Here is a 443678-nt window from a genome sequence, read left to right on the forward strand (position 1 = left end):
GTCTTGAGGAATTCCCACAATATAGGGTGAAAGAGGAGTCAGTAGGCACAAACATGAAAAAAATACATCCCAAAGAAGAACCAAGCTATGTGACTGATACCTAATAAAAGAGATAGATGCTCTGGCACAGATTTATTTCTCATGAGTCTTGGGCCAGAAATCTTACAACCAGAAGCAGAAATACTTACACGTCTAATGTTATGTTTCTAACACTGCCCAAGCTAACTGTTCATAAATCTTCCCCACGAGATTAAGCAACCTGGGAACATATGTGGTTTCATTCTCTACATCCCTGACCCCTAGCACCGTCTCTAAGACATGGTAGGTAGTCAGGTATCTGTTGAATTTTATTTTGCTATTGTATATAGAAGCTGAAAGATACATTTTTGGACACTAGAGAAGAGGAGTGAGGAGATACACATGGTGTCAAAAAATCACTTGTAGCTAAAATACTGTCCTAGGAAAACTAGCTATGCACTTAATGGATTTTTGGCCAGGTTACTGGTCCACTGAATGCTACTCACTTGTGTTTCCTTTGAGCCAAGGAGGGTGGGAACTCTGACTCCTTGCTTTCGTGCTGTTGGGACTCGTGCACTTATATGCTTGTCAGCCTTGCACTGCAAGGGAACAGATAACTAATAAATATCCCTGAAACACATTTCTTAAATGTCTTAGATGAAATTAGCAATGTAGGTTTAAATTCCAGACACGTATATAATTTTTTCTTCCAAGGTCTCCCACCAAAGACCTTTTCCAAAAAGCAAAATTCTTAACGCCGTCCACCCTTTCCTGAAATCCTAACCTGGGCTATGCAAGCTGGTATGGTTACACTTTGAAGACACAAAAACATTAAAAAGAAAAAAAGCACAAGGTTTCCTCTGACTTTAGTGAGTAGCCTTCCAGCTCATTTCCTTTAAAACACTGCCCCTGAATTGCAAATTACTTCATGGTCTTTTTTTAAGTGCACTCTCTTCCTAGACTGACAGAGCCAGCTGCAGCATTGTACTGTCTATGGATATATCATCAGCACTCTGTCCTTGAGTAAGACCACAATCATTACATGTGGCTCCTTTTCACACAGCAGGAACGGAATATATGCTTGTTTACAGCAACGGTACCAGAAAGTCATCACGTTGGCACTCTTGTCGGCAGCTTAAAATCAAAAGAAAGTTTAGCATGAATTACCTGAATCCTCTTTTAAAGTAAGAGTCATTTTACTTTTAATACATTATTAATGTTTAAAGTGTTAGCTTGTTTTCTAATATTCAAATTCAGCACATTAATTATAATTAATTTTGATAAGTCAGCTGAAAATTATAATTTATTTGCTTACAGTCATTATTCACTAGATATATTTATATTTCTTATATTTCTCTGTTCCAACTGTATATCAAAAGTATAACATACTGTTTAATTGTAATTAATTTGATACTAATTACAAAAATTTAATCTAATAATTAAATTATTAAATAAAAAATAAAAGAATAGTTACAACTAAGTCATTTTTATACCTTCCCACAATCCCATTCCTTACAGAGAGCCACTGTTACCCATTTGGTATAACTCCCTTATATATCAACTTTGCTTTTTCATGGATGGGCTATTAAATGTATTCATTTTAAGGGGTAGCAAATAATTTTGTCTGCATCAAATGAATTTGTTCTTTAATCCAATGATAATATAAAAATAAAACATTTGAGAGCCATAGTCACCATGAAAAATGTTGTATAAACATCTTTTATTCAAGTAATGTTCTCACCTGGCAGATATTAGTGAAGCAATCCATTAAACTATAAATAATTTTAATTTGGCTCTCATTTATCAAGTACAAAAAACAAGCAGGCAACTTAATAATCTGAAAAAAATTTTATATTTTCTTAAAAAATGACTACCACTCTCTCTCAAATACATCCTATTTTGATTAAAATGAAGCCAAAATGTTAACACTATTTATATGTACAAAAAGACCATTAAACATTTAAAATTTATTTCTATCTTTAGTAAATCAATCTTTCCCATTTTTTGTCAATTATTATTTTCCTATTTTCAAAAAGTGAACACATTTTTAAAAATTCTAAACAAATGTAAATTTTTAATTAAATTTGATACTAATTAATTAAATTTTAATTATACTGCTCCCCCTTTTTTTCACCCAGTAAATGTGGGAACTTACAGAAAATGGACAGAAATAAAACACCAATTTTTTTTGTTTTTGTTTTACATGGGGTTTCACAGAATATCACTTAAGAAAAGAGGGTTTTGAAAATGAGGAAGTTGAGGTCTTAAAGCACTGGGAGTGCGTACACGGCAGATCTAAGTTTATCACTCAGGTTGTCTCCCAGCCTAGTGTTTGGTTTACTATACCAGCCTGCTTATATGAAGACTTCTTAAACCCCGCACAGGAAATAATACCTCTTTTTTCTAACTCTCACTGCATTTTGCTTGTATCTTTTGAAAAATAACCATTTGAATGGATCTTATCCATGGTCAAGAATCCTTCAAAAGCAGTAAAATATCAACAATAAGCTAAAAGAGTAGTTCATATCTTTATATCCACAATGATTGATGGGAATTCTATCAAAATTAATCAACCCTGCAACTGGAGTTTGCAAATGGTATTGTATCAGTGAATTAATATTTACTAATCACCTTGGTCTCTCTTCATAATGCCCCAAATGCAGTTAGACGAAGATAAAACAAACAAAAAAACAGAGTTGCATCTCATTTACTTATAAATTAGAAACTTTTTTGTATTTTTCCTACCCCATTAAGATGATTCTTTAAAAACAAACAAAAATGATCCAACACTGGTTTCTAAGTATTAACATAACGTGCTCAAAACAGAATATCTGGCATGTACAAAAGCATAAAGAATCAGAAAAATATCAACCATAATGCTGTCATCTTACAACAACCTGTAATATATACTGTTAGGATACATTTTCTTCCTTTTTTCTATGTTTTTTTCCTAAACATAGTTGAGATCATACTAGATGTAAATGTTTGTATCCTTTTTTCCCCACTTACCTGTCACATCAATTATTTCCCCACATTGTTAAAACCTCCTTGTAAAGAAAATTTAATGGCAGCATGTTTTACCTTATAATTTAACAAATGCCTTAATATGTTGGACATTAATGGATGGACACTGGATATATATTTTGAATGAATTAACACAGGACTTTCAACACTTTTTACCTTTGAATTGTATTCAATATATGGCTTAAGTAGGGTCCTACAAAAAAGGCAAAATCTTAAAAACAAAGAAAATGTAGGACATATATTCCAGTAGATAAAAAGCCAATCATGTCCTCTTTACTGATCCTATCACATTAACTAGAAACAGTTTACTGGGGGAAAAAAGGAATAAATATAAAGTCATTATCATCCACTCAGGGTACAAAAAAAATATCCTACAACCATTAGGTATAGTTATTTTCCATCTTCTCCATCACAAAAATTTTGAACAACAGACAAACCATAAAGAAAGCCTAATATATCCAATTAAAATTATTAATTCTTCTGAGACCAACTTAAGATACTGCACACACACACACACACACACACACACACACACACACACAAGGTAAAAAGATTAATGACACATGGCAAAAGATCATTGTACTTTAAAACAACGTTCACAAAGCAGGAGCAAAATGTACAAAGCAGGTAGAAAATTTATATAATACAAATGACCAAAAATCTATGAAGATGTTCAATCTCATACCTCAAACATACCCAGAGAGTAGCTAAGAATTTAAAAGAATGAAACAGTAAGTGTTTGAAATATACAAAGATGTATTCCTGCAACTTAAAAACTTGTTCATCAAAAGCAATTGTCTTGCAAGAGATAACGGTAAGATGGGACTTTCAGTCACACTGGGAAAGAGTACAATCTCTATTATTAAAATGAATGTAAACTTCCTACAAAACAAAGAACCTTTAAAAGAAAAGTAAAAGGACTAGCATTAAAGGCTGACAGTTGTAGACTGACACATTTGCAGGAAAGCATCACCAAGGCAGAAGACCAGTCATCTCTGTTAGATGATAAAGTGTTAGAGATTACTCTTCCCCCACATTAAAAAAACATGAGCTGAGAGTGTCTTTTTTAGGTTTTTTCCCTTCTATTCTTCCAAAAAAATTCAATGATTAGCACAGGATGGATACATTACAAGTGGATTAACAAGTAAACTTTGCACAATAATTAAAGGCTAAAGATCACAGAAAAGTCGAGGGTAGAGAGAAGCTCTGTGCTGCCCTTTGCTAAGTGAGGGAGAACTAGTGAATGTACAGCACAACCTGAAAATGCCTGGAGAGCAGTGATGGCCTGTGAGGAGCGATGAACAGGTCAACAAATCTTACTATAATATAAAATGTCTTGGGACTTCCCTGGTGGCGCAGTGGTTAAGAATCCGCCTGCCATAGCAGGGGACACGGGTTCGAACCCTGGTCCGGGAAGATCCTACTTGCTGTGAAGCAACTAAGCCCATGCGCCACAACCACTGAGCCTGCACTCTAGAGCCCGCGAGCCACAACTACTGAAGCCCGCGTGCCTAGAGCCCGTGCTCCACAACAGAAGCCACTGCAATAAGAAGCCTGCGCACCGCAACGAAGAGTAGCAGCCAAAAATAAATAAATAGATTTATTTCAAAAAAAAGTCTTAATATAGAGATGGCCATGTGCTTGAGTGAAGAATTGACCAGGATGTGGGTACTCTTTGGGTAAGACAATTGGGCAACATGTCAATAACACCTTTTAAAAATTCAAACACGTTTACACAGCAATTTGTAATTTGAATAAAAAATAAATTCAAGTATTAATTGTATTATTTTTAAAGGTGAGAAATAAGGAACAATTTAACAACAGAAGACTGGTTAGATAAATTATGATAATCCAAACAGGCAAACACAATACATCCAGTAAAATAATGTTTCATGTGTAAAAGATGTTTATAGTATATTGTGGAAAAATTACAGGGTTTTTTAGAATTCTGTATTCAAAATATTGACTCAAATATATACCCATTCCAAAGTGTTGATACTGGTTTTATTAGAATGATGAGACAATGAATGATTTTAATTTTCTTTTTGCTTATTATGTCTCTTTTCTGGTTTTCACTCAAAGAAATCATGCATTTCTTATGTAATTTTTTTATATTCATAAACAGTTTTATATGCTAAAAAGATAATTATAGGGACTTCCCTGGTGGCGCTGTGGATAAGAATCTGCCTGCCAATGCAGGGGACACAGGTTCGAGCCCTGGTCCGGGAAGATCCCACATGCCGTGGAGCAACTAAGCCTGTGCGCCACAACTACTGAGCCTGCACTCTAGAGCCCACAAGCCACAACTAATGAGCCCGCGCACCTAGAGCCCGTGCGCCGCAATAAGAGAAGCCACCACAATGAGAAGCCCGTGCACCACAACGAAGAGTAGCCCTCGCTCGCCACAACTAGAGAAAGCCCGTGTGCAGCAACGAAGACCCAATGCAGCCAAAAATAAATAAAATTAAATCTTTAAAAAGAAAAAAAAAAGATAATTATTAAAATTAAAGGGACAAATGGGGAAGTTTAATGATCAAGGACTAATATATTTAGTATTTAAAGAACTTATTCCATTTACATGAAAAACACTAAGATTCTAGCAATAAATGAACAAAAGGATAATTAAGAGGACATTGAAGCATATAAGAAAAATAGTCTCAATAATCAAGTATATGCAAAATAAGACAACATGCTTATCCTTTTATTAGAGTGGAAATTCCCCCACCCAAAATATAAAATATTAATAAAATATGGAATAATAGGCATTCTCAAATCCCATCAAACCATTTTCTCTTCTGGGATTCTAGCCAAAAGAAATACTCCCAACTACGAAAACAACTTTCACTGGAAGATGTCAATCACAATGTTCCTTGTAAAATAAAATAATGGAAATATAGTAGAAGATTACTTGGGGATTTGAATACTAGAATTCAAACACTGGATCTGTTTCAAAAAGATTTTATCCATTTTGATGTAGAATGATTTGCTAGAATGTAAGGCATGTAGTGATGTGAATACCTGGTCACTTAGGCAGCCCAACTCATGGAATCCCCCAAAAGTTGGTTCCAGTCATTAGGAACACATTCAAAAGGATTGCCGGAGGCTATTTTACATTGTGAAAATATTCTTTTCATGGGATAAAGTTTATTTAGCACCAAAAAGAGGATATTCCAGATGTGAAAACTAAAAAAAGGAAGGGCATAAAAGATCAAGAAGATGATGACACAGATCTTTTCCCAAAAGAGCTGTTGTACCATTTACTATTTCAATGTCCACAGATGGTAAACCACAAACTCTGCTGCATTCCTGACATTCCTAGATGCCGATTCACACAGATCTCAAAGTAATAAAATTTGTATATATTTATTTGCACTGCATGATGCTTTTAGGCCATTTTTAAGGAAATATGTCTTATTTCTACTAGAAGAACTAGTCAGAAAAATAGTCACCCTGAATTCCTTTTGAAATAAGGCAGAATTAAATAAAACTTGAGATAAAAATTAAATTGAAATAATTAAATGAGGTAGTATGTTACAATCACAGACGTAAGAAAAACCCATTCATGGTGGGGGGCGGGACACAAAAATATTAATAGTTCATTAATTCGTTTGTCAACACGTATAAACTGAACACCTGTCACATACTAGGCACCGTGTTTGGCGCTGAGAGATGTAAACTGGTAAACAGAGCAATCGCGGTCACTGTGGTCCTGCAGCTTACATTCCAGAGGGGAGAAAGACCGCTACTCAACAAGCATGCGTGTGGAGGTGCTGTCCCCAGGCATCCGCAATGTTTTTCCTCCTTTTTCTCCTGTTTACTGTCAACCATTCTCATGACTGTTCACTTTAAAAATATTCATTTTAAATGACTGGACCTTCCTCACATTTTAAGACAAATTAATCACACAAACTGGTCACACTGTTTATCAGGTTCATGTCCAATTCAAATACCCAGAAGTAAAAGATAGAATGCTATTAATTGACGAAGTTCCATAAAAAGGTTCCTAGAGAAGATGAGGACAATCGTTTCATTTGCATAATGCAACCGTCATACCTTTTCAATTGCCCTGGCCATCCCAGCCCTGGATAGTTAATAGAGCTACCATCACCAAGTCTGCACACATTAAGACAATAAACCAGAATGAAAACACTGACAACATGGATGTGTGAATAGTAATTATAATTAACCTTTTCTAAAAGAAAAGGTATATGTAATAGTACATAATATGGTAACAATTTAACTTGTCTTTTTTTTGCTGTTCTTTTTACTCAAAGCATAAAGCAGAGACAATACTTTTTATCAGGTTAACATGCAACTTAAAAAAAAGTTAATATACATATTAAACATGGAAATTTACCAGTAAAATCATATTTGTTATCTCCCCTCAAACATACCTTAACATTATTCCTTTACTGCATTATAAACAAGGTCCTACTACTGGTCACCTGACCCAATGCCTTACATTTCTGGAACTTGACATTTCAGTCAGTTACGGACACAGGAATGATGTTACAAGTATAATGAAGTAACACACCTGCAAAGAAGCTGATTGCACTGCTTTACCAATGGAGAGGTCCCTTTACCATCTGCCACTCCATCCCAACATGAGCACAAACATAAATATCCCCCAGCCACCCACGAAGTTGTCTTGTCAAGAAGGCCCTGAAGCATTATTTCCCTAGGTACCTAACGTATCAGCACTGATGAAATACAAAAGCACCCAAGTGCTCTAAGATTATCACTCTTTGGAATATTCCTTGAATGTACAATTTTCCTAGGATACAGAGAAATACAAGTTAATAAATGATAAAGAGATAAGAAAAAATTTTCACCTCTTCTTGCATACAAAGCTTGAGTCAAAACCTTGTATCATATTAGAAATTCCAATACAACAAACCTAAAAATTTTCAAAAGGTTTCTAATTAGTTGTATTAAATGCAGCTTCAATTATGTCAATATACATAGAGCACATATGTCAATATATAGAGACTAGTTGGAACACATTTTCATCTAGTTTCTCTAGGAAAATACAATAAGCAAGGAAGATTAATATCTACAAGATAAATCTGTCATATTTAAAAATCAATAGTTAGTAAAATATATTTTAAGCACAAATTAAAATTAATATTCATTTTTCTCATCTCTAGCAACCAAAAGAGCCCTCATTAGACATAATTATAGCTTCCTTTTCAATGTGTTATCTTGAACATTAACCCAGAAAATATCTTTAAAAGTGCTCTGCAGGTATCACTTCCTCTTAAGGAACCATAGAGGGACATAATGTAACAAAAGGCTACTCTAATCTAAAGGACAATTTCAAGCAAAAATAATTAGAGGACTTCTTTACATCACCAATGTAAGAAGTTTTGGAAGAGAACAGTATATATTATAATAATTAAAATCATATATACATTTCACTTTTCATGCAAGATTGTTTAAAATATAAACAAAATGTAATTGTGAATCACTGAAAATACAGTCTTTGCCCCCAGAGTTTACAGTCAAAAAAGAAAGAAAGAAAGAGAGAAAGAGAAAGGAAGGAAGGAGGGGAGGAAGGGAGGGGAAAGGAAGAAAGAAGGAATGAAGGGAGGGAGGGAGGGGAAAGGAAGAAAGAAGGAATGAAGGGAGGGAGGGAAGGAGGGAGGGGAAAGGAAGAAAGAAGGAATGAAGGCAGGGAGGGAGGAAGGGAGGGAGGGAGGGGAAAGGAAGAAGGAATGAAGGGAGGGAGGGAGGAAGGAAGGAAGGAAGAATGAACATGAGAAACATAGTAGAGTTCTATCAAATATTTCATTTTATAAGGAGAATCTAAAGAGGAAGGATTCTGGTGTGCACACACATGAAATGGCTCAAGATCTAAACAATACGACTCAAAATTACTAACCACTAAGTATGAGAATTAAGAGGCTACTCTTACACAAGCAACAAACTTTTACTAAGATTTTAAAACACAATATAATTTTCTGTGTGTTAAAATTATTTTAAAAAAACAGAAAGAGAGTCTATTTTTCTAGTCTCTGCATTAACTAACACCAGGGTCATGGAATATTTGTATTAGGAAAGAGAAAAAATGATTTTGCTCCTGCTTCCTTAACCTATGGTTTACTCAGGGTTAAGATGGGTATTTTCAGTTTCAAGGCTTTTTAGTCAAACCAAGCAAAAATTATGACTTAAAAACCCTCAAGGCTGTATCATCAGTAAGCCAAGCACATATAATACCATAGAAAACATGTATAATTTATTAGATGGACTTAAAAAATCAACACAAATCAGTTTTAGGCACTTGTTGAGTACAGACTATGGGAATTTTCTACCAAAGAACACAATATCTAGCAGGCAAGACCATAAAGATTCAAACTTTAGTTTTCAGAACAATACACAAGGGCTAGACATTCGATAAGAAATATTGCATAATTAATCCAACTGTATCCTGTTACAATTTCTTCACAATCCCACACACGATTTTAGGATTTAATAGAAGCAGTCACTTTTTAGCATCCAAGGTTTTTAAATTCTCTCTTTCCTTTACTCCACCATTCTGGTCTTAAAATTATCATACATTCTTTGAGGGAGCATGATATAGAAGTTTTATTTTTTGTGTAAGTGGAACTTTAAAAAAGTATTGTCTATATTATATCTGCATCTATAGTGTCAATACATGGTGATTGATAATTTTGATGTTTTTTACAGTCCATTTCAACAGGTTTATTTTGTAAAGATAGACTTCTCATTACTAATTCCTTTAGACAGCTAATGTTTACCTTTGTTCTTTAAGTAAACATGAGGGGAAAAAAATGGAATGTGGTCTACGGTTTTGAGGTTGTGGGGATGTCTTCAGGTTAAACACTACATATGAATTTGGTTTGGTGTCTTTTATTCCTCAAAACATAACTCATTTTTGGTAATGGGAAGATAATACACATATAACTTAATCCCTTTCACATCTAACTAGTAGCTCAAGGAGCTGGCAGTCTAGGTAGTTCTCTTATCTTTCTGAATCTACCTTTCAGTGTGAGAAGCTAAAATTAAGAAGTATTAAAATGTTAAATAGAGTATAATTTAAAGGACTCTACTGCTGGTACGTATCTATGTGCTGTGCACACAGCAAGCCAGTCTTGTGAGGTACTCAGCAACTCTGGTAATACTCTCTAATGAGCAAAGTGCAAATCAATGAATCAAGCCAGTGGCGGAGAGCAAAGAACCAGAGAACCAACTCAGAAACTAGTGGTTTGGAGAACAGTGGATATGGGTAAAGTCTAGAATATCTCTAGGACCGAGATAACGTATCTTCGTTGATGGGCAATGAAGATACAGGAGAGCAGGGGATGGCTGAGCTATGGGAAAGCCAATCTTAAAGCAAGAAGTTCCAGATTATATTTGGACAGTGGGAGAGTTCAAAGTTAAGTCATGCAAAGAAACCTTGTCTCTGCCCAGCCTTGAAAGATGGATTGATTCCAGGATACGACTGGGTAACTGAGAGAAGATGACTCCAAAGTCCACAGATAATCTGGGATGTGCTACTACCCCTTATATACAAAGTAGAACACACTACAGATATATTCCCAAAAATGCCTGCAGAGGAAACTAGAAAGCTGTCTACAGTTTTTCTATGTGCACTAATATAAACAAATTTTGAGGTTGTCTGTACTGTATGTGGTTGCCGTAGTCACAGCAAGAGATGTAAAGTGCCTGTGAGAGGGGACAACAGAATCCCATTTCTAGACATCTTAATACTATACACTCAGACAGAAAAGAAAAGAACATCTCAGGGACTTCCGGCCCTTCCTCAGTGCACTGCACTTCTCTCTGATCTCGCTGTCACTACCTACTAGGCACTTCTTGAAGACCAGAAAACAGACACTCTTTTCTATTCCATGCCACGCTTCTAAAAGCACTTTACCTGCATTAAAAATGCCAGACAGCAGTGCTGAAGCACTTTTTTATTCTTAAGGCAAAATGTCATATTCCCTACCCACTTTCCCCTGCCCCCCAAACTACCTGCCTTCAATGTATTCTTTGCCCATCCATGAGGGCCAAAGAAGATAGAACTGAAAAATTTCAAACAAGAATCCTTATTAGACTGTGTAAGATATACTTCCTAAATGCAATATGACAAAATTAAACATTTAAATGCGTATAGCAATATGGTTACTTTTACCAAGATATCAAGAGAAGTTGCACAACTTTCAAAATTAGTATCAAACATAGGCTATTTAAATCCAGACACATGTACAGAGGTATGAAGCTTTGTTCTTTTCAAAGCTGAGCATAATAACCCTAAATAAAATGTTTGTTTACACCCAAAAGTAGCATATTAAAAAACCAAAACCATTGCCCTTTGCTTAATTCCACTTAAAAACTACATATAAGTCACCAATATTCATGAGGCTTTCCATGTTATTTGGAAGTAGTACTGTTACAATGATTTCGATGTATTTTCGTACATAAATTTAAAAAATTTTTTCCCATTGTAATTTTGGTTTTATGCACAAGTATAAAGGTACCACACTTTTTTCTAATGCTTGGCCTGGAGGGTACAATATAACAAAAAAAGCATGTTTCATAAATGTGGTAAAAGATTTCATGCATTCTCATGATGCCATGTCAATCACTAAACCAACTGTAACAAAGCAGTACATGCTTTAAACATCCAATTAAGAATAAATTTTGGCTAACACCTTGATGACAAGGGAATGTGCTGGTATATTGTTGAACTGATGTGGCAGCAATTCAAGGGACTAAACCATGGTTATTCAAATTAAAAGACAAAAAGGATAAAAGGTGTGGATTTGCTGGGCTACTTTACAGAATATCTGTCTCTGATGACACTGCAACATCTACAAAATAGATTTGGGTTTTTAATATACAAGCAATTTCTTACAGTGATTTGAAAAAGTATGAGGACATATGAACAAATAAAGCTTAGTAATTTAGGATTTACTTTTGTAAAAGCAAGTTGACAAATATTAAAATGTTATACTTGCATTTTGAACATTATAATATAAATATAAAACACAAAACATCTAATTTTAAACACTGATTTCCCATGCCTGACTTGGATTTATATAACGAGCATTTTATATTTTATAGAAAGGAACTTTCAAAGTTTTGTCAATACTTATAGTATGTACTATTATTTCTCATCAAAATCTTTGAAATCTAAAAGGTCGGTATCAAAAGTAGTTTTTTTTTTTCTTGAATATTCTAAAACATGCCAGTTTGGGATTAGTCACCAGATATTCAGGGCATGAAAGACATACCAACAGAGTACCCAAGAATATGTTTTAACACATTTAGGATAAGTTTGTTTACATTTATAACAGAAATACTTTAGACTTTCAGATGCTGGAAAAAAAAAAAACCTAGCAAATGTAAAAGGTTTTGGGGCCAAGTCACTTCTTAGTAAAAATAATACATTATGTTGACCAATATTTAAACCAAATTCTTAAAAGCATTAAAAAGGATTCATATTTTGTAATTGTCAAACAATGCACTCATGCGGTTTAAGATGATAGAGGAAAACTTACAGACACAAAAAAAACCCTCAAACTATTCCAACTCCTAAGTTAAGAAATAAGAAACTTTCAAATTAAGAAATTATCTTTGTTGCTTAGAAAATATGCTTTACTTTTCATCTCAAATTGACTTTTAAATGCTTGACATACAATTTAATATCTAAGAAGACTGTAGCTAAATTATTTGATAATATTTATAGTGTGATATTTCTTCTCTGGGTAGACATATTTCATGCAACAGTTTCCAATTAATGCTGAAAAAAATCACTTGATAATTTTAATCACAATTAATGATTGACTGAAAATAGATTAACAATTTACTCAGTAAATTTAGATGGCATAAGGTCCAGTAAAGGGGGCAATCTGGTGATTGCTCAATGTGCAATTCTGCCCATTAGTAATACTAAGTCAAGAATATGACAGATATTTCACTCAGCTGGACTACATGTTTCCATGTATGTGATTTGGTCAACAAAAAATTAGGTACACAATGTCAAGCTTTTTCCTTTCTTTTCTTTTCTTTCTTTTTTAAGAGCAGCTCAATGATTTGGGGGTTGGTTAGTATGATACGGAGAACATAGGGGAAGTACAAAATGGCACTTACCACCAATGCCAGTACTCATCTCACTATGGTTATAACTAAGGATATTATTAATTTTTGTGTTATTTCCTTTTTTTAAGAACATAAATCAAAGCCATTAACTCGAATTTGAGGTATATACACAATACCTACACAACCCTATGCAAAATACTTTTGATAATAAAGCTCTTAAAGTTAAAAATATCCTCCTCTCCCTTTGTACTTACCACAGGCTACACAATGTCCTGAGAGGATTCTTTATGAGAAAAATGTCCATCACAGCTTTAAGACCTTGCTTTGGAAGGAACTAATGAGAAAGCAGATGGAAAGGTGAGACTTCATCTTTGTTTTCAAATAAGTGGTCTTAATTTTTCTTCTTATAGAAAAAGTTTAACTGTTTAAATCAGTTTATTATAAATATATCTAAACCATTAATTTTTGCAGCTTTCAGGTAAAGTCCAGCACTTCATTTATACAAAGTCTATGAGAATACGTCAGTAGAGATCATCTAATCTTAAGTCGTGACATCATCCATTCAAGTCCTTGGCATAATCTATAAAGAAAATAAAATATCTTGATTAACTAAGATATTTTAGTTATGAACTAAAAAGCTATGAACAGCAAACTAAAAGAAGATATCATTTTTCATCTACCTAAACAACAAAGATTAAAAAATCAGTAATATTCAATGTTGGTGCTATTGTGGTGAAGCCATACTTTCACAGAGTGCATCTATATTTTTGGTTCTGTTATGTCTCTAGTGCCTAGAATACTGCCTGACACATACAAGGAGCTCAATAATTACACAGTGAATGCCCACAGAAAGTAATTTAGCAAGAAGTATCAAAAATGTTTAAAATATCAATACTCTACCCCTTTTTCTACTTTCAGAAATGTATCCTAAAAAATAATCAGAGATAAAGACAGGTTTATGTATTTCGACTGTTCATGAAAACATTCTTAATAGGAAAAAGTAAAATTTAAATGTCTGGCAATAGAGGAAAAATTTAACAAATTATGGAACATTCATATGATAAAATATTAAAAACTTCCTTTCAAAGACTATTTTACAATATGATAAAATGCTCATGATATAAATGAAGTAGAAATGACAGGATATTAAATATATAGTAGAGTTGTTAAAACAAAGTGTGCACACAATATTTATGTTACATCTACATATTTTAAAAATCTGAAGGAAATAAAATCTCATATCACTAACACCAGTTACCACTGAACAATGGGTAATTGAGCATAATACAAAATACAGAAAGAGATATTCATTGTAGTAAAAGAATCTAAATGTTTAGTAAGAGAGAAATGGCTGTACATATAATTTTATAAGAAATTGAAGCACTGTTATGAAGCATTAACCGTTATCTACAAGGAGCTTTTACAGATAATGAGAAACTATGCTACTATATTAATATTTAAAAAGCCAGAACTCAGATTTTTGTATAGCAGTCTAACAATGTAAAAGATGATAGAAATAGAAGGGAAAAAAGGGCAATGAGGTAAATAAATGGTTGTTTTGGTGTTGTCCCACACTTTTCTGCTATTACTCGATTCCTTACTTTTAAACTACTCATAGGAAATGATACAAAATAATAAGAATAATAGGTGAGTAAATTATTTAATTCCAAACTGTTAAAAGGTATAGTAGTTACTTAACAGCAAAGTAGAAACTGCGCTAAGCACTTAATATCCATTATCTCCATTAATCTTCACAACACTAAGACCAGAACCCTTCCCATATTACACAGGGAGCCCAGGCTTAGAGAGGTTAGCAAATGGCAGAGATGGGAGTCAAAATGACCAATACTAAAACCAAGAATTTAGACCAAGGTGGTCAGACTGCACAGGGAAACAACAGAACCCCCCAAACCAAACATTTCCACTTGCCAACTGCTGCAAATGCAAGTCTACATAAACCCCAAATTGAAAAGATACCATCATCTGTTGATGTCCCCTTTTAAAAATAAAACTGCCAGAGTTCATATGTATCCTAACTAATGATATATTTTCCACACAATTACTCAAAGTATATAAGTTAAATCTTTTATCAATCCTAGATGATCTCTTTGCTGTCAAATTTAGTATTATAATCCGTGCTTTTGCCTGAAGACCTTTGATAGACAAAGATAATATATAAAGATATACCTATATCTATATATGCATCTTGACATGTATTAAACTATTTGACAAAGAAATATGTAAAAGATATTTTTACTTAAATAAGTATGTGGACAATTGGTATTGTCTGATTTTTTTTTTTAATGAACAGATTTGCTTCTTTGAGGATCTAATTATGCTCTTCCAAATATCTGTAATCAGGTAACAGTAGCTTCTATTTCACTAAGATTCAGTTTCATCTCCAATTTAATTCTTTTTTTTCTCTGCTTTTAAATATATACATGAAGGCTTCTAAATAAAGGTCTTAAATTTGGGGTTGAGGTTCTTCAGGTGTCAGGAAAGGGCAGAAGCTTGTGGCATAGACAGATGAGTTTACCTGAGGTGGCAGAAATTCCCTTCCTTTTAAGACCACAGTGAAGAGTAAACCAAATATTGAATTACTGACACTATCTATCTATGCCACGTATAGATATTATATGTTATATATCTTACATATAACAATGCTAACAACCACTGCCTTCTTGAAATCCTTTCATCTCTGGGCATTAGACATGGGCAAAATTCTACTGCAGGCACCCCCTCCTGCCACACTCTCTCCAATTCTAACTCTTTTATTTTAAGTGCAGCAACTCCCTCTTGACAGCACTGATGGCATATCCGCACACTAGTCCCACATGCAAATCTTCTTCTATTTCAGCTTCTTTATGCATAAAATGTGAATTAAAAACAACTGGTCTACATGATTATTAGGAATAAATGAAACACTCTTTAGAAAGCACTCAAGGCAAGGACACACTCAGCAAGTGTTAGTTCCTTTCTTAGACTGTAAGTCGCACCGCCAGTGCAGGAACTATTTCCTGACTTCTCCAGACTCATGACAAGCCCATTTCTCAGAATTCCTACAGCAACTCTATCATCCATATGCTCACATGCATTAGTTCAGTATGTTTATGTGTATTCTGTGTATGTTGTGTTTAATTCTTTACAGAACCAAGCTAAAAACTCTCTCACTGTAGACATGGACTATGTCTTACATCTCTCCCTTATAAAGTTCTGTACATGGTAACCTTAAATATTTGATTTTAAAAAGAAATACATGTTTCAAAGTTAAATACATGCTATTCATGAAGAAAACATCTTACCCCTCGCCAGTAAGAGCGCAGCATGCCTGTACATGCCACTGGTGATCTTTAATAGAAGTTAGTTTCAAAAACTGGGAGATTTCCGCTACAGTCATGCATTCTTTAACATCTTGTTTATTAGCAAAGATCAGCAATCCAGCTTTCCTTAGGTCCTATAAAAGCAAACAAAACTGTAAGGGCCAGTTCATTTTTTTCATACATTTTCCAATTAACAGATTATATTTGATAATCTTTGTAACCTAGAATTTCTCAACTACTTGACATAAAACTATCTCATAGCTCTTATGATGGAAAGTAAACATCAAACTGAACACATTTAAATAAATCAATCTATACTTGTATGGATTTACATATTTCTTACAGTCCTAGATTACATTTTTATGGTCCTAAGTGCTATATTTAACAGTCACATCTTCCAATTTAATACATATCTAACCCTTTCCCCAACCCAAAACTAGGCTTCTATGGCTACTAAGAACTACTCTTTAGCATGGGACTCAACAGCTTTTCAAAATTCTACCCCAATCTATACTTTAGGTATAGGTATCTATACCTAAAGTTACAACCTTCTTCACAGTTTATTTAGGAAATAAACTAACTCATTATATACAATATACACCTTAGGCCTTAGGACATTTCTCAACTGGAAGGTGCTAACCTAAACCAATCTTATTCATCTTCTGAGATCTAGCTCTTCTATCTTTGTCCATGAAGATGTGTTAGCTTTGAATATTTGATAGGGCCTTCTTAGACTACCATTAAACTTATCAAATTTCCCAATTAGATAGTAAGTTCTACCGCTTCTATGCTTTGACTCTGAGGCAAGTTCTTTAACTTTTCTGAATCTGTTCCTCATAACTAACATTTATTGAGTATCTAATCTGAGCAAGGCACCCATGATACTAACCATTTCCTGAATAAAATCTCTTTAATCCTCACAAGACTGCTACAAGATAGGCTTTACTATTCCCATTTTACAGATGAGGAAACTAAGACTCAGATGTAAGTAACTCATACAGAGTCACATAACTACTCAATAATAGAGCCAGGTTTGAGCTGAGATCTTCCTACTATAGATGCTGCCCCTCATCTGTAAAATGCTGAGACCACCACCTACCTCCTGGGGATGTAGTTTGAATGAACGAATTACTATATTTAAAGCACTCAGTTCAGTACCTGGGTTTGGCGACAGTTCAACAAGTGTTAGTTCACTTATTGCTCTGCAAATGAGGATTAGCTTTACCCTTGTGCATGCCCCCAAATGACTGATGTAACACTCTACTCACAAAGCAGACCAAAGGTTCTACGTCCCCTTTTGCTGTACTCTACCTTCCCCTCTCTCAACCATTTTTAGAGCCAGGAGCTTCCTTGATAACCTATGGAAAGTTATGAACCTTTCCCTCATGAAAATGTATATATGTTTATGCCAAAAAAAATTTATGCATGATTTTAGGGTGCTAATAGATATCCTAAAGTCCATTAGTGGATCCTGGGCTAAGAAACTATGATGGATGCACTCAACAAGTGGATTAAACTCTCATAAAATTCTGCCTATATATTTTAAGAGATATTGAGAAAACTAAGGTTTTGGTGCTATGTCTGCAAGTTTTCCCAGCTGTGTTGAATGCCACCTTCTTCTTAGGGATCTTAGTGGAATATTTTGGTTTCAATCATGTATATGTGTGTTTGAAGCAAGAAAGTGTTCAGTAGGTTTAAACTGACATTGCTCCACATTATTTTACTCTTGTTAGAACAGAGTTTCGATGACTTCTTTGATTCTTTCTGATGCAAATAAAAAATATAAGTAGTAAATTTCTTATTTGGTTCAAAGGAGTTCTGCAATATGCTTTATATAACAAAGGAGGCTGACTTAGTTACAGTGCCCTCTGCAGGATGCAACTACACTACTACAGATAAGGACAGTTACCTGAAGAGCTTGGTCAGAAAGGGATACTCTAGAACATTAAGTTTTAAGAGCTCCTATTCAATTTGTTTCACCTATAGTTCAGTTCATCTGTCTATTTATATAAGGCAAAAACTTGAAGGGATGAACTATAACTAGTGCACATATACATTATCAAGTATATGGATATTTTTTCTCTTATCCTAATCAGAACATGGAACAGTTATCAATAGTTGATATATGGCTGAATCATTGAGTAGATGGACTTTCCATGGGATTTAATTCCTATCTTCCTATCGTCTAGGTTTCACTATCTCTTGCCAGTGTGTGTTGAAATCTTTTATATAGGTCAGGATTGCTAATGCTGGCATGTTCAGAGAACACACTTTAGAAATATCTGACAACAGAAATACCTGGCACAAGTTAGGACACATAGTTTATGCTATTTTATTTACAAGTAACCTATCTTCATCACTTTTAGTAACAGAATTATTTGGAGAAGCCCCTGGACTGAAAATTGGAAAACGTAAGAAATAAAGTCATTTACTGAAAGGTCTAAAAAAAAGAAAAGAAAAAAAATCCATATTGAATGTACTTTTTCTAGATTTCACAGGCTCAAATATTTTTATTTAGGGTTCTTGATTTTTTTTTTAAGCTATATTACCCACTTTTAAATATTTAGTAAGAGAGGAAAGAAAATCTTCCTTTACTTTTTATGAAATAACCTCACAACCAATTATGCATTATGATAATAGTAGAAAAGAGATACATTGGGTTAAGGCTGTTCAACTTGACTTAACAAGAGGTCAAAGTACAAGGTAAACAGCGGTGATCTTTCGTACATCACCCATTTTAAACACTTCGAAAAACTTCTGCTACATATCAACTTCTGTTCTTCAGAGTCTAAAAATATTTTTTAGTTTAGTCAAGAAAATGAATAACAGCACATGCAAGGCATACTTATTTAGCAACTTCTATATGCCATATGTAGTTGTCAGTTTGTTTCGCAAAGCTTCCTTTGTGAAGATAATTCCTAGAAGTTGAGTCATTCTGAATAAAATTCATCTATCCTTTTGTCTTTGGAACTTTTTAAAAATTCATGAGCTTCAAAGTTTTATGCTTCATTTAAGATGAAGCTTTCAGAAATGTATTTAAATGTTTTATAGCTCTGTATTTAGTAATACATAGAAAGAATCATTATTGGTGATGATAATACGACTCTGTTGGTTTTTGTGGTATGCATGAAACATGTGACTAACCATGTCAAAGTTTGTTTTTCACACATTCTCATCCTTGATCCGGATGTCCCTCTCCAGAACTCTGCCTATTTGGCTCTCCCTGACCCTATTAAGTGGCTTACTCTAGCTCCCAAATTCATCTGTAATTCCCTTCTTCTCTGGTAATCTCATCCCTTCTCCTTTCACTTTCCAGCTAGGCCCTATTTCTGGCTTTTACTTTTTTTTCCTAGCAAAGAGCCTGAATGATGTGAATACCTAAATTCAAGTCCCATAAACTACTGGGCCTCAGCGTACTAATCCATAACAGATGAGGTTAATTGATCTATCCAAGTTAATGACCCAACTTATAAAATTCAATGACTTTGTTTGAGCCCTACTATTGGGCTTTGTATAATACTGATCCTCCTACATACTGGCCAGTTAGAGTAAGAATCAAATAGGGAGGCTACCTGTTTACAGAGTAAAAAATATAGTCAAGAGACAAATACATTTTGTGTCTTATTTTTCTTTTTCTAAAGTCTTCATAAAACAACCCTTTGGTATAAAATGAAGAATGATGCATTCCTGTAAAATGCAAAGGGGAAATTTAAAAAAATCCTTAGTCCCCTGCCTCTTTTATTGCTTACTGTTTCTCAAACTAGAACTGAAAGCTGTTAAATACATGTACAAAGGCAAGATGTGTTTTTTTTAAAAAACCCCAAAGGGTTTAGCACAACTGCTAGAATCAGTCCAAAACAGGGGAAGGTGCATCTTGGTGGGTATGATCACCACAAGCAAAACAGAAACTTCAGTTTACATAACCACTTTACTAAGTTTCCTTACGTCTGAAACACACCAAAATTCTTAATGAAAATCTCAAAAGCAAACCATTGAATCAATATTAAAATTAATATAGAACTTCATTACAAAGATGTCCCAGTTTTCTTAAGCTTTATTAAAATTCCACTGAATATTAACTTTTCTATTTCCACCTCTGAGTTGAGAAAGTAACATCTGCAATAAAAGGCATGCAAAAATAATCAATTGCCACTACAGTCAGCCCTCCTTATCCGTGGGTTCTGCATTCACAGATTCAACCAACCTCGGACTGAAAATATTCAGGAAAAAAAAGTTCCAGAAAGTTCGAAAAAGCAAAACTTGAATTTGCTCACGTTTTCATAGCATTTACATTGTATTAGGTATTATAAGTAATCTAGAGATGATTTAAAGTATACCGGAGGATGTGCATACCGGTTATATGCAAATACTATGCCATTTTATACAAGGGACTTGGACATCCTCAGATTTTGGTATCCGTGAGCATCCTAGAACCAAAACTCTGCTGATAGAGAGATACGACTGTTTTATAAATATTATATGATTTTATAGTTACTATTATCATTACTGACTATATTATTCAGTTTATGTAATTTTCAAATTATGCTACCAGTAATATTTCTCAAGGACTAAGAAAATGTGGCTAGTTATAACAGTTTTGTTCAGTTAAAGAAACAATATCAGAGACCTATGAGCAACAAATTTAAATATTAGTCAGATAACTGAGTTACAATCAAGACTTGCTGTGTGTCCCTGACACTGTAAAATCTCATTTCTAATGATAATCGTCTGTATAATTAATCTATTTCACATGCAAAATGAAAGTCAACTTAGGTCTTTTTGCCCAGGAAAACTTCTAGACCAAATTTATCTAAGATAAACGGAATTAAAATACTACAACTGACTCCTCAATCTTTCTGCTGCTTCCAGATATGCTTCCAAGTTGGGAAGTGTCAAAATTATAAAGCAGGCATGGCCAGCAGATAAAGAATTTTTTAAAAAATTTGAAATAGTATGCTCATGAGAAAGTAGAAAGTACAAAGGTGATAGAAATATCCCACCCCCGTACATCTAATGCCAGAATCCTACTTACCTCATGGGCTAACATTTTATAGAGTTCTTCTCTAGTTACAGAAATCCTTTCTCTGTCTGTACTGTCCACAACAACTATTACAAACTAAAATTACAAAAAAAAAAATCATTAGTGATTACATAATTTGATATTTGTAAAATTTATCAAGTGTTTATTTGATTTACAGGCTAACAGCTATCAAGAAATTAGAACCTTATGGTATGGTATTACTGGAAAACCAGAGATACCTGCTATACATGGTGAAGCCTAAAGGTCTGATCCTTAATTCAAACATATTTACTAACTTTTTAAGAGAAAATAAAAAACAATATGATGTTATCATTCTTTTAGAATATTCTGCTAATATTCTAACCAATATGTAACATGTTTGTTTTCTAAATTAATATCTTGAATGCTAATGGGCCTATTTGCACCATAAGTCAATAAGACAAAAATATGATCCTAAATTTAAGTTACTTCCAGACAGATATTATTTATTAATATCAATTTAAAAATCTAAAAGAGGGCTTCCCCGGTGGCACAGTGGTTGGGAATCCGCCTGCTAATGCAGGGGACATGGGTTCCAGCCCTGGTCCGGGAAGATCCGACATGCCCTGGAGCAACTAAGCCCTGGCGCCACAACTACCAAGCCTGTGCTCTAGAGCCCACCAGCCACAACTACTGAGCCTATGTGCCACAACTACTGAAGCCTGCGCGCCTAGAGCCCATGCTCCGCAACAAGAGAAGCCACGACAGTGAGAAGCCCACGCACCGCAACAAAGAGTAGCCCCCGCTCGCCGCAACTAGCGAAACCCCGCGCACAGCAACGACTAGAGAAAGCCCGCGCACAGCAACGAAGACACAACACAGCCAAATATAAAAACAAATAAATTAATTAATAAAAAAACTAAAAGGCCATGCGTATGAGAATAAAGTAGTGTGACAGTTAAAGAAATCAATTTTTAAAAAATCAGCAAATTGAAAGAATAAATCTATATCAAAAACCATGCTCTCTTCCTTATATAAGTGGCACAACTCTTTCCTGAACTGACGATGAGACCAGATGCAATCACAGACTCGAAAGGAGCTGTGCAGGACTGAGCTACAGTGTGCCTCTTCTTCAATTCCATGAACACCAAAAGGCACCAGGGAAACAGGAGCAGATATAGTTGCTTTATGATGGCATTTGTTATGCCCAAGTTAATTCTGACTGCCTATTATTAGTATGTGCTATTTATTGTTTAGAACTAGCTTTTCATTTCCAAATAAACCACAGTAATTTTCAAGATCTTTTCTATTCTTCAGATTTCATCAACCATAATGCAGAAGGATAATAGAACTGCTACTTTCCCTCTTCTCTCACTTGAGACCTTACTGATACATGGTTTTATCACTATAACACCTGTTCTACTCCAAGCCTTCTTAACAAAGCTATTAATTTTCAAGGTGTTGCCATGAACTTGATACCTGCAGCATTTTATATAGGAATACTAATTATATATACTCCTTCTCCAAAAGACATAATCAAATGCTTAATGGAATGTTAGGGGATCAAGTCATTAGTGACACTTAATAGTGTCTTACTGACATAATATTCATCTGTATATACATTTAGAGATTTATTAACTTATAATCAGCACTACAGAAACAACTGTCACAGCCTTTCATCTTATAAGGTCTATACAGTGAAGCTCTCAAATGTCAGACATTTTCTCTTGGCAAATAATATGTAAATAAAATACATGATTATGTCTAAATTGCTTTATAATCAAAAGAAAAAGAATTCTTTAATGTGCAATTGTATTGCAAAAAAGAAAACACATAGTAAAATTCTGGCCAAGAATTCAAACCATCAGAGCCCTCTCATCTAACTAGGATTTCCTCTACGCAGACGCAAATAAATAGTAAGAGAGAAATGAAATTACAAACTGTGAAATGGAATTCTTTATTAAAACAAGTACTTAAGGCAAGCTCTAGGATCAATATAAAATCAGACTAATCAATCACCAATTCTCCCTACAGAGGTTCAATGAGAATGGATATACATAACAATGACCCTGAAAGAGGGAATCAAAGATTCCACTATGTTTAAACTCTACTTATATTTAACATACTGTGATATTTCAAAAAGATGAGCTATAAGAGTTCATATCTGGAAGGTGTTTCCCAGGTATTATATTCATAGAAGACTTAGTATATTAAGAAACATACCTCTGTGTTAGTATAGTAAGTGTTCCACGAAGAACGAAGAGATTCTTGGCCACCAATATCCCACATTAGAAAACGTGTATTATTAATCACTATCTCTTCTACATTACTTCCTATTGTTGGGGACGTATGTACAACTTCATTCATAGAACTGGGAAAAAAAGTTCAAATATATTACAGTTAGCAAGGAAACTAGATTGTTTGAACATTTTTCAATTAAGGGATAAGTCAGCATGACCTCCTTTTATATTTTGTACCCAAATGTCCCCTTTCCACTAGCACATAAGAGTGAATGAAGGGTTTAAACAGAGGTGGAGCTAGGTAGTGGACTATCTGGAATACTCTAGATTCATTCCAGGAAACTATAGAAACAAATATTTCTCTACTCTCCATAAGCAAAACAACTGAACAACATGCTCAATGTCAGATAAATTTCTAGCTCTCTAGAAACAGTTGCCTAAATTTGGCTCCTGGTTCATGGCCAACCTGCCTTCTTACAAAGTAACTTGGATTCCATATAATTTTTTATTGCTTTCATTAATCAAATATCACTCAGGCTGAAAAAGTAACTATAAACAATAAAATAAAAAATTTTAAGTAGTTAGTACTTACAATTGGTAAAGGATGGTAGTTTTTCCCGCATTATCCAGCCCAACAATGATAACTTTGTGCTCTGAAAAAAAGAAAAACACCAGTGATTAATCAAAAACAAAAATTAAAAATTTTCCCATTTCACCCATTCTTTCCAGCTATGGTATAATTCAGTACATGGCACTTTATACCTTCTTGTAACTCAAAAGAACATCACAGCAAGACCAGAAGTACGCCATTGGCCTAACCTCCTTATCCCCCTCATTCTACACAGAGAACTCTCATCTCTCTGAAGGAAGCCAGAAGCACTACATTCTTTCTACTCTATGGAAGCCTACTCTCAGTAAAGTATCCCAAATGTAATCACAACAATTTATGGATGACTTGAGGTGTAAATGTTTCACATTGGACTAAGTCACTTAAGTTCTAAATGTGAATTTTAGGCCTTAACTGGGTATGTATAGGTGAGATGGGGTGAATGGGAAGGGAAAAAAAGGACAGCCTTTTAAAGTTGCTGGCAGAAGGCAACTGTAAGCTATCTGAGTACATTTGAACCATAGGGTCTTTCTAACCAAATTTAAGGACCTATAGCTATGGTAGCAGCAGCTTCCTCTCCCCTTGGCTTCTAAAGCATCACTTTTTCCAAGTTTTCTTATTCTGTCTCTTGATGTTTATTTTTTTCCACTGACTCCTCTTCCTTGGGTCTTCCTTCAAACATTCATGTTTCCCAGAGCTGTCTTCTTGCACTCCTTTCACATTTTAACAAGGCATCTTGGGGCCTATCTATTGCCGCGCTGTCTAAAAACTATTCTGCAAGACGGCAGTGTGTGGAGAAAGCTAATCTCCAAAGATGGCCTCTGGATATTCATGTCCCTATATAGTTCCCCCCTTAAATCCTGGCTGGTCCTATGACTTGCTTTTAACCACAAGAATGCAGCAGAAGTGACGCTGTATGACTTCCACACCTAGATTATCACACACCTTGCAGCTGCTGCCTGGCTCTAGGACAACTTCCCCTGGGGTAAGCCAGACACCATGCAACAAGTCCAACTACCCCAAGACTGCTATGCATGAGTGAGGAAGCTCAGGCTAATCACGTGGACTGATCTTGCGGAGAGAGACACACAGTTGCCCCCAGCTGTTCTAGCCATTCCAGCTGAGACGCCAGACACACAAATAGAGAAGCCACCTTGGTTGGGTATGCAGCCAGGTGGAGCTGGAGATGACTCCAGTTCTAGCTGCCATCCAAATGTAATCAAATGAGCCCCAAGCCAGAACTTCCTAACTGAGCTCAGTGAACTCACAGAACCACGAGGGACAGTAATAAATTATTCCTTTAAGTCATAAAATTTATGATTGGCTTGTTACACAGTAATAGATAACTGAAGCAAGGTGGAAAAATACATGTGGTTATGTGACCCTGAGCAAATGACTTATTTCTCTCTTAGCTTTGTCACTGTAAAACAGGGACAACACTACCTCTCTTTCAGGGTTATGTCATGATTAAGACAGCACATGGGGTGTGCCGACCACCAAGAAAGACAATTCCTAATCCATGTTCCCAAACGTTTCCTAAACTCCAGTCTACCTAGTGGATAGACACAGTGCCACTCAACATAACCAAAAACCCAATATTCAAACCTGTTCCTAATTCTATCTTACTTAATTTGCTTAATGGTATTACCATTAATTCAGATGCCTTTGGAGTCCCTCAACCCGAACATCTAATTTGTCACCAAGTTCTATTCTACCTCAGAAATATATCCCGAACCTGTCTCCTCCCACTGTCCTAGTTGTACTCCTCATCTCTTACTGTACCTAAGCAGACTACCTCCAGTCCATCTTCCTATTGTTTCTAGAGTAATCTTTCTAGAAACAATAAAGCTGATAATGCCACTCTCTTATTTAAACGGTGGCTCTCCAGTGTGACAGGAAAACAAGGTACAAGTTCTCAGCCTTGTAAATAAAGCCAGTCCCAAATGAATAGGCTTCAGCTTTATTATCCCTCACCACTACCGCCAGGTATCTAAGCTGGAGTTCAAGCTGTTCTCCCTACATAAGCTGCCACGTATGTTCACGGCAAACGTTTCTCTACCTCTACTCATGGTTTTTACCTGTGCTGGAATTATCCTCTCCAATTCTCCATTTAAAGAATTCCTACTAATCTTTTAAGGTTTAGCTTCTCAAGAAAAATCACTTTCTCCTGCTCTTCTGCCACACCTCGAATACAGCACTTATAATAATTTACATGTACACTCACTAATCTTCTCAGCTTAATGAGGCACCCTTCAAGTATATAGATCACATGCTAATCATCTTCATATTCCTAGTAACTACAACTTTTTCTGGTACAAGGTAGGTACTCAGTAAATGCTGAATTAATTAATATTCATTCTATAAATAATAAATGCTAAGGATTATAATACCTAAGAGTAAGGAGATCTTTAAGAAAAAGCTTTTGCAGTCAGGTGGTAGATGTTTTCCAGATAGTTGACATTAACCATAGAGGGGAATTCCTAATGCTACATAGGTACCTCCTGTTGTACAAAAATACGAACATCAAGTAAATAGAAAATTTTAATACAATCCATTTTATCCAATCACTCATTTCTGTGAAGGAAGAGCAGGCAGCTTAGAACCACCAGGGTCCTAAACTGACTTCACCATGCTCCCCCCACACAGGTTCTTAAAAGTCATTTTAAAAATGCAGGCCCAGTCTACCATCTTTAGAGATGACTAGGGGGAAGGAACTGAGAAAATGAAACTACCTGACAAGTGCAGTTTCTGCCTAAGGAAAAGTATGTAGGGTGACTGAATTAAAATCAGAAGATTACTTGGGGAGCATGGAATCCCATCAAAGGGAGTGTTAAAGGCTGTGGTGACTGACAAATCCATCTTCACAGGAGGGCCATACCTGCATCAGGGCCAGATTACTGAGTCCCTGGAGCAGGGTATCTTTTTACCTGGGAAGTTTTTAAACGGCATGGCAATTTTGCCTGACTCTATATTTTTCTATGTCCCCAAATTAGGCATTCCCCTTTTGATGACAGATATCCTCTTCAGTTCTAGTAATACAAGCAATGCAAACATTTTAATATAAGCAGAATTCATATTGGGCTATACTCTGACCGCTGACTTGGATGAAAGTTTTTTTAGTTTCTCACTTGAATACCAATTTTTAATAATATAATTCTTAAAAAGTCAACTTATTTTTAAGTTTCAGGAACATCATTTTGTAAACCACTATGTATTAGCTGCAGGACTAAATTTAGACAGACTTGCCAGTACTCAGGAAGAAAATACAATTATTCTGACCAATGAGAGAAATGATATTCTAAAAATAGTACAAAATAGGGGCAAAAGCAAATACAAATTTAGGCAAGGATCTATGATAAATAACTACAGACCGACTAAAAAATGCATCTGTGTGTATGAATTATACACTCAGAGATCACAAATACAAGAGCACTGTCTCGTACAAGGCCCTTAATCACTTAAGGAGGTTAAACACTTATTCTAGCCATGCTACTGTTTTTCAAAATATTTTGCTACTTTTCTCTTGCCATTGCTTTCAGAGCCTGAGATACACTGTCTTGAACACTCTCAATGGTGTTCTGAAGATGAATTTGACTTTAAAGGGGGAGGGGAGCCACGTGGTATCATCTCAGTCATAAGGTAAAAGGCAGCTAAGACGAATGTTACCTTTTTGTTGTTAAATGAGGTGTGATTCCTAAATGATATGATTTTTAAATGTGTCTCTAAAGAAATTCTAAAAGGAGTTTCAAAAGGTATTTTGAGTAATAGTAGGACGTATCAGCAGAAAAACTATCTGGCCTCCTTTGCTTTTAAGGTGAAAACCTTATCTGGTTTTGTTTTTGAAAGTGGTCTCCTTAATTTAGCCATGCCCCACTGGACTTATTTCTTGATTTCAAACACAGTACTCTTCTACCACTTCTGTGAGGAAGGACTAACTAGGCAAAAAAACAAAACAAAACAAAACAAAACCCAACAACTAAAGAAAGATTCTGTATCATACTTGACCACAAGATGAACATGATAAGGTGAAACTACTGTGAACAAACCATTGTGCAATAAACACACACACACTGAGATAAAGCAGATGGCAGAAGAGGCTCACAACGGGATTCCACCTCCTCCTAACACAAGTTAGTTGCCAGCTGAGGACAGAATGGAGGGAACAGTTTCAAGACACATCTTTTACAGCCACTGAATGAATGAATGAACTAGAGAATCAATAAGCTGAAATTAGATAACATAACCTGTGGTAGATAAAGATGTAAAGTCTTGTTAAGTCTTTCTTCACTAGTACCTAGAAATAAAGGAAGCACACTGGGGAGAGAAGGTTTGGTGGACGATACAGGGCGAGAATTCATGTCTGGCATGGTGGAGAGTAAACAGGAGAAAAGAGTGTCAGAGATGTTGACAGGGGAAGTAAAGATGCAACTCAAGCCACTGTCCATACTGGAAACAACCTCCCTCTTCTATTTAATTTTACAAACACAATGAATTCCTGTCACCTACAAATGCATAAATATGCAAACATTCCTCCAAACTCTTAAGACAGAAAGCAGATTTCTAAAGTCAATCAAGTGAATGCAAGCTAACGTATTTGAACTCATGAGGGGTTTGTTTTTAGTGGTTAAAATATTTTAAAAAGAAAAAGAGAAAGAAAGAGTTTCACATCAAACATGTGCAGAACCTAGAAAATCTCCAAGGAGCCACATGTTCTGTGGAGCAGTCTGAGATCTCTTTGGAGGGCATTCCAATGAGGCCATGATCCAGAGGTCCTTCACCTCTTCACCCCACCTAAACTCCTACAAGCCACATTCAATACCAACTTATATCTACTCCCTCCTAAGACTTGTCTCTATTTGAATATTTGTGTGTTTTTACAATAAAGCACCAATGGCTATATAACAGCTTCCTAAGTCTAAGGTATAGCACATGGGTCACAATGAGAACTATAAAATTAAGACATAATTGTGCAATGGGCTCAAAGATAAAGGTGCTGACTCAATGGTGAAGAGCCAGTGTATCCCCAACAACAGTGTTAGATTTTTCCCACTTTCTAATACTAAATCAACTTCCTTTGACTATCCTTAGGTTCTTTCACCACCCCAACCTGTGTCTCTCATTACCAGAACAATGTTCTATGAAAAACACAAATTTGTAGCTAAAAACTGTTATAATGCACTTCAAAACAAACATTCCATAGAATATATAATATGTATACAAAGAGATGTTATTATGGGAAAATGTAATAAAACTTTTGGTTATACCAACTCTTTGATGCATGTGATTCATGACAAGTTTACTGCTTAGTATGGTTCTTCTTCTAGAATATCTATGCCATAGCATTCTTGCAGTTTCTCAGATAAGCCAAAACAACTATACACTGTCACAGTGCCTGGATGGAATTTTGAGTTATCACTTAGGCTTTAGTTTCCCAATCAATACTTTACTGTTTTGTCATGAAAATGCTTGTTTCCCTTCTTCACTTCCTTTTGATATACGCAGGCAGCCTACCAGTTCTGTTTACTGCCAGGTTCTAAGAGTCAATATATATATATATATATATATATCCTACCTACTACCAGTCAGTAAATTAAGCAAAAAGAAATGTCACTGTCATCCTGGAGGACTTCTATCTCTGTGAATCATACCAAAGCCAGAAAACACAAATACTACAAATACTAAGGCAGATAAACTGAGAGTCCTCCTGATTCTTCATTCTCACCTCATATCCAAACTATCACTAAGCCCCGTGCATTCTGTCTCACATGGAGCAGAAAATCCATTTCTGTCAGGTTTACTACAGTTCTCTCAGGCCTTAACACAGAGCCTAGAATAAAGCTTGTGCTTAATAAACTATGAATGAATAAATAAAACAGATTTGGAAGACATAAAGGTTAGAAGGGAGATAACTGATCAAGTCTCTACATACTAAAAATTCAATTTGCAAAATCTAAAAGTATTCATCAATAAAAACAAAGTTTGAAAATAAACTTGTGATTTATAGCAATGGTAGTGAAGTTTCAGGGGGAAAAAACTTTGCTGAATGAAAAGCAACAATTATACACGGCAAAAGTAGAGATCCAATTAGGAAACAGAAACCACATAGCAATTTGAACTTTCAAAGTTTAATTTAAAGAAGATAACTACTACAGAGGATCGGAGTAATGAGGGATTGGCTCACCAGAAGTAACTCTAAAGATTAAAGGAATGACAAATACACGGAGCATTTGCTACCTCTAGGGCTGAGAGTTTCCCCCAATTCCCCAGGACTGAGATGCAGACCTTGCTGAGGGCCGGGCCAGGGCTCACTGAATGTCAAGAGAAGTAGCTATGCAAACTTGCCAGTGGATCTTTCTGGAACTCCTCCCTCTAGGATGCTGGGGAAAACTGTTCATTGGGAGGTATTTCACTGGAGGGCCTCCATTCTGAGACCAACCGAAGTGGGTGCTAGAGGAAGCTGCTGCTGACCACTACATAGTGCAAGAGCCAGCCACTGGGGAAGATGTCCACACTGCATGAGCAGGACAGAGCCTGCTGACCAGCACGCCATATCCAGGAAGAAAAACCCTCTCCTCTTTCAGGGTCCCTCCAACGCCGTCTACCGACAGAGCCTAACACCGTGCCAGCTGGCAAAAGAAAAATACTTAAAGGACCCAGTTCTGTATCCACAGAGCGTGCAAAAAGGGTGAATTTGGAGCTAAAATTTTTAATAGCAGGCACAGTTCACCCCTTTGGCTACTCAGCTTCTATATGTACTCTTCTACACTTCTGAATTCCCACACAATGAAAAAAACAACAGAAGCAGAGGTGGCTTTCCCAGCACCAGGTCTTGCAGCACAGGGAGCTTCTCCAGAACTCATTCGCAACATAGCATTCCTTTTCTAAGAACCAATCTGAAGAATGAAACAAGGCTATCCATGAGGAAACTTCACAACTTCTTTCATAGTTCATAGTTAGTGTCTGAAAGTTCTTCCTTTTATCTAACATGAATCCTTCTTATACAAAGGAAGTTTTGTTTTGTTTTGTTTCAAGAGCACTAACTCAGGCACTAGACTATCTTGGTTAAAATCTCTATCTAAAAGGTCCATCACTTTTAACTGTAGTGCCTGAAGCAAGTTACCTAATGTTTCTTTGCCCCTTTAAAACAGGGGAGAATATCTGCCTCACAGGGTTGTGGTTAAGAGAAAATCAGTTAAGTGAAGACTAAATCAACTGCATAAAACATGTAGAACCTAACCTTGCATGTCAGTATTAACTGCTATTATTTTATCTATAAAGATGAAGTTAGCTTATTTTCTGTCTCCCCACATAAAGGCAGGGGGTCTTGTTTGTTTTGTTCCTTGTCTTTCCCCACCATCTAGAACAGTCCCCCAGCACAAAATAGGTGTTCAAAATACGTGTTTAATAAACAAACCGAGTACTGATCATAAGCCCTTCTATACTAAAAGATACTAATGGCAACTCTTCAAAGTCCTAAAGTTGTAAACACTTATAGTTTAGTAACTGAGAAACACCTTTGGGGGGGGAGGGGATTTCATACAAAAAAATGATGCCAGTCACTTCATTAAGACCAGTGTCAGCAGCATATTTCTGCAGTATTTTAACTCTGGCATTTACCAGTTGCATTGTCTAGGAAACTCATTCCACTGGTACCTCAGTTTCCTCTTTTCAGGAGAAAAGAATAACTACTTCCAAGGACTGTAGAAACTTTTAAAAATGATAATATACAACAACATCTAGGACAAAGTTTGTACCCTACTGATTTAAATATCACCTAAATGGAACCTCTGGTTTTTCAAGTTTGAACAATACACAATTAGGTTTCACTGTGTACTCACATTTTAAGCTTAAACTGAAAAAGTTGTTTTAAAGGGAGCTCAAAAAAAATAAATAAATAAAAAAAGAGAGAGAGAGAGAGAGATGTTACACAGTTTGTTTCATCAGCATAGCAAATTCTGTAATCCCCCAAAACTTCCTTCCAACAGTTTATGTGAAAAGAACATAGGACTGTGTTCCGTATCTTCTGAAGGTAAAATAAAGCATCCAAGATATATCTAACACACATATACATATCCAATTTAATACAGAACTAAAAAGACCAACAAGTACCTGACATTAGATGTAATGCTGAATATTTTTTAAAGTGACCCTGCTGATAAGACAACCACATCATTTAACAGGAGAGAAACAGTTTATTCACATTTTCACAATATTGACATCTAAATTTTTAGAACTTAACTTCATTAATTTCTCTTACTATTAATTCCCAACACTGAAATAAATGTCCAGTCAAAAATTACCACAAAATACAGGTAATAAGAACACTACTCAGCAATTGTTAGTGGTAACAAAGCACACATCATTATTTACTACTGGCAATAGCTGTTGGCAAAGTTCTAATTCATTCTTAAGTTACAGAGACAAATAGTTTTATCATTGACTCAAAATAGAAAGTGGAAATATCTAATTTTTCTTGCAGGACTAGAGCTCAATTAACAAGCAAAGCCTTTCTGAATTTCACAGCAGAGTTGAAATACTAGCTTTGCTAAAAATAATACAAAATTATGGATTTAAAAACTAGAATAGATCTTATCTACTATAAGCACCACCAGTATTACAGTAAGGTTAAGTTTCAATTCTTAAGACCTAGAGATTAAGTTTTCAGGATCTGTGGGCTCCACAGTCATATAGTCAAGATCCCTGCTGTTCTAGGTGAGACCCGGACCCAGAGAGGTTAAGTGACTGGTTCCCACTCACCCTTCTCTCAACAGACACAGCTAGCCAGAGACAGTGTAGATTAGAACTGGCTTTCTCCAGTTCATGAAAATTCTCCGTATCATTTGAAAATCATCTGAAATACTGCTCTTCCATTCAGTATCATGTGATCGACACTATCATCTTTATATTTTTAAAAGATATACTAGAGATCACAAGTTCCAGTTCTGCTCCCTTCCCATCGCCTTCTTACAGCAGCAGCTGGATAACGAAGGAGGAGGCGGGGATGGTTGTACATAATAGATGCCACCATTCATTTAAGTCTTTACTGGAAAACTCTGGGCTGTGACACCACCACCAGCTTACACAAGAGAAAAACACAAACTAAGTTACTGACAGCCAGGATGATGAATCACCTCACCTGAGTTAAAAAGAAACAAAACTACACCAGTAACTATAGTGTATCTAAATGACTATGGAGTTTTTTTGTTAAAACTGTATCTTCTTTCCCCAGTTTTACACTTATTTTGTAACAAATTTCAATAAATCTGATATGCATTTCAAGGCAATGTTTGAATTTAGATGAACTTAAGCATCTCTTTATAATACACTCCATACCTGGTAACTTAGTCATTACCTACAGTTAACAAATGTTTCATATGATATGATTTTTAAGTGCTTTCGGTGAAACACTTTACCATTTTTTAATCCAGCCCCCCAAAACCTCTAAATAAGCAACACGAGTAGGAAAGTGACCTTAAGCTTAACCTTAAACACAGATATCAATACGGCAAAAGGAGAGAGGACCATCACTACTCAGGATGCAGAAGAAATCTCCCCAAAGTGGGGAAGGGCGGGGTGGAGGTGCAGGGCAGACTCAGAAACCTGAATGTACTGGTCAAGCCAAGAGCGATTCCTCAGGTTTTACCGCATTCTGCAATCCTCGGGTGCTCAGTGGTGCGGCTGGGGCCACAACCTGTAACCTTCATCCCAGAGAACCCCAGCATTTCTCAGTGGTGTGCAAACCCAATTACTCAAGGAAAAAGGACTGAAACGTGGACCAAGAGGGGCCACTCAGGGGCGTCGCACGTGAGGCAAGAAACCCTCTCCACTCCCAGTCGAAATCGGAGCAATGGGTGTATTTGAGGCATGGATTTCTTAGGAAGCTCTCCTAAGACAAAGGGCTGCGAGTCGGGACTTTCCCGAGCTGGGAGTGGGCGCGAACAGCTCCAAGGCCCGCAGCCGCAGCAGCCCGCACCCAGCGCAGAGAGCGCGCGCCACCGCGCCGCCCACACTCCGGAAGTATTCGGAGACCCCCACCCACCCGGCCAGGGCTGACGCTCTCCCTAACCCGTACGCGCTCGGCCCGAGCCCCTCACCCTGGTGATTGAACAGTCTCCATATCCTGGTGAAGAGAATTCCCATTCTCGGGCAGCGGACCCCCCTCCAGCCACCCCGGCCGCCTGGCCTCCCCCGGCTCAGGCTCAAGGGGAGGAGAGAGACGCGCCGGAGCCTCCGTCTCTGCCGCTGCTGCTCCCGCGCTGGCCGTCGGCCCGCTTCCTAGGAACCGGAGGGAGGCCGAAGCCCAGGCCGCCCTGCCGTGCGCGAGGACCCGCCGCTGCCGCCGCGGCTCCCGCCTGGCTCGCGGACATCGCCGCCGCGTTGTCTGCGGCGAGCCTCGCGGGCCACCGTCCTCCCCCAGCTCCTCTCGGGCAGCTCAGGCGGCGGCGACCGGGCGGGCGGGGGAGGCGAGGGGCGGGGCGGAGGCCACGGGAAGGCGCAGGCGCGCGGCCGGAGGGGGCGGGGTCTGGGAAAGGGTGCCCGCCTGGCCCTAGCTTCTGTGCCGAGACGGGCGACCTGCAGGCGGCGGGACAGAGCCCCTGGATCCAGGCAATGGGGGCTGCAGGTTGGGGCAGGTGGCTCTGGGCTGCTTGCTTTGGCGTCCCCGCCGAGTTTTGGTTTTTTTCTGCATTTCTTCCACAGAGCCAAAATGTGAACATGTCACTGAGTGCCCAGTGACCATCCCCAACCCTGCACGCACAGTACACCAAAAGTCCCACGTCCTGGCCTTCAAAGACATGGCATTCCATCAGGGGCTCTGAGGGAAGCTGAATACCTTTATCTCTCAAATCTCTTGACCTGGACGCCCTGAAGGGTGGCCTTAGCTAAGCGGTCGCCTTATGGCCGTCCTGCACCTCAAGGCTGTTCCCGCTCCAATCTCCCTTCACTTTCAGATCAGTCTTGCCCGAAACAACTATCTTGATCAGTTCACTCCCGTGTTTAAAAATTTTTAGTGGCCACTAAAGCTGTTTGAGCAGCAGAGGGTTTGTCTCTAAAGTCTTTCTTCGATTCCAGATCATCTGATAACAATGATAATTAGTCTCTATTCTTGTTAGAGGCAAGAGTGAGAAAACAAGAAACTGAGGTTGTTTACTTCTTCCCTTACACAAAGAAACCAGAAACAGCTCCAACCCCTTCTATTCTTTTTAACTTCGGTATAAAGAGAAAGAAAAAGGTGCGGGAGCTGTAAAAGGCATTTTGAACTGCTCTGCCCCCCAGGTGCAAGAGCTAAATGAAATGAAACAAAATCAGCAATAAACTCCACCTTTCCACACCACTTCTCCTAGTCATACACTATCTCATCTCAATACATAGAAAAATAACCCATTTAAGTAAGACCTCAAGACAGTCTACAGTTTTTCGTAGTTGTCTGTAGCAAACTTGTACCTGTGAAACAAAGGGCAGCATTGAGGGCTGCAACATGTCTCTTTTTAAACAACTGTTCAAGAAAGAGTCCTTTGGTTTCTTTTGGGGCTTATCATTATGAAACAAAGTTTAGAGGAGACATATGAAGGGAAAGAAAATTACTATATTAATCCATTTAAATTTATGGATTGTTATGTTTATATTTACATAATAAAGTCCTCTCGGGCTTCCCTGGTGGCGCAGTGGTTAAGAATCTACCTGCCAATGTAGGGGACAAGGGTTCGAGGCCTGGTCCGGGAAGATCCCACATGCCGCGGAGCAACTAAGCCGGTGCGCCACAACTACTGAGCATGGGCTCTAGAGCCTGTGAGCCACAACTACTGAGCCCACGTGCCACAACTGCTGAAGCCCACACGCCTAGAGCCCATGCTCTGCATTAAGAGAAGCCACCGTGATGAGAAGCCCACGCACCGCAACGAAGAGTAGCCCCCACTCGCCGCAACTAGAGAAAGCCCACGTGCAGCAACAAAGACCCAATGCAGCCAAAAATATAAATAAATAAATAAATTCCTAAAAAAATAATAAAGTACTCTCTAGGCTATTTAGAAAAAAACAATTTCCATTCTTGCCCACTGTAGGTAATGCTTTTGGCAGCTCTAAAACTTTTTGCAAACTCCCCACACATCTCTGTCAACTTATTAAATGAGTGTCATATCCATATTAACTTGGGAAGTTAGGACTTCATATTTTATAACCTCCATTATAGGTTGGGAGATGGTCTCCCAGCTTATTTTCTAAGTGTCTCAAAAAAGAAAAAAAAGGGGGGGGGGGATGCGCGGGCGGGAGGAGAAGAAATTTTCCTAATACAATCTTGTCCAACTGTAGGATCCATGGGTGAAATACAAATTTGGAACTACTAAAGAAGTAATTGGGAATGCTTGTTGGGTGGTATGAAGCTATTTGTAAAAACAGACTCCTTATGAGACTTTTTAAAGACTCATTTATTCATGATTATAGTGATATGCAAAATGTCATTGGAGAGAATTTTGCTTCCATGTAGAGTGGGATGGTCTGGAATTACCCTCCTACCACTAATAAATAGGAAACTGTACAAAATATAGAAAACAGCTGTTTTCGGCCCACACCCAGCATAGGACTGTGATCTCTGATAAGAGACACAAATGGGACAAGTTTTATTATTATGTGGATTTTCTGCCTGGAGGCAATTCCAGCCAGCTACAGAGGGAGTGGAAACTCAAATAGAGTCTGGCAATTCCCTTGGAGATGAAGACATAGATCAGCATTCCAAGAGATCAAGGCTACTAGAATTTGTAAAGCAGAGGGATTGAAAGAAGGAAGCTATCCAGAGAAAAGCTCCCGAAACCTACATAGGTTGAGGCATTGAGTCTTTGGCTGCATATCAATCTGTACCTGTGTAGTATAAAACCAGTATGAAACCCCCTGAGGCTAGCCAGTAATGACTTGAGGAAATAAACAAGTACTGGGGAGCTGTAAAACAAGTAATTACCAGAGTTTACAAAGGGCCAGGAATCATTTGAGTTCCCTTCAGCCAGTGTGAAGGGAATACACAGAATATATGGGACATTCAGTAGACACCCCAGAGATCTTAAAAGAGGAGCTAAACTAGCCTAAGGATAAGCCTTACTCTAGACCAGTCCTAAAGGAGCTTAAAAACAAACCTTAAAAGGATCAAACTAACTCACAGTTGTTTATCAAAACAAGGCCAAAGTTCTTTACAGATCAAGAAGACAAGATCAAGTCATTCACAGTGGAAAATCTGCAATATCTTGAATCCAATAAAAAAATTAGTAGACATTCAAAGAAACATGAAAACATGACCCATACCCAAAAGAAAAATCACTCTACCAAAATAGATACAGGCACAGGGAAGTTAAGTGATTGCCCCAAACTCATAGCTAGTTACTGCTGGATCTAGGCTTTGAACCCAGGCAAGGGTTAGAGGCCACAGTCTAACCACTATGCTAATCTGCATGTTGTATGACAGGACAAACAAGATGCTTCTCTCTACAACCTATCTCATTAGTGGAGATACACTGATGATGCAAAAGGTGGCTTCAGGGCCAGGCTGATGGAGTGATTGCAGTGAGCTGCAGTTCTTCCAGTTGGGACTTGCAGATTGTTGGTTGAAATGCCTTGATAGTTGGGGCAGCCTTATATAGTACATCTCCAATAACCAAGGTACCATTCATTCAGTCACTATTTACTGTATTCCAGGCCTTGTTTTGTATGCTTCAGATGACTATCAGCCTAAAAGCATTTAATATATGTATTTTTAGATAACAGTACTTTAGAAAGACTACAATGAGCTTTGGCATCTTCATTTTAGTTGTCTAATAACCTATGCCCCGCCTATTTTCCATTGGGGGGGGGTCAGATGGATCAAATGTGATAATGCTTGTGAAATAATTTGGCTATAATAAATCACTGTATAATCCTAATACATTGGTAATAATCAACACAGTACACATTTCTTTTGAACTGTGCACTGCAATGAGAGAAAAGTCAAATGCGGATCAAGTCATAGCACGGACACTTGACACTGAGCACATGAAATGTCAAGTCATAAGCTGTATGCCATCCATGGAATTCTTACAGGTACAAAATACCTTTGGAAACTTCTGATAATTGTTAAAATAATCATATAGGGGTTTCTTGTGAACAATACGGTTTATCTAGTTTATTTTTCTACATTGTATTCAATCCTATTTCACACATATATTGTAATATATTCTATTTCATGCGCACATGCGTGTATGTGTATGTATTTAACTACAAGCTTTTTCCTAATATAGTACTTCTTTTGCGATCACTTGTAACACCTAGCAGAGTATTCAGGAAGTAGTCATTTATTTGAACCTGTGTTTTGAGGGTAAATGTTTAGACTTTTTTTTTCGTATAAAAGGTACAGGAATATACCTACTGATTTCCGGTATATCTTCAGTATATCTCTAGAATAATATAAAGGAGAGGTATAACGCTGGTTTCAGTGTTTTTTTCATTTATTATATAAAAGAAAAAAAAATTAATGCAGTTGGTTTGTACACATTTAAATTCCATAAAACAAATCCATAGAAATTAGGATACTATATGCATGCACTCTGCATTTTCTTTGTTAAATGTTTTGGTTCACAAAAATAACAACACTTTTTTTTTTTCTTTAAAGCCACTAAAGCAGAGGGAGAACAAAACATGCAGCACTGTACACATTTGCATAGTATATTTTACCCAGCATGCCTTGTAGAATGCTACACATTTACCTATATAAGAAAAATAAAAGGGGGTAAATTATCAAAATAAATAACTAAAATTTAAAGAAAGGAAAAATACTGGATAAAAGCATTTTTTTTCCACTTTGTAGCTGGAGATATAGCAATAGTTTGGGATATCAACAGCTCTCAGAATAGTAGGGAAATCTTTTTACATCAATTTGCCATTTTTATTTTTAGTATTAATAAGTTTATCTGTTTTTCCCTCCCACCACCCTTTCAAAAAAAACAGCTAATGGCTTTTACTTATGTTTCAAAATGGTATTCAGTACAAAACAAATTGAAGAATCCCTAAATACTTTTTTGTTGTTGTTGGGACATCTTTATTTCTCATTCTGACGGTAGGCTGTGAAAAATATAAAACATTTCAAACATGTCCAAAATTCAGAGGAGCCCTATAAGTTCACTTGCTGTTACTTTTTGTACTTGTTACTGAAGGAGAAGAAATAAGAACAGTAAATATAGTATGAGTCTTATCACAAAATAAAATTTAATAAGTTTTATGGAAGGGGATAAAGTAAAATAAATTACATCCACAGATTGCAAGGCTATGAAGTAAATTGCTGGAAAAGTATCAAGCAGCAAGTTAAAAAGATGGTAGATGAAATAAATCTGATAAAACTTAGAACTAAATCTATATACTTTTAAAAAATACAACTGCCAAATTTAACAGTGGATTTTGTTGTAAGTTTGTGCTATAACAAATGTGCTTCTTTCTCCTCAATCTATTTTTATATTATTGGCAAAATATATATCTTTTATAATTTTGTACTATACAATATATGTTTTTGCTACATTATTTTTCTACTGCTAATGCAGATTAGAAATAACAACACAGGTTTATTTTGGCAATAAAATGCTTTCATTTTAATAACATCCCAGAAAATATTGTAAGGCATATGAAAAATAAAAAATAGTATGCAACAATATAGCATTAATGATCCTGCATCTTAAAATACATCCCATATGCATACAGAATTCACACTGATTTCAGTTAAAGATGTGTGAAAGTGGCATGCAAGTAGAGCAAGAGTGGCCCCTACATAAATATAGACATAGCCATTTGTTGAGAAATTTAAGTGTTCAAAACATAACCAAGAACACTTACAAAGTATTGTAAAGCTGGAGGCCTGCCAATTTTGGTTCCTAGATAGTCCTCATTTTAACTCTATAATTTTCAAAGAGGAAGCATCAGTGTATTCCCCAAACACTCTAAATTCATTAATAACATATTCTACCATCTTTCTACAAACATTTTACATACATCAAAAGAAACAAAGGAAAATTTCATATGTAACTATGACTCCCCCAAACTCATGACTATTCACTCTTATTTATGTTTTCACGGTAAGTGGGAGTTACAGCCCTTAGTCAAGATTATCTGATGAAATATTTTCTAGTCCTCTCATAATGTCCCTTAATTACATGAAGCATTTGGTATGAAACCATCCGCAAGTAGAAAGAGATACTTGCTACATGAGGATGAGTTTCATTTGAGAAAGTTCATTTTAACAAAAAAGGAAACCTTTAACAAGTAATTTTTGAATGCTGTAGCTCTGTCTGCTCATATAAACCAATTTTACTATTTTAAGTAACTTGACTGCTTAAGTCAACAACAAAAAAGTTATCCTTGTTGTCTATCTGACAACTATTGTATTGAGTGGTTTGATCATGATTATCATCTAAAAGAAGAGGACTGTTCTCTGCCCTATAGACACAGCTTGAGTAAGTAACTTAATAACAGTTACAGCATTAACAATATTTAAAGTGTTGAGGAACTAATGTTTAAAGGTATGAGGAACTAATGAAACAAATTTTATTACATAATTCCCTATAATGTTTTCATTCATAAAGTTATTCAAAGATGAATTTTATATAATTAACAAAGAAAAGAACATGCAACAGTGTCATGAAAGACAGAAATACAGGCAGAAATATAAAAGAAATAAGGGGTACATTCTCATTTATTTGAAACATTGATATGAAGTTTGTTCCAATGACATGAGTGTCCAAGATGATCCTACTCAGTAAATGGCTAAGTGTCCATAGGAGAAGTCAAGGATCAACAAAATTTGAATTTGCAAACCAACTTCACTTAAACATCAAATCTCTGAATCTACTCTCAGACTTGGAGCTAGATGTTATAACAAATTGCACACAAAAGCAATTTCCTTGCAGTTTGTCTTGTTCCCTATGATTACTGACATATTAAATGTTTACCTTGTCTCCTGATAAACTGTGAACTGATTGAAAGAAAAGTTCACTAACATGGAAGAAATGAAAGGGTGACAAGAGCATTTTGTCAACAGTTGAAAATCTAAGGGGAAAGTATATTTTAACAATTTATGCATTTAGCTTTGCAGCAAGGTTAGCAGTAAGAGTAATAAATTCCCTACTTATTGAAAAGTGTTTTCTCTTTAAAGACAGATTGTCTTCTCTAGAGAAGAGGTAGTATAAATATCAATATATAGGGCAATTTCTGTAGTGGCATTATTTTGTTTTTATTTTTTAGCAAATACCAAAATAAAATTGTGTAATAAGAAAATACACTAGCATGCAAATTAAGGTTGCCTAGAAACATTCTTAACTGACATCCTGGGTCTCAACAACATTTTATGATATGTTCATTCAAGGAGTTTAAATTTGCAAACCGTATTTTGGCATCATTTCCTTCTCTCCCTCCCTTTCACTGCTTTAGCTTCCAATTATGAATTTTAAGGCCCTCACACAAAAGACAAGTTCAAGTATGCAGGTATGTTAAAGAGGTTAACATTCCAAAAATACATTTCGCAAACAACAACAATAATAATTAAAGTAATTAAGAAATTATTCAAAGGGAACAAATAATTTTCTCAGAATTTGTTTTATACTTAAAAAATTCATTTCATTAAGAACTAAGCAATGTCATATTGTCACATAATTAAGACTCTCTTACTAGGAAAGACTATCAGTCTGAATTGTTAATTTCAATTTTCTTTCCAACAGAACTGTATAAAGATAAGCGAGAATCATCAGTCATTTATAAACATTTCTAAGTGTTGCTTTAAATATTGGAGGAAACAAGATAACATGGTTGATTACAATACTGGAGTCACATTACAGCCTTGAGAATTAACATCAGGATTGACAAATTGCATTCCTTTTTTTTCCAAGACTACACTTCCACATTGTCACATGTGTCTACATTGTTACATGTTCGCTGACTGAAATTACAGAATATGTAATTTACATATTCTGAAATTATATATGCTGAAATTACAGAATATGTGGTTTATACTATAAGTTAAAGCAGCCTCAAACATTATAAGACTTGCTTCTCCTGCTTATCATTTGCTAATCTTTAAATGAAATCAGTTAAAAACAAAGTATTTATGGAATATGTATTTTCCAAAGGTGCTTGATGTGTTTGGTAAAAATAAAACTTTTCATTTAGTATATATCTGTATTTTAGTATCATTTACACAATAAACTCTAAGGCTTAAGAAAAAGAAAAAGGAAAATGCATATCCCTTATTCATTTGAAGATGACGTATTACAAAAGGAAGGGGAAAGAATATGCTAAATAAATCAAAGTAAAAATTTAAGTACATCCATCAAGAAAATATACATTATACCCTTTCCAAGATTGTTAGCTTTTGAATAAGAATGCAAAGCAAAACAGGTATGGACACTTGATGGTAAAGGAAAGATTGGTTTTGTGCACAGATATTGAATGGACCTCTCTATCAGCGTGACATAGAGGACGTAGAAACTAGGCTTTGAGAGGCCATTAAAAACAAGAGATTTTTAAAAGTTGAAAGAATATGGTAATCTTGCTGACTAGGAAATATATGTAAATGCTGTTACAGCTACCTGCCATAAAATGTAAATATCTTAAAGTAGTTAAATGGCCAGATTGCTAATGCTACTACAGAAAAAGCTGAACAGCTGTCTAGTCTAAGTTTAACACCTTGGTGCACTCTTTGCAATTAAATACTTTAATGCGCACAAACAAGAAACCAGTAAAGCATATAGAAAAATGTTTTGGCTAGTGTTTTCTTTTTCATGCAAATATGTGCTGTACATGTAATAAATATATTTGTTTGCTGGAAAATGCTCTTCTGTGCTCTAACAAAGTATTCAGTAATGGCAGGTTGTATGTTTAGTAAAGTGCCTAATGGATATAGCTCTTTTAAATGTCTTAACTGAAAATTCTGTAAGCTTCACTAGATGACAAAAGAACCTCACAAGCCAGTATCACATGTTAACTTTTAGAATTCACTGAGCCCACATTTTTTAATTGTATCAAATATTTGCGATAACTTACATGATTATAGGCATCCTCATTATCAGCTAAACAGGTTCATAATGGGGTATGCACAGTGAATAACAGGAGGAGAGGGAATGCGGGGGTTATAATGAGGTTCAAGATATAAATATAACTAATTAAGAATATGGAACCTATTTTCATGGTCAAGAAAATTATTTAACTGGTGCATGCTTTGAGAGCCTAAACATTGAAAGGCTTGGATGGGGGGAAATAAGATAACAGAATATGAATTATTATTGTTTTCCAAAAAAAATAGGCTTCATGACATGTACTAGTAGAAAAGGACTTTTATGCCTGATTCTATGTGAGTTTTAGAAAAATGGACTCTTAGAAACAAGAGTCTTTTCCTAAAGACATTTGTGTATTGTATAAAAGGGTCAATTTCAATAGTTTCTTGGATCATAGTGAATCTAAGGCTTCCTTGATTATTGGAGACATAAGGTCACTGATTCTGTAATTACAGTCACTGGAAAAACTGTGAAGACTTAATAGGTAAAGAGGAGTGTTCATTAGAAATAAAGCAGTTCAATCTTCAAATGCTTTATAATTCTCTGCAATAAAAATGATACAATTTTAGTAAACAAATCTATTCTGAATCTACAAGTTTATTTTTTTACTGCAAGCTCGTAAATTCGTTTTCACAGTTTTTCAATTAATCATTTTGTATAAACGCAGCTTTCAATATCAAAATTCAGTGTGTCCATGTAAAACAAGAAATCCTTAGCATGATTATAAAGAATTTGGTGAAGGGCTAGAACATTCAGATATTCAAAGACAGAGACTGAGTGAAGCAATGGAAAGATACTCAATTGTGCTGGCGGTGAACATGGAACCCGTATTTGTGGTAAGTGGGATAGGTGAAATCCCATCTGGAGATGTTTAGCCTTGCACTCAGGAGGATCTGTGCCCATTCTTACTGTCTGACTTCAGATTCCTGAATGTATGTAGTTGTGCTCAGATTGATTAAAGGGGAAACAACACCCCATTTTCCATCTCACATAACCAGCTATGATTGGGCTTCTCTTTACTATTCTCTCTCACTGCTAAAGAAATTTTGAGTTTTTTTTTTTTGCCAACTTCAAACAAGCTAACAGTTGTGACTAAACAAAAAGCAAAACACTTCGAATACAACAGCTGTGCCAGAAAAGAAATAAAAATATTAAAATCTGAGGAGACTGTAGAATTTCTGCATTAATTTGAGATTTTTTTTTTGCACTATCAATACATTTGGTAAGTTTGAAAAGCCATTCTGGCAACGTTAACATATATTAAAATGTTTATACATTCCAACTTTAAGTGTAAATTTAGTCTCCAGCAAATAAATACCATAGCTGGTTTTGGCTTCTATTGGTATTTTGATTTTATTGATTAGTTTCTTTTTTTTTTTTCAGATTTTTAAATTGATTACAACATGCTCAAATAGACTTTCTAGTCGATTCACCCAAATTCCAACAGGAATTGGTTTATAAATTGGTTCCAACTGGAACTGGTCATTTGGAATTTCCAGCATGGGAAATTATTTTATATGTGCCTTGATAAGTACCTTAAATTACAAATTGATGTGTCTAAACCTAATGAAGAAAACAAAAGGTACTGTTATGTAAATGTTGCACTTAAAAATATCTCTATGATTGGGCATCTAACATCCATCTAGACTTAAGGGCATAATGTACACTTTTTTTTTTTTTTTTTCTTTTTGCCCCTTCTTAGCATCAATGACAGCAGCCCATAAGCACAGTCAATACTGTGCTGTAGTTGCCGAGTTAAGATGATTGGTTGTATCCTAGCAGTGCAATGGCAAATTGTCAACAGATGAATATTTTGTTTGTTTCTGCAGACTCAAAGCCTATGTCGAGAGTCATGGCTATATCCCCCAGGCGATCCTCGGTTCCTATGAGGTTTGTAAGTGTCCTGGTATGAGTCAGGGTAATCTTCTTCCACGAGAGGGTAATGATCTCGGCTATGCTGGGAACTGGAAGACAAGCGGTTCCTACTCTTCCGAGCCCTTTCATTGTGATAATTTTCATCAGAGGTCATTAGACTTCGCCTTTCAATTGGAGAGTTCTCTGTGGAGTGGTTGCTGTACCTCATACGCTGACTCTAAAAATATCAGATGGTTCACTGGTTAAATTACATCAGCTTCATTCATCTAGAACATGCAAATGTATGTACAACAGTAGGATCTGGACAATAAGATGCTAAATATCTGACTCAATAAAACATTCTGATGTACAAATGGTCTGCTCGAAATACCTGGTCTTATGTATTTGGGACACAACATGCAAAGATGCCAAAGTGCTGGTAGTTTATGAATTTAATTACATAATACTGCATAATTATGCTTCCTATTAAAAACATAGAATTTAAAGTTAGCTGCTGAATGGAACTTAATATATTTACGAAGGCCTAATAATTCCACTTCTATTGCAAAATGAGGATTATTTTACTGTTGGGAAATAAGTTAAAGTTCAGAATAGCACCTGTTATTTTATTCCTCTCTTGAACTGATAAAACCTTTCTCCTCCTAAAGTCACACACTTCATCTTTATTAGCTGAATGTTCCTGATACCTTTTAAAAATATTTTAATAAAATTATGATTTGTGCTACCCATAAAATATTTGTTTCTACATCCTACATAAATGTAAGACTCAGCAATATTCTCTCCAAAGAAGTACACAATAATTATAGAGCCAGTGAATTGATATATTTACAATTCTTGCTTCCTCAACTGAAATGTCCTGCAAAAATAATCTTCAGAATATAAACTAAATTCCTCTAATACCATTACTTGAAATTAATATCTTCAGACACTTATTTGAGCGCTCAGAAAAGGCGATTAACGTTTTTCTTCAAATCATGGGAAAACATGTATCATAGCTGTGTCTACCTGCTTAGGTAGGTCGCCTCAGTTAAGAAACAGGAAGCTGATGAAACCAAAGACCCAGATGCATTTCCTCTAAAGGACACTCACCTGCACACAGCAGGAAGCTCATTCAACAGTCACAGCCTGTGCCGGGAGCCCCAACCAGGGGTCTCACAATTAAGTGCCCATGGTTACTAGGAGAAATAGGCCCCAGGATAAAGGGCACCATGGTAACTCAAGTGAAACTGGGAGAAGCACTCTACGTGGATGTCTTGGAGGTGATAAGTCAGGAGTGTTATATTCATAAACAAAGTGCAACATTTCATTTCCACCTACTAGTGTAGGTGGAAGCATATTGCTTCATGAATCCGTTTCTCACCCTACAATGTACAATTCGGAGCCAACCCAAACCAGTCAGTGGAATGCCACACTCGGATCAGCAGGCAGGCAGTGAAACAAGGAGAGAAAGAGTCCCAGTGCACACATATACTCTGCATATTATAATAGCCCGTTTCCCAAGTTCATTTCCAGCCTCGAAAGCTATCCATTTACATGGCAGTTTTTTGCTTACAAAGATGCAATTTTGTAAAAGAGTAATACAGTTAAAATAACATTTGAGAGAGTGCCATTTATCTCAGAGTTAACTCTATATGATCTACAATTATGACTATCATTATAACCCATTAATACAAAACTAGTCATGATGCACGAGAGCTCAATTGACTACCTGTTCCTCAGTCAGCTGGGGGTTTGGCCACATTCCAGCAGCGGCTTGGTAGATGGTACATAATAATTGATGGAGGAAGGCAAGATTCACTTTGTATCATAATGCCTCCGGCTCCCCACATCTAGCCCTGAGTGCAGCACCAGAACAGCAGGAGAGCAAGCCTCCTGCTCCTACACTCATCCCCAGCTTCCCTAAAGGACACTGGCCATAGCCGATGACCGAGGTGGGCCCTGCCCACCCCTAAGAAAACTCAGGGATTCACGACTGTTTCCAAACAAGGTGACTCTACTTGTGTGCATGTTCTGTTTGGGCAAGCTAGGGGACAGGCCCCGCAGCCTGGGGGGTAAGGATTAGGTAATGGTGGCCATAAGGCCCATCTGTCTCACATACCTTACTTAGCTAGCCCTGTGCCTGGCACTGCCACCACTGTATAACCCTTAAGAAGTGACAATGGAGAGGTAATGGACAGTTGCATAGTATGTAGAAAGTTTCTTAGCAGGGTTTAGACATAGGAGGGATGAATTTACCTAGGTAAAAGCCATTATAAATGAACAGAGAACAAAGTTCTAAGGAAAACGCCACTCTCGGGGTAACTTTGTCTAGGGCAGATCATGATTAGGTAACACTTTTTGAGTTTGTAAAAATGTAAAATAGTCTGTATCTGTTAGAATCAATGTAGCCAAAAGATGTGAATCTGAAGAATTCTGTTGCCAAGACTTCAGAGCAAGTATATGAACCAAAGTGATCTGAGTTTGTAAAAATGTAAAATAGTCTACATGATTAGGCAATACTTTAGATTTTTAATATAGTAACGCATGGTTCTCTAGGCCACTCCCAGTCTCCATCTCAATCAAGTTTCCTATAGAACCTTAAACGTAAGGTTGTAAGAGCACAGGTGACACTACCTGTAACCCAGAAATTGCTGTGGGATATGGTGAGAGTGCTGTGGAACCCAAATTCCTTCCAAGCAGTGGGGTCATGGGGGTGCTACTGGTCGTGTGAGTGGCACGCCAGTAGGCCTCAAGGTATTCTCCCAGATGTTCACACGCGTCCTCCAGCTGGTTTTCATCCAGTATAACATCAAACATTTCCTGTAGATGACAAGGAAAATCCATTTTATTTCTACTTCAGGTTTTAGGCAATGAAACCTAAAATTTCACTGCACGCGGATAATATTGTTTCTAATGTCCAGTAGCAAATATCAGACTTGAGGGGCTGTACTGGCAGTTGCTAAAGTTAAAGTCAAGTGAAGAACTGCACAGTTAACCATGCACAAATTTGGACATTCACATAAAAATGGGAAAGCTCATCAAATATTTGGATCTTTCATTATTTAGAAAAAAGAAAGATGAGGTACATGTAAAAGTGTTCTAAGGAGAATAGAGTGAAAACACATATGTATTCACATCTTTATCCATATATTCCTATAGATACTTACTGAATACATTCTTTTATATACTATATAAAAGTTTTGAATTATACTTCAGAATAAGAGAGAAGCAAGTTAATGGTACTGAAAGAGGAGTTCTAGAAATGTTTCGGTAACAAATGTATCACTGGAATAAACATTTCATCTCCCAAAGTAACTATGTTGGAGGAAATAACGTTTACTTAGGTAATTTTTAGAATGTTGGTGAAAATGTTATCTGTTATCTGTTATCCGTCTCGTGGTAAAGCAATACGAAAGGTTTAGGATCAATAGTAGAAAACCACAGTATAGTGACTTCTGCTACCAGAGGATCATTGTGTGAAATGGTTAAAAAAGAACAAGAACGAAAACTTGATTGCAGCGGTGGTAGGCAGGGAGTTGGGGGGTAGTTCACCCAAGAAGTATCTGGGGTCCATGTTTCTGTCAGTAAGGACTTTGTCCAACACCTGTTCTATAATCAGGAAGTTGTTCTTCTGCCCCAAAGAAGAAGAGTGGCCCCTCTGTCACTGCAGTGTGGTCAGGAACACAGAATATAACTGGGACACAGATTCCCTGGAGGGACAGTCAGATAACCGTGGCACCTCATAAAGAGAAAAGCCATTCCATGGGTAAGTGAAAGCACACCCCCAACTTTCAGCCGCTGAATCCACTCCTTCCCTCTTGCACCACTTCCACCTGCTTTTTCAAGCTCATTTTACCAAAGAAGGAGCTCCCAGTAATGAATCAAATACAGGGTTACTGCCATCAACACTTGATGCGGCAGGTGGATTGTAGGTTTGTAACAACTGGATGACTCTGAGTTGGTGGTGGGTCAGCTGACTCACTCTCATCAGCACGAGGGCTCCCTGAAGCAGAAGTCACCATGGAAACAATCTCTCTCCCAACATTTACTCTTTGAATGTTTTCATCACGTTGATCTTTACTGAACAGTTTGACCCTAATTTGCAAAGCAGTTTCAAAGTCCTTGGAGCAGTGAGATACGTTTAGCAACTAGGAAAGGAATAAGGTGGCTTCAGTCTAAACCGACTGGTGTTTGAGAAGACTCAGCCAGTTGAAGTCATGTAGAAACCTTTCCCCCACAAGAACACTTATTAGTGGATTTCAGATGGGTTTTTGCATATTTTATTCATTCATAAAATGTTTACTCGGTACCTATTCTGTGCTAGGCATTGTGGTATACTGTGGCAAAGAAAACAGGCTTCATCCCTATGCTCAAGAAGCATCCAGTCTCGGGGGAGAGACAAGTATTAAAATCCATAATATCCTACATCACACCGGGACTTTAATTCAGAACAACAGAGACTGAGCCAGTGAATGTTCAGAGCTGCAGCTTAAAGTTCTGGATTTAGAAGGAGGCCCAGAGAGATATGTGAAAGTTAAACTTATGAGGGAGAGAAAATTATAAGTCAAAGAATTCTATCTGCAGAGGGAAGAGAATAAAACAGACAAAGAGGGGCAAAGACACAACGGAAGAGACGATAGAGCCCATGAGAGAATAGGAAAACAGCTAGTTCCTACAGTGTCAGTCAACATACATCCTTACAATAAATCCTCTTTCCACTAAAGCAAATCAAGGGAGTGTCTGTCTCCTGCAATTAAAAGCTCCCTCCCCCCATTAATCTGAGCCGTCAACAGTTACAAACATAGACTCTGAGAAATGTCCCTAATGCTCTGATACACACATTGCATCCTCTGATAGCATTGCAGTGCTAACTTGAGTGGAACAAGAACAGCCCCATTCCAAAGGGCGTGCACAGACTCAGACAGATGACACAGGAAGAAGAAAGAGGAAACCGCATGGCACTGGAACAAGGGACCACTCTGTCACCCACTCCAGGCTAAAATCGTCCACAAATTCTAGACTGTATTTGTTCTGGAGTCTGCTGTTTACATAGTGTTATTTATGTTAACTGTATAATTCAATTAGGTAGATCTCATTCTTTAATGTGGGATCTCAACAATGTGTAATCTCAACAAGTCATTTTCTTGCTTTCATAAGGTCCCAAGTTAATGAACCCTCCAGGGACACTTGGACTGAGGGTTCTAACTATTACAGCCAGGATTGCAAAGTCCAGAGAGGGCAAAACAAGGTAAGCAGCCCTCCTTGCAGAGTGTGATTTGAAAGAGATTTCTATCTCCCTGGCTGTTCCACATGTTACATGGTCAGGGATTCAGACACAATTAAACATATACTTAATTACAAGCAGTTTTAATAAAGTACTTCTCTTTGCCAATGGATACAATTTGTATATATCAGCACATGGCTGTTTGCTGAAGCCTCAATCATTTCTAGGAAACTAAGCTTTTGCACTGCTAAAAAGACAGCTATATGATAGAAGATGATCTGAAATTGCTTTTAGGCTTTCAAAATCACAGAGCAAAGCAAATTTCAGCCTCTGAATGAATACTGACATATGCAGCTTATTTCCAACTAAGAGGAATCTCACAGCCTGGATATCTGTAACAATTTTTCTTTTCAACTGTTTAGGAAATAACACAGCTGATTAGACCAGAGTGTTAGGAAATGAGGATAAGGGAGAAAAAAAAATTTTTTTTTAATTATACAAAGAGAAATTCAACGAAAAGCAGCCAAATGAATTATGCAAACCAGCTTCGGCAATTTTTCATAAATTTAAAAGTTTGGGCTTCCCTGGTGGTGCAGTGGTTAAGAATCTGACTGCCAATGCAGGGGACACGGGTTCGGGCCCTGGTCCGGGAAGATCACACATGCCGCGGAGCAATTGAGCCCCTTCGCCATAGCTACTGAGCCTGTGCTCTACAGCCTGTGAGCCACAACTACTGAGCCCGCGTGCCACAACTACTGAGCCCGTGCGCCACAACTACTGAAGCCCATGCACCACAACTACTGAAGCCTGCGTGCCTAGAGCCCGTGCTCTGCAACAGAGAAGCCACCACAATGAGAAGCCCGAGTGCTCCAACGAAGAGTAGACCCCGCTCACCACAACTAGAGAAAGCCCCGGCGCAGCAATGAAGACCCAACGCAGCCAAAAATAAATAAATAAAATAAATAAATTTATTTAAAAAAAAAATGTTCAAGCCTAGCTAGCTCCTTACTGTGTAATACATGGAGCCTCCAGCATGGGATATGGATGCAGAGAGCTATCTAATCAGGAGAAGAGGTTGTGGGTAATGGGACAGTCACGGGCAGTGAACAATTACCCACTCAGTGATACCATGCTCTTGGGACTGCCGGAGATAAGGGTAACACTGAGCTGTTTTCAAAGCACCGACAGACACAGCACACGCCTCTGACATTTTGTGATGGGATATTTTCTTCAGCTGAGGTGGGCAGAAATAATGTGGCTTCCAAAGTAAATAAGGAGTGAACAGAGGAGTCAAAACAAATCACCAGAAAACCAGGCAGAGTAGGTCCCTTTTCTGGACAACCTCTTTCAGAAAAATGAAAAACTAAAGCATTAGAAATAACAAGAGTGAAAAACATACCTCTAGCTTATCCAGTGGTCCAGAGAACAAAAATGACAGGGAAGAAAGGGAAAGATTGAAGCTGAATAAAATGGGAATGAAGAAAATTTGCAATAGTTTAAAAAAATTTTTTTTAAGTATTTAAAGATCTGTCTAGTTCATCATTCACAGAGTATCACAAACGTTCCTAAGGAAGGCACCTGAATTAGAGCAACCAACCATCCTGGTTTGCCGGGGACTGAGTGTTTCTGGGTACTTGGGACTATCAGTGCCAAAATCTGGAAAACTGGGGAGAAATGGAATGGTCAGTCACCCTAGTTTTTAGAAAAAATGGAGCACATTTCAGTTCCTACATTGACAACTGCAACAGGTTTCATTTATTTCTTTTACATTCTCTTGGGAGGGAAGATATAGAGAGAGTGGGCACATCTTTCTTTATGACTGTGAAATATATACTTTCTAGCAAAGAGGGAGAATCTCATTAAAGCAAACATAATTTCTTATATGTTTTATCTAGGAGTTGTTATTAAACATTTTTAAATAAAAAGTTTATAAAACTTAGAAATTAGTTTTGCAGTTTAATCTTAACTTTTTTAGAAAGTTGGTGCATTACTGAATATTAGCTAGCCAGGGGATTAAATATATACAAACTCTCCCATGGTATATGCATTGCTTTACATTTATTTGTTGTGCAGAGATAAAACCTCACATGGGGCATCTTTCCTATTTCTAAGTGGAAAAACGAAATAATAGGGGTGAGCATACTTTTACTTCTTTGTTATTGGAATATAGAGATCCTGAATCTGCCACCATTAAAAAAAAAAAAAAAAAAGACTGGCAAGTACTATTCAGTGAAATAATATGGCTGAATGGCAAATATGCAATGCTAATTATAAAATAACCAACCAATGTTTCTTTCATATCAAAATTGTATTCTTTATATTATTAAAGCTTTTGAATTCCTGAGTACTCAACTCACTGGTCAACTAGTGATAGGAAACTCTAAGTTAAAGGGATTTTGAAAGATTTAGGACATCTCATGGGGATAAAGGAAAGCCTACCAATATCATGGGGCTCTAGCAGTTAGTTTCAGGCACAGTTTCCACTTTAATGAGCCAAAAGGGAAAGACAATCAGAATTCCTGCCACTGATAAGTGGGGAAAACATGAAGGCAAAGAATACAGTGACTTTGATCCCTTCTAGTTCCTCTCTTTTAATGATCCGTGACATTCATTCTGAACCCAACCACATTTTCCTCACCACACCCATCTATCCGGTCCGTTCTTTTTTTTTTTTAAGATGGTCCTGCTTTTTATTTATTTATTTATTTGGTCGCACTGTGTGGCTTGTGGGATCTTAGTTCCCTGACCAGGGATTAAATCTGGGGCCATGGCAGTGAAAGCTCTGAGTCCTAACCACTGGACCACCAGGGAACTCCCATCCTGTCCACTCTTACTCTTCAAAGATTATAACAACATTTACCCATGCTACTGTCTGCAGAAAAGGCACCCAGTGTTTTTGTTAAGTCCATATTAATCCAATGCTTTAAATCATAGTATTGAAGTATCCCTAACTCCGTATATCTAAGTTGGGTGGCTGAAATTCCTGCAAGAGTAGTCGCCTTAGGACTGAGAGAAACTAGATCCCGTGTGGTCTTGTTTCATGAAGGAAACATCTGAAATCAATTATTCTCTTTTTTCAAAAGTAATGTTGTGAATTAAACTATGACCATCCAGAGGCTTTGTAATAATGAATGCACCAATGGGGATGGCGCTTCAGGTAGGTGAATTCACCCAATTCTAAATAATTTAAATAAAATTACTGGAAAAGGGCAGTGGAAAATTACTACCATGATAGCAATACTATTGTGATAGGATACTGAGCACCGTCACTCACTTCAGAGTTCCTGTGTTTAATAAATCTGAGTCCATTCAGCAATGGAAAATGAAGAGTGATAGAAGAGAATGACCATGGTTACTGTAATGTTAGAGGTTTGCAAGACTGTGGAGGAGACACTCCCCTCTAGCAGACAGAGCAATCAATGTCATTTTACAAGCACAGAAAAATTACAGAGCTCAAAGAACCAGGGTCAGCTTTTGGTAACACAAACCAGCTTGTAGCTAAGTAGGATTAAAGGATTACATTTCATTTATATATTCAATTGTCTGCCTATCTGCTTTTCTCACCATGCATTACGTAGCTCTTGTGACCATAGTACTGGGGCAATTTGAACTTTGCGCTTCTTAAAAGGTACTATTTTCAACTTCTCTGAAAAGGAAAAGGGCACCAATACCTGGTAGAAGCAAAATGAAATCCAACACTATAGAGTACAGAAGGCTATTCCAAATGCAAATTCAGGCTGGTCATATAAAAATACATATATGAAAAGGGCTTATGGGTTCTAGTCTCACAAACCCCTTTTCTGTCTGCATCCCAACTTTTCTTCTGTGAATCCAGAGCAGGCAATGAAGGAAAGTTCCTCCCTCTTCCAGAGTAGAATTATTCAGTAGCCCATCCTCCCAGCTCATCTTTCTGTCTGTGGCAGATTAAAAATGGCCACAAGTTCTTTGACACTCCCTGCATAGAGACGGAGGGTTTATGTCCCCTCTCCTTGAATCTGAGCAGCCTCTAGGTTCCCTTGACTAGCAGAAGGCTGTGGAAGGGATACTGAGCCAATATCCAAGCCCAGTATCTAAGTTAAAGGGAGTAGAATACTTGCTCTTGGAGCCCTGGGAGCTGCCATGTAAGAAGCTCATATTCCTGTTGGAAAGATCTCGTGCAAGAGCCCTGAGACCACGCGGAGAGGGAGAGGAGCTGGCTGAGCCCAGCCTTCCAACCATTCCTGCTAAGGGACCAGGTCAGCCACCAGGTGAGTACCACCAAGTGGTTATCATATGAAGTCACTAAGTTTTGGGATAGTTCGTTGCACAGAAATAGGTAACCAGAACCTTGTCCTAGAACAAGGATGGCAGCTTTGGTGGGCTGGCTACATTGGGCCTGCCTCCTGCTTCTATAAACACAATTTGACTGGAACACTTGTATTTGTTTACATACTGTGTGTGGCTGCTTTCCTCCTACCAAGGCAGAGTTGTGTAGTTTTGTGAAGAAGATCACATGGCCCACAGAGCCTAAAATATTTACTATATGGCTCTTTACTGAAAAAGTTTGCTGACCCCACTCTTAGAAGAAGCCTCACCCATGAAACCCATGATTCTCTCTACAGGAGAATGCATAATAGCCCGTCTGTTGCCATTCACTCTCTAAAGTCTTGCTAGATGAGGAGACAGAGATCTTACGCTGGCTTTGCCCAAGGTGCATGACATTTGGAAAGCCAGTTCACCTCTCTTGGTTTCAGTCCCCTCATTTGTAACATGATCAGTCTTTCCTTAGAACTGTGCCATGAAACACTAAAATGGTTCTATAGTCAAAATTCAGGGGAAGCACTGTACATGACCTATCCTAATGGAGAGATGAAATGCTCATTAGCACATTAAGGCTCTTGTTGTAAAGAAACCAGTCTACGTTTGTTTACTTAGGTGTTTTCTCAAACATTTTTGGTACCAAAGTGCTTTCCACCTGTTGACATTGCATATGCAACCTGTAGTGGGAAGAACATGCTCCAGGAAATACTACACAGGGTGCTTTTCAAGTTCCCTTTTTGCCTCAATAGTCCCTGAGTTCATTTTTCTGGCTACAGAGAGTCAACTTTTTTCAGTACTCTTTTAGACTTCCCTTTCTAAAGACTGCCGCCTTTAATTTCTTAGCAATGTGAGATTCCACCAGTGTAATTTGCTGACTTTTCAGATTGGAGACGCAGTGGCCAATTTAGCAAGTTGCAAATTCTCCTAGAGGAACTAAAATGACACAGTGATCACCCGTCTTTGGATGAAAATGATAATTATGGTCTTGAAGTAGGGTAGGGACAAATGCAGATATATTTTGAGACTACTACTGGTTTTTATAATCCGAAGATTCTTTTCGTGAATGCCAAAATAGAGTGTACAATTCCTTCTTAGCATTACAAATGCTATTCAAATAATATTAAATGAACATGTTTAATAATGTAAAGAGTGTTTAGAAAATATTAAATTCAAGGTAACCTTGCTTATCCAGACTGCTTGTTTAGAATTCCAGGTTATCGAACCAATTATATAAAACAAGGAAGTGTTTATCCTGCTGAAATAATGACAGGGTAAAGCTGCCTTCGCAGTGCATGAGGCTGTTGGAGATTCCTGACACGAGGACACATCCTAAGGCAGCTCACAGTATTATGTGCATTTAAGTGCAGGTATCTTTTCTTGGTTCCAGTTATTTCAGATGAAACATGTACTGTATACATACTCAACTATCAACTGTCTCAGCAGCTAAAATACATCAATTTTAATAAGACACAAGTTATTTTCTCTAGTAATTATTAGGAATAAACGTTAATAAACTCATTCTCATAAAAAGATCAAATTAAAAAGGAACAAGTTCAATTCACCTGAAATGCATCTCAAGGAATCACTTACTGAGACTTCTTATAACATTATTAACCAAAACTTGTGTAGATATTCATCTAAACCAGTGGTTCTCAACCAGGAGTGATGTTTTTCCCTAAGGGGCATTTGACAATGTCTAAAGATATTTTCGGTTGCCACAACTTGGGGTTTGTTACTGGCCAGAGATGCTGCTAAAATCCTACAATGTACACGACAGGTCCCTATAATAAAAAATTATCCAACCCACAATGTCAATTGTGGAGAAACCCTGATCTAAATTTCTCTTTTAATCTAAAAAAGATTTATAAAGTAGTATCTGTAAGGATATTTATGACCTAACAAATTGTTTGCCAAGAGTTGACTCAACCAATGGAACCTTTTTAGACTATCTGCTCCTTGAAGGCAGGAACGTGCCTTTGTCTCTCTAGCACCTAGCAAGGCAACAGGCCTAAAGCTTAAATAATGTTTGCTGAGTGTATTTTAGTTCTCGCCAAGAGGGTTGGTTGCAGGTGAGCTACACAGAATTGAAATGACTAAATATTTGAGCTTGTCTGGTTTAACCATATGGAGACATGGATACCACGTCTTCAGACATGCCCACATGTCATTCTGTGAAACATCTTAATCATGTTTTCAAACAATAAGCATATTACTTGACTTGATACATCTTCTGCTTATGTTTATACTCTCCTTTTCCCTGGGTTCTACAACCCTCATGATTTCAATAACATGTCTGTGCTGATCACTTCCAAAATCTAGATAGAATCAGAGTGTCAGAGTTGGGAAGGGATGTTAGCTACCATAGCCTTCAGCCTTCACCAGAGGAGATTCCTTCCACGACACCTGACATCAGGTCCTAGAGCCCACTCCACCCCCATCCCTGCCACCAACTGAACGCAATTAGAGACAAGCTCTCTACTTAGAAAGCCGTCCCATTCCTTTCAGCATTTGCATTTGAGCAGATGTGTGAAATGCCTTCCTCCTGTTGGGTGAGTCTGATCGCTGTGTCAAATGAAATTACACAGGCCTAACTGCCCTCAAGTCCCCCCAGATCTGCTCCCCATACTCCCACAGATCTTAGCGCCACGTCTGGGACCTCACAGAACCAGCGCTGCCCTCACAGTGTGGAGCTCTACATAAGTGAACTCAGACACGGCCAATGAGATCTGAGCTATGAATCAGTGTTTTTCCTTTTGTACCTTCCCTCTTCATTTTCTGCCATTTAAGCAGGTGGCAGGGTCTGTGCTTCCTTGTCTGGTGGGGGAGGGAGGTGTCTGTGGCAGGAAATCACCAGCTCTCCATTTCCCCTTCTGGATTTTGTGTCCCCAAAGCCTAAATTGGTTGGAAACATTTTGTGCTAACTGTCTCCGGAAACAAAAGAAGGTGAGGATGCTTTTAGATACAACAAAAGCAGAGAGTTCCTTTAATAGTAACAAGAGGGGGAAAAAAAGGAAGATATCGCCACTCCCTCAGACAGAGAAGAGAAGGGAGCTCTCTTGCCAATGTCCCAGAGAGGAGGGGCTATGTGTCTCCCAGCCTTGCCAAAGACCCCCTGTTCCTGATAAGGTCTGATGCAGCACAGCCTCCATCCTTAAGGACCACGTGGATTTGGTCAATGAATAGGTTGTCTGCATTGGAACTCTCCCCCTCACTCCCTCAACTTCCCGCCAGCCCCACCCTTTGTCTTTGTTCTGCCCTGGATTAGGGTAAAGGCAGCTGCAAGCGTGGCTAAACATCCTGCCTGCTCAGTGGGCTAAGGGGTCAAAGTAGAAAATGAGCTATTTCTTGCACATTGAAGTTGGGGGTCTACACTACACACCTATGTGTACTAGTGGAGCAGTATGGTGGACAGAGATTGGCTGGAGTCAGACAAAGGGGTTGAATCTTGGGGACCACTTATTTTTTTTTAATTTTTATATTGGAGCACAGTTGATTAACAATTAATTGTGACCTCCAACAAATTTCTTAGTGGGGACTTAGCTTTCTCCTGTAGGAAGTAAGGATAGTATTATCTACTGCGGCGGTCATAGAGGTGCATGCCAAGATTTCCCCTGGAGTGAGGACTTGTTGTGCTGAGTGCAGTCAGCAGACAGCCTTGGGCTGCTGCGCCTTCAGGATCCACTGGGGTACTCAAGCAAGGACCTGCTCTCCCCAGGCTGCTCCCAGCCACCGCCTGAGCACAGCTCGTGGACTAGAGCCTGAACGTTTCTGCCCAACGTGAGGCTCCTCTAGTGCTCTGGGGAGCCCCCAGCTCCGAGTGGCAGATTTTCTCAAGGCTCCATCACAGTCTGAGGCTCCTCCTACCCACTTTTTCCTTCCCCTTTTCCTTTCACACAGTCAGAACTCCATCAGGTCTGAAGGCTGTCCCTGCCAGTTCTGTCCCTGTTCCCTTTCTCCTCTCATAGGCATTTTCCCTAATAAATCTGTACTTCGAATTCCACTTACGTGTCTGCTTCCCAGAAGACCCAAACTGATGTAACTACCCCTAGAAAACTGTTCTAAAAACTGGAAGTAATAGCATAGTTCCTGTCTTTTGGTAGCTGCTAAAAAAAGGTTAGCTTCCTTCAACTGGGACGCATTAGAGTCAGGGACTGGGTAATACATTCTCCTATATTCGCTCAGTGCTTTAATCATACATTCCATTGTGCAAGTGGACTTCAATAGTCAGCAATGTGTCTGTCTAACTACAGTTAGACTTAACATAGGACTCCAGACTCCAGGCTATCCAAATTATCTGCAGGCAGATAACCAGGAGTGTGAGTGTGTGTGTGTGTGTGTGTGTGTGTGTGTGTGTGTGTGTGTGTGAATAGGTGGGTTCGACTGGGGAGAAAATTGGCTTCGGAGCCAGACAGATCTAAATCTAATCCTAATTTGCTGTGTGACCTTAAGGAAATCCCTTAACCTCTCTGTCTTCAGTCACCTCAACTATATAACGGGGATAATACTGCCCTACCTTACTAAGTAACTGTGAAGGTTAGAGATAGTAACTGTGAGGGTTAGAGATAATCTATATAAAGCACCTAGCACAGTGTCTGGCCCATTGTAAGCATCTAATAAGAGAACGCATTGCCTGTATATCCTTATTTTTACCCTGTACTCTTATTGTCTGTACATCCTTTCATTCATTTGATATTTATCGTGGGCCTAGTATGATAGGAACTTGAGACACAACAGTGAACCAGACAGGCACAGATCCTTGCAGAGCCTGACAGGCAGGCATGGCACAGCGCAAAGTACATCCAGTAATTATAACAGAAACACTTAGATGGTGCTTGTTATGTGCTAGGTACTATTCTAAGAGCTCTACTACACGTTCACTCATTGAGATTTTACACCAAACTAACGAGGTAGGTATTTGCTCAAGATTACGTAACTAGGGATGCAATCCTTAGTGTAGATTAGTATGGATTTGAACCCAGGCAGTCTGGATCCAGAGTCTGTACTTTTAAGAGCTACGCTGTGTTGCTTCTCTAAACATTTGAATTGAATTTTATGATTCCACAGAGCATGAATGATCCTTACATAAGCATATAACAAAATCTAGTGAATTAAATCAGTAGGAAAAACAGTTATTTCCTTCAGAGAAACACAGGCACAGAAATAGTAAGTCAGCCGAGCAGGTGTAGACATTGGTGACCCACATGGTAGCAGTTACCACCCCTACCCTCCACCTCCTCGCCATTTGCTCGGCTTCGAACTCAGCAGCTGTTTTCTGGCGATGGCATTAGAAGAAAAGTTGCTATAATATGGTTTTTCATCTTACTTAACCCTGACCTTTTCATCTGCTATAACCACAGGGCTCTTCTAGTTCTAATAAATTCTAAATTTTCAATGTCATAAGCTATTATGCCTCTAGGAACTTTCTGGCAGAAAAGTTAAAGGAGTCAAATCAGTATGTTTTATTTGTTGTTTTCTTTTCATAAAAGTGTCCACATGACTGCATTAAGTAGTTTGCTGACTGTTTGCAAGGCAATCAAGGTGGCAGTAAGGACATCAGACCTTGGACGCCAAGTTCATTTCTTATTACGTGACAGATACCACCCAGCTCTGGATGCCTGGGTAAGCCAACATGACAGCAGCAGTTTGTTCCAAGAAATCCTTTAGATATATGACAACATACCATCATCATGACCGTTCTAGAATACAAATGAGAATGCTAATATGATAAAAACAAAACCCACCAACCTCTCCTAACTAGTCAAGAATGATTAAGACAAAAAAAATGATTGTACTTACAGGGGGACATTGTGCAAGTTTATCAGCTGCCACCAGTTGAACATTTAAGTGTTTACTTTGGGACTTTCCTCTAGATTTAATCAACCGCTGTAAAACCTAATAGAAGAAGACATGAATCTGAGATACTGTCAATGAGCTGAAAGAAAACCAAATAAATCCAGACCTTTTTTCATAGTCTATTTAGCCCGAGTATTAATAGGGAGGAAATACAATATGACAAGTCATATATATATATATATATAAACTCTGTAATGACATTAGCCACTTACACTGGCTTTCAGTTATAGTGGATTTGACATGTTCATCCTATTCTCCCTCCATGTGAGGTCTTGGTGGGATCTGGAGTTCCCACCCTAGATTTTACCCAGAGATTTCAAAGAGAGCCCTGCAAAAGTGGAGGCACTGATCTGTACCAGGTCATTTATGTCCAAATTTAGTTCAGTAATATTTTGGTTCACTATCTCAATGTCAGATAAATATCAGAGTTACATATATTTGACTCTTTGTGTCACTGATAATTAAGGCATTCCAGTCTAATCTTACATTAACAGGACAATGATCGAAATCTAGGCAGAACATTTGTACTGGTGTATTGCTACATATAAACCAGGGATATACCTATGTCTTTTGGGCACTGCTGTAACTGCATTCTTCCATATACTCATCTTTCCCTTAATATTTTTTTTAGCTGAAATAAGACCCTTCCCCCCAACTACTACTAATCTATGAGACTCAATGATATCTCAGCACATATATCCACAGGAGTCCCCGTTCCTGCACTTAAGGACCCCACGGTGACTGGGGCGAGAGGGGTTGAAATCTATTCCACTGCAGTGAAGGGTGCTTGAATCCCCTTCAGTTCTGGGTCAAAGAGACTCCAAGTGCTCAAGGCATTTTCAATCCATTTTAATGATTCCCCAAAGGTCCTGGTTTGGTCAGGATTCCCAAGCTCATCCTGCACAGAACCAGTGCCTGTAGAGATGGAAGGCTGAGGAGCTCAGAAGCATTGGGAAGGGCACATTCTCCACCTGTGAGAGGAGACCCCTGTTCTGGTTGGAAGTTGAATTGGCATTTAAGCAAGAAAATGCACTCCTAGGGCCACTGAAAAGAAACTGATTGTTAAGGTAGTACCTCCCAAGGGTATCCATTTCATATTAACTTTTTAGTACATCATCACTTTTTAAAATTTAATTAATTTTTTATTGGCCATGCCACGTGGCATGAGGGATTTTAGTTCCCCGACCAGTGATTGAACCCATGCCCCCTGCAGTGGAAGTACGGAGTCCTAACCACTGGACCGCCAGGGAATTCCCCATCATCACTTTTTTTTTCTTTCAAATTTTGATATTTATTTTTAAAAGCAATCTCATTGTACTTTTAGTTTTTTAAAATGTGTAATCTATTTTTTTAAATTTATTTATTTATTTTTAATTTTTATTGGAGTATAGTTGATTTACAATGTTCTGTTAGTTTCAGGTGTACAGCAAAGTGAATCGGTTATACATATACATATATCCACTCTTTTTTGGATTCTTTTCCCATATAGGCCATTACACAGTATTGAGTAGAGTTCCCTATGCTATACAGTAGGTCCTTACTAATTATCTATTTTATATATAGTAGTGCGTATCTGTCAATCCCAATCTTCCAATTTATCCCTCCCCCCACTACCACCCTGGCCCATCATCACTTTTTAAAATTAAAGAACACCCAAGTCAAAAGGGACCACTTTGAGGCTGTCTCACTTTTTTTTTAATCTCCCCCATTGGCATAAAGATACATGGCAGATATGCCATTGTGCTCAACCACAGAATAACTATACTCCTTGAAGAACCCAACCTAAGCACAAATGTAAGGGTCTATAAAGTTTCCATGAGAGATTTTATACAGTGATGTTTGACTTATATGATAAATATATATGTACTTCTTTTTTTTTTAACATCTTTATTGGAGTATAATTGCTTTACATATATATGTACTTCTTGAACTATGTACTTTCTCAACTTGGGAGAGAATATAGGTGATACAAGAATCAATATTACCTAAGAGATTTACCAAGATAGAACCTAAAGTCTCTGAAAAGCCAGACTTTACTTTTCCTCACCTTAGTTCTTTTTGTTTTTATTATACTCTTGCATAACTGCCCAATTTGGGAACCACAATAGACAGTGAGCTTCTTGAAGGAATAAACTATTCTTTATGTGCTATCTCGAAATTTCTAGACCTGTACAGAACAGGTGAATTAAAAACTGCTCATTAAAAGGGTCTCAACAAGACATTCTCCTTGCCCACTAACAAAAATGCACAGAGCAAAAAATATTTCAGAAGAAACAAGCTTCTAACCCTTAAGACAGAAATGAGCTGATTACCTTTGGAGATGAGACTTTTACATGAACAATAATTGGTGCTAAGGAGGTCTTTATAAGTTGTGCTGGGTGATTGATGGTGTCTGCATCAAGAACAACCAGTTGCAAAGATCTTGCCAACTCAAAGATTCTTTCAATTTCACTTTGTACTTCCGCTAAAAGGAGAAATAACAAATAACAGGTCATGGTATTTTTATTAATTAGTTCCTATATTTAAAAAATAGTACCTCTTTCAGATGTTAGCCTACATTGCAAAACAGAACATTTTGAATTTTCATAGTCCTATCTAACTTAAGATCTTTTCTAAAGAGAGATGGGTTGAGTTTTACATAAAACCAAACAGTTGGTGGAAAAAATTGAGAAGGCTCTCTTGATTTGCTTCTTATGCTCACCCTAAGGTTTAGCTATTTACATAGCTATGTTGGTTTTGATTGCGGTTTTGTTCTAAAGAATTTTTATTTTAGCTATAGAAGCTGCAACTACATTTTAGGAAGCAATAGAAATACATGTGCAGAGCAACATCACATGGAAAGCAAATTACGCTGAAATATGTCTACCAATCAACAACTTGCATATTACTATTTTATGGATATGTTTTTTAACATCTCACAACTCATCTATTTGGACTGATATGCACATTTTTGTATCCCTGTTAAATGTTCTGGATCTACTCTTACAACTAGCATATTGCTAAGTCTTCATTCAAGTGTTAGGGCCAGTGGACTTGTTCTAAGGCATAATTATCTTCAGTATTAAAATAAAAAACCAAAAAACAACCTAAGATCAATTATATTAAAGTGCCACAATGCATTTAGATGCAAATCTACTTGGCTTGCTGTAATATCCAACTGACCTGAATCTGTGCACGAATCTGGTCAAATGAAAAATCTAGTTATTTTCAATGTCAAAAGCAATCCAGCTATTTTTTAAGCAAAAATTAAGCAGATTATCTATAAAAACATAATATGGCTTTCTGAAATATAAAAAGCTTTTTAATATATATTTTTATAAATCACCTGATTTATTGATCATGTCCACAGTCTGAATTAGTCTATTTAATTTTCAGAGAGACGATCTTGTTTTGCTTTTTGCTTATTTTCATTTTTGGCTATAGGCATGACCTACCAATGTTGTAATCTTATCCAAATTACACAGAGTAGACAAAGCTACCTAATTTAAATTATTTCAAAGATGGCCTAGGAAAAAGCTGATGTTGCTCTAAATATCCTCATTGAAAAGGGTTTGTACCAGAATCCCGTGATTTGTTTTGCTTATTCAGTATAAATTCAAGTTCATGTTACCCACCAAAAATTCTCCCTTCCATAACCAGACAGATTGACAGGGTGTGTGGGATCATGAATGCTCAAAACTATAATGTAACTCTATTTTCTAGGGCTTTGCATAATAGCATAAAATTCTTATTTCCCACAAAATCACTGATGTTTAATGCATGATCTGTATTAGAAGTATGAATTTAAAGAGTCATTAGAACCCAGTAGAGGCTGTTCAGTTCAACTTCTGACTCTCAACATGGTCTCTGATTTCCCTCCTATAATGGGTTGAATTGTATCGTCCCCAAATTCATATGTTGAAGTCTTAACCCCTCAGTACCTCAGAATGTAACCTTATTTTTGAGACAACGTCTTTACAGAGATCATCAAGTTAAAATGAAGTCATTGGGGTGGGCATTACTCCTATATGACTGGTGTCTTTATAAAAAGGGGAAATTTGGAGACAGGCACACACACAGGAGAACACCACGTGAAGATGGATGCAGAGATTGGGGTGATGCTTTTACAAGACAGGAATGCCAAAGATTGCCAGCAAACCACCAGGAACTAGCAGAGAGGCATGGAACACCTTCTTCCTCACATCCCTCAGAAGGAAACAACCCTGTGGGTAACCTCGATCTTAGACTTCTAGCCTCCAGAACTCTGAGACAGTAAATTTCTATTGTTAAGTAAAAAAAAAAAGGCAACATATCTATCATTTTTCATATTATCCAATACCAATAGCCTGAAAAGATTTCATGTTGCTCTGAAAGGTGACTAGCTTTCAATATATTAATGTAAAGAATCTGGACAATTTGGCTTATTTGCAAAATTCTGAAATACTTTCTACATTCATTAGTAACAACAACCTACTTGTCCCTTTTTTCTCATGTCAGAAACAGAAAGATTTTTTTAATGAGAGAAGTTTGGAAAATAAAGTTTATTTTTATTGTAGTAAGTTTCTTTTTTTTTCTTCTTTTTTCATTAAACTGCCACTGGTTTAAGGTAACTCCTGGCCAGGACTGTACTAGAACAAGGCTATCTTGCTTTAAACTTCAAATCTGAATACAATATTTTCTGAAGTAGCAAAAAGGCAGTGACGCAAAGTAGACTGCCCCGATACAAAGAACCCGTGAGGCACTCTGAGTCTCTGGGTAAATAATTCAGAGATACCTGGGCCTTATTTACTTTGCACCAGCCATGAGGCAAGTGTGGTGTTTTTTGGGAGTTTTTTTGGCCACGTCACGCAGCCTGAGGGATCTTAGTCCCTGGACCAGGGGTTGAACCCGAGCCTGGCAGTGAAAGCGCAGTGAAAGCACCAAGGGCAGGCACACCTACAGCTTAACCAAAACAAAACTTGGGCAATGGGTATCAACAGAGAGGTACTCGGGCAGAGCAGGCCAGGAGGCTGCAGAGGTCCACCCTATAAACTGGAGTGGGTCCAATATTTGGATAATATGTATATGGAATACAATAAATAACTTATACGTGTGAGAAAGACATATTTATCTACACAGCTCAGTTTTTTTAAAGAAAAACTTTAACCAAACACAACAATCTTGACTACCCAGGCTGATTCCAATCAAAGCTTTATCATGATCTTATTCCAGACAAATGAACTCTGAGACGTCATGGACCATGAACCTGGAGGGACCTCAGTGAACACTTCTATAACTTGACCACAACTGGTCTGGACCCACCTCCCCCCAGCATCTCTGTCACCTGCGACCTTTCTCGTATATCCAAAGGCTTAAACTACTTCAATGTCTCCCTGTGGCCCAAAGCAACATTTTCCAAGGCAGTACCCTGGATCACTAATCTCATGAGATAGCCTAGGCAAAGAAGGGGTTTTTTTTGCAAGGGAGATAATCACATGCTACAAGTTTCTCTTGCAATTTCAAATGTACATTACCCTCTTTATCTTAATGCCTCTAAGAAGTGTTGCAGTGAAGAAATCTGACAGCTATTTAATCCATAAGTTTCAAATTTATTTGACTGTGGAAAATATACTATTAGTATCCCTTAAAATCAACATTTTGTGGAATCTATTTTGGGGTCTCTTTAGCAAGGCATACTAGAGCCTTAACATACTGGCCTCAAACTGTTTTTTCAGTTTCTTCTGTTGCTCTCAAATCATGCCCCCTACTTCCTTTTTCTAAATATGCTCTGGACAAAACAACTTGTTTCTCAACCACACAGTGTTTATATGTCAATGCTTTTGTACATTCTTGACTGCCCTAAGAACCAGCTCAAAAAGAACTTCTGTGAAGTCTTCTCAGACACCTCTGACTCCCTACCCTTCTTTCTTTATACTTTTAGTGCTTTGCTCATAATTCCATTATCACACAGTATTTTAACCATCACTCCCTTTTTTCTGTTTGCCCGTGGCTAAGATACTTTGCCTTAGTTACGTCTGTACTTCCTAAGTCTGGTACAATGCATGGCAGTAACAAGTGTTCAAGAAACATTTGATGAAAGAATCTACACATGTGCATTAACAAGCAGACAAATGGGCATAAGTGGCTCACATAGTGGTTATTATAATAGGCTGCCATTAAATTATCTCCAATGTTTGTGGGAGTTATGACTTTACAGAGTAAAAAGGAAAACCAGTGAACTGATATCTACCTTGTTTGTTCCTCAATATTTACACCAACCCCACTGCACCCACTCCACTGGCTCTGACAACAGGTGACTACATAGGTGATATGGAATGACCTCACAGAATGCCCATTACACTCTAGGCTGGTGCAAGATGGTTGAAAAAGTCAGGCAACCTAGCTTATGTTTTTAAGTGTCCTTTAGCCTCTCATTATACATCAGAGGAAGGAATGGTTAAGAGTCAAAGGCACTGTGAGGAGTGGAAAGGAGGATGGAAGACAGGAGAACAGAGAACAGATGCTTATTTGAGAAACCTTCAATCTAATTTGGCATCCTTGTCACCCATGATATATTACTTTAGTCAGTTACCTAATCTGATTCATCATCATCAACTCTGCCATCATCATCCCTGAAGGTCAAAATACTGTGCCTTTAAGAGTGTTTCACTCTGTCTGTGGAAGGCTCTAAATACAGAACTAAAGAAGGAACCACCGATGTCTGGGATCCTGCTCTCACAAACGCTGACAACTGTCCCATTTGGTAGGTTCAGCATTCTTTCAAAAAGCAGCCGTCCAACAAACATTTATTGAGCAATTACCATGTGCCAATCCCAGGCCAGGAATACAGACGACACTCGTCTCTTTCCACCTGCACAGTTCTTGGCATAGCCTTCAATGGACACTTGATGGGATATTTGGGCATGCAATCTATCTTAGAAACCCTAATTTTAGAAAAAGTTTTCTATCACCTATAGAGCTCATTTAAGTAGCTTTTTAAAAAAATGTAGTGGCATAGAAAAACCCTGTCTTTCCTACTCTGCCCATGAGGAAGAGGGCAGTAAAGCAAGTTGCCCTCAGAATGTGAATGCAAAAGAGAGTTATAAGTGGACTACACCACTCTGGGCCACCATAGAAACCACAAACAGGCTTTTGAGATGAGTGATATGATTCTCCTGCAGCCTGGACCCACTTCTGTGGTTGGTGAATCCATCCTCCACAGCCTTGCTCCTGCATGGCTTGACGGAACTAATCACACATAGTGCTTTTTCTTCTCCATCGTGGTGAATTTCAGGATGCTTTCTGATTGGTGCACCAGGAAAGACATGTTTAAACTCCCTGAATGGTATTAATGGTGGTTGCTACTTTCACATAAGGATGTGACTACTCTGGGCACCAGCTGGCAGCAGAAACCACACTGAGAACATCATTATCTAGCTTCCTTCTAAGGATCTGGGAAAGGTGGACATCTCATTTCCTTTCATGTCAGCTGTGACTTAGGTATGACAGATATCGTTAGCCTCATTGAGAAGCTCGGGCAAAGCAGGGATGAGTGGTTTAGCATGTTGAGGCAGTAACAGAGGAGGACAACCTGTTGAGGATTCTTCCTGCCAGACTACTAATTAGCTAAGTGACTGGAGCTGAGAAAGAGGAGTCTCAGGCTACTGCAGAACTCTGCTCCCTGCTTTTCCATGGCTAGCCTTCTTGTCAGTTAATCAGCGCTTCCCCCTTCAGAATGGGGAAAATGGGCAAATTGGAAAGACATTCACAAATGCAACATGTGTCACCCCAGTCTGAGAGCGCAGTACCACATTTGAACATCTTACCTAAGCTGGACCGAGTGTTTGAGCGTTCAATTATTGCTCTCTTGCTGGGATTATTTAGGACAGACCTCTTAGCAAGAGAAATGTCAGCTGTCACTCTTGTTATTGATATCCTATGAATAGGAACACAGAACAGAACAAGCCAGTAAAAATGTCGTGGGGCTCTCCAAGAGATTTATAACCACAGTACTTAATAACCGCCTCACATACTATACTGCAACCACAGTATAATAAACATTGGCCACAAGTATTTTTAAATAGGATTTTGCTAGTTAAAATACAGGCAGAGCAGAATGGAGGAAGGTTTTGGCTATTTAACGAAAAAAGACTCCAGGAAAAATGCAGCTCTTCCTCCACTATTGTCTGCCTTGCCGAATTCTCCTTATAATGCACACCATACCAGGAGGGAATCAAAACATATGAATAAACCATGCTCTTTCTAGGAAGCAGCAATACAATTTCCCCACAATTCACAGTTGATTTGCTCTTGAGCAAGACTTTCAGGAACTGCAAATGCTCTGCCCAGGTGCATCAATGCTGCTGGTCAAAGGGGGAAATCCTCTTCATTTCAATCATCAAAGACAATCAGCTGTGTTGCATTCCTGATGCTCAACAGTTAACTCATGGTACATGAAGCATTTCGCCACAGGCCCAAAGGAATGTTTCATTTCTAAGAATATGAAAAATATGATTTCTTTTCTGCAGGCACAAGGATTCTTCAGCATATTTGCATATTGCTTTGAATGCATATTGTGGGCAGTAATAAGACACTATTGCTGAAGGCAACATAAGGATTGTGCCAGGATTTCCATAAGTTAGAAAGTATCCTGCAGTCACGCAAGACAAGAATAAAACCGAGACACTGCAAATGAATGGAGACAGGGATCTATCCGTATATGATGAGAATCTCTGGAATTTATAATTTTAAAATTCTTTATTTTAAGCTGGGATTGCTCAACTTCAGATTATGATCTACCTGCAGAATGCACAGAATGCCTCTCTAAGCCAGCTACTGCCATCATGGGCCCTTCTTCATTCTTATCTCCAAAACGTGGCAGAGTTCCAGGAAGGAGACAAGAAGAGTCCCGCCCCTTCCCTTTTATACTCACTGCACTCATTCTCCCCCACTTTCAAACTCCTCTAGCTGGTGGAGCAGGGAAGAGGGTAGAGTTATCAACAATTATTGAGTCATATGTCATCTCACACCTATTTGGGGACAACACTGTCAGCACTCTCAGGAGACTCTTCACCTGACTTCAGGGACCTGAATCCTTGGGGAGAGTTTAAAATAGTTTTTTTTTTTTTTTAAATAGTCCTTTTCATAAATGGTTGGAAATGATTTCTTTAAAGCAACAGGCTGTGCAAAAGTTCTGGTGCCCTTTTAAAGCAAAGTACTCCTTGTTTGCATTGTTGTATATATAAGCTATAGATGGTCAGGAAGTTTAAAATTTTTTAACTTCTTAGAATTTTTTAGGCTCTAATAAATTATTCGAGGCATCTTCAAATTGTCTTCTGCAGAAATCAAGAATTCTGTGAAATACGTCTCGGGCCACTGAGAATGTTAAATGGGGGCTGAGTAGGCCAGGAGGGCCCCAGCTTTCTGACCCTCAATGCCAGGCAAACACCCCTGCATTTATGTTTTCTACACAGGGGGCTTATCTATGATTTCATTGTAAGAACTTGTTCAACTGCTAAAAGATATTGGAAAACACTGGTCTGTACAACTTCTTCATGTTTTAAAATTAATTAATTAATTTATTTATTTATGTTTGGCTGCGTTGGGTCTTTGTTGCTGCACGTGGGCTTTCTCTAGTTGCGGCGAGCAGGGGCTACTCTTTGTTGTGGTGCGCAGGCTTCTCATTGCGGTGGCTTCTCTTGTTGTGGAGCACGGGCTCTAGGTGTGCGGGCTTCAGTAGTTGTGGCTCGCGGGCTCTAGAGCACAGGCTCAGTAGTTGTGGCGCACGGGATTAGTTGCTCCACGACATGTGGGATCTTCCCGGACCAGGGCTCGAACCCGTGTCCCCTGCATTGGCAGGCGGATTCTTAACCACTGCAGGGAAGTCCCACTTCTTCATTTTATCAAGAAGAAAAGTGAGACACAGAGAGGAAGTTACACATGGTTATTTAGAGTCTAAGAAGGTTTAAAGCACAGGCCCCCAAGCACCAGACCAGTACTTAGTCATCTGACTCATAATTCTCTTACAGTTTCAGTTTTCTTCTCCAGCAACCCTGAATCTCCTGATACCAGCCACATCATCAAGTGCAGATCTTGGCCACATGCTGAGAGATGGTCAAGATCTAAATGAGGTTAAAGTCAGTGAAGCCCACATCTGAGTCTCCATTACTCAGTTGGCTACTGCCCTTGAGGCATGAAATCTCATAGGTAGTCTTTGCAGTCATAGCTCCTTTTACCTACAGAAGAGGATTTGCTTATTTTTGCGTTTCTGGTTTTTTTGTTTGTAGTTTTAAGAATGGAGTTGCTGGTTAGAAACATACAGTTAATTTCCAGAGCAATTCAAATACATGACTGGAGACAAGTGGGTTGGTTTAGGGACAGAATTCAACCTTCTAGAATAATGATTTTTAGAGGGCCCAAAGAGTCTATTCTGCTTCGGTGAAAATCAAATTTGCTAGTTCTGTACTAGCCAAATAGTGACCCTTGGTTCTTAAAACTTGAAAGGATTATCAACAGATGTGCACTCCTATTTTCTCTGGGTTTTAACACACTTTTACCAAGCCATTTTCAGACACATCCAAAGTTTTACCAAAAAAACAAAACAATAACACACATACACAAAAACAGAAAAAATAAACTGCTTCATATATTCCAAAACCGGAAAAGGTGTGGACAATAAAAGGTTCTTTTTCTTCTTTCATTGGTCAATAAAATACCAGCTTATTTGTTAATATAGGTTATTTCTTAATAAAAATACACATTATGAAACAGCTCAGGAGAAGACAGACACAGCTCCAGAAACCCTCTAATAAGACAAAGCAGGAGTTTTTATTTTCCATGCAAAGATGCTTACTATTATCAAACTCAGACACCAAATCCAAACTTTTTTGTTGTTTAAAAGGCTCCCCAGCAATGTAATTACATTCATCATTAAATGCTAGTTTATATACTTTTTTTTTTTTACTTAAAGTTATACCCTTTCTATTTCTTTTCTTGCTATACTCATATCCTCTAGTGTCTTTCAGTACTTCTATGTATCTTATTTGATATACATCTCTAAAAAGTTCCCTTGGAAACTTTTTTGTGACGTAGTGTCAGTAATTACTAGCCCGCGGATAAAAGCCTAACAGAAGTTCAGTTCCCCAGCAGACTGGGTATATATCTCTAAATCTAGTAAATCTGAACCCTAATTGTTGCTTATTTCTGGTTTGGAATTCATAATTTCTGCAGTCCATCATGTGCTATGAGTATTAGTTTTCTGTGATTTTTCTATGGAAAGACATTACTCTTAGGTGATACACACTCATTCAACAATAATTAGTATTTCCATGTTGATAATGGAACAGCTAAAGATCCTTCTATACTCTATCCTTGCCACATCCTATATGCAACCCTGTTAGTATATTAGTTTTTATTAAAATTCTTAGACTTCCTTCACAAAGGAAAAACATTCCAAACATCAGACAGCACATTGTCAGGAGAACAGGAATGGAAGGCATATGTAGACCTCAGTACTCTTCCTGGGTCTTCCTCTTGGCTGGTTGTGTGACCATGGTCAAGTCATGCCATCTTTTGAGCAGCAATATCATAATCAATAAAGTGGTGATAGTGGGTTTGTCAAATTATCTCACAGGATTGTCATTAGGAGCAAACCAGGTAATATATAAAAGTGCTTTCTTAAATAATTATTCATAGTGCCCTATGTTGATAGGCACATATATAATGTATACAAGGTAGTTATTGGAGATTTGAGACTTGAAGGAGACAGTTTCTTTATATTCTATCCTCAAAAGTTAGCAGTCTACCATGAACTCTCCCATTCTTGGAGTCTGTGAAATTTATATACTTTGAGGATGGGAGAATAAGGTCAGACATGTTGCAATCAAAATCTGCTAATTTAAATAATCATATTTGGCATTAAAGTGTTCAATTAATTATCTCTAGTGCTTGAGTGTCCACTGATGAGTCTGCATTTGAATAGAGAGTAGGAGGAGGAGATAATAAGAGGATGATATTGGTTATGAAACAGAAGGCACTGTATTGTTCTTTTCCATTTGTTGACTGCAATTCTTCCATGTCTTGGCTGCTTTGTGAGAGCATCAGCTGTTGCCATTTCCTTTTATAAATAAATACTACTTCTTTGAGTCTCCCTAAATTATATTCTTAGCCTCCGTTCTTCAAATTCTTTCTCAAACCTTGTTTTTTTTTTTTTTTTAAGCATTCCTTGGCTAATAGCTTCAGATCCTATTTGTATGTTCATTTGTGATTTGGGGCCATAATCATGTCGGTTACAAAGTGTCCTATAACTGCCATAGAGCTGATCTGATCCAGTTGTCAAAAAGCCTAAAGTTACAACTTTGTTGGGATTTGAAATGATTAGCATAGGTCAACAAATTGCAATTGGTTTGACTGCTTGCTGTTCAGCCTATGAATGGTAGATTCAACCAGCTGAACAAACCTCATCTGAAAGGATGATCCCCGTTGAATGTTTGTGGTGTTAAATGAAGAGAGAAAAGCTCCATGCCATTGTGCATCCACTGTGTCCCTGCCAGGCTGGTGCCACTGTAGCAGCTCGTTAGGCTCACTTAGTTTATGATCTGTGCACCAGAATTGTCACATGTGACAATTGATGAACTGTCACATGTCACATGAGATCCACAGGTACAGGGGTTCCCTCAGGAAGTATTTAGTATTGTGCTTTCCATTTTTCTTACATAGATTCTAGTTAGGCTCTACAATAGCAATAAAATTGTAAAATAAGTAAGTAGCTTTAAACTGATTCAAATAATTTCTAAGGTATCATAAAAAAAATAAGCATATGATTCTGTAATAGTCAATGTTGGATTTTAATCCAATTTGTTGAAATATTTTTTAGCCAAGATCTGAAAAACTGTATTGAAGAAGCAAGCCTTTTAGCCGTTTGTTTTTTTTTTTTTTCTTTTTTGGCTCTTTCTGAAAAAGAAAAGACTTTATCCTGTTTTGTCTAACCTACTGCATTCATAGCCAACGAAACACTGTGTAGGTTTCCATTAGAACATATTGTTTATGTTGCATTGCTGTGCAAAAGCCCACTGTGTAATTGTTCACTTGGCTGGTTTCAATTAAAGACTATTTGTTGTTTTCTCTCCTTTTATTAATTGGTAAAACATAACACAGCAGATTGTCATGGCTCAGAATGTAAGGATATTCCCCACACAGCAGACATGTCAGAGTCATTGTGTATCCACACTGCACATTTCTTCTTCCTTACCAAAGTCTATATATACTCAACCAATGAATTCATTATTGTTTTTCTGCTGCACTGGCCTCTTCTAATTTGAAAGCAAATCCACTCTCCTACTCCCACTTTTAATACCTAGCTTTCTCCAACTCTGCCATACATCAGATCTATCTAGGGCTGAGTCTCTTTCTCCAGCTATTACTTTTGCTGCTGCTGTATTCTTCCTCATATCTCCAGACCCTCTGCTGTGCCATCAGACCCCATGGAACACTTGGCATTGAAATTTTAATTCTATTTCTACTAAAACCAACTTCAATAGTGTGTACAAGTGCTTGGTGAATCAGGTAACTCTAGCTGGTAAATCTCTGCTCTTACAATTAAATGCATTTCCTCTTTCTGGGTCTGAAGATTGAGGAAGAACCTCAGATTCTTCATTCTTGAAGGCAGTAATTAAGTCACTTACTTTCTCTCTGCTAAATTATAATAATTCCTTTCTTCTTTTCCATAAGTCCTACCTTTCAAACCTTTAATTACACTGCTGCTTACAAGGATGTTAAGTGGGGACCAAAACAATCTAACAGAAGCTTAGATTGCATATAGGATGGCATTTGTTCAGCTCAAGGGTTGTTATGGGGCCACAGGATGAGGCACTTCTCAGAACTTCCTTAAATAAAGGCACTGCAGGTTAGAACCATGTGACTCTAAGCACAGCCGAAGGAAGTGTGATTGACTGAGCCAGGCATGTCAGCTGCGGCCAACCCAGGGAGAGCTGCATGAGGGTAAGGGTGATGGCCTCTGTCATCGGAGGCAAGGACCAACACCAATATTATTAACTTAAAGAGTCAGAGTTCAGCTGTTTCTTTGTAATGCTTTTTTAAGAAGTAATTTCCCAGGAGTCAAAAGTTTTCCAACAGAAGAAGGTTATCCATCTACCTGTGGTTTTGGGACATAAGAGATTAGCCTAAAAGGACTTTTACATTTCCTTCCAACTCCAAGAGTCTAGTACTCAGTGCTTTTCACTTGTTTTCTCTGAAATTACTTCATTCTCTGCCTATTTGTTTAAAAAAAAAAAACAGAAACAAAAACAAAAAAAACAGAGAATAGGATACATCCATGGCTTTCTTATTAAGCCCTTTGTGTCCACTAGATAAATGTGGCAGACTATTATTTGTTCAGCAAAATCCATTTACTCTTCCTCTTGGGCACACAACTATACTGTAATTCCCAGCCTCCTTCGCAATTAGGTGTGGCCACATGACTAAGTTCTAGCCAATGAAATGTGAGAATGATGTGAGTCACTTCCAGGCCAGCTTGCTCCTCTCTCTAAAGCTAATTGGAGAGACCAACCCCAGGTCAAGGGTCCCAAATGACAGGCAGGACAAACTTTTTGCCCAGTCCTTCCCTCCTCCACACTACCCACCTTCCCAGCTGAGGAACACCTGCCTCAGACTATTAAATGAGCAACACTAAGCTTCCATTGTGTTTGATTCATTACACATTTTGGGCTCTACTTATTAAGGCAGCCTGGCCTGTACTAAGATACTTAGCAATTCACATAATGGCACTGAAGCATTCTGCTTTCTTGAACTAAAATCTCAATTATTGGAACTAAAATCTCAGTTTATTTTCTTTGTATATAGTCCCAGAAACTAACAAATATTTCAAACACAATTATCCAGAAGGTTTTTCTTTTGACAAATACATACAATTTGTACTTAAAGCATTATCATGTTTGCTTTTTTCTTTTTTTTTATTAATTTATTTTATTTATGTATTTTTGGCTGTGTTGGGTCTTCGTTGCTGCACACGGGCTTTCTCTAGTTGTGGCTCGCGGGCTCTACAGCGCCGGCTCAGTAGTTGTGACGCACGGGCTTAGCTGCTCCGCGGCATGTGGGATCTTCCCGGACCAGGGCTCGAACCCGTGTCCCCTGCATTGGCAGGCGGATTCTTAACCACTGCGCCATCAGGGAAGTCCCGCTTTTTTCTTAAAATACCATATTTTAAAAAATCTATTTGTGGATATTTTTAAAATGTCTTCAAATACTTAAATATTTGGTAAGCTGGATGCATTTAACCATACTTAGCACACACGAAGTTTTCTTCATTTCTAACAAGTCTTCGGGTATTTGCACATGGTTATTTTTACATGGAGTGCATTCTGAATTGTGAAAGAGCTTGGTACTTAGTATTGAGTCAGTATGGACTTTTTACCATTTCTCTGCAAAATACAGAAACTCTTTCCGGATATTTTTCACAAAACTTAAATGATAAAATTTTCTGACGGTTAAAGACTGAGCCCTGTTGATAATGGGTCATAATGGGATAGGATACATACAAAAGAAACCCATAAAATAGCAAAGAAATTTCTAGTAAAACAAACCCAGAACTGAACATCCAAAGAAGTACTATTCCCTACAAAATAGTCATTTTTGGAGGCTTATGATGAAAACATTTCTTGCGCTCTTCTTTTAAGGAAATTCAGTACTTTATACCTTCATATGATACACACACATACATGCATGCACATGCACAATTCCCAAATGATACTACCCAACTTGACCAGTGAGGCACCATATTTGTCAGAAATATTCTATATTTTCATTATTTTTTATAAACATAAGTTTGGTATGAATTCACTAACAAGTGAGAAAATAAACACTAACACATACATATAAGTAAAACAAATGGATAATTTTCCTTCTCAAGGTCCTTTTTCTTTAAGGGATTCAATGCTATACGTCATAACTTCATATTTTCAGAACACTTTCATTGTACTCTCCCCTGAACACTGAGTTAACTTTTAATTAGAGAACATCTGCAATCACCAGAAACATAGATCCACAAATCAATTTATCATTCATGTTCGGTTAAAGTTAAATAAAGAATACAAAAGCATCTGTATGCCTCACCTCCCATCAAACCTGTGCTTCAGGAAATCAAAGAGGGCTTTCTGCATCATGTCTGTGACCTTTGCAGAGGTGAAAAAAAAAAAAGAATGAGGCAAACACACGCAGAGAGAGAGAGAAGTCAAAAGTGAGAGAGCTGAAAGGGAAGGCATTCTGACGGAGCAAAGATCTGATCACAGCCACTCGTCTGGTGGAGGTGGGACAGGGCAGGTGACCGTGGACAGAGTTTTTCATACTTAACCACTTGCACTTACTCAACTTCCCCCCTTGGTTCTCCTCCAGGGTGTTGAGGAATGAACCAGCAGTGTTCACTAGATCCAAGGCAAACCCTCATCTCCTTTTAGGGGGTGGAACTGCCATCAAGAGTCCACGAGTGGTGCCTGCCTTCAGTGAGGAGCAGCTAGAGCTCCTCAGGCCAGCCTTGGGCTCTGCCTCCTGCTAGCCTGTGCAAGTCGGGGGAAATTCTCCACGCCTAGGGCTGGATTTCTGTACACCGCTTTCCTGCTCTTCCTCTGATGTTCCTCATTGAGAAAGGGAGGGGAGGAGAGGAAGGAGAAGGAGAAAAGGGAGGGTGGGGGAGAAGGAGATGGGATTCTTAAATCTGCCTCCAAGAGACTCATTAATTCACTCAACAAATGTGTACTGAATGCCTACTATGTGCCAGCCACTATGCTAACTCAGTGGGAAGGGTGCCTTGGAGGTTGCCCACCTTCAGATTTTAATGTCCTACCCACTTATTCTTATCCACGCTGGCATAAAGCCAAAATGGCAACATCTGAAATGCAGTGATCTAAGTCTTTACTCTTTTCCTTTTTGCATGGTTTTATTTAATTAATCTCTGAAGGAGTTCACTAATACTTTTAGTGGAGTGTGTTTTTTTTTCTTTTATATGGTCTTTAAAGTAAAGAAGCAGAGAAATGTTTGGTGGAATATGCCATTGTCTTGAGCACCCAGCAAGGTGAGATCGGTTGGTGCTTTGAGGTGAGGTTTGCTGGCATATTGCCTATATGTTCCCTTGTGCTGTTCATACTCTATTATTTCTAATAGCAACGGGAACAGTTGAGACAGAAAAAATTCCTTTCTTTGAACTGCATGCAGAGCAAATTTTTGACCAGAACTTCCCATTATAAATATTTTGAGGGAGCTATTTCTGAACACTGTAATACATGAAAGACAAGAAGTGGGCCAGGGAGGGAAGAAAGAGTGAAGGGCCACGTAAGCCCCACACTGCACCTCCTGCCTTCACGAGCTGAGGGCTGGCCTCTGTTAGGACCCGTGTGAAAGCAGACCCTGAGAAGCAAGCTCCAAATGGCTGTCTCCTAGGTTCTTGATCAAGAACTGAAGCGTAACAGACTGGTATTTGTACCTCATAACCCTTCAGTGACGGCCCCACTAACACCACCGGACGCATGGATGGCACAACATCGTAGGGAGGGATGTGCTCCGTCTGAAAAAGATGATTGGACACTCGTGACAAGGGGAGGGTCAGCACACCTCCTCCACAGCCACAACATTCACAATCCTCAGGTCAAATGAGAAATGATGACCACAGGTCCCACCAAGGAGACTCCTCCCTTATTTTATAGCCATTTGGGTCACTGAAATGGAGCACTGCAGGCATGTATGGATAGAAACCTTCACAGCAGATTTAAAAAGGAAACACAACTTACCACTTTTTGCTTCTGTTTTGCTAAAAGACAACAATGAGAGCCATATCAAAATATGCAATCTCTGTCATTGTTAGCACATGCTTTTAAAAGATGGAAGAATGTACCAATCTCTCCCTGTCATTTTCGTCATTTTCCAATTCACCCACTCTGCAGAGCACCATTCTACTGTTTCATGCTGGTCGGGCCAATTTTGAAGACAAATGCAAAAACAGACAACTTCCTCTCCGTTAGAATGGCCTTATATCCTGATTTCATGTGGGGTGGGGAGCGTGGATTTCATAATAACATTGGCTGGGCCAGTCACAGGCCATGGGTTGTTCCTGTGCTGGACACACCATGCAGTGTGGCTGACAGCAACTTGGACAAATCAAATTTGATAAAAAGAAACTTAGAATAACAATTTGGATAATAATGATCATTACCTCACTCACTAGTTATTTCTGGATTTGCAGTTTTGGTGAACTATCAAAAAATTTTGCAGTTCTTGTTGTGTTCTTAAGTCTTTCTGCTCATTTTCCAGAATACTGACACATTTTTCCTACTATGTTGCTCTTAATTTCAAGTAAATTTATAATCAGTTATTCCTGTTCTTTCTTGTTTGTAATAGTGAAAAGTTGCAATGACCTAAATGTCCAACAAATGGGGATGAGGCAAAATATACTCAATATCTGATTAAAGTGGCTTTGTGGCCACCCAATCAGGTCCAGTCCATTTGCGGACAACCCAGAGACCCAGAGTTTGGTTCAGAGCCATGGAAATCAGGATTCACATGAACAAGGACCCAGATACTCAGATCTGTTCCAGAATCAATCCAGTTTCCTGCAGTTATGATAGACCAGGATAGACCTTGGATCTGTCATTCCGAATTGGTAATCCTGGATGACTTAATGCAGCATCAATTCTGGGCAGAATGAAATGAGCCTATAGGAGTCAGGGAATGTGGTGGAAGAAAAATTCCTGCTTGAATACCTCCACAGTTTCTAAATACACAACTCCTGACTGGGCCACCACTGTCTCTTCATTACCATTAATTCCAGGGCTCAGTTATCTGCTGTACAAACAGAAGTGAAGTCATCTGGGCCCAACCTCATTCTCTGCTTCAACCCTCTCCACCTCCACAGCCCAGGCTGTACCAACACACCCTAAAGTTTTACATGGAGACTTAAACAGAGCATTTTCTTCAGACTTTACAACTTCTTAAAAACTTTTTAATTGGTTGGCCCTCACCATCTTAAAGTCTGCTGGGTTTCTGGGTGGAATAATGAACTTGCTTCTGAATGATTTATAAAATAGAGGGCAAATAAGATTTTACAAAATTATATTACAATGATCTGAATTTCTAGTACCACAAGTACCCTTTAAATCAAATCAAATGACCATAGAAAGCAAATGAACAATGAAAAGTTAAGTAGAAAAATCTTTAAGTCAAGTCTTTAAATTGCTTCCAAATTAGTAAAAATACTTGCATGTATTTTCAAATATTAAGAAAGGAATACATTCCATTAAAAAAAGGTCTAACTGAAACCCTCACCTGTTGATGTGGGGGTTGCTCGAAATGTCCCTGATACCATTTCTCCAAGACTTGAAGAAGAATTTCCACTGGATTTCCTAAGATACAGAAAAGGAACTTAAGACTCATTCCCCAACGATGGCGGAGCAGAAGGACGTGCGCTCACTCCCTCTTGCGAGAGCACTGGAATCACAACTAACTGCTGAACAATCTTCGACAGGGAGACACTGGAACTCACCAAAAAAGATATCCCACATCCAAAGACAAAGGAGAAGCCACAATGAGACGGTAGGAGGGGCGCAATCACAATAAAATCAAATCCCATAACTGCTGGATGGGTGACTCACAAACTGAAGAACACTTATACCACAGAAGTCCACCCACTGGAGTGAAGGTTCTGAGCCCCACATCAGGCTTTCCAACCTGGGGGTCCAGCAACAGGAGGAGGAATTCCTAGAGAATCAGACTTTGAAGGTTAGCAGGATTTGATTGCAGGACTTCAACAGGACTGGGGGAAACAGAGACTCCACTCTTGGAGGACACACACAAAGTAGTGTGCACATTGGGACCCAGGGGAAGGAGCAGTGACCCCATAGGAGACTGAACCAGACCTACCTGCTAGTGTTGGAGGGTCTCCTGCAGAGGGGGGTGGCTGTGGCTCACTGTGGGGACAAGCACACTGGCAGCAGAAGTTCTGGGAAGTACTCCTTGGTGTGAGCCCTCCCAGAGTCTGCCATTAGCCCCACCAAAGAGCCCAAGTAGGCTTCAGTGCTGGGTCGCCTCAGGCCAAACAACCAACAGGGAGGGAACCCAGCCCCACCCATCAGCAGACAAGTGGATCAAAGTTTCACTGAGCTCTGCCCACCAGAGAAACACTGAGCTCTACCCACCACCAGTCCCTACCATCAGGAAGCCTGCACAAGCCTCTTAGATAGCCTCATCCACCAGAGGGCAGACAGCAGAAGCAAGAAGAACAGTTCTGGGCTTCCCTCGTGGCGCAGTGGTTGAGAGTCTGTCTGCCAATGCAGGGGACATGGGTTCGAGCCCTGGTCTGGGAAGATCCCACATGCCGCGGAGCAACTAGGCCCATGAGCCACAGCTACTGAGCCTGCGCGTCTGGAGCTTGTGCTCCACCACAAGAGAGGCCGCGACAGTGAGAGGCCCGCGCACCGCGATGAAGAGTGGCCCCCGCTTGTCGCAACTAGAGGAAGCCCTCGCATAGAAAACAAAGACCCAACACAGCCATAAATAAATAAATAATAAATAAATAAATAAAAGAAGAACAATTCTGCAGCCTGTGGAACGAAAACCACATTCACAGAAAGATAGAAAAAATGAAAGGGCAGAGGACTATGTACCAGATGAAGGAACAAGATAAAACCCCAGAAAAACAACTAAATGAAGTGGAGATAGGCAACCTTCCAGAAAAAGAATTCAGAATAATGAGACTGAAGATGATCCAGGACCTCGGAAAAAGAATGGAGGCAAAGATTGAGAAGATGCAAGAAATGTTTAACAAAGACCTAGAAGAATTAAAGAACAGCCACCTAGAAGAATTAAAGAACAAACAAACAGAGATGACCAATACAATAACTGAAATGAAAACTACACTAGAAGGAATCAATAGCAGAATAACTGAGGCAGAAGAACGGATAAGTGACCTGGAAGACAGAATGGTGGAATTCACTGCTGCAGAACAGACTAAAGAAAAAAGAATGAAAAGAAATGAAGACAGCCTAAGAGACCTCTGGGACAACATTAAACGCAACAACATTCGCATTATAGGGGTCCCAGAAGGAGAAGAGAGAGAGAAAGGACCAGAGAAAATATTTGAAGAGATTATAGTCGAAAACTTCCCTAACATGGGAAAGGAAATAGCCACCCAAGTCCAGGAAGTGCACAGAGTCCCAGGCAGGATAAACCCAAGGAGAAGCACACCGAGACACATAGTAATCAATTTGACAAAAATTAAAGACAAAGAAAAATTATTGAAAGGAACAAGGGAAAAAAGACAAATAACATACAAGGGAACTCCAACAAGGTTAACAGCTGATTGCTCAACAGAAACTCTACAAGCCAAAAGGGAGTGGCACGATATACTTAAAGTTACGAAAGGGAAGAACCTACAACTAAGATTACTCTACCCAGCAAAGATCTCATTCAGATTCGATGGAGAAATCAAAAGCTTTACAGACAAGCAAAAGCTAAGAGAATTCAGCACCACCAAACCAGCTCTACAACAAATGCTAAAGGAACTTCTCTAAGTGGGAAACACAAGAGAAGAAAAGGACCGACAAAACCAAACCCAAAACAAGAAAATGGTAATAGGAACATACATATAAATAATTGCCTTAAACGTGAACGGATTAAATGCTCCAACCAAAAGACACAGGCTCGCTGAATGGATACAAAAAGAAGACCCATATATATGCCGTCTACAAGAGACCCATTTCAGACCTAGGGACACATACAGACTGAAAGTGAGGGGATGGAAAAAGATATTCCATGCAAAGGGAAATCAAAAGAAAGCTAGAGTAGCCATACTCATATCAGATAAAATTGACTTTAAAATAAAGAATATTACAAGAGACAAGGAAGGACACTACATAATGATCAAGGGATCAATCCAAGAAGAAGATATAACAATTATAAATATATATGCACCCAAGATAGGAACACCTCAATACACAAGGCAACTGCTAACAGCTGTAAAAGAGGAAATTGACAGTAACACAGTAATAGTGGGGGACTTCAACACCTCACTTACAACAATGGACAGATCATCCAAACAGAATATTACTAAGGAAACACAAGCCTTAAATGACACAATAGACCAGATAGATATACTTGATATTTATAGGACATTCCATCCCAAAACAGCAGATTACATTTTCTTTTCAAGCGCACACGGAACATTCTCCAGGATAGATCACCTCTTGGGTCACAAATCAAGCCTCAGTAAAGTTAAAAAAATTGAAATCATATCAACCATCTTTTCCAACAACAATGCTATGAGATTAGAAATCAATTACAGGGAAAAAAAACCGTAAAAAACACAAAACACATGGAGGCTAAACAAAATGTTACTAAATAACCAAGAGATCACTGAAGAAATCAAAGAGGAAATCAAAAAATACCTAGAGACAAATTACAACAAAAACACGATGATCCAAAACCTATTGGATGCAGCAAAAGCAGTTCTAAGAGGGAAGTTTATAGCAATACAGGCCTACCTCAAGAAACAAGAAAAATCTCAAAACAAAAACAATCTAACCTTACACCTAAAGGAACTAGAGAAAGAAGAACAAACAAAACCCAAAGTCAGTAGAAGGAAAGAAATCATAAAGATCAGAGCAGAAATAAATGAAATAGAAACAAAGAAAACAATAGCAAAGATCAATAAAACTAAAAGCTGGTTCTTTGAGACGATGAACAAAATTGATAACCCTTTAGCCTGACTCATCAAGAAAAAGAGGGAGAGGACTCAAATCAATAAAATTAGAAATGAAAACGGAGAAGTTACAACGGACACAGCAGAAACACAAAGCATCCTAAGAGACTACCGCAAGCAACTCTATGCCAATAAAATGGACAACCTGGAAGAAATGGACAAATTCTTAGAAAGGTATAACCTTCCAAGACTGAACTGGGAAGAAATAGAAAATATGAACAGACCAATCACAAGTAATGAAATTGAAACTGTGATTAAAAATCTTCCAACAAATAAAAGTCCAGGACCAGATGGCTTCATAGGTGAATTCTATCAAACATTTAGAGAAGAGCTAACACCCATCCTTCTCAAACTCTTCCAAAAAATTGCAGAGGAAGGAACACTCCCAAACTCATTCTATGAGGCCACCATCACCCTGATACCAAAACCAGACAAACATACTATAAAAAAAGAAAATTCCAGACCAATATCACTGATGAATATAGATGCAAAAATCCTCAATACAATACTAGCAAACAGAATCCAACAACACATTAAAAGGATCATACACCATGATCAAGTGGGATTTATCCCTGAGATGCAAGGATTCTTCAATATACGCAAATCAATCAATGTGATACACCATATTAACAAATTGAAGAAGAAAAACCATATGATCATCTCAATAGATGCAGAAAAAGCTTTTGACAAAATTCAACACCATTTATGATAAAAACTCTCAGAAAGTGGGCATAGAAGGAACCTACCTCAACATAATAAAGGCCATATATGACAAACCCACAGCAAACATCATTCTCAATGGTGAAAAACTGAAAGCATTTCCTCTAAGATCAGGAACAAGACAAGGATGCCCGCTCTCACCACTACTATTCAACATAGTTTTGGAAGTCCTAGCCATGGCAATCAGAGAAGAAAAAGAAATAAAAGGAATACAAATTGGAAAAGAAGAAGTTAAACTGTCACTGTTTGCAGATGACATGATACTATACATAGAGAATCCTAAAGATGTCACCTGAAAACTACTAGAGCTAATCAATGAATCTGGTAAAGTTACAGGATACAAAATTAATGCACAGAAATCTCTTGCATTCCTATACACTAACAATGAAAGATCAGAAAGAGAAATTAAGGAAACAATCCCATTCACCATTGCAGCAAAAAGAATAAAATACCTAGGAATAAACCTACCTAAGGAGGTAAAAGACCTGTACTCAGAAGACTGTAAGACACTGATGAAAGAAATCAAAGATGACACAAACAGATAGAGAGATATACCATGCTCTTGGATTGGAAGAATCAATATTGTGAAAATGACTATACTACCCAAAGCAATCTACAGATTCAATGCAATCCCTATCAAATTACCAATGGCATTTTTTACAGAACTAGAACAAAAAATCTTCAAATTTGTATGGAGACACAAAAGACCCCAAATAGCCAAAGCAATCTTGAGGGAAAAAAATGGAGCTGCAGGAATCAGACTCCCTGACTTCAGACTATACTACAGAGCTACAGTAATCAAGACAGTATGGTACTGGCACAAAAACAGAAATATAGATCAATGGAACAGGATAGAAAGCCCAGAGATAAACCCATGCACTATGGTCAACTAATCTATGACAAAGGAGGCAAGGATATACAATGGAGAAAAGACAGTTTCTTCAATAAGTGGTGCTGGGAAAACTGGACAGCTACATGTAAAACAATGAAATTAGAACACTCCCTAACACCATACACAAAAATAAACTCAAAATGGATTAAAGACCTAAATGTAAGACCAGACACTATAAAACTCTTAGGGGAAAACATAGGAAGAACACTCTTTGACGTAAATCACAGCAAGATCTTTTTTGACCCACCCCCTAGAGTAATGGAAATAAAAACAAAAGTAAACAAATGGGACCTCATGAAACTTCACAAAGCTTTTGCAAAGCAAAGGAAACTACAAACATGACGAAAAGACAACCCTCAGAATGGGAGAAAATATTTGCAAATGAATCACCCAACAAAGGATTAATCTCCAAAATATATAAACAGCTCATTCAGCTCAATATTAAAAATACAAACGACCAAATACAAAAATGGGCAGAAGGCCTAAATAAACATTTCTCCAAAGAAGACATACAGATGGCCAAGAAGCACATGAAAAGCTGCTCAACATCACTAATTATTAGAGAATAGCAATTCAAAACTACAATGAGGTATCACCCCACACCAGTTAGAATGGGCATCATCAGAAAATCTACAAACAACAAATGCTGGAGAGGGTGTGGCGAAAAGGGAACCCTCTTGCACTGTTGGTGGGAGTGTAAATTGATACAGCCACTATGGAGAACAGTATGGAGGTTCCTTAAAAAACAAAAAATAGAATTACCATATGACCCAGCAATCCCACTACTGGGCATATACCCTGAGAAAACCGTAATTCAAAAAGGCACATGCACCCCAATGTTCACTGCAGCACTATTTACAATAGCCAGGTCATGGAAGCAAACTAAATGCCCATCGACAGACAAATGGATATAGAAGATGTGGTACCTATATACAATGGACTATTACTCAGACATAAAAAGGAATGAAATTGGGTCATTTGTAGAGACGTGGATGGATCTAGAGACTGTCATACAGAGTGACGTAAGTCAGAAAGAGGAAAACAAATATCTTATATTAATGCATATATGTGGAACATAGAAAAATGGTACAGATGAACCGGTTTGTAGGGCAGAAATAGAGACACAGATGTAGAGAACAAATATGCATGGACACCAAGGGGGGAAAGTGGGTGGGGGGTGGTGGGATGAACTGGGAGATTGGGATTGACATATATACACTAATATGTATAAAATAGATAACTAATAAGAACCTGCTGTATAAAAAAATAAATAAAATAAAATTCAAAGAAAAAAAAGACTCATTCCCCAGATTCCTTGGAAATAGAACTTGCGAGTACAAAGCTTTCTTTGGCCTTAATCCACTAAGTAATTCAAAACACACCAAGTCCTGCTATAGAGTACTTCAAGGATCTGCCCAAATGTTTTCTTTGACCTCCTTTCTCAGAGAAAGTGGGAAACTATCTAGGACCTGGAAATATTTTGCTAAAGTATGTCTCCTAATTATTCAATGCAGAAATGAGGCAAAAGAATCACCAATAGGAATGTTCTTGTGAACTGTCTTTTTAACCAACACTGGTCACCAGTACACTAGCTGGATGTCAAACACAGCTCAAAACAAGCAGTAAGACCTGGAGGAAGCACTTCTTATGTGGGGATCAGAATTAAGAACTGGCAGTAAGGATTTGGTCATGAATAATATTATGGAATGGAATGGAATGGAAGCTCATTGGTATTGGTTCCTGCATGTGGCTTGGGGAGCTTCCCTGGAGCCCACCAGGGCCCTCAGGAGCCCACCTTCCCACTTCTCCAGTGTCCCTTCCTTCAGTGCTTAAGTATGGTCCCTAGAGTTAGGACAATCTGATTTCTCCTCCTGGCTTTGCCCATTACTAGTCGTGGGACCTTGGCACACCATATCATATCTTTGTGCCTGAGTTTCCCCATCTCTAGAAGGAGAAACTATACTTCACAGTTGGTATAAAGATAAAAGAAGATCATGTCTTTGAGCTCTTGGTTTTACTCTTGCGCCTGTGGGCAAAGTAAGCCTTTAGTTCAGAAGTGTAAAATAATTTTATGGAATAATAATAATAATAGTAGAATAACTTTGGAAATGGTGATAATAATTCATTTATTATTTCATTCAAATATCTATTGAGTATTCACTGTCCTAGAAACTAGGAATACAACAGTGGGGGGAAAAACAAAATTCCTTCCCTTTTACAGACAAATTCTAACAGGAAATAACAGATGAATAGGTAAATATATAGTATTTCTGATAGTAATAAATGCAACAGAGAAAACTGAGTCGGGAGAGAGATAGGAAGTAAGGGAAGAAAAGTGGATTCAACTTTAAATATGGTGGCAGGAAAGGGGTCATTGAAAAGGTGATATTTAACTAAGATCTGAAGCAGATGGAGTGATCCAGTGGAAAAGTGAAAAAAGTGTCCAGTAAAAGGAAACAGCAATTGCAAAGGTCCTGAGACAGGAACATGTGTTCCCACATGGAGCGGCATGAGAGACAAAAAGTCTAGAGAAGAAGGAATAAGAGGGATTAATCATTAATAATATTATAGGCATGTTATATACTAAAAAGATTGATAATTAAAAGTGGGGCTAACACTCTACTTTTGTGACCTCCTATCACTGTTTAAGAGGTTCCCATTATGACAAAGGCAAAGGGACCCCTGAAGAACAGAGGAGTTTTTGAAACAGAAAAGGATCTAATAGAAAAAGGAGGTTGAGAGTTAAGAGAAAGAACTGATTCTATTTTAGGACTTTCAAAAAATGGTAACACATACCAAATCAGTGCTTCAATGTAGGCTCACAATATATGCAGGCTCAGTATGATTCTGATTTCTCCTCTCAGGCTTTGCTTGTATCCCTGGGACCTTTAAATACCTGCACTCTGAGATCTTTGTGGCTACTTCATTAGTTCACTAGAGGTTAATTCATCTGAAGCTGGACAGAGTCTTACCCCCAGTACCAAGCGATGGCAGCGGCCACAGAAAACCCTGGAGAAAGTGTTACTAGTCCCGGGATGGTATTGCATGTGCCATGGCATTCTGTGCCCACTTGAAAGAGAGTCTCTGAAAGTTAACCAAGAAGAGCCACGATGCCAGGTCAGGCCAGGCCCCCACTTACTGTACTGAGAAAGGACGCCCTACACGACTCTCACAGAGGAAAGCTTAGGTTCCCAGGAGGGTCTGCTGAAGCCACAGAAAACAGTCTCCACTGTGGAATTCGTGTTGATTCCAGGGGTGTCCAGGCTTCAGCACACAACGGGGAGAGTGAACTATCTGAAACCCCTTTGTGTCAATTTCAGAAACACCTTGCACACAGAAAAGTAGCTTTTACTTTGAAAGCATATATGTTTAACCTAATAAGCAAACTTGAAAATATCACCTAATTTTCCTACTTCCTCCAAAAAAATTTAGAGAAAGGAAGGAGCCTTACCCTCCGTGAAAACGTCCTCTTTTTTGTTCTTGCTGAATCCGTATGTTCTCCAATCTAAGCGGACTTGGGATGAAGCCAATCTCACAGCCTTCTTTCACCAGCCTTCCTATCCACCAATCATTGTTATATTTCTGGAATGCAGGAATAAAACTGCTATCAACAGTAATTCACTGATCTTCACATTTATTAATCTCAGGGGACCAAAAGAATGAAACACTATATTATATAATATTATACTATACTATATTACATATACAAACACTATTTATAGTATATTATACTATATTATACATATCTGGGGTGGAGGAGTCCATAGAAGAAAGCAAACTTTTAATCGAAAGGCCCAGATAGTAAACACTTTAGGGTTTGCAGGCCATATGATCTCTGCTGCAACTACTGTAATCTGCTATTATAGTGTGGAAGCAGCCACAGTCAATACGTAAACAAGTAAGCACGGCTGTGCTTCAACAAATTTTTTCTTTCCAAAAAAGGCAGCAGGCTGGTTTCAGCCTGTGAGCCACAGTTTGCCAATCCCTGGGCTAAAGTCAGGTCTTATAACATTTGGATTCTTTTGGTCCTTGTCAAGAAGCCCTAGCCAATTCTTAAGGAATAGATTTTACAAGGATAAATATGCACCAATGTAATTAGAACTCTGGAAGACAGGATAGACAAGTCTAAGACGAAATACACTGAATAGTCTGTTTTTTGTCAAAAGCTTTGAGGTAAAAATTCCACCATACTATCTGTATTCTACTCTCTCTGGGGAAAAATTATAATCTTCCAAATATAGGTTTGCAAATCAAGGTCCATCTTACTACCTGAAGAAAAACAAGCCCACTCTTACAAAGGCTAAGCATATTATACATAAGTGGAATTTTTGAAATAATCTCCAAATGGCCTGAAGCCCAACAGGAATGAAGGAATTTCCATTTAAATAAAGTTCCATGACACATAAACTTGGGAAACAAACCCACACAAAGACTTCAGCCAATATGGGGTGAACATGGTCCTATTTGATGGGCCAGCAAAACTGCATTTGTAATGATAGATTTGCTGAATCCTAGGGCAGGAGGCATATTTAATAATCCAAGCTACCTGCCTCAAGGGAAGGTTTCTGCTAGGTGATTTCTAGAAAGCAGATATTAGTCCTACTGTTTACATCCTCCAGAGATAATTCCAAAAACTTCCTTTATTGTCTTTAACAGTGTTGGGCAAGGTAACTCTCTCACTGTGATCCAGAAAGCATTTAGTTTTTTCGAAATGTAACTCTCTATGGTATATTTTGCTTAGCTCAGAGAACAGCAGAATTTATATGTATATGACATTGACACGTTGTGAAGGAGGAATGGATGATTCTGTTGAATCATCGCAGCATGAAATTCCAGGTAACTGAGTAATTCTGAGTAACAGCTTCACACTCAAAAGCAAAAAGATATGATTTAGAGATTTGGCCTTTGTTATGCGCACAGCTCCTACACAAGGCCCGCACGGCATGCAGTCTGAGCCTGCACTAAGAAAAGAGTTGACCTAATATAAAATCTTGAACAATCTAGGTCTCAGTTTCTTCCATCTTTCCATCGTTTATTTCAGGATAACAGGCCTGAAATACCAGGCCCGTTTATTTTGGAATTAAAAAAGGCAACGGGGGCCCTTTCAGAATGCTTGGTGCACAGACCCGGAATTTAAATTTTACTGTGGTAGGGACAAAACACACAATGAGTCATAGTTTCCTAGGGCTTAAGTTACTTCCGGAAATCAAGTTAGCCCACCGGAACACTAACTTACTAAGACGTATCCAAATAACCTTAAGGGGTTTCTGAAGTAGTTAACGCAACTTCCCAAGATGTTTTACCTTAGTTCTAAGAAAGTGAGAATCTGACTTAACGTTAATGAAAGTTCTTTGAGCCACTTTGGGGAAAGCTGCGTTGTATGTTCAAAAGCTTAAATCACCGGTCCTTTGGTATATGTGATAAGGAGAGCTGTAGCTTTTCTCTGCATTGAAGCTTTTCGTTACTGAGGCGGTACTTATAACAGAGCATACCAAATGGCCTTCTAGGTGATGGATGAGAGGAAAGGCTACAACTCGATTATAGAAATATGTTCCTTTGTGTTGATATTCTGGGAGCACACGCCAGCTTTCTGGCAAGGTCACCTTAGTGTTGTTCCAATCCTTCTCATTTCCCTAAAACGATGAGCCCTTTCTCTTTCTAAGATGTTTCCTTATCTGCGATTTCAAGATCTGAAAACAAGTGGCTCTAATCCACATAGGATTACCAGCTCAATACCATACATCAAACTGCCAGGCAAGAGAAAGTCACTGATCAAGGAGCACATACATCAAAAAAGCAACCAACTGGACAAATGGAGAAGATCGATGGAATGGAGGAAAACAATAAAATACAGCAAGGTGGGGATAAGGGTGTGAGTAGTGTGCATGGAATATGTGAAAACTTCTCTTACCATTGAAAGTGCTGCTTCTCCTTGGAAACGATGAGTATGAGCAACTAATGAATACGGTTTGGTCATTTTTGACGGGAATGGTGAGACAAAGTCAACGTAACCATTCAGATGCCAGGGTACATGTTTCAGGTCAAGAGTCCTTGTCTTCGAGGCAAATATGGATATCCCCACCACATACACGACTGAGAAAGCAGAAGCCGTCAACTCAGTGATTCCTCAGCTTCTCGTAACCAAGGCTCTGAGCTGTCTGTGCCTGCACTCACCTTTTCCCTGCATGTTATAATGAATTAGTGTTCCCCTTCGTATCAGAGGTCTGTCTCTCCTCTCAGGGTCTGGATCCCACGCTTCCTGACTACCAAAAACTGTACTCCTTTGCCTATCCCTCCTTTCCCATCAATCTCTCCCTCTCTCTCTGGTGGTTAATCGCAGCAGGTACTGGTGCTCTGATAGCTCCCATCTTGAAAGGAAACCTCTTTTGACTTCATAAGCTCTTTAGTCTACTGCCCGGTCAGTGTCAACTCCCTTGAAAGCACCGTCTGTGCTTGCTAAATATACTTCCTAACTCCCCTTCTCTCCTCATCACACTCCATCCAGCTTCCGTCTCTCTGTCTCCACAACTCCAGACAATGGTCCCAGTGACTTCCTTGCTACTGACCACTTTGCCAACCCGATGTCCATTCCTTTCTCCTTGTCTTAGGTGACATGTCGTAACACTGGCCACAGCTGGTTGCTTCCTCCTTTTGGATACGCTCTTCTCTCTTGATGTCCATGCACTGCTCTGTCCTGATTTTCCTCCCAAATCTCATGTTTCTCCTTTTCCTTAATTGTTGAATCTTTTCATGCACCCCACTTTTGCAGGATGGAATTCCTTTGAGTTTGATCCAGGGCTGTTTTCTCTCCTCCCTCTCCTCTCTCGTTAGGTGACTTCAGTCATTACCTCAGCTTTAAATGCCACCTGGATAAACTAATGATCCAAATTTATGTCTTTGGCCCAACCTTCCTCTGAGCTCCAAATTCTTACATCTAACTTCCTCCTTCATATCTCCTTTGAGATGTCTACTCCCTAACCTCCCTTCCCATCTGTCCTCACTCCACCGGGGTCAACTCCATCCTAGTTGCTCAATTCATAAACCTTGATTCCCTTGATCATCTTGGATTTCTCCCTCAATCTTAGTTCCTACATGTGGTCCATCAGCAGCACTGATCATTGAATTTCCACAATATATGTCAAATGTGTCTACTTCTTTCCATCTCACTGACACCAGGCCAGCTCAGTCCCATTATCTCTCATCTAAAATGGTTCTAACAGTCTCCCTGATTCCGTACTTATCCCACTCCAATCCACTGTCTCTACAACAATCAGAATAGCCTTCAAAAAATAAGTTCATTCCACTCCTTTGCTTTTAAAGTCTTCGGTGCCTTCTTATTATACTTAGAATAAAATATGAAGTCTTGCCATCACCTTAAGGTCCTACTTGACCTGTGCCCTGCTTACTTCTACAACTCTGCTTCCTGCTACTGGCTCACTGCGTTCCAGCCATATGACCTTCTTCCAGTTGATTGATTGTGCCAGCTTATTTTTTCCTACCACAGGGCCTTTATACATGCTGTTTCCTCTCCCTAGGAGGCTTCTTCTTTCTTCTTTTTTTTTTTAAGGCTGGCTACCCTGCTTAATGGTCACATACTCAGAAAGGCTTCTCTGATCACCCCTATATTTAAAAGTATATAACCTCCTCATCCCTATATTTTAAGACTCCCAGCATCCAGTTCATTTTTTATACAAAGCATTCACAATTTGTAATGATTTATTTTTTTCATTATCTGTCTCCCCACTAGAATTTAAGTCCATGAGGGAAGGTACTCTGTCTTTGTTTAACAGCTGTCAGACAACATCTGTCAGACAATATCTGCCAACATTAGCACACACTAAATGCTCAAGAACTATATCTTGAATGGAACAAAGGAACAAATGTAGAATTTCACCCAGTTCACATGGGCACAATGCAAAGACAGTGAGACATCTGTAGACATCCCAGTGTTTGACCTACTTGCTATCATATAGTTAAAAAATTTTAAATGTATATGTCTTGGTGTCATTAATGCTATTGTAGACTGCAGAGTTTTGAAAGACAGTGATTTTCAAATTGTTATATATTAACTGTGCACATCTTGTTTTGGACCAGAGGGTAAGTGCTGGTGTCTCAGTGACATTAAGTGACAGGTTTATGTTGATCACATTCCTCAGGCTCCTCAGGGTCAGGTTTCACTTTATTGTTCCACCCTTACACTCTCCTTTTTCTTTTTTTAAAATGTTCGTTAATTAGTAAACTTTATTTTTAAGAGCAGTTCTAGGTTCATAGCAGAATTGTGGGAAAAGTACAGAGAGTTCCCATATACCCCCTGCCTCCACACATGCATAACCTCCCCCACTATTAACATCCCACACTAGAGTGGTACATTTGTTACAATGATGAACCTACAATGACGCATCATTCTCACCAAGAGTCATGTTGTACCTTCTATGGGTTTTGACAAATGTGTAATGACATGTATCCACCATTATATCCACTTTCCGTTTTCTAAGATCCAATTTCTAACGGCTCCTTCCCAGCAGAGCCAATGGACACTATCAAGTAGGAATGTCCTCCAGTGTATGCCTCCAGCCCCACTGGAAAATCCTGTGCAGAACAGGGAAGTTCAAGGAAGGCAAGACTTTCCTCCTGACTCGGCCTACTTCTTGTGCCAATATTCTGGATGCCATCTCCTTCCCTCTACTCCAGCCCCTCATTCTATCAGTTAGGTCTTTTCCTTCCCATATATATCACTGGGTTCAACATCTCAGCATGGAAAACATATTTAAATCTTTCCCATCCTAAAAAAACAACAAAAAAAAAGCAAATAAACTTGTAAAAACACTCCCTCAACTCTATGCTGTCTTCTCCTGGCTAAAACATGTTCTCCTTTTCAACCCAAAGCACTTAGGAAGAGCAAACTGCAATTCCTCTCCTCTGGCCTCCAGATTATGTGGGGAAAGGCCCATTGAGTAACTCCATGGGAGGTTCCCAGTGCCCCAGACACAGTGCACCTAATAGCAAATTTATAATCACATCACCCCTGTCACAAATCTTCTCCCCTCTCGGCCTTCTTTATTTCGATAGCTGACACCACCCTCTGCCCTTACAGGTGAGCTAGAAAAACTGCCCTCCATCCTTCGTTTCTCTTTATCTCACTTTCTCCACTATCCATCCCCCCGCCATGTGAAATCTTCCAATCTGGTCTATTTGCCTCTTAACTCTCTCTCCAAGCTGCTCCCTCTTTCTATCATCTCTGCTTCAGCCACTGTCTAGACTTACCATGTCTCCCCAGCCTCTGCCATACTCCCTCAACCATCAGAGTCACCATGCTAAGATACGAGGCTGGTCACATCCATCCTTTATTTAAAATTCCTCTCCAGCCCACTGCCCGGTGATCGAGTCCAGCCCCCTTGCCATGGCTTACGAGGTCCCTTCTCATCTGGCCCCTGCCTCTCTGACGTGGCCCATCCCCTGTACCACTCCCCGCTTACCGCCCTCCAGCCGCGCTGTGCTCACTGCCCCTGGCTGTCCCTTCCACCTGAAACCACCGCCACCCCTCACCCCAGCCTGAACTCAGGCTTCACCACTTCTGAAGAGCTTTCCAGCCCCCCATCCTCCTCCTCCTGAGCCGGATGGTCCCTCCTGCTCTTTCTTTGGGCTCCCACAATACCCATTCAATTTTACTGTAACAGAACTTCTCAACCCATGCGGAAACTATGCACTAGTCTGTCTACCCCACCAGACTCTGAGCTCCCTGGCCGAGGGGACAGTGGACCTTCATCTCTGATCCCCAAATGCCCAGCACGATGTCTGACATGAAGGAGGATTTCAATACACCCAGGTTGAGTAAATGAAAGTTTTTGATGTCACTATTCCATCTTTCAAGGTGCGAGGACTCAGGTGCTCAATCCCTCAAGGTTTCTGTTTCCCAAAGTCCTCTGCCCTTCTCTTAGCTTTAACAATTTAATTATTATACTCTGTAGTGTTGGTCCGGAGGTCAAGGTCCTACAACATCCCTTGTAAATGGTGCCTTCTGGGTAGGCGCCACGCCACCAAACTCATGTTTCCCTAAGTTGGATCCATTGATCTATGTCAATGGATCTATCATGGTAGGTGATTGAAAGGTGACCAGAGGACCACAGGTCTATCCTAAATCGATTCTCTGATGATTGTGATTCAGTGTTTTAAATGTGTGATAATGCAAGCGATGATCTCAGGCTTTCAAATCTCGGTGAGAAGGAATGGATTTGGAAGGCTTAGCCAATGAAATGAGGTAACACACTGGCAGCTCCCCAGGGCTCCTCTCCATTGAGTTTGGCTCAGAGCTGATTCCTGGCCTTGGCCTTGTAGCAGGTTGGGGGATACAGAGTGCCCTACATTTACCTCTTTAATGTGTAGAAAGTCCTTGGCGTCAAAGGAGATGGCCGTGCTTGGGACAGGCACATCTTCATCCAAGGCACCACAGTAGCTCACATTCGTCTTCACAGCGAATGCTACAGGTTTGGACTGGGAACAGAACCATGGAATAAGGATGGAGGGAGGAAGACAGAGGAGGATTTTTCACACTGAAACGTAGAACCAGATAATGGATAGTACCAGGCAGTAAGGGAAATCACTTTCCAAAGAGGGATCTCAACTGGGTTCCACACTGCCAGGCAGCAGTGAGAAATCTGCAGAAAGGGCTCTGAAGAGGATTCGGTCCCATCAGCCCGACCATGTTCCCCGTCCTGTCGTACTTTCCAACATCCCAAAGAATCGTGCCCTAAAATTTGGGGGGAAGGGATGGAAAGGCGGCAGGGGCAGCCTGCTCTGGTCTCTAGTCATAAAACTCATGTTTATTATTTTAAATGGTGAAAGACGCCTCCACCTTGGCATACAGGAAATGTGTGCTGGGTCTTAAATAAAAAGGTGGTGGAGGGTTAAAATAAATAGTTTTGAAATAGCCTCAGGTCTGAAAACCTGCCGGATCCCACTCAATAGAATATCTTGTCCTGCCAGGGAAAAGAAAGCCCGGTGGGAGTAGACAGGAAGGGCGGAGCTGCTCACGCATCACCTTCTCCCTAGCTAACAAAAGCTGCTTCTGAAACTTTAATCAGACAGATTCCTCCGCAGCAAAGTGCTCTTGGGCTGGTGCAGCTTGGCAGAGGTTAAGTAAGCCACCAGCCTAAGCGAACGGCGCTGCTGCTGACATTTGGGTGACCACAATGGCCACAAAATAGACTCTGAGAGAAACCTAAAACAAAAATTAGCCACAAGTAAGAACACCAGTTTCCAGCAATCCCGGGCTGCTCTGTTATGGGCTCATTTATTCGTGCTGGGACCACGCCTGGGGAGCAAGAGGACTGAGGCAGGATCCGAGTTAGAGTCTCACTGATGTCCTTTCCCCGGGTGCGGCTCCAACCCCCTTCCGCCAGCCAGCACAGGTAGCACAGGCGTGGAAGCAAAGGAAGACACCTCATGAACCTGGCTTATCCTCCTCTTCCCGCTCCTTTAAACATTTTACTGTAAAAATAGAAAAGGGAAGGAGTTCACTTTATCTGAGCTTCCTTTTTTTTTTTTCTCCTAAAAATTAGAAAGACTAGATCAATATGCTTTAGGAGTCTATCGTGAAGGGCAAGGAGGAGAGGCTGACTAGGAACACGTTATATCTGTTACTGTGCATAAAATTTCATTTGACAAAAGGGGTCTGTGCTTAAAAAAAAAAAAAAAGCCTGAAAAAAAAAAAGTCTTTAAGTCATAGCATGGGAGATCTCTAGTGACTCAGTTCTAACATTCAAAAATGCAATTTGTTCTTTGTTGCCTCCCATGGGGGCAGGGATTCCAACGGGGGCCCCTCCCTGTGGAATATCTGAAGCTCTCTTGCGGCAAAGCCTTTCATTGCTCACCTTTGCTGAAATGCTAATCGTTGTTCAAAGCTCTGAACGGTGAACTTGAGGTGGGAGATTGAAACCAAGAGGGAGGAACAGAGACACCAACAGGGAGACCCACTGAGCAATTATGCACGTGTGGCCTGCAGTGAAGGCTGCCGTCATGGAGAACGGGGCAAGCACGCTGGTTCCTTGGGAGGCCCTCTAACAACCCTGGGAGGGGCAAGCTGGATATGGGGCACAATCGCTAAGTTAGAAGATGACCAAGAATTTTCACCACCAAACCAAACACAAAAGGTAGTTGAAGGGGTCCGTGTCTCAGGATATGGCTCCCTGAGAAGGTTACTATCAGGGGTGAACAGATCATGGAGCCTTGCAATCTGGTGCCTTATCAGAATGATCATAAAATGATTACTCCAGAGAGATCTGAGGCAGGGGAAGAGCAGCTGATACCTGCTGAGCAACATGCCACTTTGGAACCCAAGAGGGGCAAGAATGTCACCTTTGCTCTCTCAAGCTGGATGGCCGCCTGCTGTTCTCTCTCTTGCCGAATTGCTTCCCGATCCTCTTCCAGAGAGACATCGGAGTCAGACGGCCTGCTCGTGTAGGAATCCGCTGAACCCTGGAAAGGAAAACCCGGAGTAGCTTTTATGAGGTGATGTGGAGCTTCTTAAATCATCACATCTAACAGCATCCTGGAGTGGGTTCTTCTCATTTGCATAGAATTTGATAAATACGCTCTATGCCGTATTGCAGACATAAATTTAGATGGCAGAATATAGTTAAGCATCTGAGTAATTCGGAAGGTAGCAATGTTATGAAGGGAAATATTTTGACTACATTAAGTGCTAGAAAGTAAACTGCCATGAAAATTATGTGATGCTCAGCCCCAATTCTTCTTGTTTTGTGCTAGCTTTATATTAAGCCCATATAAACTTGTGGAACTGAAATTTCATTCCATTCTCTCTTTTATATACAGATTTAAAGGAGTAAGAGATTTAGCCTATTACAAGAGTAACTCCTACCCATATCTTGGATTACAGATGATCAATTTAAGATTTTAACACAGCAAAGCAAAAACCTGAATTAGTAAAATGATTTTCAGTTCCAGTGTCAACGCCATTGAACAAGGATGTCCTCAACTGAAGCCCATTCCTAGAAGGACTATTTAAACAATAATGAAATCCAGCCTGACTCATGTGGCCGAGGAATTTCGGGCAGTGGCCATCACTTGGTGCTCATGCCGTAAGAAGAGATGAAAACCACAGCAGCTGAAAAGTTAAAAACAAAAACAAACACCCCAGAAGTTTGCTTTCTGCTTGCTAAAAGAGCATCATCCTTACAATTTCCTTAAGCTGGCATTAGAAGTTGATGTTTGTGTAGATGATATTTACACAGCAGACGTATTGATAAGACTGGTGTATTTGGCATGTTTCATAAACCAGGTACAGATTCTAAAAAGCGTATGCTTATCCATATTGCTGAGAATTTGCTACCCACTGCAAAAAAAAGAACTCTAAGAACGGCTGACTGCTGAAACGGGCACTTTGAAAGTTTTTTCTAAACTTGGAAATGTTAGGGTTTGTTTGTTTGTTTATACATTATTTGTGAATTTGCTGCCTGTAAGGGTAGCTTTGTCTCAGTAGAGGGTGTCATTTTAGCTGGGGTAGTCTTTCCCACCATAAAAAAAAATCCCAGCACAGATTTTCCTGGCAGCCTAGAACAATAATTCCTGGTTAGAGTTTTATCAGAATGCCCAGTAGAAGCCCAGTTCTAAATTCTAACTCTGCAACCCATTTTTGAAAACTTGATACAAGTTCCTAGACCACACTAAGACTCAGTCTCCTCTTCTGTAAAATGGGGATGTGGTTTACCTCACAGGATTAAATGGAATAGGATATAATGAATACCTGATTATTGAGCCCTGGCTGTCACACCAGCATGGGGCTAGATGCTTTGCACACCTTATCTCACTGAATCCTTAGAGCAGTGGGTAAGCTGGGATTCAAACACGGGTAATCCAACCGTAGAGCCAGCAGTTTCAAACCCTACATTGAGCTGGACTTGATATTAAAATATTTACTCTAGGACCTAGCACATAGTAGGCACACAATAAATAGACATTCTCATTTCTGTTTCCTAGTGCTGGTATTTCTACCTTGATTTAAAAAAAAAAAAGAGTTAAGAGATTCTAATCATTTTTCAGCTTACTTACATATGCAAGTTAAGTTGCCCATCTTGAAATGTACAGTATCCTTTTTTATTGTATTTGCTGCATAGAAAACAACGGTAAGTTTTTTTCCCCAGCTTTATTGAGATATAATTGACATATAACACTGTGCAAGTTTAAGGTGTACAATGTGTTGATTTGATACATTTATATATTGCAAAATGATTACACTATAAGTTTGATAACTGCAGTGTGTCCAAATCCATGCACTTCATGCAGTGCTTTTGAAAGTGCCCTTTACAGAGGAAATGTATTTGCTAACCAAATTATAACCAAACTCCTCTACGCAAATCGACTGGGGAGAAATCTGGACCTACAAAATAAATAAGTACAGGGTGACTATTTTATAGATGCATTCATTGCTTAAAAAAGAGCTACCTTGAAGTCCTTTAAAACAAGAGAGTTCTATCAGCATAAATCTTTTGTCCAAATTTAGGTGTACCTGCATAAAATCCAGAGTAAGAGAGAAAGGAAACAATGTTTCCAAAAAATATATGAAAACGGTTTTGTGTTAGTTCTAGGCAATGCTTTGCTGAAGTGTGATGTGTGTGGTAGACCATTTTAAGGTGTTAGATGTCTGCGAAGGTGTCTGGACTATAAAGTGATTACAATGCAGGAAGTCAGGAAGGAGGCACTTGTTTTGAAAACACGTGCTGGGGAAGGCTAACGACTGCAGTTCACAAGAAAGCAGGCTGCCCAATGGAGCAGTGAGTCAAACAGCTAAAATACACAATCCACTGTTGACACTAGGAGATGGCTAATTTCCTGAAACTCCGTTAACGATTTTTCAAATCCTGGCATTCAATCATATGCGCACACAAGAAGTGACTCAAGGGCTCCTGCAAATAAACTTTATTTTGAAATGTGAACAAGACTGTTAAGAATTTCGAAATTACTTAGTAAGTTCTACTATTGCCAAGTATGTAAAAGCATACAATATCCTAAGAATACTGTTAGAGGGAAACATAAAGCACTGTGATATTTATTTTCATAATTACAGTGTGAGATTCACAGCATTTACTCTGTTTTTTTTTTCTTTCAATGACATCTACATTTCTCTGAATATGGAAATCATTGCTGCTGTCTCTCAAGGTCCTAGGGATACCAGAGATCCAACATCAAGACCCCAAATTTGGCCCATGGACATGTTCTGCTGGTTTGGCACAGAACTGGTTTCTTGTTTCTATTGATTTTTATTTGATTTGTTTCAACTGGTTGATAGAGAGTACAGACAGGAGAAAGAAAGGAAAAGAAAAAGAACGTAGGTTGTTTACAAAGGCACAGAGAGCAGGAGAGCCACAGAGAGGCAAGAGGAGACTGCCTGGGCCGGACCAGAGGAAGGATGGGGAAGGGAAGTGGGGCTGCAGCAGGCTTAATAGGACTGGAGGGTCGGGGGGACTGCCCAGAGGTCTGGTTAAACCTTTATGATCAGGAAGAGGGAAACTGCAAGAAGGAAATAATGCTAGATGCTAAGAGGACAGAACTAAAGATATAAAGGTTACTAGCTCTGGCCAAAGCTAAAAACTGCAGCCCCATCAGCCTTTTGTTTTCCAAAATTCCACTTCATAAAATGGGCAAAGAGCAAGGCACCCAACTCATCAAGTGAGCCAAACCTGGGCTGTTAATCTATATGTAAGATGCAGGACAGAGGCTAGTCCCTCAAAAGTTCCTAAGCAGAAACCATTGCAAGTCACATCTTTGAGTCTCCAAAGAAACAACTAAATTGGGGGGAAAAAATGGAAACAATTGCTGCAAGTCTTTTTATACATATATAACATTATATATGTATGTATAAAATAATGCATCCTAGTGAATATCAAAAGAAACACATACATGTCTTTCTATGAACATGAGCCCCAGATTTTTTCCCCCTTTTATTCAATATTGAAAACAGATTCCAGCCTCACACCTTTCATAAATCTTGAGTATAAAATACAAACGTTATAGAAACATTGAAAAATCAGTTAGTTTACTGTTGTCCTAGAAGAAGGAAAGTGATCTCAAGTCAAACAATGGAAAAGTTTCTTTTCCTGCCCGGAGAGAGAGGCCATGACATGGACGGAAGAGTGGCCATGGACTTTGGGGTCAGGAAGTATTGGGTTTGACACTTCTGCTAGTTCTTACTGGCTGTGTGTCTTGGGCAACTTATTTTCACTTTCTGAGTCTCAATTTCCTCCCCTTTGAAATGGAGATAATAACACATACCTCACAGAGTTTCCCAGTGTTTGATTTGAGATGGAACATCATTTCGTTTACCATCATGAGGAAAATTCAGGAATTGCCAGCAAATAATATTTGACTCACTCATTAAAGTTTTTGGCAGTTTTTCAACATTCAGTTTTTTGGCTGCCCTAGAGTTGTAGGATTTACATCTTGTTCTTTTTTTAAAAAACAGCTTTATTGAGGTATAATTTACATACCATAAAATTCACATAATTTAAATGTATGATTCAATAAATTTTTAATAAATTTACAGGATACAATTCACACAACAATCTAATATTAGAATATTTCTCCCACTTCAGGAAAAAAAAAAAAAAAACCACCTTTTGCCTATTTGCAGTCACTCTCCAAACCTACCACGAGATCCAGGGATCCACTTACTTATCTTGTCCTTTTAAAACTAAAATATACTTCCTCTTCTTATAAGTAGTTTTAGTATTTAGATATGTCATTAAATTAGAGCAAGGAGAAGGGAGAGTTTATAAATGTTTGATTTTAAAATGCATTAATACTGGAACAGAACCTGGTTATTGTTGGAACTTTTGGGCTTTGTGGTCAGTCCTGTGCCTCTCACTTCCTACCTAGCTTAGCTGTCCATTCACTGGACACTGACCATCTGTCAGTGGCAACAATGTGAGAGGACAGCTGCTTAACTTTTCTGAGATTCTATCCTCATCGGCAAAATAGGAATGAACCCTTCAGGGTTATTTTGGAGAATTACTAAGATGCCATAGTATAGCATAGCATACAAGCATAGTAATCGCACAAACAAAACCAGTGTTGTCCAGGAGAACTTTCTGCAATGATGGATATTCTGTATGGGTGCTGTCCAGTATGGTAGCCACTAGCCACATGTGGTTATGGAGCACTTGAAATGTGCCTGGCCAGACGGAAGAACTGAACTTATCATTTAATTTTTAAATGTTTAAAATTTTATTTCACTTTAATTAATTTAAAGGCAGATACCCACATGTTAACTAGTGGCTACCACATGGGGCTGTGCAGTGGTACGTACTCCAAATGTCAGCCCTTCCAGATCAGACAAGTGAATGTTAAACTTGACGTAAATCTGGTATTTTAATAGTTGCATTAAGTGGACTAAGTGAAAGTGGAATGTCCAGAGACACATATCACTCCCAATGGATGTGAGCTTGTTTCTTTCCACTGAGTTTGCAATGCCTTGACGATGCACTTTTCCACAGTGTAGAAGGAACAAAGCTCTTTCTTGATTACTTTCCCAGATTTCCCAGGGTAGATAGGTAAAGAGCCCCCTCATGAGGCTGCCCTAGGCAAAAAGGTCTCGTAGGCAACATGTATCTTTACAGGATAGCCCCTCACTTTCTTGCAGATGCTTTCTTCTCCTCTACCCCTTTCACCAAACATGTCCAGAGCTCTTTGCAAGGGCACCCACCCAGCCTAGCAGGGTCCAGGCTATGTCTCCAAGTAGATATGCCTGGGAAATGTCTAGAACATAGCAGAACCTCAACTTTGTTGAAAGAAAGACACTCTCGCTCCCATCAAAATCTATTCTTTGGTCCATGATTTCAAGTTCTTCTAGGGTGGTTGGTTAATTGATCAAGGTTTATGCTAAGTGGGTGTGCTGTTGTTAGCAGTCCCACCCCCCATAACATGAGATTTTTTTTTTTTTTTTAGAATTATGGTTTTCAGTGCCCTAATCCAGAGCACTGGATAATGTGTACATTATCAGCACTTTGGCAGAACAAGGAACTTTTGAAATTATGCCTCAGAGATGACAACTTAACTTTACTCTAAGGTACCTTGTACTGTGTCTTGTAAGCAGAAGGTCTTCAAATATGTTGGTTGAAAGAATAAGGCAAGCTCTGCAGCCCACTTTTATTGGACAGAAGACCAGCAATTAATCTGACTAAGCTCCGATTTTAGGCTTCAAAGAGCAGTCAAGGGCAGCAAAGGAATGTGTTCAGAAAAGGCCATAAACGGAAAGGAAAGAGAATGAATGCTTACTCATCCCTTACTTTATGTGAGTCACTAACTTATGAACTTTAGATTATCACATCAACACTACAAAGTAGGTTACGATTATCCCCATTTTATAGATGAGGCATCTGAAGCTCAAACAGGCAATAAGAACTTCCCTCCATGCCACTATCATAGGGCACATTGCAGGGTGCAGGAGTATGGGCAGAATCTTTTTTTTAATTTCCTCCACAAAATCTGGTGCAAACTTACATTAAAAAGTCAAACATTTTAGTCGCCTTCAGTAAAAGAAAACAACATTCTGCAATATATTGTTAACGTAGATCGTACACCAAAATCTCACTCGCTAGGAACGATGGATGCAAGTAAAGAAATGACATTCTTAGATCATGGAAAATAAACTGGAGACTGCTTTTCAAAAGACATGTTTGCTATTTCTAACTTCACATGGTATCTCTAGATTATCAAGCTTTTGGTTTGTGAATTTCATTGAGTTTCTGCTTTAATGACAGGATTTTTACTCAGCATTTTAGTTATTGGTAGGAGATTTTAAGGCCCCCTTGAGTTTTCTTTTTCTCTTACGTGATAACTCCTCCAGTTGTGTTAAACTACTTATTTACAGGTTACTTCTTATAACTAAATTATAATTATATATCAATATATAGTTAAAAACAAAATGCAGGCTTTGTCTAAATTATCTGACTAGTGGAATCCAAATTAATGGGTTCTATTATAACTGTTTTTACATAATTTATTTAAAAGGAAGTAATATTATTTACAAAACTTAGCCAACCTATCCTTCTTGTTATGTTGACTAGTTTGGCAACTGCTGTAATTGCCTGGTTTTGGATAGGTATTTCTTTTCTTTTTTCTTTTTTTTTTTTTGCATTTTTTCTTTGACTTTTATTGAGATATAATTGACATATAGAACTGTATAAATTTAAGGTGTATAGCATAATGATTTGACTTACATATATCACAAAATGATAGATAGGTATTTCTTTCGATTGGTAGTCCAAGGAAACCCATCAGTGGCAATACAATAACAGCAGAAAAGTTTCAATTGGCCTCATAAGTATAAAGAGGGAGGTGACAAAAAGGCCCAGATGAAGATGAAAAGGAAATCTGTGTCAGTCATGGCCATTTAGGAGCTTGTGGGAAAGGAGAAGTTGCAATGTGGGGCTAACAGCAGATCTGCAAGTTAAATCAGTGGTGATGTTGGTAACGGGGGCAGATTCCTCTTATCTTGGGCTACTATAAGGATTGCAGTTTCATATGGTTCAGCCTAATACACTGGGGGAAGAACAAAAGATATAGATTACTTTATATGGATCTTATTTCACCAAACTGCTTTGATAATCAGTGCATGATATCATACAAGATTGTAAGAAGTGCTACATCAATGAACACAATTAGTAATAAATCAAAACCCTCTGTGAGACTAAAGGGCAACAGAAGTTGAAAAAAGTCATGATCATGTTTTGCATACAATAAGAATGTTATTTTAATGGTACGGATGATGAGATTATGGAGCTCCCTCTCCTTCTGGGAAAGGGAAAGTGACTGCCTGCTGGGAGAAGGTGGCCTCAAGCAGTCAAGCTTTACTTTGTACAGGTCACAGAACAACATCATGGGACACCGAGCAGCCACCCCAGGAACCAGCCCTGCCTGGTCAGAACTGAGAGCTTCTGACCAATCCACGTGACACAGGTGAGTGTCTGGGCGGCTACACCTGGCCGATTCCAGCACCGGCACCTGCAAGCAGTAGCCACAGCACAAGGTCCTTCATGCAAGGGCGGCGGCTAAAGCTGCACTAATCTAGTTTCAGCAGAGATGTTAGAAAGGAAATGAATATATTTGCTCAGAAAATCCTGAATGTGCTGCTGGTAGCTGCAGAACTGCATAGTGATAAGGCAACTAATGGTTTCTTGTAAATGTGGGCGTCTGTGACCCTTCTGGAAAAGTGATTGACTGACACTTCACATTCCCCCAGAGTAGTTTACAAAGTAGCCCACAAAACACTACTTTTATGTTGTGGTCTATTTTCTTGAGAGTCATATTAGAGACCTGATAACAGTAAATATGTTTCTCCTAAAAGTAGCTCCAGGCAATTACTTGTATTTAAAAAAAATTTTTTTTAAAGACTTTTCCTTCTGTCATATAAAGGGAGGAATAATATAGGTTGCTTTAGAAGAAAGTAAGGGAAGGACTTGAACCTCTCCTGTATCATTTCTGTAGCCTCAGAAATGGTTTGATGAAAAATTATCCTTCATTCTTTGAAAATATTTTGCATTCATAACGTTTCTCATTAAAGGGATGCATATTGACTGCATCAAGAACAGAAACCCCTCCCCAGAGATGGCTGCAGATGTGACGGAAGCCAAAATGAAGCATCTACTTCATTTCAGGCAGAGATCATGTCTTCCCCACTTTTGTTGTCCTCAGAGCCCAAAGCACAGAGCTTTGCACCTCAGAGGAGTTCAAAACTATTTACTGAATGAAAAAATGAATAAGGAGGTTTCAAGGGGAGGAAAAGAAACACAAATGGACTGCCCGGTAATGCCCAGACTTCACCCAAGGGGAGTATACACTTTGGGTTTCCAGATGTTGCTGGAAACCATGTTGGAAGGAAGAGTGAACACCAGTGTTAACTTGACAAAATGATATGAAAGTGATTTGGAAAACTTAATATTCAAAAATCTCTCAGAAAAAATGTTAAAAAAAAGAATAAAGAAGGAGAATTAACCTTTTTAAAATAGATATTAAAACATTATAAAACTGCAGAAATTAAAAATGTTTGGTTCTAGCACAGATCAAAGAAATTAGAGTCCACAAATCAACCCCTATATATTGATAATTAATATTTAACAGTGGAACTTCCCTGGTAGTGCAGTGGTTAAGAATCCGCCTGCCAATGCAGGGGACACGGGTTCGAGCCCTGGTCCGGGAATATCCCACATGCCATGGAGCAACTAAGCCCATGCATCACAACTACTGAGCCTGTGCTCTAGAGCCCGCGAGCCACAACTACTGAGCTCGCGTGCCACAACTACTGAGCCCACGTGCCACAACTACTGAAGCCCGTGTGCCTAGAGCCCGTGCTCCGCAACAAGAGAAGCCACCGCAATGAGAAGCTCATGCACGGCAACAAAGAGTAGTCCCCGCTCACCACAACTAGAGAAAGCCCACAGGTATCAACAAAGACCCAATGCAGCCAAAAATAAATACATAAATAAATATACATTAAAAAAAAAATATATATATATATATATAACTGGAAACATTTCAAATCAATGGAAAAAGAGTGATTATTCAATAAGCAATGTTGGGAAACTTAGCTGGCCAATTGGGGGAAAAAAGGTAGATCTCTATTTGATTTCTTATACAAAAATAAATTGCAGATGAAGATATTTAAAGGCAAAATTATATAGATATATCATTATGTATTTCTTACATATATACATATATTTATACTAGCACTAGCGGAAACTATGGCTATAGTTTTAATGTAGCATGCCAAAATGTTCAGAAGCTATGAAAAGACTGATTAATCTGACTACATAAAATGTTTAAATATTTATCTGGGAAAAAAAATACAAAAATGCAAATGACAGAAAAAGAAAAAATTGTCACATAAGTGACCTGGGCTTAACGTTCTTCATATTCAAAGACCACTAATGAAGTAATAAGAAAAAGATGAACAACCTACCTCTTCACCCACCAATATGGCAAAAAAATAAAAATAGTTAGGAAACAGAAAAAGGAACAAGAATGTACGCTGAACACGTGAAAAGGGCTTCAGTCTCTTTCCTACATAAATAAATATAACTTAAAATATGATACCACTTTCACTGATTAGATCAAAACATTTGATAATACCCCGTACTACTGAGGGTACATATGTTGGTATGAGTGTAAGTTGGTTTTATATTTCTGGAGGTAATTAGGTAAAAACAATCAAAATAAAACAGACATAAATTTTAACCAAACCATTCTACCTGAAGAAATTTACCCTAGAAATATACCTATATCAGATCTGTATATATAAATGTATATACAAGAATATTCACTGCAATATTGCATATAATAGCAAAAAAATCATAAAAACCTAAATGTTAGCCGTAGAAGACATGTTTTTAAAAGTAGGGTGTATTCACACATAGAATAGTATGTAAACACTAAAAAGCATGGCATAGACCTCTAAGTAAGTATGTGTAAAATTAAGTCACAAGATCAAATGGTAAAATAATCTGGCATGTTGTTTTAAAATTGTGTTAAAATAAATGAGAGTCTCTCTCTATATAATACATATATATGTATGCATACACATACACACACACACACACACACACACACACACACACAGGAGGAGGAAAACAAACTTTCATTTATTACACTTTATATCTTTCTGTACAGTTTGAATATTTACCTTGAGAAATTAAAAAAACTAATATTATGTATATAGATATTCACATTTATATACACAATGTGTACTTTTTTTTACAGAGTTATGTAGCTTGAAAATAAATATGTACTTCTTTTTACAGAGTTATGTAGCTTGAAATTACCTGCCTTAACCTCAAATGATGATTTTGATAGGTGTGGTTAGTGTTAACCACTTTTATTAATTGTGGTCTTTGGAAAAGAATATTCCCTCTGAAAGGGCTAGGGGCCCCAACAAAGGCTAGGTTAGTGTGAGTGTTTCTCTTTGACCACTAATCTCCTAAATTTGTGAAGCTTGTAGGTCTTAAGTTAAAAACAAGATGATGCAACTTAATGTAGTAGTTTAACTTTAGGTATAAATGCTATTTTTGAATTGTAAGACAGTGACTGATTTGAGGGTATATGAGAGGTCTGGTGGGTCCCTTATCCCTTATGTAACTAGCTACCCCTAGTTACCTCCAAAGAAGGAATCCTCCAGCATCTTACTGTCACGAGACCTGTACTCCAGGCTGCTATATTCCTTACAAACTTGCTATCCCTCCTTTGCTCTTTGGGGTCTTGACAGCGACTACACAGTGCCCAGCCCTCCCCATCGGTGTCGATCAACTTTATATGGAATCTGGAGTGGTGAAAGCAATAACCTTCCCTGGGTAGTGTCCTTCCTCCCCAGTGGGTTCAGAAGTGGGGAATGAAAACAAGGCTTGTTTTTTTGACTCCCATCTGATACCTGTGTTGGAGCTTGTTAGATTAGAGGAAATTCTTAGTTCAACCTTTGGAACTAGGAAATGAGGCTTTAATCAGAATAACACAGCACTTTACAGACGTTATCTAAAAGTCACCGTAAAAACGTTAAGACGTGGAGCTCATTATCCTCACTGAAGTAACTAAGATTCAGGAGAAACCAATAATCTGCCCAAGGTCATGCAGCTGGCCAAGTATGGTGAACTCTGATCTCACTGACTCAAAAGCCCTTGCTAATAGCTAATAACTAAGCCCAGTTGAGGTGTTGGTAGACACTGCTGGATGAGCAGATCACTAAGGCTTCAGGCTTAAAAACACTAGAATCTCTCTCTCTGCTTTTAGAATGAACTAACAATTACTAACCATGCTATGTTTTCCCCAGTAAACGATCTTGATTTCTCTCCAAAGCTCTTTTGAGCCCTCATAGATGGGTCAGGCTGCATGCCCTAAGTCACCCAACCATTAGCTAATGAAGCCAAGACTTGCATTACAGGTCAGAGCATCTCTTGAATGATCTCTAAGATTCGTCTGAGATCTGTTCTTAGAGATGTCTTCATAGTGCCAGGAATTAGGTCTTCAAGTACATGGTGATGGAGTATTCACTTGAATTTACAGCAAAATACATGCAATCAACTATTCCTAAGGATGGGACTATCAAACTTTCAGGTTTTCTCTTCCCTTCCTTCAGGCCTATCCATTAGCTCATTATTATATCCAAAGTGGTCAGAGAGGAAATCCACACCTGCTTTTTTTGTTGTTGTTGGAGACTTCTGGACCAAACGAAAAAGAAAAAAGTTGAGGTAAAGTTATTGATTAGAATGAATCTGGGAGAACTCATCAAGAAAAAGAGGGAAAGGACTCAAATCAATAAAATTAGAAATGAAAGAGGAGAAGTTACAACGGACACCGCAGAAATACAAAGCATCATAAGAGACTACTACAAGCAACTCTATGCCAATAAAATGAACAACCTGGAAGAAATGGACGAATTCTTAGAAAGGTATGACCTTCCAAGATTGAACCAGGAAGAAATAGAAGATATGAACAGACCAATCACAAGTAATGAAATTGAAACTGTGATTAAAAATCTTCCAACAAACAGAAGTCCAGGACCAGATGGCTTCACAGGTGAATTCTTTCAAACATTTAGAGAAGAGCTAACACCCATCCTTCTCAAACTCTTCCAAAAAATTGGAGGAAGGAACACTCCCAAACTCATTCTATGAGGCCACCATCACCCTGATACCAAAACCAGACAAAGATACTACAAAAAAAGAAAATTACAGACCAATATCACTGATGAATATAGATGCAAAACCCCTCAACAAAATACTAGCAAACAGAATCCAACAACACATTAAAAGGATCATACACCACGATCAAGTGGGATTTATCCCTGAGATGCAAGGATTCTTCAATATATGCAAATCAATCAATGTGATACACCATGTTAACAAACTGAAGAATAAAAACCATATGATCATCTCAATAGGTGCAGAAAAAGCTTCTGACAAAATTCAACACCCATTTATGATAAACACTCTCCAGAAAGTGGGCATAGAGGGAACCTACCACAACATAATGAAGGCCATATATGACAAACCCACAGCAAACATCATTCTCAATGGTGAAAAACTGAAAGCATTTCCTCTAAGATCAGGAACAAGACAAGGATGCCCACTCTCACCACTACTATTCAACATAGTTTTGGAAGTCCTAGCCAAGGCAATCAGAGAAGAAAAAGAAATGAAAGGAAAACAAATTGGAAAAGAAGAAGTAAAAGTGTCACTGTTTGCAGATGACATGATACTATACATAGAGAATCCTAAAGATGCCAACAGAAAACTACTAGAGCTAATCAATGAATCTGGTAAAGTTACAGGATACAAAATTAATGCACAGAAATCTCTTGCATTCCTATGCACTAACAACGAAAGATCAGAAAGAGAAATTAAGGAAACAATCCCATTCACCATTGCAACAAAAAGAATAAAATACCTAGGAATAAACCTACCTAAGGAGGTAAAAGACCTGTACTCAGAAGACTGTAAGACACTGATGAAAGAAATCAAAGATGACACAAACAGATAGAAAGATATACCATGCTCTTGGATTGGAAGAATCAATATTGTGAAAATGACTATACTACCCAAAGCAATCTACAGATTCAATGCAATCTCTATCAAATTACCAGTGGCATTTTTCACAGAACTAGAACAAAAAATCTTAAAATTTATATGGAGACACAAAAGACCCTGAATAGCCAAAGCAATCTTGAGGGAAAAAAACAGAGCTGGAGGAATCAGACTCCCTAACTTCAGACTATACCACAAAGCTACAGTAATCAAGACAGTATGGTACTGGTACAAAGACAGAAATATAGATCAATGGAACAAAATAGAAAGCCCAGAGATAAACCCACGCACCTATGGTCACCTAATCTATGACAAAGGAGGCCAGAATATACAATGGAGCAAAGATAGCCTCTTCAATAAGTGGTGCTGGGAAAACTGGACAGCTACATGTAAAAGAATGAAATTAGAACACTCCCTAACACCATACACAAAAATAAACTCAAAATGGATTAAAGACCTAAATGTAAGACCAGACACTATAAAATTCTTAGAGGAGAACATAGGAAGAACACTCTTTGACGTAAATCACAGCAAGATCTTTTTTGACCCACCTCCTAGAGTAATGGAAATAAAACCAAAAATAAACAAATGGGACCTAATGAAACCTAAAAGCTTTTGCAAAGCAAAGGAAACTATAAACAAGATGAAAAGACAACCCTCAGAATGGAAGAAAATATTTGCAAACAAATCAATGGACAAAGGGTTAATCTCCAAAATATATAAACAGCTCATGCAGCTCAATATTACAAAAAACAAACAACCCAATCCAAAAATGGGCAGAAGACCTAAATAGACATTTCACCAAAGAAGACATACAGATGGGCAAGAGGCACATGAAAAGATGCTCAACATCACTAATTATTAGAGAAATGCAAATCAAAACTACAATGAGGGAATCACCTCACACCAGATAGAATGGGCATCATCAGAAAATCTATAAACAACAAAGGCTGGAGAGGGTGTGAAGAAAAGGGAACCCTCTTGCACTGTTGGTGGGAATGTAAATTGATACAGCCACTATGGAGAACAGTATGGAGGTTACTTAAAAACTAAAAATAGAATTACCATATAACCCAGTAATCCCACTACTGGGCATATACACAGAGAAAACCATAATTCAAAAGACACATGCACTCCAATGTTCATTGCAGCACTATGGAAGCAACCTAAATGCCTATCAACAGACAAATGGATGAAGAAGATGTGGTACATATATACAGTGGAATATTACTCAGCCTTAAAAAGGAACGAAATTGGGTCATTTGTAGAGATGTGGATGGACCTAGAGATTGTCATACAAAGTGAGGTAAGTCAGAAAGAGAAAAACAAATATCGTATGTTAATGCATATATGTGGAATCTAGAAAAATGGTACAGATGAACTTGTTTGCAAGGCAGAAATAGAGACACAGATGTAGAGAACAAACATATGGACAGCAAGGGAGGAAAGGGGAATGGGGGGTGGGATGAACTGGGAGGTTCGGATTGACATATACACTAATATGTATAAAATAGATAACTAATAAGAGCCTGCTGTATAAAAAATAAAATAAAATTCAAAAAAAATAGAATGACTCTGGGAGAGATACTATGATTTAATTTATTTGAATCACCTTTATTTTTCATTAGGAAACATAAGAAGAGGCAGTGATTATTCGTATGAGAGCTGGAAAAAATAGGCAGTTCAGAGATGGGCTTTGAAACTAGACTTAGGTTGGAATCCTAAGACTACCATTTACTAGGTATTTGCTTTTGGACAAGATACCTAATCTTTCTCTGCTCAGTCTCCTTTCTGAAGAGAAGCATATTAACCTAACCCATAGAAGTGCTGTGAAGATTGTGCAGTCAGAACAGTGTAAGCACTCAGCAAGTATCTCTCCATACTGGTTAGCAAGCACACTTCCGTTGATGGATTTATCTTGGCCCTTTGCTTCTTGGGTGAGCTCATATTTGCTATTTTTAACCCCTCTCTTAAAAAAAAATGCATAGAGATGTAAAGCTTAAATTATTCAAAATGAGGAAGAATTAAAGGCTCTAGTAAGAACTTTGGGACAATTAAAGGTATTGGCTAAAAAGAAATTGAGAAATCAGGTTGGGCTTCCCTGGTGGCGCAGTGGTTGAGAATCTGCCTGCCAATGCAGGGCACACGGGTTCGAGCCCTGGTCCGGGAAGATCCCACAGGCCGCGGAGCAACTAGGCCCGTGAGCCACAACTACTGAGCCTGCGCGTCTGGAGCTTGTGCTCCGCAACAAGAGAGGCCGCGATGGTGAGAGGCCCGTGCACCGTGATGAAGAGTGGCCCCCGCTTGCCGCAACTAGAGAAAGCCCTTGCACAGAAACGAAGACCCAACACAGCCAAAAATAAATAAATAAATAAATAAAAAATAAAAATAAAGGAGAAATCAGGTTGGCTTTAGCTCTCCATATTTTTTCTGCGTGCAAACGCTGTGTTCACTCAGGAGGCATTCCCTCTTCGGGAATAACGCAAAGACAGTCAGTTTTGGGTTTTGGTCAGAGAGCTGCATGAAGAAGACTGCTGTCCTTTGCATGTGGGGATGACGCCCTTGACCCACTCTCTGCTCTGAATTGCATGGCAGCTCTAAGGGAGTTGCCCGCCAACCAAGGCTGATGTGGTAGTCCTCCTCTCTGAGACTCCAGTGCCTTCATCAAGACAGCCGGGGCTAGGGGCAGTCACCAGTCACGAGCACAGGCATGTCCTTTACTAACCCACCCACGCCCTGGGTTTCACGGCCAGTCCTGTCAACAAAACGAGCCAATCCATCAGAAACTTTTAGAACCCTAAACAGGTTCCAAGAGACATGACACTCTTTTCCCTTCCAAAAGCAGAATATGGGCTCTCTGGTCACTGAGTGCGCACTCCTGTCTTTTCAATGAGGAAAATAAGGCAGCAGTTGCTTTACTTAGCTATATTTTGTGGGGGTTTTTTTAGTTTCTTGGTCTTTTTGCCTCCTTGAAATACATGCTTAAAAAATGAAAACACTCCTATTTTAAAGCTCTGGTGAATTTAAAAATAGGTCTTTTGTTATCGCTCTTACTCTGCATCTTGATAGATACAGAAAAAAATTCATGAAACATACACATAGATAATTCAAATGGCTGGGTTTGAAATAAACAAATATTTGAGTACCATAGTCTTATCATCTCTATTGTTAGGTGCTGAAACTAAGCAGGACCCTGTGGGGCCCTCCTGGGTACAAAAGCCTTTCCCATGTGTCCCCTATGTCTCAGTTGTAGGAAAAAGGTTTCAACCTCCTAGACCTTCCCTGAGTTCCAAAGGGCTGATTCAAACAATTACTAATTAAGGAATGCATTACTAGTGAGGGAATGCAGACGCAAAGGAAAGGCAGTCAAGAAACAGCAATGGGGCAAGGTCCTGGTTTCTGGTCAAGGGATATGCATAACAATCTGATACGTATCTCTGAGTTCTTCTACAGCCTAAGGCTCCCACCCAGGTGGAGGACTGTTACTTCAGGCTGAGCATAAGCAGTGGACCCCAGACTGGCTGGAACCAAAAGGCAGATGATTGAGATTCCTGGCACACCACCCTGTTACTTCACCACCAACCAATCAGAGGAAGATCACATGCCTTGCAGCCCTCCCCACAAATTTTGTGTATTAAAACTCTTCCCCGAAAACCATCAAGGAGTTTGGGCTTTTTGAGCATGACCTGCCTGTTCTTCTTGCATGGTTCTTGCAATAAGCCTTTCTCTGCTCCAAATTCTGACATTTTGGTTTGTTTGCCCTCCCTGTATGTCAGGCACATGAACTTGGGTTCGACAACACTGTGATGGTTATAGAGCGAAACCCAAGTCTGGGTGAAGAGCCTGAGAAGAGAAGTAGGCAGTTCATACCAAAACACAAGACACACAACGTTCATTCAGGGGGAAAGCTTTTCTCTCGTTGGGTGCATCCTAAAAGCTCTTCTCCTGCCCCCAGTATTTCAGAGTATATAAAACTCCTTCCACGTTGCCACAGCGAAGCTCAGAGAGACCCACAGTGCGGAAAAGGACGAGCCTGAGAACCACAGGCAGCACCGGGCAGGCTGAGGAGGAGGAGCTTCCACCTTCCCAGCGCTGCGTGTACCGTGTACCTACGCACTAGGCAACTGGAACAGGGGAGACACTCGAGAAATTCAGTTCAGGGAGACTGAGTACCACAATGCAGAATCCAGGGCAAATGCACACACAACACTAAGAGTTCTCTGCCTAAAAAACAGGCAGAGAATAAAAAGGCTTTGGATGGGGAAGGTGGAGGTGGCCTGAGAAACAACAGTACTGGGCCAGTGAACAGCACTGCACGAGGGCCCTGGAAAGAAAGGGCCAGAGACATTCTCCTTCTGTTCTGCAGGGGGGAGGGCACTCCCAACACCCAGCGACAAAGGATTCAGCAGCCTTGCAGAGTCTGTACGGATTACTGCATGCATAGTAGTGAAATCATGCCTAACTGCTTGGTTAAATATATACATTTATATAGATATATATACTTTTATATTTGAACCAGGTGAATCTAACTGATAACTGTTCCCAGGGGCCAGGTATGTCCCAAGAGGACAGAGCAGGTAAGTGGCCCTCTGCACACCAACCACACTTGGAGGTGCCTAACAGCGAACGATAGTTCATGTCTGGTTGTCTCCCATCCAGTATGGGATTCAAACTGACAAATACTTGTTGAAAAATTAGTATGGATGAGACCTGTGCTAAGTGCAGTGGTAGCATGAAGGTGAATAAGACGCAGTCCTTGCATAACAGGGGCTCATGATCTGCTAGGGCAGACAGGTCTGCAAACAACCACATTATGAAGGAGAGCATGAGAAGTGCTCTAACAGAAATACAAATGCAACTATGAATAGGAGAGGATAGATTAATTCTGTCTGGGGGAATAGAAAATCTTTGGGAGAAGGTGAAGGGTGTTAAACAAGCAGGGCTGTCAGGAATAGGTTGTACAGCACGTCATCAAGACAGGGCATTCCAGGCAGGGAGGAAAGCAAAGCCAAAGAGCAGGAAAGTAAAGGAAATGTTTGGAGAAGGATGAATTTTGACAAGTCTGTTGTCAGTATTGGGGTGGGAGTTGTGGTGGATACCAGAGATATAAAAGGCATGTTTCATGCCTTTAAATGGCTTACAGTCAAGTTGAGGAGATGAGATATGTGTTCATGAAACAAAGCAATTCAGTGCTAGAACTATGTTATTTAATAAAAGCAATGAGGAATTTGGGATTAATATATATAGCAGTAGGATTAATATATACACACTACTATATATAAAACAGATAAACAACAAGGACCTACTGTATAGCACAGGGAACTCTACTCAATATTTTGTAATAATCTATAAGGGAAAAGAATCTGAAAAAGAACATACATATATATATAACTGAATCACTTTGCTGTACACCTGAAACTAACAGCATTGTAAATCAACTACACTTGAATTAAAAAAAATAAAAATAAAAGAGAGAAGTGAGAGGGAAAAAGAAAAGCAATGAGGGCTACTAGCTTTAGAGTTGAAAGAAGGCAGAGTTCAGAAAACTGTAGATGAGACATTTCAAAAAAAAGGCAATGGGACTGGTTTGCAGGGCAGAAATAGAGACACAGGTGTAGAGAACAAACATATGGACACCAAGGGGGGAAAGTGGCGGGGCTGGGGGTGATGGTGGTGTGATGAATTGGGAGATTGGGATTGGCATGTATACACCAATATGTATAAAATAAATAACTAATAACCTGCTGTATAAAAAATAAATAAAATAAAATTTAAAAATTAAAAAAAAAAAAAAAAAGGCAACGGCAATGTGAAAAAAGGCAGGAAGCAGTGCCCTGAGAGGTTCATGCTGAGGAGAGGTTGGAAATAAAATTGTAGAGGGGAGTAAATGCAGAGAACGGCAAACCGGGAAGCCAGGAGGAGGCGATCGCAGCCCTCCGCAGGGGAGTCGATGGCTGACGCTGCACGTGAGCAGGAGAGTATCAGACGGAAAGCGGGCACAAGAAGCTCAGTCTGGAAGTGGGAAAGAGTGCAGTCTGAGAGACCGATGGGGAGATTGATAGGAAAATGGAGCACGAAGAGGGAGGAGGCAAAGGCAAACCCAAACACAGGTCAAAGGACAGATTCTAAAAATGGTTGACAGGATATAGGGGATACCTACACTTTACTGACTGCTTAGTGTCTGCTGGGCACTGAATGGGATGGGATGCTGGCTAAAGGTGATCGGAGGTGGGAAAAAACCCACCTCCGATCACCTTAATTTAGTCATTTCAAAAAAAACCCCACCTTAATTTAGTCATTTCAACTTGAAGACCAATAGTTTTCATGGTTTGTTTGGTTTTTTAAAAGCTGTGCTAAATCCATCAACAAACTATGAGCATTTTATCTATCTTCCGTTCAGCAGAGATGAGGAGAAACAAAAATCAGAGCTCATAAGAGAGAAGATGTAGTAAAGGTGGGAAAGTTTTAAAATATGTCCTTTAACAAATCCAATAAATCCTCATTATTAACTTTATATTTTGGAAAAACATTCTTCAGCAACTTAAGCTGTGTAGTTTCAAGGCAATACTATCTATAATATTACAAAATTAAAATTAGTAGATAATCTTTCCTCCAAGAAAAGATCACAGAGGATTTAAAAAGGAATGCAGATTGAGTTTTGAAAGTTGCTATTGAAACGTGGTCTGGTACTTGTTGCAGAAGTTATTTATAACCAAAGAGAGCGTAAAAACTGGCCATGAGGAACAAGCAAAAGGCGTGAAGGCTGAGGCTTACACTAGTTCTGAGAATAAGAATTTGAGAAACAAGCCTCTCCTTTTAAGCAATCACTGCTTTACTGAACAAATTCCAGGGAAGCTTGGTTTTACTGCAAATTGTATTACTCCCTTACAAAACTGGAACTACAATAGAACCTACCACCGCCTAGTATGAAATGCTGTATACATGCTGCGTATGAAGAAAAACTGAAGCTCACACTGGCAGAACACCCACACTTTACCAGAAAATAAATCACTACACATATTGTCAAAAAGCAGTCCTCATGAGAACAAAGTGGCTGCAGCTGAAGTTGGCAATGTTCTTCTTGGTGAATAACACTATCACTTGTCTTTCAATGAAACACCAATTTAAATTCACATGAAAACTCTGCAGCAAAAATGCCCCCTGAATGCCCGGGCAAAGTCCCCAGTGAAAGCACTCCTCAAAACATGGAAGGCTGTTTACAATCACCTTCTACCTCAGATGACTACATGAAGAAGGGCTCTTCACAAATATTAGAGTCTTGTGCTCTAGACAATAAAAACGAAGTCATCGTCTGCCCTGAGATATGTTCTCCCTATGGACAATGAGAAGACTATAATTGATTATATTTTGTGTTTTGCTTCAGCCACCAGGAAACTCAGAGCTAAGTTCTAGTTCTCCTCTTGGTATACATCTTCTACCTGAATTTACATTTTCCATGACCCTAATCTGCTTGTTACTAATTTGGGAGGGGGACTTTAAATGGTCTTTTAATTCACCTCAAAATCTCTGCTAGATGAGGTGCAACCAGAAATTAAAAAAAAAAAAAAAACCTACAATAATGTTCACTGAATTTTAAACTACCATTTGTGATGGGTGAAATTTTCTTCCATTTTCTTTACAGAAGTATTCAGATAGTTTTTTTGAGCCCTTGGTTGCTGCTCTCCACTAACAATTATTAAAATAACTGTTAATAGACTCTCTTTCCAGACAGGAGGTTTTTCAATCCCTTTCTTGCTGTCTGTCCAGGGTCCTGCTAGCCATTTGGAAGTTTCCAAATACGGAATTCAGTAGTTTACTGTGCCACGGGTTGGCCTAGCTCTGCTCTTGAATGCTGAGTCTGTGATTCATTCAGTATGTTTCTTTGTGTATCTACTAAGATTAGGTATAAACATGCATTGAATCAACTCAAAATCTTTGTCCCACTACTCTTTAATTCATCAACATCAAGTTAGAACAAAAATAAGGCAGGCTCATCTTTCATCTTTCTCCTCCAACATGCTCCGGCCATAATATGCTTCCAAACCTGCTTCATTCACAGTGTGTGTCCCACAGTAGGCACGCAAAAAACACTTGTTGAATAAGGAGGGGGAATGCCCTGATGCCTCCCTGCCCTTGTACAGGCTGTTGACTCTTATTTGAAAAGCTCCTCTCCTCCTGTTCATCTGGCAAACTCCATTTCATCCATCCACTGAGTTGTAACTGTTTGTATGTGGAGCTGTTTTCCTTTCTGACAATAACTTCTCAGGGCAGGTACTGCATTTTTTTCATTTTTGTGCCTCCAGCATGGGCTTGGCACATGGCAGATGTCTTATATCTGTAGGAAGGAAGGGAGGGAGGAACATTTCTTTGCACTGCTCTTCAAAAAGAACGTATGGCATTTTACTAGCTACTCAGAGCTGCATTCAATGGAGAAAAATGCTTGCCTCCAATTTTTCAAAACCACTCCTGCAGAAGCAGATTGAATTTTGTGTTTCACTGAATCCATCCATTCATGATTAATTGGGTAGTTAAGCACATCTAGTTACATGTGCAGCTGGGAATTCCTCCAGCTGTCATTAATTTTAATAAAGATTCAAATCCTCAGTATTTGTCTGCTGAAATGGAGCCACTGTTACCCGTTAGCCAATCAAAATCGAGTGACAAACTGTCCATTATTGACAAACAACAGAATAATTTACGAAAGCTATAAGTATGCGAACTCCATTTGCCCCTTTGGTTACTGCCATAATAAATGTGATACCATTCAATCTCCTGTTTTCTTCTACTAACCGGGTTAAAAAAAAAAATCCAGCTATATTCCATAAATCAGGGAACCCTGAGACATTCAACATAAAGACAGTAACAATTAGCAACATGCTAACGACTGAAATTGAAATAAATACATCTCTTTGGCTTCCAGGTTTATTAGCTGGGTGGGAAGAGAGGAAGTACACCTGATGCCTATGCGGCAGCTGGCAAGGAAACATTCTGAAAGGTAATGCAATCTTTTCCAAAAAGAAGAACTAGAATGCTCTCATTTCCCCTCATAGTCTGCAATCAAATAATGAAGTGCGAACACGATCCAGCTCATTTTGGCTGTCAGCCTCTCAGCCTGGTTCGAGTGTGTGCCAGGATCGTGTGCTATTAAATGTAACCGAGGCCTGCAGATGAACCTAAAATATCCAACCCATTCTCCAAAGAAGGAGAACACGAAAAGCTCAGCCTCCATGCCTAGCCATTTCTTTCTCCCAGACCGGAGTTCTCACCAGCCAGTTGCTTGTCACCCATTGTCACTCCATTTGCTAATATACTGTATTATCAATTTACAGTTTCACATATGCTGCAGATAATGCAAAATGCATCTTACTTCCACCTAACACATCTTCCATATGTACACTTGACTTTCAAGCTAAAAATCCAACTCTGCAGCAGAGAGGAACAATTCATAGGCTTAAGAAATGGATAATTTGATTGTCAAGGCCAAGTGTTTGCAGGTCTTGGGTAGATGACGTGTTCTCTTTAATTCAGAGTCCTAAAGAAAATAATACTATGACAGAATGGCCACAAATATGTATATTATACCTGACGATATAGAATGGGGATCAGGTCCCCCTTCCTCCTTCAAGTATCAGTTGCCTTATGTCAGGGCAGGGTCTTTAGCTAATAAATGATTACTCTTCACATCCCAGGGAAACATCACTGACAGAAGCCTCACCAAGGGAAAGAGAACCAAGTGGGATAGGGATCTGAAGAAACTAACCAGAAAGGCCCCCCCTGCACTCAAGGAGGGCTAGACGTCAAGAAGCATTCACTGACTGGAAATGGGAATATATCATTTACTGTCTGAAGTAATTTCCTAATGCAGTCGTTTACAAACAAAGAATACTCAACTTCTTACATCAAGTTCATATTCAACTCAATGGGAGCAAACCCTGATATAGCCAGATCCCCTTAAGTAAAAAGGGTGTTTAGCCAAAACCCTACCTTGGTTTCCTTCTAGCTCTGCATAAACAGCTACCTCACTACCTCATTCTATCTTTCTACACACACACACACACACACACACACACACACACACACACTATAATCAACCTACTCAGTAGCCACCAGGAGTTGCAGCAGACCCAGAATATAAAAACTGGCTTTTTTCCCCAAATAGTTTAGGGACCCTGTATCAAAAAAGAACTATTCAGATGCATTTTTATCTTAGAAATCCTCAACTCAAGTGTGATCAACAGTGCAAGAACATTTTAAAAGAAGCAATTTATCAGCTTCTTTAAATAAGAACTTTTCATGTTTCATCACGAGTTTTTTGTTTTTTGTTTTTTTTAAAAGATTGCAACTCACTGAAGGCTCAGGTGATGGTTAGCATTTTTTTTTTTACTTTTTAATTTTTATTTATTTATTTATTTATTTATTTATGGCTGTGTTGGGTCTTCGTTTCTGTGCAAGGGCTTTCTCTAGTTGTGGCAAGCGGGGGCCACTCTTCATCGCGGTACACGAGCCTCTCACTATCGTGGCCTCTCTAGTTGCAGAGCACAGGCTCCAGACGCGCAGGCTCAGTAATTGTGGCTCACGGGCCCAGCTGCTCCACGGCATGTGGGATCTTCCCAGACCAGGGCTCAAACCCGTGTCACCTGCACTGGCAGGCAGATTCTCAACCACTGCGCCACCAGGGAAGCCCATCACATGAGTTTTTAAAATGAGAAGTAATTGAAGACATTGGGTGAAATATTAATAAAGCCAAGAATAAAAGCAGAAGATATATTTTCACTCTTTTGCAGGGGTAACAATAATTGTCTGGTATTTTACTGTTTGTTGAAGTATTAATAGTAATCATAATTGGGCATCAGCACCTATATAAACATTACAAATAAACCACTGTTTATAGCTACTAGGGCAGAGGGTAAGAGCCTAAGAGTAATCATTGCATCTATAAAGCCACCAATTCGTTCACAGCAAGAAGAGTTCCTTCAGATTAGCCTTACTTTTAGGAAATACCTGAGCCATTGTCATGGATGGGGAATAAAGGGAAGAAGAAATTCTCTAGTCCTTAACTTTCGCTGTCTTACTATTTTCATCTGATTATGATTTAAAGGGTAAAAACTACAGTCTTGTCCAGCAACAGAAGGACCACTCCATGTCGATGGCCCTAAGACAGGCTCCGGTGTACTTCCCCAGCTTCGTCTCTCACCCCTCCCTGTGGCCTCCTTCATGCTACGCTGAAAGCTTGTAGCTCCCCAGTTTCCTGAATGCATCATGTAGACTCCTACCCTGATGTGTCTCTTCAATACTTCCATCCTAATTCCTACTCATCCTGAAAGAAGAGGCATGTCCCGTTCAGGATGCTTTCTGAGATAACCCCCTGTAGCCTTGCTTAGTGAAAACTGCTGTGTACATTTATTATCACTGCACTTAGATTATTTAATCATTATCCCCCTGTGTGTTCCTTCCCCACTGGCTTGTGCCCTCCATACAGGCAGGAACCATGCTTTATTCATCTCTTTTTTGTTTTCCCCCATCAGGGTTAAACTCAGTGCCTGGTTTTATAAATGTTTATTGAATGAGGGAACATGTAAATAAGTAAATAATTATTATAGAGAAGCAGAGAACAGAAGGTAGGAAAAATAGCACAAGCAAGGGCACTAACATATGACCAGATACATTCATTACAGTTATAGATGAGCTATAGCCCTAACAATCCTCTGCTGTGTCCTAAAGCTGTACTTTGTTAATATTTTTTCCTTGAATTGGATCCTTAATATACTGACCATCAAAGAAATAGAAGTAAGCCACCCAAATTATTCTAGAGAAAAATATCCTATCTTTTAAAATAAGCCTTTTTATACTCATCTTCCATGTCTTTATTTTTAATTTAAAATAGAAGTGGAGGGCTTCCCTGGTGGAGCAGTGGTTAAGAATCTGCCTGCCAACGCAGGAGACACGGGTTCGAGCCCTGGTCTGGGAAGATCACACATGCCGTGAAGCAACTAAGCCCGTGCACCACAACTACTGAGCCTGCGCTCTGGAGCCCACAAGCCACAACTACTAAGCCTGCGTGCTACAACTACTGAAGCCCACGCACCTAGAGCCTGTGCTCCGCAACAAGAGAAGCCACCGCAATGAGAAGCCCGTGCACCGCAACGAAGAGTAGCCCCCGCTCTCTGCAACTAGAGAAAGCCTGCACGCAGCAACGAAGACCCAACGCAGCCAAAAATTAATTAATTAATTAATTAAAAAATAAAATAAAATAAAATAGAAGTGGCCTTGGCAAGGAAGGAATATCCAGAGGCCAAGGGAAACTGTTGCGATTCCAAGTACAGTGTGGCTATTCTCCTGCCACAGTTTACCCAACTCCATCCAGCGTGTATGCAAATATCTATGTGGGTGTGAGTGGGGTCTGGGACTAAGCTGAGGCCCTCTAAAATAAACGTTTTATTTTGGAATAATTTTAGATTTATGGAAAAGCTGCAAAGATAGTACAGAGAGTTCTCACATACCCTTCACTCAGTTTCCTCTGATGTTAACATCTTACCTGGCCATGGTCCTGTGTCAAAACTAAGAAACTAACATCGGTACGTTACCATTAGTGAAACTCCAGATATGATCAGATTTTACCAGTTTTCTACTCCTGCCCTTTTTTCTGTTCCAGTATTCAGTTCAGGATATCACATTACATTTAGTATATGCTTTTCTAAATCAAATATTGACTTGATTTCGAATAAGAAAAACTGCTTCAAAGACTGACTAAACATCTCAACCATTCTTCCTGTTTCCTCCCTCTCAGGTGTGATGGACAGGACAGCAGCCTCCTTTCCTGGTCTCAGCCAGGAAGAGCACAGCAGGTGCCTTCCTGCTTCAATTGCCAGGCACATCTATCTGTTCGCTCATTTGGGCTAAGAATGTTTCAATCAGGTCAGCACACAGTTTCTAAATCAAAGAAACTGAGATAGAGTAGAGATGATAGCAATGAAAACAACCGGTAATAAAGAGCCTCCTGAGTTGGTTTTTCAAAGGGATCACATGTGGATCAAAAGTTCTCAAATATTCTTCAAGAGGCTTTTGTCCGGAAGCTTAGCTTGGTGCAACGGGTTAGAAAAAACAGCTGCAGGAGGAGAATACACGGATGGGATGGGCCTTTGCTGCTGTCAAAACCCAGGCAGGGAGGCTGGAGAGGAAGGGCACAGTGGGAGAAGGAACAAAGGCACCAGGGAGAGCCTGTCTTCAGCAAAGGGGCCTTTCAAGGTCTATAGGGCATTAAGAGCAGAAAATAAGGAGCTCATTTGCTGCTAATTTCCATGTTCCCAGGCCTTAAAAGATATAGAGCAGTATATTTAGGTTGAGGTGGTGAACTTGAGCACTTTGGAAAGTTTGAAAGCAGAGACTATGCAGGGACTATTTTTAAGGTAAAAGGAAGCTGAACTTTTGCCTGATGATAAAGAGAGGATTCTATTCTAGTTAGAACAGTAGCTTAAGGTCAATCAGGATACCTTAACAGGCCCTCCATGGTGCAATCCTGGCATCCTTAGCCCTCCTTGGTTTCAGGAATCTGCACACAAGGGAAAGTGAAGATCCTGAAGGAAGCACGTGGAGGGTTGCAGGTGATGATGACAAACCATGACAAAGAAATTTGGACCTACTTCTCTGGAGTTAGAAAGCCAAAGGAAGATTTTAAATGACACGCTTTAAGAATCTGAATGGCTCAAACTCAAGGGCTGCTGGGAGAAAGTGACTTTGCAGGGAGGGCAGAGTGAAAGAAACATGCCTCACTGCAGCATGAGAGATTTAAGTCAGGAATAAGAATACATTTTTTTGACCAAGATGGTAAGAGGACTAGGTTTATGATTCATATTATGAAATCTCCGGCCCTACTTTCTCAAGTTCCCTCATAACTCTGAGAGATTACTTAAAAGAGTATAAGCTGGCATTTTACTTAAGAGTAAAAATTGGTTATTAAACAAGTTTACTAAGTTGGTTATCGTAAGTTGGTGTTAGATATTTTCTCATCTTCTTTAAGTAAAAAGCAAAAAAGCCAACATAAAGGATTTATGAATTTTGTTATGTATATTTTTAAAAAATGCAAACAGGTATCATACTTGAAAAATGATAATTGGATAAATTTAGGAAGAAAGAAAACTTTAGGTAAGTTTCCACCCTTGACTTACTTATTCCTGGGTCCTTTTTTAAGGTTTTCAGGTCTCTTACTATGATTACATTTTCTTATCTACTTTCTAAAGCATAGAAGACCCCTTCTACATGATTTCCTGATATAACCCCTGTCTTGTGTTATAGAAAAAAACAAATAGTTAGAAATACATAAGAGATCAAGATAGATATAAATTGAACCATTTTACTCTATATTTACATGAATACTTGGAAGAATAAAAGTGCTTAAAGCATAAAATTATTCATGCCTATTTTAAAAGCTTTCCATTAAAAAGGACCTATTGTGGAAAAAAACATTCAACATGAGAATTTATCACTAGTTTTAAAACAGTCAACTAAAACAACTTAAATCTTATCTTGATTATAAATTGTCACAGGGAAGGAATTATCTAAGGACTATAAAGTACTTAATGATTGTTCATACCTAACAAAGAAAGCCAAAATATTGAAACTGCATACAACTTTCCTGGAGAGCCACAAGAGGAAATAGTAATTTCTGTTCTGGTGCAAGGTCAAGTTTTTTAAACTATGGGCTTAGACTAGTGATTCCCAACTGGCATAATTTTGCCTCCTAAGAGGGCTTTTAGCAATATCCAGAGATAATTTTGATTGTCACACTGAGTGGGGGAAGGGAATGCTACTGACCTCTAGTGGGTAGAGGCCAGGGATGCTGCAAAACATCTTAAGATGCAAAGGACAAGCTCCCATGACAAAGAATTATCTGGTCCAAGGTGTCAATAGTGCTGAGGTTCAGAAACTCTGGCTTACACTATGGAAAACAGTATGGCTATTCCTCAAAAAATTAAAACTAGAACTATAATACCATATTATCCAGTAACCCCACTTCTGAGTATATATCCAAAAGAACTGAAATTGGGATCTCAAAGAGATACCTGCACTCCCACGTTCATTATAGCACTATTCTTAACAGTCAAGATAAGGAAACAACTCCAAAAGCAGCAGAATACATATTCTTTTCAAGTGCACATGGCACATTCTCCAGGAAAGATCACACATGAGGCCAAAAACAAGCTTTAGTAAATTTAAGAAAAGTGAAATCATATCAAGCATCTTTTCCAACCACAATGCTGTGAGACTAGAAATCAGCTATACAAAAAAAAAACTGTAAAAAACACAAACGTGGAGGCTAAACAATATGCTACTAAACAACCAATGGATTACTGAAATCAAAAAATACCTGGAGACAGACAAAAATGAAAACACAATGATCCAAAATCTATGGGATGCAGCAAAAGCAGTTAAGTTTATAGCAATACAAACTTACCTCAGGTAACAAGAAAAATCTCAAACAACCTAACCGTACACATAAAGGAGCTAGAAAAAAGAATAAACAAAACCCAAAGTTAGTAGAAGGAAAGAAATAATAAAGAGCATGCAGAAATAAATGAAATAGAAAAAAAAAAAAGGAAAAATGAGTGACACTAAGAGCTGGTTCTTTGAAAAGATAAACAAAATTGATAAACCTTTAGCCAGACTCATCAAGAAAAAAAGCGAGAGGCCCCGAATCAATGAAATTAGACAGGAAAAAAGAGAAGTCACGACTGACACCACAGAAATACAAAGGATCATAAGAGACTATTACAAACAACTATATGACAATAAAATGGACAACCTAGAAGAAACAGACAAATTCCTAGACATGTCCAGTCTCCCAAGACTGAACCAGGAAGAAATAGAAAATATGAACAGACCAATTACCAGTAATGAAATTGAATCAGTAATTTGAAAAACTCCCAACAAACAAAAGTCCAGATGGCTTCACATGTGAATTCTACCAAATATTTAGAAAAGAGTTTACACCTATCCTTCTCAAACTATTCCAAAAAATTGGAGAGAAAGGAATGCTTCTGAATTCATTCTACAAGGCCAGCATCATCCTGATACCAAAACCAAAGATATCACACAAGAAAGAAAATAACTGGCCAATATCATTGATGAACATAGATGCAAAAATCCTCAACAAAATATTAGCAAACCCAATCCAACAAAACATCAAAAGGATCATATACCATGATTAAGTGGGATTTATACCAGGGATGCAAGGATTCTTCAATATACGCAAATCAATGTGATACACCACATTAACAAATTGAAGAATAAAAACCATATGATCATCTCAATAGATGCAGAAAAAGCTTTTGACAAAATTCAACACCCATTTATGATAAAAACTCTCTAGAAAGTGGGCATAGAAGGAACATACCTCAACATAATAAAGGTCATGTATGACAAACCCACAGCTAATATCATAGTCAATGATGAAAAGTTGAAAGCATTTCCTCTAAGATCAGGAACAAGACAAGGATGCCCACTCTGGACACTTTTATTCAACATAGTATTGGAAGTCCTAGCCACAGCAATCAGAGAAGAAAAAGAAATCAAAGGAATCCAAATTGGAAAAGAAGGAGTAAAACTGTCACTATTTGCCAATGACATGATACCATACATAGAAAATCCTAAAGACGCCACCAAAAAACTTGTAGAGCTCATCGATTAACTCAGTAAAGTTGCAGGATACAAAATTAATATACAGAAATCTGTTGCATTTATTTTTTTAAATTAATTAATTAATTTATTCATTTTTGGCTGCATTGGGTCTTCACTGCTGTGCGTGGGCTTTCTCTAGTTGCAGAGAGAGGGGGCTACTCTTCATTGTGGTGCGTGGGCTTCTCCTTGTGGTGGCTTCTCTTGTTGCAGAGCACAGGCTCTAGGCACACAAGCTTCAGTAGTTGCATTATGCGGGCTCAGTAGTTGTGGCACACAGGCTTAGTTGCTCCCCGGCATGTGGGATCTTCCTGGACCAGGGCTCAAACCCATGTCCTCTGCATTGGCAGGCGATTCTTAACCACTGCACCACCAGGGAAGTCCCCTGTTGCATTTCTATACACTTACAACAAACTATCAGAAAGAGAAATTAAGAAAACGATCCCATTTACAGCTGTATCAAAAAGAATAAAATACTTAGGAATAAACCTACCTAAGGAGGGAAAAGACTTTTACTCAGAAAACTATAAGACACTGATGAAAGAAACTGAAGACAACACACACAGATGGAAAGGTACACTGTGTTCACGGACTGGAAGAATACTGTTATAATGACCATACTATCCAAAGTAAGCTACAGATTCAATGCAATCTCTGTCAAAATACCAATGGCATTTTTCACAGAACTAGAACAAATAATTTTAAAATTGGTATGGAAACACAAAAGACCCTGAATAGACAAAACAAGCTTGAGAAAGAAGAACAGAGCTGGAGGAATCATGCTCCCTGACTTCATACTATACTACAAAGCTACAGTAATCAAAATAGTATGGTACTGGCACAAAACCAGACACACAAATCAATGAACAGGATAGAGAGCCCAGAAATAAACCCACACACTTACATCAATTAATCTATGACAAAGGAGGCAAGAAAAGACAGTCTCTTCAATAAGTGGTGCTGGGAAAACTGGACAGCTATATATAAGAGAATGAAATTAGAACATTTTCTCACATCACATACAAAAATAAACTCAAAATGGATTAAAGACCTAAATGTAAGACTGGAAACCATAAAACTCCTAGATGAAAACATAGGCAGAACACTCTTTGACATAAATCAAAGCAATATTTTTTTGTATCTGTCTCCTAAGGAAAAAACAAAAGTAAACAAATGGGACCTAATTAAACTTAAAAGCTTTTGCACAGAGAAAGAAACCATTGACAAAACAAAAAGACAACCTACTGAATGGGAGAAAATGTTTGCAAATGATATGACCAATAATTCAAAGTATATAAACAGCTCATACAACACAACATCAAAAAAAAAACACAACAACTCAATTTAAAAATGGGCAGAAGACCCAAATAGACATTTTTCCAAAGAAGACAGACAGATGACCGACAGACAGATGAAAAGATGCTCAACATCATTAGTCACCAGAGAAATGCAAATTAAAACCACACTGAGATATCACTTCAAACCTGTCAGAGTGGCTATCATCAAAAACACCACAAATAACAAATGTTAGCGAGAATGTGGAGGAAAAGGAACCCTCGTACACTGTTGATAGGAATATAATTGATGCAGCCACTGTGGAAAACAGTACGGAGTTTCTCAAAAAACTAAAAACAGAACTACCTTATGACCCAGCAATTTAACTCCTGGGTATATATCTGAAAAAAAACAAAACAAAACACTAATTTGAAAAAATGCATGCACGTCAATGTTCACAGCAGCATTGTTTACAATTGCCAAGATATGGAAGCAACCTAAGTGTCCATCAACAGATGAATAGGTAAAGAAGATGCGATATATATATATATATATATATATATATATATATATAGAGAGAGAGAGAGAGAGAGAGAGAGAGAGAGAGAGAGGGAGAGAGAGAGAGAGAGAGAGAGAGAGAGAGAGAGAGAATGGAATACTACTCAGTCATAAAAAAGAATGAAAGTTTACTTTTGCAACAACATGGATGGAATTGTAGGGTATTATGCTAAGTGAAATAAGTCAGACAGAGAAAGACAAATATTGTATGATACAACTTATATGTGGAATCTAAAAAATAAAATAAAATAGTGAAAATAACAAAAAAGAAGCAGGCTCCCAGATATAGAAAACAAACTAGTGGTCACCGGTAGGGAGAGGGGAGGGGGGATAAGCAAGATAGGGGTAAGGGATTAATATGTACAAACTACTATGTATAAAATAAATAAGCTACAAGGATATATTATACAACACAAGGAATATAGCCAGTATTTTATAATAACTATAAATGGAATATAACCTTTAAACATTGTGAGTCACTGTATTGTACACCTGAAACTTACATAATATGGTACATCAATTATACCTCAATTAAAAGAAAAAGATATGGAAACAACCCAAGTGTCCATCAACAGATTAATGGATAAAGAAAATGTGGTGTATGCATACAGTGGAATATCATTCATCCTTAAAAAAGAAGGAAATCCTACTTGCGACAACATGGATAAACCTGGAAGACATTTGCTAAGTGAAATAAGGAGGGCAAATGCTGCATGATCCCACTGTTACGAGGTATCTAAAATAGTCAAACTCACAGAAGCAGAGACTTCCATGGTGGGTGTGGGGCTGGAGTGGAGGGGGACATGGGAGTTGTTGTTCAATGGGTGTAAAGTTTCAGTTATGTGAGATGAGTAAGTTGTAGAGATCTGCTGAATTACGTAGTGCTTATAATTAAAAACAATACTGTAGTGTGCACTTAAAAATTTGTTAAGAGGGTAGATCTTGTGTTTTTACCATGGGGGTGGGAGGGGGGCAACAAAGGGACACGGGAAACTTTTGGAGGTGATGGATATGTCTGTTGCCTTGATTGTGGTCATTGTTTCATGGGTACATGTTTATGTTCAAACTCAACAAACTGCATACATTAGGAAAAAAAAAAGAAACTGGCTTAGAATCATCAGCTCTCTTTAATGACCAGTATATATTTTTTAATTAAGTGGATATATTTAGAAATATGTTTGTGTTTTTTCTGATTAACAGGAAAACTACTTATCAGTCAACCATAGCTTCACTTTAAATATTTCAATAAGAAGATATCTAGGATGTAGGGACCCTAATACAATGTTAGCCAATATTTATAAAGCTGGTGTTTTGATCACACATCCCTTGAATAACCAGAATAGGATATAGCTCCCTGCTAGGAAACCATCATGGATGAAAAGACAACTGCCAACTTGGAAGGCTTTGGGAAGACTCAGCAAAACCTGCTTGCCTGGATCTCAGCTGGATCCCTATACATGACAGCTGCTGGTGTATAAGGAATATAGCTATAAAACAAATACCTGGAAGGACTCCAAGGTGAACTCAGGTCTGGGAATGTGGTTAATAAACAGTGACTGCCCCAAGGGATTGAGGACTAAATGACATGAAGAGTTCAGTACACTGCAGAACAGAGTAAATGTCCAAAAATACACTCACTAGAATAAGGATGATGATGATGATTGTCATTCTTATTATGAATACCAAGTCTACACAAGAAGAATATTTCCAAAATGAGCACTATTTACCCAAACTTCTCCCCTCCATGTGCTTTGTCTGTGCACACCTGGGAAGGCATTAAAGAGAAACTGGCTGGAAACCTCCATGCACTGACAACTAAAGGGGGTCTTTTGTCTCAATTCCTCGTCTCAATATGGCAGAGACAAATGTTTTGAAACAAAATTGAAAAGGACAGGGGGAGAAAGGGTGCTACCAATTTGCACATTAAGAACATACAACAGGAAAAAATATATAGCATTTTTCTTTGTTGAAAAAAAAAAGCAACTATATACAGCAGTCACCCTCAGCCATATATACTGGTTTGTTCCCCACCAAAATATGTGGTTTGCCATTATGGAGGCATAGCCCATATTTCAAGTTGCCACGAAAGTTTGTACTTATTTTTTTTAATACAGCACTCATTCAGCATTGATTGAAGTCTATTACAATTCATTCATCCAATCACCAAGTATGTATTAAGCACTCAACCACAGGCAGGGCACCACAGGAGTTGCAAAGATTCATATGACTTTGTCTTTCTTCTCCAATTGCTCCCAATCAGGCAAAGAGAACAGTAAACCTGTGGTTAGCAAGACACAAATATGGACGGCTTCGGAGACTCGGTTTCCTTCCCTCTTTTGCCAGCTGAGAAGAAAGCTGGCTCAGCTCAAAGCAAAATAAGCTGATACCAACCGCTAGGGTCCAGAGGCTTTCCCCTTCTGATAAGGCCACTCCCTGACCAGGGAGCTTCCATTGTTGCACAATCACATAGATGTGCCCTGGGTACTGACCCTATAAATGCATCGAGCATTCTCTCCCCGAGCTGTGGCTACAGTGCAAGCAGACCTTCACGCCTGGCCTAAGCTGTGGGAGGAGAGTTCAAAGGATTGTGTACATGCTGCTCCGTGCCTGCTTATTAATTGTTCCCCAATAAAACTCGTGTTATAACTGCACTGTGTAGCATTAGCATTCCATACAAGCGATCCCTTGCATAAAAGGCAGAATCGGCAACGAAAGCATGCCCAGAGATGGAAATACCATGTTAACTACATCTATAGTTTACCATTCTGACTTCGTACAAAATAGATTTGTTTCTGTTTGTACAAAATAGATTCAAATAATCATTGACTAGAAAGAGTTTCCTGAAATCAAAAGGCATATAGGAGAGTTGAATGAACATGTTCCCTGAAGTTCTGTAGCACATGGAAGGTGTGTTTTAAACCAGAGCCAACGGTAGGGTCAAATTCTCTTCAGGGGTGAGCGTAGAGACTCAACAAGTGTAGCCTCAGAGGTATGGTTCGAAGGAGGGATCGTGCTCAATTCTGGATTGATCTGGGGCCATACTAAGGTAGGCCTTCTATAGTTTTTTTTTTTTTTTTTTTTTTTTGCCAAAGGGAGTGGTCTGGGATGCATGAGGAGTCCCACAGCAACACCTGACTTCCGGAGCTAGAGACAGGCTTACAGCCATCATCACAGCCATCGGTGACCACACCCTCACCTCCAGGGCAAGACCACCTCGGCACATGCGTGACCCTGAGAGTGTGCCTGGTTACCGCTCTCCTAAGGAGGCACCACCATCAGGGTCATGCAAGTGTAGACTGGCATGTGCATAGTCCAGAGAGTGAGCGCCTGGGTAAATTCTGTACCCTAGTCTCCTCACTTGCTCACCTCCCCCCCTTCTCCTTCACTCCCATTTGGTGCCCCCTTAATCGGTACGTCAGTCCTCAACGCACACTTTGTTTTATTTAATTAATTAATTAATTTATTTATTTATTTTATTTATTTATTTTTGGCCGCGTTGGGTCTTCGTCGCTGCGCGCAGGCTTCCTCTAGTTGCAGCGAGCGGGGGCCACTCCTCGTTACGGTGCGTGGTCTTCTCATTGCGGTGTCTTCTCTTGTTGCAGAGCACGGGCTCTAGGCGCGCGGGCTTCAGTAGTTGTGGCTCGTGGGCTCTAGAGTGCAGGCTCAGTAGTTGTGGCGCATGGGCTTTTCTGCTCCACGGCATGTGGGATCTTCCCAGACCAGGGCTCGAACCCGTGTTTCCTGCATTGGCAGGCGGATTCCTAACCACTGTGCCACCAGGGAAGCCCCTCAATGCACACTTTGAAGACTCAGGATCTAGCAGTGCCAAAGGAAACATTAAGACCAGATCCACTATCAAAGAGGCACATCTTAAGTGAAAGTCTGAAAAAGACTACCCAGACTGAATTTTTTCCTCATGCTACTAAAAACCAGGATATACCTTGGAAAGTTCAGACAGGACAGGACTGAATTCCTAACTGACTCATTTTTATTCCTGCCATGACAAACACCAAAAAAAATTGAGCTATAGAGCTATTTTGCGGTGGTTGTGATTTCCAAATTAAATGCCTTGTAATTAGCTCCTGCTATATGTTTGGTAATCCTATTATGGCATCCCACCAAGTGTCACACCAATTTAGAAATTATTAGGTGTCAGAATGTGTCTTTCCTTCGTGAATATTAATTAATAGAAATAGAACAATTGTAAAGAGCCTTCCTTCTATATTCCTTTTTCACTTTACTAGTCTAGTGTTTTTGTAGTAACCTCAGACATTTATCAGTCTAATGTAATTTGTAATTTGGGTCTCCACTTACCAAAAAAGAATTTCTATCTAAACATGAAGCTATGTTTTATGATCACAATTGACAATTGAAACAGTGCTAAGTGGCTAGTTATAATGGGGCTTCAAGATTTTGAGAGCTGGCCTTAGAATCCTTAGCTTGTGCTATTTAAAACTCAATTGATTGACTTAGGAAGTTCAAAGAGCTTCACAAACCTCCTTTGGGAACAAGTCCCAGTTTCATCCTGTTGCTGCAAATGCCAAATTACAAACATCAGATGGTGAATCTTGGTTTAAAACAACATGAATGACGTAGATAAGCCACACTGACCCAGGCATGCCTCATTTCACACTTTCCTCATCTAGTAGCGTATTAGTTTCATAATCCTGTTGTAACAAATGGCCGCAAACTCCGTGGCTTAAGTCAACACAAATTTATTATCTTACAGTTGTAGAGGTCAGAATTACAAAATAGGTCTTACTGGCCTATAAAATCATGGTATTGGCAGGGCTACGTTCCTTCCGGAGGCTCTAGGGGAGAATCCATTTCCTTGCCTTTTCCAGCTTTTAGAGGCCACCTGTATTCCTTGGTTCACAGACTCCTTCCTCCATATTCAAAGCAAGTAATGCCTGGCTGAGTCCTTCTCACGGGGCCAACTCTCTGTTTTTCTCTCTTCTGCCTTCCTCTTCCACTTTTAAGGACCTTTGTGATTACATTGAGCCTGCAGGGATAATCCAGGATAATCTCCTCATCTCCAGGTTAGTTGATAAGCAACCTTAATTCACCTTTGCTATGTACGCTAACATATTCACAGCTTCTGGGGATTAGTACGTGGATATCTTTGGGGGACCATTATTCTGCCTACTAAAAGGAGTTTATATAAAATTTGCCCTGTGTGAGGTAGGGGTTTATAAGATTCATGACATTTCAAGTGCCAGATTTTTGGCATGTACACTCTGGAGTTTCCTGGCAACCAAAACGTTCAAAAAAGATATTTTACAAGGCAGTTGTAAATCACAAATGCTATCTTCATACCATTATTTTGAAACCTTTTGTACTTCATAAGTCAGTTTCATAAAGTACTGAGTTGATTCCAAAGGACCATATCTAGACAATACCCAAGATTTGTTGGGTTTGCCTACTATGAAATAACTTCAGGTTGGAATTTATCCACATTCATATTTGTGAGCCTCTGAGGACTGGAGGCAGTGTTGAGGAATGTCGCCTGCTTCCTAATCAGCTGTGCAATACCTGGACCCCTGAAGGAACAGCAGCCTGGGCTCATTAAGTACCTGTCTGAGTAGGTATGAGACAATAGGTAACGCTGGAAAAATGGAGAGTGTGTGACCTACCTAAAGTATTTAAAGTAATTTTAAAAATAATAACTATTCTCAACCAAACACAACTGCAGGTCAAATTTGGTCCTCAGACTATAAGTTTGCTACCCCTGCTAGAGGCTGCTTCCATTCTGAATTTGGCTCCAACTCCTACAGTTCCAGGGGACCCATGATTACTACTTGGCCATCAGAGCTTCACCTCACTTTGCCCTCTCAATTCCTCTCTGTCCTTAAAGACTCTGACATCCTACCTTGCTCTTCTGCTTAAATACTAGATCTCTCACGTGCTAGTTTGGTATTCAACGAGTTGCTGTCCAGATCCTGACCTTCTCCCATGCTGGCATCAGGCCTGTGATGCAGTGTGGCCCCTTGCTTGTGGACTGCTGGAGCTATTCACACGGCCTTTCTGTTGTAGCCACTAGTGAGAGGGAGCCTGGTCAGAGGCGAATGGTGGGCATCTAGCTGATATCCCATTCTTCAAGTACAACATATTTATTCTTGCCTAAATAAGCTCAGATTAGCCGATAGAATCCTGACTGGAAAAGTTTCTGTGTTCCAGCCAGTGAAATCACATAAAGAAAGTAGAAGAAGCAGCACAGGACTGAGGCAGGAGACTTGGGTTCTATTCCCGCAGGGTAACTCTAGGAAATTTCCGCACTGCCAAATTAGTCTCAGTTTTCTCATAAGTACTATGGAAGAGGATTGGGAGATTACTTCCCGGCTCCTTGCACCCTATTATTAGTAAAGCAAGACGGGAACAGTGATACTTTAACCTACTCAAGCAGTCTCTTATAATTCTAAAATTTCTAATAATTTTCTAAGAGTTTCCATCTCATCTCCACTCACGAGGGCTGGTTTTTTTGTTTGTTTGTTTGTTTTTTTAACACTACATCAGTATATTATTTATTTATATATCTTTTTGGGCTGTGTTGGGTCTTTGTTTCTGTGCAAGGGCCCCCCCCTAGCTGCGGCAAGCGGGGGTCACTCTTCATCGCTGTGCGCGGGCCTCTCACCATCGCGGCCTCTCCTGTTGCAAAGCACAGGCTCCAGACGCGCAGGCTCAGTAATTGTGGCTCACGGGCCCAGTTGCTCCGCGGCATGTGGGATCTTCCCAGACCAGGGCTCGAACCCGTGTCCCCTGCATTGGCAGGCAGACTCCCAACCACTGCGCCACCAGGGAAGCCCACGAGGGCTGGTTTTTAAATATGATTCTCTGATATATTTATAATTTAATATATACTTATATTAATTTTATATATTTATTATATATTATATATCTTTACGTGTGTGTGTGTGTGTGTGTGTGTATATATATACACGCACACACACATACATACAATCTGTTCTAAAACCTCCTAAACTATGTGTATGTATGTGTAAGTATATGTACGTGTATGCTCCTTTATGTAAAACATCACCATGGAGAAAAGTCATAACATGATGAAGGTAAATTATATATAAGGTAAGAACGCCTAAGAAGCTTCCCCAGTCTCTGAATGAATAAGAGAGGTTCTGGAATATACCTGCTTTAGGAGGTTTTAGAACAGATCCCACTTTCTCGAACATTTCAGACTGGCCCTTCTCCAACTTAGGGTGGTTACAATACCTATGATATTTGTTTTTTATCCTTTAGAATTCCAAGCCTGGTACAGAGTTGAGGTGTGTTAGGGACAGGTACCCTTTATACATGGTGACCAAGAGCATATCATTTTTCAAGGAATCCCAAACAGTGTCGCAGGATTGAAACTTCTTGATCAATTTAAACAGAGCTGAGCGTTCCAACCCTTGTGCTAGTGTTGTATACCTACCATGTCTATTATGGCACATGTCAGACTGCACTGTACCTAATTGTTTACTCCTCTGCTTCCCCCATTTGTCTGTGAGCTCTTAGAGGATATTCACTGGATTTTATTCATCTTCGTATCCCTAGCACCTAGTGGAGTACATAAAAGCCATTCAAAGTGTTTACTGAATGAATGACTTTTAATTGCTAAGAAAGGTTACCAGCACTCTAAGCTACTTGAGGCATTTCTATTCTCTTCTGATGTAATAGCAGAGAATGAACAGTAGAGGAATGTGGCTATTAGCTAACACATTTTGTGTATTTGGCAGTCACATGACAGTAATACCATAACATTTGGGGGACCTCGGTAATAATTTCATTTGAACATTTGAAACCACTTCTGAGCATCCTTTCAAAAGAAGCTCCTAAAGTTGAGGTACCAAGCTTTTTAAACTTTCTTAATATGGGTATCAAACCTGTGGTGCTACATGTAAAATCCTATCAGGTTAATGATATGGCTGCTGAATGAATTCCATGAGTCACTCATGGGAAAATATCCACCATTTGGAACTGTGTGCATTAGCAAAAAACATCTGGCACTTAGAAGAGCTTGAATATAGTTAGGCATCTGTGCATATTTCTTCCGAATTCTGAGGAGCAGAGTGAATGGGTTGCTTGTAAGATTTGTGGACTTCCAGCTTTAAGGACAGAAAAAAGGAGTAGGGAGAGTGGTGAGGAGGCTATGGTGTACCAGGGGAAAGGCCTTGGAGGCTTGTGTCAGGTGGCAACAGTGAGGTGGTAACACCGGGATATACTTTGAAGCTAGAATTGACAAGATTTGCTGATGGGTTGGATGTGGGATGTGAGAGAAGGAAGAGTGAAACCTGACTCCAAGGTGTTTGACCAACGCAACTAGAAGAACAGAGCTGCCACTTGCTGAGATGAGAAAGACAGCAAGAAAAGCAGCTTTGGGGGGAACATCGGGAACCCAGATTTGGACATGATGAATCTTCCCCGTTAGGCAACCAGGTGGAGATACTGAGTAGGCAGTTGGGTATAGTAGTGTGGAATTCAGCCGATAGGACAGGACTGGAGTTAAAATTATTGAGTGGGAACATCAGAATACAATGAGTATTTAAAACCTCAAGGCTGGATGAAAAGAACAAGAGAATGCATAGATACAAATAAAAGATGCCTAAGGATGAATCCTGGGTCACTCCAAGATTCAGCACGCAGGAGATGAGGAACCAGTAAGGAGACCTGAGAACTAGTGGCCAGAGAGGCCAGAGGAAAACCAAGAGAGTATATATCCTTGCAGCTAAGTGAAGGAAAGTATATCAAAAAGAAAGAATGATCAATTGTCTCAAATACTGCTGATAAGGCAAGCAAGATCATCGGCTATAACGATATGGAAGGCATTGATGACCTCGATAAAAACAGTTTCAAAGGATTATGGGGGCAAACGCCTGATTGGGGTAGACTCCAATAGAGAAAGGAGAAAGAGAAGTAGAAAGCAGAGGATATAACAGCTCTTAAAGGAAATATTGCTATCAAAAGCAGGGTCTTTTAAATTAGGGTCCCCAAAGAATCTGTGGATAGAATTCAGAAAGCTCATGAATTTAGATGGGAAAAGAATTAGATCTTTATTTTCACTACTCTCTAACTAATAAGCATTTTCTTCAATTATTAATGTAAAATCAGCAGTGTCTGTTTCTTTGTTGCCAAATCTAGAAATCGTGGATATTTTTTCACATCACATTTTAGTTGTTACAGATCTCTCAAAACATCACGATCATCACTCTTTTAAATGTACAGTAACTACTGGCTCCATCACTAGACCTCATGTGACTGGGATCTGCTGTACAAGTACTGGGACAAACATGACTGGCCAACGCGCGGCAAATGTGCCCAGAAGTCATTCAGCCACCTGGTAGTACACATTCTCCCTGGGGAACCCAGACACCTCTGTTGTTCATCAGTATTCCCATTCTATCCATAATTGCTTGTTGGTCAATACATGGAACGAGATGAGTGATTTTCATGGTTTAAATTTTACAAAACTTGACAGATCAAAAGAGAATTCTTAATTCTTGCAAGATAGCACAACCTTTTGTAACACAAAGGTTACAGGATGCAAGAACTATGATTGGCGAGAACCTCTGCAGCACTATGCTTTTGAAAAATAAAGTCTAACTTTAGTTTGCCTATATTTTAAATGTATTATCTAGTGCGTTAATGAAGAATAACATGTTACCACATCACAGCAGTGGAAAGTCATTTTGATAACTATATTCCAGTATAATTTGTTTCTTTTGCAATCCTGTATTTTATTTTAAGCATTTAAAAACATTATTCTGAGGAGTCCATAAAGTTCACCAGACCATTCAAGGTATTCATGACATAAAGAAGTTAAGAGTGCCCTCTGAAAATGGAAGGGAGAAATGGATAACAGGAGGAGAAGCAAGCATCAGCAGACAATGTTCTAACATGGGAGAAATAAAAAGATATTTGTACTGCAGATAAGAATGATTCACTACAGAGGGAGGCAATGATGACGTAGGAATTGGGAGAATTGCTAAAGCAATGCTCTTGAGTAGGCAAGAGGAGATGGAGAATTAGATTCATCTAATGGATGGACAAATGGAGGAGTTGGCCTAAGATAAGAACCTGGGTCATGGGCTTCCCTGGTGGCGCAGTGGTTGAGAATCTGCCTGCTAATGCAGGGGACACGGGTTCGAGCCCTGGTTTGGGAAGATCCCACATGCCATGGAGCAACTAGGCTCGTGAGCCACAACTACTGAGCCTGCGCGTCTGGAGCCTGTGCTCCACAACAAGAGAGACCGCGATAATGAGAGGCCCACGCACCGCGATGAAGAGTGGCCCCGCTTGCCGCAACTAGAGAAAGCCCTTGCACAGAAACGAAGACCCAACACAGCCATAAATAAATAAATAAATAAATAAATAAACCCAAAGTTAAAAAAAAAATTAATTTAAAAAAATAAAAAAAAAAGAACCTGGTTCATTTGTGCACCTACAGAAGAGAAAGCAGAGAATATGGACAGAGTAGCAGGTAGGGGGGAGGAGATGCTGATGAGACCCTATGGGAGGGGGGAGGAGATGCTGATGAGACCCTTCTTCTGATTGCTCCTATCTTCTCATTAAAATAAGAAGCTAAGTCATCAGTTGAGAGTGAGGATGGGGAGGAGGTGCTAGAGGTCTGAGGAGGGAGCAGAAGGTATGAAGGAAATGCTTGTGCAGAAGAGTAGGAGAGTGAATGGACTAGTGAAACGCAGAGTGACTGGAGAATAATACCGGGGGACTCTCTTGAGGTTCATGACCATGAATTTCAAGTGAGTCACCATGACTGTGTGCTTTACTCTAGTCTCATCCAGCTTCAGTGGTGCAGGTGCTGAGTAGGTGGAGAGTTGGATGCAACCAGGGTTGTGCAAATGAAGACAAAGCAAGAGAATGACAAGATTGCTGAGGGTGGCCAATGGCTTGAAAAGAAAGAGCGTGGATACAGAAGAGGTGAGTGTGACCAATCAGATTCATTTTCTCTTTCTGTCTTTTCCTGTCTCCTGCTTTCCTGGGAGTCAAACACTAGAAAAAGGAAAATCATCAGGCAGGTGGCAGCAGAAGCAGAAGCAAAAGGCTGTATGGTGGAGAGGCATGGGTGGGCTGTGAGTAAGCATAAGTCTTAAGTAAGCAGAAACCTGTGTTGGGTATGAGGTAGGAAAAGGAGAAGACTTGCTCAGGAGAATGGTGGACCATCTCCTAAGAGATGGTTGCTCCATCAGCTTCTACTGCTCAGGGCATGAGCTGCTCAGAACTGGTCCCTGGAGCTGCTTTGGACTTTGAGCACATACAACTATCTGCATAGAAGGGTGTAAAAGCAAATGGGAGCCATTTATTGCCTAATTTTAAAAAAAATATCTTTTTTATTATTGAATGACTTTCAACTTACAAATGGGAGTGTTTGACCTCTGTAACGCCCCCTTTTACAGCACTTTCTACGTTTTGTGTTAAATTGCAGATGTTCAAATATAAGTATTTGAATAACTACAATGTAACAGAACCACAAGCAGCCCTGTGAAGACCAGGACCTCACCTGGTCGATTCCCATGCCTTAGAACATCCCTTTGTGCTTGGGGGGCAGTCCACAAATGTGTAGGCGTGATGACGCTTAAGGGATCACACCCTGATCATCTCTCTCCTATTTCTGCCTCCTTCAGAAACTGAGTTGCCTAAGTGGTCAGAAAGATAGCTGAAAAATCAACTGTGGATTTGCAATCCTTGTACTTTATTTGGCAAATAATTCAAAATTAACCAAGAAAGTTAATACAGATGGATTCACTATTCTGCCTAAATTCAACAAATAGTGCCTTCACCTTATGCCTTTTTTTTTTTTTTTAAGCAAACTGGTTCTAGTCTCCACCTCCTGGACATTCCACTGAAGGTAACACCTTCCAAGCCAGAGCTTCTGCCCCCACTGTCATTCCACCAAGAGGCTGTCAAGCCATCACAGTGCTTACGAAATTCCACTAAGTGTTCCTGATAGGGAGGCAAGGGGAGATGGAGCCACGAGAAGGGGTATCCTCTAACTGCCAGAGGAAAAGGAAAAGTATTTGTAAGTTCCAGAAATGAGATCACTTATATGAGTATATTTCAAAGATTTTTTTTACCACAACCTACAGTGAGACATAATTTTATCTTGTGACCCAGTAAACACGTACATACACACACAACTGAAATCTCAGATTCATAACTCTTACTATATATAATGCTCTCTGATAGTTTTCTATTCTATTTTATTTCAGGTTTAAAAAATGCTGGTCATAATTTACTAAATGGATTTAATGACTCACAAATGGGTTGTGACCCACAGTTTGAAAATATTAATCTGTGTGAATTAGAAAACAAAAGATACTAATTTTGATACAACTGAGAGAAATGGGGTGGAACATGGAAATATGTTGAAGTTATATTATTCAGTGAAAGGGAAAGTTCCAGAATATTCTATACATATATATATATATATATATAAACACACACACATATAATAACATAAACACACATATATATTTGTGTGTATCTTTACATATAGTATATATATGTGTAATACTTACATTACAGTTTATTGTGCAATATATGTGGAAAAGTACTATATATAATGTTCTGTAATTTGCTTTTTTTCACTTAATACATCTTGAAAATATACATATTATGCAAGAAAATGTTAGCAGCTACTCATTTCCTGCAGTTAAAATATATAAACCTATAAACTCACTTCCTGCAGTGAACTCTCAGTTTATCCTAGGTCGCTGCAGTACAACAGCTAACTATTGACCAGAAATTGCTAAGGAACCTGTATCCTGTGCTTGCTCTGAAAACAGAACCAGTTTATGAGTGACGCTAACTAGTGACTACAACACAATGCTTGGGAGACCTGTTGCTGATATTTCTATGAACAAACTAGGCCCTGAAATGGCCCCAAAGTGGAGGGTGACATCAGCTTAAGCTTATCTATAAAACCCAGGTTACGTTTAGTGTGTTCTAATTATTTTTCCTGAAGAGCCTGCTTATCCAGTCTAGCTGGCAATGATATATGTAGTACATAACACACGAAGGTTTATTTTCAGGCTCACAAAAGGAACATGGCAACACCAAATTAGGGATATTCAGGCATCGTTAAATTACGAAACTCAAAGATGCTCCCAAACCACATTTCACACTCCCGTTTGGTCCCAGGCACTCCCTTTGTCATTTTCCCAAATGAAGACACAGGGCATCGAAGTGGCAAAGGGTTTTATCCCTCTGTGAGACCCTTCCAGACGTTCCTCCATTGATAAGAACTGAGATTTGGAGGGTTTTCTTTAAAAATAATAAATTTACAAGTAGCACAGTAGGAAGACAAACAAATGATTTCCACCCCTCCTTAACATTTCCTACAATTCAAACAGGAAAATAGAAATCTAAACTTCCATCAGTAAGTTTTAAAAATGAATAGGAAAAAATTGTAGTATACCCATATATCATGCAACTATTAAAAAGCGAAAGCTCTCTAACTATGATGTGGATGAAAGCAAAATAATGAATATAGAACAATCCCATTTTCTGTAAAAATTAGTTACCAAAAAAATGACAAGGTATATTTACACCTGACTGAACATAAATAACTAATGGAAAGATAGATGCTGGGTTACTAATATTGACATTACTATTGGAGAAGGTGAAAATGAAAGAAAGCTAGGGAGAGATGATGAATTTTTGCTTTTACATTTCACTGAGTTGTTACAATAATCACATATTACTTTTATAATTTTTTTTTTAAATTGTGTGATTGATTTTTAAAAAAGTATTTATTTATTTTGGCTGCACTGGGTCTTAGTTGCGGTACACGTAATCTTTAGCTGCAACATGCGGACTTCTTAGTTGTGGCAGGCAGCCTTCTTAGTTGTTGCGTGTGAACTCTTAGTTGCGGCATACATGCAGGATCTAGTTCCCCGACCAGGGATCGGGCCCAGGACCCCTGCATTGGGAGCACGGAGTCTTACCCACTGGACCACCAGGGAAGTCCCCTACTTTTATAATTATAAAATAAAGGGGAAAAACATTTTAATACAAAGTACAATAGGCCACCAAACAAGTATACCTCCTGAAAGAATCTGTGCAAGAATGACAGATTTCTACCACACCTAAAGCTACAGATGAGACATGAGCCCCAAATTCTGAAATAGCCAATGCATGGCAGTCAATAAACACCACATGTGAGGGCCCCTCACTGGTGGAGCTTGGGGTTATAGACAACACTAGAGAATACGTATCCGATATGGGTTGCACTGTGTCCTCCCCAAAACATATGTTGAGCTCCTAACCCCTTATAGATCAGAATGTGACCTTTTTTGATTACAGAGGTAATCAAGTTTAAATGAGGTCGTTCTGTAAGAGAATAATATGTATACTTTGTCTTTTTCCTGTTGCTGTTAGGACCTAGATATTACAAATCTCACAAATGTCGGCACAAAAGCTCCACAAACTTCTAGCCCCCAGAACTATAAATACAATAAATTTCTGTTGTTCTAAGCCACCCAGTTTGTAGTGCTTGGCTATGGCAGACCCAGGAAATTAATATCGTATCCAACAGGGTAAACTAAAAATGTCAGTGTCTCATGCTAGCCTTTTACATATTTCACACAATTCAGTAATCTAAGAACAGATTTATATTTTCTGGTTGCTCTGTGGACACATGTCCTGTGTCTTTAGCAAGACAGGAAAGCACCTTGACCATATCTTATTCTATAATGATAGTAATGATACTTGAGGTTACTTTCTAAATATTAAACATTGTGCTCTGCATGCATTATTTTATATAAACCCTACCACAACCCTTGAGGTTGTTAGTTTTTTTGTTATTACCATTCGCCTTTTTACAGATAAGGAAACCGCAACTCAAAAAGACTAACCAACATACTCAAAATCACATAGTTAGAAGCTGGGCCTCAAATCTGGGTCTGAGCAACTCCAAGTCCACTCTTTGAACTGCTAAACCCCACTGCCTCCACTCAGACCCCCCCAGCCCCCGCCCACAGTGTGTGGTACTGTGATGAGTAAAGGACAGGCTTGTAACATTGGGCTCCTTAATTCAGCTGCAGCGACACTTGAAATCCAATTCTACATATTTTGAGAGTTTTTTTTTAAACTATAGGGTCACCATTAAAATAACTATATTGAGGATTTTTTTTAACTTACGTAGGAGATTGCCTAAGATAGTTATCCCTAATAGGACTATGTACCAAATACATGAAAGTTCAGTTATTAGACTTGATAAAGTAGGAATTGACTTGGAACATGAAACCCGCAGTCTCACGACTACAGAATGTGAAGCTGGGCCTTTCACCCTGAGGACAGCAATAATCTGAGGGGTGTAGATTTTCCCACTCCTATCTTTGAAGGTTTCCCTTCAAAGAATGTGAAATGCTTAGAAAAGGGAGATCTGGATTGCTTTCTGAAAGACTATTATTATCCTTTATCACATTTTTTTATGTAAGTGAATTTACCCATTTTTCCCAAACTATTATTGGATCAAGTTTACAGGTGCTAATACATGGAGGAACTCTTAAGCCAGCTCTGAGAAACAAAACAAACAAACAAAACTACATCAACTTTATCTTAAGATACCCAAGATTTGGTCAATTAAATAATCTGATCCATAATAAACTGAAGCTGTGGAGTAAAGTACGATTCATGAATTTTTCAGTACTATTTGAAACAGAAATGTAAACAGCTTTTGCAGAGTGCCAGAAAGCCTATGTTAATTTTCCAAGGAGTGGAAGTTCAGACATCATACAGTTCGTAATCCTTGTTTAAAGCATTCTGGGGAGCAGGCAACTCTGTTAATTACACAGAGGACTGTGGCTTTCTTGCAATGAAAAGCCATATTTTGGTTCTAATGGACATTCAAGGATCATGATATGTTCTGGTTCTGCCTACTTCTTCAGGGAATCTTAGCCAAAGACCTCAGCCAAAGAAGCAGAAAACGGTAGTCAGAACTCCAAAGAAATGTTGTGCAAAAAACTTTGCCTAAGTGGTTCCCATTCCACAAAGAATAGTAAAAGGCTCTGGATGCTGTTGTGAAAATAAATGCTGAAAATGAATCATGTTGTTTAATTTCACATCTGTGAATTCAAGTGCTCTATGCTTGATTCTTTGGTCATTTGTGTATCAACTGCCTCCTTCAGGGATGAAAAGTAGCCTTCTTGGGAGCAGGTCTGACACTTGAAAGTGAAAGCCCCCTCCCCCTTTCATCTTTCTCTCCCAGTAATAAGTGGCTGTGAAGACCCTGCGGCCTGGACCACCTCTCATTAGGGAAACAAGATGCCTATTGCATCATCAGGTATAAAGCCAATTCTCTTCCTGAGGACTAATATGCTTTAGTCTAATATGCACCAGAAGAACTGCCACTAAAACCCTCTAAAATCCCTCCTGTGTTTCAAGATTGTAAGTGTTCTCCAACCTCTCAAAGCATAAATCACTGAAGATGCTTCAGTTGATTTATGGAGGTCATTTCATGAGAGTGTATTTGGTATCTTTATATGTCTCACTGAATAAGGTTTTCTTTGTAGGGATCAGAGAAGGTTTTGTCAGAGGCAACGTGTGGCAGTCGTGGAAAAGGCACAAATTACCTTTCAACCCAATTTCAGCAATGAATAAATTCCAGTCCACACTCGCAGAGTTTCCTATTTGGAAACCACTAAAATGAACACATTTCAGTGAATTCCTATCAGAGCAGTCCTTGTAAATGGATTCGTTGGATAATGATCTATGTGCCAGAAAGGCCCTTCTCCCTTCCAGTCCCCTCACCAAAAATCTTTCTGCCAGTCCCAGGATCAATTTCTACCGTTAGTGTGTTATTCTTTTAAGTGTTAGAGGTTTGTTTCATTTTGCCTTGATCATCCAGAACTCGCTATGAAAATTCAAAGACCTCTTGAGGGGCATTACATTAAGCCTTTTTAAGCTATCAATTCACTTCCCAGCTACCCAAGAGTTAGTTAAGAGCCTGGAGGTGAAAGAGGAGGGTAAAGAGAGGGATCTGAGATGCCAGGACCTCCCAAAAGGAAGGAAACCTTTCTCAATTGATTTCTATTTGCAGTGTGCTTTTGCATACTATGGAGAAGATAAACAGGATATTCTGGAATGGTACCAGCTCAGAAATTAGAGAAAAACTTGAAGCTTTTCTAAGGAATCAATACATCATCTCCGCATCTATAGTTTGGGGAGTTCTATGCCCGGGGTTGTTCATGTTCCCCTTTCCTGTAGACAATGGATATATGGTGACTTGCAGAATCTGCAATGGAATCTTATGTCATGGTGCCCTATTTGATGGCTGTTAAATGGTCACTGATGTAATGGTCAAATTTCAAAGTTTAACTTCCAACTGACACACAGGATCACCTCATTTCAAAGTTGGAGGATGTCTTAGAGAGTATGTAGTTCATTTGCCAATTTAAGAATCGAGATCCATCTAAATAACAAATGCCAAGTGGTCTTCCAGTCTCTGCTTGAACACCTGCCAGGCTGGGGAACTCAAGCATTCAGTTTTCAGAAAGTTCTGAAATTTTATTCTTATGTGTTATAAAAATCTGCCTGCCTCAGCTTTCTATCCATGAATTCTAATCCAATACCCTGAGTTCCCACAGAATAAGCTAGACACACATGACAGTCATTCAAACAACTGAAGATAGCTGTCACATACCCTGAGTATTTCATGTACCAGAAGTGCTGAATAACATACACACTACCTTTGATTTAAAGAAATTCTAGCATATTTTCAGCAAATATTAGTTAATAAGGAGAGTAAAAGTCTTGTCCGAGGGCCTCTGTTTAAGTATCCTAATGTGCTAATATGGCCTCCTGGACAACCATGTCGGCAGACATGTCAACAGACATGCATATACAGAATGCACCTGCCCATCTGAAAGTTTTGGGAGGCTATTCAAACCATTCTGAACTGTTTATTTCTTCTTTTATAGCTATATATTTGCACCTTCTTTTTAGAAGGACTACAAGATACAGCATTTTGAAATTTTGGACCCCACTTAATTAACTAGCCTCTCACTGGTTATATAAAACCCTTTGCAACCAAAGCTTCCATTTCTCACCTGTGTCTTTACAGAGTGGCATTGTGTCTGAGTGCAGAAGTGGGGCTAGAAAGGAATGGGACCCACTCCCTTGGGTATAGATGGGTATCACTGGTGCTTAGAAATTCACCCATTTTTACTTTCCCCTTAGGTTGTATTCCATAAGCAAGACCTTTCCTAACATTTCAGAGTTTTACTTGGATGTCAGTGAGATTAAAAGAATTTTTTTAAAAAGGACATCTGAAGTATGAGTAGGGTTGAACTACCCCTCTTCCTCTCCCACCCTCAAAAATGAGAATAATCTGAAATTTCTTGCATTTGGAGAATCTGGGTGGAGGGACGGTAACATAGTTGCAAACACAGCCTCAGATGTCCCAAACTGTGGTAAACACAATGGAAGGAGTCAGGGACCACAACTGGCAATGTTTGCTGGTGAGAGAAAAGCTGGATTGGGAGCCAGGAAATTTAGATTCTTTCTCAGCTCTGCGTACTAACTTTGAGACCTTCATTAGATCTTCTCACGTCTCATTTCTTCGTCTTTGGAAGAGACATAATACTTTCCCTACATATGTCCCAAGGTTGCTCCTAAGGGAATTTTAAAAAGCTAGCATATATTGTTGCAAGATATTAATCCTTTTGCTTTTCTTTTTTGCCCTTCCTTGTTGGAGCCCTCTTCTTTCCTCTCAGTCAGCAGCAGCCACATTGCCTCAGGGGACTGGCATCCCTTAGCGGTACAGGCACCCAAAGAGCAGGAATGCAGCAAGAAAAATGAGTCTACACTCAGTTCTGACTTCCAAAAGAAAAACAATTTTTTTTTTTGATACTTACATGAGAAACATGCAAAACAATAAAATAAGCCCAAATACTTATTTTGAAGCAGTAGGTTTTGTTGGGAAAAGAAAGTTCCTGTGAGAATCAAAGGAAAGACCTTCAAAGAGTAGGCCAGAGGAAACCAGATGACAGTCACCTGGATTTTGAGGGTCGAGGGGAAGGAGAGATAGCACAGGGCCCTGACCTTAAAGGAGGTTTTGCAGAGGGCCTCAGACAAGGGGATCAGGTCTAAGAATCCACTGGAAATAAGTGGAAATGGCCCAGGACTTTCCTTGAACAAATGACAAAGTCTGGAAGCCTCCAGATGAGGCTTTATGAGTTATCATTTATGTCATCACTGTGGGTCCCTTAGGCTGAACTTCTTCTCTCTGGCAGATGAAAACTTTCCATTCACAGCTATGGGCACCTCACCCAGGAGTCAGCCAACCAAAGGGACTCTCCATGACCCAGCAATTTGCTATCCCCTTCCAAACTGCTCTACATGAATACCACTCTTCTCAACGACCTAGGGCACCTGCCAGCACCCTCCATGACCAAAGAAAAATTGATGGGCCTGGACAATGATGAAACTCACCCTGTTATGATATAAAAGTTTTTTGGAAAGGAAAAATATAGTACACAAATGTAAGGACTTACAAAACAAATAAAGGAAAAAAATTGTTTCATTCATCTCATTCCTTTCAATTCATTTCTTAAAGTAAAAGAGCCTAGCATCTTAGATAAGACTGGCTATGAATTATATCATATTTTATATCAAATAATCTGTCCTACTCCTAAATTATACTCCTGTTATGAAATCGATCCAGAAAAAAATTGTTCCAGCCTAATCACATTTGCCCAAATAACGATTCCTAGTATATCTGCATGATTGGCAGTGCTGACATGTATATGTATGCACAAGTGAAAAGCAAATTAAAAGCAGTAGAATCCAGTTTTTTTCCTAAGAAGAATGGCTCTTTCTAGTTAATGTGACACTTATAAACAAAGAGTGTTCTGAGTCCTTTCTGTACACACGGGAGATGTGAAGCACATGGTGCTGACCTCAAACGACACAGCATGACACAGGGCCTTCTGGAAAGAACCTCAAGAATGTTCCCAAAGAGAAGCCTCTGAATTTATGTAGGATTTAGACAGAAGATGTGTAAGTGGTACCAGAAGAGAGAAAAGGCATGAACAAAGGTAAAAAAGCAGGAAAGGGATTAAGTGTTGAGGGAGTAGAAATTTTCAGCTAAAATGCTTCTCCAAAACAGGGTTCTAGACTCACCAAGGTCATGTGACGTTTCTGTACTGTTAAACTTCATTGTAATAAAATGAGAGAGAAACGTATGCCATTTTATTCATAACCTAGCTGTGGGCCACTGCCTGAAAGGTTTGTACAGATGCATGTCACAAGAGATGGTCACATAATAAAATCTGTAGTTACCAATGCAGTTTTTTTTTTTTTTAATTTATTTATTTTTGGCTGTGTTGGGTCTTCGTTTCTGTGCGAGGGCTTTCTCTAGTTGCGGCAAGCGGGGGCCACTCTTCATCGCGGTGCGCGGGCCTCTCACTATTGTGGCCTCTCTTGTTGCGGAGCACAGGCTCCAGACACGCAGGCTCAGTAGTTGTGGCTCACAGGCCCAGTCGCTCCGCGGCATGTGGGATCCTCCCAGACCAGGGCTCGAACCCGTGTCCCCCGCATCAGCAGGCAGACTCTCAACCACCGCGCCACCAGGGAAGCCCACCAATGCAGTTTTGATTAAGAAAAAAAAAATCCAGGATTCTAGAGTAGCAGGCCAGAGGTTTCACCACTGACTCCTTGTGACCTGGGGTAAACCTGAGTGTTCCAAGTGTCTCTGGGGCATCCAAAGACTTGGGAGATAAGGCTGGAATTTAAGTCTCAGGTTCAGCATTTACTAACTGTTGGGCTTTAGGCAAGATATTTGTCGTATCTGAGCTTCGTCTTCTTCATCTGTAAGTGGGCACAATGCTACTACCACCTGACTCACTGATCCTGGAGGTGGAAACCGCTTGCCAACTAGAAAGCATTAAAGAAGACAAGGGAGAGTTATGTGGCATGAACTGTTTAAAGTGGGATAAAATGCCTTTGCCAAATGCTTGTGTTTCTAACAGTGGCATGACTCTAAAGGGTCTTGGAAGAGAGATGTGTGAAGGTATTTCATTATGGTGCACATAGCCGTGCCACTCTTCTTTTGGCACAGAACTATACAGAAATCCTCAAATAGGCATTTGCTAACAATAACCTGATGTAATAATCTATCGGTTTCCTCCATAAGCATGCTGTGACTAATGACTAATTACCCAGATCCTTTGAAATGAATTTATCAACAGAGCCAGTGTTTTATTTTTGGAAGCTCTAAGTTGTGAACTAAAGGAAGCCTTATTCTGAAAGTATTAGACTCTCTCATGCTATTATTTCAGAGACAAAGAATTCTTCTGGATGAGCAAGTAGCACTTAGAAAGTAAATTTCCATTTAGTACCTCCACGGAAATACATCAAATGAACCAAGCCAGACCAGGAGTGATTTGGAAAGAGAGACTCTGCTTCAGCTGCCTTCCTACTCCATTTTGACTGCCCCCAAAGAAGCACTGAATTGTTCACTTTAAAATGATTACTTTTATGTTATGTGAATTTCTCCAGAATTAAAAAAAAAAAAAAATGTAAGGCTAGCACCCCCCATCAAGAAGTTTATGGTTATGGTCTGATAAAGATGACAAGCCTACCCTGCACTCATCCAACAAATATTTCCTGAATGTGTGTTTCATTCTGGGCATAAATGTAATACTAAGCAATGTATATAAACAATGCAAAGTGCCTTAAGGTTGGGGGCTTTGTAGCAAAACTGAATGCTTGGAATTAATGGGGAGGAGATGAGGGCTGGCTTCTTGGCTGTGCTAGAGAGCATTATGAATATAAGTAAAAGGTGAAAAAAAAGGAAGCTTTTAGCCAGAAAGAATGGAAAAAAGGCCCCAAAGTGACCATGAACATGGCATGCATGCTGGATAACAAGGAAGCCACTCTGATTTCCATGTTCTTCTTTTCTGATATGGCTACAAGAAATGCTATTTGGAATGCATCAAGCCATGGAACAGAGTTAATCACAAGATGGGTTAATCACAGATTGTATGCTTGATGGCTGTGCAGGTGCCTGGAAACAGGATGTCTATCAAGGTATCAACCTCTGCTGCTGGTTCCAAATGTGTCCTGCCCAAAATGTCATTATCAGAAACTTGGATGAAGATATAAATAGCACTGATGATCAAATTTACAGTTGACCATAACATTGGGAGAGAACATTTATACATAGGGTGACAGACAGAAAATCCATAAAGAATTCTTCTGGCTGAAATCATGGCCAGATTGGACAAGATGAAATTTAATCTAGATAAAGATATTTATTTCTGGAGGAAAAAAAATCTACCCAAGTACAGTTATAAGACACTTGACTTAAAAGTAGTACAAATAATAATTAGAAGGGCTTGTGGTTTTAGTTGACTATAAAGTTAATATTAACCATGACAGTCCCACCTCCCCCAAACTAATATAGGGGTCAGTGCAAGATGCCTCATGTTAGAATGAATAGTGTCAACCAGGAGAGCCTCCAGACGAGAACCAGGAGGGAAGGGATTTTTGAGGATCATTTGAAGAAACTGCTTGTGTATTATTTGGGGAAGACAACACATGGTAACCATTTACAAATACCTAAAAGCTAGTGGGTGGAAAAAGGGCAGAACCAAGGTCAATGGACAATTTTATACAGACTTCAAATTTACCCGTATTCAAGAAAGACATTTCTGACAATTAAAGTGTATGAAAGGGAATGTGCTTCCCTATGTCGCTTGTGAGTAAAGGTGTTAATATTGCTCCTGAGTGATAGTTTGTGTGGGTCATTGATCATCAGATGGATACAGGATTAGACTATCTAAGGTCCCTTTCAGTGCTGAGCTCTGATGGTTCAAAAGAGATGAAGAATGTATTCCATAACATCTTACAGAAAAACCTAAACAAACTTTTTGGTCAACCCAATAGAAAGGGTCAAAAGTTAGTCAGAGTTCTTTGGGTCTGATCTGGAGGATAGAAGAGAGTAAAGTATTAAGCAGATGAGAGACATGATAAAAGTTTTATCTGAAGACAGTTCTAGCAGGAGCATATGGAATGGAGAGAAGGAGAAAGATGGGAAGCCAGGAAGCCAGAAATTAAGCTGTGGCAGTGATCTAGTTATGAGGCAACAGGGTCTGGATTGGGCCAATGGTAATAGAATTAAGAAGGAAATGGCATAATACATAGTATAAGAAAAGCTGTCAGGATTTAGTCATTAGCAACTTTATGGGAGATGGAGTAAAGGCATAAGCTTATTTGAGTTACTGGAACCGAAGTGATAACAAGAGACTCAAGTGGAAAGGGCTGGTAGGCAATCAGGCCTGTGGTACCGGAGACTGGATGATACATCACAGATAGAGATAAAGATTCGAGATTTATTGCAATAAAGCTGATGGCTGAAGTGGAGAAACAGAGGGGCTCTTAAAGAAAAAAAATGAGAAAAGAGAAAAAAGATAAAGGTCTAAATTAAATCTTAGGAAAGAGCAAGTGGTAAGGGATTCCAAGGTGGAAGAGAAGACAGTAAAGGTGATACAGGAGGGATCAGAGAAGCAGAAGACCCTGGGCAATGTGTATCCTGAAAACCAACAGAGGAAAGAGATCCAGGCGGGGGTGGGCAACTGCGCCAAACACAGCTGTCCTCAGGGTCCAAGATCTGATGTTCCAAGATCACCAAGAGTGGAAGAAATAGTTTACGGTGGAGTGGACACCTGTTTTATCACTCTGCAACAGCTCTGCTCCCCACAGAATTTTCCTCTGCTATAATCACTTTATGTTATATGGCTGTAAGCTTCAGTTAGACGCACACATAGACACTCAAGAACAACCACCCACGGTCTTGAGTTATGGATTCGGGAAACCTAAGCATAAGCGAGCTGAGCCCAAGTTAGACTACACCACATTGTCCACTGACTGGAACAACTGTATCCAGTTACTGTACAGATTACCCATTTAACAAGGTTTAGAATTATCTTTTATTCATGGGGCAAACCAGTGACAGAACCAAGCACTGAAGTAGGAAGTTCTGCCTCCCAGATTGTTATGGACTGAACTGTATCCCCCAGAATTCATACATGGAAGCCCTAATCCCTAACGTATCTGGTTAATAATAAGGTAATTAAGGTTAACCAGGGTCATTAGGAGTCCTAATCCAATAGGACTGGTGTCCTTAGAAGAAGAGGAGGAGACACCAGGGATGCAGCCACACAGAGGAAATGCCATGTGAGGACACAGTGAGATGGTGCCATCTACAATCCAAGAAGAGAAACCTCACCAGGAACCAGCTCTGCTGGCACCTTGATCTTGCACTTCTGGCCTCTGGAGCCGTGAGAGAATAAATTTCTGTTGTTTAAGTGGTATTTTGCTATGGCAGGCCAGGCAGACTAATACACAGATCATGGGCCTCCTTTAGTTTTTGGGTCAATAACCTGGACATTGTTTAATACCTTTGCTCAGTATCTCAGTCACTCACTGGGACTAAGTTCAATATTTACTGAAAGTTCTACTAGCGGAGAACCCCACACTGCGAGCACCAAGTTAATTTTCTGCAGGTGCCTCAATGAATTTGTTGGTTAAAATAATTTCTCAACTTTTCCACTAAACTGAAAGTTCATCAAAAGGAAAGCCACGTGGGATAAAAAAAAATACTCAGGTTTTGAAGACTATTTTATCCCAGGACTACCTCTTGCAGGGTGGCCTTACACAGAGAACAGGCAGAATGAGACTTCAGAGACCAACCTTCCTGGTTCGCCATGTGTTGCCCTAAGGGGCCTCAAATTCCTACATCATTCACTTCAATGAGGTTGTTACTGAGATGCAGATGTTACCCGAGAGTTGCCGGGTTGGTTTAAATCATTAGCATTACAATTACATCCTTAGTTTAGCAAACTTCTGAGAACGCGAGCCACATGACAGATTAGTTCTGATGGGCAATCAGCGGTCAGAAGAAGATCAGAGCTTCCGGGTGTCTCCTGATGAGCATTTGGCATCAGGCAGAATGAGGTGGAAAGGGGGTGAGCATGCCCAACAGGGAGGAGAGAAAGAGGAAGGAAACAACGGTCCCAGAGAGAGGCTGTTTCTCCCTCTCCATTTTATCAGAAACCATCCTTAGGTGGAGGGCACTTTACCACCGTTGTGAGGATCTCTTCTATAGATCCTTAAAGAAGTAAGATTAGGACTCTGAAGGACTGTGGCAATTCTGAGTCCTTCAGAACAGCGGACCCCAACCTTTTTGGCACCAGGGACCAGTTTTGTGGAAGACAATTTTTTCATGGATGGGGGTGGGGGGATGGTTCAGGGGGGAGTGAGGACGATGGGGAGCGATGCGGAGCGGCAGATGAAGCTACGCTCGCTTGTCTACCGCTCACCTCCTGCTGTGTGGCCCGGTTCCTAACAGGCCACGGACCGGTACCGGTCTGAAAACAAAGTCCAAGTAAATCCTGGTGCCCTGTGCCACAAATCCTGGTGGCGACACGTACTCACAGCCTGAGATTTGGTTTCAGTCCAATCCCCCAAGGAGAGACACTGGATGAAAAACATTCCGTATGCGGCCAATATGAAGAAAAGAGCAGTCATCAAAAAAAGCAACCCAGGGGACTTCCCTGGTGGGCCAGTGGTTTAGACTCCGAGCTCGCAATGCAGGGGGCCCAGGTTCGATCCCTGGCCAGGGAAATAGATTCCGTATGCCACAACTAAGACCCGGCGCAGCCAAATAAATAAATAAACACCAAAAACAAAACGAAACAAGCAACCCAGCTGAAAAGAATGGCTTAAATCAGAGCTCCAGAAGTGCCCTCTACAGCCAGCAGCAGGTGCTGTGTGTTTGGTCGCCTCATCCTGGACCAGGGGGTCACCCGGGTGAGACACAGAGAAGGAACTCTGCAGGTGTGTACACAGGAGATGTCTGGGGCTTGCCTTTCAAGATGTGCTGCTCTGTAAACCTGTAAGACGGGGGCTCTGGTGTTCGGCATGCAAAGAATCATCTGCGGTGCTTGTAAAGATGGTGCTTCCTGCTTCCCCTAGTGGATGCTGAATCCAGAAACTGCATTCCTAACCAGCTCCCCAGAGGATTCTACCGCAGAGTGGTCTGCGGACCACACTTTGAGAATCCCTGCTGCAGGGGTTCTGGATCACACAGAGAATAAACCACTTTAGAAACAGTTCCTGCGTGGCCTGAAAATGTCTATGCACTTCCAAAGGTGCTTCTGGAAGCATTTACCTCAGGGCTCCCTTTGCAAGGAGAAGTTTCTTTGATTTGTGAAAAGCCATGAGGTCTTCTGGCTCTGACAGGAGACACTTCTAATTGGGAGTGAGTACCGCCAACTCCACTCGCCTTCTCTGAGCCCACCCAACACGGTCTGCAGGCACCTGCCCCGACACAGAGCCCAGGAGTGAGACACATGAGATCAGATTTTAATCACTGTTTTGAGAAGGTCAATTTGTTGGCTGACTAGTTGCTGGTTTACAGAAACAAGCAGCAGTAGCCTTAAGATGGGAGAAAAGGCCAATGAAAGAGTGCAGAAGGGGTACCTTGAGGAGTCTTTTCCTGGCCGGGGCTGCCGGAGGTACGTGAGGGCATTCTGATGCTCCACTTAGGAGCTCAGGCCCTTAGGAGACCAGTGACTCACCCGGAGGCCTTCCTGCTCCTCCACCTTTTGGCATGCATGGAGCGATGCGTGTAGGGAGGAAGGAGCCTGTCACCAGGGCATTTATCGTATTTAGATTAGCTGCTTAAAACTCCCTTACGAGAAACTAGGAAGGAACCTGGTGTCATTTTCTCCGTAGAGACCTGAATTTAAAAAGTCTTCCTAGTCCCATGCCAGCATTTCCTAAGTGAGCCTTTCTTCTGTCACTGCAGAGCCAGAAGGTAGCGGCATCACCTAGCAGCTGCTTGCAAAGTGCAAATTACATAACGTGTGCTATGTAAGCAAAGGACGGCCGCTTAGGCTGAGCAGGAGACAGCCACTCCCGCTTTGATCTCAAATGCCCCTTTACGTGCTCTGACCCAGAGGTCCCCCAAACAGACTAAGGATGATGGGACTAATGGAAGCAGCTATGCCTGCCAGGTGTCTTATACCCTCAGGGATTTGGAAAATCCTAGTCCTCCCGCCCCTGGCCCTGTGCAGAATGGACATGAAATGCGATGAGATCGGGGTGAGGGGGCATTCATCCCAAGACTTGAAGCCCTCCATCCTTCTAATACGCAAGCACATGTTTGAATGTAATAAGCTTGAAATTTGTAGCATAAATGGCTACACTTTTTTGAAGCTAGGCATCCTCTCTGCCTTCCCCAGTTTCACTCATTCTCCCACTCTTTTATCCACTCTCTTTTTCACCTTTTTTGTCATTTCTTTGCCTCTCCTGCTTTCTTCTTTCCTCTTCTCCATCTCTCTTTCACCTATGTCTTCTTCCCACCCTCCCTCGCTCGCCCTTTCCTCTTCTCTTCCACCCTATCTTTCATTCAAATGACATTTAGTTGATACCTACTACCTGTCAGATAGTAAGACAACAAAATGAAAAATGCCATCCTGGCCTCATTCAGTCAGGACCTATTTTGAGAGCTCCTTTGTGCCAAGCACTGTTGTGGGTGTTTGAGACGCACAATGAACCAAACAGAGTAATGGTCCCTATCCTTGTGAAGCCTAGTAAAAGCTGTAAAGAAGCCATGAAAATACAGTGGGGAGTACCAAAGTTCAGGCCGGGGAGTCATGAGAGACCTCTGGTAGGATTCAGTGTTTGAGCGGAGCCTGGAAGGAGATGTAACAGTTAGCCCTGTGGGCAGAGGAGGGAACATGTGCAAAGGCAAGAAGGTGTAAGAGCATGAGCCATTGGGGACCTACAGGTAGGTAATGTCATCTAAGGATGACGATGCCTGTGGGTGTAGCAGAAGCTGAAGCTGAAGACCCCAGCAAGGACCAAGGAGTAAAGGTCCTGATGCACCAAGGAGAGGGATCTGCAATGTATTCTGAAGGCCATGGGGCACCACTTAAGGATTTTAAGTAGGTGAGTAACAAGACGAGATCTGCACTTTAAAAAGATAATTCCGAGAGCGAACCACTCCAAGGGAAAGACTGGTGAGGGACAATGGCAGAGGGAAAGTGACCAGCAAAGAGGTTATCTCAATAATCCCAGTGGGAGATGGAATGGGGGAGACATAAGAAAATCTCTGCCCCCATACATACACATACAGCTATATTTTTTATTGCTCAGTATTGGTCCCTAGAAGACATCCTACTGTACATTTTCAGTCTTGTCCCAAGATGTATAGACTTTCTATAGAGACAGAGTCATATGTGCTTTCCTGTCTTCATGATGTCTGCCCTGAAGTTCTCTACCAAAACCAACGACCCATGTTTCAGCCCCTGCTGAAAACAGTTTGGCAGTTCCTCAAAAAGTTAAACATGGAATTACCATATGACCCAGCAATTCCACTCCTAGGTACATACCCCAAGAACTGAAAACAAGTACTCAAACGAACACTTATCCAAAAATGTTTCTAGGGACTTCCCTGGTGGTCCAGTGGTCAAGAATCCGCCTGTCAATGCGGGGAACACGGGTTCAAGCCCTGGTCCGGGAAGATCCCACATGCCACGGAGCAACTTAAGCCCGTGTGCCACAACTACTGAGCCCACATGCCACGACTACTGAAGCCCGCACGCCTAGAGCCCACGCTCCGCAACAGGAGAAGCCATCGCAGTGAGAAGCCGGCGCACCACAACAAAGAGTAGCCCCCGCTCGCCGCAACTAGAGAGAAAGCCCGTGTGCAGCAAAGAAGACCCAAGGCAGCCAAAAATAAATAAATTAATCAATTAATTAATTTTAAAAAAAATGTTTCTAGCAGCAAAAGTTGAAAACAGCGCAAATGTCCATTCATGGAGGAATGTGATATATCCATGGAATGGAATATTATTCAGCCATAAAAACAAATGAAGTACTGATACATACTACAATATGGATGAATCTCCATTCTGCTAAGTGAAAGAAGCCAGACACAAAAGGCCATGTTGTATAACTCTATTTGTATGAAATACTAGAAAAAGTAAATTCACAGAAATAGAAAGCAGATTGGTGGATACCCAGGGTAGGAGGAGGGGGAGGGGGGAGTGCTGAGTAACTGCTTAATGAGTACTGGGTTTTATTTTGGAGTGAGGAAATGTTTTAGAACTAGATAGAGGTGGTAGTTGCACAACATTATGAATGTACTATGGTTAATTTTATGTTATATAAATTTCACCTCAATTAAAAAAAATTTTTTTGAAAACCTAATGATCCAATTTCACTCTCCTCTTTCTCCAACCCTGTTCCCCATATAATCAATGTCCTGATAACTGAAGTGTTATAAGGATGGAGCTGACCAGAGCAAGCCCTCCAGAGTTGGCACACAGCCACGGATGATCACATTTTTCAATTTCCCTTAAGGGTGCTGAGAGTTTAGAGGAGCCAGCAGAATCAGGGAGGTAAGCGAGAACAGGTTTCAGTGTGCTCCTTTGAGTGGTGGAATCTGATAGTTTAAGAGAATGCAATATACCATAGATCAGGGCAACAAGAAGTCCGTGCATGGGAAGAAAGCTTAGGTCCCATTGCAGAAACATGCACAGCAGGCTTTGGGGGAAGTGGCTCGAGAGATGTTTGTAGACTGCAGTGTCTGGCTTCTGCCACGGCTGCGCCTCTGTTTCTTCCTACAGAAAAGACTAATGAAGGGGCTGGAGTGCTGTGCACAAGGAAGCTGATTAAACCTCCCTCCTCCGGTCTCCGAGAAGGAGGCATTCTGAGAGCCTGCATCTAGTAAACAAAGCAGCAAGACATGACTTAGTTGCACCAAGCACTGAAAAGGGGCTTTCTAGGGCTTGGAAAGTAGCATTGCACGCTAGAAAGGCCTGGAGGCTCTGGGTATGAACATGGATACTGCCATGGACTAACTGTGTGACCATGAGAAGTTATTTATCCTCTCTATGCCTCAGTTTTCTCATCTGTAAAATAGGGATAATTACACCTACCTCATAGCTCATCTGCTCTTGTGAGAAATAAATGATATATGTCATGTAGAGTATTCAGAAAGTGCCGGGAAATATTCAAATTGTTTGATAAGTGGTGTGATATGAATACCAACTAATCAGCATAAACAACGAAATAGCTCATGGTTCATAGTAAGCCTTCAATGAAGAGTAACTATTATTTGGAAGAGGCAGCTAGAAACAGAATTTGGAGGGGGAGGGCACTGTTTCTATAAAATACAGCCCACTCTTAGATAGCTCTATGTATGACAGAAAAGGGCAAGTACCGGCTGGAAAAGATCTCTGAAAGTCCCCCCCTTGCCCGGGAGCCTCCTCTTTCTCCTGTCCCCTTACCACACCCCACTTCTGTAGACAGGTTATCTCCAGGGAAGGTGGCAAAATGGATCCTGTTTCCCAGACACTTAAAAAGAAAGCACAAAGGAAGTGTAAATAGGCACAATGTACATTTAAAACTGGCTAATAATTCGCCATAGAAGTCTAAAAGCCCCGAATAAAAGGACTGCAGAAGCAGCTAGTCCAGGACTTAAAGGGCTGCCCCACCCCCTCAGAAGAGAGAAGCATGAACCAGAATGCAGATTCCTTCATCAAAAAAGGACTGCTATGGGGAGAGGTGGAGGTGGGGTGGGGATGTCGACTAAACTAACAGCACGTTTAGTGATGTAGTTGGTTCACATTCTGGCACTGTTCTCAAAAATATTTGAAATAGGGGCTTCCTTGGTGGCGCAGTGGTTGAGAATCTGCCTGCCAATGCAGGGGACACGGGTTTGAGCCCTGGTCTGGGAAGATCCCACATGCCGCGGAGCAACTGGGCCCGTGAGCCACAACTACTGAGCCTGCGCGTCTGGAGCCTGTGCTCCGCAACAAGAGAGGCCGCGATAGTGAGAGGCCCGCGCACCGCGATGAAGAGTGGTCCCCACTTGCCGCAACTAGAGAAAGCCCTCGCACAGAAACGAAGACCCAACACAGCCAAAAAAAAAAAAAATTTGAAATATTTATAGACCCAGGAATGGGGGGTACATTTTAGGGAATTGTGTGAGAAGGATGAAAAACAGTTTCTGACTTTGTTCATCCCTTTGCCAGCACAGTCTTCAAGTGTTCAGGCCTGGTTGAATGAATAGACGGATGAGTGCATGGATGGCTCGTGGAAAAGAGAGGACAGGGTATGTTTAGAGAAGAAAAGTGCATATCAGGTGGGTTCCTGGAATGCAATTCTGCCCTAAACGTAAGTAAATTAAGGAACGACTCAGATGAGATGAAAGATTCTGCCCTGACACAGGAAAGGTATGTGAAGTGGCTCGGTCATTATCAGTAGAACTCAAAGATGCAGCAGATGCAGTCAGGTGAGACCACCACATTCCCAGGACTCCTCCAGATGCAATAAAGTTCCACCTTGAGAGGAAGTGGCTCCCTTCTGCCTACAGATCTGTCCCAACCCTCACTGCCATGCCTGATCACCAGCAGGTCCCCATCTTTATTAGTCTGCCAATATCTTGCCTAGTGTTTCTCCTGTGGTTCTGCTTCTTCAGCTGATCTGCCATCTCTGCCTTTCTAGCCACCCTAACCCCTCGCTTCCCTGTTTTAGGAAGTGGCTCTGAGTCAGACACTTGGATTCAAACCCTGGTTCCATCATTTACTAGCTGCGCGACGTTGGACAAATCATTTAACATTTTCTACGCCTAGGAAATGGATGATAAAAGTATCTACATCATAAGGTTATTGTGAAAATTAAGGGGAAAGAAATTCACATCGAGCAATTACAACAATTTTGGCCTATAACACATGGTAACTATTACTATGGTTACCGTAGTCTGGCTTAGATATTATTACATTTATGAAATTATACAGGCTAATTCCATGCCTCCAAAGTCTTTTTATGATTCCCAATTCCTTTTGTGCCTATGTTTAGACTCTATACCAAATCTCCTGGACCTGGTTTCAGTCACCCTAAGCTGTCTTCCAATTAATAATAGTATCTAAATTTTATTAAACTACTATGTGTTGGAACTTTATCTTTTTATGTATGTTATTTGATTGATTTCATCACCACAATAACCTTGTAAGGATATTATTACCCCACTTTACTGATAAGAAAATAGACTCAGAGAGGTAAATAATTTGTCCAAATCCAAACAGTTAGTAAACGGCAAGCACTGTGGTGAATCCAATTCTTTCTGCAAAAATAAAGCCCATCCCATTATTCTATGGTCCCTCCCGGTTGTTTCATGTGCATGGATCTGGTCCTCTTGACTTAACCCTAAGCATTTCCATACTGCGACACCTTCTATCTCCGTAACTCTAAGGGGTTACCACTCCTAGTATAGTGTTAGGCATGCCATAGGTACTCACTAACTGTTCATTTGGATGCTCAGAAAAAAAACATATCTGTACACAATTCTTTGGTAACATTCTGACTTAATAACTTGCTCTGTACAAAGGCCACCAATAAATAGTTCTAGGATTAATTTACAAAGCTCATGCCTTCACAACAAATTCTATCTGTTTGTTGAACAAACATGTCAACATATTTGCACGGTAGGAATTTAAGGAAGTCACCCAGATGACCCCTGTCTTTACATGAATGATGCCGGGGATCCAAAGACACATTCTTGTTGAAGGGATCTACCACTGTTCTACCCATTACAGCTGTGACCAAGCAAACCAGTGTGGCCCTGACATAACAAGTAACAGCCGCAGCTTCACTATAACGTACAGCCTGTCTCTACAACCCTCAGCCAGCCCCTCATTCTAAACCAGGGTAGCAGTGACCAACAGCTACTGTCCTAGTCTGTAGCTCTTTTCAACATCACAGAAAAATTAAGGCTATGAATTAGTAATTTTATTTAGGCAGAATTATTCCCATGGACCTTTTCATAACTAGCTCATAAAGAAAGAACTGGGATGATTTGTTTAATACTTTCATCCACAGAGAAATATCTAGAGAGAAGGTTTTATAGGAAAATGGCTGAAATTTTCATTGCCGAATGCCAGAAAAACAAATATCTTTGTTCTGTTTCAAATTATTATACTTTTCTGATTTTTCATAATTTTTTCTTTTTGGTTTCCATTTGGCTTTAGAGATGAACATGAGAAGGTCCGTTTATGTGGGGCTCATTCAAAGAACTGACCTTGTTAGTGAAGTCACGGAAATGACGGTCTATGGCCATCACAGACATAATGGCTCTGATAATGATAGAGCCGCTAAATTATGATCTGAACTTGGAAATAAAAGAGAAGAAGTTGCAAGGATCCTATTTTCAAGACAATGTCCCTGAACATGTCCTTGCAAATGAGAACAAGTAAGAAGAAATGAAGAGAATATACGATGTTCAGACAAGATTATTTCTAAACAGAACGCCTTTCCGCATTTTCTGTGACAAATCTGCAACTCTTTAAATGAGCCCCTCGCAATTTCAGAGTTGCACCTGGTTCAATCGATGACTCCCGTCAATTCCTCACTTGCAAACCAGTCCCATTTTACTCTGCATGGGGAACACTGATGTCACAGAGGCTTTCAGCTATAGCATCCACTTATTCAGTATTCATTTCTCTCTAACCCTTGTGTAGTTGTGGCTGGGGTAAGGGAGGTGCAAAAGAATGGTAGGATTTGATTCTTGCCTGCCAGCATCTCACACCTGCAGAGATAAGACACAGACGCATGAAACAGTGACAAAGCTGTACGGGGCTGCAGGTGGTCAGCGCCAGGTGAGTGGGACAGATGCTGCCACGTGAATTCCGAAGAGTGTGGAAACGCTGGGAAGAGCCTCACAAGAGGAATGGAATAAGAGCTGGACCTTGTGCAGTGTGAAAGCTCTAAAGGGGGGTGGAGCTTCCCCCCAAAAAGGGAACGGTGTCCACAATTCTCACACTTGGGATTGAACACTGCCTATTCATGCAACTGGGAGGGGACCACACTGCCTAGAGCAGAGTTACATGGAAATAGCTGAGATATGACCATATCGGTCACTGGAGTAGGATTCAAAAATACCTTGAATCTTCAACATATCTTTAGTATATCTCAAATTATTAAAAATGGGTGGAAGACCTAAATAGACATTTCACCAAAGAAGATATACAGACAGCCAACAAACACATGAAAGAATGCTCAACATCACCAATCATTAGAGAAATGCAAATCAAAACTACAATGAGGTATCACCTCACACCAGTCAGAATGGCCATCATTAAAAATCTACAAACAATAAATGCTGGAGAGGGTGTGGAGAAAAGGGAACCCTCATACACTGTTGGTGGGAATGTAAATTGATACAGCCACTATGGAGAGAACAGTATGGAGGTTCCTTAAAAAACTAAAAATAGAACTACCAAATGACCCAGCAGTCCCACTACTGGGCATATACCCAGAGAAAACCGTAATTCAAAAGGACACATGTACCCCAATGTTCACTGCAGCACTATTTACAATAGCCAGGACATGGAAACAACCTAAATGTCCAATGATAGATGAATGCCTGAAGAAGATGTGGTACATATATACAATGGAATATTACTCAGCCATAAAAAGGAATGAAATTGGGTCATTTGTAGAGATGTGGATGGACCTAGAGTCTGTCATACAGAGTGAAGTAAGCCAGAAAGAGAAACACAAATACTGTATATTAAGGCATATATGTGGAATCTAGAAAAATGGTACAGATGAACCTATTTGTAGGGCAGGAATAGAGACACAGACGTAGAGAATGCACATGTGGACATGGGGCTAAGGGGAAGGTGGGATGAACTGTGAGATTAGGTTTGACATAAATACACTACCATGTGTAAAATAGATAGCTAGTGGGAACCTGCCTTATAGCACAGGGAGCTCAGCTCGGTGCTCTGTGATGACCTAAATGGGTGGAAAGGGGGTAGGGTGGGAGGGAGGTCCAAGAGGGAGGGGATATAGGTATACATAGAGCTGATTCACTTCATTGTACAGCAGAAACTAACACAACATTGTAAAGCAATTTTACTCCAATTAAAAAAAAATGGCTTACATTTTAAAGTGACTGGTCAAGAAACTATTAAGTTTCATATACACACACAAACTTGTACATTATTCATAACAGCCAAACAGTGAAACAACCCAAATGTCCATCAGTGGATGAACAGATAAATAGTTTATATCCACACAATGGAATATTATTTGGCAACAAGAAGAAATAAATGCTGATATATGCTACAACATGGATGAAGCCTGAAAACATCATGTTCAGTGAAAGAAAGCAGTCACAAAAGGTCACATATTGTATGACTGATTCCATATATAAGAAATGTCCAGAACAGGTAAATCCATAGAGACAGCCTAGGGCTGGGAAAGTTGGGGGGTAATGGGGAGTGACTGATAATGGCTATGAGATTTACTTCTGGGGGGATGTGATGATTGCACCACTCTGAATATACTAAAACCATGGAACTATATACTGTAAATGAGTGAATTGTATGCTATATGAATTATATCTCAATAAAGCTTCTAGTAAAAAAAAAAAAACAAAAAAAACTCTTGAAAGAGGTGGGCTCCACGGAGTAGGGTCTAGGAGTCTGGTGTGGAGGGAAACTTACATTGTCACCACTCTGTTTACAATCAATATAGCCCAGTTGGAAATATATGGGGAGAAGACTGAGTTTCCCTTATCACACTCTGGCTCTTTTACAAATATAGGCCTTCTGATTTCCTAAACCTGCTAACCTCTATTTTTTCTTTAAATTTTTTAAAAATTAATTAATTAATTTATTTATTTATTTATTTTTGGCTGCATTGGGTCTTCGTTGCTGCACACGGGCTTTCTCTAGTTGCAGCGACCGGGGGATACTCTTTGTTGCGGTGAGCAGGCTTCTCATTGTAGTGGCTTCTCTTGTTGCGGAGCATGGGCTCCAGGCGCACGGGCTTCAGCAGTTGTGGCACACAGGGTCAGTAATTGTGGCTCACGGGCTCTAGAGTGCAGGCTCAGTAGTTGTGGCGCACAGGCTTAGCTGCTCCGTGGCATGTGGGATCTTCCCGGACCAGGGCTCGAACCCATGTCTCCTGCATTGGCAGGCGGATTCTTAACCACTGCGCTAACAGGGAAGTCCGCTAACCTCTATTTTTAAATTTACTTTGGTTTTTTAAAGAAAAAATAATTGTGTAGCTGCTCATGGATATATGTCCCTAGGGAATCCCTGACATATACACCATGTTCAATCATTTCTGACCATTTCCGAGGTCCCTCTTGATTTCTGGAGGAATTAGGGTTATTGAATTTCAATACATTCCAGTAAACATTTACTGAGTGTCTGTCTTGGGGCAAGTACACAGGCAAGCAAGGCTAGGCAAGGGTAGGGAGAGGAATAAGAAAAGACACTCCTACTTCAAAGGGCTTGCCACCCAGAGGGAGAGAGACCTGAAAAAAAGGGAAACTCCAAGTACTGTGCCCTGTCACAAACACTGGCTGATCAGGGCGATAATTTTACCCAGTACTTCTCAAAGTAGCTACACAAAAATCACCTTAGAAGTGTATGTCAACAATGAAAATCCTAAGGCCCATCCCAAACTAGTGAACCAAAGTCTCTGAGAGGAAGGCCTGGGAACATATATATCAATTTAATGTTAACTGCATCCTGCCTGCAAAATGCACCCAATTTAAGATGATGAGATTATTCCCAGAAAATATGTGACTTGGTGTAAATACCTAGATGAGCCTTTCCCCAGCTGCATTCTGCAGAATACCAGTTCTTCAAGTAGTTAATAGGCATTCACTGGGGGGAAAAAAATGGGTTCTGAGATCAAATGACTTTGGGATATCTTTGGGTTAAATAAAATTTAATCGGTTTATTTATCACAGAATGCTAAGAGACTTTAGTGGCCTACTGTGTGCCGTGAAAGGGCACTGAATCTGGTCATTACCAAACTTACTTGACTAGGGACCCATTTTTCTTTCACATATGTCAGTGAACATACTAAACGAATGGCTAGAAATGCCTAACAAAATTAAGAGAGTGGAGATACTCTGGAAAAATATTACGATCTTCTACTTCTTAACAGAAGAAGAAGCATATGTAAGAGAATAAAATTTTTTTAAATAGTTTTTCCTTCTGGTTACTATCTGAGCAATATCCCAAATGCCCTTCTGTGTAGTCTGATAGTCACTTGGAATAATACTCGTTTACTGAGGAAGGGGTTGTTTAAAAATCAATTTGAAGATTTCTTTGCTGAGAAGTTCCTGAAGACCAAGGCTAGGGGAATACAGCATGTTTCCTCTCTGGTTTCCAGAGAAAACATAATAGGGTCTATCAGGATGGGTACAGGGCCCAGAATGGAGACAGCTAGATCATAATTATTCTGCAGCCAGCTCTTGGTCCCTGGGGGTCCTAGATCTCTGAAACAAAACTATTTCACAGCCTTGGGATGAAGCCAAGTAATTTCCTTAGCCACGAATCAAGATCAACAGCTGGAAGACTGAAGCCTTCAAAACCTGGACACTGCTTCTAACCTGAGCTCCTTGGGTTAATTCAAAAGGTATCAGAAGAAATGGCCTAGCTTCCCAATCTCAGCAGCATACAACTAACCAGTCAGTCACCCAAACCAGAGTGGAGGGGTTCATCCTAGACTCCTCTCCCTTCCTAAGTTAGTTAGTTGTTAAACCTGCTGCCTTTATGACTTGAATATTTCTCAGTTCACCTCCTCCTCTATTCCCACTGCTACTGCCTTACTTGAGGCCTCCATCATTTCACACCTGTATTATTTCAAGAGCTTCGTAATTGGACTCCTTGCCTGAATTCTCCCTCTCCTCAAATCTATCTTCCACCCTGACCAATGCACATCTGATCATACCACTTTCCGTTTTAAAAATCCTTCAATAGCTCCCAATTACCTACTGCAAATAATTTTCCCCAAAGTGTGCTCTGCAGAACACAAATGTAATACATGATCTACAATAAAGGACTCCTTTGAAATTAGAGGCCAGTGTCATTATGTGGAGGTACAATAAAGAGGACTATCCATCAGTGTCTGATCTGTCCCTCAGTATTGCAGAAAGGTCCAATAATTTTTTGGAGAATCAGGACGCAGAAGAAGCCCCAATCAGTAAATTGGGAAATGCTTCTAGAGTCTATCCATGTCTTTGGTTGGGGGAATCTCAGAAATTATTGTAACATAAATGCTTAGGGGATAGTGGGCACTTTTTACACTTCTAAAGAAATGGTATATAACTGCATCACTTTGCTGTACACCTAAAATCAAATAGTTGATTGTAAATCAACTATACTTTAATTTAAACAAAAAAAATTTTTTTTTTTGGCCACACTGCAGGACAAAATTTTTTAAATTGTGGGATCTTCGTTCCCTGACCAGGGTTCGAACTGGTGACCCCCCACAGTGCAAGCGCAGAGTCCTAACCACTAGAATGCCAGGGAATCCCCGCCCCCTCCCAATTTTTTTTTAATTAAAAAAAAAAAGAAATGGTATAGTTTACATTCAGAGCCTGATGGGTATACCCAAGTTTTCTCCAGGAAGGCAATCTTGAACTTCAAAATTATCCTCTTCTATTAAGTATGTGGAGGTGAGGTTTTATGCTCACAGCATCTTTGCAAGTCCTAAATTAGGAGATGAAAATCAAATACCCTAAGAATCAGATAGATCACCGCTGACAAAATTCTGGCTGAGTTTCCAGAATTAGGTATCTGATATGTGCCTCCCCTGCAACGTCTTCAAGATATCTTCCTACTAAACTAGTCACTAAGTTAGACAAATCTTCAGTATTTGAGTTGGCTGCTGGCTGGCATTTTGAAAGCCAGCTACTCTATGTAAATGCAACACTCAAGCAAAAAATCTAACAACTAGTTGCACATCTTACAGTCAGAACATATTTTACTTAAAAGGGATATGAATCAAAACATTCATAGAAACTAAGCTATGCATTTCCTTATTATTTTTCTGTCTTTTTTGTATTCTTCTCTCTTTTCCTTTCTCTTAAAAAATATTTTGGGAAGTTCACCCCCACTAAGTTTGGAATGTGGCATGAAGAACTTTTTTCAAAGCTACCTTTATACAGTGTATATTTCAAAACCAGGGCAAAACAATATCACACTTATCAACATATTACTCATTCCTAAGAAAACCCTAATAGTTATAATATCTTGCATAGTTTGCATAGTTCTTTATATTGTAACTTTGATCCAAGGGGTTTAAAACACACACACACACACGCGCATGAGCACGTGCACGCGCGCACCATTCAAGATACCACAGCTGATGAAAGCATTTATAATAATTATAAGATCTACCTCAACCTGCTTACAACACTACAACACTCTGTAGTAGCAATAATTAAAGAATCAGAGCTATAAAAATAATATGAGAAACTAATGTCTAAAAATAATGTATATTATTTTATAAGTAGATAAATTTTCAAAATGAAAACACTTAGTGTTCACGTAATATGTTTGCCAGCTTAGCTTTAATATTTAAAGACTTAATCAGCACCTCTCTGTTGAGTACACCCATGTACCAAGCACACACTCTTCCAAGAGTAAACATCTGAATCTTAGAACTTTATTCAAATAAACCTCAACTGAGACGCATGGCAATCATCATTTTATCCTTTATCGTCTGAACTGGCTCTCTGCTGATGCCCTGGCACTGTTCTGTAAGCATAAGGACCAGCTCTCACCACTGAAAACAGCCTGGTTCTGACCCTGCAGACACTGCTAGAGCCAGAGAGAAAGTCTACTCTGAGTCCTCTTTACCTTAGCAATCATCATTATTAGAGGGGTGAGGCATCTACCGTACATGGCAGGTAACCACCAGTATAGTGAGTAATCTGTCCCAGGGAGGGTGGTGAAGCAAAAGGCCAAGAGGAGCATCAAGCAACAAGAGAACGTTCTGCTCCAGACACTGGAAGGGCATGGTCTTCCCATCTCCCAGTGATGAATCATGTGTCCCATCCTTGGCCAACTGGTCCACCAGTCAAGGATTAGAGCTCTTCTGAACTCAGGACCTCCAGCACATAGTCAGTGTAAGAATCTCCTCCCTCTGTATTTCTCAGGCTCTAACAATGGGAAGCAAGGGCCTTCATTATGTCCATCCTAACCTTAATCCCTATCCCAGTTTCCAGAATCCCACTAGTTTCACTTGCTTCCCCAAAAGAGACTTAAAAACTTCTAGCTGAAGTATAAGGCACATACAGAAACATGCCATATACATGTGCAACTCAATGGATTTTCACAAATTTTACATTGCATAACTGGCAAGCAGTCAAATGGACTTTTTAATAGAGACACACGAGGTCTGTTTAGCTTTACCAAAAATGGCAAAGTCTGGTCTCCAAGCTAGTATTTTCCATGGGCTTCGTATAACCTCGCAAAACAATTTCCGCTTTAACACTGTAAAGGGAATACTCCTCTTAGCCTTCCCACCCCCACTCCACTAAGTCAATACATCTTTTAATAAGGAGGCTGTCATCAGAACGGTAAAATCTCCCAGCGCTAATCCTTACTCCCACCAAACCTCCCACTGTTTTATGTGCTGGGAATCACAATGTGATGACGTTAGGAGGGATCCTAAGAATTAATTCTGGTTCAGCCATGACAGTGGAGCGGAGCTGAGCCACAAGCTGGTCACATCCATGCTTTTCTATATCTGCTCATTATCTGCAGAGATCTTAGTGTATTGTGGTGGAAGCCCGCACAGCTTAACTTCTCAAGCTTTCTCCACAAAACTAGTATTTAAATCTTTTATTTTCTCCCATTGTTAGACCTTGTTGAAGTAATCCAAATCTTAATTTAGACAAAACACTATTAAAATCCAGGTCACCATTTTCAGTAGAACTATTTTCACATATGAAGGGCAACACACATCTCCAATAAAAAATGACCAAAAGGGACTTCCCTGGTGGCACAATGGTTAAGAATCCGCCTGCCAACGCAGGCAACACAGATTCGATCCCTGGTCTGGGAAGGATCCCACATGCCCTGGAGCAACTAAGCCCGTGCGCCACAGCTACTGAAGCCCGCACGCCTAGAGTCCAAGCTCCGCAACAAGAGAAGCCACCGCAATGAGAAGCCCGTGCACCACAATCAAGAGTAGCCCCCACTTGCTGTAACTAGAGAAAGCCTGCGCACATCAACGAAGACCCAATGCAGCCGTAAATAAATAAATAAATAAATAGATAGATAGATAAATAAGTAAATAAATTTATTTTCAAAAGAAAAGAAAAAAAAAAAGAAAATGACCAACAGCAGCACCTCGAGCTTCACTGGCATCTTCAGAGGTATGTTTTAGGAATCTCTTCCGAGTACATGCTTTCATCTGTTGACATGAATATACTCAGAGAAGGCCCAATAACAATGTGTATGAAAGCAGCGTCCTCTCCAGATCAGCCTCCACTCTTCCCCACTCTACTCTTTTTTTTTTTTAATAAATTTATTTATTTATTTATTTATTTTTGGCTGTGTTGGGTCTTCGTGTCTGTGCGAGGGCTTTCTCCAGTTGCAGCGAGCGGGGGCCACTCTTCATCGCGATGCGCGGGCCTATCACTGTCGCGGCCTCACCCATTGCGGAGCACAGGCTCCAGACGCGCAGGCTCAGTAGTTGTGGCTCACGGGCCTAGTTGCTCTGCGGCATGTGGGATCTTCCCAGACCAGGGCTCGAACCCGTGTGCCCTGCATTGGCAGGCGGATTCTTAACCACTGCGCCACCAGGGAAGCCCCCCACTCTACTCTTACACCGCATGGCTGACCTATAAGCCCTACTCTTTGGCTTCTGGTTGGGTTTGGCCAGTGGGAGCCCCAACAGAGTCCAGAGTGAGAGGAGAGAATGAGTTTAGGGTATTTATCCCCTAGCTTCCTCCCCATGGGATGCCCTCAGGCTGGCTGCAACCCTCCGCAGGCAAAGCTGCATCCTTCTCGAGGTAGCCTTCTTGACAGGACTCAGTCCTCCTAGGTTTCCATAACCATGCCCTTTTCTGGTCCCATTAAGCCTAAGGGTGGCAACAGCTCTGCAGTTACCAGACCTCGTGCTTTCCTTACACCCTACCAACACCTTTTCAATTTATTAAACCCTCTCAAATTGTCCTAATTTGAGGATGCTATCTGTTTTTTGTAGAGATTCTGATTGATACAAGGACCTCTCGCCCCCCCCTACTCAGAACGTGTCGTTTCCTTTTACCTTTGACAAATATTGCTATCCATTTTTACCTTTTAAAAATATCACTACTGAATCATGCAAATGTTTTCCTGGATTGGAAGCTCATGGAGATGAACTGAAAATAAGAAAGAATAAAAATGGAACTTTGGTCACTCTTGGCTAGGGCCAAATGTAGCATCGACGTGCAAATGTCATCAAGACCTGCATACAAATAATGAAGACGCCAACATTTTCCTAAAACACAAAACCTCTTTCTGACATTCTCTAACACTGAGTTTTTAATGTTCGTTTAAGTTTTATGGATGCACTATCATTTTAATCCGCCAAGGACTGGGGATTTCAAATCGTATCAGAAAGCAATAGCAAACAAAAAAGCTTGAAAGAAATTGCAACTTTAATCTGGATTCCAAGTTAGATAAAGGTCTCACCATTTGCGTCAGAGAGCAATCTAGTCTCTATCTTGGAGATTCTCCCAACTCCCAACTGCTTTGTTAGCTGTCAAGCAAGCACCATACAAAATAACTTGCTTATATCACCCTTCAGTGGTTTATTCCAATTTTTTATATTATTAACCCTGGTATTCAGCATTGTAAAAAGAACACTGCTCTAGAAAGAGATGTGAGGAGGTTCCAGGGCCAGTTCCACCACAAATTGTCTGGGTCATTCTGCACAAGTTGCCTCACCGCTTTTGAACCTCAGTGTTTTCATTTATGAAATGAAGTGCAGGGGCAGGGGGGTGGATGCAACTTCTCAAATCTTTGTGAGTTTTTAAAAATAACATTACAACAGAGAGTAAATAAATTCTTCTTATGGAACCTGGAAGCCTCAGCCTAACGCTGCTTCCCTTGATCGAGAAATTTCTTTGAAGTCTTATATTTCACAATAAAATTTTGAGCTAATTTGGTTTATTCTCAATCAATCAAAAGAGAATGTTTATATTCTCAATCAATCAAAAGAGAATGTTCATATTTATTTTAATATAAAAATGTTTTACAATACTCACCAATATCTATAAATCTTAAAATGTACTAACCCAGCAATTTCACTTCTAGGAAACCATTTTGGGGAAATGCTCCATGTGTATACAAAGATTCATATGTAAGAATATTAACCATAACATTTATCTGCAGGATTGAAAATGGGGAATATTCTAAATCTATCAGTGGGCTAAATTCATTATGGTAAATCCACCCTACACAGTCATTATGTCATTCAGTTATTAAAAAGAATAAATTGTTAGGGAAAAACACCCCTGGTACATTTTTAGGTAAAGAAAGACAAGTCACAGAATAATATTTATGATGATCTCATTTATATTTTTTTAAATTACAAATAGCATATATGTGCTTGTAAGTATGTTTTTCTAAATATCCATGTCTATCAATGTATAGAAAAAAGGTCTGAGTGGATACCCACTGAATTGCTAAGAACAGCTACCTTTGAGGAAGGGACTAGTTTGGGAGATAGTCAAGGAAGACAAATTTTTCACACTATATGGTTTTTTACTGCTTAAATTTTTTTCCTAAATACCTCATTTCACTGAATTTAAGATAACAATGATTTTAAGACTCATCATCAGATTATGTAGCACTAGGGGGAAAAGCTACCAATAAAACTATGAGATACCATTACTTTTAAGATGTAGCCCCATTTTAGATGTATCAAAATGTGTGTGTGTAATGTCTGAAACATTTATATTAACATATTTCCATACAAATAACCCAATGAAAGTTTAGTATTAGTTGTTTTGTTTGTTTGTTTTTTTATACTGCAGGTTCTTATTAGGCATCAATTTTATACACATCAGTGTATACATGTCAATCCCAATCGCCCAATTCAGCACACCACCATCCCCACCCACCGCAGTTTTCCCCCCTTGGTGTCCATATGTCCATTCTCTACATCTGTGTCTCAACTTCTGCCCTGCAAACCAGCTCATCTGTACCATTTTTCTAGGTTCCACATACATGCATTAATATATGATATTTGTTTTTCTCTTTTTGACTTACTTCACTCTGTATGACAGTCTCTAGATCCATCCACTTCTCAATAAATGTTTCAGACATTACATGAAATTTCTAAAAATCTTATATTTGTATTTGTGTGGAAATATGTATGGAAATATGTTAATATAAATGTTTCAGACATTATATGAAATTTCTAAAGATCTTATATTTGTATTTGTATGGAAATATGTATGGAAATATGTTAATATAAATGTTTCAGACATTACATGAAATTTCTAAAAATCTTATATGTTCTGGTATAATGTTATAAGTAATAATCCTAGTTATTACTTTAAAATGTATATCTCAGAAATAACTAATTCTCTTGTCAACTGCATTATTATGAACTTTCATCAAATCTTTAACAGTGGTCATTTTTAAGTCTTTTGTCATTTACAGACAGTTCTGGGTGTACTCTGATGCTTTTGCAAATATGTTCCTATAAAAGGCTTTCATCTTCAAGAAATTCATGGAAAAGACTCTGACAAGTACAGGTTTCTGGTAACTGACTGTACTGCTGAACTGAATGAATAAGCATTTTCAGAACTCTAATGAAAAGCTGATGAACTCATAAAAGTGCTAACAAAAGATCAAGATGAAAAAAAAAAATCAATTACATGGGACTGAGTGAACTGATGAGGATGAGTATAATTTTTGTGACTTTCTGTCTGAATTAAAAAAAAAAATCCCACGAGGACTCAGAGGCAAAGAATATACAAATCAATTTTCACTGCAAAGTAAAGGAGCTGTTACAGTGGAGGATTGCTGGACTGAATGTCAATATTATGACATAGTATGAGTGTGTTTCATGTTTGGTAATTGCAATCATTGTTGCTTTTGTTGTGGTCATCCATGTACAATGCTTGGTGTCAGTCTATTTATCTCTTGTAAAAATAAAATACAGTGTGTGTGTGTGAAAAAAAAAAAACAACAAACTGTGTGTGTGAGGGGGCATATGCCTCAGGGTCAATAAAATACACTATATGACCTCAGAAATTGTTACAATATAGAAGAAAACTAACATTGGGACTCTAGAAAGACACATCATGTCTTATATACCAAATTTTTGGTTTTTAGTTAGCTAATAATTAAATGTGACTATCAAGGATCTTTTCTTTATAAAATCAAGTTTCGACATAGCATTTTCGGACCTGTGTGGTTTTATTCCTTACTCTATTCTGCAGCATCTTCACACTTCACAGCAGGCCCTGTGCATCATGATAACTAGGAAATGTTCTGTGCTTCCCTACCTTATCAATTTCACCTACATAATAGAAATATATAACTCCATCCCTATATTCTAAGCAACAACAACATGATCAAATGTGAGATTATTTGAAAGTCTAATAATAAATTCTTAATTCTACCTCTTGGATCAATAGAGCCATTGAATCAAATAAACCCCAAGACATTAATCTCTGGAACATCATTTGAAATATTAAGCTATCAATAATGACTCTTTGGAAATAAACTGGGGAACTAATTTGTTTACTCACTAACTATTTTAGCATGATGGTCATCACATTTTTCTAGCTTGTTGATAAATATTTGCCTCCAACTCTTACTTCATTCAAACACTATTTAAGAGAATATCTGATTTGGGGCTGAAGTAAACATTCTTTACTTTTTCATCTTGGTGGTCTTTCACTTTATCATAGAGGAAAATCAAACAAATCAGGCACAGTCACTCCTTTTAAAAGTAATGAATGACTTTATAAAAAATAATGAATATCTCCTAGAATTTATTCTATTCCTGGGGTTTTCCTATTGACTGATTATTGTTTTCAGTACATCCCAAAGGATAATAATGCTGAGCTGAAGAAAAGTTTATAAAGCAAGAAAACACCAAACAATAAACATTCTTGATGATTAAATGTCACAACCATCACCAAACAATTATTTAAACTTTTTTTGTCAGTACTTCCCTAGTGTACAACTAAGAAGGAAAGACAGAGATAATCTAAAGAAGAAATACCTCTCCTCAATCATCAATAAGAATTAGGAGAAGCTTACTTCTCAGAAAGCATTTTTTTTGCCTTTGATTTTTTTTTTCTTAGAGATGAGACTCAAATGTTTCCACCTCAAATCGCTGTGGTCTGGAAGTGCACTGTGGGTATTGGCAAGCAAATGAGCAATAGGAAAAGCATCCTTTTTTGGCTTCTAGAGTTAAAAATCTAAGATAAAAACAAAAAAATCTTCCTTTTCAAACATCTAGTCCTTTCAAAGATGTGTGTCACACACACCTTCTTCCTTCAAGATTCTGAAAAAGACTCAAGGTCCAAATTCTGACCCCTTAAGTCAGTATACATAAAACACCATGGTAATTGATCATTTCAAAAAGCAAATGGCATATGGTGGCATTTGTACCCCAACTGAAGAAATTGCTTATCAGCAAACAGAACAAAATTTTGGATTTGAAGAAACCTTAGAAATTATCTAGTCAAACCTCTTTGTTTTATAGGAGGAAATATTGAGGATTAGAGGGATTACATGACTTGCTCAAGGCCACTGCTAGTAAGTGGCAAAGACCAAAACCTCCAACTCCCAGCAATTATGCGCTACCACCCCCTCTTCTGAAAACACAACAAACCAATCAACCAATCGTGAGGCCTTAGGGGATTAGTGCATATTTTCACCTGTCAACTACTATAATATTTTTGGAAATCACTGTCAAAAGCCATGCAAGTACTCTGAAAATAAACCACAGGATTTGGTGGGAATATTAAAACCTGCCAAGGAAGGAGTATGTTTAGGTCCCAAAAGCATAAGTATATTCATTATATGTACAATAATAATAGCAGAAAACACTTACAGTATATGTTTTAAGAGCTTTACAAATATTAACTAATTTAATTTTCAAAACCACCCCAGATGCAGGTTCCATTATCACTGACACTTCGGGGATATGGAAACTGAGGCCCAGAAAATTTAAGACATGTACCCAGGGCCACAAGCTAGGAAGTGAAAAGCCAGGACTTAATCCCTGACAATCTTGACTGAGTCTCTGTTTTTAATCACAACCCTAGTACACCACATACACATGTTTCATAATACAAAACACAAAAAGTAAACCTGACATTTTCTCAGCTCATAGCCATGTTCAGTAGAAGATAAATTTTTTTAAGTTTTATGGAGGTTAAAAATGGTTGAGAGATACTTTTAATTAATTTATTTTATTTATTTACTTTTGGCTGCGTTGGGTCTTTGTTGCTGCACGCAGGCTTTCTCTAGTTGCAGTGAGCTCGGGCTCTAGAGCGCAGGCTCAGTAGTTGTGGAGCACGGGCTTAGTTGCTCTGCGGCATGTGGGATCTTCCCAGACCAGGGCTCGAACCCGTGTCCCCTGCATTGGCAGGCGGATTCTTAACCACTGAGCCACCAGGGAAGCCCCGAGAGATACTTTTAATTACAACCTTATCACTCACTGAACTTTTCAACAAATCTGCTAATAGAATAATAACACTGGAGGTCAGATTCTTTTTCCTATACGATGCTCAAACTAAAAAGAAGAGAGGGATTACAGAATAATAGGAACAAAAAAGGCAAAATAAGAGGACTACGTTATTCACAAACTACACAATCAAGCTCCTGAATAATTGGCACCTGCCAATATTCATGTTAAGATGTACGATCTTAGATCAATTCCCTTGAATGAAAAGGGAATGAAAGCAAATTCAAAACATCCTGTTTTAAATGTGAGACTTTTCAATATTTCTGAGAACAGATGCAAAAGAAAAAAATAGGATATAGGAAGTACTGATATTGTGGCACCATTTAAGAGAGAGAAAAGTATTTATTGCTCAAACCACATATTTATGCTATAAAAGAATACATAAATGTATAGTGAGAACAAGGATTGGTCTATTTAGATCTTAAAAACTGCCATGTGAGCTATCTGGGTCACCTTCCTTTTGTCTGGGCTGCACAGTTTTATCACAGACTCTTCAAAGTCCTAAAAAGTTCAAAGTCCAAGGTATAAAAATCTACAGCTCCCAATCGGCTTCCCATTATTTTATGTGAACTGTAAACTCTCCTGGGTTTGCACACTACTAGTGCTCCGTCCTCAATAAGTAAGATCCCAGGCACCTGCTCCACGTGGCCTCACCTTGGGTAGCAGTGTAACAGCTGTTGCTGCGTTTACTGTCTGCGCAGCCCGATGCAAACACATTACAGGCACCTAAGTCAGCCTGATTTAGATCAGCATACAGAGTCTCTATCTACGTAGCTTTCTTGGTATAATTTTTAACTTAGCTTCATGGAAATCATCAAGCTCATGACTTGATGATTATTGTAAAGGACCAGGGGGAGAGGGAAGAAAAAGAACACAACTTAACACATTCAGTTATGTCTCCTGTCCTCCTTGGGTGGCTTAGTTTACCTAGGTAAGGGATGTTTAAGGCAGATGGTGAACTGAATGATGAGAACTGTCCACACAGAAAGAAGATCCAAGCTGAACTCTTGATGGAAAGGGAAGGGCTAAGGCAATGGGGTGCCTCCTCACCTTCACCCTAAAAGCATGCTTTTTTCATCATTATTGCAGACTTTCCTACAGAACATCTTACACCACAGAATAATGTAATGTTCACTGTGTACACATAGATTCAGAAGACCACATTCTAAAGTCCTGATTGACTCATCGTAATCGAATAGGAAGCAGAACACGAGCAGGAAAGGAGATACAGAAGCCCCTGAGGAAAGGTGGGGATCAATCTTAATGCTTCCCTCTGTCGCTCGAAAATGCAAAGTACCAAGAAAGAGGCAAGACTGATGACCTTGGAGAGGCAAATTCATGGGTTCTGACCAGATTTAAGGAATTTCTCTCTTTAGCTCCACGACAATTACATCTAGAAATCATTTCAATATATACTGCTAAGAACTGATTGATTGAAGAGAAGGTTCTGTTCACCACTTACTTAACAGACTCGGGACAAACACCAAGATTGCTCAACTGAGTAAAACAAGTTGATTTTCTTAGTCAAATTTATTACACATAAGCAGCATTTGGTTTTCCTCTCTGGCCAGTGATGGAGTCTTTCACAGAACAGGCCTGACTCTCTAGAAATAGGCCAGAAAGACTTTTTAACCCCAGAAGGGATCTTCTGATATACCAAACCATAAAGACCTCTGGTCTAAACATTTCCAAAAGAAATCTAATCCTTACTATCCCTAGAGTGTTTTTCCAAAGGTCCCTAAACACACAAAGCCTCCTGTTTGAAATTTATCCTCCTTCCTAACAAGCACAAGGACATATCTTCATATTTAATAACTCTATTATAATCTTTGAAAGTAGCAATCATTTATTCTCTTGGGGATGTGTTGCTTTTCAACCCTCTTGGGTATCTTTATGTCAAAACCAGTTAGTTTCCCTTCTCCAAAAGTTCTATGGCAGAAATCTCCCACTTAGCATTAACCATGAATTAGCAAAGCATGGATCATATCTATACGTGAATGTCCATGAATGTACGAGGGTGTACAGTGTGTGTACACCTATGGGTACACAGACATTTAGGCAAACAAACATAGTTACACAGCTTATAGAAAATGAATAGTTTAAATAATTAACATATAGTTATCCTTATAATATGTAAGTAGATGTAAATTTACATACGTGCTTTAATATATACGTACCCATTAGATTTTGTAAAATTTACCTTCACTTTAAGAGTTCTAATAGTGTTAATAAATATACTATGGCTCCTTTCTGTGATTGAAAACATTTACAAGAATATATTTCCCTCCCTAGTAAATGCCTTGGATTATGATCTGATCATCTTTTTTATTGAAAAAGGTCAGGTCCCTCTCTCTACATTCAGATTTAAGCATTTGGAAAAGGAACAAATTGTGTCAGAGAAATCAGCTATTAATGTAATGTGCAGTTAAGCCTGGCTTCCCTTTACAAAATACTCTTAAGAATCTGTATTTCATTTAAAATGCTCAAAATTCCAGAAGGTCCATGTAGGAACTTTATATTTTGCAAAGCGTCTCCTGCACAGGCCAGTCTAGTCCTCATGTGCTCAATATCTTATCAAGTGAGAACAGGACTTCACAGAATGCAATACACACTAGCAGGTTTAGAATGACATACTTACATACATGTACAACGACAGCCTGAAAGGATGCACAGTAATATGTTAACAGCAATTATCTCTGGGTGGATTTTAGGTAACTTTTTCTATTTATCTGCTTCTTCCATTTATCCCTATAAAAACATCCCTCATACTGTTTGTGTAATACCGCTGCTGAATGAAAAAACCTGTTCTTACAGTGATTTCACAAACGTCAAAATACACAATGAATCCATTTATAAGATGTGTATACCAAGGAGCAGATCTGTCAAAATCAATTGTGCATCAGATAAAAAACAGATAGTGTACATTGGGGGCTCAGCCAGTGAAAAGTATCTTGGCCATCAAGAGCTGCATGAAGACCCAGTGGAGGCGGGGAAGGTGGAATGGGGCAACCCTCCCACAGAAGACAACATAGTCACAGTCTGTGCATGATGGAAGTAACTGACCTGGGCTGGGTGTGGACCCACTCAGGAGCACACACTCCATTATCCATGTCAAGGCAACAAAAGGAGTGATGTGACATTCTGTGTGAAACCTCCCACTCCCGTGCGGGGCCTTGCTATGGGACACCAAAAGGTCTTTTGTACGTCCTTGCAAATCTAAATGATGCTGACACTTAACTACCCTCCTAGAAACCAGAGCAGAAGTTAACGGCCTCGTCCAAAAAGGCTCCAAAGGACTCAAGTCTAAAACGCCCAGACTTGAGTGTGTTGCAGCACGACTCCTGTCCCCCTCTCCCTGTATATACACAGTACGTGAAACACAGAGGTTACCAGCAAAAATCTAGGGTACCCGGAGTAGACTATCTACCTCTGGACCAGATTCTTATGAAAAGGCCTCGCATCACAGTACCAAAATCTCTCTCATGCTACGGGGAGGTGCGGTGCTAACAGTGTACAATAACACTTTGTTCTTATTCAGAATAAAAAATATCAGTCCCCAGGCAAGATGATCTTATTACAGGCTGACTGTGTCAACACACTGAATAGAATGACTTATGACAGGTAAAACCCCGCACACCCCACGAAGACATTTTCAACAGCACAGAGAGGTGGGACACATGTGGGTGGCTTCCCCAGCCCCCCAAAGGAAGCGCCGTACTCAGCTTTTAGTGACTGTGTATTCTCGGACTGCAGCTGGGCGTCTGAGAAAAGCCTCTCCACACCTATCCACCAGACCTGTTCCGAGAGCTTAGCTTCGATCTGGGCAAACCCCACACTTACAGCCATAAATGCATTGGCATTGAGAAAGACTGCTGAGGATGTGGCTCTCCAGGTGTGGCTTTATTTTTCACTTCACCGGGTCAGCTATTTAGGCCTAGTCTTCTCCATTGGCTTGAAGCTTTGTTCACACCATCTTGGGTAACACATCACATTATTCTTCCTTATAAAAACAAATAAACTCAAATGAGCATTCAAAGGCAGTTCACCCCTCCGAACACCTCTGCCTTTCCCTCTGATTTATGGGACACCCTTCCGATCCCACCCATTAGAAAGCCTCCCCTACTCTCTCTCAACTAAGGATGGGCCAGGTGCCTTTCTTCCTTCCTCAAGTTTCCCACCTGCCTTGCCTCTGCAGACGTACACAGCCCCGAGGACCTCAGCCTGCTGGCCGCCACTGAGTCACTGGGAGCAGAGCACTGCAGTACCTAGCACTACCCGCCATCAACTACCGCCACGGGCTCAAATCACTGCACTCGGCACTTGCCACCCCATCCAAGAGCTCGGCCGTCCTGGGAGGCTGGACCAAGAGGGGAAAGAACACGTTTTTATACTTATAATGGCTCCCCTCTGAACCACTGCAACCAAAATGTACACAGTTCTGGAGAACAAGGTGCTGGATACATTCATTCCTAGCCGACTCTGGTCAGAGCAGCCGGTGTCTCACATCACCGGTTTATTCTGCAATAAGTCCAATCCACTTAAGTCTAAAACCAAGGGTCGAAAAGTTGCAATTCAATGAGGCATCACATGTTTCATAATTGAGTGTGGAGAGAAGGGGTAGGAGAAATAATCAAACCTCCCGAAGAACCAAGCCGGGGAAGCAGTTCACTCAACTCCTCTACTTGCCGTTTCCATCCTCCCACCCCACTTGCCAACGTGGACCTTCCCTATCTCAGCCACCGCGTTTCCGACTACAGTCCCTTGCAGTAAACTGACAGGCTGGTAATTTACGAGCACGCTGGGCAACACCAGAGAGACTTTGCAGAAACAGAGTTGGAGTGAGAGCTCACACGCAGACAGGCAGGAAAATGGGATGCCTCATCAGAACAGAGGGTTTCTATCTTTCAGGGCTAGCACATCATTTGATACATACGTCTGCACTGACGTATAGCATAGGGGTTTTTTTTTGTGTGTTATAATCTGTTTGTTTGGTGGTTTAGCCAGAGAATCTTATATAACACATTCCTGTTTCAAATGTAGCAACATGTATGCCATTGCACTCAGAAGATTCAGGCTCCGCACAGCAGGTCCCATTCCCATCCCGAATCATTCTACCTTGCAAGGTTTCTATATAATTGATGAAAAAAATCAAGAACCACCACTAGCAATAGTAAAAGAAAGATTCAGTCATCAGCTTTACCCTGGATTCAAAAGCTAGCATTCAGATGGTATGATTTTAGGGATTTCTCAAAACCACCTTCATCCTGATTTTAATACATTATATGAGTCTCACCTGCGGAGGGAAAGGAGTCCAGTTTTCTAAGCCAAAACACAAGTGAGCCTACTCCGGGCTTCCAGGGTAGAGTACAGGGACATACTTCCTGCCTCTGCACTGGGGTGTTATATGACCACAACCTTTGCATCTGATTTCCTTAACAAAGAAGCAGGAGATCTGCACTGCTTGTTTGGCCAGAAAGCACATAATACAGCTACAGCTAAGGAACTTCCTTCACCCTAGCTCAATACAATGTGTATTATATAATGAATGAGCCTTTTCTGTGAACCCTGCTATTGGAAAACATAGGCACTTTATGCATAGTTTAAGCCGGTCTGCAAGGAGCAGTTATCCCTTGTCAGATCAAACGCGGACCAAGTATTGTATAAATCCAGGCAGACTACACCCTTAGATCCCTCTGCTATCACCCTAATTTCTTTTTTGCTTGACAAGACATTATATAATAAAGAATTATTTCAGTTAACTCTAAACTATACAGAGAACATTTACACAGCAGCACCCGAATGATGTTGGCTTTCAGCTCCATGTTCCCTGCGTTGCCTAAGAAATAAGGGGTTGGGGGGGGGGGTGGCGTTAGTGGGAGGAGGAAGAGGAGGGGAGAGGAAATCAGCTATCTATGAAAATACTTACAGCCTCCGAGTCTTCAATTCCATGCAGGTACAAATTGTCATACATGGAGGTCTGATAATCCAGAGCACCTCTATCAAGGCAAAAACAAAACTGCTACAGAAGCCACAGCTAGAGGTAAAGACAGAAAAGGCCTGTTTGGAAGACTTGCACCTGCCTTATCAACTGCTGTGGATTTACCAGGCAAGATGCTATTCATTCACATCGCACAGGGTGAGGTTATCCCCAGAGGCGGTCCAGACCTGGCATTTTATCTGCCTTCCCAAACAGAGCATAAAAAAGCAGAACCCTTCCTCAACCACAGACTGGTGACTGAGCTAGGAAAGCAGCCTCTGATTGGCTCAGCTCCCCTGCTTCAGTCAGCTGAAGAGTGTTCCCTCGGTGAGTGGAGGGCCGCTCAGAGCACCCTAGCAAGCAGACAGCTGCTTCCTGTTTCGTCTGGATCATATAGTTCTGCAGCAAACACTCATCAACATCTAAAAGGCTGCTTGGTACGTTGGGAAAGGCAGGCGATTGAATGCTCTAAACACAGCTGCTCATCTTCTTAATGAAACGCACAATTGGAGGGGGATGGGGAGCAACAGAGACTTTTTTTTTCAGAGAATGTTGTGTAAAGACAGGTGAACAGATACTCATCTCTATCCAACACCCGTACTTAACAGATGCAACTCAAGTCAAACAGGCAATAAGTCATTTAAAATTTTTTTAAAAACCAAGATAAAAGAAAAATAGAATAAACAGATGGTAAGATTTCTTGTGGGAATTTCTACTGTAAAAGAATTTCTACTGTGAAAGTTTTCGATATTCTCACCGAAATCTCTCTGCCTCACTGACAAGAAGGTACCTCTGTGACCCAACTAGTGAAGTTTGAGAACGAAGCCAAAAACTCTCAAAAGCCTTTATGTAGATGCAAAATTGTCCATTTCTTTTTAGCTTGATTTTTTTTTAAATCGCCTTTAAGCGACAGCCAACGTTTTAGCTTAAATCCCCTTTTCCCCAACGCTTAGACCTTTAATATTCCTAAAGCGGCATTGATCTTTTTCCAAAAACCCAATCAGAAAAGTCCCACTGCCTTCCCAGTTCCCATCACACCACAGCTCGGTTTGACCTAGGACAGGTGCCACACTGGAGCATACCTAGATACTTGCAGCTTCCTGGTCAACCAATAAGGTACTGCAGCTTTGAAACAGAAGAGCTTCATAGCTCACTGTAAAAGAAGCCAGCTAAATTTGGAAAGAAAAGAAGTTGGTGAGGAGCAACGAACATAATCTAGAGAAGCTGCATGACTCACGGGGGTAAAGCAATGACCCAGAAACTCAGAGGCTGAGCCCAGCTTCCCCACTAATTGGTCGGATGACTCTGGACCAGTCACCACTTCTATGGGCTTCAGTTTCTTCACCTGCCAAATTGAGGTAAGAAATAACCCAGAGAAAGGACTTTGCAAATCTAAAGCGCAACATAAACACTTACCAATGACAACCCTGCTTTGTCAGCTGGAAGGCATTGGCTGCAGTTCATGGGAACTCAGCACAGGAGTAACTGTCTGGCCCTGGACCCGGGAAATGAGGCCCGTCCTTCTAGCCAGTATCTCTGAAAAGCGTAACTCTTAAAGGGACAAATCTGAGTCACAAAGAGCAACACGAGAGCTACAACTGCTGAGCCGAGCACAGTTCTTCCAGGTCTGCATTGACCCACTAAGGTCTTCCAATCACAGCTGCACACTTTGGGAACAGCATCAATCCTTTCAAACATAAAAGATGCCAAAGGGACTCACCTGTCCTTCAGCACCTGAAAATGGTAGGGTTCATACAGGAGGTCATCTGTGCCACCAAGAGGATGGCAGAAGAGGATGGGTACAGTTGGCAGGATTTCATAGAAAGAGACCCAGTGCCAGCCTGACCTGTTGATGACTGTGTGTCCTGGAGCAAGTCATTTCCCAGGCTAACCTCAGCTCTCCCCTCCATCAAGCAAGAGGACTGGGCCAAAAGATTTCTAAGCTCAAATTCCTGTATCAGATTCTGTTATTTTAGTTAACTCTCAAACTACAGCCATGTGATATTTTAGCCAGAATCAACAGAAAATCAAGGCAAGAGGGTCTTTTTTCTCCTTAGGTTTTCCAGATCATTTCCTTATTTTACTATTTCAACTGAGAGTATAGATATTTCCTGAATATCTTTAAATGGGAATCTAAATTTGAGGGGGTGCCGGGTGGGAAGAAGCCGTTCACTTCCATAATTCACCAACAAGATGAGAGCAACTGCCCCCTACTGGGAAAACTGTACATGGCTCAATTCCTCTCCTGCATTTCCCAACAGCCAGTGTAAGGGTCTAAAGAAAGTCTCTAAAGAGCAGGGGCTCGTTTTGTGATATACGAATGTAGGCAGCAAGGAAGATAACTCAGGATCGGCGGTCAGGAGGGAGCATTGGGTGAAGCAAAGTAGCTTGTGGTTACTCCCAGCAGCCCTACACCCAAACCCCTCAAGGACTAAGAACAGATGCAAAGCAGCGGCAGCCTGGCTCTGCCTGTTTCCCAGGTTAGAAAAATGCTGAGCAAATTGTTAGAGGTGGGAGAACCCCAGAGGTCCCCTAATCCAGCCCTCATTTTAATACCCAGAAAGGTTAAACTGATGTATTCAAAGCCATAATTTTCTATACTTAAGTGTTCCTTCCCTGCTCCTTCTTGAGGGGGTTTTCAAGATAAGGAATGAGGAGCAGTGGGTGTATTCCCGGGAGGAATTTGGTAAAATGAAAGGGGGGGGGTCACTTTGATGGGAAAACCCCTATTTTTCCCACTCCTTTCATTCTAAAAACTGTCTAATCACAAGCTATTTGGTCACCCACAAGCTGACAACTGAAAATCAATTAATAGACTGGGGAGTCGGCCCCTAGTGTTTGGATGTCCATAGAATAAGCATTGCACGTACAGGTCACGAAAAGGTCTCAACCCAATGCTCGGGCTGATCCCAGAGTTCCAGAGGCAGCCAGTGAGAGACTCAGTCTGGACTTCCCCAAAGGAGCTCTGAGGAGTTCCCAGAAAAGTGAACTCGAACTCCAAGAGGCTCTTGGAACTGACCATTCGTGTCCCAAGATTCTCTGAACTGAGAGCTGGCTGAGAAGTAGCGAGAGGTCCCTGGGAGCTTCCTGGGCCTGTTTCAGATGATCTCAAGTCCCTAGCTTTTGGTGAAAGGGCCTTGATATCCTATCAGGTCTAAGTTCTGAGGGCCAAATTTCAAGGGTGTCATATTTCACTGCAACAAGAGGCGAACATCAAGTGAGGGATTGGCACTGTCTTAGTTTTGGTTTGAAGAGTTCTCCAGTTAAGTGATTGATTGAGAGGATGAAAGAGAAACCAACCCTCCCCTGGTCTACTTCTATTTCCAGCTACAATGAGGATCAGTCTGAAAAGCTCCTGGGTCACCTTGCATCAGTGTTTCCCCATAACCTGCCCACCTCTCACCCCTGAGTAGCCTCCAAAACTACACAGCCCCCAAAGGCGTCTTCCCATTTTGAGGGTGCCCTGCTGACTGTTTCCTTTCAAGTCATCTCTCACCATGATCAACAGTTCAAAGTCAAAAGACCTTATGAAAAGGCATTGTTTGTGTGATTCTATTCTCTAAATTCCACGTGATTCTCCGTATAGAGGTTATTCTTGCAAGTTGACAAACGTCTCACTGAGCTCAGTTCAGTGGAGGGAATGGTGTGGTCCTCAACAAATCAGGGAAGCTCTCTTCTGCAGCTCAAGGCAACATTCAGCTAGTTTTTGTTGACTTCAAACTTAGGGACATGGAGTTGCTTTTTCTTACCTGGGCTGGGCTTTGTGGTACAGCACACCCATGGATTTGACGGTGGAATACAAAGGACAAGCATTTCTCTTTTCCATTTGTTTGGAAAGGGAGGGGAAGAGGGAGAGAAAAGCCAAGAATCAGCTGATTAGCTTTGAGTTTTAGATAGCTGTGATCAAGACAATTGGTACAGATTTGGAAACAAAAGGAAATTTTGCTATCTAATTTCCCCCTACAGATTTCTCCAGAATTTAACTTTCTAAGCCAGTGGAGTTATGTGTTCTGCAGCAGGACTCTGAGAGGTCAGGGAAGAGACAAAAGAACAGTGTTTGGACTCTCATTGGCTCTATGGACTAGAACACGAGCCCAAGGTCTCTGCCTGCCAATTTAACCTTGGGGATTATTTTGCTCTTTGTTTTTAAGTTTTTCTAAGTGGCCAAGTGTACTAGATGATTTTCTCCCTCTTCTCTTCTGCAAGCACAGATATACACTTGTTTGCCTCTAGAAACATATGTGGCATTTTGCACGTTAATATTGTAACCCCTGTTTCCCCCCTGACATGCTTCAGACAGGTGGTACCGGCAGGGCAGACAAAAGAGTGAAAACAAAACAAAACGAAACAAAACTCTACAAATTGATTGCCCTTTTAGTAGTCCTCCGAGTTTGAATGTAGACCTAACTGCCTAGGCAGGTGTATCCTTACGTCTCTCTGTGCCTCATCTGTAATGGAGGTAAAAAGAGTTCTGGACTTCATGAGTCAATGTATGAAAGGTACACAGAAAGCGCCTGGCACATCATAAGGCAGAGAGAAGAATCAGTCTTTTTTTAAAGGGAGTAGTGTGGAATCAGGGCCGCCTACATCGCGCAGCTCCGAGGGCCCCCATGCACTGCAATTCGTGTGAATGGTACTCCCAGGAGCAGCGTCACAGGCATTCTTCAGAGCAGGCTAGTTAAGAGGAGGGACTCTGGAGCCAGACTGCCTGCATATCCTCATGGTGCCTCTTTCCAGCTGGATGACACTCAGTGAGCTACTTTGCCTTTCTTTGCCTTCCATCTCCTCCTTTGTAAAATGAGGATTACCCCAAGATTATCGTGCAAGATTAAAAGCCTTGATATAAGAAAGTGCTCAGAACGATGTGTGGTACAAACTCGAGGCTGCACAAGCATCAGTTGCTTCTTCTCATCTCTGGGCTCTGGCCTTGGTGCCCTTTGCCTCTGCGGTGGGATTCCTCATCCCTGCTGCCCCTGATGCCGGCCTGGTCCTCTCAATCTCCACCTGGGTCCCTGGTCTCAGCCAGCAGAGCTGAGACCAGCATCCTGCCTCCCCCTGCCCTACTCACCTTCATGCCAACCTCCTCCCGGCTGCCTACCTGCTTCATCTGGCTAGGCTGACTGCTCCTTATGCTGAAGCTGGCAGGGACACCCAGGCCTCCTTGGCCTGACGACACCTCAACCCTTCAGCCACCCCCCCGAGCTCCGCATCCTTCCCGTGTGCCCCGGGATAGGCGCAGCACGCGCACCTGACCTTCCCGACGGCCCGGCCTCTCCCCAAACTAGAATTCTGACATCCCTCACCTCCACCAGCCACTCCTTGGCTGCCCCAGCCTGTCACAACCCACTGCCAAGAAAGCATCCCCGCGAAAAACCTGTAACACATGCTACGACTGGTTCTCACCGAGGAGGCAAGAGGACAGTGAGAAAGAGAAACAGAGACAGGGATAAAAAGGCAGAGACAAAAAACCCTAGAGACACTCAAAGAAAGAATGAATCTGTGGACTCGTTTTTCCTCCTCTCTGCCACTCTTGATGGCTCCGGGAAAAAATAATACTTCATAATTCATAAAAGAGTGAGTGTAGGTAAGGTAAAAAAAATTCCCATGGCCTATTCACTTGCCAGAAAATGACAGATCCCTCCCTGTGATTGACGTATTACTCAGAAATCTCTTGCTTTCTGAAATTTCTGTTAAAAAAAAAAATGCCAATCTCTCGGCAAAAACACTCCACGCAGCCACAATTTTCATTAACTTTACACAGCTTTATTTTCCATGCTTCTGCCAAAAGGGGCTGAGGAGACGAGTCCAGCTGGTCTCCTCCCCGTCGCCTATACATCATTTAGCTCATATGATCAATGCTAATTTAATCATTACACTTTCAATTGCTGACCACTCTGCACTACTTTAGAGGCCAGGAACTCGAAGATGAGCAACTGTATCCTCTGGGGAGCCACACGGAGATCCTTCAGACAGAAACCGAACCGAGGAGATGGCTGCAATCAGAGCTCTCACATTTGGAGAAGCTCTGAGGAGAGCTGGAGAGGCACTTGATTCCTTTATCTGCAAAGCTTCAGCAGGAGAAGCAGGAAAGGAGGAAGGAAGGGATCAATTTCACGCAGGGAACAGGGCAGAAATGAATCGGCCACCAACTTACTACACGGCCATGGGCAAACCATTTTCCAAAGATTCCTAATTTGCTATAAAGAGTAAACAGTTTCCTTTTTTTCAATGTAAAATTTATGAAAGGTTATTTTCTATTTTGTTACTGCTTTGAGGTAGAAATTCAGGTTTTTCTCTCCCTGGGGGAGTTTTTCTCTTTGATTTGATAACATGTTTTTTGTTGTTGTTGTTGTTTTTGTTTCTTTTTTACAGATCCATTCGGTCATCCAATAAACATCCATGAATTCTTACTAAGTACCTAGTATCTCCTCCAAACAGAAATCAGATCATGTCAGCTCCTATTTGAAACCTTCTGAGGTTTCCCGTTGCTCTCACAGCGAAGACTCAAACCTTTAACGTGGTCTAGCATATGGCCTCAGCATCTCTCGCCTCACAGCCCTCATTTTGCACCTCTGACTCCTTCCCTCTCTCCTCTAGAGCCAGCCTCCCCTTCTCGGACACCCCCATCACACCCGCTCCCACCACTGGGCTCTGTCTAGTCTGAGACCTTTGCCTAAAGCCCCACCCCTCCCACCACCACGCCCCCATGAACACGCATTAGTGAAGCTGATGAATTAACATCTGTCTCCAGAATGTGAGTTCCATGGAAAAAGGAGTCCGGTAGCTTCTCCCCACATATGCCCGCTGCCGAGCACAGTGCCTTGCACACACACGGCTTTAAATAAATATGCGAATAACTCACAGTGGCCCTGAACTCTTGGCCACTTCTGCACTTGGGCTGCCAAAACAGTGCAGTGACTAACAACAACAAAAAAAGCTCACAAAACGAAATGTGGATATTTTTTAGAGCTAAGAAAACCCACAATACGAACATCCCTAGAGGGTCCTCAACAAATTGTCTTCATGCCCTGACTGGGTGAGAGTTGTTCAGATTCAGATTCTTACAAATTAAATAATCTAGGTGTGACATAGAGGTGTTGTTTTAACAATGCCTTTATTTAAAAAAAAAACAATTTATATAATGTGTTGATGGAATTTTTTGGGGGGGGTGATGGAGAGAAGACCCCATAATCTTTCATACCTTCATACCTCTGCACACAATGTTCCCTCTGTCTGGGAACACCACACCCTCAACTTTTTCTAAGTAGTGAATTCATTTTCTTGAAGGTCCGAGGTAAATGTCACTGAGCCTTTCCCCAGTTCCCTCAGACAATCACACACTCATTCTATACCCCCGGAGCCCTCTATGCTCCTAGACTTCTACTAATGGGCCTACCACATAATAGTGTGTAATTCATCCAGCAGACCTGTTTCTTCTGCTACAAGATGAACAACTCAAGCAAGAACCATGTCTTACTCAGCTTTGCACCCTAAATGCTTCATTCCATAGAAGAGTCTCAATAAATACTGGATGCAGAAAGTGAATGACCAACATGAAAAGAAAACCCACATTTTGAGCCCTGATGACACTGCCTCCATCATAATCCATGCAGTCTAGTCTAGTAGATGTTTGAGATCTTAGAGGGAATCAACAGAGAAGGGAATGAGCCAGGAATCTGTGAGGTCAATTTTAGGGCTGCTATAGATTTAGAAAACAAACCACAAGATGGAAAGGAGTGTAGGAACTCAGGTGTGAGCCGGACTTGTGGCAACGGCAGAGGCTTTTCTTGAGTGGAATCTATGGGCAGAAGGGATACTGGTGAATGATGAGTGGATGGTAGCATTGGGGTCCCAGGGTGTTTCCCAAAACATTGTTGCCTTAGAACATATTTTCGGAGAAACTCCTATTTCCCTATGGAAAAGAGTGCCAGACTCTGTACCCCTCAAAGGCAGGAACTATGTCTTATTCATCTTAACATACCCCTCTCTAACCCAGTGCCTATCACAATAACTGCAAAGTAGAAGTTCAATAACTACATTGGGAAAAGGCGAATAAGCTAGTATGACATAGGTGACCGCCACAACAGAACATAGTCCTGAGAGGACCTTGTGTTTCAAGTTCTATCGTATCTCATGCTGCCTTAGGCACCAGGCATCCTAGACCCTCAACAGGGAAATAGGGAAATCTGACTAACTGCAAAATATAGAGTTTAGAGCAGCAATCCTCATTCTAGGTCCCACCTGCAGGGAGACCTAAAGCTTTACAAAATGCTGCTAGACTTGAGTAGGATTGCCTCAGGCAATGGACTGGTCTTGAGCTTCCGGTTGATAGTTTTTAGCTTCTGCAACCCAGTAAGCAGGAAGGAAGGAAGGGCGGGCGGTTTTGGTGCACACTGCCAAGCTTTGACTTCTTTATTATTCTATATGGCCAAGATGACTAACAGCCCTAGATTCCATTCTCCATTCCTTCCTTTTAGCAATAAACCCTATTCCACCCCCAATTTTAGCAAGGCATATGACTCTCCAACTACAAACTACATTTCACAGCCTCCCTTGCAGTGAGATGTGACCCTGGTCTTGCCAACAGAGTGTGAGTGAAAGTAATGTATCCAATTTACACCTTACATCCTTGAAAGGATACTGATTGCCCTCACACTCTCTTCCCCATTCCTTTGGATGTGCACTGATGAGCCAATGTCCACCAGACAGAAGGACAATGAAGAGTTATTAGAGCTAAAGAAAGTTGAGTCAGTAAATGACCTGTGAAGAGGGCTACTCTGCTGTCCTGGACTGCTCTCCTACACTGCTGGGTGAAAGAGAAAGACACATCTTTACCTGGGGATCTCTTTGTTAAAGCAGCTTCTATTAACTAATGCCAGCTGCAAAAGTAACTAAGATGGAGGTCATTAGAACAAGAAGAAGGCAATCAGAAAAAAAACGTCCATAAGGTAGGCACTGGACTCAGAAAAAGGTCTCTCTCTAGGTTGTGGCATATCTTCTAATTCTTTTTTCACAAAATGCTAACAAAACCAAGATGGTGATCGGTTACAACAAATCCTCACCCCCACCCCCTCCATCCCCATTAAAAACAGACACTGTTACGTAAATGTTTAGCCGCAGTAAGTCTGTTTATTTTCTAAAACCAAAGATTAGGAAAAACCCCAAATGTTGGTAAGCTAAAAACACATATAAATTGCCAATTTTATACTGCTTTTTCAAAGCTCAAATGAGTTCAAAGAAAATCTTCAACTCGATTGGGTTTTTAAATTGAAGTAGACCACTACAAAGAGAAAAATATTCACCACTTTTTAGCAAAGTCCATAAGGATTTCCTCATGAAGATTTTCAATATAATTTCTCCTAGTTCCTAACCTGGTCATTTTCTTTGCAGTACTGGATGGAAAATAAGTTAGAGCACTAAGTCCAAAGCCTTTCCCCGAGAGACACAAATGGAAACAAGCTGAGTTACTTGATCTAAATTCCAATTCTCAGAAGTGATTCCTGCATTAAATATTCAAGGAAAATAACAATCATCTCCATAGAAAATTGTATGAATTTGGGGAAAAATAATTTAAAAAAATAGTATACATTTGTATTGATAGAAAATAGAGGAGAATGTGGAAAAATTATCGATAATCCATTGTATCTGTAGGCATGTTTCATAAATCCAAAAGCATAAACAAACTAAGCATACAGACTGGTCACACACACACACACACACACACACGGTTTTTTAAAGTTGTTTGGCAATGCGTTTTTCTTAATTACAGAAAGTGATTTCTCAAATGTTTAAGATAGACTGAAAATTAAAAATAGCAATATCCAAATAAATATTTAGGTGCCATGTACCTTACGGCACCCCAACTCACTGTATTTTTGAACCTTGTGTGAGAGGGTTCAGAAATGACCCTCTTGTCTTGTACACCTTATAAATCTATTTTCTTTTAAATGGGAAAGGCAATAATATCACAATTTTCAAAAACAGTAGTTTAAAACAAATTATTTCTCATAGCCCCTCTAAGTTACTCTTTCAACCATCAAATTAAATAAATATAAAACACTACAAGATAATAAATGAGTAACTTGTTAATCTGCGAATAATGTCAAATCTTCATGTTCCAGAGGTTTCTTGGGCTGTCTAACCATTTAAACCTATGGATCACATGAACATGGAACAGCCTTTGTAACATAATTTGGATATGTTTACATGCCATGAAAGAGATACTAACAGACAGTAATAGTTCATTCCAGAAAATAAGGGGGGGGGGGGTGGTTCATAAACACATTGTTACAGATCTCAAAGTACTATCTGCCAGCATTAGGAAAAGAATGTTATGAGTAAATGTTCAGATTTACCCAACTTAATGAAATTAAGAGTTTTTCCCTGCCAGGTACCTTTAAAGCTTTCCATGAAAGAACTGAACTAAAAGACAATGTCAGGAAGATGGCCTGTGGGCCTCAACTAATAAAGGCTCACTCTTGAAAAAGATACCTACTAGAACAGTAAGATGTGAACCAAAATAACAGCTTCGGATATCATCATCCTATCTTCAATCAAGCAAATCAATCACTAAAACCTGGGGGAGAAGAATAAAAGGTCCAGGAAGAGAAGGGATGAGCAAGCTAACTTCATAGCCAGTAGAGTCATTCATTTCCTCTCACTTTTAGCTCTTGTTGGTTGTGTTTACTTCATTTAACCATAAACTTAATGAATATAAAATAATCAGAGAGAGCTGAAGACTTAGAAAGCATGGGAAAGTGTCCTAACAACACACAACTCTAAAACCATAAAAGAAGAGAGTAAAATATATTTTTCATGGTATTTGTTCTCCATCTACTTGTCTACTGCCATCTCTACTTTACAACATCTTTCTCACTTTATCCTTATTTCATCCACTCATTACACTTTCCCCAAAACATGTGCTTATAATCCAGATTCCTGCTGTTTCTTATGCTTGAAACCAACTTAAGCATTTTTGTAGTCTACTGAAATTTTCCACAAATCATCCCTTTGCAAATCAACTCTCTATCTTATGAGACCTTCCACTGCCAATTCTTCCACAAAATTTTTGTTTTTAATGGGACTTAATTAAACTTAAAAGCTTTTGCACAGCAAAGGAAACCATAAACGAGACAAAAAGACAACCCTCAGAATGGGAGAAAATATTTGCAAATGAAACAACAGACAAAGGATTAATCTCCAAAATATGCACACAGCTCATGGAGCTCAATATCAAAAAAACAAACAATCCAGTTAAAAAATGGGCAGAAGACCTAAATACACATTTCACCAAGGAAGACATACAGATGGCCAACAGGCACATGAAAAGATGCTCAACATGACTAACTATTAGACAAATGCAAGTCAAAACTACAAAGAGGTATCACCTTATGCCGGTCAGAATGGCCGTTATCAAAAAATCTAGAAACAATAAATGCTGGAAAGGGTGTGGTGAAAAGGGAACCCTCCTGCACTGTTGGTGAGAATGTAAATTGATACAGCCACTATGGAGAACAGTATGGAGGTTCCCTAAAAAACTAAAAATAGAACTACCATACGACCCAGCAATCCCACTACTGGGCATATACCCTGAGAAAACCATAATTCAAAAAGACACATGCACCCCAATGTTCATTGCAGCACTATTTACAACAGCCGGGACATGGAACCAACTTAAATACCCATTGACAGATAAATGGATAAAGAAGATGTGGGACATATATACAATGGAATATTACTCGGCCATAAAAAGAAAGGAAATTGAGTTATTTGTAGTGAGGTGGATGGACCTAGAGTCTGTCATACAGAGTGAAGTAAGTCAGAAAGAGAAAAACAAATATTGTATGCCAACGCATATATATGGAATCTAAGAAAAAAAAATGGTACTGATGAACCTAGTTGCAGGGGAGGAATAAAAAGGTAGACATAGAAAACAGACTTGAGGACATGGGGTGGGAAGACGAAGCTTGGGCGAAGTGAGAGTAGCATCGACATATATACACTACCGAATGTAAAATAGTTGGCTGGTGGGGAGCAGCAGCATAGCACAGGGAGATCGGCACGGTGCTCTGCGATGACCTAGAGGGGTGGGATAGGGAGGATAGGAGGGAGGCTCAAGAGGGAGGGGATATGGGAACATGTGTATGCATATGGCTGATTTGCTTTGTTGTACAACATCAGCTAACACAGTATTGTGAAGCAATTATACTCCAATAAAGATCTATTAAAATTTTTTTTTAAAAAGTGGTATTGTGGAAAACTTGCAAAATTCAGAAAAATACAAAGACAAGAATAAAAATATGGAGTCTTACTACTGAAACATGATTACTATTAATACTTTGGTATCATTCTCTGCATGCCTTCTATTTTACATTTAGAACATGCTATATGTAAACTTTTGTGTTCTCTTAACTATAACAGCACAAGCATTTTCTCACATTACTAAAAACTTCTCATAAACAACCTATTACAATTATATAATATTGCATCATATGAATATACTAGGCAGTTCCCATTGTTTTGCTCTTATATCATATTAGTCTGTAATTCAGATTATTTTCTTTGTCTAGATTCCAGATATTCTTGGGTCAAAGTGTATGAACATTTTAAGCCTCACATTGCCAAATGCTGTAGAGAAACAGTCTACCAATTTACATACTTACTAGTTTGATACGAAGTCCTAGGTCTTAGCCCTCATCAGCAATGGGGCAATGGGAGACCTAACATTCTAATTTTTTTTATCTGTTAATTTGATACAGAAAAAGTGGCATTTCACTGTTGCTTTAAATTGCATTTTTTGCTAATAAGCATATACATGTGAAATATATATAATATGGCACTTTTTCATAAGCATGGCAAATTTACTGTCTCTGAATGAGGAATTTTCACATTCAAATAACAGAGACTGTGATGTTCTTGTCTCCAGTCTCTTTTTGGAAAGTCTTATGAAAATAGTATCTGCGGCAATGGCTCTCAGCAACAGCAGAGGACCAGAATCACCTGTGGATCTTTTTTACAATCGATTTACACTCTAGAAACTCAAACTCAGTAGAGGTTCTATCATCTATATTTTCTAAAAATTCCAATGCCATTTTAGTAGGCAACTGAATGAGAAGACCACTGAGTTAAGACTAAACAGTTAAATGTCTCACCTGTCAGGTGAATAAGCTACTGCATGTGCTCTTTAGGCATAAGATGAAGAGCATCATGCTCTAAACTGTCATTTTATTCTATGGTGCTTACCTTACATCCATAAGGCAACTTAGGATCCTGTGAGATCTACTTCTACCGAGTGACATAATATTGCCCATACCTCTTAGTCTCATTTCTAAGAATGACCTCGTTTCACATGAAAAAAAAGTAATCTAAATACTGATGTACCATTTGTTCATATACCCAGTACTTGGCAGAAGTATTTACACAGCAGATAGGATAAACATCTGGTGTGAATTTCCAAAATGGCACCTTCTTCAACTCAAGGAGAGCCTCTGCCTGTATTCTATGGGCCAGGGATAAGTGTTGATATTATTTACTGATTTATGTTGATGTTTACCGAAATATGAAATCCAGCTGACCCTTGGACACACCCACAATCCCACTCCAATCTCTAAACAACCAATTACTCCCCTTCACACAATTAAGCATCATACTTGAACAGTCTATGCCTATTGATACTGGTGTCACATGGCCTAGCGAACTCGTCACCCTGATATAACCTGGGCTTAGGAAGTGCCCTCATCTCACAGAGCTAGGGTAGCTAACACAATAATGGGGGGAAATATGGGGGAAAAAAGAAGTTCTGATGTTAGAAGGGAAAGTTTCCTCCATATCAACTCTGGTAAACCCCATTTGGCTGGAAAATACTAGTATTAGAACAGCCTAGGCCCAGACTCTCCTAGCATTGTTTGGAGCCTGAACCCCTACTGGGGGTTCACAAATTGAACAGCACAAGAATCTCTGCAAGAATTGTTTCAGAGGGGCTTCCCTGGTGGCACAGTGGTTGAGAGTCTGCCTGCCGATGCAGGGGACACAGGTTCGAGCCCTGGTCTGGGAAGATCCCACATGCCGCGGAGCAACTAAGCCCGTGCGCCACAACTACTGAGCCTGCGTGTCTGGAGCCGTGCTCTACAACAAGAGGCCGCGACAGTGAGAGGCCCACGCACCGCGATGAAGAGTGGCCCCCGCTCACCACAACTGGAGAAAGCCCTCGCACAGAAACGAAGACCCAACACAGCCAAAAATAAATAAATAAATAAATTTATTAAAAAAAAAAAAAAGAATTGTTTCAGAGATTGTTTCCTTCCCTCTCAGATGCTAAAAGTGGTCATCCCCTACCACCAGAGAGAAACCATTCTGGAAGGAAGAGATGGCAGGAGAGGACCAAGTTAAGCGCTGAGAACCAGTACTTACACTGTTGGGTCAGGGTGGAGGAGTAAACTCATGTCCTTGACAAATCCATAAGTGGAAAAGTCAGTCCAATTTTCCAATAAGAAAAGTAAGGGACAGATTTTCAAAATTAGGTAAAATGTGAGTCCAAATGAATTATTTTATCTGTTCTGCAGATAAAGTCCCCAAAGTATCAGTATTACCATGCCAACCACCTTGGGCTCTTGGTACAAATTAACTGACAATGATGAATAGGCTATTTCAACTTCAAAAATTAAATCTTTATATGGCCATGAATATTCTTTATGGTTTACTACTACAGCTCAGGGGGGTGCTTTCATCTCTGGGCACAGTTGAGTTCAGAGAAGCAAAGTGAACACTCTGTTTCATTCTGTTCCTCTCTCTCCAGGGGCCGCTTTGCCAGCCTTTGGATTGTTTCTGCCATGGACAGCATCCTCAAAAAAGCCTCAGGACAGAAAAGCTTAGAGGTCACGGGGCATAAAAAGCTGTTATGATGCACCCAAAAGAAAGGGACTTTGTTGATGTTTTGAACTAAGTAAAAGAAAAAAAGCATTAACAAGTGCACCAAACTTGGTGACTGGAATTAGCAAACCAGGACACATATATATAAGTGTAATCACAAGGTCACACCTTCACACCTAGGCATTTAGCTGTGTGTCACTGTAAATCACCACACCAGCACTTTCCCTCCCCTTCATTTTTTTTTTTTACTTTTCTATATTTAGTACCATTACAAATGCTGTTAACTCAGATAACTTATAGTACCTATGCACAAGAAGAATAAATCACAGTTTCAATGAGATCCACCAATTTAAATGTCTTTTTTGTACATTTCCATTTCCAATGACAATATTTCAGTCAGTATGCATCATTTTCTGGTATCCATTCTTGAGGATTTATACATCTGCATAGAGCTGGGTGAAAAATGTCTTTACATTAAAGATTGTACCCTTCCTTTTGAAAATTTTATTCCATGAAATAACTTTTATATTCCCTTTTAATTATCAAATGAATACAATTTTTTAAAAATCTTAAATTTGAGGTTAAGATACCCTGTTAAAATAATCTAGAAATCAAAGTAAAGTAAAATCTTAATGGGAAGTTGTTACAGTGATTTGCTGTAAATTATTTTTTTCCAAGAAGTCAAAGTGGACAACAATAGCAAAGGGATAGACAAACCAGGCTCCCCACCCAAGGACATGATTTCCTCTATTCATTCCTCTAAATGTGTCTCTCAATTACTCACATTTCGGCTGAGCTCCCCTGACCCTAAACACCTCCAATTTTATCTAATACATCAACCTTTCCTATGTTCACTTAGGAACATCCTAGTGGAATCTAAAAACCTCTATCCTACACCAAAGTGGGTAAAGAGTCTGATTTCTTAAAAAAAATCAGAATTATGCAGGTGCAGCCTGATGACCTCCACTGGTCTCTCAATGCTACTGTTTTAGTCAGCTCAGGCAGCGATAACAAAAATACCATACACTGGGTAGCTTAAACAATGAATGTTTATTTCTCATAGTTCTGGAGGCTGGGAAGTCCAAGATCAGGGTGCCAGCAAATTTGGTGTCTGGTGACAGCCCTCCTCCGTGTCTACATACAGCTGCCTTCTTACCACACCCTCAAGTGGCGGGCCGCACCCTCACAGTCTCATCTAAACTTAATTACCTCCAAAGGCCTCACTTCCAAATACCATCACATTGGGAATTAGGGCTTCAACATATGAACTTGGAGGGGGAACACAGACATTCAGCCCATAACAACTGCCCAGCACTCCTTCTGTATGTATCATCAGTTTTCTCCCTAATCCACACAAATCTTCATCAATCTGAAATTCCTACCTCATCCCTCTTCTTTTACCATGAAGAGATGATCTCACTCCCCTACTCCTCAGGAGGCAAACAAATCAACATTCCCTGAATTTCCTGTTCCATCCCACAAATTAGATCTCCTTCCATTCCATTCCATTTCAATGGAAGAGGTATCCCTCCTCCTTCTAAGGTTGATCTCGTCACCTGTCCTCAAAATCCAAATTTCTGTGGCCTCAATATGAACCTGATTCCATCTGCTCTCTTGACTATAACTTTGACCCATTCCTCTCTGTTGTTACCCTTTAAACATACACATGCTGAAGTCCCCTTCACTTTCAAGAACAACAACCCTTCCCTGGCCTTGTCTCTCCCCATTATCAACCTATTTCTATCTATGTCTCATAGCCAACCTCCAGAGAGTATATCCACACCCTCAGCCTTCACTTCTACACTGTTCAGTCTTCATAATCTGACCTTTATCCTCATCCCAGACTCAAATTGTTCTCGTCAAAATTGCCAAAGACCTTTTTGTTGCTATATGTAATAGAACCTCATCTTCCATGACCTCTGACACTGTTGACCTCCCTTCTGCTGGAAACTCTCCTGTTCCTTGGGTCCTGCCACAGAAACCAAGGAAACTCTCTAGCCACCTCTCCAATTTTCCAGAATTCCATCTCTAGGTCTCCCTTGGCTTCAACCACCTCCTGTCTTCTGATTATTTATGAATAAATATGTTCAGTTCAAATTTAGGTCTGGAGTTCCAGAACTACCCATGCAACTGCCTACCAGATATCTCGACCCCAATGTCCCACAGGCCACACATGTTACACTCAACATATCCAATAACAAACTCATCTCCATCTTCTATGAAACCAAGTACCTGTACCATAACACAGAATGGCACTTCCACCCCGTTGTCCGATTTGGAAATTTGAGGACCATCCTTGATGCTTCCTTCCCATCTCTCCACTGAACCCCATGCTGTTATTGTTTCCCCCAACACCTTTTTTTAAAATGTTATTTTATTAAAGTATAGTTGATTTACAATGTTGTATTAATCTCCTAATACCTTTTGAACTTTTCCTCTTTTCTCAATCCCTAGGAGTCTAGGCTCTCCTCATTTTTCCCTGAATTATTGTGATAGCCTCCTTATTGGTATTTCTGCCTCTACCTGTGCCCATCTCACAAGTCCCACATATCATTCCATTGTAATACCAAAATATTCTGCAAATCTTAAGACTCTCTGCTTAAACGACATCAATGGCACGTTCCTTTCTTTGGGATAGAATTCAAATTCTTTTTTAGATAAAGTGCAGCCACTTCCTGATGTGACCAGCCTCGTCTCTCACACGACTTCCTCATCTATGCTCCAGCCATACCACAGTGTAGGCCCTGAAGGACTTGCACTCACTATCCTGTGTTTCTGAAGACACTGAACCCTCTTCCTCAAAAAAGGTTTCACTATCACATTCCCTTTACCTTACTTTCTCTATTAGTCATTCAAAAGTCAGCCTAGGAAGCCTTGGAAGCCTTGCCAAATGCACACCCATCTCTGGTCAGAGATTACCTGTCCCTGTTGCAGCGTCTCCCAGGTCCAGGTGCCACCACGTCACAGCACTGACCACAGTGTGCCCTCTGCACTCAGGTAAGAATGGAAGCTCCGGGAGGAACAGGGTCTGGACCTTGTTACAGGGTTTGAGACAGGCTGGGACCTGGGACCTGGGGCCCTTTGCTACAGAGCTTGCATCTGGACAAACATCTCCTTGAGCAACAAAATACAAAGAAACTATAAGGGACTAAAAATAACTGCGTGCATGCACAGTTGGGGCAAATTATGGACAACAAGATACCAAAAAGACAAACAAACCAACTGCCACTTCTGAAGAGCTGGGAGCAAAAACAGGGTGTCAGAAGCAAAAGCAGGGTACTGCACATGCCTCCTGCACTGAACACCACCAAAGGGGTGGGCAACTCACCTCAGCCACCCCTCTAGCCCGACCCTTGGACCCGCTCCTACCCTCACCCCACGTAAGGAACCAGCTCATCACCCCCTCGGTGAGCAAGCAAGGGAATCTGTTACTTGTTTTTGTTCCCCCCTGCTGCAGCAGGGGCCCCAATAAAGTCTTGCCTGAATTTCTTGTCTGGCCTCTTATCAATTTCTATTGATTAAAGAAGGCCAAGAACCCTGATCAGTATCAGGTTGATTTCTTAATTTTTTTAATACATGAAAGAGTTCTAAAATTCTGGGATTAACCCCATCACTGGTAAAGAAGTTTCCATGAAACACATTCCATTCCCTTTTACTCTCTGATTATACCTAACACACCAGTGTCACGACATTGATCCCGATGAAGCCACAATTTCAACTGAGCAAGCAAGGAGAACAAGGAATTAGTCAGTCAACTGTATCAGAAAGAGATTACCATGTGCAGATAAATAAGAAGAAATGTGAGGAGAATTTTCAAAAATTAGTTTAATAAAATAAGTACATTTACAATCTCGCTAATAGTTGTTCAAAATGTCATTTTGGAATATGGTTTTCCAATTGGGAGTGGTGAATTGTGTGGTAATAGAAAATGACATAATCTGGGGGAATTAATTTGCAATGAATCATATATGGAATACAAATTATACTAAAGTTCTTCCAAAAACTGCATGTCTAAATCCTACTTATCTTTAGACCTTTGGTTACATCAGAAAATCTCTGACAGAAGCCTGCTATGATGAAACTCAGATTATCTCCAATATGCTCCCATCAAAATAGCATTTACTGAATCTCCTTAGAAAGATGGGTTGCGTGTTGCCCTAAACAATGGAGTTGAGCAGCTTCATCACCTTCTAGCTAACTCAGAGTTCGGCTCTAGATTAGCCTTAGGTCTCTGAGCATATAAGTTCCATTTTGGAGACCCATGTTAGCTCTTAATCAGTAATACTTAAGACCAAAATTCCATATTGGATAGAACCCAGCCCGGGGAACTGTCTTCCCAGAAGTTGGTCTTCATAGCTGTTAAGTTCACTTAACCCTTAAAAGATATTCCATATCTTTTCATGTTGCTCCCTAACAAAACAAATGGGTTTAATTCTTGTCCTGTCTGAAGGCTGTGAGGTTGACCAGATGACTTTTCCTCATTTCACCCTTACAATTCTATCTATGTGGTTCTGAATTGAAAGTAGCCATTTGGTGCCAAACTCTGAAAATGTGCCAGATGACATGCCAATAATTGAAAATAGTGTGTGAAGAATATGCTTCTAACTTTCTGAAGCCATAACCATCTGAATGCACCGCTTCTGAGAGTCTTTTTGACATGATCATAAGAAACAAATAACGCTTTTCTTCATCTTTCCATTTTTCTGGCTTCCAAAAATTTTTTTTTAATATGGAAATATTATCTTTAACTACAGGGAGTTAAGAGGAAATGCTGAAAAAGCTGCTTCTAATGATTTTTTCATTCGTGATGGCAGATGTCTTTTTTTTTTTTTTTTAGGAAATGGAATTTTATTTTATTTTATTTTATTTACTTCTTAATTCTTTTTTTAAAAACTTTTAATTTTATATTGGAGTATAGCTGATTAACAATGTTGTGATAGTTTCAGGTGCACAGCAAAGCGACTCTCAGCCATCACATGTATCCATTCTCCTCTTTGGATTCCCCCAAAGCAGAACCTAAGATAAAGGACTTTAGGAGGTGATCTCAGGGAGCAGGAATGAGGGAGACAGGAGAGTGTATTAGGGAAAAAGAAAAAGCCAATGAAGGATGCATTACTGATTTGCCTTTTCAGGTAACAGGCTCAATCCCACTGAGGACTTCTGAGCAACTAAGTAAAATTCCCTTAAAATTGTCCCTCTGAAGGACGACAGGTTAGGGCACATGATCATCAACTCTCCTGACCCAGTGGCTGAGAAGGCATTAACTCCCCTGCATTTGGGAAGAGGCTTTAGCAAGGATTGAGTAAACTCCAGAGGTTCCAGGGGGAAACCCTGAGGCAAATAAAGAGAAGGTAAGCCAGTTTCAAGCACGGGAACTGTCCACCACAGCTGCAGCTGAAATCTCAGGTGGGCCAGCAAGATGTGGCATGAGGCCCAAAAAGTGGCAGCCATAGCTCTATGTGGGTATAAGACTCTCTATGCAGTGAGACAAGCTACACTTAACTATTTTTAAAAAGCACTTTTCTCTTCCGTTTGTCCCATTTCCTGGGGATCTTAATTAATAACAGTGTGCATTCATTCCCTGCATTATTAGTTTATCTTTCAAGTAATTAAGAACGAAATATAAGGGCAACTATGGCTTTGGGAGGTTGTCAAGTACATAACTATGGAAAGACATAAAATAGCCACTGGCAGGAACCACTAAGTGGATCCTTACTCTGGAGGGTTTTACTTACCAACACAAAGTTCTAGCTCTTTCTGTAAACAGCATGACTGTTTCACGTGTCATTATGACAGTTCCTGATAGGTGTAGATGCAAACGGGCACCTTGGGGAGTATATTTAAGTTTCCAGGAAAGCTGCACCCGACCCTAGTTACTGTGTCAATCAAAGATGCAACTCTTAGGCCCATTTCTTCCCTTATTTCAACTGGGATTCATTCTGTCACCCTAGAAAAAGGTGACGCTATGAGCACCTAGTTGAAGCAAGCTGAGCATATCCTTTGACTGACTTTAACTCCTCCAAAATCAAGGTCAAGCCACGTCACCAAAGAGGCTTTGGAAATATTCCACTTCCTAAATTGCAAACAGTTTTGCAAGCAATGCAAACAGAAAACTTCAGTTCTCGGTACTGTCAAAATGACACCTTCCTAGGCTTCCAAATTCAGTAACTATTGTTTTCCTCACACCCACTGACAGGCCTGGAATTGAGGCCTGCTCTCACAAGGTTCTCCACTCTGGTACCTTTCTGTGGTAGGTGTGGGAAGAAAGGACGAGAAAACATCTTCGGTAAGGTCAGGGTCAGAGGTTTTGTTTTTTTTTTTTTCTTTAATTGTAATCTTTATTTCCATTTAAGCTTTGGCAAATCTCTCTCTCTCTCCTTTTTTTTTTTTTTTTTTTTGCTATGCCGTGCAGCATGTGGGATCTTGGTTCCCCGGCCAGGGATCGAACCCATGTCCCCTGCAGTGGAAGGGTGGAGTCTTAACCACTGGACCACGGGGGATGTCCCAAGGGTCAGAGATGTTGAACCATGTTTTCTTAACATCTTTTTTAACTATCAAGGCTTTACCCATAAACTTCCCTTTTGTTAGGAAACACATTTTTGATCACTCACTATATCTAGAAACACTCTTTGAGACAAAGTAATTTGTAGATACAATTTTTGTTTGACCCAGGAAGGCTAGACCTACTTTCAGAGACAGGAAGTAGGAACCTGGGGCCCAGGAGAGATGATATTCACAGGAGCCAGTGAAAGTTGAGGCAGACCAGAAGGAACACAGGGTAAAAGTGGCAAAACAAGGGTGAAACAACAAAGCAGTGAGAAATCTGCAGGCCAGGGGGGGCAAACAAATTGCATGAGGTGCCAGGTAAGTAATTAGAAAAGTAGGCTAGTCCCAGAAGCCAATTCTCTGAACAAAGGAGCATAGACCAGCGACCACTTTTAAAGCTGAAATGGATAAACGCAAAGAAATGCATTTAGACAAAATCAGTCTCATGTGCCAAACATCCTCATGCTGAGGTTTAAATTTTCCTATCTACAATCAGGAAAAGAGTCTCTTTTCTACAGGATGCCTCTTGGTCTCCTTAAGCAAGTGTTATTGCCTGTCCAGCCTACATCTAGCACCTACATCATTGAGGTCAGGTCCCTTTTAGCCCACTGATTTCTACTAGCCTTGAAAATTCTTGCAATGACTTTTGTGCCCAAGCAAAGATAGAAAAACAAACTTAGCCTTGAGACCCATGTGCTGATCAGAACAGGAATAGATAAATTTGCAGAAACTTTGGTTTTTAAGTTTTTCAGAAGTTTATACTCAACAAGACATATTCCAAATTATTACTGGCCCACTGAGTAACTCCAAAAGGTTGGCAAGCATGACTGCCAACATAACTACCAACACGACTATTCCCTTAGATACACACCAGGAGTGTTCTTGTCCTTTAGATGACACGAATCAACATGTACCCTGAAAACTCCCCCAGGCATGACAATAAACCACAAGATCAATGCAAGGTCAAATGAAGAAACCTCATACGTGAACTTTCTGAGTGTAAGATTCGTGGCTTATAGTAGTTCAGTCATGTGCTTCCCATAAAAAAAAAAAAAAGCTTAGTACATTAGATTCAATAAGCATTAGCAAAAAAAGAAAAAAGAATCAGGCACTAAATTTATAGATAAAATGATTCAAAGCATAATATCCCTAACAGAGATGCTCCATTAAAGCCTGATTGTCACTTGGAGGACTGTGGAGCCTGGTAATATTGCCTGGCACGCTGGCCTCACGTTGGAACATGGCCCACCAGTACCTGTTAGAGCTCTCAGTTGTTCCCGAGATGAAGCGAAGTTTTCCTTGGCCCGGTTTACTTAAACATTTACTCCAGTTCCCCAAATAGCTTTCATTCCACCAGATCATTTGAACATGCAAACAAGTTCGAAGCAGTTCAAAGTCTGCAAAGGGAAAATCTGCTTTTAGGTGAACGGTTGGAACAAGGTCATATGAAGAGGAAAGGCGGTCTTCTGTTTTGTTGTTGTTTTTCTCGTATGACCATGCACACGGTGACTCCAGCCATGGTTATCCTACAGACAATTTACTTGGATTCAAGGAAGGCATTGCCAGTGGCAGATATTAGGAAGGAAGTTTTGAAAATCCATGTGCTTGCAGACACCATACCACTAGCCAGCTTAGAGAAAGCCTGAACAGTACAATCAGACCATCCGGTTTTCTACTCATTTACTGAATGAGGCTCCAGCTCGACAAATTCAAGGCTTGACTTCGCCTGTGTGTCGGTTTGACTGTGAGTGTCAAGACCCCCATCTATTGCCCAGACAACCCAAGATTAATGGAGTAAGAACCCCCTGAGATGTAATACGATCAGATGATGGGAATAGAGAGCTCCAAAGCTCCTTATGTTGATGCTGGGCCAGCCTTCAACTTGCCAAGTGACCTTATATAATCCTTCTGACTTTCAGTTTTTTCCATCTGCAAACTGAAGAATGTGAGTGACTCAAAAATAAATAGCCCAGTATCCACTCCCTTCCCAAGGATTTTATGTTTCTTTCCAATTGGGACCTGAATAAACCTGCCATTCCTTTCCACTACTAAAGAATACAGAAACCAAAGAACAGTTTCTTATTTTCTTTTGCTTGATTGCCTCTCTTCTGAATAGCAGTTTCCAAGACTGAATATCCAAATGTCTTGCCTAGGAAGCTAAAGAAAAGAAGGGAGAGACAAAGTCATAAGAAATGTCATCACACGCAAGCACAGGAAAGGCTCAAGAAAAGCTCTGATTTTCAAACTCACAGCTGCTACCTGTTGGCATTTAAGAGAAAATGACATGTTGGTACAACCACTATGGAGAACAGTATGGAGATTCCTTAGAAAACTTAAAATAGAGCTACTGTATGATCCAGCAATCCCACGCTTGGGCATGTATCTGGAGAAAACCATAATCCAAAAGGACACATGCACCCCAGTGTTCACTGCACCACTATTTACAAAAGCCAGGACATGGAAGCAATCTAAACATCAATCGACAGAGGAATGGATAAAGAAGATGTACATATTGGGTTGGCCAAAAAGTTCGTTCGGGTTTTTCCGTAACATCTTACGGAAAAACTCAAAAGAACTTTTTGGCCAACGCAATATATACGATGGAATATTACTAGCCATAAAAAAGAACAAAATAATGCCATTTGCAGCAACATGGATGGACCTAGAGATTATCATACTAAGTGAAGTAAATCAGACAGAGAAAGATAAATATCATATGATACCGCTCACAAGTGGAATCTAACTTTTAAAAAAAGATACAAATGAACTTATTTACAATACAGAAACAGACTTACAGATATCAAAACAAACTTATGGTTACCAAAGGGGAAACTTGGTGGGGAGGGATAAATCAGGAGCTTGGGATGAACACACACACACTACTATATATAAGATATAAAACCAACAAAGACCTAGTGTATAGCACAGGGAACTCTACTCAATATTCTGTGAGAAGCAATATGAGAAAAGAATCTAAAAAAAAAAAAGAATGAATATATATCTGTATAACTGAATCACTTTGCTGTACACCTGAAACTAACACAACACTGTAAATCAACTATACTTTAATAAAATTAAAATACTGAAAAAAAAAGAAAAGAAAAAATGACATAGATCTAGTCCCTAGAGACGAGGTATGCTGATGGTTGTATAAATATACACCATAGGGAATAAGATGAAGGGATTTTTTAATTTCACCTTGAAAAATAAAATGTTTACACTCTGTAGTGGGTTGAATGGTAGCCCCCCAAAAGATATGTCCACATCCAAATTCCTGGATCCCCTAGTTGATACCTCACTTGGAAAAAGGGTCTTGGCAAATGTAATAAAGTTAAGGATGTTGATATGAGATCACCCTGGATTATCCAGGGAGGCCCTAAATCCAATAACAAGTGTCCTTAAAAGAGACAGACGAGGAGAAGACAGGGAGACACAGAGGAGAAGGTGATGTGAAGATGGAGGCAGATATTGGAGTGATGTAGTCACAAGCCAAGAAGTCAAGGAATACCAACAGCCACCAGAAGCTAGAAGAAGCAAAGAACGGAATCTCCCCTAGAGATTCAGAGAAAGGTGACTGTGCTGACATCTTGACTTTGGACTTCTACCCTCCAGAACTATAAGCAAGTAAGTCTGCTGGTTTGTGCCACCAAGTTTGTGGTAATTTGTTACAACAGCTACAGGAAACTAATATGCACTCCATCCATCTATAATCAAACCCCTAAAATAACCCCTTATTAATACATTAAACTGTCCTTTTCACTACCATCATCTTACATAGGAACCATCATTTGCGAATACTCCTCAATATTTTGCAGCTATTACACTGGCACAGGTAACAATTGCTACCTAACAATCCCCAAGTCCATTCTGTCTTTGAGAAATGAATGTTTTTCAGGTCATTGAAATTAAGTCAGAACCTATGTGGTAAGTGGAAAGAGAACGTGATCTGATGTCCCCAAACCTAGTTTTGTATCCTGACTCTGCCATGTATTATCCGTATGAACTTTAATAAGTCTCTTAACTTCTCTGACCTTCAGCTGTCTTATTTGTAAAATGGAAATAAAAGTACCAATACCTCACAGAGTTATTACAAGGCTCAGACGTGAAAGATGGGGCTGCACAGAAACTACCAGCACTTGTTACCCTTCCTCCCACTGCTTCATCTCCCCTCTGCAAACGGGCAAGTAGAGGCACTGAGGGATCCATCTAGGAGAATCAACGATGGATACGACCAATAACTGGCTGCTCATGCCAAATCCGGATCAGAATGTTGTTTTATTCAGCACACACCTGAGAAGGTCGATTTGTACCACCGGCCTCTCCCCTGAATTCCAGTGCTGTCTAGCCGAGTTGTGAGAATCTGCTTGTTAAGTGAGCAGACAGGCCCACAGCCAGGCTTCCTGTTGGGTGTGTGAGCGGGGCAATAAGCAAGTCACCAACCCCTCCACCAAAGTGCGACAAGCGTGGCAAGCCTCACTCCCCTCAAAGTCCAAAGTTACCTCTGCTTCTCTCTGTCACCTCAGTGCCAATGTTCCCTCTCATCCCAAGAGAGCCCAAATTTTATTTAGAGAACTGTTCTTGCAGCTCTAGCCTGGAGACAAATGCTGCCACCAGCTGCTGGGCTTGAGGAAGCAGGTGCGAACAGGGTGTCTTTTATTGTCAATAATTAATTACCCTGATAATCAATCATTCCGAGGCCTCCTCCCGACCTCCCTAGATGGCACCGTGGCATTTCTTCCCAGCTCCAGGGCAAAGAACAGCACTCACGTCAAGCAGCAGGTCATGTCAGATCCTTTTTTTTTTTTAATAGATTTTATTCTTTTTTTTTTTTTTTTTTTTTTTTGATAGCGTTGGGTCTTCGTTGCTGCACGTGGGCTTTCTCTAGTTGCGGCGAGTGGGGCCTACTCTTCGTTGTGGAGCATAGGCTTCTCATTGCAGTGGCTTCGCTTGTTCTGGAGCATGGGCTCTAGGCATGCAGGCTTCAGTAGTTGTGGCACATGGGCTCAGTAGTTGTGGCTCGCGGGCTCTAGAGCACAGGCTCAGTAGTTGTGGTGCATGGGCTTAGTTGGTCCGCAGCACGTGGGATCTTCCTGGACCAGGGATTGAACCCGTGTCCCCTGCATTAGCAGGCAGATTCTTAACCACAGAGCCACCAGGGAAGCCCCATGTCAGATCCTTTTGAGTTTTCTACTGTTATCTTTTAAAATCCAATCTCATCTGCTGGTATATTGCAGAAAAGCCTCAAATTTTCTTATCAGATGATTGTACCCCTTCCTGTCTGCCAGTTCTGTTATGGATTTGTTTTTCTTAAAATTTTGGGGAAAATCATTTCAATGAGATTGTGGGGTAAAAAGCAAACGAATGCTATGTCATTCCATCATCTTGTCAAAAGTGCACCTATTTTAAAAATGCATTAGCCAAAAAAAAAAAAAAAAAGCACTAGTCTGCTCCTCTACCCCCTCCCTGATTTACTGAACCGAAACCCGCAGAGATGGGGCCTAATAAGCGTGCAGTTTCTTAAAGCTTCTCAGGTGATTATGATTCTGATACGCAGCCAGAGCTGAGAGCATTAAACTTCTTGGTATAGTTAAGGCAGCATGTACGGTACAAAATAAATCATTAGGGCTTCCCTGGTGGTGCAGTGGTTGAGAATCTGCCTGCCAATGCAGGTGACACGGGTTCGAGCCCTGGTCTGGGAAGATCCCACATGCCGCGGAGCAACTAGGCCCGTGAGCCACAACTACTGAGCCTGCGCGTCTGGAGCCTGTGCTCCGCAACAAGAGAGGCCGCGACAGTAAGAGGCCCGCGCGCCGCGATGAAGAGTGGCCCCCGCTCGCCGCAACTAGAGAAAGCCCTTGCACAGAAACAAAGACCCAACACAGCCAAAAATAAAATAAATAAATAAATTTAAAAATTCTTTTAAAAAATTAAAAATAAAAATAAATAAATAAATCATTAGCAGCCACTTCATCTTGTTTAGGTACCAGGCTATACCACCCTAAAAGTTAATTGAAAACTAAACCAACTCCAGGACATAACTAGTACTTTGCAACCTAAACCCTCTTTCAGTGGGTGCTTTGTTACATAACATGCTTGGTAGGGAGTGTCTAGCTAGGATCCTATCCCATATTCATTTCTTCGTATGTGCCCTCAATAATAACACTCACCACCTACTTACCTCTAAAGAACACTGAGTTAAGGAATTTAAAAACAATTTAAATAAACCTTGTTGCCTGAAATGGATGACATAGTGTTTTATCAAATCATTGTATCATCAAGCCTGTAACTTTTTCCTGGAGATTTAAGAAGAGTATGGTCTTAGTCCACTCGGGCTGCTATAACAAAATAACAGACTGGGTGGCTTAAAAAGCAGGCATTTACTTCTTACAGTTCTGGAGGCTGGAAGTCCCAGATCAGGGTGCCAGCCTGGCTGGGTTCTGGTGATGCTCTTCCTAGCTTGCACACAGACACCTTCTTGCTGTGTCCTCACACGGCTGGGAGAGACCTTCTCTCTCACATCCCTTCTCATTAGGGCACTAATCCCACCATGAGGGCTCCACCCTCATGACCTAATTACCTGCCAAAGGCTCCACCTCCAAATGCCTTCACACTGGGGGTTAGGACTTCAATGTGAATTCAGGGGAGACAAAAACACTCAGTCCATAGCAAGCATTATCCTCTTACTTGACCTTTCCTCCCAGTCATACCTTATGTTGAACCTGTATCTTCCACAATGATGTTCCCTTATGCCAGCAAATGGGTTTTTTCCAGCCAACATCCACCCCACTCTGCAGTCTCCCTTTGAGTAGTATCATCACTATCATGGCTTCATCACATCCACATGTCCAGACCTGCCTCCCTCTGAAACCACAGATACAGAGTCTGCGTAGAGTGGTGGCTAAATCTGGGAGCTCAAAGTTCCAATATCTGCGTCATCCCATATTACCAGTGTGACTTAACCACTCTGCACCTAGTTTTCTCATCTGGAAAATGGGAGTAACAATTAATACCTCCTTCAAAGGGTGGCTGTGAGACTGAGTGGATTAGTACCAGTGAAGGGCTTGGAACAATGACCAGAGCATGATATTCTTTCAATGCATGTTATCTGTTGTTGCCATTGCTACTGGGTGGCTCCAACTGGAAGCATCCCAGACACTGGAAACTCAGCATGTCTATAACTGAACTCATTACTTGTCCCTAACCTGTTCTACTCTTAGATCCCTTTCTCAGTTAACAGCATCACTGAAAAGATACATGCACCCCAATGTTCACTGCAGCACTATTTACAATAGCCAGGACACGGAAGCAACCTAAATGTCCATCAACAGATGAATGGCTAAAGAAGATGTGGCACCTATATACATTGGAATATTACTCAGCCATAAAAAAGAATGAAATAATGCCATTTGCAGCTACATGGATGGACCCAGAGATTGTCATACTGAGTGAAATAAGTCAGACAGAGAAAGATAAATATCATATGATATCGCTTATATGTGGAATCTAAAAAAAAGGTACAAATGAACTTATCTACAAAACAGAAATAGAGTTACAGATATAGAAAACAAACTTACAGTTACCAGGGGATAAGGGAGGGGTGAGGGATAAATTGGGAGATTGGGATTGACATATACACACTAGTATATATAAAATAGATAACTAATAAGGACCTACTGTATAGCACAGGGAACTCTATTCAATACTCTGTAATGGCCTATATGGGAAAAGAATCTAAAAAAGAGTGGATGTATGTATATGTGTAACTGATTCACTTTGCTGTACACCTGAAACTAACACAACATTGTAAATCAACTATGCTCCAATAAATTTTTTTAAAAAAAAGAAGAAGAAGAAAAACAGCATCACTGTCAACCTAGTCGTCCAAGCTGGATGGCATCCTTAACTCCCCACGTGCTTCCCCACATCCACTCTCATGGGCACTACATCCTGTCCACTCTACCTCAGCATCCTCTCTCAGCAATAGCACTCGACTCGACTCTCCACTTGCAGCTAGAACGTGCCTGCAGCTGGTGAAGGGGCCTGTGCTGAGGTGGCGACTGGTGCCTGTGGCCCAGCAGGGAGTGTGGGCCCTGAGCCGGCTCTTCCACTCTCGCTGCCCCAGCGGCCTCTTCCCAGGCCTCCTGTCTCTTGCCTGCAGACACTTACTGAAGAATAACAACAGCTAAGGCTTCTCTCGTATTTACTGCACACCAGGTACTGTTCTAAGCACTCTGCACACCATATCTCACCGAATCTTCTTAACAACCCTATGAAGTAGGTAGGTTCTGATTTCTATTTTACAGATTAAGAGGCTGAGTTGCCAAAGGTCACAGTCAGTAAACTGCAGTTAGGATTCAAACCCAGGAAATCAGGCCCAGAGTACATGGCCTTGATCACCACAGCCTCTGCCTCTCAGCACACTGGGCCGGGCCCAGGGCTGGGAGCCGAAGGGAGGTGGAAGGATGGGGAGCAAGAATAGGGCCTAAGAGGGACTTCCCTGCTGGTCCAGTGGTAAAGAATCCACCTTCCAACGCAGGGGACACGGGTTCGATCCCTGGTCGGGAAACTAAGATCCCACATGCCGCAGGGCAGCTAAGCCCGCATGCCGCAACTACTGGGCTTGCGCGCCTCAACAAGAGAGCCCGCGTGCCGCAAACTACAGAGCCCACACACCACAACTAGAGACAGAAAACCCTCACGCCACAGCTAGAGAGAAGCCTGTGCACCGCAACTAGAGAGAAGCCCGAGCGCTGCAATGAAGAGACTGCCCATCCTAACGAAAGATCGTACATGCCTCAACGAGGATCCTGTGTGCAACTAAGACCTGACACAGCCAAATAAATAAATAAACAAATAAATATAAATCAATATTTTTTAAGAAAAAGAATAGGGCCTAAGACCCACTTCCTGCCCTCCTGAAGTTTTTTGATTTTTTTATAAAAATGTTTTACTTTTAAAAATAAAAAATAAAAAATAAAAAAATGTTTTACTTTTATACAATTTTTAAAGGTTACTTTCCATTTACAGTTATTACAAAATATTGGCTCTATTCCCCGTGTTGTACAATATATCCTTGAGCCTATCATACACCCAAATAGTCTGTATCTGCCACTCCCCAACCCCTATATTGTCCCTCCCCTTCTCCCCACTGGTAACCACTAGTTCTCTACATCTGGGACTCGGCTTCTTTTATGTTATATTCACTAGTTCGTGGTATTTTTTAGATTCCACGTATAAGTGATATCGTACAGTATTTCTCTTTCTCTGTCTGCTCATTTTACTTAGCATAATGCCCTCCAAGTCCGTCCAGGTTGCTGCAAATCCTGCCCTCCTGAAGTTTACACTCAAGTTGGGGAGATGAAACATGTATGTTCCTGAACGAAATCACCATCAGGTAAGGCAGTGTCCACTCAGTTAAAAAAATGAGTCATAATGGTATAAATACTTTTGGAGGACGAAGTTTACATCAGGCCAAGATCTGAGGGAAGGAGTGTGGGGAACGCGGCTCTGCTGGGCTGCTGAATAGAAGGTAAGTCAACATGAAGGGTCAGTGGGAACTTTTCAAATCAGGTCGAAGACAATGCAAAAGATACCAGGGAGATGTGTGGAGGTAGTTTTAGAAAATTGGCTTCTGCCACCCTGCCAGGCAAAGACCTAAAGATGCTGACAATGACCAGCCCTCCAAGGAGTAGTCCGTGGCGCACCAAAGCCTTCACATGCCACGCCCCACTGCAAGAGGGCTGCTACCATCGTCCCGTACTTGCTTCAGACGCGGTCACAGATGTGCCTGCATCTTCACTGTAGGTACCAAGAATCTTTTTAAACACAACTGTTTCAAAGTCTCATAAGTGGCTGACTTGCAATGCAGCAATATGTTTAAAGTGAAGATTTTTGTTTTGGTTCCTCCCTCCTCCCCTTCCTTAAAAAATAAACAAACAAACAAGCAAAACATGATGGGGACTTCCCTGGCGGCCCAGTGGTGAAGAATCTGACCTTCCACTGCAGGGGGCGCGGGTTCGATTCCTGATAACTGAGATCTCGCATGCCACACGGTGCAGCCAAAAAAACAAATACAAAAACAAAAACAAAAAAACCATGATGGCACTTCTTGATTCAACAAATTAGAAATATGATTTTTTAAAGAAGATAATTTTTAAAATATTAAATAATACGGAGCTAATAGAAACCAAAGATGTATTTTCTTGGCTTTTTCTCTGCACATTCATACAATAAATACTGCCAAGGTTACAAAGTGACTATGGTCTAAATACACATCTGCAGTAGAAGATTTTGCAGTTTCCCCAAAGCAAAATGTTTATTAATGGGATCTATTCATTTTAATAAGAATTCTTCATGATCAACATATACAATAATTAGCTGTGGCCTTGGGCAAGTTAATTAACCTTTCTGAGCCTTGATTTGATCATCCATCACTTATCAAATATAATTAACAATGTCTACCTTACACCACACAGGGTTGATATAAGATTTAAATGTAATCACATGATAAAGTGGGATTCAAATGTGTGGTATGGCTATCATTATTTTTTTTTTGAATTTTTGAATTTTATTTTTTTATACAGCAGGTTCTTATTAGTCATCTATTTTATACACATCAGTGTATACATGTCAATCCCAATCACCCAATTCAGCACACCACCATCCCCACCCCCCCGCGGCTTTCCCCGCTTGGTGCCCATACGTTTGTTCTCTACATCTGTGTCTCAATTTCTGCCCTGCAAACCGGTACATCTGTACCATTTTTCTAGGTTCCACATATATGCCTTAATATACGATATTTGTTTTTCTCTTTCTGACTTACTTCACTCTGTACAACAGTCTCTAGATCCACCCATGTCTCTACAAATGACCCAGTTTTGTTCCTTTTTATGGCTGAGTAATATTCCATTGTATATATGTATCACATCTTTTTTATCCAGTCGTCTGTCGATGGGCATTTAGGTTGCTTCCATGACCTGGCTATTGTAAATAGTGCTGCAATGAACATTGAGGTGCATGTGTCTTTTTGAATTATGGTTTTCTCTGGGTATATGCTCAGTAGTGGGATTGCTGGGTTGTATGGTAGTTCTATTTTTAGTTTTTTAAGGAACTGCCATACTGTTCTCCATAGTGGCTGTATCAATTTACATTCCCACCAACAGTGCAAGAGGGTTCCCTTTTCTCCACATCCTCTCCAGCATTTGTTGTTTGTAGATTTTCTGATGATGCCCATTCTAACTGGTGTGGGGTGATACCTCATTGTAGTTTTGATTTGCATTTCTCTAATAATTAGTGATGTTGAGCAGCTTTTCATGTGCTTCTTGGCCATCTGTATGTCTTCTTTGGAGAAATGTCTATTTAGGTCTTCTGCCCATTTTTGGATTGGGGTGTTTGTTTCTTTAATATTGAGCTGAATGAGCTGTTTATATATTTTGGAGATTAATCCTTTGTCCGTTGATTCGTTTGCAAATATTTTCTCCTATTCTGAGGGTTGTCTTTTTGTCTTGTTTATGGTTTCCTTTGCTGTGCAAAAGCTTTGAAGTTTCATTAGGTCCCATTTGTTTATTTTTGTTTTTATTTCCATACTCTAGGAGGTGGATCAAAAAATATCTTGCTGTGATTTATGCCAAAGAGTGTTCTTCCTATGTTTTCCTCTAAGAGTTTTATAGTGTCCTGTCTTACATTTAGGCCTCTAATCCATTTTGAGTTTATTTTTGTGTAGGGTGTTAAGGAGTGTTATAATTTCATTGTTTTACATGTAGCTGTCCAGTTTTCCCAGCATCACTTATTGAAGAGACTGTCTTTTCTCCATCGTATATCCTTGCCTCCTTTGTCATAGATTAGTTGACCACAGGTGCGTGGGTTTATCTCTGAGCTTTGTATCCTGTTCCATTGATCTATATTTCTGTTTTTGTGCCAGTACCATATTGTCTTGATGACTGTAGCTTATAAATTAGCATTTGCATTTTATGTGTGTAGCAGAAAGTCTCGACTTGAATTAATAAAAGTGGAAAGTTTTTGGAGAGCACCAATTATTATGTTCCACATTTTTAAAACACATCCTATCAATGAACATAACATAAAGCATGCTTTCCATTTCTGTGCAAATGAACTTCCATCTCCGGGGCCCACATGAAACACAAAGTTCTGCCCGATACTGACATTTTTTCCTATTATTTAAAGACATTCAGCTATACTATTTTGCTTTATTATCCGTATTTTTTAAAAAGAGCTCTGCAGTTGTTCTCATAACTTAGCCCCGTTTTTCAAAACAGTTCCTGATGTGTCTATTATATTCTGACCCCAAAGAAAGGAGACACATTTCAGTAAAAACGTTACATATTTTTTTTCCCTGCAGTTTTTTCCCCCTTCTCTGCTCTATTTTTGTATGAGCGTCATGTTTTAGACAACCCTCTCCTCATTTCCCTGCCTCAAGTGATGGAAATGTAATTCATCAATCTATTGACTGTATTTAGATATAAATACAGAAGTCTCAAGAAGTTTACAGTAGAGAAGGAAGATTTCAAAATCAGTTGGAGGATGCTGGGTTCGAGGAGGAAGGATTTTTGTAAACCTCTGATTTGCTCATTCTTGGCACATCTCTGAACACGCTTGTAGTAGAACATGTACATTCTATAGCTATGTCCTAAATCAGTGGCAGTCAGGTACCCTGTAAGGAAGCACAGTGCCCCTGGCTGCACCCCTTTATTTCCCTCCGAATGAGCACATTCCTCTCATATCCTCCACCACCCACTGCCCTGGGAGGCCCCGGACCCTTTCCAGATCCTCCTCTCATTCACTGGCGCCCTGTGCACAAGCCCCACTCCTGCCCTCTGTGTAACAGCAGATGTTGGTCGCACTTCTACCCTGGGCAAGCACGGGGCTGGAAAGTGTCTTAGTTGGAAGCACCAGTCCAATTTGCAAGAACGTGTCCCAGGGTATTCAAAACTGGAAAAAACACAACTCAGACTGTCACTGTCTATCTGTCTGTCTATGTCTCTCTCTCTCGCACGCGCACACACACACACACACACACACACCAACCACCACCAAAACCCCCCTCAGCCAGTCCTGCCCCCCTGCCTTCAGTGGAGCTGGCAATCGATGCAGGAGGGAACTGACTTATGAAATGACAGAGGCCCTTCTGTTTTTCTACAATTATAAAGCAGAGTTGGGGGGTCTGACAGCACCAGCTAGCTGGGCGGGACCAAGCAGGGGAAGGAGGGAGACAGATGCTGTGGCGACCAGGTCATGTCGGCATCTCCAATAGGAAGACCAGAAATACCAGTGCTTGTGTGGGTTTTTTCTGTTCTCTTCAAGGTGGAGTCACAGGGTTCCCCAGCTCTTTTTTAGGGAGCACTGGGTAATGACATCTAGTGGCCCCTATTTAAATTACTCTTTGGGGGCTTCCCTGGTGGTGCAGTGGTTGAGAATCCGCCTGCTAATGCAGGGGACACGGGTTTGAGCCCTGGTCTGGGAGGATCCCGCATGCCGCGGAGCAACTGGGCCCGTGAGCCACAATTGCTGAGCCTGCGCGTCTGGAGCCTGTGCTCCGCAACGGGAGAGGCCGCGATGGTGAGAGGTCCGCGCACCGCGATGAGGAGTGGCCCCCGCTTGCCGCAACTAGAGAAACCCTGGCACAGAAACGAAGACCCAACACAGCCAAAAATAAATAAATTAATTAATTAATTTAAAAAAAAATAAAATAAAAAAATAAATTACTCTTTGATTCCAGTACCATGAAAAAAGAAAGGAAACGTGGCTTTCAGGAAACTCAGAGTTAATTGTAAGTGCAGCGGCGGCAACTGTTACATCCTACATTTCTGCCACAATCACCTGGGCCAGGTGATTTCCCCGTTCCACACCTCCATCACCTCGTCTGTAAACAGGGGTAATATCGGTACTGAGCACGTGGGCTGTGATGACGGTTGAAGGAGATAATATACGCAAAGTGCTCAGAAAACGCCTGACACGTAGTGAGTGTCCAATTATTATTAGCTCTGCATTATTTTAATTGATAGAATGTATTTTTGGGACTTCCCTGGTTCAAACCCGTGTCCCCTGCATTGGCAGGCGGATTCTTAACCACTGCGCCACCAGGGAAGTCCCCAAGTTTGGGGTTTTGATCCTCAAAGTGTGGGCTCACCTGGGAGTTTGTTAAAAATGCAGACTCTCAGGCCCTGCCCTGGAACTAGTGAACCAGAATCTGCATTTTAACAAGATCTCCAGGGGGTCTGCAAGCACATTAATTGTTGAGTGATACTAGGATAGGGAGAGGCAGTTTACCTTCATTCTGTTGATAGGTTCTATTACCTCATCTCATGGGTGCTCCATAAATGTTTGCTGATTGAAGGATTAATAAGGAAAATTAACAGCCCTGTTAATACTCACCATCAGGCATTTATCAAAAATATGAAAAAGCATATCTTGAAAAGTAGCTCAAAGCAGGTTGAAAAAATAGGGCAGAGAAAACTGTCACAGCCAAGAGGAGCCTAAAGACACATGACTAAATGGCATGTGGCATCCTGGATGGGCTCCTGGGATAGAAAAAGGGCATTAGGCAAAAACTAAGAAATCTGAATAGAATATGGACTTTAGTTCGCAATAATGTATCATTAATTGTGACAAAGGAACCACGCTAATGGAAGATGTTAATAACAGGGGAGTGTGTGAACTCTCTGTACTACTTTCACAATTTTTCTGTAAACCTAAAACTCCTCTAACATAAAAAGTTTATTTTAAAAGGGGAGGCAGAGAACAGGCAGAACATCAAGATGAAAATCAGCTGCAGATGTGTAGGAAGTAATATTTGTGTCTTTAATTTCCCACTGTGGAATAGGCCTGTACCTCCAGGACCTTTTATAATCAAAGTGACACCTCTGCAGCACTGAGGAAAGATGGTCAGCAGCTGGCTGTCCCTGAATCTGACACCAGGCCAGCCTCCCTCTGCTGGGCCTGGGACAGGCCTCTGCTGCCTAATGGGCTACTCATCTTTCTCCTTGAGGGGAGCCATCTGCTAAAAGAGCATCAAAAACCTGGGGTTCAGGACACAGGAAACTCTAAGCAATATTCTAGCACTATCTTATCTGCCTTTCCTGGGTTGAAATGTGCTTTCTTGAGATTAAAATTTAAGTTATATCAATTCTTAGAGGAAAGTACTGATGTCAAGTCAAGTGCCACAGGGAACTAAGTTTTACCAACAGGTGACCAAGTTCAGGTGCCACTGCAAACTCTTTACATAAGCTCCTTCTCTTTAAGTGGGATGATTTCTTTCTCTCTCAGCTCCTCAAATAACCTTTTTCATTAGCTCTGTCACATTTTGTTTATATCAAAATATTGACCTTAGGGAAGTAAGCACCATTGAAATCAATCTGTACTAAACAATTAGTATAATTAGTAATAATAAAGATTACCGCTAGCATTTCTTCTTTTCACTGTATTTGAGATACAGCACCATGTGCTTTATGTGTATGATCTTGTTTCATTCACTCTATAGACCAACTCTATAAGGCAGGTGCTGTTACTACCTCCATGGGATACTTATTACACATTTTCAACAGGACAGGAGAGACTGATTTAGCAAAGCACATGAGGAAGACATTGGGACTTGAGACCATTTCTAGCTCAGGGTGGCAGAGGAGTCATACGGCTACCAAAAAGCAGGTATAATATAATCATGATTTAATAAAAGTGTAATAACCAGAAAACGGAAAATCAAACATTTCCTGACAATAGCTTATATGCCACACACTGATATGAGATACTTCAAGCATGTCACCCCTTTATTGCTCACAATACTACTTGGATGAAGGAATTACTGTCCCCATGTTACAAGATGAATAAACTTGAGGCTCAAAGATTAGAAAATGACACATGGGTCACACAGCTCGCAAGTGGCAGAGCTGGATTCTGAGCCCAGCTGCGTCTGATGACCGAGCTTGTGCCCCTTCCATTGGGACCACCCTGCCCGGATCAGGACAGTGCTGGCCCAGCCACAGCTAGAGTCCCGCATCGAGTCCAGGCCTGGCACCAAGAAAGTGGAGCCAAGGACCCACGGGAACACAGCCCAAGGACAGCAACCAGAGGGAGGGGAAACGAAATCCAGTTCCTGTGAGAAACGGTGAGAGAATAAACTTGGCCCCGTGACAAGACGTTGCGGGAAGACGTGATTGTTCTCCCACGTACCTGCAGGGCTCCCACGTAGGAAAAGGGACAGACATTCTGGGTAATCGCAGGAAGCAGAACTAAAGCTCAGGAAGGCCAGAGCTAGATTTAGCTTTGATACAATGGAGAACACAAAGGAAGAATTATCCCAGTAGGGTCACCACCTCATGGGGCAGTGAGGTCTGCATCCCCACAGGCGAGAGACCACAAATGGTATGTAGGAACAGTGATCTAGAATTCTAGATAAACTCTAAGATCCATTCTAACCCGGCAACTCAAGACTCAGCTATCCTAATACAGAGTTTTACCACATACATAGAATATACACAGACCATATAAGGATCACAAATTTTCAAGAGATCAAACTATAGAATATGTCTAATTCACACCAAACATACTGAAGTCTTTGCTAGCACTCGAAGGAAGGACATTATTATGAATATTAAACGTTCTCGGGCAGTAGGTACACAGAAATATCAGTGAGAGAAAATACTAGGTTGCAAAGAATGAGCATCCGAGAGATGTCTTCAGGTTTTTGGGGGGCCCTTTAGCACATGCCCCAGCGAGCCACTGTGCTGGAATTCCCGGGGGTTCACACAGCAGAGACGCCCTGAAGAGGGTACCTGGAGGAAGCCAAATCAAGCACCAGGACCCTCACAAAAGCAGTCCCTGTGCACCAGGCCCTTCCCCCAGCATAGGAGGAAATCCTCTTTCAACCTCTTCCTGCAACCGTTACCAAGGAATCAGGAAGACTGTGGGAGATGTCAGGTTATAATCACAAGGCCCCGGTAACTCTGCAGTAAGAAGGCTCACCCTCTTATGACTCATTAGGAGACAGGCTGGTTCTTTCCTTCAGACGAATGGAATCTTCACAGTATACGGTTTGCAGATTTCCAGACTTCACTCCATATGATGGAAGCTTCTAGTCTCCTGGACCAATATGTTTCTTCTGCTTGTCTCCCCATCTATTCTGCAGGTAAGGTCACTAGCTAAGCAAGTCAGACCTTCCCCAGCTGGTTAGAAAAACGCTGATGCTACCCTGCGGGATACTGGGATGTGGTGAGCACCACCGACTCCTTCGTGCGGATAGTGACCCTGAAGCATCAGTCGCAGTTGATCTACCCAGAGAAACAGGCAGGCTGATGGCAGACCACTTAAGCTTTCTCCTGGAGCAATATCACACGAAGGAAATGGTTCAGGCATAAATTTGCGTACAGTCGGTCGTACATCTCCACGTCCACCCATACGACTCAGACGGTGCCCCTCGGCTGTTCAATGGCTCAGGCATCCCAACAAGCAACACCCTAGGGTTCAAAAAAGTCCTTCTTGGCCCAGTACAGGTCTCCTTCTAGAGCTTTCTTCTTTCTGATGGTTTGGGTGCAATTTAAAGAAACATAATTCCAAATCAATATAGAAAAACTACCAGTGTAAAAATGTCTTGTTGGCCATTTTCATTTCTTAGAGGTCCTGTGCTTCAGAGAACCACTTATAAAAACATTTGTGCAGTCACTGGGTGCCACTATCAGAAATTAAAATGTTTAATTTAATTATCCAAAGTAACGTTAATCAAAAGGACAAAAAACAAATGGAAGAGAAAGCACTTTAACCCAAGGCTGAACACTCTGCTATCTTATACAAAGAGCTCATTTGTTAAAACCATGAGACCAAGCCTCCTAATTCTAGAAAGAATTGGTGCTAAGAGACCTGTTTTATTGCCGATGGCTGCAAGGATTTTAGTTAGTCACAAAACCCTCGTGGACCAATTCACCAAGCTGAAAAATTCTGTCATTTTACCATTACTCCCCACCACCAACACCCCTAAAAAAAACTATCATCTCCAAACTCTGATGTCCCTGCTGCGATAGACCTTATTACCACAGGGAGTATCCTATTAACTGCTTTGCAGGGGGATTATACATCCCCAACCTGTGGATTCAGGCCCAGACATGAGATTTGCTATGGACAATGAATTGTGAGCAGAAACGTGTGTCACTTCTGCATAGAAGATTTAAGAGTTAGTAAATCGCTTCACCATGATCTCTGTTCACTCTACCATGGGACCAGCAATGCTCCAGGTAAGACCTGTTCTGTCAAGACAGGTCCCAGAGTGTAGATGGCAGGGAGAGGAGCTACAGCAAACCTGCAGTGGGTAGGAAGCACAAGTGAGAAATGAACTTTTGTCGTCATAAGCCTCTGAGACTTTTGGGTGTGCTTGTTACCTCGGAAAACCTAGCCTATGCTCACCACTAAACTTGCCATTACCAAATCAGTTAGTCAGTATCTGCAAAAGACTGGCTCTTTGTGAGCACAAGCTCCAATTGTGGAATTGTCTCAGACAGATACGTGCTAAAATATGTCTTTTACAAAAATTAGGCATTTACTCAAATGCTATTTCTTTAAGCTGTCACTAAAAATAGGTTGACTTGCTAACCTGGAAATCCTCTAGCAGTTGCTCTCCCTCGTACTAATTACTACTGTATTAGTCAGAAAAGTCAAAAGTACATAGTGCGGACTTCCCTGGTGGCACAGTGGTTAGGAATCCGCCTGCCAATGCAGGGGACACGGGTTCGAGCCCTGGTCCGGGAAGATCTCACATGCCACGGAGCAACTAAGCCTGCGAGCCACAACTACTGAGCCCGTGTGCTGCAACTACTGAAGCCCGTGCGCCTAGAGCCCGTGCTCCACAACAAGGGAAGCCACCGCAATGAGAAGCCCGCACACCGCAACTAGAGAAAGCCCGTGTGCAGAAGCGAAGGCGCAACGCAGCTAAAAATAAATTAAATAAATAAATTTTTAAAAATACATAGTGCATCTGTTATGAGCAACAAAGTGAAACATTAACTATTCATAGCAAAATGAGCACTTTAAGGAGGCTTGAGATTCTCATTCAGAGATACAGAAAAGCATTTAGGAATGCAGTACTACAACAACATTAAAATTATTAATGGCAAGATAAGTAAAAAGACAAAAGTTCCATTTAGAAAATTCTTTGCATAAGCTATATATTCCATAACTACAGGAGGAATGAAACTTGCTTTTTCTACTCTGAAGAGGCTTCTAAGAGCCTATTTTGAATTCAGGTTGCCATAGAAACCAGTAGAATTCTGGATGGGATTCCATCATAATTGCTGCATAATTTAGTGCACACGGAAGAGCCCTATCTCACTGTCTCAACTTAAAACAAAGCCACGACTCTGGTTTAAAACACTGATGAGTCTCTGAATTTGAGGCTTAAAACATCTCTAAAAAGATTAAGGCTTGTGACAGTGATACTCCTTCAAACTTAGATATTTGCTTTCAAAGAGGTAGGAGCAACTGTCAACATGACCTTGACCTACAGTTGTGCTACTTGAAGCCAGATCATGATCTGTCATTCATGGTACCAGGCATGCATGTCTGTGTATGTGTGCTTAGGCATGAGGGTGTTTGGGGAAAATGTTTTTATTGTATAGCAGCAATCACTGCTCTTTGGACTAACCACAAAAGCCACTATACAAAAACACGCTTGCAGTCATAGCCAACATTTATTGCACGCTTATTGTTTTTGTTTCTATATTCATGCAACAACCTTACGAGGTAGGTACTATTATCATCTCCATTTTATAGATGGGGAAACTGAGGCCCAATGAGTTTACACAAGTTGTCCAACATCATATAGTCGTTAGAAGTAGAACCAGGATTTGAAGCCAGGCAGTCCGGCTCCAGAGTCCACATTGTTAAACCACCAGGCTTTTCTGCTCACTGAGCAGAAATCTGTAATTACAAATATGAGACAAGCTTAGCTCTGATTAAGAACACAGGCATAGCACCCACTCCCATGGTTCTCAAGCTCTAGGGCATACAAATAGCTGGGGCTGTTTAGTGAAAATGTATATTCTTAGGCCCTCCACCCAGAAATTCTGATTGAACAGAATTTCAATTTCAGTTGACGGGCTGTGTTGTGCCATTGCAGCTAGATATAGAGAACTCAAAACCTGAGAATAATAATTTCCCTCCACCTAGAAATAAGGGTGGGAAAGTAAGACTATCAGTTAAACTTCAAAGAAAAAACATTTGGACATGACATGAAAAGAGAAGCAAGGTAAAAAGATGAATCTGGTGAACGAAGTATCTTAGCCACACTCAGTGACACAAGTCTTAGCCACTATGATGTCCAACATACAGTGACAATATTTCAACATCATGCATTGCTGCGTGTTGAACAAGAGCCTTTTCAAAGAGGGGAATGGTCTTGTTTAGGAGGACATTTCAAAGTGACCAATGAGCTATGTTTACTTGGGTGGTGGAATCAACAGACCATTTTGTCTTTGGCTTCCCAAAGACAGTTTTGGGAAAGTAAAATTATTTGGGAGTATTCAGTACATAAGTGGGTAAGTTTGTGCAAAGAAATGAAGGATGGGAATGGGACCAGGTGAGAACTCTGGAGAGCTCTAACAATTAAAAGCCAAGTAGTTAAAGAAGAGCCAGCTAAGGAAACAGAACAAGCAGCTGCAGTCCAGTCAAGACAGAGGAATGCCTCCAAAGTCAAGGGTGAGGAGCATTTTCAGAAGGATGAAATGCTCCGAAGAGACTCAGTAGCATTCTGTGAAGGCTTAGAAATTGGCAATGAACTCACGATGACTTTTCAGAGAGCATTTCAGGATAGGGTAATGAGGCAAGAAGCCAAATGCTCCTGTCTGAGAAGTAAATTGGACATGAGGAAATAAAAGTAATGAATAGAAGGCTGCTCTTCCAAGACATCTGACATTAAAGGTAGGAGAGAGAGATCCAGCAGTAGCAGTAGTAGTAGGGTGGTGGTATTTCTTTGTTATTATTCTTGCTTTGATTTCAGAATAGGGTACACTTTTTAAAATTGAAGTATAGTTGAATTACAATGTTGTGTTAGTCTTTGGTGTACAGCAAAGTGACTCAGTTTTATATATATATAAAATTATATATATATATATTTACATATAAAATTATATATATATATAAAAAATATATATATATATATATTTCCCTGTGCTATACAGTAGGATCTTGCTGTTTATCTATTTTATATATAGTACTTTGTATCTGTTAATCCCAAACTCTTATTTTATCCCTCCCTCCTTTTCTCCTTTGGTAACCATAATTTTGTTTTCTATGTCTGTGAGTCTGTTTCTGTTTTGTAAATAAGTTAATTTGTACCATTTTTTAATTTTTATTTTTTTAATATCTTTATTGGAGTATAATTATTTTATAATGTTGTGTTAGTTTCTGCTGTACAACAAACTGAATCAGCTATATGTATACATATATCCCCATATTCCCTCCCTCTTGAGCCTCCCTCCCACCCTCCCTATCCCACCCCTCTAGGTGGTCACAAAGCACCAAGCTGATCTCCCTGTGCTATGCAGCAGCTTCCCACTAGCTATTTTACATTTGGTAGTGTATATATGTCAATGCTACTCTCTCACTTCGTCCCAGCTTACCCTTCCCCCTCCCCATGTCCTCAAGTCCATTCTCTACGTCTGCATCTTTATTCCTGTCCTGTCCCTAGGTTCTTCAGAACCCTTTTTTTTTTAGATTCCATATATATGTGTTAGCATACGGTATTTGTTTTTCTTTTTCTGACTTACTTCACTCTGTATGACAGACTCTAGGTCCATCCACCTCATTACAGATAACTCAGTTTCATTCCTTTTTATAGCTGAGTAATATTCCATTGCATATATGTGCCACATCTTCTTTATCCATTCATCTGTCGATGGACATTTAGGTTGCTTCCATGTCCTGGCTATTGTAAACAGTGTTGCAATGAACATTGTGGTACATGTCTCTTTTTGAATTATGGTTTTCTCAGGGTATATGCCCAGTAGTGGGATTGCTGGGTCATATGGTAGTTCTATTTTTAGTTTTTTAAGGAACCTCCATACTGTTCTCCATAGTGGCTGTATCAATTTACATTCTCACCAACAGTGCAGAAGGGTTCCCTTTTCTCCACACCCTCTCCAGCAGTTACTGTTTGTAGATTTTTTGATGATGGCCATTCTGACCAGTGTGAGGTGATACCTCATTGTGGTTCTGATTTGCATTTTTCTAATGATTAGTGATGTTGAGCATCTTATCATGTTTTTGTTGGTAATCTGTATGTCTACTTTGGAGAAATGTCTGTTTAGCTCTTCTGCCCATTTTTGGATCGGGTTGTTTGTTTTTTTGATATTGAGCTGCATGAGCTGCTTGTATATTTTGGAGATAATCCTTTGTCAGTTGCTTCATTTGAAAATATTTTCCCCCATTCTGAGGGTTGTCTTTTCATCTTGTTATGGTTTCCCTTGCTGTGCAAAAGCTTTTAAGTTTCATTAGGTCCCATTTGTTTATTTTTGTTTTTATTTCCATTTCTCTAGGAGCTGGGTCAAAAAGGATCTTGCTGTGATTTATGTCATAGAGTGTTCTGCCTATGTTTTCCTCTAAGAGTTTTATAGTATCTGGCCTTACATTTAGGTCTTTGATCCATTTTGAGTTTACTTTTGTGTATGGTGTTAGGGAGTGTTCCTATTTCATTCTTTTACATGTAGCTGTCCAGTTTTCCCAGCACCACTTATTGAAGAGGCTGTCTTTGCTCCATTGTATATTCTGGCCTCCTCTGTCACAGATTAGGTGACCATAGGTGCGTGGGTTTATCTCTGGGCTTTCTATCTGGTTCCATTGATCTATATTTCCATTTTTGTGCCAGTGCCATACTGTCTTGATTACGGCAGGTTTGTAGTTTAGTCTGAAGTCAGGGAGCCTGGTTCCTCCAGCTCCGTTTCTCTTTCTCAAAATTGCTTTGGCTATTCGGGATATTTTGTGTTTCCATACAAATTGTAAAATTTTTTGTTTAGTTCTGTGAAAGATGCCATTGGTAATTTGATAGGGATTGCTGTATCATTTTTTTTTAGGTTCCCCATATCATATGATATTTGTCTTTCTCTGTCTGGCTTACTTCACTTAGTATGATAATCTCTAGGTCCATCCATGTTGCTGCAAATGTCATTATCTCATTCTTTTTAATGGCTGAGTAATATTCCATTGTATATATATACCACATCTCCTTTATCCATTCATCTGTCAAAGGACATTTAGGTTGCTTCCATGTCTTGGCTATTGTAGATAGTGCTGCTATGAACACTGCGATGCATGTATCTTTTCGAATTAGAATTTTTGTCTTTTCCAGATATATGCCCAGGAATGGAATTGCTGGATCATATGGTAGCTCTATTTTTAATTTTTTAAGGAACCTCCATACCATTCTCCATAGTAGCTGTACCAATTTACTTTCCAGAATGGGGTATGCTTAAGTACGACTGCAGCCAAAGGAGAAGTTCTCAGGGGGTAGGGGGAGACTAAAGTCCCAGAGGATAACCAACAGTGATAATTAAGTGACAACCCGGGTGACAGGGTTAGAGGATCAAGAACGCACTTGGAGGAGGCAGCCCTAGAAAGGCAGGCACAGGGCATTTCCTCGGCTGAAACAATACGGGAAGGAGGCAAAAGTCTAAACTAGGCACCCAAAATGTGTTTTATATAAATGCGTATATTTAATCTGCCACCTGCATCTGTGGCTTGCCCTCAAAATGCACAAAATAACTCTGAGACAGTAAAACAATTTTTTCCAAAGTCTGCTCTATATCTTCTAGTTAAGTATGCAGAAAAATACATAATCCATTTTAGAATGATTTCATATAAAATAAAATTATAGATTGGCACTTAGAGGGTTAAAACGTCAAGTAAAGAAAAATGTTACCCTTCAGACAACCAAAGTTTGACTTCATGAAAACAGGGGTATTAACTGCATAAACCCATCCTCCCTTAACATTTGACTCACCTAGAAATGTCAGTTGACTATCAGTAAAAGCGAGGTGAAAGTCTCTTAATTTGAAAATGTCTCCTTTTTGAAAATATTGTCAAAATCTAGGAGAATATCTGACACCCTTTCTAAGGATTCAAACAGTGCCTACGTTCCCTTCTTGTACTTTTATTTGTGAATCCGTGATGCTTTATCCAGTGTAAAAAGTGTATGTTTTATCAAGTGTAAAAATATCATTGATTTAAAGACTTCACAGAATTTGAGGTAATGTACACGGGACTGAGCCTTGAAAGGAAGAAAACTAAAAAACTGAAAGTAACCTGAGGTTTCTTTTTTTACTTTCTGTCTTCAGTTTTCACCTCTTACTCTTAAGAAGGGATACAGCTTATTCTTTTACCTTACTGAACACTAGCTTTTTACATTTTGTCTAACTCCTGAAAAGATCATCTCTAGTGGAATGTGAATTTAAACTTAAGGCTGATACTATTCAAAAAGTATCAGCCCCTAATCTTTTTTTTTAAACCTCTAATCTAGTGTAAGGGTGCAGCTTTAATTTTTACCTGTTGGCTTGTGTTCACAGCAGCTTTTTTTTTTTAATTTTAATTAATTAATTTATTTATTTTTGGCTGTGTTGGGTCTTCGTTTCTGTGTGAGGGCTTTCTCTAGTTGCAGCAAGCGGGGGCCACTCTTCATCGCGGTGCGCGGGCCTCTCACTATCGCAGCCTCTTGTTGCGGAGCACAGGCTCCAGACGCGCAGGCTCAGTAGTAGTGGCTCACGGGCCTAATTGCTCCGCGACATGTGGGATCCTCCCAGACCAGGGCTCGAACCCGCGTCCCCTGCATTAGCAGGCAGACTCTCAACCACTGCGCCACCAGGGAAGCCCCAGCCCCTAATCTTTAAACGTGTCATCTCGATCCAAAGTTACAGACAAGTTCCTTCACAACCGTAGTGACTGCAATGGGCCCATCACTTAAACTCAAGGGAGACAAAGGGCCTCTCAGCTCCTCTCTTCGGCAATCTGCTTTTACTCACGTCTCTCCCCCCCTCCAACCACCTCTGCATCACCTCCATCCAAACAGACACCACTCAAACCACTACTCTTATTTTAACTCCTACAAATAAACCTAGTTTGTTTTGTTTTCACCATTCATTACACTGAGCGAAGGGCAGAGATGAATCACACAGTCTGTAGCTGTCAAAGAAAAGGAGTAGAGGAAATGTGAAACTAGTAACTATTTTACAAAGAACACAATCAATGGCTCAAATCATAGAAGAGCAGAGTGCTTCAGAGTGCTTTGCAAGAAGTAACTGATTCAGTCCAAGTACAATTTAAAAACATGAAGAGTAATCAAGACTTATATCTATTGCTATAATTTTTCTAAAACCTCCTGGTTATATTAAGTTGGACAAAAAGTGCAATATTTCCTTCTAAAGAAAGGCCAGCATGTCATAGATCTCCATTTCTTTAATATGATTGATTTGTGTATATGAAAGCATGGACTTTATTTTAATGATGTGCAATCACTATATTTCTTTCAGCCCTCCTTGCAGAATCACATAATTAGACATTTGGTATGATTTTTCCTTAATGAAATAACATGAGGCCAAAGAATTACAGAAAGTTTAATATTCTTCTGAGATCCACAGCACCCCGGGACCTATGATGTTGTTGACACGACTAATCGATTAGATCATGTACAGGCCTCACAACTGTAATCATTAGGGCCCAGGTGATGAGGGCAAAGGAATTTAGGGCTGTTTTGAGGTTGCCTGAATTCCTATTTCTTGACAATGTTTGCCCTTGGAAAAGTTGAGGATGTCCAAGAAAAGCAAAACTGAAATAAGTTTGGACAAAAAATGAAAAAATGAAAAGAGAATGAACTCTGGATAAAGGCCACTATGGGGATAGGATGGGTATAGCACTGACATCTAATATTAACTTTTAAATAGCTTTCCCCCTCCAAAGTAACTGGCTGTTTTGAAAAACAACTTAAGTGTAAAACTCAGAGAAGTAAAAGCATTTCTGTTATCACAAAGCCAAAAAGACAATCTCTAAAGGCACAGGTAAGTTAGAACTGTGCCCTAGAGACACATACACCTGTTTACCATGGTGACAACTGATATTTTAAGATGAAGCACAATGAATGGGTCATGATAGGGGGACATAAAACGTCAGGAACACCCTAACTTGTCTAGGGACCAACTGTTTACCTGTTCAAGTGGAATTGAGAAAAACACCAAGTGGCTAAAAATAAATATTTGTAGACACTGGTTTTGTAATTATTTAGCTATGATGCCTATTTTTCACCTTTTCTGCTTGTCTGTTTTTCTGTATTTAAGTAGCTTCCATAAAGACTTTACATAAGGAACATTGTAATTTTCTTATTGGATAGCCTAAAAATGGCATTAAAATACTATATGGTATTTTAGCTTTGAACTGTGAAATAAAGAGTTGATAAACACCTGCCTCAATAGTTGCTTATTAATTTAGCATATCAACTATGACAGGCATCATCGCATCTTTCCCCACAAGCATATCATTATACAATTGAAAGGGGCTGCACCCTTAGTCACCTGTCATTGTATCAATATAGTAGGCAGCACTCATTTAAAAACTGCAAAACCAGAAATCTAAAATCCAGTATTAACTTTAAACCAATTTGCCATCTTGGCTAAATTATCTTCTACCACTAGCTTCTGTACTGCCAGACCGGTAAGCCAATTCTGAATTTCACTGTTCTGCTCCCAATCCTACCTTACCTCCCAAAACTTTACTTTCATTTGTGTAAATTACGTATAACTGAAAACAGGAAGTGGTTTAAAAGAATTTTCTCTTTCACATCATAAAAAGTGCAAAAGTGCAAGCTTCAGAGCTGAGAGCCTGGGAAAGGTGGGGTGGCAACCGAGAAAGACAAGGACATTTTCTCCAAATTCTCCCAAATTGTCTACTTCAATCTACCTTATTCCAGATACGAGCACAAACTAGATTCATTGCTAGTCCTCAGCCTGTATTGTAAGCATATAAAAAAGTAGAAATGAGAAAAATATGCACTGTGCCTTAAGTGCAAAGGAAGTGGTTGTAAAAGTAAAAGAATAATTGCTCAAGGGCCAGGTTAAATTAAAATCCAGGTCTCCGGAACATTTCAAATGCCCTATGAGGTGCGGAAAATATTTTGTTATTATGACACAAGAGCTGCTCGTTTCATAGGAAAATAAACTTCAGGAAACTGAACTTCAAAGAAGCCACTGGTTCCATCATCACAAAGGGATATTCTGTAGTTTTAAAGGAACGCTGCCCCCATGTGGTTTTTAACAAGATTTCAGAAAATGTTCTATAGTATCCCACAAGTCAACATCTGTTATACTGTGAAACCATGCATTTTTCTTGTATGCATTTTTTTGTTTACATTTGTTTTTAAATGTGATTATATCTGTGCCTAGAGCATTGTAGAAATATGTAAGTATATTCGAAGAACTGTGTTTACAGCAGGAAGTGTTGCCCCACCCATCTCCGTATTCAGTAAAGAGCATGTGACCATAGCACGGGCAGGTGGGGGGGCAAAGGGCACAGGTGCTGATGCAGATGCTGAGGTGCTGATGCAGCGAGCGCCTCTGCAGGGTGCAGGGCCAGGGCCACCACTGCCTCTGCATGGGTGTCCAGGAGAGACTCTTGGGAGCTCTCAGAAGAGAACTTCCACACTTACCCTCCTCCCTGCAATGGGTCCAAGAGCCCTGCCTTTTCTCCTGTGGTTGTGAGCAAACTGCCTGAGCTCCCTGCAAGACCATCCCCTCAGTCATGCACTGGGCTCAGCAATTCTCTTTCTTCTCTCCCGCATCTTTCTTTTTCCCTTTCCACTTCTTCCTTTCCTTTTTTCCAGCATCAACATATGAATACGCTATCATAAAAAAAAAAACCAAGAGGCCCCACTTCTCCCTCCAATTAGCTCCCCATTTCTCCACTCCCTTTTACTGCTGCACTCCTTGAAAGGGTTGCCGGCAATCACTGGCTCCAATCTCAATTGTCCTATTCTCTCCTGAATCCATTCCAGTAAACCATTTTCTGCCCACTGCTCCACCAGAAATGGTCTTACTGAGGTCACCAATGGCCTCCATGTGGTTAAATCCTTCAGTGAACCTCAGATGCATCTAGCTGGAGCAATGACAGCATTTGACACATTTATCATAACTCCTTCCTTGGAACCCTTTCTTTCATTGGCTTTCAGGCATCTTCTCCTACTTTTCTGGCCACTCCTTAGTCTCCTTGGTTGATCCTCATCTCCCCAGCCTCTAAACCAGTGGTCCGCAACCCTAGCTTCACCCAGGAAGTTTTTAAAAGATAGAGTGCCAGAGATTACTCCAATGATTGACTTAATTCAGCAGGGGAGGGTCCCAGGCACGAGTGGGCTATTAGATTGCCCCAGGTGAGTCTGAAGTTCATCCACGATTGAGGATCACTGCTCTAAACGCTGGAATGCCCTGTGGCTCAGTTCCCAGCCCTCTTCTCTTTCTGTCTACACTCACTCTCTCTGAGATCTCATCATCCAGTCTCATGGCTTTAAATACCTTTTTTTATTCCCTAGATATTTATTTATTTATTCATTTATTTTTGGCTGCATTGGGCATTCATTGCTGTACACGGGCTTTCACTAGTTGTGGTGAGCGGGGGCTACTCTTCGTTACGGTGTGCGGGCTTCTCATTGCGGTGGCTTCTCTTGTTGCGGAGCATGGGCCCTACGCACACGGGCTTCAGTAGTTGCGGTGCGTGGGCTCAGTAGCTGCAGCACGCAGGCCCTAGAGCGTGCAGGCTTCAGTAGTTGTGGCTCGTGGGCTCTAGAGCGCAGGCTCAGTAGTTGTAGTGCACGGGCTTAGTTGCTCTGCGGCAGGTGGGATCTTCCTGGACCAGGGATCAAACCCGTGTCCCCAGCATTGGCAAGCGGATTCTTAACTACCGCGCCACCAGGGAAGTCCTAAATACCTTTTACAAGCTAATGTCTTAGTTTGGGTTCATCTGAAACCAGGGCCTGAGTCAAGGACTTGTGTGCAGGGAGTTTATTTGGAAAGTGATTCCATTAATCAGGAGAGAGAGAGTGGAGAGAATGATGAAAAAACAATGAAGTGTGTTTTCAGAGTTACTGTTAATGGGCAACAGGGACTGGATTCTGCTGGCCCTCCTGAAAAGTGTAGAGAACCCCCCTCCACAGGATGCTGAAGCATTTACCCACTTGCTTCATTTCACATTGGTGGAGGGTTTCCCCGGAGGTATTAACTCCCTTGCACTTCTAAGCTGCAGTGAGCTTCAGAGAAAGCCAGGCACAGAAAGTGAAAGATAGTTTGCACTTGAGGTGAGTCTGAGCTCACATTAACCTGCCTAGTGCAGCTGTGGTAGATATCAAAAGTAGGCCACCTGTTAACCAATGTGGGTGTTACATCTGATGCCTCCAAACTGTATATATCTAGCCCTAACCTTCCCCCTGAACTCCAGACTCACGAACTGACTTGGATTTCTAACAGGTATCTCAAACGTAGCACATCCAAAACCAAGTTCCTGATCTACTCCCTTCCCCCACCATTCTCCCAGTTGCTCAGGCCCAAAATCTTCAAAGTCATCTCGGCTCCTTTTTTTTTCACTCCCCACACTCAATCCATCAGCAAATTCTATCGACATTACTTTCAAAATATATCCAGACTATGACCACTTCTCACCAACCTCCACTTTCCACGTCCAAGCCATCATCTATTGCCTGAATTAATGCTACAGCTTTCCGTCTCTGCTTCCACCCTCCCTTTTCCCTTTAAATCTACTCTCAACTCAGCAGCCAGAGAGATCCTGTTAAAATGTAAGAAAGAACATGTAACTTCCCGGCTCCAAACCACCCAAAGGCTTCCCTTCTCACTTGGAGTAAAAGTCAGGATGACATGACTTGGCCCCCTGTGACCTCTTAGATCACATCTGCTACTGACATTTTTTATTCCTCAAACATACCAGGCATGATTCTGCCTCAGGGCCTTTGCACTTACTGTAACCTCTACTTGGAACACTCTTTTCCCATTTAACCACTTGCCTCCCTCTCTCTTCTCCTTCACGTCTCTACCTAAATGTCATCTTCTTACTGAGGTCTTTTCCTGTCAGCCCTATTTAAAGTTGCAACTCTTTTCTGACCTTACTTCATTTTTCTTCTTGACACTTATCACACTCTAACATAGTATGTATTTTTCTTTTTTATCTTGTTTATTTTCAGTCTCTCCTACTGGAATGTAAACTCCATGAGGACAGGGATTTTGGTCCATTTTGCTCACTCATTGCTGGTTCCCAGCACCTAGAATTAGTGCCGGCTTATAGTAGGCACTCAATAAATTAAAAGTTCAATGTATGAATGAGGAGACCAATAATTATAATAATTATTAATATTTCTTGAGTATTTTCCATATGCCAGGCACTATAATGTGCACTTTCATATATTAACTCATTTAAGCCTCACACCCAGCTGAAGAGCTAAGTTCTATTATTAGCTCCCTGTATGCAGAGAGCTGTTGATTAAATTGTCAACATTATACAATTATTTAACAGCCCAGATATAAACCCAAGTATATCTCATCCCAAAGTGTAGACTCTTAACCACTAGAAAATATTGAGGCTAATTTCTAACCTCCAAGATTAATCACATCTCCAAATCTTTAGGGAAACCAATGCTACTCTGACAACGAGGCCAGTGTAGATGAACTCACAGTGAGAAAGAAGAATCTAATCAGGGACTTGGAAGCCAAAGACGAGAAGGAATAGAGAAGAATATCACAAGCAGGAGGGTCAGAGATGCAGCCGGTCCTAAGGAGGTGGAACCCATCCACGCCCCAGCATCCTTTCAGTAAATATCTACTGAGAGCCTCCCACCGCTCGGCACAGTTCTCAGCCCTGGAAATCGGATGGCAAACAAATCACACCTCATAACCTAGTGGGGGGAACAACAATCAGATGAATAAACTTTTAATATAAAACCTGGTAGTGCCAAGTGGTGGTCAGAGAAAAGGGCTGCCCCCATTTTTGATGTTGGACTCCTGACAGCTTTCAAGCCCCATCCCTCCTTCCTCCCCTCCTGACGCACGTCAGGGGAGGCGGGGAGGAAAGCTGTGTGCTGCCTCCTTTGGCTCTGGTGGGAAGCTCAAACTTCACAAGGCCCACCCCAGCCCAAAGCCCACCCACCATAAGAGCCACAGCCTATAGCTCCTTCCTGCTCTTCAAGCCATTTCAGACCTGCTTGGGATCCTGCCCTGGTCTCTCAGAGAGCCTCACATCTTGAGTAATTAATCTCCTTATACCCTCTTCCTGCACGTGTGGCATCAGCAGTCTCCACATCAGAACCAAATTTTGGATCCTCTCCACCCGACAAGACCTGAGTCATCTGAGCCAAGACCTCAGTGAAGTAAGGGAATGAGGGAACAGCAGAGGAGGGTGTAGCTTGTAAGCCCCTTCAAATGGAAAGAAATCATTTAGGCTGGGAATGCCAGGAATTCCAATGGTGCATGCTAAACCAAAGGGTTACTGATTTGTTGGCTGTTATTGGAACCTCCAGACCAACAAATGGGAAAAATGGAGAAAAGTTGTGTTACAAAATTAAAGCTACCCGAAACACATCACTGCAACATGAACAAGCACTTCCCTGTGGCCCAGACTCGCATGTGCCCTGCATGAGTCAATGCACGTTCTCCTGACACCCAGTGGCATCTCCTGTTTCACAGCACAGACCAGCCCAAGCCCCATCCCTGCCCTCATTCATTTAAGTTCTGAGTTCTACTGCAGCCTACAGACAAACCACTCTTTAACTGCACCTTTGAATATTTAATTATGTGATTTCCAGATAATAATGCAATCGTTTCATCATCATCATGCAATATGTATAACCCTATCATTTGTATCAGTCTTTCTGTGAAGGAAGCAGAAGAGATTGTATTATTCTAATGTGTTCTCCTTGGCATCCAACCAAGCCTGAGACCAAATGAGCAATCTGTTGGTCAAAAATATTTCATGTGTAACCACGTGGTGAACAGCTTGCAGTGAGCTTCAGGGGAGTCATGGGAAAGGAGCAGTAGATCCGTGCGTTTAGTGCTTAAAATCTAATAAGCAACAGGGAACTCAACAAGTGGACATCAGCAATAAAAGGATACATACATCAACAAGCATCAATAAGTGCTAGGGATGGAAAATGAAGGAGAGGTTTGTTCCAGAAGGCTTCAGAGAGGAAGGCAATACGCCACTTTGAGGAGAAAAATCTAGGTTGTTAGGGAGGGGACATTCCATCCAGGAGAAATAGGCCAGGGCTGAGGAGATGGACCGTACTGATCACATGGAAGCAAAGGCAAGTATCCTGACGATAAGTAAAGAGGAAATCACAGAAAAGGCTGCACTGAGTAGAGAACCTTGAAGACCAAGTTCAAGATGCCTCATCTTTTTTTCAGAGGCAACTCCAAGCACTCTCACCTTCTGAGATTGAGACTGATGTCAAATGATCTGGGGGAGGGATACATTGGGAGATTGGGATTGACATATACACACTACTATGTATAAAATAGATAACTAATAAGGACCTACTGTATAGCACAGGGAACTCTACTCAATATTCTGTAATGGCCTGTAAGGGAAAAGAATCTAAAAAAAAAAAAGAGTAGATGTATGCATATGTATAACTGCTTCATTTTGCTGTATACCTGAAACTAACACAACACTGTAAATCAACTATACTCCAATAAAAATTTTAAAAATTAAAAAACGAGGCCGGGAAGGAAGGTTCACTCACTGCAAAGTCTCAGGTCTGGGAGGAAGACAGGGGAGTGACGGGCAGGTGGGGTGTTGACGTCCCAGGGAAAGGGCATTGATTGGGGTGGACGAAAGGTATGGCCATGAGCTAACAAGATATTTAAAGACAAAGAAGTAACAATGTATTGACAAACTCCCTACCAGACAGAAAAAGAGGACCTCAAGCAAGGGTGACCAGCCATCCTGGATTGCCTGGAACGGCTCGGTTTTAGCACCTAACGATCCGCCCTCGTCCTGCGAAACCCCTCAGCCTCCAGCACACTTGTGACCCCACAAAGGGCACTTCACAAATATTAAATCCGAGCAAGTATAAGGTATTACGATAATGAAATAAAGATGGGATAAAAGTCTGAGGGTGAATCATGACTTAAATTGCAGTCAAGTGTTACATGGGACATGCAGTTCGGCTCCGTAGGAGTACACTCCAGAAACTGGAAACACAGGGCACTAAGGATTCAACAGCAAAAGAGTGATTTCTTTTCCTCCTGACCTTCCACTGTTGACAGGTGCCCTCACCTGTACTGCAGACCCCGCGGCGGCCGCCTGCCCAAAGCCGTGGGACTGGGCGGGGGATGTTCCAGACACCCAGCTCTCCTCATCCTCATCCGCTTTCTCACCTCCCCATCTACCCATGCTGCCAGCGCCTCATCCTCAGTTTGAGGCCTGAGAGCCTCCAGGGAGCTGGAGGAGAGTCAGTGGAAACTCTGGGAAACCTTGAAGGGAGACCTGGGGTTAATGATAGAGAACTAGGTCACAGGCATCGAAGAGAGGAGAATGCTTTAATAACCATCCACTTTTGAAAATGGATGTTTCCCTTGGTTGCTGAAAGTCTGCCCTTTTCTGTCAGCATCCAGCTCCCTAAAATGTAAAACACTGTAAGAATGGTCTTGCAAAGCCAAGGGCTTAAAGCTTTGCTTTACCTAAGGTTCAATTAGGGGAGGGCGAACTTTCTTGTTTCATATTCAGGCAAGACCAGAGTGCAGCCTAGCCTTGATGATTCAAGTATCTGGATATTCAAGATGGGGGGAAATGTGGCAAAGAAAGGAGAAGAAAAGGAACGGAGGCACATGACCAAGTCTGATTTTCCAGACCTTCTGTTAAAACTGCCCAGCAGATGGTTTCAAAATATAGATCCAAGATTGTCAGAGCCGGAAGGAATCCTCTTCTCACTGGTCCAGTATCTTTGTTCCACAGAGAAGGAACAGGTCAGGAGAGGAAAAGGATGGACCCAGCCCACACAGCCAGCAGGGGACAGAAGCCAGGTGTCACATCTTCAGTTTAACCTTTCCCTTAAAGAAAGAAGGACTGACATCTTGAACCAAACATATTTTGCAGCCCACAGGAGTCAACAACTGACTTGCTAACTTGCAACTAATCCAATCCATCAACTATTGAAGCTGGCACAACTAACTCAGTGGGTATGATTTTAAGGATGCTGTAATGAACTATAAATTCCTTAACCACAGCAAATGAACACTATGGTTTAACCATATATTACTGAGATGCTTTAATAAAACTTAATTTTTAATAATAGGGAATTCAAAAGTCTAAACGCTTTTTCACTTAATGCATTTCCTCTTGGCAAAGAAGATCTCAATGTACTTCATATCTTTCTACCTTAATAAGTTTTTGACATTTCTGTTGGGAGATTAATAAGCAGGTCAGATAATAACAGCTAACACTGAACTCATGGGCTTACTTGTATTGAATCATTTACTCCTCACAACACTGTGAGAAGGGTCACTATTATCCCCCTCTACAGATAAGAAAACTGAGGCAGCAAAATTTGACCAAGGTACGCAGCTAGTTGATAGCACCAGGATATGAACATCTGATTCTGGAACTGTGACACTAGACAACTTCTCTAAATCCCATTACAACGAGCTCTCGACAAGGTAGGCCTAGCCCACCCCTTTTGTCATGCTGGAATCTTCCTAAATGAACCACATTTTGGACAAAATAAGTTTAGATACCTTCTAAGTATTTGTCAATATTTATTCCCTGGAATCTGTCCCATCGTTGCATTTCCTTTGAACAGTGAGGGCACTGATTACTGCAAGTAAATACCAATGTTGCTAAAAGGAGTTGTATGATCTTTGTTAACATAATCTCCCTATAAAAATAAATAAATATAATGTATGTTTTTCACTGTCCCTTTGTATATACAGACTTAATTTTATTTACTCATTTAATCTCTGAATGGCCTCAAGCCTTTTCCTTTCCCACGTATCTAACACAGCTGTGAACTGCTTGAAGGAAGGATTGCCTCCTATTTACTTTATGTTTCGTCTTCTTCACCCTCTTTCTTCCCACTTACCCGGCTCCCTCCCCGCCCCTCGCAGTGCAGTCTACAGTTCAATAAATGCTACAGACCCAAACTGCAGCCATGGGAAGCCCTGCTACTTCTGCTGAATAGCAAGAGGAGTAACAGGATTTAAGGATTGATTCAACGCATTTACTAAATAGTCCGACTGTCACTGCCATTAAGTAAGTGATATCAAGAGACACTCAAAAGACATAAAAACCAATGATCCTCTGAAAATATGTAATATGGCTAATTTTAAAGGAAGAAAAGGCCTGGAAGTCTACACTGCATGATGCATTTATGAGGCTGTAAAATGTACTTTGAAACTGACTGATTTCAGTTTAAAAAGAGATATATTCAGTAAGTATATTAACATTATAGAATCTTATATCCCCTCAGCCAGAATATGTGCTCCTAGTGTTGTAAGCAGCCTTGTATTTCCTCACACACAGCAGGGTTTATGTTAAGCCCCGAAGAGACACTTGTCCAGCTAAAAGCATGCCTTTAGCTTTATTTTTTTTTTTTTTCCAGGTTAGCAGGCAAAGTCTGCCTAAATGAAAAGTTTAATTAAGACCCTGGAAAACTTAGGTGATTTGGGAAACATTTTTTTACTATATTGAAAATTAGCAAATTTAAAGCTCATCAGGTTGATAAAACTAGAGTTTATTTACAGTGTTTTTATTCTGTTTTAAATATGATTGAATCAATTAAAATTTATTCAATAATCAATCAATAACTGATTTTGAACTTTTTATAATATAAAACTTGACACATGCAATAAATGTTTGTTGACTTGAATTTTATTACAAAATACAATTTACTGGTTATCTGACAGTCAGTTTTAAAAATAAATAAATGGATAATAGATAAATAGGTAGAGAAATAGAAAAATAAATAAAGTGCCTCTATGGAGCAGGCATTGTTCTAGAAGATAGAGCCCTTGCCCCCGGGGAGCATGCATTCTAGTGGGGACAAACGAGGCACTACATGGGTCAACAAACACACAATAATTATAATTACCTTTGTATAACTGTATAATTACAATTATAACTGTAATAAAAAAAGAGCAAACGCTTATATAGTACTTACCATGTGCCAGGCACCCTGCTAATAATTTCGCATATATTAACTCATTTAATCCTACAACAACTTTATGAAGCAGCTTCTGTTATTATGTGGACTTCACAGATGCAGCAACAGAGAGGTTAATTAACTATCTCAAGTTCATATAGCTAGTAAGTTGCGTGCCTCTGGGAGAAATACAGAGCATTCTCAAACTGAGTGATTTGAGGAGAGTTTAATCAAGGTGCTTTGCAAAGTGTTTAAGAAAACCAACAAGGGGTAGTGCAGAACCCCAGGGCACGAACAGAGGGGGCCGTGTCCACTCCAGCGCGAAGAAGCAGGTGCCAGACGTGGACACGGCGGCTCCATGGACGGTGCCGCTGGGGCAGAGGAGTGGCCGTCCCCCGAGGGGTGCAGGTGCCTGGACTGGGAGAAAGCCAGGGGCCTGCCCGGACCGCCGCTCACGCCCACACCACCGCTCACGCCCACACCACCGCGTCTCCCCATTGGCCTAGCCCAGCGGGAAGCAGAAACGAAAGCTGGAGGTTAAGAAGCCCCAGAGCCGTGGTCCCTCCCACACAGAACAATGAGGAGAGGACCTGGAATGTGGAAGATCAAACCGAAGGGCAAACAGCACCTAAGTGGTGGAGCTGATGAGATAACACCTAAGGGACCTGACGCCACAGCCCGTGCCTTTAACGAGTTAGATCTAAGGCCATTTCTGGAATTGAAAAATGCTATGAAGACAGAAAAATAATGGAGTAGGTTGGTGAGGAAAGCCCCCTCAACCCCCTGCAAGGGTCACACCATAGTTAAGGCCTGCGTGAGGAGGAGGGAGCCAGGAAAAAAGACCTAGAGATTCCACAGCCTAGATGGGGATGAGCTTGGCTTATTTGAGGGCCAGAAAGAAGGCTCCTGTACCTGGTAAAATAGCCACCAAGGAGAATGGAGGGAAATGAGGCCGGAGAGCTATGCTGACAAGTGTTTTGACAAGAGGGCAGATCTCTACTTGCCCGTGCAAATCAAACTCTTTGGTTAAGTCCTCCCCTGAGTGTTGTGAACGGGCTGCCACGCCTTTAAGGTTACTGCAGACAACACAGAGGGAAGTGAGGGGTGAAGCCCAGCATCCTGGAAGAGCAACTGCAGCCTGTCTCCGCAGTTGCTTGGATACCCCTGTAGTTCAGGTCACCTGAGGTCTCAGCTCGGTCTCCAGCAGCCTTTCTAGCACGTGAAGATGCCACCCTATCAGCATCTGCCAGTTAGGGGGAGACGCAGATTCAGTGTGGTCTGGGTAAATACCATTTCCAAAAGTAACAGGAACCCAAACCTCCCATCTTTTTATAAATTCTCCTCCACAGATGGTATCTCCTCAAAAGACTAAGGAGCCAAACTTGGAAGAGTTTTTTCTCCCCTATTTAGAAAGTTCTAAATAATCTGACACAACATTTAGCGAGTGGGGGGTGGGAGGAAGTGGGGAGGAGGGCAAAAGTCACATGAAATAAAGAGAAAACTGAAAAATGTAGGGTTCTGCTCTTTTTCAAGAACTCCGCCAATTCCTCTGATACTTCAAATTTCCCTGAATAGAATGATTCACTCCTTCAGTTTTTGGGGAACAGATATTTTTCGTCCTTATTAACAAGATTCAGGTAATCAGCAACATGATAAAAGCAAGAACTTTTGATTGCACAGTGTCTGGGTCACATACTATTTTTAATTCCTGTTTCCTAACACCTGGGGGAAAAAATAAAGTTCAACAGCTCCTCAGGCAGGAAAAAAAAATGAGCATCTCTCCCTCGCTAACAGGCAGCTCTTCCAAATAAAACCTGTCAGGCTTAAGAGCAAGATCGACTCAGAGCAACTTTCTCCTCATTTCTCGTCTCCCAACAGGGCTCTTAAAGTATCAGAATGCACAGGGTTAGTGCATTTAAGTTTCATTTCAAATTAAAATCCCACCAGAAGTCATGTCGTGCAAGCAGGTCTGAATACTTCCATGCCAGGCAGCAGAGGTCTGCAGGGGAGGTGGGAGCTGGGATTAGGGTGCAGATGGTAAGACTTTATGGACTGAATGCTGCCAAGGTCTCCATTAGGATGGTCACCCAGAACTCCAGTGACAGGCGGTGACAATGAAGGGGCAAGGCCACCCTGCAGAGGAATTAAGAGCGAGGACAATCTGTACCACACAAGGAAAGCAAGCTGACCTCCCTGCCTGCTCTGGCCTTCCCTCTTTTTTATTTTAAGCCCTGTTACCACAGAATGGACAGGAAAAGCATCACATAAATGTCAATTTTTACTTAATGCTTTGCATATGAATGAGGAGGAGGAGGTAGCTTTTTTGTTCTCTAGGTGTTTGCCGTCCAGCTTTAAAAGACCAGAGGATGGCATCATATAGAGAGTTGCCACTTTCTGTGATGGTGCCCCTCACAAAAATACCCTTCCAAACACAGCTAACCTCTGAGGTTAAGAAAAATAAGTTATGGGGAAAAGAGTTGCCCTGGCCCTTTTATTCCTTCCTAAGCACTGTGTGGTGCTACTTAAGTGGAACTAACTGGTTTTGACTTTGTATTTGACTGGTATTCTCCATGGGATCAGCAGAAGGGTTAAGGCAGAGCAGATGACCAAAGGAACCACCCAGGCAGCTGAAGTGCGGGGAATGCAGTGGCAAAAGCATTGTCAGTGGTTGATAAGTGGCCCCTGTTAAGTGAACACATTTCCAGTGTCCTGACCTAATCGTCAGTTGGCTAGGCTACTTTACAATCCCATGCCCTTCGAGATTCCAAGCCTCTGGGAAGGAGAAGGAAAGTCTGACATTCCTATGAAGAGAGAAATATCTGACATCGTCCCCACCATGTTACAAGCAATATCGAAAGGTCTCGTGGGAGGCCAGAACTTTCTTAAATGGACTCTCTTATTTTGTATATTTAGTCCCTTCCTTGCTCCAAAAATTATTTAAGACAGTTTTCAAAAATATTAGGCTATTCGAATGTACCCAATATGGATTAAGACTGCCCCTGTTGACAAATCACAAGGTTACTTTATCTCAGATTAATCAATAAAATATCCCCAATCCCTATCAAACTACAAATGGCATTTTTCACAGAACTAGAACAAAAAATTTCACAATTTGTGTGGAAACACAAAAGACCCCGAATAGCCAAAGCAATCTTGAGAAAGAAAAACGGAGCTAGAGGAATCAGGCTCCCTGACTTCAGACTACACTAAAAAGCTACAGTAATCAAGACAATATGGTACTGGCACAAAAACAGAAATATAGATCAATGGAACAGGACAGAAAGCCCAGAGATAAACCCACACACATATGGTTACCTTATCTTTGATAAACGAGGCAAGAATATACAGTAGAGAAAAGGCAGCCTCTTCTATAAGTGGTGCTGGGAAAACTAGACAGCTACATGTAAAAGAATGAAATTAGAACACTCCCTAACACCATACACAAAAATAAACTCAAAATGGATTAAAGACTTAAATGTAAGGCCATGCACTATCAAACTCTTAGAGGAAAACATAGGCAGAACACTCTATGACATAAATCACAGCAAGATCCTTTTTGACCCACCTCCTAGAGAAATGGAAATAAAAACAAAAATAAACAAATGGGACCTAATGCACAGCAAAGGAAACCATAACAGGATGAAAAGGCAACCCTCAGAATGGGAGAAAATATTTGCAAACAAAGCAACTGACAAAGGATTAATGTCCAAAATATACAAGCAGCTCATGCAGCTCAATATCAAAAAACAAACAACCCAATCCAAAAATGGGCAGAAAACCTAAATAGACATTTCTCCAAAGAAGACATACAGATGGCCAACAAACACATGAAAGGATGCTCAACACCACTAATCATTAGAGAATGCAAATCAAAACTACAATGAGGTATCGCCTCACACCAGTCAGAATGGCCATTATCAAAAATCTGCAAACAATAAATGCTGGAGAGGGTGTGGAGAAAAGGGAACCCTCTTGCGCTGTTGGTGGGAATGTAAATTGATACAGCCACTATGGAGAACAGTATGGAGCTTCCTTAAAAAACTAAAAATAGAACTACCATACGAACCAGCAATCCCACTACTGGGCATATACCCTGAGAAAACCACAATTCAAAAAGAGTCATGTACCACAATGTTCACTACAGCACTATTTCCAATAGCCAGGACATGGAAGCAACCTAAGTGTCCATCAACAGATGAATGGATAAAGAAGATGTGGCACATATATACAATAGAATATTTCTCAGCCATAAAAAGAAACGAAATTGAGTTATTTATAGTGAGGTGGATGGACCTAGAGGCTGTCATACAGGGCGAAGTAAGTCAGAAAGAGAAAAACAAACACCGTATGCTAACACATATATATGGAATCTAAAAAAAAAAAAAAAGGTTCTGAAGAACCTAGGGGCAGGACAGGAATAAAGATGCAGACATAGAGAATGGACTTGAGTACGTGGAGAGGGGGAAGGGTAAGCTGCAATGAAGTGAGAGAGTGGCATGGACATATATACACTACCAAATGTAAAATAGATAGCTAGTGGGAAGCAGCCGCATGGCACAGGGAGATCAGCTCCGTGCTTTGTGACCACCTAGAGGCACGTGGGTTAGGGAGGGTGGGAGGGAGACACAAGAGGGATATGGGGATATATGTATACATATAGCTGATTCACTTTGTTATACAGCAGAAACTAACACAACACTGTAAAGCAACTATATTCCAATCAAGATGTTAAAATAAATAAATAAATAAATAAAATTAAAATCTCCCTCAAGTTTGTTCCCTTAAGCATTTCTGAGTTTAAAACTTCAAGAATAAGTTAAATTCTCCATAAGACTTTTAAACCCCATCATAACAACGAGAATAAAAGTGTTAAATGTGATGAAGGACAGATTTTGATGAGGATATCAACCTCTAGAAGCAGAGTTTGCAGCACATGGGAAGTGATATTGCCAGGATACTTTAGAGCACTCAGACTAGATTTAGAGTATTCTTTCTCACAATGGACCCAGTGGCCTATGGACCATGGCTGAAAGACATAATACCAAAGTCTTAGCTATACCTTCTAGTATAACATACAACAAGGGTCCTCTGTCACAGTATGAGATCCCTTCATTTGACAAAGATTAACTGAGTATGCCAGGAACTGCACCAGATGCTAGAAAGCAGCTATCATGAGCTCCAGCTTCAAAAGGGCAATGAACCTGGGCAAAGTCCTTGTTTGGGTGTTTCTATCTCAAAACAATTATAATGGCCTTAGCCACAAGATGGCGCTCATAGACCATACTGCACACCAACTGTCTCACAGTTTATTCTTCCAGGGCAAACAGGCTCCCAAGTGCTTAGTTAAAGGTCTTCTCCCCTGGACTTCTGTTTCATTACCTTTTGCATAAGTCATATCTGAGAATCTTGGTTTGGGCAGAAATAATAACAATATTCCACTCAGCTCCTTTGATGAGTACTCTAATAGGGTAGATACTGCAATGACTATACTAATAATGTATTTAGTATAGTATAAAGTATAACACTACACTAATAATGTAACAAGGTTCTCTCCTTTGAGTATGAATCTGAGAAGGTGCTTGTGTAGCATTCTGCATCCCACTGATTTACAAAATCAAGCATTCCAAGAAAAATAAACACTGCTTGGACCCAAACCTCAGTCTTTCCTAAAAGAAACACATCTGCAGACAATACAAAGGAATTGTGTTGTTCTCGAGTCAGTATAAACCCTACCTCCACAAATGCTTATATGTCTGACTTCTTGTTTTAGGTATTTCAAAGCAAAAATCACGCTAAGGAAAGAAACACATGTTAACACATTTTGAAGTATTCCATGAACAACTCAATGTGATCTTCTGACTCCTGGTGGATCTATATTTTTTTCATTCGTCTTGCTTTGACCAAAGGCACCTAACCCCTCCAGGTGAGGGCACAGCATTTAGGATGACACTCCTCTGTTCCTATGGGTGAGAGGGAGAGAAAGAATTGCTGTAGGGCAGCCAGAGCTCCCCTCTGTGACCTGAAGGGAGGAAGTGTTTTGCCAGAGAGATTTTCCTTTTCCCACTTGGTTGAAAGTCAGCCAGGGCGCCCATCCTGCAGCCAAGCCATCAGCAGGCCTGCGGTATTGCTGCACGCCCCTCATCCTCAGAGCTGCCCGCCAAATGCTACAGCAGGGAGCTGGCAGAGCCCCAACCTGCAGGGAAGACGGAGCCAGGCTTCAGCAGCTGGATGCCAAAGGCAACGGCCCCCAAAGAGACAGTGACAAAAGGCAGGGCCCAGGGAACCTGTTCAGTGTTCAAGCTGGCAGGGAAAACTGGGGAGGATCAGAGGGGTCCCCAAAGAAAGGCATGTCAAGAACCTCCTGTGATTTATTTACCATGCTGTGTTTGGGGGCGGGAGTGGAAGTGCTGGTTGCTTTCCTAAATCCTGCCGACGACAGAGTTCCTAAATTCTTTAAAGCATCAGGGATGCTCGCCTGCAATGGACACACAGAACAAACAGCCTTCTAAGGCAAGAGGATGGTGAGCTTGTGATTCTGGGGTTTGCTAATTCTCAACGTGTGTACAAGTTGCTGGGTGGGAATGGCAGGACAGCCCTCCCCAGGCCCTTTTCGGTTCTGCTGTCTGCCTTTGGCCTACGGGGCTGAATTCAGAGCATGAATCCCGGATCCAGCTTCTACTAAAGACAACAGGGGTTTGGCTGCTGGCAGGGCAGAGGTGGAGTGTGGCCTGATCGCAGATAACGAGTGCGCTCAGCACAGGTGATGAGCACCTAGGACTGCTGCGGGGCCCTGAATCTGGCTCGGAGATGTAAGCGGGCGGTGTGAGGGAGCAGCTGGAGGCACGGGAGAGGAAAGGCCGTCCTTGCCTCACACCGGCCCTTTATCGTAGCCCAGTCTCTCTCTGCTTCGGCTCTTTAATAGCAGAGGTTGAGGATCCCATTTCTTCTTGAATCTCTCTCCATGAAAGACGCAGGTAATAGAAGGCAGGACCAGCTGCAACTTCAGTCGTTTTCAAAGATTCAGAGACCGTGAGATTGGGGTTGGGGGATGGAGGGGATGCTGCCACACAGGTGGGCACAGAGCCCCTGAGAGGCGCTGTAACTTGGCTGGGGTCACACAGCATGTTGCTGGTGGGGAGGGACAGGAGCCCAGGCCTCCTGCCTCCAGGCCCAGGACACTCTGGGCAGAAAAGAAACTCCCACTCTCTTCCCAGGCCTGTGCATGCCCACCCCAAGAGGACATGAGGATATTTCCCCAGAGATGCCTTCCTGCCAGCCCCTTATCACAGCTCTGGACCAGTACAGAGGAAAGGAAAGAAACTCCAGTTGACCCTTGAACAACACAGATTTGAACCGCTTGGGTCCACTTATATGTGGATTTTTTTCAATAGTAAATACTGCAGTATTACCTGACGCAGGGTTGTTGAATCTGCACGTGCACAACCATGGATATACGGAGGAACCGTGGATATTGAGAGGGCAGACTATAAATTATACACACATTTTCGACTGCAGGGAGGGTTGGCAGGGCCCCTAACCCCTGTGTTGTTCAAGAGTCGACTGTAATACAGCACTCAGGTCCCTTGTTTAGTTTATATAGTGGTAATTAAACAGCATGTTTTAAAGGTTTAGCTCTATAAGCTAATGTTTCCTTGTATTTAAAAAAAAAATCAAGAAATATACCTTTCCAATCTCTCTACCTATTTAAAAACCTTATTAACCCCCAATGTTGAACCCAGACCTTTCCTTGACTGGCCTTTTGCAGAAAGCCTACACCTTGCTACTCTATTCACGTGCCAACAGCATGTGGAGCCCTAGAATATTCTTCATTGTTTTCACATAGCTTCTATCTTACCCTTCCAACTATGTTGTTTGCTCTTTGAGGCTAGAGCCTTGTTGTTTGCTTCTTTCTATCACTTACTGAGAACGTCTGACTGATCATTCTACCCAGGGCCAGCAGGCAGGGCAAGGGAGCAGCTTGGGACCAGCATTGCTCACAGAAATGCAGAATTTCCTTTATGACACTGGACAAGCAGAGCAAAGCTCTGAGAAAATGAAGTAAGTCCTCAGAAACAGTTGTAGACATGAAGGAAACACTGAACCTGAACATACATAAGATAACATCTATTTTTCAAAAGAATTTAAAATAAAGACAAGGGAACAAAATAAAGATATTTACAACACATATCTTGTGCACACTTTGGGCATAATTTGTTGACAGAGATTAAAGCCCCTTAATTGTATTATGGAAATGAATGTACTTTACATCCAAGCAGAATATGAATTCTAATTCCACATGCTATTTCTATAAAAATTACACTGGCTGATAAACGATGGCCCCTGTTTTCATTACAGCTAAATGGAAATGTCTCATTTATGGGTTATGCTGAATAAACTAGCCGGGAGATTTTTTTAAGTATCAAAAATACCAAGAGGTCTAACCCATATACTAGTTAAAAAGCAGAATTTTATACATCTGCTGTATCAGAAAATTCATGATTCTCCTATTTCATGGGATTTAACTCCTACATTTTAAAAAGAATTCAATAAATTTAGAACCTTCAAACTTATAAATCTCTATTATCAAATCTAGCTCAGATGAGTATTGAACCATGTATAGCCAATCACTGATATTATATTTCCTTCAGCAAGTTAAATTCAGTAATAATTTTTCAAGATCAGAGAAATATTTGTTAGACCTTACCTAAAAATCTGGCCCCTTGTTCAAACCCAAATGTGCAAGTTGCCAGTGCCAAATGACAGTAATTAACCCCCAGTTGATATTTTTTGTGAAACAAATTGGTATTTTCAGGACAATTTCCTAGTGAGAAAATGTTCACATAAACAAAGCTGCATTATGATCAAATCTCCATGTTGGTCATCTCTGCAAAGCCCTAATGCCCATGGCAGTAGACTGTGACCCCCGATCTCAGCCTTTCAGGATGGACACCCTCTGAGCAGCCAGAGTGGAATCTGTGAATTCTGTGGAACGAACACAACAAGGATTTCAACCTCAAATAAAGCCCTTTTGGTTTCTCTCAACAAACGCTTAGCCTTTAATGTAATGATTCTGAGACCCTAAGACATACAGATGACTTTTCCCATTCCCATTAGCTAGTTCCAAAGTATTATTTTTTTTCCCTTTGGAATTTTTCACTGCAGAATCCTTTGTGCATAGATAGGTCTGTATTTTGAGGCTCAAGCATCTGTATAACAACCCACGAATTTACAAGGCATCATTCTTTTTTAGTTGCATAAACTGAATACTCAAGGGAAGCATTTCTGGAATAAGGTAAAGGGCAGTCTGTAATGGGGATTATACATTTCTGTTTAAATTTGCCAAAAGTGATTAACTCCAGTTAAAAAAAACCCAACAACAATATTAATATAACAATGGAAGAAACACAGAAAGTAGGCAATTGGCTCGAAGAATGCAATTGTTGGTTATGAGAGAGTTTACTAAAATCACTACCAGGCAAGGTTGAATTTTGATAGGGGGCTGGGGCATGGAGACCTTGCAGGAAGAAAGAAGAATCTGGGCAAATCATCCATGGCCAAGAGACTTGGAGATATAGCACTGGAAACACTTCCCTTCAATAATCCTCTGATTTTCTGAAAAAGACTGAGCCTTTCCAGAAACAGCTTTGGGTATGGCTTCTCCTTCTTCCTCCAAAACCATCAAAAAAAAAAAGAGAGATTTTGCAAGTAATTAAAAGACAGTGTTTGGTCTAGCACTATTGGAAGGATACTCCCCTGGGAGTCAGAAGACCAAACGTTAGCACTAATTCTCCTCTTAATCCCATCAGAAAGATGAGTAAGTTCTGGGGATCTAATATATAGCATGGTGACAATAATTTAACTAACAACACTGTGTTGCATATTTGAAAGTGACTAAGGGAGTAAATCTTAAATGTTTTTACCAAAAAAAAAATTGTAAGTATGTGAAGTGATGGATGCATTAACTGACCTTGTTGTGGTAATCATTTCACAAGAGATACATGTATCAAAATTTTAAAATCCGTCGGATCATAAACACCGTGTAGGGTCTTTGTCCTACTCACCCCATCACTGCTAACACTTGGAATAATGCCTGGCACATAGTAGGTGCTCAATAAGTACTAGCTGCACAGGGGAACAAATGAGTAAACTGTGTGATCCGTTCAGTCCAGCCAAACCTCACCACAAATGCAACACTAACTAACTCATGCTTTAGATGCAACACTCTATCTCCCCAATGTCCATGGCCAGAGCACGTCAGTGACTCCCAGGGGGACAAGATCCCAGAAGCCTGGACGGTGGGAAGGCTAGAATGCCTTTTGGGTCCCCCTAGTACCTAATCTGGGGTCACCAGCAAGGTCTCAAGCAGTGTCCTGCTCCTGTTTCCTTCCACCCCTGGGAATGCTGTCCAATTCCATTTTCATTCCTCCATCTGTCCCCTCCCCAGGCCCTGTTCTCGTATCTTTGCTGTTTCCCAGGGGGTTGAGTTGTATTTCTCAGGCTCCTGGGGAAGAAAAATCCTAGACCTCTTAGACCTCGGAGATTTCCTGAGTGAGTCCTATAAACCAGAACTCACTCTTCGAAGTCAGGCTGAGGTCCAAGGAGCTAGACTGGCAGTACCATTGACCAGAAACACCAGCTAAATTTACTACATCATTTACTGCCCATACTGTGTGGCCATCTGCTAAAAGCAAATAATCATTAGAAGATGATCATGAGGAAGAAAAATAGTATTTTGGATCTTCGGGTGTCCCTTGTGGCTGAAAGTGTTGATTTTTTTACCTTCACACTTGGAATTAAAAGTGTGTGTGTGTGTGCGTGTGTGCATGCACATACAGACATATATATATATATACACATATAAATACTTGGGTCTTTTACATATTTGTGGGAAAATATCTAGAATTCACTTGTTTCTTTTGTTAAATAAATCAATAGAAACGTCTTCATTCTTCAAATACTAAACTGTTAAATTGAGAAGGCTTCTTTTCCAGGCTTCACAAACATTTGATTCAATCAGATTTATTTAATTAAAAAACCAACAGAATTATACAGAAAAAATCCAAATAAATTACTGACGTAAAATACACTAAAAAAACTCGTTCCTCTCTTTGAACCATGGAGAATGTCTGTTGAGATTACCTCAAACAAAAATGCACCTCTTTTAAAACAAAATTACTACAGAGAAACTGCCTAAATAAAGTCTCCAATACAGGGTTTAGAAAAGAAATCACTATTGTTCCCAGGTAGAGGGCTTATCAAGCACATCAAAATAATGGAAAACATTTAAAGGCCACATTCAAACAAAATCAACTTAAAATGAAACGTCCCCAACATTTCCCATCCTTCGTCCTTTGCTGGATGGCTTTCTCTGGCCGAAACACATTTGCCCTTACCTCTGCCGCCCTTTAGAAAGCCTGGCCACCATAGCAGGTACCTGGCCTGGTCCACACATCTGGTGTTAGAGGTCTTGTCTCCAATGAGAGACCATGAACAACCCAAGGGAAGTTTTATTCTTCAAAATTCCCAGGGCATGTTGCACCCAAAAAGTTCTTAGTAATAAAAGTTTGCTAAATTGAACTGAATTAGGAGAAAGAAGACATCGGAAAGAGATGGTGGTGGAGTGAGAGAGATGGAGAGGGATAGAGAGAAAAAGAGAGAAGAGAGAGAGAGAGGGAGATTGGGTGCAGAGAAGGGAGAATATGAAGCAAGTGAATGCAATAATATTGTCCTGGCTCAGAATTTCAGACCAGAAAAAATCATTTCCCACCATGTAACTATTCCCAGAGCATGAAATTAGATAAATACATAAATATATGTATATATGTATGGTTATAGAGAGGTATCATTTGTTAACGTCTTTTCGGTGCTTTCACAAAGCAGATGAGGTTTTTAACACGCTTTAAAAGAAAAGGATCGGAAGTATACCAACGATCACAGCACCATGATTCACAACAGCTAAAAGGCGGAAACAACCCAAATGTCCATCCACAGATGAATGGATAAACAACATGTGGTGCATACAAACAATGGACTATTGCTCAGCCTTGAACAGGAATGGAATTCTGATAGCTGCTACAACATGGATGAAGCCGGAAAACATTATGCTAAGTGAGAGAAGCCAGACACAAAAGGACAAATATTGTATGATTCCAGTTACATGAAGTACCTAATAGTCAAATTCACAGAAACAGAGTAACTAGTGGTTACCAGGGGCAGGAGGGAGGAAATTTCAGTCTGGGATGATGAAAGAGTTCTGGAGATGGATAGTGGTGATGGTTGTACAAAATGTGAATGTACTTAATGCCACTTTATTGTACACCTGAAAATGGTTATGACGGTAAATTTAATCACGATTAAAAAAAAGATAAGGATCCAGAGTGCAGCCTCACAGGTTTACAGGTGACCTCACATCCCCCTACCTCATACATCCCACTTCAAACACATAGTACTGGGAATTCCCAGTCCTGTGAATTCCCTCTTCTGGTTCCAAGAGAGCTAAGATGGTGCCTTATCCACAACTATAGATCCCACAGCTCTAAATACAGTGACTTGCAGCTAGCAGGGGTGCATTAAACATTTGCAGATTCACTGAAAAGGAAAAAAACACAGGTAATAAACAGTTGGAAGGACTGTTTTTCCTTTTTTGGAACAGAGGTTGGAAGAGAGGGGGTAAAAAGTTCTGATAAATTGACTAGAAGGTAGGCAGATTAGAAACCAACAAGTCAATCTTCTGAGTAACTGAGAATCAATGAAAGGATGGGAAACTTCTTCTTTAATAACAACTTCTCTTATAATGAGGGAAACGAATCATCATATATAAATAAGATCAATCTGAGTTAGCCTTTTTAATAAAATAGAAAGGAAAATAAGTGATCAGGAGGGAAATGGCAACATTTTACCTGGAAACTCTGATTACATAAGAATGTATTTTTATATCTCACGCTCTATGCATTCAGAGGAGACAGGAGAACACAAGCACCCATTTTCTCAAACGTGACCACAGGCAGAAACAGCTCCTTCCTGGAGAAAAAAAGGTATTTTAGGAACACAAGCGCGCTCTGTGGCCCAACAAGGTAAAAAGAGGTTAAATTACAAAAATGTTAAAGAAAACACCTCTGGCCTAGAGCAATTTTATAGAACAATTGCTAAGATGATTATCTTCCTTCCATAATTTCTTCCATACAGCTGTGACCGGTTTCAACTTGACTGCGGCAAACAGAACGATGTATTTTGCTCTTTTAAAAATCTGCCCGTCACGCTTCAGCCTCACGCTCACTTCCTTTCTGTTTAATTCTCCACAACTAACAGTTCAGTCTATCCGGCACCACGCATAGGCCACTGGAAGCCTTCATCTTAGAGAGCCCTTACTTCTGCCTGTTAAAGATGTCACCCGGGCAGAGGCCACTGATGAGAGGGGTTAAGATACACCTGCTGGGCTGTAGGCATCTCAAAAGGAGATGAGAATTCTGCCTGCTTTTCATCAAACCTCTGCTTTTTTTAAATTAATTAACCCAGAAATTCTAGTCAGCTTATCATCTCAGGCAGCCTGCCCAAGCCCCGGGTATCTGGACTAACCTGTCCCTGGTGCTTCCACCCAGCTAGGAAAAAGTGTCTCTGTCTGTCCTGGGCTTCGGGGACTGGTCAGTCGAGGTTTCTGAACCTCAGCACTAGTGACTTTGTGGGCCAGAGAACTCTTTGTTGTGGGAGGGCTGTCTGTGTCGAGTTTAGCAACATCCATGGTCTCTACCCGCTAGATGCCAGTAGCACCCCCTGGAGGCGACAATTAACAGCGTCTCCAGGCACTGCTGAAAGTCCTCACGGGGGCAAAATCACCCCTGCTGAGAACCCCTGGGGTGAAATGAGATTCCATCCCACCACCCACCACCGTCAGAAACGTCAATCTGAACGCTCCTCCCCCTCCCTACCTCCACCCATCACTCCTGAGAATGTGCGTTAGATCCAGGAGGGCCAATCAGCAGGACCCAGGTTGGGAAGGATGAGAATTTGTCCAAGTGGAAACCAACTGGCCTCCACTTCGATCTCCAAGCTAAATGAAGGAGAGGAGAAAATAAGAAGTACCCCGAATCCCCGTCTCCCACCTGTGAAAGAGCTGACAAAGCTAGCACTTCATTGGCCTATGGTCTCTCCACCCTCCACTTTGCCAAGGAGGCGATCTATCCAAGGACTTGAGCTGCAGGGAGACAGCTCTACACTGACAGAGGTGGGCCCACCGGGATCCAACAGGTGCCCACGGGACAGAAGCTCTGCGTTCTAGTCCGGCTGTGCAACCCCTGGTCACGTGACCTTGGGCAAGGCATTTAATTTTGCTAGATGTCTTTTCCGTAGTGTAAAGCGAAAGAGCCAAATCTTTTAGACCTCCTTTGAGGTTACTTCTAGATCTGGAGTACTACTGTTTTAGGGGCCAGATGCTTGGGGGACCGTACAGGAAAGAAAGGAGCAGGGAGAAGACAGAGGCACAGGAAGCGAGAAAACAACAGAATAGTCTCAGGTGACTGCATGGTATGCACAAGACAGGGCCTAAGCTAGGTTTTTAAGAAAATTCAGGTTTTTAAGAAAATTCAGGTTTTTAAGAAAATTCAGGGAGGCTTAAGACCAGCAACAACCAAATGCAATTTCTAGGACATAAAGAAGGAAGGATTAATAAGAAGCAGCTTTTCACATTGCCCAGCATTCCCAGCATCTTTACCCATCCTAACTTGTCCTGTCCATACCCTCATACCGACACTCCTCTCCATACGCACTCTCTTTCCCTCTTATTTTACAAGCCGGTTTCCCCCTTCTTTCTCCCTGTTCTGTACTCAGACCCCTTCATTTCTCTTCATTCTCTATGACGATTCTTTCTCCGTGGCTCTCTCGCTGGCTCACGCTCTCTTTCCCTCTCTCTCCCTGACCTTCTTCATCAGAAGAAGGAAGTAGGTTACCAGCCGCAGCCCTAGATTCCATCTCCTCAAAAGATTCAGCTCTACAGAAAGAAAGTCAAACTGTGTCCTGAAGGAGGAAGCCTCCACATGCTAAGTTCCTCCTTTAATCATATGAATGAATGATTCCTTTTATGGGACATAAGACTGTCATACGTCATGACTATGTTTGCAAATGACCATCATTAACCTGAGGTGAGGAACTCCTAATAAAGGCCAGATGTATTGACTTGTTTGCAAGGCAACTGTGTCTGAAGCAACCAGGACACAATATAGAGGTGGGGTGCCCAAATGCCTTAATTTGGCCCAGAGAACCCCAGCATGAGCCTTCCTGTGCTGTGTGGATGCAGCTCCAAGGAGCTGGCACTGCTCCAGGACATAGCAGGTTGGACGAGGACCACAGGTTTCTTGGTGAAATACAGCTGATGACAGCTGAGCCAGGAAAATGACTTCCCAAAGTAACGCCCTGTGCTGAGCCTGCCGCCTGTCATTTAGAGACCAGGAAAGAAAGCTGCAGGGTCTCCCACACCCAGTTCCAACCCTCACTCTCCCCTCAATTTGTATCCCACTCTGGCTGGTCAGAAGTCTCACTTGCTATTTATGAAGAGAACACAGCTCTGGAGGAGGGCTGTTTAAAATGCTACATGATGGGAGGAGGGCGCATCACAAACTAGATTTATTCTCAATGAGCCAAATCAGCACAAATGGAACATGAACAAAACCTCTAATCAGTCACAATCAAATAAAAAGAGACTTCCTGGAGAGTAACAGACAGATGGGAAGTTAATATAGTTCAGACCATTAACATTCCACCAATGCTCACTGTTTTTTTGATAAGCAAGTAGGGCCAGGTCCACTACAGCGAGGAAAGAAAAATGTAGGCATATCCAGTTTTTCTAAAAGCAACACAATGAATGACGTAATGTAAAGACAAGTGACCGCTGAGGAAGTTTACCTAATAAAGTCCTTTTCCCAGACCCTCCCTCATCCTGCTTTCTACTATCAAGTTTTTTTTTTTTTTTTTTTGGTAACAGCTTTATTGAGATATAATTCACATAACCATTCAGGTCACCCATTTAAAGCATACAATTCAGTGGTTTTAGTATAATCCGAGTTGTGCAACCATCACCACAATTTAAGAATATTTCCATCACTCCAGAAAGAAACTCTGTTCCCTTTAGCAGTCACTCCCCAAGTCTCCAACCCCTCCTCTCCCTAGGCAACGACTAATCTACTTTCTGTTTCTGTAGATTTGCCTATTCTGGACTTCTCATATAAGTGGAATCGTACAATATGTGGGGGGTTTGTGTCTGGTTTCTTTCACTTACCATAATGTTTTCAAGGCTCATCCGTATTGCAGCATGTATCAATACTTAATCCCTTTTAATTGCCGAATAATATTCCATTGTGTAGAGATACCACATTTTGTTTATCCATTCATCAGTTGGTGGACATTTGGGGTTGTTCCCTTTTTTTGGCTCTTACGAATAATGCTGCAATAAACATTCTTGTATCTATAGATTTTTATGTGGACATATGCTTTCATGCCTCTTGGGTATACACCTAGGAATGGAATTGCTAGGTTATAAGGTAACTATATTTAACCTTTTGAAGAACTACCAAACTCTTTTCCAAAATGGCTGGATCATTACATTCCTACCTGGTTGTCCACATTACATTATTCTCCACATTCTCACCAAAAATGATCTTTTTGATTACAGTCATCCTAGTTGGTGTAAAGTGATATCTCACTGTGGTTTTTTTTTGTTTTTTTTTTTAAATTTATTTATTTATGGCTGTGTTGGGTCTTCGTTTCTGTGCGAGGGCTTTCTCTAGTTGTGGCAAGCGGGGGCCACTCTTCATCGCGGTGCGCGGGCCTCTCACTATCGCGGCCTCTCTTGTTGCGGAGCACAGGCTCCAGACGCGCAGGCTCAGTAATTGTGGCTCACGGGCCTAGTTGCTCCGCGGCATGTGGGATCTTCCCAGACCAAGGCCCGAACCCGTGTCCCCTGCATTGGCAGGCAGACTCTCAACCACTGCGCCACCAGGGAAGCCCCTCACTGTGGTTTTGATTTGTGTTTCCCTGATGACTAATGACATTGAGCACCTTTTCATGTGATAATCGACCACTGGTATATTTTCTTTGGAGAAATGTCAATTCAGATCCTTTGCCTAATTTTTCACTGGGTTGTTTGTCTTTTTATTATTGAGTTGTAAGACTTATCTATATATTCTAGATACAAGTCTCTTATCAGATATATGCTTTGCCAATATTTTCCTCCATTCTGTGGGCTATCTTCTCACTTTCTTGATAGTGTCCTCTGAAACACAAAAGTTTTTAACTTTCATGAAGTAAAAATTATCTGTTTTTCCTTTGGTTATCTGTGCTCTGGTGTCATATCTCAAGATCAAATTCTTTTAAAACAAACTTTTTTCAGCTTGTGTTTCTCAGTCTCAGGAATTGATTCTTTTCCGTTTTAGCAGCAGGGCTTCTCCTTGGCCTGACTCATTCATAGATGCAGACACAGCAGACCACACAGCCCCCAGGCAATGAGAGACATGAATGGATTTTCACCCCCACTGAGTCCTGCTGCTCTCTGATTATGTCTATGATTATTCTTGAATGCTCACACAGCTATGGAAGGCTTTTAAGCTTCTGCAGGCTTTCAGAATTATTAATTAATACTTAAAACAGCTGTGAGGGATAGGAAGGAAGGTGATCTCCCCGCCACCACCATTCTGAGATAAGAAGACACTTAAAAAGTTGTTTTAAAGACAAATAACTTTCATCAGAGGAACTTTAGCCTCTGAAATTCTCTGACTTTGACTAGGAAAGAGGAAGGAAATAGAAACTGGGCAAAGTGTGAGAAGGGGAGGTCAATACACACACAGCAAAGTGGGGCAACTGAAGTTTAGTATCCTTATTTCATCACTCATCCTCACCACCACCCCCTTTGACTACCCACCACAACACAGCCAGAGGGCTCTTAATTTAAAAATCTGGTCATATCAATTGACTCATTAATACATGAAAGATTTTTCAGAAGTCAGAAAAACTTAGAAATCAGAAATTTTAGGTCCCCAGATGCTTCTCCAGCTCAATTGCTATAATTACCTCCCACCTTTCGCACACTCGAGCCTTATCAAATTTCTCCCAGTTGACCAAAACCACTGGACCCCTAAAACTTCCTGTGCTCTCAAATGTACTTTCCTTCTTCTGCACAAAGCAGACTCCTACTCATGCGTGAAGACCCAGACAGTGTTGCCTCCCTGGTGAAGTCTTCCCAACTTCACCAGCCAATTAACAGATTCTACTTTTATGATATCCTCAGCATCTTCTTCATAGCTCTATTATTATTATAACCCAGATGGCAACTAGAATCACCCTGCCTTTTATGCTACAGTCACTATTGACTCACAACACAATTCTACCCTGTGGAAAATTCAATACCCATCCAAGATTTCCGAAATTCCTAGAGGCTGAGGAGAGAGAGGTGTTTCATCCTGGTAGATACTATTATGTTTGACTTTTTTATCTCCACTGAGTTCCTATTCTCTGCTCAGTGTCTTTGCTTCCAAAAACGTGGACCTCAACTCATTATACTGGTTTCCATTGAAAACTACAGGAAGCAGCCCCTAAGATGGCCCCAAACAATCCCCATCTCCTGGTCTTGTACAATTCCCTCCCCCTGAGTAACTTGCTTCTAACCAATAGAATCTGGCAATATTGAGGGATGTTACTTCTGTGACCGGATGACAAAAGATAATGACTTTGACTTGCTATCAGACTCCCTTTCATTGACTGGAGAGACCCATGCTGCATAGAACTAAGGGTGGTCTCTGGTCAAAAGCCAAAGCACTGAGACCCTCAGCCTGATAGACCATAAGGAACTGAATCCTGCCACCATCCACATCCTTCCCCATACAAGTCTTCAGATGAGACCCCAACCCTGACTGACACCTTGACTGCAACCTTGCGATTTCAGGTGAAACAGAAGCCCCAGCTAAGCTATGCTCAGATTCCTGACCACAGAGAAACCGTGAAATAATAAATGTGTGCTGTTTATGCAATAATAGGTAACTAATACAAAACCTAACAAATAAACAAGCAGTCCCATTCACGTGGGGCGTCTGTGTATACAGAAGACTTTACTCATCGTTTAGGAGACAGAGAGGCTTTGTACCACAGAAACACTAAAAGCATAAAGATGCATCTTGGACATTTAGTCTGTAAGAATCCTTTAGCCACTCCACTGTGTTATTCAGCCTCTCCCTCCCTCCTCTACTATGACACCTTCTATTTCAGACTAAAAAAAATTTTTTTTAATATATATAGAGAGAGACACAGAGACAGAGGCAGAGAGATTGATTTGACCCCAGAGAATATCTGACCCTTGATAGGTCCTAATAAGGTACACTGACAAAGCACTATCCTTCTCCCTAATTTCTGCCTAGGGCAGGCAGTGGGGAGAGGGATTTTTATTCTTCCAAGGACATAGTATAATATAATGAATATAATACAGTTTACCATGATGTTTTATAATTATTTGCTTACAAATCTGCTCCCCCACTAGACTGAGTTTTTAAAGGAAAGTGACAGATTTTATTCATCTTTATATCCCCAGTGCATGCTACAAAGTTGATTAAACAGTCAGGACTCAGTAAATGTTTGCTGAATGTGTATTCATTAAATACCATTACATTAAAATATCTACATTTAAAATTAATTATTAATGTTTATTAATGCACAGGAGAACCACTGTACTGGGCTACAAGTAAAACTATACTATAATAAGGTCCTCAGATATTTCAAACAACTATAACTCCTTTAAAAAGGTTCAAGAAAAAAAAAAAAAAAGGTTCAAGAAAAACTAGTGCTCTGATAAACCCAATACTACAGCATGCTGTGAGGCTCAAAATGTATTAATTAAATACTCTTTTAAAAAGGACATGTTCTACGTTACTAGATATTCTATAACTCATGGTGGGAATATGTTAGCTTTTCTGCCTAGAAAGCAACTGCTCAGGAATTCCAGCTTTAGGAATTTATCGTAAGAGAATAAAACATTAGCATTATTTTTAAAAGTAAAAAAATAGGGGAACCAAATATCCAGCAATAGGGGCAAGTTAAGTAAGTCATGTTATATACATACACTGGATTAAAACTGATGAACCAGATCTTATTTATTAACAGAGAAATATGTCTACAATAGAGTATTATATGAAAAGAGCAAGTAACAAAATGGTGCATAAATGTTTGTAAAAGTGTATTTGCCTATATCTCTGTGTACATATGTATCGAAAAATGTGAAAGGATATACACTAAAATGTTAATAGATATCAATAATCACATTATAGTTGATCTTTATATTTTTCTATATTTCTCAGATGTTTTTCAATGAGCATATGTTTATTTTTAATCAAAAATATCTAATACTGTTTAAAAATAGAGGAAAGAATTAATTAGTATTATCATAATTTGGCAAACATGGGTTACCAATTGAATTATTTACTAAATTAATATTCTGGAATGTAAAAGCAGCTAACATAATCGATCACATTTTAATTTTTAAAGCAACTTTAAGTAGACTCATTGGAGTCTCCCAAAACTTTGTGAGTAGAAAGAGCTTATTAAGTACATTTTACAGATATCAAATGACTTGCTCAAGTCACACACCGAGTAAGTAAAAAAAAAAACAGATGTATGGTATCTGAGTCCTAAAGCAGGGAAGGGAAATGTTATGAATGGTTCCAGATGCAATTGGTCATCTCAAATAGCAAAATAAGGAATGATCACAAAAATAATGATTAAGAATGTTTCGTGGACATACTGATATCCTGAGTAATTTTTTTTCAGCAAATACCGAAGACTGCTGGATAAATTCATTTTCATGTCGCCTTATTTGTAATTTTTTCTGAAAATTTCAGCTAACTATTCTCTTCAGTGGTACTGCAAATTAAGCACAGGCCAATATATGGAACTCCTAATGTATCAAGATACGTAGAAAGAAAAAACCAGGCAGAGAGTTTAAGAAAACCAGTATTCAGGCAGCCGAGCTACTGTGAAGAACAAAGTCCCCATCCCCAGAGCCAGAGATCTTGCCAACACTGCGGAGGTGAGACCAACACTGACCAACACGTCACTGACCACTCTTTTAGGTCATTTTACTTTGAATTTGATCTAGTCCCTTAATGTCTGTGTCAATTATATAGGGAAGTCTGCTTTAAACCACCACAACAAAGAAATACTCAGAAAAACAGCATTTCCGCCAGATACATGCATTCCCAAAGCAAGCAAAGGTGGTACACATCCAGAATGGGCATGAAATTTAAACAGTAAGACCCCTCGTGGCCCAGCCAGACTGGAAACGCGGTAGAATCAATCATCTCCTCATCTCTGGACAGTGAAGGAGGCTCTTCTGGGAGCAGTGCAGTTGGAGCAGCCTGGCCAGACAGACAGACTGCAGGCATGAGGCTGAGGACACAGGGGAGGAGAGGGAACTTCCTGAAAGTCTGGCTCTGCTCAGACCTGTGTACTGACAAACTGGAAGGAAACAGAGCAGAAGGCAGGACATGAGGTGTGAACTGGGAGCAATTTTAGACAGAAAGGCTGGCACTTCTCTGAAATTAGCATATCCGCTCTGGGACAAGGAAGTGCCCCCTTTGGACTCAGATCCGCATGAGGGTGTGGGCCAGCCCTCCAGGCAGGAGAGGGGCAGGAGATGAGCTGAGAAGCATCCAGATGGACCAGGACAGAGACAATGCCTGTAGCTGCTCCACACTAAGGAATTCACTATTCCCTCAGTGAAAGGGATTGGATTTAACACCAGACACACCAGCATGCTATCGGGAATTCGTTACACACATACTTATGACTAGTTAACTGTTCAGGAAACTGCATATATCGATAGATCATTCCACATTGTGGATTTAGTTATTCTCAACCAGTTTAGATATTGCCAAACAGTACAAACCTCTTCATAATCATTATCAAATACCTAATTAAAGAAATTCATAAATTAAAGATAATATAACAGCCAACATGTACTTACTACATGCTAGGCAATGTTATTAGCCAGTTATTTTACATCTATCCACTTGTTATTATCTCCATTCTACAGATGAGGAAACTGAGGCAGGAAGTGGTTAAGTAACGTGCCTGAGGCCCCAGTTAGGAAATGGCAGAGTAAGAACCTGAACCCAGGCAATCTCATTTTAAAGGCATGCTGTAATCACTAAACTATAATAAACCACACTGTACCAGGTCAACTCCGACCGGCGCATGAAATCTAGATGATTCTGTGGCTCTGAGTGAGTAAACCAGATAGACAGCACTCCTTGCTGAATGAGCCTTGAATAGGTTTTCTGAAGATTATATAATTTCAAGAGACCTTCTTTGTTAACATCAACCATTCACAAAATTTAGATCAAAGGAAACAACTTAAATTCCACAGAAGACACACAGAAAGCATAACTGGGTGAGGTATGCTGAATGTGAGACAGTGGAGTGGGAGGATGGGAGTTAGTGAGGACCAAGAGAGCAAATGTCTACCTGTCCCTCCAGACGACTGTCTCCCTAGAAGATGGTAGAACTAGTTTTGCCAATTCTCACATTTTTTCAAAGTTTGAAAATTCAGACTCTTGAGCAAAATCCCCACAATTTTCAAATTTTGGCACTCATTCAAGATTATTTTTCTCTGAATGATGAGCCAAACAAAACTGATCTGCAAACATAGGCTGCCACCTCTGTTCTAGATTCATCCAAGTTCTCAGCAGGCAATGCAATAGTAGCCTTCTAAATGGCAGAGTACTGGAAATTAGTAGAAATTCTGAAATGTTAAGAAGATAGTCATCAATATATAACTGTGGATGGTCCCTGACTTACGATGGTTCAACTTACAATTTTTCAACTTCACTATGTTGAGAAAGCAATACACAGTCAATAGAAACTGTACTTTGAATTTTTACCTTTCCCTGGGCTAACAGTATGCAGTACAACATTCTACAGCAAGCCGCAGTCCCAGTCAGCCACTTGATCACCAGGGTAAACAACTGAAAGACTTAAAACTATTCTGTAGCCACAGGAGCTTTCTGTTTTCCACTTTCAGTACAGTATTCAATAAATTACATGAGAGCTTTAACACTTCATTATAAAATAGGCTTTGTGTTAGATGATTTTGCCCAACTGTAGGCTAAATCAAGTGTTCTGGCCACATTTAAGGTAGGCTGGGCACAACTATAAAGTTTGGTAGATTAGGTGTATTAAATGCATTTTTGATTTGCAAAATTTTCAACTTATGATGGGTTTATCTGGTCATAACCCCATCATAAATCAAAGAAGGTCTGTATACAAAGATGTTGGTTTTGGTCTGGTTATGTCTAATGGCAAGTACATGAATCCAAACATCTCCAAGGTTCACCCCTGTTATAGTATATGAATGCAGCCAAGGGCATCTGAGTCAAGGGTCTCCAAAGTGGACTTCAGGCACTCCAGGCGGTATGCACGGACAGCTGTTGGGGTGCAGGAAGAAAATATTCCACTTTATATTTCTATTTTTTATTCTTTTAAAATTTCACTTTTTACATTTGCATCACAATGTTCATAATACACTTTAAAGTACTACATATACATATTTTCCAAATAATAGATATACATTAAAGTATAATAATGGCTATGAAAGTTACACCAACACTGATATCATACACTCAGGCAAAGAAACTTGACCATAAAACGTAAAAAATTCTATCTATATAGTCCAGAAATCAAAGAAATCCTGTCTACACAAGTCATACAGGGAGTTCACCAACAAACTCAATATTAAACCAAAAACCTTGACCCTTCAGTCCCCAATCAGCTGCTACACAGCAGTGCTCCTACGAAATCAGGGCCAGCATAAGGAACTGCCCCTGAGGGCAAGGGCTGATCCTTATTTACCTTTTTGTGTCAGATGCCCAGCAAAGAGTAGGCTTAATGTATACTCTTGCTTGTGTAGTAAATGTTATTTATTTGTGTATCCGTCCTCCAACCCTGATCCACAAGATAGTGCCAATTTTAGGCAGAGCGATATACTTTTTTTCCAGTTTCACTTCTGGTGAGTTCCTTGGCTGGTAACAATATCTATTTTGAAGGCTTGGTTACATCTGTTAAAGCACATAGATAATCCTCCTAAGTATGAGGGAAAGGAAAGTGCTAGAAAGAGGAGTTCTTAGCAATGAGCTGTTCTGACCAGGTCTTCAAGGACTTCACACAGTGCAAATTCAGGCTCTTTGCTACAATGTTGAGCTTCCCTACTTTCCCCTTGAAAAGTAACAGCAGGCAGCAATTTAATTACTTAATTTATTCTCTTCTCCACACGCTTCACTTGTCCTTTCCCCCCAGGCAGTCCTACATATCCTTGCCTTAAGACTCCAATATTTATTTTTTTAACAAAGGGGGTAATATTCTTGATTACAAAAGTTAAATATGTTCATATTAGAAAAAAATAAAGAAAAAGTGGGTACTGCTAAGGAGCATAAAAAATGAATCCATTTAACCAAGATATCAGGTGGGATGAAGCCTGTATCAGACATCCCTCACTCACCACTTCACAACCTCTCAGCCCCACATCTTACTCCAGCCCCTGATGAAGTGACCAGGTCCATGCAAGCTTCAACCAGATTCAAGCAGGTGCAATCTGACAGCTCCCAGCCTCTGCCTCCCTCTCTCCATCCACATACCCTTCACCTCCTGCTCCAGAGCTTTCTAATGTCAACCAAGGCTTTGGAGCCCATAGGTATCCATCCCATGCTCATGCATTTGCAACCCAGGAACGCAGTGGAGTCATCCTCTATGGGCCACTCTTGAGCAATAGGGACAGAAGCCAATGGATAGATGTTTCTTCATTTCAGCCCCTAAGCAGAAAGTTCTGGGATGCATTTTATATGGTGCCTGAAAAGTGCTGGGGAATCAAGCATCCATTGCCCTTAGCAGTGGGTAATTTGACAATGTAGATGTGTTTTGGTTTTCTCTCCTTCCCTTTTCTCTTCCTAGGTCCTCTACTCCAATTGGGGCCACATCCCAAATAAACTACCTGCATGCAAGCAGTGATCTCAGGCTTTGCTTTCTTGGGGACCAAAGCTAAGAGTGCTGATAAGCAAGTGGACTTGAAAGGCAGACCCTCTGGATTATGGAGCTGGATCACTCACCCCATTGCTGGTGGTAAGCAAGATGATGATAAACCCTGGCATGCGGTAGCAGCCCATTTAATAATACTCTTACCTGTGGTGGATGAGGCTGAGGTGCACACGGAGTGTGAAGTGCTGAATTAACTGGCAGTTGAGGTACTTGAATGATAGGGGGTCAATGGTAATGATAAGAATCACAGAACTGTCTGTTTTTTGTTAACTTCTTTTGAAGTTGTGAAGAGGTAAAATTAAAATTCCATATCCAGGTCAGTCAACTATTAACGCAAGGCACAGTGTGAAATGCTTCTTTGATAGCATTTAGGTTGACCTTCATTCATGTCTTCAAGGCAGGCAGTGCTGGAACTCAGGCTCAGGAACTAAAATTGGAAGGCCTGCAAAGGAGACTGAATGCGGTCTCAATTTATCTCCTATGTCAACGTCTGGACTCTGATAGGAAAACTGGTGACTCTGTGACCAGGAATCTGGACATCTGGGTAGATGAGCCTAAGAATCTTAAATCCCTGAATCCTCCAGACCATTAACAGCGTCTCGCTCCTTCTTGCTAAAGGACAGCAGCCTCCCCTTTCCTAGACACCTCACAGGTAGGTAGGTGCCTAACAAGGTAATTGTTGTTTTGGTTTTTTTAATAAATTTATTTATTTTTATTTTTGGCTGTGTTGGGTCTTTGTTGCTGTGCACAGTCTTTCTCTAGTTGTGGCATGCAGGACTTCTCGTTGTGGTGGCTTCTCTCGTTGAGGAGCACGGGCTCTAGGCGTGCGGGCTTCAGTAGTTGCAGCACGCGGGCTCAGTAGTTGTGGCTTGTGGGCTCTAGAGCGCAGGCTCAGTAATTGTGGCTCACGGGCTTAGTTGCTCCGCAGCATGTGGGATCTTCCCAGACCAGGGCTCGAACACGTGTCCCCTGCATTGGCAGGCGGATTCTTAACCACTGTGCCACCAGGGAAGCCCAGTTGTTGTCCTTTTTAAGATCTGCTGCCACCTCATCCCTTGCCTCTGAACTAATAACTAGAGTCAAATCTCAGCACCGCCCAAGCAGGGAAACAGAGTTCCTACTGCAGAAGTAAATTGCTTATTTATCAAAGGGCATATATATCAGCTGGAACCAGAGGAAGATTATTTAGAGTGGACCCTGAGGGTTTTAGACCAGGGGGTGCAAAATATAAAGCTGGATAAAGAATAACTCATTGACATGGGAGCACACTCCTATGACTCTGGTTTCAACGTCCTGGCAAGGATACCTAACACTGGTCCTAACATCCAGCTGGAATGGCTCATGAAGCTTGGACTGGATGATGGCTCCCTGTTAATGAAGTGGAGATGCCAGACTGAGGAAGGGATCCAAGGATCAGGCAGGTGAGACTATAAATATGAATTTATCATATGAGACTGAAGAACCTGCTAGCTATGTTTCCTGGAAGGGCACAGAGAAGAGTCCTCCCTTTACCAAGATGATAAGGAATGGACTGCAAACAGAGGCAGTGGTGTCTTTAGATGCACAGTTGTGCATCTTTCAGGAACCACTTCTCAGCCTCTAGGTCCCACCTCTTACTCCCATCACTGCTGCAGCTATCAGCCCCACATGGGCCATGACCAGCTTCGCACTGGTGAGATCTGACAGTGCCTGGCCTTCGCCTTCCATGGGCCTTTGGCTTCCTGGCCTTGGGCCTCTCTGACAGTGTGGTCAGTGCAGGATACTTGGCACTCACACACGTGCAGCCTGGTACTGTGAGGGAACCAGCCTCTGCGGGGCCACCCTTGGTCAGTGAGGGACAGAAGCCGATGGAGAAATGCTTCCCCCTCCTGTTGTCCAGAGTAGACAGCTCTGCACGCATCTCACAAGGCTCCTTAGGGAGGCCTGGTGTCATCATCGATCACTAGTGGCTCCCAGCATGGGCCAACCTATTAACACATTCTGGTGTTGGCTTTTGCTCTCCACTCCCCACTGCCTGAAAAATCACTTCCCAAATAAAGCACCTGCACAAAAGCTTTCAGAGAAACTTTGGATAAAACAAAGCCCAGTAGTTAGGGATAATGGGGAGAAAGGGCTTTAATATGGGACAAGCCCTCAGCCTCCTAGGAAATTGGTCCCACAGCAGAAGTCACAGTGACGACAGGCGTCATCCTCAGATTCCCACCCTAACCAATCTCCCACTAAATTTCTTTCACGAGCATAGAGGCAACACCCTTCTTTTCTTTTCCAGTAAAATCAAATGCTACTTTGACACATACCCTCCACACTGGGTCTTTTACAGCTCAACCTAATTAGTTGACAGCACAGAAAGTAAATATAGAGACATGACACTGGAAAACAAGGAGGAAAAAGTTTTAGTAAAATATTTAAGTGAAACTCTCAGATGATCTTGTAATAGGATTTTAGCCCCAATAATATATTACAAAAGAGCCCATCACAGGACCAAGCACTCCAGGTATGCTTAATAAATTTCTGCTGTTTTAAAGAAAAATTTATCCTTTATTCAAGATCTTTTGATAGAATAACAATCTATGTCAATATTTACAGCTAAACAAGCAAGAATATGTCATGACTTCTCAAAAATAAACATTTATAAGTAGACCCAAAAATAAGAATCAATTTTTCTGTGTGAGGCTCAATATGCTATATCAAAAATAGGGCACTTCTTGGGAAAAAGCCAGAATTTTAGCAAACCAAATACACCTCTCTTTTAAAAATAGCTTTTCATGCTTTGCTAGTGTACTAGTTTTAGAGAATCATTTATGCACTATCTGGGTTTGGAGTTGCAATGCCTTATATGTGCCAATCAAAGATACCAGAACCCAATCAAGTCAACATGGGCGGGCTGTGGCCCCAAGAAATCATCCATGCTTTTCCTACATTTAGAACAAACACCACACTTATGCTTAACACAAAAATGGGTGTCCATAGGAATGCCACAAAAGAGTCTTGGTTTTGTCTTCCACATAGAGGTTAAAATAATGTAATGCATTATTACTATGCTGTTGACTCCTAAGTGAAGGATAGGGCAGAATCTGATTTGGCTGGCAAAAAGGAAGTTGGGAAGTAGGGACTAATTTAAACAGGTTGTCCAACAGTTAATCATTTCAGCAAACCAACTGCTACTCCTAATCTCTATGAGTATTACAATTATATTCATATATGCTTAATCACAGTAGCTATATATCATAAATGATTCTAGATCAAGAAACAAGTAATCAAAAGCTGCATATTTAATAACTGTTGTTCACACTGAAATTTCTTATGCTATTAATAACTAAGTTCCCTTCTGTGACTTTAGGCTATTTTAAAAAGGGGGGGAAAATACAGAAATCTTGTTACCATGGAAATTGCAAGCCGGTCAGCCCATCTGCTGAAGAGGATATAAAATTTTGTAAGTAGAATTTTAAAAACCTTACTATAAGAAAGACTTCCTCAAACTCAGTAGGGGGGAGGCAGCTACAGAAAGCCTGGCAAACGGCCATTTGCAAAACTGTGGGCTGTCATTATTTTGATATTAACCATGAATTTGCGATAACTCTTATTAAGAGAGAACTACTAATATCTGTACATTAGGATACTAAAGATGTAAAACATATTTTGGTATGTTCTATGCTAATGATGTTTATGTCATTTTTTAGAAAAAAAAATTAGGAATTTATATTAAAAACTGGTCCAGAGAAATCTGTGACTTGGTTTGTTTGGTTTTAAAAACTACTCCAACAAACAACCCAATCAAAACATGGGCAGAAGATCTAAATAGACATTTCTCCAAAGAAGACATACAGATGGCTAAAAAGCACATGAAAAGATGCTCAACATCACTAATTATTAGAGAAATGCAAATCAAAACTACAATGAGGTATCACCTCACACTGGTCAGAATGGCCATCATCAAAAAATCTACAAACAATAAATGCTGGAGGGGGTGTCGAGAAAAGGGAACCTTCTTGCACTGTTGGTGGGAATGTAAATTGGTACAGCCACTATGGAGAACAGTATGGAGGTTCCTTAAAAAACTAAAAATAGAGCTACCTTATGATCCAGGAATCCCACTCCTGGGCATATATCTGGAGAAAACCATAATTTGAAAAGATACATGTACCCCCAATGTTCATTGCAGCACTATTTACAATAGCCAGGACATGGAAGCAACCTAAATGTCCATCAACAGAGGAATGGATAAAAAAGACGTGCTACATATATACAATGGAATATTACTCAGACATTAAAAAGAACAACATAATGCCATTTACAGCAACATGGATGGACCTAGAGATTGTTATACTGAGTGAAGTAAGTCAGACAGAGAAAGACAAATACCATATGATATCATTTATATGTGGAATCTAAAAAAAGGGTACAAATGAACTTATCTACAAAACAGAAATAGAGTCACAGATGTAGAAAACAAACTTATATTTACCAGGGGGAGGGGTGGAGGGATAAACTGGGAGATTGGGATTGACATATACACACTACTATATATAAAATAGATAACTAATAAGGACCTACTGTATAGCACAGGGAACTCTATTCAATACTCTGTAATGGCCTATATGGGAAAAGAATCTGAAAAAGAGTGGATATATGTATATGTATAACTGATTCACTTTGCTGTACACCTGAAACTAACACAACATTGTAAATCAACTATACCCCAATAAAAATTAAAAAGAAAAAAATGTCTTTAGGAAGAAGTTTTTAAATTCATTTATTTAAGTAGGAAGTAATTTTTAATTGTGTATTTTTTAAATGACTTTTAAATTCTTGAAATTCCCTCTGTGGTCTTCACATTTAAGATGTTCGATGTGAGTAAAAGTGTGATTCTCATTAAAAAATAATAATAATAAAATAGCATTTGGGCCTATGATAACCTAAAAACAAAATAAAAAGGATGCATTTTAAACAATTACAGCATAAGAGTACAACGACATCATTAAGACCTTATAATATTTAGCCTTTCTCTTCTGTTTTTTAGTTCCTAATCCAGAAGTTTATTCATTCAACAAACATGTAAACCTAGTAGGTGTCAAGCCCTGACCAAGATGAAGGCACAAGAAACATCAATGTAAACCAGTTCACGTCCTTAAGCAACTGAAGGAGGTGACTTATCTTCATTCATTTACCCATTCATTCATTCAGTAAAGGTTCACTGAGCACCCACTATGTGCCTGGCACATCTCTAGGTCCTGGGAATCACACAGTGATAGAAAGCAACAGAAATCCCTGCCCTCCTGGAGCTTACATTCAGGTGTCATTTACCATTAGATGATAAGAACTGAGAGGGGAGGCTTAGAGATAAGAACAAGGAGCTGTAAAAGGACAGAAAAAACTCCTTCTGCCAGGAGGACTTAGTTAAACATTCCAGAAGGGGTGGCTTTTGAGCTGGGGCCTCAGAGATGAGGAGGAACACACCAGGCAGGAATGGGGACAGTCATTCCTGACCCAGGGAGCACAGTTTGGAGGCAGAGATCTGGAGAACACCTGTCACTGAGCCAACTTTTACTTCCCAGCTCCAAGACAAACTGAGAAACTCTACGTGGCTAGAGTGGCTTAATGAATATGAAATTGTAGGGAAATTTTTGCATGCAAACTGATTTAAAAATATAATTATTTTCACAAATATCTGTGATAGTTGTATTAGTTTTCCTGAGCAGCAAAATTCCTAGTCACAGAGCATTCGTGCCTCAAGCTAAGTATCGTAAGTCAAATATAAAAATAGCAGTAGAAATTTTTTAACATTTAAGCGTTTTTCACAGATCATATCTCAGTCAAGGCTTACAAAAACCTTATGATGAGGCACAGCAGTTACCTCCATCTTACAGAGGTGGAAACTAAAACTCAAAAGAAGTTAAGTGACTTACATACTCCAGGCCTAGTAAATAGCTAAGCTAGACCTTGAACTTGGGCTTCTGCTGTAAATATTGTCCTCTTTCTACTAGACCAGAATTTACTGCCAATTTAAGGGTTTTTGCAAAATAACAGGGAAGTGCTCTCACAGAGCACTATATCACAAATGCTACTGGTCTTTGGGAGAAATCTGTACATATCTACTTTGTGTACTTGGCAGAGAAAGAGTAAGGTCCAGGAGAACTGACAGTAGTCAGCTATCAGCAAACAAAAAAATGTCACAATGTCAGCATAATGATTTCCTTAACAAAGTGACCTTCTTCCTGGTCATCAAAGGTCCAAAAAATTCACCCATCCCACCGCCCACCCCTGCACCAAATTCGACACACCTGGAAGTGTCCTCCCCATTTCAGCTCAATGCAGTTTCCCCTGCATAGTAAGCTGGCCATCATGTTTTCACTATGTTTCCACAAGAATTTAGCCACCACCCCCAGACTCTAGTGCCATCACCACGTCTGGCATGGAAGACGGAATTATGAATTTTGAACAAGCAGAGACAGAAATGTAAACAAATGAATTGCTAAATATGTAAATTTTAAAAACAGGTTAAATAACATTAAGAGATTGGAACACAATGCAGGATAATAAAAACTGTCTGTGAAAATAATTAAAGATAGATTTTTGAGAACAAAATAAAATAGAAAATTGTGGGCAGACTGGTCAATCTGCTGTCATTGCTTAAAAGGAAATCCATTCTCCATTGCCAGCTATGTTCTTCAAGGGGGGGGGCTCTCAGAACTTGGGGCATCCCCTTCAATAAGAAATGTGGTCCTCTAGCACTAAAATCTCTCACTCTGACAAGCAACTCAAAGGACCAGTGTACTGGGGCCGTGTCCCTGGCTCCAGGGTGAAGGGCAGGGATCTGGGACCAGAAGAGGCAAGGCTTTATAGAGTAGAGCATGGGGACAGGTGGGATAGGATTCTATGCTAAATCTGGGAACCTGCCACCAAAGCTAGTGTCCAAATAGAGTCAAGGGCTGGGAGCCAGGTGAAGAGCCCCAGGGAAGCCCATGTGGAGGGGACTGAGTTCAGAATAAGGCAGGTAGGCAGGCAGAGGACAAGACAAAACAAAGCCATGTGGCTATCACTCCAAGAGCTGTAGGCCATGAGTATCAACTAGCAGGCCGAGCAACAGAAGTGAGGATCCTGGAGTAAGTGCCAGAAACTAGCTTCCCAAGGCGGAGAGGGGTGGGGGAGTGACGGACTGGGAGTTTGGGGTGGTCAGCAGATGCAAACTACTATATATAGAATGGATAAACAACAAGGTCCTACTGCATAGCACAGGGAACTATATCCAATGTTCTGTAATAAATCATAATGGAAAAGAATATGAAAAAGAATGTATACATATGTATAACTGAATCATTTTCTGTACAACAGAAACTAACACAACATTGTAAATCAACTATATGTCAATAAAATAAATTTAAAAAAAAGAAAGTAACTAGCTTGTTCCCCAAACCTTCAGAGCCACCAATTCTACCATCATCAGCTCCACCACAACTATCATCACAGGCCCCATCCTCACCATCACCCCCACCCCCATTAGCACCTCCATCACCATCACCACCACCACCACTACCGTCACCTCCACCCAACCCTTCCCATCAGCACCATCACCATCCTACAATCATCACCATCACACTACCAACCACCTTCACCACCACCACCCTCACCCTCACTCCCAACACCACCATTACCACTAATATCACCACAACCACCATCACTACCACCAGCCACGTCACCAATATGACCATCATCCCATGACCATCATCCCTTTAGGATGTCCCCTTCACAAGCACAGAGGAGCTGGCAGAGGCTTTGAAATGTCAACCTTCCCCACCAGTCCCTGAAAATGGAAGGTGGCAGTACTGATACAAACGATGGCCACTACCCAGCTTACAAAGCAGAACAGCTACAGTAGGTGTGGTTTAATAATTTTCATCCAGGATAATTAAAGTTACTTAAGAAACTTAAGAAAGAGCTGATGTAGAGGGACACTCTGACCCTCCTCTCTGTCTCCCTGAAGGCAGGAAATAAGTCTCCCCTGTGAAAGGTGCCCACCTGCATCTGGAGGTAGAAGGACACCCCTGTTGCCAGAGATGGGGAACTCAGGGCCAAGAAGCCTATATAAACGAACCTTGTTATTTCTTTAACACCACAAGGCTGCTGTTTAGATTCTTCACTAATTAAGCACCCAAAGCCCAACTTTCTTTGTTCTGTCAATTCCCCACAAATTTATAGTTTCTTTGTCTAAAAAGTATAAAAGCTGCCTGTTTCAGCCACTTCTTAGGTCCTGTATCTATGAGACCTCCAGAACACACAAATTAAAATTTGTTTCTTTTTCTCCCATTAAAAAAAAAATAATAAAAATAATAATAATAATTTTCATCCAGGATAGACATATATTAGCTCACTTCTCAAAATTCTCACAAACTCGAGGAAGCAGGCATGGCTACCCCTATTTTACGAGTGAGGAAAATGAACCTCGGGGACAGCAGTACTTGCCCAAGGTCACACAAGTAAAAAGTGATGGAGCCTGACCTCACACTCCAGCCCACCTGCTTCCACAGCTGATTCGATGAACAGCTCTGCTGTGTCACCTCTCTAAAGAAAATTAAGACACAGCCACGTCCTCGAGGGGCTCACTGGCAGTGGGAGAGGCCCGTAAACATATTTCAAAACAATGTGAGAAGTGTTTCGACTGTACTAAGGGAAGAAGAAACTAATTCTGCCCGGGAGGGGGCGGGGGGTGGTTAGAGAAGACTTTACAGAGGATGTGACATTTATGCAATCAGGAAGAAAAGGAGTAGGAGTTCACCAGAAAAAGCAGTGGAGGAGAGTGCATTCCAGGTGGAGCGCCAGCAGATGTGAAGGACACACGCTGTGCTGCCTTCGCTCCCGCTGGCTCTGCTGACATTCCCACATTTGACCTCTGGTCTGACTGAGGTCCTCGCCTCAGGTCTGGTCAAACTGCCAGCTTGTCTCTTTACACCCACCGAGCCTTACACACAGACACCTGTCTCAGCCTTTCCTAACTCTGGCTCAAAATCCAGAGTCCAACACATCCTGTTGCCTCCCAAGGAAGTCTGGGACGAAAGGATCTGGTCTGCAGGAACTCAGGCATCCAATAGCGGCCACCGGACCAAGGCATCAGCCACAAGGAGATTAAGAGCTGAGGTCCAGTGCTAGTCAGTTGGGACGGACCAAGGGGCTTCTTTAGATGCCCTCTATTCGGGCAGATACTGTCCCGAAGCAAATCCAGGATGGAGTATCCAAATGAAACAAGCAAGTAAAGCGACTGCTAACCTGCATGTCACCAAATTGCAGCTAACATCCCTGATACCAAGCCATGCAATTCAGTGCTTGGGATATACATTTTGTCATGAGGCTTTTTTGGAAAGTAGATTAGGAAGGAAATTTCTCAAAGCTAGGTGTGCCATGGTAGGGGCCAAGGTGGCATGTGACCACAACTGCTTTTTTTCCAAGCAAAAAACACTGAAGCTCTGTCTTTGGGCTTGAAACTACGGGTCCACGAACATCCAATTGTGTGTTTTTGAGTAAATTCCAAACTACTTTCTGAGATGCCCTTTGGCTCCTGGACCACCTCTAAGCCTTCTTTTTCAGGAACATGTTCTTCTTACAGACCTCAGTTCTTGAGGTCTGTAAGATAGACATCAAGTCTATCTTTGGCACCATTTCTCCCTTAACTGACAACAAAGACCCAGTCCTACCCAGATTCTTGCCCAGCTACTGAACCTCAAAATCACTGTCATTCTATTCACTTACCAATCAGTGTTTATTAGACACTTATTATGTGCCAGATGCCTCTTCTGTTCATGGGAATGTGCAAAGACAAGGATATGCCAGTTCCCTGCCTTTTTGAAGCTTACATTCCAGTGAGGATTGATAGGAACAAATAAGGAAAAAGAAAACGACATTAAAAAGGTGATTTCTGATCGTGACGGAAAGTGACAGCAAGTAAGCATGGAAGGAGGGGTGAGGGGGGCTGCCTCAGACAGGCATCCAGAGGTCTCTCTAAGAAGGTGATGTTTGAGCTGAGATGAGAAGAATGAGAAGGAGCCAGCCACATAAAGAGCTGAGGAAGGAGCACTGCAGGACAAGAGAGCAGAAGTGCAAAGGCCCAGAGACAGGATTAATCCTGGCTTATTCAAAGTACACAAAGCAGGCCAGGGATGGGGGAAGGGGTGGGAGGGCAGAGTAGCAAGCAGGAAAGTTGAAGATGAAATAAGGAGAGTTTGTCAGGAGTCAGATTGTTACAGAGCCTTGCAGACCACAATAAGGAATTCAGATTATATTTTAACACAACTGGAATCCACTGGAGGGCTTAAAACCGGGGAATGACATGCTCTGATTTCCTTTTTAAAAAGATAACTCCGGAAGCTGTGTGGAGAATGGATCTGGTGGTGAAAGGAAGCAGGGAGATTCAGTAGACCAGACGAGATGATGCTGGCTCAAACTAGGAACTAGGGTGGTGGCAGGAGAGATGCAGAGAGAAGCGGATGGACTTGAGAGGACTTCTGAGATAGAAGTGACTGGAAGAATATTTTGGGAGGATGGTCTACAGCATATGCATCAGTTCATCTACACCAGTGATTTTTATGGATCCTCTTAGATGTCACTAGAACTGCTGCAGAGAGCATGAGGAGTATAATGGGAGAGTGGTCCAGATATAGGCCACCCCATCAATCAAAGCATCTCCAAATATGTTGATTGCCAAGAATGACATCAGCAATTTCATTTGGAAAAAGGGTTTTTATGGTAAAACCAAACTTGGAAAGCCACTATTGTGATAAGGCAGAGTCTGTCTAACTGGCCCCAATATCCTTTCTCTCTATCCTTCCAGAAATAGAGCTGTCGCAATTTTTAGCCTTCACATGGCTACTCAGCTAAAGATCACATTTCTCAGCCTCCTTTGAAGCTAGATGCGGCCTCATAACAAAGTTCAGGCCAATGGGCTGTGAGCAGAAGAAATATGTTTAACTTCTACGTCATTCCCTTGAAAATGAAGCTACTTAATCTCCTCATTTTGAGCTGCCTAGGACATGGTGACAATGGTAGCAGCCACGTTAGACCCAAAGATGAAATCTACATGCTGAGAATGGCAGAGCCGACCCACTAGCCTGGGTGCTCGGACCATTGATCTCTTAGAATAGAGCCCTCTACCCACTCTGAACTGCCCACCAACCTCTGGACTCTTAAGTGACAAACAAATACATACGATATCTTTTGACTACAGTGTTGCAGCAGTTTAGCTACACCCAGGCAGAGCTTCAACAGACAGAATATGATCCACCATGTGTCTCATTCCCTCTTCTGCAGGAAACAGAAACGTTCCAGATAGTGGCTGCTCCACTGGAGTGAGAACAACAGTGAACAAACTCTCAGCTAACCCAGGAGATAGATGGAGGGTGAGTGCGGAATAAGCCTTTGCTGTTGTAGTTGTTGTTTGAGGAAAGTTTTATTACTGCAGCATTACCTAACCTATCCTGACTAATACATTCTGGTTGAAAATAGCTGCTTTAAAACCTTACCTGGGGAGGGCTCATGCCAAGGAGTACTTTCCAGAACTTCTGCTGCCAGTGTCCTTGTCCCTGCAGTGAGCCACAGCTGCCCTCCGCCTCTGCAGGAGACCCTCCAATACTAGCAGCCTGGTTCTGACTCACGCATTTCATTTCATTTTGAAGAACTAGGCATCTGTGATCATGACTGTAGCTGAATGTTTTGGCTTTCCAACTACAAATCACAGCCATTGGAGACAGTATCATCAGCCAAAAGAGGAGTGACTTGCATATATACATTTTTGCTACCTCCAATTTCATGATCACCGTGTGGCTGACAGGGTCTTGGTGCCCGGGCCGAGTGTCAGGTCTGAGTGTCTGAGGTGGGAGAGCCGAGTTCAGGACACTGGACCACCAGAGACCTCCCAGCCCCACGTAATATCAATCGGCGAGAGCTCTCCCAGAGATCTCTGTCTCAATGCTAAGACACAGCTCCACCCAATGGCCAGCAAGCTCCAGTGTTCGATGTCCCATGCCAAACAATTAGCAAGACAGGAACACAACCCCACCCATTAGCAGAGAGGCTGCCTAAAATCATACTAAGTTCACTGACACCCCAAAACACACCACCGGACGCAGCCCTACCCACCAGAAAGACAAGATCCAGCCCCATCTATCAGAACACAGGCACCAGACCCCTCCACCAGGAAGCCTACACAAGCCACTGAACCAACCTTACCCACTGGGGGCAGACACCAAAAACAATGGGAACTATGAACCTGCAGCCTGTGAAAAGGAGACCCCAAACACAGTAAGTTAAGCAAAATGGGAAGACAGAGAAACACACAGCAGATGAAAGAGCAAGGTAAAAACCCACCAGACCAAACAAATGAAGAGGAAATAGGCAGTCTACCCGAAAAGAATTCAGAGTAATGATAGTAAAGATGATCCAAAATCTTGGAAATAGAATGGAGAAAATACAAGAAATGTTTAACAAGGACCTAGAAGAACTAAAGAGCAAACAAACAAAGATGAACAACACAATAAATGAAATTTAAAATTCTCTAGAAGGAATCAATAGCAGAATAACTGAGGCAGAAGAACGGATAAGTGACCAGGAAGATAAAATAGTGGAAATAACTACCACAGAGCAGAATAAAGAAGAAAGAATGAAGAGAATTGAGGACAGTCTCAGAGACCTCTGGAACAACATTAAATGCACCAACATTCAAATTATAGGGGTCCCAGAAGAAGAAGAGAAAAAGAAAGGGTCTGAGACAATATTTGAAGAGATTATAGTTGAAAACTTCCCTAACATGAGAAAGGAAATAGTCAATCAAGTCCAGGAAGTGCAGAGAGTCCCATACAGGATAAATCAAAGGGGAAACATGCCAAGACACATATTAATCAAACTATCAAAAATTAAATACAAAAAAAAATATTAAAAGCAGCAAGGGAAAGGCAACAAATAACATACAAGGGAATCCTGATAAGGTTAACAGCTGATATTTCAGCAGAAACTCTGCAAGCCAGAAGGGAGTGGCAGGACATATTTAAAGGGATGAAAGGGAAAAAACTACAACCAAGATTACTCTACCCAGCAAGGATCTCATCCAGATTTGATGGAGAAATTAAAACCTTTACAGACAAGCAAAAGTTAAGAGAATTCAGCACCACCAAACCAGCTTTACAACAAATGCTAAAGGAATTTCTCTAGGCAGGAAACACAAGAGAAGAAAAAGACCTACAAAAACAAACCCAAAACAATTAAGAAAATGGTAATAGGAACATACATTATCGATAATTACCTTAAATGTAAATGGATTGGGCTTCCCTGGTGGCGCAGTGGTTGAGAATCTGCCTGCTAATGCAGGGGACACGGGTTCGAGCCCTGGTCTGGGAAGATCCCACATGCTGCAGAGCAAATAGGCCCGTGAGCCACAACTACTGAGCCTGCGCGTCTGGAGCCTGTGCTCCGCAGCAAGAGAGGCCGCGATAGTGAGAGGCCCGTGCACCACGATGAAGAGTGGGCCCCGCTCGCCACAACTAGAGAAAGCCCTCGCACAGAAACGAAGACCCAACACAGCCAAAAGTAAATAAATAAATAAATAAAATTTAAAAAAAAGAAAGATGTAAACTTTTTTAAAAAATTAAAAAAAATTAAAAATAAAAATAAAAAATGTAAATGGATTAAATGCTCCAACCAACAGACATAGACTGGCTGAATGGATACAAAAACAAGACCCATATATATGCTGTCTACAAGAGACCCACTTCAGACCTAGGGACACATACAGACTGAAAGTGAGGGGATGGAAAAAGATATTCCATGCAAATGGAAATCAAAGGATTTGATTGCATTGAATCTGTAGATTGCTTTGGGTAGTATAGTCAGACACTATAAAACTCTTAGAGGAAAACACTGGCAGAACACTCTATGACATAAATCACAGCAAGATCCTTTTTAACCCACCTCCTAGAGAAATGGAAATAAAAACAAAAATAAACAAATGGGACCTAATGAAACTTAAAAGCTTTTGCACAGCAAAGGAAACCATAAACAAGATGAAAAGGCAACCCTCAGAATGGGAGAAAATACTTGCAAACAAAGCAACTGACAAAGGATTAATCTCCAAAATATACAAGCAGCTCATGCAGCTCAATATCAAAAAAACAAACAACTTAATCCAAAAATGGGCAGAAGCTCTAAATAGACATTTGTCCAAACAAGACATACAGATGGCCAACAAACACATGAAAGGATGCTCAACATCACTAATCATTAGAGAAATGCAAATCAAAACTACAATAAGGTATCACCTCACACCAGTCAGAATGGCCATCATCAAAAACATGTACAAACAATAAATGCTGGAGAGGGTGTGGAGAAAAGGGAATCCTCTTGCACTGTTGGTGGGAATGTAATCTGATACAACCACTATGGAGAATAGTATGGAGGTTCCTTAGAAAACTAAAAATAGAACTACCATATGACCCAGCAATCCCACTACTGGGCATATACCCTGAGAAAACCATAATTCAAAAAGAGTCATGAACCACAATGTTCACTGCAGCACTATTTACAATAGCCAGGACATGGAAGCAACCTAAGTGTCCATCGACAGATGAATGGATAAAGAAGATGTGGCACATATCTACAATGGAATATTACTCAGCCATAAAAAGAAACAAAATTGAGTTATTTGTAGTGAGGTGGATGGACCTAGAGTCTGTCATATAGAGTAAAATAAGTCAGAAAGAGAAAAATAAATACCATATGCTAACACATATGTATGGAATCCAAAAAAAAAAAAAAAGTGGTTCTGATGAACCTAGGGGCAGGACAGGAATAAAGACACAGACGTAGAGAATGGACTTGAGGACACAGGGCGGAGGAAAGGTAAGCTGGGACTACGTGAGAGAGTGGCATTGACATATATATACACTACCAAATGTAAAGTAGATAGCTAGTGTGAAGCAGCTGCATCGCATGGGGAGATCAGCTCGGTGCTTTGTGACCACCAAGAGGGTTGGGAGGGAGGCGCAAAAGGGAGGGGATATGGGGATATATGTATACATATAGCTGATTAACTTTGTTATAGAGCAGAAACTAACACGACATTGTGAAGCAATTATACTCCAATAAAGATGTTAAAAAAAAAAAAAAACCTTACCTGGATTACATGAGTCCAGAAAAGCACATCCATCATGTGAAGTGATTTGAAAAATACTGATGCCTGAGTTCTACATCCAGAAATCCTGATTTAATGAGGCTGGAGTGCGGCCTGGCATGGGGATTTTTATATACTTCCCTGGTGATTCTAATATGCTGCCAAGGTTGAGAATTACAGACATCTGTGAATGATATAGCAACGGCTCCCACATAATTGCTTTTATTGAACTATACTCCAGCACGATGAGGGACATTATCTGTATAGTAAATGATATTAGTAAAAAAACAACTCCAGAATAATGATAAGGTGTCACATCAGGGTTTAATTTACTATCTTACACACTCTCAACTCTATGAGAAACTTCTCTCTCGTCTCAGAGTGGGAGGTATTTGTGCTTCTCCTAAACCACAAGTGTACTTTTACCCTTGGACATCCTAAATCCTGTAAATGACCTTGCTTTCCTCTCTGGGAAGGTCCTAGAAAGTTCAGAGTCAAACTGGAGGCCCCCAACTAACAAGTGACTCGGATTTTACTGGCACACCATCTTAGGCTTATTTTCGCCTTAGTTCATTTTCTTCAGTTGTGATATCATACAAGCTAACTTAAGTCGTTTCAAGAACAAGCCAGGATGTAAACGTATTTTTTAAATAATAAATAAGGAGCATGTGCCACTGACTGGAAGAGGAATGAGAAGGAAAACAATCATGTGCACCAGCTTACCCTGGCAACTTGAACACACGAGGTTCTATAAAAATATCCACCAAAGCCTACTTATTAAATAGTTAATGTCACTTAAAAACAGAAATTCCTGCCTCATTTATTGGAATATGGGGAACCATGCTGAACTACAAATGCTAAATATCCTGCCCCTATGAAACTAGGGATACGCAGGAAAGTCAGTACTGAAAGCTCCTAATGCAGTGTTTTCAAATGATAAGAATCAAACTTGTGGTTCCACTCACCTTCAGCAAAGTTTCCATATGGCAACTTTTGTTATTCTTTATTATAGATTTAAGCCCCATTAGCTACTGCTCTTCCTGGTGGCTGTAATCATCATAATAGCAGGAGCTACACTACTTCTCAGCTGACTTCCTCTTAATAGCTTCCAGGATGCACATCTGAGAACCATCTCACCACATTTCACAAATATCTCATTCTTGACAACCCACTCTATTCTTTGCAGATCCTTTCAGGCTGTATGCACATGCCTGAAAGAGTTATAAATTCCAGCTCTATCCAAAATTATCTTTCCTCTTGTAAACCTTTCCGCATCATCTCTTTGCTACATTCTACAAAGAATGCCTTCATCTAATACTTTCAATAATATTTGATATTGAATGACCCTATGTTTTATGAGTTCATCTCAGCGGCTAAGTGTCACTGGACTTCCGCAAAAACTACAGAATATAGTGTTTTCTACCAAGATGTATGAACTGACCACACACATCTGCAGACACAGACGTGAAGCTCTATAATACTAGAGACTGAAGGAACCTCAGAGGTCATCTAGTCCACGCCACTCAAACCCCCATTTTGCAGACTGGAAAACAGAGGCCCTTGAGAAATATTAATTTAGGTAGCCACTCCTGTATTAATACTTGGGTGGTGTCCCATAAATTCATTGTTTAGTCAGTTATTTGAAATTTGGTACATATTTTCTCATTAAGAAACAATGTTACAACAGAACATTAGACTCCCTACAAAATTATAATTAGGATGGGTGGTGGTGATGATAATACAACAGTGAGAATGTACTTAACATCACTGAACTGTACACTGAAAAATGGTTACGATGGTCAATTTTATGTTATATGTATTTAACACAATTTTTTAAAAATTCTTATTTAACCCATGAAGTGGATGAAACGTAATACAAGAAGGAAGAGAAGGAAGGAACACCACCACCTTGCCTGGGTCCACCTGAGTAAATGTCTGATTAATTGCTTCTGCAACATCCATTTTCCCCTCCGTCTACCACTAGCTCCCAAATTCCCTTAGGGAACTGGTCCTCCCCATTCTCAGCCTTAGTGGGGCTGACCCCAATTTCATCTCCAGGAGTGGCCAACCACTGGCTTCAGGCAGTCCCCTGGCCACAGTACTGGTTCACGAGCCATTTCAGGCCAATAAGATTCAAGAAGTATATGTGTGTGTATGTGTGTGGGTATATTGTGTTGTTTCAGAGGGAGGGTGGTACCTCTGAAAACAAACAAACAAAACCTTCTTTTCTTTTTTGCTGGAGCTACCATAAGAGAACTAGCTCTTCCTCTGAACAGGGGAGTGGGTGAATGGGAGACCCTGAGCCACTGTGGCCACTGCTGCCACCATGACAAATGCCAAACCGAGGCCTGAGCCAGCACACAGAACTGAGCACAGAAGAGCATGCAGTACTGGAAGAACTGCAGAGAAAGGGAACAGAAGCCCTGATGAAGTCATGAACTGGAACAAGCCATACCTGAAGCTACCGAGACGTACTCCTGAACTTTTCACTAGCATAAGCCACTAATTCTATACTTTGCCTTAGCCAATTGCATTGAGTTTTATTTGCAACTGAAAGATTCCCAACAGATACAGTTCCAGAACAAAGTCTGAAATAAACAAAATGTGTTCCTCATTCACTTCCCTTTCTGAAACCATCTCCCACCAGCCACTGTTTTTCTCTCCAGGCACCCAGTGCCCTCCTTCTCTGTCCCAAGGTCTCCATTCTGATATCCAACCCAGGCCTGCACTAACTCCCAAAGTGCTTCAGGCCCCAATATTACCTTCCTCTTTCCTCTTATTTTTTCTATTCGCACCCCCGTTCAAATTCATAAAACAAAAATAAAGAAAAAATACATAAATTACTATTAGTATATTATCAATGAGACTAATAGAGGATTCAAAGTTTGGCTCTGGCTACATCAAACTGTACAGGTCAACATGTATGCATGGGTGGGAGAGTCGCTGTTCGAAGCAAGTTTTGTGTACAGTCCTGGGGCAGGGGCAGAATGATGTCTGTTTCCTAGTTGTAACCCTACAGTGAGATGCAGGCTGAAAGCACAGAAGCTGGCTTTACAAGGGGACGTGTGAGATGCAGGGCACAGCAAGTGCCACTCGAGGGCCCAGGGTTCAGAGTGTGACCCAGAGTTGAGGAAGTCTGGAACACAACTTGTCCAGAGAGGCTGAAGAGTATAATGCTGTCTGTCACCTTGGAGATTTTGCTTGAGAAGCAGCATCTTAGTAAGAAGGAAGCAGTGTCCTCAGATGAAGCAGAGCAACTGCAGCGGGAATAACCTCCTTCAAAGGCTTGTGGCAGCCGAGCTCAACAAGGGACAGAGTCGTGATCACCCCCTTGACTCAGAGATAATGGGCAGGCTATTAGGAGACAAGGCGTTGCAGTCCTCTGTCTACAGCTAGGAGAGGTGAACAAGCAAAATGGACATTATCAGTGTCTCTACATCAAGACTTCCTTTCCAAGCTGCTCCTCCTTCCTCTTGCACCACGTGATTAGTTAGTGACAATGGCCACATAGACCCACAGGCTGGTGGGGCACGGGGTCCTTCAGGTTACACAAAGGAGAATTTAATAGGGAACGGTCAAAACAGAATGTCAGGGAGTGCCAGAGAAGGAGACCTGGAGCCGTATCACAGAACTTCATGGAGGAGAAGGTTCTAGAAGGGTTTAACAGATGGAAAGATCAAGTGAAAATGGTGAGACCTTCTTCAAGGAGAAAGGAATGGCACGACTGAGGGGGTTGAGGGAAGAGAGCAGGGGTTGAGTCTGCATCTGGGCAGGTGTGCTTGTAGCAGGGCCGGGTCGGGGGGAAAGTAAGGGAGAGTAAGGGGAGAACACAGGTGTGAAAGGACAAAGAGACCCAGGGAGACTGGGGTCTTTGTTGGGAGCCGTCCGCCTTGTTGAGGTGGGCTTGGGGACAAGAGTGAAATGAGCTTACCTGCAGGCAGTAAGTCAAACCACGATCACAGATGAGTGACGAGAGCCCCTTAAGACTCCCAGGAACGTTCACAGTTTTAAAATAGGCTGTTCGTTAACCCAAATCATCTAGAAACTGTTCGGATTTCAGACAGTGGAGGAAGAAGAAAACAGGTGTTCTGGGGCAGGGCCCCAACCTACTCCCATCCACCTCTCCGCACCCAGCCTGGGGGTCGGCTGGGCACCCACAGTACCTCCTGGTTCTGCCCAACTGCAGTCCCCACGGCACTGTGACGTGCTCCAGGGCCGGTTTCCTGCTGCTGTTGTTGTGGCTTCAAACAAGGTCACAGCTGTGTTTGGGGGCCTGGACAATGGCGGACATTTTTAGTGTATTTTGAAGTAGGATATATTTAAGTTTTGCCTGGTCTGCACTTTTTAAATAACCTGCCACACTCATTTTTTAAATGACAGCAGGACTTCCCTGGTGGCGCAGTGGTTAAGAATCCGCCTGCCGATGCAGGGGACACGGGTTCAAGCCCTCGTCCGGGAAGATCCCACATGCCGCGGAGCAACTAAGCCCGTGCGCCACAACTACTGAAGCCCTCACGCCTAGAGCCCGTGCTCCGCAACAAGAGAAGCCTCCGCGATGAGAAGCCCGTGCACCGCAATGAGGAGCAGCCCTTGCTCACTGCAACTAGAGAAAACCTGCACGCAGCAATGAAGACCCAACGCAGCCAATAAATAAATAAATAAAATAAATTTATAAAAAAATAAAGTAAAATGAAATAAAAATGACACCAGCGAATGGGCTTAATGTCACTGAATTATGCATTTAAAAAACACCAGTATCCTTCCTTTTTTAACAATTAACACTTTTTACTCTTCCTATGTAACAGAACTATTAAACGAAATACTTGCAAATATGAAATTTGCATTTTACCAGGTGAGTTTAAAGCCTGAGCATCTCTACTAATGTATAAGAAACAGTAATAATAATACCCATGGTACACATTATTCTTACAATGTAGATTTGACAGTTTTTTAAAAGATACTGTTTTGTTTAATTTTCATTTTACATGATCAAAAGAAATATTCACAGTAAAGTAACTGAATAAGACACCCAAATGAAAAACTGAGCCTTCCCTAATCAGAAGGTCTTCCTACAACAACCAAAGGAATAATAAAAAAAAATCCCCCAAAAGAAATCACCCCTCAAGCTTTCTGAAATTAGCAGAGAATGTTTGCAGCTGACCTATTTCTCTCCCACACGACTATGTTGATAATTGACTTTTGTCCCCCAGGGAAGTGCTCAAATATAATTGAGCAGCACCTGCCACATAGAAAGTACAGTTTTATACACCCAATAATTCTCATAAATATTGTACTTAGCTTGGGACTCAAGCACTCTGCTTTCTCCTTAATTGTGTCTCTCAAGGAAGAAATATAATTACCAAAGCTGAGTTATTACAAACATCTAGATAAAATAAAAGAAGTAATTTGAATTGTAAGTACCCAAGACATTTCTATCACTAAAAATTATTGAAAATGATGGCATTGATCACTTTTCTTTAATCCTGACATTTTTCTTTAATCCTGTCGATCTCATCCTATTTCATAAATCCCTTCTATAGATGAGTCACTCAGTTTTGTTCAGTCTTGATGACAAGGAGGCCAAGGGCAGGGATTTGATTTCCATGCAGGTCAAATAGTTTTACCCCTCCCCCCCAAATTCAGCTTTATGACCTGACACTGCAATTCCAAAATAAATACAAATACGATCCACCCAATTCAACACCATGACTTGAAGTGCTGTCTGGATCTAGGCTTAAGGAAAGGCAAGTCTCTTTCCACAGGCAGGCCAACATTTGCATTTAGACCAGGGGCTACGACTGGAAACCTTCAGACTGGTGTAGAGAATATGCTAATGAAATAATCCAAAACCAGTCACAAAAGATCACATATTATTGTATGATCCCAGTTACATGAATGTAATTTGGAATGAAATGTGCAGAACAGGCAAATCTATAGACACAGAGAGTAGATCAGTGGTTGCCTAGGGCTGGGGGTGGGGAGGAGGTTGGGGAATGACAGCTAATGGTTACAAGGTTTTTTTGGGGGGTGATGAAAATGTTCAAAAATTAGATTATGGTGATAACAGAATACAGCCTCTGAATTCCTGAAAGAATGACTTCCTCATTTCTGTTCCACTCACACACACAAAGAGGCCAAATAAGAAAGCTGTGACCATAAAGCACTCCAACCTTAACAGTGAGGATTTTGTCCACTTGTTTGATTTGGAAACATAATCAGCCTTTGAGCTGTTACCCTAGCACTAGGCCACTGGAGAAGGAAGTGGGCCAGGACGATAAATTCATCTACGTGAGTTATTATGCATTTCCATTACCATTGGTCTTTCCTGCATCAAAAAAGAAATTGAAAAAAAAAATGTCCTAAGGAGTTAAAAAATAATATCATAACATTCAGACACAGTGAGCACTACAAAAGTTTACCATTTCTAGTGATTCTGACTACCTGAAAAAAATGCCGATTCTTTTCAAGTTTGTTTACAAAATATTTCCTCTCAAAACAAAGACTTCTGCTCCAGCAATTTAAATTGCAGCCCTGGAGAAAGATACCTCCACCAACAGAAAAGAACATAAAATGAGAAATAAAATAGGCACACTTTGTCATCCAATGATTACAGTAAAAATGATCAGAAAGATTCAGCAGATGTCTCTCAAGTTTTATGGCCCCATCTAACTTATACTTTCAGTACATAAAGCACAATGCTGAATGTCATCCTTTGGATTCAAGTAATTACCTCTGCTCTGTTTATGGGTGTAATAAGAAAGGATATAGCAAAGAAAGTAGGAAAGTTTAGAGAGGGGCATGTTTTTCTAGTTAAAATGAAAACCGTCTTCAAGGAATTTCAAAGCACTATCTATATTCAAGCCAGGTGTTGGTAATTCATCAGCCTTCTCGCTTTCTGAAGGGCGGGCTACCGAAGCACACAGCTTGTCATTATCGTTACTTGAAAGCAATAAAACTATTCCCTTAAAATTGAATCTGTAATTAAGCCTCTTCATTAGTTCAGGCTTCTAGTTCTCACCCTACCCCCCTCCCTGACCCTGTGCACATGGTTGAATCCATGTAAAATGCCTGACGTGTCGCTCTGTAGTCAAGTTCATAACTTACACTCTTCTAGAACAAAGAGTGCGTGTTCTACCTCTATGTTTTCCTGGCTCAGGGAGAATGAGGACATGTAACTGTGTGAAGGCAGGACCATACTGGCTGTTTAAATCAGAATGGGGTTTTATTGGGGTTCTTTACAGATAACAGCCTAGCTCTTCTTGAAACTTATCAATTTGATGGATTCTAATCTGGAGAGGTATTATCAAGAGAATGTGTGATTGGGGACGGTAAGGAAGTGCTCTGCACAGCCCAACGGGGAAATACTGGTGCAACGCCCTGGACTCAAAGGAAGTGAACACCATCCAGGGGCTCTGCCTATACCGGGCAGGGGCTCAGATGGTCCTTCTCTCTCTCTCTCTCTCTCTCTCACACACACACACACACACACACACTCCGGCTGAAAAGGGCGAGCAAGCAGAGAGGGTGGCGCTGTTCTAGGAAGCACTCCTCTCCAAAGCATTGCAGAGGCCAAACATGGAATGCGGCCTGCACGCTCCACTCCCCACGAGTCTGTGGACATTTCCTGGGGTCTTCAGTGAATCTGAGTGAGGTGCAAGCCCAGTCACCCTGGTTAGGGCTTATGCTTTCTTCTGAATCTGAGCTGCAGAAATAAGACCAAGAAAGGACCAGACTCAGAGGACAATGATGAGCTTGGACAACGTCACAACCTCAGCCAGAAAAGATGGGTTAGAACTCGACCTGCTGGGCCCAGCTAACCCCACTGAGCTAGCAGGCTCATCCGGAGCGAAGAGACTCATTTCTACAACTAGCTACAAACTGTAGTTTGTAGACAAAACTACATTCTCTTCAGCTCTGCCCTTGCTTTTTCCCTTGATGAAGAAACAGTCCCTGCTCCTTGATAACAGCATTGTCTGGGGCAGCACGTGGAATAATTACAGGGAGAGGACCACAGCAAAGCCAAGGTCATTTTCAGCTTCATTTTCACGTGGCGTCCTATAATTTTCTAGAAGCATTAAAATTTGAATCAGAATTTATGTAAGCTTCAATAACATCTTATCAACCTAAACTGAAGGATAAATAGTTCTTTATTCCATAAAAAATGAGATTTCGGGAACTCTGCACGCCAAGAACAGAAACTCGGAGAAAAGCAAAAACGACTGCTTAACTGGTTAGCTGCCTAGTAATTAGATTTCTCAATCAGAAAGAAGCTTCATAAATTCAGTTCCATTTATTCAAGCCCAAGAGCCAGAACGAAGCACAGTTTGCCACAGAGGCAGAGTTCTTTTTTGCTCTATCAGATCTCAATTTGGGAAGATGCATTCTGGATAGAATTCACAAAGGAAATAGGTGTAAACTTTTCCTTAAAGTTCACTGTCACTGGATTATATCATTTAGCAAGGACGGTCGACTTACAGAGCAAGTAAAAGCTTCCAATTTTGCTGATGAAAATGATTCATTATTATCTTCCAGGCAGCTAAAATATAATAATAGTCGTGCCAGTCCTGGCCTGTTTTCCTCAGATTCATCCTCTCCTTTCTCTGCTCTGCTTTCTGTCTCAGGGGGCCCATGGCCCGCAGGTTGTTTCCCAGACTCCCGTGTCAGCTGGTGTCCAGGTCAGACAGTGGGAGGCAAGGCAGGGGTGGGGAGCACAAGAAAGGAGAAGCCAGAGTACTTCTCCCCATTTTCTCCACCTCAAGTGGCTTCTCTGGCAGAGGCTGCATCTCCTCTGTGTCTCTTGCTCCTACAAACAGTACCCCACTGGTTCCAGCACCTACCAGGTGGTTTTGGCCCCTGGGTTCTAGTTACAGTCTCCTCCCCTTGTCCTTGTACCTAGAGGTGAGAGCAGCTTCCTGCTGTTGCTAACCTCTAGGTTTAGCTTTTAAGCCCTCCCCTCATCTGTTTAATCATGTCTCTGTAATTCAAGTCCCTCAGCTGTAAAAACTCAAGTAGTTTCATCTTCTGGTTAGACTGGCTAATACAATCACTAGTATGTTAGTAAGTAAACAAACAAACAAACCTCCATGAACCGTGAACCATGCAAACAAAAATTCCATCCCATGATAAAACTGGGAAAAAACTACAGTCTGCAGATTCTTCAGTGGTTGCTTTGCTCTTCACAGTAACCATATAAACTAGGAATATTTCTAGGCTCTAAGAGGAGTAAGTCCTTTCATGTGTCCACATCTATGTGTGTTTGTGTGCCTGTCTTAATTATTCAGGGATGAAGTGTGTTGGGTGGAAAAACTGTAGAATCTGAGTGGGGGTCTCCTGTCTCTGTTCTGCCACTATCTGTTGATGTGACCTTGGTAAGGGCTTTAGGTCCTTGGGTCTGTGTTTCATTCATCTGAAAATGGGGAATCAAAGTACTTTCCCTCCACAATCTCTTCCGGTTCTATAATTCTGTGATTCTAAGCTTATGGATAAATTTTGCATATATGCATGACTCCAAGTGTATGATTATTCTTAGAGCTATGCACAAAGCATATACCTTCTGTTGATGAATCTGCATTTCATCAGAGAAATGTGTCTATAACCAGTGCTCAAATTAGAACCCAAAGAATATTTTTGCCAACCTGTTTTATTATAGTATCAACTTAGTATCTGAATGTGTTTTAGATCTCTATGTACAGTGTGGGTTCACTGAATTATTGTAATGATCATCTGATTAGCATAATCTAAAAAAAACAGAAGGAACCTTGCTTTAAGGTAGATGGTTCCAAAGATGGCTGCAACAATATCTTCCATTCTATGTGCTCCTTTGTAAGGTGACCTTGACACACCCCATCAAAAGATAGAGTCTATTTCCCCTCCCTTTGAAACTGGGCTACCCCTTTGATTTGTTTTGACTTAGAGATTGCAACAGAAGTGATGTCATATAGCTTTTGATACCAGGTCTTATAAAGTCTGCAGCTTCAGCCTTTGCTTCTTGGGATGGTCCTGCTTGGTACCTAGCCACCATGTTGGGAGGAAGCTCAAGCAACCATGCTGAGAGGCCCAGGTAGAGGAAAAGTGAGCCCTATGCCAAAATCTTACCTGAGTTCTCAGCCAGCAGCCAGCACCAACCACCAACCACACGCGTGAGGCTGTCTTAGACATTTCAGCCTTCCCAGTACCCAGGTAACATCACACAAAGAAGAACTGTGTCTGCCCAGTACACAGACTTTCTTTTAAATGTTGTTGCTTTAAGTCACTAAATTTGGGGGAGGTTTGTTAGGAGGCAATTTCTCCAGATTAAACAAAGAGTTTAATATTGGAGCAGAACCTCATGTCTAAAATATATCAAGCTAGTCCTCCATTCATCCACTCCTTCATTCAATCAAATGAGTATTTACTGAACATCTACTATGCTAAGTGCTGAGGACAAAAAGGAGACCAAATACAAACATGTCCCTGCCCTAGTGGAACTTGTTATCTGGATAGGGAGACAGACATTAACAAAAATATCTAATTACATGTTAAATAATGCAATGTTAAATAAATAGTGATGGTACTATTGAGAACTGGCACAATGCACTCTGGGATGAGGTACACGGTTAAGGAACTAACCTTAACAGGGAGGTTAGAAAAAGAAGTGAAGACTAAACTTAGGTCTCAAGGAAGATTAAAAAATCAACTAGGCAGAAGGGAGAGCAAGAGCCCTCCACACAGACAACTCAGCATGTGCAAAGGGCCTACGGCAGGAGGGAGGGTGGTGTGTTCAAGATTTGTGTCCAGAGCTTAGAGATCATGGCTTAAGATGAGGCTGGAAGCTGTTAGGAGCCAGGCCTTGTAAGACCCTGCAGTTCTCATAAAGGCAGACTTAACAAGGAGAGGTCAACAAACTGACCTCACTCCGATCAGATTTTCCTTCGAACCCCAGTGGGGAGAAAAGTGGGAGTAACCCCAGTGAGAATAACCTGTAGCATTCTACCACACAAACTGTATGCACAGTGCCACCCATGGGTATTTCATATACTTAGCACACATGGGCATTCTGCAGACACCCTAATTCCTTACTCCATTTCACCGTATTATTTGTATACATCTATGTCTCCATAACTAGATCATAAAATCCTTTGGGTACAGAAGCTGTGTCTCATTCTTCTTTTCATTTCTATTCCACAATATCTAGTGCAGTGTTAGGCACATAGCAAATATTTAATGTGTTTCCTAAAAATGTTAAACATGAATAAACAATCCATTCATAAATAGCCTGTCGAAAGTAATCTCCTGAGAGAAAATTCTACAGCCTTACTTGGAAAGCCATTCCAATGATATCAACACTCTTCGGAAAGTCTTGCTGTAAAAGCATCATTCCTTTCTAATTGTAGCCAATTCTTGAGTTTCATCCTCAGTGAAGACTGACAACAGCCCATCACATTTCCAAAGAACGTCTTTGTGTACTTTTTTTTTTTTTTGGCTGCACCGCACAGCATATGGGATCAGAGTTCCCCAACCAAGGATCAACCCGAGACCCCTGAAGGGGAGGCGCAGAGTCTTAACCACTGGACCGCCAGGGAAGTCCCATCTTTGTGTACATTTTGAAGATCATTACTGGGTCACCTCTAGCTCTCTCTCCTTTCAGTGGCAAAATACTTAATCTTCTCACTTTTCCTCAAAGAAATAATTTAGCTGCTCCCTGGATTCATTCCAAAACCTCCATCCCTCCTAAATTGTGGAGGGCAGCAATCTAGGAGACCAGGAAACAAGGTCAAAGATGCCAGAGGGACTTTGTGAGCAGTCCTCAGGGGAGAGGCAGGCTCTCTGTCTCAGTCTGTTCATTTTCAGGCCAACTCACATGTGTACATGTGTGCACACATATTCATCTGTGCATACACACACATGAACACTGAAATTTTTTTACCAGCTCAGAGAATAAACACTGTTCTATTTGATGAGTTTGCCAGCTGTCCTCTGTTCTTTACCACCAGCCCAGATTTACCCATCTGATTCAACACATCCTTTTTTTTTTTTTTTTTTTTTAGTAAGTGAAATCTTCCCCCTCCCATCTCTGTAAATGATATAGCAGAGAAATGAGCAGCACTGTTTTTATTGGTATCCTCACTATCTTCTTCATGTGCAAAGGCATCACACAGATTGTGAAATACATCAAGAATTTGAAAACAATAAACCACTGGTCACTCTACAAATAATGAGTCTGTAGTAACATAAACAGTTGTGCTTTTTAAAAAAATACTTTTTTGACATTTGGGTGAAAACTGTTCAATTTAATTTCAAAATACACTGTTAAAGTTACATTTGGAATCATTTTTCATCTCTTGTCAAATAAATAAAAATCCCTCAGTTATTTTATTGTAGCCATTATCAAAGTCTACATTATGCCATTTAAACAAGATCATATATAGGATGCTTACCGAACTGTAAGTGCTCACAAAAATTATGTATTATTTTTGTGCAGAAAAATTAGTTAAGATTGTGTATATAATACAATCACAGCTAGCTTCTGAATTTAAATTAGGCCATCTTATTACACCAATAAATCCTAGCCTATTTTCAGAAAGACTTATGAAATATATTTGTTCCAAAAATCTGCAATGGTTTAAATTACTCTCAAAATTATTTAGCATGAATACTTTTTAAATTTTTAAGCCAACACATACCAGCACACTTAACAAGAACTTATACATGCATTATCTCACTTATTCATTTAAACTGAGGAAAGAATAAGAAAGGATATTACAAAGGATATTGATGTCTCTGTGCTTGGAAGAATAAAACATTAGTGAAGTGATGGTGTAGCTGAACTCAAAAGTTTTAGTCAAACAGCTCATGGAATACACTGCTGTATAATTAGTATTTCTAAGAATTTGCAATAATAAAACACTACCAAAAATAGGCACCTACAAAATAACATAAACAAGATTTCAGTCACCTAACTCAATTTTTGTAAAAGATGAAGAATGTTTTTGCTTTATTAAATACGTAAATAATCTAAGCACTGCAAAAAGGATAGAATACACTTTCGAATGAATTCAGAATCTAAAATATATTTTTTAAATGTACATGCTTAGTACTCACTCAATTAAAGAGTAGTAGGAATAATTTGTTTCTGCAGAAAATGCATGCCTATGTAATCAATATTATGTAAATATGCTCTATGGACTTTTTAGGAGAGGTCTGAGTCCAATTCTAAGTCTAATACCCAATTCGTCATGGATAATCTGTTTAAATTGATGACAATCACTACAGAAACACACTGCAGCTGCCATCATAGGTTAAAAACACATTACACAATGATCTGAGTGACCCAGAGGGAAAAAAATTTCCCAAGGTCACTCCAGCAGCCCACAGCGGAGCCTTGGGATAAAAACGTCTTGGTGCGATGACCAAAGTCCTCCCAGGGTACCCCGAACTAACACACCTCGACAGTTTCTGTTCCAAAGAGAGATCAAGGTGATTCCCTTTTGCATGATCTCTCTAGCACCCAGCAGCTATGTAAGGGTGGTTTCTTTGCAGCAAATTAAGGAGCAATATCCTGTATCAAGGTAAAAGGCACCTCAGCATTCAGCGGAACCGGCGATTTTTAGCACGGTCAACACGCACTAGAACCACGCGGAAGAAAACAACCCCTAAGAAAACAAAAACTAAGTGTAGCACCACCGAGACCCCAGAAACTGAGGGCCGGCCTTCGCTTATTTCGATTTAAACCAGATCCGGCTGTCTTTCCCTAACTGCGCAAATGAAATAGGTCCCAAAGCGAGACCAAACTTTCTGTTCCAAGTGTCTTTCATTTGACCAGAGCTCCGAGATGACAAAGGAGAGTATTCAAAATACGGCAAAATAGAAGAGCCCTCTCTCAGCCGAATCACAGCAGTTGTCCGGCCCCAGGGGCTCTGATCGCTCAAAGTCAAGTCACACGACTTTAAGACGCTTCCTCACGCATCGAAGGTGCAAAAAGAAATGGCTTCCAGTCTTAAATTCAACGTCCCTGACCTAAACTAGGTCCCCGCCGGCTTGTGTCCACACCCACAAACTAACTTCCCAGGACCCGAAGACTTGGGAACCCGGGGCAGAGAATGAAGGACCAGCCGGAGCTCCCGCCCGCGGCCGCAAAGCGACGCGCGGAGACGTTACCAGCCGCTCCCGCACGTGGGGGCCGCGCTCGGCTTCCTGACCCCGCGCCGCGCGCTCGGCTTGCTGCCCAACCTGCTCCCCTGCGCCCGCCTCCTACCTGTCTGAGGATGAAGCTGGTCGAAGTGGTGCTGCCATCGGATCTTTTCAACCTGCTCCTCCGGGTCGTGGTGCCTCGGGCCACCTGGACTCGACACACGGAGCCAGAAAGAACCCGGTGAGGACGGCAGTGTGGAGCCGGGCGACCACCCCTGGCTAGAGTCCGCCTCCGGACACCAGATCCCCGGGGTCCCCCAGAGCCCGCACCCAAGTCTCCTCCGCGGTCCCCAGATACAGCCTCCACCCCACCCACCCACTCAAGCCTCGACGGCTGAAAAGGTGCCCGAGAAGAGCAGCCCGCGAGCACCCACCACATCCATTAACAAAGACTCTCAGGGTGCGGGGTCCGAGTCCCCGGCATGGGCTGGGGAAGGCTGCGGGCTCCGGAGCGGGAGCGCAGAGACCCGGACGAGGTGAGAAGGAGGAGGACGAGAAGGAGGAGAAAGAGGAGGGGCGGAGGAAGAAGGGACGCGGGGGGAGGGGTGAGGGAGCGGGACCTCAGACTCCCAGGACGCGAAGGCGGGGCGCTCTAGGGCAGGCGAGGAGGGGGGAGGAGGGGGAGGAGGGGGCGGTACCTGCGAGGTGGGGGAGCGCGGCCCGTTCGCCGTCCCGTTCTTGGCGTAGGAGGACATGGTTCACAGCCGCATGGCCGGCCCGTGCGCGGTGGGCGGAGGGCGGCGAGGCCCCGGGACGCTCGGAAGCGGGAGGTAGGGGAGGGCGGCAGGACTTCCCCACCCGCTCCCGGGACCGCGCCGGCTCCCGGGCTCCCTGCCCGCCCTTCTGAGAGCGCAACACCTTAAAGCGACCGAGACGCTTCCCCCGCGCCCGCAGCCGGGTCCCAGGCAGCGGCCCCCGCAGGCGGAGGTCCTGCGGAGGGGGCTTCTCGGAATCTCGCCTACCGGAGCCGATCGAGAGAAGCGCTCTCGCACCTATCGAGCGCCTTACATCAGAGCTTTCCAGAGGAGAAAGGGAGGGGGGTAATCTGGGATGGGGGTGGGAAGATTAAAATAGTCTGCACAGTTTAGAATGAGACAAAGGTGGCACGGTTCATGAATCAGGACTTTGGGAGGGACGCTGGTGCGGTGTGAGGGAGTGGGAAGAGCCGACCCGGGTGTGTGTGTGCGTGTGTGTGTGTGTGTGTGTGTGTGTTTGCTGCACTGGAATTTTAAAAGGGCAAGAGTCGAACCTTTCTTCCGCGACTTCACTCATCTGCCCACGGTGGTAAGGCATGGGGTTTTGTGGTTTGGTTTTTGTCGGTGTTTTTGTATTGTTTTGTGAACTCTAGCTTCAGAACCCCAAGACATACACATCCAGGCAGCCGAGGGAGGCTATGACAGCCTGAGTCTGACGGGGATGCAGCCCCGCAGGAGACCAGCATACCCTAAGGAGTTTTGAAGGTCATGTTAGACCTGCTAAAGAGTTGGCCACGTGCCTCCCACTTCTACGCGGACATCTGTTTTCAAGGGAGGAAACTCATCTTTGAAATCATACACAATCTTTGCCGTTGTTGCAACCCTTGGTTTCCTCCTGCAAAAACATACTAGAGATTAATTTGAGATCAAATTAAAAGCGAATTGTGAAGAGGGATTTGAAGCAACAAGAAGAGGAAAGAAAAACATATGCGAATTCAAAAATAAAGAGACCCTGTTTAATTACAGTAACTGCAAGAAAAATCCATCAATAAAATTTGCATAGTATCTCAAACTGCTAAATCAGCCCATGTCACTTTGGGTTCTAGTATTTTTTTAGGGAAACTGCCATGTTTGTTTTAACAATTGGTTGGCCTTATTGAGGTCCTGATTATGTTTTACCATCCACCAGACACTTTCTTTCCATTCCCACCCCCTTCACTTAATCCAGACCTTCAATTTTTTGTAACAGCCTAATAACTAGTCTCCTTGCCTCCAGGCTCCCTGCTGGACACACACACACACACACCCACACACACACACACACACACTCCATTCTATCTACACACTACAGGCAAAGCCATTTTCCTAAAATCTCTTTGCCCAACCCACTCTTCTCTAAAAAGCACTCATTGCTCTCAGCAGCCCACGAGACAGGGTCCAAACTCCATGGTCCAACAATCAAGCCGCTGCTTTTCTGGTCGCCACCTCATTTCTCCAACTTGATCTCTAAACAGACTTTCCAGCAAGCAGACAGGTCTACTCATTATTACTCAGACATACCAAATACAATCCCACTTCAGCACCTCTGCCTTGGAATGTGTCCTTCCCCCAACCCACACTGGGCTGAATCCTACCCTTCTTCCCAGCCTGTCTCGGCACACTCTCCCTCCACAGAAATCTCCCCTGACCATTCCAGGTCTGGGTAGTTTCTTGTGCCCCTGAAAAACTGGAGCATTTATTCTCTGGGCACTTAGTGCAGGCTGCCTTGGTTTACTTGTTCTCTTTTTGTGAAAACGTAATTTCTAAAATAGATTTTTAGCTTTTTATCTTCCACTCTTATACCTCACATAGAGTAGATATTTCGTAAAGTGTATGGGTAATGGTATGTATGCCAATGCAGAACTCCTGTTTTAGTTACCGTCAGCTCAATCCATTTTTAGTTCCCAGCCATTTTCCTAGTTGATATTTAATCAATACTTACAGAATGAATTACTATGTGGGCACTGGGATTTGGGTTTTCTGGTTTTCCACTGCCCACAGTCTTACTACTTTGAGTTATCAAAAAAGAATCTACAGGGCTTCCCTGGTGGCGCAGTGGTTGAGAGTCTGCCTGCCAATGCAGGGGACACGGGTTCGAGCCCTGGTCTGGGAAGATCCCACATGCCACGGAGCAACTAGGTCCGTGAGCCACAATTACTGAGCCTGCGCGTCTGGAGCCTGTGCTCCGCAACAAGAGAGGCCGCGATGGTGGGAGGCCCGCGCACCGCGATGAAGAGTGGCCCCCACTTGCCACAACTAGAGAAAGCCCTCGCACAGAAACGAAGACCCAGCACAGCCATAAAAAAAAAAAAAAAAAAAAAAAAAAAAAGAATCTACAGCAGCATGACAGTGAGGAGTTCTCTGTACCTACCTTACAACAGAAATAGTGAAAATAGTTTCTAAAAAATTCTTTAATCTCTGGAAATGGTCCTGAGGGTATGCAGCCAATGAAGAAACATTTATTCAAGAAAATTTACTAAAACTCAGTAAGAAAAGTGAGCCTGTGGTATTTGAACTAAGACCTGCTTCCCCCTCCACCACCACCTCCATCCAGTTCAGCAAGAGGGAAACTTACTGTACACTGGTACAGCTGAGAACACAGGGCTTCCTCTCCCCTCAGCTCCCAGATGGAGGGTTATTTTCCTGAGAGGGACAGGTCATGGGACATTTATCATCCTGCAGCAGCCACCTGTTGCTGAGACTAAGTTCCCATCAAATATAGCAGAGAGGTGGGGGCTCCCTTCTTTAGCCCAGCCCCCACTTGTGGGATGGGGGCTCTACCTTGGACACAGTGCCACTGAGAATACTGGGGCCCTGATCGCTCATGGAGAAACAAGCCAGGAGACCGGCCTACTGCCCCTCCCTACCAAGCACTCAGCTCCTAAAGTGAGGGTGTCACTCAGATAGGTACACCATTGTCCCCGCCCCCAGAACCAGAGCTGAAAGAATGAAGTTGGACCCCTACCTCACACCACGTACAAAAATTAACTCAAAATGGACCAAAGACCTAAATGAGAAAGTTTTACATTTTTTTACATAAAAATGTAAAACTATTAGAAGAAAGCATAGGGGTAAATCTTCATGACCTTGGATTTGGCAATGGATTCTTAGATATGACACCAAGAGCACAAGCAACAAAAGAAAAAAAAGTAAACTGGGCTTCAAAATTTAAAATGTTTGAACTTCAAAGGGCAATATCAAGAAAGTGAAAAGACAACAGGATGAGAGAAAATATTTGCAAATCATATTCAATATATGTAATAAGGGACTTGTATCTAAAATATATATATATACACACACACATATATATTACAACTCGGTAATAAAAAGACAAATAACCCAATTTTGAAATAGGTGAAGAATATAAATAGACATTTCTCCAAAGAAGATATACAAATGGCCAATAAGCACATGAAAAGATGCTTGACATTTTTAGTCTTCAGGGGAATGCAAATCAAAACCATGAGGACATCTCCCTGGTAGTCCAGTGGTTAAGACTCCAATGTTCCGGGACTTCATGGTGGCGCAGTGGTTAAGAATCCGCCTACCAATGCAGGGGACACGGGTTTGAGCCCTGGTCCGGGAAGATCCCACATGCCACGGAGCAACTAAGCCTGTGTGCCACAACTACTGAGCCTGAGCTCTAGAGCCCACGAACCACAACTACTGAAGCCCGTGTGCCACAACTACTGAAGCCTGTGTGCCTAGAGCCCATGCTCTGCAACAAGAGAAGCCACTGCAATGAGAAGCCCACACACTGCAAGGAAGAGCAGCCCCTGCTCGCCGCAACCAGAGAAAGCCCGCGTGCAGCAAAGAAGACCCAACACAGCCAAAAATTAATTAATTAATTAAAAAAAAAAGACTCCGATGTTCCACTGAAGGGGACACGGGTTCGATTCCTGGTCGGGGAACTAAGATCCCGCATGCTCCATGGTGCAGCCAAAGAAAAAAAAAAACATACCATGAGATACCACTTTACATGCACTAGATAATTATAATGAAAACATAAGATAAGTGTTGGCAAGGACATAGAGAAATTGGAAATATAATACACTACCGGTGGGAATGTAAAATGGTGCACCTCCTTTGAAAAACAGTCTGGCAACTACTCGAGTGGTTAAACATAAGGTTACCAAATGACCCAGCAATTCCACTCCTGAGTATATACCCAAGATAAACAAAAGTATATGTCCACGCAAAAACTTGTACAAGAATGCTCACAGCAGCATTATTCATAATAGCCAAAAAGTGGAAACAACCCAAATGTCCACCAACTGATGAACGGATAAACAAACTGTGGTATCTCTATACAATGGAATATTATTTGGCAATAAAAAGGAATTAAGTATTGATACAGGCTACAATATGGATGAGCCTTGAAAATATTAAGCTAAGTGCAAGAAAACAATCACAAAAGGTCATATATTGTATGATTCCATTTACATGAAATGTCCAGAATAAGGAAATCTATAGAGACTAAAAATAGATTAGTGATTGCTTCGGGCTGGGGGGATATTGAGGTGATAGCTAAGTGTACAGGGCTTCTTTTTGAGGCAAAGAAAATGTTAATAAAACTGATTAGAGTGATGGTTGCACATACCTTTGAATACACTAAAAAGCACCGAATTGTACACTTTAAATGGATGAATGGTATGGTACATGAATTATCTCAAAGCCTCTATTTTGAAAAATCTTCAGACTTTATAAAACGTTAACTCAAAATAGATCATAGATCTAAGTGTAAAGTGCAAAACTTTAAAACGTCTAGGAGAAAAAATAGGAGAAAATCTACATGACTTTGGGTTTGGTGATGAGGTTTTAGATACACCACTACCAAAAATGCGATCCAACAAAGTAAAAATTGGTATGTTTGGCTTTATTAAAATTAAAAACTTCTGCTCTGTGAAAGACTCTGTTAAGAGAATGAAATAAGTCACAGACTGGGAGAATACATTTGCAAGACACAAATCTGATAAGAACTTGTAAACAAAATATACAAACAACTCTCAAAAGTCAACAATAAGAAAACCCAATTAATAAATGGACAAAAAATTTGAACAGACACCTTACCAAAGATGGTAGAAAATAAGCATATGGATAGCAAATAAGCATATGAAAAGATACCCAACATCATTTGTCAATAGGAAAATGCAAATTAAAATGACAATACAATACCACTCACACTTACCAGAATGGTTAAAAAATTTTTTTAATTGATAATACCAATTGTTAGTGAGGATTAGGAGCAACAGGAATTCTTTTTTTTAAATTTATTTAATTTATTTATTTATTTTAACTTTTGGCTGCATTGGGTCTTCATTGTGGTGCGCGGGCTTCCCATTGTGGTGGCTTCTCTTGTTGTGGAGCACGGGCTCTAGGCGTGTGGGCTTCATTAGTTGCGGCACGTGGGCTCAGTAGTTGTGGCTCACGGACTCTAGAGCACAGGCTCAGTAGTTGTGACGCATGGGCTTAGTTGCTCCGTGGCACGTGGGATCTTCCCAGACCAGGGCTCGAACCTGTGTCCCCTGCATTGGTAGGCGGATTCTTAATCACTGTGCCACCAGGGAAGCCCGCAACAGGAATTCTTATTCATTGATGATGGGAATGCTAAAAGGTACAGCCACTTTGGAAGACAGTTTGTCAGTTTCTTAATAAGTTAAACAAACCAACAGTCCAGCTTACGTCCACACAAAAACCAACATGCAACTGTTTATAGCAGTTTTATTTATAATCGCCCAAAACTGGAAGCAACCAGGATGTCCTTCAATAGGTGAATGGATTTTTTTAAATGTGGTAAATCGTACAACAGAATACCATTCAGTGATAAAAAAAGAATGAACTAACAAGCCATAAAAGGACATGGATAAACCCTAAATGCATATTGCTAAGTGAAAGAAGCCAGTCTGAGGCTACATTTGTAGCTACATAAATGATTACATTTATATGTGATTCTAGAAAAAGTCAAGCTATAAAGACAGTAAACAGGTCAGTGGTTCGAGAAGGGGAGGGTTGAATAGGTGAAGCACGGGATTTTTTCGGGTGGTGAAACTATTCTGTATGATACTATAATAGTGGATATTTAACACTATGCATCTGTCAAAATCTATAGAACTTTACAGCACCAAGAGTGAACTTTAATGTGTGCAAATTTAAAAAAAAATCATGTAGGAAGCTTGGCGATTCCAAGATGGGATGCAGAACGTGACAAAAGAATTTTTTCTTAATTTTAATTTTTATTATTATAAATATATGAAACAACTTCACTGAAGGGCGTGGGGTAAAAGGTGCTGGCCTAAGTGACTTTGGAAATGAGTAGAGTCTGTAAGACTAAAGGCAAGAGGTACTGTGCATAAGCACTGTAATGCCGTTGACAAAGCTGTTTCCTGAGAGGGATAGGTTAACAATTCTGAAGTCACTATACATACATACTGGAATTGGACAATTAGGTAAATGGACGGCCGGTGTTGGGAGCCAGCTTTTCTACTGTTGGAGTGGAAGGTTACAGATGAGCAAGAGGAGAAGGCTAGGATGATCCATGTGGTAATGGATTAGAGTCAGAGACATTGGTATGAGCTCAAGTGTAGCTTGATGTAGATTCAGATGGTTCCATATAGAAATGTTTATAGATATGTGTATTTACACAGGTTAGTATACACACACATATTTTCTTGCCCTCAGCTGAGGGCCTAGAAATAACTATATCTCAGCAGCAACAAATGCATCTAGGATCCAGGTCTTGGTTTCTAATACTATTCTCTAATAAAGGGGCACCTTAAAGAAATGGCTGATTCTAGGAGTGGGGCAGGAAATATATAACATAAGCCTGGAGCATCTTAAAGTGCCAGAAAGTAAAGAAGTGCTAAAAACAAAAAAAAAAAATGATTGAGAGTATATCAAAGGGGCACAGGAGCAAAATGAAAGAGCTCCCAAAGGCCAAAGTTGGAACAATTTGAGCAATAAAATAAAGTAGTATTGCAATATATCCTAACGTATAAAATAAATATCCATGAGCTCATAGTGATAAAAATAAATGGTTAAATAAATAAACAGAAGAGAAGAGACAAACCTTCCATGCAGAAGAATTCCAAATACTCTTAATAGATACTCCACCCTTCAAGGAGAAAAGCACAGCTGCCCCTCCTTCAGTATGGGCTGCACATAGTGACTTCCTTCCAAAGAGTGCAACTTGGGAAGGAGAAGTGGAGAAACTTGACAAACACTACCTCAGCCAGGTGTTTGAGATCGATCAACATCAACGGTGATGAGGATGACAGTACGTACCCTTGGTATCACGTGAGGAGGAAGGCACTTTACCTTTAGGGTCTTCTTCCCACAAACGCATACCCCAGTCTAATCATAAGGAAAATGTCATGCAAATCTCAACTGAGGGACAGTCTACAAAATATATGACTGGTTCTCCTCAAAACTGTCAAGGTCATCAAACACAAGGAAAGTCCAAGAAATTGTCACAGCCAAAGGGAGCCTGAGGGGACATGATGACTAAATGGCATGTGGTATCCTGGATGGGATCCTGGGACAGAAAAAGGACATGAGGCAAAAGCTAAGGAAATCTGAATCAAGTATGGACTTTGGTTAATAATAATGTATATTGATTTTAATGATAACAGATGTACCATAGTAACATAAGATGTTTATAGGGGAAACTAGGTGTAGAACTCTCTGTACTATCTTCACAATTCTTCTGTAAATCTAAAACGATCCCAAGATAACATTTTATTTTTAAAAAGTCTAAAATTTCATTGCTGGAAGGGAACTTAGTAACCATCTAGAACAAGCCCCGCTTTTAACAAATTAGGAATCTGAGCTCAGGAGAATGACTTGCTCAAGAGCAAATGACCACTATTACACTCTGCTTTCCTTCCTCAAACACTGAATGCTGCTGAATCACTTTTTCAGCTGCAAATACTCTTAATAAACTTTATTCTGTCACTTAATAAATACATTTTGAAAGTGCTTCCTACAGTTGAAATCCTGAGGCACTGTTAAAAAAAAAAAAAAAGACGTGATTTGCAGAACTCACAGAGCTCAGAATCATAAGATGGCAGTGGTTTCATGTTTAAAAATCAAATTACAACACACTTTGTCTAGGGTCCACGCACCTGGAGAATATTGTTTGTATTTTTAAGCTAGGAGCATACAAAATCACAACAGTAGCACATGTGCTCAATTGCATTTATAGGTTTGTGTAATTAACCTTTTACATTTATGTCATAACAATCCCAATGTAAATTTTCTGAGTTTTTGTTTTGGGAGGATCTACTTTGTTTTGTTCTAAAGAATTTCTCCAGAATTACCTCTTCCCCCCCACCCCTCCCCTAATGCTCTGGTTCAAACTTTGCAAATCTGTTCAAAAGTCACATAAAGCCATGGACCTTCAGGATATTAAAGATTATTATAGTTTCAGAAATTGGAAAAAAAATTCCACTTTCTTAACCCTAAAAAAGCTTATATGCTATAAAACCCAGTGAAAATGCTATTCTCTGGGTACAATTTTAAAGGGTACAAATGATTCAGATGGTAATGGAAGTTAATTTTTTTAATTTAAGTTTGAAATACGATTACTGTGAAGATGACTCATAAGTGGGGAATTATACTGAGATGCTAACTATTAGCTAATTTAAATTGTTTACTATTCTTTTACCAGTCATAGTTGTCGTCTTTGCTTTGGTAACAAACAACCCTAAAATCTTACTGGATTACAACGCCATGGAGCCCGTGGTTCTGGTCCAGGCAGTGGCTCTGTTTCTCTTGTCTTCCTATTCCCAGGCCCAGGCTAAAGAAGCAGCCCCGATCTGAGACATACTAGCTCTGAAGAGGGTAGGAAACAGAGAGCTACACGAATTTCGTGATGCCTCTTTAAGCTTCTGCTTAGATGTGGGCATTTGTTGCATCTGCTCATATCCCACTGGCTAATGCATGACATGCAACCAATACCAAAATCATTGAATGGAGACATACTACTCCAGAAGTCAAGAGCATGGGCAGATGTGTATAAGCCTCTTCCAGGAAAGGGGGAGAGTAAAAAACTACAAAGAACAATATAACCCTTCACCTGAAGGATAACTTACTGAACTAGGTAGGTATAAAATCTGATCACCTCTATCCTTCATTGTCTTCATTCTGCCATTTTTGGGTGGTTGTCATAAATAATGCTAATTCTTTCTATAACGTTGAAAGGAAACATTCTTCTAAAAGTCCAAATTAGGGAATTCCCTGGCAGTCCAGTGGTTAGGACTCTGCGCTTCCAATGCCGGGGGCATGGGTTCAACCCCTGGTTGGGGAACTAAGATCCCTCAGGCTGCGTGGTGTGGCCAAAAATAAATAAATAAAAAAAAGTTCATTGGTGCTGAATGTTAAATTCCAAATAATATTCAAATACTGTACTAGTTTTCCTACTGAATCTGTCCCCAGTGAAGAACAAAGGCTTACAGAGATTCAAAGTTGGCAGAGAACATGAATGAATCTATACCAGTGGTTCACAGCAAGTATAAACAGGTAAACATGGAAGTGGAGATATCCAGTATTGTCAGGACGATTACATAGAATTTGCTTTTTCCTTAATCCCCATACCCTCTCATTGTGTCTCTTATTAATGTCACCTGCCTAAATTACCTATGACTTTTCAGCCTTCTAGATGACTCCTTTATTTACTGAGTGTTTTTCATGACCACTCGCTCCTCCTCCAGCCCATAGCAAGGGTCTGTGATGTACTGTTTCCTGCCATGAGCCAGAAAGAAATGTTCACTGTGCTTCTGTGCTGCTTCAGTCCCTGAGCTCAGAGTGGAGAAATGGGCATGCTGTTCTGGAAAGCATCCATGAGTATTATTCTATGAGCACTGGAGACACTGAGATTTTTTTAAGAGCTATTGGCCTTCTTGACAATTAGGACCCTAGCCCCCTTTGTCTCTTGATAGTTAAAATAAGGCCCTATTCGCTGGATTCTAAGACAGCTTGGAGTTTAAGATGCATCATTGGTTGAATAGCTTTGAGGGAATGAAATGAAGTCCTACAATACATGCCTATCCACTGTAAAATACATCCTGATTTCACACATGTTACAATGGAATGATTATGATAAACAACAAGCACAAGGATAAGAAGAGTTAGAAGAAAACACACATTTACTGAATGCCAGGCACTGTGAGGTCCTATGCAGCTCTCTGCTAAATCAATTTTTATTCTTCATTCCACAAATGTTTTATATGCCTATGCTAGGCCCTGGGAATACACCAATGAGTAAAACACAACTCCAAGTTCTGAAGGATTTTGTAGACCTAGTGGGGGTAGGAATGCTTTCAGATACAAATAGCAAAACCCTACCAACAGTAACCTATACAAACAGGGTTGACAAGAGATAAAGACTTTTTTTTTTCACATATGAGGAAGTCCAGAGGAAGAGAGTCTAGAACTGGTAGAGCTCTCAAAGGTGCCATCAGAGCCAGGTATCTGTAACAATCTTCCTGAGCCATAACTTTCTTCCTCATAGTCACAATATGGTTGCTTTATCTCCTGACCTTGCATCTGCTTTGTAAGCCAGAAGGGGAAAGAGCCAAAAGCCTTTTCTTTCAAAGTTGTTTCTCTCATCCTAGAAAGCCCTCCCCAGGAACTCTGACCTATATCTCATTGACTGAAACCGTGTCTTTGGGTCACCCATGGCTGCAAAGGAGTCCGGGAACGCAAGCACTATTATCTTGTTTACTGATTTCCATATGGAGGAATATTAATAAGATGGTTGGAAATGCATGGTGAGTAAAACTATAGTATCTGACACAGAGACAGATCCATATGACACACAGACAGATCATTCCAATGCAACATGGCAACTAGCATAAGAGAGTTACAAGACGCTACCCACAGAAGGGCAGCAAGGTCTGGAAGCCAGATCAGTGAAATTTGGGCTGACACTTAAAAACACCATTTATTAGGTGATCAAAAGCATTTTAGGCAGAGAAAACAACAGGGCCAAACACAGGCACAAAAAAGCAAAATTAGCACCTGAGGAATTTGGGGCTTGGGGGTTGGAATCTAGCATGTATGTGAGAAAGTGGAAGAGCTTAGAAGGACTGACAAGGGTGAAATCATGAAGACCCTACCTAATATGTGATTCTTAAGAGTTTAGCCCTTACCGAGAATGTAACGGAACTCCAAGCTCAGGTTGAATGATTTTTCTCAGCAACTTTGGTTCTTGGAAAAACCAGCCTATGTATGTTGACGCTGAGTCCCCAGGCTTCAACTCGGAACTACTCTCCTAGTTCAAATCACTCAACTAGTTGTCACCTGCTGTCTTCCTCGGAGCAATTCCTTGAATTTCACTCTTTCAGCAAACACAGAACCCTGTCAGAGTCTCAGAAAGAGCCAGTCTGTTTGCATCAAACTCTGGTCTCATCAGCCCACCTGTGTGACAGAGCTAACTGTACTACAAGTTACACAGTAAATAGATCCAGCCACTTTTATGCTCTTCTTTAGATGAGCGTTCTCACATCTGAAGGCATTTTATATCCATGTGAGCCCTTTGGGACCCCATCAATCTCAGTGATTTGTGAGAAAGGAAGCTGTTACCTGATAACCTTAACATACAAATCATTTCTAGGCAATAGTCACACTAGTGTAAAGGAAAAGGGAAAAGGGAAAAGGCACATGCGTGAGCATCAGATAGACCGGTTCATAATCCTAACTTTGCCACTTAACTAGCTGTGTGACCTTGTGGAGATTATTTAACCTCTTTGCCTACCTCTCTAACAAGTGTTGAGAATTCAATGACAATGTATACGAAAACGGTTTTCAAGCAAGTCAAAGTGCAACATCTGATGTTATACAACCAGTTAGTGTATGGTGAAGCCAGAAACAACTCAGCCTTGGAAATTCAGTTCTTAGCATCCCCAGCATATAGTAGCTATGTATGTTATTATATGAATTAATTAATGAATGCTAATAAACCTGTAATTTTTTAAATCTGTTTTAAAATAGAAGTGACAGGAGCAGCTTAAATCTTTAACCCCCATCTCCACTTCCAGGGACTTCTCTGTCTCTCCTGAGAAGGTTAAAAAAAAATGTCCCAGTTTTAATAATCAAGTCAGATGTAAATATATTAATTCTAGCCTTTACTGACTAAAAACTATGGTGTGCTTGTATTAGAGAATCTGAACAAGAGCTTATTTGACCATGGGACAGTAACAGAGCAATTTGAGTCTGAATTTATTTACCAGGCACACAAACAGTAACACCAGCTTGTAAACACACCTGGACAGGTCTGTCTCTGTGGTAGATACTATAGAATGGCTCACTCTACATTCATTCCTAATCATCTTCTTTCCTGCCTTCTCTATATAGAGGCTGGAAAGCAAAATACTCACTTTCCCAGACTCACTTGCCATTAAGGGTAGCCTTTTGACACAGTCCTGACCAAAGACATGTAGGCAAAAATCCCTGGGGGAGGGTTTCCCAGGAAAGAAATATGATAAAGATTATTTTTGTCTGGGGTTCTATGTCCCATTTGTAAAGTTTAGACAATGTACTTTTCACAACACTTGTTTGAAGTTACTTGGAGGAAAAAAAAAATTTTATGTGACAGCTAAAAACCACCTCTACATTGACACCCAACATATCTGTTCATGGGCTACCTGTTCACCGCTGGGAGCTATATCCTGACAAGATAGCACTGATTCCCCTTTAGGTATGTGACAGAAGTGATCAGATGAGGATAAGGCTGTCACCTCTTAGAAGTGCCAACTATACAGCTATGTGGTTGATGCATTGCAGTTGGAGGACTTAGGTTCTAGAACTGACTACCATTAGAGTATGTTATAGCGGTGTCAAAAAGTAGCTGGTGAAAGAACCGTCTCTTCAACAAATGGGGACAACTGGATACCCATATGCAAAAGAATGAAGTTGGGAGTCCTACCTCACATCATGTACAAAAACTAAATCAAAATGGATCAATGACCTAATTATAAGAGCTAAAACCATAAAACGCTTAGAAGAAAACAGGAGAAAATCTTCATGAGCTTGGATTTAGTAATGACCTTAGATATGACACCAAAAGCACAAGCAACAAAAAAATAATAGATAAAATGGACTCCATCAATATTGAAAACTTTTGTGCATCAAAGAACATCATCAAGAAAGTGAAAAGACAACGCACAGAATGGAAGAAACTAGATCTAAGTCATGTATATAGTAAGAGTCTAGTATCCATAATATATAAAGAACTCTTACAACTCAATAACAACAAAAGACAAACAATCCAATTAAAAAATGGGCATAGGGCTCACACAGATATTTTTCCAAAGAAGATATACAAATGGCCAAGCACAAGAAAAGATGCTCAACATCATTAATCATTAGGGAAAGACAAATAGAAACCACAATGAGGTACCACTTCACATCCACCAGGAGAGCTATAATTTTTAAAACTAGGAAATAAGCGTCGGTGAGGATGTAGAGAAATTGGAACCCTCATGCACTGTTGGTGGGGGCGTGGAAGTCTGGCAGATCCTCAAACAATTAAATATAGAATTACCACATAACCCAATAGTTCCACTCTTATGTATAGATCCAGAAGAATTGAAAATCGGTACTCAAATAACATGTACACGCATGTCCATGGCAGTACTATTCACAACAGCAAAAAGGTGGAAACATCCCAAGTATCCATCAACAGATGAATGAATAAACTGTGGTATATGAACCTCATACATTATGGTATATGTAGAGATGCACCTCAAAAACTTTATGCTAAGTGAAAACAGACACAAAAGGTCTAATTTTGGGAGGTGGTGGCTGCATACTATAAATGTACTAAATGCCATTGTTCATTTCAGAACGGCTAATTTTTTTTTCTTCTCATTATCCTATCAAGCATTGTTTACTTTTTTTTTTCACACACACACACACACACACACACACACACACACTGTATTTTATTTTTACAAGAGATAAATAGACTGACACCAAGCATTGTAAATGGATGACCACAACAAAAGCAACAATGATTCAGAACGGCTAATTTTATATTACATGATTTTACCTCAATTTTTTTTTAAAGGTAGCAGGCTCCCTAGACCACATGTGATTAGTAGAGGTCGCTGACTTGCTGTAAAGGTATTGGAAAGTCTTTCTTTTCCTCATTAGTATATTAAATGGTATAAAATAAGAACACAACTCCATTCTTCAGTAGCCTTTCTGGGGAATATCCAATCCAGTTTTCTGGTTTCTTCTTCTGTTCCTCTGCTTGCCTTTGAACATTTCTCCTTTCGTTCAATACCCACTACTCAAGATAGAGGAGAAGAGTGAATAGTAAATGAATAAACTACAATCTTGTTAACACCTCTGGCATAAAGAAAGCAATAATTTAAATGTAGATGTTTTAAAAAAAATCACTAAAAATGGGATTATGGGATTATGGGATTATCAGGGGTCTTAGTTTCATTTATCCATGCAATTTCATTATAGTTTGGAAGAGATAATAAAATATTGCTATTGGGCTACAAACATTTGTCTCAGAACTCTTGTGACAATTTTAACCAATCTTGTAGAAGATTGGAATGCTTGGTATTCAGATTTTGCTGTACACTTTTATCCAAGCTCATTAGTTTCCTAGTGTGGCCATAACAAAGTACCTCAAACATAGTGCCTTAAAACATTAATGTCTTCTGAGTTTTAGAGGCTAGACATTTGAAATCAAGGTGTCAGCAGGGCCATGTTCCCTCTGAAGTCTCTAGGGAAGAATCCTTCCTTGCCTCCTTCAGCTCTGGTGGCCCCAGGCAGTTCTTGACTTGTGGCAGAATAATTCCGATCTATGCCTCCATCTTCACATGACTTGCTCACTGTCTCTGTGTCTTCTCTTCTTATAAGGACACCTGTCATTGGATTTAGAGCTCACCCTAAATCCAGAATGATCTCATCTCAAGATCCTTACCTAATTCCATCTGCAGACTTTTTCCAAATAAGGTCACATTCTGACATTCTGGGTGAACATGAATTTTGGGAGGACACTATTCATCCCACTACTCTACATAAGCAACCTAATTTCTTTTTTTGACACAGTAAGGTTTTTTAAAAATGCAAACTCAAATTTGGCTTCGTAAAATTAGAATAATTCTTCTGCAGAAAACTTTATTAAAAAATAAATCTTGGGGCTTCCCTGGTGCCGCAGTGGTTAAGAATCCGCCTGCCAATGCAGGGGACACGGGTTCGAGCCCTGGTCTGGGAAGATCCCACATGCCGCAGAGCAACTAAGCCCATGTGCCACATCTACTGAAGCCCATGCACCTAGAACCTGTGCTCCACAACAAGAGAAGCCACCGCAATGAGAAGCCCGCACACTGCAACAAAGAGTAGCCCCCACTCGCCACAACTAGAGAAAGCCCGTACACAGCGATGAAGACCCAATGCAGCCAAAAATAAATAAATAAAATAAATTAAAAAAAAAAAAATCTTTAACCTTCAAACAAAAATAAATCAAATTAACAACAAAAAAATCAAATCCCTAGAATTGAGTCCTCCCTTTACTTACTAAAACTGATGTAAGTAAATAAGAAAAATGGTTTTTTTTTTAAATTAATTTATTTGTGGCTGTGTTGGGTCTTTGTTTCTGTGCGAGGGCTTTCTCTAGTTGCAGCAAGCGGGGGCCATTCTTCATCACAGTGCGCGGGCCTCTCACTATCGCGGCCTCTCTTGTTGCGGAGCACAGGCTCCAGACGCGCAGGCTCAGTAATTGTGGCTCACGGGCCTAGTTGCTCCGCGGCATGTGGGATCTTCCCAGACCAGGGCTCGAACCCATGTCCCCTGCATCGGCAGGCAGATTCTCAACCACTGCGCCACCAGGGAAGCCCCAAAAATGCCTTTTGACAGAAACAAAGCATGACAGATTGGTGCTATATTATTTACAATTTATTATTTACAAAAATAACTTCAGCTTTCTCATCATGATGTTAATTCAATAAATCCTCTCCTAGAAGTCAGGGGCCTTGACACTTACAATTTTTACTAAGAAAAACTTGCTTTTTAAATCTTTAAGCCATAATTTTTTTTAACATCTAATAATCAATTTTTTAAAAATTGAAACTATAACTTATCTTCAAAAATTTACAGTGAAATTTGTTACGTAGTCAAGTATCAACTCCTAGTTGATAAATATTATAATTATTTAATGTTCAGGTAATTTTATAAACAAATTACCAAATTACAAGACAATATTGATAGACCGTACATTTTTCAAACTATAAGAACATATCCTACTTTATATAGTTTAACATCCAGGGGAAATTTTTCCTACATTAGTGAAAATTAATTTTATTATAAATTTTCAGGAATTCTTTCTAATGTACCAAGATACAATATGAAAAAGCAGAAGTTATTTTTATTTTTTATATAAACCTATGAACCTAATGTAGAAATCTGATGTTTGACAATTCCTTTGGCAGAAAACATTTAATTATAAACAGGTCTTAAATACAATCCATAAGATCACGAAAAAGAAAGAAAAATAACAACCCTGTATTTATTAACACCAAAAATATCATCTCAGTACACAGATTTAATAACGTTTTTATACTATCAACAACCTGCAACACAAAATTCATTACAGTATGGCAAAAATAATTTTTAATTTAAAAGGGAGAAGAAACTTCTGGATGTATAAAATTTCACAGATGAATGCCAATATACACTATATACATGTTGCATGTTATATCATTACAAAACTACATTAGGTGAACTTAAATGGCAGATCCCGATTTAGTGGGTGTGCAGTATTTATTCTACTTCAAAGACTTACACAGAATTAAGCTTTTACAACTCAGATCACAATTATACATGAATTATTTACACAAACATTAAAATAACTTTATTAAATATTGTTTGGGGGAAAAAATAAGATTTTCCATATATATGCAAACATTAATTATTATCAAGAGCAGCTTTGTAAATGTTTTTTATGTTTTGTTTTCTTTAAAGAATAGAAGATTCATGTCCAAAAAAGTAAGGTGCCATTTTAGAATTTTTTATAAGTATATAATTTAATTCACATAGAAGGAAAATACTGGATAAAAAACAGAACAGAGACATGAAAGGTTAAGTTTCTTTCCAGTTACTTGTACCTGAAATAAGACAATGACAGAAATTGGGCTTTCAAATACTGCTTGTTTTTCCCTTTACATGTAGACCAAGTAGTACACATAAGACTATTTTGTTCTAATATACAGTTTCTTTGAAAAAGGAACATACTTATAATCAAATTTCTGTAACTACATAAATGACAAAAATTTCCAGAGTACTGTCTTCAAATGGATTCTTGGTAGAAAGATTAAGGGCTTTCTTTAAAAAACAATATAGAAATCTTGCTTCCATGCAAATTAACGTTTTTTTTTTTGGTGGCTTCTGGGATCTTAGTTCCCCGAACCAGGGATCGAACCCAGGCCCCAGCAGTGAAAGTGCCGAGTCCTAACCACTGGACCACCAGAGAATTCCCACAAGTTAACTTTTTAAAAACAAAACTTATGTCCATTGTTTTTCCCCAGTCTAAATACCATGTATCTGTAAGCATATGTATTTGCATGTTGTGTTATCTAAAAAGTTGGCAGATGATGCAATAGTGTGCAAATTTTTAGGAAAGAAAACAATCCTTATTGGTTTACTACCTAACTCCTAAAGTATGTGGAATCTATTAGCACTATAAACTCACTTAAAACATAGGCTTCAGGAAAACTGTTTTGATGGCTTCCCTATAAAGCCATTGCCTGTTATTATTCCACAGGCTCAGGATTACTTTTGAAAGGAATGGCCAAAATTTTCAACAGTCTGGCATACCAGTGGTACTCAAATCATCTCTTTAAAAGAACAACACATCAATAAAACCATACATCATCCACACTTGGTATATATATCACATCAAATTATTAGGAATTTCTCATAGCTCAGATTCACATATACTCTGTAAAAAGGAAATGCAGCATCTCTGCACACCACACTACAGGAAAGCAAAACAAAACAAACAAAAAACCTGACCATACCTTCATTAGAGAATGGCCAAAATCACTTGAAAAGGTCATTAGTGGCAATTCTAAATGCCAAGGACCCTTGTAGGAAAAGAAATGGTTTTTTTCCAGGGAATGGAAATGTTTTGTGGGGCACTCCTCAGCCCACTTGTTGGCATGATTGGGAGACTGGCTAAATGCTTTATCACACAACTGCATTTACATCGTCTTCACTGATAATAACAGAAAACATTTTTGTTCCTCCCAAAGTGCTCTTGCTTCTGTAGACAATTATATGCTAATTATTACTCAACACACCACTGAGAGCACAACTGACAGTACTGCAAACACAACTACAATTTAAGAAGCCAAAGGAAATATGTAGGGAAGCTAAATGCATACACAAAAACATGTTCGCCTTTTAAAATAATGATGGGTGGGAAACTCTGAAAAAAAAAATACGCAGACAAAAAATACTTAAAGGTTTCAGTGCTCTCCCAATTATGATATTTTAGGGGTACATGGTGGTTTCTTTATATGCTCCTATCTCATGTTGTTTAGTGTCATAAGGCTACTTACTGGTTGTCCAGATTTGTGTAGAGAGATTTGAAAGTAAGAAAAAACTAACTGGAAGCAACTTGAAGCTGCCTCTCATCAAAAATTTGACCTCAAATAAGTTGGGACTGAAAAAACCTTTTATGGCCTATTAGAGTATAATACGTTTCTGTGCTTTATTTATTCATGGGCTTTTTGAGCTGAGAAAAAATTTTTTTCTTCTTTTAATATTTTCAGATTACAATCACAAGGGTCGAGTAGTACACTTAGGAAGGCTTTCAAGAAAATGCTTGGTCTGTTTTTAAAGGAGAGGCTGCTGCTGAGGGTAATCTGTTTGCTGCTGTGCAACTGAATGAGCTGCAGCTGCCACCGCAAAGCCTGCCGACCGCGGCAAACTGGAAGTAGTGCTCTGGTGAGATGACAGATCCACAGACATCCCCATTTGCTGCGTGTAAGCAGCTGCACCAATAGCTGACTGAAGGTGAGAGTTCTGATTCATGTAAGTAGGATTAGAAACAGTGTCTTGTCCAGCGCTACAAACAAAATTTTAAAAAGAAAACTATATTTACTTTGCATTATCTAAGTTACGGTCAGAGATCAATCATCATGATAAAATAAAAATGTCTTTTCCATCTCTTTAAGTTTATATACCTCTACTATTCCGATTATGATTTAACTACTCCAGCTATCCAATACTGTTAATGTAATTTTTATATTTGGGAAGAAGAAAGTACTCAAAAAGAAATAAAATATAGGATTATAAGGCCTATCTAATTCTCTTTTCTCCAAAATCTCTCACGGAAAACGTTTAGAAATCTTTTGAGGAGATGCAGATTGTTTCTGATGCTGGTGTCCTTGGCCAGCTGCAATGAGAACAAAACCCTGGCTCAAGTACACCCTCGGCCCATTTTCTCCCTTCCCTCTTCTCTTGATCAGCACAGAGGAGACCACTATTCCTCACCCACTCTTTATACTTTCCTTTGGTAGGGCACTTTCAAAGCTGCCCCGGATAGCTTAACCTGAATCCCTACATAAAAATAATAAAGGCAGGGAGAACATGTAATCCACATAGGGTCCTGAATCTACCCTCAAAATAGTCCTGACCTATAGTTTACTTATTGACACTATACAAAAACAAAACAAAACCCCCAAAACCCCACTAAGTTGAAAAGTCACACCAAATTGCAGGACTTTCATTTGTTCCTGTAATTACTATAGCGTATCTTTAAAAAGATATATAATTTTTAAATGCACCAAATACACTGCTTCAATATAGGAGGATTAATGTCTACACTCATCCAGTTTTTCTCTCTGTAATTCCTAGTGTCACCCAGGATAACAAAATTTTTACATTTTAACTTAATCAAACACCAATACCAATAGATGTATTTAACTTCCAGATAAAATTTATACACATGGAATTTAAGAGTGGGAAGAGTTAGATAGCCTCAACCACCAAAGGGCAGACAGCAGAAGCAAGAAAAACTATAATCCTGCAGCCTGTGGAACAAAAACCACATTCACAGAAAGACAGACAAGATGAAAAGGCAGAGGGCTACATACCAGATGAAGGAACAAGATAAAACCCCAGAAAAACAACTAAGTGAAGTGGAGATAGGCAACCTTCCAGAAAAAGAATTCAGAATAACGATAGTGAAGATGATCCAGGACCTCGGAATAAGAATGGAGGCAAAGATCGAGAAGATGCAAGAAATGTTTAACAAAGACCTAGAAGAATTAAAGAACAAACAAACAGAGATGAACAATACAATAACTGAAATGAAAACTACACTAGAAGGAATCAATAGCAGAATAACTGAGGCAGAAGAACGGATAAATGACCTGGAAGACAGAATGGTGGAATTCACTGCTGCGGAACAGACTAAAGAAAAGAGAATGAAAAGAAATGAAGACAGCCTAAGAGACCTCTGGGACAACATTAAACACAACAACATTCGCATTATAGGGGTCCCAGAAGGAGATGAGAGAGAGAAAGGACCAGAGAAAATATGTGAGCAGATTATACTAGAAAACTTCCCTACATGGGAAAGGAAATAGCCACCCAAGTCCAGGAAGCACAGCAAGTCCCATACAGGATAAACCCAAGGAGAAACACGCCGAGACACAGAGTAATCAAATTGGCAAAAATTAAAGACAAAGAAAAATTATTGAAAGCAGCAAGGGAAAAATGACAAATAACATACAAGGGAACTCCCATAAGGTTAACAGCTGATTTCTCAGCAGAAACTCTACAAGCCAGAAGGGAGTGGCACGATTTACTTAAAGTGATGAAAGGGAAGAACCTACAACCAAGATTACTCTACCCGGCAAGGATCTCATTCAGATTCGATGGAGAAATCAAAAGCTTTACAGACAAGCAAAAGCTAAGAGAATTCAGCACCACCAAACCAGCTCTACAACAAATGCTAAAGGAACTTCTCTAAGTGGGAAACACAAGAGAAGAAAAGGACCTACAAAACCAAACCCAAAACAATTAAGAAAATGGTCATAGGAACATACATATCGATAATTACCTTAAACGTGAATGGATTATTAAATGCTCCAACCAAAAGACACAGGCTTGCTGAATGGATACAAAGACAAGACCCATATATATGCTGTCTACAAGAGACCCACTTCAGACCTAGGGACACATACAGACTGAAAGTGAGGGGATGGAAAAAGATATTCCATGCAAATGGAAATCAAAAGAAAGCTGGAGTAGCTATACTCATATCAGATAAAATAGACTTTAAAATAAAGAATGTTACAAGAGACAAGGAAGGACACTACATAATGATCAAGGGATCAATCCAAGAAGAAGATATAACAATTATAAATATATATGCACCCAACATAGGAGCACCTCAATACATAAGGCAACTGCTAACAGCTATAAAAGAGGAAATCGACAGTAACACAATAATAGTGGGGGACCTGAACACCTCACTTACACCAATGGACAGATCATCCAAAATGAAAATAAATAAGGAAACAGAAGCTTTAAATGACACAATAGACCAGATAGATTTAATTGATATTTATAGAACATTCCATCCAAAAACAGCAGATTACACTTTCTTCTCAAGTGTGCATGGAACATTCTCCAGGATAGATCACATCTTGGGTCACAAATCAAGCCTCAGTAAATTTAAGAAAATCGAAATCATATCAAGCATCTTTTCTGACCACAACACTATGAGATTAGAAATCAATTACAGGGAAAAAAACGTTAAAGACACAAACACATGGAGGCTAAACAATACGTTACTAAACAACCAAGAGATCACTGAAGAAATCAAAGAGGAAATCAAAAAATACCTAGAGACAAATGACAATGAACACACGATGATCCAAAACCTATGGGATGCAGCAAAAGCAGTTCTAAGAGGAAGTTTATAGCTCTACAAGCCTACCTAAAGAAACAAGAAGAATCTCAAGTAAACAATCTAACCTTACACCTAAAGGAACTACAGAAAGAAGAACAAACAAAACCCAAAGTTAGCAGAAGGAAAGAAATCATAAAGATCAGAGCAGAAATAAATGAAATAGAAACAAAGAAAACAATAGCAAAGATCAATAAAACTAAAAGCTGGTTCTTTGAGAAGATAAACAAAATTGATAAGCCATTAGCCAGACTCATCAAGAAAAAGAGGGAGAGGACTCAAATCAATAAAATTAGAAATGAAAAAGGAGAAGTTACAACAGACACTGCAGAAATGCAAAACAACCTAAGAGACTACTACAAGCAACTCTATGCCAGTAAAATGGACAACCTGGAAGAAATGGACAAATTCTTAGAAAGGTATAACCTTCCACTGAACCAGGAAGAAACAGAAAATATGAACAGACCAATCACAAGTAATGAAATTGAAACTGTGATTAAAAATCTTCCAACAAACAGAAGTCCAGGACCAGATGGCTTCACAGGTGAATTCTGGGACCAGGTGGCTTCACAGGTGAATTCTATTAAACATTTAGAGAAGAGCTAACACCCATCCTTCTCAAACTCTTCCAAAAAATTGCAGAGGAAGGAACACTCCCAAACTCATTCTATGAGGCCACCATCACCCTGATACCAAAACCAGACAAAGATACTACAAAAAAAGAATATTACAGACCAATATCACTGATGAATATAGATGCAAAAATCCTCAACAAAATACTGGCAAACAGAATCCAACAACACATTAAAAGGATCATACACCACGATCAAGTGGGATTTATCCCAGGGATGCAAGGATTCTTCAATATACGCAAATCAATCAATGTGATACACCATACTAACAAATTGAAGAATAAAAACCATATGATCATCTCAATAGATGCAGAAAAAGCTTTTGACAAAATTCAACACCCATTTATGATAAAAACTCTCCAGAGAGTGGGCATAGAGGGAACCTTCCTCAACATAATAAAGACCATATACGACAAACCCACAGCAAACATCATTCTCAATGGTGAAAAACTGGAAGCATTTCCTCTAAGATCAAGAACGAGACAAGGATGTCCACTCTCACCACTATTATTCAACATAGTTTTGGAAGTCCTAGCCACGGCAATCAGAGAAGAAAAAGAAATAAAAGGAATACAAATTGGAATAGAAGAAGTAAAACCGTCACTGTTTGCAGATGACATGATACTATACATAGAGAATCCTAAAAATGCCACCAGAAAACTACTAGAGCTAATCAATGAATTTGGTAAAGTTGCAGGATACAAAATTAATGCACAGAAATCTCTTGCATTCCTATACACTAATGATGAAAAATCTGAAAGAGAAATTATGGAAACACTCCCATTTACCATTGCAACAAAAAGAATAAAATATCTAGGAATAAACCTACCTAGGGAGACAAAAGACCTGTATGCAGAAAACTGTAAGACACTGATGAAAGAAATTAAAGATGATACCAACAGGTGGAGAGATATACCATGTTCTTGCATTGAAAGAATCAATATTGTGCAAAAGACTATACTACCCAAAGCAATCTACAGATTCAATGCAATCCCTATCAAATTACCAATGGCATTTTTTACGGAGCTAGAACAAATCATCTTAAAATTTGTATGGAGACACAAAAGACCCCGAATAGCCAAAGCAGTCTTGAGGGAAAAAAACAGAGCTGGAGGAATCAGACTCCCTGACTTTAGACTATACTACAAAGCTACAGTAATCAAAACAATATGGTACTGGCACAAAAACAGAAACATAGATCAGTGGAACAGGATAGAAAGCCCGGAGATAAACCCACACACCTATGGTCAACTAATCTATGACAAAGGAGGCAAAGATATACAATGGAGAAAAGACAGTCTCTTCAATAAGTGGTGCTGGGAAAACTGGACAGCTACATGCAAAAGAATGAAATTAGAACACTCCATAACACCATACACAAAAATAAACTCAAAATGGATTCGAGACCTAAATGTAAGACAGGACACTATAAAACTCTTAGTGGAAAACATAGGAAGAACACTCTTTGACATCAATCACAGCAAGATCTTTTTTGATCCACCCCCTAGAGTAATGGAAATAAAAACAAAAATAAACAAGTGGGACCTAATGAAACTTCAAAGCTTTTGCACAGCAAAGGAAACCATAAACAAGACGAAAAGACAACCCTCAGAATGGGAGAAAATATTTGCAAACGAATCAACGGACAAAGGATTAATCTCCAAAATATATAAACAGCTCATGCAGCTCAATATTAAAGAAACAAACACCCCAATCCAAAAATGGGCAGAAGACCTAAATAGACATTTCTCCAAAGAAGACATACAGATGGCTAAGAAGCACATGAAAAGCTGCTCAACATCACTAATTATTAGAGAAATGCAAATCAAAACTACAATGAGCTATCACCTCACACCAGTTAGAATGGGCATCATCAGAAAATCTACAAACACCAAATGCTGGAGAGGGTGTGGAGAAAAGGGAAGCCTCTTGCACTGTTGGTGGGAATGTAAATTGATACAGCCACTATGGAGAACAGTATGGAGGTTCCTTAAAAAACTAAAAATAGATTTACCATATGATCCAGCAATCCCACACTGGGCATATAACCAGAGAAAACCATAATTCAAAAAGACACATGCACCCCAATGTTTATTGCAGCACTATTTACAATAGCCAGGTCATGGAAGCAACCTAAATGCCCATCGACAGACGAATGGTTAAAGAAGTTGTGGTACATATATACAATGGAATATTACTCAGCCATAAAAAGGAACGAAATTGAGTCATTTGCTGAGACGTGGATAGATCTAGAGACTGTTGTACAGAGTGAAGTAAGTCAGAAAGAGAAAAACAAATATCGTATATTAACGCATGTATGTGGAACCTAGAAAAATGGTACAGATGAGCCGGTTTGCAGGGCAGAAGTTGAGACACAGATGTAGAGAACAGACATATGGACACCAAGGGGGGAAAACTCCGGTGGGGTGGGGATGGTGGTGTGCTGAATTGGGCGATTGGGATTGACATGTATACACTGATGTGTATAAAACTGATGACTAACAAGAACCTGCAGTATAAAAAAACCAAACAAACAAAACTAGTAATACTAAACTTTCATTGGGTTATTTGTATGGAAATATGTTAATATAAATGTTTCAGACATTACATGAAATTTCTAAAAACTTTGTATGTTCTGGTATAATGTTATAAGTCATAATTCTAGTTATTACTTTAAAATGTATATCTCAGAAATAAAAAAAAAAGATTAACTATGAGTTGAACCTGGATGATGGATACAGAAGAGTTCATTATACTGCTATTTTTGTTTATATTTTATTGTTTTTATTGTTTTCTATAATAAAATGTTTTTAAAAATTAAAAAAAAAAGAAAAGAGTGGGAAGAGACCTTACAAATCATTACACATGACTGTACTGAATAAACATTTTGTGTGGTTAAGCAAAGTTAACAGAAGACAAGATTTAAACATGTTTTTCAGAATAGAAGTTAGTATGAAAAATTAGACTACAAATTCCACAGCTCAAACACTTCTTTTTAAGAGTCAAAGTAACAAAATTTTCTGATTTTTAGGAGTACCTGCTCCTAAAATATGGCTGGGACTACTGTACTAGGCTGCTTAGAGCACCGTGCTAAGTATACCCTTACAGGACCGAAGTACAGGCTTGGGTCCTGTAAGGGACAGTTAGCTTTATTTTGTCCCAGGGACCCAGACTATAAGCCAGGTCTAGGCACCATCTCAGTATGGGTAGCAAAGCTAAGACAGCACCATTCCGATTTCATGGGATCTTGAATGGGCAGTTCTACAACTTCATCTCAATAGCAAAAGAGGGCACTATAATTATAAAGAGAAGGGTCTAATTATTCTCATTCTGAAAATCTGTGAAAATTTAATGCATATAATTACAAAATTAACACAGCTCCCAAACACTTACCTTAAATACGGAGTTGGGGCAGGCTGTGTTGTCACTGAGGAATTCACATTTGGAGGCATCGATCTCAGTGGACCGATTTGATCTGGTCCTAGGCTGTAGCTTTGGGCAACAGTGACTTGGTGAACACTTTGACCCATATAGTTTGCACCATGTGGTTGAACTGGATATGTCTATTAACCAAAGAGAAAAGTTGACTCACTGATCTCCCAAACAACTACCTAGCAATACATTTAAAACTTTAAAAGACTTAAATGAAATAAAACGTTATACTTCTTTGGGAAGCAATCTGATTCTACCAGTCTATCCACCCTAGTATAAAAAGCAGAGCGCTTCCAAATCACAGTGCCAAATCTATGGAAATTTATGATTTACTTGTTCTTTTATTTTGCAGGGGGTTGAAAGGAAGGGAGGTGGTGTACTTTTAAGGAGCACGTTGGAATCCACCCAGGTTGCCTATTACTAAGTAACATGTCTTGCTGAAGAGCCACAGAAAACTATATACTCCCTTGAAGGGCAGCACAGTATCACTTCAAGTTACCATCAGAGAGATGACCTTCTTCACCCCCATCTCAGGGTGACTTATTCAATTTCTTAAGAATGAAACTAAAAAGTAAGTTGAAGAATAAATGGTATCAAGGCAGAGTGCAGGCCCTCTCTGCCAATGCCTCCTTCATCCTGCCTGCAGGACAGATAGGACAAAAGGAAAGAAGAACTATGGGTAAAGGAGATGTACTCTTAAGAAATAGCAAAATGGTCTAAGTCTCTGTGAATATTTATATGTGCCCTACTTAATTTCCAGGGTAACATACAGGATCTACCACCTGCTTACCAAATACAGCATCAAAACAATGCACGTTTAATAAATATCAATCGCTCCAGTTTTAAACTGAGCTCATTTTTAAAATTAATTTTTATTGGAGTATAGTTGCTTTACAACGTTGTGTTAGTTTCTGCTGTACAGCAAAGTGAATCAGTTATACATATACATATATCCACCCGTTTTTAGATTCTATTCCCATGTAGGTCATTACAGAGTATTAAGTAGAGTTCCCTGTGCTATACAGTAGGTTCTTATTAGTTATCTATTTTATATATAGTAGCATGTATACGTCAATCCCTATCTCCCAGTTTATCCCTCCCCCCCACCCTTTCCCCCTTGGTAACCATGAGTTTTAAACTAAGCTATTTTTAAAGCAAAGACCAATGACATGAAAATTTAGAATGCTAGAAATGCCAAATCAACTATGACATTAATAAGTACTATCATATTACCTCCTTAGCAGACACATAACAGCCCACTTACCACAGGCTGAGATGGTGGGAGTGGACCTCTTCTGCAGGTTAGGATTCCTGAGTGGCCTTCACAGATGCAGCTAATGGTGTGTTACGCTAACTTTTTTTAGTACGAACTTTTTTTTTCAAATTAGAATAGGAACTTTGAATATTTCAAATGCTATTATGCACGAATAGTACAGATAGCATCATGTGAAGAATCAAACTAGACAGAAAGCTAGCTTTCTAAAGAAATGAGTTATGCTTAGCAAAACACAGATTGTAAATAGTATGCAACTAAACAGAAAAACCTGACATAGGAATAATAAATAGCCCTTTACAGACACACAAAGAAGTAAATACAACATACAGTCCCATAACACAACGGCGCAAACATTTCTTTTTGTTCCATGTTCATAGCAGGAGCAGATAACTCTTTGAAAACAGAAGCAATATTGAATAAACTCCAGCTGTCTTTTGCACCCAGAAATTCTTTCTATTCTCATATGTAATGATTCTCATCATTTTCAAAAGTTCGGGGCATGGCATATTTGACAAATGTATCTTGTCTGATGTGAGTTACCATAGTAACTATTCTTTTTTTTACTTAACAATTATGTTGTGTGAAGTCATCTAGATTATGCATCCATATTGTATCTTTTCTCCTTGGTGTCTCCTTCACACACTCCTTTACATACCAGTTTTCGTAAATTAACATGAAATTTGTTCATCCAAACTCATTCTGAATTCAACCACTAACTGGCTGAAATTTCAAAAAGGTTTCAGAATACTGGATACTGATAAATATAAATATTCAGTTCAGCTGGGAAACACAGAAAAGGTCTAAAGTTCTGGAAAAGATGGTGTTCATGAATGGCTCATGGAACCTGCATCCATATGCCTGCATCATATATGTTATGCATGCACAATTTAAGTTGTGCATCTAAGAAAATATAAAGCATGATCTGAGAACAAAATGAGTTCTTTAATGAAGACTTTTAATAATCACGTAAGTCAAAGAAATCTTAAGAGAAATTTAAAAGAAACGTTAAATTTTGCTTGCTGAGCAACAGGAACAGCATCAGTACCTCATCTGTAGAACTTCTGACATGCCAGGCACTGTCCTAAATCAAAGGATTTATACTTTATACTTACAAAAAGGATTTACACTTACATAAAGGATTTACACTTTATATTTACAAAAGCTTATGAAGAACAGAACTCCCCTCATATATTTAATGGTCTCTTCATTATGTTATAAATGAACTAAAATGTATTTGTGAAATATCAGTGTCTAATTGTCCTGGTGAACACTAATTGTTTAGCCAACATTTTTTGACAAAGATGAATTTTATAATGTTATTCATGGACCATAGAAATTTTAATACTATGCTTTAAAGCTTTCTTTTTTTTAAATTGAAAACTTTTCTTAAATTTTGAAAAACGTTCTCAAAAATGCTCACCTGCATTGGAACTCCAGCTGATGAAGGTGGGTAATGTGCTGGATGATGGATCTTTGAATAGACTGAATATACTGGTGCTTCATTCATCAACTTGTTATATAGTTCCAGAGCTTCCAAGACTTTTACATTCAATTCAGACAATTCTGAATGCTTCCTAACATAGAAGGGAAGCACTTTAATACTCTTCAAAGTTTTTAAGCACTTTAAGCATATTTTTAATTTTTAGCAACATAAATTATTTTTAAAAATTTCCCACATTTTCTACTCATATTTTAAAAGGTTCTTTATATATATGAAAGTATACTCAAAAAGGGAAAATGGGAGGAGGAATTATTTAATTCATGTAATGTCTAGGCTGATATACCATCATAATATTAGGGGAACTCCTTTCCACACCTCATAAAATGCAATCAATTCATAATTTTGGTGCTAGGAGAATGTTGTTTCTTATGTTACAGGTCTCTGTTGGAAATTCAATTACAAAGAAGAGTAATTTCTAAATTTAGGAAGAGTCCAAGCCTTAATTAAAAATCTTAGTAGAAGAAAGTCCTCAGGCAAGGCCCAGAGCCTGCTATGAAATATAGTATAACTGAGATAAAAGCACATTCACAAACAAAATCACACACATTTTCATTTGCTCATACTCATGAAAGGATCAACTAAAACAAACAAACAAAAAAAAGAATAATTATCCTTGAAAATGCAAATGAAAACAATATAACGAACTAGTCTCTACTGCTTGTTTGCTGGTTTCTTCCGAAAAAGTGAGTGAAACCAGGTCCAAATAAGAACATTTTCAAATTTGCATCTTTAAATCTGCCCAAGGAACTCCAAAGCAAATCCTTTTGACTTGGTACAGTTTTGCCTGTTACCCTGGGAGTAATAAAGAACTCCCTTTGCAACTGACAAGTTCATAAAAGTTGAAGGGCCACTTTATCTGGCCTAAAGCACCCACAAGTCTGTTTATTAAATGTAGCTTTTTAAATATGTACACAGAGAGACTCGAGAGACAAGAGGCAAACGCAGGCAGCCAGACACAGGGCTCCCAAATACATGACCTGGACTGAGTCCCATCAGGACTTGTCACCTTTCCTCTATCAGAGACTGTTATGTCTGAAACAAACATAAAGTGCTGTTTCCTCTCTTGCATGTGTGACTGTATAAAGGAGGTCAAACTCTATTTTCAGAAATACCAGTTATAAGTCACACAGGAAGCTTCAGAAATTAGTGTCCATGCTAACAAATTTGTGACTAAGAAGTAACCATAGGCAATTGGTCCACATAACCCAGTATACTGATGAACACCAGGAGTACATAGAAGGGCAGGATGACTGAGCACATTTGAGATCACCTTCCAGGATTTGAGACATAATACCAAAGAAACAATAAATTTTTACTAAACTGTGCCCAACACTATCCTGGGACAGAGAAATTAGGCAGAAGGTGTGGTCCTCTCCTTCCGAAAGACTGCAACTTACTAGGGAGACAAGGCTAAGTACCTGAAAAATAGCAAATGATGTAAGACAGCATATATTTGAATGCAAAATTAAATGAAATACGTAGGGAACAGAAGAGTTTAGAGGAGGGGATTAATTTGACTGAAAATGCTTTAGGGAGAAGCTAGGACTTAAGTTGGCACCTGAGGAAGGATGGAGAGGCCAAGCAAAAAAAGGAAGACTAAGTCAGGTCAGTGGGACACTGTGAATTAAGGCAAGTGAAAGGAACGAGAAGGGTACACGAGGGAAGAATGAAAAGGGCAATTTGATTAAGGTGGTAGGAAACGGTTTTCGGAAGGTAGTAGGAAAGAACGTTAGAACAGCCTGGAACATAGTTAAGTTCAAGCTATGGATCTCTCTTCAATAACTCTATGTACACTTTTTTTTGGTCAATTTATATTGTTTACACAATATAATTTCCTAGTGTGATAAATGCTACAAAATTTCATTCTGTACAATGACAGACAGACATGAAATGTAAAATTTTAAATTCTGACAGTAAAGTTGTTTTTCTTTTAAGGAAAAACAAACTGACAATGATCCATTCAAGGGAAGAAGCAATATTTTATTCATCTCTGAATGTTTGACAAAGGTAAATAGTCAATGAAAATTTTTTGCAGAACAGTAAGCATTTTCCAGAACAGGAGATGCATCTGCAGTTAGTGGGCACGGAATGGAAAATGCCAGCTGGCCTATTCAGGAACTGAAATTGAAGAGAGAACTGGTTAACAGGTGAGCTTTCACTCAAAAAATTAATTCATATCAGAAAATATCACTCTAATTTTTAATTGTTCTAGACCTTTTTCTCTGAAGATATTCTTTTTTATCAACAAAAATAAAATTATACTGTCATATCTTCGGTTTTTTTCCATTATATAGCATGACATCTTTCCATGCCAATAGATATTTATCAATGGTAATGCTTTTTATTGTAGAATGTATGGATGTAGAAGTTTTTTAAACCAATCTCACATTGAAAGACATTTTAGGGCTTCCCCGGTGGCGCAGTGGTTAAGAATCTACCTCCAATGCAGGGGATACAGGTTCGAGCCCGGGTCCTGGAAGATCCCACATGCCGCAGAGCAACTAAGCCCGTGCCACAACTACTGAGCCTGCGCTCTACAGCCTGTGAGCCACAACTACTGAAGCCCGCGCGCCTAGAGCCCGTGCTCTGCAACAAGAGAAGCCACCGCAATGAGAAGCCTGCGCACTGCAATGAAGAGTAGCCCCAGCTCGCTGCAACTAGAGAAAGCCCGCGCGCAGCAACAAAGACCCAATGCAGCCGAAAATAAATAAATAAATAAATAAATAAAAATTAAGGGAGAAAAAGAAAGATATTTTAGTTACTTTCAAGTTTGTTATAAATAATACTGTGAAGAACACTCTAAGAGCTAAATCTTTGCATATATCCCTATGTATTTAGTATTGCTGGGTTAAAAGATATAGACTATGTTTAGGCTCCAGAAAGGTTTATAATAATTGCACCCCTAGCCACACCTAAGATAATACTATTTTTCTTTTTAATCTTTCCCATTTGATTATTCACTGACCATTAACATGCCTTCAATGAAACCAAAGTAACAGATGTATAGATAGATATTCAATGCTTTCTCCAAAATAAGACCAATAAAATGTGATGAAACTGCTACCATCATTTCATTTACTGCGACAGGGATTTATTTTTCATTTCTGTAGAAAATACAAAAAATTTACAAAAAAAAAAGTCCCAGGGAACAACGATTATAATCTTCAGTGACGAGAAAAAATCTTGCTGCTACTACTCTTCTCTGGTAAAGGCAGATAAGAAGTAAAGTAGTTCCTGTTCTTGTTGTGCTGTTTTGTACACAAGTTCAGTAAACACAAAGGGAGGATGGTAGAACACTAAAGCCTTCTCCCTTGTCTGCCATTCACTATGGCTGCCCCCTCTGACTTCAGATAGAAAGCTCTGAGGAATAAGAGAAGGAGCAAAACTAAGTTAAAAGCTCAAAACCCTGACAGTCTGTCTTTCAGTGCTACTATTTCTAAGGAAGTGTAAGACTAGATGGGATAATGAAATTAAAAGGACAACAGAGATACAGAAATACAAGGAACAAAAATGAGAACAGAAGGTATATACACTGGATTTAGAGTCACACACACATAGGAAATTTCATTTGAAAGTTTTACAAATACTACTTCTCATTATATAACAAAACAATGCTTGCCTAAGATCCCTATTCTCATTTTTGTGCTTTATTCTTCACGACTCATTCTCTCTCAACTCCAGCCCAAGTAGGAAAAGGAAGACTGGCACTGTAAGAGCTGGAGTCTATCACTCTGCATGTAATATACTGCCATGAAAAAAACTGCACCAAAATCAAAAGTACCATTCTGCTATTAGTTTGTAAGAGTTTTGGAAACTTGAGAAACAATTTCAAAAGATTGGAACAGTTCAACAAAAACTCCCTAGCTTAAAGTTCTGCCAAAAACAAGTAAACTTAGGAAAACTATATTTGTTATTTCCTGCATGAAGAATCTCACCTATCAATCTCTTCAAGTTTTTCATCTATCATTGGACCCATCCGTTGGCAGATATCTGTAAATACAAAAATATTTTAAAATCTTAAAAGTAAAAACCAGTTTAAGTCAATTTCAACAATTTTGAACAACAGAGCACCAATATGCAACACCATGCAAAATACAAAGAGAATTAAGCTTATGCTAGAGAAGGGACTATAAAAGACCAAATTTAATACTATTCAGCACCAACATTAATATCATGTGACCAAGGCAAAGTCAAAATCAGAACAGAAATCCCACCATGTTCTCTGGAAGTACTAAGTTTGCAGACTGAAATTTGGAGTTACCTCAAAAATCTTAAAAATACCTAGAAAACTATTATTAGCTAAAGTAAAAGGAATTTGAGTCACAGTGTATAAAATATGTAATTATGTAGAGATTAGATATGAACATTTTTCATTTATTTAAGCCATTTCAAAATAAAACATTTCATATATCTCCAAATGTAAACATTGATACAATAGTACAATATTCTATATTCATAACCAGGCTTTCTTCCATAAAAAAATTTAATAACATTTATCCATTTATCACAGAGATTTTTCTCCCAATGGATTAAAAAAGGCATAAAGACATTTGTTTTAATTGTTTCAGAATTCTTAGAGACTAAAAAGACACATCAGCATGCATCAAATAACTGCATTACAAAGTTAACACAGATCATGTATAATTTTGACATTTAAAATTATGACACAAGAGAATTAAAAGAGGAGTAAGAATTTCTAACATTTTGACTCAATTAATATGCTGTTATTTCTAATTCTGTCCTTTTTTGGACTGCAAGTTTCACTAGTGATATTACAGAAAAGCAAAGACTTCTTCACTGGACAGGATAGGCAGTTTTATAGCAACATCTTCTAAGTAATATGTTTACTCATTTACTACACCAGTCTATTTCCCACCAGAGATTTCTAAACTCTGGAAGCAACCCAAAGCAGAAGAAATTTAAGACATTATAAATAGCTAAAACATTAAATGACATTAATCACTAATATTCACTTAGTACCTTCTAAGTCCAAGAGGTCTTGGGAGTCTGGTTTTGAATCTGTTGGATCTATACTCTGCAGTACCTGCAGGGCTCTATCCATCTTATCCTAAAAAAGTAATAGGACACTTTACAAAGAGTTTTAATTTCAATGAGAATAAAAATTACTCTTTCCAAGCATTCTCAAGGATAACACATTTTAAGTCTCGACAGTTTAACCATTAAACAAAAGAAGGATCCTACCTCATCTATATAAACAGGCTCAGGCTCTGACTTCTTAATTTCCTCCTCCTCATCATCAATTACATTCAATTTGTCCACAGCTGCTATGGAAACAAAGTAAACTTTAAGTTCCTTAGTATTTACTTTGGTATTTTAGTCATTAATTTATAAGTAGCCTGTGATTATCCATAAGAAAATGGAAACCCTTTAAATAATCACATTTCATAATCAATATACATTATTACGTACGTTCACTCATTCATGCCACAACCATTTATTTAGCCCTTACTACGTGCCAGGCATTGTTCTAGGCATTGGAAATACACCAGCGAATAAAGCAGACAAGAATCCCTGCCCTGATGGAACTTACATTCTAGAGGAACAAGTAAGCAATATTCATGGGAACTGTCATTACAGGCACTTTCCTGAAAACTGAGTGTTATCACTAGGGTGAATATATATATATAAGAGAGTAGACAGAGTATTATCTAGTTAGCTAATTTCAGAGTTAAATCTATGAACTCCTTCTACACTCTTTCCTTGCTATAAAAAATTATTTTCTATATGTACAAAAAAATAGACTTGATTTCAACCTAACTTTGATAACGGTTAAAGCGACACAAAACAAAAACTTTTCATAGGAAAAAGAAGGCTGAAAAATAACTTACAAACATACATATACAAAAAACTATTTAAGTGCTCACTGGAGTACTGCTATAATGTACTATATTTTAATAAAGTAAATTTTAGTAAAAAAATTATAATCAAAATTTATATAACCAAAGAACTTTTAAGTCCCAACAGTTATTTCAAATATTTGGCTAACTTTCAAATACGCCCTAAGGAGGAGAGCTCAGCATAACATGAGGACTTACTGAAAACCCCAAATATTTTTTCCTTTTAAAACTGCAGTTCAATCTCTCTAGCCTATGCCAAGGGGAAATCACCATAGTATAGGATTCCCTGGTCTGTCAAGTTATTAAAACTAGTGTCTCCAATTTTCATACCTACTTAGAGAGTCAGACTAGAGGAATAAAAAGTATAAATAGTGGCAGAGCACTCAGTATTCATCTCTCTCAACTTCATTTTAATTCAATGCATCACCCTACCCATACAAAGATGATGTTAAACACAGTACAGAGAGCTTTCAATTTAAGTTCTTTCTCTAGAACTATAAACATTAGAAGCAGTATGTCCAGCAGTGAGTCAGTTAGTACAAGTACATTCTAATGGCAGACTGGCTGACTTTAGTATCCTGGCTGTAACCTACTAGCCACATAACCTCAGCATCAGTTTCCTTATCTGTAAAATGAGGTAACAAAAGTACCTACTCACAGACTTATGAACATTAAACGAAATAGTGCAAGCAAAAGATGTGGCATAACACCTGACAAATGAGTGCTTAAACACCACTGAGCAATTCTATTTTTGATCCTCACCATCATTAATATTAGCATCAGCTATTCTTTACACTCAGCTCCTCCCAACTCCCTGCCTGCCTAACAAATGGAAGCTTTCTCTGTATGGTTGGCAGCAGCTGAGGGGTAGGGTCTATGGCTGCAAAACTGAGTGAAGTTCAGAAGATCTGAACTAGGGACCTACTGTCTTGATTACATGACTTTGTTATTGTTCTGAGTTCGCTAGGATCAAATCAAGGCGAGGAAAAGTCTAAAACTTAGGCGTACTCCTAACCCCTGTAATCACACTCAGCGCTTGTCAACCAGTTCTCCCAACCACCACCCCACCCCCTGCCCGCTTTGATACTGTGCTTCAGTGATGAATAAAACAAATATTTTTTTGTACTGAACAAACACATACTGCCTCTTAAACCATAATTACATTGATTTAAATATTTACATGGTGAGGCACAGCTTATTTTATGCCTTAAATGTACCTCTGTACATTAGCTCTCAAAGGATTTAAAATATAGTGATAAGGAAATAACTCTTGGAATTGACCTGGGATAAGTTAACGCCTTAATTTGGTAAGGAGTAGGTTAAACTGTATTGCTTATAAATAAATGATTTAAAACAAGAGTTAAATGCCAATCTACTTTATATTTCAAACTGAACCACAAAATTCAAGTTAAAAAAAACTTCAATAGGTTTAACCTTCCCTCAGACTTAACTTACCTGCCTCAGGTTCTATGTTTAAATTAGTTGTTACAAAATTAGATGGGAAGAGTCCTATTCCTCTGTGATTTTCTCCTTTCCACCAATTGGCATCACTGAAAATACAGTACAAAAATGTCACTTGTTAACTCTACATTTCAGTACACTAATGTCAAGAATAATTAAGATAAAAATTAAATTTAGCCTACTTTGAAAATACCAGCTCAAATCCCACTATATTTAAATGCAGTTCTTCTTAAACTTAATAGGAACTATAAAAAAACACAAATAAAATAAACATCCATACTCCCATACTTAAATTTAGAACCAATCAGCAATTGGTCGTATTTGATTCTGGGCCTTATAAAAAACCAAAACATTATAAATAACACTGAAGTTTCCTTTATCAACATCCCCAAGTCCCAAACTCACATCCATCCTTCATACCACCACTATCAAGTTGGTATGTCACCTTCCTTCAAGTGTATTTTTTATTCTTTTACTATATCTATATAGTAAACTCTATAGATATAAATATCTATATAGTAAACTCTATAGATATCAATATCTATATATCTATAGATATCTATATACCTATAGATATCTATAGCCAGCTCTACAGATATAAATGCTAGTCATTATAGATCTTTTAAATTTTATGTCAATACTTTCAGCTCTTGCTTATTCCTTTTAAAGATCCATCACACAAACATGGCATAGTTGATTTATCCATCCCCATACAGGTGGACATTTAGGTTATTTCCAGTCTTTCACCCTTATGAAAATTGGGGCAATAATCATTCTAGATTTTAGGGTGCACATGCAACAATTCTCTAGCTTATTCACAGACATGGACTTGCAGGGCCACAGAACACATTACTAGTATTGCCAAATGTTCCCTAAAGTGGTTGTGGCAATTCACCATCCTCCTTTCCCTCAGCGGTGTGTGAGAATGTCATTTCTGCTCATGCGTGTTAACTGTCCAATCAACACATGATGTCACACAGGAGAAATCATCTCTCACTGCTGTGCTCATCTGTACTTCTGAGCATCCAAAATGCCTCTTCTGTAAACTGCTCGTTCATACCTTCTGTCCACTTTTCGTTTCCCACTGGGTCACTTGTCTCTTTTCATGGATATGTAGGAGTTCTGTACGTATTCTGAATAGCATTTGTTTGTCTGCATTATGCAAATACCTTCTCTCAAACTGTCACTGTCTTTTAACATATGCTTACGGTTTTCTTTTATTGCATGTTGTTTTCTGTTTCTATAATCAAATTTAGCAACCTTTTATGGTTTACACTTTTTAATTTTTTTAAATTTTTTAAAATATTTATTTATTTATCTGGTTGTGCTGGGTCTTAGTTGCAGCAGGCGGACTCCTTAGTTGCAGCAGGTGGGCTCCTTTAGTTGTGACACATGGGCTCCTCAGTTGTGGCAGGTGGGCTCCTTAGTTGTGGCATATGAACTCTTAGTTGCGGCATGCATGTGGGATCTAGTTCCCTGACCAGGGGTCGAACCCCTGTATCGGGAGCGTGGAGTCTTATCCACTGCACCACCAGGGAAATCCCTATACTTTTTTTTAAAAAGAAATCTTTCTCTATCCTTGAACTCCTATTCTCCTATATACTTGTTTAATAGTTTCAGGTTTTCCTTTATATCCCTCTCCCACGTTTAGGTCTTTAATTTATTTGGAATGAAATTTTATGTACTGTGTGAAGCTAAATCAAATTTTATTTATACTGCATAAAAAACCATTCATCCCAGCAAAATTTACTTAATAGTACACCAATTTTTCTACTGATTTATGATAGCCTATCTTTCAAACAGCAAGCTGCTATCTGTTCATGAGCCTATTTTTGGATTCCATCCTGTTGCAACAGTCTATGTATTTATTTACTACAGCTTGTTAATATGCCTTGATACTTGGCAGGGAAAGTACCTTCTCTATGTTACTGTATACCTTCACATTTCCATACTAATGTTAAAATTAAAATGTTTTCAAGTTCTCTAAAAAAAAGTCTTATTGGGCTTTTAATTGGAAATGCACTGTTTATGCATTAACATTGGAAAAATTAAATCTTTAAAATATTAAGGTTTCTTCACCATAAACATGGTATCTCTCTCCATTTATATTTACATAAATATATTACATATATTTATATTCCTTTGTATCTTTCAAAGAATTTTATAATTTTTTCCATAAAGTCCTTATGTACCTTTGTTAGGTTTATTTATTCCTCGATCATTTATAATTTTTGTGACTATTGAGAATGACATTTTTTTCTACTACATTTTCTAAATAGTTGTGATTAAAGCATACCACTGATTTTTGTATACTGAGCTTATATCCAACAACATGATGAACTCTTATCAGTTTTAATGGTTTGATCATTGATTCTCTTGGACCTTGTATATGGACAACCACAGAATCTGGAAATGATAATTTTGTCTATTCCTTTCCAAACACCTGAAATAGACCCCCTGGGTATAAGCCTTCTTTCCTAGATGCTTGTACCAGGTGTGATTCTGCTTTTTTCTGGACCCCAACGTTACCTCTTATGGCATTCACAATCTGCATCCCACCTAATTACCTCTAACTTTAACTCCCTTACTTTATTCTAGGTTTTATGAAGAAAGAACTGTGCCCTCATTCACTTTTTTATTATAAACAAGGTTTATTTACATAACATTTTCTCAATAAATATTTACTGTGGCAAAGTAAAATGATTTTGTGTATCTACCCATTTAAAAATATACTAATGTATCCTTACTAAGTTATTTATAATGGATACCAAATACATTTGCAATCTCTCTTCATAGCAACAAGCTATTAGGTCTCACTCTTGCTAAATTTCATCAACTTCTTTTAAAAGCAAAGTAAAATAGACTTAGGCCCAATACAGACAGATCTATTCTTTATTACAACTTTAAGTGATAGAGAAATTGCGAGGGAGAGGCAGTAGCAGATTAAGAATTGCGGAGGAGCTGAGTATAGTTTTTGGTTGCACTGATCAAAGGTAATATAGCTATATCTCTTCCTAAAGTTTTTTTTTGCCAGTAATTTTAGTATATACAACTCCTAACATAAATGCATTCAGATGACTGAATATTTCTGTTTCCCAATTGTGATAATAAACAATATTATTTAATACATTTTTAATCCAAGATCTAAGGAGTACTTTATTACCAAATTTAACAAAAGAATAAGAAACTCACACTACCCAGTCTAATTTGAGAAAAAAATAACTAAGGTAGAAAAGGTTCTAGTATGATTTAAATACACCAAAGTCAAAAGCTGAATATCCAGCATTCTAAATTAAGGGTATTATACTTAATAACTTCAAAATATTCTAGAAATATTTAAAACATACCTGTCATCCAAAACAATAATAATTTCACCATGTTTAAAGGTGAGTTCATTGTCCTCAACAGCTTCAAAATCATATAAAGCTCTCACTTTCCTTGCAACTTTATTATTTGACTGAATTTCTGCAGATGGATATAAGGATTTTGTTTCTGTGTGCTGCTGCTTCTGCTCTTGCAATGATAATTCAATAGCTAGTTTGAAAAATTAACATGCAAAAAACAAGACAGCCAGAATTAATTCTGATTTTTTAAAACTTTAATAAGAAATATTACATAATGTGCTATTTAATAAGAATAAATCAAGCGAATATTTTATTTGTCCAGTTAAATGCTAAACAATTAGCTTTTGTGGGGGCAGGAAGGGGAGAGGGGACAGGGCAGAGAACCATGACATTTTTTAAAATAAGTTTTTGCTCATTCCTTATTATCACAGTCTGTCATATACAGCAGCTATTATTTTTACAGCAAACAGATTGTGACATTATAATATGGGTAGCTTTCCATATAGGACAAGTCACGAACATATTTCTGTGCTTGACTCATAACTCTGGCATTAAAGAAAAGGTGAAATGTAATCTCGTCAAAGGTAGGACATTAAATACATGTTACTGACAACGATTATGAGTTCAATTAATCTTATATCACGTCAACTGTTTCTCTTACTTTTCAGACTCCACTCGTTTTTAGATTAGCAACACTAAATTACACGTGCTTGATCCCTTCTTTACCTTTAGCTATATCTTCATCTTCTTTGTTTTTGTTCGATGATGTACCATTCTTGGCAGCAACTGAGACAGTCTGTAATGTATGAGTAAAATGAACACAACTACCTTTTCAAGGAAAACACAAGTTCTATGATTACTCGCTCATGCTAATTTTAAAAAAAACTGATGTAACTAATGAGTCCACTTAAAAGTGAAGGTCTTTGTGATAATTTTAAGTAGTTGTTTTCAAGCACTAAAACAGAACATCAGAATTTTCAAGAAAACATTAAAAAATCACAAAGGGCACGAACTGGCTTACATTTCGCATAAATCTTAGTATCTGACACAGAACCTGGCATACAGAAAGTACTGAAATATGAATCTTTCCTGATTGCACTTCCTGATCTCAGTGGTCCCAGGTCTCTCATTCAGTGAGAGGTGCTACACTGCTAGAGGCGCAGGGCTACGCGAGCAGGAGAAGCAAGAAGCCACGATAATGACTGAAGAGAAGAGGAGGGAGGATGCGGACAACAGGTGCAGCTCTAGGCATACACGTTAAGCCCCCTTTTACTACTCATTGTGTTTGAATGGTGGTGGCTCTTCAGGCATAGCAGAGGACTAAGGAAGGCCATGGTTAAACTTAAAGGCATGGAAGACAGAGATGTCCAGGATTCTGAACCATCAACCAGTTCTTTAACACAAATTTTTGAGAATGACCTGCAGAAAGGACAGAGCAGGAAAATGCTAGCCTTTTATTACTTATAAGGTTTTTATCTCAAACTTCTACCTTGAACCCTTAGGCCTGGTCAGCTATAAAGGTTCTTTTTGTGTCTTCAGTCTACAGTCCAAAATTTAAAAAAAATATACAGTACTTCTCTTAGTCTCTTTGCCTAGCCCACATCCTGGAAAACAAAAGGCACGGAGAGCAAAAGCCAAGACATGGTGTTTTTCTCCCACAGACTAAAATAAACAACCTACTCTGTGACTCATCATCCCTGCTTCCACCCCTGTCCTACTAAAGCTACCCCCTACATCCCCAAATAAATTTCTCAACTTACAGTTCACCCCATCTTATATGTAAACTACACCATTCACTCCAGGCATATTCACTCTTCAACAAACAGGTCTTGAGCTTTCTCAAGTCCATGAACTGGTTCATGTCATTCCTTCCTTGATGACCTCTTTACTCCACTCTACATATTGAAATACATTCTAGCCTAAAAATTCTACTCCTCACCTTCTTCACCATCCCAATCTGTAGTTAACCTCTCCCTCCTGGCATCTAGCTTGTGTATCCCTCCCTCATCCATATTTGTCACTTATAATTAGTTATTTTTCACATGTATATAGTTACCCTCCAAATTGACTATAAATTTCTTGAACATAAGGGCTCTCTCACACATCTATGCCTTTTGCATGACTCTACATTCAGAGCAGCATTAAACAGATTATTTATGGATGACTCACTTCTCAAAGTTCTCATTTGTAGAAGTAATTCACTTGACAATTACAATGTCTACTCAATATAAGGCACTACGCTAGATAGACTCATGTAGAGTGCAGGTGAGCAATGATGACTAAGATAAACCTTGCCCAGCTTTTACCCAAGGTATATACCTTCAAAATACTATAGGGTCAACCATGAGTCTGAATGATCTCTTACCTGAGAACCTGCTGAAGGAAAAGTAATTCCTTCTTCTTTCATAGTTTTAATAGTTGCAGATATCAGACTAAACTGAGGGTCCTTCTGAAATTCTTCTGACCACTCCACCATTAAAGATTTCAGTTTTTCACATACTTTAGGATGAGCCTTTTAAAGAAAAGGCAAAGAAAAAAAATTGTTAAAATAAGTACTTGAATTATTTAACAAAGAGAATTACCACCAAAATTCTCTAATTTTATGAACATCAACAAAATCTAGCAATCCTTAGCCTAAATGAGCACTTGATAAATGCTTATTTACATTTTAATATATAGTTGTTTCTTGGAAAATTACCCTTTTTGAACATCAATGTTTATGTCTTATACAATGACAATGAATCTATTATATTCAGAGGTTATTTCTTTTATGTTTTCTTAATATTCTCAATATTAGATTAAGCTTTTTATATCAACTAAACTAAAATGCTGATATTTTTGCCACTAATAGCATGAGAATAGTGCTTCAGAGCTTCTAACAGAAATAAATTAATAACAACCCCATCAAGAAGACCCTCTCCACCCTGCTCTAAAATAAAGGGCCCCTTTGCTCACCATCTCTAACGGGAATCAGGACAGAATGGTAGTTAGTTTGGACTCTGAAATCACAGAAACCTGGATCTGAACATCAGCTATGCCACTTAGTAGCTGCATAACCTTAGACAAGTTACTTAACTTCTCTTAAGTCTGTTTCTGCATCTATAAAATAGGAATGATAAGGGAATCTAACTTCTAAGGGTTGTTAAAAGCTTTAAACAAGGTAGCATACATAAAATGCTTAAAGCAGTGACTGCTAACCCTCAATAAAGATCAGCTATTATCACTAATATATATGCTTTGGGGAGGAAAACAGTTTTTGGTGCTACAAATGCAACAACAAATTTTAGGACAGAAAGTTTTTTTCATTTCAAAACTATCTAAAATGATTTCCCTTACTATACAACTCTATTAATGCTTTATATAGTTAAAATAACACAGCACATGTATTTTTTAATGACTTAAATTTCTTCTCTTTTTAAAATTTACCTTATTTTTGATCACAGCACGTACTTCTGTTGCAAAATCACGGGAACATACTTCTAAATGAAATATCTTTCCACAGTTTGCCACACAAGCCCCAAGAAGCTATTAATGAAAATAAAAATCAATATACAAATGTTGAGGTATTATCTTAACTGAAATAAATACACATTTAAAATTTGGGTCAAATAATAACATGACTTTCACTTACAGTTAATGCCTGCAGAGCAACATGAGGAACCTTATGATTTACCCTTTTCATTATGGCTTTTAGGCAATCTTTTGCTCTAAAAAAATGAAGGTTAAGTGTTCAGAATTTCAATTCAAACATTTACTTTTAAATTTAAAGTTATTTGGTAGCAGAATACCTTATGTATACACCTGCAAACGTCACTTCATTAAAGGACTAAATCTATAAAATGATCTTACATAATGTTTTGCTCATAGACTTGTAGAACTTTAAAAAAAAAAGAAAAAGAAAAAGAAAACTTGTTGCAAAGGTTGTACATTCCAAAATCAAAAATGAAGAGCCAAATCATTTCAAAAAAGGTCAGTCAACACAAGAAAACAATATCATACAAATTACCTTTTCATTTCTTCAAGACAGACTGAGCTTTCACACAGCAAATTCTTATGTTGTGGGGAAAAAAACTAGCAAGATATATAGTCTCAAAAGATTTAAGTATAAACATGCATGAATGCACTTTGAAAAGCTGTAATGTTAAAACAAATGCTTTCATCAGTCTTCTAAACTTCTAACGTATAATCAGTTCAGCTTGACTGCCCCATTCCATCCCCAAAGCACCATTATTTATATTCATTTTTTCATTATGATTTATTGCATTTACCTATTCATTATTGAAAGGTCTTTTTAGTACATATGTATTATGTTATTATATTTATCTACTTCATTATTAAACATGTCTAAGTCACAGGGGAATTCCCTAAATAATTAAGCCTATTCATTGTTAAGATGTGTCCCTACTGTAACAAGGCTTTAATTATGCATTTTAATATTTCAAGTTTTTGGTCAATTCTTTTCATTTGTTCTTTCAGGATGAGGTTAACCACATAAATCCAGCCACCAGCATGTCTTTACTTTTATCCCCCAAAAGGAAATAGTAAAAATCCCATTTTCCTTCCAAAGTTACATCAGGATAAGAGACACAGATTATTAAGCTCCTAGACATTCACTGGGCATGACTGGGCATCTTACCCGTTAGGAGTGCTTCCAACTTTGTCACATATGTCCATAATAAGACTCCAATCTTCTGCAGTGTTGTACTCATTTGTGGCCTTTTCTATAAGAGATAAACACACACAAAAATAAGGATGTCTTGCATAACAATAAATACCAAGAAAGACATAAAAGCAGCAAGAGAAAAGCAACCAGTTACACACAAGGAACTCCTGTAAGACCATTAGCTGACTTTTTGGCAGAAACTCTACAGGCCAGAAGAACATGGCACAATATGTTCAAAGTGATTAAAGGAAAAAACCTACAAACAGGAATACTCTAGCCAGCAAAGGTATCACTCAGATTTGAAGGAGAGATGAGTTTCACAAACGAACAAAAGCTAAGAGTTCAGCACCACTAAGCTGGCTTTACAAGAAATGTTAAAGAGACTTCTCTAAGCAGAAAAGACCACAACTAGAAATACGAAAATTATGAAAGGAAAAATCTCACTGGTAAAAGCAAATATACAGTAAAGGTAGTAGACTAACTACCTACAAAGCTGGTAGGAGGTTAAAAGACAAAAACAGTAAATTCATCTATAACCACAAGAGTAATTAAGGGATACAAAAAATGAAAAATTGTAAAATATGACATAAAAAAATTAAACGTGTGTGTAGGGAAATGTAAGGTGGTTAGAATGTTTTTGAACTTAAGAAGTCATCAAGTCGGGACTTCCCTGGTGGCACAGTGGTTAAGAATCCACCTGCCAATGAAAGGGACATGGGTTCCAGCCCTGGTCCTGGATGATCCCACATGCCGCGGAGCAACTAAGCCTGTGTGCCACAACTACTGAAGCCCGCATGCCTAGAGCCTGTGCTCTGTAACGAGAAGCCAAAGCGATGAGAAGCCCGCGCACCGCAACAAAGAGTAGACCCCGCTTGCCTCAACTAGAGAAAGCCTGTGCAGAGCAACAAAGACCCAATGCAGCCAAATATATAAATAAAATAAGTTAATAAAAAAAGAAGTCATCAAGTCAAAAAATATATATATGATTATATATATATGTGTATATGTCTCGATATATATCTATATGTTGATATTCATAAACTTCATGCTAACCACAAATCAAAAACCTACAATAAGGACTTCCCCGGTGGCGCAGTGGTTAAGAATCTGCCTGCCAATGCAGGGGACATGGGTTCGAGCCCTGGTCCAGGAAGATCCCACATGCCGCAGAGCAACTAAGCCCGTGCGCCACAACTACTGAGCCTGCGCTCTAGAGCCTGCGATCCACAACTACTGAGCCTGTGTGCCACAACTACTGAGTCTGCATGCCACAACTACTGAAGCCCATGCACCTAGAGTCTGTACTCCACAACAAGAGAAGCCACCGCAATGAGAAGCCTGCGCACCACAATGAAGGATAGTCCCCGCTCACCGCAACTAGAGAAAGCCTGTGCGCAGCAATGTAGACCCAACGCAGCCAAAAATAAATAAATAGATTTACTAAAAAAAAAACACCCCAAAACCTACAATAGATACACATACAAAAAAGAGAAAAGAATCCAAATGTAACACTAAAGACGGTCACCAAATCACAAGAGATCAAAGGAAAAAAGAACAAAAAAGAACTACAATAACAACCAGAAACAATTCACAAAATGGCAGTAAGTACAAACCTATCAATAATTACTTTAAATGCAAATTGACTAAATGCTCCAATCAAAAGACATAGGGTGGCAGAATAAATAAACAAGACTTGTATATACATGTTGCATACAAGCAACTCACTTTAGATCGAAAGATACACACCAACTGAAAGTGAGTGGATGGAAAAAGGTATGTGTTCCATGCAAATGGAAACAAAAAGAAAGCTGGGGTAGCAATATGTATATCAGATAAAACAGACTTTAAAACAGACTGTAGGGCTTCCCTGGTGGTGCAGTGGTTGAGAATCTGCCTGCCAATGCAGGGGACACGGGTTCGAGCCCTGGTCTGGGAAGATCCCACATGCTGCGGAGCAACTGGGCCCGTGAGCCACAGTTACTGAGCCTGCGCGTCTGGAGCCTGCGCTCCGCAACAGGAGGGGCCGCGATAGTGAGAGGCACGCGCACCACGATGAAGAGTGGCTCCCGCTTGCCGCAACTAGACAAAGCCCTCGCACAGAAACGAAGACACAACACAGTCAAAAATAAATAAATTAATTAAAAAAAAAACAAAAACAGACTGTAACAAGAGACAAAGATGGACGTTACATAATGATAGAGGGATCAATCCAACAAGAAGATAAACAATTGTAAATTACGCACACAACATTCAAGCACCTAAATACATAAAGCAAATATTGACAAACATAAATGGAAATATTGACAGTAATATAATAATAGTAAGGGACTTTATCACCCCATTTACATCAACGGACAGATCATCCAGACAGAAAATCAATAAGGGAACACTGGCCTAAATGACACAACAGAGCAGATGGAGCAAACATATATACAACATTTCATCCAAAAACAGCAGAATACACATTCTTTTCAAGTACACATGGAACATTCTCCAGGAGAGATCATATGCTAGGTCACAGAACAACTCTCAATAAATTTAAGAATGAAATAATACCAAGCATCTTTCTCTGACCACAATGGTATGAGACTAGAAATCAACTACAAGAAAAAAACTGCAAAGAACACAAACACATGGAGGCTAAACAATATGTTACTAAATAACCATGAGCCACTGAAAAAAAATCAAAGAAAAAATAAAATGTACCTGGAGACAAATGAAACTGGAAACATAATGATCCAAAATCTTTGGGACACAGCAAAAGCCGTTCTAAGAGGGAAGTTTAGAGCAACAGAAGCCAGGCTCAGGAAACAAGAAAACTCTCAAATAAACAACTTAAGCTTACACCGAAAGGAACTAGAAAAAGAAGAACCAACAAAACGCAAAGGTTAAGAGAAGAAAGAAAATAAAGACCAGAGCAGAAATAAATGAAAGAGAGACTAAAAAAACAATGGAAAAGATCAATGAAACTCAGAGCTAGTTCTTTGAAAAGATGAATAAAATTGATAAAACTTTAGACAAACTCAACAAGAAAAAAAGAGAGGGCCCAAATAAGTAAAATCAGACATAAAAGAGAAGTTATGACTGACAATGCAGAAATACAAAGGATCATAAGAAATTACTATGAACAACTGCATGCCAGTAAAAGGGGCAACCTAGGAAAAATGGATAAATTCCTAGAATGTACAATCTCCCAGGACTGAATCAGAAAGAAAAAGAAAACATGAACAGACCAATTACCAGTAATAAAATTGAATCAGTAATTCAAACAAACAAAAACACCCTCCAAGAAACCAAAGTACCAAAGTCCAGGACCAGAGGGCTTCACAGGTGAATCTATCAAACATTTAATGAAGAGTTAACATCTACTCTTCTCAAACTATTTCAAAAAACTGAAGAGGAACGAATGCTTCCAAACTCATTCTACCAGGCCAGCATCATCCTGATATCAACACCAGACAAAGAAATCACACAAAAAAAGAAAATTATAGGCCAATATCACTGATAAGTATAGATGCAAAAATCCTCAAAAACATATCAGCAAACCAAATTCCACAATACAGTAAAAGGATCATACACCACAATCAAGTGGGATTTATCCCAGTGATGCAAGGATGGTTCAACATCCACAAATCAATCAATGCGATACACCACATTAACAAAGTGAAGAATAAAAATCATATGAGCATCTTAATAAAAACAGCTTTTGACAAAATTCAAAATCCATTTGTGATAAAAACACTCAATAAAGTGGGTATAGAGGAAACATACCTCAAAGTAATAAAGACCATATATGACAAACCCAGAGCCAACCTCATACTCAATGGTGAAAAGCTGGAAGTATTTCTCCTAAGATCAGAAACAAGACAAGGATGCCCACTCTTGCCAGTTTTATTCAGCAGAGTATTGGAAGTCCTACCTACAGCAATCAGACAAGAAAAAGAAATAAAGGGAATCCAAATTAGAAAGGAAGAAATAAAACTGTCACTGTTTGCAAATGATATACTATATGTTGCTTTTCTATACGTTAACAACAAACTATCAGAAAGAAAAATTAAGAAAATAATCCCACTTACAATTGCATTAAGAAGAATACAATTCCTAGGAATAAATCTGACCAATGAGGTAAAAGACCCATAGTTAGAAAACTACAAGACACTGAAGAAAGAAGTTGAAAACAACACAAACAAATGGAAAGATGTCCTGTGTTCTTGGACTGGAAGAATATTGTTAAAATGACCATACTACCCAAGGCAATTTACAGATTCAATGCAATCCTTATCAAAATACCAATGGCATTTTTCACAGAACTAAAGCAAATAATTCTAAAATTTGTACATAACCACAAAGACCCCAAATAGCCAAAATAACCTTGAGAAAGAAGAGCAAAGCTGGAAATATCACACTAGCTGACTTCAAATTGCTAAAAAGCTACAGTAATCAAAACAGTATGGTCCTGACATAAAATAGACACATGGATCAATGGAATAGAATAAAGAGCCAAGAAATGAACAACACACTTATATGATCAATGAATCCATGACAAAGGAGGCAAGAATATATAATGGGGAAATAAATTCTTCAATAAATGGTGTTGGGAAAACTGGAGAGCTACATGCAAAAGAATCAAACTGGACTACTTTCTCATACCATATACAAAAATAAAGTCAAAATGCATTAAAGACCTAAATGTTAAGACCTGAAACCGTAAAACTCCTAAAAGAAAACATAAGCAGTATGCTCTCTGACATCAGTCTCAGTAGTTTTCTTTGGATATGTCTCTTCAGGCAAGGGAAACAAAAGCAAAAATAAACAAATGGGACTACATCAAATTTAAAAAGATTTGGCACAGTGACGGAAACTATCAACAAAACAAAAAGGCCACCTACTGAATGGGAGAAGATATTTGCAAATGATATATCTGATAAGGGATATCCAAAATACATCAAGAACTCATACAACTCAACATCGAAAAAAGCCATCAACTCAATTTAAAAAATGAGCAGAGGAAATGAACATTTTTCCAATGAAGACTTACAGATGGCCAACAGACACATGAAAAGATGCTCAACATCACTAATCACCAGGGAAGTGCATATCGAAACCACAATGAGATACCACCTCGCACTTATCAGAATGATTATCATGAAAAAGACAACAAATAACATGTGTTGGCAAGGATGTGGAGAAATGTGAACTCTCATGAACTGCTGGTGAAACTGTAAATTGGTGAGCCACTATGGAAAATGGTATGGAGGTTCCTCAAAAAATTAAAAATAGTACTGCCATGTGATCCAGCAATTTCACTCTGGGTATTTATCCAAAGAAAATAAAAACAATAATTCTAAAAGATATATGCACTTCAATGTTCACTGCAGCATTATTTATAAGAGCCAAGACATGGAAGCAATCAAAGCGCCCAGCAAAAGAAGAATGGATTAAGAAGATGTGGTGTGTGTATATACATGTATGTAATGGAATATTACTCAGTAATATTCCAAAAAAAATGAAAAAAATGAAATTGCCATTTGTGACAACATGGATGGATATAAAGAATATTATGCTAAGTGAAATAACTCAAAGAGACAAATACTGCATGAACTCACTCAAACGCAGAATCTAAAAAACAAAACAAAATGAAACAAATCGAAACAGACTCAACAAATGGGTGGTTGTCAGAAGGGAGGGATTTGGCAGGGTGGGGGGGGAATAGATGAGGGGAATATTTTAAAACTTCAGTTTTAAAATAAATAAGCCACAGAGATAAAAATACAGGATTAGGAATACAGTTAATAATGCTGTAATAACTTGATATGGGCACAGATGGTTACTAGACTTATTATTATGGTGATCATTTCATAATGCACCCAAATGTCAAATCACTATGTAGTACTCCTGAAACAAACAATATTTTACATTAACTATACTTCAGTTAAACTACAGTAAAATAAAATAAAATAAAAATACCAAGAAAGGCACAGCAGTTAAGATTAAGAAGTCTTACCTTTTCTTTTGCCAAATATAAAAGTTGCACAGAAAGATTTCAGACAATGAGTACTTTTACTAATTTCAATTTTAAGTTATATAATTAAATGTGCTGAGGTACACCAATAAAATGTCTTCTAAATAATTAAATACTAAATAAATTTCAAATGATCAATAATTCTACCAAATTCTTATTTCAAAGAAAGCCTTAAAAATGTGTTACAATATATGGAAACATGGAGTGAACTGTTCACTGAAGCATTTTTTTAAGAGCAAAAAGGAAAATGGATTAAGAAAATACAGTAAATTCATACAATAGAATGTGAAAATCAGTTATAAAGAACTGAACTGTCCAAAAATCTATAAATCTCAAAATGATGATTTGTTTGGCTTATGCTGAGTTTAAAAAGCTAATAGTATATATAACATTCACATGAACTTTTAAAACAGCTGAACTGAGATATAATGCACATCCCAATACAATTCACCATTTAAAGTGTACAATTCAATGTTTTTAGTATATTCACAGAATTGTGCAACTATCACCACTATCTAATTTTAGAACATTTTCATCATTCTAAAAATAAATCCCTAACCATGGGAAATCACAGCCCATTCTCCCCCTAGACAACCACTAATCTACTTTGTTTCTATACATTTTTTGGACTTTACATATAAATGAAATCATATAATATACAGTCTTTTGTAACTGGCTTCTTTTACTTAGTATAATGTTTTCAAGGCTCATCCATGTTGAAGCATGTATCAGTACTTCATTTCTTTTTACAATATTGAATAATATTTCATTCTACAGCTATACCTCATTTTATTTATCCGTTCACCAGCTGATGAACATTTGGGTGGGGTTTTCTTTGTGTTTTTTTTGGCTAAGTTTGAATAATGCAATGCTGCTATGAACATCTGTGTACAAGTTTTTGCGTGGATATATGTTTTCATATCTCTTTGGCATATACCTAGGAGAACTGCTGAGTTGTATGGTAACTCTGTTCAATTTTTTTAGGAAATGGCAAACAGTTTTCCAAAGCAGCTGTATCATTTTACATTCTTACTAGCAATATATGAATGTTTCATATAAAATTAAAACTTTGTTTTAAAAAAACATTTAAAAGTATGCTATATTCTTTAGATATACATATACAGACAGTAAATATATTAACATACGCACAAGAATGATAAACACCAAACTGGAGGTGGATGGGGAAATAAAACGATGTACACAGGGACTTAATTGTATTTGTAAAGTTTTGTTTATTAAGTTGCAAAGTGAGTATGCAGAAATTCTTTATTTTATTCTCAGTATCTTTTTATGTGGTCTGAAATATTTCATGATCAAAATAAAAATTAAAATGTAAATTTTTTAAAAGCATGGGCAAACTATAATAATTTAATTATGTAGCATGTTTACTCTTTTACAATTTCAATATCAAGAGAGACAATACAATTTTTTTCTACTAGTATAGAGAAGTGGGGATATAAAAACTAGCACTTTAGAAACATTTTCTTTATGTCTTTTCCCCTTTTAATAAATATATCTTATAATTTCAAATACAGACAAACCTGGGTACTATATACATATAAGGGTACTATTATCACTATGATAAGCAGGAAGGATGGTAGGAATCTAAAGTAGTTCCTTTTTTAAAGGCAAGGAATAGTAAAAGAAACCAAAAAAAATAAACAGGCTTATCAGCAAACAGCTATACTTTGCAACTAGGAAAGAAAAATACAGAATCCAGTTGATCTCAATTAAATGCTGTAACAAACTTTTAAAAATCATGCAAATTGCCTAACACAATTTAAGGATAAAAGGCAATTATTCTGACATGTGATGAAATGACAAGTCAGAGACTTTAGAAAAGTAATATATTTTTGCCTACCATAAGTTCTAGACTCAAGCACCAAGTTCTGTAGGCGGAAACATATCTACTCAGGTCCAGCTTCTTCCCTTGTACAAAGATGACTAACTCTTCTACAGGGAAAGTCAGAACAGGCTATATTTTTCAGAGGCTTAAAATGCTTAACTATTTCTTAATTACATATCTAATAACTCCAGTGAATTCAAAAGTACAGACAAGAAAAAAAAGAAAGCAAAAATCTAATTCTACAAACCTCTTGGAAAACTATGATGCATATTTTCCCAGACTTCTTCCTATATAGGTATATGGAAAAATAATAAAAATATGTGTAAAACTAAATAAAATAGGCTTGTAAGTATAAGGTGTCCAAAGAGAGCACCCAAAAACTGATAACCACTTCCCTGCAAATGAACAAATTGAGAAACAAAACAAAGAATAAAATATCACTGTCATTACTAATAGAAGCTTTAGGTGTGCTGGACAAATGGGCTTGCTAACAGCCCCAGAGGTAGACGTGTTAGCACTAGACAGAAAAAGAGCTCTCCCTCAGGGGTGAGCCCCTGCACAACTTATTCCATGAAGAAATCACTCAATGGCTGTGGAAAGACTAGCTAGCTCCTATGCTGACAAAGGGCATCAGTAGGGCCAGTTATTCCCTAATTTACCAATCAGATAAGATACTGTGATCATACTAAATGTATCATTTCCTAACCTGCATTTCCACTTATAATAAACATCTCTCCATGTTCATAAATATATGTCTATACTAACATTTTTAATAGCTGCATGATGCACCACTATATATAGTGTGACCACAAAGTGCCTATACATGCTAGTGAGAAGTCATCAGCAAACTATAATTTTAAATACATCAAGTACTCAGTCTCTCTTCTTTGATACACTTACTGTTACCATTCATATTGATGTCCCATATAGAATAAATACAAAATAATTAAAAGAGGTCAGGACTTCATGCATAGGCCTTTCTGTAAATGTGTCATAGCATAAACACTTAATCTTATCTACTGTCTGTCTCTGCCACTGTTACTCTTCCTCCACCCAATCCTCAGAAGGAATGTAGACTGCATTATGGCAGGAATTTTTTGTTTGTTTTGTTCACTATTATTATTTCCAATTCATAAAACAGTATTCGATGCACATAGCAGGTGCTGAGTAAATATTTGTTGAATGAATGAATGAATGAATGATGCTTATTGCTCCTTCATATCCTATAACCCTGATACAATGGCTGTAAAGTAGGAAACAATAGCAGAACTTCTGATTACATGAACTCTAATAGCCTTTAAGAGGCCCCATGTGCCCCCAGTGAAGTCTGTGCAAACTTCTGGACCAGTTAAGAGCTTCACCGCTGAGCAGACATCAAGGGGCTGCACAGGATCAAGCTTCAATAGCAACACCATGTGGCAACAAAAGGCAACAGCACTAGGGGGCTTAAGAGGGAGGTTCCAGTTCTCTGCTTGTTTACTAAAGAGGAATGACAATACCTCTGGGAATTTCAACAGGCAGACAGGGTAAGTGCAGAAGGGAATGCCTGAGAGGGAGGCAAAGGACTTCTTGTACAGTGATATATAGGTGACTAACTTTTTACCTTGAGTCTGAAGAGCAAATCACAAATATTACATATGACTTGCCAGCTTAATGCTCAACTCTTCTCTCTGCTTATAATGGATGGGGTTTTGTTTTTGCTGTACAGATTGATTTTTTTTTTAATGTCATTTAGCAATGTTATAACTACCTGAGATGAAATATTCACCCATATATTTTTCTGTATATATATTATTTCTCATTTACAGGCAAATCCTTAGTCTTTCTGAAATTTCATTTGGCACATGGAGTGAGGCAGGGATAGAAAAGTATTTTTATAAATTACTTTCAGTAGTTCCAACATCTAAGAATCTATCCTTTCCTCTCTGATCTGAGAAGCCAACATCATCAATTACCAAATTTTGCCAGTACACATGTGTATGAGTACAAATACACACACTCACACCCACTCATGCTCACCCCCCACATGCAAATGAGTCTGACTTTGGACCATCCAATAACCTACCTATTTCTGCTAGAACTCAACTTTTAATGATTGCTTTTTCCATTTTGGCCATGTGATACATAATTAAATGTGAAGCCTTTTCAATACCCCTCAAAACCCTTCCAACAATTTCAAAAATATCTAAACAGAATTTTTTTTACTTGATGTAATTCTTATAGAAAATGGAGGGAGTAGGGGCAAGATGGCGGAAGAGTAAGACGCGGAGATCACCTTCCTTCCCACAGATACAGTAGAAATACATCTACACGTGGAACTGCTCCTACAGAACACCCACTGAACGCTGGCAGAAGACGTCAGACCTCCCAAAAGGCAAGAAAATCCCCACGTACTTGGGTAGGGTAAAAGAAAAAAGAAATAACAGAGGCAAAAGAATAGGGACGGGACCTGCACCAGTGGGAGGGAGCCGTGAAGGAGGAAAGGTTTCCAGGCACTAGGAAGCCCCTTTGCGGGCAGAGACTGCGGGTGGCAGAGGGGGGAAGCTTCGGAGCCGCGGAGGAGAGCGCAGCCACAGGGGTGCGGAGGGCAAAGCGGAGAGACTCCCGCACAGAGGCTCGGCGCCAACCAGCACTCACCAGCCCGAGAGGCTTGTCTGCTCACCCGATGGGGCGGGCGGGGGCTGGGAGCTGAGGCTCGGGCTTTGGTGCTAGCCGGGAGGGAGTCCGGGAAAAAGTCTGCAGCTGCCGAAGAGGCAAGAGACTTTTTCTTGCCTCTTTGTTTCGCGGCGCGCAAGGAGAGGGGATTCAGAGCGCTGCCTAAACGAAATCCAGAGACGGGTGCAAGCCGCGGCTATCAGCGCAGATCCCACAGCAACAGGGGCGCAGAGGGAAAAACGGAGAGATTCCCGCACAGAGGCTCAGCGCCGAGCAGCGCTCACCAGCCCGAGAGGCTTGTCTGCTCACCCGCTGGGGCAGGCGGGGCTGGGAGCTGAGGCGCGGGCTTCGGTCGGATCGCAGGGAGAGGACTGGGGTTGGCGGCGTGAACACAGCCTGAAGGAGTTGGCGTGCCGCGGCGAGCCGGGAGGGAGCCGGAGAGGAGGTCTGCAGCCGCCGAAGAGGCAAGAGACTTTTTCTTGCCTCTTTGTTTCGCGGCGCGCAAGGAGAGGGGATTCAGAGCGCCGCCTAGACGAACTCCAGAGGCGGGCGCGAGGCGCGGCTAACAGCGCGGACCCCAGAGACGGGCGCGAGCCGCGGCCATCAGCGCGGACCCCAGAGACTGGTAGGAAACGCTAAGGCTGCTGCTGCCGCCACCAAGAAGCCTGTGTGCGAGCACAGGTCACTCTCCACACTGCCCCTCCTGGGAGCCAGTGCAGCTCGCCACTGCCAGGCTCCTGTGATCCGGGGACAACTTCCCCGGGAGAACACATGGCGCGCCTCAGGCTGCTGCAACGTCACGACACCTCTGACGCCACAGGCTCGCCCCGCCTCCTCCGTACCGCTCCCTGCCCCGGCCTAAGTGAGCCAGAGCCCCCGAAGCAGCTGCTCCTTTAACCCCGTTCTGTCTGGGCGGGGAACAGACGCCCTCAGGCAATGTACATGCAGAGGCGGGTCCAAATCCAAAGCTGAACGCTGGGAGCTGTACGAACAAAGAAGAGAAAGGGAAATCTCCCCCAGCAGCCTCAGAAGCAGCGGATTAAAGCTCGACAAACAACTTGATGTGCCTGCATCTGTTGAATACCTGAATAGACAACAAATCATCCCAAATTCAAAAGGTGGACTTTAGGAGCAGGATATTATTACTTTTCCCCTTTTCCTTTTTTTGTGAGTGTACATGTGTATGCTTCTGGGTGAGATTTTGTCTGTATAGCTTTGCTTTCACCATCAGTCCTAGGGTTAGGTCCGTCCATTTTTTTTTTTTTTTTTACTTAAAAAAATTTTTTTTTCCTAATATATGTTTTCTTAATAATTTTTTCCGTATTTTCTATTTTTAGAAATTAAAAAATTTTTTAATAAGTTTTTTCATATTTTTTATTTTAAAAAATTAAAAATTTTTTTTCTTAATAAATTTTTTTCTTAAAAATTTTTTTCTTATTTTTTACTATAAAAAATTAATAAATCTATTTTTAAAAAATAAAAAAATTTTTTTCTGAATACATTTACTCTTAATAATTTTTTTTCTTATTTTTTATTATAATAGCTTTATTTTATTTTATTTTATCCTCTTTTTTTCTTTCTATTTTTTTCTCCCTTATATTCTGAGCTGTGTGGATGAAAGGCTCTTGGTGCTCCAGCCAGGCATAAGGGCTGTGCCTCTGAGGTGGGAGAGCCAACTTCAGGACACTGGTCCACAAGAGACCTACCAGCTCCACGTAATACCAAACGGCAAAAATCTCTCAGAGATCTCCATCTCAACATCAAGACCCAGCTTCACTCAACGACCAGCAAGCTACAGTGCTGGACACCCTATGCCAAACAACTAGCAAGACAGGAACACAGCCCCATCCATTAGCAGGGAGGCTGCCTAAAATCATAAGGCCACAGACACCCCAAAACACACCACCGGACGTGGACGTGCCCACCAGAAAGACAAGATTCAACCTCATCCACCAGAACACAGGCAATAGTCCCCTCCACCAGGAAGCCTACACAACCCACTGAACCAACCTTAGCCACTGGGGACAGATACCAAAAACAACAGGAACTACGAACCTGCAGCCTGTGAAAAGGAGACCCCAAACACAGTAAGATAAGCAAAATGAGATGACAGAAAAACACACAGCAGATGAAGGAGCAGGGTCAAAACACACCAGACCTAACAAATGAAGAGGAAATAGGTAGTCTACCTGAAAAAGAATTCAGAATAATGATAGTAAGGATGATCCAAAATCTTGGAAATAGAATAGACAAAATGCAAGAAACATTTAACAAGGATGTAGAAGAACTAAAGAGGAACCAAGCAACGATGAAAAACACAATAAATGAAATTAAAAATACTCTAGATGGGATCAATAGCAGAATAACTGAGGCAGAAGAAAGGATAAGTGACCTGGAAGATAAAATGGTGGAAATAACTACTGCAGAGCAGGATAAAGAAAAAAGAATGAAAAGAACTGAGGACAGTCTCAGAGACCTCTGGGACAACATTAAACGCACCAACATTCGAATTATAGGGGTCCCAGAAGAAGAAGAGAAAAAGAAAGGGACTGAGAAAATATTTGAAGAGATTATAGTTGAAAACTTCCCTAATATGGGAAAGGAAATAGTTAATCAAGTCCAGGAAGCACAGAGAGTCCCATACAGGATAAACCCAAGGAGAAACACGCCAAGACACATATTAATCAAACTGTCAAAAATTAAATATAAAGAAAACATATTAAAAGCAGCAAGGGAAAAACAACAAATAACACACAAGGGAATCCCCATAAGGTTAACATCTGATCTTTCAGCAGAAACTCTGCAAGCCAGAAGGGAGTGGCAGGATATACTTAAAGTGATGAAGGAGAAAAACCTACAACCAAGATTACTCTACCCAGCAAGGATCTCATTCAGATGCGATGGAGAAATTAAAACCTTTACAGACAAGCAAAAGCTGAGAGAGTTCAGCACCACCAAACCAGCTTTACAACAAATGCTAAAGGAACTTCTCTAGGCAAGAAACACAAGAGAAGGAAAACACCTACAATAACAAACACAAAATATTTAAGAAAATGGGAATAGGAACATACATATTGATAATTACCTTAAATGTAAATGGATTAAATGCTCCCACCAAAATACACAGACTGGCTGAATGGATACAAAAGCAAGATCCATATATATGTTGTCTACAAGAGACCCACTTCAGACATAGAGACACATACAGACTGAAAGTGAGGGGATGGAAAAAGATATTCCATGCAAATGGAAATCAAAAGAAAGCTGGAGTAGCAATTCTCATATCAGACAAAATAGACTTTAAAATAAAGACTATTACGAGAGACAAAGAAGGACACTATATAATGATCAAGGGATCGATCCAAGAGGACGGTATAACAATTGTAACTATTTATGCACCCAACATAGGAGCACCTCAATACATAAGGCAAATACTAACAGCCATAAAAGGGGAAATTGACAGCAACACAATCATAGTAGGGGACTTTAACACCCCACTTTCACCAATGGACAGATCATCCAAAATGAAAATAAATAAGGAAACACAAGCTTTAAATGATACATTAAACAAGATAGACTTAATTGATATTTATAGGACATTCCACCCAAAAACAACAGAATACACATTTTTCTCAAGTGCGCATGGAACATTCTCCAGGATAGATCATATCTTGGGTCACAAATCAAGCCTTGGTAAATTTAAGAAAATTGAAATCGTATCAAGTATCTTTTCCGACCACAACGCTATGAGACTAGATATCAATTACAGGAAAAGATGTGTAAAAAATACAAACACATGGAGGCTACACAATACACTACTTAATAACGAAGTGATCACTGAAGAAATCAAAGGGGAAATCAAAAAATACCTAGAAACAAATGACAATGGAGATACGACGACCCAAAACCTATGGGACGCAGCAAAAGCAGTGCTAAGAGGGAAGTTTATAGCAATACAAGCCTACCTCAAGAAACAGGAAACATCTCGAATAAACAACCTAACCTTGCACCTAAAGCAATTAGAGAAAGAAGAACAAAAAATCCCCAAAGCTAGCAGAAGGAAAGAAATCATAAAGATCAGGTCAGAAATAAATGAAAAAGAAATGAAGGAAACAATAGCAAAAATCAATAAAACTAAAAGCTGGTTCTTTGAGAAGATAAACAAAATTGATAAACCATTAGCCAGACTCATCAAGAGAAAAAGGGAGAAGACTCAAATCAATAGAATTAGAAATGAAAAAGGAGAAGTAACCACTGACACTGCAGAAATACAAAAGATCATGAGAGATTACTACAAGCAACTCTACGCCAATAAAATGGACAACCTGGAAGAAATGGACAGATTCTTAGAAATGCACAAACTGCCGAGACTGAACCAGGAAGAAATAGAAAATATGAACAGACCAATCACAAGCACTGAAATTGAAACTGTGATTAAAAACCTTCCAACAAACAAAAGCCCAGGACCAGATGGCTTCACAGGTGAATTCTATCAAACATTTAGAGAAGAGCTAACACCTATCCTTCTCAAACTCTTCCAAAATATTGCAGAGGGAGGAACCCTCCCAAACTCATTCTATGAGGCCACCATCACCCTGATACCAAAACCAGACAAAGATGTCACAAAGAAAGAAAACTACAGGCCAATATCACTGATGAACATAGATGCAAAAATCCTCAACAAAATACTAGCAAGCAGAATCCAACAGCACACTAAAAGGATCATACACCATGATCAAGTGGGGTTTATCCCAGGAATGCAAGGATTCTTCAATATACGTAAATCAATCAATGTGATACACCATATTAACAAATTGAAGGAGAAAAACCATATGATCATCTCAATAGATGCAGAGAAAGCTTTCGACAAAATTCAACACCCATTTATGATAAAAGCCCTGCAGAAAGTAGGCATAGAGGGAACTTTCCTCAACATAATAAAGGCCATATATGACAAACCCACAGCCAACATTGTCCTCAATGGTGAAAAACTGAAACCATTTCCACTAAGATCAGGAACAAGACAAGGTTGCCCACTCTCACCACTATTATTCAATACAGTTTTGGAAGTGTTAGCCACAGCAATCAGAGAAGAAAAAGAAATAAAAGGAATCCAAATCGGAAAAGAAGAAGTAAAGCTGTCACTGTTTGCAGATGACATGATACTATACATAGAGAATCCTAAAGATGCTACCAGAAAACTCCTAGAGCTAATCAATGAATTTGGTAAAGTAGCAGGATACAAAATTAATGCACAGAAATCTCTTGCATTTCTATACACTAATGACGAAAAATCTGAAAGTGAAATTAAGAAAACACTCCCGTTTACCATTGCAACAAAAAGAATAAAATATCTAGGAATAAACCTACCTAAGGAGACAAAAGACCTGTATGCAGAAAATTATAAGACACTGATGAAAGAAATTAAAGATGATACAAATAGATGGAAAGATATACCATGTTCCTGGATTGGAAGAATCAACATTGTGAAAATGACTCTACTACCCAAAGCAATCTACAGATTCAATGCAATCCCTATCAAACTACCACTGGCATTTTTCACAGAACTAGAACAAAAAATTTCACAATTTGTATGGAAACACAAAAGACCCCGAATAGCCAAAGCAATCTTGAGAACGAAAAATGGAGCTGGGGGAATCAGGCTCCCTGACTTCAGACTATATTACAAAGCTACAGTAATCAAGACAGTTTGGTACTGGCACAAAAACAGAAATATTGATCAATGGAACAGGATAGAAAGCCCAGAGATAAATCCACACACATATGGTCACCTTATCTTTGATAAAGGAGGCAAGCATATACAGTGGAGAAAAGATAGCCTCTTCGATAAGTGGTGCTGGGAAAATTGGACAGATACATGTAAAAGTATGAAATTAGAACACTCCCTGACACCATGCACAAAAATAAACTCAAAATGGATTAAAGACCTAAGTGTAAGACCAGACACTATCAAACTCTTAGAGGAAAACATAGGCAGAACACTCTATGACATACATCACAGCAAGATTCTTTTTGACCCAGCTCCCAGAGAAATGGAAATAAGAACACAAATAAACAAATGGGACCTAATGAAACTTAAAAGCTTTTGCACAGCAAAGGAAACCATAAACAAGACCAAAAGACAACCATCAGAATGGGAGAAAATATTTGCAAATGAAGCAACTGACAAAGGATTAATCTCCAAGATTTACAAGCAGCTCATGCAGCTCAATAACAACAAAACGAACAACCCAATCCAAAAATGGGCAGAAGACCTAAATAGACATTTCTCCAAAGTAGATATACAGATGGCCTACAGACACATGAAAAAATGCTCAACATCATTAATCATTAGAGAAATGCAAATCAAAACTACAATGAGATATCATCTCACACCAGTCAGAATGGCCATCATCAAAAAATCTAGAAACAATAAATGCTGGAGAGGGTGTGGAGGAAAGGGAACTCTCTTGCACTGTTGGTGGGAATGTAAATTGATACAGCCACTATGGAGAACAGTATGGAGGTTCCTTAAAAAACTACAAATGGAACTACCATACGATCCAGCAATCCCACTACTGGGCATATACCCTTAGAAAACCATAGTTCAAAAAGAGTCATGTACCAAAATGTTCATTGCAGCTCTATTTACAATAGCCAGGACATGGAAGCAACCTAAATGTCCATCGACAGATGAATGGATAAAGAAGATGTGGCACATATATACAATGGAATATTACTCAGCCATAAAAAGAAATGAAATGGAGGTATTTGTAATGAGGTGGAGGGAGTTAGAGTCTGTCATACAGAGTGAAGTAAGTCAGAAAGAGAAAAACAAATACAGTATGCTAACACATATATACGGAATCTAAGGAAAAAAAAAAAGCCATGAAGAACCTAGTGGCAAGACGGGAATAAAGACACAGACCTACTAGAGAATGGACTTGAGGATATGGGGAGGGGGTGGGGTGAGATGTGACAGGGTGAGAGAGTGTCATGGTCATATATACACTACCAAATGTAAAATAGATAGCTAGTGGGAAGCAGCCGCATAGCACAGGGAGATCAGCTCGGTGCTTTGTGACCACCTAGAGGGGTGGGATGGGGAGGGTGGGAGGGAGGGAGATGCAAGAGGGAAGAGATATGGGAACATATTGTATATGTATAACTGATTAACTTCGTTATAAAGCAGAAGCTAACACACCATTGTAAGGCAATTATACTTCAATAAAGATGTTTAAAAAAAAAAAAGAAAATGGAAAAATCCTGATTTAAATACTCTATCCAGCATAGTTTACTTTCTACAAATATAGGACTCACAATTACTCTTTTCAAAAAGTATAAAATCTAAAGACTTTATAATGGCCTGCCAAAAAGGATTTCATTTTTCAAGTGAACGAAAAAACAGTTAAATTATGTACTTAGGAGTATTTTAAACTCCTGGAAAAATTTTAAATATTATAATTAAGGAAACATGCTTTTATAGCATGTCACTTTGCCCAGTGTTGGGGCCATATCTCACATTATCCTATGTCAAATTCATAGAGGGGGAGAGAGTTAAAAGAGCCCTCCTGGGGCCTAAGTGCTAAATTTCCCGGGTTTGGTGGGTGTAAGTTATAACATTTCTCACCAGGTTTTGATTACTGTATATAGAGAGCTTCAAATACACAGTGAAAATACTTCAGAAAGATTCTAACAATATCATAAAGAATCAGTCCATCAATACCTATAACGAACAAAAGAGTCACCCTCTACAAAGTCCATTATGTTCAACACACAGCATTAAAAAGAATTCAAGTCTACACATAAAACTTTTTTTTTTTTAAATAAACTTATTTATTTATATTTTATTTTTGGCTGCATTGGGTCTTCCTCGCTGCGCGGGCTTTCTCTAGTTGTGGTGAGCGGGAGCTACTCTTCATTGCGGTGCGCAGGCTTCTCATTGCGGTGGCTTCTCTTGTTGCGGAGCACGGGCTCTAGGCATGTGGGCTTCAGTAGTTGTGGCTCGTAGGCTCTTGAGTGCAGGCTTAGTAGTTGTGGTGCACGGGCTTAGTTGCTCTGCGGCATGTGGGATCTTCCCTGACCAGGGTTTGAACCCGTGTCCCCAGCATTGGCAGGAGGATTCTTAACTACTGTGCAACCAGGGAAGTCCAAGTCTACCCATAAAACTTTTAATAAAATAGGCTTCTTCAGTAATAAAAAAAAAATATTAACTATAAAAAACAAGAAGGCCCATAAGAGATCTTTAAAGCTTCTCCTACTATGTTTGAAAATAAAAACTCATGACTGGTCTGCTTTCAACCATGGCAGAATATCTGGTACCAGATTTGCTATTCTACCGAAAACAAGGATAAAACTGGCCAAAATATACAAAGCAACTGTGTTCAGGAAATGAATAACAAGTGGTGCACATCTGAGATCTTTGAGGGAAGGGAAATATGAAGTGAGCCTCTCGATGGCCCCAGTGTTCTGCCTGGGAACACTTTCCTGTCCCAACACAAGGAGGACTAGCCCAAATAAAGCAGCTAGGAAACAGAGAGCAGATTTCTGAGCACAGGGATTTAATCGTGGGTCCTCGTTGGCCAAGGGCTATGCTATACACACCCACACCCACATCCACACAGGGTGAGGCTCTATGAGGTCTAGCACAGATCACCTACTATGAGGCTGAAAGGTTGTGAAATGCAAGGAGTCTTTTGAAGTTCCTGACTGTTAAGGACTGAATGTCTGTGTCCCCACAAAATTCACACCTTGAAGCTCTAACCCCCAGCATTGCTGTAGTTGGAGACTAGATGCTAAAGAATTAATTCAGGTTAAATGAGGTCATAAGGTCGAAGCCCTGATCCAAGAGAAGTAGTGTCCTCATAAGAAGAGACACCAGAGAGCTCACTGTCTTTCCTCACATGCACAAAGACGAGGTCATGTGAGGACACAGTGAGAATGCAGCCATCTGCAACCCAAGGGGAGAGACCTCACCAGACACCAACCCTGCTGGGACCTTGACCTTGGACTTCCAGTTGCCAGAACTGTGAGAAACCAAATTTCTGTTACTTGGCTACCTAGTCTATGGTATTTTGCTATGGCAGCCCAAGCAGACTAATACTCCACCCAACTAAAGTAGAGAGAACATTTCAGGCTATCAGTTGAAACCCCCGAAAGGCTAAAACACCTTCGGAGTAAAGGTACCCGAGAATTTAGTATAATTTTGAAATAGGCCTACCTCACAAAGAAAACCAAGCCAGACAAAAACCTAAAAGATTCTCCAATAATATAACTACCTGACAGAACAAAATTCAACACTCTTTTAAAGGAAGACAACATAATCTAACCTCCTTACAAAGAATAAGGAGTGACCAGCATAATATAAAAAAACACTTGATGTGCAAAAAAGTGTCCCACAATCAAGATAAAAATAATCAGTACTAAAGACAGCATAATCCAAATGGTAGAATTAGCAAAAAAGTACTTGAAAGCAGGTATTATATATTTTTTTCAAGAACTTAAAGCAAACGATGGTCATAATAAGTGAACAGATGATGAGTGCCCAGCAGAAAAACAAACTATAAAAATAGAATAATATACCTTAAAAACCATAATTCAAAAAGAGACATGTACCACAGTGTTCACTGCAGCACTATTTACAACAGACAAGACATGGAACCAACCTAAATGTCCATCGACAGATGAATGGATAAGTAAGATGTGGCACAGATATACAGTGGAATATTAGCCATAAAAAGAAACGAAACTGAGTTATTTGTAGTGACGTGGATGGACCTAGAGTCTATCACACAGAGTGAAGTAAGTCAGAAAGAGGAAAACAAATACCATATGCTAATGCATATATATGGAATCTAAAAAAAAAAAAAAAAAAAAAAGGTACTGATGAACCTGCAGGGCAAGAATAAAGACGTAGACATAGAGAATGGACTTGAGGACATGGGGTGGGGGGGAAGCTGGGGCGAAGTGAGAGTAGCATCGACATACATACACTACCGAATGTAAAATAGTTAGCTAGTGGGAAGCAACAGCATAGCACAGGGAGATCAGCTCGGTGCTTTGTGATGACCTAGACACGTGGGATAGGGAGGATGGGAGGAAGACTCAAGAAGGAGGGGATGTGGGGACATAGGTATGCATATGGCTGATTCACTTTGGTGTACAACAGAAACTAACACAGTATTGTGAAGGAATTATAGTCCAATAAAGATCTATTTTAAAAAATGGAATACCTAGAACTGAAGATACAACATCTAAACTAAAATATTTCACTGAATGGGCTTAAAACAGATTGAAGACTGCAGAAAGAATCAGTGGAGAAAACTTGCACAAGCCTCTTAGATCTACCAGAGGGCAGACACAGAAGGAAGAAGAACTACAGTTCTACAGCCTGTGGAACAAAAACCACATTCACAGAAAGACAGATAAAATGAAAGGCAGAGGGCTATGTACCAGATGAAGGAACAAGATAAAACCCCAGAAAAACAACTAAATGGAGTGGAGATAGGAAACTTTCCAAAAAAAGAATTCAGAATAATGATAGTGAAGATGATCCAGGACCTCGGAAAAAGAATTGAGGCAAGGATCGAGAAGATGCAAGAAATATTTAACAAAGATCTAGAAGAATTAAAAAACAAACTAACAGAAATGAACAACACAATAACTGAAATGAAAAATACACTAGAAGGACTCAATAGCAGAATAACTGAGGCAGAAGAACGGATAAGTGACCTGGAAGACAGAATGGTGGAATTCACTGCTGTGGAACAGAATAAAGACAAAAGAATGAAAAGAAATGAAGACAGCCTAAGAGACCTCTGGGACAACATTAAACACAACAACATTCGCATTATAGGGGTCCCAGAAGGAGAAGAGAGAGAGAAAGGACCAGAGAAAATATTTGAAGAGATTATAGTTGAAAACTTCCCTAACATGGGAAAGGAAATAGCCACCCAAGTCCAGGAAGCGCAGAGAGTCCCATACAGGATAAACCCAAGGAGAAGTACGCCGAAACACATAGTAATCAAAGTGGCAAAAATTAAAGACAAAGAAAAATTACTGAAAGCAGCAAGGGAAAAACGACAAATAACATACAAGGGAATTCCCATGAGGTTAACAGCTGATTTCTCAGCAGAAACTCTACAAGCCAGAAGGGAGTGGCATGATTTACTTAAAGTGATGAAAGGGAAGAACCTACAACCAAGATTACTCTACCCAGCAAGGATCTCATTTAGATTTGATGAAGAAATCAAAAGCTTTACAGACAAGCAAAAGCTAAGAGAACTCAGCACCACCAAACCAGCTCTACAACAAATGTTAAAGGAACTTCTCTAAGTGGGAAACACAAGAGACGAAAAGGACCTACAAAAACAAACCCAAAACAATTAAGAAAATGGTCATAGGAACATACATATCGATAATTACCTTAAACGTGAATGCATTAAATGCTCCAGCCAAAAGACACGGGTTTGCTGAATGGATACAAAAACAAGACCCATATATATGCTGTCTACAAGAGACCCACTTCAGACCTAGGGACACATACAGACTGAAAGTGAGGGGATGAAAAAAGATATTCCATGCAAATGGAAATCAAAAGAAAGCTGGAGTAGCAATACTCATATCAGATAAAATAGACTTTAAAATAAAGAATGTTACAAGAGACAAGGAAGGACACTACATAATGATCAAGGGATCAATCCAAGAAGAAGATATAACAATTATAAATATATATGCACCCAACATGGGAGCACCTCAATACATAAGACAACTGCTAACAGCTATAAAAGAGGAAATCGACAGTAACACAATAATAGTGGGGGACTTTAATACCTCAGTTACACCAACGGACAGATCATCCAAAATGAAAATAAATAAGGAAACAGAAGCTTTAAATGATACAATAGACCAGATAGATTTAATTGATATTTATAGGACATTCCATCCAAAAACAGCAGATTACACGTTCTTCTCAAGTGTGCCCGGAACATTCTCCAGGATAGATCACATCTTGGGTCACAAATCAAGCCTCAGTAAATTTAAGAAAACTGAAATCATATCAAGCATCTTTTCTGACCACAACGCTATGAGACTAGAAATGAATTACAGGGAAAAAAACGTAAAAAACACAAACACATGGAGGCTAAACAATACATTACTAAATAACCAAGAAATCACTGAAAAAATCAAAGAGGAAATCAAAAAATACCTAGAGACAAATGACAATGAAAACACGATGACCCAAAACCTACGGGATGCAGCAAAAGCAGTTCTAAGAGGGGAGTTTATAGCTATACAAGCCTACCTAAAGAAACAAGAAAAATCTCAAGTAAACTATCTAACCTTACACCTAAAGAAACTAGAGAAAGAAGAACAAACAAAACCCAAAGTTAGCAGAAGGAAAGAAATCATAAAGATCAGAGTGGAAATAAATGAAATAGAAACAAAGAAAACAATAGCAAAGATCAATAAAACTAAAAGCTGGTTCTTTGAGAAGATAAACAAAATTGATAAGCCATTAGCCAAACTCATCAAGAAAAAGAGGGAGAGGACTCAAATCAATAAAATTAGAAATGAAAAAGGAGAAGTTACAACAGACACCGCAGAAATACAAAGCATCATAAGAGACTACTACAAGCAACTTTATGCCAATAAAATGGACAACCTGGAAGAAATGGACAGATTCTTAGAAAGGTATAACCTTCCAAGACAGAACCAGGAAGAAATAGAAAATATGAACAGACCAATCACAAGTAATGAAATTGAAACTGTGATTAAAAATCTTCCAACAAACAGAAGTCCAGGACCAGATGGCTTCACAGGTGAATTCTATCAAACATTTAGAAAAGAGCTAACACCTATCCTTCTCAAACTCTTCCAAAAAATTGCAGAGGAAGGAACACTCCCAAACTCATTCTATGAGGCCACCATCACCCTAATACCAAAACCAGACAAAGACACTACAAAAAAAGAAAATTACAGACCAATATCACTGATGAATATAGATGCAAAAATCCTCAACAAAATACTAGCAAACAGAATCCAACAACACATTAAAAGGATCATACACCATGATCAAGTGGGATTTATCCCAGGGATGCAAGGATTCTTCAATATACGCAAATCCATCAATGTGATACACCATATTAACAAATTGAAGAAGAAAAACCATATGATCATCTCAATAGATGCAGAAAAAGCTTTTGACAAAATTCAACACCCATTTATGATAAAAACTCTCCAGAGAGTGGGCATAGAGGGAACTTTCCTCAACATAATAAAGGCCATATATGACAAACCCACAGCAAACATCATTCTCAATGGTGAAAAACTGAAAGCATTTCCTCTAAGATCAGGAACGAGACAAGGATGTCCACTCTCACCACTATTATTCAACATAGTTCTGGAAGTCCTAGCCACGGCAATCAGAGAAGAAAAAGAAATAAAAGGAATACAAATTGGAAAAGAAGAAGTAAAACTGTCACTGTTTGCAGATGACATGATACTATACATAGAGAATCCTAAAACTGCCACCAGAAAACTGCTAGAGCTAATTAATGAATATGGTAAAGTTGCAGGATACAAAATTAATGCACAGAAATCTCTTGCATTCCTATACACTAATGATGAAAAATCTGAAAGAGAAATTATGGAAACACTCCCATTTACCATTGCAACAAAAAGAATAAAATACCTAGGAATAAACCTACCTAGGGAGACAAAAGACCTGTATGCAGAAAACTATAAGACACTGATGAAAGAAATTAAAGATGATACCAACAGATGGAGAGATATACCATGTTCTTGGATTGGAAGAATCAACATTGTGAAAATGACTATACTACCCAAAGCAATCTACAGATTCAATGCAATCCCTATCAAATTACCAATGGCATTTTTTACGGAGCTAGAACAAATCATCTTAAAATTTGTATGGAGACACAAAAGACCCCGAATAGCCAAAGCAGTCTTGAGGGAAAAAAACGGAGCTGGAGGAATCAGACTCCCTGACTTCAGACTCTACTACAAAGCTACAGTAATCAAGACAATATGGTACTGGCACAAAAACAGAAACATAAATCAATGGAACAAGATAGAAAGCCCAGAGATAAACCCATGCACCTATGGTCAACTAATCTATGACAAAGGAGGCAAAGATATACAACGGAGAAAAGACAGTCTCTTCAATAAGTGGTGCTGGGAAAACTGGACAGCTACATGTAAAAGAATGAAATTAGAACACTCCCTAACACCATACACAAAAATAAACTCAAAATGGATTCGAGACCTAAATGTAAGACTGGACACTATAAAACTTAGAGGAAAACATAGGAAGAACACTCTTTGACATAAATCACAGCAAGATCTTTTTTGATCCACCTCCTAGAGAAATGGAAATAAAAACAAAAATAAACAAATGGGACCTAATGAAACTTCAAAGCTTTTGCACAGCAAAGGAAACCATAAACAAGACGAAAAGACAACCCTCAGAATGGGAGAAAATATTTGCAAACGAATCAACGGACAAAGGATTAATCTCCAAAATATATAAACAGCTCATTCAGCTCAATATTAAAGAAACAAACACCCCAATCCAAAAATGGGCAGAAGACCTAAATAGACATTTCTCCAAAGAAGACATACAGACGGCCACGAAGCACATGAAAAGATGCTCAACATCACTAATTATTAGAGAAATGCAAATCAAAACTACAATGAGCTATCATCTCACACCAGTTAGAATGGGCATCATCAGAAAATCTACAAAAAACAAATGCTGGAGAGGGTGTGGAGAAAAGGGAACCCTCTTGCACTGTTGGTGGGAATGTAAATTGATACAGCCACTATGGAGAACAGTATGGAGGTTCCTTAAAAAACTAAAAATAGAATTACCATATGATCCAGCAATCCCACTACTGGGCATATACCCAGAGAAAACCATAATTCAAAAAGACACGTGCACCCCAATGTTCATTGCAGCACTATTTACAATAGCCAGGTCATGGAAGCAACCTAAATGCCCATCGACAGACGAATAGATAAAGAAGTTGTGGTACATATATACAATGGAATATTACTCAGCCATAAAAAGGAACGAAACTGGGTCATTTGTAGAGACGTGGATAAACCTAGAGACTGTCTTACAGAGTGAAGTAAGCCAGAAAGAGAATAACAAATATCGCATATTAACGCATATATGTGGAACCTAGAAAAATGGTACAGATGAACCGGTTTGCAGGGCAGAAACTGAGACACAGATGTAGAGAACAAACGTATGGACACCAAGGGGGGAAAGCGGTGGGGGGGGGGGTGGTGATGTGATGAATTGGGCGATTGGGATTGACATGTATACACTGATGTGCATAAAATGGATGACTAATAAGAACCTGCTGTACAAAAAAATAAATGAAAATTTAAAAAAAAAAGTGATCCTTACTCAAAAGTTAATTTAGCATGGGAAAGAAAACACATAAGCACAATCTATGGTAAATTAAAATGACTACTCAATGTTTGAAGAATGAATGAATGAGCAAGTGAATGAATGCAGTTAAGTCAAGTCCTAATTGTCAACTACTATGGGATGTGTTCATATACAGTTTTGAATAATGGAGGAAATGGTTGTCATTTGGTAAAAAAAGAAAGTTTCAGTATTATACAGTCAATATAACCTCAGATACAAACCTGAACAGGTAAAAAAAAAAAAAAAAGAAAAAAGAAAAGAGAGTTAGTGAACATGAAGAAAAGTCATCAGAAATTATCAAATTTGAAGAACAGAGAAAAAAGACTGAAGAAAACTGAAGAGTCTCAGTATATTAATTTTTTAAACTTTCTATGTAACAAATGCAAATTAGTGGTTTAAAACACCACCCATTATTAGCTCATAGTTCTGTAGTTCAAAATCTAAGCAGGCTCAGTTGGGCTCTATGCTCAGGTTATTACAGACTTGTTGCTGGGGAATTGTTGTTAATTAAGTAACACATGGTAACTAAATTCATGCATGTTGGAATTATGTAAAGTGAAGACTGCCTGTACATTAAAGCAGAGTTTAAATATTTCTTCAAATGTACACAAAACTACCAACACCTAGAAATAATCTAGGACAACACTCAGTGTGTTCTCTGCATACACTGTATTTGTATTAGATCAAACGTAATAGCCAATCACACGGACATTAACAGTCACAACATATAATTAAGACTATAACAGAAAGTAACATAAAATTTTATTATAATTAGGATACTATATATCAATATCTTGGGCTATGACTAAAGCAATGCTTAGATCTTAAAGGAAAAATGACTTCTTATGTATTAATTTTAAACAATTATTTTTATACCTTAAAACTATAGTAGAAGAACAGGGGAAAACTGGCAAAAAAAAAAAAAAAAAAGAATTTTTTTTTTTCCAGAAGAAGAAATAAACTAGAAAATGGAAAGCAAGTAAATAAGTAAAATTCATTTTGGTATCTAACAGGAAAGCACAGCTGACAGCTTTTACTAAAGATATAAAAATGCTTTTTCTTTGTACCAATTCATTATAAATTAAATAATTATTTGAAAATACAGAACAGCCAATTTTTTCTAGTTTATAAATCTTACATGTTTACACTATTAAAATAATACATATTTGTTATTAAATTTCTAGACCACACAATTCTTCTGTAGTTAAATTTAAATTAAAATATTTAAATGTCCAATACTTCAAACTGACAGATTATATTTCACTGCTTCTCTGACTCCAATGACAACAACCACACTCAGCATTTTAGAGTACTTAGGTTCAACATACATTTTCTCATTTAATCCTCCTCCCCATTTAATGCTTTGATTTGTTTGGGTAAAATTTTTATTGATACAAATCTTCAGTTTACTCTGGGGAAAGCAATAATATAAATTCTACTTTTCCTAAAATGAAAGCCTACTTACAGCTCTGAGTAATGAATGATAGGTAATAATTAATTAAAAAACAATAACAAGGATTTCCCTGGTGGCACAGTGGTTAAGAACCCGCCTGCCAATGCAGGGGACACAGGTTCGAGCCCTGGTCCGGGAAGATCCCACATGCCACGGAGCAACTAAGCCTCGTGCGCCACAACTACTAAGCCTGCACTCTAGAACCTGCGAGCCACAACTACTGAGCCCGTGTGCCACAACTACTGAAGCCTGCACACCTAGAGCCCATGCTCTGCAACAAAGAGAAGCCACCACAATGAGAAGTCCGCACACTGCAATGAAGAGTAGCCCCCACTCGCCGCAACTAGAGGAAGCCTGTGCGCAGCAACGAAGACCCAACACAGCCAAAAATAAATTAATTAATTAATTAAAAAAGAAAAAAACAATAACAAGTAATAGTTTCAAAGTATTTTACATATGCTAAACTATTTACATTGAATCCAATGAAGATGCCCCATTTCATAGATGAGGAAACTGAGACAGAAAAGTAACTAGCACAAGATCATACAGCTAGTAAATAGTAAAAGCTGGATTTCAGTCTAGGCAGTCTGGCTCAGGGCATATTTTATATTAAACTGCCTCTTGGGTGCAATTTTTGTTCAAAACTGCTAAATTAACTTTTTCAACAAGTTAGTTTTCAGTTTCTCTATGCATGAACATTTTAAACATACTAAATAGGACAAATGCAAGATCAACTCTTGTTTATAAGAAAAGCATCAGACACAATGCCACGCTTAACTCCATTTACTGCATCATTTAATAACACAATGTACATATTTAAGAACTTCTTGCTCTGGTGGAATACAGAAGAGTGATTGCTACTCTTTTTCATTTCACATGTTACCACCAACATTTGTGGGGGGACTAGGAAAAGCTTAGAGAGTTAGGCAGATAGGAAAAAGGAAGAAAAAAAATCAAAATCATCTTTTACTTCCTTCTAATATTGTAAGTCATCTATTTAAAAGGTAAAAGGTCTAGGGTCAGCCTTTACATTCCTACAAGTTCACTTTCTTCTTGTCTGATACTCCCAAGATGCCCTCTGTAATCCTGTTCATGGAGAGCCATACCCCCTCCCAACTCCACAGAACAGGCACGCTCATTTCTACAAACACCCTTACGTTACGGAACAGGGCAGAAGAATAAATGTAGTAAGTATAATTTCTATTTTAACAGACCTATCTGGAAGCTTCACATGCAAGACACTTAATAATAGCTGGGGAAAAGGAAAAATGAATCTCAAAGTAGCCACTAACATACCAAAACATCACAGATGGAGAATCAAAAGCAGTTAGGTTGGGCAGATGACCACACAACCTCTGCAGACTGAGGAAATCATTATGCACATGTGGAGTACACACGTCACCCATTAACACTGAAGACCCATTAACACTGAAGACCCACCTTCTCTATTCCCAGCTCTGAAACTTACATACTAGCTTAAGGTTGCTAGGTAGTTCACCTCAGCTCTGACTCAAATCTGAATCCATGTTCTCATCTGTAAAATGGAAATTAAAATGGCTGCCACGCTTAAAAGAGGAGTTGTGAAAATTAAGTGAAAAGAAAAATGGGTGAAAAACTTAAACAGATATTTCAAAAAAGAGGATATTAATTTAGTGAATAACTACATTAAAGGTTAGATAAATAAATACTTATTAAAGTCACAAAGAGATGCCACTAGAATGGCTAAAATTCTTAAAATTACACCACCATGTACCAACAAATTTTTTATATGAAATTGAAGTAATATGAGCTAAAAATAAGTAGGTGGCAGCTTCAAAATGTCAATAATTTTCAGGGGGCAGTGTCTGATATCTGTCATATAGACCTTCTTAGGTTCAACCCCTGTACTCAATACAAACATTTATTCACTATCAAGTAAAGTTACAGAGCCTAATAAGGCAATAATATTTTTTTTAAAAAAAGTTCTTTCTCTTTACCTTCCACCTCAAGGGACAGTAGTAGTATGTGTATATTTACTTGTAGAAAAATCATCCTCTTGCTCTCTTACCTAACTTTACAATTACACTTGACCCTTGAATAACATGGGTTTGAACTGCAGAGATCCACTTAATATGCCGATTTTTAAAAATAACTATATTGGAAAAATTTTTGGAGATTTGTAACAATTAGAAAAAACTTGCAGACAAAGCGGGTAGCCTAGAAATATCAAAAAAATTAAGAAAAAAGTATGTCATGAATTGTATAAAATATATGTAGATAAACACATAACACGCAAAACATGTTAACTGACTGTTATCAGTAAGGCTTCCAGTCAACAGTAGGCTATTAGTAGTTAAGTTTTGGGGGAGTCAAAAGTTAATACATGGATTTTCAACTGTGCAGGGGGTCAGCACCCCAACCCCCCGAGTTATTCAAGGGTCAACTATATAATCTAAGTAAGATTAGAACTAAATATTATTATCAGGAAATAAAAAGTGTATTATTAACTATCAACATCATCAGTGCATATGAATCAAAAATATAAACTACAATGTCTTCTCAAATCCTAAAAGAACATAAAAGAAATTCCCTTTTATGATTTTACTAATCTGATAATAAACCCATATCAAAGAAAAAAGGCCAAAAACAGCTAAAAGTGTCAAAATAAAGAAAAACAAGACAGGGGGCTTGCCCTACCACCTATAAAGGCCACTGACATTAGAATGTGGTATTGGTACAGGATAGATAGAGAACAGTGTAGAACAGACAGCACAGACACAGACCTCATACAAGGAAAGGGATTTACTATATGAAGGAGAAAGTGCTCCAAACTAGTGGGGGAAGGATAGATAATTCAATAAATGGTGATTAGGCAATTGATAATTGTCTGTTGTGAATTGACTATCCAATCAAATCTCTCCTTAGACCTTACATAAAGACCAGGTGGACTAAAGACCTAACTGTGAAAATCAAAACTTCAATAAAACTTTCAGAAGAAAACATGACAAGATCTTTATAGACTCAAGGAGGAGAGAGAGCTTTTCTTGAACAAGAAAAATAAAATCAAGGGAGAAAGACAGTATTACTGAACTGAAACGTCAATCTTCTTAACAATAAAAGGCAGCACAAACAAAAAGAAGCAACAGACAAGAATATATATTTGCAATTCACATAAACAACAAAAGATTAGTAAAGAACGCATGTGGAACTTTAAAAATCAATAAGAAAAAATAATCCAACAGAATAGTAAGTACATGAAAGTAATGAGCAGGCAATTTATACGAAAAGAAAACAGACTGACCAAGAGACATATGAAAAGATGCTCAACTGCAATGAAGCTGAAATAAATTGAAAACAATGCCCTATTTCACACCCATCAAATTGGCATAAATTTTAAAATCTGACAATACCCAGCATTAGTGAGACTGTGGAACAACAGGGACTTCATTTCCACTGCTGGTGGGAGTAAAATCTCCCACAAACAGAAGAACAATTCTGTATTATTTAACATTTTGCAACTTTGCACTATATGCATTTTTAAAAAAGAATTCCTCTTCAAGATACAATCCCTTGAGAATCTCTCACTCTTGTGAAGAAGAAAACGTGGATAATAACTTTCACTGCAGTGTTGTCTGTAATAGCAAAAAACTGCAAAAAACTTCATGTTCACTAATAGGAGAACGGGTTAAAAAAATGTGGAATATCACATAGCTCTTAAAATTAATGAACTAAAGCTACAAACATCAACATGAATAACTCACAAAAAATGCTAAATGACAAGCTGCAAATGACTACAGAGAGTTATTATTTTTTATGAAGTTTAAAAACATGCAATACAATATATATAGTATATTTGCATGTATAGTATATACTATAAAATAGACTTTTTTATCTTTTTAGAGTGTTTAACTCTGAGAAGAGAGGAAAAAGAATAGTATCAGGTAGCTAATAAATAAAAGTAATAATTTCCACTGTATCTTGAATGTTTTCTTTAAAAAAAAAAAAAGAATGAAGTGTGGCAAAATGTTAGGACTTGACAGAGGTGACTGATAGGAATAGGAGTTTATGTTATATTCTGTACTTTATGCTAAAAATTTTTCATCGCTTAAAAAATTACAAAATATATCAAAATTTGTAACTATTTTAATTAGGACTAGGTATTAGGATTTTTGGTACCATGTAAGCAAAAGAAAGTATAGGAAAAAAACTGGCTGTTACAGCTGTCATTCTCACCTAAAACCAAAATTTTTTTTAATTTTAATTTTTTGCAACAACCTCATGTGTTCAAGAATTGCCTTAATGACTATGTAAATGTAATATATTTAAATGTATAAAGTAAATTTGTATTACCAGAGTGCCATCAATATCTATTTTTATATTAGGGTTTCATGTAAAATTTCATTGGAGAAAACGATTCCATTACCAAAAACTCCAAGTTACTCACTGTCAAGTTATTTGACTACAACACAAGCCAAAGACATAGCAATGCATGCATTCAAATTTTACTTGGAAAAGTCTCCTTTTAAGATAAAGTTCATATTTCAATCCACTGTGTGAAAAGAGTTTTTGTAGAAGTAGAATTTGAGCTCAGCTCTATGGGACACAAGCAAGTTTATCTTTAAGGAAGGAGATACCAAGTATTGCTGAAAGAAGCAAAAATCTATCAATGAATAGTAGTAAATGGCACAGAGACAGAAACTGGAAAGAAAGATTGCCTGGCTTGAGTGATGAGAAAAAAGACATGCAAATAAGAACTGGAGTTACGGAGCAGAAGAGACAGTCATGAGTCAGGAATCAATGTCATGAGACTGGAAAAATCGGTACAGGATGTAAGGAAATGACATCTGCCCTTTTAACACTACCACTAAATCTTCCTATTGTGGCTCTGTCCCTCATGTTTTACTTTCTCCTTGGAATCTCCTAAAAAGGCTGCCCCAAACAGGCTCTCTACCTTAGGAAACCTACACTCCCCTTCAAGATAAGAATCAGGGCTGGGATGAGGGGGGATGTGTGTGGGTATTTTCTCTTTTTTTCTCAGCACAGCTTCAAAGGAATTTTATTCAACAAAACAAACAATAAACCCATATTAGAAGAAATCCAATAAATATTTAAAGAGCTCTAATGCTACCATACCTAGCATACCCTTCAGGATTTGTAGGTTCTGACTCCAAGAAAAAAAATGAGGAACTTGCCAGAGTTCCTTACCTCCTAGCCTTTGGCCGGCTACCATCTGACAAGTCATATACTATCATCAGCTAATCAGTGCCTTCCTAGACATCTTGAGTCACTACAGCCTTTTCTCAGAGTCTCAGGGTCTGAGAAAAGGATTTCTTCCCCACATGAACGATGTCAGAAACACTGTTCACCCTCTGATGAGACTGCACCGACCAAAGGAATGTAGTTTCAACTTTACAGTTAATTATAAAATGACCAAACCATACATATAGTAAGAGATGGTCACTTCCTGCAGGTGTAAGTGCTATCAGGAAAGCAGGGGAAGAGAGAGGACAGTGTCAACACTTTTACAAATAAAGTGTCTGCCTGAAGGTCCTTGTCTTCTCTTCAGGGAAGATGACTGTTTTAAATAGAGGGAGAATGTAAAGCATCTCCTGTATTTCTAGTATCATAATGTGGTGCGAAAAATACAATTATCTTTTTATGTGTGTATGAGTCCTCCATTAGATTGAGAGTTCCTTGAGGGGACCCAGTTTATTTATTAAATGTGTGCCCCCAAAGTCTGACACACACTGTCTGATGCACAGTAATCACCCAATGCCTGTTTGTTGAATGAAAGATAAACAAAGCTACGACAAAAAAGAAACAATGGTAATAAAACTCTGAATCAAAGAGAGACGAAAAGGACAATGACACTGCAAAGGAACATTCCTGTGGGCATCTCAAGTTAAACAATGACTTGATCGTCATATTACTTAACTACTGTATTTCAAATTAACAGGGGCTTTAAGTTTTGAAAAGTGCAATATATAATTTTTCTTCTATGATAGACGTATAAAGCCAATTTGAAATCCTTAGTATTTCATGCCACTTTTTCTATTAATTCCAACCACTTGCCTAAAAGAGGTTACAATCAAACTTTCTATTTTATCTTTAAACTGCCTTTTGGAAACTGACTTCAGTCAGTCATACTTGAGTTAACAAGTAAGTACTTGAAGCTTTGGCTGATTGCACTGCCCATGAAATAATCTATACACAGTATTTTTTTTTTTTTTTTTTGTCTGAACAGCAGTGCTTCTTTTACTACAGTGGAACTAAACTGTGATCCACTAAACCATGTAGGAACCTCAAGAGACACTGAGGGGGAGGTTTAGAAAAGCAACTTGGCTTACTTTCACCAGAGAAGTTGTCAATCAGAAAACAATGGGCTTCCAGGAAAGATCTCCCTTGAAGAGTTGCACAGGTGTTAAGTTTGAAAATCATTTGTCTTATTCTATTTTGCCTTTTTTTTCCACTATGACAAAATGAAAGTCTTCACAACAATAAAAAGTGAAGGTCTCATTGCAGCAAAGGAAGACATCATTATGTGTTCCAAAAGCAGACGCTGTGAGCCTCAACATTATGCTTCCTAGATTTATAGCAGTCACCAATATTAAACTACCAAGAAAAAAGTTGAATGAAATCACAGAAACACATATTTGAAGACTAAGGGTCAAAATCCATAAAGTTTTTTAGCTCTCTGTGAATAGAAGGTACTTATACATCATATTTGACTTCTGAACACACTTTTGGAATCACATAATATACCAAAATAGGGCACTTTCTAGACTTTCCCCATAATTAGAAAATTGTAACTATGAAACAGGTGCAATATTCTGTGATGTGCAATATTCTGTATAACTGGCAATTTGCGGCCATGCGTTTTTTTCATTCCACTAAATCCTAAAACTCTACCTAGAGTTAACTACTGCTACCAAAATATTTACTTTAGCCAGCTTGGTTTACTGTTTTTCTAAAGCCACAAGTTAAGTTCTCATACCCAATCCATCTTTTTCTCACTCCATAGTCACTGACGACCCCCCAAGAAGTTAAACAGGTGTTCTGGACTGTTTTGAAATCCTGGGGTTTTCCTTTTCATACCCTAAGGCAGAACACCTTATAGCACTTGCACTAGCCATGGATAGAGTAACACTTCCAACAATCGTAAATAAATCCTGAAGCCGTGCTATCAGGGATTGGACGCATCGATATATAAGCGAGATAAAATAGGTTCTTCCTATTGAACCGAGAGAAGTTGAAGTCTCTAAGTGTTGAGCTGCCCTAGACAACAAGGTCTGCTGCATCACTTTTAAGCGCGGGGCGGGGGAGTGAGGAGGGGGGGACACAAGACTCAACCCATTCTAGAGGGAGCTGGAAGTTCTGTGTCATCAACTCCGCAATTGCTCAATTAGTCCAGTCTCCAGAGAACCCCAGGCTCCTCCCTATTCCTGTGCCTGGCGAGGTGAACGGTCCTCTTTCGGGGTCCCCAACCTCAGGTGGGCTGGAGACACTCCCCAGGCAGCTAGGGCCGCGCCGAGGTTGCCCCCAGAAAAATCCCGGCTGCCAGGCAGCGGCGACGCCGCACCCTCCTCCCCCTTTGCTAGGCTTTCCAGTCCCCGGAGTCGCCACCGCCCACTTTCTAGCACAACAAACAACATCTTGGGGCCCCGGCCCAGCACTTACCCACATCTTGCTCGAAGTGGTTGGCGGTGAACAGAGGCATCTCGCCGGCGCCCGAGCCCTAGTTGCTGCGGTCAGGCTGAGGCTCGGCAGCTGCTCCGGGCTGGGGGACCCACGGCCGCGGCTTCCTAGACAGCTCGGCTCCAGTAGCGTACGGCACTTCCGCCACCGCACCTGCCCCACTCCTGCCTGACGGGCCAGCTCCCGGTCCGCGCTCCGCCCTCGCGCTCCGCCCCGACCTCTCCTCCCGGTATGAGGTCCCACCAGCCGCGGGCATTTTCTCAGCGGCCCTGTAACCGCCGCTCTCCGGGAGGAAGCGGCAGCCCTGACCCGAAGCCCCCGTAGGGGTCAGGCCGCCGCCGAGGCCACCTTTCCATCGCTAGGACCCCGGCAAGCCATGGAGCGGGGGACCTTCAGGGCCGGAAGTCGTCGAGCCTATAACTTGGCGACGCCAGAGAACCGGAAGGTGCAGTGCCGGCGGCAGCTCTGCAGGGGGCGAGGTGGTTTGGGGTTCCGTGCGTAGGGCTGCTGGTTCCGACGGCCAAGTTCTCTACAATTTAGTTCCTTCCTAAGCTATGGGCTAGTCCCACGCGGCCGAGGGCCCGCGGCTATGTTCGCGTCACAGTCCCGTTGCCTTGGAAACGGATGGAGCCTCCCTGGTTTTGAGAGTCGGCGAAGGGTTTGGCTCAGCTCCTGGCGCTTCTGGGGTTACACTCTCCTCGGCGCCTAAACCCCGCCGGCATAACCACCGTGGAAAGCGGGACTCCTCACTTTTCGCTTTCCATCGTGCTCTTACCCTGAAAACACTGCTCGACTCTGGGAATCCAGAGACGAATGAGGCACACTCCCTGCCTTCAAGTTGCTGACAGTTTTATGGGGACAGTGTATAGCGTATACGTGACAGTACATGACGGTCCTGATATACAGTTGGGGTCACAAACTCAAATTCCCATCGGAGCCAGCCAGGTATTGAAATGAGTGTGAAAGTGCAAGCACCCTTCCCACCCACACGCTCCCAAACCCTCTTAACTCTGTTTTATTTTTCTATAGCATTTATCACTTCCTAATATAGAATTTACTTATTATGTTTTCTGTTTCTCCTCTTTAGACTATAAACTCCATGATTATTTTTGTTCACTGCTGTACCCCCAGCATCTAAAACAGTGTGCAGCAAGTAATAGGTGCTCAGTAAATACTTTGCCAATCCAACCAAACAGTGCATGGCAGCTACCAGTAAACTTAAGCTATTTGTTGAAGTGTGGGCCCTACTAGAGCTTCCATTTTTTCAATGATTTTTTTTAATGTTAAGAATTACTTCAACATTTTTAATAATGGGCTAAACAAGACCATTTTACAACCTCTGTGTAAAGACATGATACAAAGAAGAGAGAACCCTTATACATGGAATAGTTCAGAAAGGTTATTGCATTTTATACCATAAAGATAGGTTCACAAATAAGGAGGAAACATCAGCAGGTGAAAGGAGCTGATTTTCAAAACCATTGAACCTAGGATGTCCAAGATATGTTTGGAGACTTTTGGATTTGTCTAGGATTAAGGCTTAGTGTTGGAATGGAAAACAAGGGTAGACAGAGATAAGAGGAAACAGATTGGGAAGAGCCTTAAGGAGCAAGCTAAGAATTTTTAATTTTATCACATAAGGCACTAGATAATCATTTAAAGATTTTGAGCAGCAGAGGAGTACACAAAAAAGAGTTTCCGGATACTAATCTGACAGCAGTGTGCATGACATATATTAAGAAGCAGACCAGGCAGTGGAACAGTTTAGGAGTTACGTAAGTATTTGAAGAAGAAATATTGTAGAGGAGGTTGTACTGAGATAAGAGCAAAGGTCTGAGGATTCGTCTTTGGAAACTATTCACATTTTAAAGAGACTCCTTTAGCTCCTCCACATCTTTAATAGCAAGCATGTTCAAGAATCTATGGGTATTTACTCATCTGTGCATATACTCAGTCTCTTGGTGAATCCAATTAACAAAATTTTTAATAGTCACTAAGAGTCAGGCCCTGTGTTAGAAACAAGAAGATACAAAGATTGTTCATTGTTACTTCACCTAATGAAGTTATTGAAGAAGTAAAAGATACGTCAATGGCAGCCCACAAGTTCTGGTGTGCAAAATTTCTGTTGTACAACCTATTTTGAGCCCCAGTCTCCCTGATAACAAAATAATCTCATCAATTTCAGTTAAATTCTGTCTCTTTAGGGGTTTTTGTTGTTGTTATTATTATTTTGGGTTTAGACTCAACAAATCTACATCCTTACCTCACACCACTTTCTCTGAACATACACCAAGATCCATCCTCAGGTATGTTCTTCCAACTCTGCCAGTCCGTATTTGGTGAATAACCCTTTTTATTCCAAAACAGGGACAGTGCTTCCCCAGTCAAGACATGATGAAACTTGACCCTAGTTATTGGTCTAGAAACACTGAAGGGGGTTGTGGGAAATCTTTTTTTCTTTTTCTCCCTCGCAAAAGATTAATGAACATGACCTCCTCCCAATACTTCAGTGAATAAGGATTGAGGTCAGCAGGGAAAGCAGTGGTTTGGTTCTTTCTGGATCAAAAGGGAAATCTTGAGAAGGGTAAGTAGCATTTTGGAAGGCATCTTCCTCAGATGAGGCTTCTCCGTGGTCTTCAGGCAAAGGGAGGTCACTATCCTCTAGCAGGGGCAAACACACCACTTCTGTCAGTCCAGAGGATTGAGGTGAATCTATCAGCTCAAAGTTCTCAAGAGTATCCACCCAGATATCCCCATCATCCTAGGTCTCAGGGTCTCATTCTTTCCCCTGCAGAGTCCTGACTTTACATTATGCTATGGGTTATGAATTCAACCTTCTTTTAAATTCTGCTACTCTCACAATCAGGTCCTGAGTCTGATTTTTTTTTTAATTGTAATCCGTCCCTCTGGCCATAGCAAATAAAGCTAGCTAGCTTTCTCTCTCCCTCTCTCTCTCTCTCTCCTTCTCTCACTTTTCTCTTTGTATTTCAGTTTGGATAATTTCTCTATGTGTCTTTAGGATGAGTGGTATGTTATTTTTCATTAATTTCCAAAGCATTCAGTTTGAGTGTTTTTTAAATAAACTTTTTATTTTAGATTTACAAGAAAGTTACAAAGATAGTACAGAGAGGTCTCATTTACCCCTCCCCCCTTTCTCCCGCTGTTAACATCTTACATTTCCATGGTGTATTTGTCAAAACTAAGAAACTAACATTAGTTCATTGCTATTAACTAAACCACAGATTTATTTGGATTTTACCAATGTTTACATTAATGGCCTCCTTTTTTTTTTCCAGGATCCAATCCAGGTATGCCAGGTGTCCCCAAGCTCACCCCAGGTTCAATGATTCATTGGGACTCATAGGACTCAGCATATAGTCATCCTCATGACTATATTTTATTACAACCAAAGGATACAAAACAAAATCAGCAAAGGGAAAAGGCACATAGGGTAAAGTCTGGAGGTGCGAGCGTCTAAGAGTTCTCTCTCAAGGAAGGCACACAGGACATGCTTAAACCCTCCAACGAGTCGTACAACAATGTCGTCTACCAGGTAAGCTCATTGCAAATTCAATGCCCAGGGTTTTTACCGGGGGCTAGTCACACAGGCACCCTCTACCTAACATGCACCCATGTTTCCAGACTCTCAGAAGGAAAGCAGGTGTTCAGCATAAACCACATTGTTTGTACAGTTTAGGCACCATGAGCCATTCTTATCAGGGAAATTGTGGAAACTCTCTCAAAATCTAAGTTCCCAGATGCCAGTCAAGGGCTAACTTTGCAAGCAGGCCTCTCCTTTTTTTAATTTATTTTTTATTGACGTATAGTTGAATTACAGTGTCATGTTAATTACTGCTATACAGCAAAGTGACTCAGTTATACATATATATACATTCTTTTTCATATTCTTTTCCTCTATGGTTTATCACATGATATTGAATATAGTTCCCTGTGCTATAAAGTAGGACCTAGTTGTTTATTCATTCTATATATACCAGTTTGCGTCTGCTAATCCCAAACTCCCAATCCAACCCTCTCCCACCGCCCCCCCGCATGGCAACCACCAGTCTATTCTCTATGTCCCTGATTCTGTTTCTGTTTCATAGATAGGTTCATTTGTGTTGTATCTTATTTTATTTTTTTTTTAATTTTTAAAAAAATTAATTAATTAATTTATTTTTTATTTTTGGCTGTGTTGAGTCTTCGTTTCTGTGCGAGGGCTTTTTCTAGTTGCGGCAAGCGGGGGCCACTCTTCATCGCGGTGCGCGGGCCTCTCACTATCGCGGCTTCTTTTGTTGCGGAGCACAGGCTCCAGACGCGCAGGCTCAGTAGTTGTGGCTCACGGGCCTAGTTGCTCCGTGGCATGTGGGATCTTCCCAAACCAGGGCTCGAACCCGTGTTCCCTGCATTGGCAGGCAGATTCTCAACCACTGCGCCACCAGGGAAGCCCTGTGTTGTATTTTAGATTCCACATGTAAGTGATATCATATGGTATTTGTCTTTCTCTTTCTGACTTACTTCACTTAGCATGATCATTTCTGATTGCTTTTTTTAATTTAACTATAATTGATTTACAGTACTGTGTTAGTTTCAGGTGTACAGCTTCAGATTCTTTTCCATTATAGATTATGACAAGCTATTGAATATGGTTACCTGTGCTATACAGTAAATCCTTGTTGATTTACTTTATATATAGTGGTGTGGCAAGCAGGCCTTTCTAAGGATAGTGGTCTCAGGCCTGCTATGTTAACCCTTTTCTGCATACCAGAGTATCACAGTTCATTAGGTTGTCATGTCTCCCTAGTCTCCTCTGGTTTGTGACAGTTTCTCAGTCTTTCCTTGTTTTTCATGACCTTTACAGTCTTGAGGAGTGCTGACCAGATATGCTGTAGATTGTCTCTGAATCTAAGTTTGTCTGATGTCTTTCTCATGCTTAGATGGGTGTTGTGGGATTTTGGAAAGTATATCACAGAGGTAGAGTGTCCTCACCACATTATTGTAAGGAGTACATGATATCTGGTGATGGTAACTTTTAGCACTTAGTAAATGTAGCATTTGCCAAGTTCTTCCACTTAAAAGTTAATATTTTTCCCTTTCCCTACTCTGTTCTTAGGAAGCAGGTCACTGAGTCTAGCCCACCCTCAAGGGGAAGGGAGGGCATTAAGCTTCACCTTCTGTAGAGGGGAATACCTAAGTATATTATTGGAATTTTTCTATAAGGAAAATTTGTCTCTTTTCTCCTATTTACCCATTTATTAAATTGTTTATAGCAGTATGAACTCATGTATATTTATCTTATACTTTGAGTTGTAACCCAATAATACTTTTTTTTTTTTTTTTTTTTTTTGCTGTTTTCTTGTTTGCTTTTGCTCAAAGTGTTCCATCTTTGTTCATTGGGAGTTCTTTCCGTTGACTTCTATGTCCCTTTGATGTGTTACTTTTTTTTAGCATTTCTTTACTTTCCTGGTACTATAAGGTGCTCTAGGCTCATCTTGTATATTCTCTGCTGCATTCTTAGAATCAACCGTTTCTCAAAGGCACCCTGGTTCTGACGTTCTCTTTAAAGGCTGCCATAGACGATTCCTAGGCTTCATGATGCCTTGAGTAGAGAACTGGCTAACCTGAGCTTGTTATTTCCTTCCTGAAGCACATTAACAGTAATTAACAACAGCCATCCAATTCCTCAGTTTTTATAACTGTCTTCGCCTCTCTCAAATGCTAGAGCTATTATAGAAGCCAGTGCATGCCCTTCTACCTGTACCCAACCCCAATTTACCATGATCTTAGTAATTGTGATGCTACGGAAGTAGTTCTCAACATTTGGCATCAGAACCACCTGGAGGGCTTGTTAAAAACACAGATTGCTGGACCCCACTGCAGAGTTTCTGATTTAGTAAATCTTGTGTGGAGCACAACCTAAATCCTACCCAGGTAAACATAAAACTTCACACAAAAGGCCTGTTCTCCTCAGTTCCTTTTACCCAGTATATCATGTCTGGCTTTTAACCAAAACTCACAAAGCATACTAAAAGACAAAAACCAAAACAAAACAGTTTGAAGAGCAAGCATCAGAACTAGATTCAGACATGGCAGGGGTGTTAGACATTTCTTCAACCTGGCTTAATTTCTGCCAGGTTGGTCAGGCTCTGGTGAAACCCTAGTTAGTTAGGCTCTGGTAAAACCCTAGTTGGTTAGAATCTAGGGTTTTACCAGATTCTAAAATAATAATTTCTCTTGAGGTAAGGCCTCCTTAAAAAGAATAGAATGCTCTGGGCTTATTTCAGAATGGCTACTTTCCTCCTCCCCCTGCCAGAAGCACAAGGGGATTTTCTCTGATCTTCCTTGTGGGAACCTGATAGGGCTCCTAGAGGTAAAACTTACAATAATGGGGGAGCCTCCCTGTTACTGGGTCCTCATGGAGTGTTTAACTCTCAGACTTGTCCACAGTGAGCCTCCAGCAGTTCATCAATCACAGTTCAGGTTTCCCTACCCCAGCACTTGTTCCAGCAGAGGCTTCTGCTCTAGTAAGTTGTGATTCTCTATTTCTGCCTGTCTGTCTCTCCAACTTTGGGGGCAGCAGTTTGCCCTGTGACCTCAGATCTCTGAGGGAGCTAAAAAGAGTTGTTGATTTTCAGGTCAGTTTTTTTTTCTTATTGTGTGGACCAGAGTGACAACTCCTAAGCTTCTTGGATTCTAGACCAGAAACCAGAAGTTGGCTCTCTTTTTCTCTCTCTTTTCTATCATAGGCATTACAGTGTTTTCGACCTACATACTAGAAACCTTAGAATAAGCTCTAACTCTGCTTCTATTGTTCCAGTTTTTAAAAACCTAATTGTTTCACTTCTTTCTTCAAACTTTCTTTTTGCTGTCCACCCACCCCCTCCCTTTGGCATCGCCTCTATTGTATCCCAGGCTCTCTTTTCCTCCACGCCTTCCAATTCTTCCCTTTGAGAAAGGGCACCCAGTAGAAGGGGCTGGGCTCTACTTCATGCTCTGTTAACCGAGTCATGAACCCATAAGGCTACGTCTCTCCCAGAGAGGGAGGCTTTTTCTTTTAAAGACATCATATGGGCTAGCCTATCCCTGCCCACAAAACAACTTAATTATCCTGAAACACCACCTTTATAGTTTTGTTCCCTCAAGAACCTACTGGATTTTGCCTGCCACAGAAAGTTCAGTCTGGGCTGTCACTGTCTCTGGTAAATAACTCATTTTTCCCTACCCAATAACCTTATTTTCCATGGCTTAAAGCATCAGTTTTTGAAGTCAGGTGAAATTTCAAATCACAGCCTTGCCACTGACTATGTGACTTTGGGAAAATACTTAAGTTCTAGGAACCTCAGTTTTCTTATTTTTAAGTATAACTTCATAAGTTTGCCATGAAGATTAAACAGGATCATGAGAGCTTTTCATATAGTATGTGCTCGGTAGCACTTACAGCATTTACAAAAGGAAGTTTTGCAATGATAGATGTGTTTTCTATTTGCACTGTTCAATATAGTAGCCACTAGGCATCTGTGCCTATTGATCACTTGAAATGTGTCTGAATTTTCAATTTTATTTCATTTTAATTAATTTAAACTTAAATAGCCACATGTACCTAGTGGCTAGCATTTAAGATGGAGCTAGCACTAGTAAACATTGTGAAAATCAGTTGAAGGAAATAGAAGTGTCTTTTGTCTGTATTACTTGTGTCTCATGATACTTCTCTTTCCAAAAATGCTTGCTTTCTTCTTTCATCTATCTTCATCTTTTACCTCTTTTCATTTTTCACATCTGTAAATTTAAGACCCAATTCAACATCCATCTTCTCAAGAAGCATTCCTCAGTTGGTCCCAATTCACGTCTTTCACTTCTCTGAAACTTTTGTTGAATAGATGGTCAACATTTCACTACTTAGCACTTAATATTCCTCTGACCTATCTTGTGCAATAGTTGTAACTCCCCAAGAGCACAATATAAGGATCTGTGTGGTTTTTGATTCTGTGCCCCTCCAAGGCAAATAGCCCATTACTTAAAATATGTAAACACTGCATTATGGATTGAATGTTTGTGTCTCCCCCAAATTCATATGTTGAAATCTAGTTGCCAATGTGATGATATTTCGAGGTGGGACCACTGGCAGGTAATTAGGTGATGAGAGTGTGGCCCTCACTAATGAGATTAGTGCCCTTATAAGAAGAGGCCAGAGAGTCTAGCACACTCTCTTTCTGCCATGTGAGTGAACAATAAGTCAGCGCTCTACAACCCAGAAGAAGATCCTCCCCAGAACCTGACCATGCTGGCACCCAGATCTCAGACTTCCAGCCTCCTGAACTGTGAGAAATAAGTTTCTGTTGTTTGTAAGCCACCCACTCTCTGATACTTTGTTTTAGCAGCATGAACTAAGACACACTGAGTAACCCTATCTTTGATTTATTACTTGTCCTTTACCTCTCTGATTCAATCTTCTCACTTCCAATTCCCGCTACCAATTTGGCTGAAAGAAGTGCCCAAATATCCAATAAAATACTTACTTATCTTTTTCTATTCTACCTTTGTGTTACTTTATTCTCCCCACTCCTGCAAAATGAATAAAAGCATATTTTCAGGTACGTTACATTTTTCCCATTTAATTTAGTTAAACATTGGGTGCCTACTATTTACAAAATATTAGTGGTAGGGGCAAGAGTTGATGATGGGGGCTTCCCTGGTGGCACAGTGGTTAAGTGCCAATGCAGGAGACACGGGTTCGACCCTGGTCCGGGAAGATCCCACATGCCGCGGAGCAACTAAGTCCATGCACCACAACTACCAAGCCTGCGCTCTAGAGCCCATGAGGCACAACTACTGAAGCCCACATGCCTACAGCCTGTGCTCTGCAACAAGAGAAGCCACCACAATGAGAAGCCCATGCACAGCAACAAAGATCCAATGCAGCCAAAAAACAAACAAACAAATAAATTAAAAAAAAAAAAGAGTTGACGATTGGGCATGAAAGTGATATAACTGCTCTCGAATGAGTTATATTTAGAAGAGGAGAGTGATTTATGAAAATGATTGATTAATGGAAGAGAATACATAGGAAAAAGGGAATTACCAACTGTTGGTGGATTATAGACCAATGGTATTTTGGTATGTAGCTATTTAAAATATTTTAGTTGCCTAGTTGAGGGTAGTTAGCCTAACAAATTTTGGTGTTTGGGATGCTTCCGATTGTAATTAAGAAATTTTATCTTGAACTAAACTCTCACAAATTGGATAGGTTGAATCCTTAGCAAAATAAAGAGAAACTATGTATGGACAGTACAGAAAAAAATCATTTTGAAAATCAGCTTATGAAAAAGATAACATGGTCCACTATACTGTATATAAATAAATAAATAAACATAAATAAATTTTAAAAATAAAAATTTGTCACTAGAAAAAAATTTATTAAGCTTAAAAAAAGAAAAAGATAACCTGGAAAAGTAAGGGATAAACAAATGATAATAACATTAAAAATCATGTTAAAAGGGTTGGAGAAGAAAAACAGAGGTACAAATTCAGGAAATTCTGTGTGTGCACATGTGTGTATGTTTTTTTAAGAAAAATACTAAGAGGAGGTTTATCTTAAAAGCCCATGGCAAACATTTAGAGAAGAGCTAACACCTATCCTTCTCAAACTCTTCCAAAATATAGCAGAGGGAGAAACACTCCCAAACTCATTCTACAAGGCCACCATCACCCTGATACCAAAACCAGATAAAGATGACACAAAAAAGGCAAACTACAGGCCAATATCACTGATGAACATAGATGCAAAAGTCCTCAACAAAATACTAGCAAACAGAATCCAGCAGCACATTAAAAGGATCATACACCATGATCAAGTGGGGCTTATCGCAGGAATGCAAGGATTCTTCAATATATGCAAATCAATCAATGCGATACACTATATTAACAAATTGAAGAAGAAAAACCATATGATCATCTCAATAGATGCAGAAAAAGCTTTTGACAAAATTCAACATCCATTTATGATAAAAACGCTCCAGAAAGTAGGCATAAAGGGAACATACCTCAACATAATAAAGGCCATATATGACAAATCCACAGCCAACATCGTTCTCAATGGTCAACAACTGAAACCATTTCCACTAAGGTCAGGAACAAGACAAAGTTGCCCACTCTCACCACTATTGTTCAACATAGTTTTCGAAGCTTTAGCCAGAGCAATCAGAGAAGAAAAAGAAATAAAAGGAATACAAATTGGAAAAGAAGAAGTAAAACTGTCACTGTTTGCAGATGACATGATACTATACATAGAGAACCCTAAAGATGCTACCAGAAAACTACTAGAGCTAATCAATGAATGTGGTAAAATAGCAGGATACAAAATTAATGCACAGAAATCTCTTGCATTCCTATACACTAATGATGAAAAATCTAAAAGAGAAATTAAGGAAACACTCCCATTTACCATTGCAACAAAAAGAATAAAATACCTAGGAATAAACCTACCAAAGGAGACAAAAGACCTGTATGCAGAAAACTATAAAACACTGATGAAAGAAATTAAAGATGATACAAACAGATGAAGAGATATACCATGTTCTTGGATTGGAAGCATCAACCTTGTGAAAATGACTATACTACCCAAAGCAATCTACAGATTCAATGCAATCCCTATCAAACTACCAATGGCATTTTTCACAGAACTAGAACAAAAAATTTCACAATTTGTATGGAAACACAAATGACCCCGAATAACCAAAGCAATCTTGAGAAAGAAAAACAGAGCTGGAGGAATCAGGCTCCCAGACTTCAGACTATACTACAAACCTACAGTAATCAAGACAGTATGGTACTGGCACAAAAACAGAAATATAGATCAATGGAACAGGATAGCAAGCCCAGAGATAAACTCACGCACATATGGTCATCTTATCTTTGATAAAGGAGGCAAGAATATACAATGGAGAAAAGACAGCCACTTCAATAAGTGGTGCTGGGAAAACTGGACAGCTACATGTAAAAGATGAAATTAGAATACTCCCTAACACCATACACAAAAATAAACTCAAAATGGATTAAAGACCTAAATGTAAGACCAGACACTATAAAACTCTTAGAGGAAAACACAGGCAGAACACTCTATGACATAAATCACAGCAAGATCCTTTTTGACCCACCTCCTAGAGAAATGGAAATAAAAACAAAAATAAACAAATGGGACCTAATGAAGCGTCAAAGCTTTTGCACAGCAAAGGAAACCATAAGCAAGATGAAAAGACAACCCTCAGAATGGGAGAAAATATTTGCAAACGAAGCAACTGACAAAGGATTAATCTCCAAAATATACAAACAGCTCATGCAGCTCAATATCAAAAAAACAAACAACCCAATCCAAAAATGGGCAGAAAACCTAAATAGACATTTCTCCAAAGAAGATAAACAGGTTGCCAACAAACACATGAAAGGATGCCCAACATTACTAATCATTAGAGAAATGCAAAGCAAAACTACAATGAGGTATCACCTCACACCAGTCAGAATGGCCATCATCAAAAAATCTACAAACAATAAATGCTGGAGAGGGTGTGGAGAAAAGGGAAGCCTCTTGCACTGTTGGTGGGAATGTAAATTGATACAGCCACTATGGAGAACAGTATGGAGGTTCCTTAAAAAACTAAAAATAGAACTACCATATGACCCAGCAATCCCACTACTGGGCATATACCCTGAGAAAACCATAATTCCAAAAGAGTCATGTACCACAATGTTCATTGCAGCACTATTTACAATAGCCAGGACATGGAAGCAACCTAAGTGTCCATCAACAGATGAATGGATAAAGAAGATGTGGCACATATCTACAATGGACTATTACTCAGCCATAAAAAGAAACAAAACTGAGTTATTTGTAGTGAGGTGGATGGACCTAGAGTCCATCATACAGAGTGAAGTTAAGTCAAAAAGAGAAAAACAAATACCGTATGCTAACACATATATATGGAATCTAAAAAAAAAAAAAAGGTTCTGAGGAACTTAGGGGCAGGACAGGGATAAAGACGCAGATGTAGAGAATGGACCTGAGGACACGGAGAGGGAGAAGGGTAAGCTGGGACGAAGTGAGAGAGTGGCATTGACATATATACACTACCAAATGTAAAATAGATAGCTAGTGGGAAGCAACTACATAGCACAGGGAGATCAGCTGGGTGCTTTGTGACCACCTAGTGGGGTGGGATAGGGAGGGTTGGAGGGAGACGCAAGAGGGAGGGGATATATGTATACGTATAGCTGATTCACTTTGTTATACAGCAGAAACTAACACAACAATGTAAAGCAGTTATACTCCAATAAAGATGTTAAAAAATAAGTAAATAAAATTTTAAAAGCAAAAAAAAAAAAAGGACCATGGCCACAAAGACCTAGCTCACAGGACTCTCAGCAGGATTGGTTGATTCTATTCAGTAATATTGTTTATTGAAAATACAATTGAAGAGTCTATAATGTAATTACACCAAAAATTAGCTTCGTACTTCATAACTAACTTAAAACTGGAGAATTATTTTTCTCCTTTTATCATCTGTATTACCATGCCCTGCACAGTAGGTGGCGGCATTGTTTCACTTTCTATCAACAGAATGGCCTTAACTGCAAAATACAGAAGCAAATATTGAAACAAATTGCAGGAGCCCAATTTGGCCAATTTAAAACATTGCCCTTTCTATCTACCTTAAAAAATTATATGAATAATACCTCATTATAGTATACCAAATTTGTATATTTCCTACATTGAGGTTTTTTTTTTTTTTTTTTAAAGATGTGACATTTCAAGTTTTGTGGGGTTTTTTTAAATTTTTATTTATTTATTTATTTATTTTTGGCTGTGTTGGGTCTTCGTTTCTGTGCGAGGGCTTTCTCTAGTTGTGGCAAGCGGGGGGCCACTCTTCAATGCGATGTGTGGGCCTCTCACTAACGCGGCCTCTCTTGTTGTGGAGCACAGGCTCCAGTCGCGCAGGCTCAGTAGTTGTGGCTCACGGGCCTAGTTGCTCAGCGGCATGTGGGATCTTCCCAGACCAGGGCTCAAACCCGTGTCCCCTGCGTTGGCAGGCAGATTCTCAACCACTGTGCCACCAGGGAAGCCCCCCTACATTGAGTTTAATAAAAAGTATTTGCTGACAAATTCATTTTGCCAATGAATGTCAATAAACCAGGATGTGCTGTTTTAAATATCAATATTTACTTATTCTTCATCACGAGACTGTAACAAATTAACTCCTCTTTAGTTTTAATGTAAAGATAGTATTTATTTATACTTAATTTCATTTGTGCTGGTCATTCAGCAATGTTTATTATGCCTACAATGACCAGCACTCCGTGAAGCTCTGCAGAGGTACAGTCAGAAGAGCTGTTATCTGGGCTGGGCACTAAAGACAGGTAAAATCTCAGCATGCATTTGAGGTTTAAAACGTCACTTTCAGGCAATATACAGACACAATTTATGCATGCTATGGAGTAGATGGGTTTTTTTTTTTTATATTGGAGTATAATTGATTTACAAGGTTGTGTTAATTTCAGGTGTACAGCAAAGTGAATCAGTTATACATATACATATATCCACGCTTTTTTTAAAAAGATTCTTTTCCCATATAGGCCATTTACAGAGTATTGAGTAGAGTTCCCTGTGCTATACAGTAGATTCTTATTAGTTATCTATTTTATATATAGTAGTGTGTATATGTCAATCCCATTCTCCCAGTTTATCCCTCCCCCCCTTACCCACTGGTAACCATAAGTTCGCTTTCTACGTCTGTGACTCTACTTCTGTTTTGTAAATAAGTTCATTTGTACCCTTTTTTTAGATTTCACATATAAGCAATATCATATGATATTTGTATTTCTCTCTCTGACATACTTCACTCAGTATGTGGAGTAGCCATTTTTAGTTATTCTAAAATTTACCTCTTTTAGCTTTAAAGGGTGCAGCCTAATTTTAGTATTCAGAATTTATTCTGAATTTATTATTTTTATATCCCCCTAAGATCCTATATTTTTATATCTTTCTTTTTCTAAAATAAGAAATATTTTAAAAAAAATAACTGTCTTTGTTTCTTGTCCTGTTTGGGTTCCCTTTTTTGATCCTTTCCATAATCACTGTAGTGTTACTTAAAGTGAAACATTCCAAGTAGAGATATACCAGGTAGGATTATATTTTCATTTTTGGTTTCCAATAATTTCTTGAGGATCTTGAGCGTGAACCAACAGCTTTAGGAAGCAAACTTCAAAATTCTAAGATCCCTTTCTTGGTCATAATTAATACAAGCCTTTTAACCTAGCATGCAGCAGCTTAGGTCGCTTTTTCCCAAATGTCTTATTTTATTCTCACTTTATTCAAAGTTATCTATTCTTTCTATTCAAGGGAAATTGTCAATTCAAGAACATTTCAAAGATTTATGTAAAGAACAAGAAATCACGTTTGTTGCAGGGAGTCACCATATTATCCACAAGTATATTCACATTTTTAATAAGATATTTTATAGATCTCAGATTAAGCATAGAGACAGATGTCCTAAAAAAAACTTCGTTTGCACCAAAAAAAAAGTTGTATGTAATATAAAATAATAGCTCTTTAATGTGTTAAGAGCTACAACTTAGTATTCATTGTATTACGTGCACCTGGCTCAGCGGATGTGCAAACAACTGTTGGCTGAACAAATGCACCTGAACAGTCTCAGTGTCCTGAACCGCTCAATTCCACCCACAGGCAGGGCCTCAGATGTCCTACTGGAATCCCCGTGGCTATCATTAACCCCTTGAGGAATCTTTCTTGGCGTCTCCCTCCTGCTTTCTCTTGTGAACCCACTTGTTGCACTCAGTGTCTCTGATTCCAACATGTGCCTCATTCCCAGCATCCTCCTCTCTGCTGTGTCCCTTCTAACTGTCCCTTCAGTTAGCAACAAGCAAATTCAACACTCGTATCAGTTCAATTCTCTCCCAGGCTTGCTCCAGCTTTGCTGTCGGTTCTGTGTTTCAGATCTTCCTGGACATCAAATTCTGTTACCCTCACACATTAAACCAGCCCTGGCTCATCAAGCCCCCCAACTTAATCTGGGAGGGAAATTCAGGGCAAATGTATAAACGCAGGTGTGAATTAGCACATTTTAAACAATGTAGATTATTTCAGTAGCTGAAGTCATTGGACTAGAAATAAAAAGGAATTCTATAAAGATGATGGGCCCAATTTAAGAAAAAATAAGGGAAGAAGTTGTAATTACCATAGGGTCAATATAACAAAGGAGGGCACATCCAAGCTTACTGTAGGTCTCCCTCCTAGAGATACCAGTGCAATCCTATAGGAGAAGATCAGGGGCAAGAATTGAAGAGTTTTTTGAGGAGGGAAGGGAACATTTTACTATTTCTATTGATCACTCTACTAGGCTAAATTGCTTTATTCAACAAATTGAATAATAAATTTAAACATTATTGGATGCTAAAGTAGAAGTGCCATAAATAGCAAGTGACATTGTTGAGCTTACATGACAAGCAAATGTAGTGGTGGATGACCCTCCACTGTGTAAGGTATTTAAGATTTTTAAATGGAGAAGACATTCAGAAATAATGCAGAAAACATCTACTTACTTTTTTATAAAACCATACTCTAAAAGCTGTGGAAATATGTTTTATGGTTCTAGTTATATGGCGCTTCACGAATATAATGACTCTCGAAAATATCCAGAAAGGAATCACCAGAGTGATAAACTATATGAGGTCTACTATCTGAAAACCAGCCAAATGAGTAAGGCTATAATTTAAGAAAGATAGACGTTAAGAAGGAATATGGTCAGAGTTCATAAACTGTAGTTCATATGTACATGGCATTATTTTTCAAAAACGCTGTCATGCAATACTTCATTTGCTTATAAAAATTTAGTAAAAATTAAGCATTATAATCTTCATTTAAAAAATAAACAGCACGGGGACTTCCGTAGTGGCTCAGTGGTTAAGGATCCGCCTGCCAATGCAGGGGACACGGGTTCGAGCCCTGGTCCGGGAAGATCCCATGTGCCACGGAGCAACTAAGCCCATGTGCCACAACTACTGAGCCTGCGCTCTGGAGCCCGCGAGCCACAAATACTGAGCCCGCATGCCACAACTACTGAAGCCCATGCACCTAGAGGCTATGCTCAACAAGAAGAGAAGCCACTGTAATGAGAAGCCCACGCACTGCCAGGAAGAGTAGCCCCCGCTCGCTACAACTAGAGAAAGCCCGCGTGCAGCAACAAAGACCCAGCGCAGCCATAAATAAATAAATAAATAAATATTTAAAATAAAAAAAATACAAATAAACAGCATGTAAAACCATGAAGGAATTGATAAAGTGATAATATACCTCTTAACTAAATATTAATGTATTGTAAGTGGGTAAGATTTCTTTGTAGTTTATAAGAGGTACATTTAATGAGCATAATTTGACAAAATACACGTAATACAGTGGACAATAAACTTGAGACACTTTAAAAAAATTTAGGCTGGTAAAGTCCTCAAAGTTAAGTGGTTCCAAAGAAGATTAAGATCAATTTGTAGATTATATATCCATAATGAGTTGTTAGGAGAAAATAGAGGACAGTGTTCTTCCAAAAACATCCCCATGGTCTAAGATTAAAACCTTAGGTGCTGGGGCTTGCCTGGTGGCGCAGTGGTTGAGAATCCGCCTGCCAATGCAGGGGACACGGGTTCGAGCCCTGGTCTGGGAAGATCCCACATGCCGCGGAGCAACTAGGCCCGTGAGGCACAACTACTGAGCCTGCGCGTCTGGAGCCTGTGCTCCACAACAAGAGAGGCCGCGATAGTGAGAGGCCCACGCACCGCGATGAAGAGTGGCCCCCGCTTGCCGCAACTAGAGAAAGCCCTCGCACAGAAACGAAGACCCAACACAGCCAAAAATAAATAAATTAAAAAAAAAAACAAAAAACACCTTAGGTGCTGAAAACTAACATCACACAAAAATCAAGTAAATTGCTCTATTCTTCTTAATACTCTGTATGGGAGTCTTAATCTACTACCAAATTACTATTTTAGGACTAACCTTTAGTCATAAGATTAACATCTTCCATATTCCACTTAATATGAAATAACCTTTGCTTCCCAAATTCATTAGCACATTAGCAGAATCTAGGCATATCACTTACTAGAGAAATGTCAAAAGGAAACCCTAAGTGTAACAAATGAATGACTGTACCACTTTAACACTCAACACGTGTTCCCTATTCTTGCCCCCATTAGAAAATAAAATGTTCATGATCTTTGTATTCATAAAAGGATCTAGAGGTTTAAACAAAGACAAATGAAAAATACATCTTTCTTTAGCTAGTCTCTAAATACCTTTAATTTTTTTCTTTGGCTTATTGACTATACCTTTAAGATAGGCTTATAGTCTATCTGTAAGTATAAATCAGGTTGTGATATTGAGTTAGAGCTAAAGAAAGGAAAATATAGTTCCTAGATACTCCACCATAATGCTTGTGCTGCGAACACAAGCACTCCTTTGATATTCAAACCAATCAATCCCTCGTCCATACCCACTTCAGCCTACTTTCATCAGGTTCCTGCAGGACAGGACACTATCCCCCCTCCCCTAAATCACCCCAGGGCCAGGTACCGGACAACAAGAGACTGCACCTGTAGCCCAGAGCCCACAGAAGTTATTCAAACCATCCAATCAATCGTAAATTTGCTCAGCTGCTTACCCTGCCTCATCCATTCCTTTCCATGAAAACCACAATAAAACCTTTTGCCCATGCTTTCCCCGCGCTTGTCTTGCCTCCTGACTGACCGTGGTGCTTCCTGTGGCCCTCCATGGCATGGTGTGCCCCCTCCTCTTGGGAACTGTAAGTAACAAACTGTCTTTTCAATGGCAGTCGTCTCCTGATCTGTTGGACCCACTCTACCAGAATAAAAACCAAAATCCTGGGTATGTTTTAAAAACAAGAGATGCAGAATGAAAAGGGCTTATGTAGAACTTGGTCTCAGAGTGCAGTTTGAGAAACTCTGGGTTGCCTCAGACCCTTCAGGGAGTCTGAGATATCAGAATCATGAACAAGTAAAAGATCTTCTAAGAGTGCAAAAGCCCAGTGGATTTTAATGTAACCAAGTATGAAAAGACTGTGGATATGGTTTCAGATTCCTCACTGTAGCTAACCTTTGAGAAACTACCACTGGTTGAATATTAGTATTGTATCATAGAGGAATATCTACAATTATCTGTAAAGCTTTTAAAATACTTCTCCCTTTTCCAACTACATATCTGCATGAGGCCAGATTTTCTTCATATACTTGAACCAAAGCAACATATTGAATGCAGAAACATATCAGAATGCAGCTGTCCTCTATTAAACCAGATACTAAAGAGATTTGCAACAATGAAAAAGTGATATTCTTTTCAAAAAATTTGTTTAATTTGGAAAATACATTTATTTTCATAAAACTGTTATTAATAACATGTAATGTGCTTATTATTGTTATTTTTAATGAATCAGTAAGTAAATCTTTTCAATGTTCCTCAGTTTTAATTTCAAATATGGTAAATATCGATAGATAACCTACTGTTAAGGAGGAAAGGGGGTCATGAGATCAAATTTTGAGAACCACTTGTGTAAAAGAACAGAGATAGATGAAACTGGAGAGACAGTGAAGAGCCAAGCTGTGAAGCAACTTGAATTGCAGGCTAAAATGGGTATTTTTATCATGGAGGTAATGGAGTTTTGAGCAGAGAGATAATATGATGAAAGGAACTTTTTAAGAAGAGAACTCATATATATGCTTGTGTGTGTAGGACAGTTTGAAAAAGGTGTGTATCTGTTTAGTGTGTTTTGGTGGAGGGGAAGGCAGTGTCTGAGGCAAAGAAACCAGGCAGGAAGCTGATGGAAAATCCTAGACACAAGGTAGCCAAGGTCTTAATGAGGAGTATAGTGAGGGAATGCAAATAATAGCTAGTGTTGCTAAAATGTATTGAGTGCTTACTCTATGCCAGGCACTGCGGAAAATACTTGGTGTAGGTTATCTCGTTATCTCCTCACAGTCTTCTAATGGTTCACTTTATAAATTACATTTTAAAGGTGAGAATACTGAGGCACAAACAGGCTACTGTAAGATGGCAAATAAGAGATGAAGCTGAGGTTTGAACACAGGCAGTCTGGCTGCAGAGTTGAATAGCAGAGTCAGCATAGCATAGAGGAAGAAGCCTTTCAGGCATTGGGCGAGGGTGGCAGATGCTTTGGTTCCTCCCTGATCTCTTTACTGGGCAGCATACGCGTCCCCAGCTAACGTGAATATTGGCTGCTCCTGGCTCACAGCTGCACCCTTTGGGGGAGGGTTACCCTTGGCTGACAGGAGATGACTAGGAGGCCTGGGAGGCTGGCGGTGGTGGCTCCTGGCCCTCAGTAGCTGTGCAGGTGTGCAGAAGGCCTCTGTGGCACATGCCTACCCCTGTGAGAATGCTTCACGTAGGGGCAGGAAAGGCTGAGGCTAGACCTCTTCTGAACTACACGTTTGTCTGACTTCTTCCCCTGCCCTCTCCTGCTACCCTCCCTCCCTTATAGTGTCTCAGGAAAGCATTCTCCCAATCAACCAATTGAATGAATCCCAGTCTCAGGCTCTGCTTCTCAGAACCTGGCTGAGACACTGAGGAAATTTGTTTTAAAATAACTTTTGGAACCTATAATGGAAAATAATCTTAAAAAAAAAAAAATATATATATATATATATAAAACTTTAAAAATAAACTAGTCTTTGAATTAAAAGAAATACCTTTTGGAATTCCATTCTTTTTGTGGGCCTCAGACTTCAGAGCAGTCTCTGAGATGGATCTATAATGTGGTCCCTCATTAACTTGATTTCTTTTTTTATATATATCCAGACAACTTGAGAAACTCATTAAGACTTGAGACACATTCATTGCATACCACACTCCAATTAGAACCTTTTGCTTTTTTTCTAATCAAGCTACTCTGGGCACTCTGCTCTTCCCTTAGCAGGACAGGAACCTCTATATTTATTCATCTTTATATCCCACCAGCAGCTAACATGGTGTTCTGTACTTAGGAGATATACAGTGAATGTATTAGATAAAAAGAAAAAAATTCTCAGAATTTGTTACATCATTTTACTGGCACCCTTATGTTGAAATATATCCTCCTGAGTATCTAATGTAGTTGTTTTCTTTCGTGTGCATGAGACTCATCTGGGGGAGCTTGACACAAATGCAAATCGAAGGGTCCCATCGCCCCTATCCTCCCTACTTGTGATTTTCATTCTCTAGGGCTAAAATAAGGTTAGGAATTTGCATTTCTAGCAACACCACAGGAGATTTTAATGCAGGAGGTTATTGGGCCATATTTTGAGAAACACTCCTTTAAAATACTTAAACATGACATGAAGCTACCTGTTAAAAAAAAAAACCACCACCAACAAGATTTCAGATCTAAAGGGCACAACCTTCTTTACAATCATGAACATTATCTCTTACCCATAACTATCATTACAAGATGTACAGGCCAATTTGAGGATCTTGGAACATTTTCAGACTTGCCAAGTTTTACTGAGATGACTTCGTTCGTAAACATGGGAACAATGAAAAAAAAATAATGTTTCTGACAAGTTAGGTATTTAAATATATGTCCAACATCCTATACAGTCTATCATTAGATGCCTTCTAACATGCTATTAGTACTCCTAGGGGCCTTGGTTATCCTACCATACATTAACCACAGTGATTTGTACAGCCTTCAGGCAATTTGCCCTTCCATCCTTCAAAAAAAAATACACCAATGAATGCTTTTGAAGGGTCTCTGAGGTAAATGACCTTTGCCACCTAGAAAGCGCTATTAAAGTGATGTCTACTCTGGGAAATTGTTGCTGAAACATTATAAATCCATCAGTGACCAGGATGACCATGAAAAAAGCCAGAGTTTCTGGGCTGTCTCAGAGGAATTCAGTTCTCCATACTGAAAGTCAGTGATTTACAATAAACCATGCTGTGAGGGACATCTGAAAGAATTATGAGAGAATCATCCCCAGTTTACTCACAGTCATTCTTGCCTTTAGGAACAACCCTAAAAAGACAGTGACTAGGTTGGCCAGCTGTGGCATTGCTACAACAGTGGGCAAAAGCACTTTTACCCCCTCATCAATAAATGTGTAGTGGTGTGCCAGGGCATATTTAGCATTTCTTCTTAAAACACGACTTGGTAACTTAAGATATGGAAAAGTTTCTCTCCTGGCACCGAGGAATAAACTCCTAACTGACTGAAACTCCCACCAAATAACAAAATATAGAAACTAACTACCTGAGAGCTCTGCAGAGTGAACAAAAAGCAGCAAGTTTGGAGAGAAATTAAAATTTGGGAAAGATGACCAGCCTGGGGTAAATTTCCTGCTTTTTTATAGCTTGGCTCCAGGGGTAACTACAGATGAAGCATGCTGTGAGCAGCTACACTCTCACAGAAAGTCAACCATCTTTCTGTCCTGAGCAGCCGGGGGATAGAACCCCAAGTAAGAAGGGCTTCCAGAAAGTGAGACAAAAATCCCAGAAAAGAGAGAGCCTAAGAAGGGGACCCCAAATTCCTGTGTATAAACTCTGCCCAAGGCCGGCCTCTGAACAACACCTACATATGGCAGACTGCAAGCAGTTCCCCTAAAATAGAAGATCTGAACTGAGATTTGAGCTTCCAGCCACTCTAGGCAAGGAAGAGCTGCTCGCAGTTTAAGTCTAACCAATTAGTATCCTGCTATAACAAAACGTCAATACTCTCTGGAGAAATATGAAAGAATCCACAGTCCTGAATCCCACAGCACAACATTGACAGTATCCAGGATACAATCCAAATTTTCTTGACATTTGAAGAATTAAAGAAATGTAAGAGAAAAGATAATCAAAGAAGGATGATCCCAGATGACCCAGATGTTGGAAATACCAGAGACTTTGAAGCACCTATTGAAACTATGCTCAGTGAGGTAAAGGAAGATATCATTGGAATGAAACGATAACAAATCTCAGCAGAGAAATAGAAACTATAAAAATAGATAAAATAGAAATTCTAGAACTCAAGAATTCAATATGTGAAATAAAAATGTCACTGGGTCAACTTAAAGCAGAATGGAAATGACTGGGGAAAGAGTGAGAGAACTTGGAGACAGATCAATGGAAATTATTCAGTCTGAAGAACAGAGAGAAAAAAGAGTTAAAAAGAACAGGAATAATATCAAGCAGTCTAACATGTATAATTCATAAATAAAAGTTGAAAAAATTAAAGGGAGAAATAGACAATTCCACAATTATAGTTGAAGATTTTAACACAATTACCGTTTGAGAGATCTTTCAGAAATTGATAAAACTGGAAAAAAAATCAGCAAAGACATACTGATTATGAGCATTGTTAATCACTGTGACCTAATTGGTAGTGTTGAATGTTTATATTTGAAAAGAAAAGGCTGAAATCACCAAAGAAGCTAGGAAAAAAAAAAAAAATTAAGTAGAAGGAAAGAAAAACTTAAAAAACAGTGTGAGAAAGAAAATTTACAAGTCAATACTATTCATGAATTGAAATGCAAAAACCCTAAGACTATTAAAAAATCAAATCCAGCTAAAAAAAGATAATACAGCCTCACAAAATTGGGTTTAACTTCAGGAATACAAGGTTAAATTTACCACTTTAACAATTTAATGGAGAAAAATCATATGATTATCTTCATAAATGCAAAAAATGCATTTGATAAAACATTTATTTGTGATAAAACTCTTAGAAAACTAGAAACAGAACTTTCTAAATTTGACAAAGGGTGTGCATAAAATAAAACATCAAATTTTTATTTGTGAAACAGTGAAAGCTTACTCTTGACATCAGGCAAATGGCAACAATAGCCACAATAACTATTTCATTCAATAGTGTACTGGGTATCCTAGACAACACAGAAAGGCATAAAGAAAAGGAATAGAGATGAAAAGAAAGAAACAAAAAGTCCATTATTTTGCAGGTAGTATGATTGTTCCAAAGTAATAGAACTCATAGTAATCTACAGATTAATTTTAGAATTAATTTCAAAATATAGCATGTTGCTAAATACATCAATATCAGTGCATTGCATTTGTATAAACTATCAACAAATGATTCAAAAATGAATTTTAAAATTTATTATATATATAAAATACCAAACCTAAGACATTTGTTGCTCAGCGATAAAATCACCGGTAGGATTATTTAAACACTTCAGTTTTGTTTTTTTTTAAATAATAGACATGGTTTTAATTTTTACTATATGTATACCTACAGGATGAAATTAGTTAAATATTAGAAGACTTACTTATGTTGTGATCATTAATGTGTCCTTCGTTCCTGAATAAAAATATAAATAAATCACATAGTGGGGAAATTTTAAAAAATTATTATAACGGGGCTTCCCTGGTGGCGCGGTGGTTGAGAATCTGCCTGCCAATGCAGGGGACACGGGTTCAAGCCCTGGCTTGGGGAGATCGCACATGCCGCGGAGCAACTAGGCCCGTGAGCCACAACTACTGAGCCTGCGCGTCTGGAGCCTGTGCTCCGCAATAAGAGAGGCCGCGATAGCGAGAGGCCCGTGCACCGCGATGAAGAGTGGCCCCCACTTGCCGCAACTAGAGCAAGCCCTCGCACGGAAACGAAGACTCAACGCAACCAAAAATAAAAATAAATAAATAAAACTGTAAAAAAAAATTATTATAATGGCATCAAAAATATTAAGTACCTAGCAATAAATATTACAGGTATAAAACTATAAGATAAATTTATAAAATTTTATTTAAATACATTAAAAAACCCCTAAACTATTAGAGAGAATCCATGTTAATCAATAAAAGACTCAATATTATAATGATGTCTTTTCTCCTAAAACTGCTGTGTAGGTTTAATAAAATTCCAGTCAGTATTTCAGGGTACTTTTTTGTTGAATTCGAGCAAACTAATCCTAAAATTTAAATTGAAAGAGCAAAGATTGGTAATAACCAAAACCCTCTTGAAGAAGATGAATAAAGTGGAGCAATTTGACCTACCAGTTATAAAATTAATTAATAAAGTTATAGTATTTAAAATGGTGTATTATTTGCACAGTGACAGGAAAAAAGAACAGTGAGCAGAATTGAGAGCCCAAATGTGGATATTTAAATCTTGCAGTTGAGCAAGGAAATATATTGGCTTTGCAATAAATGGTGCTAGGACAATTGGATAACCATAGAAGAGGGGGATGAAATTACCCCCACCTCTCACCACACACACAGAAAAGCAATACAATAAAACTTTTACAAGACAGTATTGGATAATACCTTTATACCACTAGAGTGGGAAAAGATTTCTTAAAACAGAGAAGTATAAAAAATAATCAATGAACTACCTTTAAATTTAGAACTTTTCTTCATCAAAGACACATTAGGAGAGTGAAAAAATGGACCATAAACTGGGAGAAGACAATTTCAACACATATAACCGACAAAGGAATTGTCCAAAATGTTTAAAGAATTCCTATGACTAAATAAGAAAAATACAAATGCTCCAATAGAAAGATGGCCTACAGAAAGAACCAGAAATTTCACCAAGATGAATCAAAAATGGCTCACAAATATATGAAAAGATGTTAAAACTTTGTTGGTAATGTGGACATTCAAAATAAAACCAGAGTGTGAAACCATTTCACACACCAGATTGGAAAACACAGATCACTAACCTAATTTATTTTCTCCCTATATCCACTCCTTGTGATTCAACTGATTTGATTTTCATGAGAAATTCAACATTGTCTTCTCTTCCCTTCCTAATGGATAAGTGGGAAGAAACTCACTTCACTTAGTGCCCTGTTCTTGATTGCTAAGTGGAAAAAGTGTTGGCAATGTACCATGATAACTTTTTTTCTTTCTACTTTTAACCGTATCTCTGTGCTATCTTTATTTCTAGGCTTATTTAATCACTCAACAGCCATATCAAAATAAACATTTAATAGTTAGGTTTATTGCTTAATTGTGATTCTTTTATTACGTGGGGGTGATGAACTAATTAACTTTTTAAGCAGAATTTATGTGCCAAGATTTTACCTGAAATATGTTCCTCATATAAATCTGAAGTTATATTTTTTCCATGGAAGGGGACTGCTTTTTTAAAAATACAAAGATTTCTGGATGGGAAACTTCAGGTCATTGGCGTCTTAATGTGAATTCATTTGTCAGAGGTTCTCCTCCAAAACAGAGAGCATGAAGTCTAAAATGGATGTGAGGTCAAGGAGGTGTAGGCAATAAAAGGAGGGAAAGGGAATCAGGAAGTATGTGTGGAAACTACAGCAGAGCACAAACTTTACAATTTGCTTAGCCCTACTGTCATATCCTAATTTCAGGTGCCACTTTGTCTTGCCTAATAATCACCATGAAAATATTCCAGATAAAATCAGTTAAAAGACATTTAAGTGGTAATTTGGGAAAATAGAAGTGGGTTGCCAGGTTACAGGAATTTCCAGGCATTATTCTTCCACAAAATTTTTGATATTATTTTATGTTTAATCATGTAGCACACCAGTGTTCTCAATGAAAATAATTCCTGGTCTTCATTAGCCAAAGATTATCCAAATTCTATTCTATGGAGAAATCTCTTCCAGATTTAAAGCACTCAAAATGAAGCAGTAAACAATTTTGGCACTAGATAATGATTTTAGTAGCATGTACACATAATGATACACTAAGATCCTAAAAAAGAACCTTGGTTCAGTTCCCTTGAAAGAGATTATTCCTGATAGATCAAGGAATCCTGATTATAGATTCTAAGTTCCTATAAAGCCTGGTGTTCTGGCTCTTAAAGAAAGTTACTTTCTTCATATCTACTTAGGTTCTCCAAATGATAGATGAATTGATTTCCGTTTTACAAATTTATTTTTAAATATCAAACCTACATCACACAGCTGGATGTGAAAAATCAGACCAGGCTCTTATACTATAAAAAGTATTCCTAAAGCTCCGTATTTACTTCATATCATATGCCAATGAATCAAAGTTAAAATGCTATCATTTTCAAAGAAGCATTCAAGTCTACTTCTATATTGCTTTCAAAACAAAAAATACAAGGCTTATGATTTGACCTATCCACAGCAAGTCATAATACTGAAAACATAAGTTTCAGTGTTTTATGCTAGTTTTGTAGCTATGTTGGAAGAAAGTCTGAATGCTTTACCAAGAAGATGTCTCTTAGTGTTCATACCTATGACAATCTGGTTTTGACCCTGGTTATTAGAGAGACATCATGTTTCCAAACCTCTGAGAATATCTTGTTTTCTAGGTTAAGATTTGCATGATATACATTCAGCTAAACTAAGTATATATATAAGCAGCAAAAATCACTAACATGTTTTCTATTGCTAAGTACATAGGCAATAAAGTAATTTAAATTAAAGCTCTTTTTACTGAAATTCATGTATTCCCCTTCCTGAAGTGCAATCTCAAGAAAGTACAGATTCTCCTCACCTTGCTTTTCTAGATTTTTCCTTACTTAGACTAACTTTCAAGACATATTACATTTACCATTATCACTTTCTGCTCAAAAGTTGTTGACCTGACCTTGCCACATTTAACATCTAAATTTTTTTGGTAACAGCTTTATTAAGATATAGTCACATACAGTTCACCAATTTAAAGTGAATATAATTCAATGGTTTTTAGTATATCATGGATATACGCAGTCATTATCAGAATCAATTTTAGAATATTTTCACTGCCCTAAAAAGAAACGCTCTCTCCTTTAGCTATCACCCCTCAATCCTCCTACCCCACACCCTTACTGTAGGCAGCCGCTAATCTACTTTTTGCCTCTATAGATTTGACTATATTGGACATTTCATATAAATGAAACATATATGGTCCTTTACGACTGGCTTCTTTCACTTAGCATAATGTTTTCAAGGTTCATCAAAGTTGTAACGTGTATTAATTAGTATTCTTTTTTATGGCCAAGTAATATTCATTGTGTTCCATTGTATAGATAGACCACAATACCACATTTTGTTTATCCATTCATTATTTAATGGACATTTGGGTCATTTCCACCTTTTGGCTATTGTGAATAATACTACTATAAATATTCAAGTGTTTGTGTGGATATGTTTTCATTTTTCTTGGCTATATATTTAGAAGTGGAATTGCTCCATGTTTAACTTTTGAGGAATTATCAGACTGTTTTCTAAAGTAACCACACCATTTTCCATTCTCATCAGTGGTTTATAAGGGTTCTGATTTCTCCACATCCTTACCAACATTTTTCATTATCTGTCTCTTTGATTACAGCCTTTCAAGTAGGTGTGAGTTGGTATCTCGTTGTTGTTTTGATTTGCGTGTCCTTGATGATTAATGATGTTGAGCATCCTTTCATGTGCTTTTTGGCCATTTGTATATCTTCTTTGGAGACATGTCTATTCAGATCTTTTGCCCATTTTAAAATTGGGTTATTTATCTTTTTATTATTGAGAGCTAGGTGTACTTTATATATTCTAGATACAAGTTCTTGTCCAATATATGAATTGCTAATATTTTCCTCTCATTCCATGAGTTGTTTTTTAACTTTCTTGATAGTGTCATTTGACACACAAATGTTTTTAATTTTGGTGAAGTCCAATTTATCTATTTTGTTGTTGTTGTTGCTTGTGCTTTTGGTGTCATATCTAAAACAACAGTGCTAAATCCAAGGTCATGAAGATTTAATCTTGTCTTTTCTAATATTTTATTATTTTAGCTTGTACAAAATGGATGTTTGATCCATTTTGAGTTAATTTATTTATATAGTGTGAGGTAGGGGTCCAAAATAATTATTTTGCATGTGGCTATCCAGTTGTCCTAGCACCATTTGTTGAAAAGACTATTCTCTCCCTACTGAATTATTTTGACATACTTGCAGGAAATAAATTAAGTATAAATGTGGGGGGTTATTTTTGGATTCTCAATTCTATTCCATTGATCTATATGTACATCCTTATGTCAGCACCATACTGTTGATTACTGTTTCTTGTAGTAAGTTTTGAAATGAGAAGTGAGTCTTCCTTGTTTTTCTTTTTCAAGATTGTTTTAGCTATTCTGGGTCTCTCGAGTTTCCATATGAATTTTAGGATCAGCTTGTTAATTTCTACAAAGCAGTCACTTTTGGATTCTGAGAGTAACTGTATTAAATCTATGATCAATTTGGAGATTAATGCTATCATAACAATATTAAGTTTCCTATCCATGAACATGAGCTGTCTTTTCATTTATCTAAATCCTTAATTTCTTTCAAATATATTTGAATATATTTTTCACTTCTTTTGTTAAATTCATTCCTAAGTATTTTATTTTTGATGCTATTGTAAATGAATTTTTTTTAAATTTCATTTTCAGATTGTTTATTGCAAGTGTATAGAAGTGCAATTGACCTTTTCCAACTGATCTTGTATTCCACAACCTTGCTGAACTCATACATCAGACATAGATTTTTTAGTGGATTCTTTAGGACTTCCTTACAATATCTTGTCATCTGCAAAGAGAGTTAGTTCTTTTCTAGTCTTCCCTGGCTGGAACCTTCAGTACAGTGTTAAATACAAGTGGCAAGAGTAAATATCCTTGTCTTCTTCCTTATCATATGGGGAAAGCATCTAGTCTTTCACCATTAAATATGTCGTTAGCTGTGGGGTTTTTAATAGATGCTCTTTGTGAGGTTAAGGAAGTTCCTTAAACTAATCCTAGTTTGTTGGGTGTTTTAATCGTAAAACTGTTTTTGATTTTCTCAAATACTTTTACTATATTTATTGAAATGATCATATTTTTTCCTTTATTCCATTCATATGGTGTATTATACTGATCAATTTTCATATGTTGAACCAACCTGCGTTCCCAGGATAAATCCCACTTGGTCATGGTATAATACCCTATTTATATGCTGCTGGATTCAGTTTTCTAGTATTTTATTGAGGAGAATCTTTCATCAATATTCATACGGTATACTGGCAAATATATTACATTTCAATACATTATAGGCATATGTATATACACATACAATTATATATATAATATTTATATATCATTATTATATGTAATATATAATATTTTTTTTAGAAAGATTTATTTATTTATTTATTTATTATTTATTTATTTTGGCCGGGTTGGGTCTTAGTTGCATTGCAGCACATGGGATCTTCATTGAGGCATGCAGGATCTTTTCGTTGCGGTATGTGGGCTTCTCTCTACTTGTGGCAGTGCGGGTTTTCTCTTCTCTAGTTGTGGTGTGCAGGCTCCAGGGCGCATGAGCTCTGTAGTTTGCGGCACATGGGCTCTCTCGTTGAGGCATGCGAGCTCAGTAGTTGTGGCACGCAGACTTAGTTGCCCTGCAGCATGTGGGATCTTAGTTCCTCGACCAGGGATCGAACCTGCGTCCCCTGCATTGGAAGGAAGATTATTTACCACTGGACCACCAGGGAAATCCCAATATATAATATTTTTAAACAATTATATATTTTATTTTATTTGTATTGAAGTATAGTTGATTTACAATATTGCATTTGTTTCATGTGTACAGCATAGTGACTCAGTTTTTTTATTTTTTGCAGATTATATTCCACTAGAGGTTATTATAAGATATTGTATATAATTCCCTGTGCTATAGAGTAAATCCTTGTTGCTTATCTATTTTATGCATAGTAGTTTATATTTATTAACCCCATATTTCTAATTTGTTCCCCCTCCTCTTTGGTCACCATAACTTTGTTTTCTATGTCTGTGAGTCTGTTTCTGTTTTGTGTATAGATTCATTTGTATAGATTCCACATATGAGTGCTATCATATAGTATTTGTCTTTGTCTCAATTATTTCATTAGGCATATTCTCTGGATCCATCCATGTTGCTGCAAATGGCAATATTTCATTCTTTTTTATGGCTGAGTAATATTCCATTGTGAATATATATCACATCTTCTTAAGCCAGTCCTCTGTTGATGGGCTTGTGGGTTGTTTCCATGTCTTGGCTATTGTAAATAGTGCTGCTATGAACATTGAGGTGCATGTATCTTTTTTAATTAGAGTTTTTGTTTTTTCCAGATATATACCCAGGAGTGGAATTGCTAGATCATATGGTAGCTCTATTGGTAGTTTTTTTTTAAGGAAACTCCATACTGTTTTCCATAGTGGCTGCACAAATTTATATTCCCACCAACAGTGTAGGGGGGTTCCCTTTTCTCCACATCCTCTCCAGCATTTATTATTTGTAAACTTTTTGATGATAGCAATTCTGACCGGTGTGAGGTGATCTCTCACTGTGTTTTTGATCTGCTTATCTCTAATAATTAGTGACGTTAAGCATCTTTTCATGTGCCTATTGGCCATCTGTATGTCTTCTTTGGAAAAATGTCTGTTTAGGTCTTCTGCCCATTTTTTCATTGGGTTGTTTGTTTTTTCACTATTGAGTTGTATGGCGATAATGTACTGAGTTGTATGACAACTATATATACACACTATATATATAATATACACTATATATATATTTGTGTGTGGTGTATTTTAAAAGAAGAAAGAAGAGGCAAAGAACACATTTAATATTTTGTGGTATTTTCTTTGAATTTCCTACTGACAGTTCAGAAAAATATTTAGACCAATTTTCTTTTAGATTATTATGGTTTATTTCCACCATTAACTCTGATCCTGAGAATTCATTTCAGTATTTGGTCAGAAGCAATGACATTGTTTTTTCAAATTATTCAGCAAATAACCCCAATAATTCATTGTATAATTCTTCCTTTCCCTACTTTCATCATGTAATAAAGTAATACATGTAAAAAGCCCTGTTTCTCTACCATATAGTTTGTATTTGTGTCATGTTCTCTTTCTTATTTCCCCTCAGGATTCAATGCAGTCTCTATCAAAATATCAATAGCATTTTTCACAGAAATAGAACAAATAAGTCAAAAATTTGTATGGAAACACAAAATAACCGAAATAGCCAAAACAATCTTGAGAAAAAAGAACAAAGCTGAAACCATTACATTCCCTGATTTCAAACTATACTTAAAGCTAGAGTAATCAAAACAGTATGGTACTGGCACAAATACAGACACATAGTTCAGTGGAACAGAATTGAGAGCCCAGAAATAACCTGTCACTTAAATGGTCAATTAATCTATGACAAAGGAGGTAAGAATATACAATGGGGAAAAGACAGCCTCTTCAACAAAAGGTGTTGGGAAAACTGAATAGCTACTCATACCATATACAAAAATAAACACAAAATAGGTTAAAGAGCTAAATGTAAGACCAGAAACCATGAAACTCCGAGTAGAAAATAAATATAGGCAGTATACTTTTTGACCTCAGTCTTAGCAATATTTTTTTGGATATGTCTTCTCAGGCAAGGAAAACAAAAGCAAAAATAAACAAATGGGACTTTATCAAACTAAAAAGCTTTTGCACAGTGAAGGAAATTATCAATAAAATGAAAAAGTAGCCTACTCGAGGGAGAAGATATTCCCAAATTATATATCTGACAAGGGGTTAATATCCAAAATATACAAAAAACACATACAACTAAAAAACAACAGCAACAACAACAAAATCCCCCCAAAAAACAAAACAAACTAACAAACCCACACAACCCAATTAAACAATGGGCAGAGGACCTGAACAGACATTTTCCCAAAAACGACATACAGATGACCAAGAGATACATGAAAAGATACTCAACATCACTAATCATCAGGGAAATGCAAATCAAAGCTATAATGACCTCACATCTGTCAAAATGACTAACATCAAAAAGACAACAAATAACAAGTGTTGGTGAGGATGTGGAGAAAATGAAAACCTCGTGCACTATCAGTGGATTGTAAACTGGTGCAACCACTATGGAAAACAGTATGGAGTTTCCTTAAAAAATTAAAAATAGAACTGCCATGTGATCCAGCCATTTCACTTCTGGGTATTTACTCGAAGAAAACAAAAAACACTAGTTGGAAAAGATATATACACTCTAATGTTCATTGCAGCATTATTTACAGTAGTCAAGATATGGAAGCAATGTAAATGTCCACTGACAGACGAATGAATAAAGAAGATGTTAAATTAAAAATTAAATGAAAACAGACTCATAGGTACAGAGAACAAATGGGTGGTTGCCAGAAGGAAGGAAGGTAGGGGGGTGAGAGAAGTAAGTGTAGGAATTTATAGGTACAAACCTCCAGGTGTATAATAAATGTCATGGGAATGTAACATACAGCATAAGAAATGTGGTCAATAATATTTGTGATAACTTTGTGTGGGAACAGATGGTTACTAGACTTATTGTGGGGATCATTTCAAAATGTACACAAATGTCATAGCATTACATAGTACACCTGAAACTAATAAAATACTGTAACTCAACTATATTTCAATTAAAAAAAGAATATAGAGGAAATGATTTTACTAAAAATCTGAAAACTTTCTAAATAATGTGATGAATGTTACTATGTTATTAGAAAAAAATAAAAAAGATCTGAGGGGATATGGCCCAACTGTTACAGTAGTTATCTCCTCATCTTGGTTATTTAGGATGGAGGGTAGGGGAGAGGATGTGTGGAATAAAAGGAATTTTCACTTAAAAAATTTATTCTCTCATTTGTTATTATCTAATGTAATTTCATTGGTATCAGAGAAAATTATCTCCATGACAAATATTCTTTGGTATTTGTTATTTAGTTTAGTTTGCAAGTTAATGATCAATTTTTAAACTGTTATTTATGTACTTGAAGAGACTATATATTATGTATTTGATGGATATAACATACTATGTATGTCCAGTAGAGAAAGACTATTAATTGTGCTTTCACATTTTTTATGCTTTACTAATTTCTTGTCTGCATAGTATCTTAAATATGAAGTGAAGTATGTTTACATCTCTCCTATTTGAATGTATTTATCCTTCTCTTCTTTTAATTTTCTCCATTTTTGCCTTTTTAATGATAATATAATTAGGTACATACAGGTTAAGAATTTTTATACTTTCTTAATGGATTGTTCGTATCATCATGTTGTAATGACCATATTGTGCCTAATAGTGTTTATCTTAAAGTGTACTTTGTCTGATACTGATATTGTGGCACCAGTTTTTGGGGGGTTGTATTTCCTGGGTACATTTTTTTTCTGTCTTTTTACTTTCAAACTTTCTGTGTCTTTATATTTTAGGTGTATCTCAATATACAGCGTATACTTGGATTTTTAAAAATATAATTTGCCAAGATAAAAATAAATTCACCATGCAGTATGATAATATTATTGTAGGCATCAAATTATTTCTATAAGCATTTTTTAAACTGAAGTATAGTTGATTTATAAAATTAGTTTCAGGTGTACAACATAGTGATTCAATATTTTTATAGCTTATAAAAGCTATAAAAATTAAAAGTTATTATAAAATAATGGCTACATTCCCTGTGCTGTACAATATATCCTCGTAGCTTATTTATATTATGTAGGAGTTTGTACCTCTTAATCCCCTTCCCCTACCTTGCCCTTCCCTGCTTCCCTCTCCCCACTGGTAACTACTAGTTTGTTCTCCATACATGTGAGTCTGTTTCTGTTTTGTTATATTCACTCGTTTGATTATTTTTTAGATTCCACATATAAGTGATGACATATACAGTATTTGTCTTTCTATGACTGACGTATTTCACTAAACATGATACACTCAGGTCTATCTATGTTGTTGCAAATGGCAAAATTTCTTTTTGGAGAAAAGGGAAACCTGGTACACTGCTAATGGAAATGTAAATTTGTGAAGCCACTGTGGAAAACAGTATGGTATATATACATATATATATGGTATATATACATATATATTGGTATATATACATAGAGTGGTATATATACATATATATTGCACTATATATGTATATACACACATATATGTGTGTGTATATATATACAAAAATATATGTATATATATAGCATAGTACCCTCAGGTCCATCCATGTTGTTGCAAATGGCAAAATTTCTGTTTTGGAGGAAATATGTATTACTCAGCCCCTCCCACCAAGGGAGGAAATATATATATATTTGGGGGAATATATATATATATATATATATATATATATATATATATAATATATATTGTATATATGTTACTCAGCCCCTCCCCCAAAAAGACATTTTGCCATTTGCAACAACATGGATGGACCTGAGGATATTATGCTATATATATTATATATATATAGATAGATATATATTATATATCTATCTATATATAGAGAGATAGATATATAATATATGTATACATACCATTCTTCTTTATCCATTCATTTGTTGATGAACCCTTAGGTTGTTTCCATATCTTGGCTATGGTAAATAGTGCTGTTATGAGGATTGGGGTGCATGTATCTTTTTTAATTAGTGTTTTCATTTTCCTTGGATATATACCCATGAGTAGAATTGCTGATTATATGGTAGTTCTATTTTTAGTTTTTTGAGGAAACATCATACTGTTTTCCATACTGGCTTCACCAATTTACATTTCCATCAACAGTGTACCAGGTTTCCCTTTTCTCCAGATCTTTGTCAACATTTGTTTTTTGTTGTTTCTTTTTCAACATTTGTTATTGAAGATATCCATTGTGACAGGTGTGAGGTGATATCTTATTGTGGTTTTGATTTGCATTTCTCTGATGATTAGAGAGCATCTTTTCATCCTCCTGTTGGCCGTTTGTGTGTCTTCTTTGGAAAATATGTCTATTCAGGTCTTTTGCCCATTTTAAAATCATGTTGTTTGTTTTTTTGGTATTGAGTTGTATGAACTGTTTATATATTTTGAATATTAAGCCCTTATCGGTCATATAATTTGTAAATATTTTCTCCCATTTAGTAGATTGTATTTATATTTTGTCATGGTTTCCTTTGCTGTGCAAAACCTTTTAAGTTTAATTAGGTCCCTTTTGTTTATTTTTGCTTTTGTTTCCCTTGCCTTAGGAGATAGATTTTAAAAATTGCTATGATTTATGTCAAAGAGTTTTTTGCCTATGTTTTTTTCTAGGAGTTTTATGGTTTCCATTCTTACATTTAGATCTTTAATCCATTTTGAGTTTATTTTTGTATATGGTGTTAGAGAATGTTCTAATCTCATTCTTTTACATGTAGCTGTTCAGTTTTCCCAGCATCATTTTGAAGAGACTATCTATTCCCCATTTTACCTTCTTGCCTCCTTTGTCATAGATTAATTGACCATGGGTGCATGGGTTTATTTCTGGGCTCTGTATTCTGTTCCATTGATCAACTGATCAATGTGTCTGGTTTTGTGCCAGTACTATACTGTGTTGATTACTGTAGCTTTGTAATATATTCTGAAGTTTGGGAACATAATACCTCCAGCTTTGTTCCTTCTTCTCAAGTTTCATTTGGCTATTCAGGATCTATTGTGGTTCCATGTAAAATTTAGAATTATTTGTTCTAATTCTGTGAAAAATGTTATGGGTGTTTTGATATGGATTGCATTAATCTGTAGATTTCTTTGGGTTGTAGGGGTATTTTAATAATATTAATTCTTCCAATCCATGAAAATGGGATAGCTTTCCATTTCTTTGTATCACCTTCAGTTTTCTTCATCAATGTCTTATAGTTTTCAGAGTATAGGTATTTTACCTCCTTGGTTAAGTTTATTCCTAGTTATTTTATTCTTTTTAGTGTGATTTTAAACTGGTTTTTTTTTCTTGCTTTCTCTTTCTGATAGTTCATTATTAGTGTACAGAAAAGCAACAGATTTCTGTATATTAATCTTGTATCCTGCAACTTTACTAAATTCATGTATTAGTTCTAATAATAGCTTTTGGGTGGAGACTTTAGGGTTTTCTATATATAGGATCATGTTGTCTGCAAACAGTGACAGTTTTATTTACCCCCTTCCAATTTGGATGCCTTTTACTTCTTTTTTTTGTCTGATTGCTGTGGCTAGGACTTCCAATACTATGTTAGGTAGAAGTGGTGAGAATGAGCATCCCTATCTTGTTCCTGATTTTAGAGGAATATCTTTCAGCTTTTCACCATTGAATATTATGTTAGCTGTGGGTTCGTCGTATATGGCCTTTATTATGTTAAGATATAGTCCCTGGTTTAACAACTCTGATGAGAGTTTGTATCATGACTAGATGTTGAATTTTGTCAAAAGCTTTTCTAGCTTCTATTGAGATGATAGTGTGATTTTTATCTGTCTTCTTGTTAATGTGGTGTATCACATTGGTTGATTTGAAGATATTGAATCATCCTTATATCCCTGTAACAAATCCCACTTGATCATGGTGTATGATCCTTTTATATACTGTTGAATTTGGTTTGCTAATGTTTTGTTGAGGCATTTTGCATCTGTATTCATCAGAGACATTGGCCTGTAATTTTCTTTTTTTTGTAGTGTCATGGTCGGATTTTGGTATCAGGGTAATGGAGCCTTTGTAGAGTGAATTTGGGAGTGTTCCCTTCTCTTCAATTTTTTTGGAATAGTTTGAGAAGAATAGGTATTAGCTCTTCTTTATATGTTTGGTGGAATTCCTCTGTGAAGCTATCTAGTCCTGGACTATTGTTTGTTGGGAGTTTTTTGATTACTGATTCAATTTGGTTACTGGTAAACAATCTGTTCATATTGTCTATTTCTTCCTGATTCAGTCTTGGGAGATTGTATGTTTTTAGAAATGTATCCATTTCTTCTAGGTTATCCAGTTTGTTGACATATAACTGTTCATAGTATTCCCTTATTTATTTATTATTTTTGGCTGTGCCATGCAGCATGCAGGATCTTAGTTCCCCAACCAGTGATAAAACCTGTGCCCCCTGCATTGGGAGCATGGAGTCTTAACCACTGGACCACCAGTGAAGTCCCCCCTTATGATTTTTTTAATGTCTGTGATATCAGTTGTAATTTCTTCTCTTTCATTTCTTGTTTTGTTTATTTGGGTCCTCTCTCTTTTTTTCTTAATGAGCCTGGCTAAAAGCTTATTAATTTTGTTTAGCTTTTCAGAAAAACAGCTCTTGTTTTCATTGATGTTTTATATTGTTTTTTTTGGGGGGGGTCTCTATTTCTTATTTCTTTTCTGATCTTCATTATTTCCTTCCTTCTGCTGACTTTGGACTTTGTTCTTCTTTTTCTAATTCCTTTAGATGGTATGTTAGGTTGTTTGAGATTTTTCTTGTTTCTTGATGTGGGCCTGTATCACTATAAACTTCCCTCTTAGGACTGCTTTTGCATAGATCCATATATTTTGGAAAGTTGTGTTTTTATTTTCATTTGTCTGGGGGTATTTTCTGACTTCCTCTTTGATTTCTTCATTGACCCATTGGTTTTTAGTAGCATGTTGTTTAGTCTCCATGTGTTTGTGTTTTTCCCATTTTTCTTCCTGTAATTTATTTCTAGTTTCATACCATTGTGGTTGGAACAATTGCTTGATATAATTTCTATCCTCTTAAATTTGTTGAGGCTTGTTTTGTGACCTAGCATGTGATCTATCCTGGAGAATGTTCCATGTACACTTGAAAAGGATGTATATTCTACTGTTTTTGAATATAATGTCCTGTAGATATCTACTAAGACCAACTTGTCTACTGTGTCATTTAAGACCACTGTTTCCTTATTGATTTTCTGTCTGGATGATCTGTCATGTAAATGAGGTGTTATGTAAATGAAGTGTTAAATTTCTCAATTATTGTATTATTGTCAATTTCTTTCTTTATGTTTGTTAATATGTGCTTTATATATTTAGTGCTCCTATATTAGGTGCATATATGTTAATGCACATATATGTTAAATATAATCTCTTCTGGTATTAATCCCTTTCTCATTATATAATGCCCTTCTTTTATTTTTAATTTTATTTATTTATTTATTTATTTATTTATGGCTGTGTTGGGTCTTCTTTGCTATGCACAGGCTTTCTCTAGTTGTGGCAAGTGGGGGCTACTCTTCGTCGTGGTGCGTGGGCTTCTCATTGCAGTGGCTTCTCTTGTTGTGGAGCACGGGCTCTAGGTGTGCGGGCTTCAGTAGTTGTGGCATGTGGGCTCAGTAGTTGTGGCGCACGGGCTCAGTTTCTCCGCGGCATGTGGGATCTTCCCAGACCAGGGCTCGAACCCGTGTCTCCTGTATTGGCAGGTGAATTCTTAACCACTATGCAACCAGGGAAATCCCTATAATGCCCTTCTTTATCTTTTGTTATAGACTTTGTTTTAAAACTCTACTTTGTCTGGGGCTTCCCTTGTGGCGCAGTTGTTGAGAATCTGCCTGCTGATGCAGGGGACACGGGTTCGAGCCCTGGTCTGGGAAGATCCCACATGCCGCAGAGCAACTGGGCCCGTCAGCCACAATTACTGAGCCTGCGCGTCTGGAGCCTGTTCTCCGCAACAAGAGAGGCCGCGATAGTGAGAGGCCCGCGCACCGCGATGAAGAGTGGTCCCTGCTTGCCACAACTAGAGAAAGCCCTCGCACAGAAATGAAGACCCAACACAGCCAAAAATAAATAAATAAATAAATAAAATTTAAAAAAAAATCTACTTTGTCTGATAGGAGTATTGCTACTGTAGCTTTCTTGTCATTTCCATTTGTATGGAATATATTTTTCCATCCCCTCACTTTCAGTCTGTGTGTCTTTAGTTCTGAAGTGAGTCTCCAATAAGCTGCATATAGATGGGTGTTGTTTTTTTATCTAATCAGCCACCCTATGTCTTTTGTTGGAGCATTCCATTGACATTTAAAGTGATTATTGATAAGTATGTACTTATTGCCATCTTGTTACTTGTTTTCTGGTTATTTTTGTAGTTCTTCTCTCTTCTTTTCTTCTTCTTCTAGTTTCCTCCCTTGTGATTTGATGATTTTCTTTGGTGGTATGCTTCTGTTCCTCTCTCTCTAGTTTTTGTGTATCTGTGGTAGGTTTTTGATTTGTGGTAACCATGGGGTTCATATATGTTGACCTATAACTATTCTACTTGTTGTAAATTGATACTCATTTAAGTTCAAACAGGTTCTAAATGATCTACATTTTTTACTCCCCTCCCTACTTTATGTGTTTTTCATGTCCTATTTTATAACATCATGTTTATCCCTTAACTGTTTGCTGTAGTTATAGGTGATTTTATAATTTTTGTCTTTTAACACACTATTGACGGGAATTTTTGCAGAAACTAACGCCTGTGGCTGTAATCCGTCTCCAGTCAAAAATGTGTTAATCTTTATACTCTCTTATTTAAGTGGTTGATCCACAGCCTTTACTATATATTTGCCTGTACTAGTGGGATTTTTCCTTTTCTATAAATTCTTACTTCTTGTTGTAGCATTTTCTTTTCTACTTAAAGAAGACCCTTTAACATTTCTCTTAGGGTTGGTTTAGTATTGATGAACTCTTAATTTTCACATGTCTGAAAAGTTCTTTATCTCTCCTTCAATTCCAAATGATAATCTTGCTGGGTAGAATTTCCTAGATTGTAGCTCTTTTCCTTTCAGCACTTTAAATATACCATGTCACTCCCTTCTGGCCTTCAAAGCTTCTGCAGAAAAATCATTTGATAGCTTTATGGGGGGATCCCTTGTATGTGATTCTTTGTTTTCTCTTGCCATTTAGTATATTCTCTTTATCTTTAACTTTTACCACTTTAATTATGATATGTCTTGGTGTATGCCTCTTTGGATTCATCTTGTTTGTGACTCTGTGTACTTTCTGTACCTATATATCTGTTTCCTTCTTCAGGTTTGGGAAGTTTTCAGCCATATATTCATCAAATACATTTTCAATCCCTTTCTCTTTCTCTTCTCCTTCTGGTACCCCTATAATGTGAATGTTAGTATGCTTGATTGTTCTAGTGGTCCCTTAAATGGTTCTCTTTTTTAAGATTTGTTTTTCTTTTTGCTGTTCTGTTAGGTGATATCTATTATCCTATCTTCAGATCCCTTTTGTGTTCTGTATCAGCTAGTCTGTAGGTAATTCATTTTAGTGTGTTTTTCATTTCAGTTATTGTATTCTTCAGCTCTGTTTGTTTTTAGTTTTCTAGTTTCTAGTTTAAATTCTCACTGTGGTCATTTATTCTTTTCCCTAGATCAGTTAACATTCTTATTACTAATGCTTTGAGCTCTTTATTTGGTAAATTATTTCTCTCTGTTTCCTTAGATGTTTTTTCAGGAGTTTTCTCTTGTTCTTTCAAGTGAAACAAATCCATATGTCTTCTCATTTTGTTTAATTTTCTCTGTCTCTATGAAATTAGGTGAAACAGTTACCTATCTGAGTCTTGAAGGGGTGTCCTTGTGTGGGAGCATTCCTATGCAGTCTATGTGTGTCTGGTTACTTTGGTGGGAGAGCTGGATCTGAAGTGAGCACTGGCCATGTCTTCCCCCTTGTGTGCTGGCAGCTATCACCTTGGTGTGAGGTGGCACTGGAGATGGAGGGGCTAGAGCCAGAGCTAGGTGTGAGCTGGGCCTTTTCCTATGTTCAGTGGCTGTTACTGACCTATCAGGGCTATGGTCAGGTCCCAAGGTGCTAATGCAGAAACCCTGAGGTTTGAGTCCAAGCTAGTTTTGTTCCCTCTAACTGTGCACTTTCCCCTCCCCCAGCAATGGTACCTTCACCCCAGAAGGAAGCAGCACTGGAGCAAAAAGGTCCAGAGTGGGCACTCAGTGTGGGCCAGGACATGCATTGCCAGTCCCAGTACACCAGCCATAGCTTGAGGCTGCTTTGTATTTGTCACTTCTGCAAACACCAGTAATGACCACCCTTGCCTTGTTTGGATGCCGTACCAGGTCTGAGCCAACTCTGTCCCTGCAACTGCATACTCTCCTTAGCAACAGCAGCCTTCCCGCTAGTGTGGAGCTGCTCCAGAGCCAGAGGTTAGGGTTAGAGCAGGTGCTGTAGTGGGCTGGGTTGCTTGCTGGGGTGGTCTTGGGGAACTGGCACAAGTCCCAGGCTATTTCAGTCTGCTTCCTCTGCCTTGTTCTTGGGAGTAAGCAAGCACACATGTACTCTTCATGAGTAGAGCCTGGGTTCCTTATAGCCCTCCTATTAAACCCACTGGTTTTCAAACTGGCTAAGGGGACTCATCTTACCAGTGTCAAACCTTAGGGCTGAGGTGCCCAATATGTGATTCGAACTGCTCACTCCCCAGGGAGGATCTCTGAACCTGTGTAATCCTCCTCCTCCTTGTGTCTCCTTCCAGGGGTACAGGTCCTAACCTGATCACTTTTCTTCCATTCCTACCCCCATCTTTCCTACACCCTTGGTTGTGCAAGAGTCTTTCTGCCAGTCTCCAGTTTGTTTTCAGTGAGAATTGCTCCATATAGATTTTTTTTTTAGAGTTTTTTCCCTTTTTTTTTAAAACACTTTTCTTTTTTAAAAATATTTATTTATTTTCTTTATTTTTATTTTTATTTTTGGCTGTGTCAGGTCCTTGTTGCAATGCATGGGCTTCTCTCTAGTTGTGGCATGTGGGTTTTCTCTCTCTAGTTGTGGTGTGCAGGTTCCAGGGTGCATGGGCTCTCTAGTTGAGGTGTGTGAGCTCAGTAGTTGTGGTGCGCGGGCTTAGTTGCTCTGTTGCATGTGGGATCTTAGTTCCCTGACCAGGGATCAAACCCAGGTCCCCTGCATTGGAAGGCAGATTGTTTACCACTGGACCACCAGGGAAGTCCCTAGATGTATTTTTGATGTGTTCATGGGGAAAGGGGTCAGCTCAGCATTCTCCTACTCCACCATCTTGATCAACTCCCCTCTATAAGTGTTTTCAAGTACAATGTCTAGCGCACAATAAAAAATAACCAGGTACACAAGGAAACATGACAACATAACTGAGAACCAACAGGAACAATAGAGAACAGAAACAGGCCCTAGGGTCCATTAGGTTTATCAGAATAGACTTTAAAATAAATATGTTTACCATATTCAAGAAGGTAAAAGACAATATTGAAAGTTTTTGGAGATACAGAACAAGAAATACTTGAAAATGTTACCAAATATAACCTAGAAATGAAAAATGAATAGCTGGAATTAAAACTCAGATTAGACACATTAGAACAAAAGAAACTATTGAGAATAAAGCACAAGAAGTCAAAAGGATTGAAATTATAGGTGAAAGGGTAAGAATCATAAAGGTTGATTTGTGAAAAAAACCCATATATATGTACAGTTGAATCCCAGAAGTAGAGGAGAGAAACTAAGAAGAGACATATTGGGAGAGGTAATAGCTGAGAAATGTCCAGAAACTGATGAAAGATAAGTTTAAAATTCATAACTTCCTACAAACTCTAAACAGGATAAACCAAAAGAAATGCACAGCCAGGTCCATCACAGAAAATTTTCTGAAAAGGAAAGAAAAAGAGAAAAAAAATTTTAAATTAGCCAGGGGTGTGGAGGAAACAGCCAGAGGAAAAGAAGACAGATTGCTTTCAAAGGAGCAATAACTAGACTGAGAGCCAACAGCTAACTTCTAAACAGAAACAATGGAAGGCAGGCTTCCCTGGTGGCGCAGTGGTTAGGAACCCTCCTGCCAATGCAGGGGACACGGGTTCAAGCCCTGGTCCGGGAAGATCCCACATGCCGCGGAGCAACTAAGCCCGCGTACCACAACTACTGAAGCCTGCGCGCCTAGAGCCCATGCAGAAGCCACGGCAGTGAGAAGCCCGTGCACCACAATGAAGAGTAGCCCGTGTCACCGCAACTAGAGGAAGCCTGCGCACAGCAACAAAGACCCAAGGCAGCCAAAAAAAAAAACAATGGAAGGCAGAAGACAATGGTATAATAAGTTCAAGGCACTGAAAGAAAATAACAACCAAACTAGACATTCATATGCAGTGAAAGCATTCTTCCATAATTAAGGGGAAATAAAGACACTTTCAGACAAACAAAAACTGAGAGAATTAGTCACAAGCACATCTACACTAAAGGGAATACTATAGGGTATTCTTTGGGTAGAAAAAAATGATCCCAATTGGAGATGTAGATAGCAGTGAAAGCAAAGAGATTTAAACATTTGGGTAAATATAAATGAGTATTTATTGCATAAACAGTAATAATAAAAACTTCTGGTCTTTATAGTATGCAGAAAAATACACAACAATAGTATATTAGGAGAGATAAAATATTGGTAAATTGTTCTAAGATTCTAGCATTTTCTGGGAATAGGGTAAAAGTAGCAATAAATATCAGATTTTGATAAATCACAAATGTAATAAATGGTAACCTCTAAAAGTCTGTTAAAATAGTAAGTAATTCCCGAGGTAATCATGGGTCAAGGATAGAGTGATTGAATTACTGAATTCATCTAATAATTGGAAATTTGACTAAACTAGATAAATTTTAATGAAATATATACTTCATAAGACATAGCCCCATTTTAGGTAATTAAAATTTGAATAATTGGAACTTATTTAGGGTTCTATCACTTATGGCTATTTTACCTTTTTACTATAATTTTTAAGAAGCCAATGGTTTCCCAAAGGATTTGTTTAAAAATGTTAAATTTTATGTGTTTAATTCTTAACCAAAAATAAAATGTTATTAAACATATGCAAAATAGCTGAGTGTCAAGTAACCAGTTATACAGCCAGCTCATTTACACTGAATTAGTAATTTGCTCAAACAGTCTGCAATTTATGTTAAGTAAAGATTATCTTATGTTATACATTTACGTAATGACATAAATGTCTCATTCTCTTCTCTGTAATGTTATTATTATCTTAAATTTCAGTTCTTTTCCACTGTTAGCCTCTTAGAGTAATTCCATATAAGGCTGTAGTTTTCATTATACTTTTGCTGGCACTGTCATTGAGAGAATATTCAACCTAAAAATTAAATAAGTATTAAAAAATACATATTTTGGAGCAGGGGTTGGGAAACTATGGTGCATGGGTCAAAACTGGCCTGCTTCTGTTTTTTATGTGTCCTGCAGCTACGAATGGTTTCTGCATTTTTAAATGGTTGGAGAGAAACAAATCAAAGACCAGTATTTCATAGCATGTGAAAATTATGTGAAATTCAAATATCAGTGTCCATGAATAAAACTTTATTAGAACATAGCTGTACTCATCTGTTTACATATTATCTATGGCTGCTTTGAGTGTTTGCAACAGAGATTGTAAGGCCTGCAAAGCCTAAAATATTTATTTTCTGGTCCTTTTCAGATGAAGTTTGCCAACCCCTGTTTTAGAACATGAGAAAATGTGAAAGTCTTCAGAGATTGAGTTAGTATATCTAATTGAAACGGGAACTTTATGTTTTGGCTTTGAACATGGTTTGTAATGTTGACTTAATAAACTTGTGTGCAGTTTATAAAAAAAGACACGTAGGATTCTCTTGGCTTCAACAAGCTGTGTAATACTCTGCATAAAATATGACAAGCACCGTGATAAACTTATTTTTTAAATATAAAAAGGCTCTTGTGCATTATAAACTTTTATATCTCTTTAATGTATTATGCCTTTATAAAATCTTAATGCCAAATATTTACGAAATATGTCAGATACTAGTTTTCCTATATTGCAGACATTAAACAGTAGCTTGGTTGAATGCATTTGTTCTGAATAAAAGCCAATTACTTTTATATTCCACTTTTATATTTCCACATTCATCAAATAATTTTCAACTCTCTGAAATAAGTAAAGACTTAAATTTTAGTTCCATCTTGGCCACTGACTTGCTTTGTCAACTCAATGTACTTCTCTAGGCTTCTCAGTTTTCCTTTTAGTAACCTGTCCTTGTCTGTATTGTGTATTAGAGTATTTGATCTCTTGGTAGAAAAGAATTTCTGCAAATCCAGTGTTTTTGTTATCCTTCACTGGAATATTCACATATAAAGTTTTCAATTAAAAAAAATATTCAGCAGTTTCCCTGAGCATATTAAGGGCCTCATCACAAATCTAGGCTAAACACAAAGCATATGTAAAACCCAGCAGCCTCTCTAAGTATAGTGAGTCTGTGGTGTTTGCCGTCTTACTGTTCATTGTTTCCTGAACTTGTTGCCTATAAGAGGCTGCTTTTGCAGTATTCCCCACTAACATTTGTTTCTGCTGTCATGGCATCTTTCCACCCAACATTTTCTTGTTTACCGTGAGTCAGAAAATTATCTGCAATAGAGAACTTAGCTTATCCCACTAGAGACTTCAGGCTCAGCTGAAGTACTAAGGAGATTCTGGAGCAAAGTCTAGACATGAGTAACTGCTAAGAGACATCAATATGTTTGTTCTGTTATGCCCAAAGGCTTAGGTGACTGCTCCCTGAGCAATGAAGAGATCTGGCTCTGTATAAGAGCTGAATTTGCAGAAACTGGAGGTGAATTAATTGTTAAAAATTGTTGAATTCAAATAATATCACTAAATTAGGAGCATATGTAAATCACTAAAGTGTGAGTTTTACAGCACTGTCAAAAGAATCTTTAATAGTAAAATCTGAATTTTTCTCAGTAAAAAAAGAGGAGGGTCAGATCAATAAAGAAAGTCATAGAAACAGGACTATAAATGATAGAAATAAAAACCAACATAGGCATTAGGCCTAGGAAAAGGTCAGATTTGTGCTGAGTGTCTATGACATGAAAAAAAAAAATCCTGCAAATGGGACTTTAACTTCGATCTTGATATTTATTGTTAGAAAGTGCCAGGATAAGAAATTGTACGTACAATTACACCATCAGGCCTGGAAAAGTATTCTAATAGAGTAGAGAGGAAAGGAGGGCTTGAGGAAACAGAAAATGGAATCAATTGACTTTACATTAAAAAAAAGAAAGATATCAAAAGAAAAAAAGAATAAAGGACAGAAAATTAAGAGAATTAAACATATATAAGTACACTGACAAGAAATGTGCATTCATCTTAGTGATTTTGCAGTGTTATTGCTGATATGGTTTATTAGATGCTTTGAGCAAGGATCAAGTCATAGAATTTCACCTTCTATAATGTCTGTTTATGGAAGAAGGAGTTTGCAAAGTAAGCATGGGTCAACTCGCAGCATACTACCAAAGATATCATGATTTCTCCAAGTTAGAGTACTCACAAGATTAAGCCATAGCCTGGAGACGCTTCTGTCTGAGAGAAACAAAGGTGATAGGGCTTCCCTGCTGGGATTACTATCCTAATTATCAGAGAACCATTGTTTCTCTCTGCTCCTGGGCATCAAATACACTGACCCCCTCAACTTCAAATAACCTCCCACCAGTACTGAGAGCATTCTCTGGCTCGTGCTCGCCTTCTCTAAAACCAAAGGCACTTGGCCGTAAGCCAGTTCTTAGTATTACAGTCCTTGGCACATTTCCATCAGCACTGAATTTTAACACACACACACTCACATCTCAACACAATCTGCAAGCTCGATTCACTTTTTTTTAGCATTAAAAAAGAAAATTTCTGGTATATCTTTTAATGACAATTTCTATCTCTTGTCACTGAACTATCTTATAAGAAAAGCTTCATGTTGGCTTTTTGAAAATGGAAATTCTTTAAGGATAAGAATCAAAAAAAGAACTCACTTTCAAGCAAATCACATTATTACAGAATATGAGCATATAAGTACTATTCTTAGCCAAATTTCTTAGAGTAGACCTTTATCTTAAAGTTCTATCAAATTTCAAGTAATTCTAATAAATTTATGAAGTGTACATATATTTATTTTCCTTGGCTTTGAATGGGACCTACCTCCCTCTTTCTCCTTTTAAGCAATATTAAACTCCCTTATGAAAAAGAGTTACAATTCTAGATATTTGCCCACTGGCAATAGAATTGCATCAATCATTGGGATATTTGCATTTTATACTTTTGATAATTTATTTACCACCCACTTTGTTTTTCCTCTTTTTAGTACAGCTGTGTTCCCTCCACACCCAAATATGGCCTGAGTCCTGATCCACAGAGTAAACTAACTTCTTTACAGCTGTTGTCTGGTCAACTCTTTCCTCTTCCACCAGGCTCCACCCTTCTCAGGGATCTTGGGTCATGGCTGAAGCAGTGAGGAGTAGCAAAGAGAGAACTAGAAGTCTGGAGCCTCAGATTCTGGCCTACTGAGACTAACTGGCTGTTACCTAATTACAGTGAGTCACACCTGTGGGCCTCATACAGTAACCAGGTTAGACTATCTATCATTTAACATTTCCCCTTCTAAATTCTATGATTTTCATGCTATTTTCTGGTTCTACTGTTTCTAGAAGGGGAAGAAATCTAAAAATCTGAACAATGGCTTTCTGAAAACAGACCATCTAGCAAGAGAATTATAATCTTATTCATTCATTGCTCAGTGAATGTTTATTGAACACTTACTGTCACTCAGGCTCTCTGCTGACTAGGCAGTGAGTGATAATTATTCTTACTTTTGTTCATTCTCAAATGGTTTTTATAGAGGTGCAATTCACATAACATAAAATTAAGCATTTTAGAGTAAACAATTTAGTGCATTTAGTATATTCATAATATTGTACAACCACTACCTCTTAGTTCTAAAATATGTTCGCCCCTCCAGAAAGAAACCCCATACCTGTTAAGCCATCAGTCTGAATTGTCTTCTCTCCCTACCCCTATTAACCACTAATCTGCTTTCTGTGTCTATGGATTTATCTATTTTGGACATTTCATATAAAATGTGACCTTTTTCATCTAGCTTCTTTCGCTTATCGTAATACTTTTCAGGTTTATCCACATTGTAGCATGTACCAGTATTTCACTCCTTTTTCTGGCTAAATAATATTCCACTGTATATACCTACCACAATTTGTTTATTCATTTACCTATTGATGGACATTTGGGCTGTTTTCTCCTTTTGGCTGTTGTGAATAGTGCTGCTGTTCACTGAACATACATGCATATCAAGCAGTTTTTAATACCTAGTAAATATGGCTCAAATACACAGTTTATGGTCAGGACTCTTATAAATACTTTTGGAAGCAGTTAACTGTCTTCCTGAACTGGATTCAATCAAAGCCACTACTTTGTCATCTAATCTCTGACTTCTCTCATTTCTTTGTTCCTGGTTTTACTACTCAATAAATTGAGAAAATATATAGAGTATCTCCTAATACTTGATGTGTTCCTATAAATGTATAAGTATAAAACTAGAATCCAACAAATGTCCTTATAATCAATGCCACATACAGTCATATAAACAAGGAGCCATTAACATCAGAAAAAGAAAAGACCATGTTTTACAAAATGTTTCCAACTGGCCAATTACTTACTGGAAAAGGGAGTAATATGAAAGTGCCAGGTTATTGCTATTCAGATCAGTTAGGGAAGCAAAGATGCACTGTATAGATTTTTCTTCTTTAAATTACAACTTGTGGGAACCTTTTCTTTTCTTCACTATACAATAATTTTAATAAGAACTGGGTTTATTTTTACTTTTATTTTTGTTTTTCTCTTCAGAGGCCAAATCACAAAATCACTCAAACTGATGGTGTAATTTTTAGATATAGCTTAATAAATACTTCATGCCAATTCCTGATATCCAAGACCTTGATATCCAAGACATCTGTGGTTTTATTCCATTTTCTCTGCTTACCGGTCTTAGTGATCCGTGTACTGTTTCTATTGATTTATTGGCTCAGTGTAACTCTGTAGGACCTACAGTGCTTGGCAAAAACCAGTCCTCACATTAACACACACACAGATACTCACACTCGCACTCACTCAGTGCTCTCTTATTTTCTTCATCAGCCTAGATTTTAGCTTCATAAGGTTCACAAATTTTGAGCTATTTTTTTTTAATATCTTACTGTAAGTTCTGGCTTGGACTACCTATAGGCTTAAAATTGATATAAAGAAATTTTGCAGACTAACAAAGAGATATTGCCTTGGTGAGTCACTAAAATCTTTTATTTTTCTAAAATAGAAATTATTAATTATTCCTAGTGTGGTACATTAACTGCTCTGGCCAGTGTTAATTCTTTCAGTCCAATAATAAATGCACACTCTCTTTACGTACACAAAATGCTGCAGCTGCCATTTATCCACTCAGTAGAGAAAAAACAGTCAGATTAGTTCTTTGAATTGAGTTCTATTAAGACTTTAGATCAGATAGACAGAAACTGAATCTAGGTATTAAATAGAATCTGATTGGACCTATGACTTACATTTATGGTAAATTATTGGCATAGAGTTTTATGAGATATTTGTGCTCATGAGAAGCCATGCATTAAATGTAATTTTTAAGTGTTGAATCACCTTAAATACATTAGCAGATACAATAACTGAAGAAATATCATCTTGACATCTCTTATAAAGCAAAGAATCATCAAGAAAAGTATATTATTTCTTAATTATTGATCTATTTTGCAAAGTTAGATTTTCACATTGAGTTTGTTTCAAAAGCAAGGTGCTAATATCTTCATAAAACTTCCCATTTACATAGTTCTTTACTTTCCAAATATTTTCTCACCTATTATTTTACTCATGCAGTTGTACTGTGTAATAATAAGTACAACTGCTTTTATCTACACACATGAGTCAGATATCCTAAGGTCTTGCTGCTCTAAGTGTGATCTGAGAACCAGCATCAGCATCAAATGAGTCTGTTAGAAATGCAGAATCACCACCCTAGACCTACTGAATTAGAATATGATTAAGAGATATTGAGTGGTTTGCCCTGGGTTTTTTGATAGTAAATCTGGGGCTAGAACTCAGATATTCTACTTATCTGCAGCTCAGAAATCTGTCATCTGACTGTTCTAAATTATAATGAACAAGTAACATGAGTGTGAGAGAATGCCCTTCCAGTAAAAATTAGTCTGGCATTTCTATTGTGTCCGTGATATATAAGTCATCAGTTACATTAAACAATAAAACATGTAGGATCCAGGAAACAAGGCCTGGCTGCAGATAGAGAGATTTGATGGGTCTTAGGAGGACCATCTGTTTTCTTTGTCAGATTTTTCACCATCAATTTTATTAGCACTGAGAATGATATAACTAACTTTGCTTTCTTTAACATACAAACAGAATAGGAATTAACACTAAACCAGAAGTTAAAAAGGAATAAAATGCACACTAAGTTTAACAAGCAGCTCTCAGTATACTACGTTGTAGCATTTTCCATGGACACATTAATGCCTTTTACAAAGATAATGCTTTCTTTCCTTAGTTTCTCATTGCCATGAGTAAAATATTAATGAGACCCACCTTTTTGAACAAAAATAATCTTCCCCTCTGGCTTACCAAGTGTATTTATGGTAAGATCTTATCTCAGGAAAGTATCTTTTTTTAAAATTGCAAATATAAGAGTGGTAATATATTAATATGATAATAAATGGTAATCGGGTTTGCTGGGGTTTGTCTATCTGATTGGGATAGAACAGGGCCCTCCAGAAATAATTCCCAAATCCAGGGGTTTATAAATGTACATCAGGTAGTCAGTAGTGGAAGGTGTCACACAGAGCAGAAAGGTGAAATGTTGGGGGCATACCTGGGGACCGTATAAACAAGACATTAAAATCCTATAATGCTTTACACTTGCAGGGTGTTTTCTCTTGTTTGTTTTTCATGGTAATGAGATCTCTGGGTTCACAGTGAAGGTAGGGGAGACCAAAAGAGGCAGGAAAAGCCTGAGAGGGCAGATGCTTGGGCCCAGCCAAGGGAGATGCCGCAAACTTGGAACAGCCTTGGGATTCTGTCTAGGAAAGCTCTTTGGGATGACTGCCTGGCTCTGGAGCCACCGTGAGAGGAAAGGGCCATCCCAGAGGTGCAGTCCCGTAAGACTTTGATCTACCTGCTCAAGATGACTCTCTCTTAATTGGCTTAGGACAGTGAAATTCCCTAAGAGAATATCTATCTTTTTTTTTTTTTTAAAGAAGAATGAATATTTTAAAGTCCTTTTAGGTCTGTTTTACTGTTTCCTCCTAGTTTACCCTAGAGAAGGGCTTCCTGAGAAAAAAGAACTTTAAGTACAGGAATGGATTACAAGGGAGGTTGTGAAATCGTCATGAGTGAGACATTTAAAAATAAAATAGCATCTATTGGCTTTGGGATGATTAGCTAGACATTGTCTAAAGGCAGGATGATGGAAGAGAAATTTCTTTAGTATTTCAGTTCAGCAACTCACAGGCATATGCAAGACTTGTGTTTAAAATTAGGCTTTAGTGTTGAGTTTCTAAACATTTCAGAATTTTACAAAAGTATGTTTGAGATTTTGTGCTTGAAATAGTAGTTTGGCTTGCAAGAGCTGCAGTGTAAGGATGCCTAACGAAACAATTATATTCATATATTCAAGATGAGTCTTAGGTATTATGTATTATCAGAAATCAATATTTACTTTTGTGTCTTTTTAAAAATTCAATTACTCTGTGTGTGTGCTTCTATGGTGCTTCATACACTATGATTATAAATTATATTTATATCCAAAGTATAAACATCATATGGTAAAGATGGATGGAGTCTTAGTGAATTATACAGAAATGAGAAAAAAATGTTAACTTCTCTATCATTAAAGTCCTTTCTTGCTTCCTTTTTTTTGCATGTTTTAGATGCTTTAACTATGGAGAGTGATTCAAGTTAAGTTACTCTTAAGTTAGAAAGTATGCAAATTTAGCAGACTTCGGTCAAGGCTGTTTTACACATTTTGTAAATGATCCATTCATGATACTAAATGCAACTTATGGAAAATATTTTCTAATATATTTAGAATGCATTTATAGCATTTTAAGAAGGTTCTATAATTCATTCATCCTGATTTTTGAATTATATTAATTAAAACAGTAAATAACAGTATGCCATAGTGACATATTCCTTTTTATTAAAATTAAAGTGCTTACATGTTAAAAGAAACTTCTTAAAATATATGTCACATCTGCCTAAGCTTTGTAATATATATTTATATATATGACTTACTTATATGAATAAATAAATATTGAGAATTCTGTTTGGGACTAATATATAAACTAATCAATTTATAGTTTCATATACAACTATGTAGATATATGTATATAAAGATTTTTAGAAAACAGTCTCAGTTTGCACATTATGTTTCAGCCCCCAACAGGGGAGAATAAACATTATTTTTATAATACTATAGTATGCATCTATTGAAAAAATTCATGTATAAGTGGACCCATGTAGTTCAAACCCATGTTGTTCAAGGGTCAACTGTATATACACAATATAAATAGATATATAATGTACATTTGTATGTGTATACATCCCCTAAAAACCCACAGATATACACACACTATACATATGCCAAAGAAAAGGAAAATTAATAAGACCGTGAATCTTGGACTATTCTTCATCATTGCTTCCTTTAAAATAGAATCTATTCATTAATCTTAAAAATAAACTGAACAAAACTATTTAATCCAAGGTAGTGCTTACTGAGCATAGATCTATGATAAGTTTGTATAAAATATGGGAATTCATATTAGAAAAAGAAGCATTTATTAAGGAAGGCTACCACTTTGGGTATGTCCAGCATTTGACTTAAAATCATAAAATAATTGTTTTGTACTTCAAAAGAGGCTCCAATTAGTGAATGTGTCAGTTGAACTTTCTTGGCCTATGTGACGTTATCCATTTCTCTGACATACTTCTGGAAGCAGTTATTTTATAGATTCAGCTTTTACATTGGTTTAGATTTTTAAAAAATATCTTTTTACATCACAAAGTGAAAAGGAGGTTTAGCACATCACCACTTTTTTTTAAATTGAGATACGCAGAAGAAGTGTCCATAATCCCACCATTTAAATTTCACCCCATCCCTATCCTCCTGCTCCCACCATTTATTAGCAGTCCAAGAAGAGCCCTCTGTTTATAATTTGGTGCTACAAATTCTTTTCAATTTTCCCTTTCATACAGCTATATTAATCAATCTGTCTATCTACACAAGTTTTACAGAAATGGGTCAGGCTAGCCATATTGACCTATAACATAGGTTTTCCCCTTATATATCTGGACATATTCCATATCATCATACATAGATTTCCTCACTTTCAGTAACTATTGCATTCCATTGTATGGGTGTATCATAATCTGTGTAGGTATTTTCCATTGATATTTAAATTGTTAAATATAGATGTTTTTCTTTTACGCTACTGAAAACACTATTTCAGGGAATAATATGTAGCTTTATGTGGTTGTGTAGCATGTATGTAAGATATATTTCTCCACAGACTAGTTCTTGCTAAGGTCACCATAACCAGCGTGACGTTGGAGCCAGTGGGACGTTGCTTTTCCTTAGCACACTTTCGACCATCCTCTCTGTTCCTTGGAAGGTTCTCTGCTTTTCCTCCTACCTCTTTTGTTGTTCCTTCTAAGTCTACTTCACGACCACCTCTTCTTTAATGCAACCTCCTCAAGCTCAGTCTAGGCACTCTTTTCTTTGCATAGTATATTTTACCTCTAGACAACCTCATCAATGACCAAGGCTTTAATTACCATGTATACAGGAATGGCACCCATATTTATATCTTCACCCTTGACTCTCTGGGTTCCAGAACCATGTATGTTGCAACATGTTTATTACTTTTTAGATTACTTTTGATTTATTTTTCTACTCCATACCTCTCTTCATTATCTTAGACCCGTGACTCCTACTGCCGCAGACTCATTTTATCTGAAATCAAACTCATAATTCCATCAAACATAGTCCTCCCCAGTAATTTCTATTTTATTGAGTGGTACTGCCATCCAAAAAGTTGCACAATAGAAATACCTGCCCATATATAATTCATCACCAAGCATGGTTTTACTCCTAAATGTTTCTTCAATTCATCAATTTCTCCCTATCTCCACTGCTACCCAACTAATTCATGCTACAACCATCTCTTGCCACTGTCATGTCTTCCTAATTAAGTTCTATCTTTATCTACCTACTCTTGCCCCTCTCTAATCAAGTTTCCATTTATAGCCAGATTGACCTTCCCTCCTCACTTTCTGCCTTTCAGCCACACCAGCCTTCTTTCAATTCCTCCAGTGTTCTCCCGTGTTCCCTCCATCTACAGAACATCTTTATTTGTTTATGTCAAGGCTCTGGGATGGACAGGCAAGGTTTCTGCTTCTAATGGTGCTTTCATTCTAGAGGAGTAAAGTGCGAGAAGGCACACCAAAAAAACAAACACAAACGTAAACAAGACAGTTTATTAGATAGTGATAATTGTTAATTTCTATGCTGAGAATAAATTTAGGGTGATATAAAAGAGAATGACTAACTGGATGCTCCTTATTGGGTGGGCAGGGAAGGCCTCTCTAAAGAGACCTCTCTTGAGGTGAGGATTTCATTTAAAAGGTAGCCAACCATGCAGAGATCATGAGGAATAGCCTTCCAGGCAAAGGGAACAGAAACTGCAAAGACCCTAGTATGGAATGAGCTTGGCTTGTTGGACCAAGGTGGTAGGGTTGGGCATGGTGAAAAATGAACAAATTGAAGAAATTATTCTACATGCTGTTCTCTCTGCCTAGAATATTTTCCCTTCTTTTTACACAGTTAACTCCTACTGTCCTCTCTTTTATCGAGTGTACTCCTATTCATTCTTTGATCTCCCTTCCTCAGGGAGGCCTTTCTTGCCCTGCAGACGTGATTAGGTCCCCCGTGTACATGCATCATGTACACTTCCTTCGTAACATGCATCACAGTTGTGGTTTAGTAACATTCATCTCCTTGGTGATTTGATTAATTTATCTGTCTCCTTCATGAATACTTGCTCCATAAGGGTCAGGACTTGTCTGTTTTGCTCAATTTGGTTTTCCTTGCTCCTAACACAGATGAGGCACTAAATAAATATTTGTTAAAATGAGATTGTTGGGTTAAAGGTATGCACCTTTTTTTTTTTTTTTTTTTTGGTATGCACCTTTTAAATTTCAATAGATATTGCCAAGTTACTTTCCCCAAAATGCATACTCCTTGACATTTCCACTAATCTTACACGAAAGCACTCATTTCCCCTCATCCCTGTCAGTCCTGCATGTTAGCATTCTGCTTAATTTCATTACTCTAATAAATGGCCATTTGCATTTTTCTTCTTAAGCATCTACATTTGAGACAAATCGAATTATATTAAATTCAGGTCCCTACTAGACTTTTTAGGCCTAAATTAATTTGGGGTGGGGAGAACGGAGAAGCCTTTCTCCCATCTAACTCTCCAGTTTGCATGTCTCACACTTATATCTCATACTCTTGTTTGGAAATTTCTGCGCTTACATCTGCTATTTTGGCAGTCATACTCTACACAGTCAGGAGAGATTGGGCACCAGTGAAAGACAGGTAGGTTCTGGGCCTCCAAATGAGAAAGAGATAACAAATTAAGAGGAGAATCAGAGAAAGGGATGAGTCAGAGTTAGAACAGAGCAGAGTCTTGTAAAAACACTGGAGACAAGGTAGGATCTGATGGTGTAAAAAATCTTGGGTAAAGTGTACTTGAGGTCTTGATGGGACCTTAAGAACATGGTAAAGCCACTATTTCTTTAGTGACCAGGTGAGCTTAGAGCAGAGACATAAAATGAAATTAGGAGAAGCCAGATTTGTTGAATAGTAAAGCAGAACAGGGCCTAAACCTGAAAAGACTTGGGCAAATATATCTAAAACCAAAGACTACGGAGACCACTTTATAGAGTTGGACCTAGATGTTTGTAACTGTACCCTAGTAGGCCCTCACTCTTGTAGAAAAGTGGTGTTCTTGCAAAGAAACAGTACATTGTCTTTTAAGGAGGGCCCTGGGAGACACTGGGGAAGAGATTTGCACCTTAGCCCATAAGTACAAGGCCCTGGGACCAAGGGTGATGACAGCAGGAAGAGCCAGCAAAAGTAGCTGTCATTACCTGGGACTTGGGCATAAGGCACGCGTGATTGTGGCTGTCCACTTATGGCAGTAAGGAACAATGAGCAGGAATCCAAGAATCTGGACAACAAACCCCTGGCTGCAGTGGTAGTCACCAAGTCTCGAGAGCCCCAGCCTAATAATGGATTTAATATTAAGTTCCATCAGATTGGGGGTAGGGGAAGGAGTGAGAGGGCAGGATGTTTGAATTAGCCTAGGGACTGAGACAAGACTGAAAGAAATTATGGACAGTGCGGTGGAGTTTAACAGCGGAAAAGCCCAGTGACTCATTATGGACTGCCCATTGAGCCTAAATTACTTAGATGTCTTCTACCACCTCCACCTTCATTATGTACCATAGCAATTTTACAATTAATTTCTGAAGATTTTTGGATTAAGTAGTTTCCTGTGTTGACATATGAATGGAAAGAAATGATTTCTTTAGGAATATTGTGTCCTAAAATGCTGAAATGAGATGGAGCACTGAGGGTTAGTCCATGTATTTCCCCTTCGGAGAGGATTTCACCCTACATTTTCTAGTGCAGTGTCCAGGCTGGTTTTCAATGCTTCATTTGGTATGGATTTTTTTTTTCTTAGCAGAACATACTTCACTATTAAATAAGTCTCACTGCTAGGAATTCAGATAGGCTTCCTACATTTTCCCATTTTATTTTGCCTCATTATTTGTAACTCGTGATAGTAAATAATTCCTCTCCCAGTATGGCACTTTGAAATAAGCACCACTGTGTTTTCTCAAAGCTCTGTAAGATTTTCTATTGCGTTCCAGTCCAATATTTTACCTACAAGCTCTCCTGGTTCCAATTATTACCCCCGATTTGAGTCAGCACAGTGAACTTGAGCACTCTCTGTTTGTTCTACCCGGATGAATGTTTGCAAATGTAGCACCTTTATTTTTTATTTATTTTTAAAATTTTTATTTATTTATTTATTGGCTGTGTTGGGTCTTCGTTGCTGCACACGGGCTTTCTCTAGTTGTGGCGAGGGGGGGCTACTCTTCATTGCAGTGCGCAGGCTTCTCATTGCGGTGGCTTCTCTTGTTGCGGAGCACGGGCTCTAGGCACGTGGACTTCAGTAGTTGTGGCTCATGGGCACTAGAGCGCAGGCTCAGTAGTTGTGGCGCACGGGCTTAGTTGCTTCGCGACATGTCGGATCTTCCTGGACCAGGGCTTGAACCCATATCCCCTGCACTGACAGGCAGATTCTCAACCACTGTGCTACCAGGTAAGCCCTGCAGCACCTTTAGAATAGGACAAAAAGCCTTTGAATATCTTTGTGTTTATTGGTGCTATAAATGAGGAGAAAAATCTGTATTTCTTGAGATTGTTCTAGTGAATTTTGATCCTTTAAAAAATGCTAGCAACAAAAACAACAAATCTGAACAATAATAAATCAGCAATGGCTTCACTCTTCTGCTTTTATTCATGAAGACAAGTATAATCGTCCTATCATATCTTCTGTTTAAATGAAGCCAGTGTAATGTTCAGGGTATTTTGGTAGCAGAAAGAGTATTTAACATATAACAGCTAGTTTTTAAAGAAAAAATTAAGAGACAATATCTTCCTATGGGGAAAAAAATCAGATTCCTAAAAGTAACTAATTGTCAAGGCACAAAATCTGGCCAAATGCTGAACAAAAACTTGCTGTTATCTAGGCAATTTATTTGGCAATCCTAGCACTACCCACTGTGTGTGTTTGTGTCCAGATGGCCAAAATGCCAAGCAAATCCTGGAATCACAGGTGGTGCTGAGATGCTGATTCTGCAGGGGAGATTGTGGGTGGGCACCTTCCTCAGCAGGTAGGCTCTCAAAGTGAGCCCTGGCAAGCCATAGGATCATTGCCATCCATGTGTGGGTGGTGATTGATGATGCTGATTTAGGGGAGTCCCAGATATGAAACAAAGCAGCTGAATGAATGGGTGTTTTCTTTCCCTGAGTTGAGATAGTTTCTCAGGGTGTGGTCTGAGGACCATCTGAATGAGGATCATTTGGGTATCTGTTAAAACTGCTTAGTGGGTCCCATCCATGGCTTATTCAGTAAATCTCTGGAGATAGAATTCAGGAGTCTAAATAAATTTTTTTTAACAAGATACATTTTATCTTATTAAAAAAATTTTTTTTTCATTGGAGTATAGTTGCTTTACACTGTTGTGTGTGTCAGTTTCTGCTGTACAGCAAAGTGAATCAGCCATATGTATACATATGAATCCCCTCTTTTTTGGATTTCATTCCCCTTTAGGTCACCACAGAGCACCAAGTAGAGTTCCCTGTGCTATACAGCAGGTTCTCATTAGTTATCTATTTTATACATAGTAGTGTATATATGTCAATCCCAATCTCCCAGTTCATCCTACCCCCCCTTCCCCCTTACCAAGATACATTTTAAAGTAACCTCCCTGATTTTTCTGAGCCCTAAATTTGAGAACCATTGATTCAATATTAGTGAGATGATACTTAACATATGCAAACATATTGCTTTACAGAATTTAAAGAGAGCACAAAGGCCCATCTGTCCACTGGCACAGCTACATGCTGGCAGTAACTGAGTGGCTAACCACACAGCTTTCTCTGACCCCTGGTGGTCTTTCCCAAACAGTGAATTCCCTCAATACTCACATGTGTACAATGCAACTTATGGCAACCATGCAATTGCAATTTTCCAGGACAGTTCCAATAGTATGGACAGTTCCATACCATTTCATTCTTTTCAATAAATGTAGCCTATCTAAATGAATTAATCTTTTATAATTCTGCAGCAGAAAAATATTTTGATATTAAATCACCTATTTGGAAAAAAAACCCTCATTTACCCCTGCCCTTTCCACATCATTCAAGCAGCACTAAGAACATTCTATATGCACTCTCCTCCAGATTGGGGTGACACACAGAGAGAGGAATTAGTGAAATTCTAGGCTTTAAGCTTTTAAGAAGGCTTAAAAAAATTCGTGACAGAGGCAATAGTCTGAAATTAAAGCACTTTTTAAAAAAAATTTATTTATTTATTTATTTATTTATTTATTTTTGGCTGTGTTGGGTCTTTGTTTCTGTGCGAGGGCTTTCTCTAGTTGCGGCAAGCGGGGGCCACTCTTCATCGCGGTGCGCGGGCCTGTCACTGTCGCGGCCTCTCTTGTTGCGGAGCACAGGCTCCAGACGCGCAGGCTCAGTAGTTGTGGCTTACGGGCCTAGCTGCTCCGTGGCATGTGGGATCTTCCCAGACCAGGGCTCGAACCCGTGTCCCCTGCATTGGCAGGCAGATTCTCAACCACTGCACCACCAGGGAAGCCCCTAAAGCACTTTTGAGTTGTGTGAAACAGAATCAGAAAGAAGTGTTGTCTTTGTGAATTGTTTTTAATTCTACAAACTTGATTTTGAAGATCAAGAGCCAGGTTTGAGAGAGAATAGTCTTTATAAAAGACCAGAGTGGCAAAGAAGGCATCATGATGGCAAGAATAATCTTTTCACAGATAGAACAGGAAGTTCATTTTTTTTTCCTGCTAGTGGTGAGAAAGAAGCTAAGTGAACATGACTAAGGTTTGCCATGGATTGTCTTTGAGAAAGGGCCTAAGGTCCTGGGCCAAGTTCTGAAGTGTGGAGTGGGGGTGGTTGACTGAAGAGAGAAACTCCTAGTAAACTGGGCAAGAGTTGAATCTTGGAGCAGAAGGGCTATTACATGGCTTTCTGGGATATAGCCTGGGAGTTTACAAACCTCACAGCAAAGCCCCCTGTGACACATGAATGGCAGAATAACTGTGTAAGTGGATGAGCCTGAGGGTAGTCAGCTGACTTAGAGAGGCTCACTGATGGGTGGAGGATACAGAGTGACTTTGCTAGACCCAGAAGCCAACAGAAAAGGGTCCCTAGAACCCTTCAGCCACTGAGGCCAATGAACAGACGTGTGAAATGAATAACTCAAGGAAGGCACACAAAGACAAGCACGTTTTCCTACCCCATGCCAGGATATTACCTATGTGATGTGTGTCTTGAGGTTTTAGGTCACACTCAAGGAGATGGAAATGGAATGAAAGAATCTCAAATTTGCCTGAGTGTTTGCCTGAGTGTTTTCAGACAGAAGACATGAAATATTAAACTGGAAGTCACTGCATCATATAGTCTGTGAAACGTCAAATTTAATACACCTTCATGAGACTTCATATGAGCAAATTCATGAATTAATAAAAGAATATTTTGTTAGACCACATGTCTTGATTTTTTTGACCTAGAAAATATGGTCATCCTATTTAGACTAGGCTATCCTACCTTATATTTTCCTAGAATTGTTCTTTGGATATTCTAGGCTGTGTAACTTTCAACTCTCCAACTGATTTAAGAGCAACACGTCCTCTATTCTCCCTCTTACACCTTCTACATCTCTGAACATAGGAAAGTACAGAATGAATGGATGAATGAATGAATGGTCTGCTCAAATATGTATGGAATCCCAATTCCAATAAATTAGTTGCTGAGGAGGCATACTAATGAATAAAACAACAAGAAAAGTATACTTGGGATTTTCTTCCTTAAAAAAAATTAAGGTGGCCTTTAATATGGGTATTTATACGACCTGAACATAAATAAATCTTGTTAAAACAACAATCTGTTAAGAGTGTCACTTGTCTCTTTTTTCCTGCTCTGGGCACCAGAATCTTGATAATGATAGTCAACTCAGGACTACAAATCTAGAGTTTGATCTAGAGTGTTCTTTATATTGGAAATAAAAAGATTAGGGTTAGTAGAAAGTAGTTGAACACCCACCAGGGGAAAAATGTATATACATTTTGCCATAGAATATATTATCCTTTTTTGTTGTTCATATCAGTTATTTGTCATTTTGGTTCTATACTTTATGAGGCAGAGACTACTGTCTAATTATCAAATGACCTGGGCCCTTAGCTAGACCACTAACTCCCTTGCACTTAGGTTTGGCCATGTGTCTGATTTCTAGTTAATAGGATGTGCTTGGAAGTGGAACCCAGCCTGGTTCCTAGAAGCCGCCCACATGTAATAATATTCTATAATCTTTCCCTGTCTGGTTCAATCTAAGTGAATATGGTGCCCTTGGAGGTCTTATGTTGAAGATGGCAAAATGACAAAGTGGAACAAGCCTGGATTCCTGAATCATCACTTGGAGAAGAGTTGTCCACCAACAAGAAGCACCCATTTTGGGACACTGAGTGAGCAAGAAATAAACTATCACATTAAATCACTGAACTTTCAGGAATTTCTTATTTCAGTAGCATTAACTAATATATTTTACTTATAATTTCATATAACATTCCACAAATATTATACAGTGAGGCTATGATGTAAATTTCCAGTTTCTCCCTCAATAAGAAATTGGTGAAAGCACTTAGATGAACAGACTCTTGTGTTATTCAAGCAAAAATATACAAAACAACTCAAATCGTTAGAGTATAATATAATTGCTACTTTATATTAAGAACCTACTACATTCTAGGTATGATAATAAGCACTTTGCATTTATCATCTCATTTAATACTTATTTATGGTTTTATATTTAGGTTCTAAGATTATAAACTCAGGGAGACTAAGTTACTAGACCAAGATCATACCATTGGTAGGTGGCAGTAACAAGATTCAAACCCAGACCTGTGATTCCAAACCTTAAGCTCTTGAACTCAGTGGTATGCCCTGCATCTTTTGCTTACTTTCTATTCCAGTGTGGTCTGTGGTAGGGTATTCTTTTCTTATGTCAGAGCCTTACTACTTTTTTTTTTGTTTCCATCTGGAATTGTGCCAAATTCATTTTATGTATTAGATTTAAACATTTATAATTCTTTTTTTTTTTTTTTTTAAAGGTGTAAACTCTCAAAGAGTCCCTGAAAATACTTTCCACAAGTCACATACTTTTCTTGCTGGTCCATAATGAGAGCCATTTGTTTTCTGATGGGAAGGATGGGTTTTTTGGTTTGTTTGTTTTTGCTCCTTTTGGAGGGAAGAGTAACTTCATGCTTGGAATCCAAATTGAAAGTGGATGCCCCCGTTGGATAAAACATGGATGCCCACTTTATTACAATCCCATCTGGCTGTAGCAGCTCAGCAATATTACTACAAACAATTTCATACCTCATGTTGTGAATGCTGTTCCAATTATCTGCTGCTATAGATGACTATCCAAATAATCAGTGATTTTTAAAATAACTTGTTCTTGTCTCTCCTAATTCTGTGGGTTTACTGGGTTCAGCTGGGTGATTCTAATTTGGGGTCTCTAAGCAGTTAAAGTTAGATGTTGGCTGGAGCTGGAGTTTTCTGAGGACTCAACTGGATGTCCAAGGGAGTTTTTTCCGTCCTGTTTGGTGCCTGGACTGAGGTGGCTTAAAGCTGAGGGCTCCCTGAGAATATCAATTCACATGGTCCCTCCATGTGGCTAGCCTGGGCTTCATGATAGTTTGAAGGTCTCAGGGAAATCAGAGTTCTTTTATGATAACAGTCTTTCCCTAGAGTGAACATTCTAAGAGATCAAGGTGAAAGTTGCAAGGCTTCTTCTGACCTAGCCTTGCAAGCCATGCAGCATCACTTTCACTGCAACCTGCTGACTCTGTGATAACCAACAGAATTCAAGAGAAGGAAGTACACACAGGCATGAGTACTGGGAGGCATGGTTCATTGGAAGACCTCTGGTTTACTTGGGAGAATCTTTCCATTGGCATTTGTATTATGGATTTTTTTTTTTTTTTAGTGTAAAAAAATCATTTTATTTTATTTTATTTGAACATCTTTATTGGAGTATAATTGCTTTACAATGGTGTGTTAGTTTCTGCTTTATAACAAAGTGAATCAGTTATACATATACACATGTCCCCATATCTCTTCCCTCTTGCATCTCCCTCCCTCCCACCCTCCCTATCCCACCCCTCTAGGTGGTCACAAAGCACCGAGCTGATCTCCCTGTGCTATGCGGCTGCTTCCCACTAGCTATCTATTTTACGTTTGGTAGTGTATATATGTCCATGCCACTCTCTCACTTTGTCCCAGCTTACCCTTCCCCCACCCCGTATCCTCAAGTCCATTCTCTAGTAGGTCTGCGTCTTTATTCCCATCTTGCCCCTGGGGGTTCTTCATGACCATTTTTTTTTTTTTTTTTAGATTCCATATATATGTGTTAGCATACGGTATTTGTTTTTCTCTTTCTGACTTACTTCACTCTGTATGACAGACTCTAGGTCCATCCACCTCACTACAAATAACTCAATTTCGTTTCTTTTTATGTCTGAGTAATATTCCATTGTATATATGTGCCACATCTTCTTTATCCATTCATCTGTCGATGGACACTTAGGTTGCTTCCATGTCCTGGCTATTGTAAATAGAGCTGCAATGAACATTTTGGTACATGACTCTTTTTGAATTATGGTTTTCTCAGGGTATATGCCCAGTGGTGGGATTGCTGGGTCATATGGTAGTTCTATTTTTAGTTTTTTAAGGAACCTCCATACTGTTCTCCATAGTGGCTGTATCAATTTACATTCCCACCAACAGTGCAAGAGGGTTCCCTTTTCTCCACACCCTCTCCAGCATTTATTGTTTGTAGATTTTTTTGATGATGGCCATTCTGACTGGTATGAGATGATATCTCATTGTAGGTTTGATTTGCATTTCTCTAATGATTATGTATTATGGATTTTTGATTAGGTTCCCAAAAGTGTAGTTTAGTTCCCTCAAAATCTTATGGGTCCTTCCATCACTGTATTTTGGTCAAGTTCCTCTAGGTCAAAGGGAATTTGGGTGGTATCATTCAGAGACACACTCAAAATTGTCTCTACTCCTCATCATGAATCAGTGGCCTTCTGTTTCCTGGGATTCCACTATTGGTTCTATGTTCCCTTCACTGCCTAACCCAATAGCTCTTTGATCAGAGGTGCTATGTGACAGAATTACTGAGGGGTGAGGGAGGCAGCAAATGTGCAACTTTCATGATCCTAACTCCTTATTTTGCAGTGTTGGGCCTTTTAGGGGTCCAAACGGAGATAGCTAAGTTCAAACTATGTAAGAATGAAGGCACAGAGATAAACAGATGAAGATTAAAATGTCAAAACAGATGAAGATTAAAATGTCAGTTTTATAAGTAAATGTCAGTTTTATTACTGATTTGCAGCTCTGCTTTAGATCTGTAGCCAAAGCAATTGCTAAAAATCCCATGCCCCACCTTCCCCAGAGGTTGAACTTTCCCCCTGCAGAAACCTGCCTGCTAAGGTTATCATATCATGGAGACAAACCAGAATGCAAGAGTCACGTGGCCAGGCTGGCTCCTCAAGAAATCCCAGAAGGGGTGAGCCCAGTGTAGCCAAAGTCACCAATGAAACAAGTCATTTCTCTAGGAGGTAGAGTAAGTGAGGAGGTAGGGAGAGGCTGAAAGTCTCCTCTTTCACTCATCTCTTTATGGAAAATATGAGATCAGGGGAATGTGTGCTTTCCCGTACTTAGTACTTGGACACCTCCCCTCCCCCAGGGATGTTGGGGAGTAAGCACAGAGCACTCGGAAATTCCCAGCATTCACACTTCTCATTGCAAGGAGGGCTGTTGGTGGCTTGCAGTGGCTTGCCAGACTTCCTGAATTAGACACGTATATAAGTACCCTACCCACCTCTGAACCTTTTTATATTGCTTCAAATATACCATTGTAATTACCAAACAAAATTGCATCTACATAAATGAGGTAGGAAGATAAGGACACATACAGCTTGGAATTTAGGTTTATGATCCAGAGACTGATTATACTCTTCAACTATGACCTAGTAATTCCACAGGTTTTTCCTGGGATGTTTCATTTGAAGGACTGTTTGTCATTGTTTCGTACAAATGAAGCAGGAATAAGTATCATATATTTTATATATAGATATATGAATATGTGGGTGTGAATATGTGTGTAAATTGCCTGTTCATGGTAGAATATACAAATATAAATGTGATGTGTATGTCTTCCTAACATAAATATTTCATTGGTTTCTGTTAGGAGTTTTGAAACTGGAGGTTTGGACCCTTGTGTGTTGCTGTTGAGATCCCTCTCACCCCTAATTTGCACATTAAACGTGTATGGGGCTTCCCTGGTGGCGCAGTGGTTGAGAATCTGCCTGCCAATGCAGGGGACACGGGTTCGAGCCCTGGTCTGGGAAGATCCCACATGCCGCGGAGCAACTGGACCCGTGAGCCACAATTACTGAGCCTGCGCGTCTGGAGCCTGTGCTCTGCAACAAGAGAGGCCACGACAGTGAGAGGCCCGCGCACCGCGATGAAGAGTGGCCCCCACTTGCCACTAGAGAAAGCCCTCGCACAGAAACGAAGACCCAACACGGCCATAAATAAATAAATAAATAAATAAAATTAAAAAAAAAAAAAAAAAGAAGAGATTGGGGGAAAGTTTAAAAAAAAAAAAACGTGTATGTGTGCTTCTTTATAGCTCTATAATTGTCACATTTGCATAATATATGTGCTCAGTAGACAAAGAGCTTATTTTCCTTTTAAATTAAAATTTCAAAAGTACGAATCCATCTTTGGAGGTGAGAACACTGATCAAAGGATGCAATGATACTCATTAACACCAGGCGATGAAAGCCTGTTGTAAATATGGTGAGCAGTGAGTTCTGGTGGTGGGCATGGGGAACTATGCAATGGGCTTTACAAGCCACAACTCCACCACAGCGCTGCCTGACGAGCAGCCAGACCCTACCCTGGGTCTCCAGTAGTTACCCAACATCCCAGGAACGTTGTACACATTAGTTCCTATGAAACAATTTTTTAAGATCATGTAAGTAGATAAGGAGCAAAACAGAAGGTCTTTACCATCCCATTGCATTTTATGTTGAATAAATACTTACATAGCCCATATCAAGTATTGTTCTAGGCACTTGACACCCATTAGCTCATCCAGTCCTTATAGCCAACCTGTAAGTGAGACACTCCTACTAGCCGTGTTTTAGAAAGGGGAAATGGAGGCAGAGAGAAGTTAAGTAGATCTCCTAAGGTAAACCAGCTGGACTTGAACCCAGGCAAGGCTGGTGTGAAAACCCATGCATTCAGTCACTCCACCTTGCTCCCTCTGGCCTGAGCACATAGTGCCTGATAGTGTTCTGGTCCTAGCCATTGTACTGTTCACCTAACCTAAAGCAAATTATGTCATCTTGCTGGGCTTCAAAGTCACCTTCCTTAAAAGATGATTGGTTTATAGCTATTCTTTATTAAACACATCCTAGTGGTAGGGTGGGAACAAATGAAATAAACTATGAGCTTCTCAAAGTTTTTACCCTGATTCAATATAGAATTTTAAATGTCTGCAAGTCTTTTTGAGTATTTTTAAGGGAAACTTATCAATTGTAGAAAATTGTAAACAAATGTCTGGCCTTGTTATGCTATTCTAATTGTAGCAAGTAAGATTTGAGGCAAATTGAATGAGTTGATCTACACAACATGAAAAGGCTTTGATAGAAAGTTTCCAAACTTGAAGCTCTATCCCCTCCAGGCTATTATTTAGCTTTATGAATTGCTTCCTCCATGTTCTATCAGATGCCTTCTTAGTAGTTTAGCTCCTGAAATGAATCCATCTACTCAGTTGTGTTCCCGTGTCCAGACCTTAAACTCTGGCCACCATTATTAACACTAATTGGTAGGCTCAGCAGAGAGGCTGAGGGCTGAATGAGCTCCAGGAACAAAAGTAGGTTCTCTTCTTAGAACTGTGTGAATGAAAAGGGTGGGAAAGGTCAGCTTGCTGCTGCCTGCCCTGAATCCAATGTGGAAGAAAGGACTTCATCTGGCATACCTCCCAGCAAACCCAATTTAAAAGAAATGCCACGAGGCGAAATTGTCTCTTTGGATTTATCAGATCATATAGATCCTAGTTATAGAGAAACAGACAAAAAAGAAACCAATCTGTTCCATACCCTCTTGGCCAAAATTAGATTATGTTTAGACAATGGCTTTGCATGCTATGAATGTTGCCTGTGGAGCCCTGGCCCTGTGACTTTGCTCTGCTTGGAGCTTCCATTACTGTTGAACTCAGCCAGTGACTCACTCCAGGATCCTAGGGAGGTCTGGCAGTCATGGTTCTAGGGCATTCTGTACCCATGGTGCCAAAGGACAGGAAGGGCAGGAGCAGGAGGGCTCTCCAGATTCGATTAAACAGAGGAGAGACTCTCGGCAGCTGCTATGGGAAAAACACACGCAACTTTCCTTTCATTGTGGCAGTGAAATTGTGAGATGGATAGTTTTTATTGGAGCACAAAGATGGGAGAAATTTCTGTGGGGATTTCTGCTCAGGTTTTTGGCAAATAGGAATGCATGAGTGAATTTAGGTAGAAGTAGAAAAGTAAATACTTAATGGATTCCAAGACAATGCCTTTAGCTGGTGATCACTAGCTTCAAAATCTGCATAATCTGATTTCTGAAAAATTTCAAATAAAAACCACAAGTGGCTTTTCCCTCTGCTCAGAAGAGATCTAGGTGTAAGAAGTTGGATAACATGTAGGCCGTGGCACAATACTTTAATACAGTCCAAAGCCTTTTATCAAATGAACTGATCTAATGATGAAATTGAGTACAGGGTAATTCAACTCAATCATAATGTTCAAGTACACAGAAAACACATTGAAGACACAACTCATATCAATGATCAAAAACTCTCCAGTTTGTGCTTGTTTTATTTTTTGTTTTTGTTTTTTTAATTAAGCTCATCAAACACTTGAAACAGACAAATGTGTTTCAAAGGCCCTTTAGGTGTCAAAGCAAACTCGAATAACACCATAAACTCAATGAACATTCATGATCACTTTTTGATAATGAAAATGGAATTAATGATATAAACATCTAAAGAATTGCCAAATTTTTTTCTAAACCTATACTCCTATTTTCTAAATCTAGATTCTCCTTTTCCTTTGTAATTGATTTGGCTGGTCTTTCTTGATGCTTGGATGAGTTTATCAGCCCTTCCCCATACAGATTTCCTCCATCCCTACAACCATGGAGAAACTCAAGGAAGAGTTGTGCCTTGGTTTATAGCTTCTCATGCCCTGACATGCTGAGTCACTGCTGCTGGTTAACACAGAAAGACTATGGCAAACTAAGATCTATGTGAATGTTACAACTTTGGGATTCTTCTAAAATATATTTTATTTTTGTACCATGTACAGAATCACTGTAGTGGATATCTTTTAATTGACCTGTATGAATGTGTGTAAAGTGTGACATAATCACAATACAAGGAATACACTTCTTTACTTTAGCTGCTCCTTCAGTTCCTGGATAAAAACAGCACAAAGGAATTTTCTGGAAGTGTTGGCAGCTAAGCAGTTAGATCAGTGTTTTTTCCTCCAAAACTACCTTTTTATGTAGGAATTTCATAGCATGTCATAGACGTTGCCAGAACCTTCGTTCAGCAAACTGACATTAGAACCCTAATAAATTAATTTAATGAAAAAGGAGACGTACTTCTAAAGCACATGTGTGGTGAGACTAACGTCCTAAGGAATTGTTGATTGTAGCAGATGTGCTTCACCTGTAGAAATGATAAAATCTAGAAAGCTTTTACTTCTCCTGAAGATCACAACAATTTGGCTTTCAGACATATCATGGAGAATGTATTCACCAAAGGCACAAAAATGAATGTTAACCCTGTAAGTACTGGTACATTATTTAAGGTATACCATCAGTGCTTTCCTTTTCTGGCGGAAAAAGCCTAAACCATACCCTTGCTCCTACCATTTTGGTGGAACTTATGCTCCTAAAGTTCTGATGTAATAACTTTTTAATAGTGGTCCAAGACTCCTTACTCCACTATGATACTACTGGCTGGGACAAACAGAGCAGACAAATAAGGAAGAATCCTGGCCAGCTGACTGCATTTGTGGTAAGTCCCACTGATGCTTCATCCTTTTTCTAGATGAGCACATCAAGAATAACAACAAAGAGGATAGATGCTCCAAGGGCCACTAAGTGAGACTTATTCCCCACTGCTGAGGCATTCTACCCTGCTGCCTTACTGAGGACTGACTCAACCACTGGGCCCAGTACAAGCCCCCAGCTTGCACTCACAAGGACTGATTCCTGACCACTGCAGTCAGTAGGGTAACTAGGAGGCTGTTCAGAGTGTGTGACCCTGAGTACTGGGAGGACATTAAAGATCTAGATCAGTGTTGGCCAATAGAAATATAATGGAAGCCACATGTGTAATTTAAAATTTTCTAGAAATCACATTAAAAAGGTAAAAAGAAACAGCTACTAATATTAATAATATTATTATTAATATTATTAATTTTAATAATAAATTTTACTTAACTCAGTATACCCAAGATCTTATTCAGACTCACCAGTTGTCCTACTAATGAAGCTTTTCTGGTCCAAGATTCAGTCTAGAGTCTCCTTTAATCTGAAACAGCTCCATAATCTTTGACTTTCCTGACCTTGAGATTTCTGAGGAGTCCTGCCCAATTGTTTTGCAGATATCCCTTAATTTTGGTTTGTGTGATATTTCCCCATGATTAGATTTATGTTATGTGTTTTGGACCAAGTGCTACAGAAGTGCTGTGGTGTCCTTCTTGGTGCATCATATCAGAG

The 443678-nt window shown here is 39.4% G+C and overlaps 3 protein-coding genes and 1 long non-coding RNA gene across 8 annotated transcripts; 1 reads left to right on the top strand and 3 right to left on the bottom strand.

The window, feature by feature from the left end:
- Positions 1 to 775: 775 nt before the first annotated feature.
- On the bottom strand, positions 776 to 34711 carry ARL5A (ADP ribosylation factor like GTPase 5A). Of its 2 annotated transcripts, XR_009504191.1 has the most exons (7): positions 34368 to 34711; positions 24259 to 24319; positions 23650 to 23797; positions 21460 to 21543; positions 16410 to 16561; positions 13362 to 13687; positions 776 to 1152 (listed from the first exon to the last, which is right to left on the bottom strand). XR_009504191.1 is itself a non-coding variant. In XM_059927867.1 (6 exons), the coding sequence occupies exons 1-6, from the start codon at positions 34411 to 34413 to the stop codon at positions 13639 to 13641; spliced, it is 540 nt and encodes a 179-aa protein (XP_059783850.1). In that variant the 5' UTR covers positions 34414 to 34711; the 3' UTR covers positions 7213 to 13638. The 2 variants fall into 2 exon arrangements, 1 of the variants encoding a protein (XP_059783850.1); XM_059927867.1 differs by lacking the exon at positions 776 to 1152 and having other exon boundaries at positions 7213 to 13687.
- Positions 1042 to 14056, top strand: LOC132368945 (uncharacterized). The gene is made up of 3 exons (XR_009504192.1): positions 1042 to 1202; positions 13367 to 13464; positions 13579 to 14056. It is a non-coding gene; the product is annotated as an uncharacterized LOC132368945 (long non-coding RNA).
- Positions 34712 to 43940: 9229 nt separating the features above from the next.
- Positions 43941 to 294899, bottom strand: CACNB4 (calcium voltage-gated channel auxiliary subunit beta 4). 2 transcript variants are annotated; one of them, XM_059927866.1, is made up of 14 exons: positions 294802 to 294899; positions 294492 to 294575; positions 97230 to 97349; positions 95244 to 95366; positions 88327 to 88457; positions 79834 to 79910; positions 78303 to 78322; positions 77999 to 78079; positions 76636 to 76694; positions 68334 to 68443; positions 62862 to 63013; positions 60493 to 60588; positions 47808 to 47993; positions 43941 to 45411 (listed from the first exon to the last, which is right to left on the bottom strand). In XM_059927866.1, exons 1-14 carry the CDS (start codon positions 294808 to 294810, stop codon positions 45151 to 45153), a joined length of 1509 nt encoding a protein of 502 aa, XP_059783849.1. In that variant the 5' UTR covers positions 294811 to 294899; the 3' UTR covers positions 43941 to 45150. The 2 variants fall into 2 exon arrangements, with proteins under 2 accessions (XP_059783849.1, XP_059783848.1); XM_059927865.1 differs by lacking the exons at positions 78303 to 78322; positions 88327 to 88457; positions 95244 to 95366; ... (1 more) ...; positions 294492 to 294575; positions 294802 to 294899 and having other exon boundaries at positions 79834 to 79904.
- Positions 294900 to 311778: 16879 nt separating this feature from the next.
- On the bottom strand, positions 311779 to 374734 carry STAM2 (signal transducing adaptor molecule 2). 3 transcript variants are annotated; one of them, XM_059927870.1, is made up of 14 exons: positions 374358 to 374734; positions 339239 to 339323; positions 338234 to 338309; positions 338029 to 338127; positions 336968 to 337114; positions 335329 to 335398; positions 334606 to 334792; positions 331253 to 331347; positions 329142 to 329221; positions 328920 to 329007; positions 327875 to 327929; positions 323859 to 324012; positions 321124 to 321293; positions 311779 to 314245 (listed from the first exon to the last, which is right to left on the bottom strand). In XM_059927870.1, the coding sequence occupies exons 1-14, from the start codon at positions 374395 to 374397 to the stop codon at positions 314014 to 314016; spliced, it is 1578 nt and encodes a 525-aa protein (XP_059783853.1). In that variant the 5' UTR covers positions 374398 to 374734; the 3' UTR covers positions 311779 to 314013. The 3 variants fall into 3 exon arrangements, with proteins under 3 accessions (XP_059783853.1, XP_059783852.1, XP_059783854.1); XM_059927869.1 differs by having other exon boundaries at positions 329142 to 329224; XM_059927871.1 differs by lacking the exon at positions 311779 to 314245 and adding an exon at positions 320762 to 321023 and having other exon boundaries at positions 329142 to 329224.
- Positions 374735 to 443678: the final 68944 nt, after the last annotated feature.

Source organism: Balaenoptera ricei, chromosome 7, assembly GCF_028023285.1.
Source record: "Balaenoptera ricei isolate mBalRic1 chromosome 7, mBalRic1.hap2, whole genome shotgun sequence".
Lineage (NCBI taxonomy): Eukaryota > Metazoa > Chordata > Mammalia > Artiodactyla > Balaenopteridae > Balaenoptera > Balaenoptera ricei.

What these genes read in the sequence shown, in the direction of transcription:
- ARL5A (XM_059927867.1), bottom strand. Translation starts at nt 34,413, where the DNA reads ATGGGAATTCTCTTCACCAGGATATGGAGACTGTTCAATCACCAGG. An exon ending in CTTACTATACTAACACAGAG is followed by an intron (nt 21,544 to 23,649) that starts GTATGTTTCTTA and finishes TTGTAATTTTAG; the next exon opens with TTTGTAATAGTTGTTGTGGA. An exon ending in ATAAAATGTTAGCCCATGAG is followed by an intron (nt 16,562 to 21,459) that starts GTAAGTAGGATT and finishes TTGCTTTTATAG; the next exon opens with GACCTAAGGAAAGCTGGATT.
- CACNB4 (XM_059927866.1), bottom strand. An exon ending in ACTTTCTACACATTAAAGAG is followed by an intron (nt 88,458 to 95,243) that starts GTAAATGTAGGG and finishes CCTGCATTCCAG; the next exon opens with AAATATAACAATGATTGGTG. An exon ending in AGCAACCCCCACATCAACAG is followed by an intron (nt 78,323 to 79,833) that starts GTGAGGGTTTCA and finishes GTTGTCTTTTAG; the next exon opens with CAAAACAGAAGCAAAAAGTG.
- STAM2 (XM_059927869.1), bottom strand. Translation starts at nt 374,397, where the DNA reads ATGCCTCTGTTCACCGCCAACCACTTCGAGCAAGATGTGG. An exon ending in TTGCTCTGCAGGCATTAACT is followed by an intron (nt 338,128 to 338,233) that starts GTAAGTGAAAGT and finishes TTTCATTAATAG; the next exon opens with CTTCTTGGGGCTTGTGTGGC. An exon ending in GCCCCAACTCCGTATTTAAG is followed by an intron (nt 314,246 to 321,123) that starts GTAAGTGTTTGG and finishes TTTTGTTTGTAG; the next exon opens with CGCTGGACAAGACACTGTTT.